This window comes from Galleria mellonella, unplaced genomic scaffold (assembly GCF_026898425.1).
Source record: "Galleria mellonella isolate WM207_F2 unplaced genomic scaffold, CSIRO_AGI_GalMel_v1 utg63, whole genome shotgun sequence".
NCBI classification, from domain to species: Eukaryota; Metazoa; Arthropoda; class Insecta; order Lepidoptera; family Pyralidae; genus Galleria; species Galleria mellonella.
The window spans coordinates 8,552,478-9,104,903 of NW_026442130.1; the positions used below are offsets into that span (position 1 = coordinate 8,552,478).

General features: G+C 31.7%; 15 protein-coding genes across 27 annotated transcripts; 9 read left to right on the forward strand and 6 right to left on the reverse strand.

The window, feature by feature from the left end:
• Positions 1-22,158: 22,158 nt before the first annotated feature.
• LOC113521564 (cell adhesion molecule Dscam2) lies at positions 22,159-217,792 on the forward strand. 4 transcript variants are annotated; one of them, XM_031909804.2, is made up of 38 exons: positions 22,159-22,494; positions 61,901-61,950; positions 136,849-136,967; positions 149,947-150,145; positions 152,625-152,780; positions 157,058-157,189; positions 158,833-158,968; positions 163,818-164,005; positions 164,718-164,990; positions 166,233-166,337; positions 180,255-180,399; positions 180,944-181,206; positions 189,267-189,428; positions 191,396-191,695; positions 191,866-191,985; positions 192,386-192,559; positions 199,700-199,850; positions 199,995-200,145; positions 200,232-200,361; positions 200,579-200,746; positions 201,001-201,131; positions 201,746-201,956; positions 202,390-202,536; positions 203,475-203,630; positions 204,192-204,331; positions 204,816-204,972; positions 205,673-205,850; positions 206,249-206,439; positions 207,575-207,760; positions 208,494-208,630; positions 209,130-209,286; positions 209,877-210,017; positions 210,679-210,834; positions 211,527-211,684; positions 212,908-212,980; positions 214,254-214,412; positions 215,262-215,430; positions 215,562-217,792. In XM_031909804.2, exons 1-38 carry the CDS (start codon positions 22,385-22,387, stop codon positions 215,734-215,736), a joined length of 6,054 nt encoding a protein of 2,017 aa, XP_031765664.1. In that variant the 5' UTR covers positions 22,159-22,384; the 3' UTR covers positions 215,737-217,792. The 4 variants fall into 4 exon arrangements, with proteins under 4 accessions (XP_031765664.1, XP_052755769.1, XP_031765665.1 ...); XM_052899809.1 differs by having other exon boundaries at positions 214,323-214,412; XM_031909805.2 differs by having other exon boundaries at positions 210,682-210,834.
• Positions 211,463-226,179, reverse strand: LOC113521565 (CWF19-like protein 1). 2 transcript variants are annotated; one of them, XM_031909807.2, is made up of 12 exons: positions 225,732-226,175; positions 225,424-225,584; positions 223,505-223,603; positions 223,057-223,280; positions 222,633-222,748; positions 221,592-221,811; positions 221,338-221,452; positions 220,804-220,955; positions 220,126-220,302; positions 219,508-219,668; positions 219,006-219,166; positions 211,463-211,660 (listed from the first exon to the last, which is right to left on the reverse strand). In XM_031909807.2, the coding sequence occupies exons 1-11, from the start codon at positions 225,749-225,751 to the stop codon at positions 219,007-219,009; spliced, it is 1,605 nt and encodes a 534-aa protein (XP_031765667.1). In that variant the 5' UTR covers positions 225,752-226,175; the 3' UTR covers positions 211,463-211,660; position 219,006. The 2 variants fall into 2 exon arrangements, with proteins under 2 accessions (XP_031765667.1, XP_031765668.1); XM_031909808.2 differs by lacking the exon at positions 211,463-211,660 and having other exon boundaries at positions 217,940-219,166; positions 225,732-226,179.
• A 669-nt stretch (positions 226,180-226,848) lies between these two features.
• Positions 226,849-229,187, forward strand: LOC113521653 (negative elongation factor B). The gene is made up of 2 exons (XM_026907259.3): positions 226,849-226,885; positions 226,992-229,187. The coding sequence occupies exon 2, from the start codon at positions 227,074-227,076 to the stop codon at positions 228,835-228,837; it is 1,764 nt and encodes a 587-aa protein (XP_026763060.1). The 5' UTR covers positions 226,849-226,885; positions 226,992-227,073; the 3' UTR covers positions 228,838-229,187.
• LOC113521583 (uncharacterized) lies at positions 229,003-274,879 on the reverse strand. Of its 5 annotated transcripts, XM_031909820.2 has the most exons (24): positions 274,648-274,879; positions 261,747-261,912; positions 249,006-249,130; positions 248,018-248,103; positions 247,563-247,821; positions 247,057-247,338; positions 246,813-246,945; positions 246,320-246,462; positions 245,615-245,816; positions 244,800-244,912; positions 243,198-243,278; positions 240,602-241,294; positions 240,126-240,219; positions 239,895-239,998; positions 239,506-239,815; positions 239,230-239,390; positions 238,867-239,045; positions 238,169-238,308; positions 237,074-237,310; positions 236,301-236,451; positions 232,136-232,387; positions 230,620-230,795; positions 229,791-229,928; positions 229,003-229,453 (listed from the first exon to the last, which is right to left on the reverse strand). In XM_031909820.2, the coding sequence occupies exons 3-24, from the start codon at positions 249,070-249,072 to the stop codon at positions 229,270-229,272; spliced, it is 4,185 nt and encodes a 1,394-aa protein (XP_031765680.1). In that variant the 5' UTR covers positions 249,073-249,130; positions 261,747-261,912; positions 274,648-274,879; the 3' UTR covers positions 229,003-229,269. The 5 variants fall into 5 exon arrangements, with proteins under 5 accessions (XP_031765680.1, XP_052755870.1, XP_031765681.1 ...); XM_052899910.1 differs by lacking the exon at positions 261,747-261,912; XM_031909821.2 differs by lacking the exon at positions 274,648-274,879 and having other exon boundaries at positions 245,615-245,801; positions 261,747-261,948.
• Positions 274,880-275,424: 545 nt separating this feature from the next.
• Positions 275,425-310,425, forward strand: LOC113521907 (uncharacterized). The gene is made up of 11 exons (XM_026907569.3): positions 275,425-275,808; positions 277,106-277,274; positions 278,017-278,157; positions 280,904-281,107; positions 281,858-282,097; positions 283,050-283,377; positions 298,027-298,160; positions 304,016-304,156; positions 306,026-306,229; positions 306,754-306,993; positions 307,635-310,425. The coding sequence occupies exons 1-11, from the start codon at positions 275,612-275,614 to the stop codon at positions 307,977-307,979; spliced, it is 2,343 nt and encodes a 780-aa protein (XP_026763370.1). The 5' UTR covers positions 275,425-275,611; the 3' UTR covers positions 307,980-310,425.
• Positions 310,426-311,347: 922 nt separating this feature from the next.
• On the forward strand, positions 311,348-322,250 carry LOC113521646 (uncharacterized). The gene is made up of 7 exons (XM_026907245.3): positions 311,348-312,790; positions 313,052-313,206; positions 313,638-313,802; positions 314,141-314,226; positions 316,428-316,585; positions 317,550-317,828; positions 318,328-322,250. Exons 1-7 carry the CDS (start codon positions 311,590-311,592, stop codon positions 318,522-318,524), a joined length of 2,241 nt encoding a protein of 746 aa, XP_026763046.1. The 5' UTR covers positions 311,348-311,589; the 3' UTR covers positions 318,525-322,250.
• Positions 321,982-326,718, reverse strand: LOC113521953 (farnesyl pyrophosphate synthase-like). The gene is made up of 6 exons (XM_026907634.3): positions 326,530-326,718; positions 325,964-326,114; positions 325,501-325,641; positions 324,277-324,471; positions 323,423-323,662; positions 321,982-322,994 (listed from the first exon to the last, which is right to left on the reverse strand). Exons 1-6 carry the CDS (start codon positions 326,580-326,582, stop codon positions 322,647-322,649), a joined length of 1,128 nt encoding a protein of 375 aa, XP_026763435.2. The 5' UTR covers positions 326,583-326,718; the 3' UTR covers positions 321,982-322,646.
• A 2,348-nt stretch (positions 326,719-329,066) lies between these two features.
• Positions 329,067-334,973, forward strand: LOC113521670 (ras-related protein Rab-2A). The gene is made up of 6 exons (XM_026907284.3): positions 329,067-329,279; positions 329,905-330,064; positions 331,548-331,703; positions 332,232-332,412; positions 333,034-333,190; positions 333,563-334,973. Exons 1-5 carry the CDS (start codon positions 329,234-329,236, stop codon positions 333,133-333,135), a joined length of 645 nt encoding a protein of 214 aa, XP_026763085.2. The 5' UTR covers positions 329,067-329,233; the 3' UTR covers positions 333,136-333,190; positions 333,563-334,973.
• A 1,748-nt stretch (positions 334,974-336,721) lies between these two features.
• LOC113521920 (uncharacterized) lies at positions 336,722-340,500 on the reverse strand. 2 transcript variants are annotated; one of them, XM_052899813.1, is made up of 6 exons: positions 340,219-340,500; positions 339,910-340,118; positions 338,958-339,167; positions 338,459-338,613; positions 337,407-337,657; positions 336,722-337,095 (listed from the first exon to the last, which is right to left on the reverse strand). In XM_052899813.1, the coding sequence occupies exons 1-5, from the start codon at positions 340,247-340,249 to the stop codon at positions 337,408-337,410; spliced, it is 855 nt and encodes a 284-aa protein (XP_052755773.1). In that variant the 5' UTR covers positions 340,250-340,500; the 3' UTR covers positions 336,722-337,095; position 337,407. The 2 variants fall into 2 exon arrangements, with proteins under 2 accessions (XP_052755773.1, XP_052755772.1); XM_052899812.1 differs by having other exon boundaries at positions 336,722-337,657.
• A 1,246-nt stretch (positions 340,501-341,746) lies between these two features.
• LOC128201827 (uncharacterized) lies at positions 341,747-346,091 on the forward strand. The gene is made up of 2 exons (XM_052899968.1): positions 341,747-343,279; positions 343,804-346,091. Exon 2 carries the CDS (start codon positions 343,809-343,811, stop codon positions 345,678-345,680), a length of 1,872 nt encoding a protein of 623 aa, XP_052755928.1. The 5' UTR covers positions 341,747-343,279; positions 343,804-343,808; the 3' UTR covers positions 345,681-346,091.
• A 393-nt stretch (positions 346,092-346,484) lies between these two features.
• On the forward strand, positions 346,485-368,202 carry LOC113522002 (peroxisomal multifunctional enzyme type 2). Its single transcript, XM_026907714.3, has 15 exons — positions 346,485-346,648; positions 346,912-347,102; positions 349,946-350,091; positions 353,826-353,977; positions 354,336-354,507; positions 354,927-355,033; positions 355,462-355,591; positions 356,233-356,332; positions 358,946-359,106; positions 359,963-360,089; positions 360,221-360,404; positions 365,222-365,344; positions 365,980-366,137; positions 366,767-366,958; positions 367,705-368,202. The coding sequence occupies exons 2-15, from the start codon at positions 346,913-346,915 to the stop codon at positions 367,917-367,919; spliced, it is 2,157 nt and encodes a 718-aa protein (XP_026763515.1). The 5' UTR covers positions 346,485-346,648; position 346,912; the 3' UTR covers positions 367,920-368,202.
• A 2,158-nt stretch (positions 368,203-370,360) lies between these two features.
• LOC113521954 (uncharacterized) lies at positions 370,361-372,217 on the reverse strand. The gene is made up of 2 exons (XM_031909813.2): positions 371,791-372,217; positions 370,361-370,550 (listed from the first exon to the last, which is right to left on the reverse strand). Exons 1-2 carry the CDS (start codon positions 371,984-371,986, stop codon positions 370,375-370,377), a joined length of 372 nt encoding a protein of 123 aa, XP_031765673.1. The 5' UTR covers positions 371,987-372,217; the 3' UTR covers positions 370,361-370,374.
• A 4,887-nt stretch (positions 372,218-377,104) lies between these two features.
• Positions 377,105-399,061, forward strand: LOC113521736 (growth arrest-specific protein 1-like). Of its 3 annotated transcripts, none has more exons than XM_031909812.2 (3): positions 377,105-377,393; positions 392,943-393,173; positions 395,521-399,061. In XM_031909812.2, the coding sequence occupies exons 2-3, from the start codon at positions 392,946-392,948 to the stop codon at positions 396,016-396,018; spliced, it is 726 nt and encodes a 241-aa protein (XP_031765672.1). In that variant the 5' UTR covers positions 377,105-377,393; positions 392,943-392,945; the 3' UTR covers positions 396,019-399,061. The 3 variants fall into 3 exon arrangements, with proteins under 3 accessions (XP_031765672.1, XP_026763182.1, XP_026763183.1); XM_026907381.3 differs by having other exon boundaries at positions 377,107-377,402; XM_026907382.3 differs by lacking the exon at positions 377,105-377,393 and adding an exon at positions 386,586-386,781.
• A 17,271-nt stretch (positions 399,062-416,332) lies between these two features.
• Positions 416,333-420,473, reverse strand: LOC128201826 (uncharacterized). The gene is made up of 2 exons (XM_052899967.1): positions 418,992-420,473; positions 416,333-418,467 (listed from the first exon to the last, which is right to left on the reverse strand). The coding sequence occupies exon 2, from the start codon at positions 418,460-418,462 to the stop codon at positions 416,591-416,593; it is 1,872 nt and encodes a 623-aa protein (XP_052755927.1). The 5' UTR covers positions 418,463-418,467; positions 418,992-420,473; the 3' UTR covers positions 416,333-416,590.
• A 14,181-nt stretch (positions 420,474-434,654) lies between these two features.
• Positions 434,655-548,988, forward strand: LOC113521586 (membralin). 2 transcript variants are annotated; one of them, XM_026907160.3, is made up of 11 exons: positions 434,655-434,891; positions 435,261-435,798; positions 436,259-436,556; positions 438,105-438,144; positions 438,879-439,113; positions 439,497-439,587; positions 452,703-452,760; positions 467,161-467,244; positions 501,324-501,456; positions 540,485-540,584; positions 547,789-548,988. In XM_026907160.3, exons 2-11 carry the CDS (start codon positions 435,320-435,322, stop codon positions 548,536-548,538), a joined length of 2,268 nt encoding a protein of 755 aa, XP_026762961.1. In that variant the 5' UTR covers positions 434,655-434,891; positions 435,261-435,319; the 3' UTR covers positions 548,539-548,988. The 2 variants fall into 2 exon arrangements, with proteins under 2 accessions (XP_026762961.1, XP_026762962.1); XM_026907161.3 differs by having other exon boundaries at positions 434,655-434,887.
• The last annotated feature ends 3,438 nt before the right edge of the window (positions 548,989-552,426 follow it).

Sequence of the window (552,426 nt, forward strand, 5' to 3'; positions counted from 1 at the left end):
CAAAATAAAGACCGACTGGGCACATTACTAATTGTGCCGTACTCGTTTAAGCCTCATTTTATTGAAGGCAGCGTGCCAATACTTAGTATAGTTGGCGATGTTTTGGAATCCAGTGTGGCGACCATTAAAAAGTAACTCATTAAGAAAATCATAGGTGCCTCTTTTATTTTAAGCAATGATAATGTAATCTTTATTTACTTAGCAAAATGTCATTTCATAAACGATTATTCAAACGTGCTTGATATTAGATTGACCACTTAATATATTCATTATGTTCCAATGAATAAAAGTATATAATAATAAAATACCGAATGAATTAAAATTGTTAAATGTGAATTTATTTAAAAAGAGATTGTATACTTGGCTGAATGTAAATAGTTTTTATGATGTAAAAGACTTCTTAAACAAAAAACAAAATGTTAACTTGTGCTGGTCCCCCCCTTTGCCTATGTGTCACCCCTTATATAATAACTACCCCCTAAACTAAACCTACACATGGAAAACTTACAAAGCCTAAGAAAAGCCTATGAAGGCTTAACCTAATGAAAACTCATGAAAATCTAATGAAAACCTACCCTAAGGAATGGCCTAATACCCTCAATATAACCCCATACCTATATTGCCTTATATACCCCAAACACCCTATGAATCATATAACCTTTACAATAAACATATAATATTGAACAGATCTTTAGTAGAACACTTGATCATCTGGCCAGATAAATAAATGTGTGATCGTCTAGTAATGTAGGACCCGTTGTGTGTGTAATAACCAAAAGGTTCTTTAATTGGTATATGATAGGAGTTAAATAATGAAGATGATTGATAAATATTTAAGGATTAAGAATAATTAATGAATTATACTCATAATTCATGTAACTAGGAAGTTAGAATATAATATATTAATTTAATAGTAAATTACAGAATAACTGTAATAATAAAAAAAAATGGGGGAGCGGTCGGGCCCCTCACACGCCCGGACCAGTGGAAGACTTTCCAACTATCTATAACTCTTCCTCCAAAAAGGTAGGGAAGGGTATTACTATTTATTAATGCACTCTGATGGTAATAAGGGAATGAGTATTCTCAGTTCCAAACCAAACATAAGTACATTTACTTCAACATTACAGTGGCTCCACCAGCCCCACGATGCTTCCAGTATAAATTAGTGTTTGCCAGAGGCAAACGGATCGGAACTGAAATCCCAGGATCACTCCGACACGAGAGCTTACTCATGGGCGATGACCCTTTCAGTCCTATATGGCGACATAGAGATCACCCACTAACAGTACGAAACTGTTTCCCAGCGTCACCCTGTTACGAGCTTACTCAATGGGGGTTTCCCTTCGGCTCCACAAGAGATCAGACCAAGAAGCGAGATCACCCAGACACCAGAACCTACTTTGATGGGACATAACCCTTCGGCCCTATAATGTGACATTAGAGATCACCTGTGAAGACAGTCCGATAGAGATGAAGGTTTGTGTGATAGGGGATACCTTCCACACCCTGGAATTGGCCAAGCCATATAATGTTGATAATTGCTATATCATAACATAGCATTGTCAATTTAATATTATTTACTTAATACCAAGAATACTCAAGGTTCAAGTTACATCTGTTGATTAGGCCAGAGCCTAAGAACGAGTAGTCCAACCCATAGGTCGAGAGCTACTAAAAGTAATGAGTGCTATTGAATGAACTATAAGTCCAGTCAATTATATATAATATTATTGTTGATTAACCACATTGTGAATTAACCAATTATTTATTCAGAGAGATATATCTAAAGGAACTATAAGTCCTTTAAAAGACACTGATTAATCACAAGTTAACAACGTCTCGTGAAATAACCAGTTGGGTTTTCTATAAGTTTGAGGACACTAAGTCCAACAAGCTATTATTGTGTTGAGAGTAATAGAGATCTTTTGTAATATTTGTAGAGGTTTGATTAATCACATTGTGAAATAATCAGATTAAATAATTATGTAGCTTTATAGAGAGGACTATAAGTCCTAATTGGTTGTTGTCATAAGTACTGATAAATTACACATTAAAGTGCTAGGTCAATTATTATATATAGGTATATAGGAAGGACAATAAGTCCTATTTGTGTATGTTGTAGTAGTAGAGGCAATATATTGCATAATTATAATGTGAAAGATATAGATTAAATATATATTTGTATAGAAAGGACAGTAAGTCCCATACAATTATTGTAGCTGTACTATAGTTATACTATATCTACTTCCTTTTAGTGTCTTAGTAAACCTATTTACTAAGAGGATTTCTCAGATAAACAAGTGTTTTAGTGTTTAAATCATCATGATTAAATCCCTAAGAAATTAGGTCTTTAAATAATTATCATATCATTTAAGTGAAATTTCTCATATAAATAATTCCAATATTTCCCCTACAGTTATTATAAAATAACAGAAAATTATATAAATTTTCTATAGACTTAGATATAGAATCATAACGTGTATAATCTCCTTTTGTTTGACATCTGTCACATTAATGACGTATTGAATGACGTATTGATGTATTGAATTGAATTTTGATTATCTATCACAACTGTCAACGTAACAAATACTAGCAAGTTTGTTTATTTGTATTTGTTTAATATAATTAAATATAAAATCATCATATCTCAACCGTAATATATAACTAAATTATCAGTGATATAAATAATCAATGTTTACACCAGTAATAATTAATAGTATCCAGTAATGCTGCAGTTTTATATTCATATCAGTAGCCAAGCTTACTTTCAAATTCAAGAATGAACAGAAGATTAGAAGTTTAACATTCTTATTGCAATTGTACTTGCAATAATATATACATACAGTACTAATTATCAAGAACATTCCTCAAATACATGTGTGGTGAAGATTTCCCAATATGCTATCTATTTGATTCCTAACCTCTAATGTAAATTTATTAAAGAAGTGAATAATCAGTGTTAGTGTTTGCTTTATTAATATTTAAAGTAATTGTCCTAACTTGATATTAATAGGATAATATCTCCTTGGATACAGTCCGACATAAACATATAACTCAATAATTAAATTTATAAAATACTAATATTATATTTTACTACTTGTATATCTCCATACTATTCCCATAAAATATTCAAAACATGTATATTAAATATAAATCCAGTAAATATTCACTAATATTAACCCTGTCCGAACTTGTCTAGTCAATATAACATGAACAAACAACATACATACAAACCCCATCGCCAGGATAACTTCCTTTCTAAATATGAGCAAAATACATAGCCTCACAAGTGTCATACAGTACCAATTCCATACCGAACCCCACACCTAGTCAAGAGCAACTATAGTCAGAGAATCTTTCAGTACTTTTATTACCATTAGGAAATAAATCTACACCTATAATATCAGCATAATTAAATATTATTAGTAATCAGTAATACACACAGAATTGTTATTATCAGCTTGCTTACTACAACAAAATCAATATTAAAGTTTATAATAAATCAAGACAAAATATCTATTTAAACAATACAGGCTTGTTTACCATAAACACCCCACAGTCACATGAATTTATTTAGTAACACAATTAATAATGTACTAAAAGTATTACATTCACATAATATCACTTGCAACAGTTAAGCTGTCTCTTTGTACATCTGGTGTAAAACAAATCCCCACATGTAGTCATGGATAATCAAATATAGACTAAGAATCATTAATCTGGTCAGCCGAGTAATGGTATAAAACACTTCACCATGAAGCGTTAAGTATGAACAGATATTCCAAACCAACACTGTAATAGTGTAATAAATACAAATATTTCATCATCATCATCGTCTCAACCATCACCAACCCACGACTGAACACAGGCAATTTCCACCGACTGACACAAGGAACGGCCCCACAATACACATAAAACAGTCACTCCAAACAATGGAGGTAGCCCACACCGCACCTGCATTCACAGGGTCGCCACTCAATAACCCCTCTCTCTCATCAATGGCTGTTTCCCCAGCAATGAGACCAGACCATAGTCACTTTAGTCTATTATCCTCAATAAATAAATACTTTATAATAACTAGATATGAAACTAGTTAGTATTGTAATAGTTCAATAGTTGATTCAATAAGTATTTTCCAAAACTGGACAATTAGAACATTGAATCAAATTGATGAAGTTCTATCAAACGACCATATAATTGGATTTTGTATATGAGTAGAATAACGTAAGTACGTAAATTATATTGATGTAAACTTTGTTCAAATGTGATTGTATTTAACGATATACGCATTACCTAAAGGTATATGGACTCGACTAAATACGTATTTTAATAGTTGTTGGGAAAATATTAAGTATAGACTTTGTCTGCGATCACAGTCAAAAATCTAACTACGTAGTAATAAATGGAACAAGCTCACCGGATTCTCCAGTCTTCTATTGATTAATTTCACACACTTAATCGATAGTGATACACTAAGATCTCAAACCCCTTCATCGATCCAGTCCCTCCTAGATCTATATCCCAGTTATTTTTTTATTTTATTGCGCAATCCCTAAAACACGACTCCCGCGCCATCTTTTTTTTTCTTTTTTCTTTTTTTTTTTTTTTATTGCGCAATTCCTAAAAACCGACTCCCGCGCGCCCGCCGATCTGCCGGCTCTCTTTTTTTTCTTTTTTTTTTTTTTTTCTCACCTAGTAACGTCATAGATTATGTCACCGAAGGGTAGATATTTCAATAATCGGATTTAGCCTATTATTCGAACTGAACTTTTCTTTAAATTCAATTTAATTATATGTTAACGTATTTTGGTATTTTCTATTAAATTGATTATCGAATTTATAAAACTTTAAAGGCTCTCATAAACCTTATTAAACTGTGTTATATGCATCCTTTTTACACCTGATGAGAAAAAGGTAAACTATAATTTGGTTAATATAAAATATAATATATTTTTGTTTAATTTATTTAATTTTTTTGTGACATCCACTACACTCTGGAAACACATCAAAGGAGTTTCCCTTCTGTGTCAATATTTCATATATGGTAACGTCTTCTCTGTATACTATTGTGAACCTTGACTTTAAAGTTTGTTTATATTAAATAGCTCAGCTTTCGCAGCGGTCACCCATAGGAACCCCTGTTTCTTTTCTATGTACTTATGGTATTAATCCTATTGTACTATAGGCGAACCGTCACATCCGGCCCCCTAATTATCAAGGAGTTTACCGGATTGATAATTACAAATATTCTGTTGTGCTTCCCCTCCCTTTTTGACATTACCATATTAAATCTATTTCCCTATATGCGAACCGTCACAAACTGTTAATCGTAAATGAATTTTTGCATGCTATCACCTTGTTAGCTAAGCATGAATGTTCTTTGACTAATGTAACATCTTTGACTTTACCGTGTTTAAGCAAATAAAGATTATTATTTTTATTACATATTATAATGGATGGTGTAGGCTCACACCCTGCGACTTTGATTTCTAATTATACTCAGTGAAACATTGATATGTTGAGTGTCATATTCATCATAACGGCAACAATCTATTAATTAGTCGTGTTTCATCATTAGGGTTTATCATTATCATCATCTCAGCCATTACCTGTCCACTGCTAAACGCAGTCCGCCATAGATTGCCGTGAGAAACAGTCTTGAGCAACCTGCATCCACTGACTTCCTGCAATGCATTTGAAGCCGTCACTCCATCTAGTGGGAGGTTGTTCTACTTTGTGTTTTCACGTACATGGTTGCCACTTAAGAACATTTTTCGGGAATTACGAATTATAGTAATGAATATAGAATATTTTTTTAATAATTAAATATATTGTTAACAAATATAGGTATATAATATTATTATAATTACAACATAATATTACCAACATAATATTATTATAATTACTTATTACATTTTTTTTTTATTTTCATTGGCTTTATGTCGTATTATGTTATACTATGATTTTTGAATTTGTAAGCTTATTTTAACCTACATATGTAATTATGTAAATAAATATTTGTTTCATTATCAATATAAAATAAATCGCCATTTCTCGCAAATAGTATGCAGTTTATTCATTATTATTTTAAGAAATAATACGTTGGAAATCTTTAGAATAAAGAAATAAATTACAATTTCCGTATACGAATATTCCTGAAAGGTTTTCAAACAAATAGACGTAGCTCGATATCTACGTCCCTGGAAGAAACGGAATAGTCGTAAAGAGCTCTATGAGGAAAATGTCTTAGTAATTTTCACTTCAATGGCTGCGTGTCCAGACTTGATAATTTGAATTCAGGGCTGCCAGGGGAAAACATTATGCAAATACAATCCAAAGGGTCGATTAGACGATTTTTGTAGACATGTATACATTTTAGTATAAATGTTTGTGGAACAGATGATAGGGCTTTATTATGTTAGATGTACTATATATACATAGTAGGTAAATTTATGATATAACTAGTGATCCGCCCCGGTTTCCCCTAGGAGCGAATTAAAACTAGAAATAGTATGACATGTATTATACACACAAACTTTCTGTAAAATAAATTATAATTTAATAATGTACTCCACAAAAAACTGATTTCAATTGTGACAAAACCAGTCATTATTTAAAAACTAAACTCAGTGTAAACATTGACACGGAGAAAACAGTGGGCGACCATATCGCTTTAAGTGATCTCTTTCAGGCAATCTTTAGATGGAGAGGAGTAGTTATAAACAGTTTGATCGCACAATGAAAATTCCGTTATTATCGACTGTTTTATGACACTCATAAACTAAAATTATAATAATTTTTAGTTAAATCTATTAAAAAGTTACTTATGACCCTCACAATAATGATTTCGCTTTTCACGAAATCAAATTGAAACTTTAGATTTAGAGACAGGTTTAGAGAAATGGCGCCTCAAAATCAACCCCATGTTATTTTTCCCAAAAATAAGCATGCTAAGAAGAGAGCACCCTATATCCATAAAGGGTGTTATAATAATGTAGGGGTTTCAAAGAATAATCTGTCCATGTACTTTGTGTTGTTATTTTAGATAGGTCACAGTTTCACATTTCACCAAATGTGCCACAAATTTAAATATCATTTCAAGTGATAACTATACCGTTGTAGCACTGTTTTGATTCCATTTTTAAGGCTTAGCGTAGTGTTTTCTTTTTTCATTGATTCCTTTCCTTTAAAGTTTTTGCGTTCACTTTTTTATGTACGCATATTTAGGTGACAGAATTGAATGAAAAGTCTTTCCATTTTTTTGTATAGAGCCGTACCAATTATTATAGGAAAGTAATTTTCTGATAATATCCAATTGTAGTTACGGTTATCCGTACATAGAATTTTATAAACTCTTGGCAATTTGCAGGCTAAGGATTTTTCCAGTTCCGTTAGTGTTAAAATTACCGGAAAATACTGTTGTTTCGATTGTACTCGTAGGTACAGTCCTACAACTCTAACAAAACAATTCTGTTATACGTAATATAGTTCTTCCACATCATTTGTTACACTAATCATTTCGGACGAGGGTGTAGAGTTGATGGATTATTCTCCTGAGTAAGACTTGCAAGGGATTGTAGCAGCCTACATCTGTTTCTTAAAAGGAAAAATAATTGCAAGCTTATTGATCGAGCATTCTATAAAAGAAACATTAGATACCTATTTGTACATATGTGTTTAGTTAAATATGATAATACGATAATTCCTTTTTAAAAGGCCGGCAGCACGCCTGCAATGCCGCTGGTGTTGTGGGTGATCATGGGCGGCGGTAGTCACTTACCATCAGGTGAGCCGCATGCTCGTTTGCCCCCTGTGTTGTAAAAAAAAATCGCCCATCAGGGAAGTATAGTTTGTTGTTTGGATTTCTAATTATAGCAATCTTATGCAAAAAATTCAAATTATTCTAGTGGAGAAAATTGATGCAAACTCTTCTTGCTATACGAGTATATTTGTCACTTAGTGCTTTATTTGGATGCTGTCTTGCCTCACAACATTTGTTCACGCTAGTGCTATTTTCTTAAAAGGGTATCCTTGTTGCAATGATATACAGGTATACTTTTTGAAGCTTTTCATAATGAAAAATAGAAATAATAAAAATTTAAATGTTTATTTCATAGTTATATTATTATTATATATTAATAAATGTAAGATTGAAAACATTGTTAAATTGATTTTATTACAGTATATTAACTTTAGTAACTCCTTATATACCCCTCTCTCTTGCATTGAAACTACTCAATGTTTTAAGCCGGTATCCGCAATTAGACGTGTTTGCCTTCAACTTGCTGGAGTTTCGCCGTATGACCACAGAGTGTTTGTGTTCAGAGTATTAAGATATAGATGTTATTTCTATTATTATTAGTCTGTGATTTAAATCTAATTAATATTATTTAATTTTATTATACATATGTGTTACTGTACTGATACTTTCTTGGGTGAGTGTATTTGTAGATTGTAAAGCTCACTTAGTTGATTAAATAAATTAATTACTTAAAAGTTTTAATTAAGAACACATTGAAACCTGTTAAGAAATAAGCTGACAAACTGTCAAATGTGGATAATGATTTTGCTTTATCTATATTAATATTATAAAAAGAAAGATGCGATTTTTTTGTATGTCTGTTCACTTGTGACGGATAAACTCAAAAATAACCGTTTTAACATTTCTTTCATTTGTAGAAAGCTACATTATCGGCGAGTAATATAGGCTATAGACTATTTTCAAAACATTAGAGATTCATAAGGACATTACAATAATATAATCCAAAGTATAAAAAATTTGCCTTTTAAAGCAACTGGTAATATTAAATACTAATCTATCTTTCTATCTATCTACTCATGCGAAGTCGAGATTGGTTGACTAGTAATATATAATAATCATGTATGTTCAATCTGAGTTTAATGAAAGAAAATATGTATTTTTATGATAAAAATCTATAAGGTACTAAAGAGACTAGCATATACATATTTGCCTACTGTGCAGTAAATCAATGAGGATTATTTCTTGTGACCACATATTTTGTACGCAAATCTACATTCAACTTCCGAGAATAAACATAAAAAATAACAAAGTTGAACATGCAGATCGCGCATATAAAGTAATATTTTATAAAATGTAATAACGAATTCGAAATAACAAGAATTCGGGGATCAAAGAGCCGTGGGAATCATTAGGAGCACAATTTATTAAACTTTTTATTAATATGCTACTGTAGAAATTCCTAAGTACCTACCGGAGTATAAGAATTGTTTACTTACAGATCTGTTCATGACGTTGTGATTGATGATTTTTCTTCAGCTAGATGTTTACAAAACAAAGTCTCCTAACGCTGTAACGATTACTAATGATTTTATCCAAACATGTTATATTTGTAAAATATATCCTTAACTTGCATAATTTATTATGAAAACAAAGGAATTTCAACTTGACAGTAGATATATTCATCATCATCATATCAGCCGTTAACTGTCCACTGCTGAACATTGACCTCCCTCTTGGGGGTTTTTCTAGTAGTTGCCACGCTTGGCAGGCGGATTGGCAACCGCAGTTAGGCAGGGGGAGGGGATTGTTAGCAATGGAGTATGACAGCCCCATTGCTAGCAATATGCCTTATCAGGTCAACTTCCACGTGGTTCCCCCTGGAAACCATCGTGAACAATTCTCGTTGAATTCATCACGATGGGCTAACTGACCTGTTTCAATCTCATCTATCATCCTTCACTGGTACCCCGCTGGTGTATACCGATAGCGCGGGTGGGGTCACTATTTCATTATCACATATAAAGAAAAACTGCACTTAGGCTTTGATGTTGTTTTAAGAAAGACGCTGCTGCCCATCTTTCGACCATTAAGTTCGCTTAGTCGCCTCTTACGACATCCACTGGAAAGGAAAGGGTGGTCCACTCTATACCGGAACCACACGGCTATAGATATAGCAGTAGATATCATCATCATTATTTCAGCCATTATTCGTCCACTGCTGGACATAGTCTAATAGTAGATATCATCATCACCTTCACTATTTCAGCTATTATTTGTCCACTGCTGGACATAAGGCTAGCAGTAGATATATTCCTAAATAATTAATATAAGCAATTCAATAATTCTCATTTTATACTCGTAGAACCACTTAAGTAGATAGTGGAGAAGATATTATTATTTTACACGCGCAAATCGTCATAGTCGTAGAATACTGACGGATCTATATATGTAATCTTTGATCAGATCCGTCAGTCTACGACTATGACGAAATGTCTGAAGTAGGAAAACCAATGAAATACACCTTCTAGGAAGCATATCGAAATAAAACAATATAATTTTTAGAGTAAATCTACAAAACTACAACAATGTAAACCGCGTGTAATTAAACAAACAGACAGACAGAATTTTTAGAAAATTATTGCTATAGACATGAGCAGTACCATGGACATAACAGAATATACTGCTTCGCCCATGATACCCCCCATGCGTAGCCATTCCTGAGGACTCAGGTGTTATTCTTCTGTACCCTGTAAATTTACTGTCCTTCAAACCGAAACAAAGTCATGCAAACACAACTGCTTTACAGTAGAAACACAAATGGGACAGAGGTGCCCAAGCAGACGACTTTTGTACAAAGTCTCTCCCTGGTAGAGGGTTATATAAGTACGAGTGTAGTCGGTTTCAATAAAAATCAATGAAATTGTAAGCAAACGATCAATTGACCCAACCACAAGACAGTTTACAGATGACCAGATGTTATTGTAAATCTTAATTGTACATGTTTTACATTGGACACGTTATAAAATTTAATATACAATGGCGGACTTATCACATAGAGGAATCTCTTATAGTCATCCTTTGAGAAGCTGAAAAAAAAATATAGAATGTTCCAGTACCTAATAGTACAAATTAAAAATCGATTAAGTCATTGAAGTTTTTAATTTTTTTTTCTAGTTTTATTTGAAAAATATTTCTATGAAAACATTTCAACACTTGGAATTTCAAAGTTTGAATCTCAGAGGTGATGATCAGTAATACTTAATTGTGTTATTCAATGCCGGGTACTATAATTACACGAAAATTTACTAAATAGTTTACCAATGTAATTTACGATAACAATCTGCGAGTTGCTCATAATCAACTAATGGATGTTGGGATGTATGTCACTCAATCATGCTTAAATGGCTAAAAGGATTTGAATGAAACTGGGTCAAAAGGGAAAAGCCGCGATATACAACTAGTGTGTAATAGATAAAACAAGCTACCCTTATACGAGTAAATAGTCCAGCATTTTCACATAATTAGCTTTCTATTTATACTATTTTGTTAATAATAATATTATTATATATTATTTCACAAAAAATTGACTTCATTTGTGGAAAAACCAGTTATTTTGATTTATAAACTAAACTGTTGAACCGATTTTGATAAAATATATATAGGACCAATCTGTAAGTATATCTTTTCAAATAAAAAAAAGATTTCAAAGAACTGTTCAAATCGGTTTACAACTGACGGATTTATGAGGTAACTAATATAAAAAAAAAAACATACAACCGAACTGAGAACCTTCTTTTTTTTGAAGTTGGTTGAAAAATGTTTCTTATTCAATCTGCCATCTTTAATCCCTATAAAAATTATAAAGAATAAAGTTTTTTTTTATGATTATTAGCAAACAACCTGACGGCCCACCAAGTGGAAATTGGTAACCATCACCTTTTGACATAAAACAGTAACATAGATATTAAAGAATGCACTATTATGCTAATGGTACCCCTCATGCGTTACCATTCCTGAGGACTACGATGTTATAACTCCGTACTCTCTAATTTCACATTTCCCTGTAATTTTGGTTTTTTTGTCGCGTAACAACTCGACCAATGGTCATGAAATTTAAAATACACATACTATAAGGGTTGTAGAAAAAAAGAGATATACTTTTTATCCAGATCTGTCAATACTATCCCGGTCATGTAGACTAAGTTGCGCGTAAAAGCAATAATAAATAATTGGCATGCAGTAATAATGTAAACCTTAGATTCTCTTTCTTCGAAAACTTTAATTTAACTTACTTAACTTTGACATTATGAATGTGAAAGTGAATTTATTTGTTACTTCTTAGCGTCCTAACGGCTTAACCAATTACTATGAAATTTAGTATATAGCTACGTATGGGAATAAGAAGGACATAAGCTACTTTTTATCACGGTCAGTAAACATTCTTTATTGTACATAAACATAGTGATAAAAACATTTCTTTTTAAACGTACAATGTACAAAGGCGAGCTTATCTCTAATAAGAGATTTCCAGTAAACCTTTTCATGTAAATTGAATTGTTATTTAAAAATAAAAGTAGGCAGTCATACGATATGTGTACATTGCAAAAAAAAACACTTAAAATTATTAGCATAAACCTATTTGAAAGATAAGTAGATACAAAGTATTATATATATATATGTATATATATATATATATATATATATATATATATATATATATTATATGACGTATTATAAATATATAATATAACATATAAATAATACATCAGCATAGTGATAGGTAATGTTCTCTGAGTTCTCGAAATTTCAAGATACCTATACTTGGCAATTACTTTATTTCAAGTAGCAGACCTTAACCTTAACCGATTCATAATAACTGTGTGTAAATAAAGCGTTCCCAAAAACCTGAGTATGATGCGGTAGAGTTTTTAGAAGTAATTGTGTGGTTTGTCTCTTGAATATAAATATTCATGACGCTCGCAGAGGTAACAAGGAATGAAGGGATTATACAAGAGATTGTAAGTAACGGCAGTATATGGGCATTTAGTCGAAAATGTGAAGATAACTACTTTAATTCTTAACGTAATAATAAACATATTCTGGTTATGTAGATGAACTCCAGTAAAAGATACTTTTTTAATAATTCTTTCATAATTTAAAATCCTGCATACATTTTGTAAACAGAGTCAGCATCAAAATGAAGGAAGTATTCACTCGCTTTGTTTTGGGTTCAAGAGTGTTAATTATATTCGTAGGATCCTTGATGGCATAATAAAAGCATCCCAACGTTGGGAGGGTATGCTTACATATAGCAATATATTCCATAAAACAACTGCTTATAGTCCTGTTTATCCACTACTGAATAAAAAAAAGGTTTTTTGATTTGTAATAGATAAACTTAAAAAATACTTGACCGATTTTAATTTTCCTTTTTTATCTATAGAACAGTATTTTATTGAAAAAAGAAGATGGTGTCTATTTAAAAATAAAAGAATTCATTACGTAAACCGTATATATATATATATATATATATATATATATATATATATGTATATATGTATATATATATATATATATATATATATATATATATATATATATAAAATATTGTTCATAACTCATTGTTATTATGAATAATATTTTAATTCAAAGCAAGCGATAATAATATACGCTTTATGTTTATTGACATTTACTGAGTTACTTGATAATAATAACCAGTGATATGGACTTCCGCAAAATAATACGTAATTTAATAAATTTAGACGGCAATTAAGGGAGTGAATGGATTTTAAAAGCGACGAATATAATATTGCCAATTTAGATGCCAACGCTAAAATATCGAATGCTTGGAAATTAAAACTTTAGGAAAGTTTATGTCTTTTTATTAATAAAGTTAATTAATTAAGAAAATACTCTTAATTAATTAATTATTAATAGTGAAATAATGACATTTGAAACCGATATAACCAGTGTAACGTGCTACAATGAACAAGGATCTGCTTTTACATACATATCTGTCACGCCTATCTCCCATTAGAGTAGGCAAAAACAATAGAACGCCGTTAAATCTGTTTTTATGTAAGGAAATTATTAACCTACCTCACAGGCTAGGTGCTTAGTATAAGGTTTAATTAGAGTATCTATGTTTTTCCAGACTAGCATCTTGCTTGTTACCCCTAATCATAACTTACAGTATTCTAGAGAAGAAAACAAAATTTTCTTTTTTTCATAATCATGATGAAATTATTATTAAAAATCGAAAACTTCAAAACTTCGTTGTAATAAAGTAAAAAGGTATTCATATTTTCTGATTGTTGAAATATTCTCTTTTTTTTTATGTCATTTTTTCTTGTTATATTACATATCGAAGCTTGCGAGTACATAACCTCACTGTGAAATGAGAAATGTGTCTTTCTATTTAATTTCATGCTTTATTCCCAGCGAGAAACGAAGTGTGGCGGTGTACAAAAAGAAGAATTTATATCTAATAGCATTTTCTGCTTTTAATAATTCATGAGCATTACAGGTAACTGAGGAGTAGAGCGGAGGAGTTGCTCTTTTTTGTGCAGACGTGTCCTTTAATAGATATATGTATGTTATGTGGATGAAGATATATTTAATTATATCATGTTTGTTTTTAAAATTTAATAATTTTGATAGAATAAAATAAAACATATCATTTTTAAAGTCAACAAAACAAATAGCTCCTTTAGATGTAAGTTGACACTGTTGTATTGTATTGATCATATTCATTATATATACATGTATGTATATACATACATACAAACATATATATATATATATATATATATATATATATATATATATATATATATATATATATATATATATATATATATATATATATATATATATATATATATATATATATATATATATATATATATATACTTTGATAGCGAACTAAAACCTTTATCCTAGAATAACTTGCACATAAATCAACAAATCTGTACATACTTCATTGTGTTTTGGAATTTTAGACATAATTTTTTGCCATCAATATATAAATTTTGAACTTGTAATTACATTACATACACACATATCTATCATGCCTGTCCTTAGTAAGTTTATTATTACATGATGAATATTTTAGTTCGCTATCAGAACAAATTTCAAATAGCAACACAGAAATATTAATAATTATTACATTGTTTTTGAAAATTAACAGATATTTGCAATGCAATGTTACACTTCATCAAACCACAGTTATGAATGATCTTAAAAAAGTAAAAAAAAATATATTTACAAGTCGAATATGCAATCTTATTACAAATATATCCTCATACAGTCAGTGGATGCTTCTGTTTTAAATTCAGTAGGTTTTAATTTTGATTTAAATAATATATGAATGCAATTAGCTATATAGTTTGATTACAACTTTTATCAGACTATTAAATTGCTTCTTTATAAATACAAGAAGCATCGAAAAAGGTAGGTATTTAAAAATAAAAATTATTCATAACGTAACGTAAGCATCTATTATATAGACGTTCCTGCACTACAGTTGAGGGTACAAAAATTAATATTAAAAAGGCCGTCTCCTGGAAATTCATAGGACTGGCAGTCTTTATATCATCACTATTGCAAATAACGCATTATTTTTTTCTATTTTACATCTTCTTCTCAACATAATAAGGTCCATCCATATGTTAAGATGTTTATTTGTAATACTGTAATGAATAATAAAATCTCAAATATAGGATATAGAGTTGTATGGAAGAATGTAAACAATGACGGATTTATATACGTATAAAAGTGAATTATTTAGGTCAATTTTAGATCATCTGATAGAAACCGTAGATTGGGACAGTAAAAACTAAAATATTTAACTTAATTTTTATTATTATTAATATATTTTTTATCGTTAGCTTATTCGCTTTTGGCCACAACAGAATATCAGTGTTTTGCTCTGTTAAGGGCAAAGCAATAAACTGAGTTGTGATCATTTTATATTGATATGGTATTGATTTTATATATATATATACCATATATGGATACGAAAGGAAACTTATATTACTTTTTTTATGTATTTTTTTTTGTATATCAACTTTTTTTGTCTTTTATCTCTTTTTTTGTATGTTATGAAAATTACTTGGCGTAATTACACGAGTACGACATCGATACTAAGGTCGAACCTGAGACGTCCATTTCTAAACCTATCTCTAAAAATAATATTTAATTTGATATTACAAAGAAAGCTTAATTCTAAAGAATAATATGGACTAAATTTCTAATAGATTTAAATCTAAATTATTATTATAAATGTTTACCATATAGTACCTTCGCGAAATTTTCAAATCAAAATATTAATTTTAGAAATAGATTCAGAGAAAAACACTTCAAAATCGACTCCACTGGGCATTATTCTACGATACTAACATATCTAAAAAGGCTCTAATCATACTTTAAAAAAATATATAAATAAAGGAGAATTTATATTTTATTTTTCTAATTTTTCATTGAATTTAAGTATATTGTTTGTAAAGGGTTTTGTAAGAAAATTGGCAATGTTGTATTGTAATCTTTTCACGTTAGATAGAAAAAATTAAAATAAGTAATTAAAAAATAATTGAAAAATATAAGATAAAAATTCGAAATGAAAAATACGTAGGTAGATAGCCTTAAAAATAACTAAAATATCTAGAGAAAGCCTGATCTACATTAAAGATTAGGGTTGTTAGTGATCGTTACAGCTACGAAATTGCTACAATTAGCATCCTACTTAATCCAAATTGGACATTTTAAATGCTCAGCTTTCATCACAAAATCTATTGGGAATAAATACCAAACTGCCCATTAAACCTAGGCTCTGCAGTACTACTGAAGCTTAGCAGTTGTTAAAGTTGAATCCTTTAGAGGTTTACCCCGTGTCTAGGAAAGGGCAAATTACGCAATTAAGCCAGTACTTGCCTATCAAAGGTAAAAGTAATCACATTAATTTTGTGAAAATATTTTATTTATTTTTGACTAAATGTATTCCGTGACATCGCCCGCTTGAATCAGTACATAAAGTATTATCTGTACTAAGTTACCTTAAGTTTATAATCTATCGGTGTACCAATATTCATCTAAATCTATTCAGTAGGTTTTCTTTAATGGGTGAAAACGGAATGGTAACCCCGCCCGCGCCAATGGTATACACTGTCGGGGCACCAGTGAAGGATGACAGGTGATAATGAAAAAGCAGGTCAGTTAGCCCATCGTGATGAATACATCTGGGATTCAGCACAATGGTTTCCAGGGGGGACCACGTGGAGGTCAACCTGACAGGGTATTTTGCTAGCAATGGGATTTGTAGTCCACATTCCTAACAATCCCTTCCCCCCTATTCAGTAGGTATTGTTTACAGTAGTAATAAACATCCATTCGCTCATCTTACGATCCATACAACTTTTCGCATTTATAATGTTAATAGGATAGACGAATAAACAGGTGCTTTTGGATTTTGCGTCATGCATTGTCATACATGTGCACTGAAAATCTCGTCTAATAATTGTTGGAAAATTGCTTTGTAATAAGCGAACTTTCATCCTTCCATTTATTTTAGTAATATACAGCCTTACTAGAGACAACAAGATTGATATGGCTAAAGGTAAAAAATACACCAATGTGTATTAAGTCATTACTTTGATTTATTTGTTTTACTTGTTTATTCTTTATTAGCCACACTACAAAAAATGTTTAATACAAAAAGCGGACTTAATGCTACAGCATTCTCTTTTCATTCTTTCCTTTTTAGCAAACCAGAAATGTAATTATGCGGTAAAAAAAATGTAAATTGTTTTAGATAAACAGTTGATTTAATTAATTATATTATTATATAATGATTATTATCGTCACACCGCTAGCCATTCATAGGGAGTTCATCCTTACATCTTAGAACCTAAATAGTCGCACACAGTTACAGACGTTCATATGCTACAGTGACCGTTTACCATCAGAAGGGCTGTCTGCTTGTTTGCCATCTTCTTAGTATAAAAAAAAAATATATTAAAAATCGAGTATAATTGTACTACTTTGTAAGGACCACTTCAATAAATGGAAAGTTTTTCTCTGTTCTTTCACATTTTTCGTGTACTATAGTAGTTTTTTAGCATATCACACAGAGACGTTTGAACTGTTATTTCTGTATGTGTATTTGTTTGTAAAAATAAGATAATCTTGTAGCTAATCCTTACTGACTTTATAACATGTAAATGAGTTTGTTTGTTTGTTACCTCTTAATGCTTTCCGTCAATATTTACTTTAATCCTTGTCAGTCAATATATTGTAGTCACGAAGAGGAAGTTGCGACTAAAAGTTAGTTATAAGTTTTATGATGATCCAGCTTAAATTATAAAAGTTATGACAGACCTACATATAGAATGGTCACGCACAGTGCGGTTACTTCCTTCCACGACCACTCAGGTTGTGGAATGATCTTCCTATCGAGGCTTTCCCTAGCGACTACAGCATGAGGTTATGAAAAAGAGCGTATAAGGGTTTCTTAAGAATCGGCAACGCGGGCGTGATATCTCTGGTATTACATTCAGAGGCTACGGTAACCTCGTTTACCATCAGAGCCGTATGCTTGTTTGCCATACCCATTACCATATTCCATAGCAGTATAAACCATTACCATAGCAGTATAAAAAAGATATTTATATGTAGAGACAGATATGATGAAATTATAAGATATATTCCATTTGACGGGTTTTAAATGGATTACCATAATATCTACTAAAAATGATATTTACCTTTATGATAACGTATATCATTTGGATTTTTTCGTAATCTAATACTATTACAATATTAAAAAAAAGAAAAAAAAAATCCTTGACTGTTTAATATTCAATTAATAATAAACAATTACAAAACACAAAATAATCCTATTCATTGGATGTGTCAATCGTTCAATAAATAAAATAAGCGAAAAATTCGATATCTTTCAACAATATACCAATAGTATAGAAAAAATACTGAATAATTTTTGAAATAGTATAAGTTATGATCTGTAAATATATCTGTAAAAGCATTATAACGTTTACTTTAACCTATTGATAATGATGTTATCGATATAAACTAGAAGTGAAGGATTATAATTGAAAATGAAATTAGGTCAGAAAAATAACCACAATGGTTAGCAGGGGGAATTGTATGGAGGTCAACATTATAGGGTATATTGTCAGCAACGAGATTTTAATATTACATTAATAACTATACCTTTATCGCCACAATGTTAAGTAAGCAAACTGTGTATATATAAATTTTTGTATTGTCTTTTGTTATAAGATATACTCATTTTCGTTTGCAAACTGTCATTGTAACTTGTAACAAATAAATAAATATGTCTTTAGTTATATAGATACTTAGATATATAGACAAATAACGAAATTAAAGATTACCGATGACTCCATTTGAGGAACCGTAAATAGATTACTATTACTTACATCTACCGTAAATGATATCTATCCGTTTACGTTTCCATTTCGTTTTACCTTCTAATAAAATATTACTCAGTATTAAAGAAAATACTTATTTCAATCATCCTAATAAGATTTTCTAAAAAATTGTAACCAATATAATTATTAATTCCAGATAGGGTCTTATATATACATACTTTATAATTCCAGATAGGGTTGCCAGGGGTGGTGAACTATTGTTAGTAAAGGTAACACTCAACTCAAACAAACAAACATGGCTCGGGGCGACTCTGTCGTCGTCTTGTTTTTGATTGAATATCAAGTTTGTTAACAGTGTTTTCCATCAGTGAAGAGAAAGAGAGAGAGGAGAGGGAGAAAGAGAAAGAGACACAGAGTGCATATAAAAAGTTTTTGAAACACTGTCTTTGAAGTCTTTCAGTTGGGATAGTAAAACATTAACCCACGATGCTCTTAATTAATTATATTTCTATTGATGACAGAAAGAAAATCTCTTTCCTGTAACTTTAAGATATCATGACAATTATTTTTTAATTAAGTTAAGCTATTAATTAAAGTATAATTTAAATCTACAGATTGTAAACGAGGTGCGGTAGGTACACGTTTCGCTGCATTTTCAAAGATGTGCGAGTCAAGATCGCCACTTCACGTGGCTTCAGAGCGCAAGCGCGAAACACAGGGTCGCGCCATCCAAAAATATTAATACCCTTTATTATATTCACAATTGCCATTAATGTTCACTGAAATGGATATTTCTTTTATGAATTATTAAGGTATTTACGAGGTATTTTTTTCTCGAGTGGTAAATAAGTCATAAATTTATTTATTTTCACTTTATTTCACTACTTGTAAAAACAATAAATACAGTTAATTTTGATAAGAATTAATACAAAAGACGACCTTATCACTGAGCAATAAGTGATTAGCTAAAATTAATTATTATTATTTGAATTCTCTTATTCTATATATTAGTAGTAACTATTAATTCAAGATCTTTATTTATATGTAGATATGTATCTAATAATAACCAATGACATATTTACCACAAAAATATCTCTCTCTTTTTATTTAAGAGTTTTCTCCTGTCAGTGCAACTAACTGACTAGAACTGGCTCGAAGAAAATGTATGAAGCATCTTTTTCCAAGTGACTCTCTTCTTGGCCATATCTTTGATCTATACGACATAAAACCTAGTATTTTCTTTATCTGTCCCATGTAGTTATTCCTCGGAGAATGAAAAAGATAAGTTAGACAGAAAAAGTAACAAACGAGGAAGTCTTGAAAAGGGTATATAAGAATTTAATGATCTTCATTAAAGAAAAAAATGGAGAATAGAAGAGGCAAAATGCTGGGCTACCTTATACAACATGACGATTTTTTAAAGAGCATAGTAGAAGGAAAAAGAAAAAGAGGGAGAGGAAGACCGAGGAATAACTACGAAAAATATACTTAGCCATAATTAATATCGATTGTTTATGATTGTTAAAGTTTTGTATCTAAGTATGTATTTATTTAAAATAATATATTAATCTGATTTCCTGATATTGAAAGTGACAATACTTTTTTGAAGTCAACTATTTAATGATAAATAATATAAATGACAATTAGTTAATCTCATGTCTGTCAAAAAAAAAGAAAACCGTTTAGAATATACATACAACAATATATTTCGCACACATCTTCTTATCAATGTTTTGGTACTCGAATACGAGCCAGTTATAAATGTTTCCAGAATTGAAAAAAGAAGGAGATTGGAAAACAAAGAGCATTGTGCCACTGAATATCTTCTTTGTTAGAATCGGGATAAGAAATGAAGTACTTAAACATAGATATCTGTAATATATATAAATATATATGTATGTATATATATACATATATATACATGTATATAGCCTGATAGATACCTGAATAATACCTATCTGTAATCAGAGATTATACAAACTCGATTAAAATCAATTATAATATAACCGCAGACAATCCAAATACCGATCTTCCCATGAAGCGTTAATTTGTGCATTTCAGGTCTTATCGTCTCCCGAGAAACACTGTTATCTCAGAGAATTCACTAATTTACAATCTACGAATGAATATTTAATAGGAGTGTGTCACCCCTGAAAATTCGGATTCTCGTAGTAGGCATAGAATAAACAGTGTCCACCCATTTCACGTAGAAGCGTCGTAGGCAGTAATTGGAAGAACATCTGTGAGGACAGGAAATAAAAAAAAGTATATATGTATATTATAGGTAGCTTATTCTAAAACTAACCGAAATATTTTAAAGCAAATGGTGAGAGTAATTTATCTTTGAAATGACATAATTTTGAAGTACCTACCTATGTAATGTTAATTTCTTCATATTGCTACGTTTACCAAACAATCCTTAGTTAGTGAAAATGACAAAGAGTAAACAAATCATGCAAAATCGACTTTCATCACCTATAAGTAGCTTGTTATCTATTATATATTATTATCCTCTCTCCAACCAAGTAACTGCTTTTACAGCAGCAACTATTCAAGGGTTTACCATCCAATGTTCCTTACATTATTAGCCGTCACTCTGACCTATTATTTTTCTGACGCGATCTAATCTTACCAAATATCAACTATTCTAGATTGGCGAAAAGGAATTGTTGATAATTAGGTCTAATGGCCCCATTACTGACAATTTATCAGGACGAATTCTATGGTATTCTGTGCTCTCGGTAACCATCATAGTTAATTCTTAATGATCACATAATGGTGTTCTGCTCGCGTATATCAATAGTGCACGAAGTGATAAAATTCCATTATTAGCCATTAAAAGAATATTCTAGGTTTAAAATTTAATATTACACCCAGAATGAATTTTTCACTATTCTGCCCATTTCAGCATCTACTCCTTTCAATGACTACGCGAGGGTTTGAAGGGGTGACGCGGGGCAGGGAGGAAGCGGGCGAGAGACGCAGCCTCCCCGGCAACGATTACTGATTAGTGTGCGACTGCCGGCGTGAGCGGCGGGTCCGCCCGCTTGGTGTACCCGCAATGCCGCCACGGGCTCCCGCCAACGACCCTCAAATCCTCAATGGTCAGCAACTCCTCCGCCCCACGCGGACAAGTCTAGATCTCCCTGTAACCTTTCGAACCCGTGCTGTGAACTGACTACGCACGGAACAGCTGATCGGCCGGTCACGCCTGTACATGTGCTCACACACTTACTACGTTTGTGCAATATTGTATATGAATGTGTCGTTGACGTTTCCGTACATGCATGGGATGGCAGTTGCGTGTCTATTGATGGCTTTTTCTCGGTGAGTTCATTATCGCTTCTGTTTGTTTACAGTTAGTATCTTAAGGAATTATCAAAAAGTTTACGGTATATACCATTATATCTTTAAAATGTTTTTATTGACTACGAAACTGTACTTGGAAGTAATAAAAATATATTCACTACTCAACCAAACGTTCATTCAATTATCCGCGTGAAAGGATCTCTTCTGTTTGTTATTCTACCATCAATTTGAATTTCTTTTCATTAGATACTAATAAAAGCGAGAAAGAGAGAGGATTAGTCAAAATTATCTCTTTAAATGTATAATTTTATTAGTAAGAAAGTAAAATGAAATGTACAATAACTAGGTAATCTTTAAAAGTAACTACATGCCAATGCATAAGACATTGGGCACTGCCACAAAGAACAAAGTATTAAATTATAATTAGGTGTTTAAGTCTATTTATATATACCTTAAAATTAATATTTAAAAATAAAAATTGATTTCATGGCATTAGAAAAGTACTTATTTCACAAATTTATATGTATTTATGCTGCCATTAAAATCTTTAAACAAAATTCATCTAATTCTATAAATGTCCCTGTGTCATTTCTGCTCGTAATAATTTGTAACAGTTTAATAAAAATCTTATTATTAATTATTTATTTTCTAGTTAAATTGATTTTAATATAGATACGTATGTAAAATTCTATATAATTTTATTAAGATAAACTCCTTACATAAATAACTTTAATCTTGACGATTCGCGACTTGTCTAATCAACCAAACTTCGTTATTTCGAATTGATGTCGGAATATCTTTATATATACATAAATGGCTATATTTATCGTTTTAATTTTCTTGGTTTTTGTATAAAAAAAATCGTGGCATGAGTCAATTGCTGGAAGTCTAGCGTAAAACGTAGCTCTGCTTCGAAATTTTTTCACTTATAAGTTTGTAATGTAAATTTCATGTCTGCAATGAAATAAGTTCATACCGATATTAAACTTCCAGATGTGAAGTAATATTTTGTTCATTCATAAATTATCACAAAGGACCAAAGTTATTTGTAGCTACTATTTCGAGAGTATTCGATTCAAGATTTTATTATGAAGTCCATGTTTCCAATTTGTTTGATTTCCAGACATATGGTACGCATGACTCTTAAGAAAGTTCTGGCCTTTATTTCTTTCATCCTGAAACTAGCAGGTGTAGTGCTTATGGATAATAAAAAACTAAATGGAGTCACGACATGAAAATGAAATCGGGTCCTTATTTGTTTACTTTTTTACGCACAATTAAACTTGTATACTGGCTAAACTCACCATCAGATGGCACTGTTTACCAATTGACAATTACAATGCATAGAGAGAATGAAAAGCAGTGCAGAGAACTAGCAAATATTCAAATTAAACCATAAACAAAATTCTTAAAGATTCTTAATGGGGATGCCTTTAGCATTGCTCTGCAATTTTTACATCGTTTGGCCAGTCAATCTCGAAACAATGGCTCTATGGTGTTCTTCCATGAAGAAATTTATCGACAAATCTTCAAAATTCGGGCCACCATTTGTAACAAGCGAGAGAACCGAGTGATATCTTGTACAACGGATCGCCACGGTTATCCAGTGAGGCTATGCGGCCAAAGTTCTCAGAGCTATTTCTATTGGACAGACCTCTTTGGTTTCTGAAGCAAGCTAGTCGTACCGTGATGTTGAATAATCTATTCCAAGTAATGAGCTATCAAATGCAAACACTTTTTTTTTTAATTCGACTGGTACTTTCAGATATTTGCAGGCGCGTTCACACAAATTTTTCTGCTTTATTATATTAATATTGATTTCTTATTAATTTTTCATTTTATACAAATGAATCGCCTATATATTATTAATTAACGATATGTTCAGGCTTCACACAGATAATACCTATCTGTTTAATTTTGTATTGGTCTAATTTTAAAAAATAATATACTATATAACCTACAAAATTATCATATTAATTATTATTATTATAATATTAATATAGAAATATCAAATTGTAATATCGTGGCTTCATTATGGGTTTTTAAAATTGCTTTCACTTAAATTTTTATGCCAACGTTGAAAATACTGAATAAAAACATTTGTCCCATTCGTGAAGCAGTTGTTTTTTTTTTCGACCTCGCCTGCGCTAAAGGTATACGCTGGCGGGGCACCAGTGAGAGGTGATAGGTGAAGACGAAGCAGGCCAGTTAGCCCACCATGACAAATCTAACAATAAATCAATCACGCTGATTTCCAGGGGGAACCACAAGGAGGTCGACCTGACAAGGCATATTGCTAGCAATGGGGCTACTAAACCCCATTACCAACAATTCCTTCTTCCCCCCAAGCAGTTGTGTTTGCATGGTTGTGTTTTGGTTTGAAAGATGGGATATGGCAGTGAATTTACAGAATACAGAGGAATAACATTTGAGTCCTCAGGAATAGCAACGCATGTGTACCCCCATGGACGAAACAGTATACTCTGTTATATCCATGTTACTGCTCATGTCTATAGGCGATGGTTACCGCTTTCCATCAGGTGGGCCGTCAGCTTGTTTGCCATTCTAAGTTGCATAAAAAAGAAATATTATTGTAATTTTGTCACTGTTTTATTTGAAATTCTAATTAGGACTGATGACATAAAAACCTGGTATCCTTAATAACTGATTTCATAAATATTCATAAAATATCCAACATATTGTGTATAAATACGAGCACTTTGATATATTATTCGAAATTGGGCTTGATGTTTTCATTTTAACGATAAATGTAACTGTACGAATATGAGCATTATTCAATTTTGTGGTCTCGGCAAAAAGGGGATCGGAGCCCACCCATTCAAACTTAATACACAAATCATTATGTTTATGCTCATGTTTGAAGTACTCGTATGTTTAATTATGATACTTGGTATTTTATGTCTTTATAAACATAATCATATTCATAAGTACTATATACAATGTATTTGATTACGAACATTTAAAAAAAAACTACGCCTATCTCCCATTGTGGTAGACAGAAACAACTTTTTAAAGGACCACTGCGAAGTACGTCGCAGTAAGTATTTCCATACCATTTATACTGCGGTAGTACTTGTGAAATAATAAGAATTCATTAATTTCTTTTTAAGAGTTGCGTTCTAGTCGCCTTGGTTTCCATCTTCCCCTCCTTCTATTTTACCTTATATTAGGATGTTTATAATTTCGTCTTATCATATCAATTGTCACAATATTTTCTGATTTCTTAATAGTTTTTACAATTTATCGCTTTTTCTTGACCCTAAATAGTACCTCTTCATTATTAATTAAATGTTAGTAAATTATTTTTATGGCACGGGTCTTTTCTTTTATAAAATCAAGCATACTATTATTACGCTGGCAAGCTTTGACGGGGTTCCATTTCTAAGGTTTCAATCCGAGTTTTTCTTCTCTCGTGGACTTACTACAACAATAGACCACTAGATATGAAAGAAAGTGGTGGCATATTGTGCCTATTTAAGAATATTTATTTATTATTTATTTACTTAAAGAAAGATTAACGGACTATAGGTAAACAACATTATTATACTACGGATTGTGCTCAGAGGAATTATTCAATATGATGCCTACGGCCACTTTCTATCATCGTACGGCTCGCCATCGACAGGGAGTTCACCCTCACACCTTACAGCCTAAATGGTCGTGTACAACGCGGTTTCAGAGATGCTTTCTCCCACGAACACTCAGGTTATGGAATGAGCTCCCTGCCGAGGTTTTCCCGAGAGACTACAGCATGGGCTTCTTCAAAAGGGGGGTAAAGAGGTTTCTTCAGGGTCGGCAACGCGCGCGTAATACCTCTGGTATTGCAGGCGTTCATAGGCCATATGCTTGTTTGCCACCACAGTGGTATAAAAAAAAAAAACAAATTCTTATACTATGTAAAATATATCTCTATTACACACATGGACTTGGCCAGGTGAATAGGCTATAAGCATTTAGGCAAACCTACGAAATAAAGCCAGTAAAATTAATTAATCAATATTTTGCACTTTATTATTTAAATTTAATAATGTCTTTGAAACTATTATCTAAATTGACATTTCGGATTTACACTAGAATTATATGTGAATACAATTCTATATTGTAATACATATTTATTGCGACTAATCTTTTAATAAAATGATTTTTAACCCTAATACTAATAATACCTCCATCTTCTTGACGTATAAGATTTATGATATTTTCTTAGACACCATTAAAGGTAGCAATATCTCGTGACGATAATTTAAGGGTATGAAACCATTTGGTTTAAAAGACTAAATGGTACTTTTTATATACTTAATGTTAAGTCTACAATTTAGAATTAATTAATGTATACATTAAATTCATAATCTATAAATAGAATGTTTAGCTGAATTGTCAGTTAATATAAACGGTAGTATCTATATAGTGCCCATTATATTAAATCTATATTAATTTTATTTAGAAGTTATATCTATATTTATTCCTTTATTTTAATTAAAATAATAATTCGGATAGTATGAATAATTAAATTAGACTTGTAAGTATTATTACTTGAGTACTACAAATTTATAATTTTATGAAGATTGCTGTTGAAATCTATTGATCATAAAAGCTAAAGATAAATACATATTTATTTTTTTAAATTGTTATATTAATATGAATATTACGTATGAAATTATATTCTATTATTATTATTATTATTATGTGATGAATAAAATTTTGTATCAGTCGATCTTTGAACCCAGACTTTCAAATGCGTTGATGTGTGCTCGTATAAGTTACAAATACGGGTTCAAATCCTGCCACTTTAAATTTTTTTGTTTTTGATCTTAGCACTATTTTATTATTGAAATCAGGTATATTTTTCATATTTTAATATATCTATACTAATATTATAAAGAAGAAATATTTGATAGTGTGTTTGTAGTAGATAAACTCAAAAACTATTAAACCCATTCTAAAAAAAATTTCGCCTATTGAAAGCTACATTATCAGCGAATGATATTAGCTATATATTATTTTCGAAAATTCTATCTACCCATGTAAATTCAGGCCGAATCTCTAGTAATTTTTTTACTTTTCAAGTGCTAAAAAGTTAAGACGTAAAAGATTCGTAAGAGCCAACTAAGGGGGAGGGCGAGGGATGGAAAGCAGAGTCCTACTTAAAACATCTTCAAAGCTTAATTGCGATTGCCAATCCACCTGCCAAGCCTGGCAGGTGGATTGGCAACTGAAAAACTTCCTCCAAAGGGTGACTTATGTTCAGCAGTAGACAGATAAAGGCTAATATGATAATGATAACGATATTAAATACTATTATTATTTTGACGATCTTGGTGGTCTAGAGGTTTAACGAATTGCCTTCCGATAGTCGTGGCTTCAATCCCCGTACAATACAAATATTTGTAGTCATGAATATGTCTGTTTGTATGATCTGGTATTCTATGTATATATTTACAAGAAAAGTAATTAAGTATGTATATCAGTTGAATAGCATCAATAGTACGAGTTCTCCTTAGTTTGCGATTAGATTGCACTATTGCTTTTCTACCCAAACTATCAAACTATTCACAATGCTTACTGTGATTTCAGTACATCATAGTGTGTATTATAAACGCATAGCTATTCCTGAGAATTATGTTATGCCTCTGCACAAAAGTAATTTCACTGCCATATCACAGCCTTCGAATCAAACAGAAACGCAGCGAAGCAAAGCTGTTTGAGAGCAGAATTAATAGGTGAGACAGAGGTATCTGTGCAGTCGACTTTATACCAAGCTTGTCTCCTCTCAAATGCAGATGCCTTTGTATAATAGATGCCTTTTGAAAACATACTCTGTACTTTGAGATTTCGCGAAAGTAAGCTAGGGTGGCTCGAAGTAAGACAAATTAGTGATTTTAGGATTCATGTGTATTTAGTCTGTGACCTTACTATGTAAATTTGATTAAAACATGGTCATAGCTAGGGGAGGGGGCATAAAGGAGCAATTTCCTATCTTTAAAGGCCCAATGCCCTCCCTTAAAACAAAATTATGGCTTTTGCCATAAAGTTCTTTTGCACTAAAAAAGAAAAACTTAACATGGGTCTAGCTATGGCCCTGGATTGGAAGGATTTTATCCAAATTTTAGAATGAAATAGGTATCTATAAGCCAAACTTAAAAGCTGGTGGTTATTTTATTGGAATCGATGGAAAAAACTATATCTTCATTAGACCTGGTCACAGAGGTCACATATTACTAATTTAAAATTAATTACCTTATTTTTTAAAATATAACATAATACAATTAGGTATTAAACTAATTTTGAATAAAATGCAGTTTGTATAAATGGTCAGTAGTTAGCACAAAAGCAAATTACCGGTACCAGTACTATTAGTATCTATATATTAGATACAGATTTTTTTTATTGAAATTACTGGCAAACAAATGGCAAAAAAATGTTGCATCTCTTTTGTTCGTTATTGTAACATCGGTTTTAGCTCCAATACTTTTATTATCAGATAAAAATGTTAAGGCAAATACTTCCAATTATTATTATTATGGATATTGACTACTTAATTCAATTTGTGGATTTGAATATTCAAATTTGAATTTTTAAATCTGAAATATTCCAAATTCTTATGTATATTCAAGCACTATAATATTTTCAAATTTAATAAACCTGAATCGCGCAAAAGAAGCGAGCGCTAGCTAATATAATAATATTAGAAGGAAAACTTGAACCGGCTGAGGTGAAATAATGTAAGATAAACAGAAGTTACACCGAGGCGTATCTGAAAAAATTACGGGCTATAAAACGAGAACGGCTGGCTTTCACTAAGCATTCCCTCCTGATTTTCATGCTTTTCGTTACGTAAAACAAATAAACATATAGATATAGCTTTACGATTGCCCGTTTAAGTGCGAATAACAGTTAATAGGTCAAAGCAGATTTAAGTCTTGTTATGTATGTACCACAATTTAAATACAAAATAACTAATAGGTATTCAAGTAATAAATACAACTAGATGTTTTCTTTTGCTTCGTCCACATCGAACCTTTAAAATAATCTCAAAATCTTTTAGTCTTTTAGTATGGAGTAACTGCATGATTTTAGACTCAAAAAGAATAACAGATACTCCTAAAGTATTTTTTTTAAATCAAAATTTGTTGTTTTTTCAAATATATAAATATTTTTAAACTCTTTTCAAATTAGGAAACAGTCTCAGTTAAAAAAAAAAAACAGCAGAAAACTCAATCAACCAGTTACAAATATTAGTTTTTATATATTAAGAGTTGAATGTAATGAACATCAGTATTTATGGTTTATGAAATGCAAATAATAAGCACTATCCAGCCAATGGTTTCCATACAGTATATAAAAATGTTTGATGTGGCCTTCATAATATTATAAAGTAGGTATTGAATATCCGAAAATATTGTAATTTTATAAATAATCTTACATTAATAAAAAAAGCGTTAAACAATAACTATGCTGTTGTAATGGGAGAAAAGAAATTTTGATGACTAGCCGGGTTACGTGAGGTCGCCACTTAACCAGCGCAGTTGTGCTCGGCTCGTAAGTCAATGTCTGTAGCAGGCGAGAACGCCAGCTTAATGCCGGCCAATTATCCTTTTTACCCTTTATGGGAACTATTCGATGACTATGGACCTTTGTGGTGAACTAATTTCTGTAATTTACCTTATCAGCAACTACTAGTTAAGTTCATCGATGGATCCGAGCAAATCGTGTGTTTGGCAAGATAGGGTGGGAATAGATGAGGAATTCATTAAAATAGTCAAATTTTCCTGCTGTATAAGTAATAGCATTGCAACCATTGTCGGGAAGTTCTTTGTACTGAATTTTTTTTACGACATTAAATAACAAACAAGCTGACGGGCCATCTGACAGAAAGTGGTGACCGTTGCCTACAAACATTAACATATATATATATATATGTATATTCCGGGGTGCTGTCCCATGCTGACAGACCAGAATAACCAGAGTAAGTATTGAGATTGAGCTTCACTCAAATTTTATATGAGATTACTGATTGCATAATGCGGAGAGGTACCTCTAAACAGGCATTCTAGAGTAAAGAGACCAATAATGAATATCCAGTGTAAACCATCTGCACAATCATGATCCCACTGATAAGAGTGACCGAGCACGAAGAAAATATATAGGTATAGCGTTTTTTCTAGTTGTTTGCATAAAAAGTAATATAATTCAAGGCGTTCGTTGGTTTTCATTTTGAAGATCTATTTAACATAATATTGGACTATAAATAATGCTGAGTCAGCGCAAATAATCTGACTGCGCGATCTTGTAACTGTGCGTCGTTGACTTGCCAGAATTTATTATCCTTTTACTTTCTTACCCTTTTTACTGACGTGACGCCATGAGTAGCGTTTATGTGAGTAACGATTTCATTGTGTCTCGTTTTTCCAATAGACTTATATTCAGCTAGGTAGCTACGGGCGAAAAGAAAAATGTCCATTATGTTTTTTCCATATCTTTTTGTTTCGGCTCTTTTGTTCCAATGATAACAAGTGTGCCGAAATGTAGTAAAATTACTATTTTTATTATATTTAGATCAAGTTCCTATAAAGCTAAAAAAATATTTTGTTTTTACTTTTTAGTTATATAGTCTTATCTTTAAAGTAGTTCTCTAAATTCAAAATAATTCTAACAAAAGTCTAACGTTTTAAAATTTTTACACTTAAGTAAAAATCTAGAAATAATTTCCATCAGGTAAACCGTCAGCTTGTATGTACAAAAATTTTTAGATAAATTTTAACGTACGGTAATCCTATAAGAATAGATGGTAATCTTACAGAAATCACAATAATTATTGACAAACATTAAAATTATAGGTAGGTACACATGATTATTGTAAATACAGGCATTGGCTTTGTGTATCTATTTACTATTGTAAATTGTATACTATTGTGATTGTGGCACAGGTAACCACAATGTGTCTCGTAATTATCGATTCAACCTACTATACATAGTATATGTACAGAAGTATCTGATAGTATTGTATTATTGCTTTTACAAGTTGCCGGTTTGCGTGAATAGTTTTCCTTATTTATAATAGTATTCACATTTTATTTTAACAATTGGGGGAAAAATATACGTAATAATAATATAAAGTAAGAAAATATATAGTGACCCACTTAGAATTTTATTTTTGTATATGATTAATAATAGGTGAGTATAGGAACTTAGTAGTATATGTAAAAGTTTTAGTACTAGGTAAATACTCGTAGAGAACATACGGTTTTATTCATTACAATGCACCAACAATAGACCCTCCAATAAATTAGATCCTGTTTGTTAAAATAAAATAGCTCGCGTATAAAAGAGGGCGAATTTAAATAGGGAAGCGTCGAGTACCCGTCAGTCGTCAGGCGTCACGTTTCAAGATGGCGGTCGCACGATGGCTGCCACTTTAGGCGCGAAACGTGACAGGAGGTTATGTTCAAAAATCAAAATAGGTGGTTTATTATCTATACAATATTATACAAATTCTTAATTAGAACATTGTATTTACTAAGTACTTAGTTACATTAGGGAAGGTGTATCCTTTAATTTGAAGCAAATATCCTAGAATTCTCAGTTAAAAAATAATATAATACTAAGTATGAACTTAGTACCTATTTAGTACATGGATAAGTAAATACGCTAATACCGTGTTTGAATATGTTAAAAGTAATTAATAATATTTTCTTTATAACTATTATCCAATTAGTAAATGAGCACTTGTACTGTCATTTACTTACATAATTATTAATTTTAATCGACTGAAGAGTGACATGGACTTTTACAAAATAACATCTAGTTCAGTAACATATTTACTTATATAATTGCTCATGGATCTCGTCATCAAGTATTTATTGCTTTTGTTTCAATTGGACAAATTCTTACTGTTAATTGACATATTAAATTAAAACAATATACCTAGATTTCTAACTACTTTTTAACTGACTATAACAGTAAATAATGCGACTGATATAACGCGATATATACAAAGATTATACTGGCATAAAATCTTTGTCCTTATTAACACAATGCAACCAGCTTTCAATTTTTGACAAATGGGATTTTCGACCCATGTTTCTTAGGAAAGAGTATTTAGTTTGATTAGTAGAACACTCTCTTGAATACATGATCATCATTTTGACTTTTTGATAAATAGTTATTATGCAACTTAGAATGTATAATTGTTTATGAATGTATATGTACGTAGTAGTTCACTTTGTATACTTAATTCAGTAAATTACATAATCTTTTTCATAGTTAGTGTAAAAAATAATGATTTATGTTTTAGGATATAATTTTATACTACGAGTACAAACATCTAAAAAAATAAATACTTGAGTAGTATCATAAATAGATTAGTTGTTAAATTGCTTTGCAGAGCACACCTGTAGTCCAATAAAAAGCGTTAGAAGCCTTCGTATACAATGAAAGCGATCTAAAAATTATTGACATCAGGTGTCACTCTCATACTATCAATATATCAGCTTTTACTTACTACTTCGTCTGCGTGATTGAGATAAAAAATAGACTATATTCTTCATCGCATACACTGTCTATGTATAAAATTTTGAAATGATTGATTAAGCTGTTAAGATCCCAAGAAGTAACAAACAAATAAACTTACTATCACATTCATAGTATTAGTAAATATACTGATAAAATCAATTGTGCTATCTGTCTATCAATGCACAGATAAAATGAAAGTACGACGAAGTAAGCAAAAACGCATTGAAATTTGAAACCTAAAAGGTAATTATGTGCTAATTTTTTTTTAAATTTTGACATATGTGCATTTACAACTTTTACTTACTGAAGTGTGTCACAATTATCTATCAATATGTCGTGCAAAGCATACATACATACACATGTATCTATCACGTCTGTCTCTCATTGCGTAGTATACAATCTCTCAGTATACTGGCTCTCAGTAAGCAGAAACAAGAGCAGAGCACTTTTTAAATAATTACCCAGAAACATTGAAAATGTTTAATTGTTTTTAAAAAATGACTGATAATTGCCACGTTACCATATTTTGTTATGAATACTATTAAACAGAGACGCTGATGACAGTTAGTACGACATCACGTGCGCAAAACCGCGACCATAGAGAGTTTATCATATTCACTGGAATAATAGTCTTAAAATATACACACAATTCTCTACTGCCTGTAAAGGTGTATTACAGTTCTAAAACTTACGCATATCTGCTTATCGTGTTTTATAAATAGACGCAACTCACATTTAACAGTGTCATAAACTTGCTGCGATATCTTCGTGACTCGAGCATAATCTTGCTTATAATAATTTATGGATCTGCGAACTAGTTGAATTACTGAAACTTTAAGTGCTTGTTAATAAGCGAAAAGGTCGTTATCATAGCCACGATTAGTGAGGAACCATTCCGAGCACGTTCCAATATAACAGCACTAGTTTCAACCTTCCCCTAACTTCATCTCTACATTACGCCTTAATTTTCTTTTATCTAATACATTTAACGGGCAGAGAGGAAACTGCCTAATTTTCCAAGATAAAAGAAAACTGCCCTATGTTGTGAGATAAAAAGCACCTCGTATTAATCTGAATTCCATTCCGCTGTGAATTTGCTATGGGCTCTTTTGCGATCATCTATGATTATGTAGATAAATACTAATGCATATTCCCGCTGTTTTGTCTGCATGAAGTTATTTCCTCTAGTTTCTGTAGGCATATTTAGTAGATGTATGCACACAATAAGAAATCTCTTTATGTGTCTTAATCTTTAAAGTCTAGGTTATCTAGTTAGTAAATGGTGTGTATGTGTAGTGGTATTTGTAGTCAGTCAGTAGTCATTAGCTTATCTATTTTGGAATAGGTTTGTGCTCGACTTTGTCTCACCTGATGGTAAGTTAAATTAAAATCTAAAACGGAATGCGCTTATCTAAAAAAACAATTATTCATCATCAACTTGAATAGTCCTAGGTTATATTTCTCCGGGAACATAGAAGCAGGAAGAGCGTTCCATTCCTTAATAGTTCATATAATAGACGTTGAAGCAAACTACTTTGTGCGGAATTTCTACGACATAGAGATGGGTTCATTCATTGGCGATGAACATTGTTTGATGGTAGAGAATAATGATTAGATCGTGTAGCTCCTGTGACACTAATCAATCTATAACTGATAACTGTAACTGTAACTGATAACTTTATGCATTCCTTATTTTTCACAAGGAGTTGAATGACTTAGCTAATCTAGACCATGCATCCAATATATTCCAGCTCAAAAGTTACTTTTATCATTTCAGTTTTATCTATTTGACACAAAAAAAATCTTGTTTTTCGGTCTGAATATATTGGAAATTTAGTTTAATCATAAGTACAGGATTTGCGTATAATAAATGATACATTAACTGTGAATTGTGAGCAATATCCTGGAGCGTACGTCCTTATCTTGGCTCATTACGTAGACGTTAATTGCGAGATTGTGTTGGTTTTAAAGGTTAACACACTCGGGATAATGCAATACGTCGTGTTTGTGAACAGAATTTATAAACATTTACTGTTATAAATGATTCTCATTAAGGAGTACACGCATTACATATTTCTATTAAAAGCATAGATATCTAGATTATGAAGAGAATAAATTTGGAGACGTTTTGTTAGCTTTCGTTTTGTTTAATTGGTTGATAAACTGAAACTTGTTACGTCCAACAGCTTGATATCCATTTACTACTCATATAAGAGACGGACCATATCAGATGGTAATTAAGCATTGGAGACCAAGATATAAATCAGCATCGTCCTGTAAAGTGTACCTATTTGTTACGTGTGTCTGTACAACATTTGCTATTCAGATTTTATGTTAGTATTTTTATCAATTTATATTAGTTTTTCTTTTTATATAATAGTATGGATCTTTCTCTACGTTATAATAATATTAGTAATGTAGGTACTAAAAGTACATTGTTATCTTTTTTTAAATTTGATGAATACAGGGTTCTTACTATAAATGAAGAATTTGAATTCAACTCTGACCAGGTTAGTAATTTACATTTACAGTTACTCTTACATAGGTTAGTAATTAAAGGCATAGAATTATTTCGAGTTAGTTTTTTTACCTTTCTTGTTTGTTACAACTATTTAGAAATGAAAAGGAATCAAATACACAGATCATATTTCTGCTCTATCAAAATACGAAGAATTTAATCATACCATATAAAAAAATATTAGAAGAAGAGTTTGTGCAAAAATCGCCTGCTAAGGTACCTCTATCCCAATCATATTTCTGCCTTAAAGTTATATTTGCATGGCTGTGTTTTAGTTTAAAGCAGCGTTTTCCAAAGCTCTTGAGGACGCTGCAGGCCTAAAGGAGGACGGTAAGAGACCCATAAAAAATAGTGGCGTTGTGTAAAGGCTTGGGGGGGTGATTTGTAATTTGAAGTAATAGTGATTTTTAAGTAGGTGAAAAAATGGGGGCGCTAAAAAATTTATTCTCAAAGTGGGCAGTAGACTAAATAAGTTTGGGAACCCCTGGTTTAAAGGATAGATTATAGTAATAAAATTACAGGGTGTCTCCTGAGGCATAAAACTTTAGTTCTCAAGAATGGCAATGCATGACATGTATAATGAGTAACATATATTAGCTCTTGTCCATGGTACTATTCATGTCTATAGCTGACAGTTACCACTTTCTATCAGATGGGCCGTCAGCTTGCTTGCCATTCTGAGTTACATAAAAAACATTAGGTATTAGTAATAATATTACGCACACAATATCCTATATCATCACTTGAACACGAAATTCTGCAGATGAAGCATCCTTAAACCGAACATCCTTTCCCGACCCTTGTTTTTCTGTAATACTTTTATTTTACAAAACCTTTAGGGTGGTCCTTTAATTTTCCGTCGCACCTGCGTCGTAACTTTGTTACCTGCATGAACTTTTAACTTGTTAACTCGATAATGTAACTATTTTTGTTTAGTTCCCAGCGGGAGCGAGTTTATAGGATTATCTAGGAACATTATTTTATGTTATTTGGAAATAAATAAGTCTAGATGCAAAAATATTTAATTTTAATAGTGTTTTGCAAAAGATTTAAAACACTTTTGCAACAGGCAATATAAATTTAAAACGGAAAAAGCTCTAAGAAAAAAATTTCTGATTGTCATCTGGAAATCTGTCTTTACTATATCAAGTATCATTGAAGTAGGTATAAAAATTTTCAGTGTAAGAAAGGAATCAATTTGTTTTTAAATTAATTTTAAAGAGTATCCGTAAAATAAATTGACTCAAAGAGATCATCTATTGTTCCTTAATTCTCGCTTTCAAATTAAAAGCTCTCAAATTTCATCACTACGATATTGTAGTTAAATTTAATTTTGCTTGCTGAACATTCTACAGGGCTCCCAAAACGGTAACACTTGAATGTAACGCGTTTTACTGAATTACTAAAGTTAAATTATTATATAAGTTCATCCACACACTACGCGATTGATGGAAAACACTATTAGTTTTTGTAATAAAGGAAAACATATTATTGATAAAAAAAAAATAGTTTTTTGGAATTACTTTCAAAAGAAGTACGTTATTAATTCTCTAAAAATAATAGTTGCAAAGGTAACATCTGCTTACAAATATTCTACTCCGTATTCTAAATTAAAATATTTTAAATACGTTTATGATATATTTCGTTTTTGATCATTGTGCTTGTGTGTGTTTACTTGTGATTGGTCTCTTTTTGTGTTAATTAATAAACTTTGATCTAAAATAATCCTCTTTCATATTAAAATGACCATTTAAAACAGTTTGTAACCAAGTCTATTTACATGAAGATTATTTCTATTCTTTTAGAATAAGTGATGGTAAATTTTTAGGTAACTGCAAGAAAATCAATGTCTTCTCATTGTATCATATAAGACCAAGATAGATACTCTTTATTGTTTCCTCCAAACAGATTTTAATAATAACCTTATTATAAACTTAATTAAGGGTAAATATCTGCTCTGTACACAAATATATATCTGTATATACAGAATATATTTGAATAACATATAACAATGAATACAAAAAAAATCCTATCTAAAATCTGGAAAATTATAATATTTACTTTAAAAAATTATATATAGTTTTAATGATCTTGTCGCTTTGTGTGTGAAGGGCCATATACGCCTTTGTTTCGACTCAAAGGAAAGCAACGAAATAAATCGTTGGCACGTCGGAAAAATAGCATAAATAGCATTGTGCGGCTATTGTGTAAGTTTTATGATTAACGACCACCAGAATTAAGAAAAAGCCACTTTAAAGTTTAATTTTGCAATACAAATGGCTTAATGCGTAATTTAAGATTATACAAATTTCTTTTATAATCTTAAATTCACCATTTTAGATGTTTATTATTATCTATATTATTCATATTTTAAATTATTTGTTTTAATTTAAATATAATGATACCATTTTACATGTTTTTTTTTTATACTGTTTCGCCGATGATACCTCCCATGCGTTGCCATTCCTGAGGTACCTAGATGTTTAGATATTCGTTACTCAATCATGCTTAAATGACTAAATGGGTTTGCTTAAATTTGGTACACGGGTAGATCATACCCTAACTTACTTACTTTCTATAAGATATTTTATTAATTGATTCACGCGGACAAAGTCGTGGTAAACAGTTAACTTTGTTATGAAATCAACTAATGATAATTTATATATAAATTAAATGGCCCTAATTATTAACATTTCATTATTGCTTATTTGTAATTTGACTTCTATAATATTATGTTAAGAAAAAGCTTGCGAATAAATCACTTAGTTAATTCACTAACCTTATTCGCTAAGTAATTGAGATATTAATTCAATGCCAATTTGTAGGGCTAACATCAGGTGCTCAGATGTTCAGAGCTGAAATAACTCATTCAATTAATTTGTAATAAACTAAATACCTGCTAGTAATAATTTTCATTACAAAATGAGGAAATATTTTCGAAATGCGTAAACATGGCGGCTCTAATAAATCTAAATAAATTTATGAAATTTAAGGCTTATAATGAACTAGCTGCTTGCTGTGGATACACTTAGGGACTTAATGAAATTCCTTAGTGAATATTTACATTATAAAAGAACGTAGATTCAAAATCTTATATTTCTAACTCCACTGATTTACGCTGTAAATTAACAAATTAGTAAGTTGGTCAATCTTATTGAATGACAACTAACTGATGAATATGAAGAAAGTACAAGGTCATTTTATTAAGGTATCCATTATCGATATATTTAATTAATTTATTTCAAATAAATTTGACTTCATTATTTATTAGTAGGTGTACTTAAAAACTACATATGTTAGTACTTAATCACTAATAATAATCTAGTCCTCTGGGTAAATATTCGCATTAAACGACCATCTAAATTATAAAAACACGTTTAATATACATACGTATATAAAAAACTAGATAGGTCATATATATGATGATAATTTAGCACACTTGCTATATCTGGTAGTTGAGCTTGTAATTGTATCGTGATTTTGAATAGCCTAATTTTCTTCCAGAAATGAGTTATCAAATGCAAGAAGAATATTATAAATCCGACTGGTAGTTCCAGAGATTGAAGCATCAAACTCTTTTGCTGAAGTGTAGATTTAATCAAATTTTGCACTCATCTCTAATGCATTTAGAGAATCAAACTAGCTGAAATGCTCTTACATTAGCAAAAATATTATATGTATCTAAAGATGTAGTTTCATATTTACGGTAAATATTCGAATTAGTCTTTTCGTGTCGTTGGTAGTTTAAATTTGAAACAGCATTAAGTATTCCTCTGTTTAAGAATGGCTGTAACGTAGGTACGTATTAAGAAACAAATATATACCAAGTTTTTATATTTGAAATTTTACTTCATTTTACCACACAGATACAATATCAATACTATGACCATAGAGTAAGAGTATCTAAATACCTACCTGAACCAAAGACTTGGGCCAACTTGTCACGGGTGTACCTCTTGACGAGGGTCACGCGTGTTAGAGGTGGATTATAACTCCGGCAACTAAGGGCTACAAAACTTCATCCTTCCATTATTGATGTAGTTACTGCCTGTATTTTATTATGTCTGCAAATAAATATACTGCAAATAAGTATAAATATCTTTTTTATTCTAACTTTCTAACTTTTTTAAATTAATCTTACATTCAATTTTACTGTATTTACTAACACAGTAAACACGCTCCTGTTCTTAACATAGTATGAATGTTGATTAAAATTAAAGAATTGTTATTACTCGTATTTATTTGGTAACTATGCAATTTAAGTATATCTAGGCTTTTAGATTTCTGGATTTTTGTGGGATTGAATTTTTAGATGAAATACCAAGTTACATATTAGTTACATTTTGTAATATTATTATTACCTTGTATAATTATATTGTTTCAACCGTGAAGCAGTTGTGTTTGTATGGCTGTGTTTCGCTTTGAAGGGTGGGATATGGCGTGAATTTACTGGGTACAGAGGAATAACACCTGAGTCCTCAGGAATGGCAACGCATGGCATCATGGGCGAAACAGTATGAAACTCTGTTATGTCCATGGTACTGTTCATGTCTATAGACGACGGTTACCACTTTCCATCAGGTGGGCCGTCAGCTTGTTTGCCATTCTAAGTTGCATAAAAAAAAACCTATCTGTACTTTTTTTTAATGGATGATAATGGAATGGTAACTCCGCCTGCGCTATCGGTATACACTGGCGGGGCACTAACGAAGGATGATAAGTGAGGATGAAGCAGGTCAGTTAGCCCACCGTGACGAATCTAACAATGTATCAATCACGATGGTTTCCAGGGGGAACCACGAGGAGGTCGACCTGACAGGGTATATTGCTAGCAATGAGGCTACTAATCCCCATTATTAACAATCTCTTCTCCCCCATAACTATCCGTACTTCATTTACCGATCAGTGGCATGATTTTGTACTCGTAATTATGCAGATTTTGAGTTTGAGTTACAATATCTAGTAACTTTACTTTTATATTAAGATAATTTCATATTTATTTATTTTCACTAAAATTATAACTTAAGATTTTGTTATGCGTTTTATTCCTTATTATTTAAATTTGGTATAATACCTTCTCGAAAGATTGTTAAGAGAAACATTAAAATCAATTCGATATCGGCTAAAATATCATACACAAAAATATACATATTACAATTATAATCAAGAACTTCCATTTTTTGAAGTCGCCGTGTGGTCCTGGCATAGAAAAGACCACCCCTTCTTTTTCCGTGGGTGTCTTAAGAGGCGTCTAAGGAAGGGCGAAGGATGGGCGTCCCTCTTTAAACATCTACAAAGCCTAACTGCGCTTTCTAATCTGCCTGCCAAGTATGGCAACTACTAGCAAAACTTTCCAAGGGGGAGGCTTATGTTCAGCAGTGGATAGTTAAAGGATAACAGGATGATGATGATTTTTTGAAGTTTGTTAAAATAAATTAAGTCTATTTTAAGAAAATTGCGCGCCTTTTATCTATTCAATAAGGGAAGTAGTTGTTACAAACTAGTTAGGGCGCAAAAGTTTACTATAACATTTACTGTTAGTGGTGTCCAATACGCAAGATGTGCGACAGTTGGAACAAAACTTTTTCCATTAGGTTCAAATATGTGTTCATACAAAATAACAGAGACATTGTTATGTATTATTTACATCAGGCATAGTAATAAATTGGTTTTTAGTTTGTTGCTATCATGTATATCGTGTTTGGCTGTAGAAATGTTAATTTATTAGGTGCTTACGTGAGGTTATTTTTAGTTGGTACTATTCACTGTCTTCTCTTGTGGTGAAACCTCTTTATTTAAAAACTTACGTATAGAAGGATCTTGTGTAAGACTTTAAATAATTAAATTTATTTGGATTTATAGATATATTTGCTTATTCCAGATTGGAAATTAATAAAAAGTTGATATGAGATTTTTGTTAAAATGCTTTCCTTATAAATGCCTTTTGGTAAGATTTAGAATTAACTAGACGGAAATATATTAGAGGATAAGCAATTGTTAATTCTATTAATATTGTAAATGATAAAGTTTGTAAGGATTTATGCATGGATTGATATTCGTTACACTTTTACACAAAATGTAGTGAATGGATTTGAATGAAATTTCGTACACGAGTAGGTTATATCCTAACTTATCACATATGTTACTTTCATACTTACTGATTCACGCGGAAAAGCCGCGGAATACAGTTAGTATTTTGTGTGTAAAAAGTGTGGTAGTGTAGCTGTTTATGTTCTTAAGTTCGAGTTTCTGTCGTGCCAATTCACAAATCAAACTTTTATAATTGGCTCTGGTCTTATAGTTGTCCTCAAATATTCTTTTTCACAATTTTCATAATATATTATGTAAAAACAAGTTTAAAGTAAAACTGAGTGGCAAATAAGTGTACAGTAAAAGTACACTTAGTTGACACAAAATTTTATCACCAATAAAGCTGACTGGTGATGAAATTAGATAAGAAGAGAGCGCTATCTGTCCGGGTAGATCTAAAGTAGATTCAACTGAATATTGGAAAAAAATTTATTAACGTCACTTCTATTTAATTAATTACAATCACCATTATTTCAGCCAGTCTTCGTTCACTTCGCAACATAACCTTACATAAATTGCTTGAAAGAAACCTTGCAAAATACTTGCATTCATCAACTCTACAATATGAAACTTTATAAGCATTCTGAGTCAACATTTTAGCATACCTTTCTACCGAGTAATGAAAGACTTTCTTACAACCTCCGCGAAGATACCGATGTGGTAGCTAGTTTAAAATAAAATACGCAATACAATAAAGAAAGCTGAGTCGTAGGTAGTTGTTTAGACATATTTATTATTTTAACAGGCATATTAAATTACATATAAAATTCTTTTGATATTTATTTACCTATAATATCCTTGGAGTGTCCATTTATTACATCTGTCACAGCGTAAACACCCACCCGTTTCGATATTCGAATACCCATTTGAGTGTAATATCAATAATCTTCAAGTATTGGCACAAACATTCCATTTGGGAGTAAAATTCTGCCAATTTAGCACGACCCTACGTGTCGTTCTGGCGTCTTATTAAATTCGACGGATGAGAGGCTCATCGAGAAATGTCTGGGGTCTATTTTAGTTGGTCGGTCGGGTGCTCTAGCCCTCAAATGGGTTAATCGTCCGGAGTTGTAGGCGGCATCTGCACCTGACGTACTGAATTACGGTATTACGGCGGTAATACGTTGCTGTGTAAAAAGCAACCGACTGGCGTTCGCGCAAGCGTACTGTGTACGTTTTTGATTGTTAATTACGCGTCTTATGTATGCGCGGCGTAGAAAATAGGCAACCCTTTTTAACGACTTCAAAAGGAGAAGGTACTGTTTTTTTTGCGACTATATTATGCAATTGCGTCACCCAGTCTCAATAGTTTATTTCAAAATTCTTCTGTATTATTATTATTTTATTCTAAATTGTACATACTACTTATACTTGGAATTCCTATATCGAGTAAGAAAGATTTTATATTGATTTTTTAATATACTTACAAGTATCTTATTTATTTGATGCTACTATTGGTAGTTATATCAACTATAAATTGCAAAAGTATATAAATCATTAAATGAATTTTGAATGTAGTTTTTTGGATGGATTTATCTTTTATTTAATAATAAATCCATACTCTTAGGTGCATATTAATATTACATTCTTTATATTTAAGTAATTAATTCATTTTCTGTGTAAAAAAGTAAAAAATATTATAATTATATGAAACCATCTAGTTATTTAGTTAATAATAATGATATTTTTACTTTACGATTTAAATTTTCTATATCTTTTGTCTTTATAAAATTTTATATGAACGTGACTTATCAAATAAATGTTTATTATTATTTTATTGGTTCACAAGAATAGAGTATCTGGCTATGACTAGCATCATAATACTATTATATACCTATAATTTTATTAGATTTGGGCTTATGAATTTCCATGGAATTAATAATTATGACAGACACCTTTATTAATAGGCTGCATGCTCTGAATACAATCTATTGTCAGAAGTAGAATATTGATGTGGGTAGTTTACAATGAAGTGTAATTAATTTGGACACGTATTATAACAGAACGTTGTTTAAATGATACATAAACTCAATTTACGTATGTATACATCAAATAATTGAATTGCTAAAATTAATTGTTGTTTACTTTGCTACGCAATAGTGATAATTGTTTAGTAAAAATCACGTTACTGATTCGTCTTTACAGTTGTAATTATGTCTTGAGGAAAAATTATGAAAGAAACTGTTTATATCTATAGTCAAATCTCTTTGATATTTAAGCTTTATTTCAGACCAGAAAGATAGTCCCTGGCACTACTTATTTTAATCTAGTATTTAGTTGTGCCACTCAATGACGTTCGTTAATTAACTCACGTGTATTTATTTACGAGTATTTGGATCTCCTTCAATTATTTTCTCTTGGTGAGTTTAATTTGTTGAAGAATAAAAGGTAGAGTGACTTTTTTTTTCTTTTAAATAAAAAAATTAAAGAAACCTATATAGATTAGATTTAGTCATTAAAAATACAAAGAAATAACATTTTAAATAAGTATCTAGTATTTTTAACATTATTGACACGTAGTTAAAGAATAACTAATATAAAACGAGACCTAACTTATATGTATGACAAAAAATTCAATATTGACTTATCTAATTATTATATTTAAACAAAAAATAAGGAACGTTTAATACTTTACCATATCAATTTATTTACTTTTATGGCATTAATAAGGTTTGCATTAATTTATATCATTATTATTAATCTAAATAAATAAATATATATACATATAATAAAAATAAATTTGAACAAACTGCCACATGGATTTCCATTCCTGCTATCTACAAAGTTCAGTGTAGCGCTGTTGTAGTAAAATTGAAATTACACTCTACATTTCAAATTTTCTCCGAGTTTCCAAGATAATTAGATTTCTTTTTAAGTGCTTACCTACATTATTTATTAAAATAAAGGAGAATGAAACGCGTATTTTTTTAATTTGTAATTTAATTACGCAAATAAAAAATTTCTAGAATTTAACTCTCACCTCAAAGAGAAAATATATCTCCTTCTCAAATTTAGATATAAAATTATATTAGGTTATATTTGTTTTTGCTGGACGTTCCAATAAAAAAAATACGTGTACCTTACTTCTATTTATTAGCCAGTTGATTTTAAAATTAAGTCAAAATGTCTTATTTGTACTAATTGTTATTGTTTTGAGTTTATATAAAACTGGGCAACTAGTCTAGGCTACCCATGAGTGTACTAAAGGAGATCGAATTGATTAAATTAATCGGTAACATGTATCAGCTGAAAAAATATAAAAAACTGAACAACTGTACTTCAATCAATCTTTTTGAGAATCTCTATAGAATTGTCTCACTAAGTTTTTTATTTTCTGTGCTATTTTTGAAACATTTTCTGTCATAAACCTTGTCCTGACAACTACAAACATATTACGTATTAGCCAAATAGGTGCAGTCATTCTAAAGTGCGCTTATATATCTCCCGCAATTGTTTTTTATTTATATAGATGACATACCTACGTTGCGCACATTATTATGAACATGTATGTATGTACCTATTACAAAATGTATCTCTGACAGGGATTTAAGCTGTCCAGCATTCCCATCTGTGCGGGGGAGCAGCTCGCAAGCTCTTTATCTCGTTCAAATATTTACATTATCTACAACACGGGTCTGACATTTTTCTCTTCCATTCAAATCGTCAATAATGAATGCTCGTAGGATGACAGCCGTCAACCGCGCAGGGCACTATCAGCCTAACTCAACGTCCTTTTTCATGGGTCGCATCGCCTATTATTTATAAATTACTATAGTGGCTTACATATGTTACTCTCGCAAATACATATAAATATATTTAAACACCTTTATATACATATTTTAAACTATACTTTATATTACTGTATTTCTCTTGAATCATTTGTCATTATATATTTTTATGTTTTTGGTGGATTAAAGAGTTAAGAGTGGATTAAATAAATAAATAATCCCATCCTACTAGTATTATAAATGCAAAAGTTTGATAAAAAAGAAAGATGTTTCTTACTTTTTCACGGAAAACTACCGAACTACTATGAATTTAAATTAAATTTAGTACACAGACAGTATCCTAACTTAGAACAAAGGATACTTTATATATTAATCACGCTTGCGAAGACGCTGGATACAGCTAGTGTTTTATACATATGTTATGCCCTTTCATGTATGTGTAGGTATGTATATATTTATTTTTATTTATATTAATATTATTATTATTTCAGCCATTTACTGTCCATTGCTAAACATAAGCCTTCCCCATAACGGGAGTTTTGCCAGTAGTTACCACGCTTGGCAGGTGGGTTGGCAACCGCAGTTAGATTTTTACAGATGTTTCAAGAGGGATGCTGTTGCCATCCCTCCACGATAAGCTTCCTTAGTCGCCTTTTACGATACCCACGGAAAAGAAAGGGGTGGTCTATTCTATGCCGGGACCACACGGCGTATAGCGAGTATATTATACATATAAACAGGCAATATTATTAATGACTACTACGCAAGGAATACTTTACTCTTTAAAAAGTAAGTACTTATAAAAATATGTCTTATAATAAATAAAATGAAGTTAGTAAGAACTTTGTAAATATACCTATTGTTTATAATATATTCATGAAATAAACATAGTGAATCACAAATGTAACATACAATAATACTGATCGAATTTATGTTTAATGAATAAATGCAATATTCATTAAATTATTTATATTTTTAGTAAGTGTTCAGAAAATACGGATTGATCTATATTTCTATAAATAGATATAATGAAATTTTATTCAAAAATTAATTACAATATAAAATAAAACAAAATTTATATTTTTGTATATCATTTAAATAAATTATCTGTATCTGTGAAGCCAATGTAAATGATTGTAAATCAGAGTAACTCACAATAATTATTATTCAACAAATTAATTATATCTATTTATTTTCGTGACTAGAAGTTTATTTCTCGTCAAAGTATTTGTATAACAGATACATTAATCAAAATGCGAACCGCGAGTTGACTACTGTTCACCTCAAATATTTGAACAAATAATTTATTTCGTCAAACATAAAATAAGAGATAATATTTAATGGAAGACAATAAAGAACGTTTTGTGTTGTGACAGGTGATGTCTGCAGGAAGTTTATAGACATGTTAGTTTCCTGTTGTGTCAATATTATTGTTGGAGGTTTAAAATGAAATTGCACAGAGTTTCTGTAAATAATTTGGTTGTTTTGCTACAGGATAAAAAGAAGGAGAAATAATATTAATATTTTTTTTTAATCGCCTATACATAAAGTTATAACTATAAAGCCTTTTTTTCTTTTAGTCGGGTACAAAATAAAGAACTGGTATAAACTACGAGTAATTCTTTATTTTGTACCCCATTATCTAACTCGACTCACTCAAACTACGTTGAGATGTTGATTTGCATCTTCTACCGATATTATCATAGAAAGTGCTCTGAAGAATTCTTCGGATTGTCCTTACAAACTAAACTTACATCCCAAACATCTGGATAAGTGGCGGTCCATCACCGTGCGTTTTCCATAGCATTTTCTTCCACGCATAACCATTCTTTTAAATTAACTTCCAGCAGCAGTATTTTCAAACCGATACGAAATCATAACCTTCAAGAAAAGAGCATATTCCTTTTAAAAGGCCGGCAGCACACCTGAAATGCCTTTGGTGTTGTGGCTGATCATGGGCAGCGATAGTCATTTACTATCAGATGAGCCGAATGCTCGTTTTCCCTGTATTATTAAAAAAATGTACTGGATATAGCATCATAGCGGATATACATATAGATATATACGGATGGACTAATTTTAATGAGGTTACTGCTCTGTTATATTTTTTTTAATGGGTGAAAATGGAATATTAAACCCGCCTGCGCTATAGGTATACGGGAACGCGGCACCGGTGAAAGATAAAAACAGTTTTAGCCCATCGTAACGAATTCTACAATAATTAATCACAATGATTTTCAGGAGGAATCGTGTGGTGTGGTCGACCTGATAAGGTATATTGCTAGCAATGTCAGACCCCATTACTTACGATTCCTTTCTACATTTGTAATTAATTTATCATCATTATCAATAGGTTAAAGTAAACGTTGTAATGATTTTACAAATACATATATATACATATATAATCTCTAAAACGGTTAAAATATTATACTGGGTTACATTTTATTCTAATTTATCGAAGTATTCTGTACTTGAAACAAAAATCTGAAAATGTTTTATTTTATAGGAAAACTTTGTACACATATTTACGTCTATTTCAATTCAGGAAATGGGAAATGATTAAGTAGGCATAAGAATCTACTTTCAGTTAGGTATTCCATGTCTCTCATTAGTCTAAGTTCAAAGTAAGTGAAGCTTGTTTTAATAGGTCGGGAATAGCGGTATACATCTGGGACTCATGCCACTCCGAGTGCATTGAAAAATGTGAGTAATAAAACTAGCTGTTGCAACGTCACGTAGCTTGTTAGGTGCGAGACGTGAGGTTCACGGCGCCGATGCATATTTGCGGTGCATCTACAGAATTATGCATCATCACATTATTACTACTATGAATATTTCGTCCAGTCACGCGATTATTACGTAATTAATTACGATGGTATTGAAAACTTATATTTAACAACCGATTTCATATTTAAGATCCTTATAAATATGAAAGTTAGTCTCAAAATATAGCGAATTGTTACAGCATCTGTTTACGTATGCACACATGTGTAAGAATTTATAATTTAAATTAGGCTTTTATTTATTTACAATATTGTCACCAAAACATGTGACATGCTTTGGTATCTACAAATTAACTTAAATATAATTCATGACACACGTAGCAGAAAAGAGTAACATTTCGCATAATATTGTTAATTTTTTTTATACAACTTAGAAAGGCAAACATGCTGACGGCCCACCTGATGGAAAGTGGTAACCGTCGCCTATAGACATGAACAGTACCATGGAAATAACAGAGTATACTGTTTCGCCCATGATACCCCCTATGCGTTGCTATTCCTGAGGACTCAGGCGTTATTCCTCTATACCCAGTAAATTCACGCCATATCCCACCCTTCAAACCGAAATACAGCCATGCAAACACAACTGCTTCACGGTTGAAACACGAATGGGACAGAGGTACCCAAGCAATCGACTTTTGTAAAAAGTCTCCCTCTGGTAAATATACGAGTACAAAAATATAGACAGACAATTGAGTAAAAATTGTAGCACTTATAATTTTATCATATACTACCGATTTTTTATATACAATATTCTTGTGAAAAGCAAGTAAAATGTTATAATTTTGTACAAGAAATAAAATATTTCTTCTCTATTATTTAATATTTTATATCACAAAAAAACACGGTCTTCAATAATGTCAGAATCAGTTTTAATTTAAAAACTAATCTACTGAATCAACTTTAATCAAATTTCTATAGGATCGATGTGTAAATATATCTCAATCTGAAAGTATATGCCTTCAGATAAAAAATTCATGTTCGATATTGGTTTATAAATGACGTAATTATGCGATAACAAATATAAATAAACAACCAAACGGAAAACCTCGTTATTTTTTTTAAGTCGGTTGAAAAGTATGTTACACAGCTTACACACAAATGATACAAAAAATACTGACGTTCTTAATTAGATATATTTCAAAATTATGGTTTTCCTCGAGAGAACATAATCCCGCAGTGCTCTGATGATAAATTCGTTTAATATGAGAACACGGCTGCTATATAGGCTCGCCCATGTTTACAGTACCGCAATACATAGCGCGTGTCGGTGAGAAATGGGTTGCATTTTAGTGTGGCTATACTATATTGTTGATATTCCATCGATATCAGATGCCCACTCATAGGAGGTATTATTATAGAGGAAATTAAAACTATGTATTATTACTTCTATATATCAGAGGAAGTCTATACAGAAGACTTCTGCATTGTTTTTATTATTCTTTAATGGGATGAAAACTTCTTTTAACCACACTGAAATCACATCTTTTAACCAATTGTTCATGATAATTCTATACACTTATACATATGTATATATGTTTATCTATTTACGTATTTATTTATTTATATATTTATTTACAATTTGTGTTTGTTGTATTTACATTATTTTCATCGGTACCTTTTCTGCACTGGATTACCCAAATTAAATTATTTTCTCTCTAACTACATTGGGTTGGCTGGAAGAGATCTCTTTCAGAGATAAGTCCTCCCTTGCTAACAAGTTGTTAAACTAATCGTCGCATGTATTGTTCAAGTACAATAAAGAATATATATATAAAATTAAATGGTAACCTCGCCAACGCTATCAGTATACGCTGGCGAGGCAGTAGTGAGGAATGTTAGGTGAGGATAAAAGCAGGTCAGTTGACCCATCATGAATGAATCACGATGATTCCCTGGAGGAACCGCGTTGCTATCAACTTTCCAAGATATATTACTAGCAACGGGACCGCTGGTCACCATTAGTAACAATCCATTCTCCCTTGCTTTCTTATCTCTGTTTCTTGCTCTGTTCCACTTGAGTTTTTGTCGCAAAGCAGATGTGTGTTTCGATTTAAAGGATGGGATGTGGCAGTGAAATTACAAATTAGGTATAGCTATAATATCATTACCCTCAGAAATGGCAATGAGTTTCGGATATCATAGTGCACCCTGTGATATCTATAATACTATTTATGTTAAGTGACAGTTACCATTTTGCATCAGGTGGACGATCAGCTAGTTTGTGATTCTAAATTGCAAAAGTCAGGTGCGTGAGAAAGGTATAATAGTATAAGTAAACTGAAATACAAAACACAATTATAAAAATATCTTCTACACAATAAAATTATAAAAGTTATTAATAATAAGTGAAGGCAACACTATCTACTATAAATTTGACGAGCTTTATGGTGCATCAGTTTAACACCTATAATTTTGGTTAATTGAGGATTCGATTACCACATAACACAAAATTAATATTTTTAAGTTTTTAAACATCCTTTATAAATTGAAATATAGTACATACAGTGTCGCCAACCCATATCTAAAGTTGTAAATATAAAAAAAAATAACTAAATAGAATAAATATTTATTTAAAAATATAAATTTAATTCATATCTAAATTTTTTTCTTATTTTGTATTATTTAATGTTAAGAATAAATTAAATACCCACGGGCAAGGGACAACATTAAAACATTCATTAAAAGTTATTTAAATGAACTTGTACCTACATCTAAGTAAATATACTTATTCACAATTCAACACTCGTATTTAAGTTAAGATATTCGATGTAAACCTCAAAGTTCTGAGAGCTTTTGAAATTAAACGAATATTTGGACTGTCTTCAGGGATATTAAAATTAAATTCAAATCAAACCCCCTCCTTGCCTATACAAATATAACTAAGTAGTTCCAATTATTTACAATTCATTAGTTCATCTATTATAAATAAACAATCTACATAGAAGGGCGGTCACGCGACTAAATACATGTTTATAGATCTTATTCCCTGTTTCTGTGGTTTCATTCACAGGCTTTCTTAAAAAAAGAAAACAAATTACTTTACCTACTCTATGAATAATTTTATTTGAAAACTAGCTATGCCCCGTAGATTTAGTTATATAAATAAATATATAAAGTATACTAAGTACTAACTTAAGAGATAACCTACCCATGTACCAAATTTCTTTCAAATCCTTATTGCGAGAAAAAGTACCGAACAACCATCTATCCGTGGCTACAAACTTTCTAATTTATAATATTGATAGGATTTTCATTAGCATAATATGTTTACATATATACATACACATTTATATGGGTTAGAAGCTATTAGTACTGTAAAATTTTTATCATAGTTCAGCCATTTTTATGTGAAAATTAGAAAACAAATAAAGAAAAAAATTTGTTTACTGCCTACGTACACAGTAATTGGTTCCAGATAAATCGGGACTGGAATTATTCCAATTTAATATATATATATATATATATATATATATATATATCATCTTCCTACCCTTATTTTAATTATGATTTGAATTAATGCAAAATATTCAACTTTTGTAACATAAAAACAAGAGGTTTACTTAAATTGAGATATTTACAGGCTCTGATTCTATCTATGTGTATGGTATATGTTGCTGTTCATTAAATAAGTACTTAAATGTAGTGTTATGGATCGTTATTTCAACCAACCATCAACTCCGCGTCATCCAAGCTATTAACCCCTTGCAATTAATTTATTTTCAAATGCCGTGAAAAGGGGTCGACTCTGTCCACATACAACAGGAATGATCGGGGGGGTGTTACTGGCGCCGATGTAGGCTCTGTGTATACACATATGGCCGGATATTAATGAGGCAATCGACGCTCGGACCCAACGGAACCCGATCGCATTAGGGCTCCAAATCGCCCATCCATTATAAGCACAAATATCGACGTGGGCATGTATTTGTATTAACTTTTATGGGATTTCGCGACGTTATATTACATCGTATATTAGAGAGCCTCCTCTCGCCTTGGTTTATTAACAATACCTACCCACGTTACAGCTCCCCGACGCCGTTCTAACATACATATCTACTTAAGCTATTTAATTTCTTTTTGATTTTTGTTCAAAGGCTATTCAACTATTTTAAAAATAATTCCGTATTTTATTTAAAGGCAAAGAGATATTTGACATTTAAACTAAAGACAGAATTAGAAATATTAAAAAAAATGGTAATGAAATAGTTGAATTACGTATAAACAAAAATGAAAAAGGATGCTTTTATTTCTTGTCATAAGTCTACTTGCTTTGTAAGCGATTTGCTGATATAGGTTCATTGATTATTTATCTACGTAAGTATTTTATAATATTTTTCATTTTTAGAATTTTTCACTATTAAATTATGAATATTATTCAATATGATGTACCTACACATAAAATATAGTTTCTAAATATAAATCCGACGTGATAATATTACTATTTATTCTAATAATTACATCAACAGCAAAACATTAAAACGATTTATCATTCGCACTTCTATTAATTCAGTGAAACAGTTGCCATTTATTTTACATAGTATTTACATAATTACCTTGTATTATTTGACATTATAATTTCTTTTATTATTACTATATATTTATTAGACGAATAAAACCTTATGAGACAGTATTCACATAGCATAACTTAAATTAAATATTTCTACGTACTAAGATCTTATATAATAATATCAATATGAAAATAGATAATTCTGAATAGTTAAGTCGAATATTCATCACGTAAACTTAATATTACCTAACTTATTTAATATTACTTAATTTTAAGCTCTCTATGGAGAAGGCCCACTGGTTACGGTATTTTGTTATTAAGAAACGTTAGTGTCAGTGCTGAAATTTATATGCAGGTTGTTTTAATAAGTAAAGTTAATTAATCTATTTAGATAATATTATTTTATTTACTTATTTATGCACTTTTTGTTAAATTTAATTTTAAATTTTGTGTTAAGTTTATGTGTTTTTTGTGTTTAACATATAAATTCAAATAAAAAAATATACAGTATACCGATGCATCAAGCACACAAAAAAGTAGATTAATAACATTCTCTTATGGGAAGTACTGTATCCTATAGTAAAACTTTCATAGGACATTATAGTCATGATTATTTACCGTTCTATGAATAAATCAATATATAACCACGTATTAAGTCAGAATGGCCATCCATTTGCCTTTCTTAATAAGGAAATCGAAGTAGGCCAGCCCGCTATTCCTGCCTCTGTCGTTAGTAGGTAGCTTTGAGGTTTCCTTTGAGTCCTTAACACAGCAAATAGCTATAATTCAAACTCGATCACCTCCCTTAACGATATTAAATTCATGACATAACAAAACGAAAGAAAGTAAACTAAAGTTGGTAATATTAGTCAAATGATGTTGTTCATGCCTGTAATGGGTAATAAAGGTTATTCTAGTAATTTAAAATATAAGTAACATACTATCCAAATCCTTAATTTGAAATTAAGTAACAAAATGTATAATAGATAGAATGTATGGGCGCATCTTAACAAAGTACCTAATAAGTATTAAAATATGACATTTGAATTTACTTTAAAAAAAAACGAACATTACTGGATAACGCTTGACTGCGTTCTTTGGTTCCCAAAATTTAATACCAGCTTAAAAGATTAAAGCGCACTCGGGTAAAAACTTGTATTTAGATTAGGTATGGATTATGGAGATAATTTAACATTCTGTTGGTAATGATCTATTTGAATAATCACTAGTGCTCTTCTGTAAGAGTAATTTTAAAACAAATTATTTGAAATGAAAATAGCCATTCAATTAATTAAGTAGCCGCGTAAATCCGCACCGTTAAAAAATATGTCCTTTTCCAAATGTTCCCAAATGTTCAACGGTTGCTGGGCAATTTGACTGAAAGTTCTCTAATCACAAGAGAGACTTCTTGGCTTTTTATTTGACACTAGTTGTATCCCACAGTTTTGCCTGTACACGTATCATAATTTTGATTAGCCTAATAAGCTTTTTAATACGATCTATTTATTACCAGCCCCCACTAGATGGAGTGACGACCTGAAATACATTGCAGAGAGTCAGTGGATGCAGGTGGCTCAAGACCGTTCTTTATGGCAGTCTATGGGGGACGCTTATGTCCAGTAGTGGACAAATAATGGCTGAAATAATGATGATGATGAATACGATCTTCCTCAAGAAATTAGCTATCCAACACAAAAAGAATTTTTGAAGTCCAACTGGTAATTTCTAAAATTAACACGTTTGAACAATTAAACAGAATTCCGCTCTGTTTCATTATAAATATATAATATTAATTATGGCATATTTCCTTACCTCGAACAGCAGGCTTAACTCTGCTCTTCAAGTCCGGACACTTAGGAGTTGACAACTAGCAACTTGTTAGTTAGGTACATAAAATGTTCCTACGGTAAAGGTTTCATGTAGTTTTTGTTAATGTTGAAAGCATAGTTACATTATATATTAAAAAATTATATTTCTTCTAATAGACATTAAAAAAAAGAAATTAAAAGTAGTAATAAATGAATCTTAAATATACTATAATAATGATATAAAAGATGTCACATATAAAAGAATATAAGTACATGTTTCGTCATATATAAACGTTCAAATATTAGGTGATTACTTAAAATTGTTTTTGATTACATTATTATAATTTTCATATTATTTCTACATTAGCTTTTTACCTATTACTTCGTACGCGTGGATTTCAGAAATAGGAAAACCAATGAGTTAGACGTAGTAGTACCAGGATATAACAACACAACAAATAATAAACAACAAACAAACAAAAATAAAAAAAAATAAAAACATATACCAGATTTTAAGTTAAACCTTCAGGAAACCAACGGTGAAAATTGCATCCAATTTGTTGTTATAATTTTTGCGTGATTCCGTAACAGACATATTGACAAATATACAAAAAATTTTGTTTTAGCAACTATTGGTAATATTAAGAACCATATTATTTTTCCCTAAATATCTCCTATGTGCATACATCGTCTAGTTATAATTTTATGAAATTAGTAAGATATAAATAAACTAAGGCAAATTGAAGCCATGATATCATTATCTTAAATTTCACTCGCAAATAAAAACATTTTCGTGAGATTATTTTTCCGTTAGAACAGAACATCTGGTCGAGATGAAATAGGAGTCCTGTTTGCTACCTTTCATCTTTTTATCCGATACATCCAATTAAGATATTTTATTAATATTCTGATATAATGTAAATGATACTAATGAAAAAATTGTGTTATATTTTTTGTATTATGTAATAAATTCTTATCGCTAATCTATATAACAGTTTAGAAATTGCCATGTTGTACTATAAAGAGAAATTATAGATTTGTACTGGTTCAGTGTTTTTGTATTATCTTGAATATACTTATGTTTTGCTTTAACGACAAGAAAAAACCATGGAATTTTTGTTTAAATTTTATTTTGTATTCATGCAATTTTTCTTCTAAAATTTAATTACTTCTATAATAGATTTTTCTGCTGTAATCATATCTACCTTAGTTAAATTTGCTATATCTTCTCAGTCATTATTTGTACAAATTTATTAAAACAGAAAAGTTTATTTCTCGAAGAGGGTTTTTTAATGAATGATAATGGAATGGCCATTCCGCCTGCGCTAACAGTATACGCCTAGCGGAGCACCAATGAGGGATAATAGGTGCGAACGAAAAGGCAGATAAGTTAGTCCATCGTGATGAATACACCTAGAATTCAGCACGATGATTTCCAGGGGGATCACGTGGAGATCAACTACCAGGATATATTGTTAGCAATGGGACTTGTAATCCGCATTACTAACAATCCCTTCCCTCCATTCTAGAAGAGGGTTAGGTTATTCAACATCACGATGTGTCCACGGGTGAACCCGGAGGATACAGCTAGTCATAATAAAATCTTATACCCAATATACCAAAAAGAGGAAAGAAGTCTATAATAGAATTGCGTGTACATATAAATATCACCAACATATAAAATAGATCAAATCTTGCTCTCTGGGATGGTGCATGTGCATAAAACATCACATAGTCCTAACCTCCATGTACGACAAATGAATTCTGTATTGGATACTGAGCATTATAATAATAATAATAGCCATTATTAACAATCTTACAATATAGTTATAATAATTTAGTTAATTGTTTGACACCGGTACGTGAAGATTGTCTTGCTGTCCAGCATAAGCCTGCCCTAGAGTTCGCCACTGAATGGGATTCTGTGCTTGTCTTTTCCAGGTGTGTCCCGCTATTTTTCGATATCGTCTCGGACACCACTCTGAGCATTAGTACTGAGTATATAGTTATATATACTTGGTTATATAAAGAGAGCTTAATACAATGTTATAATTCACTCTTTTATACTACTGGTTATTTGATTACATTAATTATTTTGTTTAATTCCGCTACCATTAGTAAGTGTGTGACAGCCAACACTCGAAAATTGACTACTACTATTACTACCAGAAGTTTCATAAACATATATAGTAACCATTAATCTCCCTGCATTTTTTCACGCACGTTTTGCAAAATGGCTATAACTAGTGATGTGGACTTCCACGAGATAATACGTAGTTCAGTAAAATCTTTTTATTCCATCAAAAGATGTAAACAAGCACCCAATCTGTCTATTGGTGTACTCGTAAACAACTGTGATGTATTTCATATAATATAATGTGATTTTTTTTGTGCAACTTCAAGTAACAAACAGGCTGTCTTCCTAATGTAGAGTAGTAATCGTCGCCTATACATATAAATAGTATTACTCTGTAACACCCATATTACCCACCGTGAGTTGTCATTCTTAAGAATTATGGTGACATCTCTACCGTGTAATTTTACTGCTATATTGGTTTGTTATATTTGTTATATTAATATAGAAGCTCTTAGTTTCTAACACCAAATATAAAGATCGGCAACACACAAGCAACTCCTCTCATGTTGCAGGTGTTTATGGGCGACTATAGCTGCTTTTAATCAGGTGAACCGCCTGCTCGTTTGCCTCCTGAACAATAAAAAATATTTTGTTAATTGATTGATTAAAGAAAGATGTTGATGGTAATACTTCTATTTTTAAATTACAGCTCACCTTCGCAGCGGTAATACCAATTTATTTTTCCACATCCTATATTATAACGGTGTAGCACCGTCCGCCCGGCAGCACGTGCGTCTGAAGTGAGAAATGAAACGCTATTAATTCTACACTCCTAGTATTTCCAACCAGCGAATTTTCTCAACACGTATTCACAACAGTAACGTTGTTTTTTATATATAAGCAATTTTTAGACGATGTAATTTCCCTACGAGAGAATATAGCTGGGGGATAGATACTATTTTTTGAGCGGCCATTTTGTTATCATATACATGGATAAGTTGAATGCTATATTTTAGATATATATTTCTAGATTTCTTGTTTATCTAAATATATACGAATAATTACTAAACAGTGGTTATCTTGTACAGTATAGATATTGCCTGTCTCCCTTAGGAGGCGTCCTATACGCGAGTCTACATGTTTCACCGCCCCCTTTATCTAGAACAAGCGACATGGAAACTTTTTAAAATACCTAGAGCAATGTCATAATATCTCTAAACTTATTTTCTAAGTGAGTAAATACAATAAAAGTAGATATGTTTGTGTAGTAACAGAAATTGGGTGTTCACTAAAAATAAATAATTGCCAAATAGTCACATCCAGAGGGAGTTTTGTACAAAAGCCTTTTAATATCTCTCTCGAACTAGCAAGTCTATTTTGAAATATTGTGTATTTCTTTTAGATCCCCTTGCAAATAAAATAGAAACGTTTTTTCAATTATTTCTGTTAATATGTATGTGGTAACTACTGATAAAACACTCCTTTTATAGTGGAGGCCTAAGTTCAGCAGTGGACAGTTAATGGCTGTTATGATGATAATAATGATATGCAGTTTAACAATATGTAAAATTATTCCATATTTTAAATCAGTGGCATTAGTTTACCATAAGATATAGTAAATAAAAGACATAACCCAAAAGATAATCAAGCTGAAGCAATGGGTTAGTCACATAGCTCGAAAAACCGACAAATTGATGGGGAAAAAAAATTCTTGAGTGGCGACCTCAGGTACAGGACAGGTAAACGCAGTCTAGGACGACCTCTCACTATGACTAGCAACGACTTCAAATGCATTACAGGGATTCAGTGGATGTAGTTGGCTCGATACCGTTTCTTATGGTAGTTTATGGGGAGGCCTATGTTCAGCAATGGACAGTCAAGAGACATGATAAAAAGAATAAACTAAATATTAGTTCATACTCACGTTTAGTTCATACGCTGCGATAGATATATAGACCGATGATCTAGTAATTAGATAGACGGATGGACTAACGAAGATTTTGGGTGTGGAACAAAAATGTTTGATTTATTTTTTAATATCTTGTCATCAAATTGAAATAAAAACATTTTTTGTTTGTTTGTACTGTAACTGTATTAGAATTAGACATAATCTTATATGTAATTATAATTTAAATAGCAATCATCTAAAATTGATTTTATTCACAAATGTAACAGTAACAGTATTGTATTACCATTTGTTTTTACGATCAGCGCTTTCTTGCAATAAGATCTCACTCTTGGGGCTATTAGGTTAGGTTAGGCTCAGAAAAGCGAGTAAACACAAAAATATGGATCTTATACTGCACATCGTGGTCACAGACATGTTTCGTAAGCTTTGAAAAATGAAGTAAGTATATAGATTTATTATATCTATGCATCAGAAGTTATGGCTGCTTCGAAAGTCTAGAATCGTTTAGTGCGGAGTCGATTTACGTGGAATTCCATAAAAAGTTGGCTCCTCAAGAACACCTGCGCCCAATTTCAGAGACGTTGGAGCTTCGACATTGCCTATAAAATGATCACTCTACCACATAGATTTACGAAACTTGAGAACTCGTGAAACTGCAATATAATCGTTGGATTATCGAAATTTATTTAAAAAAATTACAGCTATATTGTAATAATACAAGAATATTATCTGCTTTCAACTTCAAATAATAAATTTAAATTAGGGGGGGGGGGAGAAAAAAGGAGTGTGATGTCACTGGCACTATCTTTTCTGCACCATCTTTAATTTTCTTCCCAATTTGCTACGAATATTTTAAACTCTACTATCGGACTTCTCATTATTTACCCTGAACCTGTTTCTGTTAATATCCATTTAATGGTATATTCTATTAGAGAATTTTCTATAAAGACACGAATCAGAAACAATAAAAAAATTCATGCTAAGCTCCAAATTATATTTTAAATACACAGTTGGACTTAACGTGATGTAAAAGCCTTTACAGGTAAATAATATCTACTACTTCTTTACTGCTGACGTTTCGACGTGGATTGGACACCACGTCGTGGTCACGACAGGGCATGTCCCGCATCGTATTAAGCCCCAATTGTGTATTTAAAATATGTGGGAACAACGCGAAAGTTCAAAATTAAATACCAAATTGTTTGTAATTTTTTGACGCATATTGGAAAAAAAATATTTAGATTCAGTGGTACAACTCTTGCTGAAAATAAATCCAGTGACTACGATATTACTCAATAAAACTCTGATTGTTTTAACCTAAAAAAAGACTGAAGACTTAATAAATTGGCTAAATCAACACAAGTTTATTCCTTGTGTACATATTTGTAAGTTTATTTATTCAATCGTCTCTGAGTCTTCATATCTTTTTGTAAATAACTAACGTAAGTAAATATATACGTATAACGTAAGTAATAAGATACCTACAGATGTATTATTTATGATAAAATAAATTGTGTGAAAAAAATGAAATAAAAAACCTACCTATTATAAATGATGTTTATTTGGATAAATACATAGATGAATATTCCAAACTTATAATTGTATTAATTTTACACCCCTTTTTGCTTGTAAGATTAAAAAGAAATATCGAATAAGTCACTTGTCACTTTGCCATATCCTTCCTAAATATTTTAGTAGCTCGATGGCATATTTCAGAAAGCGTTGGGGACATGGCCGGCACGTTCCTTACCGCTCGGAAGCGGCCTAAATTAACAATAATGATAGTTAATGCGGTGTATTGATCTCGCATTAAACCACCTCTCGATACCCGCTCCATACAGTACCTGACCGACTACAACTACATATGAGTATTAGATAAAATCTATAGACGGTATGTCTGGACACTTGTCTCGCTCACTCGTATTAATGTATCCCATGTGGTTGGTATAAAGTTTCATATTGCAGTCTATATATTTGTACAGTATAATATATTTATAATTTTATCAAGTTATGACTAGATAACATACGTAGATGGAGCGTTAAGTAACAAAAAACGTTTGAAAAAGCTGTTGACTAATAAAAACTTATTGAAGTCCCTATGGTAAAAATTCATTACACATGATTAAAAAATAGGATCTTTTTAACAAAACCATTACGTATCAAAAAATAAATGACAATGGTATCATCATCATCATCATCAGCCATTATCTGTCTACTGCTGAACATAGGCTTCCCCTATGGACTGCCATAAAGAACGGTTCTGAACCACCTGCAATGCTATTATCACAGTCAAATTATATATGTACAGTCTAAAGAACCTTTGTTCGTTTACCATATTACTTAAGAATCGCGCTGTTGTTAATAGTGTCTCTTCCACTCATCATGATTTTCGACAAATCTCTTTAGTTTTTGGTACAACACGACACCAACTTTTTCCTTAATCTGCCTAATGTAACTGTGGCTTAGTCTTTTTCTTGTCTTCCTTCCTTCTTACCTTTTATTACAATATTCATAAGATCATCGTGCCGTCTCAAGTGTAGCAAATTTCCCCTTTTTGATTTTATTTACTTTGTAAATTTAGTTTTTTTTATTTTTTTACTTCCTTTTTTTTCAAACTACAACGACAGCGAGATATATCACATGTCTATTTCATTCATTCTACCTCGCTTTCCAAGAAGCGATAAACAGAATGTTCTCAGTTCCCAAGAGTATATCTGAAATAGGCACCAGATTCAAGGACAGTTTCAATAAACACTGTTACTACCATCTAAGTTTGAAAATATTACCGTAGAGCACCGTTCGTCAGAGTTTCCATCTGCTTGCCTTATTTTTAAACGCTTTAAAAGAGAGAGGTTCATTTCTACATTTCTGAAGTACTTGTACACTTACGTGGAAGTAATTAGTATTGAAACGAATAACTTAACTGAATTAATGTTAAAAACAATAACGATGTATTATTAGCAATATATCTTACTAATAAAAAGAATTTGTTCACAGATAAAGTTCCAAAGTCCGTGAAATCTTTATGCGGTTGAATGGTTTTAAAAGAAATTTGATACATAAATGGACTAAATTTTAATTGAATTTACAATTCATTATTCCAATTTACGCAGGAAAATCCGTCTTATAGCTTACTTACGCTGTGTGACGCAGATCGACTTCTCGTCCGTTATAAACAAATATTTACATAAATTATGTACTACAATTTCAAACTACAACATTAATGATAATTTTCGAAGTAAATCCAATTAAAACGTTAATTTCTTTTACAGGAATTTTGTTACAAGCAAACAAGATTTTACTAATATTATTATTATTATTAATCGAAGTCAATATTGATATCTCGTCTACTGGATAAAATACAAAATTGTATACCAAAACATTAAATATTACCTTGTTTAAAATAAGCTACAATATTATAGGTACTTTTCGAAGTAAATCCAATTAAAGCCTTGTTTTCTTTTATAGGAAAGTCGGGAAGATGAAGTTGTGCGCGTATTTGCTGCTGAGCTTCTTGGGTAAGTCCGTTCTTATATTATATATTATGCTGACATTTTATTAAATTTCCCCTAAAATTAATCCGTAATCATCTTATTTAAATAAGAAAATATCTTAATTAATTAAGTACATCAATTTTAATTAAATTTGGAAATATTCCACTTATTTATATATGTAATATTAAACTTATTCTTTATAAAAAAATGCTTACAGGAATAAAAATAATTTTGATACTGTAGACATTTTTTTATAAATACATAAGCATAAATTTGGTTTTTATATGAAATACCTTTCTTTAAAGAACCAAGGCAAGAATGTCTTTGACACGCATTCTTATGGAACCTTAGCTATAAGAAATGGGTTGAGATAATATTTCTACGACGTAGCCATACACCTATTGAAATTCTAACTTGATTGCTCATATTATTTGAAGAATAGATTCAATTTTCCCATATATTTTTTTTTATTTTATATACGGTAAATATTTTTTTTAAACACGAAGGTAACAAGCATAAACATATAGCACGTCTGATTGTAAACAGTTACCGTTCCCTATGGATGTCTGCTATACTAGCAGTATTATATGCATATTGCCGATCCTGAAGAAACCCTTTTTGAAGACCCCCGTATTGTAGTCTCCAGGGAAAGCCTCGGCAGGGAGCTCATTCCACAGCTTGAGTATTACCGAGAGGATAAAATTATCATGACCTAATTACATTAAACATGAGATGACTCTGTTTGTTTCCTCTACCAAATAAAATAGATATATAAAAATGGCAAAATCTTTCCCTCACACTTACTTTCAAATGGAACAATAGCTCAGACAATAGCTTCAGTTTGTAATATAACAAAGTTTTATCTATATTTTGTTGGTGGTCTAATAATAATTTATATCAATGTAATATCAACGTAAAAGTAATAGATTACTAGGCAGTCGTATTTCACTATTTGGAATATAATGTAATGGAAGTAATTCTAGAAACGTTCTGTATTACGTAGGAGTTGATACGTTTCTAGAATTGTCTCATGAGCCGTGAAATACGAATAAGAACTTTTCACATTATTCGTCCTTTATATAATGTAATTATGTATACAGACAGAGCATAATCGTTAATGCATTTACGACAAAAGTTAGCCGTTACTAATTTCAAGATGATGTTCCGTATGCTTTATTTCGTGGTGACATTCCTCGTAATACAAACTTTCATCGTTTTCTCCAGGGCTACCAACTTAGTGGGGACCGCAAATCGCTTCTTTGATCTTGACACTGCCTTTGACATTTAACGGTAACCATTCTCAAGGAACAAAAGGTGGTGGTTCTCAATTAGTTTTTATTTTTCTTTGTATTGTATATACGTTATAACGTTGCGACGTCAATTCAGAATAATATTGATTTTAATAATTCTTTTTGCAAACAATACAGTTTTTTTCGTGTTAGTCTTTTGTGTGGACAGAAGTTGCTATTTTTGTTTGCGAAACCGATAAGTGTAAACAAATTAATTTTCAATCTTATGTCGCCATTACTATATGTATTATATTTACTTTAATATAAAAATAGAGAAAGTATCAACAAAAAAATAATTTTATTACAATTAAGAGAAGTTTTATAAAGTATAGGTGAACAATGTTGAAACTTTCTATTTAGTATGCTTTTACTTTGTCAAATATATCAATTAATGCATACGTTAATATGTATACATATACTGCCTTTATACGGGATTGTTTATTTAAGTATTTATTTATAGGATCATCAACATAAGATATAGCGAAGCATTTCAATACAATACACTAGTGCATTAGGACTAACTGTTCTTACATTTACAAGCAACCAGAAAAATTAATAAAATTTTAATATTATTTTAATTTTATTATTATTTTAAAACACTATGATTTTCACTAAATAGTTTAGATTAACGTAACTTTTAATAGCTTTCGAGTTTTGTTTTTGGTCCAGGTAAATTTATCCGACAATAAGTAGCCGTTCCCATTAAAATAATGTCGGAATCGGGTGAGTTCCAACTATAAAAGTTTGATAGGTAGCTTTGTTTCGATACGGGTGTGGTTTATAGTTGTTCAGATTTTATTTTTTGATAGCTATTTTTATTAGTAACTTATCCTACTAATACAACGAATGTGAATGCTTGTCTCAATATTTATTTATATTTTAAATAATATCACATTAGAAAAAATTATAAGTGACTTTATGATTTTAAAATGGCAAACAAACTAATGGTCCAGCTTATGGAATGTGATAATCGTCACCTATAGATATGAAGAGCACTACAGTTCCTATGAGGATTAAGAGTATTTTGTTTCTGAAAATGTGTTTTACAACCTTTATTTTTAATCTATGTTAACTAGTATTTTTATTTGTAAAGAACATACATACATCTGTATCATTACCCCACTCTATTTAAATTCCATGAATCTGCAGAAAATGACTTCTTTTAAAGATACAATATTTGTAAGAACAGCTTGTTACTTCTAATTATTTTACACCTACTCTTAGTCATTAGACAATTAATTTGTAAAGCGCTAATGCGCTTTACTTTTAGAAAAAAGTAAATATTAACGGTAATACACTGTAATATACTCAGATATAGAATGTGGTTGCTTTGTAGTTTGTATGAGCATATTCCTTTATATGAGGCCGTTAGTACTTCTGCAATGCCTCTGGTGTTGCGGGTGCTCATGAATGGCGGTAGTCACTTACCATTAGGTGAACTGCATGCTTGTTTATGTTATAAAAAAAAGTGGGAAATTCTAGTGACTTTTATTGATTATTTTCTACGATTCAACTTTCTACAAAATTTTATGTTTTTAAGTAGTTAAATATTAAACGGTTCGAGCTGTATGGCTGTATATACACTGTTTTAATAAAAAAAAAAAACAATATTGTACCACAAAATACTAAATTATTTAAAGTCTTTAGTATTCTGCAATTCATATGTTGAAAGTGAATTTTGGACTTACAAACGAGCAAAATAGGTTTGCGCATTCGACTCAGTTCAGTTCGGGCCACGTTCCGCCGACGGCGTAAAATTAGTACCTAACTGCAAACACATAAACTCAACGTCTGACAGCTGAACCCCTAGGAAACTTGCAGTTAGTGTCGGTATCTATATTGTCATGTTTGGAACAATGCTTTCAAATAGACGTTAGATGGCGTAGATGGTCTGCTGCATTAGACGACCAGTTTAGTTAAAGTTTTGATAGATATTCGATTTATTATAAATACGTGCACTTGCATAGGTGCTTATTGTTTGTTCTATAACTATTGTACTCAAACTCGCGTGAGGGTGCCGCCCTCTATCGTCAAGAGTTACGCAAACTCAATATATACACTACATAATACATTATATATAAATACCCCTTTGAATTATTTAGCAAGTACATTTTTTTCAATAGTATACTTAGTTCATGAATTTAAAAATTTAGAGGTATTGTCTGGTATTTGATTGTATAATTCCCTAACTGTAGTTAATCGTAACTGAGCTGTTATAAAAACATTTATAATTAGGTTATTAAACTATTTATTGTTGTAATATATTACTTACTGCATGGTGTTCTTCACGATTTTCATTACGTAATTAACACTACTTCAGTGTTGCTATAATTAAGATTTTAAATAATTATCCAAATAAACTACAATATTCAGTAAAAAAAATCAAAGTAATTTTATTATTAAAAGTTTCATCAATGCGGTTATTATTTATACAATAAAATGTAAAGTAGCATACTTAAATGTTATAATGTGAATTAATTTACTTCTAAGAGGAGTTTCTCTCATGTTTCTCTCAATAACGGCTGTTATAGCATGAAGTTAAGATTCCCAAAGGTATGAGAAACAGTAACAAGTAGCAAACAAACTTATACTAGCTGACAAGCACTAGTCGAGGTTATGAGTACTTTTCACACTGATGTCTATAGGTGTATTAATGGTCAACGCATATATTGTTGCGTATTATTTAAAAACAAATCGGATATTTATTTATAGCTAGCTAAATTCGCGACTCTTTTCACATGACATTGACTTCATAACTAATATAAGGATGTAAAAATTTACAAAGATATTTGAATGTTACTTAATCACATCTATAGATGAATGGAAGTCAATGAAATTTGGCACACAATGTACCAAAGGTATCTGTAGAGTATAGCAACACGGGAAAATTTTATACAAAAGTCGTCTGCAAAGCAACTGCGTTCCGGTTTGAAGGAACTTGTCTGTGAAAGTATGGAAGTAGAAAACTTCGGTTTTCGGAAATGGCAACATATAAGAAATAACATGAGCGTCATAGTGTATCTGTAATCTCCAAGGTGCTATTAATGTTTATCACTATCGGTTGCTACTTTTTTATTACAACATGGTTTTCCTTTTGATCTTACCTCACCTGATGGTATATGATGATAAATTACTTTGTGGGCTATCAAATTATTTGCTATTTTAATTTGCATAAAAACATATATATTATATACTAAATTAAAACATTGAATATATTTACCTCAATTTGTGAATGCAAAACCCTGGGCTACAGCTAGTATCTATGTAATAATACTTCGACAAGGCCAAACAATATGACTCTCTTTGAAAATTTTTAATGCACCAGTGAACCGTATTTTATATATAAATCCAGTTGCAACCATGTCTGACATCTTGCCGCTCCAATATTGTAACATACAAAACGAAATTTAATCTAAAATTTTCCTTTGAGAATCTTTAAGAAATTCCTTCTTTTATTATCGCCCATTGAACAACTGGTGTTGATTTTTATATTAAAGGCATCGCATAAGAAAGGTTTATCGAAATTCAACCCCTAAGGGGTAGAGAAGTTAACATAATTATTCTATTGGAACTCAAAACGTAGGATATACCAAGACTTCACTGCCAAGAACTGATAAAACGCGATTAAAAAACAAAACGCTTTAAAAAACCGGGACCATAGTACACAGTTATGTTTCAAAACGTTAAATTTAAAGTCGATTGCTTGGGTACCTCTGTCTCATTCGTATTTCAACCGTGAACCAGTTGTGTTTGCATGGCTGTGTTTGGGTATAACACCTGAGTCCTCAGGAATGGCAACGCATGGGGGGTATCATGGGCGAAACAGTATACTCTGTTATGTCCATGGTACTGCTCATGTCTATAGGTGATGGTTATCACTTTCCATCAGGTGGGCCGTCAGGTTGTTTGCCATTCTAAGTTGTATAAAAAAAAAAACGTTAAAAATTAATACCAATAGAGCAAGTTTAAAATTTATAGTTATAAAAGTTCACTCCATTCATAGACTCAACAACGATTGAGTTTATTACATTAATCATTGAAGAAATGAACGTTTTAATTAATATATGAATTAATTAATCATTGAATTGATGACAAAAGTAACATACGAAGTAATTAATGTGTTAATGGATGAATGAACGAAAGAATGAATTAATGTATACTCCGCAATATGACTCTATATTACACATTCACGTGTTTCTTTTTATACCTTTAGGATAAATCAGGTTTCCATTCTCATTGTTAGTAAATGTATTGAAAAGCACTGTTGCTAAACCGTATGAAAAATGTATGTATTACAGAATATAAAGTTATTAGTCCCCAGTCCAAACGGATTTCTCCCTTCATTTCATCGAGGTCTTTATTATATTCGAAGTTTGCCAAGCATATTAATATGTTAAAGCCTGTTGCTTTACAGAGCCTGTAACTTGCTTAGACTGTATGCATATCTTTAAAAATATTTTCTTAACAAACATAACAAATCAGCCATTTCAAAACCGATGCTGTCTGTCTGTTTATTAATTTTGGATTTGTATTATATGAGCCGTTAACTATCCACTGCTGAACATAGGTTCCCCCGTAAGAAAGGTTTTGCCAGTAGTTGTTACGCTTGGCAGGGGGGTTAGCAACCACAGTTTGGCCTTTGGTAACGATTTGAAAGAGACGCTGCTGTCAATCTCTCGACCATAAGCATCGGAAAAAAAGGGCTGATCTATTCTATTGGATCTACACAGTTACATGTTTATTATCATATTAAATGATATGGTTATTAGTCATAATAAAATACCCAAACAGATTTCGACGATATTTTATGATCAAGTACATATTAGCCCAATTTACTGACATACAGAATCGCGGGAAACCTTCAGATTTAGCTTGATCTTTCTATATCTCTGAGTATTTGCCTTGCAATAATTTTGCTGAAATATTTACTGTACCTCATAACAGCATAAAATATGAATCCAACATCTACACTAATGTATAGAAATGGCAATAATAAACATCCATTCAAATTTTAAACCTCGCAGGCCTTTCATGAGAGACAAAAGGTATAATTCCGCATAATTAACGAGAAGACTAACAATTTTAATGACACGCCTGAAAAGTGCCGGACGATGTTAAAGCTGTTATTTCAATGCCGATGGATTACGGGATGGCGATTTCGAGCAACGATTCGACGGAGCTCAAAAGTCATTCATTGTGGGAAAACACTGAATAAGTAAGATAGGAATTGGTTTACTACTTTATATTCTGATGCTCAATTAATTTAATACCAGTATACCTACAATAATAAATAACTTGTTTCTTGTTTATATGTATTTTTTTACGAAAAGCATGTCATATCATCCTTTAACTGTCCACAAAGGGGGGTTTGCCAATAGTTGTCACGCTTAACAAGCGGACTGGCAACCACAGTTAGTTTTTGGAGATGATTTAAGAGGGACGCTGCTCGCCCCGCTACCCGTCCCTCGCCCTTCCTAAGTCGACTCTTACGACACCCACGGGAAAGGAAGGGGTGGCCTATTCGACACCGGGACTACACGGCGACCGTAAACGTATCAATTCCTATGAATTAAAACGTTTCACAATCGCAACAGAACTAAACCTCAAATTATTTAATATTGACATTATATTTTCATTGACAATGAAATAGAATAAGTTACTATTAAATCCACATGAATTCACGTGAGCTATTTGAGTAAACATACTTGAAAGTTACACTAAGTGCCTTAAATTTTAAGTAAATTTCATGTCCGCTCCTCGGTGACGCCACTCGAGTGGATTTGAGATATTTATGCTGCATCCGAAGTTGTTGGTGAGCGGGATTTTCTCACATGATTACCCGCACGCCAAATGTAGTCTGAATATGCAAATATGACAAATTCTTGTGCTTATGTACTTTGCTTCAATGATCTATTACATTACAAAGAATATGTTTTTGAATACTTTTTATTTTTATTATTTCTTGTTTTAGTAGTAATCATACATGTGTAAACAACTCTATTTCTTATTTTTCGTCTATTTTCTGTTGTTTCAACTCAAATTCTTTATTAGTTAAAGTTATTTTATACCACAATTATAGCAGTCTAAACTCTTTTAAATACACGTGTTCTAACTGGTATAATATACAATAGCTACTACTTATTTGTGTTATATGTAATGTTACTATTCATTATACTGAACTCAGAGACAAACCAAATTATTCACATATTTTTTTATACCACTGAGGTGGCAAACAAGCATACGGCCCACCTGATGGTAAGTGGTTACCGTAGCCTATGAACACCTGCAATACCAGAGGTATTACGCGTGCATTGCCGACCCTGAAGAAACCTCTTTACCCCCCTTTTGAAGAAATATTTATTTATCATCAGTAAAGATAAAAATAAGTCAAGTTTATTTCCAATTATAATAATTTGTTTTGAATAAGAGACATTAATTTATTTGCCAAATATTTTTATTGAGAAATATAGTGACGATGTTTGTGGTACATAACCAGCTTCTAAGCAACCCACGGATATTACAATGATTGTTATTAATAGATGCCTATAAGCTGGTTCTTATATTCGTATAGATTAATACATATATATATCACTACCGGTTTAACTTACATGTAACGATTTGGTTGTATTTGATTTAATTTAATTGTAATTTGACCTTTCATTCTTAATCTTCTAAATTATATTAAAATATAAATTGGTAAATAGATATGCATCAATTCAAATTCAGTCATAAATTTTGGTGTGATTTATAGGTTATGTCGTAAATAAATATATACAGGGTGGATAAAATCGATATCATTAGCATCTTTTTAAAAAAATATTCTATCAATGTAACTAAATATTTTTCCCTAAGGGTCGAAACATTACAAAAAACTCAAATTCCCATCCCTGTCAAGTTACTATGAGGGGTTCTCAATTTATTGTCGTTTTTCGACCCATGTTTCTTTAGAAAAATTGTTCGGTTAAAATTTAAAAATCTTCTTCATTTATCAAAATTTGTCGATACGACTAGTTTTTACCTGCGTCTTCGTCCGCATAACCGGGATATATTTACTGATGGGGTAAAAAGTAGCCCAATTATTCCTCCATGGGATTTATAGCGATTGATTAAGCCGTTAAGATGCCAGGAGGTAACAAATAAACAGTCACTTTCACAGATATAATACTAGCTGTATTCCGCGGCTTCGCCCGCTTGAATCAATATTTAAAATATACTTAGTGCTAAGTTGTATATAACATACCCGTGTACCAAATTTCTGTGTGTGTAGCAAAAATCACAAGTGATGGTATAAACACAGATGGTTTGTGCAATGAAAATTCCCTAAAGAGTACACATGTACCTATATTTCCCCACTTGTATTCCTATCACGTTCCAATAGTTGGGTAACTCGTGCCAACCATCAGGGCGGTATATCATTTTTATTTTAAGCTCCTTCTTTAAGTTGACCACGCCATAATTCATATTAAAGTTAATTGAGCGAGTACCTACGAAATTGCAAACGATTCCGTTTTTGTGTGATTTTTTTTCTTTCAAACCGTTTTAGCAAATAAGTTTTTTGTTGCTTACCTGATGGAAAGTGGACGATATGTAATCTGCATTAGGGTATTCAATTTAATCGAGGTTTTGGATCAGCCGTTAACTGTTTACTGCTGAATATAGACCTCCACATTAATAAAAGTTTTGCCGGCAGTTTCCACGCTCAACGGGCGGATTGGTAACCGTAGTTAACCTATGGTGATGTCTTAATAGTCGCTTATTACTACACCCACGAAAAAGGAAGGAGTAGTCCATTCTATACCGGGACCATACGGAGGTTTATTTTACTTCACGAAATTTCGTATAGATCGACATAAAATTACACAGATCGAGTCCGATTTATCCCATTTTAAGTATAGATATATATGTTTTTTTCTTTCTGGTTTTTCTGTTTTTAGAAGTTTCCGTATATAGCTCTACAGGTTTCTATTTTTTACAATATTTTGTTGAAACTTCATGATGGAACTTGATTATGTCAGTTCCATCTACTATAATTAAAACTAAATATTAAGTAGAATGCGTTTCATATTTTGCTTTTGTTTAAATATCAGAGTATCATTAATATATATATATATATATATATATATATATATATATATATATATATATATATATATATATATATATATATATATATATATATATATATATATATATATATCTTGATCTTATGGTTATTATCTATGATCTTTTTACATGACAGGCGGCTTTACCTGGATGAATTAGGATACAAATTTTTACATATATATTTGTACATTTTAATGTTAGTGTTTAAAGGATAATAAAATTGTATACTGATTTAATTTTGTTAAAGTTTCTATTATATATGTATAAGTAATAACGATAATAGAAAGAGAAAAAATTGATTCGCGACTCAATTAAAAAAAAGTTCAAATTACATGAACACTCTTAGTTACTATATCTTCCACGTTCATTTAAGAGTTTTAAAGAATTCTCACAGAAAATATAGTCTCGAACATTCTCTAGTTTAATATAAACTCTTTGCTGTAGAAATATAAAAGGTACTCAAAATTTAAACTACTATACCTATTTAATAAGCGGTTACAACTTTACCTCTCCTACTTAGATAGATACTTACTGTAAAAAGAATAAGTTATAGTCACTATTCACTCATACGAGGGATAATTCTTGACATACTTTTTTAAGTACCAAAATAAAATACATAGGATTAAATTATATATAAATATATATATTCTTTTGTCTGTACAAGTCAACGATTAAGGTTGGAGTTACCTACTATCTTGAATCTAGAATCAAGTTTAAAAAGATTATGAAAGCGTACACAATTATCCATGAATGCAGGTTAACAAAGAAGTAATGTTTTTATATTTAACGAAAATTGGAAGAATAGACGCGTTCGCTTATTAAGAGTGGTTTGCGCACACAAATCCATGAAAATTCGCATATCAAAATCTAAGTTAAAAACAAAAGTCATAAATATTTAGAATCGGTCTTAAACTAAAAAGACAATACATATATAAATTTATGTGTTATACTGAACAATACATAAACTTGTTTGTGAACGCAATCGAGTAACAAAAAAAATTTTTCAGCATGTTTAAACAGAAACTAAAAGAACAAATATGTATTTCTTTGCAATAAATTCGCATTAATAAAATGGCAGATTTTAGCTTCCACACACATAAAATGTCTCATCTAAACTATTTAATTATAATTTTCTATTTCAGATATAACTTAGTAGACACGCCCTTCAAAAATTTAATTCTACATGTGCAAACTGATGAATTTCAAAACATATACAACCTGGTAAATTTTAAAAAGATTGCAATTTACATGGAGTCCGAGCCTTGCATGTCAAAGTAATTAAAATTATAATATACCAGAAAAAAAGGGGGGAATGGACGTGACGAAAATAAGGGACCAAATGAATTAACTTTACGACCTTTTTTTATTACTTTAATTACTTTTCTACCTACTCCCTTACGTGCTTTAAGTGCTAAGTAAAGATTTTTAGCTGTCAAAAATGTCGGTCGGTACGCAAGCAAATCCACGTGATTTACATTTTTATGAACAGTAAAGTCAGTAGGTGCATCATTGTCTATAAATGATGCCACTTTTCATAAGCCTTCATTGTCATGTGACAAAAAAACATATCTACTAATAATAGTAGATATGTTTTTTTGTCACATGCTAAAACATAAGGGCAATGCAATATCTATCGAAGCATGACTAAGTTTATTAATTTATGCACTTATAAAAATTTATTCCAACAACTTGTTTAGGCATATTTTTTATATTCTGTATTAATCCCTCTTTTTAGAGGCTATATAGAACAGAGCATCTATTAAAAGTTTCAAGGCATGCAAAAAATATGTCGTCAACGTCGTAGCCAGGGAAACGGTAGAAGCGTTAAAATTTCTACTTTAATAGCGAAGGCATTTCCTTTTATTTTCTGTGGAAAGGGAATGTGTTCATACCATCCCGTAAGTTTGAGAAGTTATTGGCATGTCCAATTCAGCTGACCTTAAACATCCAAGTGCTAGGTAGGCATTATGTGCAAATGGCTGTGAAAGGTTATACTCCTTTATCCGGTACGAATAGAATAGGTAATTAGAATAGATTCGTATTAGAAAGTAACTAGTATACTCTAATTGAAAATCAGCTTATTTACTTTTAAACCAACTACAAAATAATAGGGAGTAATGGTGAGAATGTTTAGATATTTATATTTTTAAAATATATATTTGCCTATAAAATATTTAATTGCTTGTGTATTCATTGTAATTATGACACGTGGTTAACAATCAAACTAAATACGTTTACGCCTTAGCCTTGACGGTGTAATATCTCGGTTCCAACAACTTTCGGGTATGTCCCATTAATCTGAACTAACGTAACATTTCCCGAATTCGAGTGTCATAAACTTTTCGAGCATTACATCATCACAATCTCCACGGATATAATCTGTGGCATATCCGATCCGAATACGCATTTACGCGGTCGTGGAATACAGACGATTATCATAAACGGCGGGAGCGCGACGTTTTCGTCATTGAACGTGCGCCATTAAGTCGAACGGGTGGCACTATGGTGGCTGGAAGCGAAATGGTTGTTCTTATCATCTTATTATATGTCTGTAACTGAATACTGAGATTTAAACTAATAATCCATACGCTTTACATAGAGTGATATTGAAATCATTCATTACCATCATTATTAAGGAGTCTGAAAATGTTTATTTAAAAAAAAAAATTGTTTAAAGTGTGACGAAAATTGTTAAGTGATAATGCAGAATAGGTATTTTTTTTAACGCATGATAATGGAATAATAGCTCCGTCTGCACTAACAGTATACGTTGGCAGGGCAATGACGTGAGAATGAAAAGGCAGGTCAATTTTTTTTAATGGGTGATAATAGAATGGTAACCCCGCCTGCGCTAACGGTATACGCTGGCGGGGCACCAGTGAGGGATGGTAGATGAGAATGAAAAAAAGGCAGGTCAGTTAGCCCATCGTGACGAATACACTTAGAATTCAGCACGATGGTTTCCAGGCGGGACCACGAGGAGGTCGACCTGGTTGGATATATTGCTAGCAATAGAGCTCTTAGTCACCATTACTAACAATCTCTTCCCCCCCCAGGCAAGTCATTGTAATGAAAACACATTCCCTTTTTAAAAGGCCGGCAGCACACCTGCAATGCCGTAGGTGTTGTGGGTGATCATGGGCGGCGGTAGTCACTTACCATCAGGTGAGCCGCATGCTCGTTTGCCTCCTGTGTTGTAAAAAAAAAAAAAAAAAAACATGGAATTCAACATGATAGTTTCCATAGTTTGTAGAAAGGGCCACGGGGAGTTAGACCTGTTAGGGTATATTGTTAGTAATAGGACTGATAATCCGCATTACTAACAATCCCTTTCCAAGGGGAATAGGTACTGTCAAACCTGTAGGGCATCTCATGCGTGCCTAATCCTGAAGTCTATTAATGTATCTCCGTACCTTGTATTGTCAGTGTTATTTTTGGCTGACAAAAATACAAGGATGCTGACTATTGCCGACATTATATAACCTTCGCAAAGTAAATCGTATCCATTATTTACAAGATAAACTAGTTGTGAAACATTTTATTTATCTCCGTTACATAAAGTACAATGGCACAAAAATAATAAGTAAATAAAACGGCGCACGTCTTAGGCCAAATAATAAAACGTGGTACATGCCGGCTTGTGTACCAAATATTCAGTTAAGGTTGGATATCTTAGAGATACAAAGCGTACGTGACCGGTAAACTGAGTCTTGGACATCTATTTATACTTAACAGACATAAGACCATCCCATCATAATTCAATATTATGATCAAACCTTCGCGGACGGCAGTTTTAGTTGAATGGATCTATTGACTTTTATTTGAGCAACTGGCTTTTATATCATTTATTTTATTGAACGATTTTTATTCCTATTTTTACGAGATATTAATAGTACCTCAGTGGTGTGGGGGTTTAAGGTAACACACTGCCTTCTTATGGTAGTAGATTCGATCCCCGCTTTATACAAACGTTTGAATTATTGAGTATATGTATGTATTGTTCTGGGTATCTTCTATATAAACCTAATATGCTTAACTGTGTATGTATTATTTACAATAAAATCTTTACATGGATGTGCTTAACAACTTCTGCTTGATTTAAGACTAGATTAGAGACTAGACTAGAAAAGCACCACCTGCTTTATCTAGAAATATTATTTTATCTGAATAAACAATTTAATGTCTCAATTAAATTAAATTAAATAGACTACTTTATTGTAATTCATGTAGCTAAAGCAGCAGGGTGGGTATAGCTAGTAATTTAATTTATTAACATTATATTATAATTTCATAATAATATTTTATTAATTAATTTATACATGTACATATTTATTGTAACCGAAACAGTTTATTAATTAAACAGCATTTTGTATTTAACAAACTTTGAAATGAGACCTTATTCTATATAATCAGGACAATATATCAGCGTTTTCCAATTAATTAATCTTCAAACATATGCGAAGATGAAGTATCAGTCGTACCAAATTCAATTATCTGAAACCATTGTGCTTATACAATTACAAACACGTGTTACAAAGTATTTTACATACATATATATTTTATTAATATTTATACTAATTTTATACTATAAAAATTTTTCTTATATCTAAGCCGATAAAAACAAATTCACTAGTGCCATGTTTTTAATTAATAATTGAATATTTTTTATTATTTTTGTCTCTAGACGACGTACTCCAAAAATTACAATTACATCACTTCTATAATTTCACTAAGGTTTTTTTAAATTTATTTACATATTTAATTTATAGCTATTAACATTCCATTAAAAGATACAAGAATGGAATATCAAATTTAAAATAAATCTTTTTCTTTTTTTCCATATATTAATAAATTTTTCTATCCAGTCATTACCAATCTCCAAAATGAACGCTTATAAATAAAATATTTTTATTTGACTTCATTTCAAAATAGTACATTATTATTCTACATAGGTTTCAAATATTACTTATTTCTCACATTACACAAATTCACTAAGACATATTATAAAGTACATTCTCGCTGGACTTTTTTATATTACCAGCCTTTAGAGGAAGTTCCTCACTTTCCTCTGTCATAGATGAATACCAAAAGGAGAGGGGTATCTCACAAAACTGCAACTTACGGTTGGGTTCATCTCGGTTACTGACGGAATTGCGCTTGGAGATTGTTTTGAAATTCTCTAAATTTAAGACCTTTGCCTTATGCATTGTCTGCAACTTCATTAAAACTGTTTCCTTATGTTTTAGAACGCAATTCAAATTAATTCAAATTGGTATATCAAGTAATATGAAATAAATTGATAAAGAAAACATTTGTAAAAAAATAAACAATTCCGAATACACATTCAACATAAATATTCCATATTTATTTCTTATTATTTATTATATTGAACAACCTATAGCTGTTTAAAATTTTTCAATAGACATATCTTTGATATTATTTTTCTTGATACTCTTTTATACCGAAAGCAACGATTATTGTAATTTTTTTTATCTAATGAAACAGGCCGTATACTGATTTACATCTTGGACTATCTCAAACATTTTGCTCTCTTCAGAGAAAGTGAATAATGGCCGAGAATTTCAAAGGTCACCGAGGTAATTAATTCTTTCAGTTGATGCGATTGACGCGTGAGAGTACAACAAACATTGTATTTATTAAATTCATAACCGTAATAACGTCAGTTGTCAGACAGATGATGAATGTCCTCATCAGGGGCGGTAAGGAATCCCAGCGCTTTCCATTTTCGTACTGAAACCGTATCAATCATTTTCACGCATCGCCTCCTACGTAAATACGATGTTTTATGCGACAACGCGGCGTACGTTTGGATATATACTGGTGTTCCCGTGGGAACACCCGATGTGTCTAAACCTGTAAATGCTGTTTCGTTTGCAAAAAGATTGGAATAATTTTGTCAAGTTTATATTCTGATTTTACATTTACGACCGCTGATTGTATTACCTACTCATATAATAATTTGATATATGAATAATAGTCGAGGGATGGACAGTATTGTCCTTCTTACAACATCACCAAATCCTAACAGCGATTGGCAACCCTCCTGCCAAACCTGGTAATTACTGGCAAAACCCCCATTACGGGAGAGGCTTATGTTCAGCAATAGACAGTTAACGGTTGATATAACGATATGAATTTGAGTTTATTTGCTGATTACTGAGATAACGATTGTTATTCCAAATGGGTAGTCTATGGGGACTGTGGGGTATACCTCTATATCTTAAGTGCCTCCCAAAAAGAAGAGGTTTCCGATTCATCTGCATTTTTCATATACGTTACGCAATTCCGTCTCCAATTTTGAAGCGATTATCATGATTACTTTTATAATTTACTAGTGATCTGGCTTGACTTCGCACAAGTTGATAAAATATTGGAAAATATTGTATGCGGTAGGTCACTTGCTGATAATCTAGGTCTCCATAGATAAAAGAATGTTTTTAATGAGTTGAGTAATTTTTGAATTTATCCATTACAAACAAACAAACAAATCTTACCTTTTATAATATTAGTATAGATATAGATTTATAATAGGTGTTAGTATATACATAGTTTACTTCCTTATTGGTATCTTATTATTTTTATTATCATTAAAGCCGTATTTTTCTTTACAAAGCATAGATATATCACAATTGCTAATGATTGCAGTGTTCAATCCTTGCACAATATATGTTGAGTTCATCCCTTTATGTACGTCTGGAAATTTTCTATGTACATATAAAATAAACATGTATTTTCAAAAATTTTTGTAATATCTGTATTAGTTTTTGTGTCTATTTTTTATACCACGAAGATGACAAGCAAGTATACAGCCCGTCAAATGATAAATAGTCACTGTAGCCTGTGGACGCCTGCAACACTAGGGATGTCACTGCGCGATACTGACCCTGAAGGAAACTTAAAATACCCTTTTTAAAGACATCTGTCTAGTATGGAACTAGATGGCGCTGACTAAAATACCCATGGGTTTTCGTTTATTTAACATATAGAATACCTTGTAATTTATGCGGGCGAAGCTTGGGCTCACATCTAGTATAATTAAAGCGCTATCGTCTAATGAATAGAATAGAATAGAATAGAAATCATTTATTCAAATAAACTTACATTGAAGCACTTTTGAAAAGTCATTACATTTTTTTTTAATCTACCGCTCGTTCGGAAAGCTGTCTCATCACAAGAAGAACGAGCAAGAAACTTGCGTGTTGCTCTTTTAAATAATTTTATTATTACTTTACATTTTCAAGTTTAATTGTGTGAATACAAACCACCAATTAGCACTAATTCAATTAAATACTCAAAAAGAAAAAAAATATTGAATACATAACCAACTGGTTAAACAATTAATAAGAGGAAATCAGTCATAGTGATTAGAGCAGACCAGTCCCTACAAGCAGCACCCGTTCACGAGTATGACGGATGAGCCAGCCATCACTGCGCTCGACCATATTTTAGGGAGCCCAATGACCCGGCCCACCACGCCGCCACAAGTCTGGACATTTTAGTGAGCATGACTACTCAAAACACTAGACCACGTCAAAGCTACTCACAATTGCCATCTGATAGTTATAGTATTCACATTTTACATAAGAATGCATGCGGCAATTAATACAAAAAAACCGCTACGCTTTCATATTTCTAAAATTAATCAATTAAATCAAGAAAGCAATGAGAAAATAAAATTATAACGTTGTATGCTAATAAACTAATTATTTACTTGATATGTTGTCATCTATGAATTCGTCTATCCTGTAATAGGCTTTCTTACATAAAAATTGTTTAATATAAGATTTGAATTGCCTCTCTGTCAGATTTAATGCAGATTCCGGCAGTTTATTATAAAATCTTATGCAATTACCATAGAATGAATTACTGATTTTGTGCAGACGGCATTTAGGTAAAATAAGCTTATTTATATTGCGTAAGTTTCTACTTGTACAGTCTTTGAGTTTTTTAAAACTCTCTAAGTTCTTCCGTGTATACATAATATTTTCATAAATGTATTGTGAAGTAACTGTGAGGATATTTGAGTCTTTAAAGCACTGACGTAATGACTCTCTCGAACCCATACCATAAATAGAACGTATGGCTCTCTTTTGTAAAACAAATATAGTATTTATATCGGCTGCTTTACCCCACAGCAGTATGCCATAAGACATTATGCTATGGAAATAACTAAAATATACAAGTTTAGCCGTTGCCACGTCTGTTAATTGTCTAATTCTTCTAATTGCATATGCAGCAGAACTGAGTCTACTGGCCAATTTTGAAATATGGGGCCCCCATTGTAATTTCGAGTCCACTGTTATACCTAAAAAAACTGTATCATTAACAAAATTTACTATTTCATCATTAAGCAATAATAATGAATGTCAAATACCTAATTACAAAAGCCCCAAACCTTGTTATCTTTTAAACAAAAACCGAAACATTTTGCAATCGCAGTTCTAATCTGTACGAAGCACGGAGGACTGTAATTAGGGTTCCCGTGGCACGGTATAGATACCGCAGAGGGTTCATCAACATCGTGAATATGTCGTGCCAACAGTTACAGTAAATACTCACTCGACTCTGGTATTAAAATACGCAACTGCTTTAATAATTCAGTGAAATTTCTAAAAGACTTTGTATTTTTTGTGATAATTTTCCTTGATTACTGAACTTTTTTATTTATGATTACATAGTTTACGAATTACTACATAAATGTGTTTATAAAAATATAAATATAATTTTCTGTAATTAAGGATTTAAAAAATTTTTAAGCGAGTAATTATTCAATTACATATTAATTGTGAACTGCTTTTGAGGATTTCTTTTCCAATCTACAGGGTTTGCTTCTAAAGTATAAACTATAAGTTTCATATTATTTCTTTTAATAATTGAAGCCGCCATTTTTTTTGCAGAGAAAGAGAGTAGCTAACTGGGCTGGATTATAGATAGATTTTGCAATTGTTTTCTTGAGTAAACACACAGTTGTTTACTTATTTAAGATTTTATATAAAATAATAGAAAAATAAAAGATTACACTCTGGATATAACGCAATAATGCGTAAAGGTATCACCACTATTTGATTATCATTTAGTCTGCAAATATGATGTGATTTTTTCGCCATAGTTTGCAACCTTTTTCTAATAAATATGCAAAATCTTGAGTACATACTTAGTTATTTGCCCAAATCATTATCTTATAAATTATAGATAGGTACCTAATCGTTATGAACTGTAAATTATATAAAAGTCATTAGCATAAATTTTCAACAGAAATCAATATTCAATGAATTCATTAACGATTTCAAATTTCTTTTTATTTCTGTTTTTCGCTCAGCCACCGCGGCTGGAAGATAACTTCATTAACTAATTCTGCTTACCGGTATTCCCGTGAAATACTCTGTAATTCCTAACTTCTTTAAAAAATCTTTCAGCTGTAGAGTTCCACCGTTGTTTTGTTTCCTTTTAATGTCTTCCAGCTATGAGCTGCTCTGTTTATATCATTAATAAAGTCCTTATAAGTTATCTTCCTTGTTACTTAACAAACTCTATGAAACATTTATTATGAAGTCTTTGAAGATCTGTAAATTTAAGAGTTGCTTAATTATAGTATTTTTATTAAATTACGTACTTACTGTTGGTACTCGTAACATTAAAGTGTTAAATATAATTAAATAATATCTATAAATAAATTTATTTATATATTATTTAGAACCGACTAAAAGAGGGCGAGGGGTGGGCAGCAGCGTCCTTCTTAAACATCTCTTAAGCCTGACTACGGTTGCCAATTCGCCTGCCAAGCGTGGCAACTACTGGCAAAACACCAAAAGAGGAGGCTTATTATCAGCAATGGACAATTAAAGGCTGATATGATGATGATGATGACGATGATATTTATGTATTAACATATAATAGTTTAACAATTTCAAGCATAGAAGTTAAGATAGTTTTAATTCTAAAGCCATTCTCTATCTTATCGGTAAAAGTATCTTATTATTTTCATATTAAGGCGAAGGTTTTATTGTAAGAACCAGTATAAATTAAATTTGCAATAGGTTTGTTTCGAAACTACTTATAATTTTTAATTTAATTTTTAATGGTGAGAAAAATATTTCTTTTCAAACTATCAACTTTTAATATTAGAATTAGAGAAACATTTATCAGAAGCAATTATGTATTATTAGGATTAGGAACAGTTACAATAAAATACGCAAATATTATGTGTATTATACTATCCATTCGTCAATAATATTATTACCAGCAAGAAAGAATTTTTCAGTAACAAGCCCACGCAAGCAAGTGCAGTATAGATGCTACATCCACGAAATGGAGTGACTTCAAAGATAGTAAAGTGGCTCAAAATTTATAATAAGAGCAATCAATATTTTACATTCACAGATCCATAGATAACTGGACAATACTATTGATATTGTCTAGTTCCCATATTTCACATTAGATCATAACTATTAGGTTAAAAAGATGACCTAAATTAAATGACACTTTATATTTTAAATTAATTTAATTACACAATATAAAAAATATCATAAAAATTTTTAGAAGTACTCTTAATTCTGTTATTTCTTATTAAATTACGAGATATAACCTTTATGAAAGAATAATTTATACCTCTTTCAACAATTTTTACAGGCACAAAAAGAAAAAAGACAATTTTAAACTAAGTAGCAGCCCTACTAAAACTTGAATTTAATTTGAAACTTCAAAAGGTTTTGAATTCCTGCTTTAAATCATCTCGAGGTGTGAAGCTTCAAAAAGCAATTTTCAATTAAAATTTGCCTCCGAATGGTTTGACAGACGTTTCATTAACCTAGTTCCATTTGGAGTAGACGGAATTCCGGCCTATACACCTATGGCAGAGGTTGTACAATAAACACAATGGAAATAACAATAGGAAGCATTGTTAAAACACCTATTAATTATATTTTAATTACTAATATATTATATATAATAATAATACATACTGCTTAGTCTTCCAAATGTTATGGGTTCTACAACAATACAAAGATCTAATTTTCAAATTAGCTGACTCGTTTTTTATCAGTATTCTATATATTTACGCATAAAATGTATCTCGACGTATTATTTAATCAATAAGAAACGTGTTTACGCATTAAAAAGAAACAGAATTTAAAAGACAAAATAAATATAGAAGTTATAAAAGAATCACTCATAACTATTTATAACGCAAAATTGTATAAAAAAGTTGACTCGTTTTTCTCGAAGCATTTCTATGGAGACACTATCTATATAATTTAGGATCTACGTATAATGTGTTTACAAAAGAGTATACTTTTCTCTGTAAAAAAATTGCGACTCCCGTCGTGACAAAATGAATATGGGATCGACATGGGAGTAAACCCTATCTATTGCTTTTGAATTATTAAAATCTGATCAGAATCGGTGAATATATCGGGTAACATACATAAAAAAATAATACTAGTTGACCCAGAAAAGTTATTTTGTGATATGATCCAATTTTTCTTATATAAATAAAAACTATACTGTCTCTCAAGTTGAAGCAAACAATACCACAATACAAATATTGATCTACAAAATTTCATTAAAATCTGTTAAGCAGTTCCGCAGGTTAAAGTGAATGAACCTCGTACTTTGTAAACTTATAAATACATCCGTCATAAATGCAACAATAACAATCACTCTAGGTAATTTTTTTTTTATATACAACTTAGAATAGCAAGCAAGCTGACGGCCCACCTGATGGAAATTGCTAACCATCGCCTATAGACATGAGCAGTACCATGAACATAACAGAGTATACTGTTTCGCCCATGATACCCCCCATGCATTGCCATTCCTGAGGACGCAGATGTTATTCCTCTGTACCCTGTAAATTCACGCAATATCCCACCCTTCAAACCTTGAATAAAAAAGTTTTATTCAATTCGTCTCAATATTAGACCACCGTAAATATCATGGTGATAATAAATAAATAAAATAACTAGCTTAAACCGATAGCACACAGCTTTTTATCGCATATACCGTAAGAAACACTGAAAAAAAAACAGAACATCTTGACAGGATCTCTTGTTGATAAATTTAATCATTTGACGACCTACTTAATAGATAACCGTCGTCTATAGACTTAATCATGACTCGGTATAATTTGATTTATAATTTGACAGGTATATTCTACGTTCAGAATTTACCTTCAATGTATATTTAATTAAATGATCTTAATTAAATTAATACAAGTGAATGATTATATTCTGACGAATCACGTATTTTTTTATTATTCCTTTCATTACCATCTGTTTAATTTTAATTCCTATGTTACATATTACTTCTGCTTAGTTTTTGTCTATTAGTACAAAGGTATAATTTTTAAATATTACTGTTGGTGGCAGATCTCTTTTTATATAAGTTTACCTTTTTAAACTGTATATTTTCTATTTTGAACATGTTTTTTATAACTCTTTTGTTTTTCACTTTATTAACATCTTATATATGTCTTACAAAGGAAGTAATTGTATAGCCTCTAATCATAGATATTAATTGTTATTGACCTTGCCTTTACCACCGCACGTTTAATAATTACAATACCTAAATGGTGATAAATCAGTAGGATAACATTTAAATATAGTCCGGAGATCTCAAAAGCCTAATTCCAAACCTAATCTAATGAATTTTCATTTGAATGATTTTAAAAATAATTGTCGCTTGCTTCGTCCTCGAAGGATACGTGAATAGCCAAGTTAGAGACCTTTGTGTACAATAACCATGGGCTAAAAACTTTTCCCACAAGATAGTGCTACTCTCATATGAGTAATAGTTGTAGATTATTCATACATCATCATATCAGTTTCAGTACAGAAGTGAATAAATAATACGGAAGAAAAAAAATTGGGATGAAAATTTACATTTTACTGTACTCTCAATTCTGATACTGTACGGAGGTGTCATATGTGATATTTTAAGAATTCATCCCATATCCAACTCAACTGAGAAAAGATTTTATTAAATCTCATGAGAATAGGAGAAAATGGATTCGATTATGGGAAAGTAGTTATTACTTTTTTAAATGACTTTAAAAATTATACTGAATATGACAGTTTTTTTTCTTTGTATATCTTCTCAAATTATGAACAGATTTAATTTTTTGAAACGAAAAAAATTTGATACTTGTATATCGATAGCATATTAATTTTATTGTGACCTTAAGTTATAATAATTAAAAGTAAATATTAATTTAACAATCTTTTTACCGAGATTACCGAAACTTTAGAAAATAACAGGTACAAAATGTATACTTAATTACGAATTGATCATTCAATTTAGGCAACTCCGTAATTAAATTGTCTCGCCTAAACACCCACTATCAGTTAATACTCTGAAATGACTAAATTAACTCAATTAATTAACTCAATAAAACATATTACTACATCCAACTAATTTGTGTTTAATCGGGGTCGACGTCCGATAGTTTTGTCTGCCTACCTCCTTTCCCCGGATGTCCCTGCCTATCCCCGCCTGTCCCCATGTTGCCCCGCCGTCACGTCCCTGAGCAAATTGACACACGGCGACCCTTTTAGACAAACGCATTATTGCCAACACGTTATTTAAGGCCCTATCCCTTTATCCGCTATCACAGGTAAGCGTTTTTCGTCTATACTTCGCCATCTCTCTCTACGCCGTACGATACGGTAAATTAACTTCCTTTTGTATGGTGATATCGTATGACGTATCGTTGACGAAAGATTGTGTGCCTAAATGAAATGACTTGTGCTTGGTAATATACCAACATATAGATACTTCCTACATAAGTTTATTTATTTATTTTATTCACTTCTCTTTCGCACTACGCATACTCACTTTTTTCGATTCAAGTTAAGTGTTACTAAGCCAAGACTAACAAACGCTATTTACTCGGTCGATTTTCAACTTATATTAGAAAGGAGGAAAAGAAACGTTGTGGCTATTACGCTATATCTTCGCCAATTCTAAACTGATATTGACGATTCTTTTTCCCATAAAATTTAAAATTCAAATTAGGCATTTATAAATCTTATGTTATTGGCTAAATGTTGGCCAATTTTATCGAAATAACATATTTGTAAAATCTACGAGATATAAAATAAATATAAGTATTTTAGTCGTAGTCTATGTAGGCTAAACTCAATATCTAACTAGTTAGGTATAATAGAATGGCAATCAAAACGCTTCGGTGGATAATTTAAGGGAAGCTCTACCCGGCCGTTACTCACCTTTACGAGGTCGGAATCGTTCTAAGCGAGTTAGCCCGCCATGCAATCTCGGCCTCTAAAAATGTTCCACGCAGAATTATTTACGACTCGAGAGGCAACCATGTGATAAATGCTGCTTTTTAACTTAAAACGTTCGACAGAAACTCGTAAGTAAGTATATTATTTACTTGCTGTATTCTGCAGCTTCCCCTATTTACTTAGGATGTAACCTACTAGTATATCAATTTTATTTCAAATACGTTGGGTAGTTTTCGCGTGAAAGAGATTTTTTTATGCAACTGAGAATGGCAAACAAGCTGACAACCCACTTGATAGAAAGTGGTAACTGTCGCCTATAGAAATGTGCAGTACCGTGGATATAACAGAATATACTCTTTCACCCATAATACCTTCCATGCGTTGCCATTCCTGAGGACTCAGGTATTTCTCTGTGCCCTGTAAATTCACTGTCATGTCCCACCCTTCAAACCGAAACACAGCCATGCAAACACAACTGCTTCATGATAGAAATACAAATGAGACAGAGGTACCAAGCAAACGACTGTTATACGAAGTCTACCTCTGGAAAAGAGTAACAAACATCTATTGATCTATTCTTACAAACTTTTGTATTTAATAGGATAGGATACATTTAAACCAAAACATATCAATAGGACTTAATGCTAAAGGTATTATTCTTTTTTTTTTTATAAACAACTTCATCGACGTAACTAGGACTGTATATTTATTGACCGACACACAAAAACTACATCATTCTCCACACTCAATGTTAAGTGTATACCAAATTTTATTACGTTCGATTGAGACGTTAAGGCGCCAAGAGGTAATAAACAAACAAATTCACATTTATAATACTCGTATCAGTGGATTAATCGAAAGTTGAAAACTATTTTCAATAAACAAATAAAACACTATTCAGATTTAATAACGTACGCTTATATGTGAAGGATTTGTGAAATCAAGATAAGCAAATTTAGGCACTTAGATACACTGAAAACTCAAGAGTTGGGAATGGGGTGTTTACAACTTATTAATATGTATTAGAATTAAGTAATTTGTCTTTTGCTTGTATTCTCTGAACACCTCTAATTATGCCGCTGCTTGTTATTAAAATCTAGAAAGCAAAGTTTGTTATTGCTACGAATGTTTTAATGAACTAACAAAGTTTAAAAGCCAGTTTTAAATTTAAAATTTATTCCACTGACGTTTTGAAAAAGTTCGCAGTTCAATTATTTGTCTTACGCTTTACTTTTCGCTGTTTATTTACCCTTCCGTTATTCAATTTAAAGTTTCCTTCATTGAACAGGCGTAAATTGCGATTGCTTTATAATATTGACATAATCCAATTATTTTTTTATGCGTATTTACGATTTGTAGATCGTATCGACCGTAAAAATTGTTAGGAATACGATTTAGAAATCAATCGATTCAAAAATACAATGGTAAAAGAATTTATCAGGTCCATATACATTCTTACGTATCACTAGTCTGTAATATTTGAAATTTAGTAATTACTCGTACTATGCGCATTCCGCCTTTGATCGTGTGTATTCGGCTAAAAAGTATTTTGTATCTATAACATAGTCTATCCAAAATATATTCTAAATTTAATTGATGCCCGTTTATCCATTTTAATATATCAAAATACCAAATACACAAAAATTTTGTAGTTAGGATATTATTTGTATTTGTTTTAGTTGTATTTTGTAATTTCTATTGTGCGTAACATACTATTCTGCATCACTTGAAATTATCTGTGATTATATTAATATCATTAAAAAAATACTTGTGCTATTTCACATAAAAAAGGTACTATAATAAATACCTGACCAGTTTTGTCGTGTTAGAACATTTTCAGAAGTTAATTTCACACTAGTTTTTTCCTATTTTACAAATAATTTTTAAGTAATATACACATGAACATTGCATTTATTTTAGTTTATTTTAAGTTAGTTTTCCATTACTAGTAGTCTTACAAATATAATCATTATCATTACATAGTATAAAATAAAGCTTTCTGTCTATTTGTCATACATAGGGATATATGCTTAGATTTTTAAAACTACGCAACGGATTGTGATGCTGTTTTTTTTAATAGACAGAGTGATTCAAGAGGAAAGTTCATATGTACTCGTTTATATAATACATGCATGTTATAGTAGAGAAACACTGATAATATTTGAGATTTCTAATGTGATGAAATGTATATATGATCGCTAGTAAAATTATAATTACACGATGATGTACAAACAACGTATAACATATACGTAGAAATATTTAATAAAAATTAATATGAAGGATCTTAATAAGAACAATAGAAGGCAAAACAATTTTGTCTGTCTACCTGTCAATGTGTCTGTATATTTTTCCGGTATCACACAAAATCTACTGCACCAAATTAAATGTGATTCTCACAATGGTGATCCTAAAGGTCTTATACTTAAAAACTGGTATATATTTTACTCCGATACGTCATCTGGCATTGGTTTATTTATATCGTTGTTTTTCTTATTTTTAAAAACCACGCTTACAAAGTAACAGGCAAAAGGCTAGTAAAAGGATAAAAAAATATTTTAATTATTCTCATAGCTGAAATCGCAATTTAGATGTTTATTAGAGTCATTTAAAATTGAGATTAATTTTCAGCCTTTGTTAAATTTAGGTTCAAGCCCACGAGATTTGGGCCTAAAGTGGAAAAACTAGGCAGACAAAGATAATTTTAGAAGCAAATAGGTACTATAAAATCCCAAAGATTAAATTATTGGATAGCTAAATAAAATTTTCAGTATTGAATACATTTAATTTTAAATAAACGATACAAATTTATTTGTCTTATACCTAACATAAAAAAAATACTTATTTCGACTATATAATATTAAATAAAATACTGGTATTTTGATCTACTGATTTTATTTTATATAATAATACTAGTTTTTGGCCGCTACTTTGATTTCAGAAGTACGAAAACTAATTAAATAGAGTACTTCTAGATGGTGTATTAAAATGAAATATAATCAAGATATTAAGTGAGTAATTTATACCGGAACAAATGTACATATAGACAGGCAAACAAAATTTCTAAAAATTATGATATTAGCATCTACTAGTCTTTTTAAAACTTCTCACATTATTTTTTTTTTTCTAAAATATATCCCATTTTTATAAATCTTCTATGTATAATTATATAGACATAGTCGAATTTCAATTATATTACATATATTGGTAAGGTTATGTAGTCGTTATAATTAAATTCTGTCTAGAAATCATAACACGAACAATAAATTATTTACTACTCTTATATTTCATAATTATGTATATATAGCATGATATATATATATATATATATATATATATATATATATATATATATATATATATATATATATATATATATATATATATATATAAAATATTCTAAAATACAATGTACATACATAAAAAGTGTATAAGGTCTTATAGGTCTATATTGTGATGCCTTGTGGGCATGGCAATACTGGCAGAGAACCAATATATACCAATATATTTGATATATATTATAATATTTATAATTCATACATATATTTTTGGAAGCATTACAATTTAAAAAAAGAAAAGATACAGACATAGTAATATATACAAATAAACAGAATAATTGATACATTTATTCTTTTAAATTCGTCATTATAATATATACAGTTTTCACATAGTATTTTGGTCAACGTCCTTTTATATTTTAGTCTGGTAACAAATTATAGAATTTTAGAGACAAATTAAAGCTATTTTTAATAAAACAGGAGATACTATTGGAGAGTTCGACTAGAAAAAGACGATTGATAAATCTAGTAGACAAAGTCACTAAATCTTAATTTCTTTTATATAATTTTATTTTGCGAATATGTATATCATTTTTAGAAAGACGTCATATTCAATCTAATACCATTGCATCAAATCCTTTACCACGTTCCGCCAATAGGTTTCTTCTCAGATCTCCTATAATTATTGGATTAATTAATATCGAGTAATTAAATATCTCAATTATAACTATTGGTTATCGAGTTATCGGGCGATAAACAGCACTTGACCTTTTTAAAGTTCGGCTTAGAATACTCCTAATATTAATTCCGGGCACGAGAAGTCTCGAAGAGACTGGGGCGTGAAATTCAATAAATGTTGTGTAACAAACAGCTCTAGACGGTGACGGGCGACTTGTTGAGTATGCCCCCACCGCCCCCTGATGGATTACTGAGACCTAGTTTTAGAACTTTTATTTTCAACCAACTTCGAAAAGAAGGGGATCGTGAAATCGACTGAATATTTTCTTTGTGGGTCGGTAAGTTAAGCGATATATCCGCCAATCCTGATCTAAGTTTGATGATTCTTTTTTCAATCGAATGAGTTTACGCCTGGATTCCATAGGTATTATAAAAAAAAATTATACGGATATAGATAAAATAATTAAACGGCAGATAGTAAAAATGCACATTAAATTATATTCATGAGTATTCACTGTATATAAATATGCTAGTTCTTTTTATTTGTGTAGTTATCTATTAGGTTTATTAAACTTAAAGAAAAATATCGTCTGATGACGTGATGTATTATATTTTTATTTCTTATTATTCATTTGTTTTCAATTCTCCTTTGAATATAAAATTATAATTATCAACTTATCTAAAAGATTAATTTTAAATACCCGCCTTCTCATCCCTTATGACCCGCTCGTTTATTCCAACCAGTACTATTACTTTTTAGAGTAGGTAATGGTAATATAATAGGTAATGTTTTGCGCATCGCAAAATTCTTTTAAGTTATTTATATATTTCAACTTCAATGTACAATACAAATATATGTGCACTAAATTTATATTTATAATAGCTTATTTTAACACACAAATATAGAGGCCGTTTTTTAATTGAAATTTCTAAATTTTATTTTTAAAAAGTATTCTTCGCCAGATACCAATTAAAGTAGTATGCCTATAGTAGGATAACACAAAGACAAGCTTGTCGCAAACAGTGTTCCAATCTCCGATAGCTTTCTGTCGAAATCAATCTATGCCAGAACATAGGTACCTACAATAGAACAATTTCTAATATACGAAAACCGGAACCGGTGCTATCTAGAAAATTGGAGTTCTGTAGCAAATTTTATCGAATAATGTTAAAAATGTTAGTTTTAATCCTTGAATCTAATATTATACATCATTGGTCTTTACTAATCGTCTATCGTACTATCGTTTACGCTTTAATTGCTAAAATTAATCATTTGTGTTAATAATGCGCTAAAATTATGCTCAAATGGCTGAAAGGATTTGGAGGACTTAACACTTAGAATGCATTGTATACTATTATATAATTGAAGATTCGTGATAAAAATTAATGCCGGGGTGACGAAGGGGTGGCCTGTTCTATGCCGGGACTGTGGTCCACCACACAACGCCAACTACAACCAACCACACAATAAACCACTTCTTCTTTTCCTGTGGGTGTCGTAAGATGCAACTCAAGGAGGGCAAGATATGGGCGGCAACGTCCCTCTTAAAACATCTCTAAAACCTAAGTGCAGTTAAGACAATCTGCCTGCCAAGCGTGGTAACTATTGGTAAAACCTCCCAAGGGAACGGCTTATGTTCAGCAGTGGACAGTTAAAGGCTGATATGATGATGATGATAATAAAAATTGGCAACAATTAATAAATATGAAAAGGGAGCAACACAAGTAAATTCCGTCACACACTATACAACATATTTTAAAAAATACCTAAAAAGTATTTTTTATTTTTAAAACTTATGTTCAATATTTAACAATGTTTACAAAATGTGTATAAAATTCCAAGATACACAAAAGTTACTCAACACACATTTCTTTTTACTTTACTCTTAACAAACTATGTTAGCTATGACTAACTTACAATAGTTACCTGCTTTCGTGATTTCCTGCCTCGTTTCCCCTCAAACCGGAACAAATATCGTCAGCCAACCTTGTTTTACTACCGAAATAGGTACATATTTTTAAATTTTGGTGTTTATAAAACAACTATAACCATTTTTCAACTCTGCACGATAATCTTTTTGCTATAGATAAAGAAAAAGCTTCGAAAACCTGAAAGTATGTAATTATATCTAAAATCAGTGGCATAGAAGGAGGAAGCATTGTTATTACTGATCTAATCCCTATTGCTAGCAATATATAGTATATCTCAGGTCAGGTCGACCTCTACGTACTCCCCACCAGAAACCATCGTAGTAAATCGCTAGTGAATTGCTAGTGGCCATCTAACTTGACTTTATCGTCATCTCTCATTCCTCACTGGTACTTCGCCATTGTATACCGTTAGCATAGCCAGATGCTGTAGTCTCTTGAAAAATCCTCAGAAAGATGGTCATTTTAACATGACCATCCATAAAAGAAATAATATCTGCTTCTAAAGTATAAATCGGAGAAAGAAATCACTACTGATATATAAAATACTAAATTGTAAAAAGAATATTGGTTATTACACTTATTTTGTGAAAGTTATTATAGCAACATTTTGTACCATTGTTTGAACTTGGCCGATGCAATAAATAATTATTACTTATGCAAAGTTTCTTAACCACTCTCAAAATCTAATTTATTTTACAATATTACTTTCATCAAGAAATACTCTCCAAAGTTTGAGCGTTACCGGATCTTTGTTTACTGAAGCGGTATGCACAGAAACATCTCCTTTGTAAATATTGGTAAGTACATATACCTTGCACAAGAAAAACAAGCCGATTTATGAACATTTTCAAACAAACATAAAAGAAATTTACATCATTGTCTTAGGTTTTTCTTTTATATTTTCCTTATCGTTTATTATTTCGGGAAATACATTTTATTATGCACTGTTTTATGCCAATCTCTTGAAATCTATTGTCTCTAGTGCATTATCTATTAATATCATGTATGAATGGGGAGAGAAGGAATTGTTAGTAATGGAGACTGCCGCTACCAATATACTCTATTGAATTGAACTTCACGGGATACCCCAAGAAACATTCATAGTTAATTTTTAAAGATTTATAAATGAAAAAAAAAATGATGAAATAGTTACGATGGTTTAATTAACCTGTTTTCTACCTATCATTCCTGACGGGTATCGCAAAAGTGTATATACCAATAATACATGCTACCAATAAAAGAAAATGTACTCTTATGTATATAAAACTACCCTTAACAACACTATAAATCTGATAAAATCTTGGTTGATACCTCTTGGCATTGTAACAGTTGAAATTAATGCAATTTCCCATACACGAAATTTCACATAGTCCTTTTATTCATATCATGCGGACGAAGTCACGGGCATGGTTAATACTCAATAAATTATGTTGACATCATTATGAACATGAGTTACGGGCAGACACATAGCTTTAAAAAGATGTCATTTGTTTGTTTCGACAGCAACATAAATCTTCCTTTACAATATAGATTATAAAGTTTGACTCTATGTTACTGTACTATGATGGCATATTTACTGATTTGTCTACAATATAGATATAAAACATATACATGAAAACCTTAAGCTAGTTTGCAGGTATTAGTTAATTGTTATTCAGCATATAGTTTTAGTAAGTGAAACAGCTGGAGTGCAGCAGATGTTACGTTTAATTTTGCATAAATTTTGCGTGCGTTTCCTAAAATATCCATCTACTGACTGAATTAAATATGTATAATGCTATTTTTGTCATCTTATTGATTATTATCGCCTTAAGTCTTTTTTAAATCAATGCTCATATTGTCCCCCATTTTTATGTGATGTGATTATATTATATTGGTAATTAATCTAGATGTCTTGTTTTAGTAAATATGTCATAAAAATTACATGACTAAATATACTTTAGGTACTTTTTATAAAAAATAAATATTTTTGATAAAATGTTCTTACTTTGCCCATAATGATTTTGTTTTATGAAGCACCCCATGATATGTAATATTGATATATATGCTCATTATTCGTATCTTTATTGAGTTAGTCGGAGATATTTGTCCATTATGATGGAAGTAAAACTCGACATGATCACATTTTTATGTGAATATTTGAATTCAAAGTAGTAGGGGACAAGCGTACCGCTGTTACTCCTTATTCAAAATTTCCAAATATCCATTAGAAAACCACTAACAATCGCCGAAGTACTAATGATATATATATATATATATATATATTTTTAACCGACTTCAAAATTGTTTTTGAAAGTTTTCAATACGGTTGCATTGTTTTTTATGTTTATTACTTCATAAATCCGTCAATAGTAAATTTGTCTCATAGAAATTTTATAAAAATCGATTCCTTGGTTAAGTTTTTAAATCAAAACAACTGGTTACATACACTACAATTGAAGTCGGGTTCTTTGTGGAATAGGGTTATTTATTTATATGAGTGTTACCCGTGATTATAGTTTATTTATAGTAATCAACTTCTTATTCGAAATATTAATCAACTTCTAAATACAGGTAACTTCAGGTAATCTTAATTGAATTATTACTTGTACGAGTTAGCATATAAAGGTGTATTGTATCATAGTTACAAATATATGTAGAAATTATTAGATGGCCATTTAAGCTCGTGCGTGCGTAGGAAGTTACTTATAAGCACCTTATCTACTAAAGTTTCCATTGTGTATGTTTCATAATGTATACATAATACGATCATTATGTTGCGCTTTATGTGTTTATAGTATAAGGTATAAGGTTTGGCTTCCCTCCTCTCTGGAGTTCTAAGCCTTTACTCAAACAAAACCTTGCAGTTATTACAAGTACAATCACTAGTTTAATTTAGAGAAAGCTTACATTAACTAATAAAACAGCGTGGCAACGCACTAAACGTGTGTTAGCTTACTACGTATTATAATGGGTTTTGTATTGTTTTAGAGATTTGCTCATATTTCTGCAATAATTAATATAAACTTTTCTTAATAGTGGAACTCCTCAGACTATTGGTAATTTGAAAATGTCTTAAAGTTATTTTTCATTGGAATATTAATGATTAGTAACAGATGTAGTCAAAAAGATGACCAAATCCTACCTCAGAAGGTATAAGTATATAAAAAGAAATCAATTATTTTACAGTGCAAACTACGTTAAACTTGTTAGAAGAGAAAAGTAATAGAGATTGCACGTCATTAACTTAAAGGTCTAAAGTAGTACAGTGGTGTGAGATATCAATAAAACTCAATTTGCAGAAACAACAATTCAGGATAGAACATAACGGCTTAAGAATATAAAGAAACCCAACTTCAATTAACTTAACCGGACGTAAACAAAAGTATATTAGTCGTATTTTCAAAGTTAAAGACAGCTTTTAAAAATATGCCACGTACACATTTGTCTAAGACGTTCCATTTTAGTGATAGAGGAATCGATTTAATTATAATTTGTGATTACTATCTTTCCGTGCCTTTAAACGTTGTATTTTATTTTTAAATTCTTGAACACTGAATTTTCCCAACAGAAGCGTGAGCGGAATAAGTGGTATGACGTGCCGTATCTAGTTCAATCTCCTCTTAGAAAGATCTCGACCTATCGTCTGATCTGTAAGGACCTCATATATTGTTAATATAAATATATATCCCAATTTTCTGTTTACGAGTAATGTTATGGCTGCTTGAATACACAAAAAAGGGCCATGGTGGGTAAGTGATACCGAACTGATTTATTTTAATAGCGGATTTTTGCGGGCATAGCTTAAAACTTCCACCTCTTGATATGGTACTTACTAATATTAAAAATGTGTTATGTGATTTTTTGTTGCGATAAAAAAGCGATTTAAACGTTAGATGTCATATACACGTGTGATCATCTGCTTGTTTTTATGATGAAACGACGGACAATTATCATTGTTATTTTGTATATACTTGTATATATAGAGCCTCTCAACCTCGTATTTATAGACGATTTAAATAGAAGTAAAATTAGGTTAATTTTATGGATCAGATCTGGTTACTATCCATCATGAAAGTTTGCATATTTAATGGAAAAAAAATTTACCAAATTGTATTGTCTGTGGAAAAGTTGAAGATGTGCAGCACCTATTGATGGAATGTGATAGGAACCGAAGTGAAACAAACAAAGGGAAACATTTTTAAAAGTATTTAATATTAATAAATTTGATGTGGGTATTGTTCAGATCATAATGCATGCTCCTTCTGCCAAAATTACTATGCTTGAGTGAATCAGAAAATAGAATTGTTTAGTTGTAGTTATAATTATAGTAGTAGATAACCTATTTAGATATTATAGAATTGGCATGTTAAAAAAAACAAAAAAAAAAAACAAATTAAACGTAGATTTGAAAAAAGCAGTTTAATATAATGTTAAAAATATAAAAACATTATTAGGTGTTTTAAATTACTGTCTGTAATTAAATGCCAGTGCATACATACTAATTGTAACAATTAGTGCGCACAGATCGTCATTTATTTCAACTTGAATACTTCGACGAGCGTAACAATGGCAACGATCCGTAATTAAAAATGGCCGTTCACTTTTGTTGTACCGACCACTGACTTCAACTTGGTGGATCATTAAAAGTTTTCTTTAGAGTGACTACTACATCTTACTACCTCCTTCTACTCATGACAGTCCTTTGCTCCAGTCCTTTTCTGTCCAGTTCATCTCCGCCAAATCATTCTTGTAATTATTAGTATATCAGCCGTTAACTGTTGAACATAGGCCTTTCTCATAAGGGGATATATTTAGAATATATCATATATATGTATATATATATATATATATATATATATACATATATATGATATATTCTAAATATATGGGGATTATTCTAACTTTATATATATATATATATGATATATTCTTTAGCAATATAAAAGTTGTAAACCTTTTAGTAAGAAATAGAAATGAAGCACAAGTATTTACAGTTCATTTAATTTAGATATTATACTATTAAATCATATATTTACTTATTTTACTTTATATGTAATATATAACAAATGATATATAACATAAATACCCAACTTCTGTTAATCTATTGACACTTATTTAAATATAGCTTCTTTTAGGACTTCCATCAACAATAATTGTGATATATTTTATATAATGACCACGTGGTTTACTATACTTGTTCACTCTTGATACGTCAGGAAGCTCCGTTCTGTTCAACGGTTGGACAAGAAGTGTCTCCCCACCTAAATGACAATCTTTTATATCGCATGCAATATTGGGGCGCCTACAAAGAACAACGACTGAGAGTTGCGGGATCGTCTATTCTGCCGTTGAACAACATGATGTTTGAAAAGAAACGCTGCTTATGGAGGCTACCTATATAACTAAAATAGAACATACTGTAGACTAAACGATACATCGCTCTATTTAATCACCGGACGAATATTATTGAAGAATTCATATACTTTCTGTAATTTTTTTAATATAAAATTTTTATAATATGTTTTAATATAATGGGACTACAATACAGTGTATAAATATTTTAACATTGTACTATTAAGTCGTATGGTCCCGGTATAGAGTGGGCCACCCCTTTCTTTCCCGTGAGTGTAATAAAAAGCGACTAAGGGAACTTACTGTTTGAAGAATGGGCAACAGCGTCCCTTTTAAAATATCACCAAAAGCCAAACTGCTGTTGCCAATCCGCCTGCCAAGCGTGGTAACTACTGGCAAAATGTTTCTTATGAGAGAGGCCTATGTTCGGCAGTAAACTGTTAACGGCTGATATAATGATAATGAAGTCGTTTGCACCGTGTGACCCAAAATTTCTGAACATCAGTTTTTGGTTTAATCGTTAAAATATTACTAATATACCTCCTGAATTGTCACAAATAATTTAAACCTTCTGGAGTAACTTGTCTGACTTTATAGACCATACTTTTACCCGCAACTTTGTCCGCGTGTCAGGGATATATTTACTGACCTAGATAAAAATAATCATATCCTTCTCCATCTCATATACGTGTATACTAAATTTCATAGTGATTGGTTAAGTAATTAAGGCGCTATAAGGTAACAAAAAACAAACTTATTTTCAAAATAGCAATACTTATATAGTAAGGAGTCTATATATATATATATATATATATATATATAAGAGCTCAAGGAGAATGTAGTAGCCCCTGATTAATTTGGTTTTGTAAACATTTACTTGGTAGTGTTGCGGCGTTATTTGATATGAATTGCTAAGACAACCTTCTGAATATAGAATAATTAATCATACTTACAAAGAAGGGACACAGTACTGCAGATGTTACAATAAATGACTATCTACTACATTATGAAAGTCAGTTCAAAAGGGGATAACACCGTATGCTGCATTCATGTTGTATTACTATTTAATATTATCTTTATTACAAATTACAATTGGATTCACTAAATCTTAAAAAGTTTTCAGTGGAAAATTTGGTTCATTTGAATGAAATTATGATTACCTCTTGCTTCATGATTCAAAGATCAATCATTATGTAGGCCACGTAAAAGCCGTTTGCGTAGAAAGAAAATGATCTAACTTTTGACAATAGAGGCTATCATTCTTACACAATTTGTAGCAATTATCATAATGTAAATATACTATCTATAGAAAAGCTTTTGAACTAAAAGGGTGCATTACTTGCATCTATATATACTTGCTATATACTATATACTTGCATTGTATCTAGATCTATCAGAAGACTATCTGCTTTTCGCAGTTTCATCGGAGGGATTTCGTTAAATATTTCTGATTTTAAAATTCCAGAAATGTCTTCTTGGCGATTATTTCGTTTCCTTACTGGGCTGCCTTCTTAATTAGTTTTATTTCGAGGTTTTTTTTACTATAGTACATGTGTATTATGCTTTGTTTTCTTTTAATCGCTATTCGTCTTTTACGATATTCTGAAAATGAAAGCAGATAGTGACATGTTACACTCTGTCACTAACAGATCATCAAGAAAATCATCAACCATATCTTAGTGATCGCTTACAAAATATAATGAACTCCAATGTAAAATTCGACTTTTTTAGATCCACAAAATTTTAGCTGTGTTTCATCTATTAAACAGTAAAACATTTTTATCGAGCAACACGTGTACAAAATAGTACAAAATACAATATAGTACAAAAGGTGAGCTTAATGCTATAAGCATTCTCTACCAGTTAAACTTTAGAATGTGCAAAGATACTCGATGATGACTTAAAAAATAAAATTATTTATAGTATAAAATGATAAATTATTTATGTACAAACATTCATAAAATAAACATACATATTAATATAGTATTTATATATTTTAGTTGATGTTCTGTTTGTATTTTAATTATATAAATAGTAATGATTTCATTGTAGATTACTCAAAGTTGTAGATCAACAGTCCTTTGAGATGACAAACTAAACTTGTTTTAAGTGATCCCGCGTCGATGAAGTTTAACAAAGAAAGTAAAACTCAAGCACATTTCGAACATCTTGTGGTTTGTCAACTTGAACATTGGTTTCCGATGTCTGTAAAGGATAATTCTCTTGTTATTTATATAGGCTCTCAGCTGAGTTTAATTTTTTACCATTTTCCAAATACACTTCAGTGTAGTTACATGCTTCTCTTTCTCAAACATGCTGTAACGAAAATGTATCTTTTGAAATTTTTCTATATCTATAAAGGGCCCGGCTAGATAACATATAGTTACATATATACACATACTAAACGAAAAATATCTTCACCGAGCACGCTTTCAAATTTAAGGCAAGTAGGAAAACATAATGGCAAATTTATTTGCTTCAATTTGCTTTTATTGGCTAATTCATTGGCGGTGGATAGCTGCTAGAGCTATCTGTAGCTCCGGCTGGAATATTTGGCAAATCCCTGATGTACGAGCGTGGTCGTAAGTTTCACTTTGCAGTCCCAATGACTTTTTATTGCGACCTATTTTACATACAAATAGATCTTATTTTGGATTCTTCCGCATTCATCCGATGACGTCTCGTTCACTAATTTTTTTCTTAACTTACCCTATTTTATTATTGAGTTATTCAGCAGTAATTATCAGATGTTAAGTCTTTAGACATCCTTTGAAAATATCTAATAAAATTAATTTCCTTCAGGGCAAGTAAAGAACACTTCGTAAGTTGTAATAAGATTTCTAGTACTTTTTAATTGATTTAAACTAAACTCTTACAGATCATAGAATCCTTAATTATGTTATAAAAATCGTATTATAAAATTTTGTTTCTTATTGATCTATCAATTATTAAATACTCACACTATATAATCTGTACCTGTGTGTATAGGATATATGAGGTGAGATATCAAATAAACATCTAGGTCCTGGCATAGAAAGGGCCACTCCTTCGTTTCCCGTGTGTATCATAAGAGACTACTAAGGGAATTTAATTGTCGAGGGTTGGTCAGCAGCGTCCCTCTTAAAACACTAACCAAACCTAGCTGCAGTTGCCAACCTGCCTGCCAAGCGTGACAACTATTAGCTTTTGCTAGTCAAGCAAATTCAAGACTAAAGAAAAAATGTAAAAGATTTACCCACCATGTAATCTATATATGTTTTAGAAGTAGTTAAAATATTATGTTTTTAAGTTTTTTTTTATATTCTATTCTATATTTGAATTCAATTTAAGCCATTAATTAAACTATGATCAAATAAACGTTACTTTTAAATCTCAAATAGGTACCATCCTTAATCTATGCTTTTAAACTTTCGTAATTAGTAGACATTATTAGTATAATTTGAATTAATGGACAATTAACGTTAATTATACTTCAATAGGAAGTACCCAAGTAAATCTTTAGAATTTACATTAATCTTATCCATCTCATCTTGCTGCAGTTACACCTATGTAAAATATCAAAGTATCTACATTAATATTTCATTTCACCTAATTAATATTGTTATTGATCTCACAACTTCTGTGTATCTAACAAATCCATTCTCGGAACACTTACGTCTTTTATGTAAAACACGAAGCTTTTTCCGCTACTGGAAACGTGATCAATAGACTGGAACTTAACTTATTACGTGACTAAAAACCCGGCGCAGTGTGAGTCGGACTCTTATAGAAAGGTTACGTATAATATATAATGTCAGATATAATATTACGTCGGCAGTACGTTGCACGAAATGATGTTTATTTATTTATTTTACTCTTTATTGCACCAGAAACAAAAATATACAATGACAATGGAATAATTCAAGTGAAATCAATAACATAAATACAGACTGAAATATATACATAAAGGTACAAATGGCGGTCTTATCGCTAGGACAATCTCTTACAGATAACCTTTGGTTAAAGGAGAACAGATAGAAGTAGGTAGGTGATGCAAAAGATAATTAATAATTTTTTCGTGTATACAATATATATATATATATATATATATATATATATATATATATATATATATATATATATATATATATATATATATATATATATATATATATATATATATATATATATATATATATATATATATATATGTTTTTGTACCTTTCAAAATTGATACTTATAATATGTAGTAGGCTTATATAATTGGTAAACATGAAAAAACAACCCCGTCTGCGCTATTAGTATACACCAACACCAGTGAAGGATCTATCCCTATAGAGGTGATGATTAGGAATTTATTTATTAACCACGGTGGTTTACAGGAGAATCATATTGCCGCAGGTGCCGCATTGCTAGCCAGTAATAGATATATTTCAGAAGTTAACTGTCCACTGCTGAACATAAACCTTCCTCATAAGAGAAGATTTGCCAGTAGTTAGGCTTTCAGAGATGTTTAAGAGGGACGCTGCTGCCCATTCTCGCAGGAAAGGGAGGGGTGGCCTATTCTATGCCGAGACCGAAAAGCGAGTATATGTACATATAAACAGGCAATTTTATTTAATGACTACTTTTATAAGAGCAAGGAACACTTTACTCTTATAAAAGTAAGTACTTATAAAAGTATGTCTTATAATAAACGGACAGACGGCTGAAATTAATAGGTATATAACTATCAGATATATACTATCAGATCGACCTGTAGTTAGTTCTCATTACTAAAGATCTCTTTCCCCTCAATACGTAGTAGGTAATAGAATGTTGGAAAACAAAATTGTATTACGTACATATTAAAATCTTTACATTGCAAAGTAAATAGACAAGCATAAACAGTACGTAGGTGTATGTTGAACAAGATGATAATATATTTTATTTTTCATAATAAATACTTTTTTCAGAAAGTAAAAAAAAATGTGAATTATTTTTATTTATTTTCTAAAAAAAAGCATTTATTTTAAAAGATATTATCATCTCGTTATATATATATAGGGCAGTATGTATGTAGGTATATGTTGATCAAAATGATATCACGTTTTATTTATCAAAAAAATCCTTTTACCGACTTACATAAAAGTCCAACATAAATAGGTCAGAAAACTTGAAATTACATTTCACCTTTTAAAATCAACATTTTTACCAATTTAAATAGACGTTATATACTTATAAAATAGGTGTACAATAGATATACCTACTCGTAGTTAATAGGATATATTAGATAAATTGATGTTACTTTTTAACTTTTCAAAATACGCAAATCGATAATTCCATACTTTTTCCAATGTAAACAGACATCATAGATTAACAACTTCTCCTTTTCATGAATAATGTTTATATTAAAAGTTCAGTGTCGGACAAATGATTTGCGTAGCCAATTGGAACCAAAAATTCAGAAAACTTCTGTAAAACGCCTCAAGCGAATCCTAATTTATTTATCTTGCTTACCTGTTTTATATTCGTCAACACAGTTATAGAAAATTGCTGTAGTAGAAAAGAAGATAAATTATCCATTTTTAACCGATTTCCAAATGGAAAAAGTTGAATATTCGATAGTATATTTTAAATAATAAAATATCGATTCCGAATTCTTACATCGAATTACGAGTATACAGAGAAATTTTAAAATACCATATCAAATGAAGGAGTTTAGATGCACTAGGTTCACTAGTAAAGTAGGTTTCTACTTTACTAGTAACACATTTACTATACAAATTGAGGTATTTGCATCGTTTTATGCATATATACACATGTAGTACAGGGTACAGAGAAATAACACCCGAGTCCTCACCCAAGGCACAGATAATATAATACTAGTCCCAAGGCAACGCATGAGGGGTATCATGGGCGAAACAGTATACTCTGATATGCTATGGTACTGCTCATGTCTATAGGCGATGGTTACCACTTTCCATCAGATGGGTCGTCAGCTTGTTTGCCATTCTAAGTTGCATAAAAAAGTCTACCTTTATTTATATCTATGGGTTTCTAGAAATATCTTGTATCTAGTACATGTATGTTTTATTACTGCATTCTACTATTTACAACAATAATCACGTAATTGTGAATTAAGGAAACAAACATTTACAGACATAACTCAAAACTCACAAATCCAAATCAATTTAAAAATGTTACTTTTCTAAATTGACTTGTCTAGAAATCGAAACAAGAATCTTATTCTCGTAAAGCAACCTCCTCACCATTGCGTAACAAGGTCGTCCAAGTTATTTATTTCATTTTCATTATATCAGCCGTTTACTATCCACTGCTAAAGATAGCCATCCCTCTTAAGATAAATTTTGCCAGTAGTCGTCATGATTGGCAACGGGCAATTAGATTTTGGTGATGTTTCAAAAAGGACACTGCTGCCCATCCCTAGACCATATAGTCCCCTTAGTCGCGTCTTACGACTCCCACAGAAAAGGAAGGAGTGACCCATTCTATACCAGAACCACGTAACGAATTCTTTATTATTATGTTGATAATAATAATACACTGTTTGTCACTGTATTAAATAATGAAAGGCTGGAAGAGACCTCTTACAGAGAAAATATTGCCCATATTATTTATAACTGCCTTATCTTTATAATTTATAATTGCAACAATGAGTATATAATATTTATATATAATTATTTATCCCCCATTTTCCATATTTAGACACAGAATATAGATGCCAAATAACGATAACTCTGTGAGACAACTCTAGGTGTCAAAGGCAACGTAATCTTCCAGTAATGAGACCGCTCCCCGTCAGATGTCGCTTTAGAAATAGATGCTACAAATAATATTACGAAGGAAATTTCCATATCTCACGTAACATGAATAGCTGCTGTGCTTTTTGATGTTACGATAAAATATTTAATAAAGATTTAACATTGTTTTGAGGCTGAAAATTATTCCGCATTTCTACAATTTTTAAATAACTAACTATATGCCTACAGCGGCTTTGCCTGTGTAAATTGGAGTATTAATTATATATTTGATAATTTACGAATTATTCTACCTGTATACTCTCATTCAAATCCGTTAAGCTGTTTAAAAGTAATCAAATAATAATAATAAAATGTAAATATATACACATTTCTAATATTAATATAAAGTATTATAAAAATTTATTGTATAAAATATTATCAAAATGAAAAAAAAAAATATTGGCCCTACTAAATAGGCCCTCAATTCAGAATATTACACATAAGAATATTTTCAATAAATCTCTAGTTATAATCCTTTTAACTGTCTTCAATTACATTTCATTATGGCATAAACAATTTTAATATCCAATATACCACCTGAAACGAGACATTTATTATTTTATTCTTCGCATGCATAATATATATTATTTTTAAGATTATTTACTACTGTAATGTAATAATATTTCGTTTTGAAAAGTAAGAAAATACAGTAACTAATTTGACTTGAAATAGTTTCTTGTAGTGTAGTGTCCCACTATAATCATGGTCTTAATTAACAGCGATTCACCACTAGGCATGGATTTAACACCTCTAAAGAATAAATGAATAAATATTAGACTACTTATTATTATAAACTTATTGGCCAGGTGGCTTGCTATAGTATTTTATTTAAAATTTCCTATCTTATGCACTTATACAGTGTATAGTGTTTATTTTATATTGGTTCCGTTATTCACAAGATAATACATGAATTACAATAAAAAATGAGTGTGTTCTATAAAGAATTTATATTAAACACATATATTAGATAGATATATTTAAACTCTTGTGCTACGTACTCTGTTTTATCTATTCTCCTTTAACTAAAGGTTGTCTATAGGAGATTGTCCTAGCGATAAGATAGCCTTTTGTACCTGCCAGGTCTGTAAATTTATCTATATATACTGTATTCGTTTTTTATTATATTTTGATTTAATTTATAATTATTATTATATCCTTTTATATGGAAACTGCAATAAGGAATTAAACAAAATTACGCAATAGTAGTTACTTTAATTTTAACCTGTTTAATACACATGGCTAATATGGATACCGATCCGATATCTATTTACTAGATTTCTCTGGACATTGATGGCGGAAAAAAGGTCATCACCCAGTTCGATAACACTCAATTCGGTCAGAGATCTATTTTCGAATATGTTAAAAATCTGTTATTCAATAACATTTTTAACATATTCGTTATTGGACCAGTATACTCGTATAGATATTGTAACTAAAATTTATAAATATTACAACCCCTATTGTTTGGAAAACCTTTAACCGTGAAGCAGCTGTGTTTGCATGGCTGTGTTTCGGTTTGAAGGGTGGGATATGGCGTGGATTTACTGGGTACAGAGGAATAACACCTGAGTCCTCAGGAATGGCAACGCATGGAAGGTATCATGGACGAAACAGTATACTCTATTATGCCCATGGTACTGCTCATGTTTATAGGCGACAGTTACCACTTTCCATCAGGTGGGCCGTCAGCTTGTTTGCCATTCTAAGTTGTATAATATATCTATTAAACAAGCAATATATAAGGAATACCAATAAGCACGATGATAATAATAATGATATTGTTGTCACATCAAATGTTCGAAATAGCGTAATCCGACCAACGAGCTTCACTCAACATCATATTCACACGTAATTCGTCACAACAATCGTATATATGTAAAGCAAATTCCCTTGACTGACTGATAGAATAGATTATACTGTACCCAAGATTAGTATGGTGTCAGAGAATTTCTGAATATTATATATATTATTATTCTATTGGTTTTAATAGTCATAATCCCTCTCGAATCTGAATTTGAACTATATATTGCTTTAAAAAATATTTGGCACGGAACACGAAGAACTCGTTCTTATTACTCGTGTTAAAAAAATAAAAACAATATATCTAAGATGGTGTATTGATGGTGATTATAATGACTCTTGCTCCTCAATTTAGCAAGAAAATTATGTACGTGCATATTTTAGATATACGCATGTATATATTTGAAATATAGTTATCTATGTTTCATCCGATCAAAACCGATAAACGATGAGATGTATCATTAACACTCTATTGCTCCGTAAAGAAAAATGGCAAATAAATTGTTATAAAATTAAAATAGAAAGTAAATACTGTCTATTTAAAAAAATGTTAAAATCGGTTGAGAATTGATAACATACGTAATCGTGTGACATAAATTCTAAACAATTTAGACGTTGAAGATCTCCTTTGTAAGTCATTTAAAAATAATCTCAAAGAGATTTATTATGTATGTCTCCATAAAAAGACACTAATACTGTAACTTGTCCAATTATTTTTCAGTCATCATTAACTTTAAGTAATTGCTCCAAAAACTTGATGCGAGGAAGTAAGTCAAGTAACTAAATACATTAATTACCGCCACAGGCGAGCGACCATGCTCCCTAATTACATTAAATTATTTTAATTTAGGCTGCGGTTGACGCGATTGCTTCGAATTGAACGTATTTTCTGTATAATCATTAAAGTACTAGTAGATCTTTTTCTTTGAGATTTAATTAAAATAAATATAATAATTTTACTGGCCGCACCGACTATATCGTCGGCATAGTGGAGCTTATTCATTAACGAGTATTAGGAATAGTCTATATTTTTTCATCAATCAGTCGATCATTTACATGCTAAAACATCACTATTTACATGATGATAATTCACAAATGGTATAAACAACAAAACAACAAAAATTTATTTATTTATTGAAATAACTTTATTGACCCAAATAAAATCAGGTTTAAAAGGCGGACTGAATGCTAATAACAAAAATTAAACCTTTAAAAAATTCATTGACCTTAGTGTTCAATCCCAATAATATATAATTCTAAATAACCTGACATAATCATTTTTATTTGTGCTTATCACTTTCAGAATACTATTTCATAATAATATTTTTGTTTTATATTTTCTAATAGAAGATATTCTGCTATTATATTAAGTATTGCGTTAACCTCCAGTTATTCACATAATTGACAATCAGAAATATATTTATTTACGCAGACCTCGTTTATCATGATTTGGCTGCGATAAGGAAATACAATACCCATATATATTTTATTTTTCCTATTGACTTTACTATTAGATATGGTACATATTATATAATTCTACTAACACGATATCTTATTCGATCGTCAATACATTTATCCCCAAAGCATCAATATGTTTAGCAGGTCGCCGGATATCTATATAGCCGAATACCCAAACTATGTTTTGTGATTATTCTCTCGGGGAACTGAGGTTTACCTTCAATAATATTGGAGTAGTATCTGCAATTTTATATGATATTTTGCAACCCAATATTGTATTACAATTTATGAAAGATACAAATAGGAACATCTCAGATATAGTGATTGTAAATAGTAAATTAATATTAAAATTGTTAAAAATAAGACTTACTTCTCGCTATAGAGTTACTTTCCTCTTATAGTGTCTTATAGTAGTCTTATATCATATATATTTATTTGAAATTTTAAATCATAATTTACTATTATATTTATTTTACTAGATCGCTCTTAGCGATAAGGCCGCCCATTGTTTTCTCAATGTAATATTTTCTTGTATATATTTGTATTTATAATAACTTTACTATTGTATTTCCATGGATGAAATAATAAAGATTATCTAGCTGTTAAAATTACAACTTAAAATTTCGAATAAACTAATGAAAAATTATAACAAAATACGTCGTGACGTCTATGATACTACAAATGTGTTATAATTCCTGAGATCTAAGGCAATATGCGTCAATACCCAGTAATTTCATCGACTTATCCCACCGTTCAAATAACCGTAAAAAACTGTCTCTCTCTCTAATATACATAAAGAAGGAATATAAAAGTGGACTTTCCAAAGTTAAATAACAAATGGCACGTATGTTGTTATACTACCTACTTACATTTCTGCTACGGCGGCCTTGTAATGCGAAGACAAATAATACGGCCACATACAGGCTTAGGATTTCGGATAACAGGGACTTTTTGTTGGAACAAAGTTTCTAAAGGTTGACATAGGTATGCCATTTGTATTATATTATCACAAATTAATGCGGTGACCTGGTGAAACGAATATTTATGAGCGACGCACCTGCGTACTGTGGCTACGTAATACCTGATAAATCAATTTAGCAGAACATTCTGCGAAACCTATAATTGTTGTGTTATGCAAAACGACTCGCCCAAACGAATGTAGCTTAAAATATTCTTTGTAAACTAATGTTATTATTGTAATAGTATGTTTATTTGTTTGTTCATTAAATCTTAACGACTTAATTCTTATGAAACTAGTATACCTATGCTCATGTGTAGTATTAAGTTTAAAAAATATGAGCTGCTTTGCTTTAATCCGGTCATTTTAAAAGTAGTAGTCACTAATAGTCTTACAAAAGAAGTCACGATAAAATTTTGTAGCTGATAAATCAATTTAGCAGAACATTCTTAAAATCCACATGTTACAATATGCAGAGTACTGTTATTTAGTGAAAAAAAAAATGTAGGTTAAACTACATTACTTATATATATGAAAGTTTCTTTGGATGTTACTACGCAAATTACTTTGAGTACGATACGCACATATCCTGGAGTTTTATTAAAACATAAAGTTTTGAATTTGGTGAAATTTGACTATTATTATCAATAGAACTTCCATATAAGTCATCACTTCCGAACGCTATAGTCACACATATACTATTGGTAGTGGAAATAAATAAAAAAACTTTCCAATCGACTAACTGGTTATATGGACTTTTGCAAAATAACACCTAGTTTAGTAAAATATTTAAAAAAGAAATCCCTTAAAATCTGTTTTGCAGATTAAACTGCCAGCAAATCGCTACTAGGAGAAGCATTTAATATATTAAACATGAATCGAGAAATAAATCGAATAAAGATTTAAAACTTTACAGCAAAATCCTTTGCTTTGGAAGCAGTTTAGCGCAAAAGAACTTTATAATACGGATGATGATGATGAAGCATTTAGTTTTCTATCTTGCTAATAACCTAAACAAAATCTATCAAGCTTAGGTTCACTGAATTAATATAGGATACTCGTTATTTCATGTGAGCAAAGCCGGATCTAACAGATAGTACTAAAGATATATTGCAGAGGAAATAAATTATAAATAAATAAATAGATAAAGTAAAGTAAAGTAAAGTAAAGTAAAGTAAAGTAAATAGATAGTATATCTCTCAATTTATTAGTATATTTTTCTATATTTATATATATACACAGGAATATTTAAAGTGGTTTATATAGCTTAAAAAAAATAATAATCAGGAGGTACTTGACAATGCCTAAAAAATAATTAAAAGATCAATGACCCTCAACACTTGGATAACTAATTTGGAGTCTAACCACAAAAGATTACTTTTTATTCACTGTGATACGATCCACTAGGCTCACATTTTGCGGATATTAGAATTTATATTGAATTTAGGTATAATATTTTCGTTCAATCATATGAGTAGATTATATAGGTATAACAAAAAAGAAATTCAATTTATATGTAAAGGTTTATTGGAAAATGTCGATAGTAATATTAATATTTATTTCACATAAAGCCTAAGTAGATAAAAATTAAGATTCAAAATTAAATTTATTCATAAAGAAATATAACATTATTTATTCTTTAAGAAAATTAACATTCTTCGAAATACATTTTTGTCTATATATTTCGACAACGCGCACGTGACGCCCCTAGTAATGCGGACGTCTATAAACTACAGTAACTGTTTACCATCAGACGGGCTGTATGCTTGTAAGGTAGCAAACCTTCGTGGTATGATAAAAAATAATAATAGATACATTAAATTAAAAGGTAATGGATACAATTTGTTGACTGGTTATAAAGGATTTCTAGAAGGTACGCCATAACTTCGTATGCGCGGAACCCATTTTCTCGCAGTCCTATGAGAATTCCGCAAAACTCAATTTAACTAATAGTTATAGAGATGCCCTCATCCTATACTCAAAGCCTTCGACAGATAAATTTATGTATGCAAAATTTTGTTGTTAAAACCTTTTTTTAATTTAATATATAATAAATATCTACAATTTGAAAATAAAAATTAATTGAAACATAAAGTAAGTATAAAATTATTATCAGACAGCATATTCTTATATCAGATTTACTTTATAATTGTAGCATAATATTTTACTGTAATATACTATATATATTTTACTGTACTATAACTGTAGCATAATATTTTACATAAATTCAAGAATTTTGCATATTATAAAAAAATATTTGCGAATGTTCGAATTGGGCGAAGATGAATGATTCTGTACGTATTCTTTTACACTACACCTGCAGACATGTAGGAAGTAAGAAATATTGAGAAGCAAAATTACCTACAAAGATTCTCCCAGATGTTCCCATCCAGCACCTTTAATAAAGTTGCCCGAAACATTACTCCGGCAAAACAAGCTCAGTTCGGCAAGAACGGGCCATTAGGCAACAGGCGTTTTACTTATTTACAGCTACTTCCAACTTTGTTCCAGTAACGGTGGCTGACTATATCTTAACAACCGTTTATTTCACTTTTATCTACTGTTGGACTAATGGCATTAAGGTGTTGACAAGATAGAACCGGTGAGGTGCCTGCTAACAGTTTTTACGACGTCTAAAAGCTTTCATATTTGTGTAACTCATTTATTAATGGCTAAAATTTGTAGCTATTAAAAGTCTTTATACTTTGTTTCATTAGCATAAGTCATATATCCATATAAATTAATGGAAATAACAATTAAATAGATATTAAAATACCTACATATTATTTTATGTATCTATAGAATTATATATCGGTATTATGTGAATATATGTAAATAAATTATATTATTAATTCTTTTATTATAAAATTTATAAATACATAAGTATATATTTCCGGATTCTGGAAAACAGATAATGCCCGTTTGTAAAATTGTGGATTGTATTTTGCTGTATGTTTATTGCTGCAGGCTGGTTTGGATGCGTGGGTGTTGTTCATACCTCAATTAATACAAATATAGAATTTAATATATTAACACAAAAATAACTATATAGAAAAGCAGTTTTAATTTAATTGTACATTCTAGATAACAAAAAAACAAAATTCTGTCATGGTTGGCTTGTATAGTCTATACTATTAGTGATAAAATGACAAATCAAGGTGAATGATACCAAATAGAAAAAAGTAAAAGGAAAAAAGGACTAAATAAAACAAAAGACCTAATATAAAACATAAATACTAATTTATATCAATATCATAAAAGGTCAAAATTTATTGAATATACATGTAAGTATACAAGGAAACTTGAAAATGCAAGTCACGGAGCATAGGGATTAGAAAATCTTAATGCATTCGTCGATTTTTTTATACTGACCGTACCTGATGATGCAAGAGGAGTATCATATATTATAAAATGTATATTGTATGGTGTTCATGGTGCTATTCATGTCTATAAGCGAGAATTACCATTTTCCATCAGTTGAGTTACCAACTTATTTGCCATTCTAAGTATTATAAAAAGAACCTTCCAAGATTCCAGTACTGTACTAATAACTAGCGATCTGACCCGGTTTCGCACTACTAGATAGAAATTTCTAAAATAATACAAAAATAATAAAATAATACATTATTTGCACATAATGTAGCTTTTTATAGTAGGTGAAAGAATTTCTATGTTAAGTACATTTTGAGTTTATCTATTACAAATAAACAAATAAACAATCAAATCTTTTCTCTTTATAATATTTATGTAGATTATTTGTATAGTTTTTTCTTAAATGCATGATATTTGTTTTTGATGGGTGAAAATGGAATGGTAACCCCGCCTGCGCTAACGGGATACGCTGGCGGAGCACCAGTGAAGGATGATAGGTGACAATGAAAGCAGGCCAGTTAGTCGTGATGAAATTCACAAAATTTAATCACGATGGTTTCCAGGGGGAACCGCGTGGAGGTCGACCTGATAGGGTTTATTGTTAGCAATGGGTCTAATGAACTCCATTACTAACAATCCCTTTCCCCCCAATGCATGATATTGAAACGCAAACTTCGCCTGCGCTAACGGTATACGTTGACGGGGCATCAGTAAAGAGTGATAAGTAAGTCAGTTAGCCTAACATAATTAATTCACTTGGAATAGAACACGACACTCCAGGGCGACCCGCAAAGAGGTCGACCCTGTCAAGGTGTATTGCTAGCAATGGGTCTACTAATCCCCATTATCAACAATCCCTTCACCCCCCTATGTATATTTAAATATAATCAAATTGTATTGAATTACACACGTAGTACAATTTGTGTATAACACCCTATATAAGTACTGTATGGTATATGTATGTACTCGTATATGTTATCTGTATTTACTTGCAAATACTACGCAGTTTTAGTAAGTAAGTAGGTCACTTGAAATAAGTTTACACAGGGGTGCAAATAGACCCCAACACAACTCTTCACTACATATCTGTTTACATTTGAGTGTTTGACAAAACCACATAAGATTCATTCCTACATAATGTAAAAAATAAATAATTACTATTATAATATCGCTTGTTGAAATATTTTCTGCATGTGCCTGAACATATCTGCCGCTTAAATTAGCAGTACATACGAGTAAATTAATCAATCAATCTTTTAATCACATAAACAATTGAACATTATTCACAAGCTTTTTAATAACCATATAGTTTTAGATACAGTACATTTAAATAAATGTACATTAACAGACATTTAAAAGAGTAACTGTTAAGTTTCTTGCGGGATTTTTTTAGCAGATAACAACTTTCCGAATCCTAAAAGTGCTTATTTGTTTGATTAAAGATAATTTTAAATTGCAAGTATTTAATTATAATCCTTTCTTGATTTTTTGATATAGCTCTAACCATTCAACGAATCTATTTGTATGTGTGTGGTTTACTACTTAATTGGTAAACTATTTATATGTAACATGACGTATACTCGTTTTATTTGGAAAAAGACTTATGCTCTACTATGAGATAGTAATGATTATTTTTGAGAGATAAAAATAGTAAAATTAATAATTCATTTAAACCCTTAAATTTGCATATTCCAAAGCAATTTTTCTACTGAAAATCAAACCACACTTATGACAGCCGATCAATTATATTTATTGATTATGAACAGTGCTACTTAAAAACAATTAGTAATATAAAAAGAGGCAATTAAAACGTCGAGGAAGAATTTAACTTCAAACAAAATATTTTTGTTTTCTGTTTTTGATTTTCAACGCACATTTTCAAATAAGACTTTACAAGTCTGTTCCAGACTGCTGGCATGGATTGATCACTTCCTGATCATTTAATGGGTGTCTATGATAATAAAAGAATTTGACATCATATTTTAATTACATTCTGGAAAAGAATTGTTTTCTTTTGTCGTCTTGAGGTCTGGTAACTTAGTATAGGGTATTAATTAAATTATAAAATTAAAATTTTTTAAAATTATATTTCCATCTCTTGCATTGATGTATTTCAAGTGATGTTAGTCCCCTTTTATGCTATCTGGAAATGAAAACATGTTGTGACATTCTATTCATACACTGTCACTACACAAAAGACTAAAATAAGTTACTGAATATGAATCCCTCATATTTATAAATAAGCAGTTCTCATGGCATGGTTATAAGCATAGCAAAATTCATAAAGTTTTAATGAGCTCACATTTCAAACCCTACAATCAGACTGCATTTTATAAGTAACAAACTACCCAGAAACGCATCAGCGTTATATTCGCAAACTTTATTACAGCACTACTTTTGAAGTTTGCTATACAATTTCATGTTATTAATTAGATGCTAATTATGTATTTTGCTAACGTTTTACTAAAATTCATTAATATATATTTTTTTATTACTCTAATGTCACATGTGGCCTTTGCAGCTTCACCTAGAGTATGCAAGGGCGATTAATATAGGCAGTTCAAACCCGACATAGGAGCGACAAAAAGTGTACTTCTGCTGATAAATTATGACATATGCCTAAAGGTATCTCAACACTTTGAAATAGGCACATTTCTACCATAGTGTTATAGTAGTGGTCGACTAATGACGTAGCGTATACAACATACACAAAGTTCCTTTACGTTTTCAAACATGGAGACCATGAAATTTCAAAACTTAATTTTAAAAGTACCCTTAATATTAATGCATTTATTTGACCCCATAAGAGCTACGCGAATTCCAATAAACGCATTAATAATAAATTAATTTTTACTTTTCATATTTTATTTATCAAAAACTATTTAATAAAACTTAGGCTAACAAAATAAATAATATTCTGTCTACATATTTGTTACTCTATCACATTATTACATAGTATACATATTTAGTACATATTTTGGGCCATATTCTTAGTTTTTTTTATATACTCTAAATGTATTTTACAGGTTTTATTTCATTAATTAATTTAAGGATCACAAAGATGATCAAATATGGCAGTAAATAAATGATACTCAATTTAGTCAAGGAAGAGCGAAAATTCAGAGGGTTTAAACTGAGTTCGACCATAATTGGAAGTGATTATATCTTGGGAACTTCTCTTGAAATGATTAATGACCTTTAATTTATCTACCAACTTGGGTGGACAATTTTCTAACGCAACATTTGTGTATACAAGTAAGCAAAACTTTTATCTCACCTTCATTTTTCTTCAAGGCTATAAACAAAGCTCTATCTGGAAACCTTTTTCGCTTCTAAATCCTTACTAATGTGAAAGTGAGTGAGTGAAAGAAAATATATTTTTTACCTATTAGTACTTCAATTACTATGAAACTTGGTATATATATTTGCTATATAGGATGAAGAACGACATATGTTACTTTTATCCAGATCGGTGATTTCCAGGTCACGCGGATGAAGTCTCAGGTAAAAGCTAGTAGACAGATGTTTATCTATTAATATTTATTATTTAATGTATAATTATACATATAATGTTATTGTAATTTAATTAGAAATTTGTAAAAATGTTCCGATGTCTGTCACTACACTAGTCAATATACTAGACTATATTGATTTGAATAAAATTTGTTACACATGGCCCATTACCCTGGTTCAATACCTAGATATCCTAATTCATGCAAGTATATATTTAGTTGTATAAAAATACTAAAATTAGTTTTATATCAATCTATTATTATATATTATTTCTTAAATATATATATATATATATACACATAGATATATTTCACGAATACAGAGTATGGTATGAAGACATAACACTTTAGTCCTTCGGACCCTCGATGTTGCAGTGTATGGATGTGATGTTGTTGCAAGTAATGTTCATGGTGCTATTTATGTCTGTAGACCATGCTTACCGCTTTCCATCTAGTAGGTGGTTAGCCAGTTTACTATTCGGTATTGTAAAAAATTCTATTGCTGGGTTTCGAGCTGTTACACCTTTTCCATTGCATCTTGAATATCCTTGCGATTCTTAGTAATTATTATACTAATGTTATAAATGTGAAAGTGACTTGGTTTATTTTTTTCTCACACTTGATGCTTTAAGATCGTACTTAACGAAGTGTTGTAATGTCACAGTTATCTGTCGGTTTAAAAAAAAAAAAACAATTGAATTCTTTTTAATATTTCTGATTGATTAAATAATCAATCAGAAACTTTACAACAGTTATACAAAGCACTCTGCTAACAAACTGAAAGATAAATAATTACAGAATATGTTGCATATATGAGAATCTATCTCTAAAAACTTTGCATTTAGGTATTTCGTATTGTTCTTCGAAATTTTTCAAATACTTTTTTGCTATCATGATTCTAATTTTCAGTAACGGGTTATTATGAATATTATTATTTTTTTACTACAAAAGTGGCAAACGACCGTACAGCCCGTGTGATAGTGAACGGTGACTGTAGCCTATGGACGCTTGCAACGCTAGGGTGTCACATGCGTATCACTTAATATATCCTTTTTGAAAAACCTGTAGTCTCATTTCACAGCATGAGCGTTCGCGAGAGAAACTTCTTAAAACTTCTTAAAACAGCACTTTACGTGACCATTTAGATTCAAGCGTCTAAGGAGGGATGCCCTATCGATGGCGAGCAGTGCCATGATAAAAGGTGGCTGTGGGCATCATTTCAAATAATTTCTCAGAACACAATCCGTTATACAAGCGGTAGAACACAGTATTACATGATTAACATTTTAATTCAATAGTAAAGCGTTTTTTAAATAATTAATCAGAAACATTAAATATTGAATTTATTTTTGAAAATTGACAGTTTAAACGACAATAAGTTGCAGCACTTAGCAGTAATTTGCACACTTCGGTAACTATGAGTTATTAACGCTTTTAATAGCTCAACCTAAAACCAGCTATAAAATTTGACATCCACGTACTATTGTTGTTATCAGCTGATAACTGTCCACTGCTAAACATAGCCTACTCGATAGGGGGGATTTTTCCAGTAGTTGCTACGTTTGACAGGCGGGTTGGCAACCGCAGTTTAGCTTTTAGCGATGTTTTAAAAGTGATGCTACTGCCCATGCTTCCACCATAAACTCCCTTAGTCGCTTCTTACGACACCCACGGGAACGGAAGGGATGGCCTATTCTATGCCGGAACCTACACGGCCAGTACGTACTAAGTGGAAAGGAAAAGAACATAAGTTACTTTTTATTCTCGTCAGTCAACATAAATTAAAGAAAGCGATATGAAAAATTGTAAAAAAAAAACATCAGTAGATACAATAGATATCTACTTCAATGTATATTGAATTTGTACGAGTGTCACATTTTTTTAAGATCAATTTGTTTTATGTAATAGGGTCGGAGTGTTGAGACGTGTTTCACAAATTCCGCTGTGAGCTACCCATGTGTTATGTTCAATAAAACAAACATCTTATATACAATTTCTATACCACTTTATATTCCCAAAAATTTCTGAATTGCAAGAAAAAAAATTTCGTCTTTTTCTTTATTATAATAGCAGATGTGTTCATTATAGGAAATTCTTAAAATAAAATTTGACTGATTTATTGGCACCTTACTATTAAAATAAACGTACATACAAACATACATACAAAAAACATTTCTCTCCTTTCTTTGGCAACCGGGTAAAAACCTTGGTTAGTCGAAATAAGAATTCAAAACCATGGAAGATGTAAAAATATGATAATAAATTTACCTTTATTTTCATCACGTCCTGCGTTAATAATCTCTGCAGAAGCTTCCGAGAATAATAATTGTTATATTATCCGAAGATTATTAACAATCTGATTACATTTATTCTCAAAACAAACAAATGCCATAGAAATGATTTTTTTGTTTCTATAAATTTACAGCATTGCGCATTTACTTCTTATTGTTTTTGCGTTCCTATCATTCCATCAAGATAATTTAATAATTGTGTTTTTTTTATTGTTGGTTATTTCATTACAATTATTTTGTTCAATTCCACTAGCATTATGTGTGTATGGCTGCCAACACTAGAAGACTGACCACCACTATAACAAACAGAAGTTTCATAACCTTTCATATCAGCTATCAATCTCCGACTGCCATTTTGTACACCCACGTTTTGCGACACGTGTTTCACCTCTCAACGAGGAATTTTTAAACAAACTATGGCTAAAAATTACTTAAATAATTATGTTTATTAATAATTAATAAACATTTAATAAAATAACAATTATTTAAAAATAATTTAGAAATAATTATAATTTAATTATTAATGCCTCTTTTTGCGACGCGTGTTTCATACATGTGGCACGAGACAATTCCTTATGGCTGTTAATGGGGGTGGCCTCTTGTTGGTGTGGATGAGAATGATTATACCCCGTATCTTAATATTTAAATAAAAATAAAAACAGACCTAAGTATTATTTATATTTCTATCTAATAAATAGGTATCTCTTCCACCCAGTATCAGTTAACAAAAAGCTACCGATGCCCGTAATCAACCGTTTGAATTACTCAGGATGGCATTAAGCGATGTTTGAGCAAAGTAGTTACTGAAAATTACCTGACGATCGTCTCAAGAGACCATTGTTCTTGAAACACGGTGTTCTATCTACTTCTAATGTCAGATAATTATGATACCTGCGACCTTATTGCTTAGATAATAATGTTCATTAAGCCTTTACGATATTATGATATAATCTTACAACAAAATGGGTCAGGGCTAATTCCCAATTACAATTTTCTTATGTATTTTGATATAGGTACCTACTAATAGAAATCATAAATACCTACACGAATTAGTTCATGCATTTTTGTTACGGTTTTTTGAACAAAGGCGATGAGAGAGGGAACTTACAAAATTAAATGCGTCTTACGTTTTTTTATTGACTTTCTCTCTTAAAAATAAATATATATATTATAATTGTATTTTACAAAAAAAAATCAATTATGACATAACCAGTTATTTTAATTTTAAAACTAAACTACTGTCTAGATTATGTAAAATTTGTATGAGACCAATCTGTAAATATACGAGGTCTGTCCGGAAAATTCGTATAAAAGTGTTCTGGAATGCGAGAAAGAGGAGTGGGGAGGCCAGGTAAGCGCAGGACCCCTTCCTTATGTCCCTAACAATGCTTCAGTTCTGGTCTGACCGCCGTGCGGTGCGAACTGGCTTGTCACGCCATCTGTGAAGTTACCTCTTAACGAAACCCCGTCGGCATGGAGCCCGCTTCCGTTGAAGAGCAGCGCGTCGTAATCAAGTTTCTCTCGAAACTCGGCAAGAATGGCCGTGAAATTTTTGCCGATCTCAGAACAGTTTATGGGGATGATGCTGTGAAGGAACCAACCGTCCACAAGTGGCTAAAAAGATTCAGAGAGGGCCGAGAAAGAGTTCGATGTTCGGGGGATTGTCCATCAAGAATTCGTCCCTCCAGGCCAGACAGTTGATGGAAAATTCTACGTCGATGTGCTCAGACGCCTCAAAGCTCGTGTGGCACGAGTTCGTCCAGAATTGGCGCGAGAGGGGCGTTGGATTCTTCACCACGACAATGCCCCTGCCCACACCTCTCTTGTTGTCCGTGAGTTTTTGAGTAAAAATTCCATTACGGTGACCGAACACCCCCCTATTCGCCGGATTTGGCCCCGTGTGACTTCTTCTTGTTCCCAAAAACCAAATTGGTACTTCGGGGGCGGCATTTGGGGGACATAAATGAGATAAAAAAAGCTACGACGGGGCAGCTGAGAAACCTACAACCAGAGGACTTTCAAGGAGCCTTCTCACAGTGGAAACGGCGTTGGCACAAGTGCATTATGTCACAGGGGGAGTACTTTGAAGGGGATAAAATTGATTTACCTGAATAATTGTAAAATAAAATTTTTAAAAAACTTTTATACGTACTTTCCGGACAAACCTCGTATACATTCAAGTAAAAAAAATCCAAATCGGTTTACAACTAACAAAGTTATGAGGTAACAAACACAAAAAAAATACAACCTCTTTCTTTTTATAGTCGGCTGATAACCGTAAATTTCATGTAGTTTAGACGGAAAAAACTTTGTTACATCATCCAGTGGCAACAAAAACTTTCTTACGCTGTATTTTAAGATAAGTATGTGAATTCTTTTTACTTTCTTATCCGAAACCAGCACTGCTGTACTCTGGTAGCCATACATATATAATATTCACATAATATTACTAATAGTAAGTACCAATATATAAACACTGCCACCATTGCGCTCAAACAGTTTTTGTTTTTAACTTATGATTAGTTGATAGAGACTGGCATACGGCGTTAAACTCACCATTTATACAAATTTTATTATACAAAAAAGGAATAAATAAATATGATGGAATTAAAATTCTTATTTAAAATAAATTTTTAATCAATATTTACTACGCCAGTTTCAATACTCAACCATGAATTGATGCTTTTTATTAAAGCACACGTTATATTGAGTACTTAATAGGTTTGACAGGTTTTAGTTTGTAATTGTATTATTTACAAATAATAAATATATATGACAGCATTGTAAGTGAAAATGGATTGTTCACGCTCGAATAAGGCGAGATGGTAGCGACGCGCAACGTAACGCGTGCCTACACACATCGATTGCCGGTTGCCATTCTGCGTATCACCAAACATAATCCAATTCTAACCTACACCTACCTACATATATATCTATACTAACTATATTCCCACAACTTCGCTCGCGTGAATCAGTACATAAAGTCTCCTATTTACTAAGTTAATATATAAACAACCCGTATACCAAATTTTATTCGAATCCATTCAGTTGTTAAAGGTGAAAGAGTAACAATTATTCAAACATCTATCTTTACAAACTTACATATTTATAATTGTTACATATAATAAAGTTGTGACTAAACGATGTTTGTATATATCTATAAAGAAAATATTTACGAAAAATTAAGTTAGAGTAATGGAGGCCAAAACAATGATATTCAGAATTTCTATCTGCCTGTCTATTTCTTAAATATTTATTAACAATAAAATATATTGTAAAGACCACCCTTTAATTTGTTAATTATTGTTATCACATTAAATCTTTTTGTTATTGCAACTTAAAATGAAAATGGATAGAACACAGACATCATGCTGTGATCGAATTTTAAAAATCAAATAATAATTAATGTTCCTTATGGTAGAAGGAGAGTGTTTTCACCCTATCTATTGGATATGCAATCTTTCAAAAATTACGTCCCAAAATTTATTTTGCACGTAAATTTTAACCGTAATAAACGCCCCTTTATGTCCAATCTTTAATATCGATCGTATGTCAACAATAAAATTGTTTGTTTTCAATGTTGTTTACAAAATACCTACTGCCATTTACGAAATACTGTTTTTCCCTACATTTAGATTTTTCGCAACGTAATGAATTTGAGGGAGATTTCGGAGGGCCGTTAATTAACTAGAATGAAAACACGCCTAAATTATTTGATATGCGTACTTTGTTTTACCAGCTGTTTTTATTATGAAAGAAAAGATGCCTTATTCTGAAAACAACCACGAGGTTTATTACACAGAACAACAACTTGTTTTTGATTGCCAGCAGTATTTTTTATAAAATGTGTTCATCATCATCATCATCATATCAACCTTTATCTGTTCACTGTTGAACATAGAACTCCCCCGTAGACTGTCACAAGAAACGGTCCTAAGCCACATGCACACACTGATTTCCTACAATGCATTTGAGGTCTCAATTTCCATTTCTTTAAAAAAATAAACTTATTTTTTATAGCTATTAAAGAATTCTTTATGTAACTTTATCATAAAATACCTAACACAGGTACTCAGTAATATCCAATCATTGGACTCCTTCAAATTTAAAAATAAAATGATATTATTGAAGAAACAAATGTCATCATAACAATTACCTTTTGCGGGCTACACTTTCCTTTTCTTCTTAAAGCCATATTAAGACTTACAGCTTGCAGGGATAGGTGCTGTGCACTATAAGCCACTATTTGTATCTTTCTCATGTGACTCATCGTTGGATCTATTTTTAATGTATATTTCTTATCTTTATTCCCGTGTTCTTATATATTTATCACTGTTTTATATATTATTCCTATATATTTATACATAACATCTCTTGCACACATGTGTCCGTGAGTTACGTATTTAGGGCCTACTGAAAATCAGTGTCGTAGCTTCAGATTTGAAACTGCGACATATGCTGAGTTAGGTCCTTTGCAGAAACACTGTTACATTCATTTTATTTTTTTATATGTTTTTCTTTTTATTCTAATTTCAAACTAAAATAGTAATGTTATTATATAATTGTGTAATGTTCATTATTATGTTGTTTTGCCATATGTAACATATATAATTTATATTATTTTTCTTAAAGAGCGATTGTATCTAATTAATTATATTATATGAAAAGTTTGTTTAGTGTATGTTTAAATAACTAAATAAATAATGTATGCATCACAAATTACTAGACATAAATAAATCAGCTCACTTTTCTAGCATTATTTCTCATTTTTTATTATTAAACACTTGACAATTATTAATTACATATTGTTAAACATCTATTTCAATAGTTTTACTATTTCTTTAATTCATGCGTACGAATTGAAGGGCAATAAGCAAACGATTTATATATTTTAATAATATATCTGTAACAATATGTTCTTCTAGATAGCATATTAAGATAAAACCTATATCAGTATTTAGGTTATATATACCTTCAGGAATACAACTGTAAAACTGCATCTTATTCGATGCAATAGTTTTTACGGGATGCAGGACATATATATGGACAGAAAGACAAAAAAAATTGAGAAAAATATGGTTTTGATATTTATTGGTGTCATCAAGACCCCACATATATAAAGTTTTCTTAAATATCTTCCATATACAAACATCTAGTTATCATTTTATTATATTAGTGAGATATTAAAATAGATATTCTGTGATTAAACAAATTTTGTAAGCGAGAAAATTTGAACCGTCACTTGGCAGTGCTAATGCTCCTATTAGTAAGCTACCGCTTCGTTGATCATCTATTCAACGGGAGCCATCCTTTCGCGACCTTATTCTATCTACGATTCGCTTATGTACCTTGTTATCAATAACGGAGATTATTTACGGCAATATTAGATAGTGGATATTGGAAAAATGCGAGCACGGATGTAGGAATGTGAGGGGGAGCAGGGCTTCTGAGCAATATTCTCGCCGTCCGGTCGTATTATGGCTGCGCTATCTAGCACACCACCAGTGACTCGAAGTATTATTTATTGTATATATATTTATATTAAATTACAAAACTTGTATATTACTCAATGGTTTTTATTAATAAATATTTATTTAAACCAAATCAATGAGTTGTACCTGAATGATTAAACTGCTAGGCTGAAATAAAGTCTACCACACAAAATCCTTTTCCCTTCATTCATAAAAACATCAAACCATTTACAAACCTAGTATATACGAGGTTTGTCCGGAAAGTACGTATAAAAGTTTTTTAAAAATTTTATTTTACAATTATTCAGGTAAATCAATTTTATCCCCTTCAAAGTACTCCCCCTGTGACATAATGCACTTGTGCCAACGCCGTTTCCACTGTGAGAAGGCTCCTTGAAAGTCCTCTGGTTGTAGGTTTCTCAGCTGCCCCGTCGTAGCTTTTTTTATCTCATTTATGTCCCCCAAATGCCGCCCCCGAAGTACCAATTTGGTTTTTGGGAACAAGAAGAAGTCACACGGGGCCAAATCCGGCGAATAGGGGGGGTGTTCGGTCACCGTAATGGAATTTTTACTCAAAAACTCACGGACAACAAGAGAGGTGTGGGCAGGGGCATTGTCGTGGTGAAGAATCCAACGCCCCTCTCGCGCCAATTCTGGACGAACTCGTGCCACACGAGCTTTGAGGCGTCTGAGCACATCGACGTAGAATTTTCCATCAACTGTCTGGCCTGGAGGGACGAATTCTTGATGGACAATCCCCCGAACATCGAACTCTTTCTCGGCCCTCTCTGAATCTTTTTAGCCACTTGTGGACGGTTGGTTCCTTCACAGCATCATCCCCATAAACTGTTCTGAGATCGGCAAAAATTTCACGGCCATTCTTGCCGAGTTTCGAGAGAAACTTGATTACGACGCGCTGCTCTTCAACGGAAGCGGGCTCCATGCCGACGGGGTTTCGTTAAGAGGTAACTTCACAGATGGCGTGACAAGCCAGTTCGCACCGCACGGCGGTCAGACCAGAACTGAAGCATTGTTAGGGACATAAGGAAGGGGTCCTGCGCTTACCTGGCCTCCCCACTCCTCTTTCTCGCATTCCAGAACACTTTTATACGAACTTTCCGGACAGACCTCGTATTATTAACCTGTTATATATTATAGCTATTTCTAACTAACTCTTTTGTCTTTACAAAATTCCTAATTTAAAAGAAAATAACAAAACAATATAATAGTTAAAATAGATTTGTAGAAAGTTTTTGTTTTTATAAATAAGGAAGTTTGTGTAAAGCAGTAATCAAAGTATTTTGTGTGATAGTATTTTCTGGTTTGGAACAGAAAGAATAGAAACAACTTTTCCTTCAATTTTTACGAAAAGGTATAGCTTTGGCGAACTATTTTTTTCGTAGTAACTATTAGATAATTTTATTGTCAACATTTTTATCTAAGATTTTTATAAATAATTGACAATATATTATAATAAATTTCTAAAAAATAAAACGAAAATAATAAATAATAAATCATAATCATCTCAAAAACGGAAATAATTTATATAGATATTGAGTATTCTATCGACGTCGACCTGCTAATCCCATTAATTTTCCTCCTTAGCCTTATTTACATATTTTTATGCATCTACATCATGTAATATAGATACATGAAAAACATGTAAATAACACAATAAATATGCACATAAACATTACACCTCACAACATTTCACCAAAATATATTCAAATATTTACATAAATTTCCCCCATAACGTTAATAGAAAAATACATTTTTGATACAGATGTTAATTCAATATAGATTTATTACTGCCAATATTTTTAGAAGGTAAGGCACAGTACCTTCCGCATTAACAAGGTATCGAATGTTACCTTAAACCTGCTTTTGTTTACATAATTTCCTTTTGATTTACAATGATTTCCTACTGTTAATTTGTATATTTTTCTTAACTGATTGGATCTTCCAAATGAAATTTAAGTCTTATGATTGTACACAATTATATTAAATTGTATTGATATATTTTTTGTGTTTTATACACATACTGTTAATTTTTTCTCTAATAAAATGGTAATTTTTAATAAATCAGCAACATTATACAAATAGTTTATTCACAGTAATTAGAAATTAAAAACATAGGCAATATTAATGTTTAAAATAAAACATGTGCGGATTAGCGCATACGAGGTTTTTCTTATTTCTTTGAAAAATATTTTTTTAGTTCATTATACTCGTATCTTAAAGACTATATCTTTGTGTAAGATCTTATAAACATATATACACCTCTGCAGTTCTTATATTTCAGTCTATTTTGATTTAATAATTTTAACTATTTTTTATGTAATTGTCATGTATGTATATACAATAAAACATAAGAATTTTTAGTACCACTTAAACCTCTCGGGCTTATGTGTGGCAGTTTTTCCTTTCGTTCCTCTATAGTATTGACTAAATTACATTTTGTGATGGTAAACATTAATATTCTGCTATATAATAAGGTTGCACAGGAAATGTGCATTGTATCTTTAAAAGATTTTTGCAAATAATGTTCTAAAATTATTTTATCCAAAACACAAATCCACCAAAATAATGGTTAAATATATTTCTTGACACAAATGAAGATAGATAGATACAGGAAATATTGGTATCACGTGTCAAAAGTGGCAAGTACAAGCTCTTTGATAAACCATTTATCTCTTTATTTTGGTTACAAAATTTTTTATTAAAATTGCTTACTGCCTATTTATTAAATAACGTAATATCTAAAATGATTTTTAAAACTTATATTCATTTTTTATTCGATGACTATATACATATGCAACGGAAAATTAATTAACTCACTTTTTTGGATTAATGAACACATGTTTTTGTCGTTACCCATGATTATTTCGTGATCTTACATCTTAATAAAATAGGTAATTTCGTCGATTAAGTTATAAAATAATATTAAATAAATCTAAAAATTACAAATATTTCCACGTCTGTCTCACTTCCAGTTCGTCTTGTGTTTGAAAAGTATCCATACATAGAGGCATTAATATACCTACCAGCTTTATAAGTACCCTGGCTATTGTATGGGGAGCTATTGTCCCGTTAATGAGCAATCGCCCTGGCTGACTTCACGCAACTCTGCCCTCGATGAAATAGTGAATTCTGAAAAAATGTTTCCACGAATACCTTTTTGTCTCGATCCTTTATATACCTACTTAGATATGTACTTATTTCATTTTATATCATTATTTATACTTTCGTATTGCGATTACAGACAGACAAAAAATCTGCATAATGGAATGTCAAATTACGTAATTGCCATAGATTATTTACTAAATCGGTCACGTGATTGCGTGATTTGTAACGACGCTTAAAAAATATTCCTATACTAGCTATATCCACAAGTTTTAACTATGTGAATTAGGGTAAGAAATATCCTATGAGTTCGATTCACGATATCTACATTAATCTGCAACTGAATTATCCCGTGTGACAAATTTTATTCGAATGGATTAACAAACAACTAAAAACATTTTTAAAAAAACTTTTACATTTATAATATTAGTTGTGATTTTCCTCGTTGTGAATGACTATTCTTTATCATAAGTACTGAAGCTGTATTTCAGAATGTATCGCTATGTCTCTGTCATCTGTAAATTATAGTGAAGTGAATTCAAAAGTTTAGTGACGATTTTAAGACAATATTCCAATTTCAAACCCCCTGAAATCGGTAACCTTAACATGTAATCAGTAACACATAATTGTATTAATATGGTCGATAATAAGATGCACAAGGAGATTAAAATCAAATCTTCCCGTTTAGTTTAGCTTCACAGTTTATTGCCGCATTGGTTTTTTCATATTGATTTCGCTGATTTCGTATAATGTTTTAGCGAGAATTCGGTTTTTAGGTACTTTAAACGAATCCCAATGATGTTTCTCTAAATTGAGCCAATAAATTACAATCTTCCCTTGAAATTATATAAAATCATATATTTATTTATCAGTACAAGAATGTACAAAGCAGACTTCATGCTAAAAGCATTTTCTCCAAGTTAACCTTAGGGAAGTATTAGAATACTCAAATGCATTACTAATTTATATACATATATACTAAAATTCACATATAGACATATATTAAATAATATATAAGATATACTATATTATACACGAAAATGAGAATAATACATAGTACTTAAAATTAAACAAGAGAAATCCTGTAAAATAATCATAAATAAAAATAATGAATTACGGTCCGGAAACAACGTAAGTAACAGAACAAAACTGTAATTTATCTAAGCGATATCCTCAATCAGGCATATTTCTTAAAGAAACAACGATCGGCAAATATCCCAGCAAATAAACAAACGGACCGGCAAACCGTCGGTTGACTCGCATTAGATATGTAAATGCGGAATATTACGAAATCAGTGAATAAGCAAAAATCGTAAATAAACGCGGAAATTGTCTGATTTATTGGTTGGTTGCTCGGTGAACTCTTATAACCGAGTTTGTTTAATTTATCAGAATATAATGTAAGATATCGTATTAGTATTGTTATTGTTTATATTTCGTGGAATTTATACCCTAAGACAGGCTTCGTATTGCAGCATATTCAATTTAAAGTTACTTCTTAAAATTACCTTTGACCATTTATTATAACAATAATATTATACTCGTATGTACCTACACCGCACACACGAACCCAATAGCTTAAATTACTATTCTTCCATGCATTGCATTTTTTTTATACAACTTAGAATGGCAAACAAGCTGACGCCCACCTGATGGAAAGTGGTAAGCGTCGCCTATAGACATGAGCAGTACCATGGACATAACAGACTGTTTCGCCCATAATACTCCCCCCCCCCATACGTTGCCATTCCTGAGAACTCAGGTGTTACTCCTCTGTACCCAGTAAAATCACGCCATATCCCACCCTTCAAACCGAAACACAGTTATGCAAACACAACTAATTTACGGTTGAAACACGGATGAGAGAGGTACCCAAGCAATCGACTTTTGTACAAAGTCTCCCTCTGATAGATACAAGATAGGTACGATAACGATACATAGCTAGTTTATAGGTATGGTAATTATTCTAAATTATTAATTCTTCTTTTTCGTCAGCCTGGAGTAGCTGACAGTTGGGCATAGCGCCTCCGTTTTTTTCTGCTTTTTTGTCATAAAATATATAATCTACGTTAAAATGCTGAGATTGCTTTCTTCGCATTATTCACAGCCTGCGCATTTTAAACAAAATTAGCAATTATTCGATTTCAGGAGCTTAAATAATATATTATTCATTTCAGATTTTCGAGTCTTTAATTCATTTTTAAAACACCGTAAATCTTGTACTCACCCTGACCTGAAGACGATTTCCGGATTAAATTAAAATAATTATGGAAATAACATAGTAAATCTATTAAATTCTTTATATCAAGTTAGATAAAGAAAGGTCTCTACCCTGTATTATCGACAAAAATTAATTAATTCTTTAAATATCTTTGTATTATATTGTACAGGTATTTTACATTTTTAATAAAACTGAAGATTTAAAAGCAAATAAGTATATAGGTAAGTAGATGTCTTTTGTAAATATCAGCGTTATAACGAAAAGATCTGAGTCCTCCACGCCATCGGAGCTCCTTAATTGTATACAGCAGAACTGAAACTCGTAGCGGCGTTTCGCAACGCTTTGATCTAAATTGAAAATATGACTAAAATATGATACTTCTTTTTTTCTTTTGAATATACTTTTCTTATGATAAAAAAAAATCAAATAGAGCAGAATTTTAACCTGCATTTTCTCAACCACGCTTATAGTATTATATATTTGATATCTCCTTTAGGATACTCATACTTTTTATTTTTATTTCGACGAATTATACTTATACTTGCTCTAAAATTGTTCTGTGTCTTCAGTTATACAAATTTGTAGAATTCTTACGCGATCAAAAATGCAAAGTCTAAGAGGACAATGTATGTAAAGTATGGTTTAACGGTAAACAGGTCTTAGACAGTTTTGACACAGTTTTACAATGCATTACATACTTGCGATCTTTGTCTTCGTAAATTCTGTCCTAGCCCTATTGTCTACTATAATAAATACATGACGTCACACATATTTTTTTTATTCGTACCTCGTGTTAGTAAAGAAACAACTTTCCTTGTATACAAATAGATATTGTTTTAATATATATGTATGTTAAACTAATTACAGTGCATTTTGAATTAACCATTGTGACCCGTAATCATTATTATCATTACATTACCCACAGTCATTATCGGACAATTATTTTAGTTGATATGTACTATAGAAAGGCATAAAACTGTCTTACTGATATAAATTTCCTAGTTTTCGATATGACATTATAATGGTATAATCTTATCTGCTTTAATTTGTACTTAACCATTTTTTATAACGACTTTAAAAAGCAGAAGATTCTTATTTCACTTATATTTATTTTTTGTTATGTTTTTACCAAATCTGAACTGGTTCTGATTAAGTTGCGTTTTAATTTGTGAAGCAGAATATTAAATTATTTTGCTAAATTATTTAGTCTATAAATATTAAAAATAAATAATTAAAGTACTATGTAATACCTATAGCCAGATTTATTGTGACAATTATTTTTACAGTCAATCAATTATATATATTGATATACCTGTGTTGACGCCAGTTGAGATTATATTTTTTATGTTTGTTATCTCATATCTCCGGCAATTCAAAATAAATTAAAGAATTTTTTTCTTGTAAGGATATACTTACAGATTAATCCCATGAAAGTGTTATCAAAATCGGTTCAGTAGATTGGTTTAGAAACGAAAATTTTGTTTTGTCGTAATTGGACTCGATTTCTTTTTTTGTAAATCCCAAATTAAGTGTTCATTGTAACTGGAATTTTCGAAACTATTTAGTACATATAGCCATATGCATTCTCTAGTCCCATTTTACTCTACTCCTGAGCAGTGCAGCCAGTGAGCAATTTTATTCTTATTCCAACCGTAATAAATTATATTTTTATCTGCGGCGTTTCAGCATGGCTGATATTACTGATGTCGCACGTAATAAAAACCCCTTTATAAAAGTTTAATAGACTTCTTTGGAGTTGGTCGAATAAATGGACGAAGCGAAAGATATAAAAATGAGATGGACTAAGACAAATTCATTCCAAGATTTTAAATGCCATTTTAATATTAAATGCTTGCCTCTAAGCTTATTATTATATCTATGAAATCTTTTGTAAAGCGTTCCATTGTAACAAAATATTTTTAGGTAAGACTTGCCTAATGAGACTCAAAAAATAAGTAGACAATTTCTGGAACAAACTTAGGTACATGCGTGAGTCTAATTATAAAACGACAAAGAAATGTACCTACATGTGTAGGTATTGAAGCTGTTTGGCATACGAATTTTTTACCTCATCAGGGACTTAGAAAATTGCGTAGGGAGTATGAAAATAAAGATAAATATTTATCAGCGGGTATTACTAGTATATAGGTATTACTTATGTAATTATTATTTAAATTAAAATAATAATATTCCTTTAATTTTATCATGTTTTATACTAGTCAGACTTATAAACCCAAAAGATTATGAATTCGACTGTAGACGATCCAAGGTTTTTTTATCAATTTAATGTTCTAATTACTCTCCTGAAATAATAAAATATCATTAATAATCTAAATTGATCCATGCATCGATAGTAAGCTCGTTTATTCCTACAACCAATATTTATTTTTATACTACCTATATTTATTATAAATCAAACGATGCTTGATGTTCATAACATTACGCAGTAAGTACATTTTAGATATTTTTCAATATGACTCACTTATACTTCGTATGTAACCAGCTTGGCTAAAATATTATTAAAATATTGACAAAGTTGCGACTCATACATTTATGTATATCTTGGGTAAGAGAATTTCATTATTATGGACTTTCATGTTGCATCACTTCCGTCCACGTAGGTACTTTATAAGTCACTTTTAAGTCTTTGAAGTTTTTTATTCACAGTGATTTTTATCAGCAAGATATAAAAAATAAATTTTAATAATTACGAGATCGTCTTAGCCGTATAGAATACTATCCGAACTTCAGACATTAATTCCAGGGTAGTGAGTTTGAAAATGACCGACGCGTGTGCCAATTTAATTTCTGCAATGCTAATGATTTTGATTACAATCAGTATATTTAATTATTGTTTTCTACCGACATTTTTTTCACATCTTAAACATCCATAGTATATGTATAATAATCAAAGATAGATAAAGGATTGTTAATAGCAGAAATCAGCAATTCCGTTGGTGGTAATTATCCTGTCAAATCCACACGACTTCCCTAGAAACTATTATGTGTAATTCCATTTGAATTCTTCACGATCATTTGTACCTTTTACAGGTGGCTCAGATCTGTTTTTTATGGCAGTCTATGGGAAAGGCTTATGTCCAGCAATGGACGAATAATGGCTGTAATGATGATTTGTATACTTTATCAGAGTAAACTGTTAAATATTTATCTATTAAGTAATCAAGTGACAGAAGTGGGTAATAAACAAATCTATATAATATTATACACTTGCTATGAAAAGCAACTCAGAAGGTACACAATATTTGCATCTGCATTTGCATTAGATTGGAATTTATTCATTACGAGCAATTCTCGCAACTTCGTCAGCGTGACTTGCATAAAATATACCATATATCCGTCCGTATGCTAAGCCCTACGTAATATATCAAATTTCATGAGAATTGGTAGAGCAGTTAAGGCGCTATGACATAAACAAGAAAATAAATATAAAACAAACCCACAGTCACATTCGTAATATTACTAGTCGTCCACGTGACCAGGATATATTAAATGACTAGAATAAAAGTGATTTATGTCCGTTTCCATCCCAAATACTATGAAAACTCGTCATAAAATTTGCCTTTTAACAAAGTAACAAACTACTTCTTGGCATTTTAAACGAAACAAACAAAAAACTCTCTTTCATGTTTATATTATTTGAAAGCACGAATAAGGTAATCCTTACTATTATAAATAAATTAACACTGTTATTCTTTTTATTAAATGAATTTACTTTATTAACAATTTAGACTGTACAAAAGAATTGTATCAGCGATATTAGATAATAATGTAGTTACTCTTCCTAGGTAGCAACAAAATAAATCTAACATAAATCCTACTTTTTTTTTCTAATTGCCAATCATGTCCAATAAATTGTCAAGTAAAACTACTTGCTTACCTATCTAGTATCTACTAATATCTTATTTTCTATGTTCTTTCTTGAATCGTCAACGTCCTTGTATTTGGTTAGCAACATAAATAGGTACAAAGTCTTTAATATGAAAATGTATAAAAATGTAGTTGTAAGAACAATGATTTTCTGAATCCTTGTTCTTAGTGTAATATGTATTGACATCCTAATATATTAAGCCTATTTGCGTATTATAACCAGATTTTCTTTGAACTCTACATTAACATCGACATGCTTAATGTGATGTTTATGAAACTGACAGTTTATTTAAATGTCAAACATATCCGATATTCAAGTTATTACATCTATATTATTTCAAGATCACTCTAATCTTCCTCACGAAGCAAATAATCATTACGATATTTAAAAATCGGCTCTGTTTTTGTACTGACAAAGTTAGAAAATTAATTTACGTAATCATCTAGAAATATTAACACAATAAAATAAATAGTAATGTTGTACCTATCTTTTTTTTTATGCAACTTAAAATAGTAAACTCTATTCAAAATATCGGTATCAATGTGCATTATAAAACTTTTTGACATATATAAATATATAGTTTTTTCCTAATAGGTACAGTTTTTAAATTCAATAGTTACATAGATTTCATATAATTGTTTTTTATATAAAGTGACGCAGGTCTTATTAGGCAACTATTAATAAATCTACGTCAAGTGAATAGCAATATTGAGCTTCTGTTTATGATTAATAAACGAAACTTGAATCGAAAACAGCGGTTCACTGAACAGTGATTGAATGAATGATTGACCGAATGAGTCTGCATTCTATATATTAATCGAACTACATGAAAGAAAAGAGAAAACTTATATAACATTTCTCAATTTCTCGCCATAATGTCAGCCATATCGCAATGCATGGTCTCAAATCACCAACTTACCACAGTCTAGAAAAGAGAGATACTCTATGTGAAACAACGACTCCAACCATCGCTGAGTTTTATTTATTAACAATAACAAGCAAATATATTATCCGCTTTATAACATCTAAACTGCAAAATTTTTTTACACACTCTTTTGTTTATTGTTAAAATCTGTGGTCAAATTGGGAATAGATTAATATTGTTTATTTTTTTATGTAATTAATTATTGATCTATAGTAATTATATACAAAAAATTATATATATTATATACAAAGATGTAAAAAATATAATATATCTATTATATACACACCTTACATGTACGTGTTAAATGTTAACTGCTAAATTAAACTTAAATTTGATTTATAGATGTACATTATCTAATGATAATGTTGATCAATAAATCTCTTTACAAATCTCTCACGACCAACTTCGTATTAATACGATCCTATGAAACCTAAAATTATTTTAGAAAAGATTTTTTAATTTCTTCATTTACACTACTTCCTACTAATAGTCTATTATTCAATATTGCTAATAGGTGTAAACGTGTTTTAATCAAAATTGGTACATATGAACTTTCGTATGAAATTACGTATTCTCTCAATTAACGTGAACGAAGCCGCGGCATATAACTATTGCTTACGTAAACATCAACCAGAACTAGTCATTACAAGACAATTAGTCAAATGCGACAGATGTAAACCATAGACAATATAGATATACAGAGACGAACGAAGCCGTCGCAAAATTAAACGGAAATCGAACGCTGCGGCTTGCGGCGCGCCTCACTGGAGCACAGGTACGTCTCCCCGCCGCCACCATTGCCTCCCAGTCTGATGTAGATACCTTATCTTATTGTCTCTGATGTGATGCTTAACTATATGAAGTGTAATCTACGTTTGCTACTGACTGGTACTTGTCTTATTCAGGCTCCTGACTCTTTGAAGAAAAACCGTTTGTATGAAACCTATGCAACCATTTAATCACATTTGAAAATTGTACATCTTGAAACAGCTTGGTCTTTAGTGATTCATATCGATATCAATATTTCTGAATTAATTATTTTATTAAATTGATAACTCTACGTAATTGCATCATCATCATCATCATCATATTAGTCTTTAACTGTCCCCTGCTAAACATAAACCTACTAAATATGATTACTGGCCAGGCGGATTAGCAACCGCAGATAAGCTTTAGAGATATTTTAAGATAGACTCTGCTGCCCATCCCTCACTTTCCCCTAGTCGCCTCTACGACACTCACGGGAAAGGAAGGGGTGATCTTTTCATAATAATAATAAAGTCTGGAAAACAACAAATCGTTTTTCAGATACATTTCATTTGTAATGTCATAAATATAACTCTTAATTAATGTACAGATAATATTCTCTATGATTTAATCTACGAGATATTAATCAGTATCTGAGATTGTTTGCTACCGCCTAGTCAATGTCTTATTTCTATGTCATAAAGGAAATGTGCTTGACAACATAGGAATAAGATTTAACGATATCTAATTTGATATAGAAAAAACAAGTTTTATTTAATGTATAAGAAAAAGTATCCCTCATGTAAAAGAAGGACGTTCTCAATTCGATTGTAATTTTTAATATTTGTTATATCATCACGCCGTCAATTACAACCCGATTTGAAAACTTCTTTTTTTTAACAGAAGATATTCTTACAGTTATTTGGTTTTGCTAGAATTGAAGTCGATGAAACAAAACCTTAATATAGCAAGATATATATATATATATATATATATATATATATATATATATATATATATATATATATATATATATATATATATATATATTTATATATTCGGTTACTACAATTTGGTAAGATTAGTAACAAAAGTAAATTATTGAAGAGAAAATTGTTTGTAATGTTCCATGAGCTCCGACCTAATTTAAAGAGATAATAATATTATTTACATCATTGTTCTAAAATATTAACAATATAGAAGACAGAAAATTCCAATAAATTCCATTTTACTTTCTCCCAATTACATATCAAGAAAGACTAGACCCGTAAATGGGCAGAATAATAGAGCGGGAATGCGATATCGCAGTGTGGACGTGTTAATATGTGCAAATGGTTATATACTCGTAGCTGTAGAGTAGACGTATGTATGTATATATGATATTTTAGTATTATTAAATTATTACAGTTATCATTAACCTTTTAATACAAGAATGATTGCACGTGAAAGGGACACAAACTTATAATATTTATTATTTTTAAAACTTATATACAATTTTATCGATGTATATATAATGTATGTATGTGTGTGTGTGTATGTATGTGTATATATTGTGCGGATTATTATACATATATATATATATATATATATATATATATATATATATATATATATATATATATATATATATATATATATATATATATATATATATATATATATATATATATATATATATATATATATATATATATATATATATATATATATATATATATATATATATATATATATATATATATATATATATATATATATATATATATATATATATATATATATATATATATATATATATATATATATATATATATATATATATATATATATATATATATATATATATATATATATATATACATATATCTGATTCATATTTTATTTTATTTTATGTAGACGTAAACCATATACTGGAATCTTTTTATTATAATTCGCGAGAAAAAAATGCAGGATAAAGCTACACTACTACTCGTGTGAGTACATATTATAAAAAATCTAGATGCATATACATACATTAATTAGTATACAGCTAGTTTATAATAAAAAAAATTACTATTAATAAATCAAAATCAATCTATATTTACAGCCATTAAATCTAGTTAAAATTTTAAAAATTTTGTCAAGCATTCCGTATGCTGTATTGAAGAAAATAGGGTTTTTAAAACTTGCGGCGGGATAGAGTTGTTTATAGGTATTTGATAAGAACATTTAGTACATAGATACCTTTTTTAATTATGTCCATACGTAATTACTTGATTAGTGTCCTTTGAATCCACGTTCAAAGGACACTAACGTAATGTATGTTAGTGTCCTAATGTAATGTAATAACGACCTCAGACATACGTAGAGATACATGAATTTTATTATACATGGTCGCTCTATTTAATTTCATTGCGTTTATACGTGAGAACCTAGTATTCAGACAGCTTTATTCCATTTCGTGTCCACAGTCGTACCGGCCAATGTGTTATTACGAGGAAAGGCGCTTTCTCTCATTGAAACCGCTGAACTTTAAGTTTACATAGATAATAAAGCAGACTAACTACAGAGAATTCTCTTCATTAGAATATCTCGTTTGAAATGAAAATTATACGACTATGCTCGTTTTAAGTACTGCATACATATAATATTTCTCGTCACATGTGAGGGGCATTTTACTTTATTTTTAAATTAAATTTATTAGTACGATTTTTTTATACTACAAAGATGGTATCTACAGTAACAAAGCGTAGATCTACCATAACTAATACCTAAAATATCACGTGCGCCATGGAAATACTAAGTAAATAATATATTAAAATTTAAGATAGAGTAAGAAACAGTGTAATTAGAGAGAAGTGTGGACTGAAAGACGATGTAGTGACAAAAATCGAAAAAGGAATATTGCGTTGGTTTAGTCATTTGGAGAGGATGGATGAAAGAAGAATTACGAAAGAGATTTATCGAGCAAGAATGAATGGAGATGTCGGTAGGGGCCGCCCAAGAAGGACGTATGTTGACCAAATAGGCGACGTGCTGAAGAAGGGCCAAATTAAAAGTACCCGTAACCGGCGAGCGTGTATGAAAAGATTGATGAATGTGGAAGAAGCGAAAGAGGTTTGTTTGAATCGAAGCATTTGGCGTTCCATTGTTTCTGCCTAGCCTAATGGGAGACAGGCGTGACAGATATGTATGTATGTAAAATTTACATAAAATATATGTAGTGGTAGTAGGTATGTAGTTATTTAATGCATGAAAATGAAATGGTAACTCCGTCCACGCTATTGGTATACACTGGCGGAGCACCAGTGAGGAAAAATCGGTGAGGATGTAAGTAGGTCAGTTAGCCCATCGTGATGAATTCCATAAGAATTAACCAAGATAGTTTTCAGGGGGAACCGCGTGGAAATCAACCTGATAAGGTATATTGCTATGAAGCTGTTAGATTTCTCTCACTAACAATCCCTTTGCCCCCAGTACATGTAGTCGGTACAAATTACTGATTACATCTTTTCATTACAGCAGTACGAGCATCGCCAGAACCCCGAAAATTGCCAACGGTGCAGGAGCCGCCGCATCACATCGAATTCACCAACGACACTGGTGCCATGCTCAGCTGTACCGCCAGGGGAGAATACCAGGTAACCTAGTTTCGTATACATGTGTACGCCTATACGTATTGGTACTCATACCAAAATATCAGGTACACACATAGGTATCTATGACCTAATGTTTTTTAAGAAACTTAGAAGGGCAAATAAGCTAATGACCTACTTGATTGATAGTAGTAACCGTCGCCTATAGACGTGAACAGTACCATGAACATAACAGAATATACATAACATAGATTTGTTGTTAATAGCACAATCTCTTCATTTTAATATCCTATTTAGCTGACGAAATCTAGATTCTATTACATAAAAAATATTACTTTTCTACAAGTCAGGTTTTCCTATTTAACGCAACGAATATAATTTCGGGAAGCAAGCATTTTAAGGCCAACGACATTCAGTGTCGTAAAAAAAACAAAGTAAAATCTTAATATCAAAATCCTGTGATTTATATTCACCTTTTATTAAATAATTATGGATCATAAATTGATATCAAAACATAATTTAGTTAATAAAGTTAAAAATAAACTGTAGAAATGCTTTTTTCGAAATTTATATTTACAATACTGTATCAGTCTCAACAAAACTACAAAATAATCTAATTCATTCATATCTACAAATATCAGTAAACTCATAAACTAGTCATTACAATTAAATTTTTCATCATTATATAAGCTGTCTATCCGCTATTGAATATAGGCCTCCCCCATAGATTGCCTTTGTCATTTAGTGGTTTTGCCGGTGTTTGCTACGCTTGGCGGGAGGGTTGGCAACCGCAGTTACTCAATGGTGACGTTTTTAAGAGATACGCTTCTGCTCGTCCCTCGACTATTAAGTTCCCTTAGTCGCCTCTTACGTTGCCCACAGGAAAGGAAGCACTGGCCCATTCTAATAAATTAATAATTAATTCGGTTTTAAGAGAAAACTGTTTACACGCAGTACACTTGCTAAAATCCAAAACAAACGTAAACGTAAAAAATATAGAATGAAATTATTTATAGGATTACAAAATACGTCTATACCTGCATATTTTGTTATGTTCGTTCTTTTCCACCACAAACTGCGTAAGTGAAACTAATGGAGTGAAGGCAATAACAAATTGGACACATTGGGAAGGATAAATGCTATATTCCCCAATTTGTATCCGCCTTCGTAATTCTTTCGCGGAGGAATAAACAAATCCCTCTTAGGAGGTCGCCCTTGCTCCCGCCTGTCGTGGCGAGATCCTCCTGTCATTTTGACGCCGTGCCAGATATGCGGCTAAGCGTCACTTATCATAGGATATGAGAAAATAATTGAACGCCACACACACAACCCTAATATTTTATTTATATTGAAAGTTTTCATCGAAATTTTCCTTTTTTCGAGTTCCAATAATTTCAAATATAGGTTCGATGCTAAGGATATATTTATTTATTTATTCAAATTTGTTGACCAATAAAAAGCTACACAAAAGGCGGATTTAATACTTATGTTATTGGCATTCTCTATCAGCCAAACTTTAAGAAGTGTAGAAGAAGAAGAATATATATATATATATATATATATATATATATATATATATATATATATATTCAGTGTATATGTTATATATGTAACGTATCTGCTCCATGGCATAACCTAATATCTTTAGCGTACTATATACATACGAAAATGTTTGCTATTTCATAAAATAGTTTCACTATATTAAAATCATGTTAATATAACACTCTTAAGAAGTTAATTAAGTAATATCATACTTTTTTTTCCAAAAACACACACTCTACAATATAACAAGTATTATGTTATTACTGTATTTTAGTTACAATATGATATGTACTCGTAATATCTAAAACGTTGACGCATCGTTATATCACATAAAACATTTATTAGTTAATACAATTTGCAAACAAACCCCTGGAAACGAGATCGTCGCGTATACGGAAACATGTCACGCAATCTAAATAAACATGTGAACTGATTTCTTAGAAAAAAAATCATAAGTTCAACTTATTTTTGTACATATATTCACGGCGTTGAACGCGTATAGTATGAAATATGTTGCTCAAGAGCCACGCCTCTCGCGCCAATCTGATTTAGTATTCACAAACCCTCTCCCAACTCAAATATAAATAAAGTTTTTCCATTCGACGGAGTTTGGCTGGAAGTTTACGGTCGCAGACCCACCGGGAAATAAAGATATGCGCACCCAGTGGACTGTTTCATAAATATGGAAAAACGTTGTGTTGTGGGCGCGGCTCATTTCACTCATTAACAAAACTGTTATATTTTTTATAGCTGCATGCAGCTTGTCCGTTTCTATAAAATCTGCTCTCACTGTGTGCATAAAAAAGAAATAACAAAATATAATTAATAATAATACCAGAGGGAGACTTTGTACAAAAGTCGATTGCTTGGGTACCTCTGTCCCATTCGTGTTTCAACCGTGAAGCAGTTGTGTTTGCATGGCTGTGTTTCGGTTTGAAGGGTGGGATATGGCGTGAATTTACTGGGTACAGAGGAATAACACCTGAGTCCTCAGGAATGGCAACGCATGGGGGTATCATGGACGAAACAGTATACTCTGTTATGTCCATGGTACTGCTCATGTCTATAGGCGACGGTTACCACTTTCCATCAGGTGGGCCGTCAGCTTGTTTGCCATTCTAAGTTTTATAAAAAAAAAAAAAAAAAAATGTTTTGGCTGTGGTTATATAGTCTTGATGTGATCTCATAAAAAAGTTACCACGTGAATAGTCAAATTTGTATTCACTAAAATGCGATACTACTGAATTATAAATACGGAAAAGCGACACGACTGAAGTCCAGAAAAATGTTTAGAAAATACTGGAAAAATATTTCAATTGAAAACATAAAAGTAAAATGATGAAATCGGGAAATTCAACTTATTCAGCAATTTTTAATTTGTACAAACATTTCTCCTATTGTGACAATTTGACCGCATTCGAAACCAATTTTCAATTTTTTACGCTCCATTGGTATCGATTACAACCGTCAAACACATAATGTTTGTCGGTTATAATTAATGGATCCTTAACAGCTTGATAGATTTATAGAATGACGTGTTATTAGTGTTAATGCTTTTTTTTAATCAATTGTCAAAATGAATTCATAATACTAATTCTGTTTATTAACAGAGGGCTCTGTATAATGTATAATATGTCATGCTATTTATATATTTGTTTATCATGATTAATCCAGAACATCTGAGGACATGACTATGTGTTATAATTCAATTTAGCAAACTTTGAAACTTACAACAGGAAATAAATGTGTTGAGTTTTAGTGCTCCAAATTGGTTATAAGAATTTTCTGGTTTAGTCTTCAGTGAAAACATTTGCAATTAAAAAAGTATTATCTATTTATCAATCTTCATACCGGTAACTAACGTGATAGGTAGAGAGAACAGAGTGCTAATAGCCACTGTCCTCATAACTTAAATATTGTCAAGTTCTTAAATTTACATTTATGTTTTATTCATGAAATATTACCTAGCTACCTACTAAAAATATTCTTTTCACCAATTTCATAAGAGAAAATAAAAATATGAAATTGAAATATAAAAATATGATTGTAAAAGCAGACTACCAATTTAAATTTCTGTTGAATACAAAAAATATTGGTATTTCAGCTTAAATTCAACAATATATTGACTGTTTGTACTTTAAATAACACAGAAAAATATTTAAATATACCTATTATTGTATTATTTTATAAGCATTATATTTCATCATCATTGTCATAATATCAACTGTCAGCTTTATACTCGTATATGACGTTATACATGAACTTAATTATAAGTTAAGAAAATAAGGAAACATAGCTGCAACCAGATACATTTCGAAAACTCATTGGCTAAGTCTTTTATATTAGGAATTAAGCTAAAAACTTTTGTATAGGTCGGTATTTGGAACTTTTCACATTCAACAGAGTTAGGCGGTATTTCTGTACTGCAAACGGCTCCCGAGGGAACGCCACCTGCCGAACACGGCCTCGGTAAAATTTTGCGATTAATTTCATAACTTGACATTGGAAATGAACGCTTCCTGGCTCCTAGACTTGTTTTATATTCTATAAACTATTGTTTTGGTGTACTTACAGAATTGAGGTTAAAATTTGTAGTTAATTTACATTATCTAGTTTTTATTTTTAAACAACTAATGAAACAAATAACACCGCGTTTCGTCTGTTTCTTTTATGTGTAAGTGAAGAAATATCTTTGCAAATTTTGTACTGACTATATTGTATTGTAAAATCTTTGTTGTACATACTTTACATTGAACACATTAAACAAGATTGAATGCACAATTGCGGATTTATCCTATAGAGGAATACAAAAGTTAATTCACTCCGATGTTGATAAATAAAATCAATCACGATCGAAGTACCTTATACGTACATGACTAGTTATCGTGTAACGTTATTAATTAAATTTTAAACAACGCCAGAAACGATAAAAGAATTTTACATTAGAAACCATATAACTTAATAATATTTGAATGTTTTCCTGAAAGCCCCAACGCAATACAAAATTACTACTCGAGATGAGATTCGAGCACCTACGCCTAAAGCGGACGTCGAATATAAACAACACATAAAGTGAATGAAAAATAAAAAAGTGGCATAAAAACGACGTAAAATCTGAGTATTCTGCTCTATTAATGAAAGGGGTGCAAAAGCGAGCTAGGAATGCCAAGAGTGGAAGAGTCGAAAGACAAACAAACGCTGAAATGCGGGTCGCAGATAGTAGAGGAAAAACTAATGAAGTGCCGTCATGGAGCTTTTAAGAAATTGAATATTACCACTGTATTGCGAATCGAAATCGTAGTACTGAAAGAGGACAGCGTAGTTTTATAAATAGTTACGAAATAACATTTTGGGTATTTTCTGTAAAGAAATTTAAAATAGAAGTACCATCCATAAAATATAAATATTTCTCAATACCTCAATATATTTAAAAGTCAAAGAACAAGTTATCAGTATTATGTATATTAGATAAAAGACAGAAACGGTTTTCTTTATGTTTATATATAACTTTTTTAAGGCCAACCCTCAAGTGGCTTGCTATTTCAAGTAGGAAAAATATTCAATTTTTACAAAAGTATTTAGGTAATGATGTTAATATGAATAAATTACTGTTATTATGACAAATATTGATGATTAACTAATGAAAAATGATATTTTAAATCTTACATTAAATATTACATTTAATGTAAGATATAATTTTCAGATAGATATATTAAAATTTGCAACATACCTAGGATTTATTATTATAATTACCTAATACCTATTTTATCACAATACATAAAGTATTGTGATAATATAAGTATATGTAGATATAACAACAACCTGCATACAACGTGCCTACTTCAGAGGGATCTGTTTCATAAGCTTATCTTAGTCTTTAATAAATTATGTTAAAATGAATACGCTTGTTTAGCATAATAATTTATTCAACTTCTTATAATCGGTTTTCAGTAACTGCATATAAACGTAAGGGAGATGTTCCGGAGCTTTGTAAGTTATTAATCAACTTTTCTGAAGTTAGCCTTTAAGCTTTCATGATCAAACATAATTTCTCAGAGTATTAATACGAGTTCAATTCAATTTATACGAGCCATAGGAAAAGAGAAAGTATACTTTCTTTAGTAAGCTAGAAAGAAACAGGACCTTTTAAATATCTCAGTCATCATTGTTTCATAAAATTAAACTCCAATTTCGAAACAAGAGCAATATAAATGTGCGAAATGAAAATATAATTAGAAAACTTTTCAATAAATGGCGTATTGAGTTTTGAATGCGAGAGGTTATTGAAAGCGAGACTTGCCAAGGCCATAATCACATTTGCCTATATACACGTATAAGTTCGTTACTTCACACATGAAAATGATCCGGGATAGAAGGAACCGAAATTTATTGAATAAACAAAACAAAGCGTCGTCGTTCAAAGGTTATCCAAAATGCAGAAGTTATTTCAAACTTTTCAGGTGTAAATTTGGCATTTGGATCTTACATGTAATGCAATCAAATATATAGTAATGTGGCGTTCTATAGGTAGAAGAATGTTTAAAAACAGTTTGAGTAATTTTTAGTTTATCCAAACAAACAAATCTTTTCTTTTTATAATATTATAAATATATAATATTACTTATCAATAATTATAATTCAAATATAACACGGGTACATAACTATATTATTAGTAATTGATATATTCAGTAAAGAAACCGGAATCCTTTCGCAGTTGTTGTGTGATCTCTCGGTTGCTTCAGGAAGGTTCAACTCTTAACGGCCGTCCCTCCAAACAAAGCCCAAGTTCCATCAAAGTAGAAAGCACAAAGAAAAATATAAAACTTGTAAGTTTCAAAGGGATCATCCCTTTATTTTTTTCTTTTTGTTCTGTCGAAATAGAATATCCATGACGAATTTTATTGTGAGTGTTAAGAAACAAATACTTAAGTAGGACCCTTCTCTAATAAAACAATTTTATTTATAATTTTTATAATGTATAATAATTTTAAATTATGTATATGTATTATTTCTCAGCTTATAAATATATATAGCTGGTTTTTTAGAGACAAGGACGGGATTGTTACCAAGTCACATGTTCTCATATTTTATTTTCTTCAGTAGGAATGTTAGGAATTGAACTATTTAAAAATTTTCTAACTATGGAGCATGTATCTAATACTGTAGATTTCTGGAGTTCAATGAAGAATGTTTTATTAAGGTGTAGTTTATTTAATGAGTTGTTTGGAGATTTTGGGATAACGCCAGTATTAATATTATTATTATTTATAATAATAATAATATTATTTTAAGTAAGAGTATTTCATAGATTTATTATTATTGGTATACATTGTATATACCTAATATTATATACAATATTATTATATATTATTCGTATATACCTACTAACATATCACTTGCGGAAAGCTTAGAAAAATTCTCACTTGTACGTAAGTACAAAAATATTACTTATAATTTTTATCACTTCTGTTTTATACCTACATAATTATATAAGTTAATTAATTATCTTTGTATTATTAACTTTACTAACTTTCAGTACCCTCGCGTTGTATGATTTATGGTTTATAAGAAACGAGAATTAATGCGAATTAGATGAAATATAATGTTTTTGTATTGCGCGTGATGAAAATTTAAGTTTACACGAACTTGGAAACACTTTCATTCTTTAAAATATTATGAAATTTCATTTTATAGTACATCATTGAAAGATTTGTATAGCGTTTGAAATTATAGTACTTAATAAGGAAGACACAGTTTAAAAAAAAACATAAACAATTTTAAAATGTAAATGAAAACTCTTTTATATACTTTCCCATTAGAACTAGTAAACCTATTTTGTAGTTACTTATATGTATCACTGTAACAGACGGGCTGATAATGAACACTAATGATATGATGATAATGAACGAAATGGCACTATAACTTTTTTGGTACGGAACCCTAAAAATTGTAATATATAATTCTAAAACAAACAAAAATATTATCAACAGCAACCAGACTATATTAAAAGTTCTCCCCTTTTCTGGGGAGTTGAAGAAATGCAAATAAAAACGATAAAATACCATCAGCTGCGTAATCAAAATCACAGAGCAGCATCGTTTAGGTGCTGTTTTATGTGATATGAAAGTCAAATATTGTTTTATTTTGTATTTTTATTTATTAAAATAAATTTATAAAAGTATAATTTTCTCTAATAAATTTATGAAAGTACATACATTTTACTCTTATCGGGTTATGATTTGATAAAATGAAGTTGGCCAAAAAATATCGTAAAATTAAAAATCTCGTCTAGATTCTAAGTACTACATATTATTCTCATCTTCGTGTATAATATAATATATTTTATATATATGTAAAATGTATTTGTTACTAATATATAATATTTATTTATTGATATATGTAAATTTTATTACGTATGTATATCAATTATTACTAGTACCGCATTTGAGTATTCTAACACTTTACTGAGGTATACTGAGAGATAATGCTTTAAGCACTAAGTCCTCCTTATATACATACATGTACTAATGAATAATAAATAAATAAATTCTAATTGAAAAACAAGATTTATGAGAATGGGTATGCTCATTTATTTTTTTATCATTTGGCTGCTAGCAAATAAAAAATAGATAATCAAACCTATTTGTAACATAGTAAACACATCGAACTAAACGTTTTACTCATAATATTGTACCGGCAAATATCGGTTCACGTTATGAGGCGTTTTGTCCCTAAAATAAAGTACAACAAAAAGGACCCTTTATAAGGTTTGCCACAATGTCGACTTTCATGAATCCATACACATACTTTACATTTTATACTCTCTATAAAAATGGACACAATATATTTTTACGAACAATAAATAGGTTTAGTTTAAACATATTGAGCCTTAAGGCTTTATGTGACAGACGCTTGGGAAGTTGAGCCGTTTAAAATATTCAACGAGGTATCCTACTCGAGCGGGGGTAGGGTCGCTAAAGCCAGAGATTTCTCAGCTTTGTGTCAGTTTTTTAATAGAATATGACAATTTCTCTTTTCATAATAATAATAATAATCATCATATAAACATCATATAATAGGATTTAGCGACTCTATCGCAACAAATAGAGTTGCTAGACCCTATTATCAGATATATAATCAGTTCCGCCTCTGCTTGACTCCCATGATAACCATCATGATTTACTTCCGATGAATTCCTCACAATGGCCTATCTAACCTAACTTAATCCTCATCTATCACTTCTCACTAGTGCCACGTCAGCGTACACTAGCACAGACGAAGTTATTATTTTATTTTTATCTCTAAAAAACCATAATGTGGCACTATTAAATAATTTTCTCATATTGAAGTATGTTCCCCTAAATATATCTTCACAATAGAAAAAGTGGTGAATAGTGATACTTTTAATTTATACTCCATTACGTCATTTATCCATCAGTACGTAAAAATCGTCATTATTGTGACTATTTTATTTTATTGATTGTTATTATTTGTCTTTGTTTTTTTTTTATTATGAACTATTTCAATAATTAACAAAAAATGTCAGGAAAAAGTTACTTATTTGTGTAGTTCTATTTTGCCAACCCTAGACTCTAGACGGTCCACTGCGGCACCCCGCCAAGCACAAGGACAAACAAAACATCATTAGGGGGAAACGTAAAAATAAGCTTAGTCAAGGAAATTATTTAATTAATTAAGAAAAATTCCTCTCGAACTTAATGAAACGTGCTGAGAATAAAAAGCTTTGATTTTAATTAAAGAGAAATGAGCTTCGTTGCAATGAGTTTGAAAAATATTTAAAGTAATTCATACTATAAACAGTTAACAACAAAATGTACGAAAGATGTAAGTATCCGAGATCTTAATATACCTAGCGTAGCCATAAGTTCTGTTACAAATAAAAATGCATTTTTTTATGAAGTAATGTAGTATTACTAAAATTTATACCTACATATTTATTAAAGTGGATGGTTTTCTCTGTAAATTGCGGTGCCCTACCGGCGGGTGTCACGTGTCAAGTAACCACATAACTTATTATAATATCTAATTTGTACCACATGGTATGCGAATAAACATAAGTAAATAAATAAAAAGTCTCAGCAAAAAAATTTAAAAAGACCATTAATCTGTCTGGCTACGAATCTATGGATTTACGCACTGTTTCCAAGGGAAATTTCACCACTGCGTACTCCAAAGATTTTTAAAGATTTAATGTCGCCGTGTCATTTAGAGCAAGCCATACCCTTTAAAACTGACCATAACTTGATGTCTAAAGGGTTGATGTCAGGAAAAAAAGAAAAGTTTTTATGTAACAGTATTTTTGGCAGTAGTTATATGATCAGACTCGTTAACAATAGAGGAGAACTCAGTTTTCAGAACCAGCTTGAGAATTGTGAATAGATAAAGCAAGAGATATGTTCCTCGGCCTTATCATTCTATTTTCTCTGCCTATGCAATAAGGGGCAGAAACACAGCCAAGCACAGTTGCACATATAAATAGATAAATTATATTATGTGTGTGAGTAGCACAGAGTTACCCATGCAAATGAACCCGTGGGTCGCGTTTAGTGTAGTAGAAAATAAATTTGCTTCGGGGACCGGACCGTGAACATGTCGGTTCACGACTACAAATATTTACTTCAAAAGAAAAGTTGGGAAAAACGTGGCATGCGAAAGACACGCGGGGGAGCAAAATTCCAGCTTATAACCTTTCCTAACACTCCCTAAAGTATTATAAATATCGTGTTGTAACGTATTTAACTGTCACGAAACCGCTATGTCTCGCCAACTTTATTTTTTTCTCTGAAAAGTTATGCAATGACTTAAAATTCGCGACGTAAGAACATCTTGTGGGTTTATATAATCTAGGGGCCAGCCGTTTTCCTTAATTCATAGCTATTGCGCGTTATGTACGTTTCCTTCTATTTTCTTGGCACTCCTTCCTAATAAAAGTAGCTGTCGGGAATAACGTGAAAATGGTATTAAATCAAGGCTATATTCAAGTAAAATCTTGTTAGATATTATATTTGAATTTATTATTTTTATGAGCAGAATTTCTACATTTCTTAAACAATATATATTCGCAATTCTAATACATACATAGACAGAGGAGGTAGTGCCTACTGTCACGTGACGCTTGTATACGCAATGAAAATAACGTACTTGGATTTGCTATTCTTTATGGTTATTCGATCGGAATTACCTTGTTTAATTCCGCTACTATTAGTATCTGTGCGACTGCCAATGAGCGGAATTAAACAATTCTAATCAAATAAGCCTGATGAACAAATAAAATGGAATTCCACAAAACAACAACTAGTTCAATAAAATCTTTTTTATGGTTCCATACCTCAAAAGGAAAAACGGAACTTTTATAAGATCACATAGTGGTCCATCTGTTTGTCTTTCTATCAAGACTCTTTTTGTTAGGAACGCGTGAAAACATCAAGCTGCAATTAATGTTAAAAAGTCTGCAATCCCTTGAGGCTTTGAAAAATTCATCCTTCCTAGTTAACTCAATCAAATTATAGCTTACATTTTGATATTTACAATTGAATCAATATTAATACTACTTAGCATCATAAAATTTGGCAACAAGCAATGCAAAGGACAGATAAAGGCAAAAATCCAAATATCGTAAGTTTGTAGTTACAACACTATTTTTATTATTATTAGTAATAATATATATTATAATTATATACACTTTCTCCTTTCGGGTTCTTAAGGTTATCCCTTTAAGGGATAAATTCACCTGTGTACATTTTTGCTATAACGTAATATCGATACTATAAGTGAATAATTTATACGTTATCCTCAGTTATATACGGCCGGTTTTTATAGAATTTTTAATCCAATATAGAGAAGACTGTGAGTTTAGCACCTACTTTCTGATTAATTTAAATCATTACCAGTCTTTGCCTGAAGGTCAAATTATTATTTAAATCAACATACAGTTGTAGCTCATGAACATTGCATTCTGAATTTGGAAAATAGGTTTTTAATAAATTATTAAATCTTAATGCATTATGACGTTTTCATATAACCAATCGATCAATCGAAATTGTTGGAATATAAAAATACAGTTAAAACCGTTAATTTACTTTTATACTGTAAGGGTTTGTTATATATAGACTAGTTAAGCAATCTATAGATATTGAAATCTGTTTACTTTTTACAGAAAAAAATAAATCATATCAAATCGATTTTATTCAAATAGATTTACATTAACATACCTACGATAACATTGCAACAATACTTAAAAATCTTTCCATTTTTCACATTGCTTATACAAGTGTCTAAAAGGCAAATATAGCCTCTTTGAAAAGATAGAAAAGAATATTTTATATTCAAATGATAAAATAGAATAAGTTTTAAGATATTGTTATAAGTTTGGTAATAATAGTATTATAATTCTTTGGTATTTTTTTTACAATTGAAATTTTTTCAAAATTTGTCTACATATTATACAAAAATATTATTCCATAATAGCATAAATTAAATAAATTTTATGCCAACCATGAGTCTTATTTTTATTTAAAATAATTTTTATAACACAGAATATCTTAATTTAAGAAAACCAAGCAATTAGTTTCATTGTATGATAAATAATATATATATATATATATATATATATATATATATATATAAATATATATATATATATATATATATATATATATATATAATATTCATTATCTTTATTTCTTTTTCGAAGCAAAATCTATTATTAAGGATTGAATTGATGAATTGAGGATCCTTGCGTGATATATTGTGAAGCTACGGTGAGAATATTTGCTTATCGCACGAACCCAATTGTTAATCCAGATCGGTTCAACCTTACTGCTTCTATCGTATTGTCCCAACTCACACAATACCTGTGTTGAATTGAATTGGTGAATGCTGGCATGTCCTCGTGGCCTGTCGCCTTTAACTTCAGTTACATAGATGATCAATCTACCTACTTACATGTGTATGAAGTATTTATCATTAATTTAATTGATATTTGTGGGCTTATTGTTTATATAACTTATAAGTTTACAAATGAAAAATGTATATTTATTATTTAAAAATTATCAATGGTAAATTGGTTGAGAATCGTTGAAAATATGGCGCCATACATAAATGTACTTACCTAATTGAACTGATATATTATATAAAATAGCAAACAACCTGTAAATGTAATTAAAAGTGATAGTCATTATGTGGTAACAAGTGAATACATACGTTTCGAATTTTGAGAACTAACTTTTTATGACAACTAAATTTTTATAACATAACCATAAACATTCCAAAGCCTAACTGCGATTACCAATCCGATTATCACGTGCGCGTTGCCGACCCTGAAGGGACGTTAATACACCATTTTTTAAAAACCCCAGACTGTAGTCTCTCGAAAAAACCTCAGTAAACAATGTACTCCACACTTGCAAGTTCAAAATAAAAACTCTGTATACAATATGAAGTGTTTTATTTTCTCTTGCAGCTGGACTGGCTCCTACTGGACAATACGCCGGCGATTTCGGTGCTAGGTCTTCGGCGTGTGCTGGCTAATGGCTCCCTAGAACTTCCACCGTTCCCTGCTGACCGATACCGGCGGGACGTACACTCCACCACCTATAGATGTAGAATAAGATTCAGCAGCGGGTACGCTGTGCTATCTAGGAATATACATGTACACGCAGGTAAGGTTTATAATTTTTATTAATATAATAGTATTTTAAACTGTTTACTGTACGAGAAAGCTCCAATTTGCTCAGAGAGCGTTTTATAGCGTAATTGACTCAAAAATGAGAATATCAGCAGAACGAAAATAACAATAAAATGGCATTAAATCGTCAAAATTATTATTACACATTACATGATTAAAGTAGTCACTTTCTATAGAACAAAATTTTTATTTTTTCTAACTCTACGCTGCGTAAATAAATGCTAATCTATATTTATACTCGTATAATCGTTTATCTTTACTTACTATTTATATTAAGGCACTTAGTAAGTTTGGCTGTGTATTTCAATACACAGCCTACTAAGTGCTAGAAAGTTTAAATTTGAAACATTTATAATTATAATTGAAATATGTGATGCAAGCGTTCGCTAAGAAAGAATTTTGAAAATTTCGACTTAAAACACGATGTCATGCGTGTGTTAGATATTTATTTTAAATTATATAAATTTTCTTAAACATCATGTGTTAAAATGTGCACCTACATTTATTAATAAAAATCAGACTAACTACTTTAAATATAATGTAATGTATATAGAACACTAATTAATATTTTAATTAATTTTATAATTAATTATTGTCATGATACTTGAATAAAAAGTAATGAAATTGTAAGAACACGTAGTCTCGCTGACTTGTTCACTTGTGACTTGTTCGGCCCTGTAGATATAAAAGATTGTTACTCGTATTTGGGTGGGGAGACACTTCTTGTCCAACCGTTGAACAGAGCGGAGCTCTCTGACGTATCAAGAGTGAACAAGTATAGTAAACCACGTGGTCATTTTATAAAATATATCACAATTATTGTTGACGGAAGTCCTAAAGAAGCTATAGTTAAATATATGTCAATGGATTAATAGAAGTTGGGTATTTATGTTATATATTATTTGTTATATATTATATGCAAAGTAAAATAAGTATAATTTAGTAGTATGATATCTAAATTGAATGAACTGTAAATACTTGTGCTTCATTTCTATTTATCACTAAGAGGCTCCCAACGTTTATATTTCTAAATATTATATCTTATATAAACAGATTACCCTACATTACATATATATTACATTATATATTAAATATTCTAAATAATAAATACACTTCTTTATAATTTTTATTTTGAGACGTACAAAGCCACAGGAATCGATTAATTTATTAATAAATACAAAAATTTATCCTATCTGTTGTTTTTCTCAACTTTACTACTGTACTCTAATGATTGTAATTTAAAGGCTAAGTGTGACTATTGAATACATAACGGCAATAAATTTCAAGTAAACGAAATTGTTCTTGGCAGCTGGTATAATACGAGTAATATAGGGACATCGATTATATTAAGGCGTAGACATTTTATCATAAGCCTATGTTATCATATCTTAGATTACAATATAATACAATACAATTTTTTTTGCCTTTATATTTCGAAGCACCTTTCATATGATATCATATATCTTAGATTAGGTAATATTAAATGTTTTTCTAAATGGAATTTACCTTAAATAAAATTGTAAGCAGTGTTGACACTTGTAGAAATCATTTACAGAAATTTAAATTTTAAACTAATTTAAATGATGGCTATTTAAGAAAATATAAATGATGAAATTTATTAAAATAATCTTTAATAATTGTGTTAAACATTTATACAATATTACTACTAATTTCTCGGTTTGCCCAATGGTTGACTGGTAGAGAACACCGGTGTTGTCCGCGAAATGTACATAGAATTTTACTATGCATTAAAGTTTAAATAAATAATAAATTCAAATCTACGGGGTATAATTAGCTAGTTCTTAAATAGAGCAAGTAAAGTGGATTTTTCAACCGTCACTTTAAAGTTCAAGTAATTTTAATATACTATTAAAGCTCTTGTAAATTCAATCACTGAATTTCAAAACACTGGAGTAAATTCAATCGACTGCAAAAAGAATTATTAATATATATAAGTATAAAGAAAATATCGCGTAATATAGGTAAACAATACATAGAAAATATATATTTCGGAAGTCACTTAAAAATTAAGGAACTGGCAAGTACGTCGATAATTACCTATTAGCGTTGTTTACACATATTTTAAATTTACTATCGGGTCCTATTACGGGTAAATGGGGTATACTAACATACCTTATTTTTTAATACCGGTATTTCGATATATGTTGCACCGCTTCATAATCATGGCAGAACAGAAGTAAACGGTATCTTCTTTAAAAAATACGGAAAGTAGGTAACTAACACGTCACGTTAAGTCCCAATCATAAATTTGTAATATGTATAAACAACGCAAAAAGTTTAAAAGCCCTTTAATATTATAACTTGTGTGAGGCGGAAGCAAGTTCAAAAACGATTTTTTTTCCTTATTTTACTCTTTGCTAACTTTATAACTTTCTCGACTTGTAGTTACGCCCCCTGGTGGCCAGTTATGTTGATACTCGTTTGTTTAACAGCACTGAACATCCCGTGGGAGGTGCACGTACCGGATGAGTACGTGATAGCGGGAAACGCGGCAGTACTGCGCTGCGTAGTGCCTGCTCACTGCGCCGACAGGGTCGGCCACACAGACTGGTTCACTGATGATGAAATCAGTGTATTACAGTACTTAGGTAATTCCACTATTTTGTTATATTTTATAAAAAAAACATATATTATTATTAATAAATAAATATGTTGACACTATAATTACGTTTTTTGTTTAGTGTTCATGGCACAATTAAATGAATTTTGTATACCAGATTCTGGTGAAGAGTGTGAACAATATTTCAATATTATGTACCATACTTTTTACCACTTTTCAAACAAAATAAAGTTATTTGTATTTATAAAAAGATTTTCGTCACTCAATTACGCTTAAACACAGATAAACTGTAATGTTAAATAATACAACTATCTTACTATTTTATAAATATTTCTTTTAATAGAATAGTAAATAAGGTATCGGTCTACCTGAGGTGTTGCTATTCCTGAGGACTATGCCTCCGTGCCTTGTAATTTCACTGCCATATCCCACACTCCAAAATTAAATACAGCCATGCACACAACTACTTCACGGCAGAAACACCTATAGGACAGATGTACCCACACAGATGACTTTTATACTACTAGCTGTCTGCCTCGGCTTCGCACAGGTGTACTAATGAAGAAAATGGCACCAAATCTGCACTATGTTATATACCAATTTTTCTTTTGTAATTATTAGGATAAGATTTATAACCTCATCTTGACAATTATAAACATAACAAAAATAAATTAACAAGTGCAGCCGTTCTAATATGATACGCTTATATATTCGGCAACTGATTTTTATTTTATGAATTTGTAAAAATTAAAAATTTGAAAGAACTTTATCGATCAATCACTTGCTTAAACAATTGAACCGACTTGAGTGAATTTTAATAAACAGGAGCGTATCCAACATTCTCATATAATATTTATTACCCAAATTGTCGTAATTATAAACATGAATTATAGTCAATTAGCATACTTATTAGTTTCCTATTAAATAGAATAGCCCTAAAACTACCGCAGAAAATGTCTCATTAATTTATTTAATAAATATTTTAATGTCCTCTATTAAAAAAGTATATTAATTCCGATACCAAACTGTATCTACACCAATTTTCATCAATATTTATCTATTAATATATTATGCATAATCATTCTTATATAATATTATATCTATTTCTCTCATCAATTAAACACATCGATACATTTAAACATGACTTTCTTTAGACTTATAATGTACGAGTACACCCACATAGCGACATCAGTTTGAAGTAATTTTGCGCGTATTCTGCTCTGGGGACAAAATAAACTTCAATTTTCGGTTTATGGAGGAAGTTACGGAGCTGTAAAAAAAGGTTAAACAAGAAACTCTTTAGCCGAAACGTTATTAGTTTAGCGGCAAATGTATACAGTTATCTGGTGGTCAATGGTCAGTAACTAGACTAGGATAATTAGTAAATTCATTATCCTTTTAATTTATTTTTTCAAAAAAGAAATTCGAAATATATTTTTATATTTCGACAAACTTTAAGTGAACCGTCAGCTTGTTTGCTATTCTAAGTTGCATAAAAAAAATCCTTGTTATTACATTTCAGATATACCGTTAAAGGACTTCAGCTTGTCATTCCTTACCTTTATCTATAATTCAATTATAAATTAATAAATAAATAAGATATAAGCCTGCAATGTAGATTTCTAATTCTACGCTAGATCCTAACGCTACTAATGACTTCAAGCGTAACTTTATTCGATCACGTTATTTTGCATTACTACTACGATTATTATACGATATCTTCTGAACAAAAAAGAGCATAGAAACACTAAAAGATCACAGAAATACCAAAAGAGAAATAAATTCATTTAGAGCGTATAAATATCACTTTATATCCGAGTATGTGTTCTTTTCCCGTGGGTGTCATAAGAGGTGACTAAGGGAACTTAATGATGTAGGGATGGGCAGCAACGTCCCACTTTAAACATCACCAAAGCCTAACAATGTGCTTGTTGAGCATGCCAACCATTGACAAACCTCCCAATAGGGATCTCTGTTCAGCAATGGATAGGTGATGACTGATATGATGATGATGTGTATTGTAAACATATTACGTGTTTTTTTATATATTACATTTTCATGTATTACAATGACTAAGATAACTCCAACAAGACTGGATAATATCGAGGGAGGTTAAGGTCAAAATAAATAACATATAGAATACAAAGAAATACTAGTACTGCCAACATTAATAATCATCATTAATCACACATTCTATCGAATTTATCTCACGCAGAAATGAGCAAAATAACCATAACTCTTGAACGTCTTAAATATAGCGCTGAAGGGGAATACGTAAAATATTTCTCGCTGAAATTTTCTCATCAAAACACTTGTCAAGTGATGCGCGACACACGCAATTACATTTTCATCACAAATCTCATTTTGGCCGATGAAAAATACGACGCGTTAAACTGAATTTGAACGGTCTTTCTCCACCTAGGTGAAGCGGGTGGCACTAATTTTAGTATTATATATATTATTTTTATTTCTATAGCATTAATTTTAATGTTATGTGTGTGTATATGTATTTCTGTACAGTTCTGAATGTGTGTTTTTTTGCAACTTAAAATGGCAAACAAGCTGACGGCTCACCTGATGGAAAGTGGTAATTGTCGCCTATAGACATAAGCAGTACCATGGACATAACAAACTATACTATTTGGCCCATGACACCCCTCCACCCATGCGTTGCCATTTCTGAGGACTCAGGTGTTAGTCTTCTGTACCCTGTAAATTCGGTGCCATATCCACCCTTTAAACCAAAACACAGCCATGCAAACACGACTACTTCACGATAAAAACACGAATGGGACAGAGGCGCTCAAGCAAACGACTTTTATACAAAGGCTCCTTCTGGTTTTAATAATTTTTATGTAATGGACTCACTTTTATTTTCTCTCAATTGTATACTAAAGAATTTGGTTTTTAGAAGTTATATTAAAATTGTTATTTGAACTGTATTACTTATTTTAAATTATAATACGTACAAACTTTATAAAAATGAAAATGTGCTTCACAAATCATTATGAAAGTTACACAAAATAGGTCCTGCGAGAAAAATGAACACGTCCCAGTCGACTAGTGCCGACGAATTCGCGAGTAAAAGCTAGTATTACGTATTAATTAATATAAGTATAAAAAATTTACTTACGTAGAATGGCAAACGTTTAATAATATGTAGTAACCGGCACCAAACAGTACCTGACCAGTACCTACCAGGATACCATAGAATACGGTGTGATGCCTCATGTATTCCTGAGGACCAATGGGTTGTCAGAAATGTCAAAAATATTTTCCAGTATATATGTTATATTAACCATAAACGGTTTTTAAATGCAACAAATCCTTTTGATTAATCTAAGCTTTTCAACTACGAGTTTTCTAGTTTCCAAGACTCCAATAAAACGCCAGCCATCAAACCTTTAAGTTACAACTTTTTGATATCTTCAATTAAAGTTAAAAAGAATAACTACCGGCAATAATTATTTATTACTGTCCGAAAACATTATTCGAAATCTTTTATAAAATTACCTACTTAATACAAATCATAACGAAGAAAGTTATTTGGCCACATGAAACGAAATTTGGTTTTTTGTTATTTTTTTCGTTGTAGTAAGTTTTCATGTTGCTTAACACTATCCAAAGTTAGAATCAATGACAGTGATTCCAAAAAAAAATAAGAAAAAATAACAGTGGTTGCTGAATATAGTGTTGTGACAAACCCATAGATGGACGAATAACACGATACCTGTAGGTATTTACGTCCGATCACTACCTCTTACTCGGTGATTCCTCATAAAATCCTACAAATTTAAAATTTGGCACGATGTTTGGCTTTCAAATACGTGCTACGAAGGGATTGTTGGAAATTTAACGAATTATTTATTAGACACGCTTTACGAGTACCTACTTAAATTTACACTGTATGTACAATATAAAAGTTTATGCATAATTGTATAAAAAAAATATGACAATAATATAAGTGTGGTCAAGGACTCTGTGTTAAAAGACTAAAAGTCGAATGTGTAACAACTACTTTTCATCACATTTTTTTTCATTGAATAAAGAATGGAAAGCTCGCCTACCCTTTTAGTATACGTTGTTAGGGTCCTAACGAGGGATGTTAGATGAGGACGGAGGCAGATTAGCTGGTCCACCGTCACAAATTCATGAAGACTTAACCACCATGGTTTCCAGCGGAATCCGATTGGAGGTCGACCTGATTACTGATATTATACAACTTGTAATAGAACAAAAATAAACCACGTGATCTAAACTACAATTAAATATCTATAAAACATAACCGTCAATTCTTATCCGCAGGGACAAAATACCAAAGTCTGGATGACGGATCACTATATATAAGCTCTGTCAGTCCAGACGACCGGTACAATATATTCCAGTGCCGTGTTCGGGACCGGATAACCGGAAACTTGTATTCTAGCCAATATTTTGGTAAGTGTATTTTTTACATCATTTGATATTGTCAGAAATTATTTTTTTTTATCAGTAGACACAACAATAATATACATTATATAACAATAATTGTTGTGCCACCAACGACATTTGTCACCTATTACTATAAGATGAAATGTATTATCGAAGTTTACACTTTTTTCTCAAATGGATATATCCATTAAAGAGAAAATCTTTGTTATACGACTGAAATGATTGGATACTTTGGGTAGATCGATGGGCCGTATAATGGTTTGACACATATTACTGTTAAAACATATTATTGTCCAAATTCACAAATTCATAAGCAAAGCTGCGGGATACATATAGTAGATTATATTTTTAACTCATCAAATAAAGTATACGTTAAAAGCGAACGTCACAGGCATATGTCGCCTGCAATTACGAAGCCATCTTCATGTCATCAGATATCTTGGCCTTTCGCGTTCTTTGTTATATTATATAATATATCAAAAATGTCTCTTGAATTGCGACGACTGAAAATATTCTATTCGAATACATTAATTTGTCTAAAAATAAGAATACGCAATATCAGTTACCCGAGTGTGTAGAAAGAATTTGTTTCTATGTCTATAATAAAACATATATCTTCATAAGTGGAACTGGAAGAAATAAGAACCTACTTCTATTTAAAAATACTTATATAAATATTATATTACAATAAGTAAGAATTTTCTTCCTTTGCTTTTAATCAAGATGTTTATTGTCTTTTTATTTTTTAATTTAAAAATACTGAAAATTATGAATATTTAATTACAAGTAAACATTTAATTTATACATGAAATTAGATTATAGTTATTCTTAAAAAGCATTAATGTTTCAATGTTTTTTATGTTTTACTCCTTCATCTGATCTATATTTCTAATTCTTGGTAACTTTTTAAATAAGAAAGTTAATGTGTTTGTCTATTACATCCTGGCGCTTTAACGATTCAACCAACCGCCATGAAATTTATTTCATTAATACTGTTATATATAGCATAGAAAAAGACAGGCTACTAATTAACCTGGTCAATCAAAATATCCTGATCTGATCACACAAATGAAATTGCAGGTAAAAGCTTGAATTAAAATGACAAAACATACCCAGAGCACAGCTTATAGTTAAAATAAATTGTTGGATGTATTGCATTTTTATTAATAACAATAATAGAATCTTAGATTATATAAAAAGAACATCGAGCCTCAAAAACGGGTAAACTTTTTAACAATTTGCTGACTCGTTTTTTTTTATTAATGCTCACAATGTTTACGCACACAATGTTTCTTGATGTAAAAAATGAGTTTTTTGTACATTAAATAGGTGCAGAATTATAAGAGAAACTAAATATAGAAATTATGAAGGAATCATAACTATTTATCACGGAAAACTGTATGAAAAAGTGGACCCGCTTTTTTCTAAGTATTTGTATGGAGACACTCTATTTATATAATTTAAGAATAAAATATACTCGTACATGTAAGAATATTTGTCTAAAAAGAAAATATTCTATGCATTCTGAATGATATGCTATTAGTGCGTAATTAGTATTAATGTATTAAGTATAATTATAGATTTAATTAATAAAAAAAAATTATATGTAATATTTTGTTTTCATATTTAATATGTATTTTATTTCACAGGTCATATAATAGTGACAGAGCCAAAAGGCGGTGTGAGACCACGAGTAGCAGTGGAAACGCGGTCTCGTAGGGTCCAAACAGGGCAAAATGTCCGGTTACCATGCGCAGCGCATGCTTGGCCGGTGCCCAGTTATAGGTCAGTAAAACCTATTATTTATTTATTTCATCTTCTATTTAATTATAATATTTCTTTAAAATAAAATATGCCTCTAAATTAAGGATTATAATCCGTAATGTAAGGGTTAGATAATGTCATGTGACAACCACTGAACAGCGTTTCAAATTTATCTACCCACTATCATTGTATTAAGTCCCTAAAGTGATGTAAGAATATATTAAAGGTGTAGCTATAGGTAAAGTTGATGTCTAACTTATTTGCATAAGAGTGCACTCTTGTGGAAACTAGAAGACTGTAGGTAACTGAAGTTTTTCCTGTTTTTTATGGAAACTATGCAGTGTGGTCCTGAATTGAGTGTATAACCACAACAAGTTGAAAAAGGGTGGAAAAAGGAATTGTTAATAAAGGAGACTACCATCTCCATATCTATGTGTGACCTGCCAAGCGTAAAAACTACTGGTAAAACGTTGCTTATCCACAAAATTTAAATTTAAAATAATTTAAATTTTGTGGAGTAAAATACCTGACTTTATAGATTATACTAGCTCTTACCCACGACATTGTCCGCGTGGCCGGTTTTATTGACTGGGATAAAAGTAGACAATATCCTTCTCCATCCTATATAGTACATGTATATTAAATTTCATAGTGATTAATTAAGTCGTTAAGGCGCTATAAGGCAACAAATAGGGGAAGAGGGGAGGACTATATTCGGCAGTGAACAGTTAACATACCTTACATATTGTTAAATAAACTTTATATGTAAAAATACTTATCAACTAGATTTATTATTATTAAAAATATAATTTCTTAATAATATAATTTTACTCTATTTACAAATTTATAGCGGATAATTGTATCTACATAGATTCAAAAATACTCATAAGATCGTGCTCTATACAAGTTTTATTTTATCTTACATCACATATTAATTATTATTATCAATAATATTATATAAAGTAACAATACAATAAATACCTAATCATTTAAAATGTTCGAAATATCCACAACAATGAAAAATGTTTCCCATAATGTGTACACGATGTACCACACACTGTATCCAACAACTAAAAGGTTTCCTCTCTCTGAACAAACAGATGCGAGCAAACTGTGAGCTAGACGGGCGCTTGCAAGTCTTTTACCTAAGAGAAAGCAAGCAGTGTTATATTAGATTACATAAACGATTTAAAAGCACAACGAGATCAGTTTAAAATGGTTTCAAATGTTTACTAAAACATATTGTATATTGATTTTATACACGTAGGTAATATGAAAACTCATCCGACTAGCTCCTTTTTATAGGATACCAATTTTTGTTTTTTAATTCATTTTTATATCTCTCTAGATGCACGGGTTTATTAACTTACAGATTGATTCAATCAGGTGTCCAATTCCAAACTAGTAGATTGATAAAATGTACATATTCACTTTATGAAAATCCATTTCATCCGTTCAATTTCAGCATTAATTTCAACGTACCCGTATTTTCCTTATTGGCCCTTCTTATATAGATTCCCTTCGATTCTGTAGTTGTTATGTATAGCATGGTAAGCTTAACGTACGTAACGAAAGCTCTTTGATTATTTTATCCCGCTCTTTACGCCTCGTCAGTCATCGCATTGTATGTTATACTACACAAAAATACTATATATATATATATATATATATATATATATATATATATATATATATATATATATATATACTGTCGACGTTTATTTGCCTATTTGATACATTGAGTTTTGACTTGCTAATGACTTGTAATAAACCAGCTGTATCCTGTCTGAGTTACTTTATCTGAGGTGGATTATGATAAAAAATATCCTATATCTAACTCATGGTCATGTGGAAGAAAATTCAACAGGAAAAATATTACACTTCAAGTTTATTTGAAGTCTGAAGTCTACAATTACTAATGATATCGATTTGAAACTTGAAATAGTTTTACATATTGTTGGCTCACATATATTGCAATAGAAATATTTAAAAAATGTTTTTATTTTCTTTGCTTCTAAAAGCTACTCAAAATTTCAAAATGTCCGTAATAGTCTATGTGGGATATCATATAAAACTTAATTTATCCGTTATAAAACTATTTTTTATTTATTTTTATACTGTATAGTTTTTTACTTAAATAAATAATAATAAAAATAACTTATGATCGAAAAAGTAAGAAAAAAAGAAATTTTTAATAGAAACAAATAATTAGGAAACTCATTATCCTATGGTGTTATATTTATATTAACTGTATATGTTTATAATGTACATTTTATATGCAATTTCCTTTATATTATCTGCTCTTAATGTAAAGTTCAAATTACCAACGTACATTCAGCTAGATAATTTATATGGTGACGGAGTAAGAACGCAATGTGTCACCATTCCTTTTCCTCCCGGATGTCATAAGGGGCGACTAGGGGAACAGTACAATACATCAGTGCAAGAGAAGGAAAACTCGAAATAAAAACCTATACTAAGATTCCTGGCGATCGTAACAATAGTGGATAATATTCCTTGGCGCCTTTTATGGAAAAGGTCTGAACTCAGCAACGTACATTTACTAAGCTAGATACCCACCTATTTTGAGTTTTAGGTTTCAACAGTGATGGCAGTAAAATTACAGGGCATAGAGCAACGAATGTGGAGTGTATTCTGTAAAATCCATAACGCTGTTCATGTCTATAAGCGATATTCCATCAGGTGGGCGTCAACTTGTTTGCCCTTCTAGTATCACAAAAAATGTACTGGATTAAATCTATAGCAGTTTAATTTTGTCGTACTGGTGCTAAAAATCTCATTTTAGATTTAATCCAGCGATGCACGTGACCCTCAAATTGAGCGTTTTATCTTGTCGCGAAACCGTTTTGATCTCAACACGGTTTCACCGCAATTTTATAATCCGCCCACTACGTGATTTGGTTTAACTGTCAAGGAGAAATTTAACTCGCAAAACCCGCCAAATTGTATTACAACGTTGGAAATGTACCTGTCTAAATACGTACATGTACCTACATAAGTTGTTACGAAAATAGCGGACAATTTAAGTGGATTTTCCTAATTTGTCACCACTCGCAAAACGGGCTACAGTTACGAAACACAAATTATTTATGTGAACACTTACGTCATAGGTGCATATAACATTTATACGTAACTTTCGTATTTGGGATTACATTACATACATAAAAAATATATAAGAAATGCTCTTGTATAATTATTATATAGATACCATATAGGAACTCTATATGGTACCTATCTAATATATACAAAAAACTTTCTTTATTTATTTTGAAATAAAAATTAATATTCCAATATATTAAATCGATATCTATAATACTTTACTACAGCACAATTGTTAAATGGAAAATCTTTAGAAAATTTCACATTTATAATATATTGGTAGGTTTAATATATTTTGTTTCTTCTGACATTTTCTCTAGATTGGTATTTTAAAGAAAAATAATGTTTACACCTATTTCTAAATCGAATGAATTAAATCCATATACTTGAAAGACTGGCAATGTAGAGGGAAAACGTGTTTCTCTTAGGCGTAAAATATTGTGCTTTTCCAAAGCACCCATTCATTTTATTCAATTTACATATTGGCTTATATAGACATTTTATCGTGTCGGACGCAGACCGTATTTAAGTTTTAATACCTAAATTTATGTGTAAATCTGGCTTTCGGCTGGCATTCTATATTGGTATTGGCTATTTTTATATATATTCCTATTCAGATACTAAACATAAAACATGTTTGTACAGGTATAATATGAATATGAAAATACCTATATAAACATATCATAAAAAACGAAAATTCACATCAGTCTCTATTTTTATAAAAAAAGGACGAGGTTCTAAATACATTAGTATTTTTATGTACATATGTATACTATCTATACGCTATTTTTAGCAATTCTGAAACGAATTTTTGTAATTATTTTTAACCCACAGAGTTTACTACCGTATTTATGGGAAAAAAATATATCATTGTCCTCTACCTATAGTTTTTAGTATTTTCTTTTTTATTTGTTTGGTGAATAAAATTTTAAATCGTTTAAATCGATCATAAAATAATACTATACCTACACCACTATACAGAATAATAATCTATTCACCTGTAAAAGATTTTCTAAGAAGGCCTTTTTATTGCCAGAAATTTTAATTCCAAGAAGGTTATTACGAATACAATTAAACCAATTGACTTTGAAATACCGAATGTAGGCGTGAGGGCTGACCCGTTGCATAATTGATACGATCTAACTTGGAGGACCAACGTAATTCATCCAAGGACTTTCTTTTTTTGTATAAGGACGAAAAATATCTGTCATTTTTGGATATATTTTAATATCTATTATAGATGTCTTTCATTGGCTTTACATACTATAAATGTGAAAGTTGGTTATATTTCTTTGTTTGTTTGATTGTTATCTTTTCGCGTCTTAACGTCTTAACCAATCGCTATGAAATTAATATTCCGAGAATGACGAAAACTTGTAATCTAATAAATTTGAAATATGTTACATCATAAGTTATTAATTAATTAATAATATTTAAGGTAACATTTTTATCTTAAAATCTTTATTCTTACACATGGTTTGGAGCAAATTTACGCCTGAGCGAGTGTGTAGCCTGAAAATCATGCTCAACCAAATATCTACTCATATACCTGTATTAAGTATATTTATTTGAGCATATTTTTTGTGACTTCAATATTGTATCTCTTCGAGTATTATAAAATAGGGTTAAAGTTGTGCATGGAAATCCATCGTACGTAAAAAAACATTCTAGTTCAAACAAAACACTTTTTTGTTACTAAATATATCTAAGAATTAAATTGTCTCTCAATAATTAAATTTATTTTGGACAGGTGGTTTCGTGATCACCAAGAGCAGCTAATACCAATAGAAAAGACTCCTATGTGGGAACGAGTCAGACTATTAGGTGGTGGTCTGCTCAGCATCCAGAGGGTCCGCCGTGAAGACTCTGGCAGGTTTGTCTGCTGGTTAAACAACACAGTCGGCGGAGAGTCCGTTCACTTCAGCCTTATTGTCACAGGTAATGTTTCTAATAATGTACCTGAAAAGTAAAATAGTCGATGCAATATCTTGGATACTGTGTGATGACTATTATGTTGTACTTATATTGATTAGTAATTACTACTTGCTATAAAAGAAAACCATAAAATTAATATATAAAAGTGCCAACGAATGTAAGCTTTGTTGATTTTAGTGTAAAATTTACAAATATTGTCTACTTTTATGCCCATAATCATCAATATACAAAATATATTTTCCACTCTTATTTAAATTTCTAATTATACATATTGAGTTTAACTGCAATATGCAGTTTAGATTATTTTGTGAAATCCATAATGCTCTTCATGTCTGTTGAGGCTGAGATTGATCACTTTGATCAGTTGAAGTGAATCAATCAGTGACTAACTGCTTGACAATGATAATAGCAATTAGTAATTCTCAACAGTATATTGTTTAAGTTTTATTTTTACTTATTAATTAAGTACAGAATTACGCATGATTTTTACATTTTATATTGAGTGAAAAACAAAATATCTACCCACTAAATACGTGACATTATATCATAATATTTTAAAACTACAGTTTATTATTTCTCTAAGTAGTTAAATTTAATAATCTGAAATTAGTAGTTGAATCTAATATGTACTGAATATGAATAAAAATCCAAGTTGTCACCAGCTACTAGAATATGCCGTTTTATCTGCATACAATTTCCTATTTACTTCTTTTAGATCCTATCTCCGTCCGCATAAAACCCGAGGTGGTGCGAACAAAAACCAATTCAGACGTTAGTTTTGAATGCAAAATCTCCGGACATCCCATTGAGATAGTGTACTGGGTACACGATGCAAGGCTTCTCAAGTCAAACGACAGAATAAAAGTAACCGAGGACGGTCTAAGACTACATATCAAGAATTCGCAAATATACGATCAGGGAATTTATCAGTGTTTTGCTAGTAACTCAAAGGATCAAGCTTATGGTATGGCAGAATATGTAATAAACAGTAAGTACCTGTATGCCTATAGTGACGACCAGTTGTATAAAATTTTTAGTTGCATTATAGTAGTTAGAATACCTAATTGAATATGTAATTGAAGTATGTATTATAGACTATTTTGTACTTTATTTTATGAATATAAATAAATAATTCGAAATTTACTCGTAATGTCAAATTCATTAAAAAAAATGCAAAAAATTATATCACATCTGCTAAGAATGAGTCTACTATGGTCCCCTAAAACCTAAAAGATACAGAGGGGAAAGTACCTTTGCCTTCGTCTTGAGGATTCAAACCATATTTACAAAATAACAGAATTTTATTATCTTTAATTATTTTAATTTCTATTTTTTTCTGTGAGTGCAGCTTAATTAGCTTAGCTTTGTTATAATTAGTTAAACATACGCGCCAAAACAGAAATTTCATATACAAGATTAAAAAGAACTGTAATTCCAAATTCGAAGTATTTAAATAAAAGAAAAATAGTACCTTCCTACGCAATTTTTATTTATTGTAATTTTGTTAAGTAACAAAAGGTATTAATAACATACGCACACAAAATGTTAATGAGCTTTAAAAGATTAAATAAAAGAAAAAGTTCAAGATAATTAATATCCCATGAAAATAATCTTACTAAGGTTTCAATAACTATAACAAAAATAAACAAAAAGGGTGTATTATAGTTTCCGTATAAAACAAGTAAAACAATCTCAAGTCGTGTGATTTGAAGCCCTATAGCCTTCAGCGTGAACATAAAATTTCACTCTAGTTGGTAATCGATCACTTTCTTCCCTCACTGAACAAAATATCTATTGTAGTGTCCACGATGAAAAATTTGAAGCATTTATTTATTTATTAAACTTTAATAGGCCTAGACTTCACACTATATGGCGTTATCTACCAGTCTACTGTAGACAGGAATAACAGAAAATATTAACGACGCGATGAGCAAATGAAAAGCAATATTAATATAAAATAGAAATATATAAATAACATACATATAATACTCATATTTTCTACATTACACATACATATATATTTAAAACATGTAAATATTACTCGTAATTCTACACAAATTCTTTTAAAAGTCAATTTTAAATACACTATTGTGTATTAAAATATATTTACCTCCATACATGTCTCGACCATTTCCGTAAAAGCTGCATCTCACTGTAGCATTCTTGAATGTGTATTTCTTTTGCGGGTTTATTCAGTCGGTAAGAATTCTCAAGCAGTTTGTATTTGCAGTGACCGAAGGGCGACCGCGGACGGCGGGTAACCGCTCGAGGCGCGCCCCCTATGCGCGGAGCTCCCACACACACGACACAGACTGGAATTTCACTGGAACTAGAGGTATGTTAAATGTCTAAAGTTGCAGTCATGTATTAAAGTACCTTAGAATTGTTTTACGTGACAGTTTGGCGGTTTAATATAAAACATTGTTTATTTAACTATGTATTTAAATATTAAACTATGTATTTCTGAAACTATAAAATAGTTTTAATGTTTTACTTGTCACGGCTATTGATTTTTAACTTATCGTCATAGTGCTTTCGTTATTTTTAATCTAGCGTACTTGTAAATACATACACTTAAATGAAATATATGTATGTAGTCAGTTTCTAAAACTTACCTAAATAATACACTAGCGATCCGGCCCGTCTTCGCACGCGTAGGTAGAATGTTTGAAAATAATATAACTATAGCCTATGTTACTGGCTGATAATCTAACTTTCTATAGATGAAAGAATTGAAAAAATTGGTGTTATTAATTTTTAGTTTATCCGTTACACACAAACAATCAATGACATTTTTTCTCTTTATAATACCCATTAGTACAGAATATTATGTTAATTTAATTTATATAATATTTAAAATTTTTAAACTTTATGTACAAGCATAAGTTTATATCATTGTAAAAGACGAGCGAGGCATCAAAAACTCCCTTTGATAAGTGGCATACAAATCTTTCGATACGTAATCGCTGTCATATGCATGAAATAGAACCAGATATAAACATCCGGCGTCTTATTCTTTCTTGTGTGCGCGTTAAGGATAATGTATATAATGATAAATTTTCTACCTATTCAGAAGAATGAGTAATAAGGGGGATGGTATCGTAGGCGTATGTAAGAAGGGTGAGGAGATGAGTGGACCATGCCCACGGATATGTCTGAGAGTATACTTATATGCACCTTTATTAAGGGACCAGGCTTGCCCTGGACAATAATCTTAAGAACACCAATGACTGGAATGTTTATGACTTGCGATGTTCATTTGCCACCAAACCGCAAACTGGTGTGCCCTTTTATTCTAGTATTTATCAAATACTTTTATATCTTACTTCAATAACTCAAAAGGTCTTGTAGAAAGTCATATATTTATGTCTAAAACCGAAATCATTAATCTAAATAATTACATTTATTAACAAAAGTAGAAAAGAAGAATACATAAAATCAACGTTTTCATATACTACCAATAAGTAACTCAATAGAGTTTATTGATGAATTGCTTGTGCGTAAAAGTACTCTGAAAGCAATAAGCACTTTAGTTCTATCGTTTTTAGATGAACTGATCATAGCTATGATAAACTATCTAACCAATGTTGGCTACAACTTTTCCACTTACAGTTAGTGTCACAACTTGACAACTTGTACATAAACAAAAGATAAAGTTTGCAAGCTATGGCTATAGTACACTCGGTAAATAGATACATTATATTTTTTATGCAACTTATAAACACAAACGACATGACGATAAAAAACGGTGACCGCCATCTATAAACATAAACAGTACCATGGACATAACAGAGTATACTGTGTCACCCAAGATACTCTTCATGCGTTGCCATTCCTGAGAACTAAGGTATTATGCTTTGTAATTTCATTTCCATATCCCTGTAATAATGATAAAAATATCATACCACATTTTTTAACTAATAAGAAGTCTTTTTTTTTTTGCAAGACAAAATTCTCTAAATAAAAAACTTTTCGTCTTATAATTTACTCTCTTACGCTAAAAAGTTACCTACCAGTATCAAAAAGTTTACGAAGTGGGTTAGTAGGTACCTGTTGATATAACTTTATGGCACACATGCTCTTAAACATTTGTATAATAACAGAATAACTTCTGAAGCACTGTATGCATATAAGACCACTTGAATCAATTTCGTTCCGCAAAAATAAAAACAGTTAAGTACCAGCTGGTAGAGAATGCCATATGGCATTAAGCTCGCCATTTGTACAAAGTTTTATTGTGCAATAAAGAATAAAATAAATAAATAAACATTAATCATGAAAAACAGGTATATGGATTTAGAAACCGGAGTAGTGACTACAAGTTGAGTTTTGTTCGCAATAAGCAGCTTTTTGCTCCACAAAGAGAAAAACCAACGTCAATCAATATAAAATTAATATGGAAACAACAACAGCAACGGAAATATAATCTGTTCAGAAATGGCGACGTAATCGTGTAACCTTAAATTATATACGAGTAGATAGAGCATTAAGCCACAAAAACGGGTCAACATTTTGTTAGCTAATTGTCAAATTAACTGGCTCGTTTTTTTTATCTGTGTTCTATATACTTACGCATAAAATGTATGTTGACGTATTATTTAACAAATAAAATATATGTTTACGCATTAAAAATATGCAAAAATTGTAAAACAAAATAACTATAGAAGTTATAAACTCATTAACTGAACTATTTATCACGCAAAATTGTATGAAAAAATTAACCCGTTTTTTAAGCATTTCTATGGAGTCACTTTATCCATATATTCTAAGCGTGTAACATAATATGCATATAAATATAGGCGAACTAGTTTTAACCCATGACTTCATCCGCGTAACCGGAATATGTTCACTAATGGCGATAAAATGTCCCTCTCCTTCTCCATCCGATATATAATTAATATATGTATATCAAATTTCACAATGCTCGTATGAACCATTAAAACGCCATGAAGTAACAAGTAAACAAACTTATAGTAACATTATAAGTAGGTAATAGTGCTAAGATATTAATGAAGATTGAGAACTCCATTTAAAAGTAGCTTAAGAATAAAAAGTTCTTAGAAACTCAACACCAGTTCCAATAAAAGACCTTTTAACTGATAATAAAGCAGTGGCCATTACAGTTTCCGTAGCGCAGCGGTAAAGAACATTACAACGATTAAATAAGTTCGATTCTCGATTGGGTCAAATTGGAAAACGAATTTATTTAAGTTAGCTCACAATAGGTACTGTGAGTTGTATTCTAAGATATCTAATAGTATATGAGATATGAAAATGTTCTACTTAAGGAATTTTTTAATTAATATCGTTCTTATTTACATTTACTTTCAATGCACTGTAAATAAACTGTGAGTTAAGTAAATATGGAAACATAAATTTGTAATAATGTGCACATAAATTAAGTTCTCACTTTTACATATGAAACAGTTAAATTTTTTACATATAGAAGAAATATATCTTTATATTTCAAATCATAACATTACTTATCAGTGCTTGGTTATAATCTTTATATCTGTGAAAACTGATCATTTATTTAGTTTAGATCTCGAACGAAAACAAGTGAGTATAAAATTATTTCTTTACCCTTTTCACGAATTCATAAGGTAAAATACAAAATCTAAGAAATTTATGTACATATAAGTAATTAAACATATAAATATTCTATTTATAATAATATCTGGTGCATAATATCGCCACTCTTAAATAATGCACGTGTATACACTACATTTTTTACCCCGTTTGACTTCTTCATAAAATATTTAAAAGTCCATTTTTAAGCGCAGATCCGCTGCAAGCTATTAGAGTCAGCTCTTCAACTCAAACAAAGAGCTTCAGTAACGTAGGCACGTTGCTGCTGGCGCATCCACCTTGCGTGGTAAATACGATGCTATGAATTTCCCAATTAAGATCCTATCACTCTACACATAAGGTCGATTTTACACATAACCTTAAAGTAATATAAGCCGCTTTGTTTTATTATTAATTCGTTCCCCGCTATTTGGTGTCGCTGCTCTTCAGGCGTTCGGTAAGTAGGGCCGGGGAATCATATCGTCTCTCCAACCACTAATTTCTGTACCGAAAATATCAAATATATTCCTAAAGAGATTTTCGTCGCCCTTTCATTTTATTATTATATTGTGAAAACGAATTAAGTTAGGTATCGTATTAATCAAAGAACTCAAGAGGAAGATAGAATCTTCCTCTACTTATACACCTAATATGTTTCTTAAATAAATTTGTTGCTCAATTTAATGTCTATTACAGCTGGATTCGAATCTTATTGTTACTCTTTAAATACATGTTTAAATAATTAAAATAAATTATTAGTAAGAATAATGTCTTTATATTGTCTTTAATTACAATATATAATTGGTATGTGCATATGTAGAAAATTAAATAAAATATATATAGATTTATCATTTAAACCATTCTTTAACGACAATTATGTCTATATATGCCTACGTATGTCTAAATATTATAGCATGTCAACAATTCGACTCGGTTAACTGAAAAATAATGAATCCATCAAACTAATATTTTTGATGATCGTAATGAATCTACATTTAGTAGGTCTATTTTCCACAAAATCCGTATCTTCCGTTTTACCGACAGTTTTTGAATCGGCTAAAGACTTATCTAATTACATTACGGCATTTAATAGGTATATTTTATATAAAATCTCCCATTTTACTTTATTTAGGTATATTACAGAATTTAACAGATTATATTTAAGATTGACCTTAGTACGTTTTTTAAGAAAAAGATGTAAAAATATCAAAACGGGCTCGTGCCGCGTTGTGTCGGAGACTGGCTGACTCAATAAATTATACAAGTGGCTGACCTTCTGTTAACAAGCCTCATTTGTTCCCCGCTAGAGAGTAAACTCGACCAGACAGGGAGGAATGACTCCTTGCCACTACTATGTATTCACGTCTAAAAGTAAACAAAAGCTTTCTTTTTATTCATTAAGGAAGTTTGGTTTGTGAAAAAATGTTCATAATTGAAAAAGTAACTTTATCGAATTCTGTCTATATACAGGGTGAAATCCAAATCGTTAACGGTACGTAAAACTAAAAATTTTCTCATGCAGTTAGAACAAATTAGGACAGAGTTCTTTGAATTAAAAATTCATAAAATTGAGCCTTCCATACTAACTTAACAACATAACTCTCATAACTAACATAAAGTAATTATGCCTCCCATACAAATACAAACATGCGCCATGTTTGTATGGGCGGCATAATTACTTTTGTTGTTTTTTGAGCCATATTTCTTCGGTGAAAATCCTCAGATTCGCTGGTGCGTTCACTTCATAGTATGCTAAAGTTTTCAATGTCCAGTTAAAAGATGTAAACAAATTGTTTCTATCAGTAAATTCTATAAATTATTTTTATCTATCAATCGCCGGCACCCGCAGTATACGGTCTGTTATGTTTGGAACTGGATAGTGCTGTGTGTGCATGCGTGCGTGCGTGCGTGCGTGCGTGCGTGCGTGCGTGTGTGCGTGCGTGTGTGCGTGCGTGCGTGTGTGCGTGCGTGCGTGCGTGTGTGAGACAGTACAGATAATACAAATAGTAATGGGTAATATAAATTGTAATAGATTTTCATTTTCGTTGCTTTGCTAACTACCGCCACCTACCAAATCCATTTTTTCTTATCGAATTCTTCTTTATTCTTTTCTACCGTAAGTTCGAGCAAACGATATACTTTTATAAAATTTCATAAAAGTCTATTGAGCGATAATCTATTGAGATAACCGTTCATACTTATCTACGAAATCGCTCATTATCATATCATTTTTAGGGTACGGTACTTTTAACCGACTTCAAAAAGAAAACATGTCAATTCGGTTGCTCTTTTTTATGCTAATTTTCTCTCTGAACTCCGTCATTTATAAATCGATTTGGAAAATTATTTTGTATCTAGAAGAACACACAGATTGGTCCCATATAAATTTTATCTAAATAAATTCAGTAGTTTAGTTCTTAAATGAAAATAACTGATTTTGTCATAATTAGAGTAGGATTTTTTGGGGAAGAAAATCTTAATATTATTATATATTAATATTAGTTTGATACTTAAAATTATACTAAAAAATCTTTGCAGTGCAATATAATAATATCCAGTAATGTGATACTGTTCCTACCAACCAAATCGGGGCACTCACCAATTTTACCAGAATTACTTCCAACTGCCATTTGCCGCAATAGATAAATTCCTTCAAGGGCCCTCTTATTGAAGGTTCGCCCTCAAAATGCAAAATTTAAACCAGTATAATATTATTAGTCTGATGAAATTCTATCCGTTTTTGCGCAAGAAATTGCTATGAGGGTAGGTAAGGTGTGGGTGAAAATAATCTCATTCTCTCCTTAAAGCCAGCTTGATTTTCCAAGTAAAACGTAATACGTAAAATCTTATATACATTTACATAATATTCAACAAAAAAATTATATTCTGGTAAATGACATCCTGACTAAAGTTTTGCTTAAATGAGTTTGTTTGTTACTTCTTGACGCGTTACAGGTATCGCCATCATCATCACATCAGCCGTTAATTGTCCACTGCTGTATGTAAGCCTTTCCCATAAGGTATTTTAAGAAAGACGCTGCTACCTATCCCTCGACCATTAAGTTCCTTTAGTCGCCTTTTACGACATCCCCGGAAAAGGAAGGGATGACTATTCTATACCGGAACCACACGGCTTACCGATAGCTAATAACTAATTGTCATAAAATATCATGGTCACACGGAAAAGTCATGGGGACAAACTAGTGTTTGTACAAATTTATTTTCATAACTTCTGAATTCGTATGAATTTGAAAATGTCATTACTTATTATATATTATTATTTAACATGGCATGCTATTTATAATATTGTCTTAATAAAGCCTATAGTACAGCCCGCCACTGAGTAAGGTAGCTAGACAATTTACATCTAGATATTCACGTCGGCTGAGAAGTCCAGACAACTAGTCTGACCAACAACCTACCTATATGACAATAGTTTTTAGTCTTAGATTATATAGATAGAGTGTTTCCATAGAAATACTGGTTAACTTTTTCATACAATCTTGCGTAATAAATAGTTATGAGTGATTCCTTTATAACTTCTATATTTATATTGTCTTATAAATTTTGCATCTTTTTAATACGTAAATACTAATTTTATTTATTAAATAATACGCCAAGATACATTTTATGTGTAAGTATATAGAATACTGATAAAAAAAGCTAGTCGGCTCAGCTCAGGTCAAACAAACAGTTGACCCATTTTTGAGGTTCGATGCTCTATCTATATAATCTAAGTTTTTAGTATTAGCAAATAAGTACTCGTATCGTACTTGTATATTGATCAGTTACTATGATTATATCTAGCCCTTTATTTATTTGCAACATTAAAATGCTAACATTAAATCCACTGTTGCAGCTACGGCGACACGATTGTTATACTGACTCAGCGGCCTTAACACGTAAATAAGCGAAATCGTCTGTGTTTAACATATAGTGTTCATGATATGTTTATTATGTTTATATTATAATAAGTTATTGATAACTTAATGAGTTATTGGTATCATCAATGAGTTACTAAGCTGGAGTGCAAAGGGTTAGATTTAGGTAATTCTTACTTAATATTATTACACAATAGTTTTTTTTATACAACTTAGAATGACAAACAAGCTGACGGTCCACCTGATGGAAATTGGTAACCGTCGCCTATAGACATGAGCAGTACCATGGACATAACAGAGTATACTATTTCGCCCATGATCCCCCCCCCCCCATGCGTTGCCATTCCTGAGGACTCAGGTGTTATTCCTCTGTACCCTGTAAATTCACGACATATCCCACCCTTCAAACAGAAACACAGCCGTGCAAACACAACTGCTTTACGGTTGAAACACGAATGGGACAGAGATGCCCAAGCAAAGGACTTTTGTACAAAGTCTTCCTCTGATAAAATGAGTTCTTTTATTTATTACATTTTAGCGTCTTAACGACTTATACAACCATCATCAAATTTAATATATATAAATAAACTATAAAATAAACTTTTACATATTATAACTGAATAATTTTTCCACGACTTCATTCGCGTGACCGGGATTTATCCACTGACCGGAATAAAAAGTAGTCTATATACTTTACCATCCCAAATAGTACGTAGTATGCATATACCAAATTTCATAATCATTGGTTAAGCCGTTAAAGCACTATATGGTAACAAACAAACAAACTTATTTTCACATTTGTAATATTAGTGAGGGTTATGTATGTAAACATTGTTATTTATAATTAGACACGGCAATTCACCTCATATTCGCATATTGATATACAAATATTTGTTATTAAAATATGAAACCATATTCCAATAATGTTTACGTGTATATTATATATTTCTAAATAACTATTTTGACAAGAAGTCGGAAACAGTCATTATTTATTCAATAAGGTAGCCAAGTAAAGAACAGACTGTCGGTCCGATCGATCTATATTTATTAAATTGTTTGTTCGAACTGAGTATCAACACACAGCCAAAACTACTAAGGCTATAAAATTGTAATTTGAAACATAGGTTTATTTTGTAACGTAAACGTCGCTAAGAAAGAAATTTTGAAAATTTCAAGCTTAAAAACGCAACATCAAGTATAAAGTTGCAAGCAACAGCTAGTAAACGTATAAATATATCAATCGGGATATCTCTCTCTTATTTTTCATTAATAATTACTTAAATATAAAATTGTACTTATAAGTAATGTAAACTATTATCTGAAGTAAATAAAAACAGCTTACATTTAGTTCTGAAATTCACTGCCCTCACCTTTAATATTATCTGGAATTTAGAGAGGTCGATGGACTACAGCTTTCCAATGAACATAAACGCATATATATATATATATATATATATATATATATATATATATATATATATATATATATATATATATATATATATATAGTAAATAAATATAAAGTCGGTTACTATATTGATAAAAAATAAATAAAATCACTAGCAAATTAAAAAAAATTGTCTCAAATTATATTTAATTACAAAATAATCAACAAAAACCACAAATCTCAATTTTAGCACAATCTAGAATTTCCTATCTAATTTAGGTAACTTAATGAGTTTAGTGGGTTAGTAGATACCTATATCGAGGTCAGATGTGCACTACAAAACATGTGAGAGGGTTAGAGATAAACTTTATAACATTTTATAGTCACAGAAATGGATTTCACAAGTACATTTCACAACTAGAATTCTCCTGTTTTTCTCTCCAGTAATAAGTCTATTACAAATCACTCAAATCATTATTGTAAACCGGCAAATAAATCGATAAGAACTTAAATGAACTTTATCAGATTTTGCACAAGTATATTGTGCTTTTAAAAAAAATTGCTACTTAAATCATAACAAAACGGGTGAATGAAAAGTTATTACATACGAGTATACATTACATTAATAATAGTTTAAACTACAACGAGAAATCGCATTCCAGTAAATATTTCTTCAGAACAATTTTTTCTTTGGTCCCCTAAGAGCAACAACATTTATCTCTCAGGTTATGGGATAGGTCGAATGAATGAGATTTTTTAAAAAAAACTCCATTACAAGGTTGTAAAGAGGTTTGTTCAGGGTCAGCAACGCGCACGTAATGCCCCTTGTATTGCAGACGTTTACAACTGCTTACAATTAGGTCGGCTGTATGCTTACTACCTCATTATTATAAAAAAATCTCTCGTTATCAAAATCGGTCCAGAATTGACAACGTATCGCATAAAATGCCTGCAAACTACATACAAATTTAGAACCACCTAGTTTTAGAAGTCGCTTAAAAATAGAATTAAGTAAAACTCAATAACATACACAATTATGAAACTGGCTTTTGTAAACGAAACGTACTGAACAAGAATTGTAGGCTGTAAATAGAGAATGAATGTCGCAATCTAATGTCCTCTAATGAAGGGACGACCTCTTCTGCATTATTACATTTTGCTGGGGCTCTGGATATATTTGGCCCACGGGGAAACTAAACATAAATATCGTGCACTCTTTATTGGGCCATTTATTAGGTGAAGTCGAGAAAAAATTAAATAGCCACTTAAGCAGCGAGTCGTAACATGTATAAATAAATTATAATATACCTCTGTAATAAATTTTAGAATAAATAAATTCCTTTTCTAAAAAAAGAAAGGAAGTGTTAATAATACACTTACGCACAATTGTAATCCTAAGTTGTATAGTCTGAAACATCCAATAAACATTTAGAGACATTAGAGGTTAGAGTCGATTTACAATATTTATCAATAGGAAACTCTACTAAAATCGTCTACTCTACTAATATACTCGTACAACTAAGAGCAGATACAGGTATCAGCAAACATGTAGCGCCTTTATGGATGCCAGCGAATGTATGCTAGTGTTTGTCCACTTAAGACAGTGTATATATATATCGTCATGTACTACAAAATGTCCTCTTTTCCGAAGAATTCGACACAAAATTTTGAATTATAACTTCAAATGGTCCTATCAGTAACTTTCTACCATACGACATAATTTATATTTATAGCAATATTTATTTTTTCATTGCTTTCTGTTGTAAGAAATTCCTTTATTGATCTGTCGTCAACGCCTTTCTATCATTAGTATAAGAAGGCATTCCTTTATACATTTACTAGCTTTTACTCGCGACTTCGTACGCATAACTGAGTTATATTTACGAGTTATATTTAAGCCGAAATAAAAATTAACCTATACCCTTCTTCATCCCATATTTCATGGTGATTGGTTAGGCCATTAAGGTGCTATAAAGTAACAAACAACCACTCTCTCTTTCAAATTTATAATATAAGTAAAGATTATATACCTACTATTAAGTAGGTATATAATAAATGTGTAATCCCAGCATAGAATTGGCCACTACTTCCTACCCGTGGGTTTAGAAAGAGCCGACTAAGGGAGGGTGAGGGATGGGCAGCAGCATCCCTCTTAAAAGATCTCTGAAGCCTGACTGCGGTTGCCAATCCGCCTGCCAAACTTAGCAACTACTGGCAAAACCCCCCTAGGGGGAGGCTTATATTCAGCAGTGGACAGTTAAAAGCTGATATTATGATGATATGATAAGAAATGTAAGTCAATAGATCAATCTGTCTGATTGACAGCAATTTTTTTATTTAAATAAGAATGGCAAACCTGCCACGGCCCACCTGATGGAAGTAGTATCCGTCATCTATAGACAGAATCTATCTATCCACAGAACAAACTAATTTATGATTAAGAAACACTGGCTATGACACCGTTTACTATTAGAGAGATAATATATTTTTTAATGTGACTCGCCTAGCACTACATGCAATATTATCTTTCAGCTTTCAATCTAGATATATATATATATATATATATATATATATATATATATATATATATATATATATATATATATATATATATATAACATGCGACGGATATCTAAAGGAATTTTTGGCTTCTAGTATCTAAATACTTTAGCAGTAGATACTTTATTGATGCTTTTAATGAACTATATTATATATCTTCATAATAATAAAATTGTTTATTTGTTTTCCTATAATAATTTCACATTATAACAAAAGCCAACAACCATTAAGTTATTGAAACAAAATCTAACCTTGTGGAGAACTAGCGCTTATAGATAGATATTCAAAGAACTTGTTGAACAAGTCACTAGGTCTTCCCACTACTATTTAGATTCAATAAAGAATTAATGAATAATTGTAAACCCTAAAATATATAGATAGAATGTCTCTATACAAATACTTCGAGAAAAACAGGTCAAATTTATCATACAATTTTGCGTGATAAATAGTTCTAAGTGTTTTCCTTTATAACTTGTATATTTATTTTATTTTATAATTTTTGCATATTTTTAATGCGTAATAAGTTATTTTCTTTATTAAATAATTAAATATAGATACGTCAAGATACATTATGTGCGTAAGTATTTAGAACACTGATAAAAAAAAAACGAGTCAGATAATTTGACAAAAACTTGACCGTTTTTTTAGACTCAATGCTCTTATACTCGAAGTCTAAGTTGTATACAGTAAGTATACGTTGTCGCGGCTATTATTTTACAACAATATTGTAAAATATTGTGTAATGTTGTGAGAGTGGGTAAATGAAGAAGAAGTATGTAAATGGACTTTACGTGAGAGAAAGCTAAGTCAAATGATGGAATCAGAGATTTTGTAATGTAATTACATTTTTATTATTTGGATTACCAATTTTAAGATTACTGACATTAATCAGTAATTTTATTGTTCAAAATTTTGTAAGTACACAATTATATTTTAATGTAATAACTACCGGGTTAACTTACGTGTAATTTGGTCGAGAAAGCTCGACTAATTTCCCATTGGTGTTTCAACCGTGAAGCAGTTATGTTTGCATGGCTGTGTTTCGATTTGAAGGGTGGGATATGGCAGTGAATTTATAGGGTACAGAGGCAGTCATTCTTTAGTCCTTGAGAATGGCAACACATCGGGGGGTATAATGAACGAAACAGTATACTCTATTATGTCCATGGTACTGCTCTTATTTATAGGCGACAATTATCACTTTCCATCTAATGGACCGTCAGCTTGTTCGCCATTCTAAGTTGCATAAAAAATTATATTAGTACGTCACTAACTCCGTATGATCAAAAAAATAAAAACCTCTCTTACAAATATTAGAAATAACTCTCGTTCCTTCTCTCATCTTCAAAATAAATATTCACTAAACTTATAAATTGCACTTAACCTTTATTTTAGCTTTTTAATACCTTTTTCTCTACTTAATTATTCTAAATGTGACCGTGAGCAAGAACTGTAATAATTTGAGCATTATATCCATAATAGAAACACCTTTCGTATGAGCGTTACCTTTTTTCATAAAAGATGACAGGATTAAATAACTTTTCTGCGCCTCTTCAGTTATACTTTAAGCTGCAATAAAAGGAATTAGCTAAAAAGATACATGTTTAGGGACTTAAATTTTAAAACAAAGGTCTTCGAGAATTTTCATGACCCACCTTAAATCCTTTTCATCTGGTAAGCCAACATTTTATTTGGATATTATTAGTTGCGACACATGTCTTTCGCATACATGTAATTGTAGCTCTAATTCTGTAACCTTATTACTTTACATAATGAGCTATATTTTATACAATTATTACGGCTTCTTATTTTAATTTAAACCATTTTACATCATTTTACTTCATGTAAATGGCGAGATATGATTTCTTAAGTTAAAAATCTGCTACAAGTGTGATACCCCTAGTGTTGCAGATATTCAATAAGATGTATGATGTACCATCAGACGAGCCATATCCTTATTTGCTACTATTGTAATTTAAAAAATCTCACATATATTAGAAACTGTATACTTGTAAATTCGCACACTTTATCCTTCATAATAGGAAGACACTACTTGCTCCATTTATATCACAAATTCTAATTGAGATATACATTGTCATTGTCAAAGAACAGTCCTAAAGTCCTTTTAACTCACCAGCATCATTGTCAATTGCAAAAAGCTTATACCTATTATTATATATATATATATATATATATATATATATATATATATATATATATATATATATATATATATATATATATGTCAGGTTACCAGTCAAGAATCTTTCCATCTCATCAGTTACTTTCTCTCATAATTTACTCCTGAAATGACATAAATACAATCTATAATTTGTCTACATCTACTGTACAATTACTTGAATTTCTGTACACGTAAACATACCACACTATAACAGATTAACATCGTATATATAATTAAACCTTCTGCACGTTACACTGACGTAACTACAAAATCCTGAAATATATTAGATCATTTATTTGACGTGGAAAAATAATGGACGAAGCTTGAAACGAAGTCGTGCCTGTGCGCCCATTCCCCGGATTTGCGACCTACGCCCGTCGGCCTGTCTCCATCGACCTTAACTGCTTATGCAGCTTAGCCGATACGCAAATTAAAATGGACCCCGTTCTCTAAAGCTCACTGAGCTCTCTCTCTTTATATAATGAAAAAATGGTTTTATGCAGCACAGAAATAGTCGACTTATTTTTCCATGTCTAATACAATAACACTAATAAATATCAAATGATAATAAACATTAAAATAATTGTTTACTTTCCATATGATAAAATACTAGAATTTCATAATAACTATACTTAATATTGTTATTGAATCTATATAGACATTTTTATTTTACAGAAACCAAGCCTGAACTAGTATACTGGTTCTCAGAGCAAACGTTACAACCTGGACCCAGCGTTTCTCTAAAATGCGTAGCAATGGGACATCCACCACCACAATTCACGTGGTTGCTGGATGGATTTCCTATTCCTACAAATTCTAGGCAAGTATTTTGTTAAACAATTATTTATTTAATAAATAAATAATTTTGGAAAGAACTTAGTTCAAAACTGTATTATGTACTTATTACGTACTTTAAAAACACTTTGTTTTTGGTATCAATTTGCGATGTTTGCTAAATTATTCATTATTGAGAAATCAGCTTTGTCAGGCAGAAAATTGAATGATATCTCCGTCTGAAATTTTTACATGCGCTGACAAATGGTGGTTAGTGACCATAAAGTCAGGTCAGTTGACCTATCGTGATACGAGTATAACAACTAGTAATTAATCACGTTGGGTTCTTCATCAAGAGGAGGATACCTAATGGATAATATATAATATGTAGAAAATTTAAATTATTATTTATTTATCAATTTATTGCGCCAATATATCAGGACCTTTTATAACAGGACAGAATTTTCAATAGGTATAGTGTAGTACAAGAGGCAGTCTTATTGCTAAGCAATCTCTTCCAGACAACCTTTATTTATAAATTTATTTAATTATTTGAATATATAAAAAATAATTGTGTTTATAATTAACAGATTCGTCGTGGGACAACATGTAACTCTACAAGATGATGTTGTCAGCCATCTTAACATAAGTCGTGTCACTGAACAAGATGGCGGCGAATATGCTTGTGTTGCTAGCAACACGGCCGGGAAGTCAGTGCACGCCGCCAGAGTGAACGTGTACGGCTTGCCTTACATTAGAGAGATGCCCAAAGTGACCGCAGTCGCCGGCAGTGATTTAAATATCAAATGTCCTGTTGCTGGATATCCTATTGAGTCAATTTCATGGGAGAGAGGTAAGATTTTTCTTTAATAAATAGGTGGATACTTAAATAAGTTTTTGTTCACTTAGTGGAGTCAAAATTATGTTTACCTCGTTTGATACCTCAATGGATATTGGTAACTTTAATCGTGCAGACAGGTTTCACAACAAATTTAACAATAATATACAATGGATTGCAGTAGATATATCAAACTGAAAGAAACCCAACAGTAGTATAGTTATTATTGAAGCTATTGACCTATTCATGAAACTGAACAACTCTCCCCAAAGATGATAATTATAAATCTTATCTGATATCAAAATATTTATTAAACTTTTTATCGTGATTGATTTAATTTGAAAACTTATCTTTAATTAATGAAAGAATTTATTCTAGTAAAGGCATTAAGCTATAACGAAATTTAAAAACTTTCTATACATAAAATATATCTAATGAAACAAATATCAACTCTATTAGAAATAGAAAAATATAAAAGTTACATAAGGACTACCTAATCACAGAAAAAGCGATATTACCTAATTCTAGTCGCATATTAGTCTCTTCACGTCAATTCCTTGCCAAGTTTACGACAAATATTTACTGGTCATTCTGGCACTGATCCCACTCTCTTCCACCTACAAATACCATATAAGCATGTTGACAAATGCACACTTTAAATCTAAATTTATAAACGCCTTATACAAAATTTAAGGCGTTTTAATTCCCGCCATTAAATATTGAAAACTACACATACTACCTACTACCTATTTTAGTTTGTTTTACTTTATTTATTAAACAGATAAAACAGATCACACATACATAAAACATAAATATAAATAACATAAATAATAGTTACATTTGTAATACAACTAGGTTACAAGTCAATTACATAATGTGCACTATTATTAAAAAAGTAAGTAAAATCTTTATTTAAAGTTCTAAAATGTTAAAGTAATATAAATTCTATCAAACTAAAAAGAACATTGATTTCAAAAAACAAACTCATGCTATGCAGTGCCAGTGGTTCCAAGCAAGCAATTGATTATATTTAACTTATAAACTTTTATGAAACCAAACGTTTAATGTAATAAATAGTATAAGGCTCTAAGCTATAACATTTTAATCTATCTATTAATATCTGTAGCCAAAACCACAGTTCAGAAGAAGCGTAGAAAGTTTTTTCGCAAGAAAATAAAAAAGTCTTGTTCCATCGAAGTTTCCTTCTAGTCCCGCCATGTTAATGATAAAAAATTGCCATAATTTTCGTCCCTACATTACGTTCTGAAATTGAATTGCCACCGTGGCGCTTCTTCGCGGAAATTATGTTTCCACCTTCACAAGTTATTTTCTATATTATTTCTCATCTATTTTTTTATATATACAATTCTAAATTCGATTTTGTATTTATCAGTTTGTATATTTTCAATTAATGAAAAATTTTCATTTTATTTTGTTTTTATCTAACTTTAGTATCGCCATTAGTCATTCTTATAGTAGTATTAGACAAAAATATTTATAAAACGCATTTAAAAAGGATAGGTATAGTTATACTTATCCTTCTTCATTGCTATTGCAGGGACAATGACATTTATTCAAAAAATATATCCTTGCTAATTAATTATAAATTTTCGCGTTGTTTTTACACATATTTTAAATTCTCAATCACAATAAAAAACGTCTTTAATAAAGATCAGTTATGTATGTACTATTTATCTATAATCACGTCGCATTAAGTCCAGATTGTAAATTATAAGTCCTCATTACACAAAGAGAGCGATCAATGTCTTTAAATACTGCAAATAAGGTATCGAGATAAAACGCTTCCTCAAACAGTATCGAATTTAGCCACCCGGGAGGTCGGCGACATACTCCATCTTGCAGCAACAGGTCGTTAAGGAAACTAGAATAAAGTAAAGGCAAAGAACTCTTATGTTACCGTTTTCAAAGTAGCCTCAAAACCAATTATCCGTACTAGCTTCCTTCGAGTTCATACCACAAAGAACAAGGATTCAGTTTAGTATTTGTTCATATGATTAATAAAAATATTTATATACTTTATATCTACTTATACGAATACATAAAATTATTATAACATTCAGTAAAGCGGTAATAACGTATGTAAACAAGTAGATTACATAGATAGGTACATAAGAAAAATCTGATTTATTATTTAGACAACAAAAAACAATCTCTTTGAAGATTTTCTGTTCGTACTTCCGTCGGAATGAGCAAAAATTCAAGCAAAAGATTTTAATAATCAAATCAGACTTTTCTCTATTGTAAAGGAAAGTAGATAATATTTTGTTTCCACTTTTATATTAATATCGAAGGCCGAATTCTGCGTGTAGATTATTTTAGCATAGCAAAATATTGTTTTATCTGTGAACGTAGTATCTACACTGAAACGTTTATCATATCAAAAACAAAAAAGAGAAAAAGAATAATAATATTTCGCTTTTAAGAATTTCAAATATGTAATTTAAGATTTACTAATAAATTCTAAAATTGTAGTAGATGACACTTAATGGCATCAACGCACACTTACACTTTTAGTGTGTGTTGTAATGAGCCTTTTTTTTTATAATTCCCATTGCGAAATCTAAACCCGTAATGATATGCTCAATTTAAAAATTATTTAAATACTAACTTTTATCTGCGACTTCGTATGCGTGAACGGGACAAGTTTAACAGCCTATATCCTTTTCTACTTACTATCTATTTATTATTTGTATACTAAATTTCATAGTCGATTAGTTGAGCTAGTAAGCCGCTATAAAAAGAAAACAAACAAACAAACTCACTTTCATATTTATCTTAACAATATAAACAAGGATATTTTTAATATGCGTAGTAACGTATTGTCAAACATAAATAAAGCAGCCTCCTAACTTTTAGATCTATGTTTCTACTGTTATATAGAATTACGTAATTAAATAATTTAAATATCATTCGTTATATCGTTATATCTCAATACTACATTTAAAGTATTGAATAAAACAAATGCCTTTCGACATTTTATTTCTGTTTTTAAATAGAACACTTGAAAATCCATTCTACTCCATTCCAAGTCCGTAATATAGTGGCGAAACAAATTGCGTCCCCCAATCTAATAAACTAGACACCTTCCCACGATCCAATTAAGGACAAATCTAAGTTATTCTGGTCTTGTTTTTCCGTCGTGATGCGGCTAAACTAGAAATATCCACAAACAAAGTTGTAATACAAAATTAGTAAAAGAAATTGAATAATAAGAAGTAAATATGTATTTATATCTACCATTCTGTTACCTCCTATGTACCTATATAAGCTACCTATTAATAATATAACTAATGCTATAAATTATTAAAGATAGCCTGGAATAAATCGCTTATAGCGATAAGGCCACCCCTCAATGTTTTCTCAGTGTGATGATTTCTTGTAATTGTTTATATCTACCTAGAGCGGCCATAAGTTTTGTTACAAATTAAAATGCATTTTTTTATGAAGTAATGTAATATTACTAAAATTTTACTAAATACATATTTATTAAAGTGTCAACAAAAAATACAAAAATATTCTATTCGAAATAGCCAACCTTTGGCATTTATATAGGCCTTTAATTTTTCTGGCCACGCATCTATGGATTTACGCACTGTTTTCAAGGAAATTTTCGCCACTGCTTGCTCCAAAAATATTTTAAGAAACTCAATGTTGCTGTGTTGTTTAGAGCAGGCCATGTCCTCTAAAACTGACCATAATTTGAAATCAAAAGGGTTGAGGTTTGGCCTAGATGAGGGCCAATCTTCGGCTGTTATAAAATTTGGAACATTGGTTTCAAGCCAGGCTTGGGTAGTTCGTGCTTTTTGTGACCAGGTGGAGAAAAGTCCGTGCTGGAAAGTCCACGGTATATTTTTAAAAAGTATATTGCTGTGAGGTTTCACAACACAATCCAAGACTGTATCTTGATACACTTTGGTTAAAATTTTTACTCCTTTTTCACAAAAATGTAGTTTTGTGACTCCTTGATAAGACACGTCCCACCAAACCATCACTGGCGCAGGATGATGTCCACGTTGTACCTTTCCGACCACTTGAGCAGCTTCTTTAGAACTGTTAGCGTACACTTTATTATTTAATAGTAGAAGTGTTCTTCAATCGTGAAAATTTGTTTTACGCGACAAAGTCCTAGCGGAAATCTTCATTTTTTGCTTCCTAATAGGGTTTCGACGATTTCTGATTTTAACAGCATTAACAGCCTTTGTAGCCCTAACAGTACGCGACCGCCCCAATCTTTTCTGCTCTTCGACAGAGGAAGTGTTGTTGTACCTGTTGATAATACGATATACCAACATACGGCTGATACCAAGCTTTTAAAGTGTCTAGAATATGACCGACGGCTCCATACCCACTTTGTGCAAGGCAATCACTGCAATCCTATTTTCTTTAACACCCTATTCCAAATTGTAATTTGATAATGAACACGAAAAAATATGTGAAATGTCGCAAAATCTAGAGAAATTTTTAAAATAATAAATGCGTTCTAATTTCAAAATAATTAAATATTTGAAAAAAAACAGTTTTTATGTAACAGTATTTATGGCCAGACTAGTTATAATTACTTGACTGCTGTAATCTTTTGGAGAAAGCAGTAAAGAGTATTTATTTATCTATCAATCTATATATTAATCTTCCATTGATCTAGAATTTTATTACAATAACGTATAAGGTCCTTACTAAAAATAAAACCAGATCTCTCTAATTCATTCATAAACTATACAAATTATATTAAAAGTGTATCTATAGATTCATGAATAGATAAATTAATGTAATATTTATTTTAATAATAGTAAAGTTCGCTCCGTGCAAAGAAAAAAGATTTAATAATGATATGTACATGGGGTAATAGGTACGTTAGCAGCTGATTAATTAATAGGGTAGATCACTGACTACCACACAAATATACGCATAACAATATCCCACAGCAGTTATGGAAGAGTAAAAAATTGTTATAGATTAGTCAAGTATAGATATATAAACTGTACTCAACTAGTCCACTTTTATTTATCTACCTAATCTGCTTACATTCAAGTCCAAAGTGATAAGGGGCGAGCCTACCACCATCTCTCGGATTTGGTACGATATTTACCTTTACTAACGAATTAATGGAAAATTTAATTGATACAAAATATTCGGTGTAAACTTAATTCGAACACAATCACTGCAGTCGGAATGATAAACTCTTAGCTATGCCACTACGTTCTCCTCATCTCTCTTACATTTATACAATGGTTGTAAACCATAATTGTCTTGAATTGATTGATTGACTTTTAATTATTCAATAATTGTCACTACATCTAATTGAACTACCTATTCATTATGTATACCACTACATGAAGTAGTATTACTCGTATTATGCCATTAACGACCGTGTAATTTTAGACGTAGTACATTTAAGTACACATAATGTTAACAGAGATTTAAAGGAGTATCTTGCAGGCTCTTCTCGACAGATAGCAACTCTCCGAACCTGCAGCAGATTAAAAAAAATGACGATTTAAAAGTGCTTGTAAATAAGTCTATTTGAATAAAGATAATTTGAATTTGTACCCCAGCTATGAGTATCTATGAAAATATAAAAGTATTACTATAAAATACCAATGAGAAGTTATTTAGTATAATTACGCTGTAATAATCTGCAAAAAATAATAATAGTTACTACATAAAAAGTAAACGAAACGAACTCATTTACAATCCCATTAGTAGAAACAAGAATCATATCTCGAAAGGTACATCATCCATAACAAAATTAAACCGTAAGATCTTAGATCGAATCAAGAGCGGCCACTCCTCCGCAATTTTCCTTATTCCTACTGACCCTTGTCAACACAGGAGCCTTATCTTTTTCATAGAGCACTCTCATTAAGCTGACCTGAGCATTTTCATACCTGCATTGAGAAATAAAAGGGCGCCCATCGTTCCAAATCAAAAGAATCAACAGCTGCCGTTATATTTGTCGAAGATTTTTTTTATAAAATATTATGTAGGTCAGCACTCCCAAGGGTTTTCTTTATTTGTACATTGTACACGTGTCTCCTAAACGAAAATAATTTATGTTTTCATTTTAAACATGGAGGATATTAATACAAGATATTCCTATTTAGGTAATTTCCTTTGAGGTTACTCTTACATAAATTATGTCTCAGTAATATTTTTTAACTGTATAATATACTAAATATCATATATATATATATATATATATATATATATATATATATATATATATATATATATATATATATATATATATATATATATATATATATATATATATATATATATATATATATATATATATATATATATATATGTATGTATGTATATATGTGTATATATATATACACATATATACATATATATATATATATATATATATATATATATATATATATTACTTTACAATCTATTAAAGTATTCAATTCATTTAACTGACTATTAAACTATGCATTGAAAAACAAAATCCTTGATAGATAGATATTATCACGTCTCTAGCTAATTGATTTTCGGTAAGAGCCGTCGAAATGAAAAAGGATGCCAATTCAATTTAAAGTTTCTGCAAAAGCCTCGCTAACGATGCTGATTTTCTATTAGTACCTTATCACTTTATCCGGCCCATCAGGGTGAAAATAAATATCTAACTTGTTTCATCGACATTTGATGTAGGTATGACAAATCTGCTAGTGATTAACTAAACTTACTTTACTGTTCTGTTTACTGTGTTTACTTCACTGTAAGCGGTTACTCAAATCAACGATTCTCGGTAAAGTCATAATGGTTTATGCTATAATTAGAAACCAAAATCTACATTACGAGTATTATTATCTATCTACATACTCGTAGGTATGTAACTGTATGGAAACGTTTTTAACTGATTGCGACGATATCTTAAATAAGGGCGGAAATTTAAATATTTTTATGCATACATTTTGTTGTTCTCTTATAATATGACAGTAAAATCGTGCGATCATACGATACGTTGCTATGGTAAATTATAATACGTCCCTTATTATATAAATATGTACATCCAAATGTTTTTACTAGTGAACTCTCCACCCAACCGATTTATGCTTCAGTATATTAACAATTTTAAATTCATTAAATACTCGTATGCAATGCTTAATTTTAAATATTATTCGAATTTTAAATTATAAATAATTATCGATAGTACATATTTATTTATTTATTATGGAATTTAATGTAAAAATGTTCACTTGACACGACCACAATTTCACACAGGGTAATAAGGACGATTTTTATAAATTATCAAAGTAACATAATATCGCAATTTCAACTTGGCAAAGAGCAAACTTTCCCTTTTAAGTATATCGGAAAATGTTGGAGAGCTAACAATATTTTAGTAAGTACAAAGCTTGGTATGCGAGAAAATTGCGATGTCATTTACATATTTTTTAGTGTCAGCCAGAATGTAACTTATGAAGTGTTGAGTCAGCATAGACTACTATTAAAGTACATACTCTCAAAGAATAAACTATCCTATTTCTATTCATATCTATTATATTATATGAAAGTTTGAATGATTGTTACTCAATCATGTTTAGACGGCTGAAGGCATATTGAATTAAATAATGTACATAGATTTTATTGTAAATTAACACTTTATATACTAATTCAAGAAAGAAGAGGCACAGTGCTGGTCCATCTTATACGACACGATGATTTTTTTAAAGAATATAGTAGAAGGAAAATAGAAGGCAAAAGAGGAGGGAAGACCGCGGAATAACTACATGGGACAGATAATAGAAACTAAGTGTCATGTCGTATAGAAAGGTCAAGGATATGGCCTGGAAAAGAGAAGGTGCATGAATTAGCTGCACAGACAAGAGAAAACTCTTAAATATAAATATAATATACTAATTCACAAGAGTAGAATTTGAGCTGTGATGTACTGAAATAATATTCAGGATTTACCCCTTATTAGACAAATAAACTGAATGTCTATGTAGAAAAATTGTGTTTGGACATACTGTTGGTGGAAAATAGTTTATAATAATAATGATATTTTTCGCATAACGATTGGCATTATTATTTTTTTACAGATGGACAGACATTACCTCTTAACCGACGACAAAAAGTATTTCCTAATGGTACACTGATAGTAGAACAAACGCAGCGTGGAGAGGATGCCGGAACCTACACCTGTCAAGCAGCGAATCGACAACGGCATGCTGCCAGGAGAGACGTGGAAGTACAGATATTAGGTGAGTCATCAATTTTAATAACTATAAATACATCAACAACAACAACAACATAAAAATTCAATAATTACATTTCTAAATCCTCTTATCATTCAGCGCAGGTCTTTAGTCATCTGTTATTCGTAGAAAAACAAAATGACAAGAAAGAATAAAATTTTTATTCACATACCAACATACAAAAAAAATACCCTGATTTATAGAGGGGGAAATTTATAAAAGTCTGTCCATCTATTAAGGTGAGGACAGATGAAGCAATTCAGTGTTGAATAAAGTTAATATGTTTTGCCCATTGTTTTTAAAAATGATTTTAAATATTTTTACTACTAACAATATACTATGTATGCATTTAATTATTTTTTCTAATTGTTGTTATATGAAAATGTTAATATGAAAATAATTATATTTATTTATTTATTAAACTTTAATACACTTAGAAAATGTAAATGAAGGTCTTAATACCATATGGCGTTATCTATGCATAGTGTTTATTTATATGCGTATAGTATATAAATATAAATATATAAATAAGTATAAAAAACATTATTTATATATCATATACAGTCTCAATATGTAGTTCATACAATGTAAAATGTGAATAGGTTACACTTTGAAAATAGTTATTTTAACAGCTTAAATAACTTTGTAGACGCAACGGTTATATTTTCCAATAAAAACGTAATAAAATCTTTTTGCAACTTCGTAAAAATCATAGTATTATGTCATCGATGAATTATTATCACTCTCGCGGAATCCACTCTACAAGAACAAAGATCTGACCACAAAAAGTTTGTATAAGTAATATTATAAATATGCTAGTGAATTTGTTTGTTACCTTATAGCACCTAACGACTTAGGCAATCACTTTGAAGCTCAGTATATACGTACGATATGGAAAGAAGAAGGATATAGGCTACTTTTTATCCCGTTCAGTAAACATATCCTAGTCACGCGAACAAAGTCGTAGGTAAAAGCTAGTATGATATATATCCTCCTATTCCTTATTAAAATTAAGAGAATGTATAGCAAATTAGATACCGGTAACATTAACAATCTCTATAGAAATTCAAACAGTTTATATATTTGTGAAAAATTGTAATCAAGTATTAGGTATTTCACACGTAGCCACATTTTATCGTAGATGCTATTCAGCTACTACATACTAATAATAGATTGTTTGTTTGTTGTTTGATGTTTGGGTATTTTTATGTTACTCTAAACCTATTTGGACGAAATTAAGTATACAGGTAGACCATAATGTTATAAATAATTACATAGAATTATATGCTAATTTACAAGGAAAAAAAACTAAAAGCTAGCTATATCTATCAAATAGATAACCATTCCGATTCGTATTTCGTCATATAAGAAAAATAAATAATTTAATAATACATGAAGATAGTTATCGTAAAAAAGTTACTTTAAATGTATATAGGTACCTTATACTTTAAATAATATAGAGATGTTTTGTTTGAAGTTTTGAGTTTGTTTTTAAGGATGTCTAAATGTAGCGATAAATATAACTCGTAAGTTAAAGTTTTAATGTGGATAAATTTACTCAACTGATAACAGTCAGACAATTTGGATATAAACTTTCTCATTTTCTGTAGTAAGATTTAAAGCGCTATAAAATCACGAATTCAAGAGGGGTGGAGTTACTCATCCGTAATTCATTAAAGTTAGCGCGTTTACCGTTCCCGCGGCATCTACCGAGCGTTAAAATTCTAGCTTTCCCCAGTTAATAGGGCAATAAAATGAAAATATAAAAAAAAAATTAAAAGTAAACCTACACAAAAGAACCCTAAAATGAGGCACTTGGAATCAAACCGTAAACAAAACTTAAAGATTTCACATTAATTAACATTAATGCTACAGAGCAATTTGCAGACTATATTCTATTCAGCAAAAGTTACAAGTTATAGAATCGTTATCTGGACATCACTCTGCATTCCAACCCACTTTTTATTTTACAGTTCAACCGAAAATCTTGCCAATTCAACCACTTACAAATTTGTTAAGAGAAGGAATGAGGGCAGCGATTTCTTGTCAAATATTAGAGGGCGATTTACCAATTGCGTTTCGATGGGAGAAAAACGGACAGCCTGTGACATCCTCTCCATATGCACCCAGCGGCATTATAACAAGAAGAATGGATGAATACAGTGCATCGTTAGTAATAGAACATATCACTTCACTACACAGCGGAAATTATACTTGTATTGCCTCAAACGTCGCTGGCTCTGAAAGGTTTACTGTACCATTGACAGTGAATGGTAAGTAACATGTCTATGACTTGTGTATTATATAATTTATTTTAATTTGTCTACAAATATATGTTGATTGGATTTTTGTGGTGATTTGTGATATAATTATTTAGTTATTTAGAATACGACATGATATATATAACTTATTTTATTATTAAAAATTATTAATAATTCTATAGTTCCACCACGATGGCGTCTCGAGCCCAATGACGTGGCTGTAGCCGCTGGACAAGATGTCACACTACAGTGTCAAGCCGATGGTTATCCCAAACCGACTATCACATGGAAAAAAGCCGTTGGTGCGTAATACAGACTGAATTCTTCTCTGGCCATTAATTGTGATTGTTTTCTTACAAGTTATCATAACATATAGGTGCTACCAGTACTAGAGGTGTTACTGAAGTAATATCAAATTTTCATATTAATAAATCTTGTGATACCCTGACATTTATTTAATAAATCACAGTTAGTTGTATTATAAATACTTATAGAGATATTATAATCTTCCAATGCACTGTATCGAGGTAGCGTTCTCAAGTTACTGGTAGCATCACCCCTCTGGATGCTTATTTTCTGTATAAAGTAACAAGCAACTCCCGGATCATTAATAAACATTAAAAGATTAATTTCCAAACATTTTTGTTCATTATTGTTATTTTATTATATTTCTTTTTTTATAAATTCACTTTTCTAACACAGGCAATACTCCCGGAGAATACAAAGACTTCATGTTTGAAGGCAGTTCCAGGGTGTTAGAAAACGGTTCCCTAGTATTTGAGCGTGTAGCGAAGGACTCCGAGGGACATTACTTGTGCGAAGCAAGGAACGACATTGGAGCTGGCTTGAGTAAACTCATATTTCTCAAAGTGAATGGTAAGTTACGTACACATACATACATATTTTAATATAATACTTACAGATAGAAAAATTTAGATAGATGAGGTACATAGATATAATATAAAATCGCCGTGTATGCCCTGCATAGAATGGGCCACCCCTTCCTTTCCCGTAAGTGTCGTAAGAGGCGAAGAAGAGAGACTAAGGAAGGGCGAAGGCAGCAGCGTCCCTCTTAAAACATCTCTAAAAGCCTAACTGCGGTTGCCAATTCGCCTGCCAGGCTTGGTAACTACTGGCAAAACTCCCTTTATGAGGAAGGCTTATGTTCAGCAATGAACAGATGATGGCTGATATAATGATAACGATAAGATATAATATTCAACAATCACATTTAGCTCTAAATTGAAAATACTCTACTTGTAGTCATATTGGTTTTGCTCTATTCACAATTATCGTATATATATATATATATATATATATATATATATATATATATATATATATGCTATCACATGGCACATTTGCATATTTTACACTGGTTAATTCTTCTACAAATTTGAGGGTAATCATAAGGCTTAAAAATTTTGACCTAAATAAAACTAAATTAGAATTTACATGTAATATAGGTAATATTTATATTTAGAAATCAATATAATCAACAATGAATAGTTTTATCAATAATAAAACATTTCATATAACATACTGATCAAAATACACCAAATAAAGAAGTGAAGATAAAGGAGATTTTAAACCTATAGATAGAATAAAAGCATTTGTCAACTGTTGTCATTATGGTGAATACTCGACTTTTCTAACATCTCATCATAAAAATATAGAACTAACAATACAAATTACTAACTCAAGTATGATATGATACTCATTTAATGCAAAATGGCTTACAGAAATCGGTCTCATAGTTACAGGTCCTTTTTAATCCGGATTGTAAACCATAACAATCTAAATTTTTTTTGCTAACAATTATATTTTAGTAACTACCAATAAATAGTATACATAGAAACCATTATGAGCATGTAGAATACATTTTGATGAATTAGCTTTTAATTAGACTGATGAAGATTCTAATGAAGGAAGAGAATAAGCTGTGATCAGATTATCTAAAACTTTAAAGCAGAAAACTACCTTGTAATTCTGTTAACTGAAGCGGATGTTGAGAAACTGCGGGCTAGTTAGAGAAAAGCTAAAGAAAGACGTCTGTTAAAATAAACTTGTCTTCTGTATTATTACTTTAGGTTTAGATTCAACGGGTAACTTAAACCGGCAAAGTTACGACTACCTAGCAGATTAAGTGCTCGTTTTAAATTATAATGAAATTGAAGTAAAATGCAGATAGACTTTTAATATGTTTTATGAAGCTTTTTTATTCGCAGTTTTAAATAAATAAAATAATTCAATAACAAAGTCGATAATATGTGTAGATATCTGAAAATATTTCTTTTTTCTATTAAATTTTATTCAAAGTATTATGATCAATCACACAAATTACATTATTTAATCCTCATTATCATATACAAAATAACCTGTGAGAGTTTATTTTCAAAATCAATATTGCAGCTAGCTTCATTTATACTAACGAACTTGTTTACTTTCCAATTCAACAATAAGCAATTTTTATTCTCCTTACAATTCCACTCTGCCCACATTTTAGACTGCATAAAAAGAAAGGCAGCATCTTTTTGTGTGACCGACCAGAAAGTTGTGGAATGTCTTGATAGCGACCCTTCTTAGTCCTTACTACGAGTTTCGTAGGAGACACGAAACCGTACTCAAATGAAAATTCTTTCTCGTCATTATTGCTTTGTAGCTAGCATCGATGCCAGCTGAGTAATAAAAAGGGCATTAACAGACTGATATATTCGATTAGATATACGAGCAGTCTGTGTAGGTTTTTTCACTTATTCACCAACGTAAATGTTTTGTCATAGGATTGAAATCTTTCCAAATGTTTTTCTTTTTTCTTATAATTCCTATCCACATGTTTTAAGATAGATTTGATCTAATTGATTTCAATTATTTGATCGATAAATATAACCTACCCACAGCTCGATCCATGTAGATTCGAAGCAATACCTCTTACACCTCAAATCAGTCGGATCAGACTGCGTTGCATCATAACTAATAAGGCAAATTATTCAACCTTTATATTGTAACATCTTTCATACCAATTTTAAAGTAATACACACCACTTCAGAGGATTTTAGACTCCTCCATCAGATAGTATACGATTTACCTGATCATTATAATTCCTCTTATTCTCTCCTAATACTTGCATCCTTTAAATTGTGTATGAATATCTGTTTGACAAAATATTCATCTAATTTTCTTGCCACATAGAGTTTCTTAATTTAAATTTACCTTTTCCGTATGTCTACGTACCCGAACATAAATTAACTTTATTTAAGTTAATAAGATCTGTTATAGATTGGGAAAAGCAATTAAGTAATAAATTTAGAAAATAAAATTAAAATTTCTTAATGATTATTTAAACCAAATCTATAATATACTGTTTAAAATAAAACTAGTCACTGCGACACATATGACGAAAACATATTTTTGTATTTTATCTTTTGTTTTATATTAAAAAAAAGTGTAATTAATTTCAACTCTCAAAAAATAAACTCATTTGTTATTTTACGTGTGTCATAAATAGCTCAAATAAAGTGTTTATTCATCCATCTAGTCAATACTATATAAAACCAACCATGCTTATTTTACAGATCTTTTAATCGCCGCTACAAACGATAAAATCAAAGATATTTAGTTAAAGCCAAAATCTTGGCGAGAAAAGTTGTTTTTATAATTTTATTCTAACATTGTTTGACCAAATAACTGCTTAACTGGGTCTACTATATCGACCTATTTAAGCATAATAAGAAATATGCTACTATCTCAATATGACTCTATTAGAAGATATGCATCGTTAAATAGTGTGATTTTTACTAATTTCAAAACATATGCCAGTATATTAATTTCCTCAAATATTTTCCAAATTTTTCCATTAACAAAATTTAACAACTTATTAACATTGTAATTCTGAACACTAATCTCTTCTGGTAAAATGCACTATCAAATCTAACCAGCAAGTCTACCTTAAATCTAATCATAATATCGATTTCAATCTAAACTACTGCCAATGACAGTTTTATATGATTCGTTATTCGTTTAGAAATATTTTCTTTACTTCCGCTACCATTAGTAGGTGTGTGACTGCCAACACTCGAAAATTGACCACCATCATTACTACCAGAAGTTCTACAGGCTTCCGTATTAGCCTTCAATCTCCAATCCAGAGGAAGACTTTGTACAAAAGTCGTTTGCTTGGACACCTCTGTGCTATTCATGTTTCTACCATGTAGCAATTGTGTTTGCATGGCTGTGTTTCGGTTTAAAGAGTGGGGTATGGCAGTGAGTTTACAGGGTACAGAGGAGTAACATCCGAGTCTTCAGGAATGGCAACGCATGGGGGAGGTGTCATAAGGATTGTCCTACACTCCGTTTGTCCATACAGGGTTGGCATTCAAGAACTATTCTTCTCCATCGGTTGTCGGTTCTGCGAACTATGTGACCAGCGAATTGCCACTTTAGCTTGCTTATCTTTTAGATGAATTAGTACTTACTAAATATCTTAAAATATACATCACTAATCACATCGCAAAGAAAGCGATACTAACTAGGCGAAGATAAGCCGCGGACAAGTTCACTTCTATGCTATTATACGAGTACTTACCTCTGCACTTTTCAACGATAATCTCGCAAGTCACGAAATGTTTAAAGCTTCCTCAGTAACTTTACACCCGACCGTTTTACTGTCTCGCTTTATTTAATTCTACGGGATCGTGACGCCCGATAACTCGTTCAAATTGCTCAACTGGTAGTATTCTATTTTTCTACTTAGCTCATTCCTCTTAGTAAACTCAGCCCTATTAATATTGTGGATTCAGAAAGATTTGATTTGGATTTGTCAACTTGAGCAAAGTTTTACATGATAATAGATTTGACCATACCTGTCCACCCCACAAGCATTTCTGGTCATATGTTCCTCGTCTTGCATTCTCCTGCCACCTAAGATGATTTTCATTGGCAGTTTTTCATTTTTGTATTCGATTTTTATATCGTATATTATATTGTTATTAGATACTAAATAAATAGGAGATCTATATCTGATTACCGCATTTATAATTTATTATTTTATAAATAATAAACTATAAATGGGACACTAGCACATTGTTGAGCGTTGTTTTATTTCGTACGGATAACAAACGAATACAAAAATTATTTTATATACCAATTTGTAATAATAATGTATCGTATCACGATCTAAATTATCCGCATATACGAGTATAGAAAATATAACAATATATGTAAGGGCGTTTTGCGAGTATAATATTCTATTATTCTTATGATCCATTTTCGAAACATTTAAGACAATTTTTGTATATAGAAATATTCACGATATGTTTTTACAATAAGCCTATGTACGAATAAATGCATATAGGTATGTACCTATACTTATTATCAGACTTCTTTTTTATTTATTAAAAAGAAATTAATCAACGTAGCATCTTCTACGAACTTTATTTCTTTAGAAACTCTATAACAGTGAAACAGTTCATACTGAAAATTAAATTAATATATTTATATATGTCTATGGATAATTAAATTTGGATCAAAGATGTTATAAAATACGAATATACTTTATCAACTTATTTCTAGGTACTTAACAAGTTACCTAGTAACGTTTTAAATTATATTAATCTCTCTTACTTTCACTAGGTACCCACTGTATAATTAAGACGCACTTAGAATTTAATCTCTTGAATAAATACTTGTCTGACTGCACAAACAGATTACTTTTTTAGAATTTAAATATAAAACGAAAATTTTACTGTTTATGTTACATTTATATATATTGTTGCATATGCGTTCTGCATCGTATGTTAACGTCTATAATATAGGTTACCAAATCTACTTTTGACTGCTGGTATATCTATTTCTTCCAGTAACTTGAATAATTATAAAAAAAAATCACGATTCATTCAAAGTATACTATTTTTAAAAATCATATCCGATTACAGCATAGGTAATAAACAATCATCATTAGATTCTGCCCATGGCAAATCGTATTTCTCATAAAATTGTAATGTATGATTTCTGAAAAACTTCGAAGCGGCTATTCTGAGAAAAATAAGGAAATCAATATCTTTTATTATCACGAATCTTTCAAAGAATCGGTAAATTTTATCGAAATACTTATAAAACAATTCAATCCTACACTGGCTGCTACCACGTGCCTACCTCAGTAATTCTATACGAAAAATAATGAATAACTATTCAAGCATATTATTATTCTGTCATTCTTTCTCTCATTTTCGTTATTCAATATAACATAGGTATTACAGAACCCTACTACATTTTTCTTTGATATTTATATTACTAGAATGTGAAACTTTTCGATACTTGTGAATAGATTAAGTATTGTCAACCCCCACATAAGCACTACCATTATTAATAATTAGCGAACACCAAATATTAATTAATTAATTAATGAAAACCGCCAATTTTCCTCTAGACCGAGCAAGAAAAGCGCCAATGTATTTGTAGGTTATTCAATTGCCGCCAGGCGACAGCGTGTGTCGAGCGCGTCTGAGCAGAAAACTCAATGACCGTACGTCGCAATACGTCTCCTTTTTATTGGAAAACGAGACAGTTGGCTTCCACTGGAATAAGTTCACGTGTACGTGTTTGTGTTCACCGATATTGGCTTTTGTTGGGAAGCAAATATCGTAAAATATCAGCGGCCGCCTTGACGTCACTACATCCTTTACGTGTTTAGGCTTTTAAAGACAAAAAAGTATGGGTACTCCCCAAAGAAAATGAATGTTTGATTTATGTAACTTGTAAATCCCCAAACAAGGCTAAAAGAAAATTTGTTAGTTCGATAGTAGGCGGACTGCGGTAGTTGCGGTACCCCGAGACGGTCACGTTCGCAACCAGTTTGTACACAGTTCTCCCAGCCATAATCTCATTTCCCGTTTGTTTGCTTCAGTTTCATATGACCCCTAAAACAATTTGCGCAATTGAAGTTTACAGATATCTGTCCACTCGAAGTGAAATAAACTTTAGAACTTAACAAATGATATTCTGTTATAAAATACGAGTGCGTCTCCGTCACTGTTTTAAATGAGCTGGTTTTATTACAAGCAGTAAATCACAAAAATGTGAGCGGTTTCGTAAACAGAACGCAGCACAATAAATTACAGCGAGCGACCGCAACGGTCACGAGTCGACGTTATACCTACTAAATCTTTCCTCGTCCCAGACCCACTTTTACCAAACAATCTGGGTAATCATTTCCAAGAATCTCCTTTCTATAACAACGTCTTAAATAAAGTATTAGAAAAAAGCATTAGTCCACTTTCTCTAGGTGGAAAACTCTAAACAACAACGGAAGACTTCTTGTAGTTTTCAGTCTTTATTACAAAGTTGCGTACTAATTAATCATTTCTTACTAATACTCTTCGATAAGCAATCTTTAATATTAACTATTGGACTTTAGCCTTGCATGCAACTCGTGTTTATAGCGGTGTAATCCGATCGAAACGTTAAAATAATCTAGGTGAATTGTCGCGTTAATTGCTCTCTTAAACCATACTAAACATCGAAATTATATCAGCCGTCGATTGTTCACGCCTCCTTCTTGCGGGGTTTTGCCAGTAGTTGCCACGTTTGACAGACGGATTGATAACCGCAGTTAAGCTATAGTGATGTTCTAAGTGGTGCTGCCCATCCCTTGACCATTAAGTTCCTTTGGACACTTTTATGAAACCCACGGGAAAGTAAGAAGTGGTCTATTCTATACCAGAACTACACGGTAAGACGTCGAAATAACCCAGATAAATTACCGCGTTAAGTCCCATCTTTTATAAACCATAAACCATGTAATATATATATTGGCTGCCGCATATTCTTTCTTCCTTAAATTAAACGAAGGATATTGTATCCAACACAACATAAACAATCATGGTTTATTGCGCGTTCGTCGTTACTTAAATTTCTTTAACTTTTAGCAGAGAGAAATTTTAATATAAAACAAGTAATATCACCAAAAAATCTTTAAGAAGATTATCTAAAATATTAATATTTCTATTATATACTCAGCACCAGCTCGGTTCCCAATGAAGAGCAAAACAGTACAAGTGACAGCGGGAGAGGCGGCGCATCTACAGTGTGCTGCCTCTGGAGATGCACCGTTGGAAGTCAGCTGGCGAAGCCCACATCACCACACAATTGCTCACCATTTAGATCAAAGGTAATAAAATAATAGTTTTACCTCAATAACTGTGTATTCGAGACCCTAAATTATAGCGTAGATGGGAAAATTTTACTTCCTAACAGTTACTGATTAGTTATAATCCATATTAAAACATTAATATTGATAAATTATGTTCTATAGGTATACAATTCGTGAACAAGTTCTAGATGATGGATTGGTCTCTGAACTGAGCATATTACAGACTTACAGACAAGACACAGGGGCGCTTACTTGTCGAGCTTCTAATGCCTACGGCCAAGATGAAATGCTTATACACTTAGTTGTTCAAGAGGTATGTATTATATTGATATGCAATTTTTCAGTAAACTTAATATTATTTTGAAATTTTTATTTTAATCTAATCTATTTTTCTTTTAGGTACCCGAATTGCCGAAAAATATAAGAATAATCGATCAGCAGTCACGGTCGATACAAATATCTTGGACGCAACCTTACGCTGGAAATAGTCCTATTATAAATTATATCGTTCAATATAAAGAGGCTTCTGGTAATTAATCATAATATATTTGTTATGTTTTATATACATATAAGTATCTATAGTGAAATTACGTTCAAATATAAGTTAAATTTCGAACCATCACTATTGGACGCCTTATAGATCGATAGCAGACTCACGTAAAAAAAAACATATAACCATACTAATCACAGTTAAAGTATAACTTCTTAGTTTGTAAATACATAAAATAAGTTTGATAAAATTATAGAGCCGTGGCCAACGACACCACAGAAAGTAATAGTTCCCGGTAGCGTGACGTCAGCTAGCGTCCAGAATCTACAACCCGCAACGTCCTACCATTTGCGAATCATAGCAGAGAACAGACTGGGTCAGAGTGAACCAAGCCAACTCGTACAAGTCACAACCACTGAAGAAGGTTCGTATTTATCTACCTACAACTATTGTTCCATTAAGAACAATAAATAAATACCAAATTTATAACAGATGCTTCCGATGTCTTAAAATTTTGCATAAATATATCATTTTATGATGGATAAGCACACAGATTATTTTTGTACCAGTTAATCAATGTTCAGATCACGAAGAAATTGTAGGCAAAGCTTGTATAACTGTATGAGAATTAACGTCGTAAAACTTCTTACTTTTTACTTAATTTACAATACCTTTCAGTTCCTAGTGGTCCCCCGTTAGACGTGAGAGTGGAAGCAAAAAGTTCAACGGAATTGATAGTGAGCTGGGAGCCACCACAAAGGGATCTATGGAATGGAAACATTCTTGGCTACTACGTAGGATTTCAAGAAGTAAGTCACCATTTTAGATGCATAATACTTATAAATAATATTTAGTACGTAGTATAAATAAATATAATAATAGTAATATATATAAAAAATATTACCTATTAGTATTATTAGTAATAGTATTACCTAATAGTAAACCTTTAAAAGTGGATATCAAAAAATTATGATAAAACTCATCAGGCTGGTAAATCACTTACCTTAATGCTTTCTACCAAGAAGTAACGAATTCTTATAAAGAAAAAATAACATACAATTATATTTTAGTTTAAGATTAAAAAATACATATAATTATGAAGTAAAAACATAATTTGTTACCACTACTTTACTTTAATGTAATTCCAGATTCTTAAAAAAAAATCTACTAAGTCCCTTATACAAGAAAGAAACGTTCCTAATAAACTTATTTTAGATATTGTTTTGTTTATTTACTTTAGCTGTGTTCTGCATAAAAAAATATATTCAATTGTTAAAATAGGTTTATAGGAGGACGTAATTCTTATTATGTGGTAGGGCTTTCCTCTAATAAGAACGATACACGTAGAGAATAAATAATTAAGATATAACTATAACAGACTTCCTGGCCAGAAGATAAAATTGTATGATGATCTTTATTCCAGCTAAATAGCAACAGCACAGTACTAAGCGCGAGTGGTCCTGGCGGCGCGTCGTACACGGTCCGCACGGTTGAGGGCGCGGGTACTGCACGTGCGAGGACGACACTTTCAGGGCTGCAAAAGCACGCAGCATATGCGGTCGTAGTACAAGCATATAACAGCAGAGGCGCCGGGCCTGCTTCGCCGCCCACTACCGCTACTACTATGGAAGACGGTACATTACTTAATTCACTAAAGAAATAAATACATTTAAAACACTTATTGAACGTTCACGCCAAGTCTTATACACGTTGTGATACGTGAAAAAATTTTAGAGAAAATTTGAAGTTCGGCATATTGCAGTCTGTTTAGACCTGTAACACATTGTATTACTGTTCCATCCAGAATTCACTGGACCAACAGGAATTTTTTAATGTTCTTGATCACGATGTTCTTATCTCCTTAGAATAAAGAGTATATTTGCCAAAGAAGACAACATACTGCGCTATGAAAAGAATGGCCTGCAATAATATGTACTGTGACATTTCCTCACATTTGTTAAGCTTCTTAATTGAGAGTGGTCATGTCCTGCTATTATAGTCTACAAAACATTGTTAATCTAAGAAGTACAAACAATGTACGGCAACATATGACGGTATACCGTGCAGTACCGAGCCTGCCGCCGGGCGCGCTGCAGTGCACGGCTCTGAGCTCACAGTCGGTACGCGCGTCGTGGGAGCCGCCGCCGGCCCGCGCCCGCAACGGCCTCGTGCAGGGCTACCGGCTCACGTACGCGCCCGTCACCGACTGGTACGGTAAGTACCCATACCCGCACATCATTTTTTTGTATACAACTTAGAATGGCAAACAAGCTGACGGCTCATCTGATGGAAAGTGGTAACCGTCATCTATAGACATGAGTAGTACCATGGACATAACAGAGTATACTGTTTCGCCCGTTACCTCCCATGCGTTGCCATTCCTGAGGACTCAGGTGTTATTCCTCTGTACCCAGTAAATTCATGCCATATCCCACCCTTCAAACCGAAACACAGCCATGCAAACACAGCTGCTTCACGGTTGAAACACGAATGGGACAGAGGTACCCAATATCACTCCCCATAACACTTAACCTAGTGCCGTATTAAGACGATCTTCGGTCGCCGATCTTCCGCGACGGAACGCCAATACAAATTGTATATTATTATTCTTGATCGCACTACGCGGAAGATCAGTTATGATTTCGACGAAATCCGTACTTGTATATAAGTATTTTTGGCGATCTAAGTTCGGTGACCGCTTCCTGTAGCTTCATACATTCAACATATCTTCAATGGTCGATCTTCAACTGCATGAATACCTATCAACGCGAGCTGATGACATGAATCATCCGCCGAGTGTGATACGTCACTTATGAAAATGAGCGCCAATCTTACATTGATGGAAAATCGGCGCGCGAAGAACCAAACCCTCTTTACTTATATTCTCTTAGTTTTCAAAGATATGATAACATATAATATTACATCCCCATCTCATATTTGTCATGACCATTGAACTCTCAAGTATGTACCTAACCTTTAGACTTTCTTCCTTTAAGTTTTTTAAATTTAAAGTTTGTTTTAATGGCAGTACTAAGTTGATCTGAATAAAGGCTATATTATTATAGTATCTGAGTTAGAGGACCAAGCGATTCCTATGATTGTATAGCACTTATTATTAGTAGTAATTAGTGTGATATATACTTACATTTTAGGTAATGAAGAAGCAGTAACGAAGCAGATATCAGGTCTGCACACCACCCTGTCAGGGCTGCGCCGGTACACCAACTATTCAGTAACGGTGTGTGCGTTCACGTCAGCTGGAGACGGCGTGCGCGCCGCCCCTGTCTATTGTCACACCGAGGAAGATGGTTAGATATTAATATTGCTCATATACCTACTTACTTACCTATACTAATGGCACCTTTACAATGGCATCAGTAGATCTTAAAGTTAGATCAATTAGCCTAAAGTGAAAAATTAAGTATAATTCCATCCGCCCCCTCCCCCCTCTTTTTCTCTAGGCTTTTGACATATAAAAGGAACATAGATTCCTTAGTTTCGAGGGACCAAACTAAGGAACATAGAGTCAAAAGCAAACATGCTGATTTTTTCTCACATTACATTCTTAAGATATTAAATTAATTTATTCAAAAATATTACGCATATCTATTCTCCATTAGGTGGACTACCGGCTTCTTTACTAAAATTACCCGTAATATAAAAAAGACATTAATATTTTTTAATTATATAAATTCATAGACGTTACTCTCTACTATCATTTATAGTCCAAAATTACTTTAATAGCAAAAATTTGCTATGATTGGCAGATCCAATTTTGAGCCCACGTTTACATTAGCAGAGTAGAACTACATCTTCTATGCGACATAGTAATAAGTAAAAAAATATAATTTCCTCTGGAATTGTTACAGTTCCATCCGCGCCAGCTGACATTAAAGCGGTAGTATCCTCTCGCAACAAAATACTGGTGTCATGGCTACCACCGTCGTCACCCAATGGCGTACTAGTTGGATACACGCTCTACATGAGCGTCATAGAAGATGGAAGAGAGGTACGTTATTATAACACAACTGAAAGAAAGATTGAGATATTTTGTAACTGTAAATGGAAAAACAATGTAAAATAAAAAGTAACTAAAGTAAAGGAAATTAATGTGACGATGAACGTGCAAGCATGTAACGAAATGAAAGTAAATGTAACAAGAAATGTGCAAAATATGAGACTGTAAAACCATTTAATCTTAATCACAAACAGAAAATATCATATATAAAGAGCCTGTCTTCTAGACAAAGACAAAAAATCCATCGATAGGCACGTTTCCGCTACCTCACGCATGAAATAAAACGAGATAACGTCGTCCGTCATCTTGATATTCTTTCTCATGCGATCTATACCACATTTCTAAAGATACATTCTTTTGCACATTTATCTAGATTTATTTGTGAAGCTGACAATTTTAGAAAAACGTGTCAATTTGATAATTTCTATTTTTTTTTTTACTTATCTATTTATAATATACTAAACATAATATCTAGGAAGGTACACACAAACGGATGCTTTCCCCGAGCACATTATCGCACGAAACCGCGAGATCACCGCCACAAGCCACCCACCAGTTCTGGGTGTCTGCCTCCACGCGCCTCGGCGAGGGTGAAACTACGCGCGTAGTCACTGTATTACCATCAGAATCTGGTACGTTATATACATATTACATTACACACTAATTATGAAGCATTTCTTTAAAAATCAAACGCCTAAGCGTTTTACTATAGGTATATTAGTGCTCACAACTGACCCTGATAAAAAAAACCTTTATATGCCCTTTTAGAACTCTATACTGTAGTCTCTAGAAAAAACCTCAGCAAGGAACTTATTTCTTTTGGGTGTCGTAAGAGTCGACTAAGGGAGGGCGAGACTTAAACATCTCTACTGTTTTAAAACATCTCTAAGAGCCTAACTGCGATTGCCAACTTGCCTGCCAAGCATGGCAACTACTGGCAAAACTCGCCTTATGGGAAAGGCTTATGTTTAACAATAGACAATTAACAGCCGAAATAATAATAACAAAAGGTAGCTCATTCATCAATTATTGGATTTGCGGCAAGAAATTCCATCCCACTATTTAGATTCTAAGTATATTCTAATTCCCCATTTTATTTGTATGTTTGCACTTTATTTATTTATCAATTGAGAAATAAAAAACTACAAACTTGACAGTATGTAGATAAACAGATTACTAATATTGTAAAAGTACAAAGTTTTAATTTACAAAAGAATAAATCAGTCGTTAAGTTATTGCTTGATTGATCTCTGATAATAATTATTATATTTTTACATATTCCAAGGACATTAATACAATTTACTGACGAATGCTGTAAAAATTAATTTTCAGTGCCAGCCCGCATAACGTCATTCAGCCGTAGCATAGTGACGCCGTGGAAGGAGAATATCTCCCTATCCTGCAACAAAGTTGGCGTGCCCACTCCCACTACCACGTGGAGTATGAACGGCGCCACACTCGAGTCCACGTTGAGGAAAAATGTCACCAACGACGGAACGCTGATCATTAGGTAAACATTCATTCATACTGTAAAAAAAAAATAGTGGATATACCAAATACTTATCATTTTAGAAAAAATAATACAGGTACGGTACTTAAATGTTTACTTGACAGTACAAAAATAAATTGAGAAACTGGAGCAAATAGTATTTCTTTTTATAATTGTATCCTTCTCATTAACAGTGTTACTGGATCAATGTGGTTCAGGTTTTAATCAAGTTTTCCTTCTTCTGGATTGGTGTATAGTGCTTTGCTCTCTTAGCCAGCCCTTTACGACATTCTAGGTGTTAAAAGAAGTAATAACATAGTCTCACTTGATAATATAATCTTACTCCATCATACAGTATAGTACCACACTTAAAATAATAAGATGTTAAATGAATTTATATACCTTACAAATCCCGACAGTATGACCCAGTATGCTGACAGCGGCAACTACACATGTGCTGTAGAGAATCCGCACGGTCGCGACGAAGTTACGTATAGCGTGGAAGTGAAGGTGCCTCCGCAGCCGCCTGTACTGGCGGTGGTTGACTCGTACGCGGATTCTCTGCATTTACAGTGGAGCGACCAGGGTGACGGTGGCAGCCCTATCCTAGGTAAAGTTAAGGGTACATTATGGTTATGATCTAAAAGCTATAAACAGCCATGTTCCATACAAAAATAAATAAATATGCTCATGACTATTACATTCATTAAGATTACTCCTCGATTAGGTACTCAGAGACTTGTGGAATATAACCGGTATGGTGAACATTGACTATGTTGGCCACAACGTTTATTACCACATTTTGATACGAATATTTGTATCCAAAATAGCAGGATAGGTTAAATATAAAAGTTTAAATTGAAACAAAACTTTGAAGTTGACCAGATTCGAATTCATAAACATTGAGGTCTAGAATATACTCCTATAAGTGGAGTGGTATATTACTAGGCCATAACGATCTCAAAATCTTTACCAAAATTACTAAAAATGTTCTTCATACTCGTAAATAAAATACTGGAAATATCCTTGTTTTGTGAAGAAACTTAGTTATAATACAGAATAATAGGGGGAAAAGGGATTGTTAGTAATGGAGACTAAGAATACCATTGCTAGCAATATACCCAACCAGGTCGACCTCCTCGCGGTTCTCCCTAGAAACTATCATGGTTCATTCTTGATGAATTCATCATGATGGGCTAACTGGCCGGTTTTGATTCTCATTTATCACTCTTCACTGGTGCTCCGTCAACGTATCCCATTAGCGCAGACGGGGTTACCATACCATTTTTACCCATCAAAAAAAAATACAGTATAATAACTGTGGCTATAACCTACACAGCGGTTTAAATATGTGCAGTATTTTTTTTTTTTATACAACTTAGAATGGCAAACAAGCTGACGGCCCACCTGATGGAAAGTGGTAACCGTCGCCTATAAACATAAGTAGTACCATGGACATAACAGAATATACTGTTTCGCCCATGATACCCCCCATGCGTTGCCATTCCTGAGGACTCAGGTGTTATTCCTCTGTACCCAGTAAATTCACGCCATATCCCACCCTTCAAACCGAAACACAGCCATGCAAACACAACTGCTTCACGGTTGAAACACGAATGAGACAGAGGTACCCAAGCAATCGACTTTTGTACAAAGTCTCCCTCTGGTATATTTACTTCGACTAATTTAGATTTAATAACTTAGTCACTTACTTAAATTCCCCAAATTTCCCATATCATGACTAGGTTACGTGATCAACTACAAACGCGAACACGGCGATTGGGAGGAGCTCCAAGTGGAAGCGGGGACCTCAGAACATGTGCTTCCAAACTTATGGTGCGGCACTCGGTACCAGCTGTACATTACGGCCTTCAATCGAATAGGAACAGGGCTGCCATGTGACATTGTACACGCGTACACTAAAGGAACGGGTAAGTCTTTACATTAACATTGCTACAAAACATTAACACAAATATGGTATTTTCTAGACTGTACTACAGATCAATAGATAGGAAATGCAAAACTAAATCTTGGTCTAATTGCACAAAACTAGGTATTTTGCAACTTATACACTCTTCATTTTACTAATCTGCTTTGCTATCTGCTAACTTCTGTGAAGATAGATCCGAACAATAGAATTCATCAGTTGCAATAATATAATTTCATAGAATAAGCCCCTAGTCCTGTTTTATTGTTCAACAATTTTATAAGGTGACAATTTATTACTCGCATAGTCAAAGCACATAACAAATGCCAATTGATGATTAAATAATATGATTAGTGCGAATATTTTAAGTAGGTACTTTATACTATGTTTATTGCGAATAGAATCTGCTAACCTATCTATTGAGAAATACAAATGCATATCATTATTAATGTCTGTCATCGGCCGATATTCGTAATAATGTAAAGACATTTTATTTATTTATTTTTATTATAACATTTAAGTCGATTGGTACACATGTGTGACTGTAACTACTAATGAACTGTCGGTTTTCTCATATTGGGTTTGCTGGAAGAAATCTCTATTGGAGATAAGCTCGCCTTTGTGCACTATTATGTTTGTTTTTACATTTCAATAACCTTTTGTGTATAATAAAGAATAAAGATATTCTGGACAGAGATTATATCTCAGAGGCATAAATGTTTATTGTTAATTTTCAGTGCCAGTAAAACCAAAACATTCCCAAATGATAACTCTCAACACGACAACGGTAACAGTCTGGTTGGATTCATGGGGTGACGGCGGATGCGGCATACTATATTTTGTTATAGAGTACAGAGAGATTAGCCAGTCCCAAGTAAGTACATAATTTCAAACAATTTTCATTTTATGTAACTTTACATTGAACCGATTAGTTAGATTTCTCAGAACAATTTTATAGGATTGATAATAAATATTTTGTTAAAGTTAAAAATTGTAAACCTTACCTATTAATCCTAATAAAAACTCTTAAAACATCATTAAACCAAACTACCGTCGCCAACCCAAGGTCGCGTGCCAAATATGGCGGCAACTACTAGCATCCATGGTAAATACCAGGACAGTGTATGAGGGAGGCCTGTGCTCGGTCTCAGCAGTGGACAGTTCACGGTGATGATAGCTTACTATAGAGACAGGGTTTATACTTTGTCATAAACTTACACAATCAAGTGGAGTTCTTAAGTCAAGAACATATTAATTTGCTTCATCTAAGATAGAGACAAAGCTGCTAAGCCTCTTGAGCTCATAACATCTAGCATCTTTACCAGATCCTACAAATAAGCTACTTGAAATGAAAATGGTCATACTTGTCCCAGTGGCGCCTAGTGTCAAACAGCGTGCAAGCGACGGAGCGGGTGTTCAGCGTGGCAGGGTTGACACCCGCCACGCAGTACCAGCTACGCATCACGGCGCACAACAACGCCGGCCACGCTGTCGCTCTCTACAACTTCACAACGCACTCGATCTCTGGCTGTTAGTTTTTTTATCACTTTGCTTAATGTTTTTAGAATATACATTCTAAACTGCTAGCTACTATTCTTAATTACGTACACCTCTCAGTCATATTTTTTCTTAATTTTTTTAAATTTATTTTTTATGCAACTTAGAATGGCAAACAAATGGAAAGTAGTAACCGTCTCCTATAGACTATACTGTTTCGCCCATGATATCTATGATGCGTTACCATTCCTGAGGACTAAGATACCTCCTTTGTACCCTGTAAATTCACTACCATATCACCCCTTCAAACCGAAACACAGCCATGCAAACACAACTGCATCACGGTATATATTAAAATAGGCACATAATAATGAAAAATAATAGTAAAAAAATTCTTCCACACTTTTAAATTACCTCGACTTTACTCTTATAACTGTGAGGTAACTTCTGTAGTAAAAAAAAAAGCGAGTATAACTGTTATCCCTCAGTTTTCTAATTATACAGGCCATCGAATAATTGTGGGGATCAGGTGAAGTAGAAATCAGGAAGGAAGGCACACCTTCAATCGCGAATTACTTAATAAAGAAAACTAAAAAAAAATACTAATAAAAAGACATCAACAGTGTTGGATGGCGAATTGTCTCCGCCGGTGCCTGCAGCGGGTGCTCGATCTTTGGGCGGTGCACGCGTGCTGCTGCCGGCCGCGCTGTCGCTGCTGGTGCTCGGCGCTCTCGTGGCCATCGTGCTGCTCGTGCGCAGGAACAGTGAGTTCACTCCCTACGTAGTACATACACGTGCCGCTGTCGTACTGCCGTCAGTACGCTGTTACTGCTATTACTTCGCTTATACCATCTACCTTTGTGATCTTCTGTCCATTCAATAGCATTGTTTTCTTGTATTCGATTTTATTACTCAAACCGAATTCTTTAAGCGTAAAAAATCATTAGTCGAATAAATTTTGTAAGTGAAAGTTTCAACTGCAATATAGATCAAAAAAAGTTTTTTGTGACAAACTTTACTGGTAACAAAAACCAGTTATTTTGATCTAAAAACTACTGAACTGATTTTGATAAAAATTTTATGGGACCTTTCTGTAAATATATACTTTCAGCTAAAAAAATGTTCCAAATCGGTTTAGAACTAAGGCAACAAACATAAAAAAATGCAACCGAATTGAGAACCTCCTTTTTTAAGTCAGTTAAAATCCCCTAGTTAATATGTGCACTGCAACACGAAAATACGCTCGTGATAAAAATATTCGAAGCTATAAAATATTACGCCATTGAATCTGGGTAACACGCGTTAACATCCATTGTCAAAAACAATCTCCCGTATCATATTGTAACCTGCTTTGTATATGTATAAGCACAATATAATAGTAGTATAAGTAAAATATCGTGAATACTCCGTTTACTGGTGTTTCAGAAGCTGGTGGCACAGAGACCGTGGCGACGGAGAGCGGCGTGGGCGAGTCGCCATCGGTCGCTCAGCTGCAGAACAAGGTCAATCGCGACCAACAGTACCTCGCCGCTAGGGCGCAGCACCCCGCGCCGCAGCATCACTACAAACACGCCTCCAACGGTAAGGGTCTTCGTACACCACTCGATACGTAGACATAATACACATAACTTTCAGCTAGGGCTTATTGTAGGTTGAGAGCCAGATGATGTACATTTTGACAGTACAAAATTCTCAGGTCATAATTACTCTACATGAAAACTGGTCAATTAAACGAGCCAAAGTGGTGAAAAACTGAAGTTCTAGACGGTAAGGATTTAGCATTATCCACTCTTCTCCTTCGAGAAAATTGAGTCTCCGTGACGAATTTCCACACGTAAAAAAAATACAGTACTTAAATACAAGTTAAAAATTTATTAACATGATGAGAGAATACTTACTACCATTGTTATTCTTTTGTTCATGTTTTAGCACTTATTTATATAAACGTTGAAATATAAAATTAAAAGGCTGCCTAAAGAGTACAGAAATCGTCAAACTTCGAGCTGCGAAATGTAATTAAGCCTTCCTGTGATGACATTACTACCCTACATAGAACTTATATGAAAGTGTTATTATTATGGTCTTGGGATTTATTAAAAAAGTCAGTATAACTAATAACGTTAAAAAATGAAAACCCTTGTTTATGTTATTGATGATAACATTATGCAACTAATATAAGATATAATAGTGATAATAAAACATCAACAAAATCTTCGGTTAAAACTATATTATTATTTTCCACAATGATTTTAAAATTTTATCATTTTTCACAGAGTACATAGAAGACATCTGCCCGTATGCGACATTCCAACTGACCAAACCGACTGCATATAGCGAGAGCAGTTACAGTGGCAACGTGTACAGCGGCCCTTATCACTCAGTGAGGGGTTCTTTCGTGTACCACGACCTGAAACAAAATGATAAATATAAGGTTAGTGAGTTGAAACTAATGTAGTAATGTTAAAAGCGTTCATAACTTTTGCTTACCAAAGTGTGGCACACAAGTGTGTACATCACAATTATGTGTCAATTTTCAAAAACAATTAATTTTTATTAATGTTTCTGATTGATATTCAATAAATATTTAAGAAGTACTCTGCTAGCGAACTAAAACATTAATCATATAATAATATATACATATAAATCTATCACTAAAAATTTTGTATTTACATCGTATTTTACTTTGGAATTTTTCATAATATTTTATGAAATAACATAGACAATTTAATAACAATATTATTTATTGTATGATTAACATTTTAGTTCGCTAGCAAAACACTTTTTAAATAATCAATTAGAAGCATTGAAAAATATTCAATTGTTTTTGAAAATTGACAACGTTGCTAAGCTTCGTTATGAACACTCTTAAGTACATTATACCCGACTTTGTTCATAGGATCAGCCGATAAAGACCTCCATGTACAGTATAATTTTCATAACTATACCCCACGGATATTTTCCATCAGATAGACTATCAAACGGTTTGCAAGTTCTAATAATCATCGTAATTATTAATTTATGATTACACGATTCCTACAAATCTCTGTACCTATAAATATATACTGAGATATGTAAATCGATCTATTGTATTGGCAAAGGGATATACTTATAAATTACGATTGCGTAATTTTTTTTATTGGTGATAATGGTATGGTAACCTCGCCTGCGCTAACGGGATACGCTGGCGGTGCACCAGTGAAGGGTGATAGATGAGAATGAAAACAGGCCAGTTAACCCATCATGATGAATTCATCAGAAATTAACCATGACAGTTTCCAGGGAGAACCGCGAGGAGGTCGATCTGGTTGGGTATATTGCTAGCAATGGTATTCTCAGTCTCCATTACTAACAATCCCTTTCCCCACGGAGTGCGTAATTAGCATCAAGATCTATGTTTTAGTTACAATATCTATATACTAGCCCAATAACGAATATGTTAAATGTCTGTTATCCATTATTTTATGTCGAAATGAAAAATACGATCGAAATGCATATTGATCCGGTGTGAACGATGTCGAAATATGGATAGTTTTTTTTCCCGCCATCAATGCCCTGAAAACCGCAATATATAGATATCGGATAATCACTTAGCTACCTCTTATCAGTCTTTACTTTCGTATACATACTTAAGTTCATAGAGTATTTTTTTCATAGGGCAAGGAACCAGAATACACAAAAGTAAGAAGAAAAGGGAACAGATTCCGCGATCCACATTCAGAAAGTCAAGGTACGGTTTACTATACAATATATAACATAATCTATATACCTACAGAGCTTGTCGAGAAGTAGTTAGCTACATTTTTGTTTTACGTAGTACGCACCTTCTATCGAGTTTATTTTAAGTATTTACCCATTTACTTTAAGTATTAATATTCGAATTTGACATAAAAATCGCCTTTTATGCAACCTGATGGGAGCGTAAATGGTCTGTAATTTATAAAGGTAAGCATGCACATGTATGTAACGTAACAACTGAGATGAATTAATTGAGCATACATTTCCAAATTATTCACTCGTTGAGTCAATCACATGAAAACACAAACATTATATAATATACTATGAATGCTCTATTTAATTCATCTCCATGATCGTAAAATCTTTTTTGTTTATTCTGTGTTATGTTAGTAATGTCATGCTTCAACAAACAAGAACAACTAAAGCTTTTAAAAGGCATCCATCGCAATATTAGACCCTGTAATTCTATTATGTAACTATCTATACGCTTTATATCGTATCACGAGCATGCTAACACTTCATAAACATTTAACACACATTACATGCTTTTCGCTGCGATAAGATTATTATGTCATAGAAACAAAAAACGTAACATAATTTACACAAAGTTTCTGTCACATTTTCCCTTATTTTTAGTAGACTTTTCTGATATTGTTAAATACAATTTGTGAAATGTCGTCACAAAGATATTATTATAATATAAAAGTATATTTAAATATTAATGTAATTCCAACTACACTAGGATACACTGCTACAACTAGAAATATTATAGAGATTTGTTGAAAACAAGTAGCCAGGATCGTAATTTGTTGTAAAATATATATAACAAAGCATGTATAATCAGTAATAAACAATTAATATTTTGATGATGATGATACGCTAACACAGAATCTAATGTAAATCTGTATGGTATCACATCTCGGATATTTCATACAAAAACGACATTACTACTACATAAAAACATGACGCGCAATTTTTTGTGTAAAAATAAAACGCGATACGTTCCTTTTTCAAAAAATCATATTTAACACAAAAGAGGACGGGAGTTATAGTATTTATATGTACTGTAGTTACATTCAGGGCATATTAAGATAATAGTTTATCGGAGCACGTATGACAACAAACAAATTATACACTTTGGTAATTCTTACGGTATAAAATTTGCACACTAAACAAAAACCAGTATTGCTTCCATGACATAAACGCAGCTTCACCTAAACCGACCCAGTATCGGGCGTACGTATGACGTGGCGGTTGTGTTACAGAGTCGGACAACTTGGGCTCGACGGACTCGGAGGTGAAGAAGATACTAACGCTGCACCTGCCCATTACAGAGTACGAGGACGACGCGAGCGACGACGCGAGCGCGCCGCACTCGGACAGCGAGCCCGCCGCTAGGCTGCGGCCCGCGCACCCCACCACCTGTGAGTTGATACTGCCACTTCTACTGTTCATCACTTTCATTCATTCATATCGGCCATTATCTGTTCACTGCTGGACATAGACCTTCCCCTTAAACTTCCATCAGGAACGATCCTAGGTCACTTATATCCACTGAGTTCCTGCAACGTATTTGAGGTTGTCACTCAATCTAATGAAGGTCGTCCTACACTAGATTTGCCCGTACGGGGTCGCCACTCAAAAACCTTTCTTCACCATCAGTTGTCGGTTCTTACAGTTATGTATGTATGTTTGTATTTACTATAATTATATTATATAATAATTATATTATGATGTATGTATGTATGAGTAGCCTATAAGCCCATTGCCGCTTCACTTTGCTTGTCCTTCAAGATATGTTGGACACTTTTTTTTTTGTTCATCACATTCGACCTAGTAAATATTCAAATGGCAACGCTGCAATTTCTTGTCTTACATTTAAAAGCTTTCATTTGATCCTCGGTCGATCTAACTATACTCTTGAAACAGATTGAAATTGCCGAGTCTAGAAACACGATTTCACACAAGGTTCCACTTATTTATACAAAACAAACAATAACAATCCAATTCCTTCCAGTTTTTCTAAGCTCAAAAAGAAGAATCGGCTGCAAGTTAGAATGTATCGTTAAAAAAAATACGTGTATAAGTGACAAAAAAAAGTCCTATATGAATAAATTATTTTAATTTCTTGAATATTTCCAACCCGATATCCAACGATAGCATACTTGAACCTGAACTATTTTCTTAAGAAACATAGCCGAATGTGATTTTTGATTCTTACATATACCTGTATCGTGATGTAACTGATATATGATAATTTGCTAACATTTCAGACCCGTCGGTGGAACGCGAGGAGTCGTCGTCATCGTCAGAAACGTCGGTGGGCGGGGCGCTGGTGCGGAAGGCGTTCCCTTCACGGAAGGGCAAGGCCGCCGCGCTCGGCAAGCGACACGTACGCTCCTCCAGCGGCTACAGCAGCCACAACGACGAGACCACCTTCAGGTATACATTTTCATTCCCTCCAGCTCACTCTGTCTCTCTCTCTTTCTTTCTTTCTCTCAATTTCTTACCATCTTCCTATTTTACAATAACTTTTAAAGTATAAATAAAAAAATTTTGTTAATAATTTCCAGTATATCTAATTACCCATCGTTCAACGAACACATACATCCACCATCTCGCTTTTCCGACGATACGGAGTGCGAGGGGCATCATCGCCGTAAGCGTGCCCCTCATCCGCACCCGTCGCACCCACCACACGCACCAGAAGCCAAAATGACCAGAGAAGCCTTTCAGATCAACGTCTGAGACGCAAAGTAAACGCAAGTGCGTTTCTCTATATTAAACTAGAGGTGAGACACGAGATCCGGTTGTGGAAGGACCAAATGAAGATAATTGATCAAGATAACAATGATTACAGCAGAATCTAAAAGACTAATCCTCTATATGTCAAATGACAACTTTTTAGGCATAACCAAAACCTAAAAATATACTTTTTAATAATATGTCGTTTTTCAGGTATATTATCGCATTTTACCCGAATTTTACCATGAAAAAACATGTTCATTGAAAACTAGAAATATTCTGTCAGATTCTATTTAACAGTAACATACGATAAGTTTGAAATATAACAAATTTTGTTACTGTGGTAAATTTTATGCTAGAATTGGTAGGTAGAATATGTAAGTACTTGGTACTTACCTACTTGTTATACCTGAATCTGTAAAAATATCGCGTGTGTAAAGAATGAAGTTTTCTTTATGTGACTTCTTTAAACGAATTGTCGTTAACGAGTGTATTATAAGTGATCGATATCAAATATTTATCGAAGTAAGCAGTTTAAAGCGCTTGAACGAAATAGATTCTATAACTGTTGCCAAATTCAAATCCGTAATATATAACTTCTGTACTATTACGTAACATGTACATATAGACTGTAGATAGATAGATATAGCCAAAATAATAATAATTATTACTCTTTAGTGCCATACAATAATCATTTTTCTACTCCAAAATCGAGTATTTTATTAAACGTGTACGAAGGGTGAGCTCTGGATTAGTGTATGGTTCCACTAGTATTCTACTGTGGGTCTGCTACGATTTACCGACACATCATAATTACACAAGTAAAATTTTTCACAACTGATTTATCTCTGGTTAATAGATATAATTTTATAAAGTACATTTCTTTTTTAATTTTATATCTCACTCAAATCTCTGTCGTCATGAAAACTAAATTTACATAACTATCTTTTATTTTGAAGAGTGAGATGTGGCAGTATAATTACTGAATACAGATGAATAACACTACAGTCTTCAGATATAAGAAGTACTGTAGGTATCACAATAATGTCATGTCTATAGGCGACGATTACCAATTACCATCAGAAAAATCGTCAACGGATTTACTAATCAATGTTATGAAAAATTAATTAGTTTATAATTTTTCAATAGATACAGTTATTATTTGGTTTCGGTATATTGTAGCAACTCCCTCGTTATGTAAATAACATTGTAATTAAAACGTATTCTTACGACTATCGAATGTAAAATTAAGAAGAACAATAATTAAAATATAAAAATATATTTTAAACTTAATGCCTTATTGACCAAAGTCTTAAAACTAGTTACGGATGTAATTGGAAAGAAATTATATCCAATATTTAATTACGAATTGTTTGATTGTTGTAAAGTTTATGAAAACTAATTGTTTTCATTGAATAAAAATCTTATCATTGTCTATAACCGTAAGATTTGAATGGTGTAAAATTAAACATTTCAAGTACATAATTTATAAATGCTAGTTATATAACGTTTGTAAGTGCCAACAGTGACACTGTTTTATCCGATTTTTAATCAAGTATCTATAGTAATCTTAAGGAATTTTGTATTCCAATTACGATAAATATACACGAGAAAGTATTATCTGAAATCTAAGAATTAAAAATGCTGCCTGAGTACCTACACCTTAGTGCTGAGACAAACTTAAATGACAGCTATCGGGAAGTAAATGGGGACAGTTTGAAAAGTTTTTTTTCTCGATATGAGAGGAGCATGCGACGCAACATTACTAGTTATCGCCATTTCAGTGTAACTTGATTTTAAAGATACAAACATTCTTTACTATTTTCTATGAAGGTAGACATTTCTCCATAGCGTTTACACAGCAATATATTTTTAAACAACGTTCATTAATACGACTGGACGGTATACCGCGGTATATGGTTTATACAAATAAGAATCAATTAATGCTTTACGTGACTCACATAATCGATATAACAAATATTAGTAATACGCATTCCTCAGTAAACGGCAACACGAGACAATACACTTACCTATAGTTTTTTGGTGAATATGGCAGAAAGTTAAATTTGTATTGTACATTTGAACTGTAACGAATATGTTGTAGTATAGTTTACGAGTGTTGAACACTTGAGGACTTTATATATTACTATGGGAGGAGAGGAAGGTATTGTACAAAGGTGTCGGAAGTGATAAAAAAAATAGAATATTTGAACGACAAATGAGAAACAGTGACAAACTTTATTATTCATGTATTTGTACCTTGTAGGAAACGAGCACAATAATTTAATAGGCAAAATATTTTATTTGTTAAAATGTTAATTGTTTCTAATTACACGTATAGCTTATTACAACCTGAATATTAACATATAAATATTCTTTTTTTACCTATAATGCATCATTATGCTTTAGTTTTTAATATCAAGTATTAAAGATTATTTTACATTACACTCATAGCGCCCTCTCGTTCTCGGCCCGTCGCAATATGTACAGTCCTCTAACACAACGTTTTATATTTAATAACACATTTAAGTGAATTGTGTGGTATTTTTAATGTTTTACAATTGTTTACGTTGACTCTCTTTAGTAATTCCAACGAAGACTGCCCTATATTTAATTGAGATCTATTTTATATAAAATACTAGACCCAAATACCTATGCTAGTCAATCGAAGATCATTAAGTAGTTTAAGTAGTCGTTACGAAATTGCATAATTATTTTCTTGAAATAACTGTAATTTCAATTTACGTCAACACGCAATGTTTTTTAATGGTTACGAATTAAAATATTTATCATTTTAATTCTAGTCGGTTGACATTAGTCAATATACCATATCATTTTTGAGAATTTTGTTTTTTATATACATAACTACACGTGAATAATGTAAAAGTTAGTTAATCATGTTGTTACAGATATGTTTTTATAATGCAAACAAATGAGTTATTAGGACAGTATGATGTGAAAGAAAATAAAAAAAATCATTTACTTGAACTGATTATTTTCCACTATCCCTACCTTATTTTAACCTTTTGACCGCTTGGGTTTATAGGACCACCCGTGTCCTAGCGGCTAACTCAATTATAATGTACGCGGTTTTATATAGTTTTGACTAGGAAAAGTAATTTTAAAGTATTGTAAACTTTGTTCTATATCCTGTCATTATCCTTTTAGATAAATAAATAGAAAAAATATTTCATTATTATTGTAAACAAACATAAGCTACATACATATACAACTAGACGCAAAGATAATCATCAAGTCAATCATATTAAAACCTTAATCGCTATCGCTGTCTTCATCGGCGGTGAAGTCGAAAGCGCGGAACTGTTCTCTGAAGTTGGCGACATACGAGACCTCCTCCTCCCGGCTGATCTGACATTGCCGCCAGTCTGCTTTGTCTTCACAATTTAAAATCGGAGGGCTCGATAACACATCCCTAAAAATATAAATCCGTGGTATAATAATTTTACTCAAAATCAGAGGAATTGGCAATAATAGTGAGGTAAGTCCTCATTGCTAGCAATATCCCTATTAGATCGATCTCTACACGGTCCCCTCTAGAAACCAAAGTCAATGTCTAGTGAATTTGTAACAGTAGGTCAACTGTCCTACCTTCATTCTCATCTATCATCACTTACTGGTACTCCGCCAGTATATACACATACCACAGATGCTGTTTACATTATATATTTCCAGTACTGAATACCCCAAAGCTCTATACACAAACGTTGTGGTTGCAGTAAGTGATTATATTGCCTAAACTTACAACTAACTTACCTTCCAAACTGTAATGGAAAGTGTTGTTTGGTCTTGGCATACACTTGTTCACCAGAGGGCAGCTCGGCGTGAAAGTACGGCGCGCCAGGCAACATCACTTGTTCTATCTCTGTGTACGGTGGTAACACTTCCATTTGAATACTGTTTATACCCGCTTCATCCTATAATAAATACATATTTTTTTTAATATAACATTGTAATCGTCGAAATAATTCAGATAAATTATTATTATTTTTTTATACAACTAAGATCGGCCTAATGAATGAATAATCGTCGCCTATAGACACGAGCAGTACCATGGACATAACAGGGTATACTGTTTCGCCCATGACGCCCCCCATGCGTTGCCATTACTGAGGACTCAAGTGTTATTCCTCCGTACCCAGTAAATTCACGCCATATCCCACCCTTCAAACCGATCATATCACAGCCATGCAAACACAACTACTTCACGGTTGAAACACGAATGGGACAGAGGTACCCAAGCAATCGACTTTTGTTCAAAGTTTCCCTCTGGTAAATTATTATAATATATCTAAATGAACGCGACAATTTCTGTCTCTTATCAACCATAAAACATACAGGGCGAAAGTCTAAAAGTTAATAAAACAATTATACCTGAAATACTTCAAGTACTTGGGAAGAGCATGCTCTCGACACAGGTACACACTGTATTTGCATATGTGTAGTATGAAAATTCCTCTCAAAGAACACTACCGCCATATCTATTGACGCGAAGAATTTCCTTAGAGCACATTTGAATTTTTTTATTTCATTTACCACTTCGTCTGGCGCCTGAAATTTCACACTATAAATATAATATAATTCTATAAATAAAGTGAAATTATAAAAGCTTGAATGGTTAAACTTTTGTTACTGTAAAAAAAGGAATTACATCCTAGATATAAAACACATATTATATATATATTTTTCATCTAATTCGCACAGGTAAATTTAAGTGTGTTTCTGGTAGTAGACCTACATGCTCATAATTATAATACAATCCCAGTAAGGACAGTCGGGAGTACTTAGTGTTTGTTATGTTGAAGTAATTTCAAGTCAACATTAAAAACATAATAAAATACTTATAATCACACTAATAGTTTGTGTAATAAACTACACATAACATTGAATAATAACCATCCTTAACTTTGGACCATTATAAATTGCTTTATCCATAATCTTTGAATTTTGTTGCCAATCATAATCAAAATGTAATATAACAATAATATTTAAGCAATGCAATGTCCTCTAAAAAATTAATATTATAATATTGAATGAAAAGTTCTATCTTACCCGTGTAACAGATTGATGATGAGCTATCGGTAGAATTAACACATGCTGCGGCGTCAGGGGACCCTTTGCTAATGCTAAGTAGCAATGAGTACCAACAGTTATAACTAGATGTTTCTCCACAGTAGGTGAAGAGAGGCAGAACCAACACGAATCTGTAAATATAATAAATATTAGTCTTTACACACAATTCCGTCTGCATTACTGAGGTATGTTAAATGATCAAGGAAAAAAGTAGACAATGTCCTTTTACATCCCAAATAATATGTGCATGGCAAATTTCATAACGATTGGTTGAATAGGTAAGGCACAAAGAGGTAAGAAACAAAGTTACTTTAACATATAAGGACTCTAAGTTCACACATATATCTAAGGTATATATAATCATTTCACCTGTATTGATGAAAAATATAATATAATATGTGAGTTTAACTCTATAAATTCAGCTCATTAAAATATCGGCGAGTTTTCCACAAGCAACATCACTGATTAAAATTAAACTCAACTTTTTTTTGCTAATACTTCACAAAATATTACCTGGATCAATATCTTTTTTCTTTCTCTCAGGATTGTCACCTCCTTTCCTTTTTCTTTTGCCCTGATCATCATCTGCTGCATCCATATTGAAAAAATATTGTCCATTTCCAGTACACTAAAAAATATTGTTTTTTAGAAATATTGAAATATAAAAGTAACTCACAATTAATATTTAAATTAAAATATACAAAATTACAAATTATTCATTTATTACATATTACTATATATAATAAATGGTAAAAATGCACTTGTACCTTAACAACTTTACCAGGTTGATGTTGTTTTAAAAGTTCTGGGTCATATGGACAAGGAGTTTCATCTGTAGTGGCTTGAAGTAAATCAGTCATGCGCATCTTTGAGATTGGTTGTAAAGAACATGCATATATCCACTTTTCCTTAACTTTATTACCTACTGGAGCTAATGCTATAAATCTTGTAGCACATTCCCTATAGTCTTGATGAATACTCTGGTTTCTGAAATAATAAAATAAAAATCATCTATGAACAACATTTACTCAGATTCTCAGACTAAGATACATAGGACTGTGACAGATCTAGACCTAGTCTAAATATTTGGTCTATATTAAGACTAGGTCTAGATCTCAAAGCTAGAAAGCTAATTCATACAAAACTATAATACTACATTTTTACTAATAAAGCTGCAAGGGTTTAATAAACATGTTAATTATTTGATATGACTATGAAAATATTAATAATGAGTAACATCATCTCTTTATTCAACTAAAATTATGTGTCTCAAAGATATTAACAAGTTATTTGTTTAATACATTTTATAGTTATAACAAGAATACTGCAGTACAATCCTAGTATAGAATAGGCCACATCTTCCTTTCCCATTATGTTGTAAGAGGTGACTAAGAAACTTAATGGTCAAGAGATGGACAGCAGCATCTCTCTTAAAATTATCACCAAAGCCTTACTGCAGTTGCCAAAGCACAACAACTACTGACAAAACCCTCCAATAGGAGAAGGTGTATATTCAGCAGTGAACAGTTAATAACTGATGTAATAATAACACCACCGTGCGTTTTTCAAGGCACTTTCTCCCACGCACAACCATTCTTTGGAATCAACTTCCAGCAGCAGTATTTCTGAACTGATATGACAACATAACCTTCAAGAAAAGAGCATATTCCTTTTTAAAAGGCCGGCAGTACACCTGCAATGCCGTTGGTGTTGTGGGTGACCTGGGCGGCGATAGTCACTTTACCATCAGGTGAGCCGCATGCTCGTTTGCCCCCTGTCGTAAAAAAAAACATGAATATGAATCATACCTATATGGTTGTCTCTCATAATATTTGTTTGTGGATGGGACAAAATGATATCTAGGCTTCAAATGTATTGAGAGCCATGCTAATAAGTCTGACCGACGATCTTCTTCAATATCAACCTGGAAATTACATTTTATTTAGATGAAATTAATACATAACAACTGTTTGAAAGGGACTTCAAAACTAAAACAGTGAATTCTATGATATATATGGTGCTTTGCATATTGATAGGTGGCAATTAACACATTCCATGAATTGAACCATCTGTTTTTTTGTTATTTAAGTTGCATATAATAAATATTGTACTATTTAAAAAATTTAAAACCTAAACCTGAGAATGTTGCAACTTCACAGCTCAATTGTTCTTTATGCATTAAAAATGGAAGGGCATGGTATAAGAAATATGAAAAAAAAATTACAATTTTACCTTTTGAGTTTCATCCTGTTGTATTCCAGCAGGCCACAGAGTAGTTATAAGTACATCAATCCCTCTATACTCACTCTGTCCTCTGAAACATGCATCTCTAACAGCACTACAGTCACTGGGCTCAAATACACACATTGGTATATCCTTACCAAGCTCTCTACGAGACAGACCAGTCAGATATGCTATTTTTATATCTGAACTTGTTGTGAACAATCCTCTCTTACCTGAAATTACAAGGTTCATATTTTTATGTATAACATGTTAATCCTAAGGAATAGCAAAGCATAAGTCAATATTTACAATACATTAGTGATGACCATTCTATTTGCATTTTTATGCAATGGTTAAGTGTTTTGTTCTGTATTATCAACAATACAGGAAACAAAATGCTACCTTACCTACTATACCTAATATATTTAATATATAAAAATTTATAATCATTAATTACCCATATAAATTACATTTGGAACTATTTCTGATCCTTCCTCACAGTAATATTGGACATGTTCACTTTTTGAAGGCCCAAAAACATATGTAGTAACTGGTACTGAAACAAACAAATATGGGTAATTACGTTTTTTTTAATGCAACTTAGAATGGCAAAAAAACTGAAGGCCCACCTGATAGAAAGTGGTAACCATCACCTACAGGCATGAACAATACCATGGACATAACAGAATATACTGTTTTGCCAGGGTTCGCCAATACATATCAGCGGATATATATCATGATATATACCATGATATATATCAATTGATTTTTATCTTGATAAATATAAATTGATTATTTCCTGTCTTCTGAACTAAAAATTTTGGAGATTAATGTTTACCCTGGCAACACATAGTGAAAAACTACAATTCAGAATAATTTAGATTGTTTCCAAAAATGCTGAAATCATTTAAAGTTGGGAAAATCCCCTTTAACTTACCAATATGACTAGCTTTTTATTGAAATTCAAACCTTAACATCATATCATATACATGTTACTTGTTAAAAGTTTTTTTAAATAATAAATGTAGTAATAATTTGGTACTTATTTTACAAATTCCTTTCACATTTTTAAGTTTGTAATCCCCTTACAGAATGAAATTCGCTTCTTTTTCTTAGCCGGGATATATATCAGAAATATATAAAAAAAATTGGATTTTTTCAAACTCTGTGTTTTGCCTATGATAACCCCTATATGTTGCCATTCCTGAGTACTCAGGTGTTATTCCTCTGTACCATGTAAATTTACTGGCATATCCCACCTTTTAAACTGAAACACAGTCATACAAACACAACTACTTCATAGTAGAAACACGAATGGAACAGAGGTGCCCAAGCAAATAACTTTTGTACAAAGTCTACCTCTTGTGATTACTCACAAAGTGTAGAGAAGTGTAATTATGTACGAGGTCTGTCCGGAAAGTTCGTATAAAAGTGTTCTGGAATGCGAGAAAGAGGAGTGGGGAGGCCAGGTAAGCGCAGGACCCCTTCCTTATGTCCCTAACAATGCTTCAGTTCTGGTCTGACCGCCGTGCGGTGCGAACTGGCTTGTCACGCCATCTGTGAAGTTACCTCTTAACGAAACCCCGTCGGCATGGAGCCCGCTTCCGTTGAAGAGCAGCGCGTCGTAATCAAGTTTCTCTCGAAACTCGGCAAGAATGGCCGTGAAATTTTTGCCGATCTAATTCGATAAGACATCCGGGGAACCACGAACAAAAAAATCAAGAAAATCCCGCTCAAATGTCAAGACAATGTTGATTGTTTTTTTCGATGTTCGGGGGATTGTCCATCAAGAATTCGTCCCTCCAGGCCAGACAGTTGATGGAAAATTCTACGTCGATGTGCTCAGACGCCTCAAAGCTCGTGTGGCACGAGTTCGTCCAGAATTGGCGCGAGAGGGGCGTTGGATTCTTCACCACGACAATGCCCCTGCCCACACCTCTCTTGTTGTCCGTGAGTTTTTGAGTAAAAATTCCATTACGGTGACCGAACACCCCCTATTCGCCGGATTTGGCCCCGTGTGACTTCTTCTTGTTCCCAAAAACCAAATTGGTACTTGGGGGGCGGCATTTGGGGGACATAAATGAGAAAAAAAAAGCTACGACGGGGCAGCTGAGAAACCTACAACCAGAGGACTTTCAAGGAGCCTTCTCACAGTGGAAACGGCGTTGGCACAAGTGCATTATGTCACAGGGGGAGTACTTTGAAGGGGATAAAATTGATTTACCTGAATAATTGTAAAATAAAATTTTTAAAAAACTTTTATACGTACTTTCCGGACAAACCTCGTACATCACCATCAAAAAAGTTCAAATTTTACCAGGTATAAATATAAAAATGAAAAAGAAATATTCATAATCTAAATATTTTGCAACTCACCTTTCCTTGTACGCATTCTGTATGCATCCAGCTGTGAATTGTCATCACCAAAAAAATTTCCAATACATAAAAGCACGTCAAAGGGTCCAGACTTTTTCACGATAGATTCTACGCGGGAAAATAATGTATTAAAGTTGCCGTTCACATCGCCGCATACGAGGCTACAATAATAATTATTATTATTTCTCACCATGTATAATTGAGGAACTTACAAGCAGAAGATTTTACACTAGTTTTTAAAAATATTCATACAAAATTATTTAATTTTAATAAATTATTTAATTTAAATCTTAATAATTGTAACTTACGTTTTCTGTTTGTCAGACATGTTTTGTTACAGTACTTTTTTACAAATATCCAAATCAGGTAAACCGTAAATGCTATAATCTGCTAAAAAATTCAATTACAGTACAATTTATATCACAACTTAATCACAAGTCAAAAACTAAATTATAACCTTTAACACTTTCATTTGTAAAACCAAAATGTTAAGGTCTTATACCCCTCTGATTATAAGAATGAATTAAATCTGTTGAAGCTGAAAACCTAAACTGAATTCACAGAATAAGGGATTCAATCACCGAAATTGAAATGAAACAAACAAAAAATAATATAACAGTTACATTACTTAAGAATCGGCACTAACACATGCCTTATATTAACCAAACTGAAATATGAATCATGCAACCATCTAATAATTCTACCATAAATAAACTTTTACTCATTTATAGCGATATACTACTATTTATAAACTAACTGTATATAAAATATCATAACTGATAATATACAGGTATTATTTTCATCTAACTACTATAGAATATATATTTTTTTTATAATAATTGAAATGATTTCATAGAGAGAATAACAATATATTTTTGGAAGAGACCACATCTCTGAAATCATAAAATATGATAAAAACGTCAACAAAACGATATATTGACTTAACACTGACATTTTAACACGCTTATATTTTTTTGAAAAGTCCTAATTTTGTAAATATAACAATAAAACAAAGTTTGTAAATATTCTATATTACCAAATCCTCTGTAAGAAGACAATGAAAGCAGAATAGCTTGTTGTCTCTTCTACAACGATATTAATTGCGTGCTAAGCCTTTAGACAATTGCGGGTCCATTTATTATAAACTTAATTAATAGACTTAAGATATTAAGTGGCATTCTTTGTCTATGATAAATCATCATCTTCCTATCCTTATCCCAATTATTATTTGGGGCTCGGCGTAATATGTTTTTTGTCCATATTACAAAAAGATTTGGCTTATAGTTTTACGATGGGCTGTCTGCCTGACTTCAACCCTCTTCGGCAATCTATGTCTATGATAAATACAATACGTAGATATAGAACTTTTTTACTATTAATATAAAACTGTCAGAGACTAACATTTGTAATCTTTAATCGTAGTCTCTGTAATCTATACTTCTATGACAATATGAAATTTAACCTTTACATTCCAGACAAATTATCTTTTTGAAGACTAGGCAGCATGGTCTCCGACCTTAGCCTGTTCCAAACGGAACAAACGTACTAAAAAAAAAAAAAAATTTAACCTTTACTATTTTTATTTTGTGGATTATTTAAAAATATTAGTGCAGTAATATATGTCATTAAGTGAAATAATTTATTCTTATTATGGCATCATCAAGCAAACTGCCTGGCACAGGTTTAGAAGATGTCGGAGTACCTGGTCAGGCTTATCTACGCGATGCTCTCACTAGCTGTACGGATCCATTGAAAGCCATTGAAGAATTTCAACTTGAAAACGGTATTTTACTGCCATCACTAAGACCAATGCTACCACTTCTAGACCTTCATGGCGTGAGACGTCTTGACTTTCATACATCTGTGCTAGAAGAACTGAGAGAGAAACTCATAGCTCACATTAACGAACTTGGTTCGAAAGATAGCAAAGAAAATGACAAGAAACTCAAGGAACTGTTATCAAAGAGCTTTCCAGTCGTCAGAGTTAAAGCACTTAGACCAGTTATCATGGGTATTTTAAAAAATACTCCACACATTGATGATAAATATTTAAGAGTATTGGTGCGTGACCGAGAACTGTATAATGACACAGATACTGAAGTAAAGAGACAGATATGGCAAGATAATCAATCACTATTTGGTGACGAAGTGTCCCCACTTCTCAGTCAATATATTAGAGAAAAAGAGAATGTACTATTTGATCATGAGAATCTCACAAATCTGTTCTTCTCACCATCACCCAAAGTTAGACGACAAGGTGCTGTAGTACAAAAACTGGCACATATGATTGGCAATAGTGTCAAATTGTATGACATGGTTTTACAGTTTCTACGAACTTTGTTTTTGAGAACTAGGAATGTACACTACTGCACATTAAGAGCTGAACTGTTAATGGCATTGCATGACTTAGAAATACAAGATATCATATCTGTTGATCCTTGTCACAAGTTTACATGGTGTTTAGATGCTTGTATCAGAGAAAGAAATGTTGACATCAAAAGATCTCGAGAGCTTCAAGGATTTCTTGACAGCATAAAAAGAGGACAAGAACAAGTATTAGGAGACCTTTCAATGACACTGTGTGATCCATATGCAATTAACTTCTTGGCAACATCTGCTATCAAAATACTACAACATTTAATAAACACTGAAGGGCTCCCAAGAGATAATACAATTCTAATTCTTTTATTGAGAATGTTAGCCTTAGGATTGAGTGCATGGGTAATGATTGATTCACAAGAATTTAAAGAACCTAAACTTGATAGTCAAGTTGTCACAAAATACTTGCCTGCACTTATGTCACTTATGGTTGACGATCAAGTCAGAGCATTGCATAACAAACTGCCCCCGGATGAAAGAGAGTCTGCTATTACTACTATTGAGCACTCAGGGCCCCCACCTGATGCCTGTGAAGCATATATGCGAGAGAGCTCTGTTTGTGGAGTCTTAGCTATGTATTATACTTTGCATGCCGCAAAACTAAGAGATAGAGGGGCGCTCCTTCGAATATTAAGTATCCTAGGTAGTTGTAAAGATGGACGGGCTTATGAAGATCCATTCTTACATGCACTTGTTGCTTTACTTATACAGTTGCCAGATGAATTTCAAGGTGAAGACTTCAGTACAGTATTATTTGATGAATTCTTTTTTGCTGGTTTGTCTAAAGATAATGTCACAAGACATTTATTAAAATTATTATGGTATATACATCCAAAGCTACCAGAAACTAGACTTCAAACACTAATGAAGGCATTACAACCAGGTACTCAACATAATGAATCTGTGCATAAGCTATATGAAGCTTTGCATCAAAAGATGAATGCTCAATCAGAACCAGCTGCTAGCACTAGTGAAATGGAATATTTAGATTCACCCCTTATGAGTGTGCCAACACCAGCACCTTACCATATGTAGTGGCTATGTATTTTATTAAGTATTAAATTAATATTACTAAAGAACTTAACTTTAACTTCAGAAACAGCATGTTTATTATCTCATTCCTTATTATACTACCTCTGAAAAACTCTGGTAACTTGTAATATCAATTATTGTTTTAAATTAGGAAAGACAAACTTCAAATAAGAATCACTGTAAATATTTATTAGTACTGACTTACATATATAATATTTTTAAAATTAAGTACAATAATTTTTGATATTATATAAATTTAATGTTATTGTAATTTATAAATTTCTATGGACGGATATAATACTGAGCACATTTTATGGCAGTTAAAAGAATAAAATTAATTGCACGCACATTTATTTTGAAGAGTTATCTTTTTAATTTCATTCTCGAGTTAGAAAACAAATATTGTTAACATAGTAAAAACTGGGAATTTATGATCTACGAGCGGTGGTCGCGTCGTTCGGGCTTCATATCTAATGAATGAAGAGAGCGAAGCGAGCGGGATCGTTCAAACAGTGAAGGATCTGTATAAATAGGTTCGCTGCCGTCATCGAAGGCATTCGCCAAACGACCAGCCGAGCCCGCTTCCTCACCGACCTCCGCGAAAGTTCGACCCAAACCACTGAAATAAATAAAACATTGTTACAAAAATCTTATACATATACAACCCACGATCAAAATATTCTTGCGTACTTTTTTCAAGGATTAAAGTTTTGTACTAATTTTACTTATAGAGCCTATGGTATAGTGATTTATTACCCCGACTATTGCTTTTAATGACCAAAAATTTTAATGTGGGAGATGCCAAAACCGTGTGTAAATTTAAATTTTTGGTAACTGAAACTATTTATACAAAAAAAATAATTATTAGATTGTCTGTTGAAGGTAAATCACAATTTTATGATATTGTAAGTATTTTTATAATATCATCAATATATAACACGCTATATAATTATTACCTTAATGAAAATGGTTTATGAAGGTGTGAAGCTGAGAACAATGATGGACGCGAAGGCCTGGGACCAGGAGTCACTGGGCGTAAAGCTGGTGCTGGACTCGAAGCTTGGATATTCTTACGCAGAATACGCCAATATCGTCTAAAATTGAAATAATACAACTATAGACTATTTCAATAAATAGAATAGAACACAATGAAATATGTAAACGAATTTACTATAACCTATTGATGCTTGCAAAACCAGAGGTATTATGCGCTTGTTGAGTTTTATTGCGCCTTCTTTGCAAAACCCCAATTCCGGCGTCTCTATTTAAATTAACTTTAGAAATGTCATAAAAACTCCTAGTTGTAAATTTAACAATTAAGTAATTTTATACCTTGGTCATAATAATTCATTATAAAACATATTTTTAATTGTAGGTAGGTGTGTATAAATTACGATAGGGGATGGGGGTAGAGATTTTTAGTAATGCGAACTACCAGTCCCATTGCTAGCAGTATATCCTGTCAGGACGACCTCATTTGATAACCATCGTGCAAAGTGTATTCATCACGATGGGCTAACTGACCTGCATTCTCATCAATCATCCCTCACTGGTGCCTGCCATACTTTTACCATTCTTTTTTCATCCATTAAAAAAATTACGATAAATAGGTGTCTAATCATAATCACCATATTGTGGGATACTATAACAGCTGGCAAACGTTTTAATTCCTACCAAGATTGGATACCTATGTAAGTACCTACTACTACTATTTTAAAACTACAAAATTAAATATTGTATAAATAAAAATGTATATTTCTAAATTGAAAATGATCAGCAACTTACTTGTAAATATACAAGGCAGCAGTCAACATAGCCAGTAGCAAGGAGAGCAAAACACATAGCGCCACCAGCAACGCTCTGTAGTGATAAGGTGAGACGCAAATTCCCGCTGTTGCTACCACTGGTGCCGAATCTGACTGTCCGTTTTCTTCTAACAGCTCATTTCGATTGTCGAATACCTAAAGGATAAAAAACAATAATGTCCCGTCTAATATATTGATCTGCTAATAAGGTACTTGTGTAGAATTAAATAGTTAACATCTGAAAGCAAATAACAACCCAAACCTGAGGGTCTACCATGAAATGAAATTCCGAAATTTCGTACTCAATTTCATGTTTTTGTTTATACCAAAATCGGACCAATAAATGGATTTTAACATTTTGTTCGTCATACATCCAATTATAAATATCCAAAGGATCAATATTTTAACATTTTTAATATTTCCAAACTGCATGTATTATGTAATTTTAACATCGAATTTCTGTTTCGTTTGGCTCCGAAATTTCGGAAAACATTTCATGGTAGACCCGCTGACCCAAACTAGCATCGAACGCGGGACCTCATTTGCGTAATACAAAGTGCCTACTACTGCGTTACAGTCGTCTCATAATGATATCAGGTCGTTGATTTGAATGGTATCTGATTCAGCAACATAAAAATTCCAAGTTTTTTATAGAAGTAAAAAACTAAATAGCTCTACTGATTGGTAAAATTTTATTTATACATATTGAAAAACTTAATTTTATAATATATATATATATATATATATATATATATATATATATATATATATATATATATATATAGAAATATATTTCTATTGTTATCTAAGATGTACTTTGGATAGTTATGTCATAGCTAAATAATCTAAATTATTTTAAAAACATAGTGAAAGAATATTATCTTTTATTTTAACCACTACATCAATTTCAATATATAGGGATAAGACATACCTGCCTTACGTTTCAGTATCTAATCGTATCTTACTAATAAAAAAAAATATTTTTATTTTAATGCAAAATGTACAATGTTCTTAATTGCACTAAAACATACAGTAATAATAAAAGTTTTTAACAATTTAAGCAAAGGTGAATTTATCTGTGAAATAAATCACTTTCAGTCAACTTAACGCAGTGGTATAGGAAGTAACAAAAGGGGAAGCAGTAGTGCAAATCAGACATATAACAACAATGATATCTATTTACAAAATTTACATTTCATTACATCTAGGTATATGTATATACATATTAAATAATTGAGAACACAATGATACAACCTTGTAATCAATATTAGTAGAAGTAATCAAGTAACAGTAAAAAGATAATGTGATTTTAAACTTTTCTTGAAGGAACCAATAGAATAATAAAATATAGAATACCAATGTGTATCCTGAGCAACAAGAATTAACTTCATTCGCTTCTAATAGAGTAGACGGGGCATCCACGATAAATATGTTAGATCAGTGTCTACCTATTTATAAAGACACATCTCAAAATAAAATTATGGATAAATTCTCACCTCAATCATTTTCCTCACATGACTTGGAGTCTCGACTTCTTCCTTCAGATACTTATCGACGCCTGCTTCTTCATAGGATACCTTATAAACGTTACCAGCGTTTGTTTCATCGGATTTATTAGCATTACTATCAGCGTTTTCAGAGCTGATTTCAATTGTGTCATTGGTTTCAGCTCCAACAGTTGTATTGACATCTCTTCTACGCCGGCCGAATGATGGTTCAGATCTTCCTGTGTGACTTGGGCAATATGCCTAAAAGTATTAAATTTTATTTAAAAATATTATTTGATTAGCAGGCACATTTTTCAAACGTCATGCTTGACGTTATCAAATAATTTTACGTTCATATGTTTATCGTAATCCTATTAACATAATAAATGCCAAAATTTGTATCTACTGATAGATGGATGGATTGATGTTTGTTACATTGTCACATAAAAACTACTGAACGAAGTTGAATGGCATTTGATACACGGGTAGATTAAATCCCAACTTAGTACATAGGAAACTTTTTGTACGGATTCACACGGGAGGAGCCGCGGAATACAGCTAGTAAGTACGTATATTCGTTTTCACTATTTATGCTAGACCGATTTGGACCGAGGCATAACTATTGATAGATTATAACAAAGAAATAACCATAGCTTATATCGTTCCTCATTATCATCATATCAGACGTTAACTGTCTACTGCTGAACATAGGCCTCCCCCTATTGGGGGATTTATCTATAGTTGCCACGCTTGGAAGGCGGGTTGACAACCGCAATGTAAAATGTTTAGAGAAGGACGCTGTTGACCATTTCTCGACCATAAATTTCCGATATATTTACGATACTCATGAGAAAGGAAGGGGTGGCCATTCTATGCATATCTTTGTTTATCTCAAATTCTACGTGTAGGAGGTGCCTGTGCTAAATTAAGTACATGACAGCTAGTAAACTCGTTACGGTGTAGTGCAACAAACATTTTTATATTCACATCAAAAGTAGTACATTATGATATTATTTAATACAATCACGATTTAGAAAATTTTTTTCGCAAACTTAAATATCCTAATTAACAAAACCTTTACCTATCCTATCTTTATAAGGAAAGGAGTTAATAAAAATATTAATTAACTATTTATAATTAAAAGTCCATCACTGAGAAGAAGACAAGCACAAAAATGCCCACATCTTTATGATTGGATTCGATACACCTACCTTGGGACTATTAATTACCATCCGAGTAGAATCTAAGATAATGGGGCTTTTTTAAGCTCCTTCGAGCGTACTAAATCTGTAAATAGAACTACCTTTTACCTGGCTTCATAGATTCAAAGGTCAAGCTATTTAACATAATTCATTTAATTAATTACGATAAAACCTACATCACTTTTTAGATAAACCTAAACAATAATTAAAATTATAATATGAGTAAAATTTCGTTAAAATCTGTATAGACATTTTCCCGTGAATGTGACCTAGCAGTCAGAAAGACAACTTTAACTCATACGATTTTGTTGTAGTACCTAAGTCAACACCTATATATATAGTAGATAGATAGATTATACTTTTTCTTTATCAATATGTGTTGATAAAAAATTAATATATAATATAAGTAGGTTTATATCATAAATTGCATAAAAATTCATATATAATACAATGTGGGCTACCATTCCTACGATCTACACAAGTAAGAATTAGGTTTATTGAAAAATACATAATTGACTAGGCCGATCAGTGTACAGATATCAATCACCGAGACCATCCTAATATCTTAAAATGCTATCAAACGTCACCTCCAAAGTGCAAAGGATAACCCTTGTACTTTGAAGGTGGACTTTAATTATCATTTTGATGTTATCTAAGACAATAAACGGAATCGTTGACTTTGGTTGCAATCATAAATCAGAAGCTCTCCATGTATCCAGGCGGATACATAACTACCATAAAATTAATCCACAAACCATGTAAACATAATGTAGTTTTAAAATTTTTATAGATGTAAAGACGAAGATAATCTTTACTAGTTTTATCCTCAAGAGATGAGGTTAGTAAGTACTTACATTTTCCCGTTTATTAGTCAATTACTGACTTGATCCATTTATATGAATATTGGCATAGTGATAGTTTAAAACCCGTATATGGAAATTATGAGAAAAAAAAAATTAAATAATCTTGTAGAAATAAAAATGAATGGCTAAATGTGTTGCTAAGTGCAAACTTTACAGCTGAACCATTCATTGAAGACCACGGAAGGTTTTAATGAATAAAAGAAAAAAACAAAAGAAATACAATAATAAAATGACTACTTATTATGTGTTTAACGATAAAACTGAAACAAATAACGGACGATTTAAATTTAATTCAGTGACACCGAAGTCCATGGTGTTCAAGTCTATAGGCAATGGTTACTACGATCTTCGAGGTAAACTACTAACTTAAACCAAGTTGGATAAAAAACGTATAATATCTACTATAATTCTATTATTCATCTATCCGAATATACAAACATGTTGTTTGGGTATTAAAACGCATTATACTCGTATTTCAAAATATTTACTATTAATCATTTTAAATATAGCAACACGTTTGTAACAATTTGCAACTCTATTGCAATCAAATAAAGCTAAATATACGGGTAATTACATGACTGAACTGCATAAATAACTAAATTATTCCATAGACAAAAGCTTATTAACTGGATGACTATAGATAACCCCAGAACGCCCTCATTCAAGTAATGATTTGATAACGTTTATTTTTATGGTCATTGACGTAATTGGATATTTATATTAGGCATAAAACTATCTAATAGTGACGTAAATGCCAAAATAAATTTAATTAATCAAGTGCAAGGTACATGATTTTAAAGACGGTCACAGGTGACCAATTATTTGTTACTGATATTAGGGTCAAAGTAGGTTTATTGACTATTTCTTGGTGCCTTGATGGATTAACTAATTGAAATAAAATAAATTTTATTTAAAATACACACGGAAAGACATAGGCAAATTTTTGTCCTAATCACGTAAACAAAGTCACGGATTAGAAATTGTATTATGATTTGAGATAATGACATCCTTACCATAGACAAAAGCGTAGTGAGTCACTTTGCTTGTATTATATAGGTCTTGGGCGTGTGGTCCCGGCAGAGAATTGGCCACACTTCTTTTCCCGTAGTTGTCGTAAGAGGGGACTAAGGGAGGGCGAAGGATGGGCAGCAGCGTCCCTCTTAAAACATCTCCAAAGCCTAACTGCGGTTGACAATCCGCCTGCCAATTACTGGTAAGCATGGCAACTACTGGCAAATCTCCCCAAGGGGGAGGCTTATGTACAGCAGTGGACAGTTAAAGGCTGATTTGATGATGATGAAGGTTTTGGAACATCTCATATTCAATTCTCAGTCAGTCATTTTAAGAAATGAACATTACCGACTTTTTATATTTGCATTTATAAAATTCACTCGGGACTTAGTTTTGGTCTGTATCTTTATAAATTTGTTATGAATAATACAGAAAAGATATCGGTTCAGACAATTGGTATTGATTATATAACACGTATTTATTAAGTACTAGTTTTTATCTACGACTTCGTTCTCGTGGCTGGCGTATGTTAATTAACCAGGATTAAAAAGGACCTTCCTACATCTTTTCTCTAACACCGTGGATCGAGTAACTATGAGCACAGAAAGAGTCTAATATTTAATTATTAAATTTTAGTTTTTTGTGGGGCACAATACTTAATTATTAGGTAAAGGGAGGTCCCCATCGGAAAGATTTACCACGGACCTTAGATGTTTTAGGTATGCCACTAATAGCTATAGCATATTACAAGCTCTACTTACATTTATTTGTTATTAGCTATACCCCGCAGCTTCGCCCGCATGAATGACAACATAAAGTATAATATGTGTTAAGTTAAAAAATATCCTACCCATGTACTAAATTTCTTAAAAATTTTCATAATTCAGTCATTTTTTCGTGAAAGAATAACAAACATCTATTCATACATCTCTACAAAGTTTCATCAATCAACACATTTATAATTAGTAGGAATATTATTACATGTAAAAATAAAGACAGGTGCCACTCAGTTCTCTTGGCCATCTCAAAGGACCTTGGATGAATAAAGACATAGTTACGAGACAGATAAACCTGTACATTGTATAAAGAGATACTAACCGGTTGACATCCATCACGGCACGTACGCACGGTTGCCTCAAAAACTAAGAAATTGGATTCCGGTATTTTGAAGGCGTTAAATCTAGCTTCAAGGGAGTCCCCACTCCTTCCTTTGTCCAATTCAGGGAACACATCAGGATCCACTGGGCATCTAAAAGTATAGAACACATCACGTGATAATAACGTGAATAAAGCGTGGTTGAAGTCGATTTATAAATATTTATCTAGCCTGTTGAACGTGCGATAGGTACTGTATTTGTTCATGTATTACATGATGAAATTCATGATAAGTTGTAAAGTTTATTTATAATCATATTTACAAGAGAAAAAAATATATATTCTAATATTTAGCTTTCTCTAAGCCAAGGCCCACGCCGACCTTAAAATGAAAGGCCCCAAAAAATTTTACAGATTTGCTTTTTCAAAATCACTTAATTTTGGCTTCTGCCCTACTCTAGCTACGGCTCTGTTCTAATCCAATATCAATCTATCCTTTGTCATCACTTTCCTCTCTACTTCACACGTTCGATTTGTCTTTAGTGATTTTTTTAGGAATATAGCAATGAAGTTATAGAGTGCAGAGGCATAACACCATAATCCTCAAGAATTGCATCTTATATGGAGTACCATGGGTATCACAGGTTATTCGGTAACATCCACGGTGATTGTTGATATTTATAAGTGATGGTTGCTGCTTTCTATCAGGTAGGCCGTCAGCTTATTTGTCATTCTAAGTATCATAAAAAGGTCAATCCGAACTACATTTTACTTACCCTACTCGATCAATAAGTTGCACAGATCTGCCAGAATAAGGATCTCTTGCAATAACGTTAGTAGCAAAAATGTCCGTTGCGTAATTATATCCATCCTGAGCCTCCAGTCTGAATGTTAGTGGATCTCCTACAGCTATTGTCGTAGTTGGTCGGCCTTGGTACAAGATCATCAAACGAACTTTAGAGTTCAATGAACTTTCCTCCGGTAAATACTCGATGGGTATCGGACTGCCCGACCTGTCGACAGGATCAAACCCCAAACTAAGGTAAGACTTGGAGATAATCCTTTAAATGCACAGTCATTGACTTTAAATGAATTCTTATATTAACCTAATTGAATAACAAAGATGACCTTGTTTTTAATGCATCCACTATTTTATGATTTATATTCATCACATGGATGACGAAAGCAAAAAGCTAATGATGGCTTAAAATAATTCCCAATATTCATACTATTATATTTTACGAATTCATTCAAAGTCTCTAGTTAGTAGCTGTTAGTGAAATAACAGCACTCACAAACAAAAAAATTACCACCAAATAAATTAAGTACAATGAAGCCGACGCCGCAGTTACCTTAAAATTGCAACTAAAAACATGTCAATCAAACAACAAACAAGGTAACTCACACAAAACAGATTATCCCATTAAATACCACCGTTATGTATAAACATAAAAACTTTTTTACTTATTTACATATCTCGAAAATACCCCAAATATTTATAAAGTATAGAAAAAAACTGCTAAAAGCGCTAAATTACAAAGTCACGTTACGTTAACTGTTAATATTGTAACAACAACACAAAATGTCTATTTGGAAAAATATGAAAAGTTGGTAGCTAACAATTTGAACTTTAAAATGTATATTTATTTATGTTGTAAACACATAAATAAACATAAATTAGAACAGTAATGCGTTATAAAAATATAATCTCTTATGAAACAATTTTTATCATTATCACACACATTAACATAATTTTAATTTGAAAACAACATGTGCGTGTAAAATGATAATTAAATTGTTGACATGAAATCTATTTTTAGCTACCAGCAATTTCCAAATAGACATAAATTAATAAAACTAAATTATCTCACCCAGCTCCGATATAATTGGACGTAACGACTGCTTCAGCTGGTCCCCTAAATAGACAGGTGAGATTAAACCGTTTATCTCTCGATGTTTGAACATTGTCGCTGAATTGCACTACTACTATATTCGTCATTGTGTCCCCGTACTAAAACAAAAAACATACCTACTTAATGGTTATTTTTAAAACATAAAATTATCATAATAATTTCACTACACAGTATAATCACTCCATGTTTGTTGCCTTCTTCAGGTAATATATTTCACATATGCAGACAAATTATACCCATTCTTATGTATAACAATACTTAAATTCGTTGTGAACTTCTATATAGAAAATATGCTGATGTAATCCTGTTTTCTTAGCTATCTCCGCAGTAGTATTGAGGAAAACAATACAAGATTTTAATTGAACATCAAGTCAAAAACTAATTAAACGACTTCGTATTTATCCCTAATTACATTCTCAAAATGTTTTAAACATTGAGTAGTAGTAGTGAGAAACACAAAAAAAGATCATACATCTCTTTGAAAAAGACACTCATGTCAAAGTTTAAATGACGCCCATCTATAAACTTATATCTTTCTACTATTTTTCCAACAAATTGGATCAGTAGTTTCGCCAATAAAACAACTCGATGACAGAGAGACAAACACATTTTATGATATAGCACTTAAAAATATTAATTATTAACAAATAACGTACTCGTTGTGTGCCACATTCTGGGTAACCGTGTGCGCCTGTAATGCGCAGAACATTATTGACGCCTCCATTTCCACGGAAGAAACAGCGATCATAAAAGCCGTAGGTGTACATTCGTCCGTAAAATCCTTCTGGCAATCGCAGTGTGAATTCCATACCGTCTTCATTACATACTTGAGATACTGTAAATGAATATTATTTCTAAAAGTGTATCTGGAAATGTCACCAAAACTATGTACACGTGGGCTGTATGTACTCGTTACATCGCAGCATCCAAAAACAATATATCATATAAACTAAACTTTCCAATTAGAATTTAAATATAATTACATATGAACTAACTATAATGTAATTATTATTAATTACCATCCAAACAATCGTCAGCAATACGACCAAGAGCTCGTTCATAAAAATCGTAATCATTGGCAGTGTTGTCGAAATGCGCAGGATTTGCAGCATCTAATTCACGAGTGTCCCGGTCACTGAGTTCGCAATTATCCCGAGGTTCACTTCCAAAACCGGTATCCCTGTAAAATTATTTGAATCCTTAACCAGAACTAATCTTTATTTCACTAAGCACTCTCAAATTTCGGAATTGTAAAGAATTCGAAACTTAATATTTCTAATGGTTCTTTTTCATACCTGAAGTTAAAGGAGCGACAAATAAAGTCACGAGCTTCAATGCATTCCCGCTGGCAATGTGCTAACGAAAGAGCAGTTGTAAACCGACGCACAAATCGTCTCTGCATACGCTGCCTACCGACTTGTCTAAAGCTATCTTCCTCGCACCGAGATCCTTGCCATGGTCTGTGGCCCACTGGTGGTCTTCCTCCAATTGGACCACCTATTGGTCCACCAATTGGACCACCTAAAGGACCTCCGACGGGTCCACCAATTGGTCCTCCTGGTCCAATAGGCCCATCTTGTTCAAATCCTCCATAACCACCTCCACCTTTAAAAATCAAATATTTCAGTTATTTTGTCCTACGATATTACTTAGAGAATCACATCATGATCAGAGCAAAACTTACCGATAGGACGGTCCAATCCAGGAAGGGGATAACTACCGCGATATCCTCCCGGTCTATCTATGGGTCTTCTCAAACCAAAACTAGGTCTTGGTTCAGCGGGATACCTATGAAATCATAGACATTTATAAGAACTTATTAAAGTAGAAAGAAAAAGAAGATACGTGTAATATAGCTATTGATAATGATATACTTCCTAAAATATGACATGATTACTCATAGATAAATACTTACCTATCTGGTAAAGGACGGACTCCTCTGTCTGGGCCCGGATATCGACTTGGTGGCGGATAATCTGAACCGTAGTAACCACCGCGACCATAACCAGCTGTAAAATACTTTATTTAAATAATGTGCTTACTGAAAATCAATTTATCATAAAAATTCCTCGTGTCGTCTAGTAGTAAAAGGATGCAGTAGAAATATGAGGAAGTAATCGTTCTATGATAAATTGTGTAAAATACAAATGTGTAGAAGTTTTATAGTACGAATAGCTCGTTGCTATTTTGTGATTTGTCATACAAGGGTCGCGAAATGCAAACTGCAAACTATTTGTTGAAATATATCTGAGTAGTAAAATACAATATTTTATTCACAAATAAATATGAATTTGTAAGTGGAAAATATTTTGTGCAGAGTACCTAAGTATAAATTATCTATAAAACTTGCTATAAAATAATAGATCACTAGTGTATTAGTATGGTGCTTACCAGGATATGACGATCCGGTCGGCGGATATTTGTCATACAAATCTGGGTATCGATCTCCGCCTAAAGGTACCGGGTCTCGGTTAACTCCAACCGGGTACCGACTAAACGGATATCGCCCCCAATCACTGGATCCAGCGTAGCGGTCCTGATCGTATCTATCAGGATAACGACTAGGGATCCAAGGTCTAGAAGGATATCTCCCACTACCACGGACGGGATACCTATCCGGATACCGGTCAATTGGGTATCTGTCAGGGTAAATGTCAATAGGATATCTACTGATAGGATAACGATCAGAAGTAGGGTATCTGTTAATATCATTAGTAGGGTATTCGTAAAGCGGATATCTGCCACTGTCAAGAGGATAGCGGTCGCCGCTTGGATATCTATTGCTAGGAGGGAATCTATCTATGCCTGGGGGATATCGATCTATTCCTGGCGGGTACCGGTCAGGGCCCACACCAGGTGGATATCTGTCATCTGGATATCTATCAGCAGGTGGATAGCGCTCGCCCGGGTACCTATCCGGGTATATATCAGGTCCGCCCGGGTACCGGTCATCAGGTGGATACCGGTCGGGTCTACCGCTATACCGCTCGTCGTCCATTTGATAACGGTCATCATCAGGGTAACGATCGCGATCAGTGCCTGGTGGGTACCTGTCTCGGTCACCACCGTTGCCGCCATTACCACCTTCGAAGGATAGAGATAACGTTAATGAATGGATAAATGATATGTTTATATTTACATGTCGTCAAGTTGTTAATCAGCAATGAGAAGTTCAATCAATCAAGAAGTTGACAAAATAAGTGCTATTTTTACTATCTACAATTCATAAATTATAAGTGTATTGTAACAATTGACAGGCAACTTATACATGTTAAAAAAATTCAAAAGACTTTTTTGACGATATCAAATTACATTATTCTTTTTTATGATGATGATGATGCTAGATAAATTGTCCTTATATATATGTATCTAAAACTACAAAAGTATAAGGTGCTGTAAATCATGCACTAATTTCTACATTGATGATTTTCGGACTGTGAGATGGTATGCGAACTAATTTTACTAAATTAAGCTACTAAAACACTCAATACTACTCACATAATAAATTATAACTGCCTAGTATCTGTCTACTATAAAAAAAAACTTATTCTAACGTGCAGTACATAATATAAAACAAATAAGCAATAAATTCTCCATATACTCATACATGGACTAAGCCATCTAATTTCTTATCCTTTTTTTATTAATAACAACTTAAAATATAATAAGTACTATAGCCAATTATAAGTAAATAACTGATAAAACCAAACTAAAATAAAAATAATCCTTCTACTATATACATCCCTCTTAACATTTTTCCTTCAAAAATTATTCATAAAATATGCATGCCAGTAATATATAACACTTTCGTATTATATAATTATATAAAAATAGATAAAAAATAAATAATAATAATTTATTTATTTAAAAATAAACAATATTTATGATACTATTGTATAATAGCGTATGTGTTTGACTACTATTTCTGTAAGTATAGACTTGATTTATAACATAGAAAAACTAAAAGAAAATTATTAGATAAAAACCTCATCTAATATAATCTGTCCTGGACTAAATCATTCTAAGTTAAAGCTAAATTTAGCTTTAACTTAGAATGATTTAGTCCAGGACAGATTATCTCCTATTCAAAAACTGAAAGACGATTCAACTGAAAGAAGTGGTAACAGTAGTCTGTAAAACATAGAAAGATATATGAAGTATATATGAAAATTGAGATGGAATATAAAAATAGATATAAATGAAAAAGGAAAATACCTAATCATTAACACCTATTTCATAATTAAACGTATTATTATGTAAAAACAGCTGGTTATAAAATATTTCTTTATGTCCATTAATAACGACAACATAATAATCTGATCCATTTACGTGATCGTAATATCATTAGTCAATTGGTCATGGTCACATTTCATTCGAATTAATTATCAATCAAATATATAAACATTACAACGACATGCCACATGGTAAACAAGGGCCGTTTATTTTTAACCAAATTCCTAATAAACCAGATGTTTAATTCGATTGTAATTTTTTATATGTATTTTACAAAATCGCGTGATATTTTACCATTGTGAAATCATTTCGATTATTCTTTTTATTCACAAAAGTTTATTTTCGTGTTGAACATAAACTAGTTTTGAAAAAGTTATAGGACCTAAATTACTTATACATATATTAATTAATTATATAGTACCTAGTTATTCATAAGCCTAGATTAAAGATAGTACTCTCGATTTGAAATTGATTTTTGTCTACAAAAAACCAATTTTTATTTTAAAAAATTCAATATTGGATCAACACAAGTAATTAAGTGTTCACTTTTAATTGAAAAATAATCATTAAAATCGAATTTAGCGAAATATAATAAAAATAAAACTAATATAAATAGATAATGAAGCATAAAATATATACCACAGAGTAGAGTATATACTTATAAATATATAAAAACAAATAAACATGTAACTTCTAGAAATTTAACTATCAAAATTATCAAAAAACCAGCCCTTTGGACTACCATGCACCGAACCTGTGGTAGTGGGCCGCCCCCACGGGGCCTGGGAACCGCTGGTCGCACCCCCCGACTCGCTCTCACCACTCACTAGTTGATCTGGATCCCCATATTATCAAAAGTATAAGTTATGACATACATAACATTGTATTAATATATAACAGTATATACATAATTGTTACGTAATATACAACACAACTAAGTCTATTAAAATTACATAGTTGATAATACTCGTAAATTCTATTTGCAACATTGTTTACAAGTAAATAGATAAGTATTCCTAATATTTACGACAAATTCAATAATATAATCACTATAAGAATGTTTTAAGTGATCTACAATATTTACAACTAGTTTCATATGAGTATCTAGAGAAACATACGATATTTATAGACCACAATGGGTTCAATGTCGGTTGGTATGCTACATGCCTTGTTAAGGCAATTGGCCACTTGTAGTAAGCATATGTTAGTACCGATGGCATTTTAGTTTAGGTTACAATAATTTAATCGATTCTAAGGCGTCATATCTCTAAACCAATCTCTTAACCCAATACTTTACTATAGACACAAAATTTCGATTACAACAAATTGAATATGTGAAGAAGAGTAGTTTCCTTCAAAAATAGATATATTATCTACGCACCATTAAATTAAATATGTTATTGAAAACAGTAGATATAATTAAAAGCGGACATCGGATCACGGACAATACAATGTAAACAAGGAAATATTTTGCAATATGCATAATACTTTGCTACTATCTGTACAAAGATGTTATTGATCATCCAGTTTAGAATAACATATACGTATCTACTTTGATTGAAACCTTCCTTCCTTCTCGCATACAATTATTCTCACGGTCATGAACCCATGTTTTCTGTATCGTGTAAGTATAGATATGTATAATTATAATATTAGTAAAATAACGTAAATATTTTACTATTTCTAGAACCTTACTGTAGTAAGTTGATTTCTACTTGTTATTCTGTATATATAACCCTGATGTCTAGAGTAGGATACATAAAAACTAAATACAAATCAAATATTAAACTAAACTAAATTATTTTTATTTAAGATCTTTTTGAGTATTACGTATCTTATATTTCAACATTTAATAACCGCACTTTCCAAACTAGAATGTAGGTTTACATTGTAGAAAATCACAATACAATTTGGTTTATTGCAATCTATAAATACTACCTTAAAATATATGCGAGCATGTTAGCAGCAGTAACCTATTTTAAGAATCTATGAAATGCGGTCACATAGTTATTCGATTTTAGTCTTTCGCTTTTTAGACGATATTTATTAAAATTAAAATTTCTGCTTTTGATACCTTGATATATAACAAGTTTAAAAGTATTTTTACTGTAATAATTACAAAATTAAACACTTGTCAATAGGTTCATGTCATATGAAACTTTTCCCAAGTTTATTTAATATTTACAATTTTTTTGAAGAAAACAATAAAGAATATCTATCTATCTATTTTATTTTTGAGACATTTAATTACTTTTATCTGTATAAAACATAATAATGTAATTGTAATAATTAAAACATAACAACTTGTTTTAATAAATTTATAAATTAAAAATAAATACCATAAAATAATACTTACGCATTAAATTTTCGTAGTAATCAAAATCAGGATCGTATATTAAGCGCATGCCATCCTTCTGATTGTATCGGCTCAAGCGACAGGTCCTCGCTCGGTCGCTGTACACGGCCGACCTAAAATTGTAAAGCTTTTGTTAATATCGTACAATGAACCATACAAACTGATCAGATACAGTTATCGCTAAATTGTTATGACACACAAACACAAATCTGTTTATAAGAGATTACTCGGAAAATACTGCAATAATTTGGTGAGATAAACATATTTGATTTTAATATTTTATCGTTGTTTATAAAGTGTGAGTATAATAATATACACCTAAAAGAAAGCTTGATGTTACGAAGAATGTACTTTTCAAGGTATTCTATATCATATAGATTATCAAGTTTTGATATTACTGACAACAGCACTTATTAATCTTGTTATGTTGACATTTAAAATTAGGTGAAGGTAAATGTAAAAATATAATAAAATATGTAATTGGATAGGATAACAATGAATGAATATTTTTCAAAATTATAAATGTCATTACAAACTGTCAATTGTCCACTGCTAAATAGGTCTCCGCCTATATTTTCACAGTGAAGGATCTGGCGATTACGAATCTTGTATTTGTAGTTGTACATTTTATTGTACAACATTTTTAATTAAATCTCATATATTTTATAGCTATATAAAAGCAAGAAGTATAATTAGATATTCTGTAACACTATATTTACTCCAGCACACAGGAAGTAGCAGTCCAATTTAGTTAAAGACATTAAAGGAGCCATTATTTGCTAAGCATAATAAACAGTTACTTCTACATGACATACCTGCACTGAAAACTTGTCTGCCTCAAACATTCGTCTAAGCATTCACTAAGCGAACGTCCAGTAATTTCAGAATGGAACTCCCCGGTAATTCTGCTGACTCTATACCTCTGGAAGGCAGTATCCGGTCTCCTTCCAGGGGAGAAGAGGTGTGACGTTACGCTATTATCTGGATACTCCGTGCCACGAGCTGCCCGATGAGAAACTGATCATAATTGTGAGAAAAACCTTATTTTGGTTTAGTGTGGTGTCAGTTCATGTTAGTCAAAGTTAGCTATTTAATTCTGTTTACGAACAATTCATATTATATATAAAATGTTAGTAACAATATTATTATTTATACAATTACAAAATATTTTCAAAATCATAGTTTACAAAAAACTGGATTTAACGTGATCGTTTACGTAAAATATAGTCATTATATTATGTTAGGTTATAACCACGACCGATGTAACCGAAAAGTTGAGATAATCCTAGTTCAATGACTATATTTTACCTAAATGGTCGCGTTCATTCCGGTCTCTAAAAAACAATAAATCATACCACATAAAAGTTGTAAAGTTAATATTTTTTAATTATATTAGTTGTTAATAGTTTAGATTATTATTTTGTAAACAATTCAAACACTTTTAAATTTATATCATTGTTAACACTAGTTAACTAACAGACTAACAATTAAATATTGGAAAAATAAAGAATAACACTCACGATTGTCCAGACAAACAAGATCATAGAAATGATGCGTTGGTGATGCACTAACAGTTACATCATCTTTCTGTGATACAGAATCCTCTTCGGAGAGAACACATTGTCTTGTCATTGCATCGTGCTCGATAGACCGACAAAAATATCTGTAAAGTGTTTAACATAAACAAATTTAACCACATTTTTAATAAAAGCACCTCGTTGAGATAAATAAAAATATTGTAAAACGTTAATGATGTCTCAAGTTTAAAATTTTAATTTGTAAAACCTATTATGCAACACAGGTTAACATTTTCAAGAGAATGTAGGTTAATGTTTCTCACATCATATTAAATAAGTATCCATTAAAATATCCATAAATAATTAAATCTTATAAATAAAGACATGACAAATTAATCAAAATCGATATTCATTTAAAGAGATAAAATAAAATTACAAGGTTAAAAACAATAGGAAGCGCATATACGAGTACAGAAGGAACAACTTAAATCCTTACTTTTCCGCTCGAACACACATCGCTTGGCATTCGTCCAAAGTCATATTTGAAAACACATCAGCCTCAAACGGCCCACCAAGTCGCTTATTTTCCTCTTTAATGAAAACAGCTAAACCATCGCACCGCCGTTCAGCTAAAACACAATTAATGCCAAGAAGGAAATGTAACTGATAATCTTTTAGAATAAATACGTTTCAGAATAGATACGTTGGATTGTTATCCATAACTATTGTCATCTACATACCGTTTAAGCAAGTATTTTCCAAATAATCTGCCTTATGATCATCTTCCAATAACTCGGGGTGTGTTCTTCGCGTGAATCTACTAAGTGAGCAAGTCCTTAGTTCAGAATCGTAGGTGGCAGAGCGGCAAACAAAGCTAAATTCCGCCAAACATTTATCTTCGCATTCAGTTCGATTAGCAACCATAATTTCTTTAAGGTCTGAAGGTGGAAGTTTCAAACGTTTGCGAGCATGACGCTCAAAAACATATCGACGCGATGGGCATTCACGTTCCGGACGATTAGCTAAAATAATATTATTCATTTATAAAAACTATTGATAAATAAACAAGTTCCAATAGAAATAAACTATATCAGTATATACAAAACTATTGATTTTTATACATGTAAATATATAATTGGTTGACGGATATTTTATGAATTTAATATACAAACTATTGTACATGCAGTTGCTGCATCTATTTAACACTGTATCTGGAATAATATATTGTATCCATTTAAAAACTTACAAGTAAGGCAGATCTCGTTGAAATGCACGCTATTTGGAACAATCATGAGTGTGCCAATGCCCTCTGGAGTTGCTTGTTCACGAGTCAAGAAACATGTAGATTCCTCATATTCCGGTTCAGGGCTGAAAGCAGCTATACGAGCACCAGGCTGGAAATCAATAGAGTTGCATGTCCTCACTAGGCTGTTGACTGAGCGATCCCGGAGGCATAAATCTTGACATTTCTCCAGTACGCGGAACGGCGGAGCTGTCTCACGTACCTGCAATAATACACAAAGGTCTTATACGCAGAATAAATAATCAAATTGTTTTGCCTTAAAATCTTTTGTCACGTAATAGATAAATGTTTTTTTTGTTGTTATTCTGACGTATTAAGCTTACAGAACTACACCTAAAATGTGGGTATTAGATATCGCGTGATAAACATTAACTTATGCATTACAAAGATCAACTTACAACGTCATCGTCGAATCCATGTAGCTGTTGGTTCGGTAATCTCTCATACATAACACGACCCATCCCTTGGTTGCATGTTGTTTGAGCTGAAACATTAAGTAAAAGTAAGAAATTTAACAGAATAACAATGTGCTGACCACATAGCTCAAAGAACCGACAACTAATGGGGAAAAAAAGTTCTTGAGTAGCAACCCCGTACGAGCAAAAGCAGTGTAGAATGTCTCCCCAAATAGATAGAGTGACGACCTCAAATACATTGACGGGAGTCAGTGGATGCAGGTGGCAGTATATGGGAGACACCTATTTTCACTAATGGCTGAAATGTTGATGTTGAAACAGAAATTCACTTTGCTTATAAAAGAGACAGATAAAAATATCTACAATACCGCTTGTTATTACAAAACTCAATTTCACCAAATCCACAACCGGATCACCGAAATTATACTGATACTTGTATTTCGATTTCCATTACAAATACGAAAGTAGGTCATGTCATGATTGACTGTTTACATATGTAAGTATCAACTCATATAGTGAACGATAATGCTCACGACTGTATTTCCAAGTGGGATATACAGTTCAGAGGCATTGTTGATTCTTATCGGCTGTTATATTTTGTTATTGTAAAATGCATTAAATGCATTGGAACGTACGTCAATGTAATGATAATCATTTTTATTATTTAAATATCAATTTTGTAATCGGCATATGATTGATGGTTTATTTACTAAATAATTTTATATTTTTCGTAAACAACATTTCTTTTTTCATTTTCGCCATAACTATCAAAGTAACAATCTATCAAAGATACCAAAAACCACTAAAGGACTTGTTTGGAATGCTGCTGTACATTCCGTATATATATACTTGCTTTTGGTTGACGACGATGGTGGACACCACCTTTGCTATTAAATTGATTATCGTTACCAGAGTAGCATAAAGCATTCGCATACTGTTCTCAAAAAAGTATGAACAGTCACAGTCATACCATTAGCCATGGTCAACATAGTAAGCGCAGTGAAGGCGTGCATGACGCTCGCCCCCCGCGGCTTCATCTTCCGAGTTGCTAGCTTCTCGTGCTGACGATGCGTCACCGACCACACATATGGTCACCTGAATGAGAACAAAAACAATTTCTTTTTAATATAAACCAATATATTGTAACCTAAAAGATACATTTCACCTCACATGTCACATTACACCTGACTCGCCATGTGTGCCCCGGCAAAGAATGGGCTACCCGTTCTTTTCCCATGGGTGTCGTAAGAGGCTATTAAGGGAAGGCGAGAGATGGGCAGCAGCGTCCCTCTTAAAACATTTCTAAAAGCCTAACTGCGGTTGCCAACTCGCTTGCCAAGCGTGGCAACTACTGGCAAAACTTCCCTTATGGGGAAGGCTTATGTCCAGCAGTGGACGGTTAACGGTTGAAATAATAATAATAATTACTGCTAAAGTAATAATTAATAGTAATAAATATGCCCTGTTTTTCGAAACATTTTTATGATGCCGTAATAGCCTGCCATTATGTATCTTCACCAGGCACCATCATGTATTCCTCTGGAGTTTCACTTTAATATTTAGTCTAAGCCACGATGTTCTCATTATTTGTAAAATCATTCATAATCATCATAATCATTTGTAATCATCGCCTCAATACAGTCATATATCTATAGAAAAACATATATCCGCGATGTATGTCCCTTAAAACAAGTAAGCTTATATGCCTACTGGCCTATACATAATAGCTTGACCTGTACACAATAAGCACATAATAGTCACTTAAAAACCATAATTAACGCATTTAGTTTGCTAAGTGCTCGGTCTGCTGCACTATGTGAATGTTGGGAGGCGACTATCGGGAGCAAGGTTATGTGACAAATATTATATAGCATTTATGATATTAACCTGATATCTCATTCACCTTTGTGGCCTTCAGCTTAGCAAATTACTCGTGCCTATGGCATTATTGCCTACATTCTGAAGGTCTTCACTGACAGGATAGAATGACTAGCACATAATCAATTCATATTTTTATTTGAGCCAATTACAACATATAAGACTCGTCCATAGGAAACTTTACATTACATAATATGTTGATAAAACATACACAAGTCTAGCTTTAAGCATAATATGTAAAGATAGCATGCAACAGCAAGCATAGCATCCATGCAGAGATTAAAATCCATGCAACACAATAAGCAACTGTGATTCGCTAGCAAATATACCGCTGAGTCTTTTAGAAATAATTTATCCAAAGCCATAAGATTACAGATATTTCAAACTATGGGAAACCATAAGCCTCGAGGATAAAATTTACAAGATAGTAGACTAAGGCTGATAATATAGAGTGTATAGATATTTCCTGATAATAATGTGTCAACATCATTATTATGTCGCCTTCAAATATGTGCTATTAAATAGATATGACTAGTCCGTTACCACTTGAACTTGCTGATCCTTGGAACTTTATCAATTTATTTTAGATCTCTCATTACGGATTATGTCTGAGGAAGATTTCGGGCATAAAATGGATAGCTTACTGAGCAACTTACATCTACTCCATACAGTTAGAAGTTAAAATTATGTTTTAATTTAATAAGTAATTTTCCAACTAAAAATTCACACTCATTAAAGACTAATTATAAATTAATGTCATAGAACTGAAGAAATAGATATTATCTATTTATATTAATAGAAAATTTTAGTAAATAATTCTTAAGTAATTATTTATTAATAACTTATTAAAATACTTAGATAATTAACATTAGTAGTTAATTGCGTGTCGATAAAATTTAGATCTACATAGTGTGAAGTAAACTGAATTGAAATTAACCTTATTATTACAATAATATACATATAACAAAACCTGGCATGCTTCGACTACCGAGATAACTGCTATAACAGTACTAGGGCTATTGATAGCGCGGACAATATTGAAATGTATCCAATTCAGACATCGATACCGTTAGTTGACGCAGACAAATAAAATGCAACAAATTAATCTTTCACAAACGCATCTATATCGAAATATATTATATTTGTAAATGAAATAGCTATTGTGGTGATGGTCAACGTGATTTTAGTTGCATCACTAATGAAAATCTGTACAATTTCTTTGCATAAGCAAAGCAACATTTGTCCCTGCAACGATTTCGTATTACTCCTACCTACTGAAGATTTTAAGAAGCATACAATTTCGAACACAAGAAGTTTTCTTACATATTTGATATTGCATACTTATATTTATCTGGACTGAATAATGTAAGATTTGTTTGCGGCGTCTTCCGCAGATATTATATAATAAAATCGCGAATAAACGCGAACTCTATTATGTAAAATTAATACCTACATTTTATCTTGACTTAAAAACAAACAAATAATCTGCTGCGATTCACCTTCAGACTGATTCTAAATCTGTTGACATCCTTTTAAAGGAATATTTCTAAATAGGGACATATGAACCTAATACACAAATATGTCTCATTAATAAAGAAGAAAATACACGGCGAGTATGATGATGGCAATTATTGCTATAATGATGTAGATTTCATTTTCTAGTATAGTAATTTATGTCTAATGAATCGACGTTTTCTTACGCTTACCTTAACTACGAACAGTTCGAGTTTAATGAATTTTTCAATAGGCACCAACTAAATATACCTAGTTATTTGAATTGAATTAAAGATAATGTTTATGACCTACTTTCATACCTGTGTGATTTTTTTACTATTAATATCGATTGATTAGAAAAAGCAACTAAACATAAAAATGTTTTGTTTGTAAATATACACATATGTATTTTAACTAGCTGTGCTGGCGAATATGTTTGCATGAAGATTTTTGGCATTTTCCAAGAAAAACTAGTGCAAAATCAAATTTTATCCAAATTTATCCAATTTGGAGTTTACTAGTATTTGTGGTAGACAGGTTCAACATCTGTAAATGAAATACTTCATAATAGTATTAGACACTATTACCTATCTGCTGGAGAATAATTTAGAAGATATTATTAATATTTATTATTAGTCATATGTACCTACAAGTTTTATACAAAAAATAGCATGGACATACCAGAATACATTGTAAAAACCACGTCTTACTATCCTTCAAAACTAGTACGAATATTACCTTTGTCTAATATTATATCAAAGATTTCAAAGTAGGCATTACTATTTTAGGGAATAGATATGGCGTAAAAAATCTTCCCAAGAGGTTCACAAAAAACATTCTTACCAATGTGCATATATCAGGTATATATATTAGTAATTTGATTATAATTATTATTATTCAAATATTTAAATAATAGAATCAATATCATTATCATATATTAGTTTTTTTTTTTAATATAGGTAGATAACAATTATCTATTTATAATTTCTTTCCACAGTTATGTGATCATTTTAGAATTCAGATTATGTAAATTCCATCCGGGTTCAACAAGATGGCCTCAACTGTAAATAAAATTAAATAGGCTAATGGCTGAATAATTATGAATGAATGAATGAATGAAAATTTATTTCAATAAACCATAACACTTACATACACATAGATTATAAGTAATAACAACATAAAAATAAATAAAATATAAAAAAGTACATTTATATATAAAGATTAGTAGAAGCCAGACAGTGTTATGGTAATAAAAAAGGATGCCAATTCAGCTTAAAGTTTCTGCAAAAGCAGAAACGCTAATTTTCAATTAGCACCTCATCACCTAGCCCGGTCCATCAAGATCATGAATGAGTAACACAATACACAAACATAAACATATACACAAACATGCATTAAAACGTTCTTTAAAACTATTTATTTATATTATCTATATTGCTGTGTGCCTCCTGCGTGCATTAATTATTATCTTTGTTCTCTGGAAATTACTGGATTCGAATGTAATAACTAACAAATACAACACGCACAAATAACACTATAAGTATTATATTGTGTTATTCTGTGGTAATTATATGTAAGATGATGATTATCATTTTGCACAAGATGATTCGTATGCTATTCGACGTCTAGTCGTTTATAAAAATTTGTTACCCTGGCACATTTCATTAATAATGAATAATACTAATATAATACTAATTATGAAAATAAAATATTTACATAAATAAATGAGTTGAGTATTTTATGTTTTTTTTAATGGGTGATGATGGTATGGTAACCTCGTCTGCGCTATCGGTATACACTGGCAAGGCACCAGTGAGAGCTAATAGATGAGGATGAAAGCAGGTCAATTAGCTCATCGTAATGAATTTAAGAATTAACCACGAAAGTTTCCAGAGGGAACTGCGTGGAGGTTAACCTATCAAGGCATATTGCTGACAATAGCGATGCCAGATCCTATTACTAACAATCCCTTTCCCCTAGTATTTTATGTTCCAACTATATATCTACCTCAATTGAATAGATAATTAATGTGCATACATTTTATTATATTTTTTCGCATTTGTTATGACTGGCAGATTACAATAATAACGTAGATTGTTTATACTATAAACATTGTCAATAACGTCATGTAATTAAGACTATCTACTAGAAAAATAAGTTTGCAAAGAGTACAAAATGTCTAAAATCCAACTGCATATGTAATGAACAACGCCACAAATCAACATGACAAAGCATTCGAAGGCCCGGTCTATGAAAATTTTGGCGTTTCCAAAAATTGTGCCGATGGAAAGCGGATGCTCGTATCCGGTGTATTGTGCCCGAGCGATGTCCTCGTCGAAGTAATACCACTGAATGACGTATCAACCAAATTTTGGTACAGTTATCTTTAGCGTGAAATCGCTGTCTGGTTGATTCGCAAATTTTAATCTACATTTGCCAATAATTCTATGCAAAAACTTTACTAATATTATAAATGTGAAAGTAAGTTTGTTTGGTTGTTCATTGCCTTACTCTTATAGAGCGCTTATCGCTTAACCAATTACTGTGAAATTTAGTTTATACCTACTATATGGCATAGATAATGACACAGACTACTTTTCATCCCGGTCATTAAATATATCCCGGTAACGTGGACGAAGTCGCTAATATATAATATAGAAAACTACATTATTTAAAAACAATCGTTACGGTCGACGGATAAATATGAATGAATACCTATAAAGTACTTATAATTAATGTAGACATCTTTTTTTATACCACTGATGTGGCAAACAGACATACGGCCCATCTGATTGTAAGTGGTTATCGTAGCCTATGAACGCCTGCAATATCATGAACACTACACGCACGTTACTAAGTCTGAATCCTCTTTACCCCTTTTTTGAAGAATCCCATGATGTATCTATTACTATAATACCTATTTATAGGTAACCGTTTATTATATATGTACCTAATGTCTGCCTATTCATCTGCTCTAATATAAAATTAAATGTCCAGTCTAATCTATCAACGTAATGTAATGTAAAAACTACTGCAAATTCAAAATTTTGCACATAGTTACAGATTGCTAAATAATTATATAACATAGATATATAGGTGTCCTTTTAAAAATACCCCACTCACTCTCCCCCCCCACTCAAAATGGCAGGTATTAGACCTGCCATTTTCTGAGCTGAGTGGGGTATTTTTAATCCTTTGATCCTTGTACACGAAATTATCTTCTATTGTTCAAACCACCATCCACCTTTCAAAGCGATATATTATTATTTGTTTAGACTTTTTATCATTAAATTCAAGACCTTCAGACACCCGTATTCAATTTTCGGGTCATATGATAAACTTACTCCGCAATTTTTTTTTTGTTGACCTTGTTTGTTGTTGGCTAATCATCCTTCACTTAGGTGGTAAAATTATTTTTCCTCTTTTTTTGACAATTTTGTATTTTCAGATTCTTTGTTATATAGCTAACAATCGCTAAATAACAATGTGATACTTCTTAGTTTCAAATCTAACTGCCAAATACTCACCCCACAAGACCATTCATTTTATACTCAGGATATTATTTTAAATGATTATATCATCTTTCAGACCGATTTTTATGTACTCATGTATATATCTAGTACTCATAGCTTAATTTGAATTTAAATGGTACTGTGTAACAAATCAGTATTCACATTTAAAATATACAATTTTATACGCTTGTCCCAATTATAAATCACTTACGTAACCCTTGCTTTAAATATTCCTTTTACGTTCAAATGTAAGCCTATACCTATATACATAAGCTCTTACATTTATATATCTATCTCAGTGAAGCAACTAGGACTATATTTATTTAAAAAGCTACTTGTACAAATACTTATTAATATTGCAAATGTGAAATTGATTTTATTTTGTTTGTTATCTATTAGTACCTTAACCAATTTCTGTGAAATTTTATATACATATATACTATATGAAATGAAAAAGGATATAGGCTACTTTTTATCCCGGTCAGTGAACATATTCCGACCATGCGAATGAAATAACAGAAGAAAGCTAGTATATTCGTAGAATATATAGTATATAGAGTATTCATATAGGTGGCAGTAGATATATCATTTTAGTTTGGTGTCAAAATTGCTGTCAGTCCGGGGTGCGTAGTTTTTTTTTATACCACTGAGGTGACAATCAAGCATACGGCCCACCTGATGGTAAATGGTTACCGTCGCCTATAAACATGAGCAGTACCATGAACATAACAGATTATACTGTTTCGCCTATGATACCCCCCCCCATGCGTTGCCATTCCTGAAGACTCAGATGTTATTCCTCTGTACTCTGTAAATACACACCATATCCCACCCTTCAAACCGAAACTCAGCTATGCAAACACAACTGCTTCACGGTTGAAACACGAATGGGACAGAGGTACCCAAGCAATCGACTTTTGTACAAAGTCTCCTTCTGGTAGGAGGGTCTTTGCCTATAGCTGAAATCTCCTGGTTCAAAATATAAATTTAATATGTTTATTAACTTTTGACGAATTAACCACTATAAATGCGAAACTTTAATTTTTCTTATCAACAAGTAGAACATTTTTTTTGCGTTTTTTGAAATTGAATTTAATTTGAAAATGGGGAATGCAAATTTGTATAGAAGTTCTTTTATTTTTTGAAGATAGAAGTATGAGAATTTGTTTTTTAACAACTTGAGGACCAAGTTAAAAATTTGCCGGCTACCATTAGTTTTCGGCCAATTCGTAGTTATATTATAAACACCGCAAGTGCAAATGGTAACATTATAAATTGAGTTATCATTTAATAATAGCATCTATTTTAATGTAAATAAAAGTAAATTTTTAAATTATATATTAGTGGCCGAAAACTAGCTATATTACAGGTCGAAAATTAAAATTGGTGGCCAAAAACGGGCTAAATTACCATTTTCAGATATTTATTTTTATAATTTATATATGACCAATGACAATGACTAAAAAGGTTCAAATATTTCAAAACTACATTATATTATGAGTCAGAAAATATTTAAAAATATGAGCTATAACTAAACTCTTTCTGAAAAAATCTTACTAAAATCATGGCCGAAAATAGGCTAAACTACCCTATAAGGCGAAATAAGTTGAATGCAATTTAGAAAAACTGTCGAAAAGTAGTTTACGATTAAAAAAAAGTGAAGACTTAGAGAGATAGGTGGCTACTAGACACGTTTAACTTACATATTTATTTTATATATAGATTTTACAAATAACAAAGTGAAAGTTAAAATTTATTGATCGAATCTCCTTAATATTATCAAAGAGTTAAATGCGGAAATAGGCTGTTGATCAAACAAACAAGACCTTTTTTCATTGCGCCCGTCCAACCATGACGAAATAGTGTGAAAACTGTATGCAAGCTATTGAAGAAACATGGGATGGGCTAGGATGGGCTCGTGGGAAAGGGCCAAAACCTACATCCCGTATTAGAGTGGATGGGAATACACAATGTTACAACATACTCGTAGATACCAAAACAATAAATCGACTTGAAAAATACATATGTTCAGGACCATATACGCTAATAAGATAGAGGCTACCAAATGATGTAAATCAACTGTGAACTAAATTTTTACATCTAAAAGGACTACTTTCTCAATTGAGAATTCTTGAAAATACTTTTTAATGTAAAGTGTATTAAATACAAAATATCTACAGTATAAATTTTATTTTTATAATTTTCTTGTTAAATATTGCAATGAGTGTCAGATTTCATTGTAATATAAGATATAAAACAATACAAGTAAAATTTGCACAGCAAAAAAGACAGCCTTTTCAACGGTAGCTATTCCTATTTTAATAGACATATATATATATATATATATATATATATATATATATATATATATATATATATATATATATATATATATATATATATATATATATATATTTGATAGACATATACACGGGAGTAGGTATACTCTATTGATTGAAAAAGAGCTTTCAAAATCTGTTCAAAATTAACTAAGGTATCATGTAAAATGCAGACTTACAGAAATTAAAACTCTATTCCATGTCAAATACATACCAGTATACGTTACCTATTTTTATGTTTGTTTGTTTTTTGTTAACCTATTTTTATGTATTTTTGAAGATGCATTCATGCTCTCTTCTTTTTTCTTTATTTCTCTCTTTCTATTTCACTAGCAAATGCCAATCATTAATTTACTTTTAAAAAAATATTTCTTCATACAGAGGTAGTTACATTACAGGGTTTACAGGTTTACATTATTATCTTTACAATTCAACATTTTTATTAATCAGCATGATTTTTTTTTTATACAACTTAAAATGGCAAACAAGCTGACGGCCCACCTGATGGGAGTGGTAACCGTCGCTTATAACATGAGCAGTAACATGGACATAACAGAGTATACTGTTTCGCCCATGGTACTCCCCATATGTTGCCATTCCTGAGGACTCAGGTGTTATTCCTCTGTACCCTATAAATTCACGCCATATCCCACCCTTCAAACTGAAACACAGTTAGGTATTTGTTTTACATATAATAATACTTAAATTTTATATATCATAATAAAAGTGTCTATGCATGATAATAAATGTGTGAGTATATCTCGTCTTGTATGTATTTGTGTAAGTGTGTGATCATTGTAACATTAGATTTGCTGTTCACACTATCATCGATCATTTCTTAACTAAAGCTTTTTTAAACATAATAAATAATATGTGAACGCTGTGTATTTTAAAATCTTTTTTTAGCTATTAAACTATATATATATATATATATATATATATATATATATATATATATATATATATATATATATATATATATATATATATAGGAGCCTATTAATTTTAGGTAGATGTATGGGTTCAATAAAGCAATGATGAACATAAATAATGACTGTAATGAGAGTATTGTATTGAGAACACTGTCCTTGTTGTTTGCGTGACATCCTATAGAAATACAGTCAACAAAGTAAAACGGCAGCTGTTTTATTTTTAAATAAATAAATTACTATAAATTGAATACGAACAATGAATCACCGTGTGGAATTTATAAAAATAATATACATATTAAAACTCTAACACTGACAGATCAAATGACCAATAGCATAAAATACAAGCTAAACCTGAAGATGAAACAAACTTTGCAGAGGAGTGCCTTATAAGAGCATGCAGAGGGAAAATTTTAGAACTTGCTGGTTCGAAGAAAGGAAAGTAAGTTCTTCATATTTGTATAAGTAATCATAAACTATCCAAATTAAAAATCCAAATAACAGTTGAATTTTTTTGTACACTTTTAGTATTCTAATTTTACAAATGAAAGTTTATAAAGATATTTGGGTCTTTTTGACTGTTTGTTACTGAAATAGCTGAGGAAAACAAATAAGGACGGAATGATTTGTTCAATGAAACTAGGTATATAATCACTCTAAGTAAGCTACCTTATCTACAAGAATAAAGTGAAAATAAAATATTATATTTAAATGCCATGTAGTCCCGGCATATAATGAGCCACCCTTACTTTTCCTGTGGGTGTCGTACTAAAAATACTTAGTGGTCGACCAATGGGCAACAGCATCCCTCTTAAAACATCATCTTATAGAGTAATTATTTCTATGTCAATACCTAATTATGGTCAACTTATATTAATGTTGTTATTGAATGAATATATTATTAATATACGAAATGAGAATCACGTGATTAAAAAGTTTAAAAGAAAAAGATGAGTTTAAAAGTGGTTGCAAACAAAGGATTAGAAGAAAAATAAAAAAATTATGACTAAATACAAATTCATGCATAATATAATATGCAGACCATAAGTCATAAAATGAATAATTGTTCAGGGATAGGGTCTAGACATCCAAATAATGGCAATAAGTTTAAAGTACATCGATATAGTCTACGATGTTTATTACTATATTCTACTATAAAATATACCGAAACGCATATATATATATATATATATATATATATATATATATATATATATATATATATATATTGAGTCATAAATAACTATAGTAACGAAAAACTAAATAATATTAATTTAAATAATACATAATCAAATAACACAAAACTGTTTTTAATCTAGTTATTATTATTTTTCTGTGTTTTTGTGATAAAAAATATATATAACAAGATTGTTTACTAAATTTGTCTGTCCAATTGTAAAAAAAAAATAAAAACAGGTGATTATTCTTAAGAGATTTATAAGATATTGTAACACTTTTATTTGTTTTTAACAGTTCATCCAATAGCATCATAAATACATATGTATATTGATGTGATGTGATCGTATACTTTTATTTTTTATAGTATAATATCGTCTGTAATTTTAATTATAAACAGGGGCTTATAATCAAAATTACTATAAAGACATTCCATATCCTAGTGAGTAATTCAATCGAATCACTTGCAGTACTAAAAATGGCGCGTTTAGAAAAATATGTAGGTATGTTGTTAAACTCAGTCAGCCAAAATGACGTTTGGTTGACTGAATTTCGGCCCGTTATTGACACTCAATTCTCTATCTTGAAGTATATGATATCTATATATTAAATCTTATACCTATTAAAAATATTTCCCATTTTAACGCGAATTAAACAAATTTATGGCGCCAAGTATACACACGTGTTCGATGCACACTGATGCGGTTGCATAATTAAGTCACACAACGTTGCACCGGCTCCGCCCTACTACTACTCAATAGAAAGCCAGTAACTACCATCGCAAACAATTAATAATAAAACAGATGATGACATTGAAACTCTAATAAACTGTCTCGCAGTTTTCTCTGGAGTAACAGAATACGAAATCCAATGATAAAAAAATCTTCAAAAATACATCGAAGTCGAATTATATTTAAACATTTGTCTTGAGCATTTGCAAAGCTTATCACATACAAGGTTGATATAACAGACAATACTAAATTGCAAAGTGTGTTTAGATAATAGAAGAGAAAGAGACTATCTACGAATAGGAACTAATAAGTATCTTTTTCCTGTGCAGGTTACATGAAAGCTAGTTACGCTATATTACTTGAAACGTCCTTATCATATGACTGTTTCCTACATAACTCAAACTCTACTAATCGAATACTTACTACAATTAATAATAAAACTAGGTCTAATGTTCAAACTATATTATTCAATGTTATCAAAGTTAATGAAGCAAATGTACTCGTATGTAAGGATACAGAATTTTATCTGTCCACTCCGCAAACAATTTGAAATAAAATAAATAATGGAATAATAGATGTATAAACCTTTTATACAAAATGATCATTATCATGTAATCCATTTAATAATAATTTACCCTGTTGTACGGAAAGTTCAAAACTTTTTTACATTTTTCAACCCATGTTCCCTCTTTCTTGTTCAGTTTTACTGGTAGAACAGTTCCTTCAAAATTCTTTTTTAATGATTTTTACGGCATTGGGTTCTAGCCCTTTTGAGCCTGTTTTCAATTCTAACTGAATTAATGAATGACATTTTTATAGTCTTCATAAAATTAAATGATATCTATAATATTGGAAATAATACAAAAAATGCTTGTTTGTCTTTTCTTGAGACTCTACAATAAAGTCTTGCAAGTTTGTAATCATTTTTGTCTTGAAGTTTCTTAAGTTCACTGATAAAATTGCCTACTACTTGATTTCAATTCTATACACATTAGTTGCCAAATGAAAAATATTACCTTATATATGTAGGTGTGTAAAATTTCTGACATATTTTCTTTCTGGCATAACTGCTACAACCCATTAACATAAAAATGAGATGACACACAGATATATCCCTCAGTCGGGTTGAGTCGGTCTCTAAGTTAGCTAATATATTCTCTGATCTCTTAGTACGAGTATTAATATATAAGAGAAAGATATTAACCTTCTTACAATACTAGTCGGGAAGCTCAGTATAGGATTTTATTTAATGTTCTCTTCCCTCATTATACTCTCCCATTTTAGCCTTTAACTACCCACTGCCGGACATAGGCCTCCCCCTACTGGGGCGTATTAACAAACGCAGTTTAGCTTTGATGATGTTTAAAGAGGAACGCTGCTGCCCATCTCTCGTCCATTAAGTCTCTTACGACACGTATGAGAAAAAACCATTAACCATTCTGTACCGGGACCACTCGGCAACTCTTACTCTACGGTACTCTAATCTTGCGACATCCTAAAGATGTATACTAATAATAACATATTATATTTTTACTCCGTTACCGCATAAGTTAGGCAAGTTGTATAACATAAACCAACTAAATAATTAAGTACTAGTAAAACTTGTTACAATAATCCGCCCAGTACAACAATGGCTGCGCGTGGGCACTTACTTGAGCTTTCCACGTAAGGCGGTCTGCTACGAAACAACGTAGACTTCTCGTAGCACGCAGGCACCACTTGCTAACTAGAACACCCACAGGTCCACGCACTATCTTGTCCCAAGAGATCACACAGGGAACAGTTCACAGTACTGGAGGCGAGAGCACATGCGCACCACTGGACAGTCAAAACCGAATAGTGAACATATCTACACCATAATTCAGTTAAATCACATTTAGAGGGGGACGACAATGGGAGAGCATCGATGTGAGCAAATCACACCATCGCTACGCATCGCTAATTTTCCATAGCATGTTTACCGACGTCGGTGACCCAACGAAAATCATTACAGTTTATGAAACGAGCATACCTATTTAGGTATTTTGTAGCATCAAATACAAAGAGAATATGGAGAACAAATTATGGCAATAAGTTTTGTCAATTATAGAAAGATAAAGAGAAACAATCGAGTAAAATACAAACTAAAAAATAATTACTATTTCAATTAATGATACACCGAAGAAAAAAATGTACTTAATTGTCAGTTGTATATTTCTTTGGTTAAATATCATTCAAAATCTTAAAAAATATTAACGTCGTAGATCCTGTGATCCTATGTACCCATTTCGCTTTTCCGGAAGCATCGGACAATGGCGCCGCGTCGCGTCGACTCACGCGCAGAGCTTCAACCCACGCCCGCCATATTGTGCTGCGATTATCATCATCACTAATGAATTAATTATAAGGTAGATATTTTGTTTTACACCATGACCTTGGGTGCGGTTACCTGTGGTCATCACATTACTCATAATCACTGATCTCAAATGTTGATTACAGGTCGTAATGTCGGTTCAGAGGATTTGCTAAATGAGATTTATGGCACAATATACAGGAGGTGGATCTTCCGTTTTGTTGAAGTTTATCAATCAGGACATCCGATTATGTCGATTACTAGTTTTCTCGTGACCTTTTATGTCTGGGTTATTTGCTATAGGTACTTTTAAGTAAGTATTAATATTAAACATATGGGGGAAAGGGATTGTTAGTAATGCGGACTACCAGTCCCATTACTAGCAATATAAGCTGTCAGGTCAACCTCCACGTGGTCCTCCTTGAAAACCATTGTGCTGAATTCCAGGTGTATCCATCACGATGGGCTAACTGACCTGCCTCTCCATTCTCACCTTTCATCCCTCACTGGTGCCCTGCCAGCGTATACCGTTAGCACAGGTTACCATGTCCATTGTCATCCATTGAAAAAAAAATTGAACGCAAATACATTTTACTCAAAAAAATAGAGACAGCAATCATAACAAAATATACTGATGATCAACAAGACATGTCGTAGACACATTAAGTTGTAAATGCTTGAATTTACGGAATCGCGTGTCTACGAGTAAATTTTGCTTCACGACGAACAATTTATTGCTTACAAAGAAAAAACTATGACTTCATTCCTCAGAAAATTAATACAGGACCTATGTATATAAGAATAAATGCAATAGATTGTAAAAAAGAATTATACTAGAAAATCTTGACTTTATAATCGTTAACGCATTTATTCGGAGAATTAAGTAAACCATAGAAGCAAATACTTTTCATGCATGATTCCAACTTTGTGTTACATAACGTTCACAACAATATGTAACACAAAGTTGGAACACACATAAAGATGCCAAAATAACACAGCATATCTACTCCACACGCATAATAACTGCGCGCCACAACGTGTCGAGTACGATGGTATGCAAATTTGTTACAGTAAGTACCTATAGGAAGGTTAAGTACCCTGATTAGGTATACTGCATAATACAATGTTATCGACAAGTTTTATACCTACATGCTGCCCATTTTTGTTTTTTATTTCGTTATGTGTCTGTTGTCAGTATGCTGCATAATTATTAATCAATATTGCAAATTTAATTTTACGCATTTTATTAATTGCGAGTACATATTTCAGTGCGAATCCATTATTGCATTCTATTATTAAATATTTCATGATAAAAATAGTGTATTTTTAAAAGTTATTTTTTTATACCACTGAGGTAGCCAACAAGCATACGGCCCACATGATGGTTAACGTACGTAAGCGGTTACCGTAGTCTATGAACGCCTGCAATACCAGAGGTATTAAGTGCGCTGCGCCGCTCCTGAAGAAACCTCTTTACCCCCCTTTTGTAAAACCCCATGCTATAGTCTCTTGGGAAAACCTCGGCAGAGAGCTCATTCCATAATCTAAGTGTTCCTGGGAGAAAACATCTCTGAAACCGCGTTGTACGCGTTGTAAATATATAAATATTCAAATTATCAAGATAAAATACTTACTTAATACAGAACAAAATATGGTATCAAAAATTCCATATGCAAGCCTAAATAATATTTGTACAATACAATAGTAAATATACTTATCATGTACCTAACATGCATGCTCATAAAGTCTTTCTAAAGTCAGCCTTCTCGTGATAACAAATGACTGTTGATTTTATATTCCTTCCACTTTGTTTTCAAATTCAATTTAAGTGTATATGTTTTGTCCATTTTTCTCATATACCGAAGGTATTGCGACATTTCCATTAGGAAAAATAGTACACATCTTTACCTAAGTTTATATATAAGACAGGCATTTCTAGATAATCTCCAACATTACACAACCCAAATTTTCTAATGTAATTTTGTTAATGTATTCACGTTAATTCGTCTATTCCAATTTGAAATATAAGACACTTTTTATAAGTAAATCCTAATTCTACAAGTAATGATAAGAGACAAAACTATTATTATATACTGGACATGTAATGTTTATTAAATTATACTATCATTCATCATTACCTTCACGCCGAAACAATATTACACACTTTATTATGGATGGTGTTACCTTGTACAAACTGTCATCAACGGTACCATTTACGTCTACTATTATAGAACTAAATTAATTTTATTAACGAAAACCTCATTGCGTTATAAGCACTTTTTATTTCTTTATAAAATAAATTAAAAATGCTTGGATTTAATAATTAAAACTATTAGGTTGAGTATTTTCTCAAACGTTTCACCATTACAGTCAGCTATGAAAAATATTTTATTTTCTGTGAATTAAAAAAAAAAAATCACTAACATAGACTCACTAAACATGACACATGCCTAGGCACCCATTTTAGTCATTCAGTACACAAAAGTGATGTTTGTTTGTGACCAATGCGCAGCTGTTCCTACAAATGTTATCAAAATATGCTTACAGTGTAAAAAGTCTAGCATAAATTAAAATTTAGACTTAATATCTATGTTAAAAATATAGCTAAAATGAAGGTTTAATCCTGAATAGTCATTACTCGAATTTTATAATTTAGTTTCAAGTAATAGAAAATATATTTGCACACAAGCACACAAATAATAACAGACACGGACAAACATGCATAAAAAGAGAACAAAAATATAAAACAAGAAAATACATAAATGAAACAATATATTTATATTTCTTTTTGTGTCTATGCCACAGTAACACAGAATGGCCATTGATTTTCGTTTTCTATTGCGGTCTAATGCCAGCCGCGAAATTCCCTGACAAATGTAAATAAATAAAAATGTATGTTTGCTTTCCTCATTATCTAACATCTTTTCTACTTTACACATTATGTGGAGGCACCACATATGTAGAGTTATTTAGTTAATTAGTTAGTTAGTTAACACAGACGACAAACCTGTATTGAGTCTTCTGATAATAATGATAAAATTATTATTAATACTCCTAATAGAAATTGGGAGTTGGATTCCTGTAGTGTGATTATACTTAGAAGAAAATGCCTGAAAACTTAGCGAAGAAGCTATGATAGAAAACTTAAAAAATATATAAAAGAAAACTTATACGTGTTCAACAAATTTTACTTTCAGCTGTAAGATCTGGATCGGTCAGGCTTTGCTTTCCAATAGGTACAATACTATACAAACAATATGTTTATTTTCTTAATCTGTGTTGCAACCAACAAGTAAATATAATTTTGATAATTAAAATTTACATAGTATTGAAAATAATTTTTGTTAAAATATTTCGTGAAAATATAAAACTAAATATTCTAATATTTAGTTTTAGTTTAGGTTTAATTATACATCATATTATATCAGATATCTACTGCTGTATATAGATCTCCCCTTTAGGGGATTTTGTGAAAACTACTGTCACATTTAGCAGGTGGGTTGGTAACCGCAGTTATGCTTCAGGGATATTTTAATTAGGACGCTACTACTCTCCCTGTTGAATTTCTTTAGTCACCTCTAGAAAAGCCTATTCTATGCCGAAATCACAAGTCTGTTAATTATACAGTCAATATCTAATTCCAAATAACGTGGTACCTAAACAGCAGTATTTCATATACATTGCCGCCTGTTGTTGAGATCACTAGATAGCACTCATCTCATTTTGATTACATTTCGTCGACCGTAACAACTACGAGTATAATCTAAAATCAGAAAAGTAGCGACGCCCTATTAAGGTATATCACGCTCTATTTTATACTAGCTCTTACTCACGACTTCGTCCGGATAAATAGTCTATATCCTTCTTCAACCCGTATTATACGTGTTTACCTAATTACATAGTAACTGGTTAAGCCGTTAAGGCGCTACACGGTAACAAATAGCCAAAAATCACTTTTACATTTATATATATATATATATATATATATATATATATATATATATATATATATATATATATATATATTTTTTTTAATAAATATTCTTAAACTCAAAATCTTAAACTCAAACTCATATTGCAATTGCTCGAATTAATCGCAACAAGTGGTGATGAGTCGCCTGATGAGTTACCTTGTCTACATATAATAGATACTTATTTACTCGTATTATACGTGCCTTGCAACTACACGAATATTAAAATATTGCCGACCTTGAAACCGAAGGTAACCTTACACATTGATAAACAAAGTGTTACAAAGTACGTAAAGGAAAAATTACAATTTTGTTTATATTTTGCCAATTATTTATTTATCTGGCGCAATACATTAAATCTATGTCTATATGTTTACGTCTGCTACAACTACTCAAAGTTCCCAACAAACTAAATACCTACCTATGAGTATTTTTTTAATGGGTGAAGATGGAATGGTAACCGCGCCTGCGCTTTAGGTATACGCCGACGGGTTAACAGTGAAGGGTGACAGTTGAGGATGAAGACGGGTTAGTAGGCCCATGGTGACCATTTGAACAAGAATAAATCACTCAAACCTAATAGGATATTTTGCTAGCAATAGGGTTGTTAAATTTCATTACTAACAATACCTTTCTCCACATCTATGAGTATTAAGACAACAAACAAACACTGATAGGCAATTAGACATAACAAAGTCACAAAAACTATATATTTTTTATTATTGAAGGGTCCCACGATTGATCATGATCTCACCTGATCTGTTCGACCTGACGGAAAGCCATGATGTAATCTAAGATGGAGTTCGTGGGCCCACAAATAGCCTATTCGTATTTGCTTTAAATTGGTGCAGATTATAATTGAAAAAACATATGCAGGAAGAAAGTTCCAATCCTTGGTCGCACTCATGACGAAGAAAGACACAGCGCTTCGTGCGTTTATACGCATACGGTATGTCTACGATGTTATTTTTTATATTTATTTTAATTGTAAATTTTTTCTCAGAGTGTATTTTGAACTTAGTACCGCCATAGTCTAAAGAACTTTTTACACCGTAACATCCAACGCACACATCTAAAGCAAGAAGTCCTAAATCGTCATATAACCATTCGAGACATACCACACCAAAGGGTTTGAACCATTACTTATTCCTTACATAGTAGTATAGTTATGTGACTTACAATACTCCCACTATGAATTTTGTACATTGCCCACCTTTTTCGGCACACACTAAAAGGCACCATTTATGTAAACGTTCAAGTTTAAACATTAAATTGTAGCTCATACTTGAATTTGTCAAACAATTAGTCTGCGTTTGCCAAATTAAATACAAAATGGAAAACATTCGCAGTACACAAACTTATACGAGGTCTGTCCGGAAAGTTCGTATAAAAGTGTTCTGGAATGCGAGAAAGAGGAGTGGGGAGGCCAGGTAAGCGCAGGACCCCTTCCTTATGTCCCTAACAATGCTTCAGTTCTGGTCTGACCGCCGTGCGGTGCGAACTGGCTTGTCACGCCATCTGTGAAGTTACCTCTTAACGAAACCCCGTCGGCATGGAGCCCGCTTCCGTTGAAGAGCAGCGCGTCGTAATCAAGTTTCTCTCGAAACTCGGCAAGAATGGCCGTGAAATTTTTGCCGATCTCAGAACAGTTTATGGGGATGATGCTGTGAAGGAACCAACCGTCCACAAGTGGCTAAAAAGATTCAGAGAGGGCCGAGAAAGCGTTCAAGATGACCCACGTTCAGGACGTCCTTCCACTTCACATTCCGACGAAAACGTGGAAAGAATTCGAACTTGTGTTAATGGGGACCGTCGTTTAACGGTCAGACAGGTGGCTGAAGAGCTTAATTTGGGCAAAACCGTGGTCCACGAAATTCTAAGAAACGAACTTCAAATGAAAAAAATTTGCGCCAAGATCGTTCCGTGAGTTTTTGAGTAAAAATTCCATTACGGTGACCGAACACCCCCCCTATTCGCCGGATTTGGCCCCGTGTGACTTCTTCTTGTTCCCAAAAACCAAATTGGTACTTCGGGGGCGGCATTTGGGGGACATAAATGAGATAAAAAAAGCTACGACGGGGCAGCTGAGAAACCTACAACCAGAGGACTTTCAAGGAGCCTTCTCACAGTGGAAACGGCGTTGGCACAAGTGCATTATGTCACAGGGGGAGTACTTTGAAGGGGATAAAATTGATTTACCTGAATAATTGTAAAATAAAATTTTTAAAAAACTTTTATACGTACTTTCCGGACAAACCTCGTATACGATTGAAAAGTAGACATTTATTTATTGTGTACCCTATCCATATTAGCGCTACTGTATTAATAAAATGCAACAATTTATCATGTTAAAATGATGATGATGTTATAAATACTCCTTAACTAGCTCTAGAAATACCAGTACTTAAGGTAGTTAAAAAGTAACATGTTAACAATTAGTGCGTTAGCATCTAAGATTATAATGTAGCCTACATAAGACTTGTGAGCTCTTATTCTACACGTACTTAGCTACAATTACGTAACCACCATGCACTGTTTTAAGATACAAGTAAATATTGGCACTATGATATTTGATGGTTAAAGTAGTAGGAGGTCGCTGAACACAGTACAAACATATTATGATATATTTAAATTATATCATTTTCTAGAATGATTAACGACAGGCAGATGGCCAGTTGTAAAACAAAAGTCGAAATCGTAACGCAAACTCCAAATAATTGGAATAAGAACAGAAAGGTGATGATGGAAAGGTATATTAAGAAAAGGTTCCATCAATAACATTCTTGTTCTTACAATAATTTCTAAGAAGTTCCTAAGATCCTGCGTCTTTAGTCTTAATCTTGACAAGTACCTATCAGTATAGTGCCTACTTATAAAGTTAGTATTAAATAGTTATTATACCTGTAAAAATAAAATACTCTTTGACATATAATCGTATTGGATTATATGTCAATATTATGTTAAACCTTTTTTAATAGAAATATTTAAATAAATTTATCAAAAGGAAACTTTATACATGTCGTCTCTATGGTTATCTTTGCCTCACTTGTACTATGCTTGTCACCAAGCATCTGTACTTGTAATATTGGAAGTGGGTTTCCCTTAAAAGATTGTAACTAACTTGGAGATATTTTTTCTCGACTTCATTCATTATCTAATAATCTATTGCAATATGTGTAACTATTTTAATACTTTTGGTTAATAACGCAAAAAAATAGGTTCTATAAATTATAACGACTCTATATCATACAGGTACATAAAACGGATAAATGATAATCATCTATAATGATTATTAATTACAATGTCTACGACGGAAGCTAGTAATTAATTTATACTACTATTATACAGAGAAATGTTAATTGGATGGTTAAATGACTCATCAACGTAAAGCCGCAACTACAGAAATTAACACGAATTTTACTTATAACAAATTCTAGATCACTGTAAAACAGACAATGAAAATTTTATAAGTGTAAAATAGTCAATGAAAGTTTGATGATTGTAAAACAAACAATGAAAGTTTGATAAATGTAAAATTGACAATGAAAGTTGATCACCTTCCACAGACTGTTGGACAAATTTAGAATTATATTAATACTTTTGGATGCTGTATAACCTAATGAATTAACCTTCATACATCACCTTTGGAAACAATCATACCATGATCATCATCATCATCAGTATCATATCAGCCAAAATCTATTTACTGTTGAACATAGGTCTCCCCCATAAACTGCCTTAAGGAACAGCCCCGAGCCACCTGCATCCACTGACTTCCTGCAATGCATTTGAGGTCGTCACTCCATCTAATAGGGGACCGTCCTATAATATATTTACTCTTACGGGGTCGCCACTCAAAAACCTCTCTTCCCCATCGGATATCGGTTCTTCGAACTATATGATCAGTCTATTATTACCACTTCTACTTGCTTATCCTTCGTTCCTTAAACAATCACAATCATAGTTAAATCTAGGTGAAATTATCACGATGAGCCGATTGATTTGACTTCATTCTTACCTATTTTTCCTCACTGGTACTCTGTCAGATTAAAGAAAATAATTCCTATAATAAATCAGGCCTCAGGAAATATTTACCTTATTGTTGTCTTATTTCATTTAAATATTTATTATTCATTGACAATAGTATATATTTTTTTTATAATAATTTAAACGACGAAGGAAGTGAAATAGATACAATTAAATATGTCGTATAAGTGATTGATAAGATTTTTTTTCGAAAATCAAGAAAATAAAAAATATAAGAAGTAAATTTTTTTACATTGTCTTAAGCAGTAATGATTTCACTAAGCACCGGCGAAATCAATTGCATAAAAATTGCACAAATCGTTGCAACATTTCCAGTATATTTTCTAAACGGTATTTCTATTAGTAGTAATCAACTCTAAGGATCAGATATTGTGTCACTGTGAGTAGATTGTTATTGGCAATCAGTCATACCTGACTGACCTGACTTCTGTCAATTTTCTTGTAATTATTATATTCTATTCAAATGCCAATAGTACTTGCACTGAAACTGTGATGACGAGTAGTAATTATAAAGATATGATTTTATAGTTTTACTATTTATGCTAACATTCGATTTTAGCTGGCAAAAATTCTAAATTTGAAATTTAATCCAATAACTATTATTAATGCTATTTGCCTATATTTCCTACTGACTATATCATACCCGTGGCTTTCAGAAGTACAAAAAAATCAGTAAAATAGGTCATCTCTAGATGGCCTATTAAGATGAAACACACGATAGATATTAAGTTAGACCATTAGGAACTTAAATGTAAAAATTTTATTTAATTTAGTGCAACAATTTTTTAATAATGCTGGAACAAACAAAGTCAGACAGACAGATAGACAAAATTTCTATAAATTATTGTTTCGTCATTAATCGATCTTATTGAGATCCCACGTATTATTTTTCTTAAATATCTCCCATGTACAGACATCGTCTATTTACAATTTTATTATATTAGTAAGATAAGATACCTATATAAGATATCCCTAAACCACAGATAATATAATACTATACTAGTACCTAAAGTAACAAACAAGTTGTCACAGTTCAATTAATCAGTAAAAAAAATATTTATTACAGACTGTGTGTACAAACATGTTTACATTTAAAAATAACTTGCGCTATCTATAAATAGATAAGACTAGAAGTGGATGTAAATTGCATCAAATAAACAGCACTCTGAACCGAGATCGTGTTTAATATCAATCATTAGGGCTTCATTATTAATTTAATTGTAATATACACACATTTGTATGTATTTCGAATAATAATTTTCTGAAAAGTTACATAATAACTTAGAAACAAACACTTATAAAAAACTATCCAGACAAATATAAAACCTCCTTTTTTTATATCGGTTAAAAAAGGAAAAAGGACATACAAATTTTCTCAACGACGACTGTATATTGTACTATTGTAATTTTGCTGAAATAAGCAAATGAAGCAAAATGCATTAACGAATCAATTTTATTATAAACAAATCAAATAAATTTCACGGGTTTTTTAATAAATGATAATGGAATGGCGTGGTTAGCCCACCTGCAATAACGGTTTACGCTATCGGGGTACCAGTGAGGGATGATAAGTGAAGATGAAAAAATAGGTCAGTTGGCCCGTCGTGACAAACATACACTGAAGTCCACTTCAGCACGATGATTTCCACGTGGAAGTCGGAACTGATTGTCCACATTACTAACAATCCCTTCTCCCCCAAATCTTGTCAAATTGCACTGGAAGTACATAAAACAACCAAATTAATAAAATGCTTCACGAAATTGGAACATTCCTTATAGATAAGTGTTATTATCATGAAACTGAAATTATTTTTATTATTATATTATTGAAATATATTAAATAAATCATGGGAAGTAAATGATTTTATTTTTACGTAAAAGATGGAACAATTTTTAGTGCAGATTGTTAAGTGAGTCGAAATATTTATCTTTTTAATAATGTAGTAATAGTAATATAAAAAATAATATAATATGATTTATAGAAATATAACGTATCGTTTCTGTAATAAATATAGGTACGACAAATATTCTTCAATTCAGGAATGTTTATCGGACTAATAGAAAGATTTAGCATAACATTGCAGTTGCACAGTACGTCTCTTTAAAACTAGGTCGCAAAAATAAAACTAATCGATTAGAAATACTCAAAAATATCACTAACCTAATCTTATCTGAATCATGTTTTATATGATTCATTCAAAAAACCGTATCGATAACATATTTACTGGTCGCGTGGCACCGTTTGAACAATATAAGTTAATCATATATAGAGATATAGATCACAGATAGATTATTACAATTTTCTTATTTCAATTTTCTACTTAGCTTACTGGTAATATTAGTCAAGCTGAGAAATAAACATTTTTTTTTTATATAACTTAGAATGGCAAACAAGCTGACGGCCCACCTGATGGAAAGTGGTAACCGTCGCCTATAGACATGAGCAGTACCATGGACATAACAGAGTATACTGTTTCGCCCATGATACCCCCCATACAACAAACAAAAACCTAAAGGTAAATAGTAAAGACAAAATTATTTATATTTTTTACTGAATTAGGTGTTATTTTGGGGAAGTTTTCAACCGACTTTAAAAAGGTTCTCAATTCAATACAATTTGAATACAATTTTTAATTATGTAATCAACTAACCAAATTATTTTTATCAGTGGATAGGTATTTACCTACAATTACATAAATCCATAAAGAAAGATTACGAAAAATATTCCTAATCTTAAACTCAATAATAGACTAAATATGAAAGTAAAAATAAAATAAAATTGTAAAAGTAAAATTTCTTTACCATCTAAACGACTCGACCGATATTGATACAATCCAATCAAATCAACTCCTAAATAGGTGAAATGGGATAATATGTATTCATGTAATAATGTATTCATTCTGTGATAAAAGTTGTTAAACATTACATAGAATACATACATGAAATTGGTGAAATATTATGTAGTAATCTGCTTATTTACACATTTTATCTAAAGATAAATACTTATATCAAGAGTATAATTGATTTAAGTATTTTAATATTTAAAATAATATGTTTATTATCGGCTATGTAAATGTTACGGTAGTTGAGTGTATTCGGCAAACACGATGCGATGCCGTGATCACCCAAAGTATTTTTTATTTACATTCAATGCAAATTAGATACGTGTGTTTACGTGCTTAACTTAGGCAATGATTTTAAACGTGTTATGAAAGATTATTTAATAACAACAAAGGTACACTTTTTAGTTTTAAATTTTAATGCCTTTTACAATATGTTTAAATGAATTAATAGATCAGTAGTCAGATCATCGAATGCACTAATCAAATCCCACGTAAAATAATTAGATACGTAATCTCTATATTATTCTGTATTTAGAATATTCAGAGCAAATACAATACATACAGACGACACACCTGACTCCTCAATAAAGAGCTTAAAATATCTTGAGTGAGAAGTTTAAATTATCTTAGAATAAACTATAAAAATTATCATAAAAAAATATTTAATAGTGGACTTTGAAGTATCTATCATGTAGCTAGTAGTAGTTTCTCTTCAACGAATCTCCTTACAATACGATGATTAAAATTCTAAAGGCTATTTACTTATCTTCAGGTTATATCCATTACAAATAAGAGTGCGTATAAAATAAATTCAAAAGGACTTTATCTCTGCATACCAACACAACAAATAAGGTCCCTTCATCCACTTACATAAAAGGGCTTTATTTATTTGTGTATGTCTAAGACGACTTATGAACTTTCATTAGTCGTCTTACGCATACACGTCGATCTTGTATTCTTCAGACTGTACATGATCTATCTGATCATGGTAAAGTTCAGTTTTCGCTTTGTATACCTACTTTAAACTATTAAATGTGGCAAATGAGGAGACAGCCCACTGATGGAAAATAATAGTGATTATGGAATCATGATTTATAAAGATTAAAGAAAACAGTATGCAAATTTAATACTCTTTTAAAAACTTTAGTTTGTAAACAAAGATATGTCGCTATTTGTTTGAAAAATTGCATTGGCAACTTATTCTTCAAAACGAAAGACAACAACGCGCGCGTAATGCGAGTTACAAAAAACTCTACCTCCTACATTTCTTTGTGAAACCAGAATTCAATTTTTTTGTATTTTGCATGTTGTTGTGCATTTTTTAGTCCAGTATTCATATATAGGATTTTTAAGCTTTTACCTTTTTGAATGTACCTAGTTTGTTGATCATAGAATTCAACTTTAGTGAAATACATGTATGTGTGGGTCACGGACACTGGGCAACTAAATGAAGCCGCGTATTACTAGGCACATGCGCCACGGCCCTTGTTGGTGTCTCGATACTGTGATCACTCGCTTGCCGGGTGCCTACGTGACGTCGCCCTCGTGGCGCACCGCATGGAGGGGACCAGCCGGTTTGTTTTGTTGCGTGCGCATCGATATTAATGCGGAAATAAACGATGTCGATAAAGTAAATTAGAATTATAAAAAATAAACTATAAACAGTCTAATATTCGACATAAAATTATTAGAATATCTAATATTTTTAGCATGATTTAGCTATCTACAATTTATGGTTGAGTAAGAAAATGCTTCTCTATAATATATTTAGGGCAAAAATTGGATATCTGAAAATATAGTTCGATATTATTAGACGCTGATGTTTGATCAAGTTGAAAATTAAAATCATAATATTTAAATCGTTTCAATGTGAATTAGCAAATAATTTCAAATGCCAAAAAGATTATAAATTAGTCCTCAAATAATCATTACAAATGCATTGTCTCTTTATGTTAAAAGTATAAGTCTATTCCAAACTTACTTTGGAAATAAAACTGCTAACGAGTAATCAGAGTTATTACTATAAGTACGTAATTACTGAAAAAAAAATGTACAAAAAATAATATTTCGATGTCGATAATACGAACGTAAACATTACAAACATCACTATTGCCTTTTTTGAGTAGCACTGGAACGGGCAAGAAGACAAAACAACAAAGAACCAGTCGGTCATACGAACTCGTTGTGATCAGACGGTGAATACTTGCGATAAGGCAATCGTGTTGTTATATTTCAGTAATTAATTTTCTAAAATATTTTTAATAACTATATGTAATCTCGGAGTATTTTTAAAGTAGAGATTTAAAAAGAACAAGAATTTCAATATGTTTGCGACAAAGAAAACTTTGGAGAAGTTATTGCAGATTTATCAAAAGGAGATCCGCCGGCAGATCAGCATGACTGTCAGCGTTACTAACTCGGACGCGATGGCTCCGAGACTAGACCAGACGGTGACCAAGCCCCAGCCAAATGAAGAAACGGGACTTCCTAAGAAGTTGCTGAAGTTGCAAAAATATCACAGGTCAGTGAACCCGAGTAACCGGGACGACACTACACTTTGCGTAACGTTGGAAGCCATGTCGTCTAATAATAATATGCATACAAACTCTTACCGATGATAAACAACATGCACAGTGTCAAAATTACGTAGTTTTTATCATTTCGTATACCATTTCGTCGATATTTATTATTATTTTCTAGGGAGGTACTGGCCTTTTAAAAAACGTGCATAATGTACTCTTAGATATGTTTTTACGAAGTGTTCACCCGCATCTGTGTGTGAAGTGAGCACCAAACGATTTTGGGACAGGCACAGCCTACCTGGCCCCCTCTAAACATTCCTATGTTTACAAATTACTTAACATGCGGTGTTTAAACAACTCTCTGTAAATTCAATACAATGAAGTCCATACTTTAAGCAATACATACTTCTTAATCTCTTTATAATTTATTAATTACTGATATATATTTGGAATCTAATATTATTAGATAAGTACAATTAAGTAATAATAAATTAAACTGGTTCATTAGGTAATAAAAGGCATTATGGTAGGTACAGCATATTAGGTAGTTATTTTTTAATGGATAAAAATGTAATTGTAATAACATTTAGTACAGCATAATAACTTCACGATGAAAAGAAACTAAAGCTAAAAAGTACCTGCCTTAAATGTTTTAATGTAATTATTTTTGTTTATCAATGGACCAAATTTCATTTAAATCCATCCAGCTATTTCTGCAGGATCATGTAACAAATACCCAAATATCTAAACTTTCACGTTAAAACTAGTAATTTCATAAATAATATTAAACAATATTTTTTCTCTTTTAGTAAATTATTCATTATTAACTATATTTTTAAATCATAAATTTTCATAAGTATAAACAATTACTGCATACGTTTTAGGTACTCATATATGTAGGTACTTATATATGTAGATAATCTTACTAATTAATTTTAGAAAGTTGCACCAAGACATTATCAGACGAGAAACACACTTTCGCCGAGTCCTTTATTTTGAGTAATAGTCTGTGTCTACATACCTACCAACAAACAAGTATCCAACTGAATTATTTATATTTATAGTGATTGGAATTAAAAGTAACAAAAATATTATTATTATTATTGACTGAAAACTCGACTTCGACTTTTTTTAGTATCTATAGATTATCTTAATACAAAACTAAATAAACTTAATAGGCCTTCTTTTTACATCAATTAAATAAATATTGAAAAACATTTTTATCAAAAATTGTAAATACAATTTATTCTATTGCTGTGTCTGGGTTGGAGAAAACAAAACTTTTTTAATCTATAGATTCCTGTCAAGCCTGACTCCTCAAGAAATGCCAATGGCGACCCGTGGACTGTCCGTCTCCAAGGACCAGTCTCGGGAGTTCATGGCTTGCTTCCCGGACATCGTGAGGGATCTTACGGAGACAGGCAAGCACATTGATGTGCCAGAAGCCACCAAGTGGTTGGCTAAGGTACGTTCTTTGTCGCTTCTGTCTGTTTATTGTTACAAACAATACAATCAATTGAACTTGTTAAAGCTTATACGTTTTGTTGTTTGTATATTTCCGTATTAGATATTATAAGAATCTAAATATTAAAATTTTATCTTTATTTTTAATATATTAATAATGTAAACAAACAACAAACATCTTTTGATAGTTCTGTCTGTTAGGAATTTTTGATTCCCTTGTTCAAGGCTAACTGGAAAGTTATCTATGCCGGTGTTAATTAAATATTGAAATGTTTATTGTCTCTATTGATTAAAAAATATAGGTATAGCGATGTGTCGCTTACATGGACTTCATCAAGTTAAAACCACAATAGGAATTTGCAATGGGAAAATGGATATAAAAATAGACAAGTTTTTGAGTTCGATTATTACAGATGTACTACTTATCGTCTTACGAGTATTAAAAATATAAATAAACAATATAAACCTAACTACTTAAATACATACCTACTTCCTCATCTCGGTCAATAATATATTAATGGGTATCGACCGAATAAATAGTATGTTGTTCCCATACCGAGAAACGAAGCCCATATTAATAATAATTAAAAAATAGACAAACATCATATATTACAATAAAAAAAAACTAAATCAATATATACTTTTTTATTCATGCCTAAACGAAAATTCAGACATTCTATCCTTTTATGTACTTACTTGTTTAACATTAAGAAATGTGCTAAGTGAATACATTGTTGTTACAGCTATTACAATACAATGTTCCTAACGGAAAAAAGAATCGAGGCCTTGCCACCGTGCTCGCTTACAAAATGCTCGAGAAACCTGAAAACCTCACACCAGAGAATATACGTTTGGCCAACATAATGGGATGGTGCACAGAAATGGTAAGATGATGCATAATTTAAGATTCAATATTGTGCTGATATTTTTTATGACAATATTCGTTTAGAATTGGTGAAGGAATCGCATAAAAATACGTAAAGCAATAGCAGTGTACCAATATTCAGGGCCAATACTATTTTTATCTAAAATAAGGTTGCAATTTTCGTGACCTTGTGATTTTTGATAAACCAAAATAAGGTCACCAAAATGGGGATGTTTTTATTTTCGATGTTTATTACTACATTACGGTAACTTTAATAAAAACCGCCGAAATAATAATAAAAATGTAATGACTTCAACTATTATACTTATCTGCATTATACTCGTACATTTCTCAAATACTAAAATTGACAACTAAATATCCTAAAATGTTACATGATAATAATTAAAAAATTTTTTTTTGAGTAAACCAAAACATTTCTACAACAGATCCATTTTTCCAAAATCTTTCCTAAAACTAATTTGTTCTTCATTTTCCCCATACAATAATCTAGCAACGCTGCCAATTTCAATCAAATTCTTTACCCATTTATGCATAAGAGCGTACAATCATATAATACAACCTAACAAATATCCAAACTAAATAATGTTAATACAAATCGTGCTGAATTCCTGGTGTATTATTCACGGTGAGCTAATCTGCCTTCTCTTCTCATCTATCATCCCTCACTGGCCACTGATCCCCGCCAGCGTACACCGTTAACGCAAGCGGGCTTACTATTCTATTGTCATCCAAAAAAAAAACTATCTGCAATCGGGACGCTCAGGTAGTCAATGAATATGACTAGATATTGTATCATACTTGGAAATGAAATAAAAAGGTCAGGTATGTTCTAAGTTCATAGAAATATACTGTGGGTACGTCGATTGTTGTTACAATAATAAAGAAGAAGAAATTGAAAAAATCATTATAAGTACGTACTTACATATAACTATTAAAAAAAACGGGTTCATTCCATTTAGAAATCCAGTAGACTTGTTTATGTTAAAAGCTGTTCATTGCAAAATTGTAAACAGTAAAACACAGTAACACCAAAAAATATTTGGTGCTACCAGTTGTAGTATTAGTTTTGTATACATAAGTGTTATGTTAATATTTTTTAAGGTACCCATAGGTATAAGCATTGTTTTCATTTATGTCAATTTCATTTAGGTCAACCATTGTTTATGAGAAAAAACATTGTTTTTCAAGGTTTACTATACGTAATATACATATCTATTACATCCTTGAAATTTATACAACAATAAGAAATTTATTAAAATTTTATTACGTTTGATTGGTTGAAATCTATAATATATAAATATTATACAAAGGAAATTTTTTATTGTTTGTTTGTAATGAATAAACTCAATACTATTCAACCGATGTTAAAAAATCTTTCACCTATAGAAAGCTACATTGTCAGAAAATAACATAAACTATACAATATTTCCGAAAATTCTATCGACCCGTGCGAAGCTAGGCCAGATCGCTAGTCGTTGGTATATTGGCAAAAGGTAGTATTAAGCTTTTTAATCACGAACAGAAAAAATAAATATATAAAAAAAATGGTCATTACGATAGGGGACTATGGTCGTAGTAGTAAAAAGAAACATACAAAAAAAAAGGTATGACATATCTACCTGTTAATATTCTGTCCTGTAAGAATAACAGTTTAGATAAAAATAAAAATACGGGATACGAAATCTTACGTTATGCCAATATTACAAATAATACTGTCTAAATTAAAACTAGACAAAAATAAACAACATTTCAATCATGACAAAATCACCGAGATAAAATCTAATCGAATTGTATAAACATCATCAGAGCATTGTTAAAATATTCTTTTTGGTATAATTACACTATACAATAATATAGTAATATATTATTATTATTATGTACCTAAATCGTATAGTCATAAATACAGGGGAAAACAAAATGTGGCCTCACTAAACTGCGCACTATTTTGGATTCAAAATATGATAACATTATATAATAATACTTATAATACTTATACTATTTACTGTAGTGATAAATACCTACCGTAAATAAATTGTAAATAAAACTTAAGTTTGTTTCTCAAGTAACAATGTCTATTAGAATGGCAACAAAAGCAAAGTTTTTTATAAGGCAAATACTTACTTGTATGAACAGTGGCATTGAAACTTTGTTTATCCAAGCTAACTATAAAACTGGTCCATTCTTTATTTAATTTCACACATGTATACCTACGTACCTACATATATAGGCATAAGAAGCAATACTTACCTATTACTTCATCCAGGAAGTTGTTATATATCTTTTTATTGAACATTAAAATCTCCGATTGTTGTTTAAAGTCATAACTGACTTAAAAAAAGAAAGAGGTTTTTATATATACATTTTTTTTATATCTCTATATCTTCACTAATGAGAAACTAAATTGGATTTTTTGCAATCGAGGTCTATATGGTCCTATTTTTGTCTCTTGTTTTGATTTTCATCATTTATCATGATTAAAGTCGATTTTTATTTGAGGAACAAAATCTTAGAAGACATACTTTTTCTATTTTAATACCTTGCCTAATAGGACTTGACTTGACTTCAATTTTTTTTTAAATACCCCATAAATATTTAACAAGTTTCAATTTGTTTTAAACAATTTTTAAATTAGTAAAAACTTATACAGATTTAGAAAATATCAAGATTATATTCATGTATACACAATTGTTTTGTCTACTAAACATGTCTATATATGTAATATAAATAATTTCTTTTAATTTCAGTTCCACACACACCATCTCCTGTTAAATGACATAATGGAGGGCACGGATATGCGCCGTGGTACACCATGTTGGCACCGTCGCCCCGATGTTGGTCTTGGTGGTATCAACGATGCAATTCTGGTTCAAACTGCAATGTACTCCACTCTTAAAAAATACTTCAGCACTAAGCCTTATTACAAGAATGTATTGGAGACCTTCAATGAGGTAATTTTTTCTATAGCAACTAAAAACATCCGCTATCCCTTTTAATACAATCTTCAAAGTTCATATCCTGATCAAAGTTGTTAATCGTTAGTAGTTATATACAGAATCATTAAATCGAATTATTAGCATCCTTTTATAGGGGTATTCTACCAATGAATGTCATGTTAGTTGAGCCTCTCAACTAACATGACGTTAATACACCATGGTGGTGTTCATTGTATGTCCTTTTTAAATTTACTTTCTTTTAAATAAATACTTTAGTTTCATTTGGAGAACACTCCCTTAAAATAATTATATTATTGTATTAAAATTCGTTCAAAATTGAGCATGCAAAGAGCATGGTCCATACAACCTAGTCATAAGTTACTATTAGTTCTTCAAAACTAAGGAGAAAATTATTTCATCCGTAATTTATATAACTCTTTGTAGGAGTTGTACGTACCAAGCGTCGAAATTTATTGTTAATACATTTCTACTCAAATGAAATCTTCTTATACATAAATTGTAAATTCTTAAAATAATGATAACGATTTAAAGAAAAAAAATAAAGATTTTTTCCGTTATTTTTTTTAATGGAAGAAATTAAATCATTTTTTCACCTATGCCTAATTGTTGCTAGCAATGGCAAAAATATAAATTACAGAAAATAATACTACCTTATTTTGTTAATAGGAATAAAAAGCTTCTGTACGCATGATATTTACATTACTACATAAAACAAAAAACAATTTTTTATGCTTATATTTACAGATGCTGCTTAAATGTTCCACCGGCCAATATTTAGAAAAATCAATGTCAAAAACCGATAAGCCGGACTTATCACAATTCACAATGGACAAATATGAAGCGATTACAAAATACAAGACATCTTATTACACTTTCCAAATGCCAGTCACTCTGAGTCTGCTAATGACCGGCGTCAACGATCCTGAAACTCATAGACAAGCTAAAGCCATTTTATTAGAAATGGGCGAGTTCTTCCAAATACAGGTGAGAAAATCATATTTACTATCATAAAGTCGGAAACAATATTCCAAATAAGTAAAACATATTATATTTTATACTGTTATGGTACCAAACAAGCATACAGTCCGTCTGATAGTAAACGGTTAAGGTGCCGCTGCAACACCAGGGTGTTGACCCTTAATAGACCTTCTTAAGCCCTTTTTGAAGACGCTGCCAACTCTAAGAACCCCTGCATGTAGTCTAGGAAAGTGAAAACCGTTACCTATAGACAAGAACAGTACCATGGACATAACAAAGTATACTGTATCGCCCTTAATACCCTTCATGCGTTGCATGCAAGGTGTTATCTTGCCCTTTAAACAAAATACAGCCATGCAAACACAACTAATGCACAACAGAGACACGAATGGAACAGAGATACCCGAGCAGACGACTTCTGTACAGAGTCTTCCTGTAGTGAATTTATTTATTTATTTATATAAGCCACAAAAATATATATCTGTATTATAGAACAGATTAGAAGATGTCCTTTTATTTCACTGAAATGAACAAATGACGCAAAATAATCCACATTGAAAATTTTAAATAAATTTGATTATTTTAAGTTAATTAATTTCACATGAAATTTCTTAAAGAGATTTTACCATATCTTGCTAAGAGGAGACGAGCTCCAAATTTATAAAAAAAACCATGTAAGCTATCAACGTCTTTATGCTTTCTAATTACCACCAAATAAAGATTACGCTCTCTAAACATCGATCACTACCTAATAAATGAATGCTATAATACTTTTCATAAAGTTTCAAAATGCAAAGAAGCTGATCACCCCTTGATAAAAAGTAGTTACTATCGCGTATAATATTGAAAACTTTAATATCTTATCAAGACCTTACATGTACTGCTAAATTCTATAGTGGCGTTGTTCCCCATGGTTTCTAAAACAAGATTAATTAATTTCGAAATATTCTGTTTTTAGGACGATTTCCTTGACTGCTTCGGAGATCCAGCTGTCATAGGCAAGAATGGTACTGACATACAGGATGGTAAATGCACATGGCTAGCTGTAGTAGCACTACAGAGAGCTACACCCGCCCAAAAGCAAATTATGGAAGAATCTTATGGTAGCGACAAACCAGAGGATGTTGCCAGAATCAAAGATTTGTATGAAGAACTTCAGCTCCCTCACACATACTCAGTATATGAAGAAGCCACATATGATCTCCTTAGGACACAAATCCAACAAGTCACAAGAGGATTGCCACACGATTTATTCTTCAAAATATTAGATAACATCTTCCGACGAAGTATTAATTGAACTGTTGTTTATTAATTTTAAGGTTAGATTAAGTAGCTTATAATTAATTTTAATATAAATGTAACCACTTTTTATTTGGATTTATTAAATGTAAAATGCGTTTATTATTATGGTTATCCTCTGCAAATCTGTTTTAAAATTATATACATACTAAATTTTACTCGCGACTTTGTCCGCGTAACCGAGATACGTTGATTCACCGAAATAAATAGTAGGCCCTATATTTTCCATGCCAAAAAATACGGGTATATCCAAAGTTCATGACGATAAACTAGGCCATTAAAGCGCCAGAAGGTAAAAAAAAAATTTCACATTTATAATATTAGTAAAGATTCATATATTAAAATAATTACTTACCTCTGAACTCAAAATGCATTTATCTTATTTTGTCTACTTGCAAAAAAATATATTAATTAAGGATTACTCATACAGCCTAGACTAGATAATGTAATATTACCTACTTAAAATAATATCTTTTTATTATATAAGTTAGGTACAACCTTCTTACTTACATCAGGAAATACTGTCTAGTACTGAAATAAAAAAAAGTGATTGATAATATTGTGTTTTAATTAATGGAATCTCTAAAACTTTCTGATCAATAGGAATAGCCGGATAACTTTTCTACGATGTTGCAGAGGAAGAAAACCTATACTAAAATAAATTCATGTGTATATTCTTTATTGCACTTGCAAATTACATTGTAAATGCATTTTTTTTTTATACAACAGAATGGCAAACAAGCTGACGGTCCACTTGATGGAAAGTAGTAACTGTCGCCTATAGACATGAGCAGTAAAATGGACATAACAGAGTATACTGTTTCGCCCATGATACCCCCCCCCTGCGTTGTCATTTCTGAGGACTCGGGTGTTATTCCTCTATATTCTGTAAATTCACGCCATATACCACCGAAACAGCAATGCAAACACAACTTTACGGTTGAAACACGAATGGTATAGAGGTACCCAAGCAAACGACTTTTGTACAAAGTTTCCCTCTGGTAATATTAATATTGTAATTATTATTGCATTTATTAATATTGTAAACAAGAGTAAATTTATCTCTGACAGATGTCTCTTCCAGTCAACCCAATACAGTTGGAAAGCATGTCGTTAGCTGGCAGCTAAAGTGCACATATGTATTGATTATACATAAACCAAAATACAAATAAACAGTTAAATGAAATATTAATATATATAAGACTAATACATAAATACTTATACTATAAATAAATAAAATACCTAGCTTATATAATAAATGTTAAAATAAATGAATACACTACCTACATTAGAAATTTAGTTTACTTCAAAATTTGACAATTCAATTTGAAAAATGAAAAGTTAATAGTACGACTCAAGGGAAAGAAAATGCAATTTCAACTTTTTCTTGAAACAGGTAATAGAAGGACTCTTTTGTATATGAGAAGGGAGTTTGTTTCATAATTAGGCAACTCGATACGAGAAAAAGTTACCTACTTGTATCCTTTTCCCATTTTGGTAGTTGGAGTGATCAATAATAACTATAATCTTTGTAATACCCTAATACTCGTAGGTCGGGGGAAAGGGATTGTTAGTAATGGAGACTGAGAATCCCATTGCTAGCAATATACCCAACCAGGTCGACCTTCTCACGGTTCTCCCTGGAAATTATCATGGTTAATTCTTTATGAATTCATCATGATGTGCTAACTGACCTGTTTTCATTCTCATCTATCACCCTTCACTGGTGCTCCGCCAGCGTACCCCGTTAGCGCAGGCGGGGATACCATACCATTTTCACCCATAAAAAAATACTCGTAGGTCGATCTCCAAGCTTTTCCTTTGGAAAGTATCGTAGTTAATTTTTTTAGGATAGGCCAACTGATCTGCTTCATCCCTTACTGATGCCACCTCCCCACAACTTATACCGATAGTGTTGGTATTGATCTGGTATCCATTCCAAAAATACTACTCTACTGCTTACCTCTATAGGCGACGGTTATCACTTTCCATCAGGTGAGCCATTAGCTTGATTTAATCTGTCTTTTTTGCCATTCTAAATTGCATAAAAATACGTGCTTTTCTAAAAAGTATGTCTAATTTGCGTGCAGAAGTCTACAATTTAAAACTAGCCTACCTACAATTGTAATTTATAATTTGTAGACCCTTAAATTAGTAACATCTAAGTGGAGGATTTGCTACAAATGCTTTGAACGACGCCGATTTTTTCACAATAGCCCTACAGCAAGTAATTAAGCGCGGAACAGCGACATATTGCAATTTTGACCAAAGAGTGATATATTTTTGTAATTTTTTAATTTTGCATCATATCCGACAGTTTATAGAATTGATTCGCATAGTTTTTGTTGGATTTACATCGTTAGTCTTTCAGAAAATAAATAAAATGAACACTATTTCATACACACCTGAAGAGTATATTTATATAGGTTTATTTAATAAATATATGTATATAATAATTATAACTATATATAAATATATCACAGCTTTTATTATTATTTTAATAATATTACAAAGGATGAAATCAAAATCGTTAGTCGTATATAAAAGTAAAAATCTACCTGTGGTATGGAAGATATTAAAACACGAGAAAAAGGGAGGTTTCCTACCCATGGGTGTCGTTCGTTCAAATTGTATTTTCGATTTTGAATTTTTGATTTGCGTTATTTTTGTCTGTAATGTGTATTGTGTGTAATTTGACCTATTCTACACCGGGACCACACGACGATACACATCCCGGCATATATAGTTATTTATACTCAATCACGCAGTATACGTAGCAGTATGTTTGTTAAGGTTTATTATTTAATCAAGCTTAAATAGTTTAACGGATTTATATAAAATTTGTATATCTTAATACATTAGATAGTTATTCACGTAGATGAAGCCGAGGAAAATAGCTAGATTTTTACAAGAATATTTTATAATTAAATTCTTATAAGAAAATTATTACTGTTGAAAAACATGCACTTTAAATAAAATCATTATAAAACCCTAAATGGTATAACGGTTTTCACATTACTTCACCTTGATGTTCGGGTATTCGATCACCGTATAATAATAAAACTAAATAGTCAACTATTCAAACACTATTGTATAATTACTTTGTGAAGTCTTTGGGACAATTAAAGAAAGATATATTTTACTTTTTTACATTATTTTTCTTGCACACTGTACTGTGCATTAAATGATTGCTCGTACATGAATATACAAACGTACACCGTAAAGCCATAGAATAGATATTATACCCAGAAGACATAACACAATATTCACAGCAGTATCTTTGATATTCAATCTTGCTTAAGTAGCTGTGTGGATTTGAATGAAATTTGTCTATATTCCAACTTCATACATAAGACAATTTTTATACCAATTCTCACGGACAAAGGTGCGTAAAATAGCTAGTTTCTTCTAATAATATTTTTAGTGAAATTCTTCCAAAGAATTAAATACAATAAAATATGTACCATATACACTTCAAAAACATGTACTTTAAAAGAATCATGAAGCCTCGACAATCTAGTGATTTCACATCGTTTCATCTTCCTATAGTCCAGTATTCGATCCGCCGCACAATAAAAATATTTATATTTAAGTATATGACTGTATCAGTCTAGGTATTTTCTAAAGATATTTATAAAAAAAATAAGTTTGACCAATTTAGGTCTATTTTAGCCAAACTGAACTAAACTTAGTTCATTTAAATCAAGTCAGTTTAATAAAATTTAAACATATTTCGGCAAATTAATCAGATTAGGTAATTTTTTTTTAATGAAGTTAAAATAAAATACTGTGGTATCCCCGCCTGTATTATTTGTACACATTAACGACCAATTTGAATGAAAATAACAAAACACGTTAATACTATAATCTAACGTTAATACCCACTAATATCTAATTAAATTATAATTGCAAAAAGTTTCAGTTTCTATAAATAAGGGAATAAATCTATGAATATTTAAGTGTGTCTACTTTCAAATCTAAATCTACAGCTAAAAAATCTAAAAAAAAAATAGTCACATAATATTTATCTAGTAGGGTCTTTGTTATAGTTAAGAAACATATTTTTTTATTATTGTTTTTCACACTGTACAGTGCAATTTTTAATAAAACAGATGTATGCTGCATAGCCCTCAATTTGTGGCTCGGAGCAAGCCAGCGTAAACAGAATTATTCCAACACGTATATATTACACGCGCGAGGAGCCCTACGTAGACAAGCTTCGCTTGCTTGTAGGGTTCTTATCTCAACACTTACTTCCTAGTATCTTTCTTTATGAGCATTATGTGGTACAGCCTTCGATTTGTAGCACTGAATAAGCCAACGTAAACCAGAATATTTGGGGGGAAAGGGATTGTTAGTAATGGAGACTGAGAATTCCATTGCTAGCAATATACTCAAGCAGGTCGACCTCCTCGCAGTTCTTCCTGGAAATTATCATGATTAATTCCTGATGAATTCATCATGATGGGCTAACTGGCCTGTTTTTATTCTCATCTATCATCTTTCGCTGGTGCTCGGCCAGCGTATCCCGTTAGCACAGGCGGGGTAACTACACCATTTTCACCTATCCAAAAAAAAACAGAATATTCCATGGAGAAGGGATTGTTAGTAACACGAACTAATAATAAAATAATAATAATAAAAATTAGTTTATTCATCTCCACAAATTACAATGTATAATAATATTACATTTTACTTTATACAAAATAAAAGTATCATAATTTGTGGGAGATCTGGAGCCTAAACTAAGTCGTAACTTGTATCTTAGACACCAGGTCCCCCCCCATATAAAGTATTGACAATTCAAAGTAAAAGGTAGTTGCGTGGAGTAAAAATAAATATGATTTAATATTAGAACAAAGAGGTGCGAGCGCGCACGCGCGCTCCTGTGTGTGTGTGTGTGTGTGTGTGTGTGTGTGTGTGTGTGTGTGTGTGTGTGTGTGTGTGTGTGCGTGTGCGTGTGTGCGTGTGTGTGTGTGTGTGTGTGTGTGTGTGTGTGTGTGTGTGTGTGTGTGTGTGTGTGTGTGTGTGTGTGTGTATGTGTTATATTAGGTATGTGTTGTATTCGAATTACAAATAAAAATATCATATATGTTTTATTTTGTTTTATTATACCCTTCCTTTTCTATTGTTTTAATTAATTATGTACTTAAGCGTAGATAACGCTGTTATACACTATTATAATTTTATTACTTCTATTACTTTTTCCGTATCGTTATAGGTTTGTTTTAATAGCCAATTTGTTACAATATGTTTACATTCATTTTTACTATATTTAAAGATGTTTAATAATTTGTTTATCCTGTTATATACGATTCCACTGCGGAATTGGTAAAATCTCTGCGCAAATGAGGTCTTAACATTTACTGATTCACAGACTTGGAAGTGTCTTCTTGTGTTGCTGACGCTAATTATTTTTTCATATGATAGAGAGCAATGTTTGCGCAAGACTATTTGTAATATATACAGCTGTCGTACAGTAAGCCTCTCTGCGTCTTCATAAAGTTTTATAGTAGGAAAAAGACGAGGTTTATGCAGCATTACCTTCAATATTAATCTTTGAGCTCTTTCTAGTGTTATCAATTTAGTTTTTGCACAGCCACCCCATGTACTAATACAGTAGGTTAAGACAGATCTTGCTAATGCATCGTATACCAATTTTATAGTTTTCTCGTCTGCGACATTTCGAAGTTGTTTAAAGATATAGACAAGTTTACGCACCCTATGTGAAACAGAATCAATGTGCTTTTCAAATGTTAAATTTGCATCTATTATAACACCTAGATATTTTATGTGTTGTGTTGTGTTAATTTTGGGGCAATTGCAATCTGATATTGGAGGAAAGTTACATTTGTGTGCGCGAATAGAGTAATTATTATTGTACATTTTAGCGCATTTATACATTGAAAAAATAATATATTTAGTTTTATCTTCATTTAAAGTAAGAGAATTACTCATAAGCCAATGAGATACTTTATTAAATCCACTTTGTGCAAGTTCAAATAGTTCTTCCCATGAGTCTGCAAAAAATGAGAGTGGTATCATCTGCATATGACGCTATCCTACAATTTCTCAAATTAAGTTGACACAATTCATTTATATAGCAAAGGAACAACGTTGGGCCCATAATGCTACCCTGCGGCACACCAAATTCTATAGGTAAGTCACTACTCACAAAGTTTCCTATTTTAATGCACTGTGTTCTATTTCTAAGGTAGTCAGTTATTAGTTTAAGTGTCGTACCTCTAATACCCAAATTGTTCAGTTTATTAATAACTTTTGTGGCAGAGACCGTATCAAATGCCTTGGCAAGGTCAATAAATATTGTCAAACATTTCTTTTTAGTATCAATTTTATCAACAAGGTAATTTACAAAATCATTGATTGCATCATCTGTAGAAAGTCCTGGTCTAAAACCATATTGTGCTTTTGAGAGTAATTTATATTTTTCTAGAAATTTAACTAATCTTGAATTTACGATTCGCTCAAATACCTTAGATAATGTTGACAATATAGCAATCGGTCTATAGTTATTGACACAACCTCTGTCACCCGCTTTATATATAGGATGGACCACAGCTTTTTTTAAGGCATCCGGAAAAATTCCTGAATCGAAGCATCGATTTATTAGATCTGTAATAACAGGAGATACCGTATCAGAAATAGCATATAAAACCTCAGTAGAAATCATATCCCACCCAGGAGAGCAATTACGTTTTAATTGTTTAATAGTAGATTGAACTTCTTCAATATCAGTTGGCAACAGAACAAAGGAGTTTACAGAAGGTTCAGCTTCACAGGCAAAATAAGGGATGGTAGGTGGAATTTTATCTGCTAATTGCTTTCCTATATTTGTGAAATATTTATTAATATTGTTAACTGCAATGTCTGGTCTATTTTCGGTTTTTAGAAGTTCCAGCGGTGGAATTTTAGCAGTGTTAATGTTAGTTATTTTTTTAATAGTAGTCCATAATTTTTTAGAATCATTTTTATACATCATAAGTTGTTCTCTTTCATATTGTTTTTTTATACGTTTTAATAAGTTATTACAAAAATTTCTGTATCTTTTATATGTAACCATTAGTGTATTGTTGTTTGGATTAAATTTTAACCTCTTATGCATCCTATCTCTTGTTCTAATACATCTAAGTATACCTGTAGTTATCCATGGTTTTAGTAGTCTGTTATTTCTAGATGCTAATGTTTTTACTGAATTATTAGCAATCATTGTTGCTAAAATATCAATAAATTTTAAAGTAGCTGTATTTAAGTCTTTTTCTTTGTATATTATGTCAAAATTATAGTTTTTACATTCTGATATAAATTTTTCTACATTAAGTTTAGATTTTATTATGTTATTAGTTGGTTTAGTTTTTGTTACTTTGGTTTCAATACAAAATAAAATGGATAGATGATCTGTGATAGTTGTGTTAAGTGTAAATGTATGCGATTTTAATTTTGTTTTTAATATCACATGATCAAGGCATGTGTTGATCCTTGTTGGAGTATTTATAACGGGAAGAAGACCATGAAATGGTAGAATGTCTAGGTATGATGAAGAGTAAGAATTGATCGTCAATATATCAATATTAATATCTCCAACCAGGATAATATTTTTATAATAGGTCAAAGTTCCGAGTAAGTTATGTAAAGATGCCAAAAAAATTTCCAAGTTACTAAAACTAGGTGGTCTATATATCGCAAGTACAGCAGTATCTTCCCCAATTTTAGCAATTAAACAGTTTGCATCCGATAGATTGGGCTCTTGTACTGTATGAGTCAAGCTAGTTTTTATATACAATACAACCCCATCATTTTGATTGTAATTGTCATTGGTTTTGTACGTATTGTATTCTGGTAATACGGGTAGGTTGGTCACATTCGACAGCCAGCATTCAGATAAAACAACAATATCGCTTTTAAATTTTAGTCTAGTGAGTAGTATAATTATTTCATCAAAATTTCGATTAATACTGCGAATATTTTGTTGCAAAACTGTTAAGAAATTCCTAGGATATATTAGGTGAGAGGTGCATTCTTCAGGACGACATGTTATTGGTACAGTAATATTAAACTGATCAATATCTTCCAACAAATCATCCATGGTATTGAATTTTGTAAACAAGTGAAAAATTATGAGTCATATTCATGAATGTTTGTGAACAAAAATATTTTTTATAGTACCAGTATTTTGTAAAACAGAACAACGTAACATAAACATTGATCAGTTTAAAAAATTGACAAGTGTATGATTTATTTAGCCGAGATAACATAACTACTACGTTATAGAACTTAGATTTGTGTTTTAGATTATAATAATTTTGATGTAATTGTTTAGTTAGGCATGGGTTTATACATAAGGTATTTAAACTAAATATGTTTTTATAAAATACAGTTTTAAAAAGGTATTTTTTCAAATGCCACATTTTATGCAATGTATAAATGTAAAAAAGGTATATTTGTATTTGTATATATGTGCGTATTTGTATATATATGTATATTTGTATATATGTGTATATTTGTATATATGTGTATATTTGTATATATCTGTATATTTGTATATAGTGCATATTCGTTGAAAGCTTAATAATAAAAGAATGGTGCCTATTTTTTGTGAAATATATGTTTATGTATATTTGTAGAAAATGTATATAATGTGTGTGAAAAAATGTGTATAGGTAATAAAAATATTCAAACATGCATTGACGTAAAAAACTAATTAAAAATTGTAACAACAGCAATAAGGACATTAGTCATTCCTGTTTTAAATTGATAATATCTTCCTCGCAGGTAATATGTACTGCTGGTAATCCTTTTCCCGTGCGCACGTATACTTTTCCCTTCGTAGTCCAACAACCTGGGTATTGATACTTTTTTACACATTCTCTTGCTAAAAAATATAAACGTCTTCCGTAAGCGGTGAGACATTCGGATATATATACAGGTGTTGGTTGTCCTTTAAGCTTTAAGTGCGATGTGTTTAGCTTCGATGCTTTAGTTTTATTGAATGATTTAGACGCTTCGATAATTTTTTCTTTAATGCTAGTGGTTGTAAATTCGATAATTATTGGACTAATTTTATTTGGTATTTTTTTTGTTCTATATATGTTGAGTATATCCGTCTCCAGCACCGGAACATCGAGGACCTGACCGATATTTTGGGTCAATACAACTAGCGTGGACTTATTCTCCTCTAGATTTTGTGGGACGTTTTTTATTTCTAAAAATGTGGCTTTGGAGTTTCTCTCAAGAGATTCTACCTTTTGTTCTAATAATTTAATTTGTTTCTTAAATACAGTATTTTCAGTTTTCACCTGGCGCAATTGGTTTAAAATATCTTCATGTTTTTCAGACATGTACTGGATAGATTGCTTGATTTCATTATTCTGTTGTAACATTTTGCCCATTTCCTCATCAAATTTTTTAGTTTGGTTAGTTTGTTGTAGCTTTACGTCGGCTAACATATCTTTAATTTCAGCCAAGGTTGTGTCGCCGTGTTTACGTTTAGGCCGTTGAGTATTATACTTTAGACTGTTGTCTGGTTCAGATACCCAGTCTGATGCTGTATCAGATTCTTGGGTCATAATAGTTGGTTTTGAAAGTGTGTGGGTAGTTTTTTCTGGAGGAGTTCGTCGACAAGACATGTTATACAATGTTTGTATTGCAGTCTAGGCCTATTTTTAATCAGCGCGCGCGCTTATTAATTATAGTTAGGCACAATTGTACTTCAGGCAGAGGTTGATAAAAAATATTGTTGTTTCTTTTATTTACGTATATTTGTTTCGCACACTCTAGTTAGTGGGAGGGGCGTAAGTCAAACGCAACAGGTGACATTTCTGCAATTATTTCCTTAAAAATGACTCTTTCGTGCTGTCTATAGATTTGAGTATCGAATGAAATATGTTTGTCTTACTCACTTTTATAATTCAATTATAATGTACTCTTCTTTCGCTTGAAGAACACTGTTCGTTTATGTCTTCCTGGTACTTGAACAAATTTTTCGAGGTAGATATTTTAATAGATTATTTAAAATATGATATTGAAAATCAAAGTGCACACGTCTAAACTCCACGACGGGTAGAAGGGAAGGGGAACTACCAGTCCCATTGCTAGCAATATTCCCTATCCAGTCAATCTCCACGTGGTTCCCCTGGAAACCATCATGCAGAATTCCAAGTGTATTCATCATAGTGGGCATACTGACCTGTCTTTTCCTCCTTATCTATCTATTATTTTTCATTGGTTGTATACACCTTTAGCGTAGGTGGGATAACCATTCCGTTATCATCCATTAAAAAAACGAATTATTCTAACCTAAAAACAAGAAACGCTGCATGTACGTGTCGAATCAGTAATAGCATACGCAACAAACATACCTTGTTTCGTGTAGTTGTCTTGTCAAGTATATTCTACCTATATTATATTCTGGGATAAGGGTAGGAAGATGATCATATTCTGGGTATTTTATTCTGCGTTACTAATCTGATTCTTCTGCTGATTATGACATTGACAATCTGAGCTGACACTGACACATTTGACATTTTCAACAGATTAATTACTTGATATTGACAGACAAACAAAACACGTAATAGAAATGCTCTAGAGATGCCATTTAAAATAGACATTGAATTTATTCGATTAATGAATCAATTCGTCGCATCGATATTAATATGATGTATTGAAAATTACATCGATATTTTAAAGACATCGTTGTTTTCCGCAGTGAACATGTTTAAGCCTTATGGAAACCGAGATAAACCGAGATAAGTACAAAGGAAAATATTTCAATAAATATTTTCCTTTGTACTTAACAAAGGAAAATATTTATTGAAATATACAATCACACAGTAAACATAGCTTATTCTTTATAAATTCCAATATTTTTTTTTTCAATTCTATGTAAAACTAAAAATTTACTTATACTTAACCTTAAATAATTTTCGATACGACATTCGAATAAAATGAGAGTCGTCAGACTTTGTTGGGCGTACATAATGTAATATAATATAAATTGGACTCACTTTTTTGTACTTAACCTCTCATTTGGGCCATTGTGCGTATGAGTCGTGACTAGTACAGCCAGCCCAGCTCTTCCCAAAAGCACAGAAGCGTGTGTATAAATGTTTGTTTAATAGGTAATGGCCCGTTATTATTTTAAAGTTTCTCCTATCTAGATATAATAAACGTTTTGATAATCGTTTAATTAACGTTGGTACAGTATATTTTGATTGTCTGCAATCAATAGCCTGTATCCATTTTGGTTTTGTATGTTAATTAATACTGGGTGTCTCTGTGTATCTGTTAAAGAAAGGTGACATTTTTTTTGGTTATTGCGTGAACGCAACTATTCTGAGGGGCACGGGGGGTATGTCATTCGGTAGCCTAGCTTTTGGGAATTTAGTCGCTATGGAGCGTTTCTCAGGAGCGGACCGTGCGTTATGCGTACGCGAGTTTTACAAAAAAGGTAATTCAGCAACTATAGCGCGTAGAAAATTTTGCAATATTCGATATTTAAATGATGTGCTGAGCCCTAAACTCATTGATAAATGGCTCAAAAACTTTGAAGAGACCGGTTCAACGCTGGAATATCAAAATCCGGACGTCCAAGATCTTTCAGAACGGTCGAAAACATAGACAGTGTTTCTCAATCAGTTCGTAACAACCCAAACCTTTTGATTCGGAAGCGTGCTGATGCTTTAAACGTGCATAGATCGTCGTTATTACGCATTTCACACAAAAAATTTAAAGCTGCACCCCTACAAAATTTAATCAGTGTAAGAATTAGAGCCTCAGAATGCTAGGCAGAGGTTTGACTTCGTAAATCAAATGATTGAGCGCTTTTCAACGTTTACTAACATATTCTTTTAGGTTGAAGCTAATTTCCATCTCAATGGACATGTAAACAAACAAAATTGCCGATACTGGAGTGCAACTAATCCAAAACACAAACACCAGAATGTGCAAATGTGCAGCCCATATGGTCAGAGGGATTATCGGCCCTTACTTTTTTGAAGATGAAAGGGGACGCACAGTTACAATGAACTCGGACCGTTATGTGGAGATGTTAGACAACTTCTTCATGCCTGAACTGCAAAACTTTCCTGGTTATAACCAAAGAACATGGTTCCAGCAGGACGGAGCAACTTCACACACGTCTAACAGGTCTTTACCACGAGTTCGTGAAATCTTTCCTGGCAAATTGATATCCAGGAGCAACGGTTTACACTTGGACGATATCATTTTCAATAAATAAATTCTCAAAAAGTGTATTTTAATATGTAATAAACATTTTTTTTTAATAAACTCCTTGTTTAATTTTTTATCGATTTTTAAATGTGAACTTTCTTTTGAGTCACCTTGTATTTGATGCATCCATTTTCTAAATTGCGAGAACGGAAGAGGAATCGTTCAAGAAACAAAAGAAATAGTTACCATAAGATCCACTGTACTCCCTTATCCACTGGAGGATAACTCGATTATTAAAAGATATCTTATCCAGTGTCCGGTGACATTCGATTATTAAATTGTTATTTGTCTTGTTATTTCATAATGCTTTTAGTACCGCTGCGCTATCAGATAGTAATCTAAAGCCAATGTCATTTATTCCTAGCTTATGTACAGCTACAGCAGCCTCGGTCATTGAGCTGTTTTCTCCAAACGATATGGGTATGTTTATATTAAGATTTAGGGAAAAGACTTCGGCTGCTGAACCGTTCTCAGTTTTGGAGCCAACAGTATATATGCGTAATTCATGTACTCCAGATCGGTCCTTTTCCTCTTCTTTCATTTGTAATCGATAATTGAATATATAATGTATATGAGTCTTATCACACGGAGCCGCAATCAATGGTTCGTACTTGATTGCCTGGTTCAAAATATAATTATGAAGATGTTGTGGTTATATATACCATAGATCGAGATGCATTAGTCGGATAGCAGCTAAGTCCGCTTTCTGCTGTATGTGCAGATTTAGGGGTATTATGTTGAAGGCAACCTCTATTGCTATTGTTAGAGTTGTTTTCATGCAGCCGCTGATAGAAGAACAAGCCAGTCTCTGGAAACTTTTTAGTTTAGTGGCAGTGGTCGACGTTAATCGTACTCCTAGACACTCATCTCAGTTTGGTTATTTGATGCATAGAATAAAATACATCGATATATATTCGATATTAAAGTTTTAATAATAAATCGATCAAAACGTTGCTCGTTACTATACATCGAGTATATACAATACATCGATGTACATGGCATCTCTAAAATGCTCAGAATCGGCGGACGGAAGTCAAAAGAAAATAATGTCTTTTGATTCCTTAGTAAAACTTTTCATTTCTGATATAAATTTAAAATAGTTAATCCTCCGAGCTCATTATAAAGTTTGTATTTGTTGGAATATCTGAAATCTTTAAAGTTTGCGCTGTGATTCCCGAACTCGAGCTTAAAATCAGTACGTTTTCTAAAGAGAAATTATTTGCATAATACTACAAAATTTTTATGTGCATTCTTTAGTGAAAGTTGAAACAAATTTACTAAAACCATGAATGCTATGTGTATACTTAGATTGCTATTTAATAAATCCTGTAATTCTTACATTAAAAATACAGGTTCTTTTAGGTAAGTAACAAAATTTGGGCCTTTCATAAATAACAATTTTAATGCTTAACTTTCTTAGAATTTTATACATATTTATTATAATAATAGCTGAAGTAATTTACATATTGTGTGATTAACGACATAAGATTGTAATGCTAAGAATAAATACATAATAAGCAACTGATAAATGTTGTTTAATAATTTACATTTGAATGCCTGCAAACAAAACATGATGACATTGCCAGATAACCTGATTATTCTCTGAATAAAAAAAGCACCAAAAGAAATTCTTTTGTCAACATGATTTTGAACAACAGTAGTAAATGTAACATTTATCTCAGGTCTATTTTCTTTGTAAGATCCAGGTATATTTACTTGTAATTATTAATTTTTTGAAATTGTTTTTAATACAAAATGCATTTATGTATTAATAAAAAAATACAGTTAAATATATCCATAAAACTTTAAATATGTAATTACCAAACCAATGGCATTTTCATATCTATGCTGGTTTAGGCTAAATTAAACGTAACAATTTTTTTTATGAATGAATGAATTGTTTATTATTTTATTATTTGTGTTACTGTTTATTAATTACAATTTATTACTTATTATCTAATAAGTAATAAATTGTAATTAATAAACAATATCTAAATTAATAATTAATAACAATTTATCTAAATTAATAGAAAAGATATTGTTTATTTCAATTGTATAAAAATATTTTTTTTGTTTTGTATTTAATAAAAAGTGCTTTTTATATTATGTGCAGGCTTAATATTGAAGACAGGACAATAAGAGCAAATACCTCAACTATTGGAGCTAAAGAAATAAATTCTTAGATGACTATTCTTAACTTTAGGAGTTGTTTTATATTAATAGATTTTGGCAAAAACTCTGTTCCCTATTTCTTAAGTAGCATACTTATAAAGAATACCAGGGATGACAGTATATTCTATGAAATCCATGGTGTTGTTAATTATTGTAAGCACTAATGCTTTTTTTTTTTAATTACAGATCTTTTCAACAGTTCAACCATGTCAGAACAGCGACTAATGTATCAGTATCTCAGTCAAAAAAAGAAAAGGAAACATTTCAAGATATGTTACCTTATGTATTGGATTCAGTTGTAAAAAGCCAGAAATTGTCAGAAGTACCTGATGTATCTAATTGGATTAAAAAGGTTAGTATTTTTATATAAAAGGTTTTTTCAGTAAGGTTAGGTAATGTTAAAATTGAATAAAACAAGCTTATTTGAGAGGTATTAATGAAATTCTTTTTTTTTTATTTGAAATGCCTATATTTGCCATTATCTATGAAATATTATATCACTCAAATGTAAGTTGTAGCCTCTTATGATGACACAGATCCTAGTGGTCAATATTCAATTACTATACCAGATTACTATTACCAGAGGGAGACTTTGTACAAAAGTCGATTGCTTGGGTACCCTGTCCCATTCGTGTTTCAACCATGAAGCAGTTGTGTTTGCATAACTGTGTTTCGGTTTGAAGGGTGGGATATGGCGTGAATTTACTGGGTACAGAGGAATAACACCTGAGTCCTCAGGAATGGTAACGCATGGGGGGTATCATGGGCGAAACAGTATACTCTATTATGTCCATGGTACTGCTCATGTCTATAGGCGACAGTTACCACTTTCCATCAGGTGGGCCGTCAGCTTGTTTGCCATTCTATGTAGTATAAAAAAAAAAATACCATATTGATGCATTCCCAGCCCAAAAACGGTATTGTCTATAGTTATTAATTATAAGCTTTTAAATATTGGATCTTTAATGGGTGTGTTTTTAAATGTATAATAATGGAATGGTAACCCAGCCTTCGTGAACTATATATACTGCCCGCTGCAAGTCAGTTAGTCTATTGTAATGAATAGACCTAGAATTCACCATGATTGTTTTCAGAGGGACTATGGGGAGGTTGACCTGATAAAATATACTGTTAGCAATAGAATAGTCCGCATTTAATCAGTCCGTTTGTAAAATGTGCGCAACATTTGTACTAATGAATAACATACATTTTGATATTCAAATATTATCATTTGTATGTTTATTTATTTTATTAACTGGGTTTACAGTCTCCCAATACGCTCACCCAGGAAAGTGTCAATACATTAACACATATGTATAATTAAATGGAATAATACTAATAAGATTTAAATCACATAACAGTAATAGAAATAACATCTATATCTTAAATCTCCAAACACAAACACTCTGTGGTTATCTGATGGAACTCTAGAAAGATGGAGGCAAACACATCTAATTGTGGATACTGGCTCACAACATCATTGAGTAGTTTCAATGCAAGAGAGAGTTTGCTTGGTAAACTCTGTTCTTATTTATTTATTTATTTTTTTATTGCACCAGAAACGTAAATGCAAATAATGGTATATAAACAATTCAAGTGAAATACAGTAGCATAATGTATATTTAGTTCAATATCAGTTCTTCTTAACGGAACATCAAAAAAGTGTCGTCTATGTGCTCTTATGAAGTTACTTAGTCGTGTAACTTGCCATGCTGATTTTACATTTATAACCGAATAATAAACAATAAATTAGATAGACCCCACTGAAAAATCATGGGTGTCACAGGCCGCCATCATCTGCCCGCACCAATTACAAAATATATAATATTATATTCATCCTGGGATATGTTCATTGCCCTAGTCTTTTCCATTCCATATAGTACTTGTATACCTAAATTTCAAAATGATTGAGCCGTTAAGGTGCCAAACAAACTCAGTTTTGCATTTTTAATATAGGGTAATATTTGTATAGGAATGATCTAGTACAATGTACTAGAAATCGGAAACCCTTAAGTTGGCAGTGGTTTCATTTTGCATAGTAGCTTTCTGTTTTAATATAATTTTAATATGAATCCAATTTCTTTTTAATGCTATATATTTTATTTTTATTTTAATTATATATTATAAGTATAGCGTAAAATACTTATCACTGTAATCTCCAGTATAAGTAACATCAGCACTGTAGTCATTTATTTGACTTTGTAATATTTACTTATAAAACAATGCATATTGTTAATTATTTAAAATGCCAGGTGTTGTCAATAAATAATTTTAAAATGTTTTATTTAACCGTTTGACCGCTACGCGGCGCCGTCGCGTTTCGATATTACGTCTGTAATACAGCTACGCGGCGCGGTAGCGCTGCCATTTAAGTGCGTGTTTGTCGGTCGCCGTGGGATGTTGTTTCTTGCCGCTCGTGTGTTTTTTAAATAAAAGTGTTCTTTCTCAAGCCTAAACCAGTCTTGACTTAAATATAAATTACAAAAATAATAATATAGAAGTAGTGGATTCCACTACTTTTTTAGGTATCACGTTAGATAAACACTTAAATTGGAAAAAACACGTTGATAATCAACGTGTTTCCGTTTGTAAAAAAATTAATAAATTTGTATTTGCATTGTATAAATTGCGCCAGATTGCAACCATACTCTTAGTGCATATCATGGATTTGTTTCATCGGCACTTAGTTATGGTTTGATTATTTTTTGGGGGAATTCGCCTGACATAGAAAGAGTCCTCAAAGCGCAAAAAAAATGTATAAGGGCTATTAGCAATGTGGGGTGCCGGGAATCTTGTAGGCCATTATTTAAAAAATTAGGAATCCTTCCCCTGACTTGCATGTATATATTTGCTATATGTACTTTTATTAAGCAACACCCTGAATTATTTAATACATGCGGACAACTCAAAGAAGACATTAGATCACACAGAAAAAATAAACTTGTAATACCAAAAAGTAATTTGACCTTGTACCAAAAGAATGTTTCATTTATGGCCCAAAAAATATATAATAAACTTCCTTAAGATCTTTTAGACCTTCCCTTGAAAATATTTAAGAAACGGCTTCATCTATGGCTTCTGGATAAGGTCTTTTACAGTATGGGAGAATATTATGCCTACACATCCCAAAAATAGTTAACATAATTATTGATAATATAAATCCTTAAGACTTTACATAAATTTGCTATTGTAATTTGTATTTAATTAATAATAATAATGTAATTGTTAATTTTATTTGACGATATTGAATATGTACTTACATTTATTGATTTGACTTGATAATTGTTTGAGAATTTTTTTTCTTTTTTTTTATTATTCTATAATCATAATAATGTCTAAATTAAATTTGAATCCTTATTTAAGCAATAAATTAGATTTGCATGCCTACAATTTTAAGGCAGTTAAACAGATGCCAAAAAGTTTTGTCACATGTCAAATGTCTGTTTAAAGCAAATAAATATTTCATTTCATAAAAAGTCGATACATCAGTTTTTATTTTATAAATATTTTTTTTTAACTTTTTATCTTATCTTGATGTGTTCGTTCAAAGATAAGAAAACAAAGCCGCGTCCAGTAATTCTGATTTTCTCCAATGCAAATTCGGACAGTGTAAGAGTTACAAAAAAGAAGGGCAAATTTTCCATAGCAGTTTTAGAATGTATTAGAATTTTGATAGATAGCTGTCAAACGGTTAAACAAATGTTTTATTTATCCTTAAATGTTCTGAAAATGTAAACAGATTACCATATGCATTCATTTGTTCAAAACCACAGCTCAAAAATAAGCATTACATCAATGATTGTATTAAATACAATATAACACTGTAGTGCAATAACATGCTTATATAATATGTTATAATGTATTTATACAGGGTGGCCCAAAAGTCCTTAGAAAAGTAAAATTTGAATTAAACGAAAACGGCGCGCGTGAGCGGTGCAGGGGAAGCGGGGGCAGTAACTTCGGTTTCTGGGAATTTAGTCGCGATGGAGCGTTTCACCGGAGCGGGCCGTGCGTTTTGTGTGCGCGAGTTTTATCAAAACAACAATTCGGCAACCGTTGCGTTGTTGTTGCGTTACGGAACAAAACATCGACACAGTGGCACAATCTATTCGTGAAAATCCTACACAGTCAACTCGTAAGCGTTCCAGTGCATTAAACGTATCCAGGACATCGTTACAACGGATTTTGAAGAAAGATTTACTTATGCACCCTTACAAAATTCAGTTGTTGCAAGAATTAAAAGAAACTGATGCTATTCAGAGAGTGAATTATGCTAATGAAATGTTTAATCGGTTTACTTCCTTCAATAACATAATGTTCTCTGATGAGGCACACTTCCACATTAACGGACATGTTAGTAAACAAAATTGCCGCTATTGGAGCCCGATTAATCCAAAACTTAAGCACCAGAAGCCCTTACATAGCCCTAAAGTTATAGTTTGGGCCGCTATGTCAGCCCATGGCATCATAGGGCCTTACTTTTTTGAGAACGGCAGAGGGCGTGCTGTTACTGTTACTTCGGAGCGATATGTGGCCATGATCGAGGAGTTTTTCACACAAAAATTGCAAAACTTTCCAGGCTTCAATGCCCGAACATGGTTTTAACAGGATGGAGCAACTTCCCATACCTCCAATACTGCTATGCCCGTTATCCGTCAACTTTTTCCAAACAAAGTTATCTCTAAGAGAGGAGACATTTCCTGGCCACCACGTAGCCCGGATCTGACTCCAATGGATTTTTTTTTGTGGGGCTACCTTAAGGCTAAAGTGTACGACTCTAACCCGCGGTCAATTAATGACCTAAAAGAAAACATCCGCAGAGAAATGGCAAGCATTTCAGCAGTGACGTGCCGCGCAGTCATCGACAATTTCAGAAGGCGTTTGCAAGAGTGCCGTGACTGTAACGGATTACATTTGGACGACGTTATTTACAAAAAATAATTCCCGTTTTTCTAGCTATATTTACAAATAAAAATATTATTCATAGTGTAATTAGTTTTATTTTAATTAATTTTTTTCATTACTAAGGACTTATGGGCCACTCTGTATTATATTATAACTACTTAAGATAAGACATAAATAAGATGAGACTTATTATGATTTTTAAAACTTTGTTTATTATTATATATTATTGCAAAATATGATTGTAATAACCGTGGTCTTTTTATCTTTTACGACGATGTGGCAAAGTCACATAGGAAACACTGTGATGTAAGCACCACACTCGCTTTTCTTTTGAAAAAGACTGATGGAAAACTTTTGAGTGAAGTAGAAACAATTGTCGACAATCAAGTAACAAACATAGTAAATTAATTAAATTACTGTTTTTCAAACTTATTAGTACAATAAATGCGCAAGTTTGTAAGAATGAATGAGTAGCATCCACTCAAAAACTACAGAAAGGATTTGAATCAAATTTACTACATGGGTAGGTTATATCCCTTAATTAGTAGATAGGTTACTTTATGTCCATGTGGTCCCGGTATAGAGTAGGCCACCTCTTCCTTTCCTGCGATTGTGGTAAGAGACGACTAATAGAACATAATGGTAGAGGACTGGGCAGCAGCGTCCCTCTTCTACATATATATAAACATCTCTAAAAGTAACTGCGGTTGCCCACCAAGTAAGCGTGGCAACTATTGCCAAAATTCCCCTTATGGGGAAGGCTTATGTTTAGCAATAGACAATTAACAGCTGAAATTATCATGATACTTTATGTATTAATTCACGCAAGCGAAAGCGCGGCATACAACTAGTACATACAACATATATAAAGTAGAGATTTTTTTTTAAATTTGGCCTCTCTTTCCCTTTAATGAGGTTTCCATCTGAAAGTTTAAATAACGAAATTTGTTTGATATGCTGACATAATTTGCCTTTTTTACGTAAAATGAAAGAAGGGTAGTAACTTTGAGCAAAGAGCTAGTCCCTTCCCCATAAGCATATTTAAATGAGGGCCTGGAAGAACTTGCTCACATAAGGTGAGCCTGCATGCAAACTAGGCTTTCAGCTGTGCACAAAGATATGGCTGATATATGACATATAAGTATGTAAATATATACTTTTTCTTAAACGGTCAGGCCCACTCTAAAAATAATCTTAAATACACTAATGCCCTCCCTTCCATTTTGTACCTTCGTCTTAAGTTATGAAACCTCTTACATGAACAGACTCTCGATTATTAAACACGGCTTATTCTTTTTTTAGATTTTAGACTACAATTTAAGTGGTGGAAAGAAAACTAGAGGATTAATTACTGTGTTTTCATATGAAATGTTGGAAAGCCCAGAGAATATTACTGAAGAGTCACTGAGACAAGCTCGTATTATGGGATGGTGTGTAGAAATGGTAATTATCTACTATTTGTTCACTTTTGAAGTTTTTCTTTGTTCATTCCAGTGCACATTATTTCTGTTCCCGTGGATATGTCGAGATAATTTTTAGACGTTTTCATCATTTGACACTAACTTATTTACAATAGGTATCTTGTATTATCTATTTTAACATAATAGCATCGTAATATTTATGTTACATATAATATATAAATTTGTATGAAATAATATCTTCGTTACATTACAACTTATCTATATAATGGTTTGTTAATTAATTACCAACCATGTTGCAAGGTAGGTATTATAATTTATTTATTTTTAAATTATTATAAATGACAGTAGTTGACATTCCACAATCTAATATCATTTTCGTGTACACATCGGTCTATCGATATGTAAGAAAAAAACATTCCCTTATCTCTGAAATTTTAAAGCAAAAAATCGGATAAGTATAATTACAGTTTATACAGATATCTATATGTGAAATTTACATGAAAAACAAAACAAAGTTTTAAACTAGCACCATTTTTTGGGAAATTATGAAAAAACCTCCAAAAAAAAATTTAATTATGTTTTAAACCACACTTATTATACAATACGAGGTTTGTCCGGAAAGTACGTATAAAAGTTTTTTAAAAATTTTATTTTACAATTATTCAGGTAAATCAATTTTATCCCCTTCAAAGTACTCCCCCTGTGACATAATGCACTTGTGCCAACGCCGTTTCCACTGTGAGAAGGCTCCTTGAAAGTCCTCTGGTTGTAGGTTTCTCAGCTGCCCCGTCGTAGCTTTTTTTATCTCATTTATGTCCCCCAAATGCCGCCCCCGAAGTACCAATTTGGTTTTTGGGAACAAGAAGAAGTCACACGGGGCCAAATCCGGCGAAGAGGGGGGGTGTTCGGTCACCGTAATGGAATTTTTACTCAAAAACTCACGGAACGATCTTGGCGCAAATTTTTTTCATTTGAAGTTCGTTTCTTAGAATTTCGTGGACCACGGTTTTGCCCAAATTAAGCTCTTCAGCCACCTGTCTGACCGTTAAACGACGGTCCCCATTAACACAAGTTCGAATTCTTTCCACGTTTTCGTCGGAATGTGAAGTGGAAGGACGTCCTGAACGTGGGTCATCTTGAACGCTTTCTCGGCCCTCTCTGAATCTTTTTAGCCACTTGTGGACGGTTGGTTCCTTCACAGCATCATCCCCATAAACTGTTCTGAGATCGGCAAAAATTTCACGGCCATTCTTGCCGAGTTTCGAGAGAAACTTGATTACGACGCGCTGCTCTTCAACGGAAGCGGGCTCCATGCCGACGGGGTTTCGTTAAGAGGTAACTTCACAGATGGCGTGACAAGCCAGTTCGCACCGCACGGCGGTCAGACCAGAACTGAAGCATTGTTAGGGACATAAGGAAGGGGTCCTGCGCTTACCTGGCCTCCCCACTCCTCTTTCTCGCATTCCAGAACACTTTTATACGAACTTTCCGGACAGACCTCGTATAAGCAATTACGTATTGTAGCATCAATAATAATAACTACTATTTCGTATTAGATGATTATGTCACATATATTTATATACATTACGTTAGGTGTGAGTTTAAATCATACTCTCAGCGTGTGATTTCAACTCGCACCTAACTGGTTTTATCTTATCGTAATATAACATTTTACTCAAATTAGAGCAATCAATGCACATTTTTATGATTTTATTAGAATCGCTTTAGCGATTTCGGGGATTGATTTGAACTAACATTGTCTACTAATATTTTTGTACATAAATTTTCTTTTTCATTTTAAAAACCATTGTTTTAAGTACGAATAACGGTTAGTGGTTACACACGATCCATATTTATATATATACCTACATTTTAAGAAAAATATTTGCAGTTGCAAGCATATCTAATCATTCTTGATGACATAATGGATGGCTCGACGACCCGCCGCGGTGTCCCCTGCTGGTATCGGATGCCGGACGTCGGTCTGGGAGCTATAAATGACTCCATACTCATCTATACCTCTATTTTCCATACACTGAAAACGAACTTTAGCGGTAAACCGCAATACAATGATATACTGGATCTTTTTAATGAGGTAATTAATTTTATTTCTTTTGTTTCAAAGTGTTGTAGACAATGAAGACAAAACAACAATGTCTGCCTTCAATTATGACAAACTTAATATAGACTCATAAAGAAATTAAAGTATTTAATGTAATCCTATCGATTCTAAAAAATTAATTCTTTTTTTTCCTCTTTTTATTCAGGTAGTCATTCGTCTCACTTTTATTTTTATTCGGGTTTCGATTACTTCTAATATTTTTTAATTTATCTAAAGAAAAAGTCTATTTACAAATTATTCCATGTGGGAAACCCTTGGCATGTGAATTGACCTTCATTTGATCGTATTTATTTAAATAAATACACCAGAGAATGAGCTTTCAAAATCGGACACGTGTCTTAATACTATTATAAAAATTATCCTATATTCCGTTTTCTTTTCTCGTTTGATAGTTTTCTTCTGTGTTGGTTCTATATAAATCCTACCCATATTGTGTTCTTAATATTTTATTGCCCAAAAATCTTTAAATATTATAGGTACTTGTATTTTTTTTTCAGACATTATTATTTACATCAATAGGGCAACATTTGGACTACACTATGGCACACCGCAGCAAAAACGACTACAGTCTCTTTACAATAGATCGGTACAACGCTATTGTGAAATTTAAGACTGCATACTACACATGCAAATTGCCTTGTTGCCTTGGTTTGTTATTAGCTAATAGAACAGATAAAGAAATGCACGCAGTTGCAGAGAATATATTATTAGATTTAGGGAATTATTTCCAAATACAGGTATGTCAATTACAGCCTCAGTCGGCTAAATTTCTCTAAATATTTAATGAAAAAAAAATCATAATCGCGTGCAAGTAGTGTAGCAATCGATCTCCCGGCTGTTTCCTCTATTTGGAGTCAGCCCTCCTGGTATGGGGTAAGTGATTGTTAGTAATGGGGAGGTTAGTCCCCATTGCTATCAATACCCTATCAGGTCGACCTCCACGCGGTCCCTGAAAACCGTCGTGACTAATTATTGTTGCTAGCAATAGACCTCATTACTAACAATCCCTGTCCTCCACTTCTATCGGTTGGTTCATTAGTGGTATAAATATTGATAATAATTCTGATCAATTAACCAGTCGCATATATAGTATTTGTCATAAAGAAATGTGTTTGGTTAAGTTGTTAAAGTACAAGTGGTAACAATAGTGTAATATCGGCACAGATGTAACAGTTTAAGATCAATTGAGGATATTAAATTATAAGACAGCATTACTTTTTTTATACTTTGTTTCTTTTAATGCATGTATTAACTAAATTCATATAATATTTATTTATTTTTATTCAATCAAACTTAATCAAGGTTAATTGATAGTTAAGTACCTACCTATATATCGCTGGCACTTAATTGCTTTAATATGTTGTATTATTCTTTTTAGGATGATTATATAGATTGTTTCGGAGACGAATCAATAACTGGTAAGGCAGGCACCGATATTCAAGAAGGCAAGTGCACGTGGTTAGCTGTTCAAGCGTTACAGCGCTGTAACGTAGAACAACGTGCCTTATTCGAAGAATGCTATGGCAGCAAAGAGCCGAAAGATGTTGAGCAGATCAAGCGGCTGTATGAACAACTGCATTTGCCAGAGGTGTATCGTGAATATGAACGTACAATTTACAATAGTATAATGCAAAGGACGCGAGCACTTCCTGGAAGTTTTGGTGCTAGTTTCACAGCCCTCGTTACTAGACTACTTAATATGTTATATAAAAGAAATCAATGAACGCATATTTTAATAATACCTATATTTTACCACTTTAACATATCAAATATTTTTGTAAACACATATACTATTACGGAAAGCGTTATGTAAAACGCCACATTAATTTCATTCATATAATTTTATGCACACCCTGATTTGTAATTCTACCACACGAAACCCAAGATACATTTCTCTACTGTTGTATGATAATATTTGTTAGCTTTTATTGAATGATGGTAGATTTTATTCTTTGGGTTTCCGTTATTAAAATGTAATATCGTACTATAAATACTTAAGTATTATTTCGAACTGGCTGCACATAGGAGGATCCCAATTGGACAATAATTTTGAGTATTATTGTGTGATGTTTCACCAATTGTGGGTCTATTTTAAGTTTTCTTTCGACTCGAAAGTGTTCACTGTCATTCTAATTTTATTAATATATCTACAGAGACAATGAGTCATTCAAAACAAATCCATATTGGAAATATGTGGAATATATGGAATTATCAACAATTAGAAGCCGAAATTTAATAATTATATATTATATTCTTGAAGCTTAGCAATTACCATGGGTAATTGTATGAAATGTATGAAAAGATTAATAATTAATTTAAATTATAAATTTCGCTACTTTTTTAAGGATTTTATCCAAATTAGTATAAAAGTAAAAAAAAATTCAATTTCAATTTTTCAGCCTGTAAATGAGATTTAAACATTTCATAAAAAGATTAGATAAAAATAACCCTGCGGCCTTTTCTAATTATAGAACATTTATATGCACAAATACAAAATGTAACTTTGTATATGTACATACAAAGCATATTGCGAAATTTTGAAAAACTGCATTTTATCAATTATTGATACTTATCAACTTTATTTTTTCATTGAAGCATACCAATAATTTATATTTCTTACCTTTGTTGTTAATTATATTATTTTATTAATAAATTAAAACATTGTATTAATTTTACAATGTATAAATATACATTTACATTAGTAGATATTACTCTGTCACATATATTTCATACTTACTACATTTTAATTAATTTAAAAAGAGGGACCTGTACTACAAGTATTTCTGTATGATTATTTAAAAATATCGTTAAATTGTCCTAAAACATTAGTCATTGTCACTGGAAAGGTAACAACTGTTTCAGGTTCTGCTTCTAAAGTTTTTAAATAATTTTTACTGTGAAAATCTAAAATAATAATGATCTATTAATAACAACCGTATTGCGTTATTAATATTTTAGATGGCACTTCTTTAAACTTAGCATCAAAAAAACATATAATACTCGTTAAATCGGCAAATATTATTAATCTTCCCACCACCACCAGATCTCCTTTTTCTTCTTAGCTTAAAAATAAATCTCATGTTTACTTTGAGTAGTAATTTACAAAATTTTATTAAAATCGGTTGGGCGGTTTCGGAGGTAACCGTAAATGTTAATAAGTTAATGTCACTATGTTAGTGGTACGCGAATTTTGTGTATTATTATTATTAAGGTTATTTTACTATGTTTGAATTTTGATAAAAAATACACATGATGTATAAAACTCAAAATATTAGTGTGAGTATTATGAATATATATATTCTAGATAGTTTTCTTTTAATTTTGTTATTTCGAATTTGTAATTCTGTTCTTTTTTTCTTTCTTTTTCCACTATAATTTCCAGATCCACAATGAATTCACAGTTGATAAAAATTTTACCATAGGTGTATTAAGGAGATTACTGCATGAGTTGTGCCTTGTATCTGTAAACATTGGGGTTGATTCTGATGTATATATATATATATATATATATATATATTCTTTATTGCACTAAAACATACATTAATAGTAACTACTGTAAAGTGAACTTATCTCTAAAAGAGGTCTTTTCCAGTCAATCTAACAGTGTCATAGGAAGTAATGAGTACTATTATATGGGCCATCATAAATTATATTTATAATAATTTAGGCTTTAAAAAATTTTATTCATATTGTTTTAAATAAAGATTTCTTTTTGATATCAAGTAGAAATCTTAAATTTAGAAATCGGGTTAATGAAATGGCATCTCGGGATCAACCCAATTGTATTATTCTTATAAACATATTTACATACATAAATTAGTGATACTATACATCATTATATACAGACATTAGTTTCCTATGATTTCACACCTACCATATATAATGTATTATAATGTGCCAAAGTGATCACAAAACAACATAATCATTTTATTTATTGTTTAAACATAAGAATATATGGTTGTTAGAGTATTCTATAATAAAAGTAAAGCAGCTAATTTTGTTGTAGTGTGATCAGGTTTTTTATTATAAAGGCAAACTTCGTCTTAAACTACCAACTTAAAAGTGTTATACTATTATGTTATTGTATTTGTCTGCCTATACTGCTGACACAAAATATTATTTAAAACTAATTATCTATATTTTTATTATCTTAAATTTAAACACAAAAATAAGTATCTATCTATAAAATTGTTTTACTATTTTTCCCAACCTATAGATTCTAACCAGTGACGTACCGGGGGGAATACTGTTAGTAATGCGGAATCATGTTGAATTCCGCGAGTATTCATTATGTGGGCTAACTGTCTGCCTTTCATCCCTCACTGGTGTTCCGCCAGTTACCGTTGGCGCAGGTAGAGTTACCATTCCATTATTATCTATAAAAAAATCAGTGATGTAGCTAGGAACAGAGACTTTCACAATATAAATCGGTCAACCCAAGTTGAACTAAAACGATGAGAGTTCCATACATAGAAATGAAATAAAATAGACTTTATTGTCATCATCATCTCAGCAATTATCCGTCCACTGCTGAATATAGGCTTCCAAACATATTCCAGAGTCATGCTAATAAAATTGCAAGTAAAATCTAATCAGTACATAAAGTACTTTATATGATAAGTTTAAATATATTATACCCGTATACCGATTTCGGTCAAGTAGGCCATATTTAAAAAAAAAATTGTAATCGATGAATTTGAAGGATCGATGAACGTAATGAATGTGAAGTATAAAAGATCTGTTTGGATTTAGATATTGGCTTTTCATTAATTCTGTCTATCCCAGTCGGAGACAGGCGTACCATATATATGTCTACGTCTAGTGAATGACTAAATAATATTTTATTTTTATATATTTTATAATATTTATGATTCTATATTATTAAAAAAAGATATAATTAATAATACTAAAAGCAAGAATTATATCACAAAATAGTGATGTTACTATCTTTGTAATAAATCTATTAAAGTTGCCTTTATTTTTACACTGTAAATAAAAAAATATAGTAGGCTATAATGGGCAATATTAGCCCTTTACCAAAAATTTAAAAAATCTTCAGCTATTAAAGTTGTCAATGTCACCATAAATGTCATAAACAAAAGTCAAAACTGTCAATGGAATTGGAGTCGTAAATGAAATTCGTTTATTTATATTGCAGTTACAATTTTTTAAAGTTGTTTTCATCATTAGCAGATAATTATTAACCTCTAAAAGAGGTACTTTTATTTGATTGTGTAATTACAATCTTTCATTAACTTTCATTGACTAACCTTAAAAACAACAATAGTAATAAGTGCCGACGACTCAAACATTTTAATATTCGTATTGTAAACATGGATCCACATAAAAACAGTGCACCTACAAGAAATATAGTTAAATCGGATTGTGACAATGAGAAAAATACTAATTGCAAAAGTCCTGCCATACAACGAACTCTAAATGACAATGCCGAAAATGTGTTTACATCTGTGTCAAATCAAATAGAGTCAACTTTAACTCCTTCTAATGGACCTCATTCTAAACTTTGTAACTCGTCTAGTAACGAATCAGGTCCGCAATCGAGCAAGTCCGCTGAACTTAGTTTAGAATATAACCAAAATGTTGGTGCAAAATTTCAAGGAAACAAAGTAAGCAATTTTAATACTGACTCTCCTGAATCTGTAAGCTCTAGTAAAACTGAATCACTTTCATTTAGTATTGAAGCGCAGCCATGTCAAAGACATAAAGTATGCTTGGATAAAGCAGCCAATTGTTACATGACCCCATCAACAAGTGGTACTAGTAAAGATACTGAAAACAGTACATTTAAGGAGAGTAGAAAAAGGCCCTCTACTTTAAAACTTAATAGACAAAATTTTGATGCTGAAGACAGTTCGAGTGACACAGGTAATGATGATTATTCATTAGGTTCAGAAGATGGATGTATATATACTTATAGAGGTGGGCAGCATCTAGCAGATTTGCCAAGCTCTTTTTTTAGTTTAGACATGGGTTTGCCATTAGATAAGCACTTGCCTGTTCCTCCAAATTATCAAGTGCAAAACCAGGCAGCACCAGCAAGGGAGCAAGGCTCTAGAGCATCTAGCCCTGATATGGACTTCCTAGAAATGGATTTTGATCCAGGGCCTTCTTGTGAAGTAGATACAGGAGATGAATCATCTCCTGATGTGGAATTAAATGGAGTTAACAATATGCCTGAAGAAAATGAACCTGTTATTAAAAGAATTTCTCCAGAGTATGTAGGTGGAACTAAACCAAACCCTCCAGCTAATGTATCTGTTGAGACCTTCCGCAATGAAGTAGAGTTTGCTTATAATGTGCCATCTACGAGCTGTGGCATATCATCAGGGCAGGGTGATATTGGAGACATACCCAAAACTACTCACTCAAATTATGGGCCATTCATTACTCATATAAATGTTAGAGGAGAACAAATATTGGTCCGTAGAACAATGTCCCATTGGACTGCCAATGTACCTGCCAGCCTACATGTTTCGAGTGGGGATTTAGTATCACCACGAGAAATATTAAACTGTGAGTACACTGTACTAAGGGTACAAGTTATTATGAGTAAATAAATATATTTCCAAAATAAACTATTTCTTTAACTTGATAATTGAGATAATAAATTGTCTGTAATTTGTAGCAAAAAAGTCATCAATCAACATTGTTAATCAAACAATTAAATATTATTACAGAAAGTTTATGTTTGCTTCTAAGAAAAAATCTTTTTCATTTTTCTTCTCTTTATTAATTGTAATGTTTTGTATTTCATTTTTATAAACTTAATTATAGATGAGGAGCAACCAGGTAGCTCACTTGTATATCAAATAAATCAAGGACCAACTTTTGATTCTGCTAATCTATCATCAGCATTATACCATTTGACTATGGCACAAAGATTAATGGCAGATCAAACAGAATCTGAAAATAAACCTGATGTAAAGATGGTAAGTTCTTATGTTTAATCAATTGAAGTTTTATATCACATCATTATAGTTAGTAAATGATTCTAATAGGTGTAATGGCAGGGAAAGGGATTATACCCAATTGGATTGAGCTCCATGAAGCCCCCCTTAGAGACCTATATTATTGTCAATTCCCTCTAATTTGCTGCAATGGGTCAACTGACCTACCTTTATCTTTATTATTTAATCTTCCACTGGTGCCCTGTCATTGTAAGCCATTATTGGGTGCAATATTCTATTTTCATCCATTCTTAGGGTTAGTATTTTAATTTTATATAATAAAAATCTTGCCAATGACTACAGTTCAAACATGTATTTAAAAGTATGAAGTTTGAAAGTGTTCCTTTATAATGTTGCCTACATTATGATATAGAACTATAATTTTTTTATGTAGATTATGTTTTATTTAAAAGGATGCACATAAAAGTGCAGACGCTATTCCTGGGTGCAGTACAGCAGACCCAAGATGTATAGAACCAGAAAGGAGTATGATATGGTCAGAAAGAGAGGCATGTGAACGTCAAGTCACACAAATTGGCACATCTGCCTGTGGAGCTACAGCAGTTGTAAATGTATTTGTAAGTAATTTTATATTTTTGCATATTTTTTGCTATTATTGTTTTTAATTCTTACTATGTTCTATGCATATAAACGAAGAATGACTAATTAGTGCACAGTCAAAACTGTCATAGAAAATATGCAAACCTTTCATTTCATATAGGGTATGTCAGAAATTCCTTCACTATGAAGCGATTTCTTAAAGAGCCCATGGAATCAGGAAATAAAAATTATACCATGCACCTTTATTGATGTACTCCATTGATTAATACACTGACACTATCATATACAGTCGTGGGAAACATCTTGTTATAGTAATTAATCCTGTTTGCCTTGTTGAATCTTTATTTTGTTTCAGATTGCATTGGGTGTACCTGTTAACTTAGAAAAAATAAATTCCGCTGTCGGTACAAGATTAAGAGCAAACAATGCTCCTTTACCAAGGTATTAAGAATAAAAAAAAAATTCGAACATTAAATAAATGTGTAGATAAAACTTTGGCTATTATAAACATATTTTTTCGTATTTAATTTATGTATAAATAAGTAAATAATGGTCATTTTAATTCAATCTCACAACTACAAGGATAAGGATACCTGGAGAAATTAGGTATCCCTAGTGAAATGCAACTAAGTTTATTATTTTGATTTTAATGACAACTGCTGGTTCCTGTTACCGTTGTATCTGAATTCGCAGTTGTGAAGTTATCATTCAGCCATTAGATACTGTTCATCATTCTCTAGCATATAATGATCTAGCACAAGAAATAAGTCATTGCCACCTGTATCCACATTCTTAAATTTACTCTTTATAGCAATTTAGGTTAAAATAAAATTACTTATTAATCTTTAGTCTAAATTGTAATATGAAAATGATACTTCTTGAGATCCAAAATTTTAAAAAATCCTGCATCCGTCAACTCACTGCTTTGGCCATTTAGGGGAGTATCATTCTAGACTTGCCTGTACAATGTTACAACACCCAAATTTCACAAATGTTGCCACTTTTTTCAGCAATTGCTATTTTTTATTTTATTTTAAAATTGATAATAAAAAAGATAGACATTGAGAGATGTACTAAATATCTCAAATGTTAATCTGACTTTAGATATGGTAAAACGTTAATTACTTTCCTCTAAATGTTACTGTTAAAAAAACTTGTAATCAAAATACAAATAAAAAATTGACCAACATCCCATATAATTTATTGTATGTGTAATAAAATTATCTATCACACAAGGACAATTTTCACCCAATATTGCGAAATTTTGTACTCTTCACTTATTTTTGCCACTGCTTCTATTCATCTAAATAATTATGCCAGTTTTATAAGGAATGTCTATATAAGCTTTGTCAAATCAGTTTGCCAAGCGAACTTTTACATACAGATAAGGGTTCCAGATCCCAATACTTTTAGAGATGTTAAGGAACGTGCCCTGGAATTATGGAAATCAATTCAACCCTCAGCAAATGGTAATTTTTAACGGTGAACGCGCAAGCTCGAATCTTAGCGGGGTTAAACTGGACTAAATATTGTCATCCCCAATCAGAGATCCTAGCTAGCGTTCTCTTGATTTTAGATACAAGCTGTTTACGACTGTCCTCCACAATGGAAAGAGAGGCATTGATATGACCCGTATAATGCGTATTCCCGGTGCTGTCATCGGCATAACAATGAATGTCACCTAAGGTCAACATATTAATATGCAGTAGAAACTACGTTGGGAATAGCACAGAACTCTGCGGCACGCCAGCGTCAGTGTCCATGCTATTGGAGTAGCAACCATTTACAACGGTTTTTATGCGTTTACCCAACAAAAAGCTGGCAATTTATTTACACAAGCTCACGGGAAGTCCGTAGAAGGGCAATTATGATAGAAGACCGCTACACCAGACCCGGTCAAATGCCTTTGCGATATCAAGACTGACAGCGAGTGCCTCACCTTGACTCTCGATAGCTGTAATGAAAATATTTGAAAAAAATATTTTCGTTTTCTTTGCTTGGAGGACCAAAAGGGGTACTCAAAGTTTCAAAAATCGACCTATTAGTTCAAGTGGGGAGTCATATGAAAGGGCTTCATTTGTACATTTTAAAACTGATTTATATTTATTTTTATATATTTATCATAATTAAAAAACTGCGATTTTTTATTTTTAATCGAAAATGTGATAAATAATACCATTTACCCTCTCATCATCGTAGTGTCTGAAGCTCAAAAACTGAAATAATTACAGTTGATGCCTTTATTAATATGTGAATATTACAGGAAAAATATACCGATGTTTAACTATTACCGTCTGAGAAATTATTAAGAAACCTTCAATACCAAACTTATTTGTGTGATCCAGTTTTTAATCACAATTATGATACAAAATAAGAAGTTACGAATTGTACAATTAATAGTAATAAATAATTCATTTTATTTCATATTTCATCATTTCATTGGACGGGATAAAAAATAACCTAAGTCATTGTCTATCTTCTAACACAAAATCACCATATATATCTTCGATCAAAGTTAATTTATGCAATTCGTTTTTAAAGGAAAAAATTTACTTACGAGTACAAAATAATTTTGTTTAAAAATTTTAAACACATTTATTTTTAAGTATGTATTGTAATCTTACTCTACTTTTCTATTTCAGGTATTTATTGTCGCGTGCAGTGGCTGGTTGCACGGCCGCGGACCTTGTGGCTGGTATCCAGAGAGCGTCAGATGGCCTGGTCACTGCAAGATTCTTCCCAACATACCCAGAAAGGGCCATGTCATTATCACATTGGTTGGCAGATTGGATCTCACTAGGTAATGTATGCAGTTGATCGTACACGTCTAGATCTAGTTGAGTGTCATATAAGATCCTAAAGTATTTGTTAACATGTTATCTTTTTACATTATATGAAGGTCCAGAATTTTGATATCGATAATATAATAAATAAACAATACTTTATTTGATAATAGTCACAAATTACATACAATTTTATACATTCAGGTAAAGGCTTCTTTTGTTGAAATATTTTTAGGCGACACTCTTTAGACGTTTCAATAATAATAATCTACTCTAGTTAACTACGGCTGATCCGTATTTCCTTATGCCACTATTTTAATAAACACCGACGATAATATAAAAAAAAAAAAAACTATCAATCGTCCCTTTCTTCCCATACTGACCTGGTCAAACACTATTTTATTACTTATATATTTATACTTTAATGCACACAAAGATTAAATTATCAACCGACTTTGAAAATAAAGAGGTTCTCAATTTGATAGTTTTATGTTTATTACCTTACCTTGTATGCAAGGACCTTGATATTTTCCAACAATCCTTGCAATGTTACATTAGGGCTGCCAATTTGTTAAAAATTTATAGCCGTCATTCTTTTAATGTATATAATATCGAATGTTATGCAGAGCAGTTATTGGAGTACAAATTTAATGCTGTTTTATGTAATATTTATTTTATTAATGTATTGATTTGTTGCCTTACTATAAATAAATAAATAACTCTGTTAGTTCTGTACCGATTTGGAAAATTCCTTTTTATCTGAAAGGATATACTTATGGATTCATCCCATAGAGAATTTATCAAAATCGGTCATTAGTTTAATTGAAATCAAAATAATTGATTTTGCCACAATTGAAGTTGGTTTTTTATAAATTATTTTTAAAAAGGTGTACAACAAGCGAGCTTAACTCTGTTAGAATTCTCTTCCAGCAAATTCAGAGTAGAAAAAAGCATTAATTATCAATAAATTTTATTTTGTAGGTGCAGTACCAATTTTAACCCTCAATCTCCAAGTTGGTTGCGACAGTGAGATACCTGATGCTTGGCATCATCAAATGGTGTTTGGTGTGTCACCTCAAGGGGTTTACCTCTGCAATCCTGTGGAATGCGTTCGGGAGACAACATTATGGCCTCGGCTAACATCACCTTCCGTGCTTCTTGTGAGAACGAGGGATGTATTAGCCAGGTTCAATGATGTCACTGACCTGACGCCGTTAATGGCCGTTCCTGATAGGCGTTTTCACACATACAATGTGCTTGGTGAGTATTTTTAGTATAAAAATAAGACTGCTTCATTATAATGACATAGACTTAAAATTGTCCTGTCTATAGAAAAACAAGCTGGATTGAATATTTTTTAATTATTAAATGTCTATGAAATTCTTAGGTAAAGCTGTTTCATTTGAGGCAATTAGATAAAGAATTTGAAATAAAAAAAAATCTATGCATACAAAAAGTGCAATACAGTGTTATAACAAACCAATTGCTTTTATTTTTAAGAGTAAGTAAGAGATTTATAAGTAGGAGGCGATTAAGGGAATTTAATGGTCAAGGGATCCCTCTTAAAATATCACTAAAGTGTAACTACGGTTGCCAACCCGCCTGTCAAGCCTGGCAACTACTGATAAAACTCCTCAAGGGGGAGGCCTATGTTCAGCAATGGACAGTTGCCTAATACTCATAATACAAGTTTGCTTAAGACTAGATGGCGTTATACAATATTTCAATCTAATAGTATTTACTGTTTATCAAAATGCAGGTCAAGTGGCGAATGTGATACGGGAGTGGCGATCCACGGGGTGGTCTGAACACGGCACTCGAACGCACCACATTCGATTGCCTGCGTCATACCAGGCGGGCATCACGGTCGCCGCACTCACAGGCTCCGAGGCCCACCGTCGGCTTGTCCATTCACCCCAGCTACCCATCCTCGGACCACAAGGCGACCCAGCCTGAGATAAGTAACTACTGCCACTAAGGCATATTGTAAATGTATTCCGAACTATGAATAATGATAAATAAAAAATCGAATAAATCTATTATTAACAATGTCTTTGACGCAATAGCAAGTACGTTGCGTAAATAATAATCGATTTTAGATCGTGACCATTATGGATTTTTTTTTCTAATTTGACTCGGGTATGGATCGTATTCCCAGATGTTCATTGTTTGATTTCTTGTAACACGGTATTCTTCCTTAACGACCAGAGTACTGTATCTTCAATTGTTAGAATACATTTGTGAAAGTAAATCATGCAAGAACATCAATAATAATGCTAGTAATATGGTTACACAGCTAACACAAGCTATGTGCCCAAGAATCGAATAACACCAATGTTTTTTTAATCGATTAATTGAGATAAATTTTAATCTTTTAGTAATAATCCTTTACTGCCATCTTAAAGTGGCAGCCATCAAATTAAGTATACAATTCACTTCTCATGGTGTCTTTGTACAGTAACGGAAGATAAAATTGCTATAATAAACAATCATATATAATTAACGCAAGTAAAAGACATTTATAAGTTCAATTATATTTAGACTGTGACATCAAATTTCAGTAAAATACAAAGCAGTTGCAGGGTTAAAGCAAAGTGTTTATAAATCACAATTTTCCATTAAATAATTTAAGTGAATAATATTTAAATGTCAACAATTTCCAATGTTTTATTTAATTATTGGCTACTATGAAATGTATGTACAATTATAAACGATTTTCTTTAATTAATATTTATGTTAGTTTCGTATTTTCTTATAATTTTTGTTTCAATGTTTATCTGTATATAAATTCTGTGTGTAATTAGGACGTAACTACACGTTAGATTTTTCACCAACTGAGGGTTTTAGTTGCGTGTGCTATGAATTAAAATGAGACTGCAAAACTGTACCCATATAGGTTATTAACAACTAAACTGTTTAGTCGTGTGGATATGTCCTAATATTTTTGCTACAAATTATATTATGTTGATGTATTTTTACTATTACAACAAAAAAGACATTAAATGAAAAGGAGAGGATGTGACCTGATTAAACGTGCTTTATTTACTAAAATTGTTAATTACATACATTGAAACAACATATCTGTATTATATTTCCGATTGCATAAAAAGATCAGATTTTATACAGCTGTTTGTATTCAATATTCATAACATTATATTAAATACCACCGAAACACCCTTATCCCAAGTAAATAAGTTTCATTAAAACAAAAAATTTACATTTAATTTAATTATTTAACAAACATGCATAGGTACTGTTAACATCAAAAACCGATTAAAACAATAATATTTAAAAAAATAATTTTTGTTACTTTATATAAATAAGACGCGATATTTGGATGAGCTTCATAAAATATTAGTTTTTAATACCTGATTGTACCTGTAAGTTTTTAATATATGATCAATACTGCAAGAATGGTGTGCGTATAAGCGTTTTAAAATTTGGATGTGTTAATTGGTCGTTGGTGCTAGCTGTACTCACATTATAATTCATTTTTCCATTATAATACTGTTTTGCTAAAAGGAAATGAAAAATTATATAATTCTTTTATTGCATTTTTGCAGTCTTTCACATTTGTTGCTTTAAATATTAGAGCTCCCTCCAAACTCTGTGAAGATTCAGTGAAATTGGCTTTATTTCCAATTAAGCTAGCTACATTCATTTTATTGATTTGTAACGCTTAAAAAGTATGTACTGTATGAGTAATAAAAAGATGGTATGCTGACTGGTTGTTCATTCATGTAGCTTTATTACATTCAGCACCATATTTTTTAAAACTAAAATAATTATCGCACACTCTAAGCTAAGCGACCGTACTTTTATAATACGATCAAATAGATTCGTACCACATGATAATTTAATGCTTAGCGACATCAGCCTCTCGACATTGGTGTCGTCAATTTAAAATATATATTAAGTAATAAACTTAATTATATGTCTTTAGTATAGTTCGGACTTCTTTTGAATATACATTGGTCGAATGGCAAGAAATATAGTAGAAATAGAATACTGAAATAACGATAATTAATATTTTGTTTAGTTGCTAAATGCCTTACCAGTCGACTGAATACTAAAACAATCTGAACTAAGCTTAACATAATGTCTTAACTTCAAATCCCGATTGTATTCTTACTGTCTCTAAACTTAATTTAGACAAGTTATTTGTTTTCTTGAATTTTTTTAAATACAAATGAATTTAAAGTTTATATAGCTATATTACAACCGGTAAACATGGTGTGGCAGATATGGTTTACGAATTTTTTGTCTCTTTCTATTGTGAAAAAATGTATGCTTTCTTAAATACATAACCTACTTATCTTTTGATTTCTATTTGTTATGCCCCCTCTGTTATATTTTGTATATTATGGCTATTGTTTCTCGTAAATATTTAAATAAATTATATTAAGATTAATTCACATTAATTTCTTAGAGCTTCAATTTCTATATCATATCGCTTAAATATTTGTTGTTTTCTAATGTACAATTATAGTTACTAAACTCATACTCGTATTTTTTGTATAACGGAAGCAGTGTGATTGGCTAAATTTTATTAGCCACGTAAGAGAGTAAAGTGTAAATAATTCATTAAGGGATATCTTATTATATATTAGTCAATTGGTGCTTACTAGTCAAAATTATATTAGCACAATACCTATCTGTAAACGTTGCAACTCATATACATACATTTGTAAACAAGATTAATTGTACTTTATGTAAGACTTATATTATCACATTATGTTATTCATTGTAATAATATCACTACTGTTGGCGGTCAATGAAATACTTGGGGATATAACAACAACAACCTAATTAAAAAAAAATAAAAGCAAAATCCTCTAATAAATAAAGTTTTTATAATTTCCATACAGCCAATGATGCAGTATGTAGCAACATAATGAGGATAATGGGTTGTAACTCATATTTACTCTTATTGTTACATTTATTTTATTCAATTTTTTTTTTTTTTAATATAAGGTCAATTAAGTAATTATTATTTTTTTCGTTTTAAAGGATATACTGACCGTAAATATGTTTTAGTTGGGAAATAGTAGATCCCGTGTAAAACTTCTATCTACTATTCCTAATTCAAAATTAATTATTTCTTTAGTCTTCTTCAGACTGCTTTAGTGTTTAAATGAAACGTACGTAGTAATTTAGCAGCAAAAATTGTCTGAATAACAATGTTAGTCACTTATAGTCGAATAGGTCGAACATTACTATAGGTACTCTCTATTCGATTAATTTACTAAAGCAGTCCGATCAAGGCTTACTTTTTTGGGGTATAAACACTTGAAGAATTACATTGGCCTCCGAAATATAGCACTATTAAACTCATATGAAAAGGACTGTATATTAATTAATATTATTTTGTAATTCATAGTTCTATATTATTTTATTTGCTCTTTAATATATATTTGTTTTTTTTTTTATAGACTACTATGTGAACGAATGGGTGCGATTACTTCTAAATTGCTCCTGTATAGATGTATAATCTTTCTATAAAATGTCATTACTTATAATGTGTAAGTACCTATAATTTAGCAGTTGTTGATATGAGTCATTTATTTGTAAGTACCTAATGTCGTTTTGGTTCAGTCCCACTGAACCATTGTAACGTAACTCGATATAGAAGCAATGTTATGTATAACATTATATTTTTGGAATATACTATGATAGAATGTAGTAATTAGTTTCAATTATACAACAGCCGCTATCCTTAAAACAATATAATGAAATTATTTATGTTGGCTTTACACACGTTTTAAATTCGGGAATGCACCACTACGAACGCTGCGCATGCGCGCATTATTAAGGGCTCCTATTAAATACGAAACTAGTCGGTCATCCCCGAGTTTAAAATATGAGTAAAGTGATATAAATATAATACAGCATAATTTGTGATAGTTATTATTCAACAATATATTATTGCCGCTTATAGGATCAATTTGATTTTTTACTTCTTCCGCGACATTTACTAGCACGGTATCGGAAGGTAACACGTCGCGGAGATAATAATACTGTAGTAAGGATGGAAAGGTTTATTAGCTTTATTAGGCCTGCCACCACGTTGTTTATATCTTACAACTCTACATTATTGGGTTTCAGGAAATGCTCAAACAATTCAGGTGGCAGCGTTTCGCCTTTGTTATTTTTTGATAACATCCCCATTCTCTCCACTATACGTTTACTGGTAGCCTTCTGCTGTTCTTTGTATAGCTGTGGCAATTTAAGCTGTTTGTATAACAACTTAATTCTTTCCATGTGAGCTGGTTCAGCACTACCGTAGCATGATTTAAACACGATTCGTTGCGGACGTGTGCAGCGCTGTAGCGCTGTAACTGCCAACCATGTGCACTTGCCTTTTTCAATATCGGTTCCTCTCTTATATATCATATCATTTTCTTCGAAGCAATTTTGATAATCATCCTGCGTAATATAACATTTTAATGTACACATGAGCTCACTTTAACAATTTAGCTACCTACATTAATCCGGCTCGAAGTACCAATATATAAAAATTGTTATCGTGGACTATAGATATATAATTGGTTCGTGGTAAGATGTAGATATTCAGAAAAAAATTACGTCATAAACACACGGTTATCGTTTAAAAATGGAAACAAGAATTTAATGTCACTAAGTAGGTACTGGTGTCACTAACTTACAAATAAGTTGCGAATGCCAAAATTACATCAGACCATGAATATCACAATTACTGATTGAACATTAATTGTATGTGCGTTAAATATATAAAACAAAAATTTTGTTGGTTGATACAAACAAAATTAATTCTTATTAATAATTATTCATAAACGTCAATATACCAATATTGTATTAAATTTCGTAGAACGTACCTGCATTTGTAATAGTTTACCTATATCAGTACATATATCCTGTACATCTTCACAATACATTTCATTTACTTTATCGGCCAATGTCATTCCCAAATAAATTGGAAGATGTAAAGAACAATAAGTATTTGATAAATAAACAAAATTATCATATTGTTCCATTGTAAATAGTGTTGTATTTCCGCTCATCGCTTTAGAAGTTGTTAAGTCAAAGTGTTGTCCAGTCGCCTTATACAGGAATGCCTGTAATGATATATATGATACCTAATGTATACGGCAGGAAAGGGGGATTGTTAATAATGCGGACTACCAGTCTCATTGCTAGCAATATATCCCATCAGATCGACTTCCATGTAGTCCCCCCTGGAAACCATCGTGCTGTATTCCAGGTGTATTGATCATGATGGGCTAACTGACCTTCTCTTTCATTTTCAATTATCATCCCTCACTGGTGCCCTGCCAGTGTAAACCGAGACGGGGTAACCATTCTATTATAATCCATTAAAAAATGTGTATACGACATAATTCTGCGCGCAGTGATGAAATGAAATGGGTGATGGAACGGTCACTTAAATGGGCATTAGCCTTCGTCGCATTTTATATGAAACTAATCTCAATCTCCTCCAACACTGAATAAAACACACCTGTTAGCAACAGAAGATAGGTATCATAAATAAAGTACTATATTCAAAAGCTATTCCTCCTAATCTATCATTCATTGTTAGTGGCGTAAACCATTCATTAGCATCCATTAAACATAGATATGCTTCTGAGACACCATGAGCTGTTCATTTATCCTACATGATTCTAGAGATTAATTGACAAATTTTAAAATGTGTTGATGGATTTGTACTTACCGTATTGAATAAATTTACAATTTTACTAAAAAATGTTTTCCCAGAAAAATGTACATTCAACATTTCATATATAGAACTTATAATTAAGCACATATCATTAGCACCGGCTTTGGCATTTGAGAGCAAATGCACATTTTTAACTTGTGCATTTGTTTTGTCTTGCATATCATCCAAAATATTAAATAAACAATGAAACTGAAAATATAAATATACATTAGGAATTTATCTATATAGTTATACATATAATTTGATTTACGTGGGATTTATAGTATTTCTTTTGTGGAGTATAGCGCGAATGATAAAAATTAAACCCTTATAATTTTACCAAATCTCGTCTGTTGATACTTAGGTATCATACTTAGTTATTATACATAGGTACGATATTCATTTGTGATATTTCGGAGATATTTTAGAAAACGTCTAGTTCATTTATTTTATTAATTTCTTCTAATTATATATATCTTAAAATTTGTGATCCAATACTGCTTAGTAGTTATTTATATGTATTCACACACTCATAATTTATATAATTCGACTTTTTGAAAAAAGCAATGGCCGAGTTTACTATTCAAAAATGCTTAAATTTAAGTTTATTTGAATATTTCTTTATTATTTTCAGCCAAAATAAATAGCAACCGAATTTTCATTAGCACACGCATGAAAAAAAAAACAAAAAACCGGGCTTACTGTTTCTGTCTATTTCATGCATGTGGTAGCAATAACTTATCAACCGAGGAATTCGTTGAAATTTATATAGGACGGTTAGAAAACTGTAAACAACAACCTATTCAACATTGGCGTCATTGAGATTATTTTCGAAAGGGGTCTGGTCCCTTAAAAATGGTTCACATGTACTCTTTATTATGTCTTTGCGAATTCATGCTCGCTTCCTGGGGTGGGCATCGGACAATTACAGGATAAATACAGCCCACCTCCCAGCCCCCTTAATAAGACTGCGCCTTTTAACCGTTAGAAAATTTGGATAAATTTAAAATTATTTGTAGCCTTTCTTAAACAATTAGTATACATATTTATTTATTTCTTATTGCATCTCTCAACTCTAATTATGAGCCCTTTTGGGCACAGCAAGTAAGAGAGAAGATGGCTTCCTTTTTTTACTTTAGAAATAGAGTTTTACAATATGATTCAATCATTGAAATTATTTCACGTTAGGTACGTGTTATCTGTATTATTATTATTTAATTATTATTTGAGATAACTAACCATTTCCACCGCCCAAGCGAGTACGTGAGCTAAATAAAGAGATTGCTCAGTCATACTTTTTCCAGTCTCCAATTTTTTATATGTGTACAGCAGAAGGGAGCTACTTAATTTGTTCCCATTGTATAAACCGTAATCAGCAATCTGAAATTACACAATGAATGGTTTTAGATAAAACAAATCGTATCGTATCCATAGTCTACTTAAATCGCATTAATTCTCGTCGTTGCTGAAAACTATAAACTTAGCTATGTTATACTGAAGATACGACCGAAACTTTTTCAACCTTAAAAAGAATTTTGAATACAAATTTGTTAACGCAATAATTAAAATATCGCAATACAAAAATAATTGGTACCTATATGTCAATTATTTTTTTAGTACATTATTTTAGTTATGTTTATGATATTAGACTTATGGCTTAGCTCATCTATAATAGGCACTTAGTAACATTCTAAACGCATACCTTTTTAATATGATCTTCAACTCCTAATAAACTCAAATGAGCTCGTTTAATCAAAATAGTATTTACAATCTCAGGTACAGAATTTTGAAATTTGACGAATGATTCGTGCGATATTAACGCATTTGCGATTTCCTGTTTCTGTCTAATAGATCTGAAAATATGTTACTAAGGTCATAAAGTTTACAATATATATAGTTAAAGTATATGATAAATAGGTACCTACCTACCAGTGGCGTAACAATAGGATGACAGGGCTGGCAAAATGCCACGGGCCCCCGACCCAAAAGGGCCCCGGTTCAAGAGACCGCGAGCTCAGAAATATATATATATATATATATATATATATATATATATATATATATATATATATACATATATATACTTTTTTTTCATTGTATCTGAGTATTTTATTTTACTTGAATAGTGTTTTTTTTTTACTGATAGGGCCCCGTCAAAAGAATTTGCCACAGGCCCCAAATGGTATAGTTACGCCACTGCTACCTACGTACTTTGAGGTTGGATAACAATAGAAACCAATACTTTATAATAAGCAACAAAAAACTTACTGACTACAATAATTTCTTGAAATGCAAAATGCCAGATATTTCAAATTTTTCATATTTGTAAAACGAATCTCAGCTTAAATGAATCTACAAGTTCTTGAGTGTAACCGCGCACTGAATCAAATACGAATAATTACATGAGAATAATAAAACTGTAGCGTCAAGTAGTCTAAGGTTAAGATTATAATCTAAAACAAAAATAAACCTCATAGGTTACGAACTTAAGTAAGGAAGTACCTACTCCGAGTTCAAACTCGGAGACTTCCAAACATTGTGTACATAAAAATAAAAGCCCATTTATATCCCACTGTTGAGACTTTGCTATCCTTGTATATATATCATTTTAATATTTTCAAGAGGGGGGAAAGGAATTGTTAGTAATGGAGACAGAATCCCATTGCTAGCAATATACCCAACCAGGTTGACCTCCTCGCGGTTCCCCCTGGAAACTATCATGGTTAATTCCTGATGAATTCATCATGATGGGCTAACTGGCCTGTTTTCATTCTCATCTATCACCCTTCACTAGTGTTCCGCCAGCGTATCCCGTTAGCGCGGGCGAGGTTACCATACCATTTTCACCCATAAAAAAAAATTCCAAGAAACAAAAATTTAATATTAATTAATTGAATCTGTAAATTACATCAATAATGGCTAAATTAAGTAATGGTATATCCATGTATGTATCGATATGCTATTGTAATAATCTATACTAAAATACAGCAGCTGAGTTTATTTACTTAGACGCGCTAATCTCTGGAACTTATAGTCGAATTTAAAATTCTTTTCACATTTGATAGCTCATTTTTTGATGAAGGCTCTTCAACATTACGATCCGATCACAGGCGAAGCCGCAGAATACAGCTAGTATCTAATATACCTTCTTATTCAAACCTGCTATTATATATTATTACTTTTCCCCTATTTTATTTTTAAATTAATGAACAGGATAGAAAGGTAACCTTTTTGTAATTGTGTCCAATTTAGAAAAACAATAAGTGAATACAGGGCTGCCGGATGTCATGCCTTTGAGAACCAATGTCCTGTTTATAATTTTCTTTGTCCGTATAACAACCACACAACAAAGAATGTATTCTAATATGCATTTCAATGTATTTTTTTATAGGTAGTCTTAAGAGGTAGTCGATCTAATCTTATTCTTTTATTATTCTTCTTTTGATATTATTCATAACTAGCGGCCCGTCCCGGCGTCGCACGGGTGGACATTTTTACATTTTAAAAAGTGGCCATTAAGGTTGCACACGCGACGGAAGCTTAAAAATGAAGTAGGTACCTAACTTCTCTCGTTTTCCCAACATTTACCTTCACTACTTTGCTCCTATTGATCGTAGCGTGATGAAAAGTATACTGTAACCTGCCCAGGAGTATGAAGAATAATTGTACCAAGTTTCGTTAAAATCTGTCAAGTAGTTTTTGTTTCTATAACGAACATACAGATTTCATTCCGATTTCGGTATGAACGAAAATACGAAATGAAACCCGAAAATTTGGAATTTCATTTCATGTTACATTCGTAGATAAAAATGGCGCTTATACCTCGCCAGTATATATTAATAGCGCAGGTATACCAATTTTCACTCATTAAAAAGAAACTATCTACGTTATAAAATACTTATACAATAAAACCTTTTAAAAACGCCTAACGATACTAAACTTATAGTAATGGTTTTCGTACATGGTCAAATAAGGTGTGTTCATCGAACAAATATTTATTGTCTTTTGTAAAATGAAGAAGATAAAGCAACTTCATGTCTGTTTTGTAAACAGCAGTTTTTACTGTTTGACTGTTTAACACCTGTTTAAGGAATTATTAAGTGTTACTTGTCATAACAAACACTTCACAATCATTTTGTAGTTAAAAGGTAATTATTAAATATATTTGTTTTATGTACCACAATTGCTTCCTAATTACTGAATGGGCTAAATGCGCTTTTGTCAAATAAGCAGCACCATTTGTTATCGAATGCTGCAGACGCAGCATCAATGGTCAATACTAATCGATTATATGTAATAACTCATTTTAAAAATAACAATTGCCAGTAAATATCATACATTTTTTGCCTATTGAACTGTTTGTTGTTTAAAAAAATCACCTTTAGAAGAACTAATCAACTTTCCAACGAGATAAATTATACTTTTCTATAAATTCATAATAACGGCAATATAAACAGTCGGTAGTTTTTTTTAATGGATGATAATGGAATAGTAATCCCACCCGCCCTATCTTTATACACCGGCAGGGCACCAGTGAAGGATGATAGGTGAGGATGAAATAGGTCAATTAGCCCATCGTGACGAATTCAACAAAAATTGTTCACGATGGTTTCCAGGGGGAACTACGTGGAGGTCGACCTAATGAGGTATATTACTAGCAATGGGGCTGTTAAACTGCATTGCTAATAATCCTTTTCCCCCAACAGTCGGTAGTTAGGTACTTTATCTTTTATATTGTCTATGATGAACCAAGCTTATAAATAAAAAATAAAAAATGTCTATGATGAGAATGTCAAAAAAATGACAATTCTCAGATTTACAACTTCACAAAATTCACAATGACAATTTGATTCAACCAGCTGTGAGATATTTATAAATTGCGTCTTAATTATACATTTAATCATCTTCTAACTATTTGTTTACCAATAATATTTCCTGTAATATCATATAGTTACGAGGAACAGTTGAAAAAATGTCTTACGCCTACCTCTTCAAATACATCATCATCGGAGATACAGGTATTAATTTTGTTTCCTAGTAGTTTATCAAGAGTTGTTCCGTGTTTGTTCGTTCATGGCCTATCTATTGTCTATAGAATCTTTTATTTTTATGTACATTAAAAATGTAAGTAGCATTTTTCTAATATTGCGATTATAATATAATGATCCTTTGTTATATATTAGTACATAATCACTTTGTCTAATCTTTGTTTTCCGCCTACGCCTTTCAATACCTGCGCCAAATATCAACTAATAACGCCTATTTTATCAGTATATATAGCGTATTTGTCCATTTTCCTACTTTTGTTACAATAAACCTGCTAGTTTTGATTAATATTTATAGACAGTTTCAACCATAATCCCTTATTACTAGTTCAAGGACTTCATTGTTATTTCATTTTACATGTAATTTACATTCAAATGGAAATATATCATGAAAAATAAAATGTACTAATTGTAATAACTTTTATATTTATATAATTTCTTTATAGTCAAATTAGAAAATGACAGTAGTTATAAAATTATCATAAGCTTTTTTTTCTTTCACAACATTCAAATATGTAATGATTACATATGTGTCAGTTTGAAGAACTGAGTGAAATTAAATAATACAATTTTAAAATGGCATTTTCTTTTTTATTAGGTGTTGGCAAATCATGTCTACTACTACAATTCACAGACAAAAGGTTCCAACCTGTACATGATCTCACAATAGGTGTGGAATTTGGTGCTCGCATGATCACTATTGATGGCAAGCAGATCAAACTGCAGATATGGGATACAGCTGGTCAAGAAGCATTCAGGTAAATTAAGTGTCTAATATATTTTTTTTTTGCACAATTTTGTGTCAAGTTTATTTAGTATATTCATCATTGTCTTCCTATTTGAATTAAAGTTATATTAATTTTAAGAATAAAATCGTCATACTGGCCATGAATTCTATAAGATAAAGTCTGTAATGGCATCATTGCAAAAAATACAATATTCTTTCATCTCTTTTACATGTAGGTACTTAAGCTATTCAAAAATACTTTAAAGTTACATTAATTAAACATCTTCCATTAAGTTTCTTTATCATTTGAAAATATTTACTTTAAGCATTGCTTTGTCTTTGACAGTGATTGACAATTTTAATTAAATTTTTAATAAAGGCAATGTAATTGTGTCAAGAAAGATAAGACAATAGGGTTCAAAAACAATGTAATGATTCATTGAACTTACTTTTACATTAAATGTTTGAAGTAGTATTTTCTTAAAAATAGTCAACTCTGAACTCACTCTGATTTCACTGCAGGTTTTGTGCAACAATTTTAACAAATGTTCAGAATATGTACTGCAAATCATAAATATAATTTAAAACAAGTTACCCAATTTGGGTGTATTTATGTATTGATGGACTTTTTTCATTAAATCATCAATTATTTTTGTTAACATTCTGTGTCAGCCAAACATATTGTATTGGAGTTTGTATCTGGTCTTTCTCTGTTGGATCATTGAACCATTGAATTTTAGTATATACTTTGTTTACAATTTTAGTATATAATTTATTTTTTGTAAGATAACTTAATACTAATGATTGTGATTTCTTTTTAATGAATGATAATGAAATGGTAACTGTTTATGTCACTGGTATAAGCTAATAGGTGAGGATCAAATCTAGCCAATTGATCTATCACAATGAATTCGGTCTATTAGTACATTCACCTGGATCATGGCCGTAGCTAGGGCAGGAGGGGGAGGCATTGAGGGCAATACCCTACCTTGAAAGACCCAATGCCCTGCCTTAAATTGAAAGGCCCCAAAAAAATTAGACAGATTTGTTTTTTCAAAGTCACTTAATCATGGCTTCTACCCTATTAGAAAGTTATTTTGCTCTACCTTAAACTTGGGTCTAGCTACGGCCCTGGTAAGGATGAATTCAGGTCAGATCATTATGACAAATTCCCTAGGGACCATATGAAAGTCAGTCGGACACCAATATACCCTATCTCTATTACTCACTGTGTGTGTATAGAATAGGCCACCTCTTCCTTTCCCGTGGGTGTTGTAAGAGTCAACTAAGGGAGGGCGAGGGATGGGCATCCGTCTTAAAACATCTCTAAAAGCCTAACTGCGGTTGGCAATCCACCTGCCAAGTGTGGCAACTACTGGCAAAACTCCTCTTTTGGGAAGGCTTATGTTCAGCAGTTGACGGTTAACGGCTATGTTACTTGCAATGAGTTCCTTCATCAATAAATATCAAATACTCTCCTTGACAGTGATTGTAATTTGTTTCTCTGTTTGCAGGTCAATCACGAGATCGTACTACAGGGGCGCGGCTGGCGCTCTTCTAGTATACGACATCACTAGGAGGGACACATTCAACCACCTGACCACTTGGCTCGAAGATGCGCGTCAGCACTCTAACTCGAATATGGTCATAATGTTAATTGGTAACAAGAGGTTAGTGACATACAGTTATTGGAATATAATTTTTTGGTAATTTTTTAATGAACATTCAAATCTTTATAGGTACAGAACAAAACACTAAATAATAAACATTACTCACTTGTTTATTCAATTTTATATGAACTAAAAATAAGAAAAGACGAAATAAATTTTAAGAATAATCGAAAAATCATTAATATACTATAAAATTGAAGATAAAACTGAATTTATATAAATGTTTAGGTATATTGAGGTTTCTTCAAGGTCGGCAACGTGCACGTGTTACCTCTAATGTTGCAGGCGTTCTTAGGCTGCAGTGACCGTTTACCATCACACGAGCTGTATGCTTGTTTAGCACATAGTATTAAAGAAATGTACAAGTAATATTTGAAAGATTTCTTCGATTTGCTTTTGTTGTTTATTTTTAATGAATCATCTTTAAGGAATGCTTTATCTTTGTTGTAATTATGTCGACTTTACTCTCTTTGCTTAATCAGGATAGTTATTATTTTATATTATAATTGCATCATTGACTATTTTCAGTGATTTAGAGTCGAGGCGTGAAGTGAAGAAAGAGGAAGGCGAGGCATTTGCGCGTGAACATGGCTTGGTGTTCATGGAGACTTCGGCTAAGACAGCCGCCAATGTGGAAGAAGCATTCATAAACACAGCCAAAGAGATCTATGAGAAAATCCAAGAAGGTGTTTTTGATATCAACAATGAGGTATATATTATTTATCGTTTATAATCAATTTTGTCTAATATTAAGGTATATACACAACACAGTGCTAAATAACCAAGCAGTATTATTTCTACATACTCAGGATAGTTCCTTATGGTAGTCTATAAAGGAGGTCTATGTTCAGGAGTGGACTGATAATCGCTGAGATGAATATTTTTACATATGTTTTAAAAATGTATGAATTGTTTTCCAAAATTATTATTGCAATTATATTTTTACGAATATCATTTAACTAATAATACTTACTAAACTAGGTGTTATCTTGCAGAAGTCCGTATCACTGGTTATTCAATTAGAATTATTTAATTTATTATAACTACTATTGGTATGTGTGTTACTGCCAACTATTCTTAATACCAGAAGTTCTACAACCATCCATACATCAACTTTTTTTTTATTCAAGTTTTTTCTAAAATTCTCATCAACATTATTAACAATAACAATGATACAAATTTTCATAATGTCAGAGAAATAAATGTAAAACATTACCAATAATAGAATTAGAATTTACTCATTTCTTAAATGTAAAGGCTACTTGTTTTAGTTATTTTATATCTTAAAAAGTTTATAAGGAGCAAAAATAATGCGATATTTCATTATCAGGCAAATGGTATCAAAATCGGGCCACAGCACTCGACGAGCGGTGGGGCGAGCGGCGCGGGGGGTGCAGGCGCGGCGGGCGCTGCTGGCGGTGGCTGCTGTTAGGTGCTGCACTGCACACACTGAGCGGGAGAGCTGCCTACTAGCAAGGGCTGATGAGGTAATTGTTTATACATTTTGAGCATTAACCATCAATACCTTGTAAGGTATTTTTCTAACTTATTTATTTTTTATACAAATAATTTTTATATAAATATATTGAGAATTCATATTAAATCCAATTAACTATTCCTGTTGACTAGAGGGAAGGAAGCATGAGACATGCAAGATTCTGATCCACTAAAAACCACATAATGTACGAGTATGTTGAAGTGCAGTGTCAAATACATATAGTGTCACCTAGTAGTCTGAATTGAAAGTTGGCAATGTATGGGTTTCTATTTTTTTTTTTGATGATATATAACAATAATATTTTTCTATACTATATACTTTATATATTATATACTTTATGTTTTAAAATTACATTTTCTAGGAGGGGTGCAGCTGTGTGCAACGAACAATGAAACGGAACTTACTGTATGCCGGATTATTAGATTTATTTTGTATGCTGCAGAATAGCTTAAATCTGAACTCACTATTATACTAATGCCTCTTGGGCATATTTGTAATTCATAGAATTAGTCAGTCTTATTAAGAACAGATCTAAATATTTCCATCTAAAAAGCCACCTTCCATAATTTCACAAACTCGCCATTTCAAAGGTGCTAACTTTAATAATTTTCAATAGAATTAGACTTTCATTAAAATATATATTACATTGTTTTTAATAATAAAAATTCCACCAACTTTTTACTAAAAAGAATTTTATTTTTAAATTTACAGTGGCACTAGTTTATGCCTCAATAAATAATATTACATTTAAGCGCATAAATAAGTCGTACAGTTCATACATACAGCAGAACCATTTCATTGATATATATGTTAATATGACCAAGGTGTAGAACATGTAGAATGGATAACCCATAAAATTTAATAGTCAACTCAGATATATACACGCCTTAAAGTACCTAATTAAGAAGAATTAAATTGTTACCAATAGTTTCAATGCTCACATGAAACCGATCATAACATTATATTAGAACTTTCACAAATATAATAAAATGCTTTATAATTTTGTGTGTATGCAAATTGTGTACATTTTATTTGCAATGTCATTCATGGAGGTATCACAATAATATGGCATTTATTTATAAAAAGTACATGAGTGTTGTGTAAAACTTAGTAATTGTTGATGTTGTTTCGTTCATATTTTATTTTGTCGATTGATACGAAAGGAATATATAAATATGGGTATTTGATATAAACATTATTATGATTATTGTGTAATAATTATTTAAAAATGGTTATTGTAATGGGATATTGTCATTTCTAATATTGACAATATTCAATTATTTTACGTTTTCCATCTCAAAATAAGTCGCTGTAAGATCTAAAATAAATATAATATATTTAAAGAAGGAAATCTTATTTTTATTAGTTTGATCTCTATGGAAGTGAATACTGAAACATATTTATTATTGAGAGAATTGTATCGTAACATCCGACCTTTTTTACCTTGCATAATATAATTTTTGTTTGGAATTAAAATATTTTGGCGACATAGTAATAACAATCTTCCTTTATTTGTAGATATTTGTATGCTTTTAGGTGGTGGCCTATTGAATAGTTTGCACAATGGAAATTATATTAAACAGATGAAACATTTTGAACTTTCAATTATAAAATTATCAAAAGGACTGCTTGCAAGGTAATAAAAGACATGATTACAAAATAGGTTATTTTTAAGTTTAGCACATTGTAATATGGTAAAGTATTTTGTAAGGTTACAATATGCAAACACATTTATAAGGTGTAATTCATGAGAGTAAATGTTGAAAAACAAATGTTGTTATGTTCCTATTTTACGAATAACTAGATATCCTAAATGCTTCCCGTCCAATCCAAATTTGCAGATTAATCGCCATAGATGACAGATACATAAAATTGTTTAACACTTCTTTACATGCTCAGTGTATGTAGATAAATTATAAATAATTATGTTTTCACTTTAAACAAACACTTGGCTTTGTGGTCCTGGCATAGGCTAATCTTTGACTACGGGAGGGCGAAGAATGGCCAGCAGCATTCCTTTTAAAACATCGCTACAGCCTGACTCTGATTACCAATCCGCTCGACAAGTGTGAAACCTCCAACCCCCCCCCCCCCCCCCGCAAGGTGGAAGCTCATTTTTAGCAGTGGACAGTTAAGGGCTGACATGATGATGACATTTTAACTTTATTTATTATTAAGGAGGCCTGGAAGTTCTCGGTACCGTTAATGGAATGTGACTATTGTAGCAAATGAATACTTACAAGAAAAGAAGGTTGCTCGTGTGTAGTCAGTCTTAAAAAAGGCGCGTATTTTTTTTTATGGGTGAAAATGGTATTGTAACCCCGCCTGCGCTAACGGTATACGCTTGCGGAGCACCAGTGAATGGGTGAATGGGAATGAAAACTGGCCAGTTAGCCCATCATGATGAATTCATCAGGAATTAACCATGATAATTTCCAGGGAGAACCGCGAGGAGGTCGACTTGGTTGGGTATATTGCTAGCAATGGGATTCTCAGTCTACATTACTAACAATCCCTTTCCTCCCAAAAGGCGCGTATTTAAAAATAAAACTCCACGAAGTAGCGTAGAATTCCTTCTACCTATGAAGCCTAAGAAGGAAATTCAATGCATAACCTACATGAGTAAGGAAGAAACGAGCGCGATTTTTGCACGTTTCTTTCTCGCGCACGGTCTTGTGTCCTCATGCAAAAGATGTGGAAGGCTCAAGCTGTTTGTACAGGTATTATGGTGGAATGTGGACGATGGCACCAGGTCATGTAACTCCTCAGACATTGGCGTATTTAAGATTATTTGGGCGTGGGGGAGGAGAATAATTAAAAGCACTTTTCATTAACGGTATACATTAATCCATATATAGTTTTGAGAAAGAAGCAACATCTCGGACATGGAACGGTTCTGAATATTTTTTTATATAGACATGTTTTTAATGTACAGAGGGCCTACCATGAAATGTTTTCCGAAATTTCGAAACAGAAATTTTATGTTAAAATTGCATAATGGAAAGGTTTTGCTGGAAGAAATCTCTTATTAGAGATAAGCTCGCCTTTGTACATTATGTTTATAATGAATTGGAATTAACAGTATGTCTTGTGTACAATAAAGAAAGAAAGAATAATACATGCCGTTTAGAAATATTAAATATGTTAAAATATTGTTACTTTTGACTGTTATGATAGGATGTATGACGAAAGAAATGTTAAACTCCATTTATTGGTCAGATTTTGGTATAAACAAAAACACGAAATTGAGTCCGAAATTTCGGAATTTCATTTCATGATAGACCCGCTGAACACTCTTGCGTCCTTATTCATATAAACTAAAACTGACAAACCTATTTCAACTGTTTTGTCACATTCATTCGAACTGACTAGTACAAAAGTAAGAGACAACAATTTAATAGCTAAAATAGGTTTATGAGGTTTGACATTTTTATGAATAAGGGGGTGTATGAATATATGCGCTTATGACTAATTATTAATATATGAAGCGAGTAATGGCGGGCGTTATAAGAAAACATAGTTCGTGAAAATTACTTTTTATTTATTATACCCTATATTTGTCTTAAAAAAATATAACATTATAATAATGACCTATACTGCCCCCTTAGACAAGTGATAAATGTACGATCTCTATTTATAGGTAGAAATATTTCCATTAATGTATGCTTGAGAAAAACAAAATGGACGTTGCGGTCTCGTATCTCATGCAAGCAGTAGCGATAACGTCTCTATAAATAGATTTATTTACCAGTTATCTAGAGGGTGTCTCTTACATCCTGTGTGTCAACCTTATTTTTTTAACAACACGGAGCAAACGAGCATGCGGCTCATCTGATAGTAAGTGACTAGAGCCGCCCATGATCACCCACAACATCAAAGGCATTGCAGGTGCATCTAAAAAAGGAATATGCTTTTCCATAACCTTGAGTACCTTTCAAACAATCTTATAATTTATAAGAGACGGAAAGAAACGCGATTATTTAAGTAAACTATGATAAACCACTTCTAAATAGTTCTGTTTCCGAAGCCGAGGCATGGCAACTGTACATCCTTCTACTTGTGATGACGATCAATGTAACCTGACTGAAACGGCGAGACAACCCAGGTAAATTATCATAGTTTACCTAAATGATCACGTTCATTCTCATCTTAGATAAACCATAAACCACACAATGCAAAAGTCTAGAAATAAATATTTTAATTACTTTATGTCATATGACTCGTGTCATTGGCAGTATTAAAAGTTATTTCATTCAACACAACAAACATAATGTTAACAGCCTCTGGAGTCTTCATTTTAAAAGTGCCGTTATTTTGCATTTCCGCCTTTGGTAATATCACTTTGCAAAGATCAAGCAGCTTCACATCTAAGTCCACCATATGAAATATTTGATTATACAACATTTGATATGCAATATTGACTAAATCTGATCTGTTCTTGTTATAGTGTTTCACTCTGAAAATTATAAGGACATTAATTGTGAGTTAACTAACCTGCTTTTATCCTCACCTATCATCTCTAACTGGTGCCCCAACAGCGTATACCGATAATGCAGGCGGAGTTATCATTCTATTTTCATCCATTTAAAAAAAAAAGTACGATCACACGGGAAGAAAAAAGGAGAAGAGGATTTTTAGTAATCGGTTCTAATAGTTCCATTACTAATAATCACGACCCTATCATGATGACCTCCACGCGGTTTCCGCTGAAACCATCCTGATTAATCTCATAACAATGAGTCAACTGAGCTGTCTACATCTTCACCTATCGTCACTTACTGGTGACCCGCCAGCGTATTTCAATAACGCAAGAAGAGGTATCATTCCATTATTACACATTAAAAAAAATGGTTCATACAAGAGTTCATGTTGAGAACTTTTATTCATCTACTGGCTTTAGTTTTGCTTGCGTGAATAACGATAAAAACTACTCTAATCACTTCTTTTAAATTCATTTGCGTGATTGAGTAACAAAAATCTATATTTAGAGTATAGTTTACATTTATATAAATATTAAATACCTAATTAAGAAAGTCCCCAGAAATGGCAAAGAATAAGGAATATAATTTAAGTCACAGTGTATTTTACAATATTAATGGCGATTGCATCGTCACATAAACAATCATATCATAGGGCGTCCGCTACCACTTTTCATCAAGTGAATCTATTTACCATTTCGAGGCTGTTTTTTGTGTTAACTATTTATAAATAGACATAGAAATGTAGAAAATTCTTAAAATTATTATGAACTGTTTACCCATTCCAAATGACATGCACATCGCCTATTTGAAATGTTAGATTCAGCTGATCTTTATGATCTATTTGTGGTGTGTAGTAGACCAGTGTAAAATTATCTGAACTGCGGGATGTATCACAATCAATGAATTTGAAGCAGAACTGTAATAGCTGGTTCTGAAATTTAAAAAAACCCTTCATTTATTATATTAATAGGATATTTCAGCATAATTCTAAAATTTCTAGGGTTTAAAATAAGTTTTATATAATTTAATATTTAGTAGCATAGAAAAAAATCACTGACTAGACAGCTTAGTATGGGCTTCATTAGAAATATATGATAGTGCCACAATATGATAGCGCAAAAGGTATAAAGGTATATATAGAATATATATCTTTACACCTTTTGCACTATCATATTGTGCTTTGTTCCCCTAGTCTCTTCTAAGAAATGAAAAGTAATGACATTGTATTTTATTCATCACAAGAAATTACTTTCAATTAGCTACATTATTATTTACCTGTGTGATAACATATTGACTTATATTACAATCAAAAATGGTCTGTAAGGTAGATTTCACAGCATTTCCCACTTTCTGCTCGCCTCGCTCAATTAAATAAGGTAAATGTGTAGCTGAATCGAGAGTGAAACTCATACCCCATGACAACAGGATTGCTACATATGCTACTTTATTTGTTGCACTATTTTCATGTGCAGATGATACTGTAATCTAAAATAATAGCATGCAAGTTCAATTTAAAAATTTTGTAAATAAATATTTTTTTAGATATTATTAAGAATTTCAAATATAGAATTAATTAAGACATTCAATAGTACTGTAACAGTTCTTTATCATTATTTTCATAGGTGTATCTAGAGAGGAGGGGGGTGGGGTGGGGGGTGGCAACCCCGGGATGCAAACAAAGCTTTTTAAATACAAGTCTAACTTATTTTCTTGAATTTATAATTGAATATTTTTGTAATGGGAATGATATAATTATACAAAACTAGACTTGTAATTTTGTTGTGTTGAAAGTACATATATATGTGCTGCATACTACAGTAGATGTGATGTTAGCAGTGGCTATAGTTGTAAAGGGGTGGCAATTGTTATAGTGGGGTGACAAAAGTTGTAGTGGGACTGATTGTATAGCACTATGCAGTTGTGTTCTTGCATTATAGGTGATGGATTTGATTCCCGGATCAATCCATTGGTTGAAGTTGTTAATTCATTAAGTATCCTCTAATTTAAAAGCAAGTAAAGCCACATAAATAATAAAATAATTAATGGTAATTTTAGTTAATTTGAAGTAGTATCTATGATCACTGCAAATATGATTTCATGTTTATATTACAGAAACAATTACATTACTATTATTACATACATTTAAAGGAGTAAAACATATATAAAATTATAATAAATTCATTATCTTTTCATTGTCTATTCATATCATGAAGAGACAGGAACTTACTACTAGAGCACTGGGATCTTCTTCACAATACTTTAAAAAGGGTTGCTCATCAAATTGTACTGTATATTTAATTGAAGCATTTGTTGCTAAAGAGGCCACTAGGCTTTGACGGATTTTAGATGCATATTGTTTCAATTTAACAACATTATACTGCAAATCAAACAGTGGCGAAACTTTGTTTATTCTCCATTGGCCCTCATTATATATTACTGTAATAAAATGTAATCATTATTGTTCATATTTATACTACAATAAAATATTATAAACAATAAATATTTATATACAAAAAGAAGCTGTTTTAGTACTTACTTGACAAAACATCTCCAAGGGAATGATTCATGTTCAAATTCGTTTCTATCACAATGTTTTCAATAAAAACGAAATTATTACAAAAGTGATTGCTGACGGTGGAAATAAAAAATTTAACTAAACAAGAACTAAATGAATAAGTTTTTAATTCAATAAGGGAAACTATAATGGTCGATACGATGATTCATACATCATTTAATACGAAAAGTTGAGTGAAATAATCAAAAAACTTTGCATCAATCAAAAATGCAATTTAAAAAAAATAACTGTTATTAATTTGTTTATAGTTCAACCAAGCGAATGACGTTAACTAGGTTGCCAGATGTAAATTTTGATTTTTCCCTAAACGGCAAATATTTTTTTACAAATTAAAATTTTGCATATTATCTATATTCAAATAGACTTGTTTACAAACACTTTTAAATAGTCGTTTTTTTAATATACCGGAGAGTTCGGAAAGTTGTTGTTAAGAATCTCCTTAGTTCAATGGCAGGCGATATGCATCCCAGCAGCACTTGTCAATGTAAAAAAATAATAATTGAATAAAAAATGACTGATTATCCTTTTGTCTTAGATACTATAAACATTGACTGAACTTGCTAACTGACTAATATTAGCTAGTGTAGGTAACCAAAATCCTAGCCCTGGTCTACCTTAATACTGAATGTGGTGTAATTTTTATTAATTTAAATAAAAATGGCAGCCATTTTGATTTAAAGTAATAAAACTATTTATTTAGATAAAGATTAATAAAATAAATTTAAAGTTCAGATAAAATACAATTAAATATTTTTTAAATGAAGTCAATTTAATTACAACTATTTAATTCATATTTTTCATTTTTATACATAGGTATTTCCAAAAAAAATTTTTTTCTCAATTCAGTTAATTCTTACATCAATAAAAAAATGTGGTGTTAAATCTATAAAAAATCTGAGATATTCATATTCAAAGAAATCGGTTAAAGAATCGATACAAATCAATATGGCCGTTACTTTTAGTAACATTATCCGTCCATATTTTATTTACAGCATAGATATTAAATCATTTACTAGTATTTAATCTGAGTTATGTACAATAAAGATTTTTAGACATATGTATCCACAAATAACGATTTTTAACCTTCATTTAAAAATGTTAGTAATTTTGAAATATAGAAATTTATGAACTTTATCTACACTTTATTCTTAATAAATAAATACTGTAATTAAATATATAAATAAAGTTCAGTTACGACCATCAACTATTTACCTTAATCTAAATATTAATTTCTATTCTGGTAACTTTGTCACATACACAACTATGAAAAAGTTGACCTATTTTACAAAATCGAAGTACCTATTTGTATAAAAACACCATTTATTATAATTACGAATAAGGGTTACTTTTGAATTTGTAATAGGAGTACTTTTTTTTATGGGTGATGATGGAATAATATCCTTATCTGCGCTGTCGGTATACACTGCCGGGGCCCAGTGACTGATGATAGATTTTTTTTTATACAACTTAGAATTACAGATGGGCAAAGCACCGGGTTTAAACCCGGTGCTTTGGTAAAAACCCAATAAACACCCATAAACTCCCATAATCACCCAAAAAAATAGGTTTTTACGTATTTTTTTGAAAATATGTAAGTAATACCAATAAATTATTTTTATAAATTGTATTGATCAATTCTACAATATTAAATAAAACGTTAACTAATAATTTCAGGAAATTTTAAAAATCTATATATAATAAAATGAAAGTAATTAATTTTCAGTGTTTTCATGTTGCAGTTGATCAACATGTTGGCCTTTTGCTTCCCGTAGATACTTTAAAATTTCTTCATAACACCTCGTTCGCACACATGGCCGTATATATTTAAATTCTTGAGCCACTAACAGTCCGAAATACTCATTTCTTTTATCCTCTTCTCCATAAATTAAGCATTTAGAACAGTTTGTTTCTTCTTTCAGTAAATTTTCTTTTACTTTATCCTCGTTTTTTTCTTTGTTGCGACGACGCTGGGTAAATCATCTGGACACTGGGTCTCACTATCGCCAAATATATTTGGAGATCGGCTTCGGCTACGGCTTGGCAGACATTTTTTTCTTTCTACAATTTTAAATTAAATTTATTAGAATAAATGCTTCGAACACACGCGATCTAAGTACCTTTTGTGTTTATTATACCTTACCTACCTAGGTATAAAAAGAGTACTTACGTAGATTTTCTTTTATTAACTGTTTTATACGAAGATCTTGATCTCTCAAATTAGCATCCATTTTACTTCCAGTGATTATCAACTAAATTAATAATCCACAAAGTATTAAATAACGTTTTTATGAAATATTTAGCACAAAAACAATACCCTTTAAATATCGATCGTCAGTAACTGTGGCTGACTTACCTATATTCTAGCAAGCAGGACTGCCAGATGTGAAGGGGAAATCCCCAATAAATTGTTGCATGTGACTGATGATGTGAGCATGTTCGTTTCATAATAAAAATGTTGCCAGGTAACCAAAAAGTCGTATGTTTTTGTGCGAATTACGATCATAATCTTTACGATCGTACATTAAAAAATAGACAAATAATAGTATGAGTACGATTTAAATCGTATATCTGTCAACCCTGCTAGCAAGACAGCGACAAAATCACGTTGCATAACAATGTAGCCCAAGCTTATATCTTATGAAATATACGGAAGAGATACGGACTTAGAAAAAACAGAAATGTTGTTCTTTGTGGAAGTCATTGATGAAATTCTATGTATTTTAGCCCGCAAACTTTCTTCAAACAAAAACAGCGCCATCTAGTATCGAGTTCTGTAATTATCTCTTTGTTTATGGATTTGAAGTAAGACCGCCACGCATGCAATACATTATGACTGGGGATTCCCCTATTCGTCGACGCTGAATATGAGGCGACGACAATCACTGTCAAACGTGTTCACTATTACTCTGACTCTGGTAACGTGACTTCCTGGTAACGTGTTAGGTAGGAAAAGCAGTAAAAAAGTGCATATTAAGGGAGCAGATTTGAAATAATATTTATACTTAACAAGAAATAATTAAAGGTAAGTGGATTTTTGAATGATACAATTATATCATGATCACTTAACAATTTTAACTTAAAATTAGATGTATTATTACAAGCTTTTATTTAGCTTGCGTTATGTAAATAAAAGTATGTAGGTATGTTCGTATGTTGATGCAATTATCCTCAATCCTCAACCGACTGGGATAAAATTTTCCATACACGTTTATTTTGGATGATAGTGCATAGTTAGCTGAGAGTCGTCATTGGATAATAATGGTGGATAGCCTAAGATGTGTACTAGATATTTATTTTTAACATAATATGCGTAAGTACCTAATCGAATTAAAGAAGTTGCTGAGAAAAATACAGAACAATACGATAATAAACTAGCGTCTGCGTTTAATCCTCCGAGGAGATGTAATTTTACAAAGGTTTTTTGTATTTATTTTATTTTTTTTTTATTAAATTTATTGTAAATAACAAGAAATAATCATTGTAAAAAAATAGGCACTCTATTGTTGAATTTTCGTCAGACCAACTAATCATCGTTCATTTTTTTAGGTTCAATGGGGAGACCTAAAGATTTACGCATATGGGAGCACTACCGTACTTTACCAAACAAGTCTGTTTCTTGCAAGCTTTGTAATAAGGTCTACAAATTCAGTAATGCTGCCAAAATGCTTCAACATCTTATCACTTGTCCAAAATCTCCAGAAACATTAAAAGACTCTATGAAACTTATAAAAGATAGCTCGTCCAAAACCAAAATGTCTGGACTGTCAGAGATAGAGACAAATGATTCTTTTATAAGCCCCTCGTCGTCTGCTAACACTACAATAAATGCTGAGTTTCAAGACACCGATGATCATATAAAAACAGAATTAGCGAGAGCTATATTTGTAACAGGGACGCCATTATCGATGGTGCAACATCCTTTATGGATACAATTTTTCGAAAAATTGCAACCAAAATTTAAAATACCTTCACGTAAAGCTTTAGCGACAAAATACTTAGATAAAATATATAGAGAAATGCGTTTTGAGTTAAATGAGGAACTAAATGCTTGTAGTTACTTACACCTTCAGTGCGATGGCTGGTCTAATTTAAGAAATGAAGGAATAATAAACTTTCTTATATCAAAACCTCAACCTGCATACGTTAAAAGTTTGAATACAGAAAGTAATCCTCACACTAGTGAATACCTTAGCCAAGAAGTTGAAAAAGTAATGAAAGTGTATGGAGCAAATAAGTTTCTTGTACTTATTGGCGATAACGCTAGAAATATACAAAAGGCATTCGAATTAACAAAACTCAAATATCCACATGTTGTTCCTCTCGGTTGCTGTGCACATATCCTTAACTTGTTGTGCCAAGATATTGTAAAGATACAAGAAGTAACTGTGTTTATTATGCAAGCCATAAATATAATAAAAACTGTTAAAAGGAGTCAACGATTAAGTTCCTTGTTGATAAAATCAAGGCAGGGTGAAGATTCTACACAAACACTAAAATTGCCTTGTGCTACAAGATGGGGAAGTCATGTTACTTCGTTAAAAAGTTTGAAAGCAAATAAGATAGCTTTGCAAATATTAACAGTTAGAGAAGATGTGGTAATTTCAAGAGATATTAAAGATTTAATTCTAAGTGATGATTTCTGGACGAAGACAGGGGAATGTATAAGTATTTTGGAACCAGTCACTGAAAGCATATTTTACTTAGAGAGCGACCAGAATCGTTTGCATCGCACATACATTACATTTAGAGATGTACAAGCTAAGATACGTTTTGCATTAAATGAGATTTCGACATTGAGCGAAGAAAGCAAACAGCAGATTCTAACATCAGTATCTTCAAGATGCAATATGGCAATGAGGCCAATACATTTTGCAGCATATATTCTAGACCCCAGGACTCTAGGAGTCGAACTTACTCAAGAGGAAGAACTTAAGGGTATGGAGTTTATCTACAATTTAAGCCAACACTTAAGTTTGTCAAATGTAATGGCAGATTTGGCGTGTTATAAAGCTAAAGAAAACTTTTGGGCCAGAGGATTTGTATGGAGCTCATTAGATAGCATTGAGCCCCTAATATGGTGGAAAGGTATTTGTGGTTCCACTGAGTTAAGCAAAGTAGCGATTCGTATTCTATCAGCTCCCTGTACTTCGGCAGCCACTGAGCGTTCCTTTAGTATCCAAGGCTACATACATAATAACAAAAGAAATCGACTTACAACTGAAAGAACTGAAAAAATTTCATTCATTTGTTATAACTGGAATCTTAAACATAAAGCTGAATGCGAGGACATTCAGTTTAATGAAGAAAATACCTTAGAAGCTTTCATTGAGCAAGTAAATGAACATAACAGTTTAGACGAAATAGAGCCTATCGAACCTATACAATTCATCGCTTGTAATAACTCTGAATCTGACAGTGATTGACTGTAGTTTTACATTTTACTTTCATCTCTTTCTTAATAAACTCAAAATCAAATTAAAAGTTTTTTATTCTGTAGGCTGCATAATAATATTGTCTATGTCCAGTATAGTGGACGTCTTGCGGCTGAGATGACGATGATGAAGTACAAAATCATAAACACCCAAAAATTTGGGTGTTTATGGGGTTTAAACCCAATAAACCCAAAACACCCGGTTTTTACCCACCAGACTTTAAACCCACCCAGGTGGATTGCCCATCTCTACTTAGAATGGCAAACAAGCTGACGGCCCACCTGATGGAAAGTGGTAACCGTCGCTTATAGACATAAGCAATACCATGGACATAACAGAGTAACATTCCTGAGGACTCAGATGTTATTCCTCTGTACCCAGTAAATTCACGCCATATCCCACCCTTCAAACCGAAACACAGCCATGTAAACACAACTGCTTCATGGTTGAAATACGAATGGGACAGAGGTACCCAAGCAATCGACTTTTGTACAAAGTCTCCCTCTGGTAGGTAAGAATAGAAAGATAGGTCAGTTAGCCCATCGTGATGAATACACCTGGAATTTAGCATGATGGTTCCCAAGGGGGACTACGTGAAGGTGAACTTGGTTCGGCATATTGCTAGTAACTCACCCGACTGTATTCCCTACTGTCGTAGATAAAGAACCGCAGGTGTTATTCTTAGTCTATGTATTCTGAAAAATGTCACTGTTGACGTGACACTGTGTCATGTGTGTTAAATGTAAGACCGTCAAACATTAAACTGTCTATTTACTACTTAAGTACCTATTTTATTTAGTTAGATACCTACTTATAGTTTGACTGTACTTGAAATTTATCTATTTTTTTGTGAATATCAGTTGTTTTGTAATTTATCATAACTCAGGTCATACTAATTATCTTAAAGTCGTAAATATTCATAACTTCAAGTTGTCTATCCGACAAATTGAACGTGGAATGTAAGTTAATACGTATTCTAACAAGAACTAGAATCAACATTATACATCTATCTAGAATTTACACTGATTAAATACCTACCTGTTGCATGATTGTACAATTTTAATATTATTTTCTTTCTATCGAGTTTATGATATCAGTATCAGTACTTTCAATTGTGGACTTTGATTCGTTGCCTTTATCAACTGTTCGAATATTGCGTTCAGTGATTCGAACGTTTGAGTTGTTTGTTGTAATAATCATTCTGTTTTCGAATCTTGACAAGAATGGACCAACTGCGCTTCGACGGTCGTGTAGCTGTAGTCACAGGCGCCGGCGGCGGCTTAGGGAAAGCTTATGCTCTCTTGTTGGGATCAAGAGGAGCCAAAGTTGTAGTAAATGATCTCGGAGGAGGAAAAGATGGCGCCGGCAAATCTACCTTCGCAGATGCCGTCGTTAAAGAAATTAAAGATAAAGGTTAGTATACTTTATATATACAAAATATACTTTATACAAAATACTAAGTGATATATCAGTACTGACAGTGATATTATGTTCCTTTTGTAGGACCTTTTATTCTAAATAAATTTTTTGATATTTAATTAATACTTCAGTGGATACTTTTAAGGGCAAATGTTTTATATTTGTACTACACATACATTTAGGTAAAATAACAGTAATAATAATAATAATATTATAGATAATTTTTGTAAGTGCTAAAAGGCAACCTTATTATTGCTGCAGGTTTACATAATATTATTCTATAAATTTTCTGTAATAAGGCAGTATATCAAAATAAGAATTTTATATTCCTAGTTTTGAGTGAAATCTATTGTTTATACTTAGTTTTATAATAATAATTTGGTTGTGGTATCAAATTAAAATTTGTTTTACTAATAGGTTCATAGAATATTTAAAAATAGTCCCAATTTTCATGACAATATTTCTTATATGCATATATACATACATATATATGTATGTAATGCTATACCTTCATTTGACAAACTCCTATTTACTTAATTAAAAATTTAAATTAAAATTTCTAAAAATGTTACTTTATTGTTATTTAACTTTTTTGGTTTGAAAAAATATTTTCTAAAACTTTATTTGTGAATTTTCTATATTTGGTATAAATAATAAATAATCTTATATCTTTTTATAATACTCGGTAATGTAAAAATTAAATAGACAAAAGTTATAATATATAATAATTAATTAAAATGAATAAGGAAAACATTTTAAATTTAACCATTTGTTTATTTTTATGTGTAAAAATCAAATTATTAATATGAAACTATTATGTATAAATTGTACTAAGCATATAAAATAGATTATACCATGAAATTAATACAAATGAATTTATATATTGATACACAATATATGAATGACTACTTGTATTTTTCTCTATGCACATTTTTTGTTAATAATATATTTCAGTCATTGTGTAACTTTTGATCTTGTCAATTTGCTATTCATTAGTTTTACCCTTTTACTACTTACTTACTTAGGTACTTGAATTTTTATCAATGGTAATAATACCTGTGTATGTGTGTGTGTAATAATATACATACATAACAAACAATGTTACAATAAAATAATAAAACTGCATGCTCCTTGTATTTTGCCCTTTTCTTTATCTACAAAGATGTATTTCTTTAAGCACAGATTTGATATTGGAAGAATTATTATAAGGGTTACTATTCCCCATAGGGAGATATTGTAACAAAAATCACAACCTTGTAACAAGAATATCATTTTCACTTTCATATTTGACCATGAAGTGTTTGCATGGCTATGTTTTGTTTTGATGGGATATGACTATGAAATTATAGGGTATAGAAGCATGGCACCGTAGTCATCAGGAATAGCAACACCTGAGAATATTCTATGTACCACAGTGTAATCTGTAATGTCTAGAATGTTGTTTATCTTAATAGGTGCATGCTTACCACTTTCTTTTTTTTTTATGCAACTTAGAATGGCAAAGAAGCTGATGGTCCACATAATAGAAAATGGTAATCATCACCTATAGACACAAACAGTACCATGGAAATAATAAAGTATACTGTTTTGCCCATAATACCCCCTATGCATTGCTATTCCTGAGGACTCAAGTGTTATTCCTCTGTACCCCGTAAATTCACTGCTATATCCCACTCTTCAAACCAAAACACAGCCATGCAAACTTAACTGCTTCACAGAAGAAACACAAGTAGGACAGAGGTGCCCAAGCAAATTTGTAGAAAACTTTGCCCAAGACTTTTGTAGAAAATCTCCCTCTCTCTCCTTCCATTAAGTGAGCTTCTAAGTTTAAGGATTCTAAGTATCATAAAAGAAACCATCTCCATTAAAACAATATATGTTGATAATAAATTTTTATTATAACTATGTAAGAAAAGAGAGACAAAACAATAATTTTATCATGTTAAGGCTTAAGCGTATGTTTACATATGTAAGTATGTAATTATACATATGTAAGTTGTCATTATACATTATGTATTCATAATTTAAATTGAGCATATACTTGTAAAATTATGCATTTATCTGACCTTACTTGAAATATTACTCTTATTTTCTTTGCTGTTATAGTACCTTGATCTTTATGATACATTATTTTATCATTAAAAGAAAAACTTATAAGAAGTAATACCTATCTATTTAAATGAGTTTTAGAATTAACATAATTATTACTATTTGACTTCAATTAACATAGTGGACTTTACCACAATAACTAACAATAGGTACTAAAGTGACAAAAGTAGTGATTGTTTCTGTATCAGGTGTTTAAAGTGTCACTTATACAATTTTGTGTCAGGGTTCAGGGCCACGTCGGGCAGGGAAACAATTACTTGCAAATATTTTATATAGTTTTGTTTACATAGTTCAAAATATTGTAGCAATAAGGCTACGTTTTTGCACTCTTGTGGCGTTATCAAATGGTTAAAACATTATCACAGTATTTTCTTTTTTCTCTTGTTCAATGATAATGTTTCAATGTTGTGTTCATCTAGTATAATTGGCATTACATTAGTAGGTATTTGTGTTATAATATTTTTTTAATGTGTTACTGTTACTGTTAGGTTTACCAAAATTTATGTATTTGAAGAATTTGAAGTGCAAACAAAGTTTCCATGTAATAAGTATTAAACAGAAATTTTACTTTTAGTGATGAAGTTTAGGGATAGGGAGGGTAATTTTACAATGGGTTCCTATTGTTTTTTTTACTAAGCAGTAAAAATGTTATTGTCAATATATGAAAATGTAGTGATTATAATTAAATATTTTTTCACTCATTATAATAAAAATGTATTATTCACCAGGTGGTATTGCCGTCGCTGATTACAACAATGTGATTGAAGGAGAAAAGATTATAAAAACAGCTCTGGACAATTTTGGCCGCGTCGACATTCTTATTAACAATGCCGGCATTCTTCGTGATAGATCCTTCCAGAAGATGTCAGATCAGGTACTATATCATCATCATCATCATCATTATGTCAGGCTTTAACTGTCCACTGCTGAACGGGAATAAACATCCCAAGGGCTCCCCCTTGGGATGTTTTGCCAGTAGTTGCCACGCTTGGCAGGCGAATTGGCAACCGCAGTTAAGCTTTAGAGATGTTTTAAGAGAGATGCTGTTGCCCATCCCTCGCCCTCCCTTAGTCGCCTTTTATAACACCCACGGGGAAGGAAGGAGTGGTCTATTCTATGCCGGGACCACATGACAAGGTACTATATGTAGTTATTTATTTATAGTGTCGACATTTATACAAAACGGATACATTTGTTAAGTAATATCTTTTACCCATGTTTTTGTCTGCCTGACCGTGATATGTTTACTGAGCGGTCTAAGTCTGGATAAAACCGGGAATATGCCTACATTCTTTTTCACGTTCATGTTTACAATAATTGTAAAGATTTAACACACTACACAGAGTTCACTACGAATATTGAAACGCATATCGAATTGAATAAGCAATACATTAAACATTATATGATCGAAACTGATTTTATGGAGTGATAAAAATATCGAATTTACAAATTATCGTCCAATCGTTCGATAAATCGAACCGTCAATGATAGTTTTATCCAAAGTTAATATATCGTCTCGGAACAAAAGATGGAATAAATCTTGCAAATTTGAGTATTTCCATTAAGAGATTTTTTTATTGGTATAAAATCCTTGTGGCTTTGGACTGGTACTGCTATAAACTGGGGTCAGTTTGAGTACTTAGTTTTAGGACAATTTTTTTTACTAAATGTCATTTTGATTTATGCCATGGTACTTCGACTCCTGGATGTGTTTTAAAGTGGAATTAAATTAAAATAAAGTGTACACAACAATAAGAACTAGATCATAGTATATGGAAGGTTTGAACTGAAAGAACGACTTACAGAATAATTAATGGACCCTGAGAACTGTTCAGTTTAGCACTGAGGGAATACTTTTTTGAGTTATAGAATAAAAAGACATTTACTTTTAACCAATAATCGATTGTGATTTAATTGTTTTTTTTTTTTTTAATTTCGATTTTGTGTCTAAACGTACATAATATACCTAATCCGCTTACATACATTTATACTTTAACTGTGATTGCTGCAATCGATGCTCGATGCAGTGACAGCGATTGGGTCGTGAAAACATGTTCTATCTCTAAATTTCATAATTTCGGTTCAGCAACTGAACGTAGCTTTCTTATAAATAAAAATAATTTTTCTTTTTTAATAAAAAAATATGGGTGAGGACGAAGCCACCTAGCTGATCTATTTTGATGAATAGACCAAGAATTAAACATAGTGATTTGAAACCAGGACTTCGCGGAGGTAGACATGAAATGATAATTAGCAAAGGGATCGCTCTCCCAATTACTAATCCCAATCTTTTACCAACAGAACATAGTAGAGTCGTTAAGGTGGGAATGAAAAAAAATCAACATTTGTTAAAAAATGTTCCTAGCTTGTTCATGTTAAAAAAAATAATCACGAAATCAATACAAGGAGCTGGGAACGAATATTTTGTTTCTAGTATTATTGTGCTTAAGTTATCTAAATGCACTATGTATGTTCGGTAATCGCCCGTCGCGCACCCCACCTCACCTCACAATTGACCCAATATGACCTATGACGATTGTCGACTCGAGTCACTATGCATATTTCCACTGTAATGTTATAATTTAAATGGTATCGTTTATCTAATGCTTTTTTTTATTTTGTATAATATTGTACATTATTGATGGGTATAAATTGATATGCGGTATTTTTTGTTTGCTTTCATAACACGATCATGTACTTATTGACAAACAAATATGATGGTAACATTTTAATTGCAGTCATATTTTTTTTTAATCTAATATAAATTCAGTCAAAAAGTTAAAATAAAATTTGAATATGATTTACTTGTGTATAAATATTAAACTCAGTGTCAAGTACGAGTATATGTGTTGTTACTTATTTAAATATACATAAATATATTGAATAGTTACAGTAATGTAGCAGTGTTACTAAATATATAAATCTCATACAAATAATAAATGTGTAAGCGTAAAAATTTCGTAACGAGCGGGGTTTCAACACGCACATTTTACACTATGTATAGTACCTGTAGACTCATAATAATTTTGAATCGGATAGAAATGTTAAACAACCTTGTGTGATGAAGTTTGATGCGACCGTCAAGCTGTCCTACTAATTTGCATTTTAGTTACATACATATTATAGTGACAGGCCCTTTCCAGTGTATCGTTATTTATTACGTCTCTATTTTTTTATTGATATATTTTGTTGAACCTATTGATTTAATTTTAATATTGAGTTTTCACATAATCGAAATTGAGTCAGAGCCAATAGTCTCTTGGTTATACTTTAGTCGCTGAATCTATTTAAATCTGTGAATAATAATTGTATTATCTCTGTGGTGAAGTGGTTCAATGATAGATATGGTTCCATATAGAAAGATAATCACATATTGATACACTGATTAATTTATCACTGATAATTATTATTTATCAGTGCATAGCAATTTTTTTTTAATCTTTTAACATTAATATTATATATGATATGGTATTTAATAATGTTGTTGAAATGTTAATTCTAATTAACAGCCGTTTAATAGCGAGAGAGTTTTTAGCGTATATTTTTGTGCGTCAAACTATCAGGTGAAATTTAAATTTTAGACATCCTTTGAAGGTAGTGTTCTGATATGAGCACTGATTTGAAACTATTTATAATATTAGCTGTTTCAGCGGCATTGCCGGCGAGAATTAGTGCTTAAAGTATGTATTTAAGCTAGGTTATAATCTATCCGAATACCAAATTTCATTCAATTCCGTTCGGTAGTTTTTGCGTTACTCTTTAAATAACAAACATCCATCCATTTTTCTACATTATAAACTTTCGTATTTATAATGTTAATAATATTTAATATAATATTTTTACCATAGAAATATGGGTAAAAACGACAAAAAATTAGTATGATTCTTGTAATGGAGCTAATTTGACCCCTACGACATTAGTGTGCACTAGAAACGAAGTTATGAATTATGATAACCTAAGTTAGTGAATAATATTTTAATGCAATATTATAATTTTTTTTAAATTATTCCTCAATGAGTCTAGGTACTTATCGTATTGTAGATATCCTAAACAGTTATACCTACCTAGGTTCAGAGAAATACCACCTCAGAATAGACCCCACAGATTTACCCTACATTTATGTATCTTAAATATTTACATTACGCTTAAAACACTTATCAATTACTAATTTATATCACAGTTGTGTTGGCAAATTAAGATAAATTTATAACTTGACTTCCCTTGCAATTATTAATTGCAATTAAATCGATGTAGAATAAATATATTAGAATTTCTTTAAATGATATTTCATTTCTACAATTTAGTTGTACAAAAAATCGCAATAATATTGTATTAGTATGAGGTGATTTATGTTTCGTTTACCATCAGACATCCACACAGACCTTTGTAGATAAAAACAACAGTGTTTTAATTAATTAAAACTAATCGTTTCTCACGGCTTTGTCCTCGTGAATCAGTATATAAGGTAGCCTTTATGTTAAGTTCTGATATAGCCTACCTATGTATCAAATTTAAGTTTAAGTCCATTCATCTATTCAAACGTGATCGTGTAATATATATCTTTAAAAACTTTCACATTTATAATATTAGTTATAATTTGTTAATTAGGACTGGGACCTGATCCAAGCGGTGCATCTAAAAGGTTCATTCAAGCCAACACTAGCAGCATGGGAGACGTTCAAGAAACAAAACTTCGGACGTGTTATTATGACCTCCAGCAATGCTGGTTTGGTTGGAAACTTTGGCCAGGCTAATTATAGGTAAGATTTTATAATGTTCACTGCAGAGTTTCTCATGTCTATAGTATACACGTGTTTAGAATAATGTAACTAAATATATCAATTACTGTCTATTCATTAACTCGGCGGAAACATGTGGTGGAAATTTCACATTTGAAATATTTCAGTAATATAATTTTGTTTATAATAATTTATAACAGCTAGTTAAGTCTCATTTTGTCTTTCCTTACAGCTAAGAAATGACTAAAACACAGATTCATTAGAGCTTTCAACGACCATTTTTAAAAAACTTTTTGAATCTTTATACAACCGTCTCAAAAATAACTAGAAATGCGTAAGATATTTTATTGTTAATAATAAATTTATTGTTTCCATTTAGCACGGCCAAGATGGGTCTAGTTGGATTCATGAACACATTAGCGTTGGAGGGCGCAAAATACAACATCAAAATAAACACGATTGTGCCGACAGCTGCGTCTCGTCTCACTGAAGGCATCCTCCCCCCAGATATGTTCGAGGCGATGAAGCCAGAATTGATTGCTCCCGTTGTTGTAAGTATTATTTTTAATATTTTTTACATTACTTGAATTTGTTGAGGGATTTCTTAATATTTATTTATACATTATTTGTATATAGCGCAGATGTTATGCATTATTTAGGTTCAAAATCCCCGTATCCTAAGTCTTATTGGTATAATATTTGCTTTTTCATTCAGATGTTTGTATATCTAGTTGTATAAAATAAATTAACGATTCGTTCCAGCTTCGCACGGGTAAATAGAATTTTCAACAACATATATCCTGTTACTCGCTGATTATATTGTAACTTTCTACAAGACTTTTTTTTAATTGATAGAGTAGTATTTTAGTTTATTCATTACAAACAATCAATAAAATATTTCCTCTTTATAGTATTATTATAGATAAATACTCCTGAATGTATATAAATTAAATAATACATTTAATTGTAGGCATACATGGCCCACGAGTCATTCGAGGGTACTGGTCAAATTATTGATTCCACATTAGGATATGCACACAAAGCTCAGTTAGTGAGATCTGTCGGCAGTCCTCTCAGGTATGTTTTTTTTTTATATAACAGTACTATAATCTATAATTTAAATATTGATAATTAAATATTTTCTTTTCTCACTTTCCTTATTACAATGTTCTGTTTATTTATCTTAAATGTTTAAAGTTTTCAGCCATGAAGACATGAATATATAATAAACAAATTATTTGAAATGCAATTTCAGTATCAAACTTATTATTATTTAATACAAAATTTCATGTTATGTTATAATCTCAAAACATGAAGCCTAATGTTTCTGATAATTATGAATAATATTTACACACTGTCTTATTTATTTTGTCCGTTTGTCTCTTTAATAAAATTTTATTGTAATAACCGTTCGAGATAAGTTCTATCTACGTACAGAGAGGTGAAGGTCATCATACACGTCAATGATCGCATAATTATATATCTATTATTTTCTGTGGAAATAGAAATACACCATCGGACCCAGTGACCATAGAGTCTGTCAAGGAAAAATGGCCGAAAGTGGTGGACATGACGAATGCAAAGCACGTCTCTCCAATAGCAAATGTCACCATCAACTTAGTAGAAAGATTGCAGGTATTTATTGATTTATCATTAAATAGCATAATGTCTCTTATTAAAGAGTTATTCAGTTATATGCACACATGTATGATTACATACAACAAATGCATAAATAAATACAGTTATAAATTATAATAGACTATAAATGGTCAAACTGCTTGATCAGCACGTATTTTTTGCAAACACACTAATATGTATTTTTCTATTTGAGATTTAGTTATTACAAATAATACTAGAATTTTCCAGTTTTCGCATAATTTATTTGAAAATTTAATAAATTTTAAATCTATTAATATTAACTGCAAGAATATATCAAATTTTATTAGAATTCATTTAATATATAACTTCATAAAAACACACACAAAAAAGCATTAAGCTACCAAAATGATATTAAAAGTAGTTATTTTCTTATATATGACACTGATGAAACGGTGAACTTTTTTGGTTACCAGTCTTCAGATAACTTGAAGTCCCCAGAAAGAATTTTATGCTTATATTTTAAACGCTTCTTTTTATATTTTGGGAACATCAGATTTTCTGAGAACTCGAAGTTGAAAGCATAGTTTAAAGGATTCATCTATTAATCATGTATCTTATTATGTAAATGTTTTGTAATTTCACTTCCATCCAATCGTAAACGTTGTATTTTGTTGTAGGAATTTGAAGATCGCGCGAAATTGGACGCGAATGGACGCAAATCCTTCTGGTCCACATTCGATTACAATGCCAAAGATGCTGTCTTGTATGCTCTTGGAGGTAAAATATATCTTAATATATATGAATTTAATAAAATTTTTATGGTACCAACTATTAAGTATATCTTTCAGATAAAAAAAATCAAGTTTACCACTGATGATACTAATATGATTATAAGGTAGTAAACATAAAACAATACAATCGATTTGAGAACCTCCTTCTTTTTAAAGTCGGTTGAGAATCACATTTTACGATGTTTGTTCACTCTAATCTTCATAACTGATTTTAATGAAATTTTGTAAATGTGTATTGTTGGTTCCAATTTAAGAGATAGGATAGTTTTTATTCCAATAATAAAAAACGCCGAGTCAACTAGTTATATAATAAATCAAATTTCATTGTATCTAATTAATTATAGTGTAATTTGTGATGTTTTTTTTTTTGATGGGTGAAAATGGAATGGCAGGCTCGCCTGCGCTAACGGTATACGCTGGCGGGGCACCAGTGAAGGGTGATCAATGAGAATGAAAACAGGCCAGTTAGCCCATCATGATGAATTCATTTGAAATTACCCATGATAGTTTCCAAGGGAAACCGCGTGGAGGTTGACCTGGTTGGGTATATTGCTAGCAATGGGATTCTCAGTCTCTATTACTAACAATCCCTTTCCCCCAATTTGTGATGTTCATGATGCCTTTATAGTCTAAAATCAATGGTGATCACATTATTTAAGTTACGAGTCAGCATGATTGACATTCTAAGTTGTATTAAAAAAATATATATAATAAAGCTACATTTCAAAGCTAGTATATCTAAGAAGGCAATTATTGATTTGTTTTTATAGGTATTAATAGAAGTATGATTGTATTTTTAATATTAATTTTAATAATAAATCAAGCGACCTTGAGTAATTAACATAGTTAAATTTCCTAATAAGATTGAATAAATAATTAGATTAGATAATACGATATAAGATTCGGTAAGTGATTTCTGTTGATATGTGTTTTTATTAATAAATCTTGCTTGATTTAAATAAATATAAAAATTTGCAATCTTATTATTTAAGAATGTTAGAAAATAATTACAGAAGATTCATGACCCTGTTAGACCCAAAAATTTGCCTGTACATTTTTATATTGGATATCTAACGTGACCATACGTTCCGCTTCGGGCGGGATAGTTCCGCTTTCAGACAGTCTGTCCCAATATCCCCAGCGAGGCTGATATAGTCCGCTTTTACAAACAGACCAAATGATAATTTATACAATAAAATATAATGGTATACAGTATACCGTTTTATTTTACAGTGGACTTTTTGGACAACATTTTAGTATCATTGAAAGAACATTTAACGCCGGATCTTTATCGACTACTTTACTATTTCTACGAGCTAGTAAACAAGTTTTTCACATTCTCATTTTTCACAAAATTCTTTTCCGAAAAGATGTTTGATTCTTTTCTAAATTTGTTTCAAATTCATTAAATTAATTTAATTCCAATATATTGAGTTCAAGGTAAATGTTGGTAAATTTCGATATCAATTACATTATCTTTAATTAGAAACAGATATCTGCAGGAATTCACTGCCGGATACACTAATTAGACTTAGGCATTTAATAAATTGATTAAATGATACGGTTACAATTTTACATTTAGATTTTTTATGTACTTACATATTAATCAAAGACAAAGATCTATTTGTATGTTAATAGCATCTAAATCGCTTTTTAGACATATTTTCAAGCGACTTTTAAAAGTAACTTTTCAATTCGTCTGATTTATAACAATGTTACTTAATTACGTCGTCAATTCTGAACTTAACAATTTTCTTTGGAATGTATTTGGGTATACTTGTATTTTTTCCATAGGTGATAAGAATGGTAATCTCACACGCTCTAATGATATACGCTGGCGGTATATCAGAGAGGGATGATAGGTGAGGATGAATGATGATTTCAACTGGAATTAAGCGCGATGGCTTCTAGTGGGGGCTGCGTGGAAGTCGATTCGATATTGCTAGCAATGGGATTGGGAGTCTCCATTATTGACAATCCCTTCCACCCAGTTTATTAGGTTGGTTTCGTTTTAATTTTGTGTGGAAACTGTTTCTTGCGACTCAAAATCTATACGTAAACGTAGAATATTTGTAATGTAGGTTATTTACGAAAAATGTCTTTGTAGGGTATCTACAAAACGTCTCGTCGTTCGTAGGTGTTTATTATGGAAGTCGTTTATTTCGGCACAATTATTTACTTGTGTATAGATGCTAATATCATTCTAAGAAAGTCATTCAGAATAATTATGATTTTTAATGTACACCTTACTTATTGTTTTGCAAGTTTCTCTCGTTTGTATACGAATTTAAGTGCAAAATGGAGCGCGATTGGAATGACTAACTTTTTTTTCATCTTAATGTGTTTCTTGCCCGCATTCGCTTGTAGGTGAATTAATAAAGGAATAATCACGTTTGATTTTAATCATGTAGTTCACATCCTTGTATTACCCTATTTCTCAACTATTGTTTAGAATTACGCACGTTTATTGCGTTATATAGCTCGTTTTCTATTATAGCTCTTGCTGTATGCTTATTATTAAAAATGTATTTACGGAAGAAGAATCTAAATGCTGTCCATTAAAATTCGTGACTCTATCATATTGTATACATTTTTGCAGTCGGTGCATCTGTGGCGAATTCCAGCGATTTGAAATACTTATACGAGGCTGATGAAAACTTCTCAGTCCTGCCAAGCTTCTTCATTCTGGGCGGTATGTGCATGGAAGCCCCAGTGGTGCCTGAGGCCATGCCCCCCGGAAAAGTAGCGGACTTTACCAACGTAAGTATTTTCATTACAAATAATCTGTATAGTGTGAAATTGACACCATAGAAACATATATACATTCGTATCTATTACGTCTTTCTCCATAAGGGTAGGCAGAAAAAATGGAATTGAAACCCTTATAATAATTTCTGCCAAAGAAATTAAATATTTCTTTCAAAGATCATAGGTTGAACAAGATCAAAATTTGTTGTATCTTCCGTACTAACTTAAATGCTTGTTTTTATGGTAAGGCTCTAAAACAAAATCACAAGAGGGAGACTTTGTACAAAAGTCGATTGCTTGGGTACCTCTGTCCCATTCGTGTTTCAACCGTGAAGCAGTTTTGCTTGTATGGCTGTGTTTCGGTTTGAAAGGTGGGATATGCCGTGAATTTACTGGGTACAGAGGAATAACACCTGAGTCCTCAGGAATGGCAATGTATGGGAGGTATCATGGGCGAAACAGTATACTCTGTTATGTCCATGGTACTGCTCATGTCTATAGGCGACGGTTACCACTTTCCATCAGGTGGGCCGTCAGCTTGTTTGCCATTCTAAGTAGTATAAAAAAAAAATGGTTGTAATGAATAGAAATGTCTTATAACTAAATGAAACATGATAAAATGTATGTTCTGCTTATTTAGATACAAATATTATTTATCTATTTAATTAAAACAATTATTATGTCTAAATCAAATGTATTTTAAGAGATGTTGTGACTATCTAAAAATATACTCACAGGAATGATACTTTGTCCACGGAGGTTAAAATTCTTTAACCCAACTGTATCTGCCGTTTGATTTGCTCTAACATTTCTGTTTTGCGACATGCAGTTCAATGTTTAAATTAAAAATTATTTATTTTGTACATAGATTCTCCACGGAGAACAATATATTGAGTTCGTGGACGACTACCCCGGCGTTGAAGGTGCTTTTGAAACCCGCGTTTACGTCGTGGACGTATTGGACAAGGGCGCCAACGCGGTCGTCATTGTTAACAGTAAGGATGATTAGTTTTTTTTATCGAAAACTCCTGTAATATTTTAAAAATGAAATTGTAGTTTTGTATATATTATTAGTATCCACTGTTGGGGTATAATTTTTTTAATAAATACCTATGTTTTTAAATAGGCGAAGTGTACCAGGAACAAAGGCTGTTATACCGCACCCAACAGCACATATTCGTGGTCGGCCAGGGTGGGTTTGGTGGCCCGCGTACTAGCAGTGCCGGTGTCGACGTACAACCCGTGCCCAAGAGGGCTCCAGACGCTGTTGTTGAACAGCGCACTGCTGAGGACCAGGCTGCCCTTTACAGGTACGGTTAAAAATTTTTTTTAATACCCTTGGATATTGTACACACTGCAAAAAAATAAGCAGAGTTTATAGGTATTACTCAACTGATAAGCAAATTTGAACATATACATATTAGACACCGAAAATTCCCAAATCAAACACACAGATGTCTGTAATATATAGGGATCGAACCTACAATCATCGGTGGGTGAGGTCGTCTTCAATTCATAAGTCTTTATTCTATTAAGACATAAGTGGGCCGGGTACTAGTATTCGTTTTTTGGACTGCCATCTGTTAGCGGGGCGGATATTTGTACCCGTTTGGAAAGTACTTATGTTAAAAGCGGGGCACAGTACTCGTTGGTTGATATATGAAACATAAATAGATGTTTGTTTTAAGATTCTTGTAGTTCGTCGTGGTTCGCAGGATCGTCAGGGCTATTAGACAGCCCGCTTAAAATGTGTTAGCTTCTGATTACTAGGTACAGGTCGCCTAAAAAGAAGGATATAGCCTTTTATTACCACACGGGCCAATTGGTTTGCTATGTGGTATTAATTGTAGTTTATCTTCTAATACACTAAATTTATGTATTACATACCCATATATCCTAGTGATGAAAAAAGTAGTGATACATGGTATTCCTCGTCACTGCATGGATAGTTAATTATGTACATTTTAAATATGTTAAATGTGGTAAATATATATGGAATATAGCTAAATAAAGAAATATTGCTACAAAATATATTTGTAGAATAGACTGAATTAAAAGGGACCAGTCAAGTTTCTTGCTTGAAATGGGACAATAATACATATCTAAGATTTTGCATTGCGAAATATATTTCGATTTCAAATATTAAATTAATATGGGACCAAAAAAGGTTATCGACTGCAAAAAAGAATTATCAAATTTGCTCCAGATTGACCAAGATATCACGTTATACATACAAAAAATACAGAAGAATCGAGAACTTCCTTTTTTGCAGTTTTTTTTAACTAACTTATCATAACGACTAAAAGAATGGCAAAAAGTAGTTTCATATATAATTGTTTTTTACAATAGTTTTTTTATTTTCTCGAGATATTTATTTTTTTAAACGTTGTTGCCTGTGGTAAGAACTGTATTGAATGAAATATCTAATTCTTACCATAGATTTAAATAACTAACGTGAGTATATAAAGACAATCGTTGATAATCGTTTTTTACCGTCATAGATAACGTATTATTTGCCGTAACGAACTTAAGACAATAAACCTAAATTATAGATGGACTGTCTGAGAGACAGAGGACTAAAGTTCACCTATGTATTATTTGGTCTGTAATAAATGTATCATAAATATGAACCCGGATTCGCTAATGTTTAAGAGTTTTTTTTTTTAAGTAATATATATTTTTTGGACGTAATCGTAGACGTGCCTTTATGTTCATACGATAGATAAAAGTAATTACGTTAGTGATGAGGCAGATTTTTTTATGATAACTTATGTGGGTGTGTTTTTTGTTCTTTTATGATGTTTAGAAATCTTATTCCTATATGTGAATTTATAGGGTACACAGGAATAACACCTGAGTCCTCAGGAATGGCAACACATGGGGGGTATCATGGGCGAAACAGTACACTCTGTTATGTCCATGGTACTGCTCATGTCTATAGGCGACGGTTACCACTTTCCATCAGGTGGGCCGTCAGCTTGTTTGCCATTCTAAGTTGCATAAAAAAAATTTTCTTTCATTTATTTTTTGCATTGTATCAGCAGTTAACTGTCCATTGCTGAATATAGCCTATTAACCCTTCTTTGCATACTGGTGGAAATTTCCATCATAACATTGAATGCCTAAAACTTATATAAAAGACCTTCACTTTAAGTTGATTGTGTCTTGATAATTTTTTAACGTCCATTGCAGAAAAAAAAACATAGCTGTCAAATTAATAGTTTTAGCCATTTTTTCTGTAATTTTAAACATGAATTGTATTGCTTTGATTTTATGACTTTGATTTCACCAATAAAAAAAATCATGTAAAGAAGGGTTAAGGGGTTTTGTCAATAGTTGTCCCGTTGGCAGATGGTTGATAGTTTGGCCTTTAGTAATATTTTAAAAGGGGACGCTGCTGCCAATTCTTTGACTGTAAACTCCCTTAGTCGCTACTTACGATATTCACGAGAAAGGAAGTGGTGGCCCAATCTATGCCGGGACCTATACGGCTATTTTTTTAATGTAAAGTACAAATACAAAACAAGTGTCTAATGTTATTAAAATAATATTTCAACCGAGTGCAAATTTATTATTGTATCTACGAAGATAATTAATTATGTTTCTTGTTTTTATCAGTACAAGTTATGATTATTACAAGCGTCACACTTACAAATTGTAACTAGTACTTGATAAGGGTATATTGTTTATCAACGTTCAAAAAGGAAGAACAATATCAGTAACAGTTATCACTGTAGGCACAGATCTTTATATTGGACCTATGTAATAGGTTATACTATTATTGTATGTTATCATTGGACTATAGAAGTTGTCTCGAAAATTTACCCAATATCTACGTATAGTACGTATGTACACACAGATGGAGATAAACAATGAAATTTATATATTTTCAACCGATTTAAAAAAAAGGAGGATTTAATTTCGGTTGTATTTTTCGTTTGTTACCCCATAACTCCATTAGTTCTAAAACCGATTTAGAATTTTTTTTTTATCTGAAAGGATACATTTACAAATTGGTCCCATAGACATTTTATCAAAATCAGTACTGTAGTTTAGTTGGTTATGCCACAATTTAATTCTGTTTTTTTTATAGATATGATAAATATGTAGGCACAAATGTATTCTCGAATACAAGAGCGATACTATCAAGTTATACGATGCGAGCACTCCATACTACATGGAAAATTAGTATTAACTAATACACTACACCTATCCCCCGATTTACACGGTACTTGTTTTACACGTTTTCGCTTTTACACGGTTTTCCAAATAAGTTTTTTTTTTGTTTTTATCGCACTCTACTAAATGCTACTGTGTTTGAACACGTGCGCTGTGTACACGCACAGTACTGGATAATAAAACACCTTTGGTTTAATTGTTTGTTTTTCTGTTTAATGTATTGTAATTAAATAAAAAAAACAGTGTTTCCGTAATTATTACATATTTTAACCTGTCAATGCATTTTATTTTTATTTCTGTGTACACCTAAAAATATTGAAAAAAATCACAACTGTTTAATAGCAAAATTATGCATTTTCTGCAAGCTTTTCGATTTACACGGTTTTGACTTGAAAATTTTTAATTTTCGATTTACACGTTTTTCTCAGGAATGTATCTACCGTGTAAATCGGGGGATAGGTGTACCTGATGTTATAATAACTATTGTTATTTAGCCAGAATCTACGGCTTTCTAAAATACTAATTATGTTATAATAAACCTTCTAATCTTATCTAAACAAAAATTTCATGCAGTAATATTAAAAATACTAATACCTATCTTGCCTTACTTTGCCATCATCATATCGACTGTTAACTATCCACTGCTTAATATAAGTCTCCTCATTGGGAGGTTTTACTAGTAGTTCAACCGTGAAGCAGTTGTGTTTGTGGCCGTAACAAGCTGAGGCTGTACTGTTCAAGTAGAGTCATTTCTTTCCTTAATAAGAAATTATTTTGACAAATAAACTTTTTAAATTGTTTAAACCTAATTGTGGGACTAGCATCCAGTCTATTTTTTATGTTAATATCTACTATTTTTTTTATACAACTTAGAATGGCAAACAAGCTGACGGCCCACCTGATGTAAAGTGGTAACCGTCGCCTATAAACATGAGCAGTACCATGGACATAACAGAGTATACTCTTTCGCCCATGATACCCCCATGCGTTGCCATTTCTGAGGACTCAGGTGTTATTCCTCTGTACCCAGTAAATTTACGCCAGTAAATTTACCCTTCAAACCGAAACACAGCCATGCAAACACAGCTGCTTCACGGTTACCTCATAACTTTGTCAGTTCTAAACCGATTTGGAAAATTCTTTTTTTTTTATGTGAAAGGATATATTTTCATATATATATACCATAGAAATCTTATCCAAATCAGTTAAATAGTTTAGTTTTTAAATGAAAATAACTGATTTTGCCGTGATTGAAGACGGATTTTTTAATAAACAATTCTTTATATATTATACAATTCTTTACCAAATGCTTGTTGTCCTGTCACTTGAATATGTTTTAAGGAAAGAAGTATGAAGTGGGTGATTGTAAGGGAAAAGGAAGATCTAAAAAGACATGAATAGGCTGTATGAAAGATAATATGGCCAGAATGTGAGTGAATGCGGAAATAACAGCGAATAGAGATAAATGAAACAGAAAAACATTACGCTGATTCCGAATATATAATTGGAATAAGAGCAGAAAAATCATAATAATTATTCTTCTGCCACTTGAAATTAATGTAAGAAGGTATACAATAGTACTAAGTGACAGAATAACGACTATTATAGCCTATATTACTCATTTGGCATGGCGACTTGATATATGATGCTATTTCGAGTTTTTACTTCTCATGTGCTCTTGGGATTTGATTTCCTAGTCGCCTCCTAGGAACAGTGTCGTCCCAGGGTGTCCTAATGTTGAAAATGAGTAGTCATGCACTGTATTTTTATTCTATGACAACTAATTTGTAATTCAGTGTCAGTGTTGACGTAATATATATATTGTATACAAAATGAAGTAGTCAAAACTATGCCCGAAGATTCCTATCTAATTATTTCGGTGCTAAAGTTTCAACAAATTATTAATTGAACATTTATAGATAAGATAATTTATCGTCTATTTTTATAGGTTATCTGGTGACTTAAACCCTCTACATATCGATAAAAACGTGGCGTTGGTCAGTGGATACGAGAAGCCCATACTACACGGACTCGCGTCACTTGGTTTCTCTGCGAGACACGTTTTAGTCAAGTAAGCTTTTAATTTTTGTTTTTAAATGTTTACTTTTTAATTTAATATTTTATTTTTTATTTTTAATAGTGTACTTAATAATTTATTTAATTGTTTTTATTAATTCAAATTAGATTTTGTTACTCTATCTTAGTGTTAAATCATCTTGGTGTTACTTCACTTGGAGTTTTAATTTCATACAGTGACACCTACATTGGTCTGAATATTTTAGACTCGATTTTTTTTCAAAATTTTTCTTGTAGTTTATTTTTTCAAAATTTTTTTTTATCGTGATTCTTTCTTAATTTCAATTTAAAAGTTATTGGATATCCAGCGATTATTATGAGTATTAATAAATCTTAACAAATTTTCCCATAGAATATGGACTGAATTATGAAATTTATTTTAGAATCTTTAAAGCAAACAGCATTATAAAGCACTATAAAGGGAACAGAGTATTATTTTATTCAGTTTAATAAATATTATCGCTGGATATCAGATCGCTGTATTATTTCCATTACACCTTGTTTATAAGACTTTTGACAAGATAAACAATCGCTTCTATTGTGATTAGATAGTTGGCATTAATTAGTTCCGTAACGTGTAGTTATTTTAGAATAAGATTGTCATAGTTTATTTTATTTTTTATTTTACAGGTTCGGTGGTAACGACCCCTCTAACGTAAAGGCACTTAAAGCTCGTTTCGCCAAACCCGTAATGCCTGGACAAACTCTTTCTACAGAGATGTGGTTGGAAGGACGCCGTGTGCACTTCCAGACGAAGGTCAAGGAGACTGGAATCACTGTTATTTCAGGTTAGGTTAATTTTTTTAACGTAGCCAAATCGGTCGAGTCCGTAAACGATTTGTTGTAGCATTTAGTTTTTTTTATATAATGTGAAAGAGGGAGTCACCTTTTGGCTCTTTAACAGCTCAAATATCATAAAAAGTCACTTTATATAAATAGTATTAAGTAGTACATATATTCATCAAACTTGGGTAAATATATTAATTACATATTCTTTTTATCTCTCTCTCTACTTATCAGATTATACATACTCTGAATACGTAGGTATGAAAGTTACCGAATTCAAGCTCGAATGCTCACTAACGCCTTCTGTTGTCTTTGCATAGTATTATTTTCAATTTCTTGCAACATTATGACCTATTTACGTGCGCGCGTGTCGCCGAAACGGCTAGTCTTAATATATTTACATTACATACAAGTTGTTATGTAAATATGATTGTTTTGTAATTCAGTAACGTCGCAGTGTCGTTATTGTATATATTTAAATAATAACTGGTGTCAAGAGGTCGTAATTAACAAACTTATAGTGGTGTTCAAAGTAACAATATATCTACATCGCATTCGGTGACTAAACATAAGTAGTGCGTATCGTATCGCTCACACAATAATAAATTCAAACAAAAAAACCCTATAACAGGTGCATACATGGATTTCAAAAATGCTCCTGGTGGTGTAACCAGTTCCCCAGTATCTGCATCGGAACTGAAGAGCGATGGCTTATTCGCAAGGATGAGGGATGAACTCGCTAAGAATCCAGCGAAAGGAAAGAGCGTTAATGGAGTGTTCCTTTACAACGTCACAGACGCAGGAAAAGTTGTCAAGAAGTGGAGTGAGTATTAAATTGTGTAATGTTGATTGTGTGTACAGTAGCTCCAGTAGAAGTCATTATAAATAAACATAAAGGCCAACACAAACAATGAACATTTTGTTTGCGTTTAACAGTTTTGTGTATGTCTTGTACTCGCATAACATGTGAATATTTTAGTATGCAGTATTTATTTTGTATGACTGAATAATTATAACTAAAATATATATACTCACTTACTCAGTCTTTTGTAAAATGTTACCATTTTGGTATAATGTAATATTCGACATACTTTGTTGAGTGCATTATTTGATACAATATGACAGGCTTTAACTTTCGTAATAATAGGGTTTGTTAATAGCGTTTCCTATCACCTAATACTTGGTGTGGGGTTTTTTTTTTATACAACATATATATCAGTCAGATTCGAACTTGCAACCTCTGCAATGTCTAACATAATGGAGATCATGAAGTTTTGAAATTTTGAACAACTATTCTGTAAAATTAGCATTACGTGACATGACGATGCAATATGTAAAGTAATGTATTAAAATGATTGCCTATCAAATACATTATCAGTAATTTTATTACATTTGAATTTTATTGACAAAAACTTTACGTTGGAATCATACTGTTAATAATATACTATACATACTTAATTAGTTAAAATGAATAGTGTATTTCTTTTAAATATGTGATAAATAAAAATGTTGACTTAAAAAGTTATCTAATCTCTTGTATAATAAATGATGTTTATTTCTGGTTCACAGCTCTCGACTTGAAAAAGGGTGAGGCATACGAAGGTGAACCCAAGAGTGGAAAGCCTGACACCACATTGACACTGTCTGACGCTGACCTTGTAGAAATTGCATCCGGTAGTCTAAGTCCACAGGTAGCGTTCATGAAAGGAAAACTCAAGATTGCAGGAAACATGATGCTTGCACAGAAACTCGGTCCACTACTTCAGTCTGAAGCGAAGTTGTAAATCTTTTATATTAAATTGTTGTTGTTTATAGAGTTTTAATTATGTTAAGAATTAATTTGGTAATGAGATTTAATGACGAATGGGTTGGTATTTAAATACTGCATTTATTTATTTGGAGATAAAATTATATAATTCACCTAACAAAAGTTATTAGACGATCAAACACTTATGTATTTGGTATATATTATTTTGTTAATATATATTTTTATACAAATGTTGATTCCATTATGAATTAAGTAATGATATTTCTACAAAGGTGAGGGAATATACAATTTGTACCATTTTATGACTTTTATTGGCAATGAATCCCTGGCTTATTCATATATGTACATGTAGTATTATAGTACATTGAGATGCTCAAGAATGGTAAACTATGAAGGATGATTCCTTATATTGGGATTTCAGATTGTGATGATTCATGGCATAATAATTTATTCTATAATGTCTATATTGCTGTTCATGTCTATAGATCAAAAGGTAGCAGCTACTTTTCAGCAGGTGGGTCGTTAGCTTGGTTGTTATTTTAAGTATCATAAAAATTATATACCTAGAACAATATTGGCATTTATTGATACTAAAGCTGACGGTTTACCAATGTGAAGACTTTAACAATGTGAGAATTCAAATAGTTCATACACAGAAATCAGCCATCTTAGAAATATTGCTAACGAATCTCGATAAATATGTTATTACTTATCATTAAAGTGGAATGGTACCAGCACCAATTAAGCATCAAAAGTGAGAATAAAAGTAGCTTTTTTTTTATATAAAGTGATTTCGATTTGATTCAGTAACTATTTTTATTCATCATGATAACATTTTAGGTCAACATAGAGGAAAACATATTACACCGACCCCAAATAATAATTGGAATAAGGGTAGGAAGATGATGACGATGATAACATTTTAGGTCAGTCACCTGATTATATCAGATGGAGGCAAATTAGCATGAACTTAATAATACTATTATCCTATGAGTATAAACTTTATCTACTACTAGCGACCCGCCTCGGCTTCGCACGGGTGCAATATTTGTGTAACTTGTGTTTTAAACTGTTCAACACATTTTAGTAAGGCTGTTATTTTGGCGTGTGTGAATATACTGCACTAATTTTATCTAAGATTTTAGAATGAACGGTGTGTAAAATTCCTTTTATGTAGAACATAAAAATCATCTTTTTGGCTGAGATATTATTACCTGCCTATATATATATATATATATATATATATATATATATATATATATATATATATATATATATATATATATATATATATATATATATATATATATATATATATATATATATATATATATATATATATATATATATATATATATATATATATATATATATATATATATATATATATATATATATTATATATATATAAGAAAAAGTAAAAAAAGTAATGAATGTTTTTGCTATACATTTTATTCCTTTATTTTAAATCGTTCAGGCAACGCATGCCATATTTATATATTTTTTGCAGACTTCAACTACACTTATTGTGATTAATTATCGAAAATATATATTTGCCAAAATAATAAGTAGATTATAGCACTCAGGGATACCTTTCTAATAGTGAAAGAAGTTTCAAAATCGAATCATTAGTACCGAAGATAATCCTGAACATTTAAACTCACAAACCTCTATATAAATTTAGATTATGTTGACGGCTTAATGTTTGTGGGGTTTGTAGTAAAGTAAAAATAGCGAAATATACAAATATCCAGATAAAATATATACTAAATTTGAAGTTGAACCTTCAAAACTCAAAATAAAAACCTTATACATATCGTACAAACGTATGATAGAGTCAAAAATCTAATTTGTCAGTTTCTTTTATCTACTTACAAACATTTCTATTATATTATAAATCCATGATGTCACACTGCTTGGTAAAGGTCTCTCAGATCTCATTTCCTGTTCTGTTATTTTGAACTTATTCCCCCACTATAAAAAAGGGACAAACATATACAAGTGTGTACATATATCTTACTAATATAATAAAATTGTAAGTAGACATTTGTACATGGGAGATATCTATCTATCTATCCTATTTAAGAGCTGCGCTCTTGTCGGTGAAACTCTTGCCACTCACTACGATTTTCAGCGAGTCTCTTCACCTCTTGATACGACACATGTTGGTTTTCAATATTAGTCAAAACGATTTTTAGAAATTTTGTCTGCCTGTTTGTTCTGCAACACACAAAAATTGCTGCACAAAATTGAATGCAGTTTTCAGAGGCATGTTCCTAACTTAAAATCTGGTATGTTTTATTGTGATACGTCATATAGAAGTGCTTTATTTAATTGGTTTTCTTACTTCTAAAATATACCTGTACAAGCAGGTAAAAAATTAGTATTTTCATAAATGGAAAATATAATGTCTGGATTTTTTTTATCCACTGTGGAGGAAAATAAGTTACAGTGCAATGTAGTAAAAAAGACTAATTTATTGAAGGTAGTAATTTTCCCTGGTATAATAATTCACTTTCTTTTACTTCATATTCCCATGCTAGTTTCATTTGTGGTTGTGAATTTAAGTCTAGAAATTTATTGGCTTGAATTTCTGGTAATTTTCCTTTTGTTTTCATCACTACACCTATAATGCAGCAATAAGTTCCTAGAACAAAAATGTTGACTTTGAACTTGGGATAAAATTTATCTGCAGAAATATTTAAAAAAAATATGTTTTTTTTTTATGTAACTTGGAATTGTAAATAAGCAAGCTGATAGAAAGTGCTAACAATCATCTATGGACATGAACAGCATTATAGAGACCCTAGGAAATTATGAATAAGAAGAGGAAGAAATCATTATGGTTGCTTCAGTAAGTACATTATACTAAGTCTATGGTGCTTTCTAATGAAATCATCAAATGTATTAACTGACCTGACATTATCCTGATTATTTCATACTCCAATGATCTATTTATTTCATCTTTACTATATCAGCTGTTACTTGTCCACTGCTGAATATAGGATTCCCTCTGTTGGGGGAGTTTTACCAGTAGTTGCCATGCTTGGCAGGCGGATTAACCACAGTTAGGCTTTAGAGATGTATTAAGAGGGACGCTGCTGCCCATCCCTCAACCATTAAGTTACCATAGTTGCCTCTTACAATACCCATGGGAAAGGAAGGGGTGGCCTATTCTATGCTAGGCTACATGGCAACTACATCTTTATCTTTCAATAATTAAATTGTTACAAAAAGAAAAACTACTTTGATCTTGGTAAAACTTTTTGATTTAAAATATAAACTACTGACTTTGATATAAGGTAACAAATGTTAAAAAGATACAGAATTGAGAACTTTTTTTGTATAGTCTAAAAAATAAACCATTTCTAAATTGTTATTATTTATGTGGTTTTAAAACTCCGTATTCACTTAATTCTCTGCTATGCCCCACCTTTTAAAAGTTACCACCGTAGAAAAGCAATAGAAGCAGAGCTGCTTGTTGGCAGAAATACGAATAAGAGAGTGATAAGCACTGAGATTTGTTCAGTCTCCATCTAGACAATGAATTTGGATAGATGTAAATGTGAAATGGTAAATTAACTTTTTAGATCCTTTTTTCATTACTGTATAGTTTTTATGCATCTTAAAATGGTAAATAAGCTGACAATTCACCTGATTGAAAGTGGTAACCATCACCAATAGATTTGAATAATACCATATATAAATTTTATTTTATAGTAATGCCATTGGTAGTATTATTTATGGTTATAGGAGAGTATACCTTGTTTCTATTAGATAGACAAATGGCATATTTGCCATCTCTAGGAAACTGGTCAATGGGTATTATTTTGTAAAATTACAGACTTCATTTTAACATTAAAATTGCATTAACATTTATAGCCCACCTTTCTTTATGGAGTCCTTAGTGATTATTCCATCAGCAGATTCGCATTTGGTTATTTTTGCTCTACCTGATATGTCAGAAATAATCAAAATATCGTTTCCCACCGTTTGCTCAATTGTACCTTGTAACCAAACGTCGAAAGGTGTAGGTTTATCTATTAAATCTTTAATTAAATATTTTCTTGGACACAATGCCATTTGAATAAATATTGATATAGGATAAATAGAAATATTTGTAAGATGTGTGACACCTTAATAGTTTTTTGTAGAATCTGGATGAATAAAATTATAATAAAAGAAAAATGGAATACAATTATTGTAACTAAATAAATAGTTGAATATGAGTAACTTATTATTTTTGAAAAATCTAAATTCTAATGAAATCAAATTAAAACAAACATAAACAAATATGTATGTAAAAAAATGTCATTATCATGTTATCATGATATGTCAATGTCAAAGTAACTTTTCAGGTCTTTTTCGTTATAGATTAAAAATACAAATTTTCCGCGGTCTTCACTATAAGTTTAATACAAATTTTTTTTAGAATAAACAATAAAGAATTTTTATCTATATAAGACTATCCATTAATAAAACCACTATTATAAGTAGAATATAAAATACATAAAAATGTGAAATAATCAAGTCAATACTTTAGACTAAATTTTAATTAAGCATATACATAGATATATATAAATAACAGTAAAGTATCTACCTATATTCATTTATAAACTCTCTATCCTCCAATTCGAAAGGGTCATTAATTTACCTTAACCGACGACGCTTATTTCTTCTCTTCATTCGGTATTCACTCTCTAAGTATTTAAATAATTTGTATTCGTTGCACATCTACAAAAAAATTTAACTTAGATTATGATGCAACTCAAATAGAAATAATTTCATATATTCACTTCAGAATTTAAACACTTATGTTTTTGTGTAAAAATATGAACCTTAAAACCACTTGTAATTTATAAATTCTGACTTTGCAAAATGAAGAATCACTTAAAAATCCCACAGAGCAAGTAATAACTTAAATCCTTACAAAAACCACTACAAATATTAAAACAATTTATAAAAATTTACTCAAGAACTAACTTTTTCAACATCGCTTTATTTGACATTAGAGATGCGTAAGAAACGTTTTGTTGCTGTCAAAGTTGGCATCATAGTACGAATTGTTCATACAAAAAAAAAGGTGAACTGTTTAGAAATACTAGTCTAAACAGTTCTATTAATGTTAATGACTAATTTAGAAAATTTTAATGGATTCGTAAAATTTCTATGATGAATAAAAATAGTTAACTGATTTTTTCAGAAGGTTTGTATGTGTAAGAAAGAGGTTGTACACGGCCATAGACCTACAGCTCAATTAAATAGAGAAATAAACTGACTTATGTCTTGTCACTAAAATAATCGTTGTAACATTGTACGTAATAAAATATTTAAATATTAAATAACATTATTGGTCTTCTGTAACATTCCACATCCATCAGGTTATGGAGCATGCACGTGACAGAAATGGCTTACCTTGGTGAACACGATGAAAATGATACAGGTTGGCACGATGCTATCAAAGCTGAAATAAAAGCACACATTAAAAACGGAACGTGGACAATAGCAAAGAAAGAAAAAGGTATTAATGAAGTAGATTACAAAATGATATTAAGAATAAAAACGAAAGCAGATAACACTGAAATAAAGAAGGCTAGGTTAGTAGCGCGGGGATTCACACAGCAACCTGGTGTAGATTATACTGAAACATTTGCCCCCGTTGTGAAACTAAGTTCTGTTAGATCAGTCATTAGTTCAGCCATAGAGGATAATCTAAAATTAGATCAAATGGATGTCACTACAGCGTATCTTAATGGAGAGCTAGAAGAAAATATACAAATGAAAATGCCTCCTTACTTAGAAAAATATGTAATGGAAATTATGGTTGACGAAAGTAGTCAAAATGATTTAACATTCTTCAATAAGGCTAAACGGATGCTAGAAGATATTAGAAATATTAAAGAAGAAAAAGTTTGCAAGCTTCAAAAGGCTTTATACGGATTAAAATAATTCGGACGCCAATGGTATAAAAGATTAGATGCAGAATTAAAAGATATAGGTTTTGAATCAAGTAATGCAGATCCTTGCATATACCTATTGAAGAAAGGAGGAGATAAAATAATAATAACAGTCTATGTTGACGATTTAATTATAGCATATTCAAGTTCAGAAATTTTAAAAGAAGTAAAGAAAGCACTAGAGAGAAAGTTCGAAATGAAAGACATCGGAGAGTTGAAATACTGTTTAGGTATAGAATTTAAACAGGATAAAGGAAAAATTACTATGAGTCAAAAGAAATACATTAAAGATATCCTTAAGAAATTCTCCATGCAAGATGCAAAACCTGTGGCAACTCCTATGGAGACAGCATTAAAATTAAAGAAAGAAGAACATCCAGATTCGAACTTACCCTATAGAAACTTGATTGGAGCCCTCATGTACCTGTCAGTTGCCACGCGATCAGACATAGCTCATGCTGTTAGCTATCTTGGTCAATTCATTGCGTATTATGGAAAAGAACACTGGGCAGCTGCAAAGCGCGTAATTAGATACTTAAAAGGTACAATAGATTTAAAATTAACATTCCACAAGAATGGAGATAAAATTTTAAAGGGTTACGCAGATGCCGACTGGGCATCGTGTCCATTAGATAGACGGTCATATACCGCTCATTGTTTTATAAAGAACGGTGCGGTCATAAGTTGGGAGTCAAGAAAACAAAGGACTGTAGCACTCTCAACGGCGGAAGCCGAGTACATGGCTTTGAGCGAATGTACAAAAGAGGCTGTTCATTTGAAAAATATTCTAATTGATTTGGGTTACTTTAAACAAAAAGGAATTACTATTCACAACGACAATCAAGCCGCTCAACAGTTAGCAATAAACCCTATCATTAGCGCCAAATCCAAACATATCGATATCCGCCAACATTTTATAAGAGATATGGTGCAACAAAATGTGGTGCAACTTTCATACTTAGGAACAGGGAATATGATAGCGGACATCTTTACAAAAGCTTTGCCTCGTCCTAAATATGAATACTGTCGCCAAGAGCTGGGACTCCTACAGTAGGTAGATACTATGCCGTGAGGAGGAGTGTAAGAAAGAGGTTGTACACGGCCATAGACCTACAGCTCAATTAAATAGAAAAATAAACTGACTTATGTCTTGTCACTAAAATAATCGTTGTAACATTGTACGTAATAAAATATTTAAATATTAAATAACATTATTGGTCTCCTGTAACATTCCACATCCATCAGTATGCCTACTTTTCAAACTCAAACATAATTTTTTACCGTAAATAACAAGGGCGCGCAATGATGGTTTCTAATGGCTTATGAGTGCTGAATTCCAAATGTATTCATTACGATGGGCTAACTGACCTGTCTTTTCGTCCTCACCTATCATCACTCACTGGTGCCCCGCCAGTATATACCGATAGCGCAGCTTATAACTTTACAACAGGCCAGTAATTTATAGTTGCAAGAAAATAAACCTATTTCTAACAGTTCCCTATACGCTTTTCGCTACAATCAAAATAATTTCAATACACCTTACACAATTAAAATGGTTTTATTTTTTAATTTGTATAGAATCATTTATAAAAAAAAAGCTCTCGAGTGCATGAAATCACTACACATTTTGAGCTTCCGCTGTAACAACTCAATCAACGCAATTTTAAACGTTTTTTATGCAACACAAATATGCGCGGCGAGAACAAAAAACATGTTGCGGTAAAGGTCTCTATAATGACTTTCTCAAGAACTTGATGTAGGTACATTCACACCTATATCTATATACAGGTAGGTAGAAGGCCTTTTCTGGACATCTACCGATTATATTGAGCTTGGAATTTTTAAAACGTAAAATGTATATATGTATGTATATATATATATATATATATATACATACATATATATATATATATATATATATGAGAAACTTAGTTGTATTTAGATGTTTATATGTTTGTTAATCACGCATAAACCGCTAAATGAATTAGAATGAAGTTTTTTACACGGATAGATTATATTCTAACTTAATAAGTACATTGATCAGTATATTGTGCGTATACGGTATGATTGTTGTTTTTTTTTTATTGGATGAAAATGGAGTGGTAACCCCGCCTGCGCTAATTAGATACGCTGGCGGGGCACCAGTGAAGGGTGATCGATGAGGATGAAAACAGGCCAGTTAGCTCATCATGATGAATTTATCAGGAATTAATCATGATAGTTTCCAGGGGGAACCGCGAGGAGGTCGACCTGGTTGGATATATTGCTAGCAATGGGATTCTTAGTCTACATTACTAACAATCCCTTTTCTCCCCCTGGTATGATTGTTGTTATCGCTTGAAAATTTAGTCAGTTTTTGACTAAGTCATCTTATAGCCATTTGGAAGATTAAGTGAATTGTAAACTTTTTAGCTTTGAATTTGTTTAGCATATAAGTTTCATTGTCTTGGCAATACAGGTCTGATGCCAATTTTCCACTCAAAGATATTAGACTTCCTTATTTTTATCTTCTATCTTCTTTTTATTATATTTTTTGTTATATTTCGCTATTATTCTCAAAATCGTGTGATGTAGATAGCAAATTTAAATAGTAGAATAAAACAATTATAATAATCGTTTTATTCTACTTTATTTTTGTTTTTATTGATGAGAGTTAAAACGTTCCGAACTTATGGGTCTTTAAAAAAATAAAAGTAAAGTAGTGTATACGTCAATACTGCTTTAAGATCACGAATTGTACCTAAGTAAGTACCTATTTATGTTAACCGTGACTTCAAATTGATTAAAAACTAGTTGATAGAAATTTCGAAAATGATAAATAGCCTGTTACTCGCTAATAATGACGTAGAAGTGTAAAAAAAAAAATAGAATAATTTGTAGTAGTTTTTGAGTTTATTCTTTCCAAACAAACACTCAAATCTTTACTCTTTATGACATTAGTATAGATCAAAGTTTATTCGTCATTTTTTTTATTAATTGCTCTATATATTTAAGATAAAACTCATCATGCATAGGTGAATTATACTGACCTTTGGGTCGGCATAACATCAAACTTATTATCTACATATAAATAATCCAAGAGTCGAAGACAGCTCGGACCGGTTGGGTTTTAAAATAAAATAAAAGTGCAACAAGTCTATTTCGTTGCTACGATTATCTTGAGGGCCGTTGCGGGAGTAGGGATGGAAGGGAAGATGAAGCTGTCATCTGGCGGTGCGGGCGGCGGCGGTAAGCACGAACTGAATTGAATGCACCACCACAATTTTACGTCCCACGACCGAACCGACCACGACACAACTCAATTTATCCCGCGAACGGCGCACGTCCGTACGTACGCCTGCCTGAGGCTGTCTCGATCTTTAAGAAAAGAACATTTAATATGAGAAAGTATATTTTTTAAGAATATTATTGTGACGCCCTATTAGTGACATTGTTACGTGTTATATTTTGTGGATGTTCGTAAAAGTTACAAAAATAGGAGTTCTAAACTTACCAGTGTGCACAAGCCATGTGACTACGCCGGGAGTGGTGAAGTAAGATTTGTACGTGTATATTTTTATCATTTTTTTTATGTATCTAATAATAAGTATGAATAATTAATTATCTCATGTTTAATTGCAACTGTATTAATTAGTAACGAATATTTACCTATTAAAATTTGTCACTGGAGGAAAACAAAATTAATTTTAAAATGCATCTATTGACTCATTTTACTAATTGAGGAATCAAGTTAATAAATAATACTTTAATCAGTCAATAATTGTCGAAATAGCTAGTGACGTATGTAACATAAGCATACCTATTTTAAATAATAATATTATTTACCTCTTGTAATTTGTATACTTAATAAATGAAGAGGAAAATAATAATTAAACTTTAGCGGTTAATCTTTACATTTAATGCCTTATTTGATCACCAACTCTTCATGAGAGCGATTCATGGAGCACTGTGAAGAAAAATTATAGGTGATTTTTCTCTTTTACTTAAAGCAACCCCAGCATTATATTTAATAGTGGCTAATTATTTTATTAACGACTAGACCCATTGTTATTATGTGTAAAATAGAATATAGACTAAAGAAATCCCTTTCATGAAAATTTGGCGAATGCACAGATAATAATGAATTTTCTTTTGTTTTCCGATTCAATTAATAAACATATGAATGACCACTAAACTTTTATGGGAAACAATCTACATTGTTTTTACTAAACACCTGTATCCAAAATACAAACATCTCCTTCTTTAATATTGGCTTACATTTTAGGTAGCGTTAGCGGTAGTGTTTCTAGGTAGATTTGATGAGTACCTATACTAATCATTAAAGGTCTGTGGGATCCCTATGTTAGTTTTTTGGTTACATGATTGGCAATAGTAGCGGGCGAAAGTAAATTAACACCGAACTAGCGAGATTTACTTCTGCATATCAACACTTGATTAAATATTATATTAATTTATTTAATATTGGAAATATTTTTTAAAATTTAGTTTAAGTTTTGTTAATAAAGACACAATTCAGGTGGTTAAAATTTGAATTGAAAACAGTTATGTCACATCACATATTACCCGCTGGGGTCGATTAAATGCACCCATTCTGACTCTTAATGGAATAAAACTTACATGGTTAAAGGCGCGCGGCTTAAAACTGACAAAGCCACCCGAATGTAAAACATATTCGTTCGTCATTCTATTTCTATGACGAACACCATTTCATTCGAATTAAAATATATAGGTATTTCTTAAGAGTATCTAGTTAGGCACGTTAGACATTTTTCTTACAAATGGCTTATAAAATCTTACCATTAGCTACTATTATCACATATGCGATTCTGAGGCATGAAAGATGTAATTAATAATTAATTCACAAATTTTACCTCCTAATCATAAATTATTGACTGAAAGTACGACTTCCACTATGCAGAGAAGTGCCAATAACTGACATGTTCTATGTTGATACTGATTTCTATGCTGCATTTGCATAGTCGTGATGAAGCATAGAAATGGTTCAATTGATGACGCTAGGTACATATTCCATGTCCTCGGCAGGCCGTCCTTAGCTGTTATTTAAACGTGCTTTGAAATAATGAGATGTGATATTAACTATTACGTTGACGTAAATATATGGCTTAGTAGTGAACACACATTTTTAACCGACTTCAAAATGAAGGAGATTCTTGTGTTGTTGTTGTTTCTTATTTTGATCTGAAAGAATATACTTACAGATTGGTCCCATAGAAATTTTATTAAAATCGGTTCATTAGTTTAGTTTTTAAATTGAAATTATTGGTTTTGCCAAAATAGTAATCGTTTTTTTTTTGGAACATAATTATGTCGAATAACTATGTGACCAATAAGATTTTTATTTGACAATAATGTAAATTCTATATTCAATCCATATAGAGTTGCTCATTCTATAATAAACATTTTACTGCTTTGAAGTTCAATTTATGATAAATTTTTAGATAGGCAAGAGTCTAACTACATAAAAACTTTCTCATAAAATCAATTAAAACCTAACAATTTATAGAAAGTATTTTATGTGATTTAGGTAATTGTGACGTTATTTAAATACTCTACGTAATAGATATTCCTACGTATCATTTTCTGTATCTGTATTAGTAGTAATTTTAAATGAAAATTGCAATTAACATGTGTATAAGTCTCTACACGTCCCTAGTGTGTCTGGATATATATAAACAAACGTAAAATCATATATATAAATCGGTATAAATTTACTAAAATAATTATTTTTTTAAAGAAAACTTGGTTTTAAATACTATTTTTTTCTTTAGTTCAATAATATTACAATGCCTGTAGAATTCAATAAACAAAATGTTTAATATTCGTAGCTCGAAATTATTCAGTTGATCAGTATGTTATTGATTTAATATCAATGATTCATTAAAGAGCAATTGAACATCAATTGATTATAAATAATGGTAAGGAGTCCCAGCCTAGACGACCGCACGGGCCATGCATAAAACAAACACTCTTTGGCGCCACCTGATTTATGGCACCATGGCACCACGTTGCCCATGATAATGTTGATACTCTTGTTTGTCTTTAAATTCACAATATTGTTATTACAGACCACAAGGATTTGTAGGTACCAAAAATAACTATTATAATATATAACAAATTATAAGTAATATTTTACATAATTGAAAAATATTAAAGGACCATTATACACTTAGCAGTACATATTTCTTAAATAGTTTGAAAAAGTGGCCTCCGTTAATGTTAGTCGTTAACAAAACAAGTCCGTGTTGTCAAGATCATCCGGGTTCCATTTTCTGTAAAGATCGTATGGTAGGTACGAGTATTCTCGGTTTTACAGAATGACTGTTCAGTGCAAAATTATGCTAATCTAAGTTTATTTATCAGACAATAGAACTACCTAGACACGCAATATCATTGAATATGGAGAAGGCTCAACATAAACTTTTTTTAAACAACTTTGCATAAAAAGCGACTTCTGTTGTTAATATACATAGACCGGTAAAAAATTTTTTTTGTAGATATTGTATATAAGAGTATATAGTAGTTCATTGTAAATATTTGAATTTAGAACGTGGAATCATAACGTGTGATGTCTAGAAGTAAATTTTGCAATGTAACATGTAGTTATCTGCAAAATATCGGTATTTGATCACTATAACCAACACTAGGGTTAAATCTATCGATTATAAAAGAACTTTGAAAATTGGTGGAAAATTTGTGACAAAATAGTGTAAACATAGTCTTAAAAATGCAACCGCATTTTGAATGTCTTTTTTGTTTTTGTAGGCGTTTAAAAACTTCTGTTTGGATTTAAGCGTTGGAAGAAATCGGATAACTTTGCTGCATCCGATGTCTCTAATCTATGTTTACTCTTGTAATTATGTGGATGACTAGTGTTCAAAGATATTAAATGACATGACGCACACTATCTTCAGGATTATGCTAGATATAGCACTTCTCATCTTACCAAGTTGTTTGTTTAAGTTTTTGATTTGACAGCGGTAAACTAGATAAGTGTTCTAATACAGAGAAGAATAAACATTTAATTTAATAATTGGGTTGGGTTTTATAAAAGTATTTTTTTTAATAGGTGAAAATAGAATGGTAACTTCGGTTGCGTTATCGGTATACGCTGTCGGGGCACCTGTGAGAGATGATAGGCGAGGATGAAGGCAGGTTACTTTGTCTACTGTGAAGAATTCGACAAGAATTAACCACGATGGTTTACAGGGAGAATTGCGTGGAGGTAGACCTATTAGAATTCATTAAGTGTTATGAAGATGCTAGCGGCCCGTCCTGGCTTCGCACGAGTGGACATTTTTACAACATTTTAAATAGTGGTTATTGTGACATAACGATAACAGTTGGACATATAGTATAGAGAAGTTTTTTGTAGTTATTGATATTTTTTTCAATATTGTACTTTTGTTCTATCACCAATAGTTTCCGCAGCGTACACGACGAAAGATATTTTATAGCATTTTTTACATTTTGAGTTGCGTTACTAAAGTTTTAGTAATGATTCCTAATATTTTTTAGCAATAAATGTAGCCTCAGGGTGAATGTAGCTTTCTAATGGTGGAATAATTTTTGAAATCGGCAAAGTAATTTTTGACTTTATTCATTACAAATATATACACACACAAATCTTTTATCTTTATAATATTAGTGTAGTGGTAGTGTAGATAGATAGTGGTGATAGTTTTTTTTTATTGAATTATAATTTTGTATAATACTAACGATCTGGTCCGGCTTCACATTGGTAGATAAAATTTTCGAAAATAATCTGTAACCTATGTTACTCAGGGATAATGTAGCATTCTAATCGTCAAATAATTTTTAAAATCGGTCTAGTAGTTTTTGAGTTTATTGGTTACAAACATAAAAAAAAAATACAAATCTTCTCTTTCTTTCTCTTTATAATATTAGTATTATATATACTATTATAATTTAATTTTGATATATAGTATTATATATCAAAATTAAATTATTATAAATGTTACATACAATAGTACAGTTTTCGAATAAAATTTAGTACATATATGCATTATCATTATTATGCATTGTATTAATTTGGCGCATAGAATACTATTTTTATTGTAAAACAAAAATCTCACATTAAATGTAGATAAAAAAATATATAATTCACGCTGAGGAATAGCTACATTCCATGTAGCTAATATTTACTAATTATTTATTAATATCTTTATTATACCTTTCATAATAGAAATATAGGTCGGAAATTCGTTTAAAAAAGAAACAGAATACACATGAAGTAACTAATTTATACAAAAAGTAGAAACAAAATATTGACGAATATGATTATAACATTACAAACTAAATAAGAAATTATTAGCAACCGTAACCAACATTAGAAACAAAATTCAATTAAATTTATCATAAATTATTAACTATTATACACATATATGTATGTAACTGAAACATAAGTTTACACTTTGGGTTTTGGATTCTTCGAAATTATAAAAGAATCTTGATAATTGACTGTTTCTGTCATGTGTTAGCATGGACATTCTAAAAAATAATGTCAAAAAATAATAAATTATGTTGCATCGGAGACCCTAGCAGCTGCTTGCCACATGTCTCAATTTGTCCCAAACTAACTTTTTGGGTGATTTATGATCATATTCGTATTCAAATGTTATTACAAAATAAGATAAAATACATGTAGAAAGAAGTCCTGCAATAATAGTATTAGTTAATTGATGAATAAGTTCATTAAGTTACAAATTTAGTAATTGCATCTGGATAGTAAGTACTTTATAAGCGGGTAGTAGATATTATATACCTGTTAAAAAATTAAGTCAATGTCTAACTCGGACTCTGTTCTTTATTGTATTTAGTATAAACCTTCAGAGGTTTACAATATTTATATTGCAATACTATATATTTAGTAATTAAATTCAAAAGTATTAAACATTAGTAATAGGCGTTTTTCATATGTTATTACCTTCCATTATTATGTATTTTGTAATTTAAAATTTTCTGCAGTTTCGAGCATACACACCATATATCTTATGGTTTTATCGTAGCTTTATAAAAACACCCTTATGGTTCTAACTAAACAATTTTTTCGTAAATGCAGGACAATTGTACCCCGGGAACAATAGTGATTTTAATCGTTTAAAATTCTAAGGGACTGTTAATGTCTTTCATTTGAACGCACCAACACACTTGTAAGTAGTTACCTGCAGCCTTTTTAACTGATTTTCTTATTATGTTTTTTATTTGTCAGCTACTGTTTGTAGTTTTCTTTTTGTCATTGTAACATTACTAAATTTTATTGTTACGATATAACACTATTTGCTATAATAGATGGATACTTTTTATACTTTGGGTAAGTTAGGAGTAATTTGTGTTACCAAATAATGATTGATTTAATGGTTATTAAAAGTATTATTTGAAGACTAAAATCCATTTAATTTAAAATCTTTAATTTAAAACTATAAAAATCTGTCCTTCTTAATATTAAAGATTATATAAATTGTAATCTAATATGGCTCATACTATGGAGTATCGTGAGAAATTAGATAAAAAATATAAGTAGAATGTAGAAACACCCGCATACACCTCATTGAGTGAGCATTGAAGATCACTTGAGAGGTATTGTTACAATATTCTGTGGATTTTATGATAAAAAATTAGTTAATTTAATTGTTATATTTACGAACAAAATGCGTCGTTCGTTGTCGTTTTGTCGTCGTTTTTAAATACTTAATAATATGTGGGTACCCAATAATTTACTTTCAGATATTATAGAGTACAGTAAGATTGTAAAAGTCTACTAGGCGGAATGATAATAGAAAAGAGAATAATATTTATATGTAATATGGAGAACATATTTTAAAATTGTTGGGGCTATATACGCTGTATTCTTTTGCTTTTAGCCTCAATGGCTTGACGAATTATTAATAACAGGGATGTCATTAGATTCACCTCAATTGTGGAAATGTTTACCTAATGCTAATAAACAAAATAATGATAGTATAAAATAAATATAGTAGCCATAAACTGTCAAAAATGTAGATTAACTTGTACCTTAGATGATATAAATCAAGTGCAGAAAACGGGTAGACTATAAGAAACTGAAATCCTGCTTATTAGGAATAAATTGCGATTAATTGAAGTTAATATAAAAACGAGATTTAGACATGTTGAAGCATATAATATTGCGTAAACATCCATATTTACATATAAATCATATTAATTAGTAAAGATAAGCATTATTTCGAATCATCATATACTGTTTATTGTATTTTTGTAAATATAAGTCTAAGAATTTTGTCCCGTTTGTATTTGTAATTTAACCTTATAAGTTTTACCATAAATTGTGTAACAAATGTACATTATGTTAACCCTATTCACGCACACATAAGTAAAAAATTGGAGTTGTTTTTGGTGAAGTATGGAGTTTTGTATTGTATGATAATACTCTATCTATATAATTTAGTCTCAAACTAAGGATAGTCAAATCTTGCATTAATAGTTGGGTTCCAATGATTCTATGTATTTGTCATAATCATTCGTATGTACTACTATAGTAAAGCCTGCATCATGAGAGGGTATTAACGATGTTCATAACAAACAAACATTTTCTTCAGGTCCTTATTATGTATATATATTTATTATTGAATCTTATGCAAATTTTTATGAAATAACGTCTTATTACAACGTCTTAATAACAAAATTCTTAACACAATGTCACAAATGTATCTACAACAAAAACAAATAAGAATAAGCAAACTATAGTCAGTATGCTGATTTCCTTTAACTGATAAGGTGCAAAGTATTTGCATCTGCAATAATTGGAAGAGGTGTTTTGTTACTATGACATGTATTTCTCTGAAAAGGCCTGCGTAAAATGCATTTAGATAACAAGCAGTTTAACTATGAGAAATACTACTTAAGTATGTTTTTTTTTATTCTCTTATATTTTATAGATCTCATAGATATTAATTGGGTATATAAAAGTACATAGTAAAATACACAGTAAATAACATATCTGATGTGTATATTTACAACAAATATTACATGATATTATATATTTTATTTAGTCATATTTTCATACATAGTACGATTTTGTTTAGACTAGATTGCATTGTGGAATTATATCCGGAATTGTTTATTGGATATTCAAAAATATTATGATATCTTTTGAGAGCAAATAATAAAATTTTAACAAAATTAGAAGAAAAGATATAGTAAGTAGTAACGGTTAACTGATAACTCCTTGGTGTCGTAGAGATCAGGTTGCTTTGCTTAAATGAGGTTTTGGTTTCGATTCTCTTTCGATCCGATTTGGAAAACATTTCATTTTACAATTCTAGTGTAGTTAATTTTAAATATCTGTAATTCACGGCTTTCTCTGAATATTATAGTCAAATATGTTGCAGCATAATCGTTTAGTAACGTTTGTAGCATGATTAAGTAACATTTTTTAATTTATTACAATATAGATAAAAAGTCCATATTTTGATTTGGTTTCAATTTGAAATGTTATAATTTATAATAAAATAGAATAGTTGCAAAGTTTTGATTGCGCCAACTTTTGAAAGGGCCCATTTTCAGGAGTTAATAAAACAAGACAAACAAGTTTTGCGATAACCTCGTTTTAAATGTTACAACGTGTGTAGGTACACGGACACTTCACACGTTCTCTAGTTAATTTTACAACGTGTTATACCTAAATATCGTTATCACTTAATATTAGAGATGTGACAATTATATATATTATACGGAAATATGTTTATTATATTTGAAAATATAAAAATTGTCTTCTTTTCTGTTTTTATCTTATTAATTCTATTCAATTAATATTATAAATTAGTTGCCACCTTATCGTCGTACGGGTATGCTATATTTTTCACTTTTCCGTATGGTTTTTTATATTCATTTTTTTTATGCACACTCGTACCATATCTTGACAATTACAAATACAATAAAAAAATAAAGAATTAGAATTATATTAAAATTAGGTAAGACTAGTTAAAAAATTTACAGTCTAGAATAGAAATTATTCCTTTTTTTAAAGTCAGTGCAAATGAGAACAGTTTATTTTGCACATATTAAGTTATTTTTTTTAAACTTAAGATATATTTTTGTAACAATATGAAAATTATATAAATAGTATCGTTTATAGTTGTATTTCACTTTATTCATTCGATATAAATTATATTTACGACTTGTTCCAGCTTTATGTGGGTGAACTTTATTACAAAACACTTAGTTTATATATATATATATATATATATATATATATATATATATATATATATATATATATATATATATATATATATATATATATATATATATATATATATATATATATATATATATATATATATATATCTTTTCTATTCTTCTCTATTCTCATTAGCTTATTTAAGATTATTTTCAAAAAGGTTTCTTTAAAAAAGCCACATATATACCTCTCTGACATGTCATTTGCTCTCATCTTAGGGTGGGCATCAGACGATTCTGAGATGGGCACGACCCACCCGGTCCCCCCTCTTAATACGCCTATGGATATTCCGTATCTATACCGACCTACATTGTAATATTTGCAATGTCATTTCAAAACGGTTACATGGTAGGGTTCTTTAATTACGAAGGTCGCATCGTAACGCAAAAGATAATAGTTATCAAATAACCAGATAACACTATCAGTTCTTTTTCTTGTGATTGTGCCGTTGTAATTAATCCAGTTACGTAGTTTCATTCCGTGGGTTCAAATAAATATTTACGTTTAACAAAATTTATCATATAATGTCTTAAAAAAATATAAAAACTGTATTATCTGCAGATTTTTTTTTTGTATACGTACCTATATATAGGTCTATCAGAGTAATGTTATATCTTACTTAAGAGTCCAGTACATATTGGACACAATGGCTGAAACTACATGTAAGTGTTTTTTATTATATATTTAAAAAAGATTTGTGGTTTCCTATATTGAATACTTGCCAAAATAAAATACATAACTAACAAAATCAGTTTATTATGTCACTTATTTATTACAATAGCTCGTAAGATTTATATAGTTTATTAAAAAAATTATATCGTTAAATTAAATAATGTGACAGTAATATCATTCATGTTTCTATGCGTATCTTATATAAAACTAGATGATACGTAGATTGTTAAAAAATATCCAAGAAACATGATGTATCATACAACTTTTGGTTAAAATCTTAATGTTACAAGTAATAACTGGAATAATACTAGATGACCCGGTGAACTTCGTATTACCTTCGCCATTTATTAAAAGTAATTCGAAGCGCTTTCTTATATAAAATTGTCCATTTTAATTTTTCAGGTGAACTTTAGTTCTTCTTTTTAATTTTTTTTTTAAACAATAAAACACGATCGGCTAAAACGTTTTTGTTTGAGTTTTAACGAACGAACAAACGACATTAACGAATAACAATTGATTTTTATATCTCTATACTTATAGAAGATAAAACTCAAAATACTTCTTAAGAGTCAGGCCATGTTCAGCAGTGGTCAGATAACGGTTGATATGATTTTGATGATGACACAGAAGATAGAAAACTAGCTACTCCAGCCAACGTTGTTTTGCTCTCTACTGCCACCTGGGTTTAGTAAAAACTATATTATCTCTTAAGTTGGAACAATAGAACAATAGACAATTAGAAAATTTCATTAAAATTGGTTGAGCGGTTTTGGAGATTACCGGGGATGTAAATCGTGACACGTGATTTTTGTATATTGGTATTCCTATTCACGCATGTCTTGATTTTGACTGGTTCAAATATGATATCGGTTGACTGAAAGAGTTTTCTTTGAGAGGTAAGTTCGCTGTTGCTTACTTTATTACTTATTTCTTATATTATTATTGTATGTTTTAGTGCAATAAAAACTATATATATAAAATTGCAGACGTGCTTTAGTTAGGTTTCAAATATATTTCACTTTGAAAGTGATTCAATCGTATTATTTATGCGAAGGAGTCATATCGTGTCTAAATGTAGCTGTACTTTATAAATAGCAGATTCATAAATCAATACGATTAAGTGCCTAGCTGTTCCTGGGTAAATCAAGTTTAATGACGATAAACTAAAGCAGATTTTGATTGCAAGATCATGATTTACAGCTATAATTTGATATTTTTAAATCAGCAACTATATTTCATCTTTTAATTTAATTATTTTATTAAACAATATTAATTAGATTTATATAATGTACGAATCAAGCTGTTATTTAATTCAGCAAGTTGATTTGTTATGGTTGGTATTTAGTTATATTATACAGGCTTTTAATGACAAGGATTTGTTGCTTTTTGTTTCTTTATAAAAAAAAAAAAATTATCCTCACCAATAAATCGTAGACAGGTATATTTTATAAATATAGGTACATACGTTCCTAAATCACATTAGTTGTATTCATTACTTTTACGTCATCAGTCTAATTGAGTATTTTTATGTCTTTACGAACTATTTGAATTTTAAAATCTAAGATCTTGAATACTAGAGATTCTAATGGGGTAGTATTTGTTCAATTGGTTGGCGCTTAACGACACGTAATAATGAGATGGGCGGGCGCAGGCCGCGCGGTCACTGTTTGCGTTTGCGATTAGAGCGATGTGCTTGCACTCACATAATAATTACTGTTTGTAAAACACACATTTGTAGCAAATCGTAAGTAGTATTTTTAAAAGCGAACTGTCCGGTTTATTGCTTGGATACCTGCATACGGGAATGCTATTCTGTATTATATGAAATCTATTTAAAAATTCATTAATATTGTATTAATATTATTTACCTTAAAATGTTACAGTATCGTAGAGCTTAAATCGTATTATAATGTGAAAATTATTATAATGAAGAGATAGATAACAAATTTATTAGCATCTTAAGCATATAAATCAAACTACAGTTATATATATATATATATATACAGACTCGTACAGACTTTTGAAATTGAATAATCTATTATTATATAAATATAATTAATATGTTCTGATAATTATGTAAAAACCTAAAAAAATCTTTAAGGTCACTACCGACCTTGGAAGTTGGTCACATTGCCACACTGCATAGTTATGGAGATGCACGGACCAAAACAAAGGCTAGCTCTTTAATCGCTAGAGGTTTTTATCAGCTGGTGTGATACCTCTTTGAAAATACCTATCCGTATCAAAATGTGTATTTTAACATATGAGTGTTTAATAATAATATCAGTAGTTTGCTTGTAAGCTATAATATCTCCAAATTTTGGAGTTATTTAAAAATGTTACTAATTTATAAACATTTCCCTCTGTTAGATAAAATATGCTTACAGACTTAAGAAATATCACCCCTATGAAGTGCAGTTCAATGTTGACTTATGGAGCAATTACTGTGGCTTTTCACACGTACCCACTAAACGCTTCGCTCGTTCGGATCTTGGGTCGTAACTTGTAGAAATGTCGTAGTAATGCATTTCTTGGATCTGAATTTATGTTTATATTGTGTCCACTCCAAGTTTGGTGTCGCATTAGATACCTCATATTCGTGGGTCACGATCTGTGACAAATTCTTTGAAATATTGGTATTCCGACGCTATCTGAGAAGAGGAGGCTATTAGCAGCATGTTCGAGTCCTTTTTAAAGGACTTTCAAAAGAAGGAAATTCTTAATATCTCTTTTTTTGTAGCCTTGGTACGCTATTATGTGCTATTTATATAATTTTTATATAATTTTTTTTTGCAATCGATTTCTTTTTATTTAATTTTTCTTTGCGAAGCAAAAAATGCTTTTTGCGAATTACTTTGGTACGTTGTTACCTAACTTCCAATAATAAAATACATATATGTTAGGAAAGCAGCTCACATAAAGGTAGGTATATAATATAAGAAATAACAAAACATAAATGAAAGGTTTGCCTTATGACAGTAGTCGAAATAATTTATGTTTATTATTTATATTTAATTTAAATATAAAAAAAAAATGTAGACAAGTCGGAAATGAGAATATTGAGTTATTATATTTGTAATCGGAATCGGTAGACATTAAGTAGGTACTCAGCATAACTGTATTGCAACGTCGGCTGGCAGCATATTTGGCAGATTGCCGGTGGTCGTTATAAATTGTTTTGGTGTATTTTTGTCAGGTCATTTACATCAGTGTATTGTAGATACTCTTGAATAATGACAGTTTTACTTATTTAGCGATGTGCTATAAATACTATTACGACGACAGTCTCAGATGAGACAGAGCGAGAACACGATGAAACGCAAACTGCAACGGAATTAGTTTCCATCAAACAGTTTGCAAATATATTTTGAAATGAATTCTGAATTCTCTCACAACAACTTTAGTGAGCATTGAGAGCAGCAATAATAGACAAGTAGTAAGTAAATCAAACAGTAGATATGTTTCTGTGCACATGGGAAAGAACTAGACACTGAAAGTTTAGTCTCTTTCTGTTATACACATATGGTGTAAAAACATGTTCAAAATTAATTTGATAATTTTCATTTGTCATTTATCCAGAGAAGCTTAGATGTTTAACATGTTGAGCCATTGAGTATATTATTATATATTTGAATATTAGTAAAAGAAGGAAATATAGGAAAAGAAAAACGGTCTAAGGTATATTATAGGTGTACAATTGTTCAAAGATGACTCTGACCATCGTCAGACCAGTCTGTACGTTTGACCAAAGTTTTAGTTTAGTTGCAGCATGTAAAGGCATGCAAAGTAAATATAATACTATGATTAAGTTTCATTGCTTTTCAGTCGGTTGTGCCTTTAGTAACGTGGCTTAGGGTCTATTACTGTGATCTTTCGGATGTTTAGTTTTGTTAAAGGTTTTACATTGGTAGAGCATTAATCGAAAATATTGATGTTTATAGTCTTATGAGTGGAATTCGTGATAATAAAATCATTAGTCCGCGACGCCGTACAAGTATGTACTTGCTAAGATTTTAAATCTTTGTGTACTTACTTGTTCGTAAATAATTACTAGTAACAGGCAACAAGCTAATTTAATTAACAAACCAAACAGCGGAGTCACGTATTAGAGACGCTTATCTACCCGGCTACCGAAACATCTTACTGTTATGCAAATGGTTTTAGAAATGAAGTAACAATTGTTATTATAATACCAGTCTTGGAGAGCAAGCGTGAGTGTTGGATATCTTAAGTTGTCACTTTGTTTTCTTTTTGCACCAGGCTCTCTTCGCCGGACATCGACCCGATCTTGTCTCTATTAGAGAGGGTTGCCATAATAAAAAAAATAAAAAGAACACACTTATAGATATTAAAATAAACACAAAGGTAATAAATAAATAGTAAAAAAGTAGACTAATATAAATTCAATCAAATCTTTTTATGACAGTCTATTTCAACTTACGTCTACATATCTTCGATATTGGTTTAAAAAAAAACATGTCTATTTAATTAGTAGTAGGTATTACCGCGGTGTGGTATTAGAGTGTATTTGCTTAAAATACGAACGCATTTTGGAAGTATTTATTAGTTATATGTATGACTATGACACTATGCATTTGTGATGCCATATTTTTATTTTTGCATTTGGAAGTACGAGAAATGTACTGATACATAAAGTCAGTTAAAAGTTTAACAACAAAGCCGATGTCAGATGATTAAATTTTAATATTTTTTTTTTGGAGGTTTTTTTTATAAAGTAAAATGTGTTGCGTAAATGTTTTTATTTTAATCAGTTTTTAAAAATTTATGACGATGTAATGTAGTAATATGTATAAATTTATAAAATATAATATATAAATTTATATATATTACTCATTTGTGAATCTTAATAATGGAAATATTTATTTTTAAAAAAAAATAAAATAAAATCTTTACAAAAAAGTGATAACCCTAATGCGGTGTTACGGTAAACGTGTAAGTAAGTAGCGACTGAAGAACGTACGTGAAGTGATTTTGTTTGTTATTCGAGCGCATTCGACTCAGGGCCGTGTTCTCGGAAATAAACTTTGATACGACTCTAGATGCTGTGCTGGCCCTTTAGGTATCAACTGAATAATTCTTTATTATTGTCTTAATTATTATCGAGAATCTTCAGTAACGGATGTCTAGTAATATGTTTTTTTTTTTTATTTTATGCTAAAGCAAACCCTTCTGTTTATTTGATTTTAACGAGTCATAAGCAAGTTTAGAAGAGCCTGCTTAGATTCTGGTTAAATTTAACTTCGAACGGAATCACGACTTCAAACAGATTTTGTCCTTTAAATAAGAAGTCAAATATCAGTTTATTTTTCGCTTTTTGATTTTTGTTTTTGAAGTCAGTTTAATTTTTTTTAAATATGTTTGTTGAAGTTATCACAGAAATACTCCCTAAATGAAAATAAGTGATAAATAAAAATATTTAATTAATTTGTCGACTGTCGATTTATTATTATTGGACATCAGCAGATTGTTGTATAGTCAGAACAATTATTCGTTTGATTACATTTTTATTAAGTTTTATGAAAACAAGTTATTGTGCTTGGTCAAATTCATTCTTAAGACACTTCCAATCTCTAAGAAATGTTTAATTAAAAGAGGTTCTCATTTTATCTATATTTTTATATACTCGTATATGTTACACGATATCTTCACCAATCCTGAATTGATTTTGATAATTTTGAAATAATAACTATTGTGAGTCCTTCATCTGTTCATTGCTGAACATAGGCCTCCCCCATAGATTGCTATAAGAAACGGTCCTGAGCCACCTGCATGTACTAACATTGTAAGTCGTACTGTAATGTAATTTTTTTATATCGATTTTATTCAAGTTTTAAATTCGAGGATGCCTGACTAGTTTTAAACTCAATAGGAGCCTTTATTAAATACTTTATATTGATGATTCGTTTTTGCAAATGTTAGTGTTTACGTCTATGTTACAGCCGCTGTTTTGTTGCAGTTTGCTGCGAAGTCAAATCTACTTGTATTTGAATATATAAATGATTCCGTATACTAAATCTAAATATTTTAAATTTCACATGATTTAATTTATTTTAAACTCATTTGTCGGTATAAGTGATTGAACGTATAACAAAATGTACGTTTGTGTTAATTAAGCTTTCTTTTATTGCAGGTAATGTGGCTAATAGCCGCTGTTCTGGCAGCGGCGACGGTGGCTGCTGCCATACCCTGCGAGGATGTGCAGATGCAGTGCGCCTACCGCTCCGGCTGTGGTAAAGCTCTCAACAACTACATGATATTCTGCAGCGAAGTCCTTACTACGGGAACATCGACGTGCCCAGAGTACTGCGAGTATGCACTCATAGCACTTACTTCCACGCCGGAAGGAAAAGATTTATTGAATGTAAGTATAATGTGAGAATTAAACGAATTCATCGGCTTTACATGCTGCAAACAGACACAAACAGAGACTTTGTTAAAAATTATATCTATTTCTTAGTACATAAACAAACAATTGACATTCGTAGTGGCGGGTACGATACTTTGCGTAAATAAGATTCCAAGTTCATTTTCTTTCCTTTCTGAATTGGCTCGGATCTAGATGTTCTGGATTGTACCACCAGATGTTAGTCGCCTGGTGCCTCATAAGATAAAGTGACTTAGGCTAGGACACTTTGTGTTATGAAATAAAAGTTTGTGATTCTTGTTATCAATAGTATAGGTACCTACAATAATTTTTAGAAGTCAAATAATAGAATCGAGGTCGAACACAATAATATAGTGTCGTAAAGTGCAATTGAAGAACGATAATGTTTTATCGCTAGTAATAATCATGCCGGCACTCAATGAAGCTAAGTGGCTATTAAATAAATACAAATGAGAGACGAATCTCGTTTGTATGTTTAAATTGTTTCGCCAGCCAAAGTTCAGGCTCGTCGTGTTCCCAGCATCAATACTCGTCAGCCAATTGATAAGGCGACCAATAAATTCTGAGCCTTTGTTTATGTTTTTTGGTTGGTTTTGGAGGTCTTTGTTAAGCGGTTACATCGAGTATGGTGCGTAAGCAGACGGCCGCAATAAAATCTAATTTAGACGTGTTCGGGCAGATTTGTCGGATGGAGGCGATGCGGCGTCAACGATGCAGCGTCTCGCCGAATGAGGGCCGCGGTTGACGACCTCACCTCGTCGCCAGCGTAGTGCTACTAGATTTGATTAGGGAAAAATTACTTTAGTCCAATATTGTCCTTTACGGTTCATATAAATATTTACATATTAATTTTTGTTTGTAATGATTAGTATGTATTTACACGATTTAATTTTAATTATAGTATAATTAAAGTAAAGTGTTCATAATTACGACAACAATCACTAATACGGTAGTTAAAGGCTCGTGTTTTACTTTTTGTTGGACTGATGCTGTTTTGATGAATGTAACGCTTGATATGCTTAGATTTTACGAAGCAGAGTCAATACACAATAACTATACTATTATGCCAAACGAGAAACTAAGTTTTGTTTGTTTGTTAATATTAGATTCCTAGTGTCTGTACCTGAAGTTCTACTTAGTTTGAGACTAGATAGTGGTTTGCAATATGGTTTAAACTTAGATAAACTAACAATACATTATCAAGGGCTATTTACTTTAAACAATATATTTAATGTAATAATAAATAAACAATTGATTATTTTTGCACAAAAATTGTTACATAGTCTTATATTTGTTATTTATTTATTTTGTTTATTTTCTCCACAAGTTTTACAGAAAAATAATATATACACGTGAACTTCCTCCCGGATACAACATATTATTTCTTAAAAACATTTCGTAGAAAATTGATAAACGTATGTCGACAATAATGCAGATGATAATTTTAATGAAGTAATCATATATATACATAACATATATATTATAAACTAATACATATATAACAAATATACTGTATTTATTTTCAGTGTTTTCAACAGTACTTTCTAGAAAATGATTATGCGATATACTCGTATTTATGGAACTAGCACTATACACCCACAATAATACTGACAATTGAATAATGTAGATTTTTGATTATTTATATATGCTGGTATAATTATTAGTACATTGGATAATGTGTAGATGTATCGAGAGGCGAAGGAGCGGCCGCATACAGCCTTGAGATTTGACGTCTTGATCGAGACCTACCGCAGCGTCGACTTGCGCAGGTGTTATCCATTCTCACAAAAAATGTCGAGCGTAAGTCGGCGGCTGTTCATTATCCGGGCAAACGAACCTAGAACGACTGCTAAATTGACCTCTGAATCGATATATCGAATAAGAAATTACTTACTTCCAATCGACAACCTACTTACTGGCTTAGACCATTCACACACTAAATATCTACTGCAATAACATAAACTTTATTATAGATAATCTACTATAGCTTATGCAAATTCCTAATAATTTTCATATTCTTATAAAAGCATTTCAAAACTTGCCCAGCCGCATTGCGTTACAAGAATTCAGATTAAACGATTGTTGTGTAATCATGTAACAGTAAGTTGATAGTTATAATAAATATTTTACAAAAGTGTCTATTTTGATAGTGGCCAGAATATAGCTGGCTATCGTAAAAATTTTATGGTCGTGAAAAGTTATTATACGCATTATGAACGGCGAGGTTTTATGGTTTTCCTAAAAAGTTTACTGTATTGGGCACGGTAACGCCCGAATTAGAATGATGGAGACTGATTCAAAAATATTTCTCTATTTGTTACAGTGTCAGTGCAAAGACGAATACTGCGAGGGAATGAAGAGTCGAATAGAGATCTGTAGGCCTCAAGTCGTAAATGGAGCTGCAAACGCTACCGCTTCTTGTTGGCTCTCACAGTTGATTTGTCTTGCAGACTCTGAGTGTGCTGCTGCCCTCGAATATTATAAACTACTATGCTGGTCTATGTACGAAGGGCGGAAATGTTCGAGAAAGTGCCGGAACTCCATAGGGATTTTAAGGAAACAGAAGAAAGCAGCGGCTTTGTCGACCTGTCAGTGTAACGGCGACGAAAATTATGATTGCAAAAAGATGCAAAATAATTTTGCACGGCTATGTTTCCACAACAAACATGGCAATTATAAAGACAAGAAAAAGAAAACATTCCAGCCGTTACCAGAGACACCCACATCTAAGAAACCTAGTGTTGTTACAGACGCGGCTTCTGTTGCCATCTTATCGCAATTGATGGTTATCATTTGTGCATACGTTACAACTATGACGTGATATTTAATGCTAATTAGCGAGGCCTACCTCATGCTATAGAACACTTAAGATATCTTATTAAATATCTTTCTTTCGAGTTCTAGTAATCAATGTAATTAGTCTTACTACAATTGTATAAAATTATGTATCTTAAAGAGTAGTACAATGAGTAGTGAACTCGGACTTCTAGGATATTTTACAAGACCAACACAGAATCTAAGGTACCTTTTCGTATTAGTATTTTTAAGTTGACATATTATAATTTAGATACTAATAATGATAATATAATAAATGTGTAAATAATTTAGATATGTAAATGTGAGGGAATGCAAGGATAAACGAGAATTTTGGCCTACAAATTTAAAACAGTATTGTCTTTCAACCGGTGCAACGTTAAATCTATCGAGATACAGAGCTAGCCGCCCACGGGTACGGGTGACGCTATAAATACGAAGCGCGGAGCGGCGCCGGTGGTCCGGTGACAAATGCTCAGATGCTGCCCTATTCCTGAAGCAGTGTCTGTCGATTGATCTAGCTGTCTGGTCATGCTCAAATACTATGCTGACAGATTAGCCAAAAGTAAACCATATAAAATAGAAGACTATTGCAAAATTTACTTGCAAATATTTGGATATATTTTAAGACATTTTAGAGGCCTTTTTAAGATTAAGAGGAGGAACAAACCTTGGTGTATTTTTTGTACGATAAAATAGAACATAGATATTATTACGTCGTGATCAAGACTCTTCTACAGGGTCGAAGTATCAATATGCTTAAATAAATAAATAAATAATTATGCGGTGAATAAATGTTTGTTAATAGTAATGATAACTGCAAAAATTTAAACAGTTTTAGAACAAAATAGAATTTTATTGCATAACGTATAATTCATGTAACTCTGCGATTTACATAATGGGCAATCATCTCAAATCCCGAGTTAAAAAGTCCTTCATCTGTGCGTCTTAATTGTTCCTGACTATTTTGCTGTTGAAGAATTTTTAAAACTGAAATAAGTCGGCGATAGATTAGGGAAGTGGATGTTCGAATGACATACTCGTGTCTAATTCCGGTGGGCGCGACACTAATCGCCCCCAATGATGTAGGGCGCCATACAAACATGCCGCGGGATGCCACTGTCACGTTAACATTATTGACATTTTGTTTCCTTTGCATCCGTTCTTTAGCATTGTTTTAATTTTTTCTACTCATTAATAAATAGCTTCTCATAATGACGATACGCGATGACTTAGAATTCATTAGAATTATGTTTGAGTACGGAAACGATTTTTCCATGGAATAGATTGACAGCGCTTCGTAGGAACACGACACAGTTACTTGGCAAGAAAGAACTCTAAAACCGGTTGTAGGTAAAGCTTTAGCAACGATACTGATATTGAACACGTTAATTTGTTTTAAAGTAACACGGAAATACTAGAATATAATAAAATACATGTAATACTAGATCTATGCTGCTGTTTTAATATTTTTATGAGCACATAAATTATCAGTAGTTATTATGATGAATTACCGAATATTGAAATAGATATTTATAAATAAAATGTTCTATATGAAAAAAGATATAATTTAATGACTATTTTCTAAGCAATATTGCTAAAAAGAAAATTAAAATATATTTTGACGATTTTTGTTTCAATTTGTGTCATTAATTATAAACATTGTGTATTCATGAGATCTATTGCTTACCTATTAATGTATTGCCAATGAATATACTTATATATATCGACGCACACATGAAGTCATATAAAGGTGAAGTAATAAAATACGCGCGGATTGTGAATAAGGAATAACATCCTAGTTTATTGGTATGGAGTGATTTATTTTCAATCCTATTATACTTCTGTTTACATTAACCACATCAGAGATCGTAAATTTATTTAAGGTAGTATTTTACATTGTATTTTATATATATATATAGTGTCCGACAACAGCAGCCTTGTTTTTATGGGGTTCCAAAATAAGAAACGCATTTTAAGCATACACTAAAAACAGTTTTAGGATACCTTTATTTAAATTTCCTCTTTGTTTAAAATTGAAGGGGATTTTTAAAATAAAGTGTGATAAAAATAACTTGTAACAAAGTCGTGTCCAATACAGTATTGATAGTTCTCAAATAATATTTTTTTGGTAAATATTAAAATTAAAAACGCGAGATTGATAATTTGTCTTTATTTTTTTTTCATGCATGAATCTAATTCTAAACCAAAACTGATAATTATTTTTGAAAACCATAGGTTACTCATACGTATGTTGATATCATATTAATTTTGTGACGTTTGAAGCTGCCGTTTTTCTTTAATAGCAAAATTTTAAGAAACGCAATATATAGAACAATCCTGATTGCATAAAGAATAATAAAAATCACGTACAAAAGATTACGAATGATTTGAGAACGTTTTTGAAATTGTTTGAAAATTACCAAGTAATCATATACTATAAACAAATAAGTTATAAAATATATATAGTTATATAATATTTTGCTAAAAATCAGGTCAGTCATCTTTTTGGGTGTCGCGTGTTTGAGGACATGACAGACAGGGTGCTTACTTTATTTTAAAAACGTCTTCGTATGTTTAGTTATAAGTACAAATAAATATAAATGCGGCATTTTAAATAATTTAAGATTCCAGTTTTAAATATCTATTGTAAATGTAACTCTTAATTTTAGGGGATGTCACCCACACACGTGTAGTAGTAGTATTGTAAATGAATATAGCATAGTTTAAATTTAAATAAATTATTAATTTTATTTACGAATGAGTACACAAAAATAAATAAAACATATTAACCACAGTTTACCAAAGTGAGATTAATAATATTAATAGTAAAATAAAATGTGAATACTGTTCATTAAGGTGTTACGTAGAAATAAGTATTTTCTTTATAAGAAATGTTCGTGCAAAGTATTTTTAGAATTAATTATAATAATTTATTAAATCAGCTAGTTTTAACATTGTAAACATTGTTGCGTTTGTTTCGTTTTGTGAAATTAGGATTTTAGATGTAATATTTATTTTACAAAATTGCAATAAATTTTTGTATTCTATTTCTTTTTTTTATTTTAATTACCTCTTTCAGAAATTAATCAATTACAATAATACTTGTGAATGTGTATATCACAGTGTAGTCTGTGGTATTCATTGTTCTATTCATATTTGAAGACGGCGGTCGCTGATTTTATTCAGGTGGGTCGTCAGTTTGTTTGCTATTCTAAATTGAATAAGAAATATAAGCTTTAAGATAATGCTTCGAACGAATCTAGTTTAGATATCACTACAGTAGCTAGCCAAGGGAATTGGTAGATAGATAAATATATAATTTATTTGTATTACTTATAGCGCACAAATAACAACAAACATAGATATACACAAAAAAATAAAATAAAAGATTACAAATAAGTAAAATACATAAAAAATATGGTACATGCATATTTTTTGATAAATCCAATGTTGGTTGATTCAATCCTCATCAAAAGAATTTCATGAATTACTCTACCGATTTTTGTAAAACGTGCATCAGTTTTTAAGCTAGCCTTAATAGCTGCTAATATTACCTAATTGTGAATTCATATCTATATGTAGTAGTTTTTATCCGAGACTTTACACGTATGGCCGGGATAAAAGTATGCCTATGTCCTTCTCCACTCTATACTTTTCTATTTGTTGAGCCGTTCAGGTGCTAGAGGTAAGGAGTATGCTTAACAATAATTGTAATAATAGTGAGGCCTGCATAGTTTTGACATGGTTCAGAGATGAGTTATGAGAATTATCGACGATCCTGTTCACAAACGGAATCAAGACTTAATAATAGTTCTAAAGCAAGACTTAGCATCTTTATAGTTATATATACGTGTACAACATTATAGGTATCAACCGTATCTTCTAAACTCTTTTCTAAATATGTTTCTACTGAATATGATACTAATATTACAAATGTAAAAGTTTGTTTTGACTGTAAATTATAAACTTCGTCGAGTATTCAACTAAAAATTAAGAAATTTGCTACATAATGTAGTAGGTATATACCTCAGAAAAAAACAATGGCGTCGTTCTGTGGTACCAATTCACGAAATTACTATTTTATGAACAATCATAAAGAAAATGCATAATAATTTTGAATCTATTACCAATTTAGTTTATATTGGTCTTTAAAATAAAGATTTCGCTATAATATCAAATTGAAATTTTAATTTTAGAAATAAATTTAGCTAAATGACGTCTCAGAATCGACCCCACAGTAAGATACTTTTTATACCGATCAATCAATATATTCCGGTTACGCAAATGAATTCATGATTGAAATACTCTGCTGTAAGTATTGCGAATTACCAGTCTCATTGCTAGTAATATACACTGACAGGTTGACCTCTACGTGGTACCCCCTGGAAACCATCATGCTGAATTCCAAGTATATTTATCACGATGGGCTAACTGACCTGCTCTTTCATTTTCATTTATTATCCATCACTGGTGCCCCGCCGGTATAAATCGATAGCGCAGGCGGGGTTACCATTCCATTATATTTCGGTTACCTCGTGAGCCAGGTCGAGATATTTTCTCTTTTTCTCGGTTTCGACTTTCACGAGATTCTCGTCATGCGGTATGGTGACATCCACCAAAAACACCCTCGAGAGTGCCCGATCCATCACCATGATATCAGGTTTGTTCGCGAAAACTGTCCTGTCCGTGATGATGGATCGGTCCCAGTAGAGCCTGATGCTGTCGAGGACCGGCAGGGGCTCGTATTTATAGTACGGCAACCTCTCATTCGCGAAGCCGTACTTCAGAGCTAGTTTTATTATTATTATTACTGAGATGTAAGCTTTTTCACGCAGAAATACACTGCGACCTTTCCATGATCTTTTGTGCTCGCCCTTTTATTAAAATTCGCTCTTAGATTACTGATAGGAATTTTAAGATATTTTTTGTAGTGGTATTTTTTATTTCTTCAGGATATAAAGTGTATTTTCCAAAGGTGATATATAGTTTATGTTTGAATGGGTTACAGCCACAAATTATTTACATAGGTACATATATAAATAGTTAGGTATATAAGTATGTAAATTTCACACGGAGATCACTAACGGATAGCGGATATAAGCTCTCAGTATGTAATAAAACTGTAATATTTCAGAGCTAAAGTACTTAATCCTCAAAGTATCTGTACTTGAACCAAGGACACTCAGAGTGCTCATATGAGTTAAGAGTTACCGGTTTATGGGTAGTACGTGACTATTTTGGCAAAATTAGACTCTGCGATCATGGGAACGGATGTTCCATCTAGCAATAAAACGCTGAGGGGGAACTCAATAAAAATATTTCACGGAACTATGATGTTTTTTGTAAATACCTAGTAATAATGAATTAATTATAGGATATATAGTATATGTATACTACGTAGTGCATATTGCTTCAATAAATAAACATAGCCTGTGAAATTAATATTAATCTTAAAAAGTTTATTATTGCTGAACGATAGTCTTTCTGTTATGTACTTTACTGTTGAATCATCGAACATTTCAAATGTAGGTTATGTTGATGGAAATTCCTAGTATTCTAAATATACACAGCATTATGTTAGTTCAAAATATAATAACAAGCATATTTATAACTTTCCATTTATCCCTCAATTTCATCATGTATGAATGTTTCACTATTGACGTGGGTTCCAAAGAGGAAAAGATATTGACCTACTGTAGTTACGCTGGCTAGAAGGCTTGGTATAAGGTCTTATTTCGAGTTTTCTTTCTCTTGCACTGATGTATTGTATGATTTGTTGTCTCAGACCTCTTTGATGACGTAGTTAAGATAAAAACAAGTGGTATCACATGGCATTGTGACTTTTACCATTACTACATGAAATATCATACAAATGGGTAGTTTGATGGATCGGTCTAATAAGAGCTTCAGAGCGTTCTGAATTAGCGCACTACATTGTTTCGTTTCAATGGTAGGCAGCTAGATACCTACCAAGAGGGTCAGCCACTGCGGGTGGTCCCAATTACATGAAGCTTGTCTTTCCACGTATGTCTTACGTAAGCATAATTATTACTACTTCAAGTAAAGAAGACCATTAGTCGATACAAGTGAGCGTTAGACAAAAAACAACCGAACTCGAACGCATTCTTTACTATGAAATAATAATGGTGAGACAGCTAGGGGAATTCTTAAATTGGACAGTTGTTTAAGTTTATCTAGTCACGGAATATATTTGTGGTAGAATTGTATATAGATACTTAGATGAATGTCTAGGTAATATTCCCAGTATCAGACATTACAGTAAAAAAAAATATTGTAAATATTTAAGTCGGAGCGATACATGTATTTTACGATATTTTTTTATTTTCTGTTAAATCAATATTAAATTTACCATTTATCTATTATATGTATGATACTTAATTATTTATATTTATAGAAATAAATATATCGAAATTATCAACTTGGTTTAGTTTCGACCCTATGTTTACTACTGTATTTAAAGTCCATGAAGTTCCAGTACTTATTAATGTACGAGTATATATCAAAAGAATAAAGAAATAATTATTTAATAGATGTCTAAAACAATAGAATTAATCTCTATTGAAGCATCTGTACATATAAATGTATGTTTATCACAGTACAATAGGAATTAGAGTTCTGATAGAGTCGTCTTGTTGTCGTAGTTGGTTTCCTGTTCCTCGTATTTTTTTAAGGGATAAAAACGATACTGTAGTTCCGACTATATTATTGCTAGCTCCGTACGTTTTTTTTTTTTTTAATGGATAATAATGAAATGGTAACCCCTGCCTGCGCTATCGGTATATGGTGGCAGGACACCAGTGAGGGATGATTGGTGAGGATGAAAAGGCAGGTCAGTTAGCCCATCGTGACGAATTCAACGATAGTTTCCAGGGGAAGTCTTCCATCAACAGTATTTTTGAACCGGAACGGCATCATTAGCTTCAAGAAAAGAGCATATTCCTTTTTAAAAGGCCGACTACACAGTTGCAATGAATTTGGTGTAGCGGATGATCATGGGCGGCGGTAGTTACTTACCATCAGGTGAGCCGCAAGCTCATTTGCCCCTGTGTTTATAAAAAAATCTGTCCCCGTTCATTATATGATATCTCATATGATATATGAAATCTTTTTTAGAGATAAGTTCGCCTTTGCTAACATTGTTATTAACTTATTGTTGTTACTGTATGTTTTAGTGCAATAAAGAATATATATATTATATTAGCATACTCTCATAGCGTAGTCGCCCCATCACCCTCAGTAACTTTACCATACATAAACAAGTATTTTTTTGTTGGATATATAAAATATTAACACGTTTTTAAGTTTATATATTAATAATAATTTTGATAATTGTTTTAATATATCATGATCTATCTAACTGTACATACTAAAATGAAAACAATTTGATAATAATCTAATCGCATTAAACGATTAAGTAAACTTTTTGTTACAGCAGATACAATTATCTGTCTATTATTTTGATGATGTACCTACATGTAAGCTGTGAGTGTACGAGAATCATCGAACTAAATGAAGTCATCTCGGGAGTTGGACCACCGAGCTTGGAGCGACGTAGCACGACGTACCACGCCTCTAATCTCGCCTCGCAAGCACGTCGCAAGCAAGCAGTTTGTATACACGACCGAATCAAACAAAGTATTATTTCCACTCAGCCAATTGGATTTCTGTATAAAAGTATTTTGGGTACTGTTATATTATATTGAGACATAAATATTCAAAAGATTACAAAACTTTTGATTTGGAAATTGTGTGCCACATGTTTCGGGTAGGCTTGACTACTACAACAGAGCATAGATTAATAATAGTAACGAACAGAGTAATATTTTAAATTAGAAATTCTTATAATGTCTGTGTTCATTATAGAGTAGTCATATCAGGATATTTTTGACGTGTATGTTTTTGTTAAGCATGTTTTTTTTATTAATATGTATTTTTTAACTATTTTTTGTGTTTTTAGTTTATCAAACTAATGTTATTTTTTTTAAATTGGATTGCTAGTGTCACCTATAAACATCGTGTTTGAAATATAGGCAAAGTATGACTTGTTTAGCCCTTTTAGTTAGCTAGGTGGTACCACCCTCACTAACACGTCAGCGTGATAGAATTTATATTCAACCTTTGGAGAAGGTTGTATAACTAAGAATATTAAAGGTATTTGATTTCAGTACACAGGACCTTGAATATATTTTATTTCATTAAGATATCATTTTGATGCTTTATTCTACTAAATGGTAAGAGGTTATATACACAATACTTAATACTTATCTTAAGGATAATGCTCTTATATATGTTTCTATAGTTATTAAAAGTCATAAAGAGAGAATGAAAGATATGATTGTGAGAGAATATAGGTATTCGTTTTTAAATATGAGCAATTTGTATTAGTGTATTCGTGGGTGGTCGATGGTGACCAGACATTCGCCGTCCCGTAATGATCGCTGATGATGCCCCGGCGCAGTAATTATGCCTCCAAACCGAATAGTTTCCTCATTGCGCCACGATTTGATACACCGTGTGTGGCGCGTGCCCACACTTTTATTTGTTTTGTTTCGTCTATTGCACCAAATTTCGTATTAGCAATACATTGAGATATCTTTACGTATACGTTCCTTGTATAGTAGAGAGAGAAACTGTGCTAAAAGTTTTTATTTTAATATATGTTTGTTGCTTTATTCATTTTTACAATAAAATCAGAAGCATGTATATTTAGGCCAGTTCCAGAGACTTTTGTGTACTATTTGAAGAACCTGCGGGAGTTGTGTGGCTGTAGCACAACTTTGCTCCTCAGAGCAGCATCAAAAATTAAGATTACCCTTATATTGTCCCTTATTTTGTTGAGAGAGGGGAGGATTGTTAGTAATGCGGACTGCCAGTCACATTACTAGAAACATTCTCTGTCAGGTCGACCTCCACGTGATCCCTCCTGGAAACCATCGTGTTGAATTCCAGGTGCATTCATAATGTTGGGCTAACTGACTTGTTTTTTTCATTTTCACCTATCATCCCTCACTGGTATCCCGCCAGCATATATTATTATCGCAGGCGGGATTATCATTCCATTATCACCCATTAAACAACTTTCAGTTGGGACAAATAAGAAACAAAAATTTTTTCGTTAAATTAATAGATATATTAAATTTTTTATGTAACTTGAAATGGCAAATAATCTTCCAATTGAAGGAAAATAACAACTAACGCTTCTAGATATGAAAGTCACTATGGACATCACAAAATGCATTTTGATGTCCATTAAAAAAACTATGAAGACAAAGTTGCAGACATAGCATGTAATAAAATAAAACTTCTGAGCCACTCAAGGCCTCCAATACTTACTATTCTGAGATATACCTAGGCGTGTTAGGCTGTGTCTATATTATTTAGAAAAATTCGTTATCATAATTGGCCTAACCGGGAATCGAAGCTACAACCACTGCACCATGGAAGTTTTATTATATATTGTAGAAAGTAGGTACTTACCTATACACAATTTTATAGCATAGTACGTCCATAACAGATATACCGTTAGTAACTGTGATTGAGTACCTAGTGATGTCGTTCAACACGTTTCAGTTCGAAACGTTGAGATAACTTCATTATTACGTTTCTGTCACGATTGTGAAATATATAAGAATGTATCCCATTAATATAGTTTGATGATAGGCGTAGAGCGATAAAGTCGACAAGAGCTTGATTGATGTTGGCACTTAACGTCGATGTAAATTGTAACAAGAACATTGAGATTATATTATGTAAATTATTAAAACTTAATTTTCAGTTTGAATGACGGATCTAACACAGTTCATATGTATATTATATATTTAGTCCAGTTACCATTTTCAATCAAGCGAGTCGTCAGTTTGTTTGCCATTCTAAGTTGCATAAAAAAAGTAAGTGTTTGTTTAATAGTTACATTATAAAGAGACGTCCAAATTTAATTTATCTCCTTTAATAAGTAGTAAGTACCTAGTGAAAATATAAAATATTTTTTGTAAGGTATTTTTTCCTTCTAATTAATTAGAGATAGCAAAACTCCTTCAATTAACTATTAGTTACAATACGATATATTATTCATAATTAAGATCAATTGCCTTAATCAATTATTCGTCAGGTCATTCAAATATTCCTTGTCTGAATTATTGATAGAAAGAAAAAGTAATAAATATAATAATTTATATCATTATTACAGTCAATAAATAATTTTGTATTTGTGTATTTAAAGGCTTTAAATAAGTCAGTCTTATTTTCTTTTACTTACAATAGCTTATTCATGTTATTACAAACACCTTATTTATATTATATGTAACTATAGTAATTATCCACTTATATTATAAAGATCTTGTGATTTTTTTTAATAGTGGTCCCCACCCTTTCTTTTCCTACTTAAATCCCTTACTTCTCTTATTTACCAATTTCCTTTACGCATTTCTAATGTTCCCTTCCATTTTTCCTCAATCCTTTCCTCCATACCGTAGGTGGCGGTAACCATCAACAAATGCATTCCCAAAGAGGGTTGACGTCAGGCAGGCGGCCGATCGTAAAACTAAGTCAATTTTTTTTGTACTATGAATAACAAACATATTACGCCGACCCCATATAATAATTGGAATAAGGGTAGGAAAAAAAAAGATACAGAGACATTTTAGTTTCAGTGGTGTGGAAATGTATTTAAGATGTATTTATTATTTTGAACCGGCTACTGGGCGTTACGTTTACAGTCACTAATACTGCTATTAGCATTGTATCGTTTCCTTCTTATATTAACAACGGGCTTGTCGGTGTTTCTCAAGATTATGCCTAATCCCAGAACTGTCCTTATAAGCAGAATTTATTTTTCTAAATGCCACTACAAGTCTGTTATCGTTACTCTCGCGCGCGCTCTTCCACGAATAATCTACAAACACAAAAGAAAACAAACAATACTTTAGTATGGAAGGTGGACGAACCAGACATTATTGAAACATTGTAAGTTCGAGTACTTAGCTCACTTTCTGTTTGTGTATGACTAGAGGGATATGGCTTCGGCAACTAAATTCAAACTTTGGTTTTGAAAAATAGATAAAAGTTTTTATAAAAGTGTACTCTGTAACAAAATATTTAAATTGTAGATATTTATTCTATTAAAATAAATTTTTCTAATGATTCAAGTATTTTTTGATCTTGTAAACTTAAACGTTCTTTAAAAGGCTTTAAATTGAGGCAAACTAGATTAATTCTTTATAACAGTTTAGTACGTAGTCGTTTGGAGTTTGCCTCTGTTTCCTGGAATCCAGTCTACAGCTCTTCATCTCAAGGAATAGAAAATATCCAACGAGCATTCACTAGACACCTAGCTTACATAACCCGTAACATATCGCATAGGCGACCTTATAGTCAGAGAATGTCCTTCTTTAACATTACCTCTCTTAAGACGCGTCGTATGATTGCAGATTTAATGTTTATTCATAAAATTCTCAATAATAAAATTCATCATTCAATTCATCAATGAGTTTAATCCAATTAACGGTACCTCTAAATTATCCTCGACACCCTATAACTAGAACATTTAGCTTACCGCGCTGCAGAACAAACCTAGGACTGCATCAACCTCTGGCCAGGATTAGTGCGTCATACAATGAAATTAATGCCAAATTACCTAAAATTGATATAGTGTACGATAATTCGAATTCCTATAGGAATAAATTGCTGAAGCACTTTGTACAACAATCTTATGAAAATTAACTCTAATTGTCATAATATATATTTTATTTCATATTTTTTTTAACTTAATTCACTCATAATCTTATTTTCTAATATTGCTCACAACTTAGGTTACATGTTTATTTTTGTTATTTACTTAATTTTCTTACACTGTATAATTATGTTAAAGTGAATGCTGTGAATACCTATAATAGGCATGTGCATTAATATTGTATTATATTTAATGTTTGTTATACCTATACGTTGTTGTTTAATGTTTGTTATACCTATATATGTTGTTGCAATATGCTGTTGGTGTTCCTTAAATAAATATTGTCTTGAAAAGATTGCTCTCAGCAATAAGACCGCCTTACTGTACTTATACAATTGTATCGTTATGTTTGTAAATTGTCTTGTTTATTTCCTATATTGTATAATGCAAATAAAGTATACTCATTCATTCATTCAAATAATTAAATTTAATATTTTTTTATTTTAGTTCTCAAAGTATCTTGTTTGTATTTACGAACTTTAAATTTGAAGTGGTTTTGAAGTCAACACTTTTTTAAGATTGTATCATATGTTCTATTTAGTTTTGAGTCTAGATAAATGGCGTTATGTGGTAAACAGGATTATATAGTTATTAGTTCATAAAAAAAAAATCCATTTTTCAAACTTCAATAAATAATTGAATAAAACATAAAAATTTACCTTAGAACATGGGAATAATATTTACTTTGTATATTAACGTACACTTTTACATACAATATAAAAAGGCGATCTTAAAAGATGATGATCATTATACTTTGGTATAATTCAACTTATACCATACTTTTTTATATATTATTTTTAAATTTTTTTTACTGTCCACTAAACAGTCGGCACGCATTGATGTTCACCTATATAAAAAAATCTATTCAGCTTTATGTAGACAATTTTATTAGGTAGACAATAAATGACTGTTTAAATCATTACGATATTCTAAATTATTTGAGTAATCCTCTACAATAATAAAATTAAGAAGCGTGATGTTTAACACACCAGTTGGAGGGAACAAAAGCTTTTTTCTGTGTTTCGAAGACTTGGGTCATAAATCCCGAACTGCCGCCATAAGGTGCCCTTTGAGCATAATTTATAGTTTACGTAAAACCTGCAAGTATAATTGCTGCAATTCTTATAAGGGTTGGCATAAAATAATAAAATTTAAATTACAATTTTATACTAATTAAACCATTGGGGAACAGTAAGTGTTAAGTGCTAGTGTCATTTTGTATTCTATTTCTAGAAATAGTCGTGTCTCTAAAATAATTTTTAGTCATGTTTTATGTAATATTTTATATTATTATTAAATCTACGAACTATATACACATAATATTCTAACTTTGCGTTATTTATACATACTTACTAAGATAAGATACTTAATAAGATTTATAGAGGAGAATGATTGAAGATGGATGTTTTTTAGTAAACGAGATTATTAGCTATATTACTAGCAATACGTCCTGTCAGTTCCACCTCCATATAGGCTCGCTTCAAAATCATGAGCAATTTATGGAGTATTCGTTACGTCAGACTAACTGATTTGTCTTCATTCTTCACTAAAACTCAAAACAATCTTTACTAGTAATCGGAAAATAAAATAAATAACGTAAATTAATAGCAGATCCGGAATGTCCATATAATCAATCTAATAATTATATGTATATATAATTTAGATATAATATGTGGTAACAAAAATTTTATGATAATTAGGTCTTTTTTCTTAAAAGAAAATAATTAAATTTCTATAGCATGGTGTTAGCAAGCTCGCCAACTAAGACACATACGGGTATGCATGTAGGAAATTGCTTACAGTTTTATTATAAAATTCGTAGATACCACAATGACAACCCTAACGTAGATAGACTCGTCAACATTTCATGTAGAATGGTCACGGAATAAATCATTGAGTTTTTATAAAGACATCATCGCCTCCACACTGTCACCGTAAGGCGGCGTAGCGGCAACATCAAAGCAGAAATCTCCTTTGTCAAGCCGCCGTGCGCGCGCGCAGCCTATGAAATCTTCATTATAACTTCGAGCTTTGATTCGTCATTTAGTACATGATTGATCGGAGATTGTTTCGAGTAATTGCTTTAAAATTGTACGAAACAAATTTTGGATGGGTAGGATCTATGAGAAACAGAAATGTGATGGTGTTATGTTATTGGTTTAAATACACGTTAAAGGGGTTTCATATTGTTTGTAACTGGTACTTTATATACATACTTAATATATTATTTCGTATTGACAAATGCGTTTATAAATTATATTTTTCCATTTGTTAAGAATTTTTTTTAATTGTATCAAGCAAATGGATCCTCAACTATCATGATGTTTAAAAACTACTTATTAAAAAAATAAGTTAATTGTTTTATTTTTAGTGTTCAATAAAATAATACGCCAGCCATTACTAGCCATTAATGGAAATTATTGGGCAGTTTTACTCATATTTTATTTCCAACAGGATAATTGTATGTTTTTCTTAATTATTCTTGGGGTCCAAACATACCTCCAGGACCAGGATTTAGTTAGTATTTTATCATTTTAAAATGTCTTGGGAAGCAAATACTCGGTTTTGCTTCGACTTTTTAATGTTACTCGGCTGCTTTATTCCTGGCCTTGAGAGTAATATACTTTTAGTGCAAAGTAAAATCACAGCAGTTGGAGTTTGTTACATATAACATAGGTGCAACTTAAGAAAAAGATTGACGGAGGCTGAAGCATGCGAGCACGCTGCTTCGCCTCGCTGCCGCCGATAGAGTCATTACGCCCCATTATGGCACAAAGGTGTTCAAACTTTATTGTACAACTACTGAGTTAGTTTTTATTTAATTATAATCTTATATACTAAAAATTTGGGGAAGAAGAGATTGTTATTAACGAGGACTAGACGCGGAGAAGAAGTGAGGAAAAAAAAAGAATGATTATCTACGGAAAAAAATTAGGAATAGTGTGTCATACATGACATTTAATAAAACAAATGCTTTTATTACCTTATAAATTTTTGTTTTTACTTTTCCTCTTTATACAAAGGTTGCTTAAGATAACTTAACTTTTAGTATTAAGGCCGCTCATTGTTTTCTCAATGTGAACATTTCTTGTAATTGTTTGAATCTATAATAAGTTTAATAAGTTATAAGGAACGAGTACAATTATGAAAAGCATTCTATAAGTATCTACTAAAAAAGGATTTTTGAAAAATTCAACTTAAAGAAACAGGATACAATGCGTACAAAGCTGTAGGCAACAGCTAGTATATATTCTTTTTTTTTTTCTATGCGAAAGGGCGGTAAACGAGTATACACCTGGTGATATAAGTTATTATCGCAGCATATGAACACTAACTTATAAGTTAGAACGTAGTAATGTCTGTCTTAACCTGACAATTTAAGTTTATTAAATAAAAAAGGTAAAAAAATATCAAAGAACGAAATAAACGAGTAGAGAAAATTCAAGGAAGCAAGGAAGCTAATTTGGTCACTAAAAAAAGGCGTAACACTACCATAATAAATAATTTAATTTATGTCACCACTCAAAGTATATCCACGTATAAAAAAGGCTCCTTACACTCCATGCTGACAAGTTTAGTACAAACTTTCTCTCTGATAAACAAAAAGGCATTTAGCCTGATTTCAAACTGTTAAAAAACTGTGAATCTTTCCTCTTTATAATACAACTTTTTACCTTTACTTTGTACATGTCAATTTCAGAAATAGGAATACCAATGAAATATATATAAATAACTTATCAAAATTAAACGTACTGGTGTACATTTAATCTTGATCAGTCTGAAGGTCCAACATAAACACAACTTTGAAAATCGCATTCAATTTAGTAAAAGACAAACAGACACGAAATTTCGAAAAAATACTATTTTGATTTCTATTTCTCTTATTAAGACTTCTCATATCTTTATTTCTTAAATATACCCATTCCAGTAAAAGTTTGAGGGGCACAGGCTGTCATTCGCTGATTAACTCGTCGAGAGGTAAGAGCGGCGGCTGGCGGCAGTGCGGGCGAGGGCCGGGCCGGCGATGGAGCCGGCGGGGGTCAGGCACTCTGCTCGAACATAATATGTATCATTTTCTTCCTGCTTCCTTTTTTTGTTTCGTTTCATTTTGCGTGGCGATAAAGGTGCGTGCGGCTGAGAAATGAACGACGATTTAAGTTTTGTTGTTCGTTTTGTGGGTGACTAGTATTAACTTTAGTTTAAAGAATATATATATTTAAAAGAGAAGCTAGAATGTCTATCTAAAATTACTTCAAACACACAAAAAAGAAAAAAGAGACATAAACAAGACTGCATCAATACATTGTAACGCTTATGGTACCTCTCATACCTTGCCATTGCTGAAAATTAAAGCGTTACGAGCCATGTAATATTTAAGTAATAATATATATCTACATATATTCGTATACATACGTACACGTATAACTCGTGTGGTCCCGGCATAGAATGGGCCATGTCTTTTTCCCACGGGTGTCATAAGAGAAGGTAGGGCTAAGGAATGGGCAGCAGCGTCCTTGTTAAAACATCAACAAAAGTCTAACTGTGTGTAGTGCAGTTGCCAACCCGCCTGCTAAGCATAGCAACTACTGGCATAACTTCTTAAGGGGGAGGTCTATGTTCAGCAGTGGACAATTAGCGGTTGATATGATGATTACATACCTCAAAATCAACTAAGATTTGCTGATTGATGATAGAAATTAGTATATATGCAAACTATTGTTTAGAAATACTCTCACAGAGGCACAATATACTTAATGATGATTTTTTTGATGGGTGAAAATGATATGGTAACCCCGCCTGCGCTAACGGGATACGCTGGCGGAGCACCAGTGAAGGGTGATAGATGAGAATGAAAACAGGTCAGTTAGCCCATCATGATGAATTCATCAGGAATTAACCATGATAGTCTCCAGGGAGAACCGCGAGGAGATCGACGTGGTTGGGTATATTGCTAGCAATGGGATTCTCAGTCTCCATTACTAACAATCCCTTTCCTCCGCTTAATGATGATTAGAAAGAATTTTAACTAACTTTGTAGTGACCAAGGACCGAAACTATGTAGTATGCATATTCAGCTTTGGAATTGTTTAAGATACCTATGAATATTCCGACTTTAACGCAGGAAATGAATATGGTTATTATGTATTTTCCGCTCCGGGGTAATTAAAATACAATTGAGTGTAATGTTTTTTGTCATGCATCTCTGATATTAAGGCGCTGGAAGGGGTTGCGTGGGTGTAAGCAGTGCTTACAGCCTACGCAACACACGTGGCCGGATGTAAATATATATTTCGGGACTTTTACATTACCAACTTTCTTTCATTAGTTTTATTGACGTGGCGTATTTATGTAAATCTATAAATTTGATTTACGACTAGTCATATTTTCTTTAAAGATAATATATAGGATTACGGGCTTTGGACAAATTAAGATACAATTTGAGCACTTGTGAACTGCATAGATATCATTCACGTATTATGTCAGCGTAGATTATAAATTTCATGGCATTGTTTAAATTACTACTAGAGAAAAGCCTTTTAAATATTACTACTTATAATATACTTATATATATATATATATATATATATATATATATATATATATATATATATATATATATATATATATATATATATATATTATCATCATATTAGCCGTCCACTGCTAAACAACCTCTATAAAGGGGGGTTTGCAGTGTTGCCACGCTTAGCAGGAGGACTGAAAACAGTAGTTAGGCTTTAATGATGTTCTAAGAGAGACATTACTGCCCATTTCACGATCTTTAAGTATAATATATAGTATTGACTTTGAGTAGTTCCAGACTACAATTATTATTAAAAGTAAATTATTTCTAGAGCTTGTATTATGGATACAAATTGCGGTATAAATCCTTAAACATATTATAATGACAATTAATATTAATAGATAATTAAGATACGAGGTTTGTCCGGAAAGTACGTATAAAAGTTTTTTAAAAATTTTATTTTACAATTATTCAGGTAAATCAATTTTATCCCCTTCAAAGTACTCCCCCTGTGACATAATGCACTTGTGCCAACGCCGTTTCCACTGTGAGAAGGCTCCTTGAAAGTCCTCTGGTTGTAGGTTTCTCAGCTGCCCCGTCGTAGCTTTTTTTATCTCATTTATGTCCCCCAAATGCCGCCCACGAAGTACCAATTTGGTTTTTGGGAACAAGAAGAAGTCACACGGGGCCAAATCCGGCGAATAGGGGGGGTGTTCGGTCACCGTAATGGAATTTTTACTCAAAAACTCACGGACAACAAGAGAGGTGTGGGCAGGGGCATTGTCGTGGTGAAGAATCCAACGCCCCTCTCGCGCCAATTCTGGACGAACTCGTGCCACACGAGCTTTGAGGCGTCTGAGCACATCGACGTAGAATTTTCCATCAACTGTCTGGCCTGGAGGGACGAATTCTTGATGGACAATCCCCCGAACATCGAAAAAAGCAATCAACATTGTCTTGACATTTGAGCGGGATTTTCTTGATTTTTTTGTTCGTGGTTCCCCGGATGTCTTCCACTCTTTGCTTTGGGATTTTAATTCGACATCAAATTCGTAGAACCAAGACTCATCTCCAGTGATGACTCGGTTCAAAAAGTCACCATTCTCTTCGGCTTCCAACCAGTCCTCACAGCAAGCAACTCTTCGTGATTTTTGATCCGGGGACAAAAGCTTGGGAACGATCTTGGCGCAAATTTTTTTCATTTGAAGTTCGTTTCTTAGAATTTCGTGGACCACGGTTTTGCCCAAATTAAGCTCTTCAGCCACCTGTCTGACCGTTAAACGACGGTCCCCATTAACACAAGTTCGAATTCTTTCCACGTTTTCGTCGGAATGTGAAGTGGAAGGACGTCCTGAACGTGGGTCATCTTGAACGCTTTCTCGGCCCTCTCTGAATCTTTTTAGCCACTTGTGGACGGTTGGTTCCTTCACAGCATCATCCCCATAAACTGTTCTGAGATCGGCAAAAATTTCACGGCCATTCTTGCCGAGTTTCGAGAGAAACTTGATTACGACGCGCTACTCTTCAACGGAAGCGGGCTCCATGCCGACGGGGTTTCGTTAAGAGGTAACTTCACAGATGGCGTGACAAGCCAGTTCGCACCGCACGGCGGTCAGACCAGAACTGAAGCATTGTTAGGGACATAAGGAAGGGGTCCTGCGCTTACCTGGCCTCCCCACTCCTCTTTCTCGCATTCCAGAACACTTTTATACGAACTTTCCGGACAGACCTCGTAGAAGGGCTAAAGAAAAATAAAGAAAGATAAAGAAGATACAAGGGCTTATATTGATATATGTACTCATTTTTTACCAGAGGGAGACTTTGTACAAAAGTCGATTGCTTGGGTACCTCTGTCCCATTCGTGTTTCTACCGTGAAGCAGTTGCGTTTGCATGGCTGTGTTTCAGTTTGAACTGTAGGATATGTATATGGCAGTGAATTTACAGGGTACAGAGAAATAACATCTGAGTCCTCAGGAATGGCAACGCATGGGGGCTATCATGGGCGAAACAGTATACTCTATTATGTCTATAGGCGACGGTTATCACTATCCATCAGGTGGGCCGTCAGCTTGTTTGCCATTCTAAGTTGTATAAAAAAAATATAACCAGTGAAAACCCCATCAAAGTAGTATTAAATTTCTCTATAAATTCAAATTCTTTCAAAACTCAATATTTAATTTATCGATAAATTGTTATTAATATAAATTTAAGTAATGTAAAAGGCGACTAAGATAACTTTATGGTGGAGAATGGGCAGCAGTGTCTTTCTTAAAACATCACCAAAGTCTATCTGCGATCACTAACTGTACTGCACAACTATATTCCAAAATGGCAAAGGCAGTCTATGGGGGAAGTTTGTGTTCAGTACTGGACAGTGTACACCTGATATGATAAGCTTTAGCAGATTCTATAATAGGTAGTATATAGTTGTGATAAGTTAATAAAGATACCGCCTACAATCAAAATACAAGCAGCCGTTTGTGCTTATTCTCGTAATAATATGAACATGTAATGTTGCTAGAGTTTTTATTATTCCTAACTCTGTTTGAAAAACACGGTCAATAATTTAATAAAATTGCTTAGTACTAAGACGTAATCTTAAACAATATGTTCAAAGTTATTTTCTTCCTACGGACCGTTCTCTTTTTTTTAAAGTTGGATAGTTCGAAATTGTATCTTAAGGTATATATAATAAGGCTTTGAAACGCGTAACTGGTCAGATTGCGAGTAAAATAAAAACAGGCGCGACCCGTCGCGTATAACAACTTCATCGGCGCTAACGAGCGGCTTGGAGCAAACCAGTCGGTGGACACGCCGTGCCATTATCGCCACCAATCGGATATAAAAATAAAAAAGCGACCCACAAAAAATATATTTCGAATTTATAAGACAATTTTCTAAACCAATTTAAAGTGGGTGTTATGTAATATCCGATTGGTTGTGTTCAGTTTTATTACTTGATTGCTGAGGAAAAGAAGGCAGTTTGTGTATGATATACGTAGTCGAAAATGTCTTAGGAGATTTTAAAAATTGGTGTATGGCTAGAGATGGGCAATCCACCTGGGTGGGTTTAAAGTCTGGTGGGTAAAAACCGGGTGTTTTGGGTTTATTGGGTTTAAACCCCATAAACACCCAAATTTTTGGGTGTTTATGATTTTGTACTTCATCATCGTCATCTCAGCCGCAAGACGTCCACTATACTGGACATAGACAATATTATTATGCAGCCTACAGAATAAAAAACTTTTAATTTGATTTTGAGTTTATTAAGAAAGAGATGAAAGTAAAATGTAAAACTACAGTCAATCACTGTCAGATTCAGAGTTATTACAAGCGATGAATTGTATAGGTTCGATAGGCTCTATTTCGTCTAAACTGTTATGTTCATTTACTTGCTCAATGAAAGCTTCTAAGGTATTTTCTTCATTAAACTGAATGTCCTCGCATTCAGCTTTATGTTTAAGATTCCAGTTATAACAAATGAATGAAATTTTTTCAGTTCTTTCAGTTGTAAGTCGATTTCTTTTGTTATTATGTATGTAGCCTTGGATACTAAAGGAACGCTCAGTGGCTGCCGAAGTACAGGGAGCTGATAGAATACGAATCGCTACTTTGCTTAACTCAGTGGAACCACAAATACCTTTCCACCATATTAGGGGCTCAATGCTATCTAATGAGCTCCATACAAATCCTCTGGCCCAAAAGTTTTCTTTAGCTTTATAACACGCCAAATCTGCCATTACATTTGACAAACTTAAGTGTTGGCTTAAATTGTAGATAAACTCCATACCCTTAAGTTCTTCCTCTTGAGTAAGTTCGACTCCTAGAGTCCTGGGGTCTAGAATATATGCTGCAAAATGTATTGGCCTCATTGCCATATTGCATCTTGAAGATACTGATGTTAGAATCTGCTGTTTGCTTTCTTCGCTCAATGTCGAAATCTCATTTAATGCAAAACGTATCTTAGCTTGTACATCTCTAAATGTAATGTATGTGCGATGCAAACGATTCTGGTCGCTCTCTAAGTAAAATATGCTTTCAGTGACTGGTTCCAAAATACTTATACATTCCCCTGTCTTCGTCCAGAAATCATCACTTAGAATTAAATCTTTAATATCTCTTGAAATTACCACATCTTCTCTAACTGTTAATATTTGCAAAGCTATCTTATTTGCTTTCAAACTTTTTAACGAAGTAACATGACTTCCCCATCTTGTAGCACAAGGCAATTTTAGTGTTTGTGTAGAATCTTCACCCTGCCTTGATTTTATCAACAAGGAACTTAATCGTTGACTCCTTTTAACAGTTTTTATTATATTTATGGCTTGCATAATAAACACAGTTACTTCTTGTATCTTTACAATATCTTGGCACAACAAGTTAAGGATATGTGCACAGCAACCGAGAGGAACAACATGTGGATATTTGAGTTTTGTTAATTCGAATGCCTTTTGTATATTTCTAGCGTTATCGCCAATAAGTACAAGAAACTTATTTGCTCCATACACTTTCATTACTTTTTCAACTTCTTGGCTAAGGTATTCACTAGTGTGAGGATTACTTTCTGTATTCAAACTTTTAACGTATGCAGGTTGAGGTTTTGATATAAGAAAGTTTATTATTCCTTCATTTCTTAAATTAGACCAGCCATCGCACTGAAGGTGTAAGTAACTACAAGCATTTAGTTCCTCATTTAACTCAAAACGCATTTCTCTATATATTTTATCTAAGTATTTTGTCGCTAAAGCTTTACGTGAAGGTATTTTAAATTTTGGTTGCAATTTTTCGAAAAATTGTATCCATAAAGGATGTTGCACCATCGATAATGGCGTCCCTGTTACAAATATAGCTCTCGCTAATTCTGTTTTTATATGATCATCGGTGTCTTGAAACTCAGCATTTATTGTAGTGTTAGCAGACGACGAGGGGCTTATAAAAGAATCATTTGTCTCTATCTCTGACAGTCCAGACATTTTGGTTTTGGACGAGCTATCTTTTATAAGTTTCATAGAGTCTTTTAATGTTTCTGGAGATTTTGGACAAGTGATAAGATGTTGAAGCATTTTGGCAGCATTACTGAATTTGTAGACCTTATTACAAAGCTTGCAAGAAACAGACTTGTTTGGTAAAGTACGGTAGTGCTCCCATATGCGTAAATCTTTAGGTCTCCCCATTGAACCTAAAAAAATGAACGATGATTAGTTGGTCTGACGAAAATTCAACAATAGAGTGCCTATTTTTTTACAATGATTATTTCTTGTTATTTACAATAAATTTATTAAAAAAATAATAAAATAAATACAAAAAACCTTTGTAAAATTACATCTCCTCGGAGGATTAAACGCAGACGCTAGTTTATTATCGTATTGTTCTGTATTTTTCTCAGCAACTTCTTTAATTCGATTAGGTACTTACGCATATTATGTTAAAAATAAATATCTAGTACACATCTTAGGCTATCCACCATTATTATCCAATGACGACTCTCAGCTAACTATGCACTATCATCCAAAATAAACGTGTATGGAAAATTTTATCCCAGTCGGTTGAGGATTGAGGATAATTGCATCAACATACGAACATACCTACATACTTTTATTTACATAACGCAAGCTAAATAAAAGCTTGTAATAATACATCTAATTTTAAGTTAAAATTGTTAAGTGATCATGATATAATTGTATCATTCAAAAATCCACTTACCTTTAATTATTTCTTGTTAAGTATAAATATTATTTCAAATCTGCTCCCTTAATATGCACTTTTTTACTGCTTTTCCTACCTAACACGTTACCAGGAAGTCACGTTACCAGAGTCAGAGTAATAGTGAACACGTTTGACAGTGATTGTCGTCGCCTCATATTCAGCGTCGACGAATAGGGGAATCCCCAGTCATAATGTATTGCATGCGTGGCGGTCTTACTTCAAATCCATAAACAAAGAGATAATTACAGAACTCGATACTAGATGGCGCTGTTTTTGTTTGAAGAAAGTTTGCGGGCTAAAATACATAGAATTTCATCAATGACTTCCACAAAGAACAACATTTCTGTTTTTTCTAAGTCCGTATCTCTTCCGTATATTTCATAAGATATAAGCTTGGGCTACATTGTTATGCAACGTGATTTTGTCGCTGTCTTGCTAGCAGGGTTGACAGATATACGATTTAAATCGTACTCATACTATTATTTGTCTATTTTTTAATGTACGATCGTAAAGATTATGATCGTAATTCGCACAAAAACATACGACTTTTTGGTTACCTGGCAACATTTTTATTATGAAACGAACATGCTCACATCATCAGTCACATGCAACAATTTATTGGGGATTTCCCCTTCACATCTGGCAGTCCTGCTTGCTAGAATATAGGTAAGTCAGCCACAGTTACTGACGATCGATATTTAAAGGGTATTGTTTTTGTGCTAAATATTTCATAAAAACGTTATTTAATACTTTGTGGATTATTAATTTAGTTGATAATCACTGGAAGTAAAATGGATGCTAATTTGAGAGATCAAGATCTTCGTATAAAACAGTTAATAAAAGAAAATCTACGTAAGTACTCTTTTTATACCTAGGTAGGTAAGGTATAATAAACACAAAAGGTACTTAGATCGCGTGTGTTCTAAGCATTTATTCTAATAAATTTAATTTAAAATTGTAGAAAGAAAAAAATGTCTGCCAAGCCGTAGCCGAAGCCGATCTCCAAATATATTTGGCGATAGTGAGACCCAGTGTCCAGATGATTTACCCAGCGTCGTCGCAACAAAGAAAAAAACGAGGATAAAGTAAAAGAAAATTTACTGAAAGAAGAAACAAACTGTTCTAAATGCTTAATTTATGGAGAAGAGGATAAAAGAAATGAGTATTTCGGACTGTTAGTGGCTCAAGAATTTAAATATATACGGCCATGTGTGCGAACGAGGTGTTATGAAGAAATTTTAAAGTATCTACGGGAAGCAAAAGGCCAACATGTTGATCAACTGCAACATGAAAACACTGAAAATTAATTACTTTCATTTTATTATATATAGATTTTTAAAATTTCCTGAAATATTATTAGTTAACGTTTTATTTAATATTGTAGAATTGATCAATACAATTTATAAAAATAATTTATTGGTATTACTTACATATTTTCAAAAAAATACGTAAAAACCTATTTTTTTGGGTGATTATGGGAGTTTATGGGTGTTTATTGGGTTTTTACCAAAGCACCGGGTTTAAACCCGGTGCTTTGCCCATCTGTATGTATGGCTAGATTTTTTAATTGTGGCAGTATTATGTAGGCTATATGACGACAGTATAAATATGACTTGTTCTCTAAGAATTATGTTAGTCCTAGACACTAACTACAATTACAGTTTTACCGATTGATTTGAAACTTCAAAAAAAATACAGACCTTAATTATATTTATTTAAAAAATCTTGATAAGGTATATTACTTGATATTAATCATCATGTACAGGTTTTCTTAGATGCTGATACTATAACAAAAAAAGTATACATCAATGTATAGAATAAAACAGGTCGATTGATGGATGTGTAGTACATATCGCCATTTATCAATCACGACGGATACATCCACCTCCATGATGTATCCTGTTTTTTTAAGGTCGTTTTCCTTAAATGTAATACATAAAGTTATATGGCTTATATTAATAGACTGTGAATTTACAATTAATCAAAATAAAAGAAAAAAATACTTTAATGTAAAGAAAATATTTTTTTATTAAATACTATTATCAGTAAAAGGTTTTTCGTTATTTTCCACTTTGTACAGTTAGCTAAAACGCAATTCTGTTGTTCACGCGCGTTGATGTCTTTCCTTCGGCTGAAAACGTTTAAAAAAAATTACCAAATACATATCCAAAATAAAATAAAAAAAAAATAACGTATTTTATATAAAATTCAAAGCTTGTAATTGTTATTTATTGGTAACTAAAATTTAAATTCTCTTTCGTCGGTAATTACTTCTTTGTTTTAATTTATTATATGAATAAGAAACATTGACATAATAAACAGACCATAATTATAGAAAATATTGTAACAAAGGCACAAAAATAATAGAGCCTCTTTATTTTCAACCGACTTCGAAAAAAAGGATAAATCAAAATAACTGGTTTTGCCCCAATTAAAGTCGGGTTTTTAGTAGTACACAATTTTTAATTGTTTAAAGCTATTTTAAAATCTGGAATAGTGAAAATATTTAAAATTTTGAATATTGATAAAACTGAGATTGGTACGACAGATTTGTTATGTTGTCATAATTTCTAGTATGTTATATTCTCGGACAGATAGAAATGCTTTATTAGATATGTAGTGGCTATAATAATTATTCGTTTGTCTTGGCACAAAGCGGCTGTCAACGTCAACAGTGATGTCTGGTGGCAGTTCGATTCTTACTAACTGATTAGAAATGATGACTACATATTTTAAAAGTAGATATAATGACAGATAGACATGTTGATTGATTCGTACCATTGAGTTTTTTCGGTGCAGTTAACTTTATTGAGGAATTTATAGTGTACAAAACCATGAACATTCTAAGGACTTTTTCCTTTTTTCTAATTCGCATTTTAAAAATCCGTAACTCTGTATAAGATATATATTTTAATACAGTATAGTTTTTGTTTTTTTTTTTTTTGCGTAGAGAGATCCGTTTTCGCTATTGGAAACGGGCGACAGGTCAGCTCGAAATATGGAAGATGGATTTAAGAATGTATGTACAAACAGGATATGGTATGGTAATGTGGTATAGTTATTAAGGTAAGCAGTGAACTTATTATTAATTGATTTGGTTCTATTCACAGGTGACTTTGATGGTCACGATTTGAAAGATGGGGTAGTGTCGTTAAAGGGTGAGTTCAATACTCATATATATTACTGTATAAATACTGTATAGTTTCTACTGTATTACTGAGATTGGATTTTTCCTGAAGTTTATATTATATAACTTGAAATGGGAAACAAATTAAATGTACACTGAATAGATTATGGCAATAGTTTATAGATGATATATAGGAGGATAGAGTAGATGATGTTAAATATAAAGAATAACATTACCATACCATACTATATCAGTAGTTATATCTCCACTGCTGAACATGCCTATTTCTATTGGGAGATTTTCCTAGTAGTCTCCATGCTTGGTAGGCGGGTTGGCAACTTTTTTTATACCATTGAGGTGGCAAATGAGCATACGGCCCACCTGATGGCAACTGCAATTAGGCCACTTTCTACCATCAAACAGCTCGACATCGACAGAAACTTTACCACCATACTTTAAAGCCTAGATGGTCGCGTATACCTACAGCGGTTTTAGAGATGTTTCCTCCCATGAATGTTCAGGTTATGGAATGAGCTCCCTGTCGAGATTTTTTCAAGAGACCACGGCATGGGGTTCTTCAAAAAAGTGATAAAGAGGTTTCTTCAGGGTCGCCAACGCGCGTGTAATGCCACTGGTATTGCAGGCTGGTGACTGCTTACCATTTGATGGATCGCATGCTTGTTTGCCACCTCAGTGGTATGAAAAATACCATAGATCTTTCACATAACGTAGGTATATTTTTGTTAGCGACTATCTTTGTGTTCGCTACTTTATATGCTTTTTTCAGAAGTCTTCTGGTAGTCTTTATTGAAAACAGGTTCTAATTTGGTATAGTAGTATTTGTGTAATACCATTTTTTTATTTTTTATACTACTTATAATGGCAAATAAGCTGACGGCCCACCTGATGGAAAGTGGTAACCGTCGCCTATAGATATGAGCAGTACCATGGACATAACAGAGTATACTGTTTCGTCCATGATACCCCCCATGCGTTGCCATTTCTGAGGACTCAGATGTTATTCCTCTGTACCCTGTAAATTCACGCCATATCCCACCCTTCAAACCGAAACACAGCCATGCAAACACAACTGCTTCACGGTAGAAACTCGCTGGTAATGTAGCTTTATATAGGTGGAACTAGGTATTTTTAAAATCGATTGAGTACGTTTTGAGTTTATTTATTACAAACAAACAATTAAATCTTTCCTCTTTATTGTAGTATAGAAAAGGAAACCAGCAAACTGCAACAATTGAAGTCGATTTTACGCATTCAGATGGAACGCATTCAAATTTTAATAGCAAAAGTAATGACTTTTGTTATTAAAATTTTACTTTTAGAACAGGCTCGTGTTGCTTTTGATTATCGTATATTGGCAACACTGTTGTGCATTTATATATACCTTTGGTAATCCGTACTAAGATAATAAATTTAAAAGTGAGTTCGTTTGTTTGTTACCTTATAGTGCTTTAATGGTTTAACTAATCACTATGAAATTTAGTACATACGTACTATATGGAATGGAGAAGGACATAGGCTACTTTTTATTCTGATCTGTAAACACATCTCGGTCACGCGGATAAAGTAGCGGGCAAAAGCTAATAAATTTAAAAAAAAGGAAAAACTGTGTATGACGGGCGTTAATATTTACGAACATTTCATTTTTTGATATCTTAATATGTTGGCCGTAATAATTTAAAAAATAGGTTTTTATATTTAGAACTCCTACACAATATGACCCTTTGAGAAAACGTATTTACTTATATGAAAGTATTAATTTATACACGCCGGGAACCAGACACAAATAAATAAAGCCTTCACATAAAAATAAAAAAAGGTTACAAACCTTACTAAGCTTTCCAACAGAGTTGGAGCACAAAAGCGAAAAAGACAGAGATAGTGCTCGTTTCAAGTATGAAAGGGACGTAAAAGATTGGGCCACGTGACACCTGCCGACCGCCAAATGAAGATATCGCAGCTGGATGCGAGAGAGTCGAGTGCAGTGGTTCCAAACCTTTACGAATCGAAGCAATTAAAAAAATATATACGTTTACACCAAATAAATAAATAGCTAAATTTCTGTATAGTTTTGGCTTTGTATGTCAGTTTTTTATACAGCATACAGCAATTAGATTATGAGTGATTGTTTGGAGCCCAATGATAAGCATATGCAAGTGGATATTTCCTATGTAACTGTATAAAAATATATAGATATGTTAACGTAATTATTATGTTACAACCATAGTGTATGTCTGTAAGGTGAGGGTCAGCTCTTGGCGTTCATACTTTGTAGCCATTAATATATTATACATATAATTGATTCAGATTAAAAGTAAGGGATCGTGATAATATCTCTCTTGGTCTGTTGTTGCTCACTGACTTCTTCGTATGCCACTGTTTTCTTAACTGAAAGAAGTCTCTTTTAAAGATATGTTTACCTTGGTTCACATTGAGGTTGATTTTGAGGCGCTCTAATTATAATTACTGCTGTATTCTTGGGCGCAATAAAGTGCACAAGTATATAATTTTCATAATAAAATTATATACATGTGCATTTTTGTATGTAAAATTATATAATTTAAAAATTTAAACTGTTGACGATCTGCGCCCGCTTAACATCAGCATGTCCACAGATGTTACCATGAACACCACCGCACCAAACCGGCGAACGCTGGTACCCAGTTAACTCGAACACAATAGATATTTCTACAACAGGATATTGCTTCATTTACTACGAAGATGTTGCCATATAAAAGCAGTAAAATGTACTTTATTTTATTACCTTCGATAGAATATGGCTGTTTGATAATAGGTTCAGATATATATTATTATAAAGTGTTGAGATAATGTCAAAATGTTCATTTCACTTGGTCTTGGCTTCATTACACTACTATTAATTAGTACACTATTACGATATATTATTATATGATATTCTAAGTTTATATGAAAAAATCACATTTAGAAAATAAGTTATATTTTTGAATATGCGCACTTATGTATTTATAGTAAGTACATATCTATGTATTAAAGTTTAAAAAATATTGGTATGAAAAACTATATTTGTCTAAAAGAGATCTCAGTCTAGATACACAATCTATAAATAATAATAAATATATTTTTGTAAAAAGAAAAATGATAAAAAAGAAAATAAATACTGTTACCTCTACGTGGAATATGAAAATACCTAGTCGTTGAAAGTACCTCGAGTTTATGTTTGATGCAGAAATTCACCAAAGGGGAGTCAAATAGATATGATAAAATACACATAGTCATATTTTATTATCGTAAAATATTATATCTTAAGAAATACTATATAGTAGTCTCTACTTTACTCAAAATAGAAAAAGTCTTTTTATACTAATTTTAATAATACGTTATCATAATATCTATCACTAACACATCTGTATATTTAATTCGAAATAGGTTATAGAAAAATCATATTAGATGTCAATAATCTTCAAACAACACAATAATCTTTTTATCCTAGCTATTTGTTTATAATCTGCACTGTTATTTCGATGAATAAACATACCAAGATTGTTTACTAACTATACCAAGTATAAAAAATAGATTATAAACTAACTAACATTAGTAATGTTGTTGTGGAAGACGTAGGTATGTCTTTTTTATTGTAATTAATTATTAGCGAGGCTAAGGCAATGGCTAGTATTGTATGTATAAGGCATTAAACAATTCAAACGTGACTGTGAATTACAAAACCCTTGAGTAAATCAAGAGCATCAGAACGGTAGTTGCTACCATCTTAATACACAAATACATAGAGATTAGCGACTCACTGAGAAAAACAAAGAGAAAACTAGAAATAGGAGCTGTCATCGCATACAGGTGGATAAGATTCGTTGAGAAATGAATTAAACGTCAAGGTATTTTGATCTCTATTCCCATGGGATTCAGTGTGAATATAAAAAATTTAAACTGTTAATATAATATTGTCGAGGTATAAGTTTAGTTTACACAGCACTGAGTAAATGTTAGCGTAGTGTGGACTCAAACAGTGGCATCTTGGCGGATTATCTTATTCACGAAGCGTGATGGACTGGAAACACAAATACATCCCAAAAAAATTTACTCTCTTGTATAAATTTTTGGTAGATATTACACAAACACACATAAGCAAATTTATTCAGTTCTTTTATTAAAAAAATAAAATTAATTTACGTATTACGTTTATGCTGCTACATAAAAACTTTTTTCCGTCGTGTAGACACGGCATAGAATAGGCTACCCCTTCCTTTCTCATGGGTGTCGTAAGAGGCGACTAAGGGAGGGCGAGGAATGGGCAGCAGTGTCCCTCTTAAAACATCTCCAATGCCTAACTGCCATTGCCAATCCGTCTGCCAGGCGCGGCAACTACTGACAAAACCCCCCAGGGGGCTTATGTTCAGCAGTAAATAGTTAAAGTCAACAGTTAATATGATGATGATGATTACACTTTTTTATTTTGAGCATATATAATTATAAAAAAATCGTATTCCAAGAATAAGTTTCATCGATTGAAGATCGATTCAAGAGACTTTTAGAAACTAAAAAGTTCCGGAAAAAGTGTATGAGACGAATAATATGGATACTATATTCAAATAGATTTTATATGCCGATATAAAGATAGATTTACAACACTTATTATGGAAATATAACATTTAATTGTTCCATGTGTAGGACAAAATTGTAATAAATCACAAAAAAAAATCTGTGCTACAAAAAAAAAAAACCGACTTTAATTTTGACAAAACCAGTTATTTTTATCTAAATTAAATTACTCAACCAATTTTAATAAAAATTTTCCGAAACCAATATGTAAGTATATCTTTTCTGATAAAGAAATAATTTTCCAAATCGGTTTAGAAATGAAGGAATTATAAAGTAATAAACATGAAGAAAACTTTGATCGAATTGAAATGCTTCTTCTTTTTGAAGTCAGTTGAAAAAATCTTATTCACAAGTTTATGACGGATAGTATTACGCCGTCCTTTACGTAATATAATACTTTAAAATATACGACGTATGACGACGGACAAACACGAGTATATTTTTAAATACATAAACTATGTTACCTACATACATACTATATTTCTATATCAGAAAAAAAACATCTTTATTTTTTTAATATAATAATTCTGCATTTGTGAATACAACTCAAAATTGTAATTTACTAATATTTTCGTAACCCTGTTCGTGTTGTTACTACGAGTAGTTACAAAAAGTATGTTCTTTTGATTTGATTTTGTGATCGCGCACAGTAAAAAAGTGGTGATAGGTACTTGAAAAACAAGGTACAAATTACTCAGTCGGATATAGCTAACTCGACAACGTATTTTTTAGTCGATTAATCATCCAGTGTACCTTATCATCGGTGAGTATCGAGAGGATACACAGCACGGTGTCGAAGTTTTTTTACTTTTTAATTTATTTACATTCGTGTAGGCTATGGTAGACGGATTGGAAGTATTGTGTAACTATGAAATAGTTATATAATAAATTTTGTATACAGCTTTATAAATTTCGTTGTTAAAATAACATTGTTATAAAACAGGGTACAACACAGTTGATGTTTAAATAAATTCGTAAACTGTGTTGAACTGAACTAACTTTATTGGTGAAAATCATCATCATAATATCTGTCTTTAACCGTCCACTGCTGAACAACAGTCTCCCCCTTAAGGAGTTTTGTCAGTAGTTGCCACGCTTGGTAGGAGAATTGGCAACTGCAGTAAGGTTTTAGAGTTTGTTTTAAAAGGGACGCTGCTGCTCATCCCTCGCCCTCCTTCAGTCGCCTTTTACGACACCTACGAAAAAGAAGGGGTAGCCTATTCCAGACGATACAATGATTACTTAGTAATGCAAATTGCATGAGATAGACCAATACAAATGTACGAATGGAAATATTAAAAAATATTACTAATCCGATGGAAACTTGAGTGTTTTAGGTTACATATACTTAATATGTTAATAATGTTGGGGCTGAGCTGTAAGCTACAACGGGGTTCACGGGTGGTGGATAGTGGAATGACTGCCAGATATAGTGGTTAGCTCTAAATATACAGAATAAGGAGCCCCCAACTAACAGCGGTAGTGTCAACAGGATGTAGTGGGAATCTTGGTGGGACAAGATTACCTATCAAAAGTTACAAGAATCTTATGACAATACTATGACATGGCGAATAAATGCCGCTAGTAAATAAGCATTCCTCTGATATGGAGCAGCAGCCGTATCAGTACTGGTAGAAGGCCGAAGAAGATACTTCTGGAAGGGTTTCTAATCAGCGATCAGAGGGCGCAATATCGGTCTCTGAACTGCGGTGCAGAAAGCAAGATGGGAAACTAGTGCACTATAATCCCATAAGTAGCAACTAATGAAATGAAAAAGAAGATGCATGAATTAGTTGCACCGAGAAGAGGAAACTCTTAAATAAAAAGAAGAAGACAATAATATACGGCGTATATGTAACAGCATCACTAAACAAAAAGTTCCTAATATCTTGATTTATTTATCGTTATCTATCTAGAGAGTCGTATAAGTACATATATCCCACAATTATTACGTCCGTTGTCAAATTTCTTATAAAGAAATAACTAAGTGTATGTGTGTATTATAAAGTCACGAGTCAAGATTCGATGAATATTTATGAGGCGATACAAATATTCCCAGAAAAAAAAAAAAAGAAAAAATACTATAAATTTAACGCTACGTTATGTTATTTTATTAAACCTCTTGATACCAAAAAACCAATATCAAGTTTGTTGACAGTTCCAACTATCGAGGATTTGTTTGGAGGTACCGTTCTAAGAATTAGATTTAGTTATACAGAAACGTTTTTAAAGTAATTAATTGGGATCTGTCAGTTTTAGTTTCAAATCTGTCTACCTATATCATTGTATATGAGTAAATATAAGAAACTTAATCTGGGTGCAACCAAACATTGTCGAAGTAAATTAACCTAAGTGTGCATTAGTAGGTATGTAATAAAAATCTTTTACTTTCGAACGTGTATTTTTTATAAAATAAATGAGAATTTCAAAGGATTGAAATGGAATCTATGAAGATACAATTAGGTATCTTCGTAAATTTTTCAAATGTCCTGGATAATAAATGTAACTATATATTTTTATTTATAAAACTTAAAATGGCAAACAAGCTGATGGCCCACCTGATGGAAAGTGGTAACCGCCGTCTATATACATGACTTTATTATAATTACAATTATTATAGGTAACTAATCTGTCAATCAATCCAAGAGGGTCTACTTTTTAATGTATAGTTAAAGGGTTAGATAAATTACTACATTTAAGGTTTCCAGTTAAAATTGACTGGATTCCAAATTTTAAGAAAAAGTTAATATCTTAGAAGTTTCTTAAACGTAAATACAGTTCCATTCAATCAAATGTATACTTTCTACATAATATATTGATCAACAATCTTCTATCTACGACAACATACTAAGAGGAAATAAAAAACGTGAGAATAATATAAATTAAGAGTGGCCCCTCCTCCACCTATGCCAGTCGATAATTGAGACGTCAATTTTTTCTAACCTAACTGGTCGGAGCAGCTTTTTGAATATTTATTACGTGGGCCCTCAGTAATTTAGGTTTACTTCTCGTTATCTCATAGTTTTTATCTCAACTCTGTTCGTTTCTTCCCGTAACGATTAATGTAGATTCCATCATGTTCTATTAGAAAAAAGGGATAAGTGCGAGTGGAACTCACTCTTTGTCGGTTAAATAAATTACAAAATTTACAAGTTACAAATGAAATTTGTTGTAAAAATTAGTAATTTTTAATGATCTTAAAAAAAGGTTCAGTATTGTAAATTGACTAGATTGTCATTGTATATTTTTATATTTCTGGTACAACAAAGAGTTAAATAAACAGAGAACGTACCTAATAGATTTGTGGGTTAGTAGATATATTTCCACACTTCAGTCAGTAGGCACGCAAATACTTTAAAAGATTTACCTATTATATTATGATGATCAATATTTTGAGTTTTTATTTTTCTATTTATAATGTATATTATATGGGTGAAGACCAAGAGGAGGCCTTTATTCAGTAGCGGTTTTTTTATGTACGTCATATAAAAAAATATACGGGTGAATTGAGAACTATTTCCTTAAAAACAATGCTTATTATTTATTCCGTATCAATAAAAATTAAAAATATATTTGTCATAATCCTGTTTCACGTAATACGTAACCCAACTCAGGTAAATCATCCGAACAATGAGGTCCTTGTTTTTTTTCTCTCTCAATCTGTCATTCCCTTAGCTATTCCTTGATAAAGCTGTGAATAGGTGACATTTACTATTTGAAAAAAACCATCATTTAAGATTCAATAAAAGCGTAAGATTTTGTAACGCTGCTTTGTTGATTTTTTTGTAGCTCTTTCTTGCACGCATTTGCTCTTTTCTAGTAGCTTTGAAATTGCTTTGTGTCTTAAATCCCGTAAAATTATTGAATTATTGAAAATTATTGAATCTAGAGACTTGTGTATTGCTCAATACACAAGTCTCTAGATTAGCGAATACACGTAACATATAGTAATTGCACCTAAAACATAGAATGTCAATCCGCGATTTTATCCGCATTATCAGAATACATTGAGAAATAAAGATTTTGGAATCGGCTCGAATTTGCGAGTTCTGGGTTGTGTACTCAGAGTCCTCAGAGTGTCCTTATACTATTGTAGTTTGTAGATTACTTGATTAATGTGATACATATGTGACACTTATTGTGATACACGCATTTTATTGTTTTAAAGTGGCAAAACTAAAAATGAATACGGTTTGAGTGTGTAAGGTGTGTTCTACGGTTATGTAAGTGGAGTTATGTGGGTTAACTAGACCAATGTACATAGTAACAGTTTTATTAATATTCGTTGCATTGGTCAACCTCCGTGTGCGTATTTAGTTTATTAAATGGATGTTAATGAAATGGTAACCCCATCTAAGATATTGGTACACACCGACAGGGTACCAGTGATAAATGATAGATAAGAAAAGCAGGACAATTAGCCTTAGTGATTAAATTATTTAATCATCAGGATTTAATCAAGATGGTTTCCAGGGGAACTGCGTGGAGGTCGACTTGATAGGGCATATATACGGGTAGGGTTTAGGGTATTGTTAGTGCCACTGGCTTTTAGATCCTATTATTAATGATCCCTTTACTCCCGTGCATGTAGTGCTGTAATTTGGTTGTGTTTACCAGAGGGAGACTTTAGGTAGGGGCTGTAGGGAGAGTTTGTACAAAAGTCGTTTGCTTGGGCACCTCTGTCTCATTCGTGTTTCAACCGCGAAGCAGTTGTGTTTGCATGGCTGTGTTTCGGTTTGAAGTGTGGGATATGTATATGGCAGTGAATTTACAGGGTACAGAGGAATAACACCTAAGTCCTCGGGAATTGTAACGCATGGGGAGTATCCTGGGCGAAACAGTGTACTCTGTTATGTCTATGGTACTGCTCATGTCTATAGGGGACGGTTACCACTTTCCATCAGGTCGGCCATCAGCTTGTTTGCTATTGTACGTAACATAAAAAAAATTGAGCCTGTTTGCTGGTGAAGTCTCTTACTGTAGGTTGGAGATCATTATAATGATCTTATTTTTGTCTATTGAAAGAACTTGGCACTTATTCTTAACCCCAGCTTTTTCTTGAATGGATGAGAATGCAATGGTAACTCCTCCTGCGCTATCGGTATACGCTGGCGGAGCACCAGTGAGTAGTTATGAGGTGAGGTGAGGTGAGGGTGAAACTAGATCAGTTAGCCTATTATGACGGATCCAACAAAAATTAATCACGATGCTTTTTAGGCGGGACCGTGTGAAGGTCGACCTGATAGGGTATATTACTAGAAATGGGTGTGGTAGTCTCCATTACAAACAATCTCTCTACCCTCAAGTTTAATTATGAGATGCAGCATGTCATTTATTAGCATTTAACTCCGACAGTGTCATTTTGAGATAAGTGGCAAAAGAGAACTAATTTATAAAATAGTAATTTTAGTTCATAAATTGCTTACAGAGATATTGAAAATAATATGTAATATAGATAGTAACTATAATTTTAGGCAGTAACCTAATACCATAATGCATATTATAGGTAGTAACTATATATGTAAATAAAAATCAAATGCCTAATCATTAGATTGTAGCAATTGTTTTTTATTTACATACAGAAGTTTTTTTGGATAAAAATGGCATGGTAATCCCGCCTACGCTATCGGTATTCACTGACGGGGTACCAATGAGAGGTAATAGATGAGGATGAAGAGGCAGGTTAGTTAGCTCATTGTGACGAATTAAATAATAAATTAGTCACGATAATTTTCAGGGGGAACCGCGTGGAGGTCGACCTGATAGGGTATATTGATAGCAATGGGGACTAACTTCTCATTACTAACATTCCCTTCTCCCCTACATACAGTAGTTTCTAATAAATGTAAGCACATTATTTTAGAACGGCTGTACCTATTTGGCTAATATTTTTTTTATTGGGTTTGTAATTCTGAGTGTAGTTTATATGAAAGGTAATTTAAGATATTGTTCTAAAAAACACCAATTTCAATTGCCGCAAAAACAGTTATCTTGATTTAGAAACTATATAAGTAGTAGATTTTGATAAAACTTCTGTAGTACTAAAAAAGAAACAATTTTTACAGATAGAAAACATTTTTCCAAATCCGTTTATAAATAGAGAATCGAGAAGGTTCTACTTTTTTGAAGTTATTTGAAAATGTTTAAAAAATTATAATCATTACGAGACAAAAAAATATATATTTACTCATGATATATGAAAAAGCGCCATCTAGTTTCGTTTTTTTACACTTTTTATGAAGCAATGGAAGTTAAAACAGCAAACCTCACTCAAAAGCACGGTACTTTGCAAAGATTTTATTTAATTGAATAAGAAATAGTTTTCTTCGATATTTTGTAGATATTTCGTATTTTTTTATAATTCAGAATTTTGTAAATATGCAAAAGAATTAGTTTCATTTTTGACATTTGATAATATTAAATTGACATAACTTTAATTCTGTATGGATTAGTTCCTTTGCCTGTCCCATCGTGACTACTACTACTGATCAGGCTGCGACAGTTGTTACATCGCTGTTGGAATACCGTTTTTTTTATAAAACTATGTTACCAAAATATATTCTATCATAGCGGATCATAACCATTAGCAATAGGCGCCGTGACAGTAAGAGTTTTGGTGCCATTTCAGAAACAGCGCTTCACTTATAAATATATTTTTTTATATTAAAATAACAAACATATTTTTGGAAATTACGTACTAATAAATAAAAATATAAATGAAATTGTGTTCAGTGTGATATAAAACAAAGAATAAACGACAATTATCAATATATTTAAACGGGTGCGTAAACAATAAGCTAATTAATTATTTTATTCGTTTTATAGTAATTGAGATGATTTCTATGCTATATTACAAACTATGATTAACATGTAAAATTAAATAAATTCTTTAGTGTTATTTCTACCATGGATCCTAATATTTGTCGAACAGCAGGTCTACTTTCGAATCTAATAACGATATCTATCCAATCATTTGGCAAAGATAATTTCGTATTGCACTTATGGAATAACAATTGGGGATTAGATTAGAATTGGAATCAATTTGCAATAGTTTATATTGGTAATGTGCATTTATTAAAATAATAAGAAACCATTATGTTGCTACTGTTGGGATTTGAGGGTGCGAAATGTCTTAGTTTCAATGTCAGTCTTTTAAAATTTATTTCAAGAATAACTTCAACAAACTGAAATTCAGTTATAAGTTATGATATAAATAAGCATACATACGAAAATAAATAGTACTTAAAATTATGTATCGACAATTAAATAATTATATATTTAGTATGCGGATTCCCGTTAAAATATCACTATTAAATAAAAATAATTATAGTCGTATTGTTCTTATGTATAATTGTATAACTAATTTTATATATACTCCACATAAACTGCGTTCGGAAGACATATGATTTGCACAGCTCTGCATTATAGTACATATGTATATATTCTTTAAAAATTTGTACGTGTTTTTTTTCGAATGCTGTTTGACTTGACACAATACTTCTAACTATTATTTAATACGCCAAAGATTATTTGTAATACTTAACTGTCAAAAAGATTACATTTAAAATTGTAATAGAGTAAAATAAATCAATTAAACATAGATAATTGTTTTATTACCTATGTTTTTTGTAAAATTTTATATTATGAAATAGCCAGTTTTTTGTGGCCACTGTTGATATCCATATATTGAATAGAGGTATGTATAGATAGTAGTATAATATTATAGATATTATTTTACATTTCTTTTTTATAATTTTCATCTTGTTGTTACTTCGAAAAATGTATGTTACATTGCAATTTCCAGATTTCTATGATATAAGGTCGGTGTCAATTCTAATAACGTAGTGATTACTTGCTCTGTGCTACTGTTGTATTTTGATAGTGATACCAATGTTCCCTGTGTTGAAGTATCTATCTACCTTTATCAACAGTGTTCTGTACATTAATGACGTTATGATCGTGTTTGACAGGACAAATTTTAATTTTAGTTTTATTTATCTCGATTTGATTCAGGTCTTCTAGACAGTGGATTACAAAGTTACTGCATAAGTTCTATTTTAAATAAACTCCAAAAGAGAGATAGAGTGCATTAAACAGAAGATCCATAGTAGTAAAGTGAAACATCTGCTTTTGTTGTGACGAATGCTTTTGACATTTGGTAGGTAAGTCTTATTGCATAGCCATAGTCGTGTTATACACTTTTACTCGTTGACCCATCATTAATTTGATAATAAGTTCATCTGTACTCTAGTTTATAGTGTTCGTTTTAATGTTTTGCTATATAGATAGGCATATATTTCATACAACTTAACGTTTTTTCAACTCTTTTAAATCATTATTTTATATTAAAAATTGAATTTAATACCAAAAGGAATGCAGATCGATCATAAATCTATGTGTTTACGTATAGATGTATCATTAATAAGTAAATAGTACTTTCAAAAACTAGAGTTATGTCCTTTGGATTTGGCATTTAGTAGAGGTTACAATGTTGAAGTTATACAGTTATAATAACAAACTTTCTCTTTCAGACACACAATTGATACGATTGTATAGTCTATGTGCGAGTGTGTCACATATTGTTTGAGTTATGAGTGCAGGTGGTCCACAGATTATGAACAATTTGCCACCTGGAGTTAACCCTGAGAATAACTTATTGCCTGGAGGGCCAGTCATCAATCCAACAATGAATAGAAATAGAAATAATAATCAGAATCCGCTCCTGAATGTCCGGGAGAGGCTATTTCATGCCTTATTTTTCAAATTTGCCGTAGCTTATGCTCGTACCTTTCCACGGCCAGTGAGGAGGTTTTTTGAGTTCCTTGTTCTTTTAAAAGCACTTGTAGCTTTCTTTGTGCTTGCATATATACATATTGCATTCTCAAGAACACCAACAACATGTCTAAATCATGTAAAAGATTCTTGGCCCAGAGATGGTATATTAAGAGTAGAGATACTAAGAAATCCATCTCAAGATTACACTATAGAACAAAGTTATGCCAAAGAGCGTAGATTAAAAAAGGACAAAGTGGAACTTAATTCAATGTTAGGAATGTTAGCTACTGAAGGGTGAGTGAGAATTTTGACTACCTAGTTTAAATATTTATTATTGTAGATAATTTGTTTCTGTGCTACTGAGAATTAAGATAAAAATGATCTTATGTCTTAACCAAGGATATGGTACATCTGTGTCACAATGATTAGCAAGTATTTAAAATAATTATTTTATAATTGAAGTATTTTTCATAACCTCTCATTCATATTCTCAGGGTAATGAGAGCATTACATATGATTATTTATAGTTAATTAATTTTACAGTATTATTATATTAAGTTGTTAATTGCAATATATGATGTCATGTGAAGCTATAAGATATTTTTGAATACACATAATCCATTTTGTTACTTTTGTCTATTTTTTCCTATACAATATATAAAGTTTTGGCATATTTTATTGCTGTATTATAATTTATAATTAAGTTACATAAATTTAAATACAATCTTTTTTAAATAAACCTCTTGAATTGCAGATTTATTAATATTGAATCCTCCACAAGCGATAATGCAGATGATGATGAATATCTACGAGATGGCACAGATTATGGGAATATCACACGGATCCATGATGATAATCAGGCTGAATCTGACAGCAGTCATGTAATGGAAACAACTTACATAAAATCCGGTCCTGAATTAGTCCCAAATGATGAGGAAACTGATCTCAATGCTACAATAACATCTGGTGAAGATGTAGAACCATCTTCTTCTATATGGGAAGGGATTCTGGGTCTTGTTGATGATTTAGATAGGGATTCTAATTTGGTTGACGTAAGTATTCTTTTTTTACATTAATTATAACAATTTCAGCTAAAAAATAAATTGACTTTAAATCATGAAATAATTACCATATGAATAATTAGAATTTTTTTCCAATTAGTAAGAATATAAAAGCAATATAAAACTTGTTAACATCACAGACATGATGGAAACACAATAGTAGTATAATTTGAATATGCATTATTATTATTGGATTAACTTATTAACAATAATGTTGAGTATTTATAAATAAAATAAATGTATATGGCCAAGGCTATTTATGATTACTACAGTTATCCAGAATTATTCTTCACAGTTGTAATTTCCAATTTAGAAATTGTATTACGTAATCCATTATCATCATAGCTCATATTTTTTTTATATCCTATTGTCTAAATTATGTATCTAAAACCCCTTGCATAGTAAAAAAAATATTAACATTTAATTATGTATTGTTTGATTTGAATTTTAAATTAATTACCGGGATTTTCGATTATGTGGAATACTCCCTGGTTTTATTTGATTCAGACAATTGAGATTTTACTATATACATATATAATAAAATAGTATCTGAAGTATATTTGAATTTAATGTATAATTTTGCATAAAGTAAATTGGGAAAAACATGTTTCGGTGGAATATCATTGTTATTTTGATTGAGAAATTATAAAGAATGTAAGATTTCTTTATTGTGTTGTTCTAAAACCTATATTCCTTATGAAATTAGGTCATAATAATCTTTTAGATGATAATTTATGTTATGTATATTGACTGAACACAAAATGATACATCTTCAGTTTTATATTATTTTCAAACTATTGTTGAGATTTGTATATGGATTTCATTTGGTATTTTTTTATTTAGGAATTTCATGAAGTCGCTGTTTGTTTTTTTTAATTCTCATTATACATATCATCTTCAGTGTAAATTAAGATTTGTTGAGATGATGAAGATGTTTCATACTATTATTTGTGTGTCAGAGTTATAAGGTAATGAACAGTAACAAAAATACTATCAAATTGGGAACCTCCTTTCTTTTGAAGTTGGCTGAAAAAATTATATCCCCTGTAGTGATTTCCAACCAAAGATTTAAAAAAATATTGTCGCCTTTTTATGCATTGTAAACAAATGTGTTTATTAATTTATTTGGTATGTTTATAGAAGATAGTCTTAACTATCGGAGAATTCATTATACTGGTACCTATTCCAGGAAATTGCAGATAATCAGCCAGATTGAAATATTTTATGGTTCCAAAATTAACAAGCTATTATTCACGTCTTTTTCCGTGCTCTTCTATTCCCTACTTTGTTACTTTTGCATATTTAAAAAAAAAAAAAAAAACAGAGGGATTTATCTCTGCGTGAATGTGTTATTGTATGTCAGTTTCTTCTTTTCCATACCTGTCATAAATTTATGACGTCGTCTATAATATACATTATCATCATTAAAGTTTACGAGTAGGTTCATGCCATCTGATAATAATTTCTATGGTCTTAGCCCACCTGCGTCCATTGATTGCCCACAATCATTATTAAATATTATTGTTTTCTTCACTTTAGGAATCACTTGAGGAAGCAGCGGCTAACGATTCTTCAAAAGGTAGGTAAAATATGTTCACATATATTTGTGGCTGTCATTAATTGTGACGGTCATAAATTTATAGATTTTTATGATAAATTATTTTTTAATAATTCCATCAATTTGAATAGATTCCTCTTTATATGTATATGTTATGCATATATTTTTATAATTTTTTTTCTTTAGTCTCAAAGCTTTTTTTTTTTTAAATTTGATTAAATATTGTCTGAGAGTTCCTACTTAAAAATTATAATGTTAGTCTGTGAGTGATATATACTAAATTGTTACATCGGTTTCTTATTAAAACATTTACTGACAATTTACGAATAGTAGGTAAAAGAGACTCAGTTGTAAACAAACACAGATAAATAGTATATATATATGATTTGTTTTGCAATAAGTTATTTTTTGCTAAGTGAATAAACACAGCAGTTTTGTCCGTCCAACTAACATGGGGTAATCTTTATTTTTTATTTTTTTTTATTGAAAAATATTTGTGAAAACCGATTTAGAATTAGCGACGCAAGTACATATTAAGCATATTAAGTCGCAAAAAAAATGAATAATCTGCTAATGTGAGTCTCTTTTATTTTGAAGTGTAAAATTGTTTATTTTTTCCTATCTATTACTCTACCTCGCAATTCTCAGTACCCTGCCCCCATGACTTTTTTTTGCATGTGTAAGAAACTGTCGATGATAAATTTTATATACCTATAATGTCCTATGTTCTTAAGTTTTTAATAATGTATTTTCAGATGATGATTATATCCTTGAATACTCACTGGAATACGGGTTTTTACGATTATCACCTAATGCTCGTCTCCGCCTTAAGATTCCGGTTAAGATTGTTACGTTGGATCCTCAACAGGATGAGTGCTTCGGTGATCCATTTTCTCGTTTTGTATTAGACGAATTTTTGGGCTACGATGACCTTCTAATGGCATCTATCAAAAGTCTTGCGGAACAAGAAGATAATAAAGGTTATTTGAGGTGAGGAAAAGTCGTTATTGTTATTAATGATTTCATTATAAATAATATATAGGTTAGTCAAAACTCCTAACTGGGTGATATCTACTTTTGATTGCAAACAAGTCGACGTAACAAAGTTTTATAACTTTGTTACGTTAAGTTCAATTATGATTAAATATTTTGATAGTTTAATACCGTTATATTGATTTCATACTGTTATCATTCGTCTAATAACAAATGTTTTTATCGCTGTTAAAACGTTGGTACAGAATTGAGTAATCCTCTTCAGCCACTTTTGATACTTTTATAGTCATGGGACCCCAAAAATAAAAAAAACATAAAATAAACAAAATTAAGTAAAGAGAATTTATTTTAATTAAGTAAATAATTGTAAATTCTCACAGGAACGTCATCACCGGGGAGCATTATCGCTTTGTATCGATGTTGACTGCGCGCAGTTCCTACATAGCAGCGTTCTTTATAATGCTTGTTTTTGTAAGTATATCTTCTTTTTTTACGATATGTGTAATTCTAATTAGCGCAAATAATTTGATAGCAGGTACTATGCCCACTTTTGATTACATTACAGAGTTTTATGTTTATACTGTAAATGAAAATGAGCGGTTACGAGCATAGAGCAAGTAATCATGGTTGCCTTTTTGTATTCTCATCGAAATCATTTTAACCTTTATTCACTACTTAGCAAAGAACTACCGTATAGATTGCTGCTATAAGAAATAATTCTGAGTAACCTGCACCCACTGATTCTGAAAGCTTCCTCCCATTTTTTAATACATAGGATTACAGTTACTGTCCTTAATCTATGCGTCGATTAGTTAATTCACTGCCAATATTAGGTAGCTATATTTAATGTCATTTTTAAAAATTGAAAAGATTCATTCCTTTTTTAATATACGGTTTTAAACATATCACATGTGTTGTTGTTATAGTTAGTTTTATAAAAGTATGAAAGTGGAATTTTCACAATGTAAGATTGGACTATATTGGAGCCAGGTTAATAGTTATTATCGCATTGAAAGAAAGTAAGAAAAATGTTTTTTTTTTCAAGGTAAATAAGTTATAGAAAAGTAATGTCTATCTTTATAATGACTTCATTATTTATACCTTTATTAAGGAATGAACAAGAGTAAAGGTTAATTGATGTATAAGATATCATTTGTGTTATAATTATGATATTTGTATATATTCCGTGATAGTAGGTCCAAAAATAAGTAGTAATAATTATTCTTCAGTGGTTGTATTCTTAACTTAGTCCCCAAGATACAGGTCTGATTTAGTTTGGGGACCTGATAGTAATGCAGACTTTTCAATATAAATTGTAAAAGTAACGCATTTTCATAATTATCAAATACTGTTTGGCATATTTGGAAATGTTCAATCTCATTCAAAACTTTTATCATTGTGCTCAACTGAAGCTTGCTCAGCGGTTGATCAACTGTCAGACTACGTAGTCTGATTATTGACGGATAGTGTTGCAGGTCTCAGTTTTCTTTAGTGTAAGTTGAATTGTGTCTATTAACAAGACTTGATGTAAAATTGGAGGAATGATTTGATTCTAAGAATAAAAATTGAGGTCATTTTGCTCACGTGAATGAAAATGAAGAGTATGCATGTTTTAATCTCGATGTAGATCGTCGGTGTGTCAAATTTCATTAAATCCGGTCATCTGTTTACCCATGATCGAGTAAATATGAAAATTAAGTGTTTGAAAATTTTCACATTTTTAATATTAGTTTGATAGGAAAGCTAAGGAATTTACAAGGCTGATCTATCCAAAGCAACTCTTGTTTTGTCCTAATATCAACTTATGGAATTGTTTATCAGGTTCTGTCTCTAGCTAAATATGACATTGAGACTTTGAAAATAATTCTTATTTCGTTTAAAAATCAACAAACTGAAATTAATAAAATGTATACTAATGTTGTAACATGGTGGACGAAATGTAATATTATTTTCTATCGCAACAGTAATAATATATATCCTCTGGCTACCTTAATAGAAATTCTATTCATGAGCATATTTTTTTTTGACCTCATTACGATAAGATAAATTGTATACTTCTTGATTTCACTTGATAATAGCCATATTTGAGGGAGAACTTCAAATATCAAGAGTTTTGGGAACCAGAACACAAGCATGAGACGGATTATAAAATAGGATAAAATTAGATAGAGGGCGCTGGTACTCTGTTCTAAATGCGTGAAAATAGACAATGCCCGGATAGATAATATTGAATACGTTCTCGTGAGTTAATAAAAAAGTATTTACATACATATAAAATATATATTAAAAAGTAAACAGTCGAACATCATCCTTTTTAAAGTCGATTAAAAAAATCAACAGCGACGTATTAGCGGACATTGACTAGTATTGTATAAATGCCAGTATAATGACAAAATAATGACATAGCATGAATATACAGATAGATAAGTATAAATAATAAGATAAGACAGAAAAGTAATGAATAACAATGATCAATGTTACGTTATCATAATTATGAATTTTGGATAATTTATTGATAAAAATTGTGTATAAAAACAATATAATATAATAGTTTGAAATCTAACGATATTACATAAATGCTATCGTTATGAATATGAACATCTTTTTATATATTGATTGTAGGTAACTATATTAATATTATAAATCTGATGTTTTTTATTTTTGGACGTTTGACTCTCTGCTATCACGCTTAAATGGCTAAACGGCATTTTGAATTTGCATGTAATTTGATACACAGGTAAATATTGTCCCAGATAAACACAAGATTCTTTATTTTTGTACTGAATTTACGAAGGTAAAATCGTGGGATAAAACTAGTATTGTAATAATGCTCTGTACGAAACGTGTGATCTTGTAATCGATTTTATTTTAAACATTCAAAAGTTGACTACTGGTTGACACTACTGGGAATGGTCTCTATATAAAAGGATAAGAGATCATTCTTGCCATGCTGGTTAGCTGATTTGGTTTAGGATTTTATTTCATATTTTCCCTCTCTTCCACTGGTGTGTTGTGCTTTGGTCCCATGGCTTGTATTAATGACATCCGTAGGACGAAAAGGAGTATCTAGTGATATCTTGGGTAAGTTTTAGTCCTCCGACTATGATTTCCATCCCCTTTTATTGTGGTATCCCTGAAAAAAGTGTTTACCGTGCCTGGTGGATTCTTTGTCCGGTGATGACAAAAAAGCCGCTCAAGTGCGAGTCGGACTCGCGCAGTGAGGGTTCTGTACAAAATTATGTTTAATTTTTTTGTCATATCATTACAAATTTACGGTTTTCGGATTTTTTCTTTTACTTGTGCTACATGACATTACTTCTTGTCAAATTTCATGATTCTCAGTCGACGAGAACTACCCTATAGATTTGAACTCCCATTACGAATGTCAAAATATGCGATATAAATGGAACATAAACGGCTTTATCTTTTGATTCGATTTATAAGCTTGATTTTTTCATTGCTTTAAGAGATTTCAGACCTGAGTATATGATATTAATTTAAACTTGATACCTCCACGCATTCTAAGAAAAAGAGACTTAACAGACAGACAGACGGACTGACGGATATCGAAGTGATCCTTTGGGTTCTGTTTTTCCTTTGGAGGTATGGAACTCTAAGAAGAAAATCATCGAGAATCCATAGTGTTCACTCCAAAGTCGTATTTAATGCAATACTTTATAAATTCTATTGCATCTCTCTTACATCTCAGCGCATCTTTTGAACTCCGGTTCACCCCCGCGCCCCATCTCAAGGCCGGTATTTTTTTATACAACTTAGAATGGCAAACAAGCTGACGGCGTACCTGATGGAAAGTGGTAACCGTCGCCTATAGACATGAGCAGTACCATGGACATAACAGAGTATACTGTTTCGCCCATGCTACTCCCCATGCGTTGCCATTCCTGAGGACTCAGGTGTTATTCCTCTGTACCCTGTAAATTCACGCCATATCCCACTCTTCAAACCGAAACCATGCAAACACAACTGCTTCTCGTTAGAAACACAAATGGGACAGAGGTACCCAAGCAATCGACTTTTGTACAAAGTCTCCCTCTGGTATTGATGATATTGAAAGCGTATGTCTTTACGTATTCTGTTTACTATTATTAATTTCTTACTAGAGATATGACTAGCTCATTTGTCTTTGAATATAACCATTTTACTTTTCACGTGTTATTTAATAAAGAAATAGATATTATTAGAGGGAACATGCGTGGTCCAAATGGATAAATTTGCTGATAAGTAGTGAATAATTAAATACCTCAAGGGCAATGGCCTGAAACCACGGGTTATATGTATATTGTTATATTATTTATATAGAGTAGGTACATCTAATATATTTATATATTAGGTTTATTGCCTCCTTTATCTCATGTTTACTTTAATTATTAATCAGTTGGCATTCATTAGGTAAATTTTGCTATGAGATAAGAGATGCTTTCCACAAAATCATTAACGTTTCGTAATATATATCTTTAGTAGTGTTATGAATATGAATCTATTTCTTTTGTTTTATTGAAATTTAGAATGCATGAATATTTTTTCTTTTAAATTTGTGCTTTTTAGGTAACCCTTAATGCAAACTATGAGAATAATTATAATCGGTCGTAGACTTCGACTAACGCCTTCAGAGTAGGCGTCCATTATACCATCAGGAATTACAGTCTTCACAAATGTAAATGTTGATGAAGCATTATTTCATATTTCATATTTATTTTTAATAATGAAATGTAAAAAAAGGTAAAAAGGCAAAATGGTTATATCCTTTCAGATGAAAAAAAAATTTTGAATTTGATCTAAAACTGATGAAGTTATGAGTTGTTAATAAACATAAAAAAATTTAACCAAATTGAAAGTATTCTTTTTGAAGTCGGTTGAAAAGTATTCTTTTTATTATGTAGAATGCATAATATTAAGATTAATATTTTTAACTGATGTTTAAAAAGGAGGAAGCTCTTAATTAGGTTGTATTATTTTTTGTTCGCAGTTCTAGGGTAACAAACCCTAGAACTCCGTTATTCACAAACTGATTTGTAACATTTTTTTTATCTGAACGTATATAATAAGTTTTAAATTGGTCTCATAATTTTTTTTATCAAAATCAGCCCAGTAGTTTACGTTTTAAATCAAAATAAGTAGTTTTGCCACAAAAATCTTAAATTAGAAACTAGTATTTGTGTATATTTCTGAAATCACATCTTTGCATTCATGCCCATATGGTTTAAAGCCCGCAATACACATACGAGTCTTATACTATATCTAACTATGATTATTTATACTATAATGAACTGATAACGTTATGTATCCAAATATGCCCAAATATATAAATTTTTATATGTCTATTTATATGATTGTTCCGGTTTCACAAAAAATTACGAAAGAAAGAAAGAAATATTTTTATTCACTTCATTTTTTTTTCATTCATTAGTAAACTTAGAACGACACCAAATTGCATATTAAAGGTACAGATAATATAATACTACATGTAAAAGTCATAATGAATATTCTGTTATGTTATTACGGGTTTCTATTATAATAAGTCATCTATTGAAATTTAGGTATTTTATTTTCCGTTTGGTCATTTATAAAGGGATTTTCTATATCAGTGTTTTTCAAAGTGTAGGTTGTGACCCCTTGGGGGGTCTCCGAACCTTTACAAGGGGGTCGCGAGAGATCGCGAAGCAGCGAAAAATCAACAGTTCCGTAAATACATCAATTAATCAATAATACATAATGAAGTATCTATAACAGATATCGATTACATATCTGTTTTAGATGCTTTATTATTTATTGTATTTTATCGATACCTAACTGTAACGGATTCCATAATTGTACTATAATAAAATTCATACACATTCGAAACCATGGAGGGTAGGGGGTCGCAAAATATTTTTACACAATAAGGGGATCGCGTCATGAAAAAGATTGAAAAACACTGCTCTGTATTTGTTTTTAATAATATGTAATAAATAGTGCTGAATTTATAGTTGTTTATGATAGACTTAATCATAGATATATATATATTTATGTATTTGTCGTAATTTATACCAGTAGATAAGTCAAAGCGCCATCTTGCATGTAGTAGCGGAACATATAAGAATGCTTTCATCGAGTACACGGTTAGAAGATTTATTTATTTTACTAAACGCCTCCTACCTATCACGAGGTTTCTCCTACCTATAACAGAGGGCACTTTTATATATTTTATGTATTTGAGAATTGCAATAATTGGGAAATGATTTAATTTCTGTTTAAACTTCTATTTACCTTCAGTTCATAATATACATAAGGAAATCCTGATTTTGCAGGCGTTAATAAGCTACAATTTCATAAGGCGGACTAGATCACAAAGTACGAGTATTATAAATAAACGTATCTATTTAATACCATGTTATTGGTCTTATAAGACTATATATTAAATAATGTAGTAACAATCTTTACAAAATTTTCAAGTGCCTTGTTTACTTTTTGTTGTTTGCCTTCTTCAAATTTTCTTATTCATTATTAATAAGGCTAGGTCATAATTAACTCACTACGAATAACAATCATAATTTTTATTTTGAATGACGTACACGTAATAATAACAATAAGATTAATAATTTATTATTTTTATTTATGATCTTATGATAGGTAATAACATTATAATATTGGACACACCATATTCGGCTTTGTAGACATGCAAATGTAAAAAAAATAGAAGTTTTGTTTTCAATCGTTTAGCTAGATATCTATATTCGTATTGAGATTTTTTTTGCGTTTATAAGTGTTATGTTACTATGTTCTTAAAATAGCTTTGCTAATAAGCTTAGAAGATCGAATCGAAATATGATTTAGAAAAGTTGTCAATAGGTTTTCGAAAGATATTATTAGATAGATCTTCTTTTCAATAAGTTTGGAAGTTTTATTAAGAATCATTTGCTATATAAAGCAATGGAGTTTTACTTGTTTGTTGTTCTAGTTCACAGTAAAAAGAAAATTAAATATATTGGTATAAAAAATGAAAATAGTAGTGTCTTCCTATGCTCTTCGACAGGGTATTATTTTTTTCGAATATTTAAAAAAACTTGAATAAGATCACTTTATAATAGAGTTTCACTAATAGACTGGTGTAAAATAGATACGAGTATAGATTTCAATAATTTCCGCAACTATACACTGCACTTTACATGCCCATTTTTTATTCTAGATCAAATGTAATAAAACTAATTGACTTCAGAGCTTTAACATTTTAATTCACGCAAAAGTCAGTGCGTAGAAAACTTTTCTGTTTTGAAATCCACAAGTCGAGTGGCCCGATGGTATTCCTCCAATTGTGTTTAGGATATGCGCCTCAGAGTTGGCCCTGGTTCTTACGCGTCTTTTTCGGCTTTGTTACTCATCAGGTATAGTCCTAAAGTTCTGGAAGAGTGCTTGGGTACATCCGATCCCTGAAAAGAGATCGTTCCGTTCTAGCTAACTATAGGTCTATAGCTAACATTTTCTTATCCTTGAAGGTTAACCACCAACTGCTCCGGTATCTAGAAAAGCACTAGCTGATCTGTAATCGCAAGTACGGATTTCGATACATCTGGAGGAAAAGGATAAGATGGTCTCCAAAAAGTTAGGAATGCTTAATAGAGTTATACGGCATTTCACGCCGGAACACCGCTTGCAATTGTATAAAGTTCAAGTCCGACCACATATGGAATACTGTTCTCACGGATGGGCAGGAGCACCATACCAGCTCCTTTCGTTGGACAGTATTCAAAGTCGGGCGGCATTAATGATGATAAGCACTTTACTATCTGAATTGACTTACTGAAACTACGTAGATATATTACATTTCTATGCATCTTTTATCGAATATATCATAGGGATTGCCCTGAGAAATTGTTTGGATTGGTACCTGTTGCTGATTTTCACCACCGTAACATTACCTGACACAAACTAAAGTTCCATCCCAACCATGGATTACGATATGATTTAATAATATTTAGTAGCTTTGAAATAGGTAATTGCTCTGTCTATGGCTAGCTATTATTTGGCCACAACAAAATATCAGTGTTTTACTCTTTTGAGGGTAAAACAATAAACTGATTTGTGACCATTTTGTGTTACTATGGTACACGCATGAAAGAAAAAAATATTACGTGTTTTATATATTTTGATTTTTTTGTACATGCGTTCTTTCATCTATTTTTACCGTGTATGTTTGTTATTATTTGTATGTTGTTAATAATGCAAATTAATTACCCTCCCCCCATTCAAAGGTTGCCTGAAAGAGATCACTTTTAGCGATAAGGCCGTCCATTGTTTTCTCTGTTTAGTTTCTACTTCGTATAATTATATGTCTTCACGTTCTTATAATTACTGTTTCTGAGAAGTATAATCATTTACAATAAAGATTATCTCTCTTATGTTTGTGGTAGTAACTAATTTCGAAATGTTCGTCAATTGAACCAACCTTCAATTAAAATAATTGATTAATAATAAACCCATCTAAACTTATATATTAAAGACAATTACACTGTCATAGGCTTCAATTCTCTTACACTTATCTTTTTGTGTCGGAAGTTAAAAATTTTTAACGATTCACCTGAAAACATGTTCCACGTGGGGAAACCCCGTAGACTATCTGTATTAAGCATAAATTTTAAATAGTCATAACAAAATGTCATTGTAGTGCATTAGCTTACATAGTATGTTACCTAAAGTGTATACTGATCAATTAATAGGTATCGCGCAAGGCGCGGTCCCCATTGCCACTAAAATCAGGACTCCCAGAGTTACAGTTATTGCTCTTTTACAGCCCTTTCAAACTTTATTACGGTTCCAAATTCCACCTCTGCGCGCACCCAGACTGTAGCGTGGTGTTGCGTTGTTCTTAGCTAAATACTGTTTGTTGCGTTATCGTGTTTTAACGATTCGGATGTTGGAAGTTGGCAAACAGTTTTTGTTGTAAATGGTTTCGTTTTTGTATGTTATAATAATCATTAACGTCAATAATAATGTAATAATAATAATGTAATAATCATTAACTGTCCACTGCTGAACAAAGCCCCCTCCCACTTGGGAAGTTTTGTTCGTAGTTGCTTGTGAACCCGCTATCTTCTCTATCTGTTTATCTTCCACAAATTTATATTCTTTTGTCTGATATGCTTCAGATACCTATTGTAATATCGGACATCCCTGATCATGTACTTTGGTGCGTATCGTACTGGTATACTGCAAATATAACTGGCTACTAGTAATTTCGTGAAATATAATTGACCAGTAATAAAAAGGAATCTCTTTGTTTTTTTATTCTGTCTTTTGTTATTATTAAGAAAAAAAAAATCCTGTTCTGCACTAAATTATATTCTCCCTCTTTTTTTAATGAAACCATATATTTTTTAATGTATCTCCAAGCGAATTTCATGAAGATATCGTCATATAAATAATTGAACTCGAAAACTGCCGCGTGTGGTGTTTACCTCTTTCACAAGAAACTGGTTCCATATCCTGTAGCCGGTCGCCTTCATCAGTTTAGTTGCAGTGTGTGCTATTTTTTTATAGTACGCTGGATTGGATTACAGGCCAGTAAGTACCATTGTTGGTATTTGTTGTCCTGTCATCAAAAGAAAAACACTCCTAAAAGTTCGGTTAAGTCCCCGCATAGAGTGGCTATTTACATGCCGCTCCATCAGTTGCCACGCTTGCCAGGCGGGTTTTTTTAGAGGTGATAATGAAATAGTAACTCCACCCACGCTATCGGTATACACCGGCGGGGCACCAGTGAAGGATGATAGATGAGGATGAAACAGGTAAGTTAGCCCATCGTGACGAATTCAACGAGAATTGTTTACGATAGTTTCCAGTGGGAACCACGTGGCATATTGCTAGCAATGGGGCTGTCAAACTCCATTGCTAACAATCCCTTCCCCCCTACCAGGCGGGTTAGCAACCGCAGTTAGGCTTTGTAGTAATAATCCTTACTAATATTATTAATATATAATTATTAATACGAAAGTGGGTTTGTTTATAACATCTTCATCTTTTAACGGCTCTCTCAATTGTCATTAAAATTAGTCTACGTAGTATTTGTGATAAAAATATATGTTAATATGTTAATTAACATATATTTTTAATAGATATATGTTAATTCTTATTCAAGCCAATCATCATATTCCAATCATGTGGACGAAGTCGGGGATAAAAAAACAGTGTAAATAAAAGTAAAAAACGCCGTTCATTGGTAGGGACGCTACTTGAGAACAGCTGAATCAATTTGGCTGTTTTTATTAAATGTTTGTATAAATCCGAATAAAGTTTTTAGCACAGTGAAATATTGAATTTGGACGTCGTCAGTATACATAGTTTATTGTAAATGGTAAATAAATTTTCACATACACATATTTATTCACAAATTAAAATTCAAATTATCGTCCATACAATAAGCATCCAAGGTACGTTATTAATATTGATAGTGACGTGATCCGCTTTGCTCGATATACGGCACTACACTAATCCCATAGCCCGTCAGAGGCCAGAGAAATTGCATTAATCAATTGTCAAACTGCGCGCATATTGCCTAATATATCTTCAGTATTATCTAGTTACATGCGGTATGGTGTCATTGGATAGGCAGAGCTGCCACTTGAACCGCTTGCTCTCGCTTTGTCCCGGTTTACAGGTAGAACGTGTGGATATATTGTACCTGTTATGTATTTACAATAATAATTAAATATTTATTAAGATAAAATGATCTTAGAATTGTTTTGACTATATTAACTCCTCTTGATGTATAATGAAGAAAAAACCACATCTTCCCTCTCACTCACTCACTTTTTGTATGGAGATGTATTAGTATGAATTTTCAAATATTTTCTATTATCTTTTCCTGACAATTACAAGCACAACAAAAAAAAAACAATAAGACTTGTGAATGCAGCCATTCTGAAGTGATACGCTTACATACATCCGGCAATTTATTAATTTTATATAGATAGACAAGAGGTGATAATAAAATAAAAATCCCACTGTTCACTCAGCTTTTCAAAAGTTTAGCACACTCTCATAGTTGCAACGAATTTAATCATATCTCGTTCATTAAAATTTATTTAACCTTTTACGGCACATTTTTTAAAGATCCGAATTTAATAAGTTACTAGAAAAAAAACTTCAACAGTTGGGTAAAAATAAATAAAATCAATAAAAATACTTGTGGACAGTTGGTTTCAATATTACTTACGATACTTTATATATATACGTATACAGACGTACATATATATTTTCTGCTAATATGTTATTGTGTTAGTATATTATTATATTATCAACAATAGTCGCTATATATGGAGAATTCCGACAAACACTATTGTTTTTGTTTTCGAATAACGATTGTTACTAATTTTGAACTAGATAAAACATTTGAAATTCAAGATTTCAATTGTAATGTTTATACATCTAGAATAATATGTAGGTATAAGTTATGAATTCGCCTACTACGTGTAGACAGCGTTAAGGCTTGAGAATAGGTTGTAGATATGTAAATAATCTGTGTAATTAAAAATGAATTGTTAAATATATTGCTAATCATAAAACTCGAGTTTGGCTGGACTAAATCGACTAATATTTTTCAAATAATCGTTGAAATTCAGAAAAAGTTTTTATAGACTCCTATTTCATTTGTGTCATTGCCAACATTAAAAAAAATCTAATCAAATAACTAGTGATGTGACATCTGCAAAATAACACATAGTTCAGTAAAATCTAAGCATCTCTTAGACAAGTGACAGATGCTGTCAAATTCACTTTTGGCATAACATAATGTCGCCAATTTGAGAATAGGCAATATTTGTGCATAGGTCTATTGAAGAGATTCGGCTTAATATTATATTAAAATCTTTTTAAACGCTTTAATAGAGTGTCAAACATAAATTACCTTAATAAGAGGGGTTAAAGCACGGGACCGATGTTTTTATTCCAAATGGTAACCTTATTTAAAAAAAAATTGGTCCATATGGAATTTTTGTTTATTTTTGATCCAAATAGTGAGCTGTTCATTCGTCATTTATATGTATAATTCACATTTGCTCATCTCTATTTGCCGTATATACGATCACGTTATAAGATGTGACATAACTTGGTCTACAAAAAGTATAACCACACTGGCTATAGCGTGATACCTTTTAATATTAACGGCATGGGACGATCGATATGCCGGCCGCTCTTTAGTTTACGGCCACCGTAAAAACTAACAGCTTGCCGGTGGCTGGATTACGTGCGGCCCATTGCGCCGCGGACAGTGTGTACGCCTCGGCGACCCGTGTCGTGTCGCGTAGCACTTACGTAGCAGTCGTTCGTCCGACAGAAATTGTCGAGTTGAGCCAGTGATTCATTTAGCAGATGAATCACAGGTGGTGTGTTGACCCACTTTTATTGAGAAAAGTTTATTTGTGTTTCTGTACATGTATATAAGTAATGTCTATAAATAAAAAATCTATTGTTAGTAAATTACTTGAGGACTATGATTTGGCATTTCTTTTTCTTGATTATAAAAAAAAGTAATTAATTTATTTTATTAATGCAAAAAGACACACCAAGAAGGTTTATAACGAGTAAAATAAAAAAAATTATAACCTCTACGTAATATTTTAATCACGTTTCTTCATATAGCAGTTCCATTAGACACGGATGTAATATAAGGCACATAAACTGCTTCATGCAATACGCGCTAAAATGCCCTGTTCATTGCATTCAAATTAAAATGTGACTCGATCAAGCGGTATTAGAATGTCGCCTTTTGTTGGCATGATATTATTTTTTTTAGAAAAATATAGCATAGCTTAATTTAGATTTTTACTGTTAATAAATAATAGAAGAGGCAAAGTATATATAAAAAAATAGGTTATAAAATAAATAGTTATAATATATGGGGGTAAGAAGATGACGATGATGATAGTAAATATAGAAAATTGTTTGTTAATAAACATAGGCCATTTAGATTTTACTCTTTCTTTAATTTCCGAACACGCCATTACACTATCAATTTTATTTCTACTTTAGACTTCACTTGCAGTGTTTAATAATATTAGTATTAGAATAAACTATTTCTTTTCGCAACCGAAGCATGACTTAACGTATTTGATCTCAAACGAAAACTAAACATTCGGCATAGTTACATGTAGGTGGTGGCTGGGCCGGCGTCCCTGCTAGTCGGCTATCAATCTTTTCGCCACATCATTTGCTCCCCGCGCCGCCTTGCCGCGATTGAATTTCATTAACGAAACGCTTAGTGCAGATTGAATCCATTTAAGTAACAGACCTGCCCTTCTAAATGTTCCTGTATGTAGTAATTGTAATGTATACGCTCAGAGTGCTGGAATTTTCAATTTTAGATCTACTATAGCTCGATTAAGGTTGTTGTGGCCTTAACAAATATTTATCCGCGTTGTCTGTGATTAGATATGTATTTCTGCTGTTTTTATTGAAAATATTTTCAGGAGTTACTCAGTCTTTTTTTAACATGTTTCGAATACAATAATACGTAATTCAGAATTTCAGATACATTGTTTATTTTGTAAATAACAATTTAATTAAATTGTATTGATTGCTTATTTCTTTTTCAGACTGTTTCCATATCGATGCTCTTGCGGTATGCTCATCATCAGATCTTCGTATTTATAGGTGAGTATAATTATTATAAAGTGTAGTTTATTCTATTCTATAGTTTGTGGAAAAGAATTATTGTGGCATTTGAAGATTGACTTAATTTTGATTTAACGGTTTCATAATATAATATATTGCGATGATAGTTAACTTGCCTGATAATAAAAAGCGACCACAGAACAGCCTATGAATGCTGGCAACATAAGATGCGAGTGCATCCTTCAAACTGAAACTCACTATGCGAGAAGCTGCTTGAGGGCAAAATATGAGTGATATTGAAATACGTGTAGTATCCTTGTAAACATAATCACCTTCACACAACTATAACGAGTTCTCGGAAAAATGATAAATATATGAAAATTAAAATCCTCTAAGGGCTTGTTTCATAGGCTACTGTTCAAATCTACAATGTCTATGTAATCTATATAAATAAAAATGAAATACATTAATTATATACAAATATTCATTTGTAGGTGCATTATTTCATATTGAGTAGATAATTTTTTTCATTCTTAATATACCGTTTAAAGTTTTTAAGGAAATAATATCTATTGGTTCTGGTAATGGATATGTGAAGTGTACGCCAGATCTGTCATTTTATTAAGAGGTCATCAGTTATTGTGTATATAATGTAGAAGTTTTCTGTAAGTCTTCTTATATACTTTCGTCTAAAGGATAGAAAAAACAATATAATCTTTGATACAAGACATTAATTAGACTCTGTGGCAATGCATGAGTATTTATAGGCATCCGTGACATCCTATCAAGTGGGTCCTTTATTGACTGTAAATGAGCTGTTGATCTATTAGCCATGGATTAACGCCACTTATAATACCATTTTGGTATACGCGCGAGTTGTTACCTGTGAAGAATGTGTCTCCTTTTCTTAAAAGATCTCCGAAAATTTTCCTGTTAAGCTCTCGTAAGAAGCTGTTACAGCTGTCATGTTGGTGTTATTATAAACCTGTGAAACAGACCCTTTTAAAAGTAAAATTGGCGTTATATTAACGCGTAATGTTGCGAGAAACCATTTCTTAGATTTTTTTGTAAGGAGCGGACATAAACAGTGCAATTATGTGCTGTCGAAATGAATTCAGTAAAAATCTCGAGTCGTGAGCCGGCTCAGCGGCAATCTCTTTGTAATAACAATAATTGCGAATAGAGCCCGCGGCATCACCCCGCCTTCGTTGCTGCTCAAAAATAAAAAAAATAAAATATATGAAAATACAATGGTTGGGATTTGTCTAGCGCGCTCTCCCTCTCTCTTTGATCCGTCGACAATTAGCCAGATAGAGATAATTTGTTTCTTGTTCTGTTTGCTCTTTGCGCCACTTGGCTTAGTATTTCAATACGATGATTGCTTTCAATTTTTTCCAATTTCTATTTCGTTGAAATAAAAAAAATTAAATTCGTTCGCGGTATGCTGGATTACCTACTTGTATTTACGCGTCTTGATACAACTCTTTTTACAATATAAGTTTCATTAAAATTAAAATGTAGAAATGTTCAATATGAAGTCGAAATATGAAAATATGAGTAGTTTATAAATATTAAATTATTCATGTTAGTATGTGTATATTATTTAGGGATATTGTTTAAATATATACAGTTTAACACGCTATACGTTTTTAATGTCGGCAACAGACTAACAATCCTCATTGTACAAGTAGGTACACAATTACAATTATATTACATATTAGTGATGTACCCACAAACATCACAATGTGGCTGGTTTGAAATGTTCAAAAATTACTTTGAATCTTCAAATATGTTCCTTGGTATGGTTGGTTGGTATGGTTCCGTAGTACAATTTCGTGAATGGAATTAAAAGGCCGGCAGCACACCTGCAATGCCTTTAGTGTGCTCTTGGGCGGCGGTAGTCACTTTCTCGTTTGCCTCTTTTGTCATAAAATAAAACTATTAGTGGGTTTCTATTCGGCATGCCTATTGTTATTAATTCTGTATAAAAATTTTCTCTGTGTAAAAGTAACTGGAGCTCATAAATTAATTTTAAAATTATTTAGAAAGAAGAAGGTCACTAATTCTATTTATTCCTTTGTCACATGCTCTACTGAAATCGATTTTGTATTTTTATACATAAATTTCACTAATTTATTGACAATTTATATTAGTAAAAACCATATTGTTACCAAAATTGCACCTGAACAAGGTATTATATCTAGTATACCACTGTATTTGAGTTGGCGGATCATAGAATTGATCAAGACTAAATTTTCTGTTACAATTCTTATTATACGCATTTGAAAGGAACCCTATAAATAAAATAAGATTTATATCTAAAGGGGCTCTTGAGTTTGTAGAATAAACTATTCAACTCACAATATCGGATAAGGGTAAATCTGTTCAATGGATCCAGTTGGTCTCTATGACGACTCATCCTTACCTATTTGGAGATGGCTCAAAAATGTACCCACCTAACGTCCAAACAGCTAAAGGGCCGGAAAATTCCGCGTAATCTCACGTTGTGATTGTTGATTAGGTCCGAGCCGATTTACGTTGTATATCTGAATGGTTGTAGTGTGAATTTATACTGTAGGCAATGTGTAGTTATACATCTGTTATGTAGTGTAATGCATGTATGAGATGAGATATGAAAGTGATTGAAGCAAAAGATATAAGGATAGATAGGTGCCTCGGTTGTTTCTAACCTGATTTTCTAACCTGTATGGGATTTTGGTTTGAAAATATACATATATATTATATAGCGTGATTATTACATTTAATATCGCTTAATGTAGTGTCACTAAATTATATTACAATGAAATTTACCAGTAGTAGTGACTGGCATGGCAATACAATTAATTTTCTAATATTACTGATGTTATAAAAGTGCAAGTTAAAAAATATATTAATGTTTTCTTCGCAATTACACTTGAACGGAAGACAGCTGAATGATAGAGAGTTTAGTGTACTGGCGGTATAACAAATTTTGAATTACTGTAGCCTATAATTGTATACTTTTTATGTGCAATCATTATTTCATAATTTTAGTCGTTAACTGTCCGCTGCTTATAGAAATGTTTTAAGAGGAACGCTACTGTCCATCCCTCTACCATTAAGTTTCTTTACTCGCCTCTTATGACACTCACAAGAAAGAAAGTGGTGGCTTTTCTATGCCGGGATCACACGACCACTAAAAAAGCTCTAAAAAAGCTTTAAAGAAGGCAAATGTAGTTAACGATATATCTTATGTTAAAAGTATTTGCCAATAAGAAATTGTAAAATTTTATTTATTTGATTTACCCAAAGTACTGGTACTATATTATTAAATAATACTTATAGTTATAATGGTTATATTGCTCATATATACAATTGTACATTAATATGTAAATCTATATTGGAAAACGCCTTATGTTTCTGCATTGCCTGATACATCTGCGTACAGGTCTATGTCGTTTTACAAAGACTGCCTAGAGATAGTTCTGTGATAGATCACTCCTGTGTCGCATTGAAAACGATTGAATGCGATACAACAATGGTCGAATAATCCGCTAACAGCTGCGTATGATACAAACACGCAAAGGATCTAGGAACTTTGTTGTGTTTACCAACAATAAAGTAGAAATAATCTCACCTGCCGTCGTATTGAGGGACGCGACCCGTACTTATAAGAGGGCCTAGAGTGACAAGCGATTTTATTTCTATATCAGTTTATGCTTGAGTCTTAAAAAGAAAAATAAAAATCTTTTTTTACACTTACAAAATAAATCACTCTAGCGTCTGTAACTGTAAGAGCAATGCGATGTCGGACTTGTTAATAAATATTAACTAAAGAGTGACTAAATAAATGTGTTGTGATGTTACCCTTAGTTTTTAAAAAAACTGGAAAAAAATTGATAAATTTAGTTTTTTTTATTTAATATATTTGCATGTCTATATATATATATACTAAAAGTTCGAGTCAATTAAATTACTGAAACAAAGTTGATAAAATTTCTATGGAAACAATCTAAAAATATATCCTTTCTTCCTTTTTAAAAGATAATTTTCCAAATTGGTTTATAAATGGCGGAGTTATGGGGGTAACAAATATTAAAAAAAATATAACCTAATTGGGAACCTCTTCCTAGGTTGGTTCCTAGGAAAGGTGGTTGAAAGTGAACCTTATTCTAGTAAAAAAATGAATTCAAATTTTTCTAGTCACGTTTTTTTTTGTATTTGATAGACACACTTATTTGTGATGGGCAAAAGAAACAAGTTCTTTGTTCATCTTTATGATTTTTTTTGCAATTTATTGGGTTAAATCTCCTGTTGGTTTTTTGTTAATTTTGTAACGATTGAAGCTGCCAATATTGCCTATGGACCGTCTGCAACACCAGAGATGTCATGTGTTTGTTGCCGACACTAAAGAAACCTTAGTCTTTTTGAATAACCCTATAAATAATATAGTTTCTAGTGAAAACCTCGGCAGGGAGCTCATTTCACATAGCCTGAGCGTTCACGGGGGGGGGGGGGCACCCCTCTGAAACCGTACTGTACGGGCACTATTGAGGTTCTAGCATGTGAGGATGAATGTCCTGTCGATGGCGAGCGGTGCAATGATAAAAGATGACTGTTGGAATTATTTAGACATTTTATACATAAGGGCTCGATACCGCGTGTGAGTTTGGGGTCGTCGACAATTCTCATAGCTTGTCTTTGAACTGAGTCCTATATGTTTTTTGAAAATAGTTGAAAAGAAATGTAGTAAAGATATAAAATGATAGCTCAATTTTAACGAATAAAATATATTTCAGAAACGTTATTAAGCTTTAAGTAGTTCAGAGGATCTTTCTGTGAAGTCTATATATACCTATTTATTAAAACGGTGTATTTTGTTCTTTATGTTGAGAATTTTATCAGCTTGTTACATATGAATAAAATATAGGCATCTTGTATGATTTTAATATTCGGTTTTTACATATGAAATTGGCGTTTTGTACTGGAGCAATATAAAGTGATTTTTTTTTGAAAATATATTTAATTAAAGTATGCACCGTTGTTAACTATGCACTTTTGCCATCTCATAGGTAGTTCATTGATCCCTTTACTAAAAAAAACATGGGGGCGAGAATCAATAAACTCTTTAAAGGTGGTTTGGACTGCCGCATCGGAGTTGAGTTTTTTTCATTGTAAGAAGTCCAAATTCCGAAAAAAATGGTAATCTGTTGGAGCAAGATCCGGGTAGTACGGTGGATGTCGCAGACATTCCAATTATAGCTCATCTAAGTTAGTGGTTGTTTGTTGTGTGGTGTGTGGGTCTTGCGTTGTCGTGAAGCAGCAATGGTTCAGAGGGATTGACCAATCTCGGTTGTTTAGCAGCTAGTTCTTCCTTTATGGTTTGCATTTGTTGACAATAGATATCTGCCGTAATCGTTTGGCCAGATTTTAGAAAACTGTAATGAACGACACCGGCGCTAGTCCACCACGACACTCACCAATAACTTTCTCTGAGTCAATTTTCGTTTAGGACAGGATTTGGCTGAGTCTCCAGAGTTCAGCCATTGCGACGAGCGCTTCCGATTATCATATAGTATCCACTTTTCATCATAAGTAATGATTAGATTTAAAATCCCTTCATTATTGTGTCGGTTGAGCAAAGTAACACAGCAGTCGACGCGTTTGCAAGTTCGATTTGCTCAATTCATGAGGTATCCATCGTTCAAGTTTTTTTTACTTTCCCGATTTGCTTAAAGTAGATTAATACAGTTTTATCACTTACCCCGAAGCCTGCAGCTATCTTTGCTTTGTGATGGATCCGCTTCTAGAATAGCCTTTAATTCTTCATTTTTCACTTTGGTCTCCGGTCGTCCACGGAGTTGGTTCTGATGGTCGAAATTTCCAGATGAAAATCCGTGCTTTCTTTTGCGACACCAGCGCCGTACACATTATTAATCCTTTGAGCTGTTTCTGCAGGACTGGTGCCTCGGTAGAACTCGTACTCGTAAATATACCGATATTTCATGTTTTCCATTGTGCGGTAATAAGCGACGCAAAAGAAAAAAATATGAGGAAAAAATAAATGATTGACTGTTTTCAAAACTCAAATGTACCAGCCAAATGAATTTATAAATTTGAATTTGAAATTCTTAACCCAAGAGGAGATATTTCAGATCAAACGACAAAACGCTAATTTTATATGTAAGAACCTAATATTTTCACAAATTACTAATAATTGTGACGTAGAATAAATACTACTAATAGTTGTGATATAGTTCATGTTGCGTTGGTACGTGGTAAGTTGTTGAAAACATATTTTTGTTGTTTGGAACATAATGATTTTTCAAGCGATATTGAAGAAGGAATTGCTTAATTTTTTTTCATTAACTTCCGCCAGCTGTAAACTGATTTGGGTATTTTTTTCCGCAATCAACACGATATAGGAAAGTTGTATTAGTCCTATATAATTTTACCACATAGTTTTATGATAGAACTTACTATTTATTTCATGTCAATACACATATTTATTTTTTCGTCACACAATAAACAATTTTTTTTTCGAAATTCCATGTTTCCTTTAAAAAAGTAGAATGTCAAATAATTAAAGTCACTACATATCAATTACATACATTGATCTACATTTTGGAAATTCTTGCTTATTATGGAGAATTAACGGTGCAGAACAAAGGGTTGATTCATTTACAGCTGTATTGGTTAGCAGCAAGTAGAACATAATAACTGGCATTGCCCAACGTATGCAGTTGCACAAAAGGACCGCACTATGCGGTATGCGACCGCCGGAACTCAGAGTTTCGTTCGGTTAATTGTATGGCCGAATTATATTTTTGATTGGGTAAACAAATTACTCTGATACTAACAGCATTCGTACCGTAATTGACTGTTTTGAGCGTATTCTTTGAATAATTTATAATATTTTTTCTGCTAATTCCGTAAAGGACTTGGCGTTAAGATTTAGTGTTAAATGTCAATTTAATTTATTCTGCTTTTCAATTTAAGAGTTTTATTGTCGTGGTAATTAATGGACATTTTTAAAAATGTATAATAGATAATAAAAATGTAACAAAACCTTTTACTAAACAAAAATAGTAAAATGCCTTCTGTGGGATCATACCAAAATTTATGGACATAATTGGACACGGAGAGTATTGCTAGTTGTGACTGAATGTTTTTTTAACAATCTGTCTGTTACATTTGAAGCTTAATGTAGTGAGCTTATAAATACGAGTATTAATTAACTAGGTAATTTAGATGAGATATCGGATTTCCGTCTCTATCGACTACTCAACTATAGCCAAATAGATTGCACCTGCTAATTGAAATGCGAGTACTTTGCATTGATTTGTCTTGTCGTAATATCGCTATAAATGGAAACCTCCCAATTTGTCTACCGCTCTCGCCAAGAAAAATGAGTTGTTGAACCCGGTGTGTCTTGTAGACAAAGATAGTTTTCGCCACGAACTTAGTATACCTATAAAAATATGCTCTTAACTATCCTAATGGAGCGATCAGATGCATTTGTCAATTATTGACGAGATATAGGTACGAGTATATCGATGCTTACGTTCGTGTTTCTTTAATTTCTCTAAAATGGAGGAAATGTCACTATCTGTCATCTACCTATTTCACCTCATTGGAATTTTGTGACTCTTTTTTTGAACTCTCTCTTATTTTGTCATCTTTTAGTTTATTTGTTTATTATAAAATATATATTTTATTATATTGAACAATATTATATTAAACTTCTTTACTAATATTATGTGAAAATGAGTTTGTTATCTATTAGTGCCTTAACTGTTTAACTAATCGCATTAAAATTTGATATACACATCTTGTATAGGATGGAGAAGGACATAAGCTACTTTTTATCCCGGTCACGAAGTTGCGGACAGAAGTTAGTTATTATATTATTATAATAACTAGCATTTTTTTAAGCATAATTATATAAGTAAAGGAAAGGTAGAAACACTTATTTACATGATTAGGTAAATAATTGTTCCTACCTTTAATTTTGTAAGGTTTTATTTCTTAAAAATAATAGCGATTTAAGTTGTTATAAAATTATTATGAGAACTATACGGCAGAAAATCCTATACATTACAAAAATAATTAGATATAAAATTAGTCGAGAATTATTGAAGATATCGTTTAATATAAACAAAAAAATACCGGGGTATTCAGAACGTTTGCCTTTTAAAGTGGCTTAAAAAGAACGTCGTTTTAAAAATATTTCTTATAATCCTTTTGCGACAAAAATTTGTAGCGATCGTTGGCAAGAGTCAATTTCTTATAAAATGCCTTCGAAAGTCGCCTATCTGACTCACTTACCTTAATTAATACTAAGAGGTTTCATAGAATATTGCAAGAAAAAAGGGTTGAACATTTGCATAATTAAATATCGGAATTAACTTACCGCTCCCAAAAAAAAAAAAGATAATTAAGTGTTCAACAAAGGAGTTTCAAGGTATTTTTTTTATAATTTTTTTCCAATCTTCGGGTATTTAGATGTTTGTAATTCTCAAAGCTTAAACATTTTTTTAGCCTCCTTTTGCTAATGGATGGAAAGGAAACAACCTTATTTAAAGATTATGCCGAGACAACAAATAATAAATTATCTGCTTTTAATGAGTGGCAATTTTCTTTATAAAAATAAACAAAGATATCAGAACGGGTTTAGAAAAGTGAAATATTTTAGTATATTCATTATGGTTTTGAATTGATATTTGTATACAAAATCCAGTGTTACAAGTATTTTATGGAAACCGAATTCTTTATATGTCTACTTATGGTTGTAAACACACCATAATGAACATAAATTATTTTAGAAATTTTTATAAATAATTCAAATGTATTTTTTATGAAAATGGCATCCACTGGAGTTAATAGTGACTAAGGCCTCATCGTTGTATATGAAGGCTTCTAAAGTAACATACCAAACAACAGTTTTTCGTTCCCTTCTAAAAATGTAGTAGGTAACAATTTACAAATGATGTAAACATAAATTTGAAAAATCAGAGAAATAGAGCTCGAGCTTGTGACAGTCAGATCGAGTTACGCGTTCAACTAACTGTCCTCGGTAAGTATGGTAGAAAAATAATGTGACGTGACAAAGTCAATACCCGACTGTTTAATATATAAAACCAAATATTCTTTTTAAGTTTTTGACGAATTATGTCAGTATTAATTATCAGTTGTTATATGTATGTATATTATATATGCATACATGCATATATGCATACTGGTTCATGACTTAGTCTGTGTGGTGAATTTTGTCATTACACCAAATTTCATTAAAAACCATTCCAAATTTCGCGTTATATGTGTACAAACACATACTAATTACACACTTAAAGAACTACCCGATTAATATTTTAGAGTTGCTTGAGCGATTTACTTTCCTGACATTAATATAATTTTATCTTAATTTTTACGTCTCTCAGTCATTTTATTTGAATTTCATTTGCAATGCATTTATTATTTATAATGAACGTTCCTTGATGGTATTCGTTACATGCATATATATGTAACATGTAGTAAATGTCGCTTAGTATCGATATTTCAAACGGAGTTACTTTGGTTAGATTGCACGGCTTCACTGCGCTTCGGCGGGCAAATTGCTTCGCAAGCTCACAACGAGCCCTGATAAACTTACAACTGCCGGTTTCAACATGGCACATTTGCATCTATATATTGCATACAAATCATCAATGTATGACTATATGTATATTAAACACATTGCCTTACCTACATTTAAAGTTTATTTTTTATATTATTTTACATTCCAACTAGTTTTAACTAAGCAGAACTTGTACTATGCGTACTCAAATATGAACTGACAGACATACACAAATAATTATCAGACTAATAGAAACAAATATTTTCATGTTTTTTTTTTTGTGTTGTAAGAGGTATTTTAACTATTAATAAATTACCTATCATATCCGGGGTGCTATTGACGGGGTGGTATTATCTGATCTTTATGGATCTTTTTATTTAATTTATGATGGTATTGAACTTATCATCAGTTATTTTCAGAGAAAGAGTTTCTCAAAATTTAAGGCACCAGCACATTATTGACACGATTTTTTTTAGTTTAAAACTTCGTTTTGATTTTCTACATATATGTCTGTTAATAAAGTTTGTATGTAACACCTTATTAATATTAATAATGTGTACTAAACATAGGTATTTTAAACACAAATAAAAATAGACAAAATTATTTCTTTGAAGTGATTTCTAATAACAAAGTTGATTTTCTTGCAGATAATATTTAAGCTCGCGTAGGTTTCGAAAATCCTTTAAGTATCTAATTTGCAGATTTTTCGTTGTATAAGGCGATTTACGAAGTAATTCGTCCAATTATTTCGCTCTCAAATTGAGTGTAATTTTCCATAGCAATGGGGTATTACGGGGTATCAGGCGAGAAGGAAAATAAGCAGATAATAATGATGTGATGACGTCAATAAAGTCTGGAGTTCTATCGTCCCGTCCGTTGTTTGACTCCCATTCGGAGAAAACCTGTTAGGTTTTTGCTGTATAAGGTATAAGTAATATTATATATGACCTCTTAAAAATAAAAAATAAACTGTAAAACACCCATTGTTGTCTCAGCCATTCATAATAATGATATAATAAAAAATGTTTGTTATATTTTTTAAAACACTGTGTAACTGAAGCATGTCGTGGGAAGTCTAGACTAAGCTATCGTTATCAGATAGATTCTGTTCCTTCTATATGTCGGAGAGATGTGATTAATTTCAAGTTAAATTGAAAACATGAACAAATACCGAGTCTTCTGCTTTCAAGCTGGTTCTGGAATGAAATAAAAGAAGAATGTATGTATGGACATAGGCTTTTAATAATCAGTTATTTTTATGTTATTGATACTGGTGATTATTGGTATTCGAGGAATTTTAAATTCATCTTTACAAAAAAAAAATCAAATGTATGACTTCCACAGATATTTTATATCTAAAAAACTTGTGGAAGGTAGTACAAGTGTTTTCTCACTTATATAAAGATTTTTTTTTCATTCACACCAATCTCTGATTTGTATATAACTCGGCAATGAGATTTTAATGTACATAAGTTCTTAAAATAGTAATTATTAAATAATATTTGATTTTATATAGATTTTTAATATTAAGCGTAAAATTTTAAAAGTTCAGCTAAAATGTTGGCCGAGAAGGTTAAATCTATAAAAGAAAAACTAGTTTTAGTAGGATGCTAACATATAATTTTTATCGTACCTCAGTTGCTAGTGCTGTAAAAGCAGCTTACGTCATGTTAGGGATTCGAAGGTAACTTGAAATTCTGACATTAGTAATAAGATTTAACCTAAAAGATATTTAGTGTGTACCTCTATATGTTTACAACAGGTCCCATACGGAGTAGGCAGAGTTAATGACTTTATACGTCTCAAACATTTTAGCTTAGCCGTTTTCAAAAGCTCTTTGATTTCTTCTTTAGACAATATACAATCTATATAATCATTTAGATTAGTTTTTTTTTTCCGAGTACTTCTATATTGTACTAAACACACACACACACACACACACACACACACACACACACACACACACACACACACACACACACACACATACACACACACACACACACACACACACACACACAGAATATAGGCTAATATAAAATGACTTTAGGTCTTCAAATATATTATCAGAATTGTCTTCATATCTCTCTATGTAGTAATTTACAATTAAAGATTGGAATACACTAATTGTATTATTATGGTACCCGGTATTATGGCGAGGTAATACTTAAAATATTTTTTAACTAAATTGGTTAGTGAAACAAAACACTTCGAGCTCATTTTTCCTATTACATCTCCTATTTCTACCTAATTAAGGTAAGCAGCTGTAGGCATCTACTCTCCGCCTTGAAACAAGGAGTGGATCCTCGTTTCAAGTACGGTTTAATAAACTACGCCCACCGTTATATAAAATCAAGTATCAAGCTATTGAAAGTGATTTGTTCAACATTCGTGTAATACCTTCGCTATTTTCATGAAATGGAACTATTACAAATGTCAATGATCGTGTACTAGTTTTATAGGAATGTACTATAATGTATATATGGAGATAGTTGCAGGAGAATCGGTATTGTGCAATTTTTAATATCAGCGCACGCTTTTGCTACCAATACTTCATGGTAATATGATTCCGGGACGCAGTAAATCGTAGAAAGTGCGAACCGGGAACGGGGGAAGTGGCGGCGAAATTAATTTCACATGATGAACGATGAATGATGACGATACAATTTATAATTTTTCACTTAAAATATAAAACTTTGTCTGTATAAAATATTCTCTGTTGTTGAAATAACTACAAATATAAAAAATAATATGTTTCCATGTAAGACACGCGACAAGATCATAAGAACTGTTATTGTTTGTTTATGGCCCATATTTATGTCGTCATGTAACCTAGTACTCCCACAATTAAGGCAAATTTAACGATATCCCATTTATTAAAACCCATCACGTCATTTAGGCTATACATTCCGCTAAAGATTATACAAAACATCATACATAGGAACATACTTCATTCTATGTATATACTTACGTCGATGTGGCCAAAAATGGTTTTACAACATTTTATAGGTTTTGATCATTGATATAGAAAAACACAAGATACATATTCTCAGACAAAAGTAAATAAATCAAATTACACTTAAAACTGTAACGAATTTAAATTAAAAAATAGTTATCATAGGACAAAGCTTGAGTGAAATCGAATATTTATCGCAAATAACGAGTGTAGACTTAAAAATAGTAGATTATTTCTGCATGTTTCACAATAAACGTCACTTATGTATGGTTAGAAATGACTGTAAAATTTTATTGAAGGCGATTAATTTTTAATAACGCTTTTTAAAATGATTGTAGTTCTAGGTTTAGTTTGTATATGAATGATTTTTATACATTTTGCGCTACATCAACTTTTATATTCAGTTAGGTGACATCAAAGATGCGAAAAATGAGGACACCTATATTCGATACGATATGTGTACATACTGAGATTATCCTACGTTAAGCAAACAAGCGTCCACAAAGCCTCGGCGAACTGAGAGCACACGGGAACTATGTTAACGAAAAGACGATAAAACCTTTATCTTATTACCCATATATTCTCACTGAAACTGAAGCGGGTTAGTCTATCCTGTTTGGTTGGTTTTGGGTTTTTCGCGGGTCAGTTGTAAGTAGATATTGAACTTTATAGAAAAGTATGCTTCATTTTTGTCGCTATATCGTCACTAATTCTGAAACGATTTAAAATATCGCTTTGTTTAGAGTAAAATCTACTTGTAGATACACGTTTATGCCCTGTAAATTCAAGTAAATTGAAATATTATATGTCTATAAAGCATTTATTTATTACTCGGTGCATTTTCGTTTTAAAATAAGAGCAGTGAGACTACTAATTAATATTACTTTTATATAGCTATTCATCGTGGCTAGTGTCTTTTGTCACTTTATTTTAAATTATCAAGTTAACTTTCGACAAAGACTGGAAAGAACTACATTAGTAACTAAAATAGATCAATGAATGAGGTGGCAGTAATTTAGGAATACAGGGTGGTGACACGCTCTAACGAAAAGTGATCAATTCTGAAACTGAACTTCCGCATACACGCCACAGTAGATAAAACGTATATTTTTAAAGGTTTCCGTTGTCTGCTCGTAAAGAATGATCCGCCGTCTCGAGCGACACCATTACTTCTCGTGGCACATGAAAAATTCATACCGCAGCCGTTTGATCGCGTTAACGTGCTGTGTCGCCGCGCGCGCAGCCTCCAGGGGCCGGTATAAGAGCGGCTTATGGCTAGAGATGAACATAAATGGAAAGCATCTCAATACTGTGGTTGTCAATATAAGCGCACAAGCATTTTTTTTTAAATTGACAGATTTATAAAAAACCCAGCCTGTGTTCTTAATTTGGTTTGAATGCTATTATTAGTTTACGTTAGTAGGGTATTAGTGATGTTAATTGTTTTGTTTAATCAATATTATTTACTGTCAAGCCATCTGTACCGTATCGCATGTTAAAGCTACTCAATTCTCTTTTATATATAGGTTTAGAGATATCAATAAACGACACAAAAAGTACATAACACAAAGTTGTATGCTTTTTGCAAAAATAATGTTGGTGTTGTAACAAAGCTGAGTATATTGATAGGTCAGTCCCAGAAAGAGTTTAAGTGAAACTTTTTTAAACACACTTTTCATAAAAAAAATTAACTACGTTTATAAATTTTAAGCTCGTTGTTCTCGTCTCTACTAATGGTGTATCACGCTGCACTGTTTTTTGCATATTTATTATAACAATTATCTTAAATCCGTTTGATAGACATGATCAATATTGTCCAGGGAGATATTTCCGTAAACTAGTGCAATTATACGCGAAGAATTAGCACTAATTGGTTTTATTGTTTCAGTCGATTTGCTACAAATGCTCGAGTTCAACGTAACAGTTTCATTCCCCGCTGCGCCGCTACTTACTGTTATATTGGCACTTGTCGGTAAGTATTTTTTGATATACTAATAATGTGTTATGTATCTTTACGTAATAATAACATCATTATTTACCAAAAAATATATTCCCGTTATTATAACTAAATAAAAAAAAAAAGGTTTAAATACGTCCATTCGCGCGATCGGTTTTCCCCCATATGATGTTAAGGTTTTTAATTCTATGGACTATAAAAACTTTGTAACGTGTTTCAGAGTGACTAATTTTCAATATAAGCAGGTTCTTAATTCGATTGTATTTTTTTAAGTATTTTACTCTCTGACTACGTCAGTTGTAAAGGAATTTGGAAATATCTTTCAGTCGGATTGTTTAAAATTATTTTTCTATTGAATATTTGATAAGATCGCGCTTTTGTGATGAGTGTGAATGCGCGCGCGCGCGCCTTTATACGTGTCTGTGAGAGCTTGTGTTGGCATTGAACATAAAAACTTTTAAATTAAACAAAATAAATTTATTGAGAACCTTTGTTTTTTGTATAATATGTATGTTTCATGAAATATAATAATAATTGTTAATAATCAAGAAATCATAATGGAACCCACCTTCACCTATTTCCTTTACATTATCGCCAATATCTCGTCGCCGTATCCTGTGTCGTGAGTGCGTTACACCCGTCCCATTCGGCTATTTTTCGTTTGGCGTCTTCATGGTAACGTTAGTAGGTCGGTCGATTCAACAAGTCGGGCGCGGCGCCTGTTGCGCGGGGCGGGGCGCCTGTTGCGCCTCGCAGACGCCGCCGCCGCCCACTCCAGTAACGCCCGTGTTGCCCATGTTACTTCTGACCTGGCGACTTATTATGAGCGCTTAAAACTTCACGCTCTTTCTATAAAAATAAAACGCAGTCTACCTAAACAGTGTTTAACAAAATATTAAGTGATTAAACATTGCTTAATCGGTGTAATAAGTTTTTTGTAAATTTATATGCCTAAATCTATAGATTATTATAGTAAATTTATTTTATTTTATTACTTTAAGTACATATATATATATCTAAAGAAAATAAATGTAGTAAGATCGTCACAGATTTATTTACTATTTTACAATAATTATGATTAAATTGAACTGTCCTGCAAATTGCCGCTAAAACATAGGCTAACCAGAGGGTGGCTTTGTACAAAAGTTGTCTGCTTGGGTACCTCTGTCCCATTCGTGTTTCTGGCGTGAAACAGTTGTATTTGCATGATTGTATTTCGGTTTGAAGGGTAATATAATAGTTTGAATGGTAAAATAATAAGGGTGATATAGGCGATATGGTAATGAAATTACAAGGTACGGAGGCATAACACAGTCCTCAAGAATGGCAACGCATGAGTGGTATTATGAGCGACACATTATAGTTCCACTCGTGTTAGTGCCGAAGATTTCGTTGTTTGTTCTGTTGTCAAACAACGAAATTTTTCATTAACACTTTGTTTGCTGTATAATCATGTTTTTTTTATATTACTATAGTGGCAATCAAGCATATCGGTCGTATGATGGTAAAGGGGTTACCGGAGCCTATGCACACTTGTATTGCCAGGGATGTCACGTGCGCATTGCTGACCTTTAAGAAACCATATTACGCCCTTTTTGAATAACTCCATGCTGTAGTCTCTAGGGAAAACCTTTGAAATAGCTGTGTAGAGCTATTTATTACATAGTAATTGTTAATTAATTATTTATAAGTCACATACTTGTATTACGAGTATATATTTATATTATTATATGTATCACATCTCCCATATTTAGAACTAACAAAATTTTTCATCGTGCCTCCCACCAAATTGTTTATAATTACTCCTCTCCATCCTAAGCTTGCCCGGAAGAGATCGCTCTTAGCGATAAGGTCGCCCATTGTTTTCTCATTGTGATTATTTCTTGTAATTATTTATATTTATAATAAGTTTATTATTGTAATCTTATGGAGGAAACAAAGAGTATCTATCTACCTATCTTTTTTATATTTTAACATTAGTTTTAGGGACTGGCGCTTCAGAACCAGCCCTTTTATCGAGTTCTTAGTAAAACCTACAAGATGTTTGTATTCTATCACTAACGATTTGTATTTCATTTCCGATAACATCTAGTATCGTCTACAAATAAGCATACGACAGTCTACTAGCGCTACTAGATATTTATTACATATTATGTAAATTGTAGCAATTTGTTTTTAAGAATATTTTATATCTTTCCGATTATTAATATTGTTCATTTAGGTGGGATGTAAGATTTATTGTTATTTTAAGTTCCATAAAAATTAGATACATGTGCATGTATTTTTTAAGCAGATATGTATCTGCATAAAAAATTGTTGTGGCAATATTACTTTTTTGTATATAAAAACACATGTATAGTGATACACTCACGTTTCTTTGTGTAGTGCTGATTATTATTGAATACTTGTGCTTACTTCCGCTTTTCCATGGAAGATGCTACGAACCATGATAAGTTTCTTGTTTAGAACATTTATTTTTACGGTTCCGTATAGCAAGCCAAAAAGATTTTAAAATAATTCACAAATAACATGTCACTCAATCATATTGATACTACATTAAACCTTATATCATTGATCATTGAACAACTGAAACTGTACGTTTAGAAATATGACTTTTTGGCAAGGAAAATAAGAAAAATAATAATAATAGATTACTATTATTATGATTTTCGGGGAAATCATGCTAATGCATATGAGCACTTAGAAGCGATTTCCCGAAATTTCCACGAGAACTGGAAATAATGGAATTCGTAGGATACGAGGCTGTGGGAAACAGTTCGTAATTTAAGTGACATTAAGGGGAAGCCATACCACAATAGAAAGACGATAAACAAAATGATTTTATTTTATTGTTAAGCAGACGAATATGATAATATTCTTCATGGAATCACTGATGTTAGTGAAGATGTCGGCGGAGTAATTTTTGTTATTCAACTCTGGGCGTTCTTGTAAGTAACTCCAGAACCATTCATTCAATATAAACAATCGGCTTCTGTTTTACTCGGTAAACAAAACAAAAGCAAGAGGTAAAAGGCGAGCTCTTAGCTACTAACAAAGGGATCGAGTTGTGAAATTAGCAAATTATTACTGGGATTGGATTTCTGCCAATTCTCTGGCGGTGAATATTGGTTGAAAATTTTAAAGGTAAAATTAACGTAACTCCTTTCATTATTTATTTCTATCTAGTTAGGTTTGTACCTAGATTTAGGTGGTTGTAAGAAACTTCCTCTGCCTATAGGCTGATTTACAACATAATTTTCCCAACAAGATTTCCTAACATTAAAACTCCAATGAACAGTATATTCAAAGTTAAATACATTAATTAACATTTGTTATCCGTCATATTTAGACTCTGCGCTACTGTGAAAGCCTTTAGAATTGAAACAAATTTTTTAATAACTAAATATTAAATATATAGGAAGAATGTTTTATGTTTGCCAGATATAGGGATCGGTTGCCAGAAATTCCGCAATGTTTTAAAAATATCTAAAATATTGTCTACTGTACTCTACATATAATTTTTATTTCTATATTATAAAAGCGAGTGATAATTTCAGCAGCAGCAGTATTGTATTGTATGTATATGGGTACTAAAAAATTCTTAATTATAGACAAAAACAACGTGTAATAAAAATGCAGAAATCCAGCATCTTTACCGTAGGATGTAATCATCATCATTCTATCAGTCGTTAACTGTTCACTGCTGAACATACGCCTCCTCCGTCAAGAGGGGTTTTACCAGTAGGTAGTTGCCGCGCTTGGTAGGCGAGTTGGCAACCGCAGTGAGCCTTCGATGATGTTTTAAGAGGGGCGGTGCTGCTCATTACTCGACCATTTTATTCAACTAAATTGAGATAATGACAGTGACCCAGATAATTATATTTAGATTTGCCAGACTTTAAAAATCTGCTTTATTTTTGTCACTAGGGCAAAATAACTTATAATCAAAACTTTTTGTATCTAAGTATACGTACATCTCACTGTTTGAATATTAAAAATATAAATAATATAAAAATAATTTAAATAAATTAATTTAAAATGTTTCCTATATATTCAATTATAACGAATAGTATTATTGGGTTGCTAGGTTTTATTTATTTATAATAAATAATAACAAATTCTCAAAGCTTTGTCTCTTACTTAGTATGCTTTGTAAATTTCTGAAATTAGAATCTGGTTGTGATTCCATGGAAAGTTGAATGTCTATCTAGCAGAAAAGTATTGGAAAATAATAAAATTTGACAAAGGAAACAGAAATAGCAATATTGTTTCATTACGATGCACAATGTCAAATAATATTCTCTCAAAGGTTTTATTAGATGAAGACTAATTTTGTATAAAATTATTTTAGATTGAAACACAGAACGAATGAATGAAGTTCGCGAATTGACAGGCTTTGTGTTTTATGTTTGTAATGTCGGAGTCTTTATCGCGGCCTCATTTTTCTTTACAAATTATTATTTTTTTTTTATTTGCTCGTAGTCCGCGGCGTAACTCGGATGAATAAGGATTAATCTAAGATATAGACCATATAGATGTATGTATAAGTGTACCACAACAAATTTATTTAGTCGTTTATAAATTTATGATTAAGTTTTACTTAATCTATGAAGTTTTAAATATTTTTAAATAAACTTTTACATTTATACTCGTATATTAATAAAGTAGTAATTGTACGCAAGTTGAAAGTAATATTACATTCATCATATCATATCAGCCTTTAACTTAGAACCTTTTGTCAGTAGTTGCCACGCTTGACAGGCGGATTGGCAACCGCCGTCAGGCTTTAGAGATGTTTTAAAAGGGACGCTGTTGCCCATCCCTGCCCTCCTTTGGTTGACTGTTATGACACCCATGGGAAAGGAAGTGGTGGCCTATTCTATGCCGAGACCATACGGTCAAATATTACATTATTTACTTATAAATAAACTTTATTACTACTTTACAATCGGAACAAACATACGGTATCATGATACTGAACATAGTATTGGTCGAGTACATTTTACCACTAAACTTTGTTTTGCCCACAACATAACTAGCATGATTTATAACCAGAGAATTCATCTAGTTTCTGTACACTAGTACAAATTGCAGTTCGTCTGACTCAATTATTGTTACGAGCCAGCACAGAAATTCTAATCTTGAAGTTGAGCACGTGTGTGCCCGCATTGCATATCGTCTGATTAATATCGCTGTGGTACCGCCGTCGTACAGATTCAGGCAACTTTCAAAACCAACCGCATATTGTTGTACATCTACCGTGCTGGCTTACATAACTACATGTTCGTAGCGACCCGTGATTGTGTGACCTTTGTCTTTGAGTTGCCGCGTTCTGCAACTGAGCTTCGTATTTATCGAACGTGTTGTGCTTAAGTTTTTATTGCTTCTTGTCATATATTTGACTATATGTATATTAAATGATTAATAAATGAAAAGTATATATAATGAAGTAATTTTGGATTAATAGCTTAATTTACTATCCAAGATAAAAACGCCTAACGGACAACCATACATGGAGAAGCATGGCTCAATATCAACATTCACAGAGCAAAGTATCAAATCAAAAAGTATCAAGATGACTACTGATAGGGTAGTTAATAAATGTGTGCTTACGAGTATTAATTGATTTAGTGTAACTGCATTTGCGTTCTTCCAAGAGAGCACCTCATACCATCTAGTCTTTCTTTAGTAATAAGACCTAACATACGTAGATGGATAGATATAATAGATATAATAACATAATTTTTCCTATCAGCAAAATCTTGATGTGGATTAAAGTCTATTTAATTTAAAGTCTCGCGAAAGTGCTTGCTCTCTTCACTCATTCATTTCGGGAGGCTTACGTAATTTCAGTCTACTCTACCGATGCTATCGTACGTTGTTCTTTCTTAACTTGGAAACCACTGGCATCAAGTTCAATAGATGAAACAGCTGTTTTTTTTATATTTGATAACGGGTCTAGTACTATTTTTTATTTGGCTTGAATACCAATCTATGAATTATTAGATAGACAGTTTTATGAGTGAGTATTTGTGGTGTAGCTTATACCGTTAAGATGATGGTACAAGGCTAACCATAACATTTTATAATTTAAGATTTTGCTCCGCAAAACTTCAATTATCACAGAAATACTATCGGAACGAGAGTAAACTAGCGCATTACTGCTATTGAACTGCTGCTGTATTTCAGTTGAATTTTCTAATTGTCATTATATAATTTGAGTGCAATAAAATAAATGAACTGAATAAATGGCATAGAGAATAATCAATATCAGTTGAAAATTGATAAGGATATTCTATAACATAAATATAAATAGGGGCAAATTGAGTACCGAACGTCTGAAAAGGAATGAAAGTCTACTCCAGCTTTGGTAACAATTTTTTTTTATCATTTTATTGATAATGCTTAATATGCCTCATAATGCCTATTTACTTGGCAAATGATCTAAAAAATACCCAGCTGTTATAATAAATATTACGACTATAACAGTTGGGTAATTTTTTTTTTTTAAAAGAAACAACTTTGTTGTTTCTATTAAACTTAACATCTATGTCGTAATTCCTGAAAAATGTCTACCGAAGAGATTCTTTTTCAATCCGTTCTCGACAGCGGAGAGGTTCGGCATATTTAATAAGCTCTATTATCTACGTCTCTGTCTCGGGACTCAGACGTTTCAATTATACCAGCGAAGATTTCGAACTTCTTAGACCCAATCTTACGATAACATCACGTTTTGATACTTACACGCTCATTGGAACTTTATTACAGTCTTAGAAATAAATTCCCGTAATTACTTTGGTATCAATTATGAATATTTATTAGTAACCGTTTTAGCGGCTTGAAAAGTCACTGTCGTCTGAATGAAATATACCGATGTCACGTACTACATAGTTTTTCGTGAGCACTATAGTGACGTAACTCGGATGAGCCTATTTCAGTTGCGCCTATGTTTTTGTTTGCTCGAGCATCGCATCACGTTTTCCGCGAGCACGTACATTCACGCCCCGCGCTGAATACTAATGGACGGCAGTGGATAGGCGCCGCTCAGGTCTCGCGTCCGAAAATTGGATTCTCATCCTATATACTGCAAGCTGTATTAACGTCAGGCCGAACGAAACAATGCCCAATCAAATGGAGTGCGCTAGCCTAGTGAATTCGGCTATAACGTGCTAGTATTTATACAAAATTTGATTTAACTTTAAATTTAGATATCAAGATGTTGTGTTAAATGTTCAAAAATTTCCTAAAACTATTAGCAAAATTTTCTCATTGCATACTATTCCTAATTGATTAGGTACTGATTGCTTGAATGTAAAATTTCTTGTCTTTCAGAATAAAGATAAATGAAGATATGTGTGATAAAAATGCAATAACAATATTAATATTTATTTTGGTTATATCGAATGCGTTGTTGTTTGTTTCGATTGTTTTTTAAATATTTGGGCTACTTTTGTCAAAACATTTGTAAGTGAGACATTCTGTCTGAATAATTGTAATTTTAGTTTTATATTGAAATATTTTCCATTGTATACCAGAAGGAGACGAAATTGTGTGTGTGTGGATATATAGATGTTTTCAAATTATGTAAAAATATTACTGCCTACAGTTACACATTTTTGTTATCAAACGCATAGTGATAGTTGTACAAATTGTAGATACTGTATAATTAGATATATTGGATGCACGTGACCAATTATAATCTGTTTGGAGGTATAATCCCTGTGTAGCGGCGCGAGGCATGAATCAACTGTGTTTATGCGATGCACCGCATTGTTCGAACTGTGGATCAGGCCAGCTCAATATTGTTAATTTTTATTTCTGTATCTGAAACACTTTTATTTATATATCGAGAATGCGTCATATTAAATATTTACTCACTTGTCAATGAAATAACTCAGGCATTATATTAATTAAAATTTTTTATTTCAAATATTATTTATATATATTAAAATATGTAAGTAAAATATCCATATCTCACGTGTTGGTTTATTATCATGATTAGATTTATTTGTGCGATATAATGTATTTTATGTCATCATTATAACATTTTATTAATCTGCCGTATAAGTTATATCTGGTAAATTATTTACAAGTTATATCTGGTATATTATTTACAAGGTATTATTACCACTTGGTAAATGGTATGGTAAATATTATTATTATTTATACAATAAAAGTTCAATTGTATAATTTAAAAAAGTAAATGCCAATGTATTTGTCAGTTTTACTAAAAATATAGGTCTTGTCAAAAAAATTTAATATTAAAAAACTTCAGGTTTTTACTTCATAATAGTATGGCTGTCAACTACAGAACATCAAATCATTTATCGTAAAACGCTTGTGAACAGTGGAATTTAATCCTTGTCGCTAATGTAGTTAAGTATCGGCTATCGGTTATTAATTTCCGAAATGTTTGTCGTCCGCTTTGGAGCTCTTAAGCTCGGCCCGGACAACAATAGAAGCCCGTGGATTACTGCCCCCCTTAGGTTCTACCTATAGACAAGGATTTAATTTGCCATATCCATAAATACAATAGCTTCGTTTGCGTCTTCACACTACCCACATTCATTGCAATGGAGATGGGTTAACGCTTTTAGTATGATTCAATTTTGTAATTCGCTAGCTAATATAAATATGTCTGTCTAAAATATATCTATATTAATGAGTGCAGTAACCTCATAGTTACTGACTTTTTGTTGTACAAAAGTATCTTATCTATATATATCTTACCTTATTATAATATCTTTTGCTACCCAATCTTTTTTTCGAAAGGAATGGACATTGCGTATTCTTAACATGCTGATTGGATGATTAGGTATAGGATTATACTTCAAGTTTTTTTTACCTCTTACGACATACTGAAAATGAAATGGAGTGATGAGGTGAATAATTGTATTCTTACTCTGTTACCACACTTGTATATTTGCTGTCCATTGATTACGAGTATGTACTTGGTAATTACATGAGTGCAGTTAGAAGTGCTATTACTTAGAAAATTTTCGTGCGAATTTAGTCTTAATTAAATATTATTAGTTTTTCAACGATTTCTTAAATTATTATATCAGTACTTATTACGATGTCATAAAAAAAAATTTCATTAAATTGAATAGAAATTCCACAGTGAACATGATTCAATTTATACAAGTCTATTCAGTAGGTATGTAATATTCGTTTTAATTTTTCAAATTAGCTGTGCTTTTGAACATATTTTGTGTTGGAACGAAAATTAATTAAATAAACCTTAGACAATGTGAAGTTAATTGAAATGAGTATGAATTGTTTGGATGTTTTATTTTTATTTTGTTTCTTTAAAAATATTTTTTTATTACAATCTTTGTATATAGGGTCTTTTGGAAGAATGTCTAGTAAAGTTTTATATTACGCGTGTACCTCATTTTTGTAAAGGTGTAGTGAGACTAAGAGAACTAATAGCATTGTACAGGGAACCAGCGGGGTGTCTATGGTGCAATCGAATCAGTGTCAAATCGTAACTGAATAAGAATTAAAAATAAGATAACGTTCGTTTGATGTCTATGCGTTTTGATTACGATTTAATCATGATTTGATTGTGTCAAAAAAGTAACCCTGCAGGTAGTAAAAAAGTGGTTTGCCCTGACTTCTTTCTAGAGTATATAGTATACTTTATCCAAATCGTCAACCTTGGTGATGTAGCTATTATATATATTGCCTCTCCTATCCTCTCACAAAACAAAATTCATTACTTTGAATGTTTTCAAGTTATGATGTGTATGCATTTATAGAAAAAAAGTCTAAGCATATATAGAAAACGTAAAAATGATTTTTCTAGTAATCAACTAGGATTTGATAGAATTTTAGATTCCACCAAATGCTAATAATCAATAATCATCATCTAAATATGTCTGTCACTTGTCTAGTATCTATAGTATAACTTTTGCTAAGTTCAGGCAGTTTTAGTACTAGATAGTGCCGTATATTATTCAAATTTATTTATTATTTTAATTTGTCCGGTTTTAAGTATTGTCACTATGTACCAGACAGCATAGGTTCATACTGCGGCTAATTACCATTAAACTAACCAGTCGGATAGGCTTCGGCGGTCTCGTGAAACAATAGCATGGGCTCGGGTACCATGACAGTGCGGCCACACGAGACGCGATGACGTCGCATTAAAATGAAATCCATACGGATGATTGATGAGGGCTGCAAACACCGCTCCCGGCTCATTCAATTTACTGTCATCACGTACAGAGTGCAGTTTTATTATAAGCTTCAGGAATTTTTCGGCGTACGTACCTAGTGGATAGTTGTAATGATTTGGAACAAAAGTACAAAATATCTACACCACATACTCTCTTCCTTGTTATCGTTGTAGATTTTCTGAAAAAAAAAGAGCATTTAATGGATGTAGCACCAGGACAGTTGTTTTTATTAAGTCTGTAGTAAATGTATTGTATAATCTGAAACAAACGAAAAATATTTATATGACAAAATATAGATTGATATCTAAGTATATTTATTTATATGCTTTCATACGTTCATTTATAAAATAGATATTAGGTTATAACAAAAATGTTGTACATTGGTGGACTCCCTTAAAGATATTTCTTCCAGTCAAGAAAGCAGAAAGTATCTATAGGGTTTGTATACAAAGTTTAATATATTTGTATACTTAATAATACTCTTTTTTTTTTCGTTCTCATGAGACTTCTGAAAAATCTTTAGCGAATCTTTTTACCTTCTTTAAGAATGTGGATACCAATTAACAAGGACCTCTATTATTTACGTTGCGTCTATGTTGTTTATATGGCTGGTTCATTGTTACTTAATTTTTCCTAAATTTCGAGCTGTCGGTCGCATATTTTAATTCACCATAGACACTATAACTGGATAATAATATAATCGAAACATGTCTACAATTTTGAAGTTTTGAACACGTGTATTTGTAGCTGTTATATCTAATATTAGTTCAGAAAATTGCCCCGGCATGCCATTTACTCTATGATGTGTGCTATTATTTAGAACCAGTTTAGTGCTCTTGAGGCCTAGTTTCCAGTTAGTGTCATTTATATCGACGTGTGACATGAGTCGTCAAAGTAATCCAAACATGTTTTCGAAAAAGTAGAAATATGTATATTGTGTGATAAAATAGCATGTTATCATTCATATGATATTAATTTGAGAACTAACTTTCTTTGTCTAGGACAGTTACTAATTAAATCCCTTACTTACTTCATATGTATTGTCCTTAATATACTACAATTTAATAAAATTAATTTTGATATGAATTCTTGTGAATTTATACCCTTCCACTTTTAAAATCTAACGTTTTTGGATAATATTTAAATTAAATTTGTAAAAATTAAAAAATCTGACTTAACAATGTACTTCTGATTAATCCATCTCAGAGGGGATTGTAATATTTATTTATATTTTTAAATTAATATTATAGTAAAATGTGCCATTTTAAGTAATGTCTTAGTTGAATTACTGGAAATAGCTTGAAATACTTTGAGTAAGTATTTTGCGGTTTTATTAAGTAGTTCTGGTGATAAAAGTTTAATATCGTCATTACATATTGATGTGTTTTGTGTATATTATTTAAAAATATTATTAAAGGCAACACCTATTGCGTCACTACCTGAAAACTGCACACATTTTACTTTAATGAACTATTCATCAGAATCTGTTACAGCTGTACAGCTACAGAGATGCATTTTGCGGTTCTGAGTTAACACTCCCTGGAAGCTTTCTGTCAGCGTCGGATTTTGTTGTCATGTATGACTTTATTCTAGTAACATTATTATACAGAACTAATAAATTACTAGCTTATACACCAGTCTATAATTACACGTTGATTACCATGTTTTAATTACTATGAGGCTGTAATTTGCGGTCTTTGACCGTGTGAGGTTTGCGGAATTTTGATATGGACCTAGGATTATTCCAACTGAGATGGTAATTTTTGATGTAAACTATATATATTTTACCGCATTAATAAAAAAAGATATAACGATTACTTTAACAACTTGTTAGAGGGACTATCTCAAGAGATGTCTTCCAGCCAACCTAATGCAGTATAATCTATTATGTACATTCTAAAACTCGGAGTTAGTTTAAGAGTACCTTTGTATAAAGAAATAATTAATTATAATTATTATTAATAAAACTCGGAGTGTATTGTAATTTATGAAAATAATACAAATTTAATGAAGTATATCGTAAATGAATATTACCTTAAATTAGTAGATAATATTTAATTTTAGTTAAAAACTACTACCGCCTACCAATACTAGCCGCAATTTATATCTTTGCATGAATAAATGTCAATAAAAAGCAGCTTATATATTAATCTAGGATATAATTTATATGTGTAGGTATTTTATACAAAACATACAAAAATATCCAAAACCTTTACAAATTATAATAACATTGTAGTAATACAGTTATAACATTTGTAATAATTGTAGGATGTAACAATAATTCTTACAATATAATATTATACTCTTATGTCCATTGCGATACGTATTGGCATTAAATCCGATATGCATTTCTCTATAGCACGGTAAGTGAAAAGTCGCCAAGCAAGTTGTTTGAGTAAATATTATTCTGTAGAATTTAATTTCTTACCACAATGCGGGCTGATGTGATTATCTCAATAATTTGTCTCGGCTCCCCGTACCTTAGTCACTGCTGGCTTGCTGTCTTTATGGCATTCCATGCAGTTCGAGTTTTGTCCGGTAATTCCGCGAAATTAGCTGGAGTGCTTCTTTATTGCATTTATGCTGGAGTGTGGTGCGTTAACACGTAATTTGTACGTGCTACTGAGTTACATTTTCAATATTGCTTTATATGAGTACCTACGTAAAATCTGTGTATGTATGTATACTTTATTAACTTTTATATAATTTTGAAATTAAAAAAAAGTTTTTTGTTTGTTTGTAGTTTTTGAGTGATGCTAGAATTAACATACAGAACAGACAGACAGTCAAAATTTTATCAAAATTATTGTGTTGGCAATCTTATAGGTTTTATAAGATCCCTCATAGTAATTATACATAGAAATACTTAAAAAAATATCTTCCGTTTACAGACATCGTGTAAGTGCAATTTTATTATATTAGTAAGATTGTGCATCTATTACACTAAACTTTAATAGAACTCGAATGCCGTTCATATCTCTAGCAATTTGTAATGGCTAATAAGTCTATTGGCGGTGCAACTTTTTACAAAGTGTCTAGATAGGCAACACCAGGGAAGTTAGAAGTTCTCCGTTTGTTTGATTCTTCAGTAGTCCTGCGATACTTCGCCCATCGGTATACATTTATTATTTCCTTACGGACTTAGCGCAATCAAGTTTCCAACTTGTTCTTCATAATAGAATTGTTGTGTATCTAAAACTCGTGTTTGTATTTTAAGAAGATTATATTTTTACAAGGTTTTATTTACTTATTTTCAAAAAAGCTTTTGTTTACTTGCTTTTTTCTTATCGTCTGTATATCATTCAGATAATTTTTTTTTAGTAATTTAGAATGGCAAACACGCTGACGGCCCTTCGGATTGAAAATAGTAACTGTCGCCTACAGCCATGAACAGTAATAGTACAGACATAGCAGAGTATACTGTGTTGCCCGTGATACCCTTCTTGCTATACTATTTGTTATTATTGTTTGCTTGCTATTATTGTTGGAGTTTTAATACTGGCTGTTGACACTGAGGTTTTATAGAACATGTATTGTTTTTAGTTTGTACCGTGTCAGTCTTTTATAAAATATGTCTTGTGATTTTTTCACTAATTTCAATATTTTATGTTAGAAACACATATACGTTTTACTATTGCATTCTGCTATTTACATCAATTGTGCCTCTGTACCCTGTAATTTTATAGCCATATCCCACCCTTCAAACCCAACACAGTCGTGCAAACATAATGGCAGAAATACGAATGGGACAGAGGTACCAAGTCAGATAGATGACTTTAGTACAGCGTCTCCCGCTGGTAAAAATGTAATTAATATTTCAAGATCTTCCTAGTAGTTGATTGAGCTAAAATGTGACATTCCTAACCATGTTCGGTAAGAATAAATTGATATAGATGAACTATTGCAAGTCTAATAGTTATGGATTAAAAAGGTGGGTATAGCAACCTTGTAATGAAACAATGCAAATTAACTGAATTTGGGTTGTTTGCTTGGCTCTACGAGTGCCTGACAGATCGTAATCAGGGGCGGATCATGAATGGAGCTTGAAGATCATTATAAAATGTACGTATACAAGCTTGTTTTCTGAGATCGTTAAAAAATACATCTCTGTTTTTTTAACCTACTGTCTATGTTTTGTTTTTTTTTTCTACCTATTAAGATAAACGAATAACTGTCACACAATCACATCAAATAAACTTAGCTTAAATATGTTATGTGAAATCAGCCAACGGACATCTTTTCATCTTTAGAGTTTTATTAAACTTATAAAATAAATTCTCAAAATCCTTCGATCGATTTTAAAAATAACGGAACTTAATTGTGTATAGAAAAAATAAGGTCTAAGTTCACATTGAACTGTAATTCTAGTTTCTATCATAAGTTCAAAGTGGAGTTTGAAATCTGAGCTAGGAGCTCCTTTATTATTAATCCACACTGGTAGAGGGCGCGCCAGACGTTCAGTTTTATCTTAGATGAAAGCTGAAACTTTGCCCTTACGTTCTTTCTACGAATTTAAACATGAAGAGCTTTTTTTTTGGATAGTTAACAGATTAGTTATGAACGATTCGCGAGATAATCGATTTCAGATTGACTTTACCAACGATTATAAACTTAGTGCTACCATAATTATTTTTATGAGGTAATCCGACATGGATTATGTAGTTGTTTATTTATTTAAATAGAATTTTGACAAACAACGAATAAATTTTTATAGTTTTTGTATGTTGAACACACATAAATAATACTTACATTTTTTATGCATTATTTTCTAGACTAAATTCCAAATCTGAAATGGGAATATCCGCAGAAAATTTAACATGACCGATATAGCCCGAAAAATAGGCAAGCCTAAATCATAGTGACAATGACTTCGTTCTGGGCTTGTCACATAGCTATGTTGGTCACATAGCCTAGAATGAAAAACAGATAATCAGTGGGAAAGAAAGGTTTTTGAGTGCGATCTTGTACACGCAAATGTAGTGTAGGATGATCCTTCACTAGATTGAAGTGGCAACCTTCAAATGCATTGCAGGAGTCAATATAGGAGGCCTATGCTCAATACTGGACAATTAAAGGCTGATATAATGATTATAATGATTTTTAGACTACGTGTTAAATGTAACCATGTTGGTTGTATGTTATGGTGTTTAAAAATGAACATTATTTATTTTTACTAGTTACGAAAAGTACCGTTAACCATAATCGATTGGATTTTCTGTGCTACGCTTCCAGCTACGTGCTACGACGTAGCGTCATATTTGAAGCAATAGTTGTGGATTCAATTGGAAAAAGTAATTTATAACCTTAGTTATTTCTGTTAATATATGTTTTATTTTCCAGTCTTCACAATAAGTTAAATGCTAAAATTCGTGTTTGTATTTTAACTTATTTATAATAAAGCTTTATAATAAGTTGAATGCTATATTAAGTTCTTGATTTTTAATCTATTTCAATCTAAAGAGACATTTTTAAAATTGTCTTGATAAAAAAGAAACTGCTAATTTCAATAATTTATGTTATATTAATTCTATTTCATTCTTATGCTAAATATTCATGATGTTTCATTTGTAAAATGAATTACGAACACTATCGATTTGAGATAATCAATTGTACTTTGTCTGTATTACAATTTTAGCTGTCGTATCGTAAGTCGTGCTACGATATTGTATTATAACTATGTTTGAGATCGTATATTTTTAGAATGTCTTTTTTTTTCTATTACATCTTATATGTAAAACTATACAATGTTTTGATATCAAATCAAAGTGGAACACAATAGCTATATTTGTAGTGGTTGATCATATTTGAAAAGAAAATTAGGTATTAAACAATCTTTACCTTTTTTTTTGTATTTTAATCGCTAGATTAAGTCTAGAAAATATAACGATATTATGAGATGCTAGTCTTGTTTTTAATTCGTGGAATTACGGTTTTAAGCTGCGCACTAAATATATAAGATTAAAATACCCGGTATTCTTATAGTAGCACCACAGCACAAGTAATATAACAAATGGTTCAATATAAAGTGTTAATTACTATTACTAGTATTGGTAATTTCACTATAAACCTCATTTCTGTTACAAAAAGTCTCTATTCGGAATTGTAAGTAGGTACAATTGTAGACAAGTACTACGACGTAGCGCCACAGTAACGTTAGTGATCATAATGATTACATTTTTAATTAATTATATACTAACTCCATCCCACGGCTTTGACCTCGTGAATCAGTATATAAAGTCAGTATATACATCTTATGTACTAAGTTCGGATATCATCTACCTGTGTATCAAATTTTATTTCAATACGTTCAATAGTTTTTGCGTGAAAGAGTAATAAACAAACATTCATCCATCTATTCATCCATACATGCATTTGTATTTTTTTCTATATAATTTAGAATGGCAAACAAGCTGACGGCCCATCTGATGGAAAGTGATAACCGTCACCTATAGACATGAGTAGTACCATGGACATAACAGAGTATACTGTTTCGCTCATGATACCCTCCATGCGTTGCCATTCCTGAGGACTCGGGTGTTATTCCTCTGTACCCTGTAAATTTACGCCATATCCCACCCTTCAAACCGAAACACAGCCATGCAAACACAACTGCTTCACGGTAGGAACACGAATGGGACAGAGGTACCCAAGCAATCGACTTTTGTACAAAGTCTCCCTCTGGTAAAAATTCTCCTCCTGTATAGACTTTAGCATTTATTACACTAATAGGATGTTTGTTTTATTTAATTATCCAATAGACTTGATACTGAGTTTATGTTTCATTTATAAAAATTGACAGTAATGGAACACAGTTCTATTTAAAAACTGAGAAATTGAAATGGTAAGACGTAGAATTTTAGCGAGGCTCGATTCAATTTGAAAAATAAATTATGTATATACATTCGTTATCTTTATTTTAATATATTATTCGCTAGACTATATACATAATAAAGTTGATGATACGCTTACACTAATATTCTTGAATAATCTTTATAATGATTGTAAATTATTGAAAGTAATTTTATAAATCTATTACATGAAGTATGAGTACTCATAACTTTTATATATAGGTCGTTTTCTATAAAAAAATGAATATTTAATAAAATAAATTTCATTTGATATTTAGAAATTTTTGTAATGTTATTGAAAAAATGGGTAGACAAAACATCCGATCCGTCTATGAGAATCGATATTGATAATTTCATCGTTCAGAATCGTTAAAATCCATGCGGAGTTAGCCAATACATATGGTTACATACACGGTCATAAGGACAAAAAATGTTGTTATTGAATCGAGCTTTGTCTTACAAGTGGGACCACTTGTAAAATGAAAATGAAATAAAAAATTTAATGAAATTCATTGCGATGAATTTGGTAAGTTAAGATATAAATCTGTGGAAGAAGCAGAAGTGTCATCATTAAGTAGTAAAGATGTAATTCCAAATTTCACTAAGTATCATCAATCTACAGCATCTATACAATTAAGAAACCTTTTTACACGACTGTCCAAAAAAGGAATGTAATTTTTTAGGGTTCGTGTGTATGTGTGTTTTGTTATATCACTATAACTTTGAAGTATAGATTTGAATGAATAGAAAATCGTTAGAATCGTTATGCCCTCTCGAATGACACTTGTTATATTTTTTTTAAATATTTAGTTTTTAGGAGGGCAGTCGTGTTTTTTATTTGCGAAACAAAATGTATTTGTTGAAGTTGGTTAATAACGTCCGTACAAAAACTAAATGTGTCGCAATGTAAACAGTGTAAGATTTACCGTGCACATTAAAGTGTCTGTGATGTTCGGTGCTCACGTGCGAGGGTGGGTGTAAACCTGCCGGACTCAATCTTACTAAGTGAATTACTCGACCTGTCCACCTGTATTGATGGAATGGATACATTGGCTATAGATGAAGCTCTGTTAAAACAGTTCTGTGAATAGGTACTGTGCACATACAGTGAGTTTTATTGAAGTATTGTGAAAATTATAAAATATTTTTGTTAGGTAACTAAATATTACCTAGCGTAAGATTACTGTGGTCGTGTAGAGCGAGATTATATATCTTTAACGCAATTTTCTATTATTTCATCATATTTATTTGGAAACGCGCTATTACTATGGAAGGTTCATTTGCCACTCGTATTTTTATTGCTTTTAGACTAAAGTTAATTTGGTGAAACAATATTCAGTTTCACTAGAAGAATCTAATCATAGATAAATTTCATAACGGAAATTTGTTTTTGATATTAATGACTAATCGTTTATATTGTATTAACCGTAAGCGACATTTGTCGTTATAATACTAGTAGCATCAGACATATACCTGAAAAGCTTTATTTGCTTCAGACTCGATGAGAAATCGTTCAATTTTGTAATTGGTGTCATAAAGAGAGCGTATCGAGCCGATAGGTGATCAGGCACCGTCGAAACGATTTGCCCAATAAATTGCTTGAAATACGTAGTGTAAATGAAAGACGTAGTGTCCTAAAATTCACCCCATTTTATTTTCTTAGTTTTTACTTTATTACTAGCTATTTCCCGCAATTTTGTCCACGTAAATGAGTATTAATTTATTTATGAATTGCTTACCACACTTACAGTATCCTAAAACATGTAGTGAGCTATAGATTTATTTTAACAACTTAAAAATATTAAACAACTTTTAATAAATTTAAAATATATCTAATTGATATAAATACACTAATATCTGACTGCTGAGCAATTAGAGAATTGAGCAGAGAAATAGCCTGATAAGTGGGAGCAAACTGAGCAGTACAGGTGCGAACCGACGGTGCCGATAGTAATCGACAAACACGCAATCGCATGCAGCGTTGGGGTGCGTACAAAGAACAACGGCTGAGAGTTGCAGGATTGTCTATTCTGCCGTTGACCAACCGATAATAGTGCACCATCAAATTGCACTTTCGCCTTACCTCAAGCGTTTCTAAATCTACCATACTGGATACGAACAGCGGTGGATATAAATAAGGATAGTAACCATAAAGTTTACTATATAGGACATAATGAAAATTTTCTCTAAACTCTTTTAACATTATCTTGTATTTTGTTTAATGAGGGTTTCAAATAATTGAATTGAATTCTAAAATGTTTCGTACTGATGACAATATAATAATAATATCGGATAATATAATAATTAAATCTTGAAGTTGCGCCGACTGTCTTATCACAAAGCCTAACAATTTATATGCACGACTACATATGATGGTTATATGATTATTAAAAGTTAAAGCAGTGTCAATCACAAGGTTTAAATCGCGTATTTGTGACACACGTTCAAGCGGCGTACTAGATATACCGGAGACATAAGAATGGGGAACACGAGACCGCGTGATTATGGTCGATTTACACTTTGTAATATTAAATTCCAAATGATTATGTTGAGCGCATGCCACAACGTTGTCAATATCCCACTATAGAGCTTCACAGTCTTCCATGGTTCTGACAGCCAGGAATAGCTTCAAATCGTCAGCAAACATGAGACACTAAGCAGTGTTAACAACATCTGGCAAATCATTGATCATAATTAGGAACTACAACGAACCAGGGTACTACCCTGGCTTACTCCGGAGCCGGTAACATAGGATTCAGAGCGATAACCATGTAATTGGACGTATTGCGAGCGATCGGAAATATGGCTAATAAATAATTTTAAAAGCTTTGGTGTAAATCCTACCTCTGAGAACTTTTTCAATAAAATAACATTGTGAACTCGATCAAATGTTTTTTTGAAATCAAAATATGTCACGTCTACTTGTCTATTATGATCCATTTCAGTAACCGTATAATCTACATAGTTTATTAGATTAGTAGAAGTCGACTTATCATGTCTGAATTCATGCTGACAGTCTGTCAGTTGAAACAGGACTTGCACAGAAATAAGTCTGTTAAAAATGGATTCAAATAATTTTCCTAAAGCTGAAAGTACAACAACTGGCCTATGGTTTGTAATTTAGGATTTACAACCATCCTTGGGTATATCTATATCTATCTATATCCTTGGTATTTAATATATCCCACGTGGTAAATTAGAATATAACCTACTCGTGCACCAAATATCATTCAAAGCTATTCAATAGTTTTTTTCTTTTTTTTTTCTACAAGTAAGAATGGCATACAAGCTGACGGCCCACCTAATGGAAAGTGGTAACCGTCGCTTATGAGAGTATAACTGTTTCGCCCATGACACCCCCCATGCGTTGCCATTCCTGAGAACTCAGGTGTCATTCCTCTGTACCCTGTAAATTCACGCCATATCCCACTCTTCAAACACAGCCATGCAAACACAACTGCTTTACGGTTGAAACAGGAATGGAACAGAGGTACCCAAGCTAACGACTTTTGTACAAAGTCTCCCTTTGGTGATGATCTATCGATCCATCTATCCTTCCTTACAAAATTTCACATTTATTATATTGATAGGATTTTTGGGACTTTGTTAATACCTAAATTCGGTGGTTTAAAACTGTAATAATGTATACTCGTATAACATGTAAATATCATTAGACTACAACTAAAATTGCATACTATACATTGATACACAATTTCTTGTTGGCCGACGTCTAACGCAGATAAGGTCCCGCGCGTATGTATTGTTAATAAAAAAAATAACGAATATTTACCTCCAGTGGCATAAAAAAAAGCACTGCAAGACTTACTAAGATTAAGTAATACAGTAAATACTCTGTTATGTCCATGGTACTGCTTACGTCTATTGGCAATGGTTACCACTTTCCGTCTGTCAGCTTGTTTGCCATTGTAAGTTCTATAAAAAAAAAATAACGTAATAATAATTGAAATATTGTCGGTTTTTGTTACGTAACGTGTAGTGTTACATCAAAATATTCCAACAATCGTAATCTGTGAACAAAAAAGAAGTCGGATAATGTCGAAGTGAGTTTCCGATTAAACCGTCGGATGGGCCGACAAGGCAATAACCGGCGCTTTATGATAAAGTTAATTAGATAGAACATTCGTTCCCCCGAGCGAGTATACAGATGAGATGGCGGGCGTCTTTTGAAAAAGGCGAAGAAAATGGAAACGAAAATCAACAGGCGCTTTCCTTTTGCCGCCCACGTGGCAAATCGGGATTGGACGGACAACTTTTCGGTTTGTTTTTAATTAATATACCATGAACGACGAGGGAGGGAAACTAGTTTTATTCGGTGCACGAATGCCATTAAATACAATTGTTTTCTTATTTAAAAAAAAACTATGTTATGATTGTTCATATCAAATGTAAATTATCTTATATTGTAAATGTGAAAGTTTATAAAGATGGATGTTCAATACACAGTCTCGTTTAAATGATTGAGTGGATTTGAATGATATTTGATACACTGACAGATGATATCATTCATGTTTGATATTAATAGTATCATTCTTTCAATTGTGAAAAATATGGTATGCAACGAATATTGATAGGTATCTTGTATATCAAAATAATGCTATCAGAATTGGTAAAGATATCTTTATTGTTAAGAAGGCAAATGAGCTGATGGGAAGAGCAGCTCCCCCTAATGGGAAGAGGCTACTTGTTATCCGTAAACATTTGCAACATGAGGGGAGATGGCAGTTTTTTTTTTAAATCTACGTATTACAATGCACGGGGAAATGTAAAAATAATTGAGATAATTAAGAAATTAGAAAACTCATCTGAATTTGGTCAAAATGTCGAATTTGGTCATGCGTCAAATTCGCATCATGAGCAGTAGATACCATGTCATAGACCACATACAAGCTTAGAGGTTCATTTCAAAGTTTGCTAAGAACGGACACAACGCCCAGAGGCATAATTAGTTTCACGTTCGTTTGGCCGCTCGAACGGATGAAAGTCAAACAAAACACTGATATCGACGCATATGCGATGCAGTTTACTATACCCATGTAGGGTTGCCTTCGTGCAATGTTACCACTGAAAAAAATATTAAAGGAACAATAATGTTTATAAGCCAACTGATGCTTTGAGGTATTTTTTGACAAGTTTTTCAACGTCCTATTTTATATTATTTTACCTATTTGTTTAACAAAGTTAGTTCGGTTTGAAGAGCGAAGTATTATGACATGGAAATTACAAAATCGTATATAAGACATAATATTTTATTCCTCATCAATGACAATTTATGGGGGGTACTACGGATATTATTTTGTATTTTGTTATGGCCACTGTGCTTTTCATGTTAGCGATAATTATCCTTTATATTAAATGGACCGTCAGCTTGTTTGGTACTACAAATATCATAAAAAATTCTGAGATAAATTTCGCTGACGGATGGACTGATACCAGATTTATCTTAGAGATTTCCATTTCTCCTTTGCATCATTATATTAGCCGTTAACTGCCCACTGCTGTACATAGGGGTATTTTACTAGTAGTTGCTGTGCTTGACAGTCGGCAACCGTAGTTAGGTTTTAGGGAGATTTAAGAGAGGCACTGTGCCCATACCTCAACCATTAAATTCTCTTAGTCGCCTCTTACAAGAACCACAGGAAAAGAAGGTGTGGTCCGTTCCAACCTGGGATCACACAGCTTTTTTACATTTTCGTTCTAAAATGCTTGAAGTAACCAGACGGGACTGGCCGGAAACCAAATTATAACCCTACTCCAGCACTGATCATGACAGGTTGTCAATTTTAAAAGTGAGTTCTCCATGACATGTCGGTTAAAATTAAAATGCACGTAAAATACTTTTCATGCCAAGGATATCTTCAGGTTATATGGAGTTTGTGATATTTTTTTAATTTAACGTCGTCATGATTGATACTATATTAAATACAAATATGGAATATTTAAATTGAAATTGCTGCTCTCTTGGTATTCTTATATCAAATTAAAAATATATAAATTTTATAAATAAAATATTATCATATGTGTATATTGTTTCATTTATATTACTGTGAAAAATGGTATATATGTAATTTTCTATAGATTGAAACAAAAGTTTTAGTAACTGTTTTTAAAGCTTTAAAATGTTTTTGATACAAATAAAAAATTATATATATCAAGTAATTAGGGTCTTCTCCTAAGGCTTGTAAGAATATATAGTTTATCTTTTGACGTGTGACTACAAACGCTTAACTTAGAAAATAACTTAAACTTACAAATAGAGGCTCAATTGACCTAGTAAGTGACTTCAAATGGTTGTGTAACATCGTATAATAATAAGTGTTCCTGTCTGTAAGTTCGTTAAGTGTATGGAGGAATTAAGTCAGTTTGTGTAAATTGGGAGCATCCGCTTATGCCGGAAGCTTTCCTTGCGGGCTTTTGCGGCACAACTTTTGATTGTACCTACCTACTTTATTGCAATCGAGATGTAAAGCCATTGTAATTGTAATAGTGTCAAGTAATATGTATGTATATTCGCATATATAGCCACATAGATTTTGCTTTTGTACGTGAATACAAGAGTAAAATCGATTTAGCTGAAGTAGTATTGACAAGTTTAATTGAATTGGATTGATTCATATATCTAACAAATTTCCTAAATCCTTTTAAGCTTAAAGGTAGAATAATCAGGATAAAGAAAATTATACGTACTTCATTTAACATCATGAATATGAAAATGAGTTTATTTGTTTATTATTCCTTGGCGCTTTAACGGTTAAATCAACCGTCATAAAAAATGACATGTAAAAGTATTTGGTACGGAGAAGGACAAATCTTTGTCTTAAACTTTAGGCCCATAAATATATTTCGATCCCGCAAACAAGGTTACGGACACAGTTAATAAAAAAATAAAAAATAATATTTGTGTATATTTAAAAGTCATATTTTTACTTTTGTTCATTTTAAATCTCAAGAAATAAATTTTCTTTATCACATTCAAGGGGATTTTTAAACGTACATATTCTTTTTTACGAATTTATTCCTAATTTTATTAAATTATAAATTATATTGTACTATAATCAATAATCTGAAAATTTCTGTTATTTATTCTGTTCATACAAGTGATGAAATATACAATAATAGAATTGGTAGTATTGTTTATTCTATTTCTTTTTGGCAAATAGTTCATATTTACCATGAATATATTACATATAAAATATTTAAAGTAATTATAAAAAATATGTAAAATATTTAGCTAGCTACACCAAAAGACGCCCTGCCAATTCCTGTTCAAATTACGAACATTTAATAATATATTTAAGTCAGTCCATCTGTCTGTAATGATGCGCTTACCAGCTAAAATAATTTTATTTTTATTTATAATATACATTGTACAAGGTAATTTGTGTTCGGAATTTTAGGGTACTGTTTTCATTAACGGACATTCGATTGTGATCCATGTCTGCGCAAGCAAATAAATTATTCGGCACCTGTACTTTTATTACCTTACTTTGATACCTCTGTGGAACGTATCGCAGTTTTAAATCGAATCGTGCAATATTGCTTGCACTTCCCTCCCAAGTGGTTTGATGGTTGTTTTTCATTTCAACCGCATACAGTGCCGCATTCTCATTCTTTTATGAAACTAATATGAACTTTATTATTGTGACAACCGTACCTTTGTTAAGGCTTGTTTTATTACTCTATGATATTACTTTTTCATGTGGATAACGAATAATCATCTTAGTTTCATAGCGAAGCTTGCAAACACACTGTGAGGTCTTAAATAAATTTCGAGAGATTTACATGTATTGCATGCATACATCTTTTTAGGTGCATGTTACGTTACGCAATTTCTCAGCCAAGTCGGAACCGATTTTAATAATTATTCTTTCGTTTCTTGTGATTTGTAGCCGCGTTTTTATCATTTATTTATGAATTAAATCTTCAACTTTTTGTCAACTCTACGGAATTTTAACGGAAAATTATTCTCTATGGAATCAAAAGGATTGGTCGCAAACTGTATGTAATAGTCTGTTTTATTTGATTAACAAATTATTGATTATATTATAAAAGCTGCGTGTTTGCTACATTAAACTAGATTAAACATATTTGTGCATTCACACAATCTTCAGAACTGTAAAATATGCCGAACCAAGTTTACAATACGTAAGTTATAAGACTACATTCTAATATGACTATATTTTCCATTCGGCGACGAGATAACAAAAATATGCACCTTTTGTCATACCTACACAAATGTCTCCGTGATCCTCTCCATACGAATGTACCTCGCATTTGTTGCGTATCTGTTTCCACGTCGAATGGTGTTCAATTGCACGTACAACTCAGCGAGTGCACGCTCACCAAATGGAATGCACTGGATCCCCGGGTTCCGATGGATCTGTGAAACAGAAATGAAAATATTCGAAACATTGGAGCCGATTTTAGAATGTAAATCTCATTTTTGTACTACAAAAGTAGCAATCAAATGTACGGTCCATCTAATAACAGTGTTAGTAGTTTATGAATTCTTGTAACACTGTGTTAAAAATATTCGGATCTTCAAATATATCTCACCTTCCAAACTTTCCATGGTATACAAGCATGCTGTTTAGTAGATTAATTAACTTGTGAGATAGATACGTATATATGGAGACGGCTTTCTATAAAATCATCGTCTGGTAATTTTTTATTTGATAATAGACTTTTGAAATTAGAGTATACTTTGTGTGTCTTTGCCTTATTGTCCATTAACGGGTTATCTAATAAGCGTGGAGAAAGCGGACTATTTTATATCCCAACAAATCGATATGTTTCGCCTCCGCGGGCGAATTCGCGGGCATAGCTAGATATAATATATATTATTTTACATTGACCTTCGTTGACGTTGATAAAAATCTGCTTCGAATTTTAGCGTATTGCGAGGTATGAGGATATTGAATTAGTGGTGGATTTTGCATTTTTTCCGGGCGAGAGACAAAAAGGCGTGCCGTCGCTCGTCCGGCGCTGAATCAATTACGTTACGTTGACGCGACGGTGGTAATTCGATCCGTCGGCAAATGTTGATTCGACCGCGGGGTACGGCCGGCCAGCCAGCTCTGCGCAGGGCTCGTCTCACTGATCCACTTTTGCCATTAACGGTTTGTTAATGCGCTGCCCTAATTTAATCGCTGGATATCCAGCAATGTAAGCGTATGTACACAGCTTTTTATATTATTTCTATTTTTACCTTCTGTTTGAAGTTGTATAACAAGGATATGTATTTTTGCTTGTCAACAAAATAAAATTATATACATAAGGTTGTTTGGTAATGTCAGGTACTTATTTTGTTAATGTTGGATGACAATATAAGGTAATGTAATATAATAAAACAAAAAACAAGTACATTTTTGCTTTTTCCAAAAATAATGACTTTTAACGTGAACACATACATGCCGGGACACATAAACGTGTGTTAAGAAGGTTTCTTTCAGAATATATATTTCGCAAAGAAAAACGGTAGCTATTGAAGCGATTAACTCCAATATTAACATGAGATCAATACTTTCGTAATTATCATAATCGGTTCAGATCGGTGATGTAATTGTATGCTACAGCATAAAAAAAAAAAATAGACGGATTAACAACGTTCGTTTTGAAGTTGCCTAATATTAATTTAATATTATCATCGTAATACTTTCACTAAAGTTCAAAATTTAATATTTTTTTAAAATTTGCATGCGTTAAAGAAGTATTAATGACAATACCCAGTCATCTTAACGTCGAATGCGGCAGAAATCAGATATCAGATTTTAGGTGAATGGGAAAGCGGATTATCGAAATTAACCTCTTCAACGGCCCTAATGATCGACTCTTCCACTCCACTGTCAGGGGTTCTTCACGAAACGTAGACCTAAATAATCCCTAATAACAATTCATAACTAATTCCAAGGTATGCTTGTTATTAGTGGCCAAATTTAAAATTAATTACTGAGGTTAACGTAGCCGTAAATCTTTAGCGATGCTTTCGAAATTCCTTTATTTTCATTGATTTAAAAATAAATCCTAGATATATAATCATAGATTAAAAAGTGGCAATGAAAATAGGGAGCATTTAACCAAACTTTATATTCGCTTCATCTAGTTTGACTAAAATATGCTGAAATCCTTACATATATTGGAAATCTGAAAGTGAGCTTGTTTGTTTTTTTACCCTTGGTATCTTAACGGATAAATCAAATGTTAGTATATTCCAGGCCGGGTATATGGATGATGTCCCAGTTAAAAAATTGTATTTATGTATTTTTTTTTAAATATTACATAGTGATGTAATTCCTTATTTACGGTAAATATTCGACTTAACATGCATTCTTATCGTGTGACTAGTACTTAAAATCGGAGGGAAAGGGATTGTTAGTAATGGAGACTGAGGATCCCATTGCTAACAATATACCCAACCCGGTCGACCTCCTCGCGGTTCTCCCTAGAAACTATGATGGTTAATTCCTGATGAACTCATCATGATGGGCTAACTGACCTGTTTTCATTCTCATCTATCACCCTTCACTGGTGCTCCACCAGCGTATCCCGTTAGCGCAGGCGGGGTTACCATACCATTTTCACCCATAAAAAAAACTACTTAAAATCGTTAATTTTAAGAGCACATTTTATATAAAAATGTAAATGTTAGCTTACTTACATATTAATATAATATATTAATATAATATATGTTTACATAAATTTCATTATTCAAACTTTGTCGTTATATTTTCTGGTCAGCATGCCCGTATTTTGGACGTTTCCGTGGGTAGACTCAATTTAGGGTATAAAGAGATCTCTTTATACTGTCGGAAGCTTGAATAGATTGGTCTCCTGCCTGTCGTGGGCTAATCTCATGGAAGCAAGGATGCACAATAGGCTTTATTAACATGCATGCGTCTCGCTCGATACAAATTGCCGATGAGTCGCCGTATTTGCGGCGAGGCACTGCTTGAGCTGATCCTAGCGTGTAATAATGCCCCCCGCTTGTTACAGAGTTTGTCGTCTACCTACTCCTTAGGGTGATCGTATGCAATTTATATCAGTGATTACTGGGTCAATAATTTTGGTAACTTATCTTTGTTAAATAGATAATTCAGGACTGGTAACACGCGCAATGTATATAGGTAATGAAAACTATTTATTATGCGGGTCATATGCTTGCTTGCAATCTCAGTGGTATAAATCAATAAAAGTCTGCATTAAATAGAAGTAAAAATGCTGAGATGGATGTGTAATAACACAAAATGGACGCAAAAAAGCTACCAGTAATTGATGAAATCATGCAACCTCCATTGATCTCGGTATGGACTATGGATATGTTACAGGAAAGGATACTGGTAATATTACTAAAAAAATAATTACAAGATAAATTACAAGAAATAACCTAAAAAAATGACTGGCCTGTGAAAAGGAATATAATATAAAATATGTTCTATGAATGAATCATGATCAGTCGGAAAGAAGTAGGAAAAGCTCTAATGTTGTTGTTTTTTTATAATAATGATGACGATTATTCTCTTAAGAAATGTAAATGGTAATAGATAAGTGTCTTTACTTTTTTTAATTATAATAATTAAATAAATGGCTAATAAATGGTTTTTAATAAGTCAATAGCCTACCTTACAAATTTTATAATTATATCATATAGCATTATGATATAGAATCGATGGTTTTTACAGTTACAGTATTCCTGTATAAAAGATATGTACAGAGTAGGACTTGATTAAAGTTTGTAATTTTTTTTATTTATGAACATTGCGCACTCTTTGAAAAGCTCTGATACATTTCTAATTATTTGTTGATATGTTTGCAAAGGAACGAATCGCTTTTTTCAAGTACTCTAATATTTACTTAGAAATACTGTAATTAGTTGTGAAGGGATGGATCGAGGCGCGTGTTACTCAAGAACAGATAATTAGTTGGCATCATGTAATGGAAGCATTTGATTGTACTTCTTAGGTCACGCTAAGGTTTAATTTTACGGGTTCAAGTCATTGAATCACTCCCTTAGGATCCGGATCATTAAGTGAGTAAATGGTTAATGAAAATACAATGAGCACTAAACATCGAAGTGGAATTTTGCCAGTCACCTAGCCGTCGTTAAATGTTGTTATCGCCGCGATTAAGTAACAAAACAACTTGAGAAGGGAGTCGCGGGGTGCGGTGCGGGCCGGTGGGGATGCGTCGCGAATAATAATCTCAGTTTACGACGGCAGCCGAGTGAATCAATAAAAACACTAATAATGCACGAGCGTAATCCGGATCGTGCAACGTCGCGATTACCGGCACTAACGAGCTCGTAAAGACGGATCACCAATGCAAGGCTTAGCCGAAACGCCGCGGGACGCGACAAAATCTGCCGCGTCGCGCCGCTCTCCCAATGAAGCCGAAAAATGATTACATACAAATATTATATTCTTAATATTATTATTAAGGTAGATTTAGACCTGGCGAGGGATAAATTCCTTTAAAATTTTGTTTAGTGTAAACGTGTGAAAGGACGCTTAAGACTAATCGTTCCTTTTTGCTCGACTGTGTTAGCGAACAATTCCGTATATTTTTCTTTTATTTTAAATTTACCTGATAGAGCATTCAAGTACTTATTCTTGATTCCAAAGAAATGCTTTTACGTGAATCTGGAATATGATTATGATAATAATCCGCGATTATAATACTGAAACATTGACATATGTATACTTAATTTTAAATTGCATTTAAATTATATATATTTAAAATTATTTTCTATTATGTATATTAATGTAAACTTATCTTTTAAATCGTTTTTTCTTAATTCTGAATTCACAATAATTTCGTGCAGTGTTCGTACTCATATTTTTTAGTTCTACACTGCCGTTGTTTGGAAGCACATGTTGTTTCTAAAGAAAACGAATAATTGCTGACTATATACGATAAAAGTTAGCAAGAAAATTAAATTTTATGATCTTCAATCGTAATATATAAATTATAAATTTATTTACTTATTTATACTTTATTGTACACAAAAGTTACTAAGAAATAAAGTAAAAAAAATCAGAAATTTTATAAAAAAATCTTTGAGTATATGATGTTATATAAAGTACTTATACTTTATTTCCACACTTTTTATTATAAAATGTTTTTATTATTAATACACACGCTTAGTTCTGTAACGTCATCCTCAGGCAGTGAATTACAAAATCTTTCAACTATTCTCATTTTCAAAATTAATGTCGGGTCGTTTTTAAAATAATTTAGATTTAAATCGTAAAAAATGTATATGGTAATAATATGGGAGTAAAACCTGTCGATTGCAAAAACGATTTATTAAAATTGGTTCAGAATTACTAAAGATATACCCTAAGGTATACACAAAAAATACAGGTGAATTGAGAAATTCCTTCTTTTTGAATATTTAGTATATTCCTTCCCATCACAATTGGTAGTAAGTCAACTTTTAAACCTTGTAAATATTATTGAATGAGCAATCGGCCGGCTATCAGATTTTTCTAAGGAACTCTAAAATGGTGCACGGAATCCATTATTCTCAATTTGCAGAAGTTCAGGGAAGCGCGGACGGCAGACACGGCGGGTGTCCCCCTTGATTAAACCCCGGGAAGTAAGAAGTAACAATTTGTGTGCATTTCTCTATTCGCCTCCCGATTTATACAGTCAACCCAGGATTGCACTTGCGATTTAGATTTCTTCAGGTGTAAGTGTATTTATTTGCGTCGTGTATCGCTTGCTTACTTTAAAATGTTTAGTTCCGCTTCGTTTTTATTACTTTCTGCGTTGAAAAATACCATTGTTTCAAATATTTTTTTATTCTGATTTAGTTAACATTAGCATTTGGTCAAATTTTAATTTCGTGTTGAATTTAAAGTTTAAACTGTTAATACGTTTCTTCTTTTAACAAATTACGGGTACATTTCAAAGAGAGTGACAAAATGTAATAGCTAAATAAGTTTATTATAAGCGTCGGGTGGCTGAACTTGTTGTCTGATTTGCTATTTTCCAAAAGTTGTTTTATAGACATGTAACACCAAACAGTTACACACAAAATTGTAACAAAAATTACCTTCCATATCTAAACTTACAAAGATTTATGTCAAAATACGATTTTATTTTCATTATATTTATGAGGTAGTTTTAAGTACTTTTCTATGTGGAAATCGAGGCGCAAACTATACATACAATATGGAAATAAGAGGTGAAATCTCAAATTAGTCCATATCCGTTCTAATATGTTTACGTCGATAGCAACAGATATCGGCAGACAAGGATCCATGGACCACCTGCAGTCCGCCTGCCGTTGATAAGTCGCTTGAGTAAATCTATCGGGTGCAGACTTGTCAAGCTGTTATGTACATCGAAAAATACTATTCAATATTGTTATAGAAGTGACTGTTATTGTTTTTAGCATTTACAGCTATTGGAAGAGACGAGGGACACTTACTATTTTGCCCGTCCAAACAGAATATGTAAAATTGTATTATATAGTTGGACACGTCATGGTGACGGAATTGGCTGACTCTACGGGCGGTCTTGTCTTTCGTTGAAAAAAGTGCCACGTTCAAGCGAAAATAATTTTCTGTTAATGTGAGAAATGAAGTATTTTTCAATATTTTTTAAATGAATATGTAAAAGTTTTATAGTGAATTAAAATGTCAAGCATAGAACTAGTCGTATATTTTTTTTAAGTTTCTAAATATTTTTTTTATAATTAATATGTACCAACACAAATAATTTATGATATTCCTGAATATTACAGTGTTCGTGTTTCCAAATAGCTTTATAATGCAAACGTCTGATCATTTCAGATTTTAGAACAAACTCTTTAAAATTTATTTTAGATACAAGTTTATAATTATTATGGGTGCAAGTTTACTTCTGTTTATATCATCACAGTCATATCTGACGAACTGAGAACGTCCATCGTCCTTTAGTGCTTATAATATCTACTTACGTTGGAGGCTTTACTATGACTTAAATCATTCAACAATGTTCCGTCGATACTTGGCGCGTGCCTACTGCTCGTCTTCGGCGATCTTCGCCCGGCGTCGGAATTAAAATTAATAGCGGACGAGAAGCATGTCGTCGGCCGGTCGGACTCGGTCCGTGTAATTTGTTTACTTGACTCGCTCAGGATTACGTCGCATGCTCGTTGAATAGGTAACTGAATGTGACTTTTACCAGTACACACGGCTTTGGCTTTTACAAAACTCTTAATGAATCCTTGTTGGTTTATATTAAATGTAAGTTAGATTTCAAAAGGCTTAGGTGGTTTTGTTTTGGCAGGAAGAGATCTTCTGAATAAAAAAGGTTTGTAAAATGATAATTTTTTGGTGTAATATTATAGAAGCTCTTTTCGTGATATATAAATCAGTAGTTCAAATGCCTTTTTAATATTTTCTTAGTATCGTATAGCATAGCAAATTTTATTCAAGGATTTTCTTTGGTTGCTCTCTTTGCGGTCGATAGATTTCAATTCCACCGCACCTTGAGTTAATGCAAGTTAAGATCTCAAAGTCGGATTATTATATTCACATCTGCCTGTCAATGTTCCGACATAATCTGCAAGAGTTAATTGAGCGAACACTGTAACGAACGAGACGACTAAACGTCGCTGGAGCCCGGCGCCGCTTGCCGGCCACCGGACGTCCGATGGCACCCTAACGTTGTTTATTGTATCAGTGTCGCAAGCCTCATCAAAATGCAAATAAGGCGTGCCTGTGCCGCGCTGGACAGTTGCCGCCATATTGAGTTATCCGCGATTCGTGCGCCGTTTGTACCTGAATATCTCGAGAGAGATATGAAGCCGAAATAATCTGTTTTGGTATTTGATTGCGTTCTATGTGCTTATGGATTATTACACAGTTCGAAGATCTAATTGGTAACGGTGTAAAAATATTGTCTTGAGAGGTAACTAAGAAAATAAAACACAATTTAAACAAAATCCTATAAAAAATCAAGTCAGCCTGGAAATGGTATAGAAAGAGACTCGTGTTATAAATATACTAGTGCTTACCTGTGTCTTCGTCGTATGTTTTTAATAAATACTCTAATTCAAAATAATCCTGACAAACATGTTTCTTAAAATCAAAGTCCTTAATCAATACGTAATACTGTATCTCAATATTCTCTAGTGAGACCTATCTAATCTCTATACTCGATGAGATAATTGTACACCGGTACAGTCGACCTTATAAATCCCTAGTCTAGTAGCAGGTTGTATCGCCAGAATGAATCGGTCGTACCCGGGCCCGTTGCATGTCGGGCGGTTAATAAGCTTTTGCCGGGTTCAGATTTCGGTCGTTAGCGAGTAATTGTCGACACCTAATTAGTCCCGACACCCGACGACTCGTCTCCGGTGTCTCACACATGACCCGCGATATTTAATGCGGCGCGACACTGCTGCCCTGACGCCATGCGCCACTTGCATTGCGTTAGTGTGCTATGTGGGAATTTGCATATGAATTTATTCATGTACATTGGAACTGGATATTGAGGTTTTAGATTTAATGATACGAGTATGCCATATATTTCCCGTACAAAGGAAACCTTATAGTGCGACATCGTCCGTCCATATGTAATAAAGCATATATCAGCAGCTACTAATGTTATCTATGTAAAATTTGGAATAGTTTTAGATTTATAAGAATTTATAAATAGATTTTGAAATATTTTTTTCTTTTTTTTTTGATTTACCCAAATTACAAAACAAAAATTTGAAACATATTTTTATTTACTTTGTATGAAACGACCCACACATATTTGATGCTCGAAATTTTAGAATAGTCCTACTAGTCTGAGTAGTTTTTATTTCTTATGACAATCCAAGCGATTTTAGTAGAGTTCACTGTTTGTTTTTAATAAAATGTATATGGGAACAATCAGAAAGCATTTCCTTTCAGAAAAAAAAGGATTTTCCAAATTGGTTCATAAATAACGGAGCTTTGGAGACAAGCAACTAGCATAGAAAAATACTACTGAATTAAGAATATCCTTTTTTGTAGTTGGTTGAAAGGAAATTTATTACCTGTATTAATTAATGCTTTGAAATTGGTCACAGGTATGGAGGCTATAATGTCGGAGTTCTTCAATGATACAACGACCGCCTTCTATATCATACTGATCGTGTGGATTGCAGACCAGTACGACGCGATTTGCTGCCATACCGCCATCGCTAAACGACACTGGCTAAGGTATGTCATTTTGGTATATATACGAGCTGTTTTCCTAAGCAAGTGGCATACGAACCTGTCGTTAGAATTGTTCTTGTAAGCGAGCCCATGAAATATAATGAGATGACAGTATCCGGTGCCTTGTTCTTTCTTATGCTAGTGCTAACTGAAACTATTTTATCGATAAATAACGTATTTGACCGTAAGTTCATTTGCCACTTGTCTAGAAGCTGAATGTACCGAATCAATTTTCATATATACATATACTATTTTACCTATAAAACATTCATAATGTAACAAAATTATCGCTTGTTACGTATTTTCTCGAATATACAACTTATTTGCAGTTAAAATTATAGTTACAAATGTGGTAACATTTCGAAATTGAACATTGCGTCCCAATTAGTGGCTGTTAGTTTATTGAAAAGTACTCGGCTGTCAACCGAAATTAATTTGCTTATTGAAAGCATGCGCCCACGTCAATAGTCATTTGGATAGGCCGGCAGGACAGCGTTAACTGTAACCTGGAGTGATCTCATAGTTGTAATTAACAATACAGTTAACGAGATTAACATACATATATAACAATTTGGCTGCATATTAGCTGTATTTGTGCTTTTGTAAGTAATTTTTGATAAATAATAGTTGATAAATAATGTGTTTAGTAGATAAAAAGAGAAGTACATAAATTTAATTGATTTTAATTTCTATCGTTTGATTTGTGAAGGGTTCATGAGAAATATACAACTAAAAAAAAATGTTTTTTCTGTTAGTTGAAATAATAAGTACACTATTACTTACGTACGGTATACATAGGATGATAATTGAAAACCCCCAAGATTATCAAATTTGTTATCAATATTTTTATTGTGTTGTTCTGTCAGAGAACTATCGTTATAATATTTAGAATAAAATGGAATGTAGTGGAGTATAATATTACATTAATATATTTAGATCTTCTTTGTTTAACTATTGCAACATACACAATAATACAGCAGGTAAGTTAAAACTAATAATAATAATATAAAATAATAATAATAATAAAGGAAATAAATAATAATATAAAATAATAGGAGGAAATATGTTTTTTTGTTTGTGATGGATAAGCTAGAAATATACTTAACGGATAAGAACGGTAGAAAACTACATTATTAGCGAGTAACATGGGGTATATTTTATTTAAAAAAGCTCCGCAAAGCGGATGCATATCGTAATACTTAAAAAAAAAAAGATTAAGACTTCTATTAATAAATTTTGTCTTCTAATGATCTAACATCCTTCTGGTATCAAAGAAGTGTCACTCTGTAAAGTTAGGGTTGATAGTTGTTACAGTCAAATCAACATTCTTCAAACAGGTTACTGTAATTTAGCATTTCCGTGATCGGGTAAAAAGGTCACAGCAATAACCTTAACAAGGTGATAATAATTACTTTTATGCATACGTTGCGGTAAAATGTGGACCGTACTTGCGGCCCTCTATTGACATTTGTGGCGACACTGAATGAACCATGCATTCGACAAATTATACGTGTAGCTGTTTACTTATATCTTCTATTGATATTTGTTCGGAGCTCATTATTTTATGTGCCATTCGCTGTGTTTGTTTACAAATGTCGACGTTATATTTCTGTTTCGTTGCGTTTTTTGTTTAGATACCTACCTCATACCCTTCTAAATGAAGCGTGATATATATTTTTATTTATGCTGTGATTTAGTATTTGTAAGTATAAACTAATTTTATATATCATACCCATATATAGTAGAATATCTTAAATCGCATTCTATGTGTTTATACATATATATCAAGATATTATCCATCTACATGGCAAACATTTAAATCCATTTAAGTATGATTAAAAATTATCGAACATATTTACTGTAGGGATGGCATATGACTAAAATTACAGGGTATGGTGACATATCACCGAAACCATCGAGAATGGCAACGCATGAAGAACACCATCGACGTTACAGTGAATTATCTAATGTCCTAGTGCTGGTTATGTCTATAGGCGGCAATTTATAGTTTCATCATGTAGGTAGTAAATTTTTCCTAATTTTGTTATTTAAAGTTACATAAAACATCTTTATATACTTTCATATTTGCAATATATATTAATTAGGTAGATTTAGATAATAGGTAATGTAAATAATGAAATTGTAGTATTTTGCTTTGATAAAACAAATTATAATATGTTTATTACAAATCGTATCGCAGTTCTCTTTTTCGTTGTTCCAGACAGATTCTTATAGTATACTTATCCATCGGAAACTAAATTTCACAAGAAACTTATAACCATTCGCACACGCTGAGTGAACTTTGTTTTTACGCGCAACTCCGTGAATCGTGAGCCTCCTTAATCAAAAGGCGTCCAGGCACGAAGCAATTTGGCTGGTCGTCCGTACGGGCAATAAGGAGTGAGCGCTATTAAAACAAGCGCAAATAAAGCAAATTGAAAACGGTACCGCTTTCCCCCTCTGTCCCCTCGATGGGGGGGTTAGTGCTGCCCTGCCCCCGCGATCCTCAAGTACCCCGCAAAAACAACGCTGTTGTCTGGAGAGACCTTTGCGACATCTTAGCTACAGAGTTTTTACAAAGTTTATATAATTACATATGTATCGAAATAGAATATATAGAGCCTATCGAATTGTGATACGTTATTTATGTATTGTCTGAAAAAACGATCAATGTTAAAAAAAATATACTTGTGTATTTTTGTTTATCTTTAGAACTAAAGTAGTGTTTATAGCTCTGGAATGTATAAAGTTTTTTTTTTTCTGCAATAATATATTAAAAAGCATGTTATAAAGTTTCCTATTATTGGTTTAAGTTTACAGTGCGTTGACGTGCACTTACCCCTTTGTGTTCGCAATAAAATTAGCATCGTGCAATAAAATATTAAATATATTTACGTGTTTCCGGGATACCAGCGCTATTAATAAAATATAAAATATTTTATAAGATCTAAGTAAATAAAACTACCAGCTGATAATTATAGTTATTTCCAATATTAAAAATATTTATTTTCTAAAAACTCTTTGATATGAAACTAGTTTAGTTTTTAATTAAATGTCAAAAACTTAGATATTTTAGATACTTTGATATCATTGATTTTCTTTCAGATTTCATGATTTAAAATTTTTGGTCTAGCTATAAGGCTTCATATGTTGAATATAAATTATATAAAGCTTTTCTTCTCCCAAGGTGTCTACTGCTTTTATTTTATCCATGGTATATAAAAACAGTAATCAAAGGGCTCTCTTTTTTATATACCATTTTATTTAATACAAATCAGTACTGAGATATAGAAATTCTAATGGCAACATACACTTTGAGAATGTGTTAATAAGCGTAAAGGCCGTGTTTGCGGAGGGTCGCCGGTGGAGGTCACGATCTGTTGGTGCAGTCATGTGGTGGAACGATGGGTCGGCGTGCGGTCGTGTAAAATCGGCGACCCCGTGACGAGCGGCTCCCCGCATAAATCTCCGCGACCGCCAATTAAGGTCCGCCCCGACAGTTTGTCTACGACGCTGCCCTGATTGCTTTCCGCCATGTATTCCTGCCAAGCTCTGATCCATGGACCTAGATATTGTAGGACATTGTTCTTACGGAGTATTCCTACATCGTACATTTTGTTCTTTGTGTGTGTTAACATGCGATTCCATATGCTTTAATGTTGCCTCAAATATAATTTACTATTCGGCAGGTCAGATATTTTTTTCTAAAAACAGATAATTGGGCTATATAAATAAACATTAAAAAAACTAACGAAATCGGAGTGATGTGTTTGGCAACGAACAACATTAATATTTCCTTTATATTTAAATATATGGCCTTAGTAAAATTAAGTGTTATAAGTAATAAAGTGCTGTAGGCATGTCATCATCAATGTCATAAATACAAACAATAAATATAATTTACAGATCATCGAGTCATATTCCTACTGTACTTGTTCGTATGAATGAGTACTTAAAATTTTTATTGATAATGTTATAAATAATCTTAGAAAAAGTAACATGTATTATATGCGTCTTGTTGAATTCATACAAATTATCATTTAGTACGAGTACATACAATATTTAATACTATAACGAGTATGCAAATAGGGTGCAAATAACGCATATTTTAATTTTTTTTTTCTCTAATGATATTAAATTGACAGAATAACTGTCAGATATCGCAGAAACATTAATCATTACGTAGAAATTTGAGACAAGATTTTACGGTTAGATAAATAAGTAAATGAATAAATAGATGTTTTTTTTATACACAAATGGAACATATTTTATTAGATAAATATGCCCTATGTATATGACTAGCGATTGTGGTGCTATTTATTATAAAACTTTGAATGAACCTCCCATAAAAAAATCTAAATGATAATGACATTCTTACGAAGTAAGCGGGCAAATAAGCAGACGTTAACAGCGAATTTGTGTTATACTGTTTATTAAATATTCTTACAGGCAAATCAATGAGATTCAACTAGTAGTCTATAAAACTGTGATACGTCGTGTTGCTCCCATGTAGGTATTTATAAATTGTGGCACGCGAGTTGACGCGGCGTCGTTAGAGCCACGTTCTCGTGTGTCATTTTAAGGATGTGCCAAATTGAAGGCTCCGCCGGGCGTCATCGCGAGGGGAGCCTGATTTATGCCTCAGGCCCCTGCTGCTTCGATTAGAGGTTTATTCACTCGGCCGAGGTCAGTTTTCTTATGCTCGCCTTATTACCTATATTACGGCACTACGACTAGAAATAGCTGGAAACGAATTTTCCTTAGGTAGTTATTACTTTATAGTATATATACACAATACTTTCATTGATAATTATTTTAAATATTAACTGTGCCAGCTTGGACATCTGTTTTCATTGCCAAGGACTAGGATAGCTATCACTTCACTCGGTATAGTTATAAATGATTCTCCTCCAAGACGTAGCAGTACTTGCTTTGTTATATTTAGCATTTCGGTCTGAATGTTAAGTATCCAACATTCACAGTGGTGCGCCGCACCGCGATGATACGTGGCATAACGGTTCACAAATATGTATCTATAAAGCGTGTTTTTTTTTTTAATGTATACGAATATCTTGCTTTACTTTGTCTATTAAGTGCGCAAATCAGTGCAATCTATACAATAAGAGGCATAACGTCTAAGTTCTTAGGTTAGGAATAACAGTGCATGAGTATTGAGCATAGTATACCTTGTTTCACATCACAAGTTTATACATAATGTAAGCTAAAGCTACGAACAAATACAAATTATGTAACGCTAGGTGCTAAACGAAAACTCGTCAACATGAGGGTGCCTGCCACGGCCGTAAACTCCTACGCTCGATCATCTCCTTATAGTTTTATGCGTGCCACACGCCAATGGACCACCGCTGAATTTGTCATTTATATTACTCTACGGTCATGTTTTTTTTTATTTATTTTCTTTTATTTATTCGGAAATTGATTCAGTATTAAAAAAAGGCATTTGAATTGACTATTTTCGATTCTCGAAAAACAACGCTTTAACAATTCTCAATACGATAATAGAAATACGTATATACATAGACAGTTTTTTTTTTTTTTTAAAGGCTGTGTGTACTTAATTTATATTTTTAAGTAACAAATTTCTGTGTTTACTGCAATATTGCGACTAGGCCGTGTTTGTGTCGCGACATCGGGCGTTGGATCGCGGCGGCATCCAACCAAGCGTGCAGAGAATGCGCGATGACGGCTGCTAGCAAACATTAATTACGCTTAACCGATCAACACATAAACCGGAAAGTCCACCGGATGCCCAATGTTTGACAGTTTATCGTCAATAGGCACTCGATAATTTTTCGTAAGATTTTACCAATGTTACAGTAAAGTATCTATGGAATTATACCCCACTAGCTTTTTGTCCACAATTTTGTAAGCGTGGATTATGGAAGAGTCATTAAACCAATAAACTAAAATACAATAAAAATACTATAAAACACAATAAAACACAATAAAACACATAAATTAAACCATTTCCAGTTGGTGTATCAAGATAAACACTAGATTTTAAGTCAGACCTTCAGAAATACATATAATTGTAAAAACTGTATCTATTCAATTTGGTGCAATAGGTTTTCTTGATGCCGGAGCAAACTTACAGATAGACAAAATTTCTAAAAAATATTGTTGTGATTTCTTATTAAGATCCCTCATATGGATCTTAATAAGAAGTAATTTTTTTCTTAAATATTTTCCATATACACATATTGTCTATTTACGATTTTATTATATGCGCGCTGTGAAACTACTGGTTCCATCAACGTTTGAGCCTCTCGACTATTATTATAAATATAAAAGTTTCTAAAGATGTTTAGATGTTTAAATATTTGTTACTCAAATATTTCTGACCGAACTTTTATGAATTAAATTTTATTTTTTGGTTAATTGATTAGATTTTTTATTTTATGCCGCAAAATTGCACATAATTCAGTAAAATATTTTTTATAATGTAGGATATATTCCAGATTATAGTCCACCTAATTCATGACGACAAAATCGCAGGATATAGCCAAGTGGTATTTTACTTAATTTTGTATATCAACACTAAATGAAACTGCTAACTTTCCATACTAGTTATAATTCTGAACTGATAATGCTCATCGTAGTCTGCTTTATATGACATGACGTGCAGTAAACAAGATGTCAAAGAGAAAACAGTAATTAGCGTTAAATACGTACATCTTAACCACATATTTCTCGCAATTTGTTCAAATAAATTTCTCCCTGCAAATTACTGTCCATGTCATGTCGCGTTTGGTTGGCGACGGTGGCGCCACCTCGGCGCCTCATCTGACGCCGACCGTGGCTCATTTGCATCCAGGCTTTGCCGTCAGAGGCATTAGAGCGAGTCAAAGTTCTGCAATAGAAATATGACCATTACATTTTACTTCATATGACGTAAGTAAAAAATTTAACGAATGAGTATTTATACAAAGAGCGTTATACGAAATAAGGAATCAAAGAACGCAAACAATAAAGGGTGAAATATGACAATCATGAGTTTTCGAAATCTTTACAACAGTATATTGTTATTTAATATATCCACAGATACAATATTTTTTTGAAATAATTTTGAATATATCAGTCGGTAATATAGCAATTTTATGTTATTTTTAGCACAGATATCAATAACAACTATCTACAAATATGTCACCTAGAAGTCAAATAATAGTATACAACATTATCTAGTAGAACAATTACATTAGGTAACTTAATCGTTTATCGGCCTAATGAAGTTAAGCGTATCTGTCGGCAGATCAGCGGGATACGCCCTCAATTAAAATCTCATTACGGCGGCTCCATAGAGCTCACCATTAGTGAGATATATCATAAATACATTGACTGTGACAACTAGGGAGGAATCGAGACATAGACTGTGTATTATTAACCAATTATTAACACCCTGGTGTGGGAACAATGAGTTAATCGGTATTTTTAGAAATTAAAAATATAAATGCAATAACTTATTATTTTGTGTCACAAAACTGTATCGATTTCAATATTGACAAAATAAACATGTGACTGGCATTTGAGTACAAAAAAAAATATCGATTAATATTTATATATAATATTTTAATAAAGAAATATCGAAATTTGTTTTCATGTTACACGATTTTACTTCATCTCTATTTATAGGCGAACTAAGAACGTCCTTCTTTCTTTATATATATTTACATAAAATAAAAAAAAAAATATAAATGTTATTACAATGTATGTGAAATTCGACGAAATGAATATTTATTTATACTTATTAACGTGATTCAATTATGATATCGTTCTTTTATTCCTGCCCTTTCTTTCTGCCTATTTTTTTTTTAAATCCGAATGTAATAATGAAAGTATGAATCTTATTAAATTGATTTGTGTCGAATAAACTTATATATATTGATATCTTTATTTGTATACACATCTTTTACAAATATGCATCTTGAATTTTGTTGTGTAAAAACGTGTAAGAACACAGCCGTCTTTCATTCGCAATAAGAGCCAGATGCATTATTCTCGGATTGCCATCTCGTATGATATGTAGATCTCGAGCTGCAGTACTCCGCAACTTTCTGCCATATTTCATATTGTATGTTATATGCTTATACGAAGGAACAGGCAGGACACTTCTGTTTTGTATAAACTCTAGGTAGCGTAATGACCAACATTATAAGAATACTTATTATTAATCCATTAAATCGTCAATGACCAGTATCACAATGTTTTCGTGTAATCTTTTTATGTCAAAAAGTATTTTTTCAGCATATGAAAGTATAAAACGTTTATACTCTGCCTCTCTTCTTTAAAATATCGCAGAGGTAAAAGACAAAACACTTCAACAACTAAAATAGGTTCATTAGACGTTTGACATTTTTATGGATAAGGGGTTGTGAGTTTAACCAGACGGCGACTACACGTGTTTTGTTTTCAATTCGTGTATTTTATCGAGTGCGGTGGCAGACTGTCTCGTGCTTCATTTGTATATCATTAGCATTGCGTAGGGCGTACGACTCGTCGCATTCGCCTGAGAGCGCGTTGACACGTTATTTTCATAATCGACTACATCGATGGGCGGCTAAATTCTAAAACAATGTTACCGCACGAACATGAACTCAACCGTCTAACGTTTTATGTATAAAGTCATACGTCCCTCCCCCTGTTTGTGCGACTTGTCGAATGTACATATTTTAATAACATGAGCTCGATGACTCTTTCGTAGTAGAGGGGAAGGAAACTGATGGATATTTTAGTTTTAGTCAATAAAGTTGTAAGTATAGGATGATGGTGTGGTAAAGTGTTCACTATGTTATAGACAAGTAAATTAACAAAATTCGTAGGCAACTGTGTATAACATTTGTTAAAGTAAGAGATTAATCTATCCTAAAATGAAACTTAATCGCACAGTTTATTAATACTACTATAAGTAACATTATAAGACTTATTAAAAAAAAAGAAATTGTAATAGTCAATTTGAATTTTTGGTACCCAAATTATATTGAAAAATATGTTTTAGAAACAACAAACAATAATCATGAAAAATTGTTTCTAAATATATAATAAAATATAAACAAATATTTGAATTCATTGCATCGAGTCGAAATAAAAGAAAAAATCAGTGGTCGTACACATTGAGTACGCAGTCGTGGCATTTCTTAACAAAAATATACGAATGGAATCCCTATATCGCGAGAAAAGTAAGAAATATGCTTTCTTAGTTTCATAAAATATGGTTGGGGTACAAAGGATGATCGGTCAAGCATTGTTTGGCCGGGCGCGGCTCGCCGCTCCTCTGTTTGTCGCCCCTGTTTGGACTCTTTCTTTATGGTGACGGGCCCTCCGCACACCGACTTATGGGTATACATAGTGTCCTTATAATCATAAGAAGGTAGGTCACAATGAGGGGTCATCTACACGGTTTGAAAATACTTGTTATTTTAGATCATGGCTATGAGTATACGTAGTTATATATGTAATACGAAAGTGTTTTATGAAAAAACAATTCAATATAGTCAAAGATACATCGTATTATTCAGTAATTTCACTGTCATACTCGTATCCCATTCGTCAAACCGAAACATAGCCATACTAATACAATTGGTTAGCGATAGTATATGATTTGCAGGTGTGCATATGTTATATAACCACTTTTAAGTCTTCATATTCCAATAAGTTGCATTGTGCATTTGCGTTGGAATTTAGTAAAGGGCAGAATTTGTGAGCTCTGGTTTAATTAAACAGAGGCGAATCTAAAAAAGTTGATCCTTTTTTGTATGTTGATTGGTGGTTTGTATAATTCTTTGCAAACCAAATTATGTAGATAAAAATATATATTTTTATCTAAATATATAAAAATACAAGGTCAGTTGTAACGCTCATACCAAGCGTAAGGGATTATACCTAATGTTTGCGGTGTGCGAATCCGAATGATTTCGTTATTCGAGTAATTACTAATTTTATAATTTGACTACTAAATTAGTAATGTACTGTAATGACCTAATTGCTAAGAATGAAAAAATAAAATGTCTTTTCCCTCTACCTACTATTTTCGGAATAGGTGATAGTATATAAAAGACTAAAAAACGTTCGTAGTAGTTGTTTATGTACATTCGTATTGACTCGTGCATGATCTCGTATACTCGTACATACAAAGAATTATTTTAGCGATTAGTAGAAGTAGTGTAGTGAATGAATAGCATTAGTAGTCAAATGAATAAAATTAGAAGTCGAATGATTTTCAGGTACATTTGCATAATTTTATTGAATTGTTTAGTAAAAAAATTAGTAATCGTATTAGTAAATTCGTGCATCAGTTACCTAGCATTCATGAAACTAAATAACATACCTTAAGAAGCGTAGTGAAAGTTTTCATATAAATTACGTGATCAAGTATACGATTTAGTGTAAAAGATTAAAAATTATTTTGAAATTTCGACTATGTTTCTTGGTGTAAATTGTTCAGTTTCATTAAGTTTAACATTAAGTCTAAGCCTGATATATCTGTTACGACTAACCCTATATAAACACTCTAATAGATAACATTTAAATGTTTATACTGCAATGAACCTCGTAAGTCGATTAGTGTATTACCAGCGCGAATCGTTTTAATTCTCAGAGGTGCACAATGCACTTAAATTAATTAGTTATTTATTAATGCAATAACAACAACCAGCCAAGTACGAGTTACAATTTCATATATATAGGTACATTTTCACATTGAAATAATTTGCATCCTTATTAGGGAGTGTTCTCCAGAGAAACCGAACATATTTTATTTTTAAAAAAGAAAAAAGTCGATAAACGCTATAAATTTAGAGAATTCTATACTAATACTGTAATGAACCTCCTAAATCAATTAGTATGTCACCATCGTGAATCGGTTTAATTCTTAGAGAAACACACAGCACTTAATTAGTTATTTATTAATTCAATAACAACATTTAGCAAAGTGTGAGTTAGAATTGTATATATAGGTTGAAATTGAAATAGCATACTTTTAAGGGAGTATTCTAACAATGCAATCGAAAAATTGATAAATAAATATGGCTTGTAAAACGTCAAAACATATATTCCCCTATATGTAATTAGAATCTTGTAAATAATAATGTAAATAAGGCTGACTTATTCCTTATTATTTAAGATCGAAATTTAAAATACCACACACAAACCCGAGAGGTTTAAATGGTACTAAAAATTCTTATTTTATGTTTTTGCATACTACTAAGACATAATACTAAGACATACAAACATCACCCCAGAGTTTGTCTGCAGAGACTAACGTTGCCCAGAAATAAGATGGTAGGGGATTTATTGATATTATGAATCTACATAGTAAACAAATCACAACTCTCAGACAATATTTCTTCAATAAATATGAATAATATAAATCGTTAGCTTGGGTACCTCTGTCCCATTCGTGTTTCAACCGTAAAGCAGTTGTGTTTGCATGACTCTATGTCGGTTTGAAGGGTGGGATATGGCGTGAATTTACAGGGTACAGAGGAATGATACCTGAGTCCTCAGGAATGGCAACGCATGGGTGGTATCATGGGCGAAACAGTGTACTCTGTTATGTCCATGGTACTGCTCATGTCTATAGGCTAAGGTTACCACTTTACATCAGGTGGGCCGTCAGCTTGTTTACCATTCTAAGTTGTATAAGAAAAATGGACATGGAAAAGTGGACTGGAAAGTCTTAACATGTAAGGCATCGACAAGACTTGTGCCAAACTTGTGTCGACAAAGAGGCGACGCACACAACTGAGTCGAAGAGAATTCTTACCAGAGAATGAAGGTTCGTTATGGCAATTCAGGATCAAGTAATAGAGACTAAAAACTATCAGAAACACATTATAAAACCCCTTACATCCGATACATGTCAAAAATGCAATACCTGCTCGGAAACGATTTAACATGTTACAGGAGCAAGGCAATAGTGCAAACTGAATTTAAACAGACATGACCAGGTATTTAATATAATACACCAAAATGTCGCCTAACGAAATAATATCATCGTCTCAATCGAACCATATTATAAACTGATGCTTGAGAGTAAAATAGAAAATTCCATAACTAAACTTTACTTCGACTGAGTTATCGTCACAAATAGAACAATCCACTACAATATTCCAGATATTACATTAATAAACATAATAAAACTGCGATCTTGATACATATAGCAGTATCTAATACATCTATTCGTAATATCTGTATCTAACACACACAACTTATAAAATACTATAGCGGAAAAAATATCTAAATACTGATCTCCAATACAAAATAACTCGACCTGACATTTACAAAAAGTAATAGTAGATCCGATCGTACTCTCCACGACAGATGTGATACCAAATACAACTGCATCAATCAATAAACACCCTAAATGTCCCACCCAATATTTACCATCAATTACAGAAAGTCGTAATTTTAAATACATGCCGAATTGTTAGGAAGTGTTTGCATATTGAACTAGAAGTTCCTGGTGCATCTAAATCAAATCAAATCATATTTATTCGCTTGCTACATGGTACAAAAAGAGGTTACATATACAGGTACATAACATGCAGCACCCCGCAGACGTATACAAATGTTAAATTGTATTTAGTCCCTACATTATATTACAATTATAAAGTCCAAACATTTTCCAAAATACAATATTCTTTATGTGAAATTATCATATAAAATTATGATTTATATTTTAAGTAATTTTTAATACATTACATCTTTTGTTACACACATTGTTTTGTCATTTAAATATTCAATAACTGTATAATAGCATTTTTCTAAGAAAAAGTGAAATAACTTTGATTTAAATCTCTCTATCGGAAGATCTTTTATTTCTGAAGGTAACTTATTGTAGACCCGTATTGCCATTGGATAACAGCTGTCACTATATAATCTATAGTACACAACATACCATTACAAATTAATTAGGTTTATACAAAAAGAATAGCACTGAGTTATGCACTTGGCTTAGGCCTATGTATAATTGTAAACCCGGTTTAAAGCGGAAATAAAATAAATATAAAATAATAGTAATAGTAAGTTCAATAATGAGATTTCACTCGTATAAAGTGAAATTTAACTTCATTGAAAGGAAAATATAATAAGGCAATATTAAAAATATATTTTCACAAAAGATGTACGTTTTATAAAAGGTACATTAGAACAGCGAACATGGATTCATATATTATTTCTCTTAAGTAGCTTATATTGATATTTAATACTATCGCATTATGGTGCCAGCGATGATAGTTCAGTCGAAGAATGTTTCAATGTGTTTCGAGCATAAAAAGATTTGCTATCTTTTTTTGCTTGAAACCAAACATTAATTTTATCAATTCATGTAATTAAATAATCTAATTAATAATCAATGTAATTAATAATAATAATTAATTAATAATCTAATTATTTTCACTTGTTTCGTGCTTCTGATGGCAGGAAAACTGTAGTCCTATATGTATGTAGACGTAAGCAAAATTTCTGTAAATACGTAAGGAAAACCTGATACTTAAGACCAGAGGGTGCCACTCCCACAGGTTTAGTAACTTCCTAAAAATATATAAACACGTTTGCTTTGTGTACACCACGTTTATCTATCATGCTACGGTATCAGACATCAGTGTACAATATAGTTTTCAGGGAGAGGATACTTTTTTAACTCGTCATGTTAGTAGTTAGTTATGATTTTTCTTTTCTTGATAACACTTTTGAACGTATATTGTCAATATATCATATTAGTTCACTAGAATCTCGATCTTTTTTTAATATATGAACGAAATAAATTCTAAGGAAAATTGTCAAACGATTACATTCGTCATATGCCTCATATTGTGTGTTACTAAAAACGTATACCTGTTTACCCACGGTATTAAAGGAAATCTTTTACACGTGTAAATAATTGTGATACAAATTGTAAAATGTATTGTGCTCCTGCATGTAGGCAAGAACAATGGTGAAAACGTTTCATAGATTTCAAAAGGCGAGGCTGAAATATTGTAAAATAAAAATTTTGTATCCTTTACAACAAGCAATTATGTCCGCCGTTCCTAGGTGCCCGAACCTATATATAGCTTTAGGTACTTAATAATTGTTAGAACTAAAGAATATTTTCGAATTTTTGTTTCTGGTATATTATTTAAATATTTAATTCAGTTACACATAAAAAGTTATAATGAATCTCTATAATCGACACTTTGGTTACTGTTTATATTTATATCATTTCATCAATTAGGTCCTCTACTAATTTATATAATTTTTAGTATCATAATACTTTATTAGGAATTAAACTGCAATAAAAGAAAACGCACTCAGAAAACCATATACACGTTGGTAGAAAATACAAGCGGATGTAGATTTAATCTTAAAGTTGTCTAGTAGAAATCAAAATAAACGTCACACGCGTCTGGATTTTACAGTATTGTATTTTGTGCATTCATTGTTTTGAGAGCTCGAGTGCAATTTTTCGCAGTATTTGCGGGCACGGCCGGAGCTCCATTCGCTATGATTTCATTATTTGCTTTCAATCAGCATTGTGAGCCGGTAACACCGCCGGCCGATGCCCCCGCCGACCCATCCTACACCGCTCAGGCCCATCCAAAGTGAATTTTGTTTGGTTTCATTTTCGGATGCTATTTGTTGTTGAGTTATGAAGATCTCTACTACAATCGCCTCGAAATTTATGCGCGGAATGATTTTTATTATTTTTTTAATTCACAGGGACACGAATTTTCCTTTTAAAACTCTGGTAGCGGAATAAAATGGGTACTGGAGAAAAATGGAACGATAAATTTTCTATTGAAAAATATTAAATCCCGTGAATAATTTCGTTCCCATATATCGTCGTTTTACGCAAGCCCATAGGAGTTGAGGCAATAATATCAAGGTATCAATGTGCAGTGATGTGTGAAGGGATTTTTACTAATATTGAGATTTGCCAGACATAATATCTGTCTAATATATCAAATGCCCGTCGCTTTTGTAGTGAACTACTGAATACTTGTGACTTTACTTGCGAACCAAGTCCTGTCCTTTATGAATCATATCATATTTACTATGTTAGTACATTGTATATTTTTTGTACATCGAGGGTGGTAATCGTCTGATTGTTAGCGACCACCGCAGCGTCTTAACTGCTCAACTCAACACATACGTAGGCTACTCTTTATCATTTAATCAATATATCCCCATCTTGCAGACGAAGTCATTGATAAAAACTAGTAAGTCATCTTTATTAATATATCTGTATTTTCTTTCGATAAATAAGGTATTATTGTATCATGTCGTCCCTAATACAGAAAAACATTGTTGGCGTCGGATGTTCGCGCCAATAGAGCAAGTATGATACTTCCGCAGGCTCCCAATTACGACAGGTGTCAACTGGCTCGAACAGCCGTTCTTCTTCAAGTATCACAAATACGAGTATGTACGTCTCACAGAGCAGTTTTCAACTAAATTATTTCAAAACTCACTAGAAAACAGTTTTGTGCTAAGCAGCTTGTGGCTGCCTAAGTGTTTTTTTTATATATATCTGCCCTTTTCATATTTATGGCCTACGCAAATTTTCTGGGACTTTTGTCCACGAACAAAATTTTCCTTTATATTTTCCTACCATACCTTCATATTTGACTATCCTCAGCATACATTTTAATTCGGTTATACTAAAACGTCTAAAATTGCACTCAAATTACGATACAATCGTGTTGTGCAATTTCACGAGTTACACAATTTTTTACGGATTACAAAATGTCCATCATTTATATAGGCATTCTACGGTTGCCGCGGTACTGCAATGGCGTCGGATACGGTTAAAAAACGCTTTGTGTATTTGTATCCTAAAACTGCCTTAATGTAATTAAAATTAAAACCTTTATTATTCCATATTTGTTATTTTTATATGGTGAGGCTCGCAATTAGACTAGATTCAAACTAGAAAATCGACAATATTAACGCAGAAACAAAGTTTGAATGTTATATTACCATATAGAAACGTAAAGGAAATGTAACCGACATTCTAGTATGACTCTTGCCTTAAGATCACTAGGTCTTAAGGCTAATGGTCATGAGACAATCTACCAGCGTAGCTCATAAAATCTTTCTACACCAGAGTAACTATGAATTATTGAAAAAAAAATCATATAATATTTTGGTTCATTAAAATTACTATAACTACGTTTGTGATACAAGCATTATTGTTATGAACCACTTTACAATGCACAATTCCAATATATCTATTGATTTTTTTTTATGAATACATTAAATCGTTTATATAATATACAACTATAACTTAATTATTGTTTATAAATAAATTTATAACTAAGTAATGCTCAGTTATAAACATAATAAATATAATAAATTTCCTATCCTTGATATGAATTAGAAGCGTACTTTAAAATTAAATGATCATATTGGATTTTTGTAAGGCGCAATGCTTCAGCTGCTGTACTGAGTGAAACGATCGCAACAACAAAAATAACTTTTTTTAACTGAATTTAGTATGGTAGCTTGTATTTCAGGGGCATACGTCTATATGTCAATAATTTAAAATATTTAACTAATATTTATTGATATTGATTTATTTTTTGTTGCAATATTGATGAATACTGTTAAAATAAAAATACGAGAACATTTAGAAATAAGTTAGTATTTTTTCTTTCGACGGAGGAAAAAATGGCTTTTGACTTAGAAATGTAACGTTTTTATAGCAATGACTTTCCCAACTGAAAAGGTGTGAATCCGTACAAAACGCAATTGGAAAGAATCCATGCAAAGTTCGTGTTTTTTCGTCAACATTTATTTCGTCTTTTATAGACGTGAAACGAATTCTCAGTACTTTGAATTTATTTTCAATTTACTTATGTTTTCAGAGGCAACATAATTTGTTTTGTATATTTAATTAGGTACGTAATTATACTTTTTTATATTTTTAATAGGTTTTATTTTATATTTATTATTATTGTAATTCGTGAATGACAAAATTTCGTAATAAAGGTTTTTACATGTTATAAAAAATTTACACCTATTCGTGATTTATCAGACACAAAACTTTTTGTGGCTCCCTGTCCCGAATAAGAAATACCAATTTATTACGACTCTGTTATTTGTTCATTTCATAGAACCTTATATATAGATTCGTAAAAATAGCTTGAGGCTTAATGTTCTGAAGACAAAGTATTCGTATGTATATTTTTTTTTTTTTATGCTTATATTATCAGAATGTGAAAATTTTGCTAAAATCCTGTAATTGTTTTGTCAGAGACTACGTTTTACTACTTATCTCTTGTTTTGCATGGATATGGCTGTGAAAGCTTTGAAAAAGAATTGATAGTATTACATATCTTAATTACTTAATATTTTATGTAGTACTGTATAAAGGTTATTATAGATTGTTTACATTCCAAACAATATCAAGCAACGCATAAAATTTGCTATAAACGAAACCTCAATATGCATGAAATCTGGGTTCGGTAACCGACCGAACCGAGCGGGTCCATTAACGCGACATACGACAATTGTTGCCGTTTAAGCTTCGGAAGTCGATCACGATATTGAGATTATCGTTTAGTGTTATGCCTGGCGACAAGGAAAAGCTCTCTGGCTGTTGGGCCAGCGCCCCCTGCCAGCGCCCGCGGTGAGTAGAGTGCCCACTTTTGTGAGAACACTCTTGATGCACTATAGTGTGTGTGAGTATGTGCACCTTTACGTCTTTCTTATATCTGCTCTAAATTAGATAGCCTTTATATAACGAACCCATAAAAATAATATATGCTCATAAATAGACAAAATGTTTCGCTTTAAGGCAAAATTTAAATCCAAAAATTGGAATTTTTGACTTATTTTGAATACAATCTTATGTAACATTATTTAAGGTCATTAATGTAGCAACCTTAGGTAGCAACTATAATATAATTCTTTTGATTACACTGGTTCAATCAAGCCACCTGGAGTGTTTATGGATTCCTTTAAAGGTAGGTAAACATCAAAGAGCTCCATTTGTTCCTAGGCTGAAATACTTAATTTAGCTTCCTCTACATTCATATTAAATCATGTTCACGAATGCCTATGGTATTTTGTTTCATAATAGGTATCATTAATTGTATAGGTACTTGATGCGATCTTGTTTTAATTAAAAATTAAATATAGCTTTTCCTATATTTTCTTTCTAGTTACTATAATATCGTGTCTGACACACGTCTGCAACATCGCGGCAACTTTAAATTCATCTTAGTGGTTTCTTTTGAACTTCTCCGTTGATGCAGGGTTGTCTGCTTTAGTTTCGGTGTACAAACAATAACAGTTGTGGAGGCCTCAGGCATTCCGTTACTCGGTGTTTGTGTTCACTATTTAGGAGCCTTCCTTTCTGCACACCCCAATAGTTTCCGGTGATAACCTCTTCCGGAACGGACCAGAACTATTGATCGACCTCGGTGTATCAATAGACATATGAGTAGTATACACTGTTACTAGATCTGTTAAAGGCATTTCATGCTAGCTTTTATGGTTTGATAGATAAATGCACCATGTTGGATGCATTTAGTGGATTGAATCTCAGGTGCATTTACAAATATATACTTTGATTATTAAAGTACAAGTAAAAAATATGTCAATAGTTTTTGTACGTTTCGTTAACAAAGTCAGGCTCAAAAATAAATATGGTTTAAGAGTGCGAATTAAAAATGAATTTATTTATAAACAGCAACTTCGATCCCGATAAAATTAATAAAAGACTAACAAGGGAATTAATATTATTGATTGCAATAGGAATTATTACGGACAGTTAAGAAATGGCCGACGATAACGTATTGTGTATACTAAAAATAGAGAAGAATTGAGAACTTCCTTTTTGAAATAGTTTAATATTATAATACGTTAATAAATATATACTCACAACTATAATCTCTTATGGGATAGTCAGTTGCGTTTTTTGCTGTCTTAACGTAACTTATCATACCGGCGTTTCGTTGAGCATATTTGAATCCAAGGCGAGTCTAACACCGACTCTTGAATTTAATTTGATTACATTATTTTCTTAAATCAAACGTTCGTTGGAACTTTAAATAAACACAATTTTAGTATAAGTCTGATTCGATCTCACGACCTTTGGAACCAACGACAACTTTTTTGTTTTATAAAAGTTATCATTTTCTTGCCCTCTTAACTGCAATTTGAGGTCGGCTTAGGTATTGTTTTGAATATGTACACACTTGCCTTATGCCTACACGTTCTGTGTACCTACGATTATTATGTACAATATCTACCAATATATCCAATTGATTTGTGATACATGTCAATAGAGATCACGTGAATGGATCAGGGCGGTGGTGACATGGTGCGTCACCACGACATCCAACAGCGCGCCCTGACGGCGCCGACCCCCGCCGGCGATCATTGCTAGCCATTATCCCTCCCGTATTAAGCCACTTAGCTCAATCATGATTAATGTTTTACCTAAAGGACTACACGGCGCTATTTATTGTAGAACAACGCCGATTTTTGCGTTCCGTTTAAAATGACGTACATATCTTTTAATTAATGACACCTAACCATAAATGTAATAGTTTTTTGATATGCGAACCTCATCAGTTCTTATGATGCTCAAAAATAAATATTCTCTTCGTTGGCATATTTGAAAATACTTTTAGCAAAGTCAAAAATTACTATTCAGATAAGATTGGAATTCTATTTAAAGGATAATTAATTAAAATTGTTTCGTCAAATGTATTGTTGAGTTAGTAAGTCAGTAGCATTCTAAAGACCGTTTCCGATTGAAGTCTATGGGGTATGTTTATTATTAGCAGTTGTTATAATAAGAGGCTTACATGGAGAATATTTGTTATTTTGCGGAGTTATTGTAGGTTTTCGCGTTACGTCGACGCAAAATTGGTCTGTGTTTTTTCGAAATGCTACTCTACCCACGGCAAACAGAAAAGTTATTTACTCGGTGCCGTAATTAGGCATTCACGACGAGTCGTTTCGCGCTGCGGGCGTCTACGCGGCTTTGTCGCCTAGACCGGTTGTCTGCAGCTTCGCCTTATTACCGTATTGGTAGACATATGTCTCTTATACTCATTGACAAGCAAGACCAATTCGGTAACTTTAAAAGAAATGTTAATGATTTATTGCAATCTTTAACCAACCTTAAACGATTCTATTTTCTTTCAAGAGCATGCGAATGTTTTCGATTTCTTTCAAAATCATATAAAATATAAAACTAACAGCCGAGCGCATCATAATACGTAACATAATTCTGACAGTTAACTAACTGTTAATTTAAGCCATAACTGACAAACCTACCTATTTTTGTGTGTATCATCGAAGAGTTTGTGTAGCAAAAATAAATAATATGCAAACGAATCATTTCCTCAGTTTACTGAATGAAATACAGTTTTCTACGGCAACACTGACAATATCTCTACGAAAATTATAACCATATAACCCAAAGTATCAAACGGTTTGCCTCAAAATTTTGGCTTGCATTGCCAAAACTAATGATGATACTTAAAATAATGAACTACTTGAATATAGTATTCATGATTGTCTATAAAAAAGTCGGCGAAGCTATATATCTAATTATTCAGTACAGTTACGAGTAAGTCAAAATAATGGTCTTTTGTTCATTATTTTTCAATCAAAATACTGGTGGAATTGAAAGATATTTGTTAATACATATAGAACTAAATAGTTTAATAATCAAGCTTGATTATGTACATGTAAACTCCTTTTTAAATTATTTGAATTGGACCTTTCGTTTAGAAGTTAACGAAGGAAATAAAAATGCTAAAGCTAAATAAAAATGCCGCGATATGAGTGAACAGCGTTATGCTTAATATTGTTGTTATCTTCTATCTATTATGTCTATTTTATTTTAATTTTGTTATGATTATTCTTTGTCTTGTTATTTATTGTATTTAGTTGTATTATCAAATATTTCATATTTATTTGTAATCAAGTAATGGTAATAGTATTTGAATGTTTAATGTTAATATAATTGCTAGCTAATTGCTGTTCTTAAATTGTTGCATGCCCGATAGGGTTTAACTGTTGATACTGATGTCAAATCCAAAGCAATGGTTACTGCTATATGTATGTACACAGTTAGCAATAAAATTCTATTCCATTTTATAATGTAAATTACTAATATAAAATAATACTCGCGCGAAGCCGATGCGGGTCGCTAGTAATAAAAAAAAATAGCTATGAATTAATATGAAAATATTATTAACATGGATAAATTATTAATTATAAAGTTCCCATTTTCATGCTAAGTTAATGCAGCGTAACAATTTCTTAAATTTTCATGAATAGTCATGTTCTATATACATTTTTTTTTGTATTATAGATTTAAATCAAATAATTTTAGCAAAGTTTTAATTTATTCTAAATATGGCACGTAAACCTTCACCATTTTTAGGACTTCTCTTCTTAAATTTGGCTTCTTGCGGCGTCTCGTTGTATATGCCACTTTTGCAGATCATTTATCACTTGAACTCGACAAAAATAATAAAAATAAAGTTACTGTTCATCGTCTCTTTTATGTCTATAAAAGACAGCAAATACTTTCTATGAGTTCGAGGATTGACATATTTTTCTGGTATGCGAGTATATTAAAATATTTAGTGCAGTGTGTATGTAAAATGGCGTATAAATTATACAAATAAATAGTTTGTCCTTAAATTTGGACGACATTCTTTTGATATTGTAAATGTTAAAGTTTCTAAGGATGGTTGAGGGATGAACAATCGCTTTCTTGTAAAAACTACTAAGTGGTTTTGAAATAAATTTGGATAGAGTTTATCCTAACCTAGCATATATGATACTTTATATACTTGATTTGTATAAATATGAATATCATATGCTATCGAGCACAATTTTCTGACATTCACTTTTTTATTATATTAAACATAATTTAATTTCAATTGAATGTATATATTGTGTAAAATCGAATGAGAATTTATTTGTAATCATAAACTTCCTATGAGGCATATTAAAATTCAAAACTTACATGTAAGAATAGCTTTGCATGCAATCAAGCATGTAAATGTTAGTCGAGAGTAGGACCCGGCGGCTTCCAGTGTCGTATCATCTTGCTGCTAATTAAAAGGATTATGCCAGACTGCGCCAGATAACAACATCTCTTTCCGATAGCGAGCTGGCACCGGAACTTTCTAATTGTGTCTGTTAAATAAAGCCGGCATTTAGTGGAGAGTAAACTATGAGTATCGCTTACAGTGAGCATTGCTGCGATAATACTTTTGTACGCTTACATAGTTTATACAATATACATAGGTGTGTATGTAATTTTTACTTTATAAAGCGTTAAAAGTCTTGAAACTTTTATAGGGTTAACTGAATAAATTAAAAGGTTTTTAATATGTTAATATTATATAAAATATATAATTATAGAAATTTGAATTAGACACTTTGCGTCGGACAGATCTGAATTCTCAACATTGGAGGTAAGTCGAGGTAATAACAAATCACTAACCCATGACAACTCTTTATGAAATTAATACTTATATTTATATTATTTCAGATAATTCTTAAATTTAATTCGTTATTCGTCATAATATTGACAGACGCTATAATAAATATAACAATCTTTTCATTTACAAAATCCTATCGTATAAAAACAAAGGCTTCATTAACGAGATAAAAAGAATTGTTTATACTTATAGTATCTCCTATCAGTTCTGTTTTGTTTTCACTTCAGTTCACTAATTGGCTTAATTATCAGAAACAAAAAGGAAATAATTATATTTAGTATATACTATTTTTTTATTAACTGTAAACATTTTTGCAAGGTATCTACCTAATCTAAAAATAATCTGTTTATGAATTTCCAAAGTAAATATGTACATCAGGTGCTATAGAGAAAGTAACATTCTATTAGCGGTTATGGTTATTACTCCTGTTTCGGGTATATACATATAAGCTGTGTTACGTACGATTATAAGGTAGTGAATTGTTCAGGACTTTGGGACACGGGACAATTTAATTACTCATGTTACCTCTATGTTCATGGTGATAACGGTAGCGGTTTCCTTTTAACCACCTTCAGTTTTCCAATTGCAAAACGCTAACTTCATGTTCTACGAAAATTAATAAGATATAATAAAATATTTGATAACAGATGTAACTTTAAGTAGGTGCCCCAATTATTGCACTTTTTGCCTATGACAACCCAAATAAGCTTAATTGAATGTAGCTCCTATTTGAAGAATATGAAAAAATATAAAATATTACAGGTTTTATGTAAAAAGAGAGATGGAAACAAAATTTTAAAAAGAAATACGTGTGTGTTTGTTTTAAGAATGAATATATATCATCGTTATCCATTGTTACAGTTTGAAAAAATACTTTAGAATGTATACTTTAATATCTATAATCTAAATGTAGATTATTTGCTACTACATTTAAAATATGATGAAACGTAGGATATATAAGCTTCTAATACAATTTTTCACTCAATTTCATACATTAAATTTTAATCATATACTTTGATCAAAATCAATAAATCAATATTCTTACGAGTCGTAGTGAATATTTTTATATTTTACTGCAAGCACAGACGGATGTAGGAGACAAGTATGTAGGAGAAATCTATGTCCACTGTCATTTTTTTTATTTGAAAGTATTACCTATTAACGAACCGCTTCTTACTATGTCAAGTTTGTTTTTGTTTAAATTATAGTTATTTTTCAAGATAATTTAAGTATGTATTTCATCGCTCTCGCCATATCTCGACACTTAGTCCTCAACTGGCCACGCTGCACGTACATCCCGCTCGATTCACGTCACGAACACGGCCGTTTTGTTTGCGCTTCCACTCGCTTTAATACGTAATTTGTTGTGAATGCCGCGAAATTGGCACACTGACAGCCGCCTGCAATTGAAAACGTATCAACTGGGAAACAATCGCTGTGCTCGGCTAGAACACTGGAACCTACTCGCAGCCGGTGCTAATATTGGGCTTAATATTGTTCTGTGTATGCCTTAGTAGATCTCCCAAAAATTTGGTTGTTAGAGACCATATTCTCCATTGTCAATTTTATCTTTAATATCAAAGTGATATCTTGATATGTTTGCAAGTGTTTACGTTGACGTGACGGTGTTTACTGACTAAGGATGGAGGAGACAGCTACATCTTGATTCTCTCTGCCCACTCCGTAACGTAACTGTAAGTACCCTATGAATTAATTTAGGGCATTGTCTATCTGTGCACTACATTCAAACCCGTAACAAAGATTATTATTCAAATACTTTTATAAATTTTTACATCTTTATTAATATCATAAATTTTAATATGAAAGTTTGTTTCTTTGTTTATTATCTACATCTGCGTTTACGTGTCAATCGTTACGTACCAAAAGTATTTGGCAGGGAAAAGGACAATATTTTTTTATACCAGCCAATCAATGTGCTCGTCTTTTGATAGATGAAACCGCGCCTACAGCTAGTTCATAACATAATAGTTTAAAAAGTTATAAATATAGAATAATGATAACCGTGATTTAAACGTCATTGGCAATATACACTGTAACAAGCTATCAGCTACAGTTACTGACATATTTTTGATAGAGTGTTTGTAACATAGCACCGTTGAGGTCACTTCACTTGATAATAATATCGCAGACGGGCCCTTTTGTGCGAACCCGGCTCGGAAGTAGCAATTTTTCCATGACATCCGGCTCCCGCTGTGCTGTTCCCTCCATACTCTTCCTCGCCATCCCTGCCCGTCGACGCTGCATAAAATATGCTCATACTGTCCAAAATAGTTTAATATTTACCTAACGTTCATATATATATATATATATATATATATATATATATATATATATATGTATATTTTTGTTTATGTATTTAGACACATTAGAAATAATGTATTTGATCAAATAAGGTATATGTACAGAAGTTATATTAATATAAAAATGATTGTTCATACAGACGTTAAATAAGACTAATTAAATTGATTTCAATTTAATTTAATTGAAATTTTGATTAGGTTGCCAAGTAACATGAATGATATAAAATAGTAATGTTGACCATCGATGACATTAGTGCCACATTAAGCAGGTCTAAAGCAGACCACATGTATACTGAGCGCGATAATGTCCTAATAAATCCGTCATTTTTTTTGTTTCTATTTATTTATTTATTATATGATATCAATAAATGTTTAGCGACCTATATTGTGATTTAAATTTATACATATTTACATTATGTTTGCATATTTTAAACCCAGTAAGTCTACTAACAAACTACAAGTGCTTTCTGCCCCATTTCAAATTCTAAGAGAATACTTTCGATTAATTTCAGTTGTTCGACAGCTCGTTTTAATAATTTACCCTAAATTGTGTTGACTTTGCATCGGTAAATGCGTAACTGGAACTTTTAATTATAAACTTTAAGTTCAGGCCTTAAGGTGCCGTGTACTTTGTAATAATAAACAGTTTGTGCCTATTTCACCCCTTTCAATTAGTTTTTGCGGAGGGTGTGCGCAACGGTGTAAATACACAAACGTACTGACTGTTAAATAACTCTCAATGGACAAATTATTTTCAGCATTCGGTAACATTTGTAACAACTTCCGAAGCCAGTTCAATAAAGGCCTCTTACGAAATATCCACTTAATACCGTTAATGGGTATTAATTCGCTCACTAATTATATTATTATTTTGATCGGGTTTATTTTACAATAACTAATTGATTTTCGTAAGTTTTCTTACGTTAAATATGGTATCTGTAGGAAATTAAGTGTTATCATATTTCGTGTTATATTTATTAATTTCTCTATCAGTTTCGGGAAGGTATTATTATGGAAATACATAATTTTCGCGTATGAGTAGTATGTAAGTAGAAAATCGGGTCGGATACGGTTTGTAGCGGTGAGGATCAAGAGTAGTCATGGAGATGCCTCACGACCTCTCGCCTCTGTTATTAAGCTGATCTCAAACAATATGCCGCAAATTGAGTTAACTCACTAATAATGGTGTCGCGAGTGCAGAGAGCTCAGCTCGCCCATTGAGCACGAAGGCAATCTTTCCTCACCCTCCCCTGCGAGCCTCTATTACCTTTTATTCGATTTGCCGAGATTAATAGCTACCGAGCGTGTATGTAACCACGGCTGTCCCGTTATGTTTCTGAAAATACGTGTTGCATTTTTTGTGACGCCGTAAGGGGCGTAACTTGTTCGTGTGATGTAAAAGGGTTTTCGAAAATATAATGTAGCGGGAGAGAAGCCAAAGGAAGGCAAACTTTAAAAAGAGAAAATGTTTGGGAATATACACTAAGGCGGGTATGTGGCTTCCACAGCTTATTAGTTTCCTTAACCGGCGTCGAGCCATGATTTCAATTATTATTTGATGTCGTTATTTCTCTCATGTTTATTTGGGCTGTATTTCTCCATTTTTTATTTCACCCTTCCTTCGTATTTGTCCGTACAAACATAGAGTCGTTGGTGCGCTACTGAGCCTCCGTAACTGATATGTTTGGCGCGGCTGAGATGTTTGAACAAGACGCAGCCAGCAGCGGAATCGAATTGAGTGGAGTTACTTTGAGGAGCTGCCTGTCTGCTACACATTTTTTGAATTGTCCTTAAAATATTTTACAGTTTCATACAGTACATTTTAAAATTGATGTTTATTGACGGAAATATATTTTGGTTCATTTTCTTTTCTTTTTTATTCATACTTTATGTACCATAACAAATATTATAATGCACAATTTCAGTTTTTACCTAGCGATTGTAAAATCTGAAAATGATTGTGTCATGTATTTCAATTAATTTTTTTTTATAGACCTTTAGTTTAAGTGTTAGGTGAATAAGGAATAGTGATTTGCCTTGACGCATAGTCGTTCGATAAATTAATAGATAATGTTATAGTTTATTAGTGTCACATTACAGTTCGCATCGTCGCCGTCCGTCGCGTCCATTGTGCGCTTTTGTGTGTGACACTGAGAACTTAATGGACTGCCACACTCATGGCGCGGGACACGTCATCGTAGCCAATGGCAACACGTTCCATACCTGCACTGTTACTTATCTTCACTGCTCGTCTACCCTAGTCCTTGTCTATTTGTGAGTGTTGCGATTGCGACCATGTTTTTTCTTAAAAATCATTCTTAAATGTTTTTTCTGTTATAGTGAATTTAAGGTGTGGTGTGCACTACCTGGTATAATGTATAATTTAAGGTGCAATTATAATTGTTATGCTCATAGCTATCGGAGAACTTTTATCTCGCATTAAAATATATTAAAATTGTATTGTATTTGAAAACCCAAATTAATTTTACTGTTATAGAATATCGTATAGATAAATATTGAATTTATCTATACGATCGCTTTAATGGTCTTAAAAATATATGCTTCAACAAAAAGTGTAGTAATAAAAATGTATGAACATGCTTTATTTTGGAAGTGTATATGTTAAATTGTTGGAAAGTGTTTCCGTTTATATTTGTAAAAGTGGGACAAATTTAATTAAATAATAATTTATTATATTGAGATTTAGGTGTAAATCAAGATAATAATTTAAAATATTGATAATTTAAAATTTATTTTTGGCAATACCTTTATAATATAAAGCTATTTTTCCAATCAAGATGGTTTTGTTACCGGTATGTGAGACCGTATTTATTGGATAAACATAGTTTTTCATCTTTAATGTTATTATGTAAATTGTTTTTACTTTTTCGTGTGAATTATTAATATATATATATTTTTTGTGTTTTTATTTTACGCTATTTTGATTAAGAAGGTTATTCCTTGTTTTGACAGTTTTTGAGTTTCGTTTAATATTGAAAATGTTATTTCTTATTTAGCATGTTCGGTAGAAATTGAAATCCATTAAAATCAAACTAAATACAATTGTATTTAATTACTTCATTAAACTTGTATGAACCTACTATTTTATATCTAAAAGTGTTCTTTTTAAATGTTTAAAATAAACGAATTATTTTGGTATGGTAGCGTTATAATACAGAGTACTAAGTATATAAAACAGTAACAAGCCATGACAAGCAAGCTATGACAAGTTGTGCGAGACAAGATATATATGGCGCGCGCTGCAACAGGCATGATTCACACCACAAGACTGCAAACACCTGGGGTCTCGATACTAATCTCCAACTAAAATGAACATCTATCTCAACTATTTATGGCTCATTTTTGCAAGGCCATTTCCTAAATCGAACCATAGTTTTGTTAGACAATTTTCATGTTCTTTAAAATGAATGCAGCAAAGTATATTTTTCTATAAAGTTCATTTATAGCATGCTGCTATAATATATTTTAGTGAGAAACAACAATGCTCTGGAAACAAAAAAAATCTTATAGAACCAGTAATTTCGTTAAAAAGGTTATAAATAATAATATGATTTTTATATAAGTATTAAAACGAATTTATAAGTTATCAACTATATCTATAGGCGAAGGTTGCCACTTTCCATCAGGTGGGCCGTTAGCTTGTTGGCCATTCTAAGCAGCATAAAAAAGTAAAAGAAAACCTGGTTTAATATTAATTTTAAAATAAAGCACTACTATTGAAGTAAATGGTATATTACAATTTATTTTCTTCTACTATAACACAATTCTAAGTTGGAAATCTTCAACACGTTTTGGTACTTAGGAATTTAAAAATGAAATAGATAAGTAAAACTTTACACAATACGTGCGAGCAAAAGTTAGGTTCGAGTTGTGAGATTCTTAGTACGACAGACCTCCATAAGCTCTCGCAGATGGAATTGGTACAACTTTTCATAAAATAAACGACAAATATGAGGAACGTGAGAATCTAAATGTGGTTACTCTTTGTTTGTATGAATGGTAACGGACTACACAAGCCTCGAACAATACAGGTTGTTTGTATTTATTGGCAAACTTCTTTTTTGTTAAGATTCTATTATTTTCTCGAATTTTACTTATAAATTTAAAAAAGATTCATTTAAGCAACTTGTAAATTTAAAACTTTTATACAATACGTATAAATATTCTGGAATACTTTTAAAACTTTATTCTTAATATGTATTATTAAAGGCATTAAATATTTCTGCTAAGCCTATAGAGTCTATTTATTTTTAGTGAAAGCGGAATTATTTTTGTGGGGCTTTTCATAGTGATCGTATTACCTCGTGCAATGTTTACGAAGTGATTTCAGATTTACCTTAGAATTGTTTTTATTTGGAGTGGTAATATCGAATATTCTGATATCCGAAATACCGGCGGCAACGGAAAATATTATGATAACCTGTAGGCAACGCAATATAAACCATCCTGCGAACACAATACCTGTTCCAATGCTGAAAGTAAACAAGGATTGTGTTTCATTTCATTAGCGGCTGACTTATGTCGGTTCACTTCATTAGCGGTGCTTTTAATGAGATTAAATTATTTGCAGAATATCGCGGTCCCTATCCCAGATTATATTTCGCATTAAAATTATATGCAGGTCTATTTTATTAAATCTTTGTTAGATAAATTGGTAACTAATTAACTGTGTTTTAAGTAAAATATTGCTTCACATTCAATATTACTTTTATGATGTACCTTGGGTAATATGGATAAGAATATATTAAACCGATTCCAAAATGTTTATAATTGGAAACAGAGTAAAATAATGATGATTACTGTTCTCATTTATTGTCAGTTATAGTCAGTGTCTTATTATTTAATGTTCATAATTAATATCTAGATTTAAGAGAATGCTAATATCACATAAACATCATGAAATAGTAAGTGCCTAGTTTAAAACTTACAAAAGACAAAGAAATGTAAAAACGGATGCCGAGGAAATAGCTGAAATTTCTCAAACAAGACTTTTGGGGTGGCCGGATTTCTGGTAGCGGGGTGTATCCGGTGTCCGCTCCGGGTGCTCCAGCCGGGAAATAATGCCATTTCCGATGAGGGCCCGCCGGGCGTGTCGACAACGAGATTAGGGAAAAAAGACGGGAATTTAATAACACCACAGACACATGTCTTATGGCAAACAAACAGCGACGCTCCGCTGCGCCCAACACGCCACACCACTCCGGGACTTGCTTTTTATCTAATTGAATTCTAGGAAATAGTAATCAATTCTTTTCAAAGCACAAATAATTTTATGTACCTATTAAAACAATTGAAACTACAAACTCTAAATAGTATTCACCTACTGAACAAAGCACGTTCATTGTCTGGTAATTTTCACCGAGGAAGAAACATTAAATTTTATTCTGCATTTTGAAACCTGTTAGAGCATCGCTTTAAAGCCAGACCACGGTATTGGCACGTGAGCGGTTCAAAAAGCGGAAATGCGGTAAAAACGTTTCGTGATCGCGGGGCACGTGACCGCCGCTCCATTCTGCCACTCTGCGAAGTGCCGACGATAAGTTAATTTAATAAGCGGACTATGGACAGCGACAAATCGTACTGTTCCGCGCCCCGTCGCCACATTAATATTCCTAATTTATTGTGATTCTAGTTCTTAATCGGCAATGTATAGCGAACTAGCATGATCCGTTTTATTTTTTTATTTTTAAAATATCTGAACACTTTCTTATAGCAAACTAGCTGTTACCCGCAGCTTCACAGTAGTATCGTGTGTCCTCTTTAAGTTAAATTTTTAAAAATTCTTAGCGAACGCTTACGTTACAAAATATACCTATATATCAAATTATATTTTGTCATAACAAACAATTCTATAACTATAGATTTTTGTGCTGCTTTAAAAATTATGAGTGCATTTGTTTTGTGTTTAATAAATCATTTTGAGTGACGGATATGTAAAATAATTCTAGATAATTTGTTTTAACGATTTAACGTGTTTATTTCAGTGAGACTTAAGAAGTTTGCCAAAATATTTGAAAGGATTCTCCATTTAACTTGGGTCTGAGTTAAGAAACAACTTGAGTAGCGATCAAGTCAGACCCAAAACTACACGATCAACTTCTGTTCAACTCGGTGGAATAGAATTGGCGCAACCCACTCTCAAGTTCCGCGTCTTTGTAGTGGTGTTGACTTGCTTGTGAGAAGGCAAGTGGCCATAGCGATTTTCACGCTTTTAATTTCCTTGTCAATAATATGAATGTATATAGTATTTTTTATTATTATTAAATAGTTTACTTTTAGATAATATTTATGTACCTATTTACAATATTATTCTATCAGTTTGTGTATTAATAATAGATAATTTATAATTTTTAAAAATATTCTCAATACTCTTATTTACCTGAATTGACTGACTGCGTATTTATTGTTTGAAACTTCCCCTGAATGACAGATGTACCTCAGGGAAATTATATGCCATGTTTCGCTCCCTCGCCTTGCCCTTCATCTTTACGTTTACTCTTCTTATTAATGTATCTTTTAATTTAACTCACTTATTTCGTATTAATCGCAAAATAAATATTTATGTTTTGTCTTCGAGGCCTTAAGTATTGATTTACTACATTTCTTCATAATTGTCGACATTCTTTTTTAAAATGCCATATTCTTAGTTATTTGCTTTGTTATCAAATTAGAAATGCATTTTCTCATTGTCATGATCTGTGAATAAAAATATATGCACCCGAACAAATGTAAAAAGTTTGTTTCTTCAAGACAACAATTATAATTTAACTAGTACTTCCAAAGATGGTGCGTTCAACCACCAAACTCTTCCTCTTTACGATATTAGTATAGATTAATTAGTAACTCTCTATTATTTATGTAAATCAATATAAAGAGGAAAGATTATTTTGTTTGTAAGAGATAATAAATAAGTATTTATTAGTACTAATAAATAAGTATTTAGTAGTAAGTACTCAAAAAATACTTAATTAATTTTAAAAACCGTGTGAAACCGGGGTGGGTCGCTAGTTTTTCAATAAAGATTCAGCTATTTAGTAACAAATTCGAAGTTACAGTATATCACGAGCTAAGTTGGTGCATTGGAGGAGCAAGTTTGTGTGTTGAACCGCATTTGTCGGAGTCTATCGTAAGTTCTTCTCTCGATTAGCATCGACACCAACTTCCTCTCGAAATATCGGTATTCCAAATTCGCTTGATATGTGCAAACACGACACGGGGTGGCAAAACTAACTCTGACATCTATTCACGTCGAGTACATCGTGATTAATTTTATCAATTATAGTTTATTCACGCAAATAAAGTTGGATGATATTTGAAATATTATATTTGTTTATTAAAACTAATACAGAATCATATCGATAAGACCGCTTTTATATTCTTATTATTGTATAATCCTTTAATTGATAAATAATAACACGTTATGGCATTTCTTGTACTCAACTATGGTGCAAGCAGATATTTATGTAGACAAAGCATTATGTGACGAATGAAGTGTTAACCACCAAAGCCTTATAATTAATTTTAGTGAAAATATGACTAAATAATATTATGTTTCTAGTAGTACAATTAATTAATACTACTAATCTTGATCCTCAGGCTGTGGGAAACCAGACAACGAATATTTAGCGCGTCAAAGTAGATAATGTAGCCAAGTTAACTACTATGCAATTGTGGTGCGTCGTAGTAAAGTTACGTTCACTATATGTGCAGATGAACGAATGTGGCTTAATATAAAATATTTGTGGTTCGATCGCCTTAATAATAGTTGGTAATACGGCACCATTCGTATTGTCGCCAGTCAGTTGTTATACTTAGTCGCGAGGGCAGTAGTCGCGCGGAATGTCCGCGGAATTTCATTTCGTTAGTGGCATGCCCCAACTGGGGTTGCGGATTCCAGCGGTCCAACTCTACCCACTGCTATACGTAACCGTGTTTTGTTTCATTCAACTTTGTATAGCGTAGTTGGGATATCAGTCATTCATAATTTTCTCATATCACTCCCACATCGGGACAGCTTCTCCATTATACTTCAAGTATCTTAGTACATAAAATATGCGCAATACAAGTAACTTAAGTGGATACAGGAAACGCAATTTGCGTTAAAAGGAAGGCTATGTAACCTAATTGCCCTCATCTTTTTATATTTTCCAACAGTCCATTAAAAGTTGAAATTAAGTCATGTAATATTCACAAAAGGAATAACGAATTTACAATACATTGAAGAGATATTAAATAGTCAGTTATGCAAAAAATAATTACATAATGTGCATTACTTGGTATAAGTATTGAGCAATATTATAAAAACGAATACATGGTTTGTATTGAAAAAAATTTACACATTACATTTGTAGTTTTAAAGTATTTTTTATAATACTTAAATAACCGTCTCTTATAGACATAAGCAGCACCATAAACATTACAGAAAATACACTATTATGCCCATGGTGTCGCTCATGCGGTGACGTTCCTATTTATTCATTAAATTATTATGTGTACTAATAAAAAATATATTTATCGGCTGTTTAGATCTGATATTATTAGTCAAATAAGTAAGTACCTGCTAGCAATTATAACATACAAGCTTAATTGATATAATTAACTCATGTTTTATTTAAATAAATGGACATTTTTAGAAGAATAACGTTATTATGGCATTTTCGTATGTACTTTCTCCCATAATTATGATAGTCGGCAAATATTCGTATGAGGTTTATCCCGATGCCCGCGACATAGTCGCTCGGTCGCGACACCGCCGCTCCGCCGCAGCCAACGGCAGCTGCTCTCCATAATATTGTGTTATACTTTATCGAATTTGCATGTTTTTACTGAATAACATTCCTTTGGCGCACTCGAGATCAAAGGCCGAGGCGAAAGTGATTTCGCACTGAGTTAGTTTAACAAGATTCAGTTTCGCCCCTCCCTTATCCGGCTTCTGAATAATTTTGATGGTAATAAGGAAAATTGTAAATGGGCATTCGACTCTTGATATTTTATATAGGCTCCCGGCGGCGGGCCTCCACTCTCGTGTTTGCACATTATTATAATGATGCGAATCGCAGCACGTGATCTATTTTACATTTGTTCTATTTTTAATAGCGCCTTTCATCTTGTTATAAAACCGCCATTTTAAAATAAAAATGTTATTGTTATTATTATTATTCAGATCTTTTATAATTATCTCAAACTAATTTTTACCTGTGATTTCGGCTGCCTATATTCTTCTCCGTTCTAAATACTACTTTATGTTGAACTGTTAAACTTCTAAGAGGCGAAAAACAAACAAACTCATTTTCACGTTTATAATATTGTATGGATTGGTACGATGCGTTTTTTCTTCTAGCCATCTTTTACAATTCATTAGTGATTACAGTTAGGCATGTGTCAACCACCCCCTGTTCTTAGTAGGCAGATGTTAGGTATATATATACTTACCTATGTTATATGAGAAATTTCTTATATATAATTAAAGTGAATGCTAAGAGAATTATTGTTAAAATTCATTCTCTTGGGAGATTTAATAAGGGGTAGACAAATAGAAAGAAAAAAAAGTCAACTGACAATAAACATTATTCAAATTTAAGGCTCATTATGTTGCGATTTTTTGCCAACATAACTGTAATTAACCATTAAAATACTAAAAACTCTCTTTGGCTGTAAGATACATTATTATTTGTCTATTAAAAAAATGTAAAAAAAGACTGTAAATTTTTCGGTCTATCGGTAATAATTGTAAATAGTATCTAAAAGAAATACGCTTTTAATGCTTACGTATTTTAAATTTTCCATTAGTGAACTGATGTAATATTTATAGGCGAACGATAACATTAAGAAAACACTGTTTGCTTTTTTTCACATGTATGTTTAATGTGTAGGTAATCTTCGTTTGATGTCGTTCAAAGGAGCGACGCCTCCGAAGCCGCTTAGCACCGGACACTGGATTCGCTTGATTTCCTCCCCTCGCTTTAAATTATTCGCAAGCGTTCCCGTGAAATTGTTGACTAAGAACTTAATCGATGCATCTCTTTTTTTATTCGCCGTACCAGATGTTTTTACAAGAAACGATTTATGTAATGTTTTTTCTTCTTTCTTGTCTGCGTCTTGTGCTAATAAATAAAAAAGGATGCTGATAGAATCCTAGTCTATTACAGTTTATATGTAACTTTAGAATTTAATATAAAAAAATGTGATGATCAACATTTTCTTTTCATTTTAATGAGACGAAAATGAAATGATAAACCCCGTCTTTGCTGTCGGTCGGCCTATTGTAACAAATTTATTTCGCAAGAACTCACCAAGTTAAGGATAGTTTCCAGGCAGATCACGCGGAGGTTAACGTTATTGAGACTGCTAACCATGGAGCTTTAGACCCCATCAGATTTCGAAAATATTTGGATACAAATAGTATCCAACATTTGTATACAACGTATCCAACCAACAAAAAGCGTGGTATTTATTTGGCACGGAGAACATATAACTTTTTGGCTCGAGTACGCAGACGAAGTCGCGAGCACAGATAAATTATCTATAAATCAATTTTGATTCTGGTTATATTAAATAATGTAAACAACTAAATTATTTCTACATTTGATACGCGACACGTTCAAATTTATATTATCTTCACGCGTTCGTCACTATACGTAATTAATCTGTACGTAGATTCGGTTAATCATGAGCGACTAATTAGGAGGTGTTGTGTTCATATCAATATGTTAATCGTATACCCTGTACCTACGTTTATTTCATATTTCCATGTAACACGTAATAAGTCTAATTTAACTCAGTTAAATAACATACACCTGATGTTAATGTTTACTTGTTATTCATTTATGTATGTTGGGCGAGGTTAATCTTATTTGACGGTGTCGCTTGTAAGTTAACTATTATTGTCACGTATTACTGTATTTTTAATACATATTAAATATTAAAGTTACACACTGATGCTTGTTCTAAATCTTTTGTTTCTAGCGTCTTAATTAAAACTCAAATATCTTTTTCGTACTGACTGTATATTCCCATATAAATTAGGTTAAAACTAACCTATATGTTATTTTCGTTCTTATGTAATCTTTAATCTTTGATTTATTAATTGATAGAATTTTAATTAACTAAGAAATATTATACTGTTACTATAGGAAAGAGCGAAAATAAATATAAATCTGTTTATTGCTAAATTGTTGATACTCATATATCAATTTTGCATGACATCACTAACAAAAGAACGCTCGTGAAACGTGCAAGAAAGAACCGTCAAACGCCTGCAAGCGACAAAGCACAAGGCGGCTTCCTCTGCTCCGCAAAAATATATCTCACTGAATATCGATTTCAAATAAAATTGCAACCTTTTCAGATAACGAGGTGACATTTCCCCTTTTCCGGGGCCCGTTTGTCGCCCTCCTCACATTCGGAATTTATCCACCGAAATAAGCAGATAACGAACCTAATGATACCTGTACAATAATATATAAGATTGGCCCGTCTATTGTAGAATAGTATCTCTTGCATTTTTATATACAAGATGGACCAAAACAATCCTCCTTGGAAAGACATGTACTTTAAATATTGATTTAATGAATTTTACTAAAAGAAATCATTTATTAGTAAAGCCTTTGATAAGCATTACAGTTTTGTGACTAATGCACTCAACATCATTCGTTAAGACGTAGTCAGAATAGTGTTTTTATTTATATATTATATAATTATCGTATCTTATTCGTAATCTTGAATTGTAATCCTTTTAATTTTATATGTATGATTTTTATAAATAATATAAGTAGCTTATACAAATCGATAATAAAATCATGAAGATTCAAGATAAAAAAAAAAATTAATCTACATAAATAAAAATTTTATTTTTTTAGAAAATAATAAGATCCATTATAAAGTATTCCACATCTAAAATTAAAATTTCAGTTTAATATTACAATGAAATTATTATTCCAAGCACTAGTAAGTAAATAAAGTAAATTTATAATAATTTTAACAATGCACACTACTATATAATTTAATTTCTTGGAATTGCCAAATGAAGCATTTGTCTCTAATTTTAATTTTCCATTAACAACAAAATCTTTATTATAAACACTTAATGTCTATATATACATTTCTTCAAAAAAAACTTCCAAATGGCCAGATAAAATAGCGTTGTCAATGAAGCGGTAATAAAAATAAGAACTCTAGAATCTGTAGACGATATCCTACATATTGTATTGCTACAGGGCGTAGAATCACTTGGGAATGGGTGTTCCGTTCAATAAGCTCATAATGATGTCCACGGATACTTGTTGCTGCCACGACACCACGTAACTAGATAGTCCCAGACAAAGGTTTATGGGTACTGGCTTACAACCTGTTTATATGCGGTGCCAACGTATACCGACTACTTTACGGCTGCAGACAGCTGCGCGAACATATTGCGATTTAGAAAACTAAACAGCTGGTTTTGGTTAACTGTATGAATAATACTGTGACGAAGACGTGAAGTAAGACGTGTGTATTTTAAGACACATCGTTATGTATAAGCAAGCGACCAAAATGTCACTTTTGAATTAAACAAGTTTTGAGAAGTTGTATTAAAAATAGTTTTAGTATAAACGAAATTAAATAATAATAAATACGCATTTGAAAGGGTTCTTAATCAAGTTCTTAAAAAAATATCATATAAATTGACTATATTTTGTCTTTTAGTATCTATCCGTAAACTGTTGATTCGTAATCTTTGATCACTCTTAGGTCGTATGGCTAACGCTGACGTTACCGGGATGCCACCGAGAATGAAATAACGGCGCTGAAGTAGTGATATACATTTACTATGGCCGCCTGTCGACAATATGTCCATCGCCCAAGCCCTGTTGTTTCGTCCACAAAAGATAGAAGTAGCTCGGCGCAACCTCTAGAACTCGGCACGAGATTGTGACGGGCCGACGTTCTTTACAATGCCGTCACACTACGCCATTTGAATAAATTTTGTTTTAATAATAAAGATGGCGAAGAACTTTGAATACATTTATTAAATTTATTTAGTACTCACATACTACAACGTCACAGCCAGTATTTCAGTTGGTAGTATGAATGCTCAGTAGTCCCTGTTTTAGAGGGCAATGACATCTTTTATGTGATATAGAATATAATTAAACGTAGTCATGAACATCCCATAGTATTTAGTTGGCACTACCATGCACGACAGCTACAATAAATTGTATCATTTCATATTCGGCCTGAAATAATCTCGTTTTTCCTGACGTCCTGATGACGGCAGCGGTAGACAGTATTACAATTCAAGTTAGATATTTATAGAACTTTAATTTGTAGTGTAGTTTTAAAAGAAATTGGATGGAATTAAAAAAGACACTTTTTGTTAAGTATTATCTTGTAAAATTATTTTTGATATTTTATTCATTTCAGAACTTTTTTTATTACTTATAATTTAGAATGATAAACCACCTGATGGTAAGTGGTAACCATTGCCTATCGGCACAAACAGTACCACGGGTATAAACAGAGTATACTGTATCCCCAATGGTAAAATCTATAACTTTTTGAATGTTACAAAAGACCTGCCTAGCACAAAATAATATTAAAAAATGTTTAAAATAATAATATGAGCAGCCAAATTCAGTTGTTAAACTAAATTATTGAATAAAATAAATCAGTGCTTGTGCTATATATGTTTGGTTGATTTATAATTAACTATTATAGTGACCTTATTCATAAAAAACAGTAAGAAATAATTTAGGTTATTTAGTTTAGTCGGCTTAAGCCGGTCAGTTTATAAAGTTTCATAAATTGCCTCAGGTCATGTTGTTTTGGATTATATGCCGTAGTGTTTTAATATTATGATTTATTACAAAGTTAGGTATAGATATTAGTTTAAGATTTATAATCATGATTCAAATTTTGTCCTAGAGAATTAACTTTAAGTAATAAAATTATGTAAAGTAAAAGTGTTACCATAATTATCAGGAAATCAGAATGAATTCCTGATTATTAGGATAACGCTTTCTTTTAAGTGTACAGATTAGGGCAAACCTAAAATTAAACAGCTTTTTAATATATTAAATATACCTAAAAATTAGGTCAAGCTTTAGCCTGTTTATATCTATAATTTATACATAATAAACTTGAAATATGTTCTAAATTAATGACTGAAAACTGATAATTATACATCGGTGTTGTTTCCATGATCTAATTATTGTTTGTTTCTATTGTCAACAGATTCTTCTACTTATACCACTTCTCGTTCTACGCTTACCACTATCGATTCAATGGGCAGTACAGCAGTCTCGCGCTTGTCACCTCATGGCTATTTATCCAGGCAAGTATACATATATGTAATTTATTTTATTGTAAGTATGACGTATGGCGTCCCATCCTTGCTACTGAAAACTAATAAAATTTTTAAATAAGATCAATACAGTGACCGACCCGGCTTTTTTGTCCAAGAAAACATATCAAAATATATGTTCCTCGAAATATATCAAAAGATAATTCAGTTAATTATGTAATAATAACGACAGATCCGTGTCCATCAGTGGAATTGTGGTATGATTTAATGAAAATTGGAATTGATTTTTCATTACTTTTGTGAGATTTTCGAGATATCCTTTGTAGTCTCCTATATCACAAATATAACTATGTATAAAGTGCATGTTTCTAAATCACGTTTCTAAACATAGTAGTAATTAGTTAAGACTTTCATAACTTTATTAATTACTACTATATTTATGGTTTACAAAAAACGATAATTAAGGCGGTATTTTATGTAAAATTAATCTAACTAGGTAAGTACCTATTTAGGTTATTAAAGTCTAAAAACTACATGTTAGAAATAAATTCAAAGTATTTATCTTCACCTTTTCAAACACCTCACTTTGAAACTACTTTTGTATTTGGAAGTTATTAAAAAAGTACATTAAAAATATGTATTTACTTGAAGCTCACTAGGTACAGTCGCATTTCACACGAGCTAGTCTGTTTACCCGGACGTCCGAGCACTTTGATTTCCGACGGCATTGCTCCGGTCATATGCATGTCAACTTTAATGGGTAAACTGTTTGCACAAAGCCATATTAGCTTTCCACTGGCCTGCTTCAGTTATTAATACTGGTGCTGTGATCTTATTTGTTTGGTGCGTTGATGCCAGATTGCTGCCTTGATATACCTGTTCGAAAAGGAATATTGTTTTAGTATTCATGTCGTATCGTCAATGGTATTGCAATTTTGACGAACTTACAGGGTGCATATTACATTTGTAAAGATTGTCAAAAGTATTTGATATTTGATTACTTTGAAGTTATACCTATATTACAGGTTGAGTAGGAATAGTTAGAAAAATAAACTCAGGTAAATATAACGGTTTAATCTGCAAATTGAACGTATATATATATATATATATATATATATATATATATATATATATATATATATATGTTCTAGATGAAAGTTAACACGTATCATCTTCAATTGAAATGAGGATATACACACGCACACACGCACAATATTTTATCACATCTGCACTATACAGTTATCATTATTTTTAAACAAAAAGAAAAGCTCCTTAGTCCCGAGACGCGAACTCGGCCTACGAGTATTTGTCAACAAATCACGTCCTCATACGTTATTGTGACCAAGACGTATTTGACGGTAATCACCCCCACAAAACTCAACTTTAGTGTCACAGATATAAAATATAACATGCGATGTGTAGACAACTCACTGGACCATAAGATCGTGTGTTTCCTTGATAACCACACAGGCAATTTTTTACGAAAATAATTTTTAGTTTGGAATTGCGTTACACATGTCAGATTTCTAAAAGAAAAATAAGTGTTACTTACATTAACTTTATGAAATACCGTCGCTCAGATTCAGAAAATATAGCATGATTTATGACGAAGAATTTTTGTTTATTTAATAAACTATATTATTAATTGAGATAAACTGTTAAATTATGGTATATGTAAAAGCGATATCGAATAATCTTTATTATTTATATTAGATTCCGTAGCCATAAATGAATTTAATTAATTTCAATAGGCTTGAAAGCCTGGCGTTACCATTTGTTTTAGAGTTTTTCAAACACTTGTGTAATCTAAAAATAAACTGAGTATATTTTTTCGTTTGAAGTTTGATTCAATTTACTAATTGTATTACTTAATACGCGAAAGTTGGTAAACTTTGATTAAAACTTTGATCGAACAATTTCTCAATTTCAGTGATATCTGAACAATTTGTTACGGAAGTTAATTTTAGAGGATCTGAATAGTAAACGTGCATTAAACTTTTATTAATATCTGTTTGATCATCACTGCATCAGTTTTTTTTTAAATATAGATGGTATATACAAAGTGGTGATATACAGAGTCAGTATAAATAACAGTGGAGCGTGTAATATTTTCCATTCGCTCGGGGCACCCTGTATCCGAAATAACGGTGGTTTTAATGATGAAATAGTATCAGATCTACCTTATGACTGATGTCACAAGTCATCATAGAGGCTTAGAAACATTAAGATTTAATAAGTTTAAAATTATTTCGAAAATTACACAAAAGATGAAACAAATTAAAAATATGTGTATAATTGCTATTGAATAAAGTTTGCTTTAGTAGTGCTTATTTATTATGCAATATGCTATACGAAAATGATGTTTAGAATTTTTGATTTTCGGTTGAATAATAAATTAACTTCTGTATTAGTAGAAGTTTATATTTTAATATAATTGTGACGTTTAGCAAGCATTGGAAATAGATTTTCGAAAATTCTCGGTCTATATATATAACAATAATAATTGCACATATAGTATCGCGAAGTATTTTGTAGTAATTGATATTTTCTTCAATATTGTAGAACATACTTTTGTTCTATCACCAATAGTTTCCGCAGCGCATGCGACCAAAGATATTTTATAGCATTTTTTTACACCTTCAGTTACGTTACTAAAATTTTAATAAAGATCCCTAATCTTTTCTAGCAATAAGTATAGCCTATGTTACTCAGGGTGAATGTAACTTTCTAATGCTGAAAGATATTTTGGAATCGGAAAAGTAGTTTTTGAGTTTATTCATTACAAACATACATACAAAAATACAAATCTTTCCTCTTTATAATGTTAGTGTAGATTGTCAAATAAAATGACGTTATGTATAAAGATTTATACAAAATTAAAAATATCAAATGTTATTTTGTAGGAAAGAGACAATAAATTTATTTTTGTAAGATTGTGAAGCCACAAATAGAAAGACCACAAAGTCATTCTATAAATCTTTATTATAGGTACTGTGCATAGAACTCTAAACAATTTTCATCTTCATTTACTATAAATTTTGAAACACTGGCATCACATGTATTCGGTGTGATTCTAAAAGTTAAAAGTAGTCTTTTAAAAGTAGTTTAGTCGAGGTCAGGCGAAATTATTAGTGAAAATGCATGTGAAATACGAATATTAAGGTGGACGTAGAAGGACGACGGTGCAACGGGTGCCGGAACAGTCCCGGCGTCGATTTCCGGCCACGTTGCTGTGCGGAAGTTAATAACACGCCGCGTAGAACGACTGTAGCCTCCCCGTATAACAGGTAAAGTAAGCGGCAAAAGTATTGCTTAACATTTGTGAAAGGAAATTATACTGGTTTGGATGTATTATTTCAATGTCTCTAGGATAGATCTCTTTCTTAATAAGAAGACAGAATTCAGCAATACAGAAATACTACTCGCTTACATAGACTTGAAGTTTTACAAAGGGGTACATATGTATTACTAAGAATGATTTCTTCGAAATAAATGTCATCTTAGTAGTTATGCAACATTATTACAATGACCTTTGGAAATCAATAACTTTTATACATAAATACAAGTTAATTCTTCGATACATTCAACGTCCCCGGAATGTTTGGCCTTGTCCCCTCCAGTGTATTCTATCTATACCTAATAGTTATCCGTGCCCGCGGCGATGTTCATTTTATTATTATTCTCTTAGCTCGTCTTTTGTACTCGTATACGAACGTTCAAGGAAAATATAAATAGATATAAATGTTGAGTTTATAAATTCTACATACTGAACAGCCTCAACTAATCCCATAAACAAGGGTGCAACAACGGAATAATGAAAACGGGATTGTTAGATTAGAATACAGAAACATCCAAGCACCGAAATGTGCGAGCGTAGCAGTCGGCCGAGCCTCGTTGGATTACGCGTACGCAGGGCGATGTCGAAAAACAAGAAGCCCCTCCGGAATGCAAAGTGGGGGCTTATCTTATAATCATCGAGCGTGTCAACTTATTAATAAAAATCATATTTCATGAGGTTGTCCGCTTCGGGAGGACGCGTCGCGCATAACATCGACGCTCGAGTCCGCCCGAGTCTGAACAGCGTTATATTATTAATTTTAAACGCTGTAACAACTTGTTGACAAGAGGCTCAAACTAGATTTCAACGTTAAATTAATAATTGCTTAACTTTCCATCGGCTTTAATATTCTTGCCGTGCCAAAATAATAATAGAGAAATGCATAGACGGCGACTAACTCCGGGGCTTACATTATTGTGGAGGTTTAATGGGTCTACTTCGGCTAATTTCTGTCAAGTCCTAAATCAACAGGAAAGGCCCCGTCATCATGGAAACACGCTAAAATGTTGTAATCTTCCAGATCTCTTGCAAATTATAGTTAAACTTAAGTTAAACACTCCCAACTGCTTACATTGTGGTATGTTCTGTACCTGCATATACACAAAGGGTAATATTATTATAAGACTTGCTCGCTTTCATAATTTAAAAGTACTAAAACAAAGAATATATAATGGTGGGGAAATTGACAGCTTACCTTTCATAAAAAAGAAAGCTTACTTTTCTATACGTAATGTATCTTACAATTATGACACGAATGCGTGTTACATTTTGTAGATACTGGTTAGTAATTCATATTATTAAAAAGATCAGCATTACGAAATTATCACAAAATACGCTCTAAATATCAATTAAATTAATAAATCACCTACTATGAAATACGTCGTGTACAGCTCGACTTCTCTGCAATTTTCTTGTATGTAGATGTATGTAAATATGTAAACGTTTGAATAAATTACATACATGCCTACGTTCAGTACATATAAACATGTGAAGTGAATTAATTACATTATGAGTAAATACGCTTGTAACCGATTAAACCTAGATGTCATTGAAGTTAATAACTTTTGTGTTAATTCATTGATCAGTAGTTTACCAACCATTTGCAATTCATTCAATATAACTACTGTGTACTTAAGCTTATACTGAAGTTAGTGCGTGATATACTGTTTATACGCTGTTGTTTCATATGGATAATTACAGTACCCCGGTCAATATTACTTTCAACGGCAAAATAAATAAATAAATAAATAAATAAATAAATAAATAAATAAATAAATATATATATATATATATATATATATATATATATATATATATATATATATATATATATATATATAACTAAAGTTTATTAATTTCGTTGACTGATATAGTGATAATGAACCGTCGTGTACTGGGCATCGATTGATCAAAAATTTAATAACTTAAAAATGACACAATTATACTTTGCAACTTATAAGAACTAAATGCATATACAACACTGTAATAATTTATATTTTTTTAGTGTTGATAATTTTTCTTAACCAGAATGTTACATTTTTCAGAGGTAGGTAATTCGGAGACTAAAAATTTTGATTGGAATATAGTCAATTAATATATAAGGTGGATTATTATCCATTCTGTAACAGTCATAAACATTATTTATGGTTAAATAAAGTCTCAGGTCATTTCGTGACCGGGACCGATATCTTTTGATTTAAATTGTGATTTCAAATTAATAAAATAATTTGACAAGTGAAAGCAAACATATTTTTAATCTACATCCTTTGAGACAGTCAATGTTTTCTTTTACTCGTATAATTTGCAAGCACAGTATTCGCATCTACGTCGGGATTAGTTAAATGAAAAGGAGGGAGTGTTACTGGAAAAATGTCTCACCGAATGCCCGAGCGTCCACTGTTTTTTCTTTGCATTTTAAATCAAAATAACATTATTTTCGTCAGAGGTTTTCTACCTTCTTGGCATAATCAACGCGCGGTCCGCAAAGTGTTTAAGGCAATTTTGCGGCTAAAAAATTTATCACCACAAAGAGCTTTCTGCCTTTGAAGTGTTAAATCGTTCCAGCACTGTTTCACTCTTTTTGCACTTCTTCACTTGTATCAACCTAATGCTTTTCATGACAATTATTATATGCACCATTTGAAGATCATTGCACTGAAAAATAACATGTAACTTTAATGTTACGTTTCAATAATTTTAAATATTCTCAGTAAATGTAATATTAAAATTATGTATAATAACATTTTTGTTAGATGAAAGCTAATAATTCCTTTGATGAAATCTGATATACCATTTCGTTTTTAAATGAATAAGATGTCATATTTTTTTATTTATTAATACAGATACTTATATCAGAACAATCTTTTTGATATAAAGCAACGTGAAGAGAAAAATATATACCATTTCTCAGTTAACAAAAACTTTTTACTTTGTTACTTTGTCTATCCAAGCCAAGCCTACGTAATCTGCTACAAACGATCTGAAAATTGATAAAAAAGCCCCCATTTTTCATTCACATACCTATCTAACAGGGCTAGCGGTAAATCTCAAAGCGGCCGATTTAATGGACGCATAAAAGGGCATCATCTCTGTCCATTAAATACCTTTTAAACGTTTGATCCTTTTTTATATTTACTGTGGCGATGATCCGTGAACAGATTGGGTAGAATTGGGTCGTGTTAATTAAGCCAGTATAATTTACACATGTACCGATTCTATGTCAATTTCAGTCACTTTGATACAGGATAGGTTTAATTAGGGTTCTATTTTATTCTTATTATGATATTAGGTAAATATTATTCGGCTCAAATTTTAAAATAAAAAAAAATAATAATCTATTATTTGATGTATTTTTTGAGCATTACAAAATGTTGATGCAAAATGGATGGTGGAAATTCTTTCAATTTTCTGGCACGGCGCACGCCAAGAATAATAAATCATGAAGGTGTCGCAACTTGTCGTCGTCGGTAACCCGTTACACCGCCACTCGGAGAAAATCAAAACGAGGGGATCAGAAAATATAATTTCAAATAAAAGTTGAGTCCGGGACGGTCACAAGTTTCTTAATTAAAACTTACGTCGGACATTGCAAGGGGAGGGAACTTTGACCTAGAAATAAATAAATAAAGACGAGAGGACCTGCGACATCGTCACGAGCTACTCATTTATTTGTCTAAAGGAGTTTTGCTCAGTTCGACGAACGTGTCTCATAATCTCCGCCCGAACGTCTAAAGGCATCTATAGCAACCGACTGCCGGTTCCCGCCGCCTGCTATTGGCGGATTATCTTGTTACCGTCTATTTATTGCCATACGTTTCTTTAAGCCTCACACAATATGCAATATTTCAAGTATATTTTGTATTTTAGAAAATTCAATAATTCATTGTTTTGTTACAGCACTCCATGCTTTACTTTTTCCACCATTACGAGCTTCCTGTAATACTACAGCAAGCGCAGCTCCAGCAACTTTTACTTCGCACTCACCGAGGAATGGGAATGATGGGTTTAGCGGGTATTGCAGCATTAGCTAGTGGTGCAGCATACCATGACGCTCCTGGGACTGGCACTCAAGCTACACCGCCAATGACCCAATCCACAACGCAAACTGTTCAAAATACAGCACAATCTACAACACAGACCTCTCCTTCTGTGTCTACCGCACAGACTAACACAACGCATACAGGTGACGTTGTATCTTCGAGAACGGGTCCTCCAGAAACTAATGCAATGGGTACAAATACGCCTACAGCAAATGACAACGAAAATATTGCTACGGCGACCTCTAATGAAAATGTCACGAACGCTGACAAAGATAACTCTGTCACTGCCAATGGCGATCGAGATATAAAAATAGAAGAAATAGCAAGGAGACACTCTAGTAATGAAAACAAGATTCGATTTGATACCAATAGTGGTACTGTAAGTTCGAACACTGACAACGATCTGATCTTACCAAGTGGAGCTCATACTGAAGGCGTTAGTGCAAGCAATACTCTAGTTGAAACTTTAACATTAGACCGTAGACGAAAAGAATATACTGGTTTAAACGCTGGTTCGGCCAGTCGGCCTTTTCTACCAAGTAATGAGTCTGTGATTACAGAAAGAGAAGAGCCTACTGTTTCCCCTGAAGTCGATGAAGTAGATTAGAAACATTTTTTTTATCACAATTGCATTATACCTACAAGTATGTATTTAGCTGATTGTTCAATTACAGTTTATGTGATGGTATATATCTCAGTCGCCTTAGGTTATACTAAATACAGTCTATTGTATAAAGTCATTACAAAGAAATATTGTAAAGTACCTAACTATTATAATGTCACAATCGAAAATGTATTGAACTGCGGCTTGTGTCCAAATAAAGTTTTAATTTTCTCTTTGTAGGTAATTTGTCGTATTGATACGGTGATTGTAGTGTTTAAGACTATTCGGTGTTGATGTCGCCGGCCATGTAAATATTTATATATTATTGTCTTTAGGAACGTATTGTGTTACTATTTGTAATTTGTTACTTTAAATATGCTTTGTAAACAGTGCAGAAGATTCGCATACTCTTTTCAGTGATTTAGTTTCTGGTAATAAATGTTTTCGTTCCCATATTTTTTATCATTTATTTAACCCTATTTGTTAACATACAGTATACAACAGCAACATACTTTATAGTTTTAAATATTAAATCGAAAAGTCTAAGTTATAAACATGATATAAACTGAAGTAGACAAGAGTTCGTCTTTGATTATCCAAACCATATATTATGCTACAAAGAAGTGGTACATCTCTTGTTTAATCACTTTCTGTAACACATGCATACGAGATAATTCTGGCCTTTGTGCCAGTTCTTAAATCCTCCTATAGATAAGAATGAAGTCAGGTCATTTGCTTCATCGTGACAGATTTACTAAACATCACTATAGTTTTCAGGTGGGATTATATGGGATTATATGTTATTAAGCAATAAAAATAGCGACCTCCAATAATCACTGTTATTAACAATCCTCTAGTTTCAAATCTAAGATAATGTGGTTATATTAAAACTTTTTATTTAGTTATTATCAAGGCGGGTATTTTACAGGGTGGGTAGAATATACTTGTGTTCTGTTTGGGTTAGACTGAGTTTTATTTTATTTATTTCTAATTTGTTACCTGATGACCTTTCTGATGAAGTTTACAGTCTTTGACCTGCGACTTGAGGGCATCGAGTTCGATCCCCACACAACATTTATATTCATAAGTATATATAGTGTTACTAGTGTAAAAGTTATATTTTTTTAGTCATATATTTTTACAAGAATAAGTTTTTTTAAGTAACTGAAAATGACAATTTGACACACTGGCTATCCACTTGTGATAAGCGAACAGCGCCGTGGTGATAACATAATACATGAGAGATGTCAAAAACACATGGATGGCACGTATGTTTATCAGTTATCAGGTATCTGCTTAGTTTTGGAACTAGTTAACATTGTGTGGCTGCGGGAGAAGGAATTGTCAGTAGTGGGGATTAGCAATCTTATTGCTAGCAATAAACCCTATCAGTTCGAACTCATCGCGTTTCATTTATTTTTGAATTTCTTTCCGATGGCCTAACTGACGTGTTTCATCCTCACCAGCGTTGTTTTGCTCATTACCGCTATTTTACTAGGTCTATTTTTTCTTATCAGAAAATAAAAATTATCCTATCTTTCATGTTAGAGCAAACGATACACATTTACAAAATTTTATAAAAATCGGTTGAGCAGTTTTCCAAGATTAGCGTGAACACATGACAAGGGATTTTTATATATTAATATATAACACTCCCATTTGTCTCTAGATTGGCTACGGAAGGTTATATGGAATAAAGATAAATAATTTTCTACGATATAGATGGCGACAGCGCCTACTGCGAACTTATGGCTAGATCAATAACATCTAGATAACGTTCATGGGCTGCGATGATTACTACCACCAGGCGAAAACATGTGAATCATTGTTACTTTCGTTGCTAAGTCTTTTAAAATTGCATCCAACCCGGAATGACAAACTAGCTGACAACCCACCTGATGATAAGTGGTAATTATTGCCTATGGTCATGAACAGCCCCATGCTTATGACAGAATAAGAATACACTGTGTTATCACGATACTAATGAGCTGTCATTCATAAGGACTAAGACATTATATACCCGTATTCCATAATTTCACAACCATATGTTGCCCACAATTACACATACTTGCTTCACAGCTATGAAGGCATTTTGACATGGCTTGACAATAGAAATACGAGCAGGTAAAGTAAAATTGACTAAGAGAGTGGTCGAGAGATAGGCAGCAGCGTCCCTCTTAAAACAGCATCAAAGCCTAACTGCAGTTGCCAACCCGCCTGCCAGGGGGGAAGGGATTGTTAGTAATGAGATCTACCAGTTCCATTGTTAACAATGTACCTGATCAAGTCGACCTCTACGCTGTTCCCCCTTGAAACCTTCGTGGTTAATTCTCACAGAATTCTTCACAATGGGCTAACTGACCTGCTTTCACTCTCACCTATCACCTCTCACTGGTGCCCCCGCCAAGCGTATACCGATAGCGCAGGCGGGGTTACCATTTCATTTTCACCCATTAAAAACAAAAAAACCTCCTATTTAATTCCCGCATGCCAAGCGTAACAACTATTGGCAAAACCCTCCTTATGAAGAGAGGCTTATGTCCGGCAGAGGACAGTTAACGGCTGTTACAATTCAATACAAGGTACCCAAAAAGACATATTTTATTAGAGTCTTACTTTCTTAAAGTTTCTCGATACGATGAAACCATTTTAAGCAATAGTTTACAAACTCAATGTATTTGTACTTCTCAAAAATAGTCATCATTATTGGCATGGGTATTTGTTGATAATAGCTGTAAATATATTGATATGATAAGTGGTACTGTAGTACGTAGACTGTAAGTAATAGACTTTGACATAATTTTAAATCTGTCTTTATTAATCTTTAAACCTCGGAATATAGTTTTTCTTTCTAATAATTACTTTGTATATTCGATGATTTACTACAGTATTATTCGTAATTTGTAATGATAATAATTTATTTAGTTTATATAATTTTTACTAATACGTAAGTTTATTAATAAATAAGTTTATTTTTTGTTTGTTACCTAATAGCGCCTTAACAGTTTAAGCAATCTATGAAATTGGTATATATGTACTATATGGGATGGAGAAAGATAAAGGCTACTTTTTATTCTGGTCATATCTCGGTCATGCGGACTAAACCGCAAGTAAAACCTAGTATATTATAATTATGATAATATTCAAATATTTTCACATATTTTAATTTTATTTACCTTCGGAATAACAAGGATAAGAAATAAAACACATACTTTCATACATTTACCTACTATTTTATTGAAATTTATTCATTTGTATATATATGTAATATATTGTTGTATCTATATGTTACGTTTCAGTCATTTTTATGGTTTTACTATTGTGTTACCCACATCGTGCTATGACGAGCAGAATATATTAAACATGATTTTAGTATAAATATTTTAAGTAGGTATTTGGAGGGATAAATAAAACTTTTAGAAAAAAAGACAGGCATATTTAATCACATTTACAATTATAATATATAAGCCTATAATTTAGTAGTTTTGTCTAGGTGTCTGCAGACCTGGAAACTTCTTGCCTGTAAACAAACAAATTTGATATTAGTCCGGGTCCTCTTAGAAATAATAATTTTATTTTGAGTTCATCGTTTGTCTTTTAAACTAAAATTTACCACAATTATTGACGGATTAAATTTTAAAAATAGAATAATAAATAATTAGAAAGATTTAAAATTAATTTTAAAAAATACATATTGAATATGTTCGATGGCCACGACATTTTTTAACCGTTTCGTACATACAAAAAGTAATTATTTTATAAATTACTTTATCAATACGATTATTTTTGAGCAGCTTATTTTTAAAATGGCATACAAATTTTTAACATAAGACATAAATCACTGTATATATAAATAAATGTCACTGAGAGTTTTCATATATATACTCGTAT

Bases quoted from the DNA above. Each gene is read 5' to 3' on its own strand.
- LOC113521564 (XM_031909804.2), top strand. From the start codon at position 22,385: ATGTGCTCACACACTTACTACGTTTGTGCAATATTGTATATGAATGTG. The intron at 199,851-199,994 runs GTAATAAAATAA...TATGTTCTATAG, and splicing joins GCTCACCATTTAGATCAAAG to GTATACAATTCGTGAACAAG. The intron at 202,537-203,474 runs GTAAGTACCCAT...CTTACATTTTAG, and splicing joins GCCCGTCACCGACTGGTACG to GTAATGAAGAAGCAGTAACG.
- LOC113521565 (XM_031909807.2), bottom strand. From the start codon at position 225,751: ATGTCTGACAAACAGAAAAC. The intron at 223,281-223,504 runs GTAATTAATGAT...TTGTAATTTCAG, and splicing joins TCCAAATGTAATTTATATGG to GTAAGAGAGGATTGTTCACA. The intron at 221,812-222,632 runs GTATGATTCATA...TTATTATTTCAG, and splicing joins TATGAGAGACAACCATATAG to AAACCAGAGTATTCATCAAG.
- LOC113521653 (XM_026907259.3), top strand. From the start codon at position 227,074: ATGGCATCATCAAGCAAACTGCCTGGCACAGGTTTAGAAGATGTCGGA.
- LOC113521583 (XM_052899910.1), bottom strand. From the start codon at position 249,072: ATGAAGCCGCGGGGGGCGAGCGTCATGCACGCCTTCACTGCGCTTACT. The intron at 244,913-245,614 runs GTATGTCATGTA...TTACAATTTTAG, and splicing joins CAGACAAGTTTTCAGTGCAG to GTCGGCCGTGTACAGCGACC. The intron at 237,311-238,168 runs GTGAGATAATTT...TCCTGTCGACAG, and splicing joins TCCAATTATATCGGAGCTGG to GTCGGGCAGTCCGATACCCA.
- LOC113521907 (XM_026907569.3), top strand. From the start codon at position 275,612: ATGTTTGCGACAAAGAAAACTTTGGAGAAGTTATTGCAGATTTATCAA. The intron at 278,158-280,903 runs GTAAGATGATGC...TTTTAATTTCAG, and splicing joins TGGGATGGTGCACAGAAATG to TTCCACACACACCATCTCCT. The intron at 283,378-298,026 runs GTATTAATTGAA...ATGTCAGAACAG, and splicing joins AGATAACATCTTCCGACGAA to CGACTAATGTATCAGTATCT.
- LOC113521646 (XM_026907245.3), top strand. From the start codon at position 311,590: ATGGATCCACATAAAAACAGTGCACCTACAAGAAATATAGTTAAATCG. The intron at 313,803-314,140 runs GTAAGTAATTTT...ATTTTGTTTCAG, and splicing joins CAGCAGTTGTAAATGTATTT to ATTGCATTGGGTGTACCTGT. The intron at 317,829-318,327 runs GTGAGTATTTTT...ATCAAAATGCAG, and splicing joins TCACACATACAATGTGCTTG to GTCAAGTGGCGAATGTGATA.
- LOC113521953 (XM_026907634.3), bottom strand. From the start codon at position 326,582: ATGAAAAATTTGAAATATCTGGCATTTTGCATTTCAAGAAATTATTGT. The intron at 325,642-325,963 runs GTATGCGTTTAG...GTGTAATTTCAG, and splicing joins TTGAAGATCATATTAAAAAG to ATTGCTGATTACGGTTTATA. The intron at 324,472-325,500 runs GTTAGTTATCTC...TTATATTTTCAG, and splicing joins TCGCTTGGGCGGTGGAAATG to TTTCATTGTTTATTTAATAT.
- LOC113521670 (XM_026907284.3), top strand. From the start codon at position 329,234: ATGTCTTACGCCTACCTCTTCAAATACATCATCATCGGAGATACAG. The intron at 329,280-329,904 runs GTATTAATTTTG...CTTTTTTATTAG, and splicing joins CATCATCATCGGAGATACAG to GTGTTGGCAAATCATGTCTA. The intron at 332,413-333,033 runs GTATATATTATT...TTTCATTATCAG, and splicing joins TTTTTGATATCAACAATGAG to GCAAATGGTATCAAAATCGG.
- LOC113521920 (XM_052899813.1), bottom strand. From the start codon at position 340,249: ATGAATCATTCCCTTGGAGATGTTTTGTCAA. The intron at 340,119-340,218 runs GTAAGTACTAAA...ATTTTATTACAG, and splicing joins CCTTGGAGATGTTTTGTCAA to TAATATATAATGAGGGCCAA. The intron at 337,658-338,458 runs GTAAACAGTTCA...TATAATTTTCAG, and splicing joins GTGCATGTCATTTGGAATGG to AGTGAAACACTATAACAAGA.
- LOC128201827 (XM_052899968.1), top strand. From the start codon at position 343,809: ATGGGGAGACCTAAAGATTTACGCATATGGGAGCACTACCGTACTTTA.
- LOC113522002 (XM_026907714.3), top strand. From the start codon at position 346,913: ATGGACCAACTGCGCTTCGACGGTCGTGTAGCTGTAGTCACAGGCGCC. The intron at 355,592-356,232 runs GTATTTATTGAT...ATTTTGTTGTAG, and splicing joins ACTTAGTAGAAAGATTGCAG to GAATTTGAAGATCGCGCGAA. The intron at 360,405-365,221 runs GTACGGTTAAAA...CTATTTTTATAG, and splicing joins GACCAGGCTGCCCTTTACAG to GTTATCTGGTGACTTAAACC.
- LOC113521954 (XM_031909813.2), bottom strand. From the start codon at position 371,986: ATGGCATTGTGTCCAAGAAAATATTTAATTAAAGATTTAATAGATAAA. The intron at 370,551-371,790 runs GTGGGCTATAAA...TTTTTGTTCTAG, and splicing joins TAAGGACTCCATAAAGAAAG to GAACTTATTGCTGCATTATA.
- LOC113521736 (XM_031909812.2), top strand. From the start codon at position 392,946: ATGTGGCTAATAGCCGCTGTTCTGGCAGCGGCGACGGTGGCTGCTGCC. The intron at 393,174-395,520 runs GTAAGTATAATG...TATTTGTTACAG, and splicing joins AAGGAAAAGATTTATTGAAT to TGTCAGTGCAAAGACGAATA.
- LOC128201826 (XM_052899967.1), bottom strand. From the start codon at position 418,462: ATGGGGAGACCTAAAGATTTACGCATATGGGAGCACTACCGTACTTTA.
- LOC113521586 (XM_026907160.3), top strand. From the start codon at position 435,320: ATGAGTGCAGGTGGTCCACAGATTATGAACAATTTGCCACCTGGAGTT. The intron at 438,145-438,878 runs GTAGGTAAAATA...ATGTATTTTCAG, and splicing joins GGCTAACGATTCTTCAAAAG to ATGATGATTATATCCTTGAA. The intron at 439,114-439,496 runs GTGAGGAAAAGT...AAATTCTCACAG, and splicing joins GATAATAAAGGTTATTTGAG to GAACGTCATCACCGGGGAGC.